Source organism: Hippocampus guttulatus, chromosome 10 (genome assembly GCF_054856545.1).
Source record: "Hippocampus guttulatus isolate MCC_2025c chromosome 10, RoL_Hgut_1.0, whole genome shotgun sequence".
Taxonomy (NCBI): domain Eukaryota; kingdom Metazoa; phylum Chordata; class Actinopteri; order Syngnathiformes; family Syngnathidae; genus Hippocampus; species Hippocampus guttulatus.
The window spans coordinates 20,419,184-20,995,899 of record NC_141270.1 but is presented as its reverse complement, the minus strand read 5'-3'; the positions used below and the strand labels follow the sequence as shown (position 1 = coordinate 20,995,899).

Genomic DNA, 576,716 nt, shown 5'->3' with positions numbered 1-576,716 from the left:
GCAAATGCTTGTCTGGAGACTTCAGACCACCAGAGGATGCTGCAACCACTAATATTCCCAATTTGACTACAATCTTATTGGCCATCAAAATAATCATTTAAAAAAATCAGCATAATTGTTATTAAATATTGAATGAAGATAACAATAATTACAGAATAGAAGCACATATTTCACAATATTACCTTATTTTGCAATTTAATTTTATTCATATTTACCTGTTATATATCAACATGTTATTTGAAATTGTTGTTTTTATTGATTTCATTTTTACATTAATTTTGAAGGCCAACTGGTTAGCACATATGCCTCACAGTGCAGAGGTCAGGAATTCGATCCCAGCCCTGGTCCCACTGTGTGGAGTTTGCAAGGCCGTAGCGACCTTGTCGAAGTGTCCTTGTGCAAGACACTGAACCCTAAGTTGCTGCTGATGTTGCCAACTTATCTATCAGAACTATTAAAGACACGGGAAACGTGTTTACACGTGAATCTCTCTTCAGAATACTAACCAACGGGGATGCGTGCCTGGTAACATGGCAACAGACCGTGGTGACATAGAGGTGGACAGTTTACATACACTGCACACAACTTGAGCAGCTACACAAAATCACAATTGGATTCATGACACGTGTGTAGCAGCACGTGCTTTGCACTAGTGCGCATATATTGATGAAACAGAGTTCAACAAAAATGTCAGCGCATGCAGAGCTTTAAAAAAATAAATGCAAGAGATGGACCAAATATTTTCACAACATTCTCAAATGTTTATCCTTTTTCTAAAAAGATTCATATCATTGTCAATCTTTTTGAAATACAGAACCTAATACTGTATGTCAATGATTTTTAATTAATTCCAAGTTTAAATTAGAGAATGCTGTACACAAAACATCGCTAATGGTGTCGTGGTACCCTCACCTGATTTGTGTGCGTGCAGCGTGGGGTCGGTTCCCACTCGGTGATGGTGTGGATGTGGGTGTTCATAGTTGTTCGTCTCTATATGTGCCTTGCGACTGGCTAGTGACCAGTTCAGGGTGTAGTCCCCCTTTCGTCCAAAGGCAGCTGAGATAGGCTCTCTCACCCTGTTCAGGATAAACGGTGTTGAAAATGGATGGATGGATGGACACAAAACACACATAAGCCAACCAGTAGTACAAAATGGAAATATATGGGAATGAATATAGCACAGCAAATAGGCATTTGTAGTTGGGGGCGGCATGGCTCAATGGGAGAGTGGTCGTCTCCCTAACCAGAGGTTGAGGGTTCAATCCCTTGTCAAAGTGTACTTGAGTGAGACACTGAACCCCGAGTTGCTCCTGATTCTGTATCGTCAGTCGGTAAATGAGGAAACAGTGTCAAGCGCTTTGAGTACTAAAGGTTGACAAGCGCTATGTAAGTGACAGCCTATTTACCATGTTCATGTGGGTTTTCTCCTGGTACTCCGGTTTTCTCCCACATTCTAAAAGCATGCATGCTCGGTTGATTGACCACTCTAAATTCTTCATGGTTGATTATGTGTGCCCCACAATTGGTTGGCAACCAGTTAAGGGTGTACCCTACCTGTTACCCTGAGACTGGGATAGGCTCCAGCGCGTGACATTCATGAGGATAAGCGGTCCAGATAATGGATGAATGAATTTAATGGCCCATCGTGGTCTCAATGTGTAGCTACAGAGCCCCACACAAATCTCAGACAAGCATTTGCAACTCGCCGGATGCCTTCATGAGTCATGTACGGCAAGAGTGTGGCAAAGGTCACATGTCGAATACAGCCATTCAAGAGGCCCAGTGTTTAATGATCACACACAGATCTACGTATGCATTGAGGCATGTGTTTACGCATACAAGTCAATGTACACATTTGGAAATTTGTGTCACACATGATACTCTAGTGGGCAGCACAGTGGTCGACTGGTTAGCCCATTACGTCGATCACGATTGACCAGTAGATCAGCGACTGGTCCCAAGTGGATCCGAGGGGTGTAGAGCGGAAAAAAAACGTTTGTGTCTCTGTGCATGCTAGTCATATATTTTTGTGTTAATGCACACTGCGCCCTAATCATTCAATCAGTCTCACTTTCCCAAAAAGTATTTAAAAAATAAAATAAAATCAAGGAGGACATGTGATCGCGTCACCGGAAGCTGTTAGCGCTCAGCAGTCTGCAGTTGCAGCTTGTGATCAGAGTTGTTGCGCTATATCTTTTATCGTTATCATTATTGTCATTCAGAGTTTGTTTTGTACAATTCACCAAGGGGACGGGCAAGAATGGCAATCTGGAGGGCCGAGAGAAGCATTTTAAAATGGTACGTGTGAGCTACTATCGTTAACAGGCTGCCTAACTGCGTCGCATGCCTCAGCGTCAGACTGTTGCTCATCACGTCATGCGTGTGGACGTGTGTGTGTGCGTATGCGCGCGTGCGCGGTAATGGGCCGATCGCGGGAGGTAGAAGTAGATCTTCGATCAAAAAACTTTGGGCACCCCTGGGTTAGCACATCAGCCTCACAGTGCAGAGGTGCAGGGGCTGACCTTCCTGTCTGAAGTTTGCATGTTCTCCCCATGCCTGCGTGAGTTTTCTCCGGGTACTCCGGTTTCCTCCCACTTTCCAGAACCATGCATGGCAGGTCTAATGGAACACTCTAAATTGTCCCTAGGTGTGAGTGTGAGCACAGATGGTTGTTTGTCTATGTGTGCCCTGTGATTGGTTGGTAACCAGTTCAGGGTGTACCCCACCTGTTGCCCAAAGACAGGCTCTGGGATAGGCTCAAGCACGCCTGTGACCTTCATGAAGATAAGCTGTTCAGATAAAGGATGGGTGTTACTCTCGTTAGGTATTTGTAGATTCTCGTTACACATTTGAGACTTCAGTCACGCATGTGTCGATTCATGTTGTTACTATGGTAACAAATACAGATTCGTTTTACATATTTATGGATTGAAATACGCAATTGGAATTGGATTTGCGACAATAATGGCCCCAAATTCATTCAGTTTTCCGATGATACAAACCTCTTGAAAAAGGATAAATATTGAGAAAGTTATGAATGTTTTTGGGTCCTCTCTCGTTTTTTTGCCATCTCTCACAACCTTAAACCTCCACATAGTCATTTATAAGATAAGATAAGAATAGATAAGATAAGATAAGATATCCTTTATTTGTCCCGCAATGGGGAAATTACAGTCAGAATTCAGAAAGGAAAAAACGCTGGGTAGGGAGAGGGAAAAAAAAAAAAAACACGCTCGAACTATCCTCTTCCGAGGATAATTTAAGTCCAGGACCCTAGCACAGAAATAAGCATATGACAGTTACAACAAGTCACAAGACATAACATGTAATAAGGGGGAGGATGAATGGGAAGGGGGGGGGGGGGGGTTGAGAGGGGTAACCGTGATGCGGCCGAAAAATGACCAGCTGCACGGATTCACACGAGCGCTCTGCATGTCGAACCACGTCACGGGGGGAAAAGAATCGGAGCGATGAAGACGGTGATAACAGGGATGTGTATGCGCGTGTGGTTGTCCAGTTATGTATGTGTATGCGTGTGCAGGTCATAGCTGCATCGTCGAGGTCTGCTTATCGTGAAGACAGTCCTGGCTTATCAGTCCATGGCCGAGAAGGAGGGGGCGGTGGGTGCGGTGGGGGGCCCTAGACTCCGTGCGTATTTCCATCCAGGGGAAAGGCCAGATAGCGTTGTTTGTTTTGGAGAGACGGCCGCCAACAATTCCAGACAGCCTTGAGTCCTTGGTCTGTATCTCCTCAGTGGCGCCGATCAGTCTGATCCAGAAATTCTTTCCGCAGCGTGGATTCCAACGTCTCAAAAGAGTCCGAAAACTTGTTCGAAAAAGCTTTCCCTCTCTCGGACTCGTAAGAGTCCGAAACCCTTAAATGCATCTGAAAACATTATGTAAAGGTGATGTTTCAACAGCAAATACATTGGTGAGATAAATTCAAAACGATATGAAATGTGATAATAATAACGTAAACGTCAAAAATACTAATGTGTAATTCCAGCATGCAAAAATGGCGGTGATCATGAAAACATTGTGCATGCGTCAAATCCAAAAGTCATTTGGGTGTTTCCTATCATATGCAAGCAGATGCCCTCTCTGGTGGAGGCTGAGGAGGAGAGTATTCCTCCGTATGCCAAGGTGGTGTGAGTGGTAGCTTTGGGAGTGGGGCAGCGTTCGTTCGACGAGAGGGGAGTTTCTCGCCTGGTGGATGCGAGTTGCACAAGCAACAAACCGATCAAATACTTGGCGATCATCGTCAATTTTAGGGCAGACTACTTGAATTCAGGGTGAGTCGCTGGGATTGCTGTCTGTTTTTTTTTTTTGCAAGATGTGACCTCAGCTGCTGTTGGATTGCAGTTTTCCTGGGTGGAAGTTGCTCCTGCGTTGTCTGTTGCTGGGTTCAATCTGGAATCGTCTGGCTCTGTTCGGGATTCGTCGAGCGTTGTTTCGAAGTCGTCAGGCGTTGTAGTCGTCCCAGGCTGGTCTCCCTGGCTGTTGATGTGATGGAAGCTGATCCCTGTGGGGCCTCGAGCTGGTCTGGTAGACGTCAAGTGGAACCACGTGTCTCCCTTTCCTTGCAGGCGAACCGCAGATGAAGTCCTCTCCGTCACCTTGTATGGAGCCGTCCACCTGGGTTCCGACCACTTCCTTTTCAGAACCTTTAACCACACAAGTTCACAAACATTCATTAGCGGTGGAGCATCGGCCTGTTTTTCGGTCAGGCTGGAGAACGTAACGGTCAGCTGTCGCAGCCCAGGTGGTCCCTCCACCCGCGATTCCTCCAGTGGAGCTGTTGGTGCCGGAAACGGTCTGTTGGTATGACATTCAAATGGTGTCCACCCTTTGGCTGAATTTAGTGACATCCTTACATTCATTAAGGCAATTGGGAGAACCTGTACCCAATTTAGCTTAGACGATGCTAATGCTTTTGCTAATTTTTCTTTGATGTTCCTGTTCATTCTTTCAACTTGACCTTGGGACTGTGGGTGGTACACTGAACCAAAAGAGTGTTTTAAACCCAGGGCCTTCTCTACTTCTTGTAGATGTTTGTTTTTGAAATTAGTTCCGTTATCGGACCTGATTTTCTTTGGGAACCCATGAGTTGGAATGTAATGATTGATCAAGTGTTTAGCCACAACGTTCGCTGTTTCCGTTTTGCATGGATAGGCTTCTGGCCATCCTGAAAAAGAATCCACAATTACCAACAAATACCTGTATCCCAACACTGGTTTGATCATGTCAGTGAAATCCATCGAAACCACTTGACCAGGAGCATTCACGTCCGGATCGTGAGTGCCCTGTGGTGGCTTCGTCGTAGGCATGCTGTTGTACCTGCTACAAACACTACAGTCCTGTAGTTCACTTTTTACAATCGTTCTCATGAAAGGGTGCCACCAGGTGTGGAGTCGTCTCAGTGTTTCATCCACGCCTACATGGCACACTCCATGGGCTTCACTTATCAACTGTTTCAACTGTTTTTGTGGTGGGATGCATCTCCCATCCTTTTTCCATATTCCATTATCACTCTTTGCACCCCCTTTCGACTTCCACACACTCTTTTCTTCTGGACTGGCTTGCTCTTGCCACAACTTGACCGTATCCTCATTCACCTCTTCCCTATCGGTTAATTCATTCTCACTGATCATTAGTTGCAATGTGGGAAGATGATAGCCTGCTGCCTCTTTCGCCGCCTTATCAGCCGAATCATTTCCTTTTGCTACAAAGTCTGAGCGTTTGGAATGTCCTTTGCATTTAATGATGGCCACTGCTTTGGGCAGCATTAAGGCATCTCGCAATGCTAGAATGTCTTGATGATGCTTAATCTCGACTTCCGGGGTGAGAGGACGCTGGCGTGTATGTCGCCGCTTCTCACTCCAAACTTTTCCAAAACTTTTCAGATATTTCTTCTGATTTTTCTTTTGCCCTTCTGTTTTTGGACTGTTTGGACTGTGATTGATGTAACAAATCATAGCTTCACCCGATCAATCAAACCCCAAATCGTAACTTAGTCCACGGGCTAACGCCGGTAGCTTAAACTTACCGGCTGTCACCGCACCGGCCTTTCTCCCTCGTCATGGGGCGGCACAACTTCGCCGCCTTTGGGCTATTTCTGATACTTCTGACGTTCTGCCATCATCCAGTGACAGGACTACTCCACTATTCTGTCGCGGATCTTCTCCGGATCCGGAGGATTGCACCGGAGCCTCCACCGCCGGAACTGCACCATCATCCTGACATCGCTCGCCTGCCTCGACGTCGCTACATTCACCGCGGGTCGCGTAGACATGTTGACTACAAAAATCCTGGCTCAATCAACTCGACCTGGTCCACTTCTCGACGTCCTCCCAGAAACCGCGGCCGCAACACCAACTACTATGCAGTAGCCCGCCTGGCTAGGTCGGCTAACAGCACTGCCGCCATCAAACATGACACCTCCGCTGTCAACTTTGGACTGCTGAACATCCGCTCACTTACGAACAAGGGTCACCTCATTCAAGACGTCCTCGCCGAACGCAAACTTGACTTCCTCGTTTTAACAGAAACCTGGCAACAAACAAACGACTTCGCTGCTCTGAATGACTCCACTCCTCCCGGCTTTGTTTACATCTGCCGTCCCCGTGGCAACGGCCGTGGAGGAGGCCTCGCGGTAATCCACCGCGAGAAGTGGAAAGTCTTACCAGTCTCCGTTCCTGCATCAAGCTCTTTTGAATGCATGGTGTTTAAACTCCCTGGACCCACGCCAACCATCATTGCCACAGTTTATCGCCCCCCGAAGCCACATAGCGATTTCATCAATGAATTTTCCAGTTTAATCACACACTTATCCACTCTCTCGCCAAATTTAATTTTGCTGGGAGATTTTAATATTCACATGGACAACCCCGACCTGCCACTCACAAGAGACTTCACATCCTACCTGGAGAGCCTCGCGATACACTGTCTTACTGACTTCCCCACCCACATCAAAGGCCACACATTGGACTTGGTTTGCTGCTCTGGCTTCTCCCCCTCCAAGCCCACTGCTGATGTTTTTCCTGAAACCGATCATTTCCTCCTCACTTTTAACATCGTACTCCGTCTCTCTACAATCAAAACCTCCCGCCTCATTTCTTTTCGTAATACCAAAAATATCAACATTGACACCTTCTGCTCCATTATCGACCGTTCCCCGCCCCCAGACGCCCTTTCAAACCCGGATGACCTCACCGCTCACTACAATGCCTGCCTCACAAATATTCTAAATTCTCTCGCCCCCCTGAAGACCAGGACTGCTTCATTCTCTACATCTGCCCCCTGGTTTACACCCGCTCTTAGATCATTGAAATCAAAAAACCGCCAACTTGAGCGACTCTATAAGAAAACCGGTCTCACCATCCATAAGGACATGTACACTACCCATATCACTAAATACAAGGACCAAATTGCACAAACCAAATCCAGCTACTACTCCGGCCTCATCCTCTCCAACGAAGGAAATTCAAGAACTCTCTTCTCCGTCATGAACAAAATCCTCCGGCCACCAAACTCTCCCCCTCCACCTGTACTCCACAGCAACCTGCAACTCCATAATGGAACACTTCAATCACAAAATCCTTAAGATCCATCACCAACTCCATCAAAACCTGCCTGCTCCCCCCCCATCTGAACCTTCTTCTCCTTGTCATCTCTTCTCCAGTTTTGTTCCACCAACGACTGCTGAATTATCCAACCTCATACTCAAATCCAAGCCCACCACTTGCCAGCTTGATCCCCTCCCTTCATCCCTTGTTAAATCCTGCCTTCCTTCTGTGCTTCCTCTCATATCTGCTATTATCCACTCCTCACTCTCTTCTGGTATTGTCCCATCACTCCTCAAAACTGCTGCTATCACCCCCACACTGAAAAAACATGGCTCTGACCCCAACGACTTTGATAACCTCCGCCCCATCTCCAACCTTCCATTTATCTCGAAAATCCTTGAAAAAACTGTTGCTGCTCAACTCCACTCCCACCTGTCCCTTCACTCTCTCTATGAACCCTTTCAGTCCGGTTTCCGCCCCCGCCACAGCACAGAGACTGCCCTAATCCGTATTGTGAATGATCTCCTCATAGCATCTGATTCCGGTTTAGTCTCCATCCTCATCCTCTTAGACTTGAGCGCTGCCTTTGACACAATCTCTCACCCTATCCTCCTCAATAGACTCTCCTCCATTGGTCTCTCCCACACTCCCCTCAGTTGGTTCCACTCCTACCTCACTGGCCGCACTCAGTTTGTCCAGCTCAAATCCTTCACCTCAAAGCCCTCCCCAGTCACCACAGGTGTACCACAGGGATCTGTCCTAGGTCCCCTTCTCTTCATCATCTACCTCCTGCCTCTTGGCCATATCCTCCGCAAATTTAATATCCACTTTCACTGCTTTGCTGATGACACCCAGCTCTACCTCTCCTGCAAGCCAAACTCCATACTCCCACCCCCCTCCCTCACCTCTTGCCTCTCCGAACTCAAAACATGGTTCACAACAAACTTTCTTAAATTAAATACTAATAAAACTGAAGTCCTCCTTCTTGGCACCAAATCCACTTTATCCAAAGTAAACAGTTTTTCCTTCAACATTGACAGCTCCCTAGTGTCCCCCTCCCCCCAGGTTAAGAGTCTGGGTGTCATCCTGGATAGCATGCTCACCTTCCACTCGCATATCAACACCATCACCCGCACTGCTTATTTCCACCTCCGCAATATTACCAGACTTCGCCCTTCCCTCACCCCCCGCACCACTGCTATTCTTGTCCACAGTCTTGTCACATCCCGCCTTGATTACTGCAACGCTCTCCTCTTCGGCCTACCTCAAAAGTCCCTTCATAAAATCCAGCTGGTCCAAAACGCCTCTGCTCGCATCATCACAAAAACATCTTCCCAGCAGCACATCACCCCCGTTCTCCAACAGCTTCACTGGCTCCCTGTTCAACATCGCATCAATTACAAACTGCTTCTATATACATATATGGCCATCCACAACCTGGCCCCTCCTTACCTATCCGACCTTCTCCAGGTGCATATCCCCTCTCGCTCCCTCAGATCCTCGTCCTCCCTCCGCCTGTCAGTGCCCCCTGCCCGACTGAGCACCATGGGAGCCAGAGCCTTCAGTCACGCTGCTCCAAAGCTCTGGAACAACCTACCTCCGGACCTCCAAAACTGCACACCTCTTTCCACTTTCAAGTCCCGTCTAAAAACACACCTGTTCAGGATTGCCTACAACACATAGCTCTTCCATTTCTTAGCTCTTTCCATGTTTTTATGATTTTATGATTTTATGTCCTGTTTTTATATAATATCTCGTTTACAAATTTTTACATTGTATTTTCTTATTGTCTGTACAGTGTCCTTGGGTGGCATGAAAGGCGCTTTTAAATAAAATGCATTATTATTATTATTATTATTATTAATTGGCGTTCCTACAGCAGTCACAAAATCATTTCTTTGCCACTCAGCCAGAGCCGTGTGTATTACCACGTGCACATATGCTGAGTCAGTGTAAATGTTGGCAGTTTTTCCCTGGGCTAGCATTAAAGCTGTTTGAACCGCAATCAGTTCAGCTCTCTGTGCTGATTGGGGACCTGTTAGTCTTTTTGCTACTACCGTCGTGAAGTCGTCATCCGTCATTCGTGTCACAGCGAATCCCGACTGGAGTCCTTTTTCTCCTTTGAAGCAACAGCCATCTGTAAACAGTATCATGTCTGGATTATTCAATGGTGTCTCATACAGTTCTTCTCTGAGCGTGTTTTCGTCCACTATCCGCTGTGTGCAGCAGTGTGGTTTTCCTTCCATCATTCCTTCCGCCATGTTGACGCCTTCGTGCGTAAACAAGATGTGGGGTTGGGTTAGTATTGTCTCGATTTTCCTTTGTCTCCCTCCTGTCATGGTGAATGCCTGGCTTGTGACGTATTGTACAGTGCTGTGTGATGTGCGGATAGTGAGTGGATGATGTAAAACTATGTGCGATGTTTTCTGAACGAGCCGAGCAAGAGCTGAGGCAAAAGCCGCACATAAAGGATGTCGTTGTTCATATACGTCAAGTGGAGTGGATGCATACAAGCAAGTGTATCGTTCACCAACTCCCCCTTTCTGAAAAAGCACAGCAGACACACTGCTTGATTTTTCAGACACATCAAGAAAGAACATTGTGGTGTAGTCTGGAATGGCCAACGAGGCCGCAGAGGAAAGAAACTGTTTCAAGCTGATAAACGATTGGTCTGCATCAGAAGTCCAGGTAAGAGAGTGAGTCAAGTTTCGCATGCCTTGGTCATTAACCATGGCGCGCAAAGGACGTGTGAGTTCAGCGAAGTCTGGAACATGGTGTCGAGAATAATTACAAAGTCCCAGGAAGGCAAGCATTTGCTTGACATTGGTGGGTTTGGGATAGTGCAAGATGTCATCCTTGTGTGAAGGTGACATGCCTGTCCCGTGTCTCGAAATGAGCCGCCCAAGGAATGAAACTTGAGGGCGTGCGATTTGAAGTTTGCTCTTCGAGCATTTCAAGCCAATCGTTGCCAAGTGAGCAAGCAGAGATCGTGTGGCTTCAACACACACAGTTTCAGAAGGAGCAGCCAGCAGAATGTCATCAACATATTGGATCAATAGTACTCCGGCTGGGAGAATTTGTGGCGCCAAAAGTTGCTTCAAATAGGCATTGAACAGGCCTGGAGAGAGAACAAAGCCTTGTGGCAGTCGGTTGTACGAATAGCACTCACTATTCCATGTGAATGCGAAATACTCCATCATGGAGTCATCAAGCGGGATGCAAAAGAAAGCATTCGCCAAGTCTATACAAGTGAAATGAGTGTGGGATGGTGCAAGTTGAGATAAGGTAGAATGCGGGTTGGGAACAGGCAAGGTAGGTGTCAAGACAGCAGCATTGATGGCGCGTAGATCGTGAACCATGCGGTATTTTCCGGTATTCTTTTTCTCTACGGGTAGGATGGGAGTGTTATATCGCGAACGCGGAATTTTGCATAGAACACCCGCTTCCAGCAACCCATTTATTGTGTCTGTTATACCGAGACGCCCTGATTCTTTAGTTGGATACTGTGGAATATAAATCGGCTCGGGTTTTATTTGAAAAATGACTGGAGTGACGTTGCATCGTCCCACGTCTGTTGAGTCGGTGGCCCACAAGTGCTGTGGAAGTTGTTCGAGCATGGATGCAGCGAGATCACTATCGGTCATTTCTCTGCCATGATGCCTGTCCAAAAGATTATGTTCAAGAACTGAAAAGGGATAAAATGCATCAGATTGGATCCAGTAGGCATCGAGAGATTTGGAATACAACAAGTTTTCGTGTATTGTTTCATACCAATCAGTCGCCGTTGTACACTCCCTCACGAATGGACCAAGATCCTTGGCTGTGTGTTGTGGAGAAACCATCAGCGAGACATGTGGATGGCAGGGTGGCATATACGGGTCGGACGGATCTGCCATCATGTACCATTTTTGTTGTTCGTCTGTTAGAGAAACCGAAAAGGCTACTCCTGGCTTTCCTACAAACAAATCGCCCATGTTCAATTGCCACGTGTTTCCCTCAACTTCCTTAAATGCTTCACTGTACACTTCATCACTTTTTCTGTCATAGTAGAGTGTGCAATGCATGCAGTCCGACACCATATCATAAGTGCGAAGGTTGCGAACCCAAGGCGACCATTTCATCCAGAAACTCTCCGCCTTCCTCCAATCAGTTGAATCTGTGTCCACTCTCGCCCAGTAGATGTCAGCTGTGGCACAGGCAATTGCAGGTGAGGTAACTTGTCCCTCGAATAGCTGTAATTGAGCGTCCGTGTAGACAGATTGAGTAGAGCAGTGGCAGGAGTTCCCATCAGGGAACTCCAAAGTGAGTCCATCAGGGCTGCATTTTATGATCGGGGCCGTCTTGATGAGGAGATCACGACCCAACAGGTTCACTGGACAATTTGGTGCAAAGACAAAAGAGTGCATCAACGTTTGTGAGTAACATTGAGTGCGGACAGGGGTAGTCATGTGCAGGGTGGTTTCCTCTCCCTTGAATCCAACTAATGAGATGCCGCCAGTAGTAAGGTAACTTTCTGGTGGTAAGGTCATGACGGTGGAATGTGGCGCTCCAGTGTCGACCATGAAAGGTAGAGAAGTTCCTCCTACCGTCAAGTTGATCATCGGTTCCTGCAGAAGGCGGCTAGTGGATCCAGGGCCCCATCATTGCGAATATTGACCGGCAGTCGGTGGCAGGTATTGTTGGTTTGGTGGTTGAGGAGGGCCAGGTTGCAGAGGTGGCATGACAGTCTGTTGTGGTGGCTCGTTATAGGATTGTTGGTTGTAGTCTCCCCTGCCACGTGACTGTGCGTAGCCTCCTCTGTCGTAGCTCCTTTGTTGTCCTCTGCCTCTGCCCCCCCATCTTTGTCCTTGTGGTCTGGCTCGGCAGTCACGTGCCCAGTGGCCCATTTTGCCACAGTTAAAACATTGTCCTTGGTCACCAGGGGGCGCTCTCCGACCCTTGAATGGTCCCGACTGATACATCATGCACTCAGAAAAGACAGAAGGTGATGAGGTGTTAGCAGCCGGTGGAGTCACGGGCTCCTCCTTTTTCTGCAAGCTTTGGAGCTGCAGAATAGTCAATTGGGATTCAACGTTCTTTCGCTTTTCATTTTTTGTTTCGTTATCTTTACTATGTCTCCGTAGATGGTGCTTCAGGTGAAACAGCCAGCGAGCGTGGTCAGCGCCAGGGAGATCAGGGTTTGACTCCATGGACTGGACTACGGATTTGGGAACCCCTTTTAGCACAGCCGCCCGAAATACTTGGGAATAAAGAGAGGAGTCAGTGGGTTGATGACCTGTTTTTAGCGCAAAATCGACTTGAGCGCGATCAATAAAACTGCTGCATCCTCATCTGACTTGAGAGCAAACATCAAGTCAGAGATAACGACCTCGGGTATGGGGAACAAAGCATCTAATGCTGTCAGTATTTTCATAAACTGTGTGCTAGTAAGTGCGATGTTGTCCATAATGTCTGTAAGTCCCGATTGTTTCAAAAGAGTCTCTAACTGAGACAGCGGGCACGATTGCGTCATCAATGCTCTTACGTCACCTGCTGTGAGAATTTGACCTGTCGTGGTGCGCTGGACGGCTTTCAGCCAGCTCTCTCCACCATTCTGCATGGGAGGAAGTTTCTGCAACATCAGACTGAGGTCAGAGGGGGTGAATGGTTTATAATACGTTGCTTGACATCCCGACACAGGGTCTACCTTGGATATCATGGGAGCTTGGAAAGCAATCCCCCCCATAGAACGAGTGTACATGCCTCGCGGGCTCTGTGAAGCATCTGCATGTAATGAGGTGTCGATTTCAGTGTGTCGCGATGTACTCAGTGGTGAGTCTGGATGTGTATCTTTAAGGCTCTGTAACTCGCTTTTCATGTCAGTCATCTCCTTCTGCAGCTGGGACATGTATAGGTGTGTATTCACAGTCGCCATATCCTTCCGTCGTTCCCCCTCCTCTATCTCCTTCTGTCTCTCTTCAAAAATAACATCTCGAGCCTCACGGCTGCGTCTCATCTCTTCCTCTTCCTGTCTGTGTGCTTTCTCCTCTGCGTCTTTTAAGAGTGCGAGTAGCTCGTCACTAACATTCCTCGGCACTTCCTGATGTCTTGTCAACAAACTTTTAAATTTTATAGCTCTGTCTAGCAATTGTCGCGGCTCACGCCTGTATTTCATTAGTTCGTCAAATTCTTTTTGTATCATGTCGATTGAAGCAGTGACTCCTGCAGCCAGCGAGTCCGCAGCTGTCTGTCTGGTCGGATCAGAAGGTGGTCGACCCACAGCGCCAACTCCATCCCAGTCCACTTGTAGGCTGCCTCCATAAACTGACAAAATAGGACAAACTGGTACAGATGTATCTTTAAGCATTTGTTTTACGTTTGCATAAGGTGAGTCAGTGAAAGGGTTAATAGGCACACTTTGTCGCCCCACGGCAGACTCACAATAGGGTGGCGGCGCAGAGGGCAGCTGCTTGACTCCCACACTTTCTGAGATTCTTTTCTTGACTGTTTTACAGCATAGCCCATTGCCAACAGTCTGGCATTTTTTGTCCATTTTTCAACTTTCTTTAGACTTCCTCTCACCTTCCTGCCTCTCGGAGACAACTTGTTTGTTCTTTTCACATCTTCCTCCAATTTTTCCTTTTTATTCAAACATGCTTTTTCTACTTCTTTCATCAGAGTCACCAAGCACGCAGCCGAAGACATCGGCGGGAACCAGCCCTTGTCACAACAATCTCTCACCCACTCTCTCAGTTCATCCCTTTTTTCTTCTCTACTTTTCTCTGGCAAAGCGCCCACACACACACTACATGCACTTCTCACTTGATCACTTAGCAGCACACTACGGCCATGGTTTGGAATAACACGGGTATCGAACCACTCCAACTCCCTATCGAATTCCCCATCCATCTTTATACTTTAACAACACAAAACAAATTACAAACAAGGACACGACACACAGATTACAAACAAAGACACGACGCACAGATTACAAACTCCTCTTCTCCGACTCCTCTTTTTATTTTCTTAGCGGCCTTATTTATTTAATTAACGTCACACAAATGGAGGTCAATTCTTTCCATATCAATCTCGCCCTTCCTTTTGCTGTAAATTGAAATGTGTGACTCCCTTTATTCTTTTTCCCGGGAACCCCTTTTATTCGCAAACTGTGCAATATTTAATATCCGTGAACTTCGTTGTCCACAAACTTCTGACTCGCGAACCTCTTTATTCGCGAACCTCTTTATTCGCAAATCTCTGTACAAGTGAATTCTCCTGTATTCTCTTTATGATCTTATTAAATTTGAGGAATTCCTGTTTCTAAGATACTTGAAAGAACGAAACAACCCCGCCTAAAATAAGATCAGTCTTAAAATCAACTCGTCTTCCTCAAGGAATTCTAGTCTCTAGGATTCTTAACAGAACGAGACAACCTCCCTGAAGACAAGTTTTTCCTTTCCCTTTTTCCTATTCTCTTGTACTTCACTTGTATTTCTCTTATTCTCTTATTCTCTTGTACTTCACTTGTATTTCTCTTATTCTCTTGTACTTCTCTTCTTTACCGGTTATTTTAGGCCTTTGGTTTAAGCCGCAAAACGAGGAATTATTACTCCTATAACTCGATAATTCGAGCGGAGTACACCCAGTAATACGTTTAAACGGGTTTAAACGGGTTTAAACCGTAAAACGAGGAATTATTATTTCTAGAACTCAGAATTAGAGCGAAATACACCTAGTAATACGTTTAAACAGGTTTTCTCAATTACCAGCCCCAAACTAATTTGGTCTCAAATCAAACGTGAATCATCACATCATATCAGTCAACAGGGCAGAAAATCAATCGAGAGGATAAATGTCCTCTTACCTTATCAATTATGGCGCGCCGAAATTCTGCCTGTTGACCAACAATCAGCTCGAATCACGTCGGGGTCACCAATTGTTGGAGGATGATCAAACAGGGGGAAGCGTGTTGTTGTCGACACGGCGGGATCCCTTGACCGTTCTCCACTTCCCAGGTCCTCCGCGTGTTCGTTTGATTCGGGCTGAGTTGATGTGCAAAAGTCAGAGGCTGGAAATGGAGAAGTTCTTGCAAGATGTTTTACTGAACGTTCAGGGCACAACACGAATCGATTCGGGCTCCTGTGAGTCTCAGATTTCATCAGGAAGCCCCGAGCAACTACAGTCACACGTACATATAGGCATAGTATGTTAATTATATTAATTAGGGCCGGGCAGTCCTTCCCCTCATGTAAAAATCTGAAACAAAGAAAGGTCAATGCAGTTCGATCTTGGCATTTTGACAAAGTACAGACCATATCTGCTGGTCCACAAATCTTGAGATTAGGGTTCCTCTTCGAAGGCACTTGACAGCCTTCAGGGACTTTTACGAGGTGGAGGAGGCAAGAAAACCCTCGGGGGGCTGTTAATTAACCAAGTGAAAATAGAATCTAAACTTCACACTACATTCTTTGTTTCAAGTACTTCAGAAGATGTTCAGGACAGAGACTAGTGTCAAAGTCGACCTGTCTATGATACAAAGTTTTAAGCTAAACATATAACATATATAGGTGATATCTTCAACTTCTAGCCTGAATTATTCGTGCCCCACAAGCAAAAAGAAGAGGAAGGAAAGTAAAGACAAATTCTTGAGAATTCTTGTTCCTGTATTTTAATATTTTGTACCTTGAAATTGGATTCAGATTTAACTAGATGTGCACTATGAACACATTACCTTTTGAATATCTTAAACATAATTGTCCACAGAAAAACATGGCGCTGTGGAAATTGTAGAAACTCGAAGAAAGTGGCAATTTCTCACGTTCGCACTCCCATACCTGTCAACTTTTCGGAGCGCCAACCTGTATAAACTACCAAAAAAATCCTTATAAAGAGCAAAAAATCCTTATAACATACCAAAGCATTTTATATGTCAAAATAACGGCAGAAAAAACCCCCCCCGAATTTTTCAATGATATTTATTGTAGATCTCCATAATACAATGTCTGGTTAATGTCTAATCATCATTCTACTTAGTGGCATTTCTGTGTTCAGAGTTGTATTCCTGCGTTACTTTTTTCACCAAACAAAGAACCCGGAAATTTTCAGAATCCGTATGATTTGTGCGATACGGCCATATACGTAAGATTCACCACAAAATCCGTATGAACTATGGCTAAACCGTATGAGTTGACAGGTATGCACTCCGAGAGAGTGTGTCGTTTTTTTTATTAGCACACCAAAAAAACTCCCCGCGCAAAACGAGACCCGCCGAAAGTCAGTTTCCATGGAAACAAGCAGACTAACATGGCGGTCCTTAAAGGGACTGCAATTATTTCTACCCCGTTACCAAATGATCGTGAACTCTCTGACAAGCATATGAAACATTGCATTCACACGTTTGCAGTTGGTGGTGAATTATGTATATAGCAGTCACTACAGCGCTCAATTTTCATTAACAGCCGTCTATTTCCAAAGCATATGAAAAAGTATGGCATTAGCATACTTAGTACTTATTTTTGCATTATTTTAACATTTAAGTGTAGAGTACAGTCTGTGAATTGACTCAGACTGATACCAATGCCATTTTGGGGGGGAAACCCATTTATTTGTCTTGAAATGCAGAACATAGAAGTTTCATTCTATCCCTAAAAATGCGTTATCATTCATTACCCATTAATCTTTTCATTTTCTGACGTTAGGACATGTCTTGTAGTACACTACAACAAAGACCAACACAGAAGAACGGGACCAGGACATCTGTATGTACCATAACGCTGTTCTGTACTGCCATCTTGGATATCAAAGTGCAATTAAAGTGCGTAATGTGCATGTTTACAAAAAATTGAAACCCAAGAGAAACTGGATGTCTTGATTTAACTGTATTCATTCCAACGTTGGTAATGTGATTGATGTAATTAGAAAAGGCCTTTTTTAATATAACACCTTAATCAGAGAAATGGCTTCATCAGAATTTCAAAAGATTTACTGTTCATGTAATTGTTGCCAGTGATTTATTAAAGGTTAAATTTTGGACTTGGCATCTTTATAACTCAGCACGCCAAGGCAATTCGCTTTCAGGCCACACTTGTGGATATATGTGTGCAGTGGTGCCTTGAGTGCCATGACTACGGTTATAACTGAAATATTCTTTCCCTTTTGAAAAGAATGGAAATGCCATTAATCCATTCCAGCCGACCCTCTAAAAAACTTGGATGAAATCATAGCTTTTTGAAAAACAAAGTGCCATGATTACGTTCTGTTCGTGTCCAGCAGGTGGCTGAGGTGTTGGCAGTTTTCCTGCTGCGCACCTGTCTGCCACCTCAATTATTGGGACTATTTAAGGATCTCATGGACCCACGTCAAGCCGTCCGATAATTTCGCCTCGCTCACCTCATTCTTCATGTGTATTTTGTCTCGATACGGTTTTTGGCTCTTGCCCTGATTTATGTTTTCTCCATTTTTTGGCTCTTGATTTGCTTTATGTTCTTCATTATTCAAGTTGGTGTGTTTAAGTGTATCCATGGTTTGTTCTCCACGTGGTTTGGTCTTTCTGGTTCATTTGTTACATGCTATTTTCGTTTGTGTTTTTTTTTCCTTGGCTTGTGCAAGTGCCTTTTATTTTCTTCGCATTATTCCTGGCTTGTTGTCCAGCGTCACATTTTTTGTACTTTCTCACCCTTGCACCTATTTTTTGTAAATAAATACTTTTGTTCGATCAACTTTCCTGAGTCTACATTTGTAGGGTCTGATTCTGTCTGGAACCTCCCAGTGTCACGTAGCAAGGTGGTGGTGGACCCCAAAAAGCAGGCAGGAGCAGGGTGTATTTGACGAATTATATTTAATAAAACAGAGAAAACTGAATCCAAAACAAACAAAGTGCTAACAACCAAAACTAATCCAAAGTAGCAAAACAAAACCATGACAAAAAACGAACAGGAACAGAACCATGACAGAAACGAAGAGCAAACAGTAGCAAAAGCAAAACACATGACAGTAGCAAGAAGCAACAATGACCCGACACTGAATGTTCGGGCTGGGAGTCCTTTTAAACAACTAATTACCAAATAACCAACAGGTGTGCAGCTGCCGGGGGAGCCCTACAGTGCCACCTGTTGGTCCCTAAACCGAATCATGACAGTACCCCTCCCTCAAGGGACGGATCCCAGACGTCCCAAAGTTGTCCAAAAGGGTTGCCTCGCCGGGGAACAGGAATTAAAAGCGACGGCAACCCTTGCCTCGCTGCAGAACAAGAACAAAAGCGACGGCGACCTTCGCCTCGCCGAAATACAAGAACAATAAGCGACGGTGACCTTCACCTCGCCAGGGAACAGGAACAAAAGCGACGGCAATCCTTTTGGCTGGGCGTGGCCTGACGTGGACGGAGCTCGACGTAACGGGGGACATGGAACAGCCGGACGTGAACAGGGGCTCGGCCTGACGTGGGCGTGGACGTGGCACGGCTCGTCGTCGACGTGAATGCGACTCAGCTCCAACAGACACGTGACGAGCCTCAGCTCAACGTAGATGCGGACGGGGCTCGGCCTGTGGTGTCATCTTGGGCAATCATGAGTAGGAAATTGAGGCTCCCTCACGCACCCCGTTACAGTGGAGAACCTGGCAATTGTGGCCAATTTTTCAATCACTGTGGTCTTGTTATTATTCACCCACCACTTATGCTTTAGATAGCACTTAAGTAGCTTTCATTAAGAGACTGTTGATGGGCAAAGCTAGTTCATGGGCTATGGCGGTGAGCCATGTGCAACCTCAGCTTCGGTCCTCTTTCTCGGCTTTCATTTCTTAGTTTCGCCAAGTGTTCCACCATCCAATTCAGGGAAAGGAGGCCCGAGGACAATTAATGGACTGTGTACAGGATAATTCATCTGTCGCCGATTAATTCATCCATGTTCGTATTCTCGCAGCTGAGATACACGATTTTGATGATTACGTACCATTTTTCGCTGGGGTTTAAGTGCATCCCTCAAGGACGAGCTACCTGTCTATGACGACACAAATTCTTTGGAGGAGCTGATTTGCCTGGCCATCCGGTTAGACAACCGCATTCATGAGTGACGTTGGGAGCGCGCAGCTGAGCATTACCGGGATGCTGTCCGCTGACTGCCCGATCCTGAGTGACGTAGAGCCCGTGTCGGAGGATTGCCCGGCACCGCCGACCACACCTGCCTAATCGCTGGACGAGCCCATGGAGCTGGGAGGGGTCATCTCGATCTGGAGGATAGACGGAGACGTTCTACTGCTTGTTTCTACTGTGACCGACCGGTCACTTTGTCTCCCGATGTCCGACACGGCCACATCACTCATCAAACGACTAGCCACCCAACTAGGCTACTGTAAATTGAGCTTCTCTGCCGGCGCCGATCTTTGAGCGAGAGTCACCAAAGTCCCTCGGACCAAGCTCAGGGTTTCAAGGAATCACGGACAAACAAGTTGGACGGGGAGGTCTCGTGTGATGATCAGAGACACCGTGTGCGTGCTCTGGTGGATTCTGGGGCTGATGAATGTTTTGTAGGATTGAAAGATGTCACTGAACCATTGACCCTCAAGCTATTGGCAAATCATATAGACAGAGTGTAGAATTTTTTTTTTAATATGCCCGCCAAAACTGCACCAATAATTTTAGGATTAACCTGGCTGCAGACTCACAATCCTGCTATTTTGTTGGTTCTTGACCCTGCATTTACTCCTTTGCAATCCGCCACGATTTTTTCCAAATCGGATTTTCGTAGCGCCTACCATTTAGTTCAGATTCGCGAGGGAGATGAGTGGAAATGGCTTTCAAAACACCCATCTGGCACTTTGAATATCTTGTCATGGTTTAACCAATGCTCCTGCAGTTTTCAAGAGCCTATTCAATGATGTTCTCATCAATGTCTGTTATTTTGTTAATTTGGATGATATTTTAAGAGTATTGAGAACCCTGCAGAGCCACAAACAGCATGTTCTTATCATTTTACAAACACTGTTGGAAAACTAATTTGTCAAGGCTGAGAAATGCGAGTTCCATGTCGATGCTATTCAGTTCCTTGGGTCCTTTTTGAATGAGGTTGGCTTAGAGCTTATCCCACTGAGACCAAGGCAGTCACTGAATGACCAATACTAGCTTCTAGAAACCACTTGCAACGATTTCTAGGTTTTGCTCATTTTTATTGCTGATTTACCCTAAACTGGTCAACAAGCAGCATCATGAACCAAATTAAGCTCGACAAAGACCAAATTTCGGTGGACATCAGAAGCTGATACCGGATTTAATAACCTTAAAAGAGCATTCGCGAATCCACTAATCTGGCATCACCCTATTCCTGATCTTTTTTGTTTTTTTAGAATTGGACGCTTCAGATTCAGAAATGTAACCCAGTGCTCCCCAGTCAACCAGAGATTTCACCCCTGTGTTGTTTTTCTTTCAACGCCTCACGCTAGCAGAATCAAGTTTTATGATGTAGAGAACAGAGAATTATTGGCGCTGGTACTTGCATTACAGGAATGGAGACACTGGTTAGTGGGTACTAAGGAAGCATTTGTTGTTTACACTGATCATAAGAATTTGGCCTACATCCATTCAGCGAAATGACTAAATTCACGCCAAGCCTGGTGGGCTCTTCTATACTCAAGGTACAATTTTACACTTGCATACCGAAAGGGATCAAAGAATACCACAGCCGATGGGCGCCCACGTTTTTATGACATGAATGATTTATGACAAGACAGACCCTGACTACATCCTGCCCGCTCATTGTATTTTGGGGGCGCTTAGGTGGGAGATTGAGCTGAAGACGCCTTCTCGTTAAGGCCACTCCTATCCTGTCTGGAAGAAATCAAAACCTGGATGGCACAAAATTTCTTGAAATTCAATGAAAAGAAGACAGAGGTGATATTGTTTGGTCCCAGTGGCCCTTGTACATTCCATGCTGTAGGCTTGGGCCCCCTGTCTCCTTATCTTAAGTCAACAGTCTCAAACTTGGGCCTTAAACTGGACAGTGATTTCAAACTCGATCGGCAAATTGGTGCCGTTGTTAAATCCAGCTTCTTTCACCTTAGACAGCTGGCCAAAATAAAACCTCTCCTCTCACATGAACACTTTGAGACAGTAATTCATGCCTTTGTCACATCCCGGCTCGATTACTGCAATGCCCTTTACTTTGGAGTCAGCCAGTCCTCCATTAAGCGCCTTCAGCTGGTCCAGAATGCCGCTGCTCGCCTCTTGACTGGTACTCGTAAGAGGGAGCACATAACTCCTACTCTGGCATCCCTTCACTGGCTCCCCATTCATTTTAGAGTTATTTTCAAGATCCTCTTATTTGTTTTCAAATCTCTGAATAATCTCGCGCCACCTTACCTCTCTGAGCTCATCCGCCCCTACACACCTGCCCGGCGCCTCAGGTCTGTGGACCAGACTTTATTAGAAGTACCAAGGACTAAACTGAGGCTCAGAGGGGATCGAGCCTTTTCTGTTGCTGGTCCCTCTCTCTGGAATGTCCTCCCACTGAACATTCGGCAAGCCTCCTCGCTGCCCATCTTCAAAACCCTCCTCAAAACTCACTTGTATTCTTTGGCATTTGACTCAGCATGACTTAGATTTGTTCTTGGTTTTACTGTTTGGTGCTTTCTACCGCCTTTATTACCGATTTGTCTTACTGTTTATTGTGCATGTTAAATTGCTCCATGTACAGCACTTTGTATGCAGCGATGGCTGTTTGAAAGTGCTCTATAAATACTGTTGACTTGACTTGACTTGACTTGACTTGAAGGTAGAGGAGGCTCAAGAGGAGACCACAATTCTTATTACTCTCTTTACATTTTTTTCTCTTGCCTTGATTTATGGTTTGTCAATTTTTTGGGCTCTTCCCTTTACTTCCACATCCTAAAATCCATATCCCGTCTAGCCGCAACTGGTTCATTATCACACCTATTCCTTGGTGGAGTCTGCTTTCGTGATGGTGTTTGATGAGAGAAGCTGACATGTGAGACTTCTTCAGAAGTTTCACTGGGTGTTTGACATCATGGTGTAAAGCTGACTGAGATAACTATCCTCCCACCCTCAGGACATTGCTCTTATCCTCGAAGGCAATCAACTGGTGGAGCTTGTGCTTTCTTCAAGTGTATTCTGTCTGGAGTTTTCTTTGTGCTTGCACCTGTTTAACAATAAAGACTTATGCTTCTCTTCATTCTTCAAGATTGGTTATTTAATTTGGTGTTGAATGAATCATTTCAGCATGGTCATGTCATGTTCTGTCTTGATTTATGTTTCTGCTCCAGCTAGAATGAAGGGTGTTTCCCTCCAATAGGCGCACCTGTGCCGCATTTCCTCATCAAGCCTGGCTATGTATTTCAGGACTGACAAGCTGCCTGGTGCTGTCGGATTACTGACTTTGAGTGCTCTTGCTCAAGTGTTGTTTTTCTCGACCTCTCGATCTCGTCACAGTTGTTCTTGTTCCCTTAGTTCCAGGTTTTGTAAGTCATTGTTTAATTTAGTGATGGGTCCATGAGGCCTCATGCAGCGTGTTGACACAATGACACACTGTGTTGATACTGTGTCGCTGACCACTGACACCTGCTGGACTTTCAAAATCCCTGCAGGCAACCCACTTGACAGACTGAACTGACTGATTTGATAATGAAATGTATACAATATCATTCACATCTATGCATTCATATTTTATTATTCAATATGTTTGAATGAGGAGAAAATTATGTGAATGAGGATGCTTGTGGGCTTTGTCTTCACAAATATTTATTGAGAAAAAGAAGTTGCTGCAGTGTTTTGAACTTCAGTCTGTTGCGTTTCTTGCATGCTATTTCCCGTGCTCACATGGCACTGGTGATGCCTGCGTACAGAGAAACTGCTTTGTGAGGTGGGAGAGGTTTGGGAAAGTAGTGTGTTGGTCCTTCGATAATAAGAGCGGGTCTTGACTGCGTGCAATTTTCCCCTCTGCCAGGTATCGCTGGACCTAAGGTATAGCATCTGCTGTTGCACTTCTTCCCAGTCTCCCTACCTCATCATCCAAATGTTGCCACAGGTCATCAAAAAAAAATAAAAAACCTAACAAATTTGGCATTTAGAACAGTTAAAAAAAACAAACTAATAATGATGAGTAACGTGCTAGATGTAGTTGCAGAGGTCCTTTGTTGGTATATGATATTTCTGTTTGGCAAATTTGACATTTCACCTGCAATAAAATATGTGAATATCAAACTAAGAGTTACCATGAAATTAATTTGAATTAAAATGGAATAAGACATGTCAAAGATCCGAGAGGAGATTTGAATAAATATCTTATTCTCCAAAAGGAGATTAAAATGGCTCTACATGGCGGCCAATTTGTTTTTCTCCGGCAGCTGCTCCATAATATGCACGTACTGTAGCAATGTCACTCGAGTGAAGCACGCTTCAGCAGTCGATAGTCCGCTGCTCTCTGCTGTGCGCGCGTGAACGCGAGCATGTACTCACGGCGCCGACGCAACCCACGTCACATATCAAAGAAGCCTTGAACTACGACAACGGCTAAGCTAGCCTAGCAGACATGACGATCGAAGTCAGACGGACACGTTTTTCTGATAATCTGTGTGTTTTCCTTTTTGCACAAATATATATTTTTGTTCGAGGGAGGGTGAGGTCTGGCTTGTTTCGCCAGGCGGCATCGCGTCGCTCGACGCACTTCCTTATAAACACAGTTTGGCGGGCTTTTGCGGCGTCGACACAGCCTGGAGTGAGTCGACGCAGCCTGGACTGTGTCGACGCAGTTCTTGTGTTGGTCACGTGATCGTCACGAAGCAGCACACGCACCGACACATGGATTGCTCTGTGAGCTCAACGCATGCGTCAACGCATCGATGTTGCTGGACCCATCACTAGTTTAATTGTTAGATCTTGCTTTAGGCTTTTCGTGTGAATTTGACTCTTGTCATTTCGTCTGCTTTCTCCGTGTCCCATTACCTTGCCTTTACCAAGCGCCTTTTGTTGATTAATAATTTATTTCCTGGGTCTATGTAACCAGCGTTTTCTGTTTTGGACGTTGTTGGTTTTGCGTTTTTGATAATAAACATTTTTGTTATCGCATTTTGTTTGTGTCTGCAATTCTGGGATCCAAAACATTATTCGGTTCATTTCGAATCTGACAGGCCAAAGCGCTCACCATTCTGGACCAGTCGGAACGCTTTTTGAAGTGGTTTACCATTGAGTTCACTTCCTCTGACTTAGCTGTATCTAGATAAGCTTGGCATAGCTCAGGGTCACCCTAAGGTGGAGAGAGTCCACCCTCTTGTCTCCAGGGATGAATCCCTGCGTACTAGAACTGAGCCTGGGGTCACTAAGTATATCCACAAATGCTCAGTGCCTATCAGCAGAGGCCACTCCTGAGTGGAAGACAGTTTTGTCTGTGTCTGCATTTCTGGGATCTTAAACATTATTCAGTTTGTTTCAAACCTGACAGAATAATCCGACCACCATGGATCCCGCAGACTCAGACGAATTTCGGAACGCTTTGGCCAACCAAGGGCAACTGTTGTGTCAACAGGGAAACACGCTAACGGAGCTCCATGATGCAGTTGCCCTGTTGACTCACTAAATTGAAAGATTAAGCCAACGTGTTGGGCAGTTGCACACCCAGATGACACCCCTCTTGGATTCCTGAACTACTAGCATAGGGGTTTCACCTACCCCAACCCTTTTACGGGAACCAAATGTGCCCCATCCACCACGATATGTTGGTGAGCCTGGGCTAGGTGGGCAATTCCTTCGCCAGTGCTCCTTAGTATTTGATCAGCAACTTTCCACCAACCAAGGTCGCTTTTATTATGAGTCTTTTGACTGGCCAGCTGCTTATTATGAGTGTTTTGACTGGCCAGGCTGCTTTTGGGCACTTGCAGTGAGCAACACAAGACCCGAGCTGCGGTCTTCCTTCCCTGAATTTGTTGCCGAGTTAGGTCGCGTGGTCCACCACCCAGTTTGTGGAAGAGAGGCCAGAGGTCGATTATTAGATAGGAAGGTTATCAATCGGTAGCCGATTACGCCATGGCCTTTCGTATTTTGGCCGCTAAAACCTGCTCTTGAGGTTTCTGAAAGACAAACTTGCAGTCCACGACGACACCACCACATTGGTCTAGCCATAAGTCTGCACAATATTTGCAGGAAAGGAATCGGAAACACAGAGTGTAGAAGTTCCACGCCCAGTCAGAGCTCCAGCATGTGTCATGTTCCTGTTCTTGTTTTCCCCAGCAGGGGTTAGACTGGAGACCTCCTGCTGTGTGCACACCTGCTGCCAATGTTGTCATTCGGGAGCCATGTATTTACGGACAAACAAACTTACAGCAGTTTGTCGGAGTATTGTTGACCTTGCTACTGCTGTTGCTCAAGTGATCATTTTTCTAGACCTCTCGCTCTCGTCATGTTTGTTCTGATTCTCTGGGTTCTATGTTTTTGAAAGTAAAGTCTTAGTTTTGTTATTCGTTCTTGCTCCACGTGAATTGGAATTTTGGCATTTGTTTGGTAGTTTCGGGTGAATTTCTTCCTTGCCTTTTGCAAGTGCTTTTGGTTTGAGTATTACTTTCCCTGGCCATTATTTGAACATGGATTTCTGTTTCTACTTTGTCGGTGCAGTTTGTGTGAATAAATATTTATGTTACGGAGTTTTGTCTGGTGTCTACCATTCAGGGATTTCTAAAACATTATTCGGTTCGTTTCCAACTGTGATAGCATGCTAATCAGACACCTGCTACCAACTAGACTCCGCAATCCCCCAAGCCTGAGCGCCACCCCGTTCCTGGTACTGCACGGTCTATTAAATAACCTATGCAGCTGGGAGGAGGACGCTTAGGACTGGAAGAGAGACAGCGCCGGTACAAGCCTGCTTCTACTGTGGCCATCAGGGTCACCGAGTCTCCAATTGCTCGACGCGGCCTCCACACCCATCACACCCATCCGCTCATGTGGGCAGCTGTGATTCAGACACCAACACCAGCACCGATCATGGACAGGTTAAAGCTGAGTCTGGGTCTTGCACACTCGAGAGGATTGAGCTGGAGGAAGAAATTTTTGGACAGGCTCAGGGTCTGCCTATTCAAGCTCTGGTGGACTCAGGCGTAGATGATTGCTCCATCGGCCCCAGTTTTACAAAATAATTAGGTTGTCCAGTCAAAGATTGAAAGGAGGTCAAGTGTGCTCGCAATTTGAATGGGCGATTCCTGGTGGAAGCAAAACAGATCACGGGTCCATTATTGTTCAAGATATCAGGTAACTATGTCAAATATGGCCGTTCTTCTGCCTTAATAGCCGTCTATACTATGCCTTCCCGAGCCGCACTATTAGTTCTCGCGTTACCTTGGTTACAAGCACATAACCCTGTCATCACGTGGGATCGCCCTGCTATTAAGAACTGAAGCCCATTTTGTTACACGCGCTGCCTACAGTCGGCATTAGGGGATAGAGGGCTTCTTCTTGATGTTCCTCCCGAATCCATCTGTTTCGACAAAGTTCTAAGTATCTACCACGACCGTCGCCAAGTATTCAGTAAAGACTGCGCTCAATCATTGCCTCTGTACCGACCTTGTGATTGTGCCCTAGATTTACTGCCGAATGCCCCACTGCCAAGTTCTCAACGCTACCTAGTATCTCAACCTCAACAGAATGCGCTAACGGAGTAAATCTCCAATTCATTCACTGCAGGTTTAATTCCTCCATCCAAGTCGCCCGTAGGAGCATGGGTCTTCTTTATAGAGAAGAAAGATAAGTCATTACTCCCTTGCATGGATTACTGTGGCCTCAATGACATCACTAATAAGAAGAAATGCCCACTTCCCTAACCACACTGCCTTTGCAACACTACAGTCAGCGATCATATTCTCCAAATTAGATCTCTGCAGCGCTGATCATTTGGTCAGGATTCCAGAAGGGTGTAGAGGAGGGGGAGCTGTCAATTTGCTTTTGGCCCTCCTTGGACACAGGTTCTTTTATCTCTCTATAAGGTGGAAGAAGACCCAACACCACATCGTCTTTTCTTCAGTTTATCACAACACAACACGAATCGATTCGGGCTCCTGTGAGTCTCAGATCTCATCAGGAAGCGTAGAAAAAATGCAGTCATGAGAATATATAGGGACAATATGGTAATGAGAGGCGGGCAGTTACGCCCCATGCAAATCCTGGAAACAAAGGAATGTACATGTCGTCTGACTCGGTGTAGCTGGAAAAAGTTGGGAGTGGTGAGGTGAAACCAGACCACCACTACCCACTATTGTCTTTGGTCTGATCTTTGATGTGATGGCAGGAACACAGATGCTCGAGATAACAGTTACTCTTTTGATGTCAAACATGTCCTCTGGAGGGGCCCTAAAGGTAGTGGGGGTCGAGGGGCACTGAAGGTGATTGTAATCACAGTGAGCAGTAAATACCTCCAACAGCATTCTTTGTTTTCGTGTTTGAACAAAACCAACAACAGAGAGGGGCTAAATAAAGTCACAGTACGGAATAAATTCCTTAACAAAGGGGATGAGTGGAAAACCACCTTTAAAACATCCTTGGGTCACTTCGAATAACTAGTCATGCCATTTGTTTTAACCAATGCTCCAGCCGTTGTTCAGAACTTGATTAATGATGTTATAAGAGATGTTTGAATAGATTTTGTTTTGTATACCTGAATGACATTTTGATTTTTTGCATGGACACTCGAAGAAAACCAACACCATGTCAGAATTATCTTTCGTCTTTTAGAGCAGTGTTTTTCAAACCCTGTGAGATATTGTCAGGTGTGCTGTGGGAAATTATACAATATGTACTGTATGCCTGGAAGAGCCATGTAGTACTCTTCCATACCGGTCGTGGGCAGCAGCATCTAGGAAAATGACTTATGCTTCGAGACAAGCGAGGTTTCCGACGCGAGGCAATACAACGAAAGGTATCTTTCATTTAGATTTACGTTTACTGGAGATGCAATGGCACCAGTGTTCCCTCTAAACTGCGCACTGGTCGCACACTCTCAGCGCACAAGAAAACCGAGCCAGCGCAGTGATCACACTGCAAAAAAAGATATACAGTATACCGTATTTTCACGACTATTCGGCACACCGTGTTGTTGGGCGCAGTCTCAGTCAGGGGTGCTATTTCTGTATTTGACACATACACAAAATGCACTATATTAAGGAGCGTTAGCGCAGAGCCCCGATGCGGATTTGCAACTGGGAGTCGCGGCTTGGAGTTTGAAGCGGATTACGTGGGACAGGAGAAGTGAACTAATCTCTTTTCGTCAATGGACGCTACAGCTTCGTGTTTGCTTTCAAAACTTAGCTTGTAGCAGACGTGTGCACATTTTCAGCATGACGTCTCTGATCCACTGGTGAAAGGACACTTTGATCCTCTCCTCTTTCATCTATAACTGCTTCAGACAACAAAGTGTATGCAGAAAAGTGGTAAAGATTGCACGACTGTCTGTGTCCTATGTGTTGTGTTGTGTTATTTTTGTTATTTTGACTTCAAAATGGCGCCGCGAGAGTGGCTGCCTTTCCAGCAGCTCCTATATTTTGTTGTTCTACTTCTTCCTTTCATTACTTTGCTGCTGTGAATTGGGAATTTCTCCATTGCGAGACTAATAAAGGTTTTCTTATCTTATCTTTCTTATTATTGGGCGCAGCCAGGCATGGAAAAACATACGCCATCTTAAACATACGGCATGCATGCACGCACGCTAAAAACAAGTTTTTAAAAAGGCAATGGAAGCAAAACTGAGTTCGGTTGTACTTTATTTCGCCATTTTACAATGTACTCATGCGACTATGTACCTGCTAGGGGCGTGCCTTTAGCATCCTCTTACACGCCCACCCTTCACTCATTGGCGGACTTCCGCATGCCTGTCGTCACTCACTCCGCCTTTTCTCTATATAAAGAGCGTGTCGGCCAGAGGTGCTCTCAGTCAGGCTTTGGAACTCGGCGCATACACTAGACGCTCCGCATTATAAGGCGTCCTGTCCAGTTTGGAGAAAATTTAAGACTTTTAATGCCGCCTTATAGTCGTGAAAATACGGTAACTTTTTTTTCTGTATCAATTTGCTGCAGGGGTGGCCAACCAGTCAGAGACAAAGAGATTTTTTTTTTTTACTGTGTTACTGCAAAGAGACAGATACACATGGGCATCCCGTCCTCGAGCACACACGCAAGCACGCACACACACACACACACACGCGCGCGCGCACTAATGCACGCAGGCCACGATGAGCAACAGCCAGAATGGCCTGAACATGAACGAAAGCTAAAGACACAAACACACAAATCTCCCCCCCCCCTATTTCTGTCGCAGGGTACACACAGACGAAGAACCATCCACGCTCACACTAACTCCTAGGGACAATTTCGAGTGTTCAATTCACCTTCCATGCATGTTTTTGGAGTGTTAGAGGAAGTCAGAGTGCCCGAGGGGGGCCCACGCGGGCACGGGGAGAGCGTGCAGGTTCCGTACGGGAGGGCCGGAGCTGGAGTCGAGCCCTGCACCTTTGCACTGAGGCCGACGCTCGAACCAGTCGTCCAACCGTGTCACCCAAAATTTGACCTCTATACAGTAAAATTCAAGGCAATTAATAATAATAAAAAAAGTAAAATTAAACTTCAGCAAGGTGGCCCAGTGGCCCAGTGGTAAGTGTGTCAAACCCACAGTGCAGAAGTCCCTGTGTGGAGTTTGCGTGTTCTTTTTTTTTTTCCAAGATGGCGTCCGAGTAGGCAGCCTTCGGCAAGTGCTCTTCAAGAGCCTTGCTTTTTTGTTCTTTTTTGTTGTTTTTGTCTTTTTGTTTTGTCACATGTTGTTTGTTGTTTCATCGTGTGGACCTGATGTGGACTGTTTTCAGCGTTTTTTGGCCACGACATTCGTCAAAGGAGAATTATCTGTGCTTGGTGGTTGTGCCTTCTCGGCAGCACGCCTGTACCAGCACAGATTTTGATTGGGAGGAATATCGGTGCCATTGACTGTCGGTGCTGGACATACCTTGTGTTTTTTGCGCTTGTGTTTTTTGCGCCTGTAATGGGCAGCGTTTTTCACGACCCCGTTTTGTTCAGTGGAGATGTCGGCGCTGTTGGACAGTCGGCATTGGTGATGAGGAGAGAGGTCGCCGCTTAGAATTGAAATGGATTTCCATGGGACAGGAGAAGTGAATCAATGTCTTTTTTCGTCAATGGATGCTACAGCTTCTTGTTGACTTTGAAACTTAGCTTGTAGCCGACGTGTGCACATTTTGAGCATGACGTCTCTGATCCACTGGTTAAAGGACACTTTGATTCTCTCCTCTTTCATCTCAAACTGCTTCAAACAACAAAGCGTGTGACGGAAAAGTGGTTAGGACTGCACGACTGTCCGTGTTTTATGTTATGTGTTGTGTTTATTATTTTACTTTATGTAAACTGTTTTGTTAAGCGCTTTGTTACAGCTGCCGCTGTTGTGAAAGCGCTGTATAAATCAGCATGTATTGTATTGTATGTATTATATTGTATTGTATGATTTGGTTTGGGACCAACAGGTGGCACTGTAGGGCTCCCCCTGCAGCTGCAAACCTGTTGGTCATTATGTAATTATTAGTTGTATAAAAGGACTCCCGCCCGAACACTCAGTGTCGGATCATTGTTGCTTTTTGCTGCTGTCATGTTTGTTTGTGGCTGTTGGTATGCTACTGTGATGTTTGTTTCAGTCATGTTTTGGTCATGTTTTTGTTATTGAGAGTTTTTAGTTTCTGCCATGGTTTTACTTTGGATTCGTTTTGTTTTTATGACTTTGTTTTGGATTTAGTTTTCTGTGTTTTATCAATACACTTCTTCAAATACACCCTACTCCTCCCTCCTGCCTGCTTTTTGGGGTCCACCATCACCACGCAACGTGACAGAATGACCCGACCACCTGGACCCCGCAGGTACTAAGGACTAGTCCCTATTCCACCATGTGCCTGGCGGAGCACGTCTGCGGCCAACACCCTTTCCCCTTCAGGCAGCACTGGTGATGCGGCTGTCCCATGTCCCCCCTTCAGGCAGTGCTGGTGATGCGGCAGTCCCATGTCCCCCCTTCAGGCAGCGCAGGTGATGCGGCGGTCCCATGTTTTTGTCCCGTCAAGCCACATCTACGGTAGGCCGAGCCGCGTCCACGTTGAGCCGAGCCTCGTCACGTGTCTGTTCGAGTTGAGTCATGTCCACGACGAGCCGTGCCACGTCCATGCCCACGTCAGGCCGAGCCCCTGTTCACGTCCGGCTGTCCCATGTCCCCCGCTACGTCGAGCCACGCCCAGCCAAAGGGTTGCCGTCGCTTCTTTTGTCCTGTTCCTTGGCGAGGCGAAGGTCGCCGTCGCTTTTGTTCCTGTTCCCCGGTGAGGCAAGCCTTTGGACAATTATGGGACGTCTGGGATCCGTCCCTTGAGGGAGGGGTACTGTCATGATTTGGTTTGGGAACAACAGGTGGCACTGTCGGGCTCCCCCTGCAGCTGCACACCTTTTGGTCGTTATGTAATTATTAGTTGTGTAAAAGGACTCCCGCCCGTACACTCAGTGTCGGGTCATTGTGTTTGCTCTTGGCTACTGTCATGTTTGTTTGTTGCTTTTTGCTTGTTGCTTGCTGCTGTCATGTTTTTGTTCCTGTGAGTTTTTTGCCACAGTCATGGTTTTGTTTGATACTTTGGACTGCGTTTGTTTTGGATTTAGTTTTCTCTGTTTAAACACAAATCGTCAAGTTCACCCTGCCCTCCCTCTTGCCTGCTTTTTGGGGTCCACCACCACCTCGCAATGTGACAATTTCCTCCTCCCACCCTTTGCGGTCGACTTGGGACCAGTCCGCTGGCTCCCGGTCGATTGCAATTTACATATTGGGCACCCTTGCCTTGACATCAGAGGTAATTCACTGACTAGCTTCGCGCCATTATTTGCGCATGAGTGGTGATTCAGTCATCTGATTGGTTGCCCTTATGTCAATCAAGTAACGGGATTGATGATAGGCTGACGTAGTATGTTCTGTATATTTAGTGCCGTTGTTTGAATGGCATTGCCACTGCTGAGGCGTTTTCGACACTTGTCGTGTGAAAGCCCGGGAGCCGCATGCGGCTCGTGAGCCGCCAGTTGGCCACCCCTAATTTGCTGTGTGATTTAGTGAGTGACAGGTGTCCAGCCAATCACACGATACGATGCAATGACGCTATGCAGCCAATCATGGCATTGACAGTACTTGCGCATGTTCTCTGCTCCATAACAATAACAGTGCGGTGGCGATAAGTGACACTAATGCCGCTAATGCTAATCCTTTATCATGGTAAAATGACCGGGCAGTGAACGTGATACGTCGACTCCCCAAACCAAAATAAGAATGAACTGCGGTTCTTTTAAGTTGGAATGGCTGCTGGAGGATGTGAACAAGCAGTGAAACTGAGTGGGATATTTTCTTTTTCGAAGGAGAAAGGTCTGCTCTGCAAAACATGCTGTAAAGCATAAGCTGTAAGCAAATTTTCCAAAGAAAAATACAGACGAAATGGAAGCTGCACTAGCTCAAGCGACACATTCAGCAGAAAAGTAATTTGAATGATGTTGGAATTCTACAAAGACTCAAGATGGGAAAAGGGATTGGTACAATATTGCGAGAGAGCGCAAACGACCGGGAGAAAAAGAACCGGCTGTCACACAGAAAAAAAATCAGACCCTGAGCAAGTTAAAGTTCTAATTGACTATATTTTACTTGCCATTAAAACAAATCCACCAAATATTGGATTAATGTTTATTTGATTCCTTTTCAATGTGTTATAATTCATTCATTTTCCGAACCGCTTTATCCTCACTAGGGTCACGGGGGGTGCTGGAGCCTATCCCAGCTGTCTTCGGGCAGTAGGCGGGGGATACCATGAATCGGTTGCCAGCCAATCGCAGGGCACACAGAGACGAACAACCATCCACGCCCACACTCACACCTAGGGACAATTTAGCTTTAGAGTGTTCAATCAGTCTGCCATGCATGTTTTTGGAATGTGGGAGGAAACCGGAGTACCTGGAGAAAACCCACCCAAGCCCACGGAAAACATGCAAACTCCACACAGGGAGGTCGGAGCTGGAATTGAACCCCGTACCTCTGCACTGTGAAGTTGACGTGCTAACCACAGGACTACCGGGCCGCCATGTGTTATAATATTACGTTAATTTTCAATGTTAGAAAACCACTTATATGAACAATATAACACTTGTTAAAATAAGCTTTTTTCACATTTTCAGGTCAAGGCACACACATCCCCGTTGGTTGGTTAGCATTCTGAAGACAGATTCACGTGCAAACACAGACGTGCTGTTGTTTACCGTGTCTTTAATAGTTCTGATAGATAACTGGTGATAAATTACTGGTGGAAAATAATTCATTACCATCAACATTTTCAAAAGCATCCGGATTATCTCTAAATATTGAAAAAAGTGAACAACTTCCGCTTCATACTGACACATCTGTTGCTTCAATGGAAGTTACCGGTACATCTGCAACAAAATACCTAGGATTAACAAAATCAAAGAATGTTTGTAGAAGAGAAGACATAAATATTGCTCACCATATACTGTACTAGGCATGAAAAAGTCATTTCATCGTTCATTCAGTAGAGACCTTACTATTTTTGGCAGAATGACATCAAAAGTGGAAGGTATTTCCAAACTGATTCACCCTCGTCATTCTCTGTAGATGTACAGTATCTCCGATAGAAATATTAAACAATGGATTCTAACAAATACATGGCAGGCTTGGTAACAAGGCACAGGTACACCTCCTGAAGAGGCACACCCTCCACTCCAGCTGGTGCTGAAAATAAAAAAGACAGAGCAAAACCATGACAATAACAATGGTGGTATTAAAGCTCCAGAATTTGAATCTATGATTCATACATTTAGAGGGAGTTGGATCAAAGCTTGTCTGTCGCAGCCCAACTCCATTTCATTCCACATTCCAAGGTTTTGTTTTAGAAGATTGGATTTTATTCTGAAATGTGGTGTTGAAGTATACAGAATCCCTATTAAATTGTCAAATTTTTAAAAATACTTTTTTTCTGGAAAATTATATTTGCCCACAACTTTTCTGCTCATAAGACAGTTTTATGAAACAATAGGAGAAATTACAATGAAAAGGATATCACTCTTTAAAAACATTTGGAGTGAGAAGGGCGTCATATTTGTAACTGACTTAATCGACCTTTTGGAATTGTACACTCTTTAAGGGAAAATATCGGTTGAATTGTTCTGAAAGAGTAAAACAAAATATGTAACGTCATGCCTTTGATTCATTTAATTCAGTTTTTTTTAATGTACAATTATGCTTCAAGAGTATTTCCAAGACTGCTGATTGAAGAGTGTATTTTCTCTGATGAAAAATGTGATAAAGAGTTCATTGCTAAGGCCAAAATATTTCATGATTATGGTAGAGGGACAGTTCGGCAAGGTTCAAATATTGCAAAGTCAGTCACTATAAAAAAAAAAGGACCGTTTTGCCTTAAGTCAAACAAACACATTTTAAAATCATCAATAAGATCTGTCCTGTGGCAAAATTTGTTAAGAAAAGGTTTAAATTTGACATAGAGACCTGTTCCTTCTGCCATAATCATGATGAAACTCTGGATCATTTGCTTGTTCTTCGCTTTTGGTCTGATATTTAAAAAATGGTTGTTGTTGAAAATTAATAATTTTTAAAATATAATAAATAATGTCATTTTTTTATAGTTATTTTCTTTATGGGTGACTGTCTTTGAGTTCGGCGGCCCGGTAGTCCAGTGGTTAGCACGTCGGCTTCACAGTGCAGATGTACCGGGTTCGATTCCAGCTCCGGCCTCCCTGTGTGGAGTTTGCATGTTCTCCCCGGGCCTGTGTGGGTTTTCTCCGGGTGCTCCGGTTTCCTCCCACATTCCAAAAAAAACATGCATGGCAGGCTGATTGGACGCTCTAAATTGTTCCTAGGTGTGAGTGTGGGCGTGGATGGTTGTTCGTCTCTGTGTGCCCTGCGATTGGCTGGCAACTGATTGAGGGTGTCCCCCGCCTACTGCCCGAAGACGGCTGGGATAGGCTCCAGCACCCCCCGCGACCCTGGTGAGGATCAAGCGGTTCGGAAAATGGATGGATGGATGGATGTCTTTGATTTTTCTGTTTTGGACTTGATTAATATAATTTTGTTGATGAGTAAATACCTTATACATTGTGCAAAATGGAGAACTAGTCAGCACTCCTTTTCAGGATTTATGACTGACTTGAAAAAATTTTTCATTTTGCCTTAAGAAAATGGAAACAAGAAATTCTGCGAGGAAAATATGTACTGTACAGACTTTTCTAAATATCTATTGTTTTGCTCTTTTAATTATGCTAGTGTTTTTGATTTTTTATGCCAATTTTTTACTTATGAATTCCATTTGTTTGTTGTTTTATTTGTTTTATATATTTATTTTAGTGTTCATATTGTTACCAAAGTTGTATTATCCATACCTGTCAACTTATACGGTTTAGCCATAGTTCATACGGATTTTGTGGTGAATCTTATGTATATGGCCGTATCGCACAAATCATACGGATTCTGAAAATTTCCGTTTTTTTGTTCCCCCCCCCCCAACGGGTAGTTCCGTTTGCTTTTGACCAGAATGGTGCTCGTCTACTCGAATGCTTTCATTTCCGGAATACAACTCTGAACACAGTAATGCCACTAAGTAGAATGATGATTAGACATTAACCAGACATTGTATTATGGAGATCTACAATAAATATCATTGAACATTTCGTGGGTTTTTTTCTGTGCCGTTATTTTGACATAAAATGCTTTGGTATGTTATAAGGACTTTTTGCTCTTTATAATGATGTTTTTGGTAGTTTATACAGGTTGGCGCTCGGAAAAGTTGACAGGTATGATTATCCCAGTGTTTATATTTTCAGTGTACCAAAAATTATTTTAAAAGTTATTTAATCCTAATTCAAATATTAATTTCTTAAATGTTCTCATTTTATAGAAATCATTTTTAAAGACAATGCCAAATATTAGACGAGAGGGCACCTCAGACGTATCTTATAGTTTTGCGAAACTGCAGCACTGTTTGCGCAGGCTTGACGAGTATTGTCCCATAGTGGTTGCCGTAGTTAGTGATCAGAGATGGCCAACCTCCTGCGCATGCTCGTTTTACAACGTGCAGGGGCCCAAGATCATGGCTGTGTCCGAATTCAGAGGTTGGGTCCTCCGAAAGCCAGCTTTTCGTTTGTGTGACGTCACGCACGTCGTGTCCAAACTTTATGCAGTCCACGGAGAAAAAAAAATAGTCCACGGAGGCTGCATGACGTCGGACCCTTTGAGGTAGTTGAAAACTCAGCCTGTGAATTTGGACACAGCCTCCGGCTTGACAACTAGAAGAAGAAGAAGAAGAAGAAGAAGAAGAAGAAAATTGAAGATAGAAACGGAAATGGCAGACCGTGGAAACGTGGAGGATGTCCGTAATCGCGTTATTTTAGGAGAATTTTGCGTGAGAAATGTAAGTTATGTTTACGTTTTGCCGTAGGAATTCCCCGTTTTCCACGTTAACTAAAAGAACTGAATTCTATGTTAGTTTGGCAAGTAAAGTATGAAAAATCATGGTACTGGTAATACTCGTTGCAACATTCGTCAAAACATTGTTTCTTATGCTCTTGTAAATCTAAATTCCTAAATAAATGTTCCCTGCACTTCTTGCTTAGCACAGTTACGACCAGCATTTTAGTCTTTTTTTTTCTTGCATCTCAACATTCACACCCGATTTCTATGGGATTGCAAATTTTAATTTTAGACAAAATCTCAATATTAGTGCTAGCTATCTAGCCACGTGTGTACTGTATATGACCTTTAAATGTTTGCTTAACATTGTCACAATGTATTGTGCATATAATAATTCACTAAGATTACGGATACACTTGTTGACTTCAGGTTCACACAACGGATTTTCCTGGAAACTACCCCGGCTATAATGACACTTGGGATATGCAGAAATTCCAAAAGGTACACGAATAGTAATTATGTTTTATGATTACTGAATGGTTCCAGTTGGTTGACATTTGATTCTAATATTAACATGTTATATTTAACCTAATTATATTTTTTATCAGCATCGACAATGTGTATTTTTAGAAAGTCATGAGAACGGTAACATTTTTAAATTATTATTTTATTGAGCGTTTGCATATTATGTAGGCCTGTATAGATGTAGCCAAGTGTTGGTCATGTCACAATGTCAAGAAGTAGTTTTGTGTATGGGTGGTTCTTAGTAAGTATGGTCCAAGAGTGTGACATGAGAGCCCAAAAATAAACTTGTTCAGGACCAGGTTGAAATAATTTTTACTCTCAATCAAACCTTCCTGCAGTGTGCACTGAATAAACTCTCACTCTCACTCAACCCCTTGTTCGTAAAAAATAATAATAATAATAAAGAATTGGCCGCTGTTAAAATCGTGACGACTTGCACGCAAGAATACATTAAAAAAATAGTGTGCGCAACTAGCATGAAACCATGTAGTAGTGTTTTTTTATTGAACGTGCATGACCAATAAAAACGATGTCACACTTGACACAAAGTTTACACATTGTAGAATTTTAAAAAAAGTTTAAAAACAGTAATGCCGTATTTTACAGCGATTCCATTTAACTTTCAGTTCAATTTATATAAGGTCGTTTCGCTGGAAGTATACAGCAAAATGCAGTCGTAGATAGGGTTGGGTATCAACTCAGATTTCCAAAACGATTTAATAATAATAATAATACATTTTATTTATAAGCGCCTTTCAAGACACCCAAGGACACTTTACAATAACAAAAAACACAAAACAATACGGGTTGAGTAGTGGCAGCCAAAACGCGCCAGCGTTCACTCAACCCGATTTGATACAATTTATCATTCACTTTTACTGATTTTTGATTCAGTTCAGGATTTCCGGCAGTACCAATTTTACTTTAATATGGAAGACATTCTCAGAAGAAGCATTGCTGATAATAGTAGAAACTTTTTGCTCGAACTTAGTGCATTTACAAAATATTAATATTTACATTAAGAATTAAATCCAATATGGTCACATTAATCATGTATGTTTTATTGAACGTGACTGGATCAAAACGATAAATAATAATGTAAATCAATTTGAGCCAACCGACAAGCTGTGTAAAAATAAATAAATAAAACGTGGCAAACACATACTGTATTCATCGCTTTAAACATTTAATTAACTGTCTCGCAAAGTTTGAGTCCATTGCTGTCTTAGTATTTTTTTTAAACCAAAAAAACTTCCAGACATTTGCCTTCAAGCCTTTCGTAGCTGATTTCAGTGCTTCTGCCATGTTGTGTTTACACGCTACTCTTGAGTAGTGATGAGGTCTTGCGTGATGTGCGAAGTCACTTGAATTTATGGGAAAAAGATGTATTAAAAGGTTAGGTTTATGGTTTTCTGAATCGATATGAGACTATGAAAAGAAAAATCGATTCAACTAATCCATCCATCTATCCATTATCTGAACCGCTTATGTTCAATTTTAAACTCAGTCCTAATACTAGATCATGAGTGCCACCTCTTGGAAACAAATGAACCTAACCTTTTTTGTTCTTCTTTTTTTGGCGACGTATTATCATATCACGACAGCATGTTCCTCGATGAAGTATTTTGTTGCTTTGACATTCTGCCAGTCCATTGGTAATAGCTGGTTTTGAATCTGATACATTTTAAGGGTCGAATGGCCTCTTCATTGCAAGGCTGTGTGATGTCACATGAAGGGGAAGTGGCCACGATGGCTATTTTTCACCACTCAAAATGCATTCACACGCAAACAACAGCACATATCTCAAGTTATTCATTTGATGTCTTCAGAATACCTTGAGTATTGTGAGCAGTGAAATCTGGTGATTGATCGTAAAGGGGAGAAAATAATGACTCTCCAGGATGGGTCAGCGTTTTACCACCCGGTTGGACCACACTTTCTGAGAAACCCATACAGAAAATAAGTGTATGGATGTATGTATGGCTAAATCCACCTTTTAGAGCATGTTACTAAACTGTTCCTAAAAACACCTTTGCAGATTCACAGATGATTGTATCGTCTCCCTTTCAAGCACTGTCACCTGCACGCATTGATGGGAAAGAGACCGGCGTATGGCATAAAATATCATTTCACGTACTGTACTTTCCGGACTATAAGTCGCTCCTGAGTACAAGTCGCACCAGCCATAAAATGCAAAATAACGAAGAAAAAAAAAACATGAGTCGCACTGGAGTATAAGTCAAAATTTATTTGATAAAATCCAACACCAAGAACAACCATGTCATCTTGAAAGGCAAATAAAAATAAAAATGGAGAACAACAGGCTGAATAAGTGTACGATATGCTAACGTAACTTGAGGCATAAACAACGAACTGAGAACGTGCCTGCTATGTTCACGTCACATATTAAAAGAGTTATTCAGATAACGGTAGCATAAAGAACATGCTAACAAGTTTACCAAACTATCAGTGTCACTCCAAATCACTAAATCCAATGAAATCCTCATCCTCTGTGTCACTTTTAAACAAACTGCATTTGATTTCGGAATAAAATCTCATCTTTTGTAATGCATTTGATTTCTATGGTGCTTTTCTGGACACTGGGCACTCATTTAGGGAACTTTTTTTTTTAAGTTAAATAAATATCTAGTCAGGGTTGTGTTTAAAGGGCCACTTTCTGCATATTTTCTTTTTCTATTCATTGAAGCGAATTGAAATTGGAAGTCCTTTTCTTTTTTGAGTGGGGTGAGCTGTGATTTGATTTTAAGACCATATTACAATTACAGTATGTGTATAGTGGTTTTTACCATCATTTTTATCCCACACTAATGAATACACCCTGCCCTCAAAGGACCCAACTCAAGATTAACATCAACATATTTCCTAATTATTCGCTGTTTGTGTTTTGGATCACATGAAATGGGCTTTTATGTTTCCATTAAGTAAGTGAGAGGAGCTGCTTGCCGCGGTTGCTTTTGTTGTGCAGAGGAGATGGGGGGGGGGGGGGGGGTGTACTGTCTTGGAATAATTACATACTCACATGTTTTGCAGCACTTCAGAATTGATGTTGGAGAGCTCACTGAAAACTTGATGGAGTTTGACATGGTGGGGGTCGATGCAGCTATCGCCAATGCTTTCAGAAGGATCTTACTAGCAGAGGTTTGTTTTCTAGATGCAGTTTCATGATGCCATATGAAATCTTTTTTGTTCTACAGTTAATTAAGTAATACAGATTTCCGATTGATTTATCTTCGCTTTAGTGATCAAAATGAGCAGCTTACAATATTGTCACAAAGTTTGAAGAAAAAAAATGCAAAGAAAGGAGAGATGGAATAGTACCTAACGTATCCTTTTAGCTTGGGACACTGTCGAATAGAGGTGTCAAACATACGGCCCGCAGGCCGGAACCGGCCCCCAAGGTTGTCCCATCCGGCCCGCGGGATAATTTAAAAGTGAAAAAATGCATAAAAGACACGGAATTAATATTTTAATAAGGTGCAATTCATGGAGTATTAGCTAGGGGACACCCTGTTTTGATCAGAGTAGAAGACAACATTGTTATGATCAGAGAAGAAGACAACAGCCACCTCATCTGTCACTGAGACAGACCCAACACAGCGGACATTATCAAGGACATGTGAATGTGAATGCTGTACTTTATTCTTTACACATCTAATAACATTCTCCTTAGTTTGTAAGATGTAGGCAGGGATTAAATACATTTTATATGCACATGTGTAAATGTTTGAAAAATTCCTTTCTTTATAAAACTCGTTTAATCTCAAAGTGCATTGCTATATTTGTCAACACCTATTACTTGTTAAAGTTTTGTGCCTTTGTACAATCAGTGGGATCAGTTGCAATGCATATATGTGAATGATAAAAGTAAATTGCACATTTGTATAAGGAAATCTAAGGTGCTTCATGAAATGTTTTGTAAAAGATATGTTCATTAAATGTCAACATTTTCCGAATGTTCTTGTGCTTCCTTAAACCAAAACAAAGGAAAGACATATTATTTTGGTTAATTATAGCAGAGTATGGTGTAATTTTAATGGTCCGGCCGACTTGACATCTACCGAGGCCGTATGTGGTCCACAATGTGAAATGAGTTTGACACCCCTGCTGTAGAAGCAAAACCAAAATCTTGGGTTCCATATTTCTGACACATGGCAGTAATCCAATGGCAGAGGTTCAAGCTTTCTCCATCATGTCACTATCTTGCTCAAAACTATTCTTTAAAAGCGTATATTTGCTGACTGAAAGATGCACTTGCACATTATTACCGTATTGGCCCGAATATAAGACGGTGTTTTTTGCATTGAAATAAGACTGAAAAAGTGGGGGTCGTCTTATATTCGGGGTCTAGACATTATACCCAATCACGACGCTAGATGGCGCCAGATATCATTGAAGCGAATACTGAACTTGACTCCCCAGGCCAAAGCGAACCCCTGTCACGAAGAATAAAAATAAAAATAGCGGTAGCACGAAGAAGAAAAATAAAAAATAGCGGTAAGAAAATAATAGAAGAGATAACAGAAAATGGAGAAACAGCGACAATCTGGAGAAAAGTGGGTCGAAGATCAGCCAGGTTAAGATAAGATAAGATATCCTTTATTTGTCCCACACTGGGGAAATTTACAGTCTACAGCAGCAAGATTGTTGGTAGAAATAAGAAAGAAGAAAAACAAAGTGTTTGCATTCACATATATAAATAAGGTGGCTGTGCTATTTACAATTGTTTTTCACATTTTATTTTTTATTCAGCAGCCTGACAGCAGTCGGTAGGAACGAGCGGCGGTATCTCTCCTTCTTGCAGCGCGGGTGTAACAGTCTCTGGCTGAAGGAGCTCCCGAGTGCTGTCAGGGCGGGCTGGAGGGGGTGGGAGGGACTGTCCATCAGAGCTTTTAGCTTAGCTAGCATCCTCCTGTTGCCCACCTCCTCCAGAGTGTCTAGGGAGCAGCCCAGGACAGAACTGGCCCTCCTGACCAGTCGCTCCAGTCTCTTTCTGTCCCGGGCCGAGATGCTGCCTGACCAGCAGACAATGCCATAATGGATGGCCGAAGCCACCACCTTAACCGGCAGCTGAGGAGAAATTATGATGTAATTTATATTTCAAAAACGAGAAGCCATTCATTTACGAATGTGATTGCACTTTAGTTTACATATTTAAATTTTCAGATATTAAGATTTGAATGAGGCAAAATAACATGCTTTTTCTCTCAAATATATTGTTATAATCATTTGTTTTAGATGTACTGTAATTATTTTCTGTATAAAAATTTATTTGGTGTTCAAAAAGTCTTTTTTCAAATTTGAGTCTTGAAAAAGAGGGGGTCGTCTTATAATCAGGGCCGTCTTATATTCAGGCCAATATGGTACAGTTGGGTATTGGCCGGCATTGGATTCTGAAGATATGATAACCTTGAGCAAATTTTACATAGAACAGTTTCACGATATTGCAGTTCTAAAATGTAGAATTTAGAATTTTTAGGGTAAATAACGTTTTTCATTGAGCCCAAACTATTTCATGTTTAAACAACAAGTTGAATATTTTCTGCATCGGTAAACCTGTGCCTTGCTCAGTTAAAATGAATAATAAACTTCAAAAAATTGCTAAAATCAAAATGTAGTTCTTGAAGTGAGCAAAAACCTACAGTTCAACAATAATATGTTAAATACTTGAATTCACGGACGGGTGGAGTAGGTGTCATGGGTGTGTTGAGAGTCTGCCAGGATGCAAGGGAAAGTTTTTGAAATTATATTTACAGTGGGGTGGCCGGCTGTAATTGATATACGGTTAGAGACAGTGACACTCAAGAAACGAAAGGAAGTAGAGCGGGCAGGTGGCGGAAATTAAGATCTTGAGGTGTTCTTTAGGAGTCACCAGGATGGATAGGATTCGAAATGACCTCATTAGAAGGACAGCCAAAGTTAGATATTTTGGGGCAAAAGCTAGAGTGAGGGTGGCAACCTCACAGTGCAGAAGTCAAGTCAAGTCAACAGTATTTATAGAGCACTTTCAAACAGCCATCGCTGCATACAAAGTGCTGTACATGGAGCAATTTAACATGCACAATAAACAGTAAGACAAATCGTAATAAAGGCGGTAGAAAGCACCAAACAGTAAAACCAGGAACAAATCTAAGTCATGCTGAGTCGAATGCCAAAGAATACAAGTGAGTTTTGAAGATGGGCAGCGAGGAGGCTTGCCGAATGTTCAGTGGGAGGTCATTCCAGAGAGAGGGACCAGCAACAGAAAAGGCTCGATCCCCACTGAGCCTCAGTTTAGTTCTTGGTACTTCTAATAATGTCTGGTCCACAGACCTGAGATTAGGGTCTGTGGATTAGGGTCTGTGGAGAGAGCAGGTGTGTAGGAGCGGATGAGCTCAGAGAGGTAAGGTGGCGCGAGATTATTCAGAGATTTGAAAACAAATAAGAGGATCTTGAAAATAACTCTAAAATGAATGGGGAGCCAGTGAAAGAATGCCAGAGTAGGAGTTATGTGCTCCCTCTTACGAGTACCAGTCAAGAGGCGAGCAGCGGGATTCTGGACCAGCTGAAGGCGCTTAATGGAGGACTGGCTGACTCCAAAGTAAAGGGCATTGCAGTAATCGAGCCGGGATGTGACAAAGGCATGAATTACTGTCTCAAAGTGTTCATGTGAGAGGAGAGGTTTTATTTTGGCCAGCTGTCTAAGGTGAAAGAAGCTGGATTTAACAACGGCACCAATTTGCCGATCGAGTTTGAAATCACTGTCCAGTTTAAGGCCCAAGTTTGAGACTGTTGACTTAAGATAAGGAGACAGGGGGCCCAAGTCTACAGGATGGAATGTACAAGGGCCACTGGGACCAAACAATATCACCTCTGTCTTCTTTTCATTGAATTTCAAGAAATTTTGTGCCATCCAGGTTTTGATTTCTTCCAGACAGGATAGGAGTGGCCTTAATGAGAAGGCGTCTTTCTTTCTCAGTGGGACATAGATCTGGCAGTCATCTGCATAGCAGTGGAAGGGAATACCATGTTTCCTTAAGATGGAACCCAATGGGAGCAGATACAGCGAGAACAGCAGAGGCCCCAGAATTGAGCCCTGTGGAACACCACATGACAGGGGAGCAGTGCGTCACTCAGAGCAGCCAAGGCTGACACAAAAGGTTCTGTCAGCTAAATAGGACCTAAACCACTCAAGAGCACTGCCGCCAATGCCCACCAAGTGCTGCAAACGAGTCAGCAGAATACTGTGATCCACTGTATCAAATGCTGCAGTTAAGTCCAATAAAACTAGACACACGTGGTCTCCAGAGTCACTTGCCAGGAGGATGTCATTAGAAACGCGTAACAGGGCTGACTCCGTGCTATGCATCGTCTTGAAACCTGACTGGAAGACCTCCAAGATGTTATGTTCATCCAAGAAAAATTTCAACTGCATGTGCACCACTTTTTCCAGAATTTTGGAAATGAAAGGCAGTTTGGAAATGGGCCTGAAACTTGACAGCACATCTGGATCAAGACCAGGTTTCTTGATCAAGGGTTGGACCACAGCATGTTTAAACTGTTGGGGAACTACACCAGAAGAGAGGCTGCTGTTGATGATATCCAAGACCGATGCGCCAACACTCGGGAGAACCTCCTGAAAGAAGTGCGGGGGAAGAGAGTCGCAAGGGGAGCCAGATGGCTTCGTCTGACGAACTACATCCTCCAAAGGTGCCAAGGACACGGTTTCAGTGGGAGGTCATTCCAGAGAGAGGGACCAGCAACAGAAAAGGCTCGATCCCCTCTGAGCCTCAGTTTAGTTCTTGGTACTTGGTGAATGTGCACCGTTTACATTTGAAATTGTTCTTAAAGATGCTCACCATTCCTCCACCACGGCCTGATGTCCTCGGGGTATCGAGGAAACCACAGTCAGGTGGCAACAATTCAAGCAAAGCGCTGTACTCACCAGTACCTGCCCAAGTCTCCGTCAGACACAGGAAATCCAAGTCATTGGAAAGGAAATACTCCCTCAGAATATGGGTCTTGTTCGTCAGCGACCGGGCGTTTAACAATGCGATCCTTGTGGGAGTAGCAACGGGAGGGATTGCCTCTTCCGATCGCCGAGTCCGGGGGAATTCCCTCAAAAGCTTTCGCTGGATTCCTCCCCGAGAAAGGTGTGTAGGGTAGAAATGCCGTGGCGCGATGGGAGAGCCAACGACTGTTAGCAAGCACGAGGCGACGGGGTCGAGGGCACACCACGCCGGAGCGATCGAAGTGTGTCTCAGATCCCGTTTTAGCTTCATGAGCTGACCGCTACGTTTGCCGCGGCGACTGCGGCGGCGCTTCTGTGAAGGGGGCGAGCGAACGCGGAAGAGATTAGCCGGCAGGTTAGCCAAGAACGGAGGTAGCGTCTTTTCACCACCGTCTTGCCAAAACGCGGCCGAATCTCCGACGTGTTGTTGAATCAAAAACAACGATCGGCGATCATAAACCAACCGAGACGCTGTTAGGGTGGTAACAAGCATTGCGAAAAGTAAAAAAACCCGAAATGGCAGGAGCGTCGCCGAACACACCGGCGCACAAGCGGCCATCTTGGGGCATTATTTACAAGTACCATGTTCGATTCCATTCGACAGAAGCTCTGCCACGGAGGTTAAGACACACCCAACTCAACTTGTCAATTGGTTATGACATGCCCGCTTGGCCATCACTGGCATTTTGTGCACATTTAAAAAACTTATACTTTATACTTATATTGTTGACTTTTTTCTGTTTTAAATAAATGTGTTTTTTTATGTCTTGAAGTTGGGAAAAAAAATATTTTTATTTTTCACTAATGAAGGGTTCGGTGAATGTGCATATGAACTGGTTGGATTCGTCCCTATAACGAGGTTAAGAACCACTGACCTAAGAGCAGGATGACGGATGTAGTGAGGGAAGACGGGAGGGCAGGTTGTGTTATCGGATAGACTTCAATGGGAAAGGAGGACACTCTGTGGCGACTCCTCATTGGATAGCTGAAAAGAAGTGTTCATTGTCATGAATTACTTTGTGTGAGAATATCTGCTTATGCTTCCAGGTGCCCACCATGGCCATCGAGAAGGTTTTTATTTATAACAACACATCGATCGTCCAAGATGAAGTGCTGGCACAGAGATTAGGCCTCATCCCCATCAAAGCTGACCCCTCTCTGTTTGAGTACAGAAGTATTGGTAAGCCCTCTTACATATCTGTTATGTTTTTACATTGACTTAGGAGAGCAATGCATCATTTACTTAGAGCATGCTTTTGAAATGTCCACGTCAACCACATAGTCAATGAAAAATATATAAGAGATTATAAGTGAAGAGTTTTGTCCTCAAATGCATAATCTGACTGAATGAACCATGATTATTCACGATGACGCCGATGATCAGAATCGACAATTAACACTTTCGTCCACCAATAATAATAACTTGTTACCTGACAATATGATCAGCTGTCCACTGTAGTAACTGCTGTCCCTGAAAGGGTTAAATGGTCAACGAGTCGTTTATTTACAGTATGGACTTCGTAAATTGCCGCTTTTTTTTTTCATGAAACTGCCTCATCTCTCACTCTTCCCGCTGGCTGTATGCCTGTCTCTGATGCACACGTCCAGTAGTGATTATCTAGGTCAACTGAGATGTAAATGCTGTGGGTAATGCGGTGTCATGGCTTGGCCCGCGATGTGGCAACAGAGTCTGAACATCATACTATGCAAACCTCTCTTTAACTCATTGAATACCACCCCTTTTCACTGGAGCAACCCCCTCAATCCCTCACATTTTACTGAATTTTGACTGATTTGCAAGGCCCACAGAATTTTCTGTTCTATGGCTATACATACATGCAACCTGTGAAAAGAAAGGCGAGACTCTCTTCTTTCAGCAGAAAAAAAAAGTTTGTTTCTAGCTTTCTCTGTTCGTTGGCAATCAGCATTAGAAAACTGCTAAGTTTTATGGCAAAGGCTGATTTTCTGCAGAAATCCAGAGAAAATGAGCTTTTTGTAAAAGCATGCATTTCAAGCATCATTTCAAGTTTGACACTATTTTTTGCTTTTGTGGCAGCTCAAATACCTCAATAATGTGTTCCTCCTACAAAAGAACATTACAAATAATGTTTTTGTCGCAAAATAATTTATTTGCACACAACAAAACTATTGAACTATGAACAAAAGTGCAGCTGTGGAGAAGATGGTTTTTGGCTTCCATCCAGTTTGTCACCACATCGATTCATCCCACCACGTCCAGATGCACGACCTATAAATTATATATATATATATTTATACGTCAAAGGGTGTAAATGAGTTAATGGCAGCATGTCGGTGATAATCGGTCGTTGAAAAAGGAAGCACGTTGTGGCTGATTCATGATTGTACTGTATTTCTGACAGAGGGACGTGTTTGGAAGCTAATATATGTGTTTTACGTCATGTAATGTCCCGTTGCACATTAACAAATTGGAGCGTCTACAAATTGGCGGCATTAGTCAGTGATGCTCGGACATCGAAAAAGGAAACATTTTGTGGCTAGTGCCTGATTTACCATGTGTTTGCCGCAATTGTAAAACCATGCCCTGATTGGTATTCTAACATCTACTATGGATCATGGAAGCATGAATCACTGAATTCAGATTGATCCACAATCAAAACTGATTCTGTATGCCCGCTGTTGCCATCAAAGCAGAAATAGCACACAGTCGTGAGTGTTGCCTTCACGAGTTGGGAAATCGGAGCATTCGGAACATGCCGTATTTGCCAGAAGCCATCAACGGCAACTCATCATAAAATACCTAGTTTCTTAAAATATACTAATTTGTAATGCTAAAAATAATGCATTCCTCATAATCTTTTTTTTAAAGGTGCATACCACATTTTGATTGTGTAGTTCAATTGCGTTACAGTGAACCCTCGCTATAATGCGGTTCACCTTCCGCGGCTTCGCTGTTTCACAGATTTTTTTTTTTGTGAAATTTTTTTAACGCTTTTTTTGAAACAGTGAATTGTGTTCTGCATCCTGATTGGCTCAGGGACTGACCAATGTGAACAGTCTCCGCACCTCGTCTCTGTACAGCTTGCCAAATTTACCTTTACAAATTTTTGCTCTTTGGTTTCATTGCATCAGTGGCGGATGCTGGTCTGTCAAGGAGGGGAAGCTCAATTTCGGCCTACATCATAAAGATAAGATAAGAGACATGCAAAAACGCTGGGTAGGGAGAGGGGGGAAAAAAAAACACGCTCGAACTATCCTCTTCCGAGGATAATTTAAGTCCAGGATAAAAAAGACCCTAGCACATGAATAAGCATTAGACAGTTACAACAAGTCACAAGACATAACATGTATAAGGGGGGGGGGGGGGGGTGAATGGGAAGGGGGGTAGGGTAGGGTAACCGCGACAATGACCAGCCGCACGGTCACCGTTGCGCTCCGCATCATCGAACCACGTCACGGGGGAAAAAGAATCGGAGCGATGAAGACGGTGATAACAAGGATGTGTATCCCCGTGTGGTTGTCCAGTTGTGTATGTGTATGCGTGTACAGGTCATAGCTGCTTCGTCGAGGTCTGCTCATCATGAAGACAGTCCCGGCTTATCAGTCCATGGCCGAGAAGGAGGGGGGTAGGTGGTGGGGGCCCTAGACTCCATGCGTATTTCCATCCAGGGGAAAGGCCAGATAGTGTTGTTTGTTTTGGGGAGACGGCCGCCAACAATTCCAGACAGCCTTGAGTCCTTGGTCTGTATCTCTCACTGGCGCCGATCAGCCAATCCTCAATTCCTTTTCGAAGCGAAAATTCCTACGTCTCCATGGTATTATCGATCGCGCGGAGTCGCTCCAAACCGCAACAATATTGCGGTTGAGCTCAGTCACCGCTTGAGTCTGAGTGTTGGACATTCGCGCCAAGCGAAATAAAGCCAAACTAAAAGGGAAAACAAAAAAGGAGGGGGGTTGCAATATATGTAGACAAAGCGCTTAAATGCCATAAAATCGAGAGATTGACAAGCACAATAGAAAACCGAATGGAATGTCTAACTATTGAAATACATTATAAAAAGGCATCAAATATCATCATAAATTGCATCTATAGGACACCAGGATCATGTATTGACACATTCAATAAAAAACTAACAGAAATGCTCAGCTACTGCAACGATAAGAAAACACGAATAATGTGTGGTGACTTTAACATTGACTTATTAAACCCAAATGGACACAAAAAACAACTGACTTCATAAATACTATGTACAGCAACAGCCTTTTCCCAGTAATCCTGAAACCTAGCAGAATAACAGTTGACACGGCCACATTAATAGATAACATATTTATAAATAAGATTGATCATAAAATGGAAAGTGGACTTCTCATTAATGACATAAGTGACCATCTACCTGTCTTTGCAGTTTTTCATAATTATTTTGATAGAAAAGCTAAGTCAACAACTCACATAACAGAAATAAGACTAAGAACCCAAAGCTCCATCGATGCTCTTAAGCAAGACCTAGAAAAACAAAACTGGACCGAGGTATACTCAAACGAAGACCTAAGTACAGCGTTTGATGTATTTCAGTCTACCATTAATTTCCCTATATGATAAACATTTTCCATTAACTAAAGTCTCCTAAAAGGAAAAAGACCCAAGTAAGATATGGATAACAAAAGGCATAGAAAACACATGTAAAAAGAAAAACAATTTATATAAATTGTTTATAAAATTGAGAACTGAAGAGGCAGAAAAAAATATAAGACCTATAAAAATAAACGAGTAAATATTACAAGAACCAGTAAGAGAGACCATTATCATGCACTATTAGAGCAGAATAAAAGTAACACACAAGAAATATGGAAAATACTTCATCAAGTAATCAGAAATAGTCCAAAAGAAGTGGATTATCCAAAGTATTTTATCAAAGGCAAAATTACTATTATTGAAAAAACTGCAGAAATAGCAACTGAGTACTTTGTCAATATCGGCAGTAACCGAGCAAAACAAATTCCTGATCCAACAAACTTGTTTGAAATGGATAGATACGTAGAAAAAAACTCCTCCACGATGTTCCTTGCTGCTGTAAAACAAGAAGTATCAAATATTGTAAGAACTTTTAAAAATAAAAAGTCAACTGATTGCTTTAATATTGATATGACAAGAATAAAACAGATTATAGAATTTGTAGTGCGACCTTTCACGCACATATGCAACCTGTCATTCAAAGCTGGTATCTTTCCATCAAAAATGAAAATTGCTCAAGTTATTCCAATTTATAAAAGTGGAGAAAGACATTTGTTTACAAATTATAGACCAATATCACTACTACCACAATTCTCAAAAATATTAGAAAAACTATTCTCTAGCAGATGTGATAAAAAGTTATTTAGATAACAGATATCAGTACGTGCAGCTCAACAATAAAAAAAATGAATCAACTGAAAATCACTCATGCAGTTCCTCACGGGTCAGTGCTTGGTCCAAAACTATTCATCTTACATATAAATTATATCTGCAAGGTCTCAAAACAATTTAAATGTCTTATTTGCTGATGATACAACTTTCTACTGTTCTAGAAAAAATCTGAAACAGCTCCGGATGACCGTAGAAAACGAATTAAATTAAAAAACTGGTTCGACAGAAATAAATTGTCACTTAACTTGAAAAAATCTACGTTAATTGTGTTTGGCACAAGACCAATCAAACACCAAGCTAAAATTATGGTAAACTCAATCGAGATAGAGCGTATGAAACCAAGTTTCTCGGATTAGTAATAGACTCAAAACTATGTTGGAAGCCACATATCGATAACATAAAAAGAAAAACAGCCAAAACCATAGGGATCCTCTACAAAACCAAGGATGTGCTAAATAAGAGATCTTTGTACACATTATAGTCTTCATTATTATTACCATATATGACCTACTGTGTGGAAATATGGGGAAATGCCTGTAAAATAAACACATCCCTATTCTAAAACTACAAAATAAGCGATCCAAATTCTTAAGAGATCAAAATATACGGAACCCACAAATCCACGATTTATCAAATTAAACACGATGAAATTTTATGACCTGGTTGACTTTAAAATCACCCAATTAATGTACAAAGCACACAATAACCTGCTCTGCCAAAACATTCTGAGGTTTTTCAAAATTCGAGAAAGCTGCTATGATTTAAGAGGTACCAACTTATTCAAAAAACTCAAAACAAGAACAAACATCAAGCAAAGAAGTGTATCTGTCAAAGGTGTTAATCTGTGGAATAATTTCGAAACGGACCTGAAAATGAGTAAATCGCTTGCTGAGTTCAAAAACAAATTTTAAAAAAATAGTACAAACAACCTACATCAATCAGCGTTAAGGTGCTAAATTCTAAACATTAAATACAATAATTAATCAGAATTAAGTTGATAACTAGAGAAAGGTACTGCAATATTCATTATGAATACAAGAGAAAATTGACACAAGAGTGCCAGGGTGTGTATGTATAAAATCCCGATACAAACCAAAAGTTGTAAAAATATCACGGTTAAGGGTAAAAGCATGAGCCTTTCTGGAGACTTCTTCCTTCTTTCTTTCTTTCTTTCTGTCTTTTCTGATTGATATAAAAATGATTTATTAGATATAAACACATAACGGGGTAGGACTAGATACGTTTTTTACTTCTTCCTACTCCCTTGAACATAATAATTGTGTTGAATGATGACTGATTTCTCTTTCCTTTTACTATTTTACATACCTTACTTTCTGTCAATTTATTACTGTATATGTTTTTATGTTCAATAAACAAACAAACAAACAAGATTTTAGATTTTAGCTTAGCTAGCATCCTCCTGTTGCCCACCTCCTCCAGAGTGTCTTGGGAGCAGCCCAGGACAGAACTGGCCCTCCTGTTCAATAAACAAACAAACAAACAAACAAGCTTCCGGGCCAGCCCATAAACGTCCACTGTCCATAGACTCCCAGAGATGCTGAGCGTCCAATGGCCGGGACAAAACCAGCATTTATCCAATGACTGGTCTCATTTCAATGCATTAGGACAACTTACCCTGAACTCTCTCGACGCCCAGCCTCCGCGCTGTAACGCTCGGCGTCCACCCAGTTTAAAGCACAGTGAAGCTGCGAGAATGAATGAGAAGAGAGTCGCGTGTAACCAGTCTTAAGAAGCTGATTCGGAACAAAAGTTGAGCGCGTTGTAGTGCATATTTAGTCAACGACATGTCACACAGTTGTACGTACGCACATATTTGATCACTTACTTTTTGTCATTTTAGGGGAAGCTGAGCTTCCCTTGCAGTCTTAGAGCAATCGCCTCTGCATTGTATACATAGTTCAGTGTTGTATAATTGTAAAAAATAAAGCTGACTACTTCACGGATTTCACGTATCATGGGTTCTTTTTGGAACGTAACCCCCGTGATAAATGAGGGTTCACTGTACTTTTAAATTATGCATGCTTATGAAGCCCCTCCGTGAGCCGTCACCTTACCGTGGTGGAGGGGTTTGTGTGTCCCAATGATCCTCTGAGCTAAGTTGTCTGGGGCTTTTTGCCTCTGGTAGGGTCACCCATGGCAACCAGGTCCGAGGTGAGGGACCAGACAAAGCACGGCTCAAAAGACCACTTATGTTGAACAAAACAAATGGACTTCAGTTTCCCTTGCCCGGACGCGGGTCACCGGGGCCTCCCTCTGGAGCCAGGCCTGGAGGTGGGGCTCGATGGCGAGCGCCTGGTGGCCAGGCCTGCACCCATGGGGCCCGGCCGGGCTCAACCCGAAGAGGCAACGTGGGTCCCCCTTCTCATGGGCTCACCACCCATGGGAGGGGCCAAAGGGGTCGGGTGCAGTGTGAGCTGGGCAGCAGCCAAAGGCGGGGACCCTGACGGTCCGATCCTCGGCTGCAGAAGCTAGCTCGAGGGACATGGAATGTCACCTCTCTTGCAGGGAAGGAGCCCGAGCTTGTGTGCGAGGTAGAGAAGTTCCGACTGGATATAGTCGGACTTGCCTCCACACATAGCCTGGGTTCTGGTACCAGTTCTCTCGAGAGGGGTTGGACTCTCTTCCACTCTGGAGTTGCTCACGGTGAGAGGCGCAGAGCAGGTGTGGGGATACTCATTTCCCCCCGGCTCAGTGCCTGTACATTGTGGTTCACACCGGTAGACGAGAGGGTTGCCTCCCTCCGCCTTCGGGTGGGGGGGCGGGTCCTGACCATTGTTTGTGCATATGCACCAAACAGCAGCTCAGCATACCCACCCTTTTTGGAGTCCTTGGAGGGTGTGCTGGAGAGTATTCCGGCTGGGGACTCCCTTGTTCTGCTGGGGGACTTCAATGCTCACGTGGGCAATGACAGTGAGACCTGGAAGGGCGTGATTGGGAGGAACGGCCTCCGATCAGAACTCGAGTGGTGTTTTGTTATTGGACTTCTGTGCTCGTCACGGATTGTTCATAACGAACACCTTGTTCAAACATAAGGGTGTCCATATGTGCACTTGGCACCAGGACACCCTAGGCCGCAGTTCGATGATTGACTTTGTGGTTGTATCATCGGATTTGCGGCCACATGTTTTGGACTCTCGGGTGAAGAGAGGGGCGGAGCTGTCAACTGATCACCACCTGGTGGTGAGTAGGCTCCGATGGTGGGGGAGGATGCCGGTCCGTCCTGGCAGACCCAAACGTATTGTGAGGATTTGTTGGGAGCGTCTGTCAGAAAGAGTGTTAACTCCCACCTCCGGCAGAGCTTTGCCCATGTCCCTCGGGAGGCGGGGAACATTGAGTCCGAATGGACCATGTTCCGCGCCTCTATTGTTGAGGCGGCCAATCTGAGTTGTGGCCGTAAGAGTTCGGTGAGGCCATGGAAGCCGACTTCCGGACGGCTTCGAGGAAATTCTGGTCCACCATCCGACGTCTCAGGAGGGGGAAGCAGTGCACCATTAACACTGTGTACAGTGGGGATGGGGCACTGCTGACTTCGACTCGGGACGTTGTGAACCGGTGGGCAGAGTACTTCGAAGAACTCCTCAAATCCACCAACACGCCTTCCTCGGAGGAAGCAGAGTCTGAGGACCCTGAGGTGGGCTCTCCTATCTCTGTGGTTGAAGTCACGAAGGTGGTTAAAAAGCTCCTCGGTGGGAGGGCCCCAGGGGTGGATGAGATCCGCCCGGAGTTCCTCAAGGCTCTGGATGCTGTGGGATTGTCCTGGTTGACACGCCTCTGCAGCTTCGCGTGGTCATCGGGGAGAGTGCCTCTGGATTGGCAGACCGGGGTGGTGGTCCCTCTTTTTAAAAAGGGGCACCAGAGGGTGTGTTCCAACTACAGAGGGATCACACTCCTCAGCCTCCCTGGTAAGGTCTATTCAGGGGTGCTGGAGAGGAAGGTCCGTCAGGAAGTCGAGCCTCAGATTGAGAAGGAGCAGTGTGGTTATCGTCCCGGCCGTGGAACTGTGGACCAGCTCTACACCCTTAGCAGGGTCCTCGAGAGTACGTGGGAATTTGCCCAACCAGTCTACATATGTTTTGTGGAGAAGGTGTTTGACCGTGTCCCTCGGGGAGTTCTGTGGGGGGTGCTTCGGGAGTATGGTGTACGAGCCCCCTGATACGGGCTGTTCGGTCCTTATACTGCCGATGTCAGAATTTGGTTCGCATTGCCAGCAATAAGTCGGAATCGTTTCCAGTGAGGGTTGGACTCCGCCAAGGCTGCCCTTTGTCGTCGATTCTGTTCATAACCTTTATGGACAGAATTCGTAGGCGCAGGCCCGTTTTGGGGGCCTCAGTATTGCATCTCTGCTTTTTGCAGATGATGTGGTACTGTTGGCTCCTTCAAGCAGGGCTCTCCAACTCTCACTGGAGCGTTTCGCACCCGAGTGTGAAGCAGTTGGGATGAAGATCAGCACCTCCAAATCTGAAACCATGGTCTTCAGTCGGAAAAAGGTGGAGTGCCCTCTCCGGGTCGGGGAAGAGATCTTGCCCCAAGTGGAGGAGTTTAAGTATCTTGGGGTCATGTTCACGAATGAGGGCAGGAGGGAACGAGAGATCGACAGGCGGATCGGTGCAGCGTCTGCTGTGATGCAGACGTTGTATCGGTCTGTCGTGGTAAAGAAGGAGCTGAGCGAAAGGGCGAAGATCTCAATTTACCGGTCGATCTACATCCCAACCCTCATCTATGGTCATGAGCTATGGGTTGTGACAGAAAGAACGAGATCCCGGATACAAGCGGCCGAAATGAGTTTTCTCCGCAGGGTGTCCGGGCTCTCCCTTAGAGATAAGGTGAGAAGCTCGGTCATCCGGGAGGGGCTCAGAGTCGAGCCGCTTCTCCTCCACATCGAGAGGAGCCAGATGAGGTGGCTCGGGCATCTGATTCGGATGCCTCCTGGACGCCTCCCTGGTGAGGTGTTCCGGGCATGTCCCGCTGGCAGGAGACCCCGCGGACGACCCAGGACACGCTGGAGAGACTGTGTCACCCAGCTGGCCTGGGAACGCCTCGGGATCCGCCAGGAAGAGCTCGAAGAAGTGGCTAAAGCTGCTGCCCCCGCGACCCGACCCCGGATAAGCGGTGGAAAATGGATGGATGGATGCTTATGAAGGAAAATGAAACCAACATTGAAAACCAAGTGGTGTTTTTTGTATTTTTTTTTTTGGTTTGGTTTCTTTTTTTGGCATGGGGCCTTCAAGTTTTTCCATTCGTTTATTTATTTAGATAGTTTCATTGTATTACTGCACCTCTGCATAGATGTTTGTAGTTCCATTTTAAACTACATTAAACATTCACATCAAAAAAATTTGTAGGCCACGGTATCATGTTCAACTTTAGTTGCTCCCTCATGTATAAAAATGCCAGGAATTGTTGATGAGACGTTTATTTTTCTGGCTCGTACCTATGTTGAAGAGGCATTTGTCTCTGAATGACAAACATTTCAGTTGTATTGACTTTTGAGAAAAATATTTTATATTTATATTCTCTGGTGAACTTTAAGGAGATGTTTGTTTTCATTGAACTTCATAAGACATGCACCTGAGCCTGGGAGTTCCCAGCACTTCTTGTGAGAATTTTTATACAGTTGTCAATTTTCAAAGATCAAAAAATGTTTCAACATGTCAATCACCAAAGCTGTTTAATAATCATGTGCTTAAAGGCACATCGTTTATATATCACTACGCTAAATGCAGATGAACAATTTTTGGATGCTATGCAGACTTTACGTCAATCTGATCAGCTGGAATCGGATCAGACGATATTTTTGCATTTTCTGCTCTTTGCAGCTGGATATTGTACATAGCGGCACTTTTTGTTTGGGATTTTTATGTCAGAAATTTACAGGACATCTGATGTTATGGTTTTATTTTAGATAAGGAGTCCGCAGAGGACGAAGTTTCGGAAATAGACACAATTCAGCTACGCTTGAAGATTAAATGCAACAAGGATGCAAGCGCAAGCAAAGATTCTTCTGATCCACTGGAACTTTATTTAAACAGCAAAGGTAAGATTAACAACAAAGCCAAGAAGTGTATTTTTTTTGTTAATGCAATAAGGAATTTCAAAATGAATTCACCTTTTTAGACCCAAGTTTTAACCAAGTTACTGGGCTTTCAAGGAAGTCAGAAGTCAAGTATTTTCAAGAAGTCAAATATTTTCAAGCACTACACGCACAAGCACTTTATTTTTTAATTCAATATTCAATCATCTCCATGTATAAGTAGGGCCCAAATAGCTACCATTTTTTCTGATGGTATTATTATTATTATTATTATTGCCCTCCGCAAAGATTTGTATTTTTGAGGCCCCACACAAAAATGAAAACACCCCAAACTTTGCACTGACATTGGGCCTGTATGAACGGTGCCCCCGACAGAGGTTGACATAATCTCAACAACAGACAGAAGAAATAATCAAAACTTTTCGACATGTATGATGGGGGCGGGCCATTAAATTTTGCCTTTAAAAATTTCTATCGGTACTTTAACAAAGCATTCTCGGTTTTACGTTTGACACAAAAGGCAGATTAATCATTGAATGTTGAGTATTTGAAGAGCCTTTTGTGTAAACTAATTAATGCGTTATCGGCCAGGTATGGCCCCAGCGCAATGTTCAAACAGCTAGACAGGCAAGGTGACATACGTGCAATCGATGTGAGTGTTAGGAACACGTTCAAGTGGTCCTGGCTTGAGGAAATCGACTTGAACTGAGATTTTTTGTCCGACTACATTAGAAAGGTCGGCAAACCTGCTAAATCAGTTAAAATCATAAAATTTTTTAACTGATTTGTGAAAGTGGTGTCCGTCCCTCATTCAGCTCGGGTCCTCTACCAGAGGCCAGGAAGCTTGAGGGTTCTGCGCAGTATCCTTGCTGTTCCCAGCACTGCACATTTCTGGACTGAGATGTCGGATGTTGTTCCCGGGATCTGTTGCAACCACTCCTCTAGTTTGGGGGTCACTGCCCCGAGTGCTCCGACCACCACAGGCACGACTGTCACCTTTACCTTCCAGGCTCTCTCCAGCTCCTCTCTGAGCCCTTGGTATTTCTCGAGTTTCTCGTGTTCCTTCTTTCTGATGTTTCCATCACTTGGGACCGCTACATCCACTACAACGGCTTTCCTCTGCCCTTTATCAATGATCACGATATCTGGTTGGTTCGCCATTACCATCTTGTCAGTCTGGATCTGGAAGTCCCACAGGATCTTCGCTCTGTCATTCTCCACCACCTTCGGAGGTGTTTCCCATTTTGACCTTGGGGTTTCCAGTCCATACTCCGCACAGATTATTCGGTAGACTATGCCAGCCACCTGCTTATGGCGTTCCATGTAGGCTTTCCCTGCCAGCATCTTACACCCTGCAGTTATGTGTTGGATCGTCTCAGGTGCCTCTTTGCACAACCTACACCTTGGGTCTTGTCTGGTGTGGTATATCTGGGCCTCAACGGCTCTGGTGCTCAGGGCCTGCTCCTGAGGAGCCAGGATGAGTGCCTCTGTGCCGTCCTTCAGGCCAGCCCTCTCTAGCCACTGATAGGACTTCTTGAGATCAGCCACTTCAGTTATGGTCCGGTGGTACATCCAGTATAGGGGCTTGTCCTCCCATGATCAGAATCAGAATCAGAATCAGAATCATCTTTATTGGCCAAGTATGTAGAACACACAAGGAATTTGTCTCCGGTATAACACGCTGCATTAGTATCATCGTAAACAACAAATCATTGAACCATTTTAGAGTAACCAGTAGCAGTATTTGTAGTACAAGAAGAGTGACTACGTCAGTGACTGTTTAAGGAGTTAATGGCTAGAGGGAAGAAGCTGTTTAAGTGTCTACTGGATTTGGTGCGCATGGATCTGTAGCGTCTGCCTGAGGGGAGTAGCTGGAAAAGGTGGTGGGCAGGGTGCGGGGGATCCAGGAGGATTTTCCGTGCCCTTGTCTTGATTCTTGCAGTGTGCAAGTCCTCAAGAGTGGGTAGGGCGGTGCCAACGATTTTTTCCGCCGTCCTAACTGTCCGTTGAAGTCGGATTTTGTCCTTTTTTGTGGCGGCCCCAAACCAAACCGTGATGGAAGAACACAGGATTGATTCGATGACTGCCGTGTAGAACTGTCGTAGCACCTCCTGTGGCAGGCCATGCTTCCTCAGCAGCCTCAGGAAGTACATCCTCTGCCGCGCCCTTTTCAGGATGGAGATGGTGTTGACTTCCCACTTCATGTCCTGGGAGACTGTGATTCCCAGGAACTTGAAGGTCTCGACGGTTGACACGGGGCAGTTGGATAGTGTGAGGGGCAACTGTGGAGAAGAATGTTTCCTTAAGTCCACGATCATCTCTACAGTCTTGAGCGTGTTCAGCCCGAGGTTGTGTCGGCTGCACCAGAGCTCCAGCTGCTCCACTTGTTGGCGGTACGCAGACTCGTCGCCGTCTTTGATGAGACCGATGACCGTGGTGTCGTCAGCGAACTTTATGAGTTTGACAGCTGGATCTGTTGAGGTGCAATCGTTTGTGTAGAGAGAGAAGAGCAGTGGAGAGAGGACACATCCCTGTGGGGCTCCAGTGCTGGTGGTGCGTATTGATGATGTTGTTGCTCCCAGTCTCACCTGTTGTGTCCGTCCCGTCAGGAAGCTGAGGATCCACTGGCAGATCGTAGGGGACACACCGAGGTGGAGAAGTTTGGGGGTGAGGAGTTCCGGGATGATGGTGTTGAACGCAGAGCTGAAATCCACAAACAGAATCCTTGCATAGGTCCCTGTGCTGTCGAGGTGCTCGAGGATGTAGTGCAGACCTATGTTGACCGCGTCTTCCACAGACCTGTTTGCCCGGTAGGCAAACTGGAGAGGGTCCAGCAGGGGTCCGGTGACGTTCTTTAGGTGGTTCAGCACAAGGCGTTCAAAGGACTTCATGACCACAGACGTCAGGGCGACAGGCCTATAGTCGTTCAGTTCCGATGTTGCCGATTTCTTGGGAACTGGGATGATGGTAGACTGTTTGAAGCAGGATGGGACCTCACACAGCTCCAGGGATCTGTTGAAGATTTGTGTGAAGACCGGAGCCAGCTGGTCAGCGCAGACTTTCAGGCAGGAGGGGGACACTTTGTCGGGCCCCGCAGCTTTCTTGATCTTCTGCTGCTTGAAGAGCCGTCTCACGTCCTGTTCGTGGATCTGTAGTGGAGAAAAAGAGGGTGGGGGGGTAGATAGAGTAGTTTCTGGCAGAGGTGGGTGTGTGTGGGAAATGGGGGTGTCCTTTTCAAATCGGCAGAAAAACATGTTTAGTTCATTAGCAAGACCCTTATTGTTCACTGTTTGGGGGGATGGCATTCTATAGTTAGTGATTGCTTTCAGGCCATTCCATACAGATGCAGAGTCGTTAGCAGAGAACTGGTTTTTCAGCCTCTCTGCATAGCTTCTCTTAGCGATGTTAATTTCCTTTGTCAATTGGTTTCGGGCGTGTTTGTACAGTGCCCGATCTCCACTTCTAAATGCGGCCTCTTTCTCTTTCCTGAGTTGCCTGAGTTTGGGAGTAAACCATGGTTTGTTATTGTTGAAGGAGCGGAAGGACTTCATTGGTACACACATGTCCTCACAGAAACTGATGTATGATGTTACAGTGTCTGTGTATTCATCCAGTGTGCCCGTTGAAGTTTCAAAGACGCCCCAATCAGTGCAGTCTAAGCATTCTTGTAGAGCTAGCTTTGCTTCATCTGTCCATTTTTTCACAGTCTTAACAACCGGTTTAGCACATTTGAGTTTCTGTCTGTATGTAGGTATTAAGTGGATTAAATTGTGGTCAGAAAGACCCAATGCTGCACGGGCGACCGATCGGTATGAATTTTTGATTGTTGTATAGCAGTGGTCTAGAATGTTGCCTTCTCTGGTGAAACAGTCGATGTGCTGCTTATATCTGGGAAGTTCACGGTTAAGATGTGCTCTATTAAAATCGCCCAAAATTATCAGGGGTGACTCTGGGTATTTTAGTTCGAGGTTGTTTACTTGTTCGGCTAGCGTTTGTATCGCCGTGTTAGCGTTAGCTTGTGGCGCAATGTAAACACCGATTAGTAAAAAGGAGGTGAACTCACGTGGCGAGTAGAATGGCTTGCAGTTTAAAGACAGCGACTCCAGGTCCGGGCTGCAGTGTGCGTCGAGCTTCGTGACATCAGTGCACCATTCTTCGTTGATATAGAAGCAAATCCCGCCACCTTTCGATTTCCCTGATAGCTCCGTGTCGCGGTCGGCTCGGAGAAGGCGGAAGCCGGGTAGATGTAGCGCGGAATCCGGGTGGCGGTCACTGAGCCAGGTTTCAGTGAAGCAGAGCGCAGCAGAACGTGCAAAGTTTTTGTTGGTCTTTGTGAGGAGAAGAAGTTCATCCATCTTGTTTGGCAGAGATCGTAGATTAGCAAGATGGATCGATGGGAGCGGGGTTCGAAATCCGCGCTGCCGGAGCTTGACGAGCACGCCGGCTCTCTTCCCCCTCCTCCGGCGGCGTTTCCATGCTCCGTACAGCGCAGCCGCTCCGCTCGCGATTAGCTCCGAAAAACCTTGTGGGTTTTCGCGTGCTGGTGAAAAAAGACCGAGCGTAGACTCCCCAATGCGCAGCAACTTTTCCCTCGTGTAAGTAAGCCGCTCAGGGTCGCCAAAAACTAACGAAAATGACAAAAACAGGGATAATACTAGGGAGCGTGTGACCGAGGCTGCCATTCCTGTCGGCGCCCAGATGATGGTCCCTCTTCCAGCGCCTCATCCTCTGTTCCCCATTGTCTGAGACATTCTCTGAGTACGTCATCCGTTGGAGCCTTCTCCTTGATGTATTCATGGAGCTTGGATGTTTCATCCTGGACAGTGGCTCTCACACTCACTAGTCCCCGGCCTCCTTCCTTTCGGCTTGCGTACAGTCTCAGGGTGCTGGATTTGGGATGGAACCCTCCATGCATAGTTAGCAGGGATGGCGCTATATATATATATATATATATATATATATATACACACATACATACACATGCTCGCATTTGTATTTTCAGGAATTTTCAAAAAAGTCCACTTTCATCTCTGGTATCAAATGTTTCTACCCAGACCGTCGATCCGGAGCACTTGTACCCTGTGACAGCTCTGAATTAATTAATTTTTTCCGGAATTTTCAGGAAAGTCCACTTCCATCTCTATTCAACGTGCCTTATACACTTTGTGACCCGACCCAGAAAACGGGTGAGCTGTGACGTTCACAGGTTGAACCCGTGAGCACGACCTCAATTTCAGTCGACAGCAGGTGGCAGTCAAGGACAAAATGGCAGTCCCCTGAGAAGGATAAAAATTGGTGGATTATTCTGCTTAATCCTGGAGAACCCAAGGCCCCTTTTCTTCTTTGGAAAATTATGAATTTTACATTAAATGACTGCTATATGTTCACTGAACACCAAAATATATGTTTTTTCAAATAGTCACTACTTTAATCCTCATTTAGTATTAGGGCCAAATTTAACCCTTTGGGATTTAACGGTAGCATTTGAGTAGCAGAAATTATCGGGGTCAAATTTGACCCCGTGGGTTCTCCAGGGTTAATTTGTATTCCACAAAAGTAATATTAATCATGGTACCATGTTTAGATTAGTTGGGGCACCAAGGACCTTGTTCTTGAAATGAACATTTTTACTTAACTTCCACTCTAACAACAAATCTAAGATAATTTGCAACATGTACTACAAGAGCATGTCTGCAATCAAGGTAACAAGTCGATTTTAGCCAATTTAGTATTGTCTGACAATTATCACCTATTGTAATACCACTATAGCTGATTAAGGACTGCCACTGCCGCTAATACACATTCAATCATTTTTTTGAACCAACGGTGAGTAAACAAACACATAAGCACATTCATCCACATGCTGCCAATGGCCACAATTCCTACCGAATCACTAAACATGCAGACCAGTAAACAGGCTAGCCATTCAACTCTCCCCTCTCATTCAATGACACAGACGTAAATTCACCCGGCCAGGCACTAACTTTTTTAACCATGCACAATCAATGTCACTCACACAACAGCAGAATGTGGGAGTGTTTTTGGACAGAAAATAATACCTGCACCTCACACGCATATCATTCTTTTTTTTTTAAATCCAGTTAGTTTGGTGAATTAATTGGAAACTACCATAATCAGTGGTATAAAGTAGAATATTTGATCCTAAAAATGTTTGATAGCCACAGCCCGATCAGTGTTCAGTGTCATGGAATGAAAGTTTACCATTCAATTATAAAGCTGAAGTTTAACAAGCCTTTTTGCCATCTTGTCCTCATTGTTAATTGTCACATGTCATTATTTTGTAGTCTATTCCAGAGATATAAAATGGGTCCCAATTGGTAACCAGGCAGATGTGTTTGCTGACTCCAGTATTGAACCCGTACATGATGACATCCTTATCGCGCTACTCCGTCCCGGACAGGAACTCGACATTGTCATGCACTGTGTCAAAGGAATTGGTAAGAACTCTGAACTTTGCCAATTGTGCTTCACACATTAATCGTTTGTAAAGTTTGAATCTGCAAAGTGCACTTAGCTCATGTGGGAATGCACTAATTACTGGCCTTTTTGAAAGATAATCTTGTAGAAATGGGCAATTTAAGAAATGTCTTTTTATATTCATGATTATTCGTTTCAGGACCCTGCCATTAAACAAGAAATAAGATAATTCACTGATTTGGTATCAATAGCCAAATCAATAGACCAGTAAAAAAAAAAAAGCAACAGTAAATTGAGGGGATCCTAGTACAGTTTGATTTCGCTGTTTTTTAAATTACATTATAAAATGAGATAGTCAAAACGGTGTAGCGAAACAAGTTTTAGCTTAAGTGCTATAAAACTATGTTTTAAAGTACTTCCATTGACTTCCAGACCTGCATTATGTTGTACTTTTGGAGAGGAAGTAACTTGAGCTTTGGAAATGCAAGGTCATGCTTTTCAGGTCACACAGTCTTGCTGTGAACAAAATAAATTACAAATGTTTGTTGAGTTGATGTTAGTTTACATCCTGTATAATAATGAGGCATTTTCGTTTGTGCAGCGAATTTAAAAACATGTAGACCACTGGTCCCCAATTGCTTTTTTTTTTTTTTTTTTTTTTTTTTCTTGTTTAGTATTTTTTGTAGCATAATATGTATGTTAGCTACTGGGCGTCAATGTGAGAAAGAACTCCCACTGCCACACTGTACTCAACAGATGGTTACCGGCCTGGGAAATTTCAGTCGTTCCATGAACGACTGAAATTTTCATGGCAGATAAGATGTGGGGGACCACTGATGTCGACTGCGACTTCAGAACTGCCCATTTGAGAATTAGTGTTTAATAGAACTCAATTGTGTTTCTTACAGTGATTCCTTGCTATTTCGCGGTTCGTTTATCGTGGCTTCAGTGCATCGCGGATTTTTTCAAACATTCATTAAAAAAAAAAAAATCTCATATACATGGAGTACAGTACTGTATATGTTGCTCGAAGTGACTCGCTATTGTTTTGCAGCTTCTCGCGGACCGTTTGCGGACTTAAAAAAAATATATTTTTTTTATATATATGTTTTTTGGTCGCTACTTCGCGGATTTTTGTTTATCGCAGGTGGTTTTGGTCCCCATTAACTAATGGGAATGAATGGGTTTATTTGAGCTTGTACAGGCACTGTGGAATCAATATTAAATACTGAAGTATTTCTGTTCTCCGACTAGGGAAGGATCACGCCAAGTTCTCTCCTGTGGCCACAGCAAGTTACCGCCTCCTACCAGAGATCACCCTCCTTGAAACAGTGCAGGGAGAGAAGGCAGAACGCCTCAAACGTTGCTTTTCACAAGGAGTTATAGAACTGGAAGATGATAACGGTAAGATTACCTGCACTTGAAAGTTAGGAAATAAGTGAACACTCGAATAAATACGGTCCTGTGTAATTTTGTGCCGATGGGCAGATTTCCAACCTTTTTTGGACCAAAATGACGATTGTCAAGATGAGCCAAAATCTGGTTGTTTGTTTGTTTGTTTTTGGGGGGGGGGGGTGCTCGTGGCATTGAGGTCAAGCAAGAGGGGCAGCGTTAGCTGATGCGAAATTGGCCGAGTGCATATTGTCATTCGTTCCTGTTGACCTCAATTATAATGTGCCTTATATCTTTTTGGTGTATTAAATAAGCTCATTAGCAAGTTGGAAGGACCCCCCTCGTCTCGACTAGTACATTTTAGCTCATGGCGGTCGCCGTCTGCACGTGTGGTGTGTTTTTATTTTATTTTTTATTTTTTGTAATTAATTTGGTTGGATGCCCACTCGAGCTATGCTTGCGTGTGACGTAGTTAAGTACGTTCTCTACGCCACTTGGCTGCTGCTACAATGGACGGGCTGTTGATTATTTTATTTGTTACTTCGCTCTTTCTGTATTTATGTTGTCTATATTAAGGGTGTTCCTCTGTTTCTGACTTGAATTGAGTTTTTGGACTTCAATCACTTTTAGTATGCAGCGTCAAATTTCTAATGTGATAAATGAAAAATATATGACAAATACTGTCACATTAGTGAACGCATAATTTCACAGTGGACAATGTTATAGTAAGAATTGCATGATTATTGCTGTCGCAGTTTTGGCGTTATACGAATGTAAACATTGGATGGACAGGGACAGAAGGGCATGATGATATACATTTGAAGATGTCTTTCTGACAAAATCCTGTGGGGAAAACGCACATGCAGCGTACCATGAACTTTCCTGCAAAACCGTGTGCTTACTGCAGTGGTTCTCAATTATTTTCTGTCATGCCCCCCCAAGGAAGAGGAATACATCTCGCCCCCCCCCCCCCGCACGACTATAAATAGTATCATTTGTCTATAAAATTGTGATAAGTACACCTTTGCATCACACAGTATCCTTATTAACGTATAAGAGAATAAAAAAAAGAAATATGCACCAACTTACAACAAAGCATAGCTTTCGTAACTGGAACAGAAAAGATTTAAAGTGCATCTGAAATTCAAAATTACATTAAATCCTTAATTTAACAATAAATATTTTTTGACTGACCAACTCAAACCATACGATACTGAAAAATAAAATTACATAAAATCAATAACTAATAATGCATTCAAACTAATCACCAACATTATCTCAGGAGCACAGTATTACAACAAGAAACTTTAAGATTTAAGATATCCTTTATTTGTCCCACACTGGGGAAATTTACAGCCTCCAGCAGCAAGAATGTGGGTAGAAAGAAGAAAACAAACAGACACCGTTCAATTAAGTGCAATATAAATACAAAAGGGATAAATCGCAGTGCTATTTACAATTGTTTTTCACATCATGTAATTATTATTATTATTATTGTTGTTATTTTTATTCAGCAGCCTGACAGCAGTCGGTAGGAACGAGCGTCGGTATCTCTCCTTCTTGCAGCGCGGGTGTAACAGTCTCTGGCTGAAGGAGCTACCTAGTGCTGTCAGGGCGGGCTGGAGAGGGTGGGAGGGACTGCCCATCATAGCCTTTAGTTTAGTTAGCATCCTTCTGTTGCCCACCTCCTCCAGAGTGTCAAGGGAGCATCCCAGGACAGAACTGGCCTTCCTGACCAGTCGCTCCAGTCTCTTTCTGTCCCGGGCTGAGATGCTGCCTGACCAGCAGACAATGCCATAATGGATGGCTGAGGCCACCACCGAGTTATAGAAAGTCTTAAGGAGCGACCCCTGAACTGCAAAAGACCTCAGTTTCCTGAGTAGGAAAAGTCGGCTCTGTCCCTTCCTAATCAGGGTGTCCGTGTTTGTGGACCAGTCCAGTTTGTTGTTCAGAAGAACACCTAGGTACTTGTAGGAGGTCACCCTCTCTATGTCCATACCCTGGATGTTCATCGGTGGGGGTGAGGACTGTTTCCTGCAGAAATCCACAACCAACTCCTTAGTTTTCCTAGGGTTGATCTGGAGGAGATTCTGCTGGCACCAGTCCACAAAGTCCTTCGTCATTCCCCTGTACTCCCGATCGTCCCCCTCTGTAATGAGGCCAACAATCGCAGAGTCATCGGAGAACTTCTGAAGGTGGCAGTTTGGAGTGGCGTGTCTGAAGTCCGAGGTGTAGAGGATGAACAGGAATGGAGCCAGAACAGTCCCCTGCGGCGCTCCAGTGCTGCAGAGAAGCCTGTCCGACTCACAGCTCTGCAACCTCACGTACTGCGGCCGATTTGTGAGGTAGTCTATGATCCATGCTGTGAGATGGTGGTCCACCCCGGCGTTCTGCAGTTTGCCACCCAGTAAATTGGGCTGGATGGTGTTGAAGGCACTGGAGAAATCAAAGAACATGATTCTCACAGTGCTCCCAGCCTTCTCCAAGTGTGACAGCACTGAGTGGAGGAGGTAGATAATGGCGTCTTCCACGCCGATTCCAGGCTGATAGGCAAACTGCAGCGGGTCCAGTGCCGGGCTCACCAGCGGTCGAAGGTGGGCGAGGACAAGTCTCTCCAGCATCTTCATCAGGTGAAACGTCAGCGGCACCGGTCTGTAGCTGTTCAGCTCCTTAGGGTGGGGGGTCTTGGGCACTGGGACCAGGCACGAAGTTTTCCACAGCTGCGGAGCTCTGCCCAGCTTCAGGCTCAGGTTGAACATGTGCTGGACAATGTCACACAGCTGGTCAGAGCAGGTCCTGAGGAGCCGGGAACTGATCTTGTCTGGACCTGCTGCCTTCCTCACATTCATCTTCCTCAGTTGGTTCCTCACCTGCTCTGTTGTGACGGACAGGCAGGAACCAGGTGACAGACTGGGTTGATGAGAGCTGGTCGAAAGAGGAGGGGGAGGAGAAGAAGTCCTCAGTGAGAGTGGTTGCAGTTGGTGGTTGGGGGAAGGGACAGACGACTGGTCGAAACGGTTGAAAAAACGGTTCAGTCCATCTGCCCAGTCCTTGTCCTTCTCAGTCAATGTCTTTGGGCTGTCATGGCCTGAGATGGTTTTCAGGCCCCTCCAGACACCAGTGATATTGCTGGCCTGTAACTGGTCCTCCAATTTCAACCTGTATATCTTCTTCCCCTCCCTGATCTTTCTTCTCAGCCGAATCTGCACGGCCTTCAGCTCCTCTCTGTTTCTCGACATAAAAGCTCTCTTCTTCTCCTTCAGGAGGGCCTTTATGTCGGGATTAATCCATGGTTTGTTGTTGGAAAAACACCGCACAGTTCTGGTGGGTACGGTGTTCTCCTCACAGAAGTTTATGTAGTCCGTGATGATGTCAGTGAGTGCATCAATGTCCTCCCCATGAACCTCGCTGAAGAGCTCCCACCTGGTTGTGTCGAAGCAGTCCCGCAGAGCATCTTCAGCATCCGTGGACCATTTCCTGACCATTCTGGGCACAGTTGGCTGCCTGTGCACCAGGGGTTTGTACACAGGCTCGAGAAATACCAAGTTGTGGTCTGCTCTTCCAAGAGGGGGGAGGGGTTTATATGCCTCCTTGGTATTGGCATAAAACAAGTCCAAAATTTTATTGTCTCTAGTGGCACAGGTTACATATTGCGTGAAGGTTGAAAGGGAGGACGACAGGGAGACATGATTGAAGTCCCCAGAGACGATCAGCAGGGCGTTGGGGGACTGTGTTTGCAGCCTGCTCACGACAGTCATCAGACGCGCTGCATCACCATTAGCCGACAGGGGGACGTACACTGTCACAGCTATGACGTGTGAGAATTCCCTCGGGAGATAATGGGGCCTGCCTTTAACCAGCAAAACAAAAATATAGAAAATAATTTGTGCTTCTTTTTTTTTTTTTTTTTTTTAAATCAAAGATGATGTCTGGATTAATGGCTACAATGAGCACGTTTTGCAATGCACAGCTTTTCGAGGCGAGGTTTGAAGCAGGACACAGCAACTCTCGGCTCCTGCTCAATGTGTAGCCAGGACCTGTATTTTAGTTTACTGAAGTAGCAGTCACAAAGCGGCATAATTGTTGGCAATATTCGGCACATTTTCGCTGAAAAAAACTCAAGCATCTTATCAGCCTCATTGGGGTGTAATGTCTTTTAAGTGACGCCTTAATTTATTTGGCTTCATGCTGTCCGGTACCAAATTTTTTAGACACAGTATGCACATCGATCTTGGACCGTCTGCCACCGCAGTCACATTGAAGCCAAGCGCTACATACGCCTCGTCATATTTCCTCCCTGAGAATGCTCCCTGCGCAAATTCTGCCAATGAGAGCACCACTGCCCCCTAGCGTAGTGGAGGTGCAACTGCACATTATTTTAGGACTAAAAAAAATTTAAAAGCATGTTCCCCAAGGTCAAACGCGCCCCCCTTGACGGAGCCTCGCGCCCCACTATTTGAGAAACACTGGCTTACTGTAATCCGGTTCCGCTTTTTATTGTTTGTATCGTGAGATTCATACTGTGATATTGTTACTTCCCTACTGATACGAAGAATCTCAGTCAATGCTAAAACAACAAGCGGATTTTCAAAAAGATCACCAAAAATCTCTGCTGCCTTAACGAGAGCTGCTCTTTGTTTTTTATGAAATGGTAATGTTGTCCATGTATATGATGGTGTTGCTGTTTTAGGGCAGGGTTTAAAAAAAATATATATATATATATATATATATAAGGCAGCTGGACAGCTCAGTTGGTAAGGCATCGGTTTGGCATACGGGAGACGGTGGTTCGAATCCCGCTTGGGGCAAAAAATGAGCACATAACACCATCCAGTGCGGGTCCTTGGGCAAGATCCTTCACGCTAATGCCTACCTCATACAATGATGAGAGACAATAAAATGAATGACATGCCGGCTCAGACGTCGCCCGGCCAAACAAGGTCTGCGTCAGGTGCTGGGGAACCAGAGCACCTTGATGAAAAATGGGCTACTGGAACAAAGCGGAGATGGGCGAGATGCGATGACATGGCTCTGTTGGAATGCTACTACTCAAGCAACCCTAGTCAGAGGGGTTACATGCAGAGAATGTGGGCTAAATGGTTACTTCGAAACCCACAGTCACGGTTGACCACGAAACAACTAGTAACTCAGTGTTCCAACATCCACAAACGGCAACTGCTGTCACAACTTGAGATTGATGAGGTACAACGCAGGTTCCATGGTGAAAGGGCCCCAAGCTGCCAGATCAGAGGAGGAGGTCATACCAGAGATTGGGAGGCCAGCCCCAATGAATGAAATGCTGAGCGAGGCAGCAACTGACCTGAAACCTAAGATCATGGCGAGAATAAAAGCTGGGCAACCTAGAAACCGATTACAACGGCTATGTGAAGTACCAACTGAAAGTCTCATGGAAAGTCTAATGGAAAGTGTCAATGCAGCACTGAGTACCGTAACAATCAGGGAAACCAATGAGCTGATATACGCTTCAGCATCAGTGATCCTAGAGATGCTTGGCTATATGGGCAACCATGGAAGCCATGAGATACGTTACCGTGGAAAAGACGGCTGGAGGCTAAGATCATTAATCATAATCATAAGGCGGCTCGGAAAGATGTGAGTCAATTGACGGAGGCCCAGAGAGGTGTGATGAAAAGGCCGATACCCGAGAGGTACATCCAGATGACCATACCTGAAGCACTCGAAACTGCCAAACAAAGGCTCCAAGCCTTGTCCAGCCGCCTAAAGCGGTACACGAAAGAGAATGAGGCCAGACGAATAAACAGGCTGTTCGCAACACAACCTGCGAAAGTGTACGCTCAGTGGCAGGGTCCTAACAACAGAGCTGACCCACCAAGACTAGAAACTGAAAGGTACTGGAAAGGCATATGGGAGAAGGAGGTTGCACATAACAGCAGTGCACAATGGCTGGTGACCCTGAGAGAGGAGCACAGCAACCTCCCTGAACAGAACCCAGTCACCATAACAGTGGCAGACATACAGGAAAGAGTTTCAGATATGAAGAACTGGACAGCACCAGGCCCGGACATGGTCCACACCTACTGGCTAAAGAAACTCGCAGCACTCCATGAGCGCCGAGCAGCACAAATGAACCAGCTGCTGAGGGATGGGACTCACCCAGGATGGCTAACCGAAGGGTGAACAATCCTGATCATGAAGGATCCCTCAAAGGGTGCAGTCCCATCCAACTATCGGCCAATAACCTGTCTCTCCACAACATGGAAGCTCATGTCAGGCATCATTGCGACTAAGATAAGTGGATCAATATATGAGCGAAGCACAGAAGGGCATTGGTAGAGATACCAGAGGAGCCAAACATCAGCTCCTGGTTGACAGAACAGTCGCATAAGACTGCAGGTCCCGACGTACCAACCTGTGCACAGCCTGGATTGATTACAAGAAAGCCTATGACTCAATGCCACATACATGGATCACTGAATGCCTGGAGTTGTATAAGGTGAACAGGACCCTAAGAGCCTTCGTTGCGAACTTGATGAGGATGTGGAAAACCACACTTGAAGCCAATGGCAAGCCACTTACCCAAGTGTCCATCAAATGTGGCATATACCAAGGTGATGCACTCTCCTCACTGCTGTTCTGCATAGGACTGAACCCCCTAAGCCAAGTAATCACCAAGACAGGCTATGGATACCGCCTCAGAAATGGAGCTACGATCAGTCACCTCCTCTACATGGATGACATAAAGCTGTATGCTAAGAGCAAAAGGGACATAGACTCCCTGATCCACACAACCAGGATCTACAGCAGCGACATCGGGATGTCATTCGGGCTTGATAGATGTAGTCGGATGGTGACTAAGAGAGGAAAGGTAGTCCGCACTGAAGGGGTCTCACTCCCTGAAGGAACAATAGCAGACATTGAGGACAGCTACAAGTACCTCAGTATACCACAAGCCAATGGCAACCTCGAACTAGCAACAAGGAAAGCGGCTACGGCCAAATACCTCCAGCGGTTCAGGCAAGTCCTAAGAAGCCAGCTCAATGGCAAGAATAAGACCCGGGCAATAAACAGCTATGCCATGCCAGTGATCAGATACCCTGCAGGAATAATAAGGTGGCCAAAGGAAGAGATTCAGACCACGGACGTTAAGACCCGAAAGCTCCTAACCATGCATGGAGGGTTCCATCCCAAATCCAGTACCCTGAGACACGTGTGAGTGTGTGTGTGTGTGTGTGAGTGTGCGTGCGTGTGTGTGCGTGCGTGTGTGTGTACGCGCGTGTGTGTGTGCGCGCTTGTGTGTGTGTGTGTGTAACTTTTTTAGTCTCCCTTTTTATTTTAATTTTTATTTAACAGGATCAATATATAAGACATTGCCTTTTAAAATTTGGATAATTATATGCATGTAAAACATCTAGCTTCAGTGTATTTGCAATTTTTGTCCCCGGCAGGCTGGTACCATATCATCCCCTGCCTTGAATATTCTCAACAGACGTATTGTTACGCTTGCAGACATTTTAGCCCTCCTAATACTGTTTTTTTCTCATCACTGTAATGTTATGACTACAATTTCAAAGTCTGAAGAAATAAAAAGTCAAATAAGATTTCGAATCTGTCTTTTTAGCCCTGGGTTGAATGTGCCCCCCCATCAAAACCCCTGGCCCCAGCCCGGCCCCCTCAGTGAAATTGATCCAGAACCGCCCCTGCCTACACGGGATGTACCACCGGACCATAACTGAAGTGGCCGATCTCAAGAAGTCCTATCAGTGGCTCGAGAGGGCTGGCCTGAAGGACGGCACAGAGGCACTCATCCTGGCTGCTTAGGAACAGGCCCTGAGCACCAGAGCCATTGAGGCCCAGATATACCACACCAGACAAGACCCAAGGTGTAGGTTGTGCAAAGAGGCACCTGAGACGATCCAACACATAACTGCAGGGTGTAAGATGCTGGCAGGGAAAGCCTACATGGAACGCCATAACCAGGTGGCTGGCATAGTCTACCGAAACATGTGTGCGGAGTATGGACTGGAAACCCCAAGGTCAAAATGGGAAACACCTCTGAAGGTGGTGGAGAATGACAGAGCGAAGATCCTGTGGGACTTCCAGATCCAGACTGACAAGATGGTAATGGCGAACCAACCAGATATCGTGATCATTGATAAAGGCCAGAGGAAAGCCGTTGTAGTGGATGTAGCGGTCCCAAGTCATGGAAACATCAGAAAGAAGGAACACGAGAAACTCGAGAAATACCAAGGGCTCAGAGAGGAGCTGGAGAGAGCCTGGAAGGTAAAGGTGACAGTCGTGCCTGTGGTGGTCGGAGCACTCGGGGCAGTGACCCCCAAACTAGAGGAGTGGTTGCAACAGATCCCAGGAACAACATCGGACATCTCAGTCCAGAAATGTGCAGTGCTGGGAACAGCAAGGATACTGCGCGGAACCCTCAAGCTTCCTGGCCTCTGGTAGAGGAGCCGAGCTGAATGAGGGACAGACACCACCCGAGGGGGGGGTGAGACGAGGAATTTTTATTTTATTTTTTATATTCAGTATATCATGGCAGAAGCGCTGAAATTAGTGGCCAAAGGCTTGAAGGCAGGTGTTTGAAAGATTTTAGGGTCTACTGATCTACCAACCTACCTACACCGCCCCCCCTCCCTCTCTCTCTCTCTCTCTCTCTTCCTCTCTTCCCTCTCTCTCTCTCTCATTGATGTAATCAAGTCAAGTCAAGTACAACTTTATTGTCAAATGTGCTTTATGTGCATACAGCACAGATGAAATTTCTTCCCTCAACAAGAGGAGCCGCTGCGGGTGCCTGCGCCGCCATCAAAAGAAAATCTTTCTATTAGTAAATGAGTTTGTCTGATATAAATGTAATTTCGGTTGTTTATTGAATTGTTAGGAGCGAATATTGGCCGAGGCCAAACTTATTTGCTAATCCCTGCCATAATTTTCCGTACTATAGGGCGCAACAAAAAGTCTTCCATTTTCTGAAAAGCTCATTGCACGCCTTAAAATCCGGTGTGCCTTGTGTATGGTCATTACGGTAATATGTCAGCCCCAAAATGGCTCGTTGCTGGAGACATGCTTACAATGTTATAACTTGCTGTTGGTTCAGTGAACTGTGTCGCTGCTTTATTAAATACGTTTTTGTTGCAGCTCCGAAAAAAGGAGAGCTGTCGTGTTTTTTTAAAAATGCACACTTTATGGTTTTCAGTCTCAACAAATACAGGTACGTCTTTGTCCATCTCCGTGCCTTCTCTTCTTCCGTTTGAGTCGAGAGCCATTCATGACCGCCTCGGAAAAACATAAATTATTCTTTCAATGAAACTACGAAAATTAAAAATAATGCATCAAAAGAGAAAATCAAGCGAGGAAATCACAAAATAAATTCTCTGGCCTCTCACAAAATTTATTTTGTGATTTCCTCGTTTGTGAATACACAACAAAGGAATAAATAACAAAAACCTCTGAGACAGTCCAGTCTCCAACATTTAACTCGCATCCGACCGTTCTGTTGGAGCTACGCTCAAGGAAATGCCAAGGGGGGGCTATAGAATTAATTTGTGATTTCCTTGCTTGATTTTCTGTTTTTATGCATTATTTTCAATTTTTGTAGTTTCATTGAAGTACTTTAATCGTTAATTTACGTTTTTCGGAGGCGGTCATGAATGCCTCTCGAGTCGAAAGGAAGGAGTGTAGCTCCGTCTAGTCGATGCATTGTATATTGCGTTTTATAATCCAGTGCGTCCAATATATGAAGAAGAAAAAAATAGACCATTCATTGAAGGTGCACTTCATAATCCAGTGCGCCTTTTAGTGCAGAAAATATGGTATTTGACAATAAATGTAAAGGTTATATTTATTATTGGTTTTTCCTCAGGGAGCAAGGTCGCTAAAGTTGTCAACAGTCGCTTGGATACGTGCAGCAGAGAAGTTCTCCGTCATGATGACTTAAAAAATGTGGTGAAACTTGGACGTGTGCGAGACCACTTTATCTGTAAGTTAATTTAGTTCTTGCATTTCATGTCCACTCTGTATTAGAACTTGTAAACTGAAGCAGCCATCGATTAGTCGCCGTGGGGCGATCTCTCATAAGCAACGGGGAAAATCATTTTAAAGTTGTAACTTCAGTGCTGCCCAAAAACATGCAGTTATGGCTTGAATATGAATGATAAGAAAACATAAGTGATGGTATTTGTTCCCAATGGCCCATATAAATCACACTCTGTTGACCTGACCTAACAAACGAGTGCGTGTGTGTGTGTGTGTGCGTGTGTGTGTGTGTGTGTGTACAGACACACACACACAGTGCTGTGATAAATTTGCTCTGCAATTTTGTTGAAATTCATCTTTCCAATTAATTTTTATTGTTCTTTATTTAATCTTTTAATTTTCAGTTTCTGTGGAGTCTACAGGAATTCTGCCCCCGAATGTCCTCTTCACAGAAGCTATCAAAGTTCTCATGGCGAAGTGTCAGAGATTCCTGAATGCACTGGACTCTGCTGACCCAGAGTGACATCATGTGAATGAAATGTATGATAGTGATGCAGGGGTCTCACTGGTATGACTTTATACCTTTTTCAATAAAACTTTTTGGGGAAAAACATTTTACATGGATTTCATTTATTGTCGATGTACAAATGTTACAATACATCTTTATTCCTGATCGCAATCCATTTAATGAGAGCTATGTGCAATATGATCAGGTGTACTTACTGAAATAGCCAGGGGTGGGAGTAGGTTGCATGTGCAAGTAAGAAATAAATCTCAATCGTTTCAAGCAAATCCCAATTAGACATGGGCCTAATTTCGGATGTTAAATTCTGACTTTATGGTAATTGTGAGCAAAAATACTGTGGTCTGACAGTATTAAAATGCAGCTCTAAAATTACCTTTTTTAAAATGGAAAAATATGTGCAGAGTTTATACAGTATTTACCTGTGTATATATATATATATATATATATATATATATATAAAATCCTCGTCTCACCCCTCAGGTGGTGTCCGTCCCTCATTCAGCTCGGGTCCTCTACCAGAGGCCAGGAAGCTTGAGGGTTCTGCGCAGTATCCTTGCTGTTCCCAGCACTGCACATTTCTGGACTGAGATGTGCGATGTTATTCCCGGGATCTGTTGCAACCACTCATCTAGTTTGGGGGTCACTGCGCGAGTGCGCCGACCACCACAGGCACGACTGTCACCTTTACCTTCCAGGCTCTCTCCAGCTCCTCTCTGAGCCCTTGGTATTTCTCGAGTTTCTCGTGTTCCTTCTTTCTGATGTTTCCATCACTTGGGACCGCTACATCCACTACAACGGCTTTCCTCTGCCCTTTATCAATGATCACGATATCTGGTTGGTTCGCCATTACCATCTTGTCAGTCTGGATCTGGAAGTCCCACAGGATCTTCGCTCTGTCATTCTCCACCACCTTCGGAGGTGTTACCCATTTTGACCTTGAGGTTTCCAGTCCATACTCCGCACAGATTTTTCGGTAGACTATGCCAGCCACCTGGTTATGGCGTTCCATGTAGGCTTTCCCTGCCAGCATCTTACACCCTGCAGTTACTGTATATGTTGGATCGTCTCAGGTGCCTCTTTGCACAACCTACACCTTGGGTCTTGTCTGGTGTGGTATATCTGGGCCTCAATGGCTCTGGTGCTCAGGGCCTGCTCCTGAGCAGCCAGGATGAGTGCCTCTGTGCTGTCCTTCAGGCCAGCTCTCTCGAGCCACTGATAGGACTTCTTGAGATCAGCCACTTCAGTTATGGTCTAGTGGGAACATCCTGTGTAGGGGCTTGTCCTCCCATGATGGTCCCTCTTCCAGCGCCTCATTCTCTGTTCCCCATTGTCTGAGACATTCTCTGAGTACGTCATCCGTTGGAGCCTTCTCCTTGATGTATTATGGAGCTTGGATGTTTCATCCTGGACAGTGGCTCTCACACTCACCAGTCCCCGGCCTCCTTCCTTTCAGCTTGCGTACAGTCTCAGGGTGCTGGATTTGGGATGGAACCCTCCATGCATGGTTAGGAGCTTTCGGGTCTTAACGTCCGTGGTCTGAATCTCTTCCTTTGGCTACTTTATTATTCCTGCAGGGTATCTGATCACTGGCAGGGCATAGCTGTTTATTGCCCGGGTCTTATTCTTGCCATTGAGCTGGCTTCTTAGGACTTGCCTGAACCGCTGGAGGTATTTGGCCGTAGCCGCTTTCCTTGTTGCTAGTTCGAGGTTGCCATTGGCTTGTGGTATACTGAGGTACTTGTAGCTGTCCTCAATGTCTGCTATTGTTCCTTCAGGGAGTGAGACCCCTTCAGTGCGGACTACCTTTCCTCTCTTAGTCACCATCCGACTACATCTATCAAGCCCGAATGACATCCCGATGTCGCTGCTGTAGATCCTGGTTGTGTGGATCAGGGAGTCTATGTCCCTTTTGCTCTTAGCATACAGCTTTATGTCATCCATGTAGAGGAGGTGACTGATCGTAGCTCCATTTCTGAGGCGGTATCCATAGCCTGTCTTGGTGATTACTTGGCTTAGGGGGTTCAGTCCTATGCAGAACAGCAGTGAGGAGAGTGCATCACCTTGGTATATGCCACATTTGGACACTTGGGTAAGTGGCTTGCCATTGGCTTCAAGTGTGGTTTTCCACATCCTCATCGAGTTCGCAACAAAGGCTCTTAGGGTCCTGTTCACCTCATACAACTCCAGGCATTCAGTGATCCATGTATGTGGCATCGAGTCATAAACTTTCTTGTAATCAATCCAAGCTGTGCACAGGTTGGTATGCCGGGACCTGCAGTCTTGTGCGACTGTTCTGTCAACCAGGAGCTGATGTTTGGCTCCTCTGGTATCTCGACCAATGCCCTTCTGTGCTTCGCTCGTGTATTGATCCATGTGTCCACTTATCTTAGCCGCAATGATGCCTGACATGAGCTTCCATGTTGTGGAGAGACAGGTTATTGGCCGATAGTTGGATGGGAATGCACCCTTTGAGGGATCCTTCATGATCAGGATCGTTCGCCCTTCGGTTAGCCATCCTGGGTGAGCCCCATCCCTATATATATATATATATATACACACACACACACACTGTATAAACTCTGCACATAAAGGAGGTTGAAGTTGGATGTGGAAGCCATTAATCTGTGGTTGCGTTCTGTTTGGCTCTGGGCGAAGGCAGGTATTTCTTGCTCTCCTTCCCCGAAGTCCCTACTTGCTGACTTGGTCTATGCGCTGTCCTCTGTCTCAACTTCTTCTAGGCTCCTGCTGTATTTTCTTCTGATAAATCTTCTTCTTCTCCTTTCGGCTTGTCCCTTTTCAGGGTTTGCCACAGCGAATCATTAATTTCCATCTTTCCCTGTTCTCTGCAACCTCTACTCTGACTCCAACTACCTGCATGTCTTCCCTCACGGCATCCATGAATCTCCTCTTTGGCCTTCCTCTCTGTCTCCTACCTGGTAGCTCCATCTCTAACATTCTCCTACCAATGTATCCACTGTCCCTCCTCTGTACATGTCCAAACCATCTCAGTCTGGCCTCTCTAACTTTTTCTCCAAACTTTCCTGTCTGAGTTGTCCCTCTGATGACCTCATTTCTGATCCTTTCCATCCTTGTCTCCTAAGGAGAATCTCAGCATCTATAACTCAGTCACCTCTAACTCTGCCTCTTCTGATAAATCAAACCATGAAATTAGCTGGACTCTAAACACGATGGACAATATATATATATATATATCAGTCTTGTGCGACAAGACTGCAGGTCCCGACATACCAACCTGTGCACAGCCTGGATTGATTACAAGAAAGCCTACGACTTGATGCCACATACATGGATCACTGAATGCTTGGAGTTGTATAAGGTGAACAGGACCCTAAGAGCCTTCATTGCGAACTCGATGGAAAACCACACTTGAAGCCAATGGCAAGCCACTTACCCAAGTGTCCATCAAATGTGGCATATACCAAGGCGATGCACTCTCCCCACTGCTGTTCTGTATTGGACTGAACCCCCTAAGCCAGGGGTGTCAAACTCAAATACACAGTAGGCCAAACTTTAAAACTTGGACAAACACGCGGGCCAACATTGATATTTATTTAAATTTTTCCTTCAGATCTAACAATGAACCTGTTAGATCTGAGAGAGATCAAACCTCTTCAAATATGTCATTTCCTGTGGTGGTGCCATGCATTGATTTTAATTCCAAAAGTTGCTCCGTAACACACACATTTGAGTCCACTCCACGGATGAAGACTGACAGCTAGGCAGTATCACGTGTCGCTGCTCTCATCCAGAGCAAGAGAGAATGCAGCAAAATCTTTTCCCTTCTCTATCAGCTGCTCAAATAGGTTGGTGGCAAGATCACATGTGCGAGCAGCGATCGTGTTTCTGCTCATGCGCACATTTGAAAATGCTTTCTTTTTCTCTGGGCACACGAGATCATAAACTCTCATCATGCACTTTTTCACGAACTCTCCCTCATTGAAGGGCATCGCTGATATCGCCATTTCTGCCGCCACAATAAAACTAGCCGCTACAGCAGCCTCACTATGCGATCTGGCTTTTTTTTAACATAGTCTGTTGTGTCGCCAAACGTCTTTTCATCTCCTTAGCTTTCTGGCGTCTGAGTCGTGTCCACGTCCTTGTACTTGTTGTGGTGTTTTGTTTCATAGTGTCGTCGTATATTGTACCCCTTGTTTATAGCCACGTTTGCTCCACATACAAGACACAGTCTTTTAGATTTATAAACAGATATTCTGTCTCCCACTTGTCCAGAAAGCTCCTGTTTCCTGCCTTTTTTTTGCCATTTTTGGGAGAGGTAGCGCGGTGCCAGTGGTTGCATGAGGTAGCGAAGTGTACTGTCAACAAAGGAGAGAGTGTTTTTTGGTCCCGATGGACGCGCCAGAACACCAGCCAAGCATTCTGGGATTTGTAGTGTTAGCGGTACAAGCGCTGTATAATACCGCCGGGCCAGCTCTAATAGTCATTTAGTATTGCCTTGAAGGCCAAATATAATTACGCCCCCACAATCAGGTGTCAAACAAATTTGGCCCGCGGGCCAGAGTTTGACACCTATGCCCTAAGCCAGGGGTAGGGAACTCCGGTTCCTCGAGAGCCATATCCTGCCGGTTTTAGAGCCTTCTCGAATTCAACACACCTGATTCGAATGATCAGCTCATCAGCAAGTTCTGTAGAGGCCTAAAAAGATCATCCTCAATTGAATCAGGTGTGTTGGTGGAGGGAAGGATCGAAAACAGGCAGGATATGGCTTTCGAGGAACCGGAGTTCCCTACCCCTGCCCTAAGCCAAATAATTGCCATGGCAGGCTATGGATACCGCCTCAGAAATGGAGCTACGATCAGTCACCTCCTCTACATGGATGACATAAAGCTGTATGCTAAGAGCGAAAGGGACATAGACTCCCTGATCCACACAACCAGGATCTACAGTAGCGACATCGGGATGTCATTTGGGCTTGAGAAATGTAGTCGGATGGTGACTAAGAGAGGAAAGGTAGTCCGCACTGAAGGGGTCTCACTCCCTGAAGGAACAATAGCAGACATTGAGGACAGCTCCAAGTACCTCGGTATACCACAAGCCAATGGCAACCTCGAACTGGCAACAAGGAAAGCGGCTACGGCCAAATACCTCCAGCGGTTCAGGCAAGTCCTAAGAAGCCAGCTCAATGGCAAGAATAAGACCCGGGCAATAAACAGCTATGCCCTGCCAGTAATCAAATACCCTAGAGCACAGAAGCACTCATCCTGGCTGCTCAGGAGCAGGCCCTGAGCACCAGAGCCATAGAGGCCCAGATATGCCACAGCAGACAAGACCCAAGGTGTAGGTTGTGCAAAGAGGCGCCTGAGACGATCCAACACATAACTGCAGGGTGTAAGATGCTGGCAGGGAAAGCCTACATGGAATGCCATAACCAGGTGGCTGGCATAGTCTACTGAAACATCTGTGCGGAGTATGGACTGGAAACCCCAAGGTCAAAATAGGAGACACCTCCGAAGGTGGTGGAGGATGACAGAGCGAAGATCCTGAGGGACTTCCAGTTACAGACTGAAAAGATGGTATTGGCGAACCAACCAGGTTTTGTGATCATAGATAAAGGGCAGAGGAAAGACCTTGTAGTGAATGTCGCGATCCAAAGTGATGGAAACATCAGAATGAAGGAACACGAGAAACTGGATAAAAAAAACAAGGGCTCAGAGAGGAGTTGGAGAGAGCCTGGAAAGTAAAGGTGACAGTAATGGCTGTGGTGGTCGGAGCACTCGGGGCAGTGATCCCCCAAATTGGATGAGGTTGCAACAGATCCCAGAACAACATCGGACATCCCAGTCCAGAAAAGCGCAGTGCTGAGAACAGCAAGGGTACTGCACAGAACCCTCAAGCTTCCTGGCCTCTGGCAGAGGACCAGAGTTGAATATGGGACAGACACCACCTGAGGTGTGAGACGAAGATTTTTTTCATATATTTACAGTATCAGTGGTGGACAGTGGGTTTTGATCTGGTGATCCAATCCAGTGGTCACCAACCACCAGTTTGTGGACCAGTACCAGTGCCGCACAGATGCAGTCATGGAGCTGTAAGGAAATTTACTCCATCAGATGTGGTGAAAATGCTCACGACTCTGCCAATCGGAGTCCCTCGTCAAACATTGGTTTGCAAGTTGAAATTAACAGAATGCACCAATAAATGACTGTAGCAGTAAAAAGAAAGTAATCGTAACAAATTGACGAAACGTACATCTAAACGCTCAGCTCAATGGCAGCCATGACTTCTGTAGAAAAAGCTATTTTGACAGAAGTTCCTACCCTTGCGGGATCTGCAGAGTGACATGGAGGAGGAAGCTGGTGTGCGTGGTATGTTGTCAAAAACAAGGCAAAACAATAAACCTATTGAATCATTTGAACAAGTAGCAGCCAAGTGATAAATCCGATCAGTCACAATTGCAAGTAGCAATGATCAGGGATGGCAATTTTCCGCGTATCCGCCGTTTTATTTCTTAAATTGATCATTTTTGTGAATCGTCTAAATCCATTGAGAAAATTTTAGGGGGGGTCAGGTACCTTATCGTTGAGTTTTCACGAGCTCTCCCGATCAGTCTTTCCATCTTCCGATTGTAAACAGCCCTGCGATTGGACGTGTATGATGTCTTACTTGTTGTGATTGGTCGCCCCGTTCAGGCCACTCCCCTTTCCGCTTTTTTTTTCATCACTAGCCATTGCCATCCCTGAATGATACTCCATGTTCGCTTTATAAGCCGTATTTATTTTTCCTGATTGGCCCGTTTATTAATCGTTCACTGTTATTTAATTCTACATTTGTTGTACAGTAGACTAACAAATTATTCTAGAATTATCTTTGTCGTCAGTACCAGTGCTTCAGAACTGGCAATTTAAAAGCAATGAAAAAAAATGGTTGCCGGTCTGCAAATGTGTCTCAACTGGTCCGTGACACAAATAAAGTTGAGGACCATTGATCTAATACACCTCTTAATACCCTCATAATGTCACAATATGTAAACGAATAATAACAATAAAAAAAAACCCATCACTACAAAACAAAGGCTTTGTTCACACTGAAGAGCATGTACTTTGTTCAGCGGGAATGTCGGTTCTGTTAGACAGTCTGCGGCTGGATGGATGCATGGTTTGAGGAGCCGATGATGAGAAGAAAGGAGCGTCAGCGCAGAGTGCCGATGCGTATGTGGAACTGGGAGTCACAGCTTGGAATTGAAGCAGATTTACATTGGCTCACGTTTCCTGTCCTCTCTCTTTTTCGTCAATGGACGCTACAGCTTCTTGTTGCTTTCAAACTTAGCTTGTAGCAGACATGTGCACATTTTCAGCATGACGTCTTTGACCCACTGGTGAAAGGACAGTTTGAGTCGCTCCTCTTTCATCTACAACTGCTTCAAACAACAAAGTGAATGCAGAAAAAAAGGGGTTAAGATTGGACGACTGTCTGTATCTTATGTGTTGTGCTGTATTATGTTGTCATTTTCAAGTCAAGTACAACTTTATTGTAAAAGGTGATGAAATTTCTTCCCTCTCAAGAACATACTAGAGGAGCTGCTGCAGGTGCCCGCGCCGCCATCAAAAGAAAAGTTAACATAAGCCATGCATCCATCCAGCCGCAGACTGTCCATCAGCCCCGACCTTTTCGTTGAGCAATGCTGCCTATCAAGTGCCCCGGAGCTGTCCAGCAACGACACTCAAATGGCGCCGACATTCTTCCCAATCAAAATCAGTGCTAGTACACATGTGCCACCGAGAAGGCGTGACCACCAAAAGCACAGATTCTTCTTTGATGAATGTCATGGCCGAAAATGCTGAAAACAGTCCACATCAGGTCCACACGACATAACACCACCACGTGACAAAACAAATACAAAAAAACCCCGCAAGACTCTTGAAGAGCACTTGCCGACGGCTGACTACTCGGGCGCCATCTTGGAAAAAAAAAGGTTTTATGTTCACTGTTCTTTTGATGGCGGCGTGGGCAGCCGCAGCGGCTCCTCTCTCGTGAGGAATGTAATTTCATCTGTCCTGTATGTTGCACATGTCGCACATTTGACAAATAGTTGTCTTGACTTGATGTTCCCAAAATCACTTGTGAAGATTCAGATTGTCTGTGTTGTCTCCCTTCCGAGCACTGCCACCGGCACGTAGAGATTGGCATTCCGTACATTCTAATTCAGTGATTATTTGCTAAACCCCCCCCACTGTTTTTCAGTTTGAACATTAACTCATTTAATCCCGACCATTTTTACTGGAACAAATCCCTCAATCCAAGCCATTCTACTGGCGTTTGACTGATTTGCAATGATCAGATTATTGTGTTTTATTGCGAAATAAACATGCAGCCTACCAAAAGGCGAGAATTTCTTCTTTCAGCTGAAAACAAGTTTGTTTCTCTCTAAGACTTTCCTTCTACAAAACAAGAGACACCACCACAACAGGGCTTTTGACAGCAAAAATATTGATCTGCACTTTATTGAACTAATGAAATGAACTATAAACAGAAGTGAAACAATGACTTATCTATAGTGTGCGTGCGTGTATGTTTGCATGTGTAAATAGATTTTTGCTTCGCTACTGGTTCCAATCACTCTCCACTAACTACACACTACTCACCTGACTGTATGCCACTCCAAAACTTCGTCCGTGCATCCCTCCCCCTCATCTTTAGTTTCAGCATGATCCTGGCCAACACCACATGTGTCAAACTGATCTGAAACTGGGGGCCAGATCTGAGATCTGGCCCGCCACATAATTTTATGTGGCCCGCGAAAGCAAATTGAAGATGGCAACTTTCATGATGCTTGCTAAAATCTCTCCCAAAATTTCTAATTCGCATTTGTAGTAAGAGTAAGCGTTTTCTTGTTACCAAACCCCTTAATCCAGTAATTTAAACAATTTAATGATCAACCGTTATTCTTGACTTATTTATATGGTTTCAGTCATAACGGCCCACCAAGTGAAACTAACTAAAATCTGGCCCACGACAAAAATGAGTTTGACACCCCTGGTAGTCAAACACAACTAGTTGGTGTATCTTACACCAACTGCCACCTGCTGGACAGGTTTTAAATTAATTCCATCCAGACAGGCCTAATCCTTAGTCAGAGCCTGCATCAGACCCTTCTGTACTCTCCGACGCAAAAAAAAAGTAAATGACGTATACAGACATCATGGGTAGGCGGTTGTAGTGGCTTGGCATACGGGGAGTAAAATATATTGTCTTTGTAATGTATTTCATTAAATAAAGGTTTAGCATGATGTGCAAATCTTGTATTCTGCTTTTCTTTAACACAATGTCCTAACTTCACTGGAATTGGGTTTTTGTTAAATAAAGGTTTAGCATGATGTGCAAATCTTGTATTCTGCTTTTCTTTAACACAATGTCCTAACTTCACTGGAATTGGGTTTTTGGATCTGTCTTTCTCCATCCATCCATCCATCTGTATATAAAACATGAGCAAAGCAAATTTTTAAATTAAGTTTTACTCAAAACATCTGAATGAAGCAGACAATTGTCATTAAACAAGGATGCACTTAATTAATTTCAATGTGTTAATTTACTGTCGTTAGTACATTTGATGCAGAAGAAAAATGTTAAAATGTTGAGGCAGATGAAATAGCGAAAGTGAAGACTTAAAAAGGAGACACACATGGTCGAAATTGTTGCAGAGCCCATTAAAATATTGAAAATACACACCGACAATGATTCCTTTTTTTTCTTCTCTTAAATGTGAAAAAAAGGTTTACTGCAACAAAATCTTTGTTAGGTGTCTAATTTCAGAAAAATATTTGACCAACACACAAACCAGGCATAACCAACGATGTCCATCAACAGTAACAAATATCTCATGGCAGTCTCTTCAATTGATATCCCAACAACTGTGCATGGATTATAGTATACAAGTTGGCTTTCAGACCTTGATAATTAAATATTTCCTGTGAATTGAGGTTGGGGGAGGGAGGGGGGAATCAACCTTTTGAATGTTAATACCTTTCTATTAAAAGGTGAACAAAACGTCTTTGTTGTTTTGTTCCAGAGAAGCTCTCATTGAAATTACTCCAGTTTGACATCTCCTTTCAGCTTCCTCTTGACACGCGAGTATGGGCTTAATGTGTCATCCATGATGAAGTCATACAGCACTTTCACCCACGATGTGTATTGAGGAAGGTCATCATAATACTCTGCAGCTATTTTCTTCACCTGCAAAATTGGAATAGAATAAATGAGAATTAGGAGAACGGGCCAACGTGCACAGCCCAAAACTGACCATTGTAAAAAAACGCAAGGCTCTTGGGACATGTGTGGACATGACGTTTTTGGTTTTCAAGACTACAATGTTAAATTTTGGACTACAAGGGCCTGGCGTCCACTTACGAGGACGTTACATCATGTAAAAAGATCATTCTGTTTTTACACTCATCAGGTCCCAATATGGCCTAAATATCAAAGAGAAAATAAAAATAAAATAAAAATGCATGCCTTGCAAGAGTTCGGGTTCGGTAAAAGGGGGTTGGGGCATGGATCAACTACCCACATTTGCAGTATTTTGAAGTATGCCATAGAAATGATATACTGTACAAAAACTCCCTGATATGAAATAATTTTTTTATACAATTAATTATGTTGCATAAATTTTGATGCCAATTGGTCATGTTTTTTGGACATTGAGTTAATTTTCTGCCTCTGTGAGGCGACAAGAGGCAACCTTACAATCTGAATATAGTGGTACCTCAACTTACAAACGTCTCTTCATACGACATTTTCAAGTTACGAAACGCCTCAACAGGAAAATATTGCCTCTTGTTACGAAATAAATATAGAGATACAAAAGGTAAAAATACAGTATGGGCTGCTTGTCGCAGCTCCGAGTTTCCTGAATCTTATAGCTGCTCTGTCATTGGCTATTACCTGGCATCTTCCTGGCATCCCGTTGGTTAAGATGAAACTACATTACGACTACATGTCTCCGTGTGTAGATACTGTAGATATGTGACAAAAGGAAACGTCCTTGGATCGGTTCTTTACAAAACGGCAGGCAAAAATCACTTGTGAGCGAGACCATGAACTAAAGAGGGCACAAAATGATGAGTTAAATAACCCTCATTCTTATTCTTAATCTCTTCTTTGTTTTTTTACATTATGCACCACTCTCAATTATTGTGCAATAATCTGATTGTAACATGTATTTGTTACATATTTTGATGCATCTTTATGCTTTAGAAAACATTTATGTCAGAATTTTGGGGGGGTTTGGAACAAATTAGGGCATTTGCACGGAAAACGCATCTCTACTTACAAAATTTTCTAGTTAAGAAATTTCTTCCAGAACATTCATTTCGTACGTAGACATACCACTGTAGAACAAATAATATTGTCTTGTTCTAACAATGATTATTACACGCCTCCATATGTTCACATTAATGTTGGTGAGGAACTATCCTCTTGTTAGTTGGACTAGTCACAAATAGCCAATGGACTAGTTACACAACATTGCATAGTACGCAGGTTCACTACGTGAGCCTATCACTAAAATTGTGGCAATATTCAAATGACGCTATTGGACACTTTTATGGCAGAACAGACCAAGAAACAAATGCAAAATGAACAGCATCGTGTCACAGCACTAACAGGATAATCAAAAATTGAGTCTTGACTGGCATAATACGAATACCACTTAATAACTTTTTATCTTGGATGTGCTTCCACTACATTTGGAGATAGCTTGACAGGCTAAGGAGCAGCAGAGATGACTATAGATGTCATGCTAACAATCAAATTAAAAGAGGGTTGGGGCATGGATTTTCACAATTATACCCAAAAATAAAGTTAGTGATCTTAATATATGATAACATTATGGGCTCAATTACTACATGTTTGTTTGTTTACCAGGACTAAAATCTAATAGCCACCCCCAAAAAAATATTGCTCAAAAGTTATTGGGTTAGACTCAGGACTTTTATGACATTGTGGACCAGTTATAATATCATGGGTGTGTTGATCGATGGTTTTGATTTACTTTGTTTTGATTCGATTTTTGTTTCATATTATGTCTCCTTTTCTCTCGTATCCCTTTTTTTCATGTCATGTTTACTCATTAGGGTTTCATTTCAAACCGTTTTCTTCGACGCTGTTCCTTGAATCTATCAATCAGCTGCCTCCAGCCACTCGTCTTATTCATGAGTGGGGATCATTGTCGTCATCGTGTTTACATGGTCATGTCTCACTCCATATTTTCCTTTTCTTATTTCTTGCTTTGAGTGTCACATGCTTCATTGCTCCTCGTCCACCTTTAGTGATTATTATTTTCGCTTATTTGTCGACATAATGAGGATTATTGACGTTTTGGAGAAGATGACCGGCGATGATGGGAGAGTCTCTCTATCCCTCTCTCGACCTCTACAGTGACTTGAAAAGGTTTACCCCCCCTGAACATTTTCACCTCTTACCACACTGTTTCAAAGATAAAAATAGATTTGGGGGGGGGGGGGGGGGAATCAACAATGAAACATTTCTACACGTAACTCCACGTGCCAATATCAGTGATTTTTTTTTTTTTTTTTTTGTGCTGTCAAAGAGCTCAGGGGTGTTTTTATGGGAGCTTGGCTGCCTTTGGCCACCACTCCACTTCCAATAAAAGTGATTACTAGCGACATTTTGAAGTACAGTGTACGTACCATAGGGAGCCTTCGTCCCGGGATGCTGGGGAAGTCATGGTGTTCATTGTGATAGCCAACATTGAAGGTGAGCAGATTGAGGCAGCCGTAGTAGGAGTAGGTTTCATGGCCCTTGAGGAACATGTAGTGTTCGGCGATAAAGTGACCGGAGATCGGGTGTATACCCATACCTAGCAAGGAGCCAGCCAGCATGTACACCACAGGCTTGACCCCCCACACCCAGAAGAGCAGAACGTCAAAGGCGAGTTGAACAAAAACATTGGTCAGTTCCAACTGTGTTATAGGTTTCGGGTTTATACAAAGAGGTCGAATGGCATAGAAAAGAGGCTGCAGAATAATCCAGATGAATTTGCGGAAACGTGTACAGAAAAACCAGCCTTCAAAATCAGTCGGGATGTCGACATCTACACCATCTCCTCCAAGGTAGCGGTGATGGTCTAAGTGATAGCGTTTGAACGAGGCAGAGTAGGGCAAGCCGATTGGGAGGTTGGCAAACATGGCAAAGTATCGGTTCCACATGGCTTTGTTGTTTCCAAAAGCAGTATTGTGGGAGATTTCGTGGATAGCAAGAGTCATCGAATGGTTGATACAGCTCCCGAAAGCGTAAGTCCAAAACAAAACCCATTTCCAGTCCATATCTTTGATGAAATAAAAAGCTAAAAATTGGATGGCCACCATCAAGCACACAATCCATTTCAGGCTGAGGTCAGGACCCATCAGAGACTTGATTTGTGGATATTTCGCTGTGGGACACAAAAGAAAAACAAGTTTTATTGAAAAAATATGCAGTTGCATTTATTTTACACACGCGCGCGCGCGCGCACGCACACACACCCACTCACTTTTCTGATCTAATCGTTACACTCTCCAAATAACCGTAAAGTTCATACTATTAACCAAAGGTTTGTAAACTTACGGCCTCCCTCTGATCCACTGGTGAAAGGACACTTTGATTCTCTTCTCTTTCATCTAGAACCGCTTCATCAAGGCCTATGCAGGAAAAGTGGTGAAGATTGCGCGCCTGTCCATGTTTTTATGTTATGTGTTGTGTTTATTATTTTACTTTTGTTTTTGTAAAGTGCTTTGTTACAGCTGCAGCTGTTGTGAACGCGCTATCGAAATCAGGATGTATTGTTTGGTATAAGGCCGTGTAAAAAGCGTCGTCTCATTTCCCCATAATAATTCTTCTACCTCTCACTTCACTCTTGTCAATATAACATGATAAAAATGAGCCCCAACACCAGGAGTTTACAAATTCGTTCCCCAAGGGCCACTGTCCTGACTGTTTTCCCTCTCTCTCTGCTGCAACACAACTGATTCAAATGATGAGGATTGTTGTCATACTTCTTCAGAGCTTGCTGATGAGATGATCCGTGAATCAGGCGTGTTGCAGCAAGCAGGGATGCAAAACGGGCAGGAGCTGGACATGCCACACGTTGGATCATATTTACGTCCATAAGCACGACCGTGTGTCGCCGTTGTCTTTTGATCATCACTCAACGTCATGCTTCGTGCGCATCCATGTCACATCATAGAGGCATTCAGTTTACATTAGAGGATGCATTTCTTTGAACATAAAAAGTGCTTCATCATGCCTGTAGTGTAAAACATAGCCTATCTGAGGGTGACATCTCGCTCAGAGGATGGAAACGACATGAAAATGTAATATTGTACAATTCACCCTTATTTTCACTGACTAGTTTCTATCCCGCAGAGACCTTTGAAATCTGCAAATGCCCGAATTACGGAATCACAGATTCCTCTGGGGACAAGTTAATGTCCGTCCATGCATTTGTATTAGCGTTTGCCTTTTTTAACTTGATACGTTACAGCTTTTCAAGATGATCAGATAGGAACTTTTGTCGTTTAACTCAAATCAACAGGAAGTGACCCAAAACCAAAAGGAAGTGCCCCAAGATACACGCACACACACACACACATACGTACGCCTGAGAATTTCACGGTAACGATCGTTTCCGGTAGCGTGTCGTTTCAGTGGGATCATTTGTACGGTACCGAAAAATCGTTGACCATAAATATCACCACACACTAGTTGACTCTGTGCGATAGAATCTCTCCTGTGTGATCTTTTTCTTCGACTAATCGAATCTACTTTGGTTTTGTTTTTTTTAAGTGATGGGTGGGGGTCAGAACAGGAAACATTATGTGCGCATGCAGATTGCTATTCTAGTCTGCACGCTGAGAAAGCGTGTGGATGATGGATAGAGATGGCGGCAAAAATAAATAAATACACCAAAAGGTAGTGATGGGTCCATGAGGCCTCATGAGGCGTGTCGACACAATGACACACTGTGTTGATACTGTGTCGCTGACCACTGCCACCTGCTGGACCTTCAAAATCCCTGCAGCCAACCCACTTGACAGACTGAACAGACTGATTTGATGATGAAGTGTATACAATGCACTACCTCACTCTACCCACAATAGCCACAAGCGCCATTGTTTATGCTGTTGTTTATGCTGTTTATATTGTTTATATCGTCTATACTGTTCAGATTACATGTCTTTTTTATACAGTGTAGCTGCTATCCTTTCTTAGCTGTGTGTGTTTAATGCATAGCATGTTTGCATGCATATATGCACTGAGGATTGAGAGGAAGAAATTTCATCTATGCTGCATGTCATACATAAAGCATATTTGACAATAAAGATGACATTGACCCTTGACAATATCATTCACATCCATGCATTCATATTGTATCATTCAATGTGTTTCAATAATGTGAAAGTCATGTGAATGAGGATGCTTGTGGGCTTTGTCTTCACAAATTTTGATTTAGAAAAATAAGATGCTCCAGTGTTTTAAATTTCAGTCTGTTGCATTTAATGCATGCTCTTTCCCCTGTTGGGGAGAACACACACACACAATGGAATAAGACATGTCAAAAATCCGAGAGGCACTTGGTGAGACAAGGAGATTTTAATAAATACCTTATTCTCCAAAAGGAGATCAAAATGGCTCTACACGGCGGACAATTTGTATTTGTCCGGAAGCTGCTCCATAATATGCACGTACTGTAGCAACGTCACTCGAGTGAAGCGCGTCTCAGCAGTCGATAGTCTGCTGCTCTCTGCTGTGAGCGCGAGCACGTACTCGCAGCGCCGACCCAACCGGCGCCACATATTAAGCTTTGAACTACGACAACAGCTAAGCTAGCCTAGCCGATGTAATGATGGTCAGCAGACAAGGTTTACGTTTTATGTGACTTTTAAAAACAACGTGGCAGAGTCATCAAACATGCGGTGTGCTCACTCGCAGTCACTTTCTGGAACTCCCCCTTATAGGCGGGACCTCTCAATCAACTGGAGTATGACGTACAGTACAAACGTTCATAAAGCACTTCTCATATAATAATAGCCTATTATATGACAGCCGACATGACGCTCGAAGTCAAACGGACACATTTTTTCTGATAATCAGTGTGTTTTCCGTATTGCCCAAACATATATTTTTATTCGAGCGAGGTCTGGCTTGTTTCGGCAGTCGGCATCGTGTCGCCAGACGCACTTCCTTAGATACACTGTGCGGGCTTTTGCTGCGTCAACGCCCCCTGCACTGAGTCGACGCAGCCTGGACTGTGCCAAGCAGCCGATGCAGTCTAAACTGCGCCGGTGCAGTTCACGTGTCAATCACGTGACGTAATGAAGCAGCACATGCACCGACACGTGGTTTGCTCTGTGAGCCCGGCGCAAGCGTCAACGCATCGGTGTTGCTGGACCCATCACTACCGAAAGGGTATTAGTTACTACATTTAAATTGGATTTTTTTTCAAATCATCCGAAGAAGGGCGTATTACCAAGCTGATGTGTGATGTATGCACAAAACACAAACGTGAAATACGACGGGAGGCACGATTCTGAAGCAAGTACTTGAAGTTGGTTATTAAATCTCAAGGCTAATTGCTATGAAAAATATTATGAAACAGTCTAAGTTATTCTATGTGTAGACATGGTAACTTTCTGAATAAAATAAAAATTCGTCACAAGCTGTAGTAATACAAGGGTGAACCAAAAAAAATGGGCCCCAACTCTAATTAGGCCCCGTTTCTTAGTGTTTTGTCCGAATGAAATGAAACTTTGGCCATAACTAGTTTATTATGTTCAAAACATCACATCAAAACACTAGGGTCTTTGGCCTTTTTTTCTCCGTTCTACAGCATATGTTCTAGATGGCCTCCATTTAGCTCCGTGCATTTGTTGAGGCGCAGCACGAAGTTGTCCATGACGTTCTTACAGACTGAATTGGTAATGGTTCTCATCTCCTCCCTGATGGCTTTCTTGAGTTCCGTGATGGTTCTGGGTTTCCCTGCGTAGACTCTGTCCTTGAGATAGCCCCAAAGAAAAAAATCTGGGGGCCTTAGGTCCGGGCTATGGGGTGCCCACTCAAAATCAGTCTTGAGAATGATCACTCGGCCTCCGAAGTTCTCTTTCAGCCAATCTCGGGACAGGTTTGAGGTGTGAGAACCTGCTCCGTCTTGCTGGAACCAGAAATCTCGGCAAGAGGCATCATTGGACCAATCTTCATCGAAGAATCTGGCGCAGCAGTGACAGTCACCAAGGAGTGGTATGTGGAGGTCCTCAAAACCTTCAAGAATGAGCTCCAGACCATCTACCCGTCGCTCATGAGCAAGTTCTGGTTTGCTGTAGAACGGAGAAAAAAAGGCCAAAGACCCTAGTGTTTTGATGTGATGTTTTGAATATAATAAACTAGTTATGGCCAAGGTTTCATTTCATTCGGACAAAACACTAAGAAACGGGGCCTAATTAGAGTTGGGGCCCGTTTTTTTGGGTCACCCTGTACCACTGCAGTCGGTAGCCCCCCCCCCCCCCCCAACGCACACACACACAGTTTAAGCCATAACGACCAGAAAATGTTGCGGCCAGATAGGACATTCCTCGTGTCATGATTCGTGTTTATTATTGTGTTTCGAAAATACCACACTTTTCGTGCAGGTCAATAGAATATTATATTGTTGTATCTATCCGGCCTTTAAAGGCCGGTCCCTGAATATATTGTCAGACATGAAACCGGTCCGTGGGGCAAAAAAGGTTGGGGACCTCTGGTCAAGTGTACACTAAAACTGGTCTGGTTGTGGGATTTTCAAATGTATGTGCAGTTATGGATGCAGATTTAAAAGGGAAGTCAACTCAAACATTTTCGTGACAGTAATATGTTCTAGTCTAAACATGCCATTCTAATTAACAGAACATTTGTGGAATACAAGGTAAGCAGCAAAATCCACACATTTTTAGCCATCTCAGGGTGTGACCATTTTTGCCACAAAATGACAAGTGTATTTTAAAACTTAACTCATCTTCCACAAACGCAATGTTGATCATAATGCCGTGTTGAGACTCGTGGGGCGGCATAAAACATTATTGTAAAGAACGTTTTTGGGTTGCCTTCCCCTTAAGTTACAACGGAGAAGTTAAATGTTAACTCCAGAACATTTCTGAGTGCAATCCTGAGACAGTTTGCATTCTCCCGCGGATAGCTGGTTACCTGACCGCAGAGAGGTTATTTATAACATTACATTAAATCCAAAGCACTGATGTCATGCATTAGTTGTTCAGCTTTTGAAGCAGGGTGGCAGATTACCGTAATGCACAGTATTAACAATCGCTGTGGCGGTTGGCATGACGTCGTCTTTGCGTGTGGGGGGTGGCTTGACCCAAGTGAAAGACTGCACGATTCCACAATAAGACTCGGAGAGATCTGGTCTGACCGAAATCTTATACAGTACAGTACATCACATCCATTCACAAAGAAGCAGACATCGCACGGACTTATGTAACTATCACGTTTGCGTCCACTGATCCAGAACCGTTAGCAAACGTTTTCTACTAAAATAGGCTTCTATGTGGGTAACTTTGTTAAAATGCGCCATTTGATGGCAATCGGAGAACAATCTTTATTAGAACTGGAGTGACACAGCAACGACTGCGCTCAAACGACAAGATTTATCCAACTTGCAAAGAAAAGCTAACTCACCAAGGATCTCTTTCCTCCTGTCAGCGTGTGGTTGGTCGGTATAGACCCATTCATAGTCCTCGCGGGTTACCCGATTACCCATGTCAGAAGAAATAGCTTCAATGTATTCCCCGAGACACACAAGTTAAAAATCTACGGCGTTGTAAAATGGTGGTCCTTCTGCTTTCCACTTTGCCACCCCGCCCATATGACGTGCTGAAGGAGCGTTCCTGTAAGTCGGAAGTCATACACGGAATCAAAAGAACGCTGTTTTTTCCTCTTATTTATTAAACTGTATTTACTGTACATAGCATAAAACATCATCGCTATTTACAACATAAAGATGTAACTCTCGGAAGCCGGTCGTTTATGACAGCCGACTAGAACTTTGGGGCGTGTTCGAGAATACGCTCCGAGAGCACACTGGATCACTCCGACCGCTGGGAAACTCTTGAGGGTTGCTGAAATATACTGCTCGGTAACTCAGAGTGCACCAAAAAACGTGCCCGTTCGCTCCGGTTGGGCACACGGTGTCCCAGCTGAATGGTTGCGTTCAGAAATAAATAGGAGCGGAGCGCTCTCTCACTCTCCGTCCAAACACTCGCAATGTCAGAGTTTATTTCCGAACGCGCCGTTTCGTGGCAAATAAAACTTTATTGACAAAGTGTTCAGTTAGACTTCTGCATGAAAGCAGAGTTTAAAATAAAGGTTCCGCTAGTGTGATCTTATTCAACAATTTAAACAGTCAATAAAGCAATTAAATAAAAGTTCCAGAAATTAAATAAATACGTCTATAAAATGCAAAAAAGAAAAAAAGTAGTGTAAAATAAAATTGGTGATAAAGTATCTTGGCCATTAAATAAATAATGATCCAATGGGTACAATCTAAGTATGTATTATGTCAGTTCCTTTTTTTTTTTACTGATTGATATGTTAATTTATGATTTTATAGTTTAAATCATTGACAATTTTTATCATCGATCTTCAAAATCCATGCCCCCTGAAGACCACTGCACCTGCAACCCTAGAGAGTAAAGAGGATTTTATAATGGATGGAAGTTGATGCCAAGAGCAGGGTATAAATAAATACATAAACACATACATTCATTCATGCATAAATACATATATACACACACGTGTGTATATATATATATATATATATATATATACTGTATATATATATTAGAGCTGTCAGTTTAGCGCATTTTTATTGGCATTAATTGAAATGAATTTTAACGGGATTCATTTTTTTCTCGCGAGATGAATGCGGCACACGTCACAGCAGATGTTACGTTGCTCTATAAATAAACCAGAAACAAAACAACAAGCACGCTGCACAGGTCCACACACGTTTGTTTTGCCAGCCACGGCAGCGCGAGACACCGAAAACGGATATTACAGAGTTTATGAATGGAAAGTTTACTTTTAAAAAGTTGCCACATTGTTCCACTGACAAGACCAAAATTACCTGGATGTTTTGCAGTCGTAAACTGAGCTATCATCATAGCACGTCAAGTCTGAAATACCACTTAATGGCCAAGCACACAGCTGATGTGAGTACCCCGCCCCCTCGTCTCAGACAGACACCTATGGATCATTTCAAAGCGAAGAAAATGGATGACACGACGAAGAACAAATTTGCTGAAGCCATAGCTAAATGTATGGCTACTGCATGCAAGCCTGTCAACATTGTCCACAGCTTGACTCAAGCTGAAATCATTCGCATTGCATCTAACGACTCCACTACGGATTGCCAGCGAGAGCCTCCATTACAAGCTGTGTACAGAGATTGTACGTAGCGGAGAAGGCTAAGGTAGACCAAGCGGGAGAAGACACTGTTTCGGGAGAGAAATAATAGACTAGGTTGATGAGCGTCTGGTGAATAAAGAGCAGGCAGCCTGTCGAATACGATGTATGCCACTGACGTAATTGTTACTTGTTTGGAACTATTTTGTATGGAAGGTTACCGTGTTCCGTGTCCATATAAATAGAGCGGGTGGAGCTTCTCTGTGTTCGTCTGACAGTGATGGTGCGCTGCAGTGGTAGCGACCTAGCGAAAATAAAACATCTCCAGTGTTGTCATCGAACCAAGTGTCGTCATCCGAAATGATGTCTACACAAAACCGTAAGAGACTTCCGCGCAAGAAGGACCAACAAAATCAATATAGCCTGACTGCTGTGTTCAAAGCAAACTTGATAAAAATGAAGTATGCAACCATGGCTTAAATCCACTATAGGCTGAGTACTAGTTTACCCTAGATGTGAACTTTATAATGTTATATTCCTCTGTTTTGATTCCATAGAAAGAGCTGTTAAAGCAGCTGTTGTGTGACAAAATATTTTTTTCACTGTTGTTGATGGACGGTAATATTGTGTGAGAGATTATGTGTGAATAACTGCTCCAAGTGAAAAATGTTCATGTAAAATTGAAAATCAAAATTGTTATTTCAGTAAATATTTGCATTTTGCACATAGAAAACTGATTCATGATTCCATGTTGATGAGAGCATTAAAATGGGGAAAATAGGACAAAAAATATAAAAGGAAATTCAGAAACGATAAAAAATGCATGAGTAATCACGATTAATTTTTAGTGAATTTGAGTTAATTATGACAGTTGCATTTTTAATTAGATTAAATATTTTAATCGTTTGACAGCTCTTGTGTGTATATATATATATATATATACACACACACACACACACACACACACGCACACACACACACACACACACACACACACACACACACACACACACACACACACACACACACACACACACACACACACACACATATACAGTGCGGCTGGATAGCTCAGTTGGTAAACCACCGGTTTGGCGTACGGGGGTTCGAATCCTGCTTGGGGCAAAAATGAGCACATAACACCATCCAGTGTGGGTCCTTGGGCAAGACCCTTCACGCTAATGCCTACCTCATACAATGATGAGACAATAAAACGAATGACATGCCGGCTCAGACGTCGCCCGGCCAAACTAGGTCTGCGTCGGGTGCTGGGGAACCAGAGCACCTTGATGAAAACGGGCGACTGGAACAAAGCGTAGATGGGCGAGATGCGATAACATGGCTCTGTTGGAATGCTACTACTCAAGCAACCCTAGTCAGAGGGGTTACATGCAGAAAATGTGGGCTGAATGGTGACTACGATACCCACAGTCACGGCTGACCATGAAACAACGAGTAGCTCAGTGTTCCAACATCCACAAACGGCAATTGCTGTCACAACTTGAGATTGATGAGGTACAACGCAGATTCCATGGTGAAGGGCCCCAGGCTGCCAGATCAGAGGAGGAGGTCATACCAGAGATTGGGAGGCAAGCCCCAATGAATACAGATGATGAGATTGGGAGGCCAGCCCCAATGAATGAAATGCTGAGTAAGGCAACAACTGACCTGAAAGATAAGATCATGGCGAGAATGAAGGCTGGGCAACCTAGAAACCTCTCTAACATTCTCCTACCAATGTATCCACTGTCCCTCCTCTGTACATGTCCAAACCATCTCAGTCTGGCCTCTCTAACTTTTTCTCCAAACTTTCCTGTCTGAGTTGTCCCTCTGATGACCTCATTGATGACCTCATTTCTGATCCTGTCCATCCTTGTCACTCCTAAGGAGAATCTCATTATCTTTAACTCAGCCACCTCTAACTCTGCCTCCTGTCTTTTGCCAATTGCTAGTGTCTCTAGACCGTACATCATGGCTGGTCTCACCACTGTTCTGTAAACTTTTCCCTTCACCTTAGCTGACACCCTTCTATCACAAATCACTCCTGACACTTTTCTCCAGCGGTTCCATCCTGCCTGCACTCTATTCTTCACTACTCTTCCACAGTCTCCACTGCTCTGCCCTGTTGATCCTAGGTACTTAAATTACTGTACCTTCTCACCTCTGATCCCTGTAACTTCACCGTTCCACTGGTCTCCCTTTCATTTATGCACATGTATTCTGTCTTACTACGACTTACCTCTCGTGCAAACCTCCACCTTTCTAGGTTTTCTTGTAGCTGCTGCCTACTCTGACTACAGATCACAATGTCATCTGCAAACATCATAGTCCAGGGCGACTCCTGTCTGACCTCATCTGTCAATCTATCCATCACCATAGCAAACAAGAAGGGGCTCAGGGCCGATCCTTGATGCAGTCCTCCCTCCACCTTGAAGTCTTCTGTCCGTCCAACTGCACACCTCAACACTGTTGTACTATTCTCATACATGTCCTGAACCAACCTAACGTACTTCTCTGCAACCCCTGACTTCCTCATACAGAACCACAATTCCTCTCTTGGCACCCTGTCACAAGCCTTCTCTAAATCTACAAATACACAGTGCAGCTCCTTCCTACCTTCCCTGTACTTCTCCATCAGCATCCTCAGGGCAAATATTGCATCTGTGGTGCTCTTCCTTGGCATGAAACCATGCTGCTGTTCACAAATCTCCACTTCCTGTCTCAACCTGGCTTCAACTACTCTTTTTCAAACCTTCAACGTATGGCTCATCAACTTTATCCCCCTGTAGTTGCTACAACTCTGTACATCTCCCTTCTTATAAATTGGTACAAGGACACTCTTCCTCCACTCATCAGGAATCTTGTTTGTGTCTAATATTCTATTAAACAACCTAGTCAGAAAATCAACCGACACCTCCCCTAAGCACTTCCGTACCTCCACTGGTATGTCATCTGGACCAACCACCTTACCACTCTTCATCTTAATGCTTTCCTGACTTAATCCTTTCTAACCTGATCGACCTTCTTCTTAATCCTCTCTGGCTCTTCATTCATACGTTCCCTATTGTTTTCCTCATTTAACAACTCCTCGAAGTATTCTTTCCATCTCCTCAACACACTTTCCTCACTCGTAATGACATTTCCCTCTCTGTCTTTAAACCTCACCTGCTGCCCAATCAGTGCTGTGGGAAATGTAGTTCGCTGAGTAGTCAACGTGCGCCTCTTGATAGTATGTTGTACAATTTAAAATATATATATATATATATATATATATATATATATATATATATATATATATATATATATACTTATCTCGTGAAATGTTTTACTTTTTTCTGTTTTTAATAAATGCGTTTTTTTATATATATGTTCAATTTGTAAAATACACACACACATTATATGTATATATATATATATATATATATATATATATATATATATATATATATATTGGCGCTGTCAAACGATTAAAATATTTAATCTAATTAAAAATGCAACTGTCATAATTAACTCAAATGAACTAAAAAATTAATCGTGATTACTCACACATTTTTTATCATTTCTGAATTTCCTTGTCCTATTTTTCCCCATTTTAATGCTCTCATCAACATGGAATCATGAATCAGTTTTCTATGTGCCAAATGCAAATATTTACTGAAATAACAATTTCGATTTTCAATTTTACATGAACATTTTTCACTTGGAGCAGTTATTCACACATAATCTCTCACACATTACTGTCCATCAACAACAGTGAAAAAAATATTTTGTCACACAACAGCTGCTTTAACAGCTTTTTTTATGAAATCAAAACAGAGCAATATAACATTATAAAGTGCACATCTAAGGTAAACTAGTACTCAGCCTATAGTGGATTTAAACCATGGTTGCATACTTCGTTTTTCTCAAGTTTGCTTTGAACACAACCGTCTGTTTCTGTATGTTTGTTGAAGAATAACGAGACACTGGACACCAGTGTTCGTTATGTGCCGCTGTATTCAAAACTGCCGGCCGTACAAACAAGCGCACGCACTTCCCCGTGCTGCTGGGGCAAACCATTCTGAAAGAGGGGGGTTTCACTCCCCCTAACACAGTCAGGCTATGTTGATTGTGTTGGTCCTTCTTGCGCGGAAGTCTCTCTACGGTTTTGTGTAGACTTCATTTCGGATGACTACACTTGGTTCGATGACAACACTGGAGACATTTTATTTTCGCTAGGTCGCTACCACTGCAGCGCACTGTCACTGTCAGACGAACACAGAGAAGCTCCACCCGCTCTATAGGGGTGTTCACACGGCAAGATTTGGTCCGGTGCTACGCCGGGGCTGCCCCAGTAGAGCGTTCACACGTGCAAATTAGCTCCGGCGTAGCCCCGGAAAACAGCTTACACCGGACCAAATTTGATCCACCTCAGGGAGGTGGTTTAAAAATTTGCTCCAGAGCAAATGCTTGTTAGTGAAGCAGCACCGATGTAAATTTGCACGTGTGAACGCAACTGGGTTAAATTTGCTCCAGAGCAAATGCTTGTGAAGAGTTTACGTACGGCGAGAATACGTTGCTTTCGCGCTCTGTCGGACTTCCGTCATATGTTTGTTTAATAATGACACAAGACTTGGCTGGTAACATCTTTCCTTTTGTAGGAGACTGGACTGTCTCGGAGTTGTTTGTGTAGTTTGTTCCTTTGTTGTGTGTCCACAACCCCCCGCCCCCCATATAATTTATTTTGTGATTTCCTCTCTTCATTTTCTGTTTGGCGCATTACGTATTTGCTTTTCTGAGTGTCATTGAAGTCATCGTTGATTTCCGTTTTCGGGGGCGGTCACTCTCGAGCAGAAGGCACGGAGACCGAGAAGGAGAAGGACGTGCCTGTCCAGTAGTCGCTTGAGTTGTCTATACGTTTTAAAAAGAACCAACACGACAGCTCATTTGTTTTCTGTCATTTTGCTCCGCTGCAGAAACTGCCGTGTGAACGCAAGTGGGGCTGCACCGACGCTGTGCCGGTGCAGACACGCTCAGCGGCTTTGTACGTGTGAACGCTCCACACAATTTGCTGCGGTGCAAAATATATCGCAACAAAATACATCGGTGCAGCGCCGGAGCAAATGTGTGCCGTGTGAACACCCCTTATTTATATGGACACAGAACACTGTAACCTTCCACACAAAATAGTTCCAAACAAGTTACAATCACGTCAGTGGCATACATCGTATACCTGTATGATACAGAGAGAGAGAAGAACAGTTAACTTTGGTCTAGTCAGTGGAGCAATCTGGCAACTTTTTAAAAGTAAACTTTCCATTCATAAACTCTTTAAATATCCGTTTTCGGTGTCTCGCGCTGCCGTGGCTGGCAAAACAGACAACTGCAGCGCGCTTGTTGATTTGTTTCTGGTGTATTTATAGAGCAACGTAACATGTTTGCAAATAAATTCTTTAAAAATCAAACAATGTAATTTTCTGAGTTTTTTTCCCCACATTCTGTCTCTCATGGTTGAGCTTTACCCATGTTGACAATTACAGGCCTCTCCAATCTTTTCAAGTAGGAGAACAATTGGTGGTTGACTAAATACTTATTTGCCCCACTGTATATATATACTGTATATAGATATATAGATATATTTTTTTTCCCCACGCAATAAGGGTTCGGTGAATGTGCTTTTTAACTGGTTGGGTTCGGTACCTCGAAGAGGGTTCAGAAGCACTGGTGTACTTATATAGGGTCAGGCAAAATGATCTGAACATTTGTAGGTTAAATAAAAGGCAAATTACCGGTAATTAAAGAAACAAAAAAGTGTTTTTATTTTTGAAAAGTAGTACTGTAGTAGTAGTAATAATGCCATTTTTTTCATATATGCGATTTTGCTTTGTTTCTTTATAATGCCCTTGTTTTTTCTATTTCTTTTTCAGTTGCTGACATGAATTGGACTGGTGAGCATCGCGCTTTCAAGTCAAGTCAACTTTATTGTCAACTATGCTCTATGTGCAACATACAGCACAGATGAAATCTCTTTCCTCTCAACCACATAATTGTGGAAACGTTTATCACAACGAGCGTTCCGTTTGCACTTCAATCTTGGTATACATGATCCCGTACGAGCTCAAAACACGATCTTCACCTCGCACCGCCAGAACTCCATTTAATTTTTGAAACAGAATGGCATTATATGTACTTTTCGAAAAATAAAAACACATTTTTGTTTCTTTACTTTATTTGCCTTTTATTTAACCTACAAATGTGTCAAATCACTTTGCCTGACCCTGTATAATCAATTATCTGCTAAAATGATCATATCTTAATGTGCGGTCGGGTGTACTAACAGACAAGGGTGTCTTTTTATCACATACCTGCTGATGAAGACAGAAGGCGATGGATAGCAGCTATTAACCGAAAAAACTTAAAAATATTCGAGGATTTGCAGCGATCATTTTTTTCGAGGGTTTGTAGTTCATTGTTCATGTATTTTACTGATAATCATTAAATTACTGCTTGTTGCTGGGCGCAAACACAACAAATTAGCAAAGGCGCCGTGGCCACGACAATAGTCATTTCTTCTATGTTGTCAACATAGTCCGGTAAAGTTCGCAACGGATTAGCACATTCGGAGTTGTTGGTCCAATAACGTAACAACTAATTATTATGAAAACATAAACATATTTCCGTAAAATCACAGTGATGTCGCCAATGAGCTACAATCGTCTTTGTGATGAAATTTTTACACGCCTACTCGTAGTCGGAGCGAAGAATTTGACGTTGTTTCTTATGAAGAGCTGACGCGATGACATTGCCCAGGGACCGTCATAAAATAGAGCAACTCGCGACAAGAAAACGAACTACTGTATTAAAAATCAACAGCTTCATCATTATTATGTTATTTCTTAAATAACACACATAGAAGAGCACGAGCTGGTTGCAGTACAACTTTTATTTTGGATTTTTTTTCTTTTACCTTTGCAATTTTAAAGAAGAGTTTGTATCAATACTGAATAGCTTAATGAATGTCCTGTCACGTAGCAAGGTGTTGGTGGACCCCAGAAAGCAGGCAGGAGGGAGGAGCAGGGTGTATTGATAAAACACAGAAAACTAAATCCTAAACAAACAGTCCAAAGTATCAAACAAAACATTGACTGAAGCAAAAAACTATCAACAACAGAAACATGACCAGAACAAACATGACAGCAGCAAAGAGCACCAATGACCCGACAATGAGTGTTCGGGCGGGAGTCCTTTTATAGAACAAATTACCTAACAGCCAACAGGTGTGCCGCTGCAGGGAAAAGCCCCACAGTGCCACCTGTTGGTCACAAACCAAAACATGACAGTACCCCTCACTCAAGGGACCCAGACATCCCAAAGTTGTCCAAAAGGCTTGCCTCGCCGGGGAACGGGAACTAAAAGTGACAGTGACCTTTGCCTCTACGGAGAACAGGAACGAAAGCGACGGTGAAGCTTCGCCTCGCCGGAGAACAGGAGCAAAAGTGACGGCGACCTTCGCCTCGCCAGGGAACAGGAACAAAAGCGATGGCAACCCTTTGGCTGGGCGTGGCCTGATGTGGACGGAGCTCGACGTAACAGGGGAGATGGGACAGCCGGACGTGAACAGGGGCTCGACCTGACGTGGGCATGGACGTGGCACGGCTCATCGTGGACGTGAATGTGACTCAGTTCGAACAGACACGTGACGAGCCTCGGCTCAACGTGGACGCGGACGGGGCCCGGCCCACCGTAGACACGGCTTGACAAGACGAAAACATGGGACAGCCGCATCACCCGCGCTGCTTGAAGGGGAAAAGGGTGTCGGCCGCAGACGTGTTCTGCCAGGCACATGGTGGACCAGTCCTTTGTACCTGCGGGTAGCGATGTTACAAATGGAACTGGAGTCGCGAAGGGGGCGTGGTTAAATGGAGCCCGTATCGAGGCCCGTCTCGTTTTTCCTCATATCACGTGACCGAAGGCAAACGAGGCCCCGTTTTCAGCGATCACATGACTGACTCACATCGTGATTCGCGCTCCATAAATAGGCGCGGAAAACCCAGAAAGAGTCCCCCGCATGACCGTCTGACGTGAGTCTTGGATCATTGCTGCGCTACTTCAACTGCTTGAGAATGGAGGCGGAGCCACCCAAAAAGCGAAGGACTTCACCAGTTTGGGAGCATTTCGAACAGATATCTCCCAACACTGCGAGAGGGTTTTCTCAAAGGCAGGGGAAATCATATCCAAAAAAAGGAATTGACTGAGCCCCAACACAGTCAAAAGGATTTTACTCCTTAACCAAAATCAATAAAATACACCATTCCCTCTATCCAATGTGTGTCCCAGTTACACAGGCACATCAAGTAACTGAACATACAACTGACAAATATACAGACAATATTTAATGGACAAAACTTCCATTATTTTGTGCACAGATTTACTGGTTTGTTGCCTGTTAACCACATAACATATGCGTTACATCAAATGACCAGCAGATGTCAGCACTACTAAATGAGCTATTAAATGAGGCCTCGACTGATCAGCTGTTTGGCGAAGCAATTGGCCCAAAAGACTTGATACATTCACGGGGCTTCATCCCGCCATCACTACCTGCGGGGTACAGGTGGTCGGGTCATTCTGTCACGTAGCAAGGTGGTGGTGGACCCTAGTGATGGGTCCAGCGACACCGATGCGTTGACGCATGCGCCGGGCTCACAGAGCAAACCACGTGTCGGTGCATGTGCTGCTTCATTATGTCACGTGATTGACACGTGAACTGCACCGGCGCAGTTTAGACTGCATCGGCTGCGTTGACACAGTCCAGGCTGCTAATTGACACATGAACTGCACCGGCAGAGTTTAGACTGCATCGGCTGCTTGGCACAGTCCAGGCCTGCGCCACTTAGTCCAGGGGGCGTCGACTCAGTGCAGGGGGCGTTGACGCAGCAAAAGCCCGCACAGTGTATCTAAGGAAGTGCGTCTGGCGACACGATGCCGACTGCCGAAACAAGCCAGACCTCACCCTCGCTCGAATAAAAATACATGTTTGGGCAATACGGAAAACACACTGATTATCAGAAAAAATGTGTCCGTCTGACTTCGAGCGTCATGTCGGCTGTCATATAATAGGCTATTATTATATGAGAAGTGCTTTATGAACGTTTGTACTGTACGTCATACTCCAGTTGATTGAGAGGTCCCGCCTATAAGGGGGAGTTCCAGAAAGTGACTGCGAGTGAGCACACCGCATGTTTGATGACTCTGCCACGTTGTTTTTAAAAGTCACATAAAACGTAAACCTTGTCTGCTGACCATCATTACATCGGCTAGGCTAGCTTAGCTGTTGTCGTAGTTCAAAGCTTAATATGTGGCGCCGGTTGGGTCGGCGCCGCGAGTACGTGCTTGCGCTCACGCGCGCACAGCAGAGAACAGCAAACTATCGACTGCTGAGACGTGCTTCACTCGAGTGACGTTGCTACAGTACGTGCATATTATGGAGCAGCTTCCGGACAAACACAAATTGTCCGCCGTGTAGAGCCATTTTGATCTCCTTTTGGAGAATAAGGTATTTATTAAAATCTCCTTGTCTCACCAAGTGCCTCTCGGATTTTTGACATGTCTTATTCCATTGTGTGTGTGTGTTCTCCCCAACAGGGGAAAGAGCATGCATTAAACGCAACAGACTGAAATTTAAAAACATGGAGCATCTTATTTTTCTAAATCAAAATTTTTGAAGACAAAGCCCACAAGCATCCTCATTCACATGACTTTCACATTATTGAAACCCATTAAATGATACAATATGAATGCATGGATGTGAATGATATTGTCAAGGGTCAATGTCATCTTTATTGTCAAATATGCTTTATGTATGACAGCATAGATGAAATTTCTTCCTCTCAATCCTCAGTGAATATATGCATGCAAACATGCTGTGCATTAAACACACACAGCTAAGAAAGGATAGCAGCTACACTGTATAAAAAAGACATGTACCGGTAATCTGAACAGTATAGACAATATAAACAGCATAAACAACAACATAAACAATGGTGCTTGTGGCTATTGTGGGTAGAGTGAGGTAGTGCATTGTATACACTTCATCATCAAATCAGTCTGTTCAGTCTGTCAAGTGGGTTGGCTGCAGGGATTTTGAAGGTCCAGCAGGTGGCAGTGGTCAGAGACACAGTATCAGTACAGTATCAACACTGTGTGTCATTGTGTCGACACGCCTCATGAGGCCTCATGGACCCATCACTAGTGGACCCCAAAAAGCAGGCAGGAGGGAGGAGCAGGGTGTATTTGAAGAAGTATATTGATAAAACACAGAAAACTAAATCCTAAACAAACAGTCCAAAGTATCAAACAAAGCCACGACTGAAGCAAAAAACTATCGATAACAGAAACATGACCAGAACAAACATGATAGCAGCAAACAGCAACAATGACCCGACAATAAGTGGTCGGGCGGGAGTCCTTTTATGCCACTAATTACCAAACGACCAACAGGTGTGCAGCTGCAGGGAAAAGCCCCACAGTGCCACTTATTGGTCACAAACCGAAACATGACATGTCTATAGATAGGCCTCCAAAACCACATCATATACACCAGGGGTGCCATAACTTTTTGGATCGAAGATCTACTTTTCGATCAACTAACCTCCCGGGATCTACCCTTACCGGCACGCGCGCGCGCACACACACACCCACACACACACACACACACGCACACACACACACACACACACACACACACGCACGCCATGATGAGAAACAGCCTGAAACTGAGGCATGCGACGCACTTTTGCAGCCGGTTATCTATCGTAGCTCACACGTACTGTTTTAAAGTGCTTCCCTGGGCCCTCCTAGATTCCTATTCTTTGCCCGTGCCCTCGGTGAATTGTACACGAAGCAAACTCTGAATGAGAATAATAATGATAAAAGATAGAGCGCAACAGTCCTAATAACAAGCTGCAATTGCAGACTGCTGAGAGCTAACAACTTTCGGTGACGTAATCACGCGCCACCATAAATTCAAGATTTACATGCTTTATTTTATTTTTTCAATATTTTTTTGGTGAAAATGAGACTGATAAGATGATTAGGGCGCAGTGTACATTAACACAAAAAAATATATTACTCACATGTACAAAGACACGCAAATGGTTGTTTGTTTTTTTCTCCTCGACACTCCTCGGATCTACTTGGGACCTGTCTTAGATCTACCGGTAGATCAGGATGGACCTAATGGGCACCCCTGATATACACTGTAGATGGGGAGTGAGTATACTACAACTCTTATTTTATGAAAATAACATCTTCTGTATTTTTCACAATTATATGTTGTTAAATACTGCCCAACAACTTCATGATTACACAACATCATGTTTCCAAAATCAAATCGAATATAGATGGGGACTACTGTATCTGCTTATATCACAACTCTTACGAAGAGAAAATACCGTAATTTTTATATTCTCTCAATCAGAGTTCAATAACTTCATGGTAGTTCATAACTAGGCCTACAAAGCCACATCACATATAGATGGGGACTACCTGCTTAGATTACATCTCTAATAATATGAAACTGTCCGTTCCTGTATTTTGTAGGATTTTATTTGTTGTTGTTATTCATATTATGATTGCTCAATAACTTCATGGTAATACATAATTAGGCCTCCAAAACCACATAACCTATAGATGGAAACTACCTGCTTGTACTACAACTCTTATAGCAGACCTTGACGAAGCAGCTGTGGCCTGTTCACGCATACACATACACAACCAGACAATCCCACGCGCATACACATCCTTATCATCACCGCCTTCATCGCTCCATTCTTTTTCCCCCGTGACGTAGAATTATCTGCAGAGCGCTCGGTGACCGTGCAGCTGGTCAGATGAGCTGCGTCGCGGTCGCCCCCCCCACATCCCCCTTCCCATTCATCCGCCCTCTCATTCCATGTTATGTCTTGTGACTTGTTGTAACTGTCATATGCTTATTTATGTGCTAGGGTCTTTTTTTTTATTATCCTGGACTTAAATTATCCTCAGAAGAGGATAGTTCGAGCGTGGTTTTTTTCCCTCTCCCTACCCAGTGTTTTCCTTTCTGAACTCTGACTGTAAATTTCCCCATTGCGGGACAAATAAAGGATATCTTAATCTTAATATTATGAAAAGGTCCTTTCTTGCATTTTTTTAGACTTTTTTTTGCTATTCTTGCTCAATAATTACAATCAGGACAATCATTAAGTTATTGAGCGGGAACAAAAGTACCCCCCCCCCCAAAAAAAGCCTCAATATAACAGGAAATGATATTTTCATGAAATAAGAGTAGTAGTATAAGTAGATCGTCCCCAATCGATATGTGATGTGGTTTTGGAGGCCGAATTATGTACTACGATGGAAGTTATTTGAACAATAATAACACCCAAAAAAAGTCTCAAAAATACAAGAAATGACATTTTTATAATATAAAGAGTTGTGACGTGTGCATGTATTAAGTCGAGCTGCACACGCATCATGGAGGCAGAAGCCAGTGGGTTGAGTGGCATGGCTGCCTCTAAATCCTCTCGCTGGGAGAACAAAGATCATATATTAGACATAGATCTCTTTATATATATATATATATATATATATATATATATATAATTTTTTTTTATGGAATCAAAACAGAGCAATATAAAATTATAAAGTGCACATCTAAGGTAAACTAGTACTCATCCGATAGTGGATTTAAGCCATGGTTGCATACTTCGTTTTTCTCAAGTTTGCTTTGAACACAGCAGTCAATCTATGTTGATTCTGTTGGTCCTTCTTGCGCGGAAGTCTCTCTATGGTTTTGTGTAGACATCATTTCAGATGACTACACTTGGTTCGATGACAACACTGGAGACGTTTTATTTTCAGTGTGGTCGCTAGGTCGCTACCACTGAACCGCTGAACTCTCGACGTGCCTCAGCGCACCGTTGCTGTCAGACAAACACAGAGAAGCTCCACCCCCATTATTTATATGGACACGGAACACAGGAACAAAACAGTTCCAAACAAGTAACAATCGTATCAGTGGCATACATCGTACTCAACAGAATGCCTGCTTTTTATTCACCAGAGGCTCATCAACCTAGTCTCTTATTTCTCTCCCGAAACAGTGTCTCTCCCGCTTGGTGTACCTTAGCCTTCTCCGCTACGTACAATTTCTGTTCATAGCTTGTAATGGAAGCTCTCGCTGGCAATCCGTAGTGGAATCATGAGATGCAATGCGAATGATTTCAGCTTGAGTCTGGCTGTGGACAATGTTGACAGGCTTGCATACAGTAGCCATACATTTAGCTATGGCTTCAGCAAATTTGTTCTTCGTTGTGTTATCCATTTTCTTCGCTTTGAAATTATCCATAGCTGTCTGTCTTAGACGAGGGGGCGGACTACTCACATCAGCTGTGTGCTTGACCATTAAGTGGTATTTCAGACTCGACGTGCTATGATGATAGCTCAGTTTACGAGTGCAAAACATCCAGGTAACTTTGGTCTTGTCAGTGGAACTGTCTGGCAACTTTTTAAAAGTAAACTTTCCATTCATAAACTCTTGAAGTATCCGTTTTCGGTGTCTCGCGCCGCCGTGGCTGGCTAAACAGACATGGGCATGGACCTGTGCAGCGCGCTTGTTGTTTTATTTCTGGTTTATCTAAAGAGAAACGTAACATCCGCTGTGACGTGTGTCGCGTTAATCTCGCGAGAAAAAATGTTATCACGTTAAAATTCATTTAAATTAATGTCGAGATACCAGAGGAGCCAAACATCTGCTCCTGGTTGTACAGAACAGTCGCGCAAGACTGCAGGTCCCGACAAACCAATCTGTGCACAGCCTGGATTGATGTGATGTGGTTTTGGAGGCCTGTGACTCAACGACACATACATGGATCACTGAATGCTTGGAGTTGTATAAGGCAAACAGGACCCTAAGAGCCTTCGTTGCGAACTCGATGAGGATGTGGAAAACCACACTTGAAGCCAATGGCAAGCAACTTACCGTATTTTCACGACCATTCGGCGCACCGTGTTGTTGGGCGCAGTCTCAGTAACGGGTGCTATTTCTGTGTTTGACACATACACAAAACGCACTGTATTATTGGGTGCAGCCAGGCATGGTAAAACATACGCCAGCTTAAACATACGGCATGCATGCATGCACGCTAAAAACACGTTTTTAAAAAGGCAACGGAAGCAAAACTGAGTTCGGTTGTACTTTATTTAGCCATTTTACAAAGTACTCACGTTTTTCTCTTCACCTCTTACACGCTCACCCTTCACTCATTGGTGACTGGTACCTGCTAGGGGTGTGCCTTTAGCGTCCTCTTACACGCCTACCCTTCACTCATTGGCAACTGCTACCTGCTAGGCGCGTGCCTTTAGCGTCCTCTTACACGCCCACCCTTCACTCATTGGCGACTGGTACCTGCTAGGGGCGTGCCTTTAGCGTCCTCTCACACGCCCACCCTTCACTCATTGGCGACTGGTACCTGCTAGGGACGTGCCTTTAGCGTCCTCTTACACGCCCACCCTTCACTCATTGGCGGACTTCCGCATGCCTGTCGACACTCACTCCGCCTTTTCTCTATATAAACAGCATGTCGGCCAGAGGTGCTCTCAGTCAGGCTTTGGAACTCGGCGCATACACTAGACGCTCCGCATTAAAAGGCGTCCTGTCCATTTTGGAGAAAATTTAAGACTTTTAATGGCGCCTTATAGTCATGAAAATACGGTACCCAAGTGTCCATCAAATGTGGGATATACCAAGGTGATGCACTCTCCCCACTGCTGTTTTGCATAGGATTTAACCCCCTAAGCCAAGTAATCGCCAATACAGGCTATGGATACCGCCTCAGAAATGGAGCTACGATCAGTCACCTCCTCTACATGTGGATGACATAAAGCTGTATGCTCAGAGCGAAACGGACATAGACTCCCTAATCCACACAACCAGGATCTACAGCAGTGACATCGGGATGTCATTCGGGCTTGAGAAATGTAGTCGGATGGTGACTAAGAGAGGCAAGCAGAGATGTGCGGTCAGGGGAAGCAGGTGAGGCAGAGCCTCACCTCTGAATGCCCATTGCATTGCGCAATCATCACAAACTGGGTTGATACATGCAACTGGCTCATACTGCTTGCCGTATATCTGCATGTCGCAAATATAATCTTTAGCCAATTGAATAAGATCCCCTTTTTTGCTTTATATATTTGTAAATCTGACACTAAAGGAGTCAGTGCCTCACCAACCATGCACCTCACCGCACGCCACTGGAGGCAAGGTAGTCCACACTGAAGGGGTCTCACTCCCCAAAGGAACAATAACAGACAGTGAGGACAGCTACAAGTATCTCTGTATACCACAAGCCAATGGCAACATCGAACTGGCAACAAGGAAAGCGGCTAGGGCCAAATACCTCCAGCGGGTGAGGGAAGTACTAAGAAGCCAGCTCAAAGGAAGAGATTCAAGTCAAGTCAAGTCAAGTCAACAGTATTTATAGAGCACTTCAGACCACGGATGTTAAGACCCGAAAGTTCCTAACCATGCATGGAGGGTTCCATCCCAAATCCAGTACCCTGAAACTGTACACAAGCCGATAGGAAGGAGGCCGGGGACTAGTTCGTGTGAGAGCCACTGTCCAGGATGAAGCACCCAAGCTCCTTGAATACATCAAAGAGACAATGGGGAACAGAGGATGAGGTGCTGGAAGAGGGACCATCATGGGAGGACAAGCCCCTACACGGGATGTACCACTGGACCATAACTGAAGTGGCTAATCTCAAGAAGTCCTATCAGTGGCTAGAGAGGGCTGGCCTGAAGGACAGCACAGAGGCACTCATCCTGGCTGCTCAGAGCAGGCCCTGAGCACCAGAGCCATCAAGACCCAAATATACCACACCAGACAAGACCCAAGGTGTAGGTTGTGCAAAGAGGCACCTGAGACGATCCAACACATTACTGCAGGGTGTAAAATGCTGGCAGGGACATTTTACATGGAACGCCATAACCAGGTCGCTGGCACAGTCTACCGAAACATTTGTGCGCCGTATGGACTAGAAACCCCAAGGTCAAAATGGGAAACACCTCCGAAGGTGGTGAAGAATGACCGAGCAAAGATCCTATGGGACCTCCAGATCCAGACTGACAAGATGGTAATGGCGAACGAACCAGATATCGTGATCATTGATAAAGGCCAGAGGAAAGCCGTTGTAGTGAATGTAGCGGTCCCAAGTGATGGATACATCAGAAAGAAGGAACATGAGACACTCAAGAAAGACCAAGGGCTCAGAGAGTAGCTGGAGAGAACCTGGAAGGTAAAGGTGACAGTCGTGCCTGTGGTGGTCGGAGCACTCGGGGCAGTGACCCCCAAACTAGAGGAGTGGTTGCAACAGATCCCGGGAACAACATCGGACATCTCAGTCCAGAAAAGCGCAGTGCTGGGAACAGCAAGGATACTGCGCAGAACCCTCAAGCTTCCTGGCCTCTGGTAGAGGACCCGAGCTGAATGAGGGGTGAAACGAAGATATTAGAGCTGTCAGTTTAGCGCGTTATTGGCATTAATTTAAATGAATTTGAACGGGATTAAATTTTTTCTCGCGAGATTAACGCGGCACACGTCACAGCGGATGTTACGTTGCTCTGTCAATAAACCAGAAACAAAACAAAAAGCACGCTGCACAGGTCCACGCACGTCTGTTTTGCCAGCCACAGCAGTGCGAGACACCGAAAACGGATACTTAAAGAATTACCTGGGTGTTTTGCAGGAGTAAACTGAGCTATCATCATAGCACGTCGAGTCTGAAATACCACTTAATGGCCAAGCACACAGCTGATGTGAGTACCCCACCCCCTCGTCTAAGTGGCGGATGCTGGTCTGTCAAAGAGGGGAAGCTCAATTTTGGCCGACATCATAAAATGTGTCCGTTTATTTATATGTGAATTCTACTCTCCGTTCCTTTTCCAGGGACTTAATTAGTGTCCTACAACTACAGGAACTACAATAAAACCCACCAGAAATAAAAGATTACTTTGTCGCTAGTTGTTTACAACAAAGAGTGTCGCTAAGGTGATTAGGAGAAGTCTCCAGCTCAACTCAGAACAGAATGCGAATTGAAAAATTGCTCACACGGATGCCTACATTAAAAGGTCGGTGATTGGCTCATTTCGATGTCAATCAAACTGGCACACAGGCTCAGACAGATCATCCAATCTGATGCAGAAAAGCCTGGCGTCCGTTACCCTCCCACTGCCATCCAGTCCCAGACACGCTGAGCGTCCGTGGGCGGGACAAAAACCAGCTTGTATCCAATGACACGTCTCCGTTCAACGCATTGGGACAACCTACCCTGAACTCTCGAGATGCTCGGTGTCCGGGCAGTAGAAGCTCTGTGGACGCTCAGCGTCCATTGTTTAAAGCACAGCAAAGCTGCGGGAATGAATGAGAAGGGAGTCGCGTCGTAACCAGTAAGAAGAAGCTGATTTGGAACAAAAGTTGAGCACGTTGTAGCGTATATTTAGTCAATGACATGTACACACAATGAAATTTACATTCATATATTTGATCACTTATTCTTTGACATTTTAGGGGAAGCCGAGCTTCCCTTGCGGTCCGAGAGCAATCGCCACTGTCTAAGACAGACAGCTATGGATCATTTCAAAGCGAAGAAAATGGATGACACGACGAAGAACAAATTTGCTGAAGCCATAGCTAAATGTATGGCTACTGCATGCAAGCCTGTCAACATTGTCCACAGCCAGACTCAAGCTGAAATCATTCGCATTGCATCGAACGTCTCCACTACAGATTGCCAGCGAGAGCCTCCATTACAAGCTATGAACGGAAATTGTACGTCGCGGAGAAGGCTAAGGTACACCAAGCGGGAGAAGACACTGTTTCAGGAGAGAAATAAGAGACTAGGTTGATGAGCCTCTGGTGAATAAAGAGCAGACATTCTGTCCAGTTTGATGTATGCCACTGACACGATTGTTACTTGTTTGGAACTATTTTGTGTGGAAGGTTACCGTGTTCCGTGTCCATATAAATAATGGGGGTGGAGCTTCTCTGTGTTCGTCTGACAGTGACGATGCGCTGAGGCACGTTGAGAGTTCAGCAGTGCAGTAGTAAGATAAGATAAGATAAGATAAGATAAGATAAGATAAGATAAGAAAACCTTTATTAGTCTCGCAATGGAGAAATTCCCAATTCACAGCAGCAAAGTTATGAAAGGAACAAGTAGAACAACAAAATATAGGAGCTGCTGGAAAGGCAGCCACTCTCGCGGCGCCATTTTGAAGTCAAAATAACAAAAATAACACAACACAACACATAGGACACAGTCGTGCAATCTTCACCACTATTCTGCATACACTTTGTTGTCTGAAGCAGTTATAAATGAAAGAGGAGAGGATCAAAGTGTCCTTTCACCAGTGGATCAGAGACGTCATGCTGAAAAATGTGCACACGTCTGCTACAAGCTAAGTTTTGAAAGCAAACACGAAGCTGTAGCGTCCATTGACGAAAAGAGATTCGTTCACTTCTCCTGTCCCACGTAATCCGCTTCAAACTCCAAGCCGCGACTCCCATTTCCAAATCCGCATCGGCGCTCCGCGCTAACGCTCCTTTCTTCTCATCGTCGGCTCCTCAAGACTTACATCCATCCAGTCGCAGACCGTTCAACAACACCGATCTCTCCGCTGAACAAAGCGAGGCTGTGAAAAATGCTGCCCATTACAGGCGCAAGACACAAGCGCCGCGGGACTGTCCAGCAACGACAGTCAAATGGCGCCGACATTCCTCCCAGTCAAAAACAGTGCTGGTATACCCACGCTGCCGAGAAGGTGCAACCACCAAGCACTGATAGCGACCTACCTAGCGACCACACTGAAAATAAAACGTCTCCAGTGTTGTCATCGAACCAAGTGTAGTCATCTGAAATGATATCTACACAAAACCATAGAGAGACTTCCATGCAAGAAGGACCAACAGAATCAACATAGCCTGGCTGCTGTGTTCAAAGCAAACTTGAGAAAAACGAAGTATGCAACCATGGCTTAAATCCACTATCGGATGAGTACTAGTTTCCCTTCGATGTGCACTTTATAATGTTACATTGCTCTGTTTTGATTCCATAAAAAGAGCTGTTAAAGCAGCTGTTGTGTGACAAAATATTTTTTTCACTGATGGACAGTAATATTGTGTGAGAGATTATGTGTGAATAACTGCTCCAAGTGAAAAATGTTCATGTAAAATTGAAAATTGCAATTATTTCAGTAATTATTTGCATTGTGCACATAGAAAACTGATTCATGATTCCATGTTGATGAGAGCATTAAAATGGGGAAAAATAGGACAAAAAATATATAAAAGGAAATTCAGAAACGATAAAAAATGCGTGAGTAATCACGATTAATTTTCAGCTAATTTGAGTTAATTATGACAGTTGCATTTTTAATTAGATTAAATATTTTAATTGTTTGACAGCTCATATATTTACTGTATATATATATATATATATATATATATATATATATATACAGTAAATATATGTATATATATATATATACTGTATATATGATTTAAACTGATTTACCAGGTTTGTCGACCTTTCTAATGTAGTCGGACAAAAAAATTTTGTTCAAGTCCTTTTCCTCAAGCCATGACCACTTGAACGTGTTCCTAACACCCTGTTGCACGTATGTCAGCTTGCCTTTCTACCTGTTTGAACATTGCGCTGGGGCTGTACCTGGCCAATCACGCATTAATTAGTTTACACAAAATGATCTCAAAATACTCGACATTCAATGATTAATCTTCATTTTATGTGCACACGTGCACCCTTTGTGGCTTCCGTTCTCGCCGAAATGTGGAAATCTTCGAGACAAGGCCATGAGAATGCGAGGCGAGGGTGTTACTGTTGTAGCGATGCCACACGAGTGAGCCTCAGCAGTTGATAGTCCACTGCTCTCTGCTCTGCATGCGTCAGCGCGAACATGTATGCACGCGCGCGTCTTTTGGCTTCAACCAATCAGCGCCGACACAACCGACATCACAGATCAAATAAGCTTTGATCTAAGACAACAGCTAAGATACGCTAGCAGAGACGACACGACGCTCGAAGTCGGACGGACACGTTTTTCTGCTAATCTGTGTTTCCCTTTTTGTTCAAATTTATATTTTTACTACAACTGTCTTGTCCCTGGTGTCTTTTATTCATTCCACTGGGGTTTAGCAAGTGTGTTTATAAAAAGATGAAAATCTCTTTACTGTTGTTCGTGTGAGTGCCTCAACATAGCTACGCTCGTGAAAGCAAAACAACGAACTCAAACGCGTGTTTGTTCAATGTTGTCAACTAATATCCAGATTAATTTTAGGCTATTTTTCCTCAATTTTCCAGAGGAATTTTCATTAAAATTTGAAAATCCGGAATTCTGGGAAAATACCGAGGACTTTAATCACTGTTAGTAGCAGTGGCGGTTCTAGATCAATTTCACTGAGGGGGCCTGGATGGGGCCAGGGGTTTTGATCGAGGGGCACATTCAACCAAGGGCAAAAAAGACAAATATTCGAAATCTTTGACTTTTTATTTTCATCAAACTTTTAAACCTTTGCAGACATTACATCACAGTGACGATGAAAAACAGTGCAATAATCACAGTCGTACAGAATTAAGTACCGATAAAAGATTCATATAAGTGCAGATCTTGTGGAACAGTCTTAAACCGCCCCTACTATTACAGCCTAACCCTTAATCTATCATCATTCATAGTGGACATGGGGTATGTGTTTCCAGGATTTAATTTGGAAAAACTCTGTTCTGCATTGGCAGGTCTTCTTTACATTTGCTGATGTCTGTGGAGAAAGACAAACCGAATAGATGTAAACATAATTTTTGCATGGACACACAGAGACAGTCTCAGTCTCAGGATTTTCTTCTGTCTCTCTTTGCTGCTCTGTGTCCTCTCTCTGAAAATAAATATCCCGTGTCCTCTGACGCTTCCTCTGTGGGGCTCTCAACTTGCTCCTCTTTAGCTCTATCACCACCATCATCTGGCTCTGTCTCAGTGTCTGAATCATTTAGTTTCTTTTTCATGGAATGCCCTTTTTTCTCTTCATTTTTAACTTTTAATTTTTAACAATGAAGAGGAAATACACTTCAGCAACCCTACTGTTGCGGGCTTGCTTGGTTTTGTTTTGTGGTCTTACCATGACAATATAACTCATTGTCGTGGTAATCTTGGGACTGCTTCTCTGGGGGCTGCTTCTCATCTTCGTGCTCATCCTTTTTCAGTGGTGCAGCGCACTAAAAGGTTCGACTAGAATGTTAAGCCAGGCACTTCAGTTCCACCTTTGGCGTCGGTGACTCGGAGCTACTGTATAGTCTACGTTCGGAGCGGGGGGCTCAGGGGGGTCTAGAATCAGTGCTACAGGGGCACTGGCCCCTGTTAGCGCTTCTCCAGAACCGCTACTAAGTTAGTAGCGGTCGCTGATGGTGTAGTTGTTCACTCGCCTGTCTTGAGTGCGGTCAGCATGGGGTCTGTTTGTCCTCAGTGATGGTGTGGATGTGGGTGGGAAAGGTTGTTTGTCTCTATATGTGCTACTGACTGCCAACCAGTTCAGGGTGTAATCTGCCTTTCATCTGAAGTCAGCCGGGATAGTCTCCAACCAGGGTGCCCACTCTTCCACTTGCTTTTTATTTATGGACCTTTAAGGACTTTTGAGGGCTAATTTAGCCATTTTTAAAGACTTGCTCCATTCAGCAGGGGATTCACAGTGGATTTAAGGCCCACTCAGCAATATGTGTGAACAGAAAGCCACATATCACTAAGCTCGTGTTCAAATCATTGCTGCCAAAGGAAGGGCACATCTTTATTTTTAGGGGCAATCAGCTAACCCTTTATTTGACATACATGTCAAATTTTCATTTCCTTACCTGTATTACAGGTAGAAAGACTTGAATTCATTCTCAAAGCTTCTTGTTGCTTTCAAGCTTAGCTTGTAGCAGACGTGTGCGCATTGCAGCATGATGTCTTTGATCCTTTGCGAAAAGGACACTTTGATTCGCTCCTCTTTCATCTATAACTGCTTCAGACAACAAAGTGTATGCAGGAAAGTGGTTAAGAGTGCACGATTGTCTGTGTCTCATATGTTGTTTTGTATTATTTTGTCATTTTTTTGTTAACATTTCTTTTGATAGCGGCGCGGACAACCGCAGCGGCTCCTCTTGTTTTATGTTGAGAGGGAAGAAATTTCATCTGTGCTGTATGTTACACATACAGTACATTTGACAATAAAGTTTATCCAATCCAATCCAAAACTCAACTCCAGCCGTTCCGCCTACTACTCCAACCTTATCCACACCGACTCAGAGAACCAAAAGGCTCTCTTCATCCCTGTTCAGGATAAGCGGTGTTGACATTGAAAGAATGGAAATGGCTTAGTAGCACTCCCGCACCCCAGAAAGTTTTAACTTAGCAACCTCAGTTGTATGTTTTACCAAGAACTACGAACAGTTGAAGGGATACAGTCTGTAACAGCCCAAAATTTACATAAAAATGTATCTTGGAGCCATATGCTAGCCCTAAAAGGAAGTCTACCATTGTGAATTTTCTTTTCTTTGGCCTCATTTTTGGCTTAATACAGGTCACATTTTATAGAACTCCTTTGAGATATTTAATATGATTGTCTTGAAACTGTTGTTCGTCTATGTGTACCTTGCAATTGGCTGGCAACCAGTTCAGGGTGTCTCCTCCTGCCCGAAGAGAGCTGGGATAGGCTTCACCACTCCCCGCGACTCTTGTGAGGATAAGCTGATCAGAAACAGGATGGATGTCTTGAAAGTGTGGGTGTTTCATGTTAAATTTTTTGAAATGAAAAATAAAAAGCCACGGTATTTCTTTTGTTGAATACTATTGCGGTGGTGACATGCTATTTACCATGAAAAATTATGCTGATTTTGAGGGTCGAAAAATGCTTGAAAACTCATTTGATTTTGCACACACATCAGGCCAGGGGGAAAAAAGAAAAGGAAAAAAAACCCATATGTTCACGGTTTATTGTGCCATTATTACTCCAATTTTCCTCTACCCGAAACTGGTCTGGACTGCCATGGCTTTTCATCAATCAACTCAACTGTTTTTATAGAGCAATTTAAAACAACCACCACTGTATAAAAAGTGCTGTACATGGAGCAAAAATAAGTGGCATAACAACAAACGACAAAAACAATAAATAGCAAAGACAATAAAAACCATAAGGTCATTCCAAAGTGAGGGCCCGCAATGGAAAAGCTTCGATACCCTCTGAGCCTTCACTTAGTTATCACTACCTCTAATAGTGTCTGGTCTGCAGATCTGAGGTACCGGTGCAAGTGCATAGGGGCTGAGAAGAGATGTGACGATGGCATGAATAGCTGTTTCAAAGTGCTATAGAGAAAGGAGGGGCTTTCCAGCTGCCCAAGATGAAAGAAACTGGATTTAGCAACAGCACGAACTTGGTGGTCCAATTTAAAATCAATGTCCAGTTTCAGACCCAAGTTTGAGACTGTTGGCTTTAGATAAGGAGCCAGGGAGCCCAAGTCAGCAGGCCGATGTACAAGAGCCACTAGGACCAAATAACATAATGTAAGTGTCATTCATATAGTTTAGTGGGAAATAAATAATATTTTGTTTCTACCTCAAAGCAAAAAGGACATTTTGTATTTGTTTTATGTACATTATGTATTCACATTGTGAAATATTTTGTAAAATTACGTTTCGTTATTTCGATGTTATCGCTATTATCGCGAGAGTTGCGCTGTGGTAATGTGGTTTATGCCCAGACATGTACAGACAAGACTTATGAAGAGCAGCAGCTACAAGGACTGTTCGCAATCCGTTAAAGGTATTTTGTGATTTTTTTTGGTTGTGTATATGAAACCTAATGCAAGATCTGACTGTAATCGTTATATTTGTGATGTAGATATCGAAAGTGTATTTTTGTTGAAGACCTCCGAAGTGGCAGGTGGCAATGAGGTTAGCTTTAGCCCACATTTTGGATTAGCTTCATATATTGTTTCTGTATTGTAAATTGCTGAATGTATTTTATTTTACCAACAGTTTTCACGGTGTTGGTGTACAAAGACAACCCCAAAGACACTATTAAACACCCGTCATTTGGAAACCGTGCCCTGGTTTTGTTACTTTGGAGCTACACATAATTTCTGCTTGCTTTTCATTGAAATGCAAGAGATTCAATGCCATCCAGGTCTTTATTTCCTCCAGACAGGACAAAAGTGGACTCCGTGAAAAAGTGTCTTTTTTGATCCACGGGACAGAGATCTGACAGTAATCTGCATAACAATGGAAGGAAAAAAAAACATGTTTCCTTAAGATGGAACCCAAAGGAAGCAGATACAAAGAAAAGAGTTGAGGCCCCAGAATTGAACCCTGTGGAACATCCTTCGATAGTGGTGCAATGGAAGACTCGGAGCAACCAAGTCTAAGATAAAGTTCTGTCAGCCATATAGGACTTTATCTCAAGGGCGCTACCACTAATGCTCACCTGGTGCTGCAAATGAGCCAACAGAATACTGTGAACCACTTTGCTCGCAGCTCTAGTTTATTATTACTTTTGTTAAAGTTATTTATATGACCACTGTGGGTTTTTCTTTGATTAACAGAGGGGTACCAATAATTTGTCCACGAAAGTAACTTTCACCCAGTCTGCGAACATGATATTTTCCTGACTAAGAAGTTCCAAAAATGTGTTTTCCCAATATTGAGTAATTTATGAATGCATTTTAATTTAATTCATTTTTTTTCCAATTGTAAACATATTTGAGACACAAGATTCTTTCTTTCGCTTTTCTGTGAAGCTGAGATGAGTCATGAATTAGGGAACCCAAGGAATAAAAACATTTTCTCACTACCATGAAAACATAACACAGGGAGAAAATCAGAGATAAAGAATAAACAGTCTGATTTTAGAACCAAAGGAGAATATTTAAATAATACCATTTCATTTCTTGCTACACAAACGTTTTGACTTTCGTAAAAGGTCTGAGCTTTTTCTGTTGCGCTTCAGTGATGGCTCTCCCTCACAAGCCAGTTCTCTGGCTGTAGAGGAGGCTTCTGCCCTGCCATTTTCTAACCCCATGGCAGGAAGACTGGAAGCAGTGGAGGGCACAGCAGCATTGGATGTGGAGGGGACAGATGTTCTGGCCGTGGATCCTCCCATAGCACTACTGTCCATTAGTTCACGGAGTTTGTGTTCCAGTTCGGCAAGGCGGGCATTCTGTTCACCAATGACTTGTGTCTGTTCAAGCAGCTTCTGTTCTTGGTCCTGCAGCTGCTTCTGTTGTTCTAACTGCTTGACACGAATTTCTTGCATCTCCCGCCGCAAAACTGTCACAGATGCTCCATTGACCTTCACTTGCTGCTGCACTTTGGTCATCTCGGAGCGTGATGGCGCATTCTTGGCCAGCAAGGACATGGTGGTTAGAGAACTTGATGGGCCAGCCACTGAAAGAAACAAAATGCATTATGACTCTGTTCTTCAATGTAGTTCACACAGATTATTGTAGCATTCAATCAAAGAAAGAAGTCAAGTTTGACATTTTCGATGCAATAATATATTAAATATACCCCCACTCGTCTCAACATGGTACTCTAATTGACATTATGCTTGTGAAATAAGAATTAAGACGATTAATCCACCTGTTTCCAGCCATCTGGGGAGGTTGACATTTTATGTAGCACCGACCACTGCTGGCTACTAAAACTGACATCAAAGGACCCTTGAACTCACATTGGGAACATCACAAGACCAAACCCAGAAAACAGGTGAGCGATATCATTGGATTGTAAAAGTATTTCTACCCCTTTAACTTCTCCACATTGTCAAGTCATACAAACTAACCCTTTTTTTAAATTGTGAATTTATGAGATACGTAAACAGAAAGAGGTGGCAAATTGTCAGGTGTAAACATTGGTTTAAGTAAAATTCAAACAAAAATCGAAAGAAAATGTATTCAAAAGTAAATATCTGATATCACAAAATAAAATCCACTGCAACCACCCAACTCCATTTACCTAATTAGTAAATAGAGTCCACCTGTTTGAATAAAATCATCCATCTATTATACGATCCGCTTATCCTCACGACGGTCGCAGGCGTGCTGGAGCCTTTGGGCAGCAAGCGGGTTACAACCTGAACTAGTTGTCAGCCAATTGCAGGGCACACGTAGACAAACAACTATTCAGACTCACACCTAGGGACAATTTAGGGCACATATGTCAAAGTGCTGGCCCGCGAGAAGGTTTTCAGTGGCCCCTCGGATGATATTGATTTATTATTAGAACCGGCCCGCAGACCGCAGCAAGCCGGCAGCCCGCATATCTTTTACACGCACCAATACTACATTTCCCACAATGCAACGGTGCCGCGCCAAGCAGTCGGCCGCTTTATTTCAATATTAGTGCAGCAGTTGCTCGCATAACAGTGACGTTAGCTTTCAGATACCCATCAAAAATGGAAGGTGGACACCGAGAACCGGGGGTTTCAAACAAAGTGGGAGTCGGAGTATATGTTCACGGACGTAGCTGGAAAACCTGTGTGTCTTCTGTGCGGAGTAACTGTGGCGGTATTGAAAGAGTGTAATCTGAGATGACATCATGAAACGAAACACGTGAACAAAAACAATAATATGATTCAGATTCAGAAAACTTTATTTATCCCCATGTGGTAATGTGGACTTAACAGGCACGCTCTGCACAAGAAACATGAAAAACAATGACGAACATGGGATACAGTGCGAAGGGCCTGTCGGTACTTGCCGTCTGTACAGTGCCCCGAGATATTAGTTGAGAAAGTAAACATTAGGGAAGGAGAGGGGGAAAAAAACATGCTCGAACTATCCTCTTCTGAGGATAATTTAAGTCTAGGAGAAAAAATACCCTGCACGTCAAAAGCATATGACAGTTACAACAAGTCACAAGACATAACATGTAATGAGGGGACGGATGGATGGGGGGGGAGCGTGACGCGGCCCGACCGGCGTGCTGCCAGTCCATTCAGCGCACAGCAGATCAGGTCACGTCACAGGGAAAAAACAGGAACAATGAAGGCGGCGATGATAAGGATGTGTATGCGCATGTGATTGTCTGGTTGTGTGTGCGTAACAGGCCGCAGCTGCTTCGTCTGCTCATGGAGACAGTCCCGGCTTATCAGTCCATGGCTGAGAAGGAGGGGGTGATGGTGGGGGCACTAGTTTCCATGCATACTTCTATCCAGGGGAAAGGATCCAAATAGCGTTATTTGTTTTGGAGGGACAGCCGCCAACAATTTCAGGTGGCCTTGAGTCCGTGGCTGTATCCCTTCACTGGCGTTGATCAGCCAAATCCGCAATGGACATGGAACAAAGGCTACAGAAGGTTGAGGAATTAAAACAAAGCCTGAAATCTCAACTAGCTCTGTTCAAAAAAGCCAATCACAAAGCCAGGCTGCTGTCACGGCCAATTTTATTGCGGCAGAAGAGATCGCTAAATCAGCCCGGCCACTTACAGAGGGGGATTCCATTAAAAACTGTATGCTAAAGTTTGTGACGAAATTTACCCTGAAAAAAAGCAACTCTTTTTAAACGTGAGCATGAGCAGAAACACAATTGCTGAGCGAGTAGAGCAGTTGTCCATTTATCTAAAAGAGCAGCTTGTGAAAAACGGAAAAGATGTCATGCATATTCCTTGGCTGTGGATGAGAACACTGAAGTTTCTGACGTTGCCCAGTTATCAATTTTCATCCGCGGAGTGGACTCCAGCCTAAGCGTGACAGAGGAGTTTTTGGCTTTACATCCTATGCATGACACAACTATAGTGCATGAAAAAGATACGGCACTGGGTGCTGCGCAGTTTGCCCGTTTCCTCCCCGACACAGTGGCCCAGCTGCGCATCCAGGCTGATCAAACGTTGTCGATGTTTGGCAGCACATACCTGTGTGAACAACTATTTTTTTTGATGAAGCTGAACAAAACATCACACAGAAGTCGACTTACTGCTGAACACCTTCACTCAATTTTGAGGATTTGCTCAGCTCAGAGCCTGACCCCAAATATTGATGAACTTGTAGAAAAGATGAGACACCACCAAGTATTAGCCTCAGCCTCAAAGAAGTGAATACAGGATTACTGTGCAATCACATAGTAAGAATTTTTACTCAGTTCAAGTTTAAAAATTAAAGTATAATATTTGCTTTAACTGCATGTTACTTCTCCTTGAAGAAAGTGTTTTTGGTTAATAATTTTTTGTACTTTATTTTAGTGTACAGTGATCCCTCGCTATTTCGTGGTTCGTTTATCGTAGATTCGGTGCATCGCGGATTTTTTCAAACGTATTCATTAAAAAAAATCCATATACATGGAGTACAGTACTGTATATGTTGCTCTATGTGACTTGCTGTTGTTTTGCAGCTTCCCCCCCGGACTGTTTGCGGACTTTAAAAAAAAATTTTTTTTTTTTTACCTGTATATGTTAATTCGTCGCTACTTCGCGGATGGTTTTGGTCCCCATTAACCGCGATAAACGAGGGACTACTGTATTTCAATCCAATTATGTTTTAAAAATATTTTATTTGAGTGAATGATCAAAAATTGCTATTATTTGTTTGTCTTTAAATTTAGCCTACTTTTGCTAAAAGAGAAAATATGGACTTTTGAATAATACTGGCTTCTTTCATTCATGTAATGGGTATTTTTATACAAGGGAAATTTGTTTTTTGTGCCTGTTGAAAATTAAAGTTTACCGACAGAGCCATAAGAAAATGTTGCTTTATTTATCTGATCATATTGGAGTGTATTTGTTTGGTTTTCAGTCGATTAAATTTGGTTCAATAAACTATATGTGGTAACTGTTAAATTTTTCAATGAAAATTCTATCAGTCCGGCCCTCGGCTTGCAGCAAAAATTTTTATTTGGCCCTCTGTCCATTTGACTTTGACACCCCTGATTTAGAGTGATCAATCAAACTACCCTGCATGTTTTTGGAATGTGGGAAGAAACCAGAGTACCCGTAAAAATCCCACGCAGGCATGTGAAGAACATGCAAATTTCATACAGGAAGGCTGAAGTCGGAATAAAATCCTGGACCTCTGCACTGTGAGGCCGCTGTGCAAACCAGATGACCACTGTACCCCCGTAGAAATAAAATGTGACATAAAATCAATCAATCAACAGTTCCCAAAGCCACAGGAAAACACTGAACAGGTCAGGGATTACGCTGTGGAGAATCTTGGAGTAGAGCGCTGTAATTAAAACATACAGTAGATATAAATAAAGCTGCAAATGGAAAGATGACGCAATTGCAAACCTACCAAGAAATGGCTGTTGACTATGGATGCATGGAATAAACATTATTTTCAAAAGAAGGTATGAATTTACGCAAAGATAGAGACTTGGACCCTTCCAGCCAGTCACAGTAATGTATGTTGATTATGTTTCTGTGCCTCCCTCCGTGCTCACTGCTCACCGCAAGAAAAGCCCAAAGTGTATGGCCAGTCCCGAGAGAGAATAATCTTCATGAACTACAGCGGTCAGTGGTCCCTTGTTTATCGCAGGGGTTACGATCCACGAAGATGATTGAATGTGAGCAGAGCGTGTTTTGCACACAAGGACAACGAAAAGGTCGACTTCCCATTGCTTCTTCGTCGTCTTGAAAAGAAGAAGCAACTTCCGCTGAAAGTACTGAAGTACGGTTTTCACAATTAGTCCATTAGTCACAATGGCGTCAGCAAGCAAAATTATCGACAATTAAGTGCCTAGTTGAAAACTCAAATTATATATGAATTTATTGGTGATACTGGTCCAGAAATATACAACAGTCATTTGGAAAAATTCACATATTTTCTCAAAAATCACAATGGCCATCATTCCCCTGGTGGTAGCCCTATACAGAAGTAGAAGACTATTGTAGTCATGTCAACTAACTTTTGGTTTCCATGATAACATTACAAATCGCATTAATCCACTGGGATTAAACCTTTGGCTACAATGTGACGCGAGATACTGGTTAAAATTTGTGTTCAAAATAATAGTGTGTTTTAAAAGCTCAAGATCCTATAGTGCAAGTTTGTATTTGTATGTATTGGGAACACTACGCATCATATTCTAAATCAAAACATCACGAAATATTTATCAATTTTAAAAAGATTTTCACAGAAAAATGAGTATAAATGAAAATTGTGCTCTTCAAAAAAATAGCAGTGCCTGCATTTTCTTTACAAATTTGAATGTTTACTTCATAAATTCAAATTGTCTAGTACACATTCCTGTAATTCATTAAACTAACATTTAATGGTACAGTGGCACCTTCTACTTACGAACGTACTGTATCTACATACGAAGTTACGAAACGCCTCAACAGGCAAATATTGCCTCTTTTTATGAAAGAAATTTCAAGATATGAAAGGGAAAAATGCAGTATGGACTGCTACTCGCAGCTCCGAGTTTCCTGAATGCATCATACTTATAGCTGCTCTGCCATTGGCTACTACTGAGCATCCTCCTGGCATTCCATTAGGTATGAGGGACCTCAACCGTATGTATCTATGTGTGTAGATACATAGATATGTGTTTATGCAGTGTCCTCATCATTTGCCCTTCGGGCCATGAGGTGTTCTGATAGTTTTATGTAAATGTGAATCACCCAGAAAAAGTGTTCACCAGTCGAGCGATCGCTCACTATGCTGATGTTTGCCTTGGACATTTTCGAATAATTTTTAAAAGCCAACAAAAGCAAATGTCCTTGAATCAGTTCTTTACAAAACGCCAAGCAAAAACCACTTCTGAGAGAGAACATGAACTAAAGGGCAAAAAAAGATGAGGATGCAGTTTAAAGTTAAATTACCATATTTTTACTCTTCACTCTTCTTAGTTTTTTTACATTATGCACAACTCATTTATTGTGAAATAATCTCATTGTAACATGTACGTATTCGTTATTTTGATGCATTGTTATGCTTGATAAAACATTTCTGTCTGAATTTTGGGGGGCTTGGAACGGATTAGGGAGGTCATTTACATGGAAAACATGTCTACCAACAAAATTTTCTAGCTAAGAAATTTCTTCCAGAACATATTAATTTCATAAGTAGAGGTACCACTGTATAACCATTTCTGAGAACTGCTTGACATTTGTTACATGGAGTTGAATTGTAATGGGAATTTGACATTTCACAGTGCTAAAATATATCTTGTACTGTTTGTATCATTGTGAGTGCTGACCATGTTATCTGCAGGTAGAAAAAGTTGCTTGTTCATGCGCCAGACTTCATCCTGTGATCTGTAAATGAAGCTGCCCAAAGTAGTGATTGTCCTGTGTGGTCTGACTTTGACCCCTTCCAAGAAGAGAAAAATGGTATAAAAAGGGAACACAATGGTGTTCCTCCATGTTTTTGGTAGCTGTAATAAATCTCATCATTTTACAAAGACTTCCATTGTTTTGGTTTCCCTGTACAAGACATACTTGTTGATCCTGTGAACATCAATAACATAAAATCAATAATGTGTGGCCCATCAGCACTGTTGACCAGAGTAGAAAATATACTCTGACAAAAAAGCTATTTTGTATTTCACGTGGGTTGTAGTCAGCCTGCTCGTCCGGTTAGCATTAGCCCTAAGCGGCCTGCTAATCGCAGTAAGCCTGCTAAGATGCAAAGCAGTTCCACTCCACCTCGGTCAACTGGCTCCCACACTTTAGTTATCGGTGACTCCATCATCCATAACAAAGTTTAAAAACCCAGCCACATTAATGTGTATTTCTGGAGCCAGAGCACCCAACACTGAAGCCAATCTTCGGGAGATGGCACACAACAGGCCTAGACACCAGCAAAAGGCAAACAACACTAGCCACTTGGACATAGTGATACACGTTGGCTCCAATGACACAAGGATGAAACAATTAGAGATCACAAAGAGGAACATAGTTAGGACTTGTGATCTTGCCAGAAAGATGAGTCGAGCATTTGTCAATGGCCCCCTGCCTGCGAGAGGTTATGATGAGAGGTTCAGCAGATTATTCTCGCTTCACCAGTGGCTGGCAAGCTTTTTGAGGTGAACAGGGACTTAAGAGATAACTCCCTCTTTCTGGGGTCGACCCAACGTGCTGAGGTTGGACGGCCTTCACCCTAACCGTGAAGGCGCCATCATTCTTTCTATAAACATAGATTACTGTTTGAGCTTCCCATGACATTCCACATTAGAGCAGACCGGGTTACAGGTTATTAGTGAATCTGTAAGGATGGATATGGAATCTGTAAGATTTGAGCTAACTAGCGTTGTGCTAGATATTAATAACACAGATAGTTTTCTCCATGGATTAGAACAAACCTGGGCATTGTACGGCCCCCGGGCCGCATACGGCCCTTTGATTGACTCTGACCGGCCCGTGTAACGTTAATTGGAAATTACAAAATAAACGTACTTTCTTATTTTACCTGATGCATGGACTGATGCTGCATTGCTTTTATTTTGAAGTTGTTTTTTATTTACGTACATGATGACGCAAAACGTATATTGAGGCATGGGCGTGATTTGATCGTTGTCACTAGCAAGTCACAGCACCACTTTAGCCCTCAGAAATGTCTACTCATGCTAAAAAAAGAAAGGTAGATGCCAAATGCAGGGTTTTCAACAAAAATTGGACTGCTCAGTATTTATTTACTGAAGTGAGAGGTAAAGCCGTGTGTTTAGTTTGCGGGGAGAGAATCGCCGTGTTTAAGGACTACAATTTGAGTCGAACGTTTATGAGACGAAACACGGGGAGAAATACAAGAACGTGACTGATGCTGAAAGGGCGCGGACATCGGAAGCTTTGCTCGCTAAACTGCAAAAGCAGCAAGGCTTTTTTACCAAGCTTCACACATCCAGGGATGCAGCAACCGAGACCTGCTTTGTGATAGCTTACAAAATCGCTAAAACCAGTAAGCCATTCTCGGAGGGGGAGTTTATCAAAGAGTGCTTGGTGGACTCTGCAGCTTTAATATGTCCTGAAAAAAAAGAAGAATTTGAGAAAGTCCCGCTCTCCAGGCGAACCGTAACGAGAAGGGTCGAAAACATATCGTGCAATCTGGAGCTTCAGCTGCAACGTGAAGTGGCAAATTTTGACTTTTTCTCCTTGGCTTTGGATGAAAGCTGTGATGTCCGTGACACAGCCCAGTTACTTGTATTTGTCCGCGGGATAACGCCGGACTTCAAGATTACGGAGGAGCTGGCAGCAATGCGATCATCAGTCAGCTGTGCTTTGCATCTCCACCTCAGACATGCAACCTGATTTTGATGCACTCGTTAAAGCCCAGCAGAGACTAGATTTCTCTCACTGAACAAGAAAAAATAACTTAAAAATGTAAAATGTTTTAAATGGTTGAGTTGTGCATGATTTTAGTTGTATTGTGGTTATTTTTATTTGCATGTTTAGCGTGTTTTTATGATGCCGTTTTAGTGATTAATTGCCTTTCCCATTGTTTTGTGAAATTCGCTTGAATAAATTAAATTTTTTGGAAGGCAACCTCATGTTTTCATTGCTTAATTATAACATATACTCTTACCAGCTTGTCAAAACAATGCTATTTACTGCTTTTTACCAAGAAGTACAGTTAATATTATGCAGAATTGAGATCAGCCTTTTGGCCGGCCCTCCACAATATTTTCTGTTTCTCATGTGGCCCCCTGCAAAAAATAATTGCCCACTCCTGGATTAGAACATCACACTCAACAAACTGATAAACAACCTTTTGCATTACATATTGACATGCTTTCTACTGAGCCAGTGATACGAGTTTAGGCATTATATGTCATATTGAAGATACAGTGTCAGCTTCCAATCGAAGTATTCAAGAGCCGACAAATAACGTTTATAACCTCTGGTCGCGCCTTTATTTCCTCAAAGAACAATACGGGACTCCGACAACACAATCTTGTTTATATTGCGACTAGGATCCCTATAATATTGAAGAGCTCAGACTCTCTGTGAGACCCGTTTAAAACCCAATGACTTTTTACCGCTAAATCTGTTCACATGCCGCACATCCTTGTACGAAGGGCGGGGGTGGAGTCATGGTTGCAGAATTTGCTCTCAAACTTAGTCTTCGCTCAAACAACGCCTTTAAAACTGAGATAATATAGTAATCATGGGTGACTTTAATATTCATATAGATCTCCCGACGGAACCACTTGTCGCGGCATTTCAGACAATAATTGATACTTTTGCTTTCACGCAGATAATAGACGACGCAACCCATAATAATGGTAACACGATAGATTTGGCTAGCAAACGCAAATGTAATGGTACTACCATTTAGCACTGCCATATGTGAACATTATTTTAAAAGATTTGAAGCCTTAGCTCAAGGCCATCATCGTGACCACAATCAAAGCTATAGCAGCCGCATTATTATCTCTAACTCATTCAGTACCAGCCAATTCTGGACAAAGTCTGAAAAGACGTTTAAAAACGTCTTTGGGAGTGAATGAGTGAACCACGATTGCGCTCTCTGAGCTACTGCCTGTGTCAACTACTTCCGTTTCTTCTTCATTTGACAATAAAGTTTATCCAATCCAATCCAAAACTCAACTCCAGCCGTTCCACCTACTACTCCAACCTGATCCACACCGACTCCAAGAACCAAAAGGCTCTCTTCTCTACAGTCAACAAACTCCTCATAAGCAACTTTCGACCCATCTCCAACCTCCCCTTTCTGTCCAAAGTCATAGAACGTGTCGTCGAATCTCAAATTAAAACCTACCTAGACAATAACCAACTCTTTGAACAATTTCGCAGCAGCGCGACTGTGTGTGTATATAATGTTTGACGAACTGGAGACCCTGGCTGAGCAGGGCATGTCGGCGATAACGATGCGCTGATTGGCTCCTCTGAACTTAAGGTGTGCCCATACATAAGCGTCAGCATATACGATGCGCTGATTGGCTCCTCGGAACTTAAGGTGTGCCCATACATAAGCGTCACACATTCAAAATGGATGATTGTGTCAGGAAACAGACGCATGCGCGACGCCACAGTGTGCTCACAGCTTCAGCACAGGAGAGCCGCACACAGACAATTAGACAAGACGAATCGCGGGAGGTTTCGATTGTGTGCAGTTTTGCTCCCGTCTACCCGGGGATCTTTGCAGCTGTTTAACAGCAGAACACCGCAACATGGTAAATGAAGATCCCAATGGCGTCCTCAAATAATATCTGCATGCCCCAGACATTGCATTCACCTTTAGTGGAAGAACAGCAGTGCACATTCCTGTGCTCCCTTGTGTCAGTATTTAAAATGGTTCTTAACTCCTCTGATATATTTTTCAGTGATTTCAGAGGGGATGTGAAAAGGGGAATTGTACAAATGAAAATAATATTTTTGTTTTCATGTTTAGTATTTATTTTGGTAAAATGAGTATTTTGTTTTGCTTTTGTTAAATTAAGGGAAAAAAAGACAACTACTGTTTAACAAAGTTAAAGTAAAAATGTCTTATTTCCCTAAAAGGGCTATTTCTATTCTTAAACAGGCACAACTTAACAAAATAAAAGAGTTCCTCTGCCTCAACACAATACCTCTCATTATTTGCTGTGTACTGGCAAAGTGAATACCGTATTTTCACGACTATAAGGCGCCATTAAAAGTCTAAAATTTTCTCCAAAATGGACAGGACGCCTTATGATGCGGAGCGTCTTGTCTATGCGCTGAGTTCCAAAACCTGACTGACAGCCGACACGCTGTTTATATAGAGAAAAGGCGGAAGTGACTGTGGACAGGCATGCGGCAAAGAAGTCGGCCAATCAGTGAAGGGTGGGCGTGTATATATACATATATGGAGAGAAAGAGAGAGAAAAGGCAGACGTGAGTGACCGGCATGCGGGGAAGCAGGCCGCCAATGAGTGAAGGGTGGGCGTGTAAGTGGACGCTAAAGCGACGCTACAAGCAGGTACCAACACCTGTATAGAGTGTGGCTATGTGCATTGTTGCAAAACAACTTTGGTTTTGGTTTCTAAGAACCCCCGAAAATAAATTCTACAAAGAGACACGCCTACGAAGCTCAGTTCTAACTTCAAGCCATCGGTTATGCTTTTGGCATGCGTGCCCATCTCACAGCAGCGGTGAAAAACCAAGTCAAGCAAATGAACTCTGAGCTTGCCGTTATTCCCGGAGGCTTGACTAAAGAACTCCAACCGCTGGACATCGGCATCAACCGGGCGTTCAAAGTAAAGTTGCGAACGGCATGGGAACAATGAATGATCGATGGCAAACACAACTTTACAAAGAGTGAGAGGCAGCGCCGGGCGAGTTACGCCACAATTTGCGAATGGATTGTGGCTGCTTGGACGAACGTGTCTGCTTGCACTGTTGTTCGGGTTTTTGGCAAAGCCGGCATCATTTCTGTGGAGCCACATGGCAATGAGAGTGACTGACAACGAGAGGGAACACGGCGTTTTTGATGGATTACCGGTACTTGCACAATTGTTCAATTCTGATACAGAGGATGAGGACTTTGATGGATTTCTGGGTGATGATTGATCGAAAAACGTGAGTACAATGTACGATGGCTAAATAAAATACAACGGAACTCCGTTTTGCTTCGTTGCCTTTTTAAAAACGTGTTTTAGCTTGTATCTGTATGTCTTGGCATGCTACCGTATGCTACAAGCTAACGTGTTTTTAGCGTGCGCGCATGCATGCCGTATGTTTAAGCTGGCGTATGTTTTACCACTTTAAAATCGCGCCCAATAATACAGTGCGTTTTGTCTATGTGTAAAATACAGAAATAGCACCCATTAATGAGAAATAAAATAGAAATAAAAAATCTCCCATCTGCGGCCCCTTCTCAAGGTGAAGCCCTTTGAGACTGTTTGTGATTCAGCGCTATATAAATAAATGTGACTTGAAATGACAACTGTGTCTGCATAATTTGCTGTGGAGACTGTGGCTGTTTTCCCAGGGATGGCAATGGCTAGTGATGAAAAAAGCGGAAAGGGGCGTGGCCTGGACGGGGCGACCAATCACAACAAGTAAGACATCATACACGTCCAATCGCAGGGCTGTTTACAATCGGAAGATGGAAAGACTGATCGGGAGAGCTCGTGAAAACACGACGATAAGGTACCTGACCCCCCCCTAAAATTTTCTCAACGGATTTAGACGATTCACAAAAATGATCAATTTAAGAAATAAAACGGCGGATTTCCGCGTATACGCGGAAAATTGCCATCCCTGTTTTCCAGGAATTGAACAAGAGGCAAGTACCAGAAGAAACATCCAAACTATGACAAGGTGACTGGGAAGTGGGATCGAACGCCATGACAAATTAAAGCAAATGAAAGCTGAATGGTCAGCTCCCCACAACAAATCTGTCCCTATTTGCAAAAAGTTTGGATACCCTTGGTCTGCAGTATGTCCGTCGGTCCCCCCCTCCCTCAAGTTCGATCTCAGCCACGTTTTCATTTGCCGTCTGAAATCAAGAGAGAAGGAAGGTATAAATAAATAGAGACTACCAGGAGCAGAACCAATGAGGCGCCCAGACAAGTCGGCTCCAGGCAGCTTCTTCTTCAGAATGGGAACAATCTTCTCATCAAAATACTCCATTGCCATGGAGGAGATGTCCCTCAATTCTTGCAGAACTTCATGAGCTCGCTGTGGAGCTCGAGTCGAGTTCACATATCGAAGGACACGGTAGATTTCATCTATGACCTGACAAGGGGAAAAAAGACAAAATCCAATGATGAGAAAAAGACGTGAATCTAGCAATAAACATTAATAACAATTAAATATTGTAAATATTAGGCTTCCATAAACCAGTCACAGATCCGTTCACAAGATGAAGCAAAATGGCGATTTAAATTCTATTTGTTTTCTGTTTATATGGTACTGTATGCAGTGTTTACAGAGTATCAACAAAAGTATTCAAGTATTTTTCACAATTGGTGAATAACATGGACCAAGGAAAAAGAGGAAGAAAAGAAGTGTGATTTGAACACAAAACCTTTATTTGCAGAACTTTTTAGTAATAATTGTGGCTGCTTTTAAAACATGCGATACATAAAATTCCAACTAATTACTTTAGTTGATCATTGAAATGAAGTACTCGAGGATTTATGCATCCCATCTGAGAGGTAGAACGAAAAGGCACTGTCGAAGTATCCATAGCCTCAGATGTGCGATGAATACTCATTTGATATTCAACATTGAATGAATCATTCATTAATTAATTTTCCGAACTGCCTTTCCTCACAAGGGTTGCGGGGGGTGCTGGAGCCTATCACAGCTGTCTACGGGCAGTAGGTGAGGGACAGCCAATCGCAGGGCACACAGAAACGAACCACCATTCGCGCTCAACCTCACACCGAGGGACAATTTGGAGTGTTCAATCAGCCTGCCATGCATGTTTTTGGAATATGGGAGGAAACCGGAGGACCCGGAGAAAACCCACGCAAGCACGGGGAGAACATGCAAACTCCACACAGGAAGGCCAGAGCTGGATTTGAACCCGGTACCTCTGCACTGTGAAGTCGACGTGCTAACCACTCGAGTACAGGGTCGTCTCATTGAATGAATACTGAATGGATATTCAATTTTCAATGAATAGAAGACAAATATTGTACTTTGAATTCAACTTTCTCTGATTATTCAATGAACACTGAATATTAATTATATTTTAATATTGAAGCTAACTGTGTGAAATGTGAAGCTAAAATCACTAGATTAGCTTGATATTTTAAAGGTGAAGTGAAGTCTAAAATTGTGTTTATAATAATATGTTCTTTGCAGCCTCAGTCTAAAATAGCTAACAACCATTGCGACACGCCTATTTTCTGGGTCTGGTCATGTGACGTTCCCAAGATAAGCCCTGAAGCCAGGGGTGTCAAACTAATTTTTGTCATGGGCTAGATTTTAGTGACAGTTTCACTCGGAGGGTCGTTATGACTGAAAACATACAAAGAAGTCAAGAATAAGGGTTGATTCATCTATTGTTTAAGTTACTGTATTGAGGGGTTTGGTAACAAGAAAATGCTTACTCTTATAAAATGAGAGTTAGAAATTTTGGTAGAGATTTTAGCAAGCATCTTGAAAGTTGCCATCTTTGATTTGCTTTCGCGGGCCACATAAAATGACATGACGGGACAGATCTGGCCCACGGGCCTAGAGTTTGACACCTGTGCCTTAAGCACTGCGATGTCCTTTTCAGTCCACATAACGTAAAAAATTGGTCCCGCCAAAATGGAAAAAAAACCCAAAATTTAAAAAATGGGTGGATTTTGGTGCTTAATTTATATTCCACAAATGCAACGGTCATAATGCCGTATTTAGACTAGCCGGAGCGCATAGAACATATTACTGTCTAAACAATTGTGGACTTCACTTCCGCTTTAACTTACCAACAGCTGATAAAATTTAAACTTAACTTCATGTTACAGTGATAATTTTACAGTTTACCACCAGCGAGTCCCAGGGACTCGCTGATCAGAAAAGTATGAGTCCCATTTTGCATTTAGAGAGTCCCAAATTTCGAATTCTGAAATGGTCTGTTTATTCAATTGCATAAGATAATAACACAAACAACAACATATACATACAATTATAAACAAATGCTGCAAATTTTTAATAATTCAGTAGCAGGCCTGAGGATTTCGGAAATTCATGGTAGCTGTTTTTCGGTTCCGTCGGATTACCCAATGGGAAACCCGTAAACGTTCATCATGGGAAGCCATTTTTCTATTTTGACTGATATTCATAATCCAGAATTCTGAAACTCAAAATGTAATGTTTCAAAGGTAAATGTTTGAAAACTATGCATTAACAATGAACATTACATCAGCAGCTGTGTACTCCAGGTTTATTCAAAAAACTAAATGGATCAAAATATGGTGTACTCATATGGCATCATGAATACAGCATACCACAAAATCAGAGTATTTTTTTCCAATCTCACACTGTAAAGATTAATTTACTGATAATCATTAATCAGTGATGTGTTCCTCGAGTCGGTCCTTGGCCTCAAGGACCGGCTCGAGGACCGAAGGTCGGTCCTTGGTCCTTGGCCTTGGCCTTGGAGTCAAGTCCTTGGTCCTTGGCCTTGGCGTCAAGTCCTTGGCCTTGGCCTCGGGTTGCCAGTCCTCGGACACAACGCGGTATTAGAGCCTCTAATCCTTCGTCCACAGGTATAAAGTGGACCAGAGGACCGCAAAAATCATGAAGAAATCAAACAAAATCCATTAAGGGAAACCCATGTTGATGAAATTATCTGGCGCTTTAAGGAGGGCGGGGCTGCCACTGACAGGTGACAGTGCAACGTGTAAAGAGCGGCATCACAGTTAGTTTCAATTACGGTTTGTTCCGTTCGCGATCGGCAGTTTAAATAGCGCGTAAAGCCTTTCTGTAACAGTGGTGTCTTTATTTAGTTATTTTTGCACAGTTGTCACGTTTGTGCGGTCGCACTAGAATGTTTGTTTGAACCAAGTAATTTGCGTTACAGCTGGAGTCAATATTGCCGGCACTTCACTTCCGGGTTTGGCCGTTGGGATTTGGAGTCCTTTTGCTCGATTCCAGTTATGTTTGCTGAATGCTTTCTCATGTTTGGAATAATGAATATTGATAATACATAGTTTAAAATCATGGTTGATTTAATTATTTATTATGATTGTGAAGTTGAAGGTATTAAATTAATGTAGTATTAGTGGTAGTGGTCATAATAGTAGTACTCAGAGAATGTTTAGAGATTCAGCCATCTTGTTACCTCTGCATCCTGCGTCCTAGACGCACGATTTTCCCACGGGACACACAGTTCCAAATAATGTGCGTTTTTAGGATGCAAGGAAATTTGTCAGTCAAAACAAACAAACAAACAAACAAAAAAAACTACGGTAAGCCTGAGGATTTCACGGTGACAATCGTTACCGGTAGCGTGTCGTTTCCGTGGCATCATTTTAACGGTACCGAAAAATAGTTTAACCATAAAAGTCACCACACACGAGTTGACTGTGTGATCAACGCAATTTCACTGTGCCTATATGTGTGTTTGTGGTGTGGTGTGGGAGTGTGTTTCTTCTAATTTACTTTCGTTTTTTTTTTTTTTTCAGTGTTGGGGGGGACGCAACAGATAACGTTACATGCGCATGCGGGTTGCTATTTTAGTCCGTAAACTGAGGAATCGCGCGGATGAAAGTTTGAGATGGCGGCGAAAAAAACTCACAAAGGTCTACTAATTACGACATTTAAGAAATGGGAATGCCAGTCTGATTTTTCGTATAAATCGTCCAAAGGGCGTATCACTAAACTCACCTAGGATGTATGCACAGAACACGAGAGCAAGATACGACGAGAGGCACGATTACGAGGCAAGTTGGTCATTAGATTTGAAGGCTAATCGTTATGAAAAATATTATGAAACAGTACTGGTTATTCTATAATTTACTGGTTGTAGCATGGTAACTTTATGAATAAAACATTCGTCACAAGGTGTAGTAATGCTAATGTTAACTGTTGGTAGAACTCATGATGACGTGTGTTAAATTCTTTCGTCAAATTGATAGTAGATTACACATGCATCGTTTTGGGAAGAGAATGTCAAGCCACATGAATACTTACCTGTATTAATGATTACCAGTAAATTAATCTTTGCAGTGTGAGATTGGAAAAAATACTCTGATGATGCCACATGAGTACACCAGTTTTTGATCCATTTATTTTTTGGAATAAACCTGGAGTACACAGCTGCTGATGTAATGTTCATTGTTAATGCATAGTTTCAAACATTTACCGTATTTTCACGACTATAAGGCGCCATTAAAAGTCTAAAATTTTTTCCAAAATGGACAGGACGCCTTATAATGCGGAGCGGAGCGTCTTGTGTATGCGCCGAGTTCCAAAACCTGGCTGAGAGCCGACCCGCTGTTTATATAGAGAAAAGGCGGAAGTGACTGTGGACAGGCATGCGGCAAAGAAGTCGGCCAATCAGTGAAGGGTGGGCGTGTATATATATATACACATGGAGAGCGAGAGAGAGAAAAGGCAGATGTGAGTGAGGACAGGCATGCGGGGAAGATGTCCGCCAATGAGTGAAGGGTGGGCGTGTAAGTGGACGCTAAAGGTACGCCCCAAGCACGTACCAACACCTGTATAGAGTGTGGCTATGTGCATTGTTGCAAAACAACTTCGGTTTTGGTTTCTAAGAACCCCCGGAAATAAATTCTACAAAGAGACAAGCCTACGAAGCTCAGTTCAAACTTCAAGCCATCGGTTATGCTTTTGGCATGCGTGCCCATCTCACAGCAGCGGTGAAAAACCAAGTCAAGCAAATGAACTCTGAGCTTGCCGTTATTCCCGGAGGCTTGACGAAAGAACTCCAACCGCTGGACATCGGCATCAACCGGGCGTTCAAAGTAAAGTTGCGAACGGCATGGGAACAATGAATGATCGATGGCAAACACAACTTTACAAAGAGTGAGAGGCAGCGCCGGGCGAGTTACGCCACAATTTGCGAATGGATTGTGGCTGCTTGGACGAACGTGTCTGCTTGCACTGTTGTTCGAGTTTTTGGCAAAGCCGGCATCATTTCTGTGGAGCCACATGGCAATGAGAGTGACTGACAACGAGAGGGAACACGGCGTTTTTGATGGATTACCGGTACTTGCACAATTGTTCAATTCTGATACAGAGGATGAGGACTTTGATGGATTTCTGGGTGATGATTGATCGAAAAACGTGAGTACATTGTACGATGGCTAAATAAAATACAACGGAACTCAGTTTTGCTTCCGTTGCCTTTTTAAAAACGTGTTTTTAGCTTTTATCTGTATGTCTTGGCATGCTACCGTATGCTTCAAGCTAACGTGTTTTTAGCGTGCGCGCATGCATGCCGTATGTTTAAGCTGGCGTATGTTTTACCACTTTAAAATTGCGCCCAATAATACAGTGCGTTTTGTCTATGTGTAAAATACAGAAATAGCACCCATTAATGAGACTGCGCCCAACCATACGGTGCGCCGAATGGTCGTGAAAATACGGTACACAAATATACACACATTCGGCTGTCAAACGATTAAAATATTTAATCTAATTAAAAATGCAACTGTCATAATTAACTCAAATTTACTAAAAATTGTGATTACTCATGCATTTTTGATCGTTTCTGAATTTCCTTTCATATTTTTTTGTCCTATTTTTCCCCCATTTTAATGCTCTCATCAACATGGAATCATGAATCAGTTTTCTATGTGCAAAATGCAAATATTTACTGAAATAACAATTTCGATTTTCAATTTTACATGAACATTTTCTCTTACGGTTTTGTGTAGACATCATTTCGGATGACTACACCTGGTTCGATGACAACACTGGAGACATTTTATTTGTGCTAGGTCGCTACCACTGCAGCGCACCGTCACTGTCAGACGAACACAGAGAAACTCCACCCGCTCTATTTATATGGACTCGGAACACTGTAACCTTCCACACAAAATAGTTCCAAACAAGTAACAATCGCGTCAGTGGCATACATCATACATACACCTGTATGATCCAGGTAACTTTGGTCTTGTCAGTGGAGCAATCTGGCAACTTTTTAAAAGTAAACTTTCCATTCATAAACTCTTTAAATATCCGTTTTCGGTGTCTCGCGCTGCCATGGCTGGCAAAACAAAGTGTGTGGACCTATGCAGTGCACTTGTTGTTTTGTTTCTGGTTTATTTATAGAGCAATGTAACATCCGCTGTGACGTGTTCCGCGTTAATCTCGCGAGAAAAAAATTTAATCCCGTTAAATCCCGCTAAAACTGACAGCTCTAATATATATATATATATATATATATATATGAGAGACCCCCAAAAACATTTCTTTTAAAGTTGCACATTCCCATTAATTCAAAACAACTTTATTGATAAAAGTAAAGTTCAAATAGCCAACCTTTCCAGGGATGAAGCAGCAGAGGTTGGAGTCAACATATTTCATGAACGTCATGTTAAGGAGAGAAAGGCGCGTCTCCACAGCAGCGAGTATGTCAGCATGACGAGCCAGTGAATGATTTCTCCGTTCAGACTCTCGTCTGGGGGAGAAAAGAAAAAGTAAAAAAATTACGTTAACGCCTACAATAAATAGCACAAGATTTGGCTGAGACATAAGACGGCCTTAAAAAATTGCATGCCGTCAGTGGAGAGATGCAACAGGGACAAAATCTAATTAAATGATTGAAAACAAATAGCTCGTACCGCAAAATCATTGTTTTACCAACCCAACTTCTTTAGCTGTAACCTTATCGTGGTGAAGAACTTTGTGTTTCCCAATGACCTTAGGAATAAAGTTGCCAGGGGCAATTCCGCATGCACACACACACACACACACAGTGTACCAAAAAGAACCCATGATTAGCGAAATCCGTGAAGTAGGATTAATTTTCGAAAAAAAAAAGCAAAAAAATGTGAGAGGGACGAAATTTCAAATAACATACAGCATATTTGACAAAGTTGTCCTTGGTACTTGACAGCCAGCTTTATTTTTTACAGTTATTATACAATACTGAACTATGTATACAATGCAGAGGCGATTGCTCTCAGACTGCAAGGGAAGCTCAGTTTCCCCTACAATGTCAAAAAGTAAGTGATCAAATATACAGTATGTATGTACGTACAATTGTGTGGACATGTCATTGACTAAATATGCGCTACAACGCGCTCAACTTTTGTTCCGAATCAGCTTCCTATTACTGGTTACGACGAGACTCTCTTCTCATTCATTCCCACAGCTTCACTGTGCTTTAAACTGTGTGGACGCTGAGCGTCGACCGCGCGGACGCTGGGCGTCGAGAGAGTTCAGTGTAGGTTGTCCCAATGCATTGAAACGAGACGAGTCATTGGATAAATGCTGGTTTTGTCCCGCCCATCCGATGCTCAGCGTATCGGCTGGCCCGGCCGCTCAGCTTTCCTGCATGATGATTGGATGATCTGTCTGAGGCCGAATCTCGTTTTGATTGACAGCGAAGTGAGCCAATCACCAATCTTATGGTGAAGGCATCATTTTCACTTTTTTGAAAAGGAACGAAGAGTAGAATTCACGTATAAATAAACGGGACACATTTTATGATGTAGGCTGAAATTGAGCTTCCCCTCCTTGACACACCAGCATCCGCCACTGATACAATGAAACCAAAGACCAAAAATTTGCTAAGGTAAATTTGGCAAGCTGTACAGAGACGAGGAGCGGAGACTGTTCACGTTGGTCAGTCCCTTAGCCAATTAGGATGCAGAACACAATTCACTGTTTAAAAAAAAAAGCATTAAAAAAACTGCAATTAAAAAAATCCATGAAACAGCGGAGCCGCGGAAGGTGAAGCGCGTTTTAGCAAGGGATTACTGTGTCACCATTGTATTGGTTTTCAACTTTTTCAAACTGCCAGTTTGGAAGCATCTGCTCTGAAAACTGAAGAGAAGCTCAGCAGAGAGTTCAATATTATATTAACATCAATACGAAATACATTCAAGAAAACAGAGAAAGATAAACTTACATTATACAATTCCGTTTTTTTACATTAACAGTGCAACAAATGCAGGCAAATAAAAATGTGTATACAGTCTTGACTGAGTGTTTTAGCAAGTACGCAAGACCCAAAGTAAACAAATAGCCTCGGAGACCTACAGTCACAAGCTCTGGATCGTGATCGAAAGAACAAGATCCCGGATACCAGCGAGTTTCCTTTACATCAGTGGTCCCCAACCCCCGGTTGGTGCCGGGCCACACAGAAAGACTAAATAAATTACATTACTTCCTTTTTAATCATTTCGGAATCTGAAAGATGTTTTATTTCGAAAAATTACCGGTTTCTCTGTTATATCCAAATACAGTATGTCACTCTTGACGCAGGTGAAGGCGGCGCTTCTTGGTGAAGTGATAGGTTACTGCTAAAATGAAACACAAGAGCTTGCAAAATTATTTAAAAAAAAAGACAAACATCTTTGGAAAGATTCTTTGGGAAGGGGAAAAGGCCCAGCCAGAAGACACAAGAGGAGCCTACGACTTCCAAGAAAAAGGCGGCTACATTTAATAAGACAGTGTCAGGAGTCCTACTTCAGATCCGGATTTATCTCAACAGGATAATCACACGCACCATGCCCACCATGCATAATGTGCGGCGATGGTGAGTCGTATTTTTCATGCACTTTTTATTTGCGACATGTCTCATATTAAAGGCACGTTTAAACATTACCATGGCGACCAGATCGGACGTTCCTCATGCCATGATTCGTGTGTACAGTAAATATTCCCATCTCCGGAATTCTATGGAAAGGAATATCCTTCACCCGGAATAAAAACCTATGCATTAACATTTTGACTACGATATTACGTGTTACCGGAACTTGCGTAAGCGGAAATTCCACTCTCCGGAACCCGGATGGAGACAGAAGGCCACGGGAGCTTCAATACACGCAACGCCCACCCGATGCGACGGAAAAGACACAACGCTGAAACAAGTCTTCACTTCGCGTTTTTCGATCATCAGATTCTAAACGACGACGTGCAAGTGAGTTTTTATTGCCGTGCGTTTTACTGTAATTGTGAATGATTTTAACTTTATTCACTTACGTCCTGGAGAACGCGGCACTAGCTTAAAAGCAGCACCCACTCGACATGACCGAAGAAACGTGTTCGCTTCGCCGTTTTCATTCATCAGATTCGAAACGAAGACGTGTAAGCGACTTTTTATTGGCGTGCGTTTTACTGTAATTGCGAAAGATTTTAACTTTATTCACTTACGTCGTGTAGATCATCGCATCGAAGAACTGTAACGACTGGAGCGGAGCGAGTGAAATGCATCCGTTTGAGCGAGGCTGGACACAAAGTTAAAAAGATCCAGCAGACAGTCGGAAAGACGCAAATCCACAAAACTTTAAAAAACAAGGCATCGATTCAACTCCTGATGACAAGCCACCATCCAGCAAGGAAGCAATGCAAATGGCAACAAAAATCCTTCAGTATGCACAAGAATTACCAGACATCGGTGATCAACGGGACAGTTACTTGCAACTAGCAAGAAAACTGTATGACATGCAGGCAAACATTGTCATAAACCAAAGAACGCATCCAACAAAACAATCCAAAATACACATTTTTTTCCCAAGACAAAAAAATAAACATTAAAATACTGTATGTATTTTACTGTTGTGATTTTTTTGGGATATACCTGTATTGCAGTTTTTGTTATATCAACAGTTTTTGGACAGTATATTTTTGTATTTTATTGATTGTGTTGTTACACGTGCATTTTGTCAACATACTTGCAGGTTCAGAAAGGACCTTCAACAATAACAATCCATGGTTTACTCCCAAACTCAGGCAACTCAGGAAAGAGAAAGAGGCTGCATTTAGAAGTGGAGATCAGGCACTGTGCAAACACGCCCAAAACCAATTGACAAAGGAAATTAACATCGCAAAGAGAAGCTGTGCAGAGAGGCTGAAAAACCAGTTCTCTGCTAACGACTCTGCATCTGTATGGAATGGCCTGAAAGCAATCACTAACTATAGAATGCCACCCCCAAACAGTGAACAATAAGGGTCTTGCTAATGAACTAAACATGTTTTTCTGCCGATTTGAAAAGGTCACCCCCATTTCCCACACACACACACACACCTCTACCAGAAACCACTCTACCTACCCCCCCACCCTCTTTTTCTCCACTACAGATCCACGAACAGGATGTGAGACGGCTCTTCAAGCAGCAGAAGATCAAGAAAGCTGCGGGGCCCGACAAAGTGTCCCCCTCTGGCCTGAAAGTCTGCGCTGACCAGCTGGCTCCGGTCTTCACACAAATCTTCAACAGATCTCTGGAGCCGTGTGAGGTCCCATCCTGCTTCAAACAGTCTACTCCCAGTTCCCAAGAAACCGGCAACATCGAAACTGAACGACTATAGGCCTGTCGCTCTGACGTCTGTGGTCATGAAGTCCTTTGAACGCCTTGTGCTGAACCACCTAAAGAACGTCACCGGACCCCTGCTGGACCCTCTCCAGTTTGCCTACCGGGCAAACAGGTCTGTGGAAGACGCAGTCAACATAGGTCTGCACTACATCCTCGAGCACCTCGACAGCACAGGGACCTACGCAAGGATTCTGTTTGTGGATTTCAGCTCTGCATTCAACACCATCATCCCGGAACTCCTCACCCCCAAACTTCTCCACCTCGGTGTGTCCCCTACGATCTGCCAGTGGATCCTCAGCTTCCTGACGGGACGGACACAACAGGTGAGACTGGGAGCAACAACATCATCAATACGCACCACCAGCACTGGAGCCCCACAGGGATGTGTCCTCTCTCCACTGCTCTTCTCTCTCTACACAAACGATTGCACCTCAACAGATCCAGCTGTCAAACTCATAAAGTTGGCAGACGACACCACGGTCATCGGTCTCATCAAAGACGGCGACGAGTCTGCGTACCGCCAACAAGTGGAGCAGCTGGAGCTCTGGTGCAGCCGACACAACCTCGGGCTGAACACGCTCAAGACTGTAGAGATGATCGTGGACTTCAGGAAACATTCTTCTCCACAGTTGCCCCTCACACTATCCAACTGCCCTGTGTCAACCGTCGAGACCTTCAAGTTCCTGGGAATCACAGTCTCCCAGGACATGAAGTGGGAAGTCAACACCATATCCATCCTGAAAAGGGCCCGGCAGAGGATGTACTTCCTGAGGCTGCTGAGGAAGCATGGCCTGCCACAGGAGGTGCTACGACAGTTCTACACGGCAGTCATCGAATCAATCCTGTGTTCTTCCATCACGGTTTGGTTTGGGGCCGCCACAAAAAAGGACAAAATCCGACTTCAACGGACAGTTAGGACGGCGGAAAAAATCGTTGGCACCGCCCTACCCACTCTTGAGGACTTGCACACTGCAAGAATCAAGACAAGGGCACGGAAAATCCTCCTGGATCCCCCGCACCCTGCCCACCACCTTTTCCAGCTACTCCCCTCAGGCAGACGCTACAGATCCATGCGCACCAAATCCAGTAGACACTTAAACAGCTTCTTCCCTCTAGCCATTAACTCCTTAAACAGTCACTGACGTAGTCACTCTTCCTGTACTACAAATACTGCTACTAGTTACTCTAAAATGGTTCAATGATTTGTTGTTTACGATGATACTAATGCAGCGTGTTATACCGGAGACAAATTCCTTGTGTGTTCTACATACTTGGCCAATAAAGATGATTCTGATTCTGATGTACCATGCTCATTTCCCAAATGAGGAATTTCTGTTATCAGGACAAATTGGACAGCGCAAACACGAGTCCGTACTAGAGAATATTTACTGTATTATTATGTTTAGAAAATACCACAGTTTTCATGCAGGTCATATCATATTATTTTGTTGTATTTAACTTAGCCTTAAAGGCCGGTCCTTGAAAATATTGTCTGACATTAAACTGGTCCGTGGGACAAAAAAGGTTGGGGACCGCTGCTTTACATGGTGTCTGAGATGGGGTGAGAAGCTCGATCATCTAGAAGAGACTACTCTGAGTCGAGCCGTTGCTCTTCTGCATCAAGAAGAGCCAGAGATAAGGTGGATCCCGCATCTGGTTCGGATGCCTCTTGGACACCTCCCTGGTGGGGTATCCACTGGGAGGAGGTCTCGAGGAAAACCGTCTCCTGGCTGGAATGCCTTGGGATTGCCCCGGAAGAGCTGAACGAAGTAGCTGGGGAGAGCAAATTCTGAGCTTCCCTGAAACCAAAAAACTGCTGCCCCTGTTAACCCCAGATAAGCAGAATGGAAGGATGTATCAATTATCATAAAAGACGTGGGTCCTGGGGAAAAAAAATCTATCAAAATACTCTAAAGTGGCTGGCACTCAGCTGTAGTGATTATCTAAAATGGCTGGCATTGAATGAGTTAAACCAGTGCTTCTCAATTATTTCTTGTTACGCCCCCCCAACAAGAAGAAAACAATTCGCGCCCCTCTCCCGCCCTCTGCTGCCACGATAAATTTCATTTGTCTATAAAATTGTTCTAATTACACCTCTGCATTACATTGTATCCTTGTTAACATTAATGAAAAGAAAAAAGAAATATAGTTCAATTTACAGCTAATAATAACTTTATTAACATTGTTTTTTAGTCTGTACAGAAAAGATTTTCAGTGCATCGATTTGCCTGAAATTAAACAAAATAAAAATCCTTGTTTAAACTGGAAACATGTTTGACCAATTTATTGCTCCATTTCATTCTGAAGGTTAAATGAAATAATACCAATAAATAATAACTCATTCAAATTCAGCTCAGCAACATTAACTCAGGAGCACAATATATAAATCACTTAGGTCTACAAAAAAATTTTTTTTTTTTTAATCAAAATGAGGAAGTCAAGCTTGATGGCTACGATGAGCATGTTTTGCAGTGTGCAAGTTTTCCAGGGGCTTATCAGTGTGATTGAGGTGTAATGTCTTTAAATGGTGCCTTGATTTATATGGCTTTGTGCTGTCCGCAGCCAGCATTTTTTGACTCGTTTGTCTCCCACTATCGTCACAGTGAATCCAAGCGCTACATAAACTTCGTCATATTTCCTTGTCTTAATTTTCGGGTGATTTTATTTTGTCTCATTATCTTCGTCTCTTTCCGCCTTTCTTTTCATCCCTATTTAACCCCCCCACCAAAAAAACAAAACAAAACCCCCCCCCTCATTTCTCGTGAGGCTTTGTTTACTGCACTTCATATCACCTGCTAGGTGCAACAAACAAACAAACAAACAAAACCCTACACCATTTACATTTTACTCTATTTTCTTCGGCGAAAAAAAAGCATGTTCCCCAGAGACGCCCCCCCCCCGGCATTACAGCGCACTACCCTGGGGGGGTGGGAGCACCCCACTATTTGAGAAGCAATAGTGAAAATAGGCAAATTTTATAACGTCAAAACACAAATGTACTAGGCCTTAGACTTTAAACATGGGGTTGGGCATAAAATAAAGAGTTGGCATCATGCATCACCAGATGCCTGCATGGTGCCACTGAATAAGCATCAATGTAAGCACTTCTTCTGACATATGACACTTACCTCGGAAGTTGAGCTTTGACTTGCCTCTGACACATGCTGTGATAACGCTCCACCTTGAGGAAGCCCTGATTAAGAACACGCTGGCAGATCATATCCATTCGCTTACAAACCTGGAGGGTATAAACAAGAGTCAATATTATTCAAACAGGGGCATATTCACTGGTGTGCTCAAATCAGAAAAGGTGATCCGTTGTGCACTTTCCGGGCTGTGCAGATTTTCCCATCAACTGACAAATCTTGCAGTATGCATATTGTTCGAGCTACTGAAGCAGCTTTTGTCTTCCGCGTTCTAGAGACTGTGCTCGAGTCTAGCACCTCTCAAAGGTGAAACATCGTATTGCACGTTTTCAGTCATTTCACACCCAATGATAGCAGGTGATGACTGCCACCAGCTGACTTTTTCTTTACCTCCATCCACACACCCATTATCTACCGCTTAGCCAAGGTCAGGTCAAATGGGCAGCAGCTTCAGCAGAGAAACCCAGACTTCCCTCTCTTCAGACATTTTATGTTGTCTTGAGAGGCAAGAAATTTCATCTGTGCTGTATGTTACAGCACATTTGACAATAAAGTTGTATCAAATCCAATCCAATTCAGCCACTTCTTCCAACACTCCGGAAAGATCTCAAGGCATTCCCAGGCCAGCCGGGAGTCATAGTCTCTCCATCGTGTCCTGGGTCATACCCAGAGCCTGCTGCGAGTTGGACATGCCCAGAACACCTCACCAGGGAGGCGTCCAAGTAGCATCCTAACCAGATGCCCGAGCTACCTCAGGGTTCCCACTCTTCCACTTGCTTTTTATTTATGGACCTATTAATGACCTTTGAGGACCAATTTGGCCATTTTTAAGGACTTTTTCTCCATTCGATGGGGGATTCACGGTGGATTTAATGCCCGCTCAGCAATACACGGGCTGAACAAAAAGCCACATATCACTGAGCTGGTGTTCAAATCATTGCTGCCTATTTTTAGGGGCAACCACTTAACCCTTTATTTGACATACTGTATGTCAACTTTTCACTTTTGCTACTTGTATCACAGGTAGGAAAATGAAAAAAACTTTTTAATTCTCAAATAAAACACTTTTTGAAAATTTTAATTCAGAAAATATAAAACTTCAATTTGTTTTTCGAATAAACACAACACTAAGAACAGAGCTAATGGTCATATGGGTCACCTGGACAGGGTTTAGAAAAATCTGGTTTCACGAACAGTAGTACTGATTGCCCATCTTGGCAGTATCCAGTATACCTGAAACGCATGTCAGAAGTCTAAATCCCAAATGGTCTAACCCTATTATTTTCCCTCCTATCACCTTAAATGACCAGACATGTTTTATAATGACAAATATGAAACTGCTATGACAATTAGGGAATAGCAGACAGTGACTTAGTTTTCTCCTCAATCTCTTTTGCAAGTTCTTGGCGATCAATTTTCTTCTCTTTTGCTGTGTGCCTCAATGCATTTGACTTGACCAGGAGGCTATGACAAGCTTTACCTCTCATGGAGATGCCCTTCTTGCACACTCGGCAGTAGGCCGACGTATAATCGCCAGCAATTTTTCCGAGCCAAACACGGAACTCCGGCTTCTCCAGCCACGCCACTTGAAAATAGCATTGTCCCGGAATATTTGTAGCGACGCCACTTGAGCGAAGTGCGCCTCAGCAGTCGAAAGTCCGCTGCTCTCTGCTGTGTGTGCGTCCGCGCGAACATGTACGCACGCGCACATCTTTTGGTTTCAACCAAGCAACCGACGTCACAGATCAAATACGCTTTGATCTACGCCAACAAAAAGCTAGCCTTGCCGAGACAACAGCTAAGCTTAGCTGACGCACACACAGCAGAGAGCAGCGGACTATCGACTGCGGAGGCGCGCTTCGCTCGAGTGGCGGGCGCTACATATTTGTCTGTCACTTGTTGAGATCGATAAATTTGATGAATAGATTTTTCCAGAAAATACGGTAATTGTTTGCCGAGCCGGCAACCAAACCATCCATTCACTACCCCAGGATGCCGTCAATCTATTGTTGTTTCCCGGAATGACCCGAAGTGACCACGTGATCATCGTCGGAACTAATCGGAGACGGCAGGAAAAGCAGAGCGGGTACCAGGTCCTGCATGTTCCGACAAAACTATGAATTGGAAGGATGAGGAAAATGACATACACAAATTAAATGAATACCGCACGTTAATTTTTATGGATTTTAGAAGATTTCCCTGAAAATTATGGGCAATGAAGAACATAATTTTACAACTTCTTTTTTTTATTGATTTTTATGTACTTTAAGGACCCGTACAAACCCTGTACCTCATCGGTCTACTCTCAACATGGCTTGACTCTGTGTCCCTCCTGGATGACCGAGCTTCTCACCCTATCTCTATGGGAAAGCTCAAACACCCCGCGGAGGAAACTCATTTCAATCTCTTTTTGATTGACAGCGAAATGAGCCAATCACTGATCTTTTGGTGGAGGCATCCGCGGGAGCATTTTTAAATTCTCATTCTGTTCCGAGTTGAACTGGAGACTTCTTCTAACCATTTTCGTGACACTCTCTTTGTTGAAAACGACTAGCGACAAATTAATCTTTTATTTCTGGTGGGTTTTATTGTTGTTGCTGTAGTTATAGGACACTAGTTAAGTCCCTGGAAAAGAAGCCTTGTTGGTATGACAGGGTCACAGATCATTTTCTTGAAAAGGAATGGAGAGTAGAATTCACGTATAAATAAACTGACACATTTTATGATGTTGGCCGAAATTGAGCTTCCCCTCCTTGACAGACCAGCATCCACCACTGATTTTATATATACTGTGTATATATATATATATATATATATATATATATATATATATACATATATATATATGTGTGTGTGTGTGTGTGTGTGTGTGAGGAGATTGCTCTACGACTGCAAGGGAAGCTCAGCTTCCCCAAAAATGAAAATAAGTGATCAAATCAATGTGTGCACATACAATTGTGTGTACATGTCAAATATGCGCTACAATGGGCTCAACTTTTGTTCCGAATCAGCTTTTTATTACACGTTACGGCGCGACTCTCTTCTCATTCATTCCCGCAGCTTCCCTGTGCTTTAAATTGTGTGGACGCCGAGTGTCTACAGCGCGGACGCTGGGCGTCTTGAGAGTTCAGTGTAGGTTGTCCCAATGCATTGAAACGAGACGAGTCATTGGATAAATGCTGGTTTTGTCCCGCCCATTGAACGCTCAGCATCTCTGGGAGTCTATAGACCAGGGGTGGCCATTACGTCGATCCTGATCGACCGGTAGATCGAGGACTGGTCCCAAGTAGATCCGAAAGGTGTAGAGGAGAGAGGAAAAAAACCCCATTTGTGTGTCTTTGTACATGTTTGTAATATATTTTTTGTGTTAATGTACACTGCATCCTAATCATCCTATCAGTCTCATTTTCACAATTTTAAAAAAAAAAAATACAATAAAATAAAGCAGGTAAATCTTTTACCTGCGGTGGCGCGTGACCTACGTCAGCGGAAGTTGTTAGCGCCCAGCAGTCTGCAATTGCAGCTTGTGATCAGAGCTGTTGCGCTATATCTATTATAGTCATTATTCGCATTCAGAGTTTGCTTCGTGTACAATTCACTGAGGGCACGGGCAAAGAATAGGAATGTAGAGGGCCCAGCGAAACACTTTAAAACGGTACGTGTGAGCTCCGATAGTCAACAGGCTGCAAAAGTGCATCGCTTGCTTCCGTGTCAGGCTTCTCATCATGGCGTGCGTGCGTGCGTGTGTGTGTGCGCGGTAAGGGGCGATCCCGTGAGGTTGCTTGATCGAAAACTCGATCTTCGGTCCAAAAGGTTTGGGCACCCCTGCTATAGACAGTGGGCGTTTATGGGCTGGCTCTGACGCTCAGCTTCTCTGCATGATGATTTGTGTGAGGCGGAATCTCTTTTTGATTGACAGCGAAATGAGCCAATTACTGATCTTTTGGTGAAGGCATCCGCGGGAGCATTTTTCAATTCTCATTCTGTTCGGAGTTGAACTGGAGACTTCTTCTCATCATTTTAGCGACACTCTCTTTGTTGAAAACGACTAGCGACAAATTAATCTTTTATTTCTGGTGGGTTTTATTGGAGTTGCTGAAGTAACAGGACACTAGTTAAGTCCCTGGAAAAGAAGCCTTGTTGGTATGCCAGGGTCACAGATCACAGATCAGATCATTTTCATGAAAAGGAACGGAGAGTAGAATTCACGTATAAATAAACGGACACATTTTATTCTGTAGGCCGAAATTGAGCTTCCCCTCCTTGACAGACCAGCATCCGCCACTGATGCACACGTTTAAGTTAGTCGTCTTTTACATAATTGTTATTTGTCTACTCTAGTGTATCAATAACGCTGCTAGTGTTGCTGTCTTAGCTAGATCAGAATTGCAATGGCCGGGTGCACAGCCGCAAGTGACAAGGCATAAAACAGCAGATAGTTATTAACCGATATCTACAATAACAATACTACAACTAATAATACAATTTTAAGAATAATAGTTATCCCGTCACGTTGTTCTTACCGAGCGCAGCAAACTGATTTCATCGTAAGACAAAAAATTGAGGATTGCCTCGATGGCCACAATAGGTAGCCCTAGAAGTGGGTTGTTCTGATGAGTCTGGTCCACTGATGGTTGTTTGAGTACCACAACATCTGAGGGTAAAGAACCAACACGGACATCAATTCGTTCCACGTTGGTAGCCATCTTTGTCTCTGCTTGAGTGGGCGGAAATGACGTAAGGCAGCTGCTTCGACTTCGTCTTCTTCGTTGTCGTATTCGCCTTCTTCTTATTATTATTATTAATACTGTTACAGGTATTACTTTTAATCTGCCGGATAAAGCAAATGGGTTTAATCCAGCCCTCAGGATGGTTTGGTAGAGTATAATTTTTAAAAATATTTTAATTAAAAAAAATAATAATAATTGTAAATTTTCCCAGTGTGGGACAAATAAAGGGTATCTTATAATAAAAATAAGTACCGTCCAGGTGAATAAACAGCTGTTACTTGTATGCAAGGAGGATGCATATTTATTTCAGTGCACTTTTACCATTATTAAGGCCTGAGCAGCGATATAATAAAACATAAACAAAAATAGAATAGAATCATTTGCAAATCATATTGAAACTACCTTTAATTGAATACACTACAAAAACAATATATTTACTTTTCAAAGAGACAAACTCAACTCAACTGAATTTTTGAGCACTTTCAAACAGCAATCACTGCATACAAAGTGCTGTACATGGAGCAACTAACATATATACAACAATAAAGCAATAAATTACCGGTACTAACAAAATGGTAGAAGGCACCAAACAGTAAAACTAAGATCAAATCTGAGTCATGCTGAGTCAAATGCCAAAGAATACAAGTGAGTTTTGAGGCGGGTTTTAAAGATGGGCAGGGAGGGGGCTTCCCGAATGTTCAGTGAGAGGTCATTCCAGAGAGATGGACCAGCAACGGAAAAGGCTCAATCCCCTCTGAGTCTCCGTTTAGTTCTTGGTACTTCTAATAATGTCTGGTCCGCCGACCTGAGGCGTGCCAGGTGTGTAGGGGCGGATGAGCTCAGAGAGGTACAGTGGCGCGAGGTCATTTAAAGATTTGAAAACAAATAATAGTCATTAACACATTGCAATGTAACACATTCCTAAGAAGCCGGGACAGCGTCATGTTGACCACTGTGTTACATCAGGTTTATTTTTAATAACATTTAATTTGGGAACTATTTATTGAAGCCTTGTAGGTGGAATTCTTTCTCATTCTTGCTTGATTTACAGCCTTAGCTCTTCAACAGTCCATGCGCCACAGGGGAGCACGGTGGACGACTTGTTAGCACATCCGCCACACAGTGCAGAGGTCGTTGGACCGATTCCAGCCCCAGCCTTCCTGTGTGGAGTTTGAATGTTCTCCCCGCCCTTCTGTGAGTTTTCTCAAGGTAATCTGGTTTCTTCCCATATCCCGAAGACATGCACCATAGCTTAATTGTTTTCTCTAAATTTCCTAGGGCGTGATTGTGAGTGTGGATATTGCCTATGTGTGCCCTGGAATTGCCTGGCACCCAGTTCAGGGTGTACACTGGCTACTACCCGAAGACAACTGGAAAAGGCTCCAGCACACACGCGACCCTCCTGTGGATAAATCAGTTCAGATAAAGGATGCCATCCATCCATCCATTTTCTCCCGCTTATCCGGGGTAGGGTCGCGGGGGGGAGGAGCTTTAAGATAAGATAAGATAAGATATCCTTTATTAGTCCCACACTGGGGAAATTTACAGCCTCCAGCAGCAAGAATGTAGGCAGAAAGAAGAAGAAAAAACAAACAAACACCGTCCAATTAAGTGCAATATAAATACAAAATGGATAAATCGCACTGCTATTTACAGTTGTTTTCCACATCATTCAATTATTAAATATTATTGTTGCTATTTTTTATTCAGCAGCCTGACAGCAGTTGGTAGGAATGAGCGTCTGTATCTCTCCTTCTTGCAGCGCGGGTGTAACAGTCTCTGGCTGAAGGAGCTACCTAGTGCTGTCAGGGCGGGCTGGAGAGGGTGGGAGGGACTGTCCATCATAGCTTTTAGCTTAGTTAGCATCCTTCTGTTGCCCACCTCCTCCAGAGTGTCAAGGGAGCAACCCAGGACAGAACTGGCCTTCCTGACCAGTCGCTCCAGTCTCTTTCTGTCCCGGGCTGAGATGCTGCCTGACCAGCAGAAAATGCCATAATGGATGGCCGAGGCCACCACCGAGTTATAGAAAGTCTTAAGGAGCGACCCCTGAACCCCAAAAGACCTTTAGCGGGGAAGCCCAGACTTCCCTCTCCCTAGCCACTTCTTCCAGCTCTTCCTGGGGGATCCTGAGGTGTTCCCAGGCCAGCTGGGTGACATAGTCTCTCCAGCCTGTCCTGGGTCATCCCGACATGCCCAGAACACCTCACCCGGGAGGTGTTCAGGAGGCATCCTAATCAGATGCCCGAGCCACCTCATCTGGCTCCTCTCGATGTGGAGAAGAAGCGGGTCGACTCTGAGCCCTTCCCGGATGACCGAGCTTCTCACCCTATCTCTAAGGGAGAGCCCGGACACCCTTCGGAGAAAACTCATTTCGGCCGCTTGTATCCGGGATCTCGTTCTTTTGGTCACGACCCATAGCTCATGACTATAGATGAGATAAACGATGCATGGATGGATAATGTGCCATAGATTTCCAATGACCAGTCTGGACTCCAAGCCGGCCAGTCTAGAACTTGCATTCTTTTATTATAAAGCCACACTGTTGTAACACCTACAGAATGTGGTTTGGCACTATCTTGCTGAAATAAGCAGGGGCGTCCATGAAAAAGACATTGCATAAATGGTAGCATATCTTTCTCCAAAACCTGTATATACCTTTCAGTATGATTGGTGCCTTCACAGATATGTAAGCCATTGGCACTAACACAGTCCTACAACATTACAGATGCTGATTTTTGAACTTTGAGTCCATAACAGTCTGGATGGTTCTTTTCTTCTTTAGCCCGGAGGCAACATGCACAATTTACAAAAGACGACAGAACACTTTTCCACTTTACGTCAGACCATCCCAGATGAGCTCAGGCTCAGAGAAGCCGGCAGCGTTTATGGATGTTGATAAATAGCTTTTGCTTTTCACAGTAAAATTTTAAGTTGTACTTTCGAATGTAGCATTAAACTGTATTTACTGACATAAGTTTTCTGAAATGTTCCAGAGCCCATGTGGTGATATCGTTTACACAACGATGTTTTTTGATGCAGTTCCATCTGGGGATCGAAGTTCGTGGGCATTCATGTTTGTTTTCGAACTTGCAGCTTGCATGCAGTGATTTCTCCAAATTGTCTGAACCTTTTGACGATATTATGGACCGTAGATGATGAAATCCCTAAATTCGTTGCAACTGTACGTTGAAGAACATTGTCCTTAAACTGTTCAACGATTTTCTCATGCATTTGTTCACAATCAGGTGATCCTCGCCCCAACTTTGCTTGGGAATGAGCAATTCAGGGAAGATACTATTATGTCACGTGCAGAGCGGAATTTGGACCCAGAAGCAGAGACGACACAAAGTTGAAAAGTTGAAAACCCGCATGCGCACATAACGTCATCTGTTGTGTCCCCCCCCCCACCCCCCAACACTGAAAACAAAACAAAACAAAACGAAAGTAAATTAGAAGAAAGACACTCACACACCACACCACAAACACACATACAGGCACAGTGAAATCGCGTTGATCACACAGTCAACTCGTGTGCGGTGACTTTTATGGTTAAACTATTTTTCGGTACCGTTAAAATGACGCCACGGAAACGACACGCTACCGGTAACGATTGTAACCGTGAAATCCTCAGGCTTGTCGTAGTTTTTTTGTTTGTTTGTTTGACTGACAAATTTCCTTGCGTCTCCCAAAAACACACATTATTTGGAACTGTGCGTCCCGTGGGAAGATTATGCGTCTAGGACGCGGGATGCAGAGGTAACGAGATGCCTGAATCTCTAAACATTTTCTGAGTACTACTATTATTACCACGACCACTAATACTACATTAATTAATTTAATACCTTCAACTTCACAATCATAATAAATAATTAAATCAACCATGATTTTAAACAATGTATTATCAATATTCACTATTCCAAACATGAGAAAGCATTCAGCAAACATAACTGGAATCGAGCAAAAGGACTCCAAATCCCAACGGCCAAACCCGGAAGTGACGTGCCGGCATTATTGACTCCAGCTGTAACGCAAATTACTTGGTTCAAATAAACATTCTAGTGCGACCGCACAAACGTGACGACTGTGCAAAAATAACTAAATAAAAGACACCACTGTTACAGAAAGGCTTTACACGCTATTTAAACTGCCGATCGCGAACGGAACGAACCGTAATTGAAACTAACTGTGATGCCGCTCTTTACACGTTGCACTGACTGTCACCTGTCAATGGCAGCCCCGCCCCTCTTTAAAACGAAATTATAAATAAATTCATCAACATGGGTTTCCCTGGATGGATTTTGTTTACTTTCTTCATGATTTTTGCAGTTCTAGGGCCCACTTTATACCTTTGGACGAAGGATTAGAGGCTCAAATCTCTCATTGTGTCCGAGGACCGGCAACCCAAGGCCAAGGACCAAGGACTTGACTCCGAGGCCAAGGCCAAGGCCAAGGACAAAGGACCGACTGGTCGGTCCTCGAGCCAGTCCTCGAGGCCAAGGACCGGCTCGAGGAACACATCACTGGTGTGACCTGCAATTGGCTGGCAACCGGTTCAGGGTGTCCCCCGCCTATTGCCCGAAGACAGCTGGGATAGGCTCCAGCATGCCCCGCAACCTTTGTGAGGATGAAGCGGATCAGAAAATGGATGGATGGATCGATGGATATTGATCTTGCCTTTTGCAAGATCGTTTCGTTAGTCGTGATATTTTATCCTGGTTTGCTTCCAGTGATTTCTGTTGTACTTTGCCTCGCGGCAAGTTTTTGTCATAATAAATTATTTTTGGTATTCGATCCACTCCCGGTCTGCATTTTTGGGATCCTCTCCTGTTCCGACTTGTGTGCGTCAGTGCGTGTGCGTGCGTGCGTGTGTGTGCGTGCCTCGTTGGGATCACCACCTTATCGTGGTGAGGCAGTTTGCGCGTCTCCATGACCCCTAGAGCTATGTCGGCAGGAGTCCCGTACTCCTGGCAGGGTCACCCAAGCCGAACAGGTCGAAGGGTAGAGGCCAGACAAAGAGTGATCACAAACCGGCACCTGGGGGCAGGCACAGGCGGAATCCAACAGACCGGACTACCGGCAGCCCCCTGCAACTCTTGCCAGAAGAAGGTCGTCATGGGTACCCTCATGCCACCGGAAACCACCTGGTAGGAGTGAAGATGGTGGGAGTGAGGACTGTGCACCCACACCCTCACCTTAATCCGAACCTCTGCGCAAGCTTCTTGCCCCAACCCCACACCCAATCCCCCACTCTGCATCCCCCTAATCCCCCAAAGTCCTGTGGCGATGTGGAATGGCGGTGGGCACAGGCCAAGGATGTGGCTGGGAGTGCCTAACCAAACCATGCACACAGGCGGCAATGGAGTGATGGTCATTGACACTGCGGGATGGAGCAGCGCATCTCTTCGGCAGCTTCCATTGTGACTGAGCAGCTCCACACTGCTCACCCCTGTGATGGGGAGGGACCTAGAAAAAATGGTCTAAAAATTGTCTGCTCTCCACACTCCGGACGGTAAACCGCAATCGTCGGAGCATCCCCCTTGCGGTCGAAAGGACAATAAACGAAATAGAAAAAATCTATGCATAGCTTCGTGGAACGTCCGCACACTGTTGGACCTGGCTGAAACTCCTGACAGGCCCCACCGGAGGACAGCACTTGTGGCCACAGAGCTTGCGAGGTATAACATCAATATCGCAGCTCTCAGCGAGACCAGAATACATGGAGAGGACTCCCTGACAGAAGTTGGTGTAGGGTATACCTTCTTCTGGAAAGGGGTCCCTGAAGGCACTCGTCGAAACCATGGAGTTGCCTTTGCTGTGAAGTCCCAACTGCTGAAGCGCATCCCAGAATCCCCTACCGGCATCAATGAAAGGCTGATGACATGGCGCATTCCCCTGGCAGAGGGACGCTTCGCCACACTCATCAGTGCTTACGCACCAACTGAATGCCGAGCACAATATATAGGAGGATTTCTACAGAGCTCTGGACACTATCCTGCAGAAAACACCGGCTACGGACAAGCTCATAGTCATGGGAGACTTCAATGCTAGGGTGGGCACGGAACACCTGGTATGGAGTAAAGTTATTGGCCAGCATGGAGTGGGAAAAATGAACAACAACGGCCTTCGGCTCCTCTCCCTCTGTGCAGAACATCAGTTGGTCATCACTAACACCATTTTCCAAATGAAGAACAGGTTTAAGACCACCTGGCAACACCCCCGCTCCAAACACTGGCATCTCCTGGACTATGTGATTGTCCGTCAAAAGGACATACGGGATGTCCTCATCACCCGTGTCATGCGCGAAGCTGAGTGTTGGACTGACCATCTCATGGTCAGATCCAAACTCCTCATGAGCATTCAACCCCGTCATCCAAGGACAGCTCCCAACAAAAGGCTCAACTGTGCAGCATTGAACAACCCCACCACCAAAGCCAACCTCCAGCGACTCCTTGCTGAAAACCTTGACAAGATCCCGGAGGAATCAGGTGACTGGCCAGCTCTGCAAAAGGCTATCCAGAGCACAGCCTCGGAGGTGCTTGGCCAGTCAAGGAGACGCCACCAGGATTGGTTTGACTGCAACTCAACCGAGATACATACACTTCTGAAAGCAAAGCGTGAGGCCCATAAAGCTCTTCTGTCCTGCCCTACATCTCTCACCCGTAAAGCCACCTTTTCTGCAGTTAGAACAGTGACCCAGTGAGCACTCCGTATCATGGAGGACACCTGGTGGGTGCAGAAGGCAAATGAGATCCAAAATCTGGCAGACTGTAACAACACCCAGGGCTTCTACAATGCCATCAAAGCACTGTATGGCCCCAAGAAGCGGGCAATTGCTCCAGTCCGATCAGCTGATGGCTCTGCACTCCTCAAGGACCACCATGAGATCCTTGCCCGTTGGGCAAAGCACTTTGAAAATCTTCTCAACCACACCAACCCTGTCAACCCACACATTCTGGACAATCTTCCAGACCTGCCAACAATCATGAGCCTCGACACCCCACCATCCTATTCTGAAACCCAGCAAGCCATTGCGGGCCTAAAAAATAACAAAAGCGCTGGACCTGATGGCATCCCCGTAGAGGTTTTCAAACACGGAGGTTATCTCCTCACGCGCCGACTGCACCTCCTGATTCAAAACATCTGGGAACATGGGACCGTCCCGCAGGATTGGAAGGATGCTAACATAGTTGTTATTTATAAGCAGAAAGGCGACAGAGCAGCCTGTGGGAATAGCAGAGGAATCTCTCTCCTCTCCACCGCAGGAAAGATCTTGGCTAAAATCATGCTCAGCAGGCTGGTCAAGCACATCTCAGAAGGTGTGCTTCCAGAAACTCAGTGTGGCTACCGGAAGACTAGATCCACCATTGACATGATCTTTGTTTGAAGACAGCTAATGGAGGAAAGCAGAGAACATCACAAGGACCTGTACATAGCCTTCATCGATCTCAGCAAAGCCTTTGACACCATTAACCGTGAGTTGCTCTGGAAACACCTCTCCAAACTTGGGGTGTCACCCAAGTTTCTCTGCATCCTCCAGCAGCTGCATGATGGGATGCAAGTCAAAGTGCTCATCGGAGGACTCCAGTCAGAGCTCTTCAAGGTGAAAGTTGGGGTGAAGCAGGGCTGTGTCTTGGCTCCAATGCTTTTTAACATCCTCCTCTCTGCCACCACGTGCCTCTTCCACCATGGCATGGGACATAAAGACGGTGTCCATATGGAGTACCGCCTAGACGGAAGCCTCTTCAACATCAGACGGCTCCAGGCTCACACAAAGACAAAAATCTGTCAGATCTGTGAGCTTCAGTATGCTGATGACTGCACTATACTAGCTAGGTAGATTAAAAAAATATATATATATACTAGCTCACAGTTCAAACTCTATGCAGCACGCCCTGGACACAATTTCCGATCTGTACCAATCCTTTGGTCTTCAGATCAACATTAAAAAAACTGAGGTCATGTTCCAACTCGCTACCCCAACTTCCACATCCCCCAGCTTTCACATTAATGGCACTCCACTAAACGTAGTGGACCATTTCACCTACCTTGGCTCCACTTTATCTTCAAACTGCTCCCTTGACACTGAAGTCCACACCCGTATCAATAAAGCATCATTATCCTTTGGTCGCCTACGCAGCAGGGTCTTCGAAAACCGAAACCTGAAGACCTGTACCAAGATTGCAGTGTACAATGCAGTATGTCTCTCCACTCTGCTCTACGGGTCAGAGTCATGGACTCCATACCGCCGGCACATTACTACCTTGGAAGCCTTCCACATCCGCTGCCTGCAAAAGATCCTTGGCCTGTCCTGGGAAGATCGAGTTCCCCATACAGACATCCTTAAAAGCACCAATTCCATCTGCATGGAAGCGGCCGTGGCGAAGAAACATCTTCGGTGGATCGGACACACCATTCGCATGCCCGACAATCGCCTGCCGCGCCAGGTCCTCTATGGCAAACTGAGAGGTGCAAAGCGTTCTGCTGGGGGGCAAAAGCGGCGCCTCAAGGACTACAGCAGGGACCTCCTAAAGCGAGCCAACATCAACCCCACGTAGCTTGAAACACTTGCACTCAACAGACCAACCTGGCAGATCACTTGTGCCACTGCAATCTCTCAAATACACCAAATTAACCAAGCCAGACGGACCGAGAGACAAATTCAACGGCATCAGCGGGCAGCTGGTACCCCCCTGGTATCCGGTTTCCCTTGCTCCATCTGTGGTTGAGTCTGCGGCTCAAGGATCGGTCTCTATGCCCACGAGAAGTGGCACCAGCGACAGAGTCGCTGACCCCCACCCTACCCATCCTCCCCTCCCTTGGAGCAAGTGTCATCATCAGACATGATGGACAGCTAATCCGTGTGCGTGCGCGAGGAAGGTGTTATGATTCGGTTTGGGACCAACAGGTGGCACTGTAGGGGTCCCCCCCTGCAGCTGCACACCTGTTGGTCGTTAGGTAATTACTGTAGTTGTATAAAAGGACTCCCGCCGGAACACTCATTGTCAGGTCATTGTTGCTGTTGGCTACTGTCGTGTTTGTTTCAGTCAGGTTTTGGTCATTGTTTCTGTTATTGAGTTTTAGCTTCTGAGTTTTTGTTTGTTACTTTGGATTCGTTTTGTTTTCAGGACTTTGTTTAGGATTTCGTTTTCTCTGTTTTAATACAATACATCAAGTACAACCTGCTCCTCTCTCTTGCCTGCTTTTTGGGGTCCACCACCACTTCGCAAACATGACAGAAGGAATGCAGTGATGATTCTGTGTGCCCATGTGTATACAGTAAATATTCTCTAGCACGGACTCGTGTTTGCGCTGTCCAATTTGTCCTGATAACAGAAATTCCTCATTTGGGAAATGAGCATGGTACACGTCCTTTATGAACCTGCAAGTATGTTGACAAAATGCACGTATCAATAAAATAAAAAAATATACTGTCCAAAAACTGTTTATATAACAAAAACTGCAATACAGGTGTATCCAAAAAAAAAATCACAACAGTAAAATACGTACAGTATTTTAATGTTTATTTTTTTTCTGTCTTGGGAAAAAAATATGTATTTTGGATTGTTTTGTTAGATGCATTCTTTGGTTTATGACAATGTTTGCCTGCGTGTCATACAGTTTTCTTGCTAGTTGCAAGTAACTGTCCCGTTGATCACCGATGTCTGGTAATTCTTGTGCATAATGAAGAATTTTTGTTGCCATTTGCATTGCTTCCTTGCTGGATGGTGGCTTGTCATCAGGAGTTGAATCGATGCCTTGTTTAAAGTTTCGTAGATTTGCGTCTTTCCGACTCCAAGTGTCTGCTGGATCTTTTTAACTTTGTGTCCAGCCTCGCTCAGACGGATGCATTTCACTCGCTCCGCTCCAGTTGTTACAGTTCTACGTTTCGATGCGATGATCTACACGACATAAGTGAATAAAGTTCAAATCTTTCGTAATTACAGTAAAACGCACGCCAATAAAAAGTCGCTTACACGTCTTCGTTTCGAATCTGATGAATGAAAACGGCGAAGCGAACACGTTTCTTCGGTCGTGTCGAGTGGGTGCTGCTTTTAAGCTAGAGCCGCGTTCTACAGGACGTAAGTGAATAAAGTTAAAATCATTCACAATTACAGTAAAACGCACGGCAATAAAAACTCACTTGCACGTCGTCGTTTAGAATCTGATGATCGAAAAACGCTAAGTGAAAACTTGTTTCAGCGTTGTCTTTTCCGTCGCATCGGGTGGGCGTTGCGTGTATTTAAGCTCCCGCGGCATTACAACTCCATCCGGGTTACGGGTAGTGGAATTTCCGCTTACGCAACTTCCGGTAACATGTAATATCGTAGTCAAAATGTTAATGCATAGGTTTTTATTCCGGGTGAAGGATATTCCTTTCCGTAGAATTCCGGGGATGGGAATATTTACTGTAATGTGGCTCTTTGCAGTCACACACTGAAAAATTGGCTGGTCTGACTGGTTGGCCACCCCAGGTGTACTGTATCTGAAAGGGAAAAATCCACACAGCTTTAAAATCGATTTTTTTCCACAAATTACAGGTTTACCAATAGATGTCGCTCTTGGCCTAGGAACTTCTCGGAAATGTCGGCATAGTATTTACATATAGTATTGTAATGCCCTTCAATGTGGACAGAATGATGCACGCAGTCGCTGATGCAATTAGTTCATTTTGAATAAACAAAATTGGCAATTAACACACATTCATAGAAATTGCCGTTAGCCACAAGTCACGCACATGCGCTCCACACTCAGACTAACTGCTGGAGCCAATTCTGTATTTCCCCAACCTGGCTCGTCCCCCTTCTATGACGTCACCCACGACTCAACTAACCCAGCCCTCGAACACACCAATACAAGAAACAGATATTACAGTATACTGTATATAAAAACAACATCGTCTCGTAACATCCCGTATTTCCACCTATGTTTATAAACATATTTTACAACCCTTTATTATAAATATTATGTACTGTTGTTATTATAATTCCAATTATTCCGATTTTTTTATGAGTTTGATTTTTTTAATTTTTTTTTTAGCTGTTAGTGCCCTACACTCAGTGTGTGATCAGCGTATGCCGAGCGCCGTTCATGAGGGTTCCACATTAGGGGACGATGCGATGACATTTGACCGTCTGTTTGTGGACCGTGGGGGCAGTGTGGAACTTGGGACCTCTAGGTCAGAAGCTCGTGGTAGCGTACCAAAATTTGTTTACCAACCTTCAGTAGTAATAGACGAAGAAGAAGAGGAGGAGGAGGAAGAGGAGGAGGAGGAGGAGAAGAAGAAGAAGAAGAAGAAGAAGAAGAAGAAGAAGAAGAAGAAGAAGAAGAAGAAGAAGAAGAAGAAGACGACGAAGAAGAGGTAGTAGAAGAAGAAAAATAACAACGAAGCAAAGCGAGCCTGTACGTGAGGTTTTCATCACATTTTTATTTAGTTTTAACAAATTGAGCATAATTCAAAGAGGTAAGAACTTACATGAATAAATTCTACGTATTACCTTGTAACCTATTACGATCATGGTTTTCGATAAAGGGTCTTTGTTTTGATTCCATGCGGTTTTTGTTTTATTCCTAATTGTAGCGTCTTCTCAGCCACAAGAACATGTGTTTTTATAAATCTTCATCTAATGTTTGAGTAGCGCGTTTGTGTTGTTTCACGAAACGCTTATTGTGCTCTGTGTCAGGAAAATTAAACTTTACTCGTAAAAGGAAGCAAAATCACGATGTTGACTTAAAATTTAACCCATTACGTAGGCTGCGTACAAAATGTACACATTCCTGGCAAGTGTATTCAGAAAAATAAATGCACGCCCGCTGAATGCTCATATGTAACTTAATCGATCCATCCATCCGCCGACCCACCCAAATATTGACAACTCTCCTCGAGCGTTATTTTGCCTTGAATATTTCTGATTGATCAATTGCCAGTGCGAGGAGTTCTGGTTCAGCCGTGAATCGGCTATTTTACTGTGATAGTAGGTTGGCTATTTTAGCGTGATGTGTACAACCGTGGCCAAGAGGTTTGAAAGTGACATATGTATCTATTTTCACAAAGTCTACTGCCCGTTTCATAAATACATCAAACATGCCAGGTTTCTTCGCGTCATCGTCAATCAGTCATGTTGAAATGATGCTGGCTTTTGCGGAAGCTTGAACAACAATACAAGCAGACAGGTTAGCTCAAGCATCGACAGTCCATTCAGAAATTGTGACGTAACTCACCTGGCACTGCCTCCCAGCCTTAGTAAAGCTGTTTTTGCCATCACTCCCATGTGGCTCTCAACTTCACTTCACTTTTTTCACTTTACACCAATGTCCGACAGTTGGAGTGCCTTGATCAAGCCTCCCGGAATGATGGCAGGCTCCGAGTTTATTTGCTGCACGTGGTTTTTCACAGCGGCTCTGAGATGGCTCTGCATGGAGTCAAAGATCAATAGGGACAGTGACGTGTGGGGAAAAAAAACATCCGGTCTCTTTACATTCACGTCACTCAGCCACTCTCTCATTTTCTCCTCATCCATCCAGCCCTTTTGGTTGGCCTGAAACATGACTCCGGCTGGAAACTTTTCTTTAGGGAGCATCGTAGGCAGTTTCTGTCCATTACCATGGCAACCAAGTACAACCGCAAAGCCGACCTCTTGCACCCCATTGTGTGTATTGCGACTGTGCTGGTCCTCTTCTTCTCTATAGTGTGATTCACCGGCATGTTGAAAGTGAGAAGCACCTTGTCCATGTTGGCGATGTGGTTGGTCTGGGTATGTTTGTCTGTAGTCTTTTTGTTGTATTTGAAAGTGCAAAGTATGCTTGTCCCTCATCACTTGCCGAAGCCCAAGTGGGGATGCTAAGAATGTCGGGATTGGTTGAGAGAACAGTCGTTAATGGAAGCCAAGTGAGGCCGGCGGATTAAGATCTCCAAGAATGCGTCTCTATTTAATGAAACGCAGAACATGACACTTTTAACTGCAATAGGTGTGGAATCTGGTCAGCTTTTCTTTGTAATATGCCGGATTTAGCTGCACCATGGTCGTCTTTACTGGTCGCTTCATAAAACGAAAACACCAAGCAACATGGATTAGGTGATCTTGAAATGTCTTGCGGCTGCTCGATTCCTCTGCGAAACTGATAGCTTACACTTTAAACTGTGCTTTGCAAGAATTCGTAGGTGCCTTTTTCAGGTGTCCTTTGTCAAACTGGAAGAAAAAAAAATACATGTTTACATCCATAAGGCATTATTAGGTGCACCGTCCAAAATGTAAGACTTTTAAGTGCGCCTTTGGGTCGTGAAAATACAATACCTGAACAGTGAAGCAAAGACTTTTGGAAGATGGCCTGGTGTCAAGAAGTCAACAAAGAAGCCACTTATCTACAGGAACAACATTAAAGACAAAATGATATTCTGCAAAAGGAATTGGAGTGCTGAGGACTATGGTAAAGTCATTTTGTCAGAAAAACTGCATTTTGTGGGAAGAAAATGTGAGCACTTCCATTGTTCCTGTGTCATGCCAACAGTAAAGCATCCTGAGACCATTCATGTGTCGGGTTGCATCTCAGCCCAGGGACTGGGTTCCCTCACAATTTTGCCAAAGAACATAGCCATGAATAGAAAATGGTACCTGTTCCAACATGATGAAGCACCTTGCCACTCGGCAAAAGTACCGTATTTTCACGACCATTCGACGCACCGTATGGTTGGGCGCAGTCTCATTAATGGGTGCTATTTCTGTATTTTACACATAGACAAAGCGCACTGTATTATTGGGCGCAATTTTAAAGTGGTAAAACATACGCCAGCTTAAACATACGGCATGCATGCGCGCACGCTAAAAACACATTAGCTTGTAGCATACGGTAGCATGCCAAGACATACAGATACAAGCTAAAAAGATGTTTTTAAAAAGGCAACGGAAATCTGAGTTCCGTTGTATTTTATTTAGCCATCGTACAATGTACTCACGTTTTTCGATCAATCATCACCCAGAAATCCATCAAAGTCCTCATCCTCTGTATCAGAATTGAACAATTGTGCAAGTACCGGTAATCCATCAAAAACGCCGTGTTCCCTCTCATTGTCAGAGTCACTCTCATTGCCATGTGGCTCCACAGAAATGATGCCGGCTTTGCCAAAAACTCGAACAACAGTGCAAGCAGACACGTTCGTCCAAGCAGCCACAATCCATTCGCAAATTGTGGCGTAACTCGCCCGGCGCTGCCTCTCACTCTTTGTAAAGTTGTGTTTGCCATCGATCATTCATTGTTCCCATGCCGTTCGCAACTTTACTTTGAACGCCCGGTTGATGCCGATGTCCAGCGGTTGGAGTTCTTTCGTCAAGCCTCCGGGAATAACGGCAAGCTCAGAGTTCATTTGCTTGACTTGGTTTTTCACCGCTGCTGTGAGATGGGCACGCATGCCAAAAGCATAACCGATGGCTTGAAGTTTGAACTGAGCTTCGTAGGCTTGTCTCTTTGTAGAATTTATTTCCGGGGGTTCTTAGAAACCAAAACCGAAGTTGTTTTGCAACAATGCACATAGCCACACTCTATACAGGTGTTGGTACGTGCTTGGGGCGTACCTTTAGCGTCCACTTACACGCCCACCCTTCACTCATTGGCGGACATCTTCCCCGCATGCCTGTCCTCACTCACATCTGCCTTTTCTCTCTCTCGCTCTCCATGTGTATATATATATACACGCCCACCCTTCACTGATTGGCCGACTTCTTTGCCGCATGCCTGTCCACAGTCACTTCCGCCTTTTCTCTATATAAACAGCGTGTCGGCTGTCAGGTTTTGGAACTCAGCGCATAGACAAGACGCTCCGCATCATAAGGCGTCCTGTCCATTTTGGAGAAAATTTTAGACTTTTAATGGCGCCTAATAGTCGTGAAAATACGGTAATAATTCTGTGGCTCAGAGACCAACACATTGACATTTTGAATCCGAGGCCAGGAAACTCTCCAGACTTTTACTCCATTGAGAACTTGTCTTCAATCCTCAAGAGGGTTAGCACTGCAAATATTGACTCTTTGCATGAACTAAATGTAATCGTATATAATATCATTTGAGACTCATCCTAACATCTTACAAAAAGATCCAAAAACATTGAGGCAACAAACTGTGAAAATCATGACTGTACTTGTGTAATTCTCAAAACTTTGGGCCATGACTTTGGGCCTGTGTTGCGTTTCAACTGAATTCCACAGTAACTGGCTCCCGATTTCAGCTGTGGCCGTTCGAGCGATGTCAATCCAGTGATGTTGTGTTTCCAAATCATTGCATTGCCTTAACTTTGTTTAAAAACATTTTTTTTTAATAAAATAAAAAGGGACATAGAGGTATTTGAACCTGTGACGCAGAGAAAAAAAAAACAAAAGCTTTCGGCCAACCACTATAACCACTACATCACGAACTGGTCCACTTCCAGTGATGCAGAATTTGTACTTGTGGTTCTCATGTGATTGCCGTAAAAATGCTCAGTGGGTAGTTGCCGTTCACAGCAAAATAACCACTGTTTTTACCATTGAACAGCTTCGCGATATAAGATATTCAGGTGAAAAACTGGTACAAACGACCAATTATACAAAGAAAATTATGCTTACCGTATTTTCACGACCATTCGGCGCACCGTATTGTTGGGCACAGTCTCAGTAACGGGTGCTATTTCTGTATTTGACACATACACAAAACGCCTTTTAAGGACGTTTTGTGGAAGTGGACGCCTTTAGCGTCCTCTTGCACGCCTACCCTTCACTCATTGGTGACTGGTACCTGCTCAGGACGTGCCTTTAGCGTCCTCTTACACGCCCACCCTTCACTCATTGGCAGCTGGTACCTGCTAGGGATGTGCCTTTAGCGTCCTCTTACACGCTCACCCTTCACTCATTGGCGGACTTCCGCATGCCTGTCGTCACTCACGTCCGCCTTTTCTCTGTATAAACAGCGTGTCGGCCAGACGTGCTCTCAGTCAGGCTTTGGAACTCTGCGCATACACTAGACGCTGTGCATTATAAGGCGTCCTGTCTATTTTGGAGAAAATTTAAGACTTTTAATGGCGCCTTATAGTCGTGAAAATACGGTAGTTGTTCGATTCGAGGATCACATGAACACCACAACTTTGTAGCTGACGAAATGCATGTAGGTGAATTGTACGCCTTTGAAATCCTGCTGACTCAAACAAAAGAACACAGTAAGGAAATATTTATTGCATGCAACCAGCGTGAGAAAAAGTATTTTATTTGTCAGTCGTTACCAATAAAAATGGACACCACATCCGACACGTAGCTTACTGAGTTTTTTTCAACATGTTACCATCGTATTTTAAAGTGAAACAATTTAACTTCCAGTTCAACCGAACGCAGTAATTCCGGCGGAAGTAAACGGCACAGCAAAGTTGGAAATCATCGCGGGCACGTCATGGCCTCAGGGACTCAAATTCTATCTGTGTGTGTATATGTGTTTGGAGGAGGCTGTGCCCTGACTACATTACACACAATTCCGCAGTCAGGGTTTGCCTACAGATTTTTTTTTCTGTCACACATGTTATAAAGTGTATTTTCTCTTGATATCGATCACTGTACATATTGATGATGACCTGCCAGGCCTATAAAGCACCGAAGTAAATCATGCTTTTCTTTCTTATTTTAGTGTCCCGAAAAACCCCTTCCAGACATGAAGAACCGAGGTAATGGCTACCTGGATGTTCGACTCAAACAGCGATTGGAAGAAGTATGTCTTTTATTACCATTGCCTGCTTGTACTGTATTTATTGAAGTACAAAAGCAGAGCCATGTGTTGGTGGCCCTGCCAGGTACTTTCCCTGTATAGTCATTATTTAATGCATTATATTTCACTGATCATTTCATACCCTGCCAACATGATGGATCTTTGGAAACACACCGTCAAAAGCATCTTGTGGAAACACACCGTTAAAAGCACATTGTGGTTGATGAAATTGTTTGTCACATTAATTATACTGCAAAGAGTGTTGCAAAAGAGAGAAATATAGCTCTGCACACAGCTCTGCCATCTTTATAGCTCTGCACACACGCACACACGCACACACACACACACACACACACACACACACACACACACACACACACACACACACACACACACACACACACACACACACACACACACACACACACACACACACACACACACACACACACACAAACATGACATGTACACAGTAACATCTGCCCGGTGGTAGAAGTTCAAATAGGTGATGTCTGGGGTGAATGGAGTCTCTGATCATTTTTTGCACCTTTCTGAGGCAACAAAATCTATCCAGTTTTTTGAAGGAATGCAGAGGGCAACGGCTGATTTTCTCGGCCATATTAATAGACCTCTGGAGAGCCTTCCTGTCTGATATTGTGCAACTGGCAAACACGCATGCAAGAAAGTGAGGATGCTCTCTATGGAGCAGCGATAGAAAGACACTAACAGTTTTGTGGCACATTGTTACTCCTGAGGACCCTCAAGAAATTCAGTCTCTGCTGTGCCTTCTTCACAATTGTTGTATTTGTGCTCCAAGTCAGGTTGTATGTAATGTGCACACCCAAGAAATGAATGTCAGGTACCGTCTCTACAGGGTCCCCACAGATGAGCAGTGGCTAAATGTCTCTTCATCCTCCTGTAGTCCATGATAATATTTGTTTTGGTTGTATTTAGGATAAAGTTGTTTTGTTGACATCACACTCCACCTTATCCCGGTATGCTAGTTCACCCCCCACCCCCCACTCAAAGATGAGGCCCACCACAGTAGTGTCTCCTACAGGTGCGACAGAGCAGAATGGAGAGCTTTTGCCAGAGCATTCTCCATGGACCTGTTGGTTCGAAAAGCAAACTGGTGAGAGTCAGACACAGGGTGAGGCAGGAACTGATGTGAATCTGATCAGTTTTCCATCGCATTTAATGACTATGGGTGTCTGTGCCAATGGGGGGAGGGTAGTCATTCAATCGACTGATGTTCCTCTTAGGGAGCGGGACAATGATGGAGGTCTTCAGGCAGGCAAGGACCGACAGTTGGCCAGTTAGGGACCGATTTAAAATGAAGGTGAACATTCCAGCCAGCTGATCAGCACAGTACCTCAACACCTGCCCTGATATGCCACCGGGAACCAGAGTTTTCCTCGGCTTCACTGCCCTCAGCACACTCCTCATCTAGTGTCCTTATGTGGGTTCTGTGAGCTGGTGGCTGTACCGCAAAGCTATCGAAGAACATGTAAAGCTGCTTTGCTCATGATGTTTCACCATGGTCCACTGTCAATCTTCTGTGTCTGTAGTTCGCAATATGCTGGACACCCTTCTACACTTGCCCGGAATTGTTGCTCTGGAATTAGTTCTCTCTCCTCCTCCTATAAGCAGCCTTGTCCCCCTGAATGCCTTAATGCTCTGGCAGCGCTCTGCAGCGTCTCATCACCAGACCTGAAGGTGGTATTCCTTGCCCGGAGCAGGTTCTACTACTATTTAATCCAGGATTTAGCATTAGGGTAAACCCAGATCTGCTTGTCCATGGTGATGATGTCTATGCAGAATTTGATATAACCCAGGACAGATGTCGTGTTCTTCTCCATGTCAAGGTGTCCAGAAACACTCCAGTTTGTTAACTCAAAACAGGCCTATAATTTGAGTGGATATATTTCCACTCAAATCAGCTAAAGCTCCTATTCCATTGAGCTGTAGCAGTGAACAATTGTGTTTTCGAAGGCGGCGAATGTGTCATTCTCATCAGGGTTCGTTCAATGTCTGAAATGTCGCCAGAAGTTTGCCCGTCATTTTCTTGCTGCATGTTCAAACTTTCTTTGCAAAAAGAAACGTCACTAAAACTGTTGCTGAAGATCTGCCAAACATTAGGCTGACGTTTTGCGAACTTCAGTGAAACCTGATGAGAACGAAACATTTTTCTATCTTTACCAACAGTCGCAATTGTTCGCCCCTCAGTTAGATGGGGACTTAAGTGGTGTCACAATTCTCGCAGTTCATATATATGACTCCAAGTTTTTAAAGATGAGGGCTGGCTAATTCTATGCTAGTATTGCATATTCTCAGGTTAAACCAGTGCTTCTCAAATAGTGCCCCCCCCCCCCCCCGGGGGGGGGGGGCGCGAGTCTCCGTCAGGGGGGAGGCGTTTGACCTTGGGGAACATGCTTTTTTATTTTTTTACTGTCCTAAAATAACTTGCAGTTGCACATCCACTACGTTAGGGGGCAGTGACACTCATTGGTAGAGTTTGCGCAGGGAGCATTCTCAGGGAGGAAATAGGACGAGGTGTATGTAGAGCTTGGCTTCAATGTGCCAGCAGTGGCAGACGAAGGAAGATTGATGTGCTTACTTTGTCTAAACGTTTTGGTAGCGGACAGCATGAAGCCAAATAAATTAAGGCGTCACTTAAAGACATTACACCCCAATCACGCTGATAAGCTGCTTGAGTTTTTTTCAGCGAAAACGTGCCGAATATTGCCAACAATCATGCCATTTTGTGACTGCTACTTCAGTAAACTAATAATACATGTCCCGGCTACACATTGAGCAGGAGCTGAGAGTTGCTGTATCCTGCTTCAAACCTCGCTTCAAAAAGCTGTGCATTGCAAAATGTGCTCATTGTAGCCATTAATCCAGACATCATCTTTGATTAAAAAAAAAAAGCACAAATTATTTTATATATTTTTATTTTGCTGGTTAAAGTTTTTAAAAAAATATTGTGCTCCTGAGATAATGTTGGTGATTAGTTTGAATGCATTATTAGTTATTGAGTTTGTCATTTTATTTTTCAGTATCGTATGGTTTGACATGGTCAGTCAAAAAATATTTATTGTTAAATTAAGGATTCAATGTTATTTTTGAATTTCAGATGCACTTTAAATCTTTTCTGTTCCAGTTACTAAAGCTATTCTTTGTTGTAAGTTGGTCCATAAAGTTGGTCCATATTTCTTTCTGTTTTTATTCTCTTATACGTTAATAAGGATACAGTGTTATGCAAAGGCGTACTTATAACAATTTTATAGACACATGATACGACTGTATTTGTAGTCGTGCGGGGGGGGGGGGGGAGTGAGATGTTTTCCTCTTCCTTGGGGGGCATGACAGAAAATAATTGAGAACCACTGGGTTAAACCAAGTTTCTGTGATAATCAAAAAACCTTAGTCATGAACAAAGCAATTTCCAACCGATTTGAATTCCAATTCATCTTTTTTGTGGAGCAACAATCTTGACTTGGACATATAAAGATGCTGTAGCGTTGGCTGACCGCACCATTACAATGGTGCTAGCGTCATTTATGAATCCAACTGGTGAAACCTCTGAGGCAGGACGAGCTCCGCTGCAATATGATTCCCTGCTGTGTCTCTGGCAGGCTATAACGCACGTCATGGCCTGCCTTGAGTGAGAATCACGGCGCACCACTGTAATTATGCACACCACGATTTGGCTTGAGCACTCAGGAGGTGGGGTGGGGGGGGGGGGAACATTGCGCACCACATGTAACACATATGAACCAAAACTGTCGGACCAAATGGATTGGACAATTTTCAAAAATTGGTTCACCCATAGTGTTTGTGTCTGTTGTTTTAGGTATTTACATATAGCTACACAAACACACATGAATACTGGGTGGCACCAATGTAATGCTTTTGTTTTGACATCATGCTATGCATGAAATAAATGTTGCAAAAGATTCAGCCTGTATGCAGGCTGAATCTTATCTATCTTCTTATCTTTATTTTGTTAACTTTTCTTTTGATAGTGGCGCGGTCACCCGCAGCGGCTCCTCTTGCTTTATGTTGAGCGGGAAGAAATTTCATCTGTGCTATATGGTACACATACAGTACATTTGACAATAAAGTTGATCCAATCCATCCATCCATTTTCCGAACCGCTTGATCCTCACTAGGGTCGCGGGGGGTGCTGGAGCCTATCCCAGCCGTCTTCAGGCAGTAGGCGGGGACACCCTGAATCAGTTGCCAGCCAATCGCAATCTATATTAATTTTTTTATTTGTTTTTCAGTATTTGGCTTCCAGCAGTAATTATGTGGATCTGTGCTCTATTGCATTAGACCTTCAAAAACAATACAGGTAAGGTTATAGCTTGGTTCAAATTTTATTTGGGTGGGGTATGGGTTTAATTGCTGGATGTTGTTGTGGCTAAATTGGAAGATCAATCTCAATGAGTGTGCAGCAAATTTCAAGTTCACTCACAAGTAGAGCTGAACAATTTTGGAAATTAATTTAATTGCACCACCACCCTCAAAACCGCGATTCCGATCTGATTTGAGATTTTTTTCCCAAGCTCCTTTTGTAATGTAATTTTCAACAATTAATCTTCATTTCAGCAAATATCAGATCTATTATGCGTTATAAGGGGTGTTCACACGGCACACATTTGCTCCGGCGCTGCACCGATGTATTTTGTTGCGATATATTTTACACCGGAGCAAATTTTGTGGAGCGTTCACACGTACAAAGCCGCTGAGCGTGTCAGCACCGGCACAGCGTCGGTGCAGCCCCACTTGCGTTCACACGGCACTTTCTGCAGCGGAGCAAAACGACAGAAAACAAATGAGCTGTCGTGTTGGTTCTTTTTAAAACGTATACACAACTCAAGCGACTACTGTACAGGCACGTCCTTCTCCTTCTCGGTCTCCGTGCCTTCTGCTCGAGAGTGACCGCCCCCGAAAACGTAAATCAATGATGACTTCAATGACACTCAGAAAAGCAAACATGTAATGCGCCAAACAGAAAATGAAGAGAGGAAATCACAAAATAAATTATATGGGGGGCGGGGGATTGTGAACACACAACAAAGGAACAAACTACACAAACAACTCCGAGACAGTCCAGTCTCCTACAAAAGGAAAGATGTTACCAGCCAAGTCTTGTGTCGTTATTAAACATGACGGAAGTCCGACAGAGCACGAATGCAACGCATTCTCGCCGTACGTAATCAACTCTTGACAAGCATTTGCTCTGGAGCAAATTTAACCCAGTTGCGTTCACACGTGCAGATTTACACCGGTGCTGCTTCGCAAACGAGCATTTGCTCTGGAGCAAATTTTTAAACCACCTCCCTGAGGTGGATCAAATTTGGTCCGGTGTAAGCTGTTTTCCGGGGCTACGCCGGAGCTAATTTGCACGTGTGACTGCTCTACTGGGGCAGCCCCGGCGTAGCACCGGACCAAATCTTGCCGTGTGAACACCCCTATAGAATAGTAAAGTAAAGGCAAATGAAGCAATAATGAATGTCAAAGACAATTTATCAATGACAATTACAGATACAAGCTTACAAAATACTTTGACGTTTGGGAAGCATACACCAGAACAACATAATCTGAAACAGAATCATCTTTATTGGCCAAGTATGTAGAACACACAAGGATTTTGTCCCCAATAGTTCAGGCTACTCTAGTATTGCAATAACTTGCAACTCTGATAAACTAAGGACATGACATATCAGTTTCGAAAGACTTTCTGTAATGTAAGATTACCATTGTGCCTGAGTACCACCCAATGACAGCTGTGCGAAAATGTGCAGAGTATCAAAGAATATGAGTACATATTATACAGTAAAGGCACATACTAAACTGCAGATTACAAAAATAATGCGAACAAATCAATCGCGTTACCACTGCCTATACAGTAAATATTCTCTATTACGGACTCGTGTTTGCGCTGTCCAATTTGTCCTGATAACAGAAATTCCTCATTTGGGAAATGAGCATGGTACATGTCCTTTATGAACCTGCAAGTATGTTGACAAAATGCACGTGTAACAACACAATCAATAAAATAAAAAAATATACTGTCCAAAAACTGTTTATATAACAAAAACTGCAATACAGGTGTATCCAAAAAAAAAAATCACAACAGTAAAATACGTATAGTATTTTAATGTTTATTTTTTTACTGTCTTGGGAAAAAAATATGTATTTTGGATTGTTTTGTTGGATGCATTATTTGGTTTATGACAATTTTTGCCTGCGTGTCATACAGTTTTCTTGCTAGTTGCAAGTAACTGTCCCGTTGATCACCGATGTCTGGTCATTCTTGTGCATAATGAAGGATTTTTGTTGCCATTTGCATTGCTTCCTTGCTGGGTGGTGGCTTGTCATCAGGAGTTGAATCGATGCCTTGTTGTTTAAAGTTTCGTAGATTTGCATCTTTCCGACTCCAAGTGTCTGCTGGATCTTTTTAACTTTGTGTCCAGCCTCGCTCAAACGGATGCATTTCACTCGCTCCGCTCCAGTTGTTACAGTTATTCTACGTTTCGATGCGATGATCTACACGACGTAAGTGAATAAAGTTAAAATCTTTCGCAATTACAGTAAAACGCACGCCAATAAAAAGTCGCTTACACGTCTTCGTTTCGAATCTGATGAATGAAAACGGCGAAGCGAACACGTTTCTTCGGTCGTGTCGAGTGGGTGCTGCTTTTAAGCTAGTGCCGCGTTCTACAGGACGTAAGTGAATAAAGTTAAAATCATTCACAATTACAGTAAAACGCACGGCAATAAAAACTCACTTGCACGTCGTCGTTTAGAATCTGATGATCGAAAAACGCTAAGTGAAAACTTGTTTCAGCATTGTCTTTTCCGTCGCATCGGGTGGGCGTTGCGTGTAGTTGAGCTCCCGCGGCATTACACCTCCAAATCCAAAAAGTCAAAATGTTAATACATAGGTTTTTATTCCGGGTGAAGGATATTCCTTTCCATAGAATTCCGGGGATGGGAATATTTACTGTATATCACTTAGTTTCAGAAAACATGATACGTATGTTCTGTATTTTCCGCACTGTAAGGCGCACCTAAAAGCATTCAATTTTCCCAAAAGCCGACAATGCGCCCTATAATCCGATGCAAATTATATATGGTATTAGTTACAGTCTCTTGATCGTCCCCATTGAGTTGTTTCCCTGTTAGCGTTCCTATGCCATCTATTGGTGATTATTAGCAGAAACCAATTGGAACGTAAAAGGGTTCTGTCCGACACGAATTGACAATGTGCATTCACCAACACACACTCAAACAGACTATTACTTTGTGAGCTCTGTGCACCCATTAAGAAATGAAGATAATGCCAAAAGCATAGTTAACTACTGACTAAATGAAGGAAGGAGGAGACAAGCAAGACTTCTAAGGATATTAAGCCCCTTGTGGATGTGAGCCCATGAGGTTTGTGGCCCGCCACATCATTTTATGTGGCCCGCGGGAACTGTGTTTGGTGTGGTCCCTCACCTAGGTAGTGTTTGCCATGGGTGATCCGACAGGGGGCAGAAAGCCCCAGAAAACTTAGCTCCTAGGATCTTTGGAGGTTGTGGCTCTATAGCTATAGTCAGCTATAGGCTACAATGCCTTACTCTTGACTAAGTTGTTAAGCAGCGACACGTTTTAGAAAATAAAAGTTGAAATGTTTATTTATTTATTTGTTTATTTGTCAAATTTATCTTTCAAGGTCAGCAAAAATAAAAGGATTGCCTTACTGTTGCATTTTCTTTGATACAGGGTGCTGCTCATGTTAATTACATTGAAAGTGGACAAAGTTCGAAACATTGTAAAATTGTAAATGTGCATATTCCAAAAACTTTAAATTCAACAGTGATATTTAGACAATAAGTTTTGTATTAAATTGTAATGATCGTTAAATCCAAATGCTTTTTGAAATACATTTAAGTCTGGCATTTCATTATTTTATCATGCTCATTTTGAAGATCTTGTTTGATGATTGATATGTCTGCAGAATGGAGTATGGTAGAAGAAACAAGACTGCGTTCAGAATTCAAGTTGAGAAAGGTAGGTAGGATCAGGATAGTCCCAACTTTTCTTGTATTTTGTTTGATTGTAATTTTCATGTAAATCACTTGTGTTTATACATGAAGCAAAAACTCCCCGATGCAATCAGTTTTTTTGTGACCACACTTCCCTGCAAGCTGCGTGTTTGAGGAAGTTCAGACTCTCACTCTCTCAGGGCACAGCAATTGTATGCAGCGCACATACGAAGTTCAAACCCTAGCTGTGTTTGCCTTTCGTATTTTCACATTTTCCTCATAATTTTATCAAAAATAGTTCATTTGGCATATGTAGTTGGCGGAGCGGGAAAGAAAAATATGGTAAAAGACTGAAATGCAAGGCGAGCACACATGGTCATTGCCACACACGAACATTGCGGAAGCCACCCCTGCGAGCAGATGCTTGGGCTTTCAAGCGTTTGCGCTATCTACTCGTAACCTAACCAGTATGCTCATAACCGACCTGGGGAGGGAGCCTCGATGCTAACTTACTATATTTTCACGATCATACGACACACATAAAAGTCTTACATTTTCTCCAAAATGCAGGCGATGCCGAATAATGCCTTGTATATTGCACAGAGTTCCAAAATCTGTGAATGCTGTTGTGTGACTTCGATGAGGAGTGCGCTTCACTAACTGACTGTTTTGATGACATGTTGCTGATAAAGAGGAAAGGCCGACGTCACTGAGGATAACACGTAGATGTTAAGAGTGGGAAGTGAAGGCGTTAAAGAGGACGCTATAGGCACGCCCCCTGTAGGTGTAAACAGTGCCGGTAGGTGCATTGTGCAAAACAACATCCCAAAAATGGCACCCATGAAGAGACACGCTTACGAAACACAGTTTAAACTGCAAGCTTTCAGTTACACGGAGGACCATGGGACCATGCAGTTTAAACGAAACACAGTTTAAACTGCAAGCTTTCAGTTACACAGAGGACCATGGGAATCGAGCAGCGGCGAGAGAATTCTAGATGAACTAGTCCATGGTGCTTGGTGCTTTTGTTTTATGAAAGCTGGCCAACTTCCGATCCTACAGCAGTAAAAAGTGTAATTTTCTACTTTAGATTAAATAAAGACACTTTCTTGGAGGTTTAAATCCTTTACTCTGCCACTCTGACGGCTTCACTTGGCTTCCATTCCCGACTGTTCTCTTAGCCAATCCCCCACATCCTTAGTTTACCTGTTTGGGCTACAGTAAGTGATGAGGGACAAGCATACTTTGCATTTTGAATCACAGAACAGCAAAACGATTGCAGACAAACACATCCAGCCCAACGAGGTGCTGCTTTCGACATCCTGGGGAACCATACTGTAGAGAAGAAGGAGACCAGCAGCATGGTAGCGATTCGCAGAGAAGTGCGCGAGATGTCGCCTTATACTGTTGTGGTTGGTTGCCATGGTAATGGACAGAAAAGGCTACCTATGATGATTTTTAAGTTGGAAGAAAAGTTTCCAGCCAGAGTCAAAGTGAAGTTACGAGCAGCGTGGATGCGATGGCAAACACAGCGTTAGTAAGACTGGGAGGCAGCGCCGGATGAGTTCTGCCACAATTTGTGAATGGATTGTTGTTTTTCATAAAAGCTGAGATCATTTCTGAGGAGCCACTCAGCAAAGAGACTGACTCTGACAATGACGCGAGGGAACCTGGCAAGTTTGATAGAGAACTTGCTCAGCTGTTCATTATTTTTAATACAGCGAGTTGTATGGTTGTGAAAATACAGTATGTCTCTGTACAATAAAGCATATTAATGCCGCATTCGTGTCAAATGTTGATGGTCGTGTGTCGTGCAATTCACGAGTTCTAATCGCCCGATTTGCCTCGGTCACCAATGCACGACACACAACTGATCACACTTTGGCTGTCTCAGTGAAAAGATAGTCAGACCCCCCCAATTGTGTTTCAGTGTGCGGGTCAAGGATCACACTTTTGATGAGTAAAGCATGAGTTTATCCATCCATCTATCCATCCATTTTCTCCCGCTCAAGTTGCGGGGGCAGCCGCTGTAGCAGGGAAGCCCAGACTTCCCTCTCCCCATTCTACTTCTTCCAGCTCTTCCTGGGGCATCCTGAGTCGTTCCCACGCGAGCTGGGAGATATAGTTTGGGTCATCCGGGCATGTCCCACCGGCCTCCTGCCGGTGGGACATGCCCGGAACACCTCACCAGGGAGGCGTCTAGAGGCATATTAATCAGATGCCTGAGCCACCTCATCTGGCTCCTCTCTATGTGGAGGAGAAACGGCCTGACTCTGAGCCCAACCCGAGTGACCAAGCTTCTCACCTTATCTCTAAGGGAGAGCCTGGACACCCTGCGGAGGAAACTTATTTCGGCCACTTGTATCCGGTGTGGAAATATTAAAATTAACTGTGTTAACTTGGATGGTATATTCTGCTATCTGTAAGGGTTGCTATGCAAGCTCATTGTTATGCATGTTTGTGGTTTTCCCGTGCTTCAGACATGTACCGTATTTTCACGACCATTCGGCGCACCGTATTGTTGGGCGCAGTCTCAGTAACGGGTGCTATTTCTGTGTTTGACATACACAAAACGCACTGTTTTATTGGCCGCAGCCAGGCATGGTAAAACATACGCCAGCTTAAACATACTGGCGTATGCATGCACGCACGCTAAAAACACGTTTTTAAAAAGGCAACGGAAGCAAAACAGTTCGGTTGTACTTTATTTAGCCATTTTACAATGTACTCACGTTTTTCTCTTCACCTCCTACATGCTCACCCTTCACTCATTGGCGACTGGTACCTGCTAGAGACGTGCCTTTAGCGTCCTCTTACACGGCCACCCTTCACTCATTGGCGGACTTCCGCATGCCTGTTGTCACTCACTCGCCTTTTCTCTATATAAACAGCGTGTCGGCCAGAGGTGCTCTCAGTCATGCTTTGGAACTCGGCTCATACACTAGATAGACTCCGCATTATAAGGCGTCCTGTCCATTTTGGAGAAAATTCAAGACTTTTAATGGCGCCTTATAGTCGTGAAAATTCGGTCGTTGCAAAACAGGATGAGCTGCGTACAGATGTCAAGACAGGGACACTCTCCCCTTTCACTTTCTCATGTTTCTTTATGGTCAAATCTGTATGACCAATGACAATGTAGTGTTAATATAACTTAACCATATTGGCAACATGTATCAAGTTTGTTTTACACTTTCACCCCTCCCAAGAAGAAAAAAATGGTGTCAGAGGGGCCGCATGCCACTGCTTGGGGCCGGGGTGGGCAACCAGTCAGAGCCTAAGAGCCAAAATTTTTACTGTGTTACTGCAAAGAGACACACACACACACACACTTTTTTGCCCAAAGATCGACTTCTGGAGCGACCAACCTCCCACGATCGACCCGATCGCGCACGTGCAAGCATATGAACACACACATGAACACATACGCACGCACACACACACACATGAACACATACGCACGCACACACACACACATGAACACACACGCACGCACACACACACACACATACACACACACACGCGACCATGCACTCGCGCACATATGTATGCACGCCACAACGAGCAACAGCCGAACATAAATGAAACCTTAAGACACAAGCACCCCCCCCCCCCCCCCCCCCCCCACATTTCCTCCTCCTACTTGGGACCAGTCCGCTGGCTCTAGGTCGATTGAGATCGACGTATTGGGCACCTTTGCCTTAAAAACAGAGGTAATTCGCTGACTAGTTTAGCACTTAGCACTTCACGCCATTTTCTGCGCATGAGCGGTGATTCAGTCAATCATCTGATTGGTTGCCCTCTATGTCAAACAAGTAACAGAATTTATGATAGGCTGACGTACGTTTTTTAAGCGCCGCTGTTTGAATGGCAGGGCTCTCGCCGAGGCGTTTTCGACAATTGTCGTGTGAAAGCGCATTGAGAGCCGCATTGAAGCAGCCAAAGAGCCGCATGTGGCTTGCTAGCCGCGGGTTGGCCACCCCTGGCTTGGGGAGTCACTCCATCACAGATCTGGACATAAATTCCATCGTTGTATACTGGACTTTTGTTGTCTTGGTTTCCCGGGATCTCGTAATCTCGGTCGCGACCCATAGCTCGTGACCATAGGTGAGGGTAGAAACGTAGATCGACCGGTAAATTGAGAGCTTTGTCTTTTTGCTCAGCTTCTTCTTCACTACGACAGAGCGATACAAAGTCTGCATCAGAGCAGATTCTGCACCGATCCACCCATTGATCTCCCACTACCTCTTGCCCTCACTCGTGAACAAGTAAATTCCTTGTCAGAGTACTCAATTAAACATATATAATAATAGCTTCAATCAGGAGAGAAGACACTTATTCTGGTACCAATGTCGCAAGGAGGACGAAGAGAACTTGACAGTTTCAATTCTCTGCTGCGCGCGCGTGCGTGCGTGTAATGAAAGCTGGATTTATTTCAATGCATATAATTAAGCTTTCTCAAATGGATTGCCTGATGACTTTGTTCCTAGTATACCAAGCAATAAAAACGGAGTCTGAAATCAATGATCTGGAGACTGCCCACCTGACCAAGCGAGCCAAGCATAGCCACAATGAATCGAGGTAGTTACACATGTTGGGGCGTCTGCGTGGGAATTTACGTGCGTGCTTTCATCATTGCGTTTGGTCTTCACAGTGACGACAGCGGCAGCAGTTCTGAAGACGTACTGGAGAACACTGTAAGTTACTTTTTCAATTCACAATGAGAAAAGGCATGACAAGAACAGAATACAATTATCAATGAAGTCTGCTCAAAAGTATTCTTTGTCGTTGCTTAAGATTAATATTATTCTCTATCCACATCACTATCAATAGACTTGGCCAAAATATTCTTCCATAAGAAGCCTCTTTTTCTTTTTTTATTTCAGTCTTTTTGCTTTAATGTGGCAAATGAAAACATGCCAGTGGGAAAAAAAATTGTCAATGGAAAGTAAGTGTATTAATTTATTTGTATTCTTTGTAGTAGTCTTGTTGTTTTGGCCCTTTGTCAATCAGTATCTAAAAATGAAACACTTCATAGAACATACTGGTAACTCGTATCATTTAATACAGGGGTCTCCAACCGCCGGTCCGCAGGGCATTTGGTACCGGGCCGTACAGAAAGAACTTGCCTTAATTCCGTTTTATTTATTTCGCAATACGAAAGATGTTTTATTTTGAAAAATGACCGGATTCTCCGTTACACACGTGACCGATTACGCTAAAAACAAAACGCAGCAGCTCGCAAAATGAGGAAAAAACTGCTGGAGATCGCACATGACGGCGGCCTTAAAAGTACGTTCGAGACAACTGGATTAAAGTTATGGCTGAATACTCTGAGATCGCTACAATAGTACTGTTGCTATTTCCGACATCCTACCTGTGTGAGGTGGGGGTTTTCTGCAGCAAGGGCGCCTAAAACAAAATTACAAAGTAGACTGGACATAAACCACACTCTTGAGGTGTCATTGTCTCCTATTACCCCGAGATGGGACCGTCTGGTTGCAGAAAATCAAGCTCGGGGCTGTGGTGAGTCGTCATTTTCATGCCCTTTGAATTTGCGTTGTATCGTATTTTGAAGGCATTAAACATTACCATAGCGAGCAGAGTGTTGCGGCCAGATTAGACGCTCCTTGTGTTTATTATTATATTTTGAAAACACCACAGTTTTCATGCAACTCATACCATATTATTTTGTTGTATTAATCCGCCATACCTTAAATGCCGGTCCCTTAAAATATTGTCTGACATAAACCGATCCATGGGACAAAAAAGGTTGGGGACCCCAGATTTAATATATTTACCTTATTGGCCCGAATATAAGACGGCCCTGATTATAAGACAACCCCCTCTTTTTCAAGACTCCAGTTTGAAAAAAGACTTTTTGAACACCAAATTAATTTTTGTCCAGAAAATAATTACAGCACATCTGAAACAAATGATTATAACAATATATTGGAGAGAAATAGCATATTGTTTTGCCTCATTCAAATCTTAATATCTGAACATTTAAATATGTAAACTAAAGTGCAACCAAATTCATAAATGAATGGCTTCTGGTTTTTGAAATGTAAATTACATCATAACTTCTCCTCAGCTGCCAGTTAACCTGGCCAACCTTCGACCCACTTTTCTCCAGATTGTCGCTACGTTTCTCCATTTTCTGTTCAGAATCAGAATCAGAATCATCTTTATTGGCCAAGTATGTAGAACACACAAGGAATTTGTCTCCGGTATAACACGCTGCATTAGTATCATCGTAAACAACAAATCATTGAACCATTTTAGAGTAACCAGCAGCAGTATTTGTAGTACTAGAAGAGTGACTACGTCAGTGACTGTTTAAGGAGTTAATGGCTAGAGGGAAGAAGCTGTTTAAGTGTCTACTGGATTTGGTGCGCATGGATCTGTAGCGTCTGCCTGAGGGGATTAGCTGGAAAAGGTGGTGGGCAGGGTGCGGGGGATCCAGGAGGATTTTCCGTGCCCTTGTCTTGATTCTTGCAGTGTGCAAGTCCTCAAGAGTGGGTAGGGCGGTGCCAACGATTTTTTCCGCCGTCCTAACTGTCTGTTGAAGTCGGATTTTGTCCTTTTTTGTGGCGGCCCCAAACCAAACCGTGATGGAAGAACACAGGATTGATTCGATGACTGCCGTGTAGAACTGTCGTAGCACCTCCTGTGGCAGGCCATACGTCCTCAGCAGCCTCAGGAAGTACATCCTCTGCTGGGCCCTTTTCAGGATGGAGATGGTGTTGACTTCCCACTTCATGTCCTGGGAGACTGTGATTCCCAGGAACTTGAAGGTCTCGACGGTTGACACAGGGCAGGTGGATAGTGTGAGGGGCAACTGTGGAGAAGAATGTTTCCTGAAGTCCACGATCATCTCTACAGTCTTGAGCGTGTTCAGCCCGAGGTTGTCTCGGCTGCACCAGAGCTCCAGCTGCTCCACTTGTTGGCGGTACGCAGACTCGTCGCCGTCTTTGATGAGACCAATGACCGTGGTGTCGTCTGCGAACTTTATGAGTTTGACAGCTGGATCTGTTGAGGTGCAATCGTTTGTGTAGAGAGAGAAGAGCAGTGAGAGGACACATCCCTGTGGGGCTCCAGTGCTGGTGGTGCGTATTGATGATGTTGTTGCTCCCAGTCTCACCTGTTGTGTCCGTCCCGTCAGGAAGCTGAGGATCCACTGGCAGATCGTAGGGGACACACCGAGGTGGAGAAGTTTGGGGGTGAGGAGTGCCCGATCTCCACTTCTAAATGCGGCCTCTTTCTCTTTCCTGAGTTGCCTGAGTTTGGGAGTAAACCATGGCTTGTTATTGTTGAAGGAGCGGAAGGACTTCGTTGGTACACACATGTCCTCACAGAAACTGATGTATGATGTTACAGTGTCTGTGTATTCATCCAGTGTGCCCGTTGAAGTTTCAAAGACGCCCCAATCAGTGCAGTCTAAGCATTCTTGTAGAGCTAGCTTTGCTTCATCTGTCCATTTTTTCACAGTCTTAACAACCGGTTTAGCACATTTGAGTGTCTGTCTGTATGTAGGTATTAAGTGGATTAAATTGTGGTCAGAAAGACCCAATGCTGCACGGGCGACCGATCGGTATGAATTTTTGATTGTTGTATAGCAGTGGTCTAGAATGTTGCCTTCTCTGGTGAAACAGTCGATGTGCTGCTTATATCTGGGAAGTTCACGGTTAAGATGTGCTCTATTAAAATCGCCCAAAATTATCAGGGGTGACTGTGGGTATTTTAGTTCGAGTTTGTTTACTTGTTCGGCTAGCGTTTGTATCGCCGTGTTAGCGTTAGCTTGTGGCGCAATGTAAACACCGACTAGTAAAAAGGAGGTGAACTCACGTGGCGAGTAGAATGGCTTGCAGTTTAAAGACAGCGACTCCAGGTCCGGGCTGCAGTGTGCGTCGAGCTTCGTGACATCAGTGCACCATTCTTTGTTGATATAGAAGCAAATCCCGCCACCTTTCGATTTCCCTGATAGCTCCGTGTCGCGGTCGGCTCGGAGAAGGCGGAAGCCGGGTAGATGTAGCGCGGAATCCGGGTGGCGGTCACTGAGCCAGGTTTCAGTGAAGCAGAGCGCAGCAGAACGTGCAAAGGTTTTGTTGGTCTTTGTGAGGAGAAGAAGTTCATCCATCTTGTTTGGATGTAGAGATCGTAGATTAGCAAGATGGATCGATGGGAGCGGGGTTCGAAATCCGCGCTGCCGGAGCTTGACGAGCACGCCGAATATAAGACGACCTCCACTTTTTCAGTCTTATTTCAATACAAAAAACATTTGTCTTATATTTGGGCCAATACGGTACATTTGTTAGTAAACCCGACTAACACATTCAATGATGGAGATAAAGTGCCACCCCCCAAAAATCCTTAAAATTAATAACTGACTGTTTTTATCTTCTGCAGAACACCAGTCACATGAACAGCTCCCTTACGTCGCTATACCGGAAAGGAACATCTGATCCTAGCCCCTACTCGACTGTTGGAGAATTGCCCGATGCAAGTAAAGTATCCACGGGAGGGTGGTTCATTGATCGAGGCAAAGGTTCTGCAAAAACCAACATCTTAATCGACCTAAGTGAAGATCAGCCTAGTGATGCAGTAAGTGTAAGTGTGAATCTACCCTTTGTGAAACGGACCTTTCTTACAGTGGCCTTGTCATTAGCACGCCTGCCTAACAGATCTGAGTTTCGGGATTCAAATCTCAACTCCGGCCTTTCTACCTTGAGTGTTACCTTCTCCTTTTGCTTGTGTAGATTTTCTACAGGTACAATACTCAGGTTTCCTTTCATGTGCTAACTCAAACATGCATAACACTCCAAGTGCAGTATGATGACCAACATTATTGAACATGCGATGGCGTAGTACAAAAGCAGACGTTTTATTCTTAAAACTTTGTATATTGTTGCCAGAAATGCATGACAGTTTAACACGATGTAATTTCAACAGTAAAATTCCACTTTCACGGAGGGTCTTAAACTTTTTCTCAGACTGAAACAATGGTCATTAATGCGTGCATAATAATGATGTAAAATGTTTTGTTTATAACATGTTTTCAGTAAAAATTCTCACTGTATCCAAAATTTAAATGCCTGCAAGTGAAGACAAGCCTTTCCCACATAGTTAATCTGAAAGTAAGTGCTGTAAATCAATTGCACGTATTAAACTGACATGTATCATTTGGTAATGTTCAAGGGGGAAAAAAATTGAAACATTGAAACATGAAACATTTTACTAAATTCTAATCACGTGCAACCTAAAAATAAGGATTTATAATAAAAATATATAAATCCCGCAGTGGCCGCCGCACGGGCTCGAATAACTGATATTTATTATATTTTTATACTATGAGAAATTGTGATATACAATGTATTGTCTGAATATAGATAGTTACTATTTGATTTGCCACATGCAATTTAATACAATACATATAATAAAAATTATGTTCTGTCTGTCATGATTCCTGCATTTTTACATTTAACTACGACCCCCCCCCCCCCCCCCCCCCACACACACACACAGAAAAGAAAATGTGCATTTTGGGACCACGCTCCACAAATCAGGGTTGAGTTTGTGTCCAGGCGACATGAAATACTTTTAAAAAATTATTTTTTTAAGTGTTCGAAAACAGATGTCCCAGTGGTCATCAGTACTTGGGTGCAGTTCCTCCGTGTCCCTGGCTGACATCCTGATCATGAAAATGTTTGATTATCCTCTTTTTCTCATACTTGGAGGAAAAACGTAGTGTACTCCTTTGCTTCAGTGATGGCAAAGTTCCCCAAACATCAAGATTTGATTTGAAGGTTTGTGTGCTTGATTCAATAATTATATACAAACAAGTATGTAATCCGCTTTTGTCTCATCCTTCTTCTTCATCCTTTTTTATTCTGAGGCAATTCAAAACAATTGACACTTCCTTATTGATAATAACTTGGCTGATTTCGACCAAAGAATTTGCAATTACCCATCAAGGTATGCACATAAGCCAAAAAAATCTTCCTGAAAGTGTTGTGTTTTCTGTTATTCGGGTAACAATGTCTTTGCAATGGGGCAGCACATGTAGCAAGACAGCGGCGAAACAGGCGGCACTGCCGCTGCATAATAAATGTGATGACGAGGCTAACTGTACTTGAATGTGGCTTCAAGATTTTTATACTGTTTAGCCACATTTGCAAAAAGATTTCATGATCCAGCACCAACCCCCACATATAAAAAGGGTCTGTTGCTACTGAGTGGACTGTCACTCCCATCACCATAAGAAATCCTAACAAATATATTACACACAAAAAAAAAATATATATAATAAATGCATTATCCGAAATGTCAACACTAACAAGACCTGCTCGTGCTGACCAGCTGGCATCTTGCCGTGTGAATGTTTTCAAGTTTTTGAGTATATTTGTCTTATTTTTGGTCCGTTGTATTTTCAGTGTACATTTTAGGTTAATCGTACTTTATAGTAAATGTATTGTTTTGGGCAGAGTGATTGACTAGTTAGCATGTCCTCCTCACAGTGCAGAGATGCAGGGTTGGATTCGGGCTCCGCCCTTCCTGTGTGGAGCTTGCATGTTCTCCCTGTGCCTGTGTGGGTTTTCCCCGGGTACTCTGGTTTCTTCTCATATTCCAAAATGCATGCATGGCAGGTTAATGGAATACAGTACTCTAAATCAGTGCTTCTTAATCTTGTTCGAGGTACCGAACCCAACCAGTTCATAGGTACATTCACCAAACCCTTCATTAGTGAAAAACAAAAATATGACTTTTTACAAATTCCAATCATAAAAAACACATTCAATAAAAACAGAAAAAAGTACATAACATTTCAAGACATAAGTATAAATTGTTTTAATTTTACAACATACAATCATGACAGTCACACTTGACCTACTGAGCGAACTAAATTTCCCGCAACACTGATTGGACAAGCAAAGTAATGTGATCATCTGCACCCAGTGATGGTCAAGCGGGCGTGTCATAACTAATTCACATGTTAAGTCGCATGTGTTGTACCCTCCACGGCAGAGGCGCCGTCGAACCCCTTAGACCGATTCACCGAACCGCTAGGATTCGATCGAACCCAGGTTAAGAACCACTGCTCTAATTCAGTGGTTCTTAACCTTATTAGAGGTTCCGAACCCAACTGGTTCATATGCACATTCACCGAACCCTTCATTCGGGGGAAAAAAAAGTATGATTTTTTTTTTTTTTTACAAATTCAAGACATAAAAAAAACGCATTTATTAAAAAGAGAAAAAATGTAAACACAATTAGTATAAAGTATAAGTTTTTTAATTGTGCACAAAATGAACCAGCCAGTGATGGCCAAGCGGGCATGTCTTAATCTCCTTAGCAGAGGCTCTGTTAAGCCCCTGAGACCGATTCACCGAACCCCTCTGGTTCGATCGAACCCAATCGTGGACAGTCTATGTGTGCCCTGTGATTGGCAGGCAACCAATTCAGGAAGTCCCTCGCCTACTGCCCAAAGACAGCTGGGATAGGCTCCAGCACGCTTGCAAACCTTGTGAGGATAAGATGATTAGAAAATAGCTGGATGAATGGATTGCTTTGCCATGTCAACATGTAATTTCAATTGAATAGTACTTTTATTATATTATTGTTATTGTTATAATATATTTATTTTTATCTTAAGGGTGGGACCATCTGTCCTGGGACTGCAAATAAAAAACAGCCTTCTGGATAATTCTGGCATATATGTGCTGTCCCTGACAGAAAGAAAGAAATTGGATCACTGATATCTGCAAACTATTTTTCATGAAATATTTTCTTGAGTGAGATTGTTACATACATATTGTTTTTATCAACAGAAACAAGTTTCCATGTTGGAGCCTTGTAAGAAATCAGGAAAAAGAAAAAAGACGGATGAAAATGCAGAGACCCTGTCTACGAGCAAGAAAGGTATGTTTCATGCTCCAGGAAATCCTACTTTGAAAGCATTTTGACTGGATTATAGTATAATCCAACCTGTATTACTTCTGATATAGAGTCTGGAGTACCGATACAGTATTAACCATTCAGCCATCTTGCATATTTATAGATTTTTACTGTCTAGAAAGTACAAATTACATGCTTGTCATTTAGGGAACTGTTTGAAGCGTGTTCGTAGTGTAACAATGTGGATCTATGTCAGAGTTTTTCTCGGACAAAGTTAAAGAAATGACTCGGCACACACGGAAAATTGTCTTCATTAACGGCGGGAGGGATCGCTGAGGGCGAACGACGGTTGTTGCCCCGTTAATCACGCTCAGAGTTCCCTGCCCGCCAGTTTGAACTTTTATTCTTACATATGCAAAATACAAAAAAAACTCTGCCCCCGATATTTGCATACCACGGCCCCTTGGTAGTGATTGGTTACCTTGGTTTAAGATTTAAACCACTGGTACGTTGACGCCTTTCTGTCTGGTCTACAATGAATCAACAAGTTGCAGACTTTGCAGATGACAAATGTCGCCTGGGCGTGACTGGCGTTCTCAAACCGTCTTTTGTTGTTCAAGAACGCTTTGTTCCCGAATTGTTTATCCCCACTTTGTGACAGAGTCTAGCCTTCTTCCCTCTGTTCGCCCCCCTTGCTTTGACGTGATAATTGTGGATTTCAAAAGCCCTCCGCCCAGATGGCCGATGCCTTTGCGCACAGGCATTTGGGGGCGCTGGATACGCCCCCAAATGTCTAGACGTGCCCAAATTAAATGAAACTTTAAACATGATACAATTTTGCTCATAGATTTCTCTATCAATCTACAAAAAAAACCCCCCAAAACATTTATTTTTGTCTTATTTTATTTTTGACCTGATCTCTGTGATGGCTTTTCTTCGCAAATGGGTTTGTTACTATCAAACATTTTAAGAATTGATTGTTCAATTAATTAATTGATTAATAGGACAAAATTGTCTTTTGCGTCAGTGTATAGCTTAAAGATAAAAAAAAAGTTTTTCCATTTGTGTTTTTTTTTCATTTCAGTTGTAATTCTTTTGTTTGGTCTAGTTATTTTTAAATTTGTTTTTTTGATATTGTTGCGTTTATATTTTCTTTTATTCATAAGTTTTGCCTTCTTTAATTTGCTGTTATGTCTAGTTTGTTGTGTTTTGCACTTCCGTGGTACTGTGTCAAGTGAGAATTACAAATTAATAATCTTCACTGATTCAAAGTGAATTTCAGTATACAGCAGTTCTTTTTTTGTAACATGCTGCAAGTGTTTTCTCAGCCTTAGCTACCGCTTGTTGAAAACAAACTGATGTTTGTGGAGGATGTTGCAGTAATTCAACATTGTTGCTTTAAGCAAAGCTTTGATAGTGTTCACCATCAGAGGAGACCACTGAGAATAGAGTACAAGAAAACAACAGGCAAATTATTCTGGTAGCAGCAAACCAATGTCTTCCCTAGTTATGCTGGAAGCGTTATAGAAATTAAACATGAAAGAAAATTAAATGGTTCTCACAGCATTGCTGCTGTCCAATGAAAAGCATACACAATGTCTAGAAGTGACATTGCTGTGTTATGGCCAGAAATTACATTCGTAGCTGTCAACAGAATTGTGAAAAGCCTGCAGGTGCACAGAGAATTTGAAAACAATTTGATGACAAGATCTTGCTTGTTGTGCTCTTGAAATTAAGGATCTGCCTTGGCAAAATCAAGATCAACAAAGCTGCAGTATCCCACTCTGAAGTTTGAAGATGTGGGTGGTAATGAAGCGACATTGACGGTAAGGCAATTCATCAAACCAATTTTAATCTCACACAGACACAGCCCAAGGAAATATAAAATGCCGTTTTGAAACAATGATTTAATTTCCCGGGGGGGGGGGGGGGGGAACGAAAAAGTATATGAAAAAGTAAAAAAAAACCTTTGCCTTAAATGGGCAGTTCATGCTGGAAAACCCTTCAGTATGGCGGATTTGAAGTTTATTCCTACAAATATCTTGGCTCTGTAATTGACCATGAACTCACATTTCCATCGAACACGGACTACATTTTCTCGAAATGCCAACAGCGCCTCTTCTTCTTAACTAAAACATTCACACCTTAGCTGAACTGCAAGTAAGCTATTTTATCCTCAAAATGAGGATAGTTCGTGCGTGTTTTTTTTCTCCCCCTCTCACTCCCTTGTGGTTTCTTTCTGACTTCCGAGTTGAGTGAAGGCTGGCGCGTTTGGCTGCCGCTGCTCAACCCGTGTTGTGTTTTATTGCTTTTGTTATTGTAAAGTGTCCTTGGGTGTCTTGAAAGGCGCTTATAAATAAAATGTATTATTATTACTATTAATGTGTAGTTTTATTTTTGCAACTCTTTAAATGTAACCTATTTTATATTATTCATTTTTATAAATACTGTGCAGGAAATATGTAAACTACTCATTCACATGCGGCACCCAGAGATATACCAGCAGCTGGGAATGGTTCCTCCCAGGGGCTTTCTCCTCCATGGACCTCCTGGCTGTGGAAAGACCCTGCTAGCACAAGCTGTGGCAGGGGTGAGTAGACCCAGAAAAGATTGTTCAACAGTGAAGATATCCACCAATGTCAAAAATGATTTCCCGACGCACATTGTTGGTACACCTCTGTGAGTGAAAGAACAATCTATAGTAGTCACAGATATAACTTGCATCCATCCATCCATTTTCTGATCCGCTTATCCTCACAAAGGTCGCAGAGCCTATTCCAGCTGTCTTCGGGCAGTAGATGGTGTACACCCTGAACTGGTTGCCAGCCAATCGCAGGGCACATATAGACTAACTACCATCCGCGCTCACAATAACACGGCTATGGCTCTTTGGATGAGTGCATCTGGCTCACAGATAAAATAAAATATTCTCGCTTGTTTATTCCATCCATCGACTTTTCACTGCTCGTGTCCTGTTCAGGGCTGCAGTTGGCTGCAATTGGATGATACTGGCCTACGTCGGCCATGCTGGGTAACAGGTAAACGCCCCCTTTTGAATCAGCCCGCTCAGTCATGAGCCCAAAGCTAATCCTTGGACGAATAAGATGGCGAAAAGAAAAAAAGATGACGAGTATGGTACACTTCAGGACAAATGGACTGAAGGATTCGCCTTTGTGGAGAGAACAGGTTCTGCGGTGTGTCTAATTTGCAATGACAAAACACCACCGATGAAACAGTCGATCATGTAAAGCGGCACTTTGACACTCGCCATGCTACGTTCACATCATAATACCCTCCGGGAGACTCCAGAAAGAAAGCGTGCAAGCTACTGAACAGGGTGCAAGCTAGCCAGCAGCACCTCCGCATACGGACCCGGCAAGTTTACTATAATTCCGCTAGCTTTGCTTAACCATCGTGTGGAACGGAAAGCCTTCACGTTAATAGTGAGTATTCACTTTTAAAATACACACATCGATCGATCTATCTATCGATCTATCTATTAGAGCTGTCAGTTTAGCGCGTTTTTATTGGCATTAATTTCAATGAATTTTAATGGGATTAATTTTTTTCTCGCGAGATTAACACGGCACACGTCACAGCAGATGTTACGTTGCTCTATAAGTAAACCAGAAACAAAACAACAAGCGCGCTGCACAGGTCCACGCACGTTTGTTTTGTCAGCCACGACAGCGCGAGACACCGAAAACGGATACTAAAAGAGTTTATGAATGGAAAGTTTACTTTTAAAAAGTTGCCAGATTATTCCACTGACAAGACCAAAGTTACCTGGAAGGTTAGCAGTCATAAACTGAGCTATCATCATAGCACGTCGAGTCTGAAATACCACTTAATGGCCAAGCACACAGCTGATGTGAGTACTCCACCCCCTTGTCTCAGACAGACAGCTATGGATCATTTCAAAGCGAAGAAAATGGATGACACGACGAAGAACAAATTTGCTGAAGCCATAGCTAAATGTATGGCTACTGCATGCAAGCCTGTCTACATTGTCCACAGCTCGACTCAAGCTGAAATCATTTGCATTGCATTCAAACGACTCCACTACGGATTGCCAGCGAGAGCCTCCATTACAAGCTTGATACAGAGATTGTACGTAGCGGAGAAGGCTAAGGTAAACCAGGCAGGAGAAGACACTGTTTCGGGAGTGAAATAAGAGACTAGGTTGATGAGCCTCTGGTGAATAAAGAGCAGGGAGCCTGTCTAATACGATGTATGCCACTGACGTGATTGTTACTTGTTTGGAACTATTTTGTGTGGAAGGTTACAGTGTTCCGTGTCCATGCAAATAAAGCGGGTGGAGCTTCTCTGTGTTCGATTGACAGTGAGGCGTTGAGGCACGTCGAGAGTTCAGCGGTGCAATGGGAGCGACCTAGCGAACAAAAATAAAACGTCTCCAGTGTTGACATCGAACCAAGTGTAGTCATCCGAAATGATGTCTACAAAAAAACGTAGAGACTTCCGCGCAAGAAGGACCAACACAATCAACATAGCCTGACTGCTGTGTTCAAAGCAAACTTGAGGAAAAACCATGGCTTAAATCCACTCTAGGCTGAGTACTAGTTTACCTTAGATGTGCACTTTATAATGTTATATTGCTCTGTTTTGATTCCATAAAAAGAGCTGTTAACGCAGCTGTTGTGTGACAAAATATTTTTTTCACTGTTGTTGATGGACAGTAATATTGTGTGAGAGATTATGTGTGAATAACTGCTCCAAGTGAAAAATGTTCATGTAAAATTGAAAATCGAAATTGTTATTTCAGTAAATATTTGCATTTTGCACTTTGAAGTCAAGATGGCGCCCGAGGAGGCAGCCGTCGGCAAGTGCTCTCATGAGCCTTGCTTTTTTTTTTTTTTTGTGTGTTTGTTTGTCACTTTGTGTTTGTTGTTACGTCGTGTGGACCTGATGTGGATGTTTTTCAGCATTTTTTGGCCATGAAATTCATCAAGGAGGAGACTGTGCTTGGTGGTTGCGCCTTCTCGGCAGCATGGGTATACCAGCACTGTTTTTTTTACTGGGAGGAATGTCGGCGCCATTTGACTGTCGTTGCTGGACAGTCCCGGGGCGCTTGTGTCTTGCGCCTGTAATGGGCAGCATTTTTCACAGCCCCGCTTTGTTCAGCGGAGAGATCGGTGCTGTTGAACGGTCTGCGGCTGGATGGATGTACGTCTTGAGGAGCCGACGATGAGAAGAAAGGAGCGTTCGCGCGGAGCGCTGATGCGGATTTGGAACTGGGAGTCGCGGCTTGGAGTTTGAAGCGGATTACGTGGGACAGGAGAAGTGAACTAATCTCTTCGTCAATGGACGCTACAGCTTCGTGTTTGCTTTCAAAACTTAGCTTGTAGCAGACGTGTGCACATTTTAAGCATGACATCTCTGATCCACTGGTGAAAGGACACTTTGATCCTCTCCTCTTTCATCTATAACTGCTTCAGACAACAAAGTGTATGCAGAAAAGTGGTGAAGATTGCATGACTGTCTGTGTCCTATGTGTTGTGTTTTGTTATTTTTGACTTCAAAATGAGTGGCTGCCTTTCCAGCAGCTCCTATATTTTGTTGTTCTACTTCTTCCTTTCATAACATTTTAGTTAATTTGAGTGAAGTATGACAGTTGCATTTTTAATTAGATTAAATATTTTAATCGTTTGACAGCTCTAATTAAAAAAAAAAATCCTCGTCTCACCCCCCGTCCCTCATTCAGCTCAGGTCCTCTACCAGAGGCCAGGAAGCTTGAGGGTTCTGCGCAGTATCCTTGCTGTTCCCAGCACTGCGCATTTCTGGACTGAGATGTCCGATGTTGTTCCCGGGATCTGTTGCAACCACTCATCTAGTTTGGGGGTCACTGCCCCGAGTGCTCCGACCACCACAGGCACGACTTTCACCTTTACCTTCCGGGCTCTCTCCAGCTCCTCTCTGAGCCCTTGGTATTTCTCGAGTTTCTCGTGTTTCTTCTTTCTGATGTTTCCATCACTTGGGACCGCTACATCCACTGCAGCGGCTTTCCTCTGCCCTTTATCTATGATCACGATATCTGGTTGGTCCGCCATTACCATCTTGTCAGTCTGGATCTGGAAGTCCCTCAGGATCTTCGCTCTGTCATTCTCCAACACCTTCGGAGGTATTTCCCATTTTGACCTTGGGGTTTCCAGTTCATCCTCCGCACAGATGTTTCGGTAGACTATGCCAGCCACCTGGTTATGGCGTTCCATGTAGGCTTTCCCTGCCAGCATCTTACACCCTGCAGTTATGTGTTGGTGCGTCTCGGGTGCCTCTTTGCACAACCTACACCTTGGGTCTTGTCTGGTGTGGTATATCTGTGCCTCAATGGCTCTGGTGCTCAGGGCCTGCTCCTGAGCAGCCAGGATGAGTGCCTCTGTGCTGTCCTTCAGGCCAGCCCTCTCCAGCCACTGATAGGACTTCTTGAGATCGGCCACTTCAGTTATGGTCCGGTGGTACATCCCGTGTAGGGGCTTGTCTTCCCATGATGTTCCCTCTTCCAGCGCCTCATCCTCTGTTCCCCATTGTCTGAGGCATTCTCTGAGTACATCATCCGTTGGAGCCTTCTCCTTGATGTATTCATGGAGCTTGGATGTTTCATCCTGGACAGTGGCTCTCACACTCCTCCTTCCTTTCAGCTTGCGTAGTCTCAGGGTGCTGGATCGGGATGGAACCCTCCATGCATGGTTAGGAGCTTTCGGGTCTTAACGTCCGTGGTCTGAATCTCTTCCTTTGGCTACCTTATTATTCCTGCAGGGTATCTGATCACTGGCAAGGCATAGCTGTTTATTGCCCGGGTCTTATTCTTGCCATTGAGCTGGCTTCTTAGGACTTGCCTCACTCGCTGGAGGTATTTGGCCGTAGCCGCTTTCCTTGTTGCCAGTTCGAGGTTGCCATTGGCTTGTGGTATACCGAGGTACTTGTAGCTGTCCTCAATGTCTGCTATTGTTCCTTCAGGGAGTGAGACCCCTTCAGTGCGGACTACCTTTCCTCTCTTAGTCACCATCCGACTACATTTCTCAAGCCCGCATGACATCCCGATGTCGCTGCTGTAGATCCCGGTTGTGTGGATCAGGGAGTCTATGTCCCTTTCGCTCTTAGCATACAGCTTTATGTCATCCATGTCGAGGAGGTGGCTGATCGTAGCTCCATTTCTGAGGCGGCTCAAGGCGGCTCGGAAAGATGTGAGTCAATTGACACACATGGTGATTACTTGGCTTAGGGGGTTCAGTCCTATGCAGAACAGCAGTGGGGAGAGTGCATCACCTTGGTATATGCCACATTTGATGGACACTTCGGTAAGTGGCTTGCCATTGGCTTCAAGTGGGGTTTTCCACATCCTCATCGAGTTCGCAACGAAGGCTCTTAGGGTCCTGTTCACCTTATACAACTCCAAGCATTCAGTGATATGTGGCATAGAGTCATATGCTTTCTTGTAATCAATCCAGGCTGTGCACAGGTTGGTATGCCGGGACCTGCAGTCTTGTGTGACTGTTCTGTCAACCAGGAGCTGATGTTTGGCTCCTCTGGTATCTCTACCAATGCCCTTCTGTGCTTCCCTCATGTATTGATCCATGTGTCCACTTATCTTAGCCGCAATGATGCCTGACATGAGCTTCCATGTTGTGGAGAGACAGGTTATTGGCTGCCACTGTTATGGTAACTGGGTTCTGTTCAGGGAGGTTGCTGTGCTCCTCTCTTAGGGTCACCAGCCATTGTGCACTGCTGTTATGTGCAACCTCCTTCTCCCATATGCCTTTCCAGTACCTTTCAGTTTCCAGTCTTGGTGGGTCAGCTCTGTTGTTAGGACCCTGCCACTGAGCGTACACTTTCGCAGGTTGTGTTGCGAACAGCCTGTTTATTCGTCTGGCCTCATTCTCTTTCGTGTACCGCTTTAGGCTGCTGGACAGACTGAACTGGGCTGCTGCAGACTTTGTTTGGCAGTTTCGAGTGCTTCAGGCATGGTCATCTGGATGTACCTCTCGGGTATCGGCCTTTTCATCACACCTCTCTGGGCCTCCGTCAATTGACTCACATCTTTCCGAGCCATGAGGCTAAGATCAAGGCGGCTGCTCTTATTGCCAAGCATCTTTAGGATCACTGATGCTGAAGCGTATATCAGCTCATTGGTTTCTGTGATCGTTACGGTAGGGATCGCCCTCAGTGCTGCATTCACACTTTCCATGAGACTTTCAGGTGGTACTTCACATAGCCGTTGTAATCGGTTTCTAGGTTGCCCAGCTTTCATTCTCGCCATGATCTTAGCTTTCAGGTCAGTTGCTGCCTCGCTCAGCATTTCATTCATTGGGGCTGGCCTCCCAATCTCATCATCTGCATTCATTGGGGCTGGCCTCCCAATCTCGGGTATGACCTCCTCTCTTCTGGCAGCCTGGGGCTCTTCACCATGGAACCTGCATTGTACCTCATCAATCTCAAGTTGTGACAGCAGTTGCCATTTGTGGATGTTGGAACACTGAGCTACTAGTTGTTTCGTGGTCAACCGTGACTGTGGGTTTCAAAGTAACCATTTAGCCCACATTCTCTGCATGTAACCACTCTGACTAGGGTTGCTTGAGTCGTAGCATTCCAACAGAGCCATGTTATCGCATCTCGCCCATCTCCGCTTTGTTCCAGTAGCCCATTTTTCATCAAGGTGCTCTGGTTCCCCAGCACCTGACGCAGACCTTGTTTGGCCGGGCGACGTCATTCGTTTTATTGTCTCTCATCATTGTTTGAGGTAGGCATTCGCGTGAAGGATCTTGCCCAAGGACCCAACTGGATGGTGTTATGTGCTTTTTTTTTTTTTTGCCTCAAGCGGGATACGAACCACCGTCTCCCGTACGCCAAACCGATGCCTTACCAACTGAGCTGTCCAGCCGTGATGTATATATATATACAGCGCTAATATATATACTGTATATACAATATATATGCTGTATATACAGTATATATATTAGAGCTGTCAAACGATTAAAATATTTAATCTAATTAAAAATGCAACTGTCATAATTAACTCAAATGAACTAAACAATTATTTGTGATCACTCATGCATTTTTTATCGTTTCTGAATTTCCTTCTATATTTTTTTTGTCCTATTTTTCCCCCATTTTAATGCTCTCATCAATATGGAATCATGAATCAGTTTTCTATGTGCAAAATGCAAATATTTACTGAAATAACAATTTCGATTTTCAATTTTACATGAACATTTTTCACTTGGAGCAGTTATTCACACAATCACACAATATTACTGTCCATCAACAACAGTGAATAAAATATTTTGTCACACAACAGTTGCTTGAACAGCTCTTTTTATGGAATCAAAACAGAGGAATATAACATTATAAAGTGCACATCTAAGGTAAACTAGTACTCAGCCTATAGTGGATTTAAACCATGGTTGCATACTTCGTTTTTCTCAAGTTTGCTTTGTACACAGCAGTCAGGCTATGTTGATTGTGTTGGTCCTTCTTGCGCGGAAGTCTCTACGTTTTTTTGTAGACATCATTTCGGATGACTACACTTGGTTCGATGTCAACACTGGAGACGTTTTATTTTCAGTGTGGTCGCTACCACTGCACCGCTAAACTCTCGACGTGCATCAGCGCACAGTCACTGTCAGACGAACACAGAGAAGCTCCACCCGCTTTATTTATATGGACACAGAACACCGTCACCTTCCACACAAAATAGTTCCAAACAAGTAACAATCGCGTCAGTGGCATACATCGAACTCAACGTAATGCCTGCTCTTTATTCACCAGAGGCTCATCAACCTAGTCTCTTATTTCTCTCCCAAAATAGTGTCTTCTCCCGCTTGGTGTACCTTAGCCTTCTCCGCTACGTACAATCTCTGTTACAAAGCTTGTAATGGAGGCTCTCGCTGGCAATCCGTAGTGGAGTCGTTAGAATGCAATGCGAATGATTTCAGCTCGAGTCGAGCTGTGGACAATGTTGACAGGCTTGCATGCAGTAGCCATACATTTAGCTATGGCTTCAGCAAATTTGTTCTTCGTCATGTCATCCATTTTCTTCGCTTTGAAATGATCCATAGCTGTCTGTCTGAGACGAGGGGACGGAGTACTCGCGTCAGCTGTGTGTTTGTCCATTAAGTGGTATTTCAGACTCGACGTGCTATGATGATAGCTCAGTTTATGACTGCAAAACATCCAGGTAACTTTGATCTTGTCAGTGGAACAATCTGGCAACTTTTTAAAAGTAAACTTTCCATCCATAAACTCTTAAAGTATCCGTTTTCGGTGTCTCGCGCTGCCGTGGCTGGCAAAACAAACGTGCGTGGACCTGTGCAGCGCGCTTGTTGTTTTGTTTCTGATTCATTTATAGAGAAACGTAACATCCGCTGTGACGTGTGCCGCATTAATCTCGCGAGAAAAAAATTAATTCCGTTAAAATTTATTTAAATTAATGCCAATAAAAACACGCTAAACTGACAGCTCTAATATATACAGTATGTATATATACTGTATATATATAGATATCCAGTAAATATTCCCATCTACGGAGTTCTGTCAAAAGGAAATTCCTTCACCCGGACTAAAAACCTATGCATTAAAATTTCGACTACGATGTTACATTTATGATCAATTCATAACAACGGAATTTCCACTACCCGGAAGCCATACAGAAGCGTGCAATGGCGCAAACACAAGCAAGTCCCGCTCGACACTTCGGAATAACTCTGTCCGCGCCACTATTTACTCTCATTGGATACAAAACGGCAACACGTAAGTGACTCTATTAGCATGAGTTTTACTACAATAGTGAACGATTATTATTTCGTTCACAGCTCCGAGTTTCCTGAATGCAACATACTCGTAGCTGCTCTGCCATTGGCTTATCGAGCTTCATCCTGGTCTCCGATTGGCCCAGAGGGACCTCACTATCTGTGTGTGTAGATACTCTAGCAAGATCTGTGGAAGATGGAGTGCAATGCATTCGATTAGCTGCTCAGAGTAAATTGCTTGTGGCTCGACGGACAGTCAAATAAACGAACGTTTCCTGGAATGCTTTACTTGTTATCATGCTAAAAACCTTGCGCGAATTAGAGAAAAGGCGAGTTCCATCGCGCTAAATATGGCCATCGAGGACGACGAAGCGTCCCGTAGCTGGCTTTAAAAGTTCATTGCATGACATCAGCTGAGCAACATTGTCTTGGGTGGCAATCGAGGGGAGGTCGAGTTAGAGACAGTGAGATAGTGGAAAGAAAAGCCCCCGGGTCTGTTACTCGTCTCATTTTAGAGCAAATAGTCCTAAGTTTGTTGTACTGTATTTTGTTCATATACAGTACCTGTACAGTAAATTGTACTGCAGCTTTTGTGTTATAAACAGTGTTAGGAGCATATAGTTTTGCATTTCATTGCTTGTGTTGTTACACATGTATTTTGGTCACATACTTGCATGTTCATAAAGGACATGCACCATGCTCATTTCCCACATAGGGAATTTTTTTAAAGGAAGGATTGGACAGCGCAAACATGAGTCCTTACTCGAGTGTATATATATATATATATATATATATATATATATATATATATATATACACAGTGATCCCTCGCTACGTCGCGGTTCATTTATCGCGGGTTCAGTGTATCGCAGATTTTTTCAAACATTAATAAATGAATTTATTTATTTATTTTTTAACATATACATGGAGTACAGTACTGTATATGTTGCTCTCTGTGACTCGCTGTTGTTTTGCAGCTTCTCGCGGACCGTTTGCGGACTTTAAAAAAAAAAGTTTTTTTTTACCGGTTTATGTTAATTGGACGCTACTTCGAGAATTTTCATTTCTCGTGGGCGGTTTTGGTCCCCATTAACCATGATAAACGAGGGATTACTGTATATATATATATATATATGGCTCTCACTGAAATACATTTCCAAATGTTTTGCTTTCATGGCTCTCTTCGTCAAAAAGATTCTCGAACCCTGATTTAGAGTGTTGCATCAACCATGTATGTTTTTCGAATGTGGGAAGAGACCGGAGTACCCGGAAAAAACCCACACAGGCACGGGGAGAACATGAAAACTCCACACAGTAAAGCCAGAGTTGGAATTGAACCCTGCACCTCTGCACTGTGAGGCTGACGCACTCACCAGTCGAGCACCTGAATCTGACAAAAGCAATAATAAATGAAAAAAAATAAAAATTAATCGGTGCAAGTCAGACAGTGCTTTTTCAGTGAGGTGCTATATGTCATCAATTTTTATCAGGTAGCAACATGCATCTTAAATTTTTGAATAATGTGTGCAATTGCAGTCACAGGAACATCAAACTGCCTGGAGATTGTATTCTAGCCTTTACAATTAATATGCTTGACACCTGTGATGCTTATTCGAGGACATTCCTTGGTTAGTCATGTCCCTTTGGTCAAATAATTTAATAACTTTTCTTGGGGTACCATCTTTTTTGTACAGGCTATTTTCTTGAGTTGATCAAAATAATTGTTGAATAACAATTCAAAATAAATCTCAAATTTTCATTGGTTGATTTGAATTTCCGTGGAACACTGACTTATCACATCCGCCTCACTGTGCAGAACATATGGGTTCAGATCTGGGCTCCGAGCTTCCAGTGTAGGCTTTGCATGTTCTCCTTGTGCCTGCGGAGGTTTTCACTGGGTACTTTGATTTCCCCCCACATTCCAAAAAACATGCCTTGGACACACTAAACTGTTCATTGGTGTGAGTGTGAATGGCTGCCTATTTGTTCCCTGCGATTGGATGGCATCCAATTCAGTGTTTCCCCACCTCTCGTTCCAATGACAGCTGGACCAGACTCCACATCACCCTCGCAAACCTAGAGTGGGCCACCTTTCCGGCGGTGTTGCTTGGGGTGTCTCGATACAACTTTTTCACTTTGAATATGATCTCGATATTGCAGCCTGGAGTACTGTCCGATACCGGTATTTATCCAATATGATATCAACAGGAATGATACATGCACTTATTTTTTTACTGTAAAATGTTTGAAGAGACTTCATCAAGTGATACTATTCAAACAAAAAATAGTCAGCAACAGTCGGTATGAGAAAATATGACCCATTTATTCCAAATATTAGGGTTACATCAGTTCAACCTTGAAAGAGAAATTGTTCTGCACTTGAATAAAATAATTATAAATTATAAATAATTATAAAAAAATTAGTAAAATTACCGATGACAATGTATATGTTGATTTCAGGAGCTGGACCTCCCCTTGCTGAAGGTGTCTGCTCCAGAATTAGTGTCTGGAGTATCTGGAGAGTCTGAACAGAAGCTCAGGGAGCTCTTTGACCTTGCTGTGGTTGGGCTGCTTTATTTGAAGTTTATTTGACAAATCACATTGAACTAAATGTCTAAGTTATTGTGTTAATCTGTTTGGCACCTTTCTCCTGCAGAGTTCAGCTCCATGTATCCTGTTTATTGATGAGATAGATGCTATAACACCAAAGCGAGAAATAGCCTCCAAAGACATGGAAAGGAGAATTGTCGCCCAGATCCTCACCTGCATGGATGGTACAAGCATACATACATACATACATACATACAGTGATCCCTCGCTCCTTCGCGGTTCACTTTTTGCGGTTTCAGTGCATCGTGGATTTTTCAAAAGCATACTTAAAAAAAAAAATTAAAAAGCGAAAATGCCGTAAAAGAACCGCGAGAGGCAGCGAAAGTCAGCAAAACAACAGCAAGTCACACAGTGCAACATAACAGTGCATGTGTTTTATGTTCATGTTTACTGTATTTTGTTATTTGTTTGTACACTAACTGAACCTAACTTGTGTGTGTGTGTGTGTGTATATATACAGTATATACTGTGTATATATATATATATATATATATATATATATATACAGTATATATACTGAGTTTTTTATGCCTCGGATTACGACCGAAATTCGGTTCTCGACCAAATTGAGCGCACTTGAATGCGCCACTCGACTTCTCTCGACTTCCTTACACGAGGAAGTGACGCCTCCATTGTGAGCAGACGTGTTCAATAAAGATTTTTTTTTTCAAAAGAAAGAGCGTCCATTGTGAGCAGACGTGTTCAAAGATTTTTAAAAAAAAGAGCGTCCATTGTGCGTCCATTGTGAGCAGACGTGTACAAAGATTTTTTAAAAAAAGCGCGTCCATTGTGAGCAGACGTGTTCAATAAAGATTTTTTTTAAAAAAGCAGACGTGTTTGTTGAGATCGACGCAAATTGGACTGTTATTTCTGCATGGCACCAAAGAAAGCAAGTGGAAGTGGTAAAGCTGCTGAAAAAAGAGGAAAATACAGTGATGCCTTGCTATTTCGCGGTTCAAACATATTCCTAAAAAAATATATGTATATACTGTATATATTTTTTCTAAGTCCGCTATTCGCTACTTCGCGGATTTTTGTTTACCGTGGGTGGTTTTGGTCCCCATTAACCGCAATAAAGGAGGGATGACTGTAGTGCGCAAAACTATTGAATTTAAGAAAGATTTGATCGTGAAATATTAATCAGGTGGGCACGTGTCTGTGTTGGCTAAAGAGTTCGGCATGTCGAAATCAGCAGCATCCTAAAAAAGAAAGACCATCATAAAGTCAGTGATGTGGCTAAAGGATCTCGTGTGTTTAGTGAACAAAGGCCACAAATATTCGAGGAAGTGGTGAAACATATTATTTACTTGCTTATTTACTTATTTTCATAAATGAGAAACAGCTAGCAGGGGACAGTCTTAGCCAAGATACGATTTGTGGCAAAACAAGACAATTGTATGGAGATTTGATAAAAAAAGGATCCCAGCATTGCTCCTGAAGAGTTTGATTTTAAAGCAAGCAGAGGATGGTTCGAAAAGTTGAGGAAAAGAAGTGATTCGTCATGGAGAGGCAGCCAGTTCAGACTAGGAAGCTGCCGAAAAGTTTAAAGTTGAGTTTGAAAATCTCATCAAGGCCGAGGCCCAGCAAACTTTTAATATGGACGAGACTTGTGTGGATAAAGCGGTTCAGAAAATGGATGGAGGGATGTTAGCTCGTACCGTAGTGTAGGATTGCAGACAAATTCAAGGTGTAAAAGAGTGCAATCAACAATTGTCATGATGAGAGAGAGAGAGATGTTCAATTTTTATGTGACAATGTCAATGTTTATGTTAAAATTGGTAAAAATAAAACATACAAAATGTTTGTAGTTTGTTGTTACCTGCTCTCTTATTACACGTGTATACAGTTTATGCTGCGAGTGAGCCGTCACCTTACCGTGGTGGAGGGGTTTGTGTGTCCCAATGATCCTAGGAGCTAAGTTGTCTGGGGCTTTATGCCCCTGGCAGGCTCACCCATGGCAAACAGGTTCTAGGTGAGGGACCAGACAAAGCACGGCTCAAAGACCCCTTATGAGGAATAAAATTAATGGATCTAAGTTTCCCTTGCCCGGACGCGGGTCACCGGGGCCCCCCTCTGGAGCCAGGCTTGGAGGTGAGGCTCGTTGGCGAGTGCCTGGTGGCCGGGCCTGCACCCATGGCTCCCGGCCGGGCTTAGCCCGAAGAGGCAACGTGGGTCCCCCTTCTCATGGGCTCACCACCCATGGGAGGGGCCAAAGGGGTCGGGTGCAGTGTGAGCTGGGCAGCAGCCAAAGGCGGGGACCCTGGCGGGTCCGATCCTCGGCTGCAGAAGCTAGCTCGAGGGACATGGAATGTCACCTCTCTTGCAGGGAAGGAGCCCGAGCTGGTGTGCGAGGTAGAAAAGTTCCGACTGGATATAGTCGGACTTAACTCCACACACAGCCTGGGTTCTGGTACCAGTTCTCTCAAGAGGGGTTGGATTCTCTTCCACTCTGGAGTTGCCCACGGTGAGAGGCGCAGAGCAGGTGAGGGCATACTCATTGCCCCTGTACATTGGGGTTTACACCGGTAGACGAGAGGGTTGCCTCCCTCCGCCTTCGGGTGGGGGGAGGGGTCCTGACTGTTGTTTGTGCCTACGCACCCAACAGCAGTTCAGCGTACCCACCCTTTTTGGAGTCCTTGGAGGGTGTGCTGGAGAGTACTCCTGCTGTGGACTCCCTTGTCCTGCTGGGGGACTTCAATGCTCACGTGGGCAACGACAGTGAGACCTGGAGGGGCGTGATTGGGAGGAAGAGCCCCGCCGATCAGAACTCGAATGATGCTTCGTTATTGGACTTCTGTGCTCGTCACGGATTGTCCATCACGAACACCTTGTTCAAACATAAGGGTGTCCATATGTGCAGTTGGCACCAGGACACCCTTGGCCGCAAATGATTGACTTTGTGGTGTTATCTTTGGATTTGCGTCCGCATGTTTAGGACACTCGGGTGAAGAGAGGGGCGGAGCTGTCAACTGATCACCACCTGGTGGTGAGTAGGCTCTGATGGTGGGGGAAGATGCTGGTCCGACCTAGCAGACCCAAACGTATCGTGAGGGTTTGTTGGGAGCATCTGTCAGAATCCCCTGTCAGAAGGAGTTTTAAGTCCCACCTCCGACAGAGCTTTTCCCATGTTCCGGGGGAGGCGGGGAACATTGAGTCAGAATGGACCATGTTCCGCGCCTCCATTGTTGAGGCGGCCAATCTGAGTTGTGGCCGTAAGGTGGTTGGTGCCTGTCGTGGTGGCAACCCCCGTACTCGCTGGTGGACACCAGCAGTAAGGGATGCCGTCAAGCTGAAGAAGGAGTCCTATCGGGCCTTTACATACCTGTCAACTCATACGGTTTGCCATAGTTCATACGGATTTTGTGGTGAATCTTACGTATATGGCCGTATCGCACAAATCATACGGATTCTGAAAATTTGGTGAAAAAAGTAACGCAGGAATACAACTCTGAACACAGTAATGCCACTAATTAGAATGATGATTAGACATTAACCAGACATTGTATTTTGGAGATTTACAATAAATATCATTGAAAATTTTGTGGGTTTTTTTCTGCCGTTATTTTGACATATAAAATCCTTTGGTATGTTATACGGATTTTTTGCTCTTTATAAGGATTTTTTTGGTAGTTTATACAGGTTGGCGCTCCGAAAAGTTGTCAGGTATGCCTTTATGGCCTGTGGGACCCCAGGCAGCTGACAGGTATCGACTGGCTAAGCGGAACGCAGCTTCGGTGGTCGCCGAGGCAAAAACTCGGGCGTGGGAAGAGTTCGGTGAGGCCATGGAAGCCGACTTCCGGACGGCTTTGAGGAAATTCTGGTCCACCATCCGACGTCTCAGGAGGGGGAAACAGTGCACCACTAACACTGTGTACAGTGGGGATGGGGCGCTGTTGACCTCAACTCGGGACGTTGTGAGCCGGTGGGCGCAGTACTTCGAAGACCTCCTCAACTCCACCAGCACGCCTTCCTTGGAGGAAGCAGATTCTGGGGACTCTGAGGTGGGCTCTCCTATCTCTGTGGTCGAAGTCACCGATGTGGTTAAAAAGCTCCTCGGTGGCAAGGCCCCAGGGGTGGATGAGATCCTGGTTGACACGCCTTGGCAACATCGCATGGTCAGCGGGGAGAGTGCCTCTGGATTGGCAGGTGGTGGTCCCTCTTTTTAAAAAGGGGGACCGGAGGGTGTGTTCCAACTACAGAGGGATCACACTCCTCAGTCTCCCTGGTGAGGTCTATTCAGGGGTGCTGGAGAGGAGGGTCCGTCAGGAAGTCCAGCCTCAGATTGAGGAGGAGCAGTGTGGTTTTCGTTCTGGCCGTGGAACCGTGGACCAGCTCTACACCCTTAGCAGGATCCTCTAGGGTATGTGGGAATTCGCCCAATCAGTCTACATGTGTTTTGTGGACTTGGAGAAGGCGTTTGATCGTGTCCCTCGGGGAGTTCTGTGGGGGGTACTTCGTGGGTATGGGGTACCAAACCCCCTGATACGGGCTGTTTGGTCACTATACCACCGATGTGGTTGTTTCCAGTGAGGGTAGGACTCCGCCAAGGCTGCCCTTTGTCGCCGATTCTGTTCATAATCTTTATGGAAAGAATTTCTAGGCGCAGCCGACGCGTTGAGGGGGTCCGTTTTGGTGGCCTCAGTATTGCATCTCTGCTTTTTGCAGATGATGTGGTACTGTTGGCTCCTTCAAGCAGGGCTCTCCAACTCTCACTGGAGCGTTTCGCAGCCGAGTGTGAAGCGGTTGGGATGAAAATCAGCACCTCCAAATCTGAAACCATGGTCCTCAGTTGGAAAAGGGTGGCGTGCCCCCTCCGGGTCGGGGAGGAGATCTTTCCCCAAGTGGAGGAGTTAAAGTATCTTCGGGTCTTGTTCACGAGTGAGGGCAGGAGGGAGCGAGTGATCGACAGGCGGATCGGTGCAGCGTCTGCTGTGATGCGGAGGTTGTATCGGTCTGTCGTGGTAAAGAAGGAGCTGAGCCAAAGGGTGAAGCTCTCAATTTACCGGTCGATCTACGTTCCAACCCTCATCTATGGTCACAAGCTGTGGGTCGTGACCGAAAGAACGAGATCCTGGATACAAGCGGCCGAAATGAGTTTTCTCCGCAGGGTGTCCAGGCTCTCAGTTCATGGTCTAAAATAGTTGAAAAAAAATGCTTTTAAAAAAGTTGTTTTCTCTACTTTTTTTTTACAATTTTTTACATTGATTCCAATGGGAAACGTGGTTTCGGTTTTCGAACAATTCGGTTTTCAAACAGCCTTCTGGAATGGCTTATGGTCGAAAACCGAGGTTTGACTGTGTGTATATATATATATATATATATATATATATATATATATATATACATGTATATATCTCACAGTATATGCGCACCGAGAAGGTCACCCCTCACACTGAACCAAAGAATGCTGCAAAGTGTGAGGCTTCATCTTTGCTACAAAATACTTCATAAACTGCATTTGTTTGGCTTGGCAGTGGGCAAGTCACGCTTGCTTCCAAACCCAGAAATATATTTTTTGCACCTGTGAAATCCTATGTGAATGTGTCTTGCCATTATGCTGGTGTCCGTGCACTACTGCATTCAAGTGTGCCATGGAAAATGACGAACTTTTTTCTCTCGCAGTCTTAATATGGAAAGCTACCCGTAGGAACTGAAACATGGCACTGTTTGATTTGACGTGAATTGGTCTCGGTGGTACTGATCCAAATCGGTCCAAACCAATAAAGTGTACCATCTTTGGTACCCATCTTGAGCCGTGATGTTAAATGTCAGCTACACCTCTGTGTGAAAACAGTTACGAGTAGAAAAATACATTCGCAACTTTAATTTCAAATTGAAACTGAGATTTTTTTTTCCCCTTTCTTACCCCTTGACAGACTTGAACAGTCAGGCATCTGGAACGCAACTCATGGTCATTGGTGCAACTAATAGGCCAGACTCCCTTGACCCTGCCCTGCGGAGAGCTGGACGCTTTGACAGAGAGATATGTCTTGGTATCCCAGATGAACAGTCTCGTCTAAGGTCTGTGAAATATGATTTTAAGTTCTTGAAGTCATTTTCAAACGGAGACAGATACGATGGCATAGTCAACAAGCGTAACCATCATTGGTTAGTCGTCTCCTAATCTGTACCGGAGGCCAAATTTATATCGTCTGTCATATAGACTGTGGACCCCGAGTGTGCTAGCACTTTTCTAAGCACAAATGCTTCAGAATCAGAATCATCTTTATTGGCCAAGTATGTAGAACACACAAGGAATTTGTCTCCGGTATAACACGCTGCATTAGTATCATCGTAAACAACAAAATCATTGAACCATTTTAGAGTGACCAGTAGCAGTATTTGTAGTACAAGAAGAGTGACTACGTCAGTGACTGTTTAAGGAGTTAATGGCTAGAGGGAAGAAGCTGTTTAAGTGTCTACTGGATTTGGTGCGCATGGATCTGTAGCGTCTGCCTGAGGGACATTTTTTGGACATTGATCATACTGTCATGGACATGCCTCCAAGCACTTAAACATCCAATCAGACTGCTCTGTAAACCCTTCTCAACTGATCATGAGAGGCATGTATTTTTGCTTTTTTGTGGGGAGTTTTATTTCAGTGGTCCCCCCGGGCCGCGGACCAGTACTGGTCCATGGGTCATTTGGTGCTGGGCCGCGCAGAAAGAATAAAAACTTAGATTACTTCACTTTCATTTATTTCGGAATCTGAAAGATGTTTTATTATGAAAAATTACCGGATTCTCTGTTACATCCGTCTACAACAGGGGTGCCCATTACGTCGATCGTGATCGACCAGTAGATCAGGGACTGGTCCCAAATCGATCTGAGGCGTGTAGAGGAAAAAAAAAATTTTTTTGTGTTAATGCACACTGTACTCTAATAACTTTATGAGTCTCACTTTCACAAAAAGTATTTAAAAAATAAATTAAAACAAAGCGGGTCATCTTTAACCTACGGTGGTCATAAATTGTTAGCGCTCAGCAGTCTGCAGTTCCAGCTTGTGCTCAGAGTTGTTGCGCTCAACTTTTACCGTTATCACTATTCTCATTCAGAGTTTGTTTTGTCCAATTCACCGAGTGGATGGGCAAAGAATGGGAATCTGGAGGGCCGAGAGAAACATTTTAAAATGGTACGCGTGAGCTACGATCGTTAACAGGCTGCAAAAGTGCCTCGCATGCGTCAGTGTCAGTCTGTTGCTCATCATGGCATGCGTGTGTACGTGCGTGCATATGCGCGCGTGCGCGGTAACGGGTCGATCCAGGGAGGTTGCTTGATCGAAAAGTAGATCTTGGGTCAAAAAGGTTTGGGCACCTCTGGTCTACAATATGGCACTTCTCGTCATGTGATAGGTTACCGCTAAAATGAAACCAAGGGGCGGCGCAAAAAAAACAAATGTCTTTGGGAGGTTTCTTTTGGAAGGGGAAAAGACAGAAGAAAAAGATGATGAGTCGTGTTTTTCATGCACTTTGTATTTGCGGTACATCTTATTTTGAAGGAACGTTTAAACGTTACCATCATGGCAAGCTTATTTTCTTAAATTCATTATTTGCTATAGTAGAGTAGCATTTTTGCATATTTCAGGATTCAGAGTTTTTGAGGGAAAACCTTTTTTCTCATTTTTATAGGATTGAGTTCTTTGAGCAGTGACTTGTTTACCGTATTTTCACGACTATAAGGCGCCATTAAAATGCGGAGCGTCTAGTGTATGAGCCGAGTTCCAAAGCACGACTGAGAGCATCTCTGGCCAACACGCTGTTTATACAGAGAAAAGGCGGAGTGAGTGACGACAGGCATGCGGAAGTCGGCCAATGAGTGAAGGGTGGACATGTAAGAGGACGCTAAAGGCACGTCCCTAGCAGGTACCAGTCGCCAATGAGTGAAGGGTGGGTGTGTAAGAGGACGCTCAAGGCACACCCCTCGCAGGTACCAGTCGCCAATGAGTGAAGGGTGAGCGTGTAAGAGGTGAAGAGAAAAACGTGAGTACATTGTAAAATGGCTAAATAAAGTACAACCGAACTCAGTTTTGCTTCCGTTGCCTTTTTAAAAACGTGTTTTTAGCGTGCGTGCATGCATGCCGTATGTTTAAGTGGTGTATGTTTTACTATGCCTGGCTGCACCCAATAATACAGTGCGTTTTGTGTATGTGTCAAACACAGAAATAGCACCCGTTACTGAGACTGCGCCCAACAATACGGTGCGCCGAATGGTTGTGAAAATATGGTAATTAAAGATAACCATGTTAGGAACATATGGCCACCATTGATGCGTATGTTTAATCAATGTGTGAAAGGAACAATTAAAGTAAAACAAATGTGTTTTGTCAGGATTTTAAAGACTTTGTGTCGTAAGCTGAAGATGCCAGAAGATTTTGACTATGGCAAACTGGCTCGCCTCACCCCAGGATACGTGGGTGCGGATCTCATGGCACTTTGCCGTGAAGCTGCCATGAATGCTGTCAACAGGGTTCTGTTGGTGGGAAAAGTACCAGAGAAGAGCAAAATCAGCATCTTCAGCAGTGACTTGCCACTTGGGACTGAAGCTGTGACAAACGACAGTAGCGAGAACACCGGTACAGCATCATCACCAAGGAACACAACCTCAGAAATAGTGGATGTTAATCAGTTATCTCAGGATAACTTGGGACATGAGCATCTGCCGGTAAGGACTTCCCGAGCATCTCGCTTAAACACTGGCCATTATCAACTTCCAGAGGAATGTTGCTAATGATTACAGTCAGTATGTCAGTCCGTTATAATAATGCTTGTAAGAAATAAGATAAGAAATACTTTGCAGGGTAGTCAAACTCTATCGCACAAGGTGCCAAAACTCTATAGAACACAGAATTAAACATTTATTGGACGGACTAAAACTAAATGCTTTTGAACATAAATATGAATCAAAGCAGACAGCATACAATATTTCTTCCAAACTTGAAAGCATTATCAGCATAAATATACAGGTATCTAAAATAAATGTCAAGTTCAAAATATGATCAATGCTACAAAAAAGAAAATAATTAAAAGTTGTGGTTCCTTTCAATAAAATCTCAAGTAAAATCATCGGATTTGTACTTTGACATGTCATTGTTTCATGCTATTAAAAAAATATATTGCAAGCGAGGGTTAAGAATCAGAGGAAGAGGTCTTCCAAGCATGCTTTGCTGAAGTTACAATGATCACATTTTTTTTGTCCTTCCTTTTATTTTGTGCGCACATTGTTATTATGCACAGACATGGTGTAATAGTAATGGTGCTGTCATTTTGAGTTGTGAACAGTTAAATTATTGCTACTTTGAGTGGCTGTCAATCCGGCATCCTGAGTTGCAGTGTTTGTGCCATTCATTACACTCTGGTCACTTTTCTCAGCAGTGATGAAGATTCTGTATTGGTCTTTTTGGTGATGAAAAAGCTGAGCTGAAAGGCAAAGCTCTCACTTTACCGATTGGTCTACATTCCAACCCTCATGTATGGTCATGACTGAAAGAACAAAATCACGGATACAAGTAGCCGAAATTAGTTTTTCCGCCACAGGGAGTTCGGGCTCTCTCCGAGTGAAAGGCTGACAAGCTCAGTTATCCAGGATGGAACTCAAGAGTCGAGCCGCTGCTCCTCCACATCGAGAGATGCCCAAGCCAGATGATGTGGCTTGGGCATCCAGTTAGGATGCTCCTGGCTGTCCCCCCCTCGTGAGGTATTCTGGGCATGTTCCATCAGGAGGAGCACCACCGGGACTACCCAGGACTAGCTAGATAGACGATCTCCCAGTAGGCCTGGGAACGCCTTGGGATTCTCCCGGAAGAGCTGAATTCTGGTCTTCCCTGCTACCACCCTGACCCCTGATATATGGAAGAGAATGGATGGAGGGATGATGGATGAAAGGATGAAATGAAGGAAGGAAGGAAGAATATCTTGGCATTGCTTGTTATATAACATATTTACAATACAATACATCTTTATTTACGCACAGTATGCTTGTGTATTTTCAGACAGTTCAAGAGTTTCATTCTGCATACAGTGGCACTTGACTTTTTTTCCCCATTTAGCTCTAAGTTTGGGCAGTGTATAATCTCAATACCCTCTCAATTTATGGACTCTCTCTTACTATTAATGTTGTTTTATATTAGTATTAATAATATTAATATTAGCATTAATATTGATATTAATGTATAAAATTCTGTATTGCATTTATATTAATATTAGAGAGAAATGTAAATTGATTAGTAATAACTTGTTCAATGCTTTAACTTGGACAAGTGATGTTTTTAACAAGATCATTGGATTTTAGCAGCTTTGACTACATAAACAGATTGTGAATGTGTGGGAACTTCAGCCTTGTGAATGATCCGAACTGCTTGTTACTGTAATGTCAATGATTTACTGTGCACTGGCTTCACCACAATACAAAAGGGTAAAATTGTCAGGGTGAAGTCAACAGCATGGAATGCATTTTCATTAAGGTATTGTTTCATTTTGTTTGTAATTTAAGAGATTTTTAGAGATCCCTGATATAAGCTTTCCATAAAGAGTTACATTTCCTCACATTGGGGTGGTTTGTGTTTTGTTTCTACCAGGGGGATCTATGGCACCTGCTGCAATTGCTGAAGAACACTAATACTCTACCAGAGCATGAGCTGACCAGCCTCTATCTCATCATGTCAGACTTTGAGACATCTCTTTCCAACGTGCAGCCTTCAGCCAAGAGGGAGGGCTTTGCCACTGTGCCTGATGTCACATGGGATGATGTGGGAGCGCTTCATGAAATAAGGGAAGAACTTACAATGGCCATTTTGGTAAAGTAGTTTTAAATTTTCTTGAAAGTATTTCCCTGATTTAATGCTTTTTTTAAACTTAGGGATACCATTAGTAATCTGTGCTTACTCATCCAAATATCCATTGATTTTTATATTCCACCTTGCTTCACAGTTGCTTTATCCCTTTTTTTTTTTTTACAAACTCTTAGTGTATGATATTATGGCCTGTCAGTTCTCTGTAAATGTCACAGTGCAAGGTCAATGTTCTAAGACACGGGGGCCCACATTTTTTTCAACGTGCCAAATTATCTACCTTATGTATGCATTTATTGATGCATGCATGTGTTTATTTATATCAGTATGGATGTATCTAAAAATATATACTACTCCAAAAAAATTAAGGGAACACTAAAATACTACATCCTACATATCAAATGTTCCATCTGAGAATCTTTATGAAGCACACTGTGCAATGTCTTCAACGAAATAACATGAAAATGATCAACATAAAATTAAATGACCAACCCAAAGGGGTTTGTTTTTTTAATCATACTCACAATAGAAGTGGAAACTCAGAATACAGGCTGATCCAGTTTGAGTGGAAATTCCTCAGGACAAGTCAAAATGGGGCTCAGTCTTGTGTTTGGCCTCCTGGTGCTTATACCTGGGCATGCTCCTGATGAGACTGCAACGTACCCGCTCAGGGAGCTGATGCTTTATTCCAGGTTTGGACCTGAAATAAAGCATCAGTTAACTCCTGCGCAGTCTTTGGTGCAACGTGGCGTGGCGTTGATGTACAGTATGGAACGAGACATGATTCAGGTCCGAAAACAGTAATGCCAGTTTATAGCATCAATCCGTTTATCATGGAGGAACTTTCGATACACTTCAGCCACATGAAGCTTTGTCATGCATTAGAAGGAACCCAAGTTCCACTTCACATGGTCTCACAACAGACCCGAGGATCTCATACCAGTACTTAGCGGTAGTGAAGGTACCTCTGGCTTACACAAGGATAGCTGTGTGGTGTTCTAAAAAATGCCTCCCTAAATCATTACCACCATGATGTTGCAGGCAGGATAATGTTCGCCTCAGCGTCTCCAGACTCTGACACGTCAGTCACCTGTCCACAGTGTGAACCTGCTCTCATCCGTGAAGAGCACAGGGCAGCAGTGGCGAAATTACCAATTTTTATATTCTCTTGCAAATGCTGGTCTTTGTTTCCTGTCAAATGGCAGTCTTGCTGCACAGTGTTGGCTGTACAGGCTATAAGCGCAGTCCCCACTTGAGGCCATCGGCTCTTCATAGACCAGTTTCATGTGACGTGTGTTTCCTGCCTCCAAGATGCGTGTGCAGCCAGACTTGATGTATGCATACGTATGCATACATCAAGTCTGGCTGCACATGAGTCGTAATACAGTGCGAAAATACCCCCTAGTGTGAATAAATCTTCATGCATTAAGCCATTCCTTCTTTTCTGCTTCCCCCGACAATGAATATTCCCCCCTGTTGCGTAATACTAAAACTTTTTCTCCACCCTTGCCTCGCAGTGACGTTCACGACATCGAAAATAAGCCTTCCGCAAAAGTGTAATGCAACCTCAGCATGCCACAGCGACCTCTGCTGCTTCGTTCGGAAATGGCAACAGCAACCACCAGTGGTTTACACATGCGCCGAGCACTGAGGAGGCAATTAAGAATGCTCGTCTTTGTAAACAACAGTGACGTCATTAAGATGCGCGCGCATCTTGGAGTCAATGTTTGCCAACATTGAAACTGGTCTATACCCCCCTCATGGCGTCTGTTGACAGCTGAGTTGAGTATTTGTAGAGCACTTTCAAACAGCCATCGCTGCACACAAAGTGCTGTACATGGAGCAACTAACATATACTGTACAACAGTAAAGCAAAACAACAAATCAGTATCAAAGATGGTAGAGAGCACTAACTGGGCATGCTGATTTCACAGAACAGTGATGAATTTGGAGTTTCATTGTGTTGCTTTGGTATTCCCTTTATTTTTTTGAACAATGTACATATAATTTTTGTGTACAATATATACTGTTCTACCTCTCATAATTCCATGAACCCATATTGAACAATACAACTAGTGTACAATTTTTGCTCTTACTTCACGTTGACGATGTAGGCTGAATTGAATCAGCCAGATATTGACTCCGGACAGGAGCTGCTGATAGTGAGCCGTATGCATGCTTCCTAATGAAAATCATTCATGTTGGAACGGTACTCGGGCCCAACCGCAATACCCACACTACACACTACGGTCCTTATTCAAATGTACACATAATAGAAGTGTACGTAGTGTTTGAGAGCGCAGGTTACAAGCGTGTGAAAATTGTGTTAGGTCATCGACTTCCGCCATCAAACATGGCAGCACCGGTTGTTGTTTTGGCAATTTTACTGCTGAAAAGTATTTTAAAAATGCAGTATAGTAGTAGTAAAGTAAAAACTTGGGCTGAGACTTCCAGTCAATGGAAACCATTGCATCACTATTTACGCTGTCTGAGGTGCATGCACAGAAGGTCACTCAGTATGGCAACTACCGTATTTTCACGACCATACAGTGCACCGTATTAAAAGGCATAGCGTCAGGTACGGGTGCTGTTTGTGTGTTTAACACATGCACAAGACGCATTGTATTATTGGACACAGGCATGGTAACTCATACAGTCACTTAAATAATATGGTAGCATACATGCACGCCAACGTATGTTTTTAAACAGTCAGCGGCAGCAAAATTGAATTAGTTTGTAATTTATTGAAGTATTTAATAATGTACTCACGTTTTTTTTTTTGATCACTCCTCATGATCAAATCCATCAAAGTCCTAATCTTCTTTGTTCGAAATGAACAGCTGGGCAAGTTCAAAATCAAACACGCCAGGTTCCCTCACGTCATTGTCAGAAATGCGTTTGTGTAAGCTCGAACAACAGTGCAGACAGACATGTAAACCCAAGCATCCACAATCCATTCACAAATTGTGGTGTAACTTGCCCGGCGCTCCCTTCCAATCTTAGGAAAGCTGTGTTTGCCATCGCTCCCACACTGCTCGCAATTTAACTTTGACTATTTCTGTCCATTATCACGGCAACCAAGCACTAAAATAAAAGTCAACTTCACACGCCCCGTTGTGCGTATCGCTACTGTGCTGGTCCCCTTCTTCTCTATAGTGTGGTTCGCCGGGATGTCGAAAGTGAGCGGTCCCTCATCCATGTGGGTGATGTGGTTGGGCTGGATGTGTTTGTCAGCAATCTTTTTGTTGTATTTCAAAATGATTGTAAGACAGTGTCATTGTCCCTCATCACTTGCCATAGTCCAAGCTGTTATGTGGGTGGGAATGCGGGGACTGGTTGAGAGAACAGTCAGTAATGGAAGCCAAGTGAGGCCGGCAGAGCGGCAGAGTAAAGGATGAAAATCTCCAAGAAACCGTCTTCATTTAATGTGACGCAGAACTCGTGCTGTGAAGAGATTTTAAAAAATGTGAGATTAATTAAGATCTGTAATTAATTGATCAAATTAATCTATATTTTAATCTCATCTAAAAACTGTTGAGAAAACCCCTATTTTTATTTTAAATTCATTACATTATTGAGGCAGATCAAAAGATTGACATCACAAAAAAAGTGGAATTATAAAGTACTTTGTTTTTAAACAGACTTGAACAGATGCAGCCCTATCCATTTCCTTTCTGCTGTATTTGAGACGAGTCCCAAGTTCGACCTGCAACCTTTAGTTTCGACCACCAGGGGGAATATCCAGCCATCCATGCATCCATCCATTTTCCGATCCGCTTATCTTCACATGGGTCGCGGGGTGTGCTAGAGCCTATCGCAGCTGTCTTCGGGCAGTAGGCGGGGGACACCCTGAACCGGTTGCCAGACAATCGCAGGGCACACAGAGACGAACAACCATCCATGCTCACACTCACACCTTGGGACAATTTTTTTGATTGTTCAATCAGCCTGCAATGCATGTTTTTAGAATGTTGGAGGAAACCCGAGTACTCAGACAAAACCCACGCAGGCATGGGGAGAACATGCAAACTCCACACAGGGAAGCCGGAGCTGGAATTGAACTTCTATACTGTGAGGTCGACGCGTTAGCCACTGGATCACCGGGCCGCCCCAGGCGGAATATCACTGTTTTTTTTTAAATTTAGGAAATCTCCAAATAATTACAAAATAAAAATAAAATAGAACATCAAGCCCATAAAAAGTGCTTAGGTTAACATTTCAAAAACAGTAAGAACACTTTTCTGAGCAATACAAGTACTGAACACTGAACTACTGAACTTGCTTCAGATAATAAAAAATAAAACAGACCCTTAAATCACAGTGCTGTAAGTTAGCACTTCAGAAATAACACCGTTCATCATTCCAAAATAAAGTGCTGAAATAAACATCAATCACTTCTAGTAGGCTACAGAGGACACAGCAGCTATGCTGACTTCATGCCTCATACTTCTCAAGTTTAGTTTGGAGAAGAGTTTTGCTATGGCTCGCTATATTGCTAACGTTAGCTGTGGTAGCACTCCTGACTGAGTGCTTTGCATTGATGTGAGCTGCTTCGGTGAGAAGCAAACTCCTTTTAACAAATTAGGCACGACACTCTACCTTTAGTGCCGTTAGGGCATTTTTGGAATGTGAATTTTCCATTCATTGGACTGAGAACTCTCACATGCTCCTCCATTTTCACATCTCCTCTCCTCACCGTTGCTTACCTGGTCCGCCCAACTTCAATGGGAGCCTGTCAGCAACAAGACATAATGACAGCCAATCAATGTCCGCTTAATAATAATAATACATTTTATTTATAAGCGCCTTTCAAGACACCCAAGGACACTTTACAATAACAAAAGCAATAAAACACAACACGGGTTGAGCAGCAGCAGCCAAACGCGCCAGCCTTCACTCAACTCGGAAGTCAGAAAGAAACCACAAGGGAGTGAGAGGGGGAGAAAAAAACACACGCTCGAACTATCCTCATTTTGAGGATAAAATAGCTTACTTGCAGTTTAGCTAAGGTGTGAATGTTTTAGTTAAGAAGAAGAGGCGCTGTTGGCATTGCCGTGACTGACATTTGTTTCCCCACCCTCGAACACAGGAAGCCAACGCATGAAAAGGGATATTATAAAAAGGCAACCCACCTAGAGAAACAATAAAGTTAGAGATTAAAATTTATATTAACGCGATTAAAAAAACATAACCCGCTAAATATGACTGTAATTAATTACTGGCAATTTACACGATAATTTGACACCTCTACGCAGAACATTACACGTTTTACTGCAGTAGGAGCAGAAGTTGGCCAGCTTTTCCTTGTAATCCGACAGATGTTGCTGTGCCACGGTCGTCCATCTCCGGATGGTGCCGTTCCATAAAACAAAAGCACCAAGCACCATGAATTAGTTGATCTTAAATTCTCTCACGGCTGCGTGATTCCCCTGGTCCTCTGTGTAACGGACAGCTTTCGGTTTAAACTGTGTTTTGTTTGCGTGTCTCTTTGTAGGTGCCATTTTCACTGTGTTGTTTTGCACGATGCACCAACACCTACTGAGGGTGTGTCTTTAGCATCTTCTTTCACACCCACCCGTCCCACTTTAACATCCGCATGCTGTCCTCACTTAGGTCCAGGCCTAGGTACAGTATGTAGAATTTAGTGCCATTTAGTGGTGAATTTATGCAACAACCTAAACTCGAAGCGCATGTGTTTTGAAGTGTCCGTAATACTGTGCCTCAAAGAGACCGCACTTCATGAGCATACCAAAAATTTCTTTATCAGAGGTGCAAGCAAAATGTTGTCCCAAATGATTCCTAGTATTGCCTCAAGTGCTTGGCATTTTTTACAAATGCTGTCGTCACCATGTTGACAAACTACATTCGCTAAGTTTGTCTCCTTTGGATATCCGTAGCAGAACGATGACGACGAAACACGGCAGCCTCCTCCTGTCAGGGAGTCATAGCCTTTGAAATATAATTACTTTATCTATTACTTTAAAAAAATACACTGATGTGACAGGACATCTTATTTTTATTTTTATATTTATAATTATTGTTGAAATCATGAGTGGGTTTTTTAAATAATCCACATTGAAAAATCAACAAATTGTTACACAGTGTCCTTTTCATGTTTTATCAATGTCCCGAAAATGCGCTTCCATATTTCTCATCTTTGGCCAGCCACAAAGAGCCCCAAGGGCTCGACCAGCATGACACACCGCTCAGCCAGTCATTTCAGTCACCACCACCACCCTAAACCAGTAGCCATGACACACCACTGGAGGATTCCGGCCTCACACCGGTGTTTCGGTGTATGGCTGCCCCGTCCAGTGGTTCCCTCTCCAGCGCCAGTGAAACCGAATGCGCGTGCCCAAGTGCATTGCCCGCTTCCCCCCGCCACTGAGCCCACTGCAAAAAAAAAAATCCTCTTCTCACACTGCATGGAAATATTTTGCTTTCTTGATCCCCTAATCATTTTCATACTTTGTTATTAAGTTTAGAGTAGACAAAAAATAGAAACTGCTAGTTAGCTTGTTTTGTCACATCGTGCCTTTGTAAGTGCCTTGGCGGTGAAGCATGCGAAAGCTGTGTGACTGGCGTCCCTGTACATCAATCAAGTGAAAGATTTCACAACGGATAATAGGGCGGAGTCTACCTAAAAATTTTTAACTCATTCTCTGCCGTCGACAGGAAGCTACAGTATATTATATCAATACCATATATCTGAGAGGGCTGGCAGTGACTGAGTTATTGCCATGCGAGCTACCGACACTTACTTTGCAGTTGCTCACGATCGACATAATGGGCACCCCTGTTCTAAACGTTAACATTTATTTTCATCACAATTGTAAATGAAATATAACATATCCATGTGTCATGCAGGCTCCAGTACGTTCTCCTGAGCAGTTCAGGGCTCTTGGATTGAGTGCTCCATCAGGAGTGCTGCTGGCCGGTCCTCCAGGCTGTGGAAAAACCCTTCTTGCAAAGGTTCTCCAAGACACTAACATTTCAAAAAATGTTTACTTCCCAGGCATGCTGTCACCCACACTCAGCATGGCCCTCAATTCATTTTTGAAAGTAAAAATGTTTTCTGGTGATGAGCAATTGAAATGTGTAATACCAGTGTTTACCACACGGTGGCAGACACCGCTCACCAGCGCTTCCAACCCTGCATCAGAAAAGCAGAACATGTCAGGGCCTCTCTGTAGAGTATTATGCCAAGCAACCAGCAAATACAGTGCTCTTATATCAACCACAGACAGAGCCCAATGATGCACCTAGGTTTCGGGCATAAGTCTCCCCATCCTCACTATATAAAAAAACTTTAACACCTTTTCAGCATCAGCCACAATTGCCCTGGGCATTTAGCTACCTACACAATGAAAATACATTTTCCTTTCATCATTTTGAACAGTGTATAGTGCAGAGCTGCCTAAAAGTGCCTCGTTGTCAGCTGTGAGCGCACACGTCATGCAGAGAAAGCAGGAAGCGCAAGGAGGGAGGAAAAAAATGAATAAAAGTCGAGACTTGACAGGAAGCGTATAATAGGGGGTTCGCGCTGGCATGGCCGCTTTAGATAGCCACGTTGCGGCGTGTAAAGGCCCCACGGCTTTGTACAAGTGACTTTTACATTGCCTGTTGTTTGAAAGTCTTACTGTAATCTGTTGTTACAGGCGGTGGCCAATGAGTCGGGTCTCAACTTCATATCTGTCAAAGGTCCAGAGCTTCTCAACATGGTGAGTTACACAGCATCGGAATATGCTGGTGTTGCAGAACAGGGTTCCAAACTGCCTTTTTAACTTGAAGCACACTGGCCCCTGACGTGAAGTATTAGGGGGGTGCGTACTGTAAATTGACTTGGAAATTGAATATTTACTCCATGCATTTTCACTCTTCCTGATAACATCATAACAATTGAATTGACATTGCAGTTTCAATATTTTTGGATGAGAGTGGACTTATTAGTTTGGGTGATTGTTATGTTGTTAATTTTATTATTTATATTTGATAATTAATGTGATTAATGAAAAATGTTAACTGTTTTGAAAAGCGCTTTGTTCCAGTTGCAGCTGTTGTGAAAGCGCTATAAAAAGCAGGATGTATTGTATTGTATTAAAAAGTGCAGTCTGTGTTTACGTACCATGTTTCATGAAACATGAAGTTGGGTATGTACAAGTGGAAAAGCCACAGATTTGTTTGCATTATTGTTTTAATCTGCTCTTTTTGTGGAATTTCTTACTAATTTATTTGATGTACAGCACTTTGTATGCAGCGATGGCTGTTTGAAAGTGCTCTATAAATACAGTTGAGTTGAGTGCAATTCAATATACCGGTACTGTATAAGGGAACTTTTCCCATCAATGTATTTCCAATTGAGATCAAGTCTTACTTTTTTTTCGTCCTTTAGGTATTAGCTATTATCCTGTATAGTTTTGTTTCATACCTTCTTGTTTTGCATTGAGTTTTATACAAAATGGCTGACGTAAAAAATTTCAGTGACAAAGCTTTTGACTAACTGTATGCCTGTATGCCTCAAAGTTTGCAGGCATTGTTTAAAAGGCTTTTAAACGAAACAACAAGTGCACTTTGTGCCATGTTTAACTCCTCTGATGGAATTTAGAGCTCATCAAACCAATTTTAATATCACACAAAAAGAACACAAAGGCTCTTCTCACATTGACCAAAAGACATTTTGGCTGCCGCTGCTCAACCCGTATTGTTTTGTGTTTTTTGTTATTGTAAAGTGTCCTTGGGTGTCTTGAAAGGCGCTTATAAATAAAATCTATTATTATTATTATTATTATTATCTTGAAGATCCTCAAAAGACTTTTAGAAAAACATTCTGTTGACTGTTGAATCAAAAATGTGAACTTTTTGGAAGATATATGGCCCATTACATCTGGTAAAAAAATATATATAATTATTTTAATGTACCAGTATTTCATTTCATTGGGTCAGTGCACATTAATCAACACAAGAATAATCAGTGTAACTGCGCCGGACTTATAATAAATACTAGTTGTCAGCCATAGTTTCAAGGCAGGTTTCTAAAATAGCACAGTGAGACTTAAAACCACGATGACAGAAATAAGAACCAAATAATAATAATAAAAATACATTTCATTTAAAAGCGACTTTCATGCCACCCAAGGACACTGTACAGACAATACAATGTAAAAATAAATAAAGAAATATTGTATAAAAACAAGACATAAGATCACAAAACAGAGCAAATGGAAGAGTTGTGTATTGTAGGCAGTCCTGAACAAGTGTGTTTTTAGACAGGACTTGAAAGTGGAGAGAGGTGTACAGTTTTGGAGGTCCGGGGGTAGATTGTTCCAGAGCTTTGGAGCAGCGCGACGAAAGGCTCTGGCTCCCATGGTGCTGAGGCGGGCAGGGGGCACTGACAGGCGGAGGAAGGACAAGGATCTGAGGGAGCAAGTAGGGGTATGCACCTAAAGTAGGTCGGACAGGTAGGGAGGGGCCAGATTGTGGATGGCCATATCCCCTCAACTACCACTTTATTAGGTACACCATGCTCGTAACAGGTTGGACCCCCTTTTGCCTTCAGAACTGCCTCAATTCTTCGTGGCATTGATTCAACAAGGTGCTGGAAGCATTCCTCAGAGAGTTTGATGGCATCACACAGTTGGCGCAGATTTGTCGGCTGCACATCCAAGATGCGAATCTCCTGTTCCACCACATCCCAAAGATGCTCTATTGGATTGAGATCTGGTGACTGTGGAGGCCATTTGAGTACAGTGAACTCATTGTCATCTTCAAGAAACCAGTCTGAGATGATTCCAGCTTTATGACATGGCACATTATCCTGCTGAAAGTAGCTATCAGAAGTTGGGTACATTGTGGTCATAAAGGGATGGACATGGTCAGCAACAATACTCAGATAGGCTGTGGCGTTGCAACGATGCTCAATTGGTACCAAGGGGCCCAAAGAGTGCCAAGAAAATATTCCCCACACCATTGCACCACCACCAACAGCCTGAACCGTTGATACAAGGCAGGATGGATCCATGCTTTCATGTTGTTGATGCCAAATTCTGACCCTACCATCCGAATGTCGCAGCAGAAATCCAGACTCATCAGACCAGGCAAGGTTTTCCAATCTTCTGTTGTCGAATTTCAATGAGCTTGTGCAAATTGTAGCCTCAGTTTCCTGTTCTTAGCTGAAAGGAGTGGCACCGAGCGTGGTCTTCTGCTGCTGTAGCCCATCTGCCTCAAAGTTCAACGTACTGTGCGTTCAGAGATGCTCTTCTGCCTATCTTGGTTGTAACGGGTGGTTATTTGAGTCACTGTTGCCTTTCTATCAGCTCGAACCAATCTGACCTTTCTCCTCTGACCTCTGGCATCAACAAGGCATTTCCGCCCACAGAAGTGCCGCTCATGGATATTTTTTCTTTTTCGGACCATTCTCTGTAAACCCTAGAGATGGTTGTGCGTGCAAATCCCAGTAGATCAGCAGTTTCTGAAATATTCAGACCAGCCCTTCTGGCACCAACAACCATGCCACGTTCAAAGCCACTCAAATCACCTTTCTTCCCCATACTGATGCTTGGTTTGAACTGCAGGAGATTGTCTTGACCATGTCTACATGCCTAAATGCACTGAGTTGCTGCCATGTGATTAGCTGATTAGAAAAAAGTGATAACGAGCAGGCGGACAGGTATACCTAATAAAGTGGCCGGTGAGTGTATGTATATAGGAGCAGTTTGTAATTGATGCGGTAATGGACAGGGAGCCAGTGGAGTTGCTGAAGGACGGGGGTCATGTGCTGCTGGGAGGGTGTTTTTGTAATGATGCGAGCAGAGGCGTTTTGAACCAGCTGGATTTTATGGAGAGACTTTTGAGGTAGGCCGAAGTGGAGAGCGTTGCAGTAATCTAAGCGGAATGTGACAAGACTGTGGACAAGAATAGCAGTGGTGCGGGGGGTGAGGGAAGGGCGAAGTCTGTTAATATTGCGGAGGTGGAAATAAGCATTGCGGGTGATGGCATTGATATGTGACTGGAAGGTTAGCATGCTGTCAAGGATGACACCCAGACTCTTAACCTGAGGGGAGGGGGACACTGAGGAACTGTCAATGTTGAGGGAGAAACTGTTAACTTTAGATAAAGTGGATTTGGTGCCAAGAAGGAGGATTTCAGTTTTATTAGAATTTAATTTAAGAACGTTTGTTGTGAACCATGTTTTGAGTTTGGAGAGGCAAGAGGCAAGGAAGGGGGTGGGAGTATGGAGTTTGGTTTGCAGGAAAGGAAGAGCTGGGTGTCATCAGCAAAGCAGTGAAAGTGGATATTAAATTTGCGGAGGATATGGCCAAGAGGCAGGAAGTAGATGATGAAGAGAAGGGGACCTAGGACAGATCCCTGGGGTACACCTGTGGTGACTGGGGAGGGCGTTGAAGTGAAGGATTCGAGCTGGACAAACTGAGTGCGGCCGGTGAGGTAGGAGTGGAACCAACTGAGGGGAGTGTGGGAGAGACCAATGGAGGAGAGTCTATTGAGGAGGATAGGGTGAGAGATAGTGTCATAGGCACTCAGGTCTAAGAGGATGAGAATGGAGACTAAACCAGAATCAGCTGCTATAAGGAGATCATTTACAATTCGGATTAGGGTGGTCTCTGTGCTGTGGCGGGGGCGGAAACCAGATTGAAAAGGTTCATAGAGGGAGTGGAGGGATAGGTGGGAGTGGAGTTGAGCAGCAACAGTTTTTTCAAGGATTTTAGAGATAAATGGAAGGTTGGAGATGGGGCGGAGGTTATCGAAGTTATTGGGGTCTGAACCGTGTTTTTTTAGTATGAGGGCAACAGCAGCGGTTTTGAAAAGTGATGGGACAATTCCAGAAGAAAGTGAGGGGTGAATAATGGCAGATATGAGGGGAAGCAGGGAAGGGAGACAGGATTTGACGAGGGATGAAGGGAGGGGATCAAGCTGGCATGTGGTGGGCTTGGATTTGTGAATGAGGTTGGATATTTCAGCAGTCGTGGGTGCAACAAAATTGGAAAAGGGATGACAAGGAGAAGGAGGTTCAGGTGGGGAGGGAGCTCGCAGGTTTTGATGGAGGTGATGATGAATCTTGACGATTTTGTCATTGAAGTACTGCATTATGGAGTTGCAGGTTGCTGTGGAGTACAGATGGGGGGGGGGGGATTTGGTGGCTGGAGGATTTTGTTCATGACAGAGAAGAGAGTTCTTGAGTTTCCTTCATTGGAGAAGATGAGGCCGAAGTAATAGTTAGATTTGGTTTGTGCAATTAAGTCCTTATATTGAGGTTAAGACATCATAAAACAGGCAGTACAAACAGTTGCAGTACTCAGTGACAAGACAATAGACCAGGACAGACAAATTAAAATGACACAGGATTTGATAAGAAGAACATTATTAATATTAAGATATCCTTTATTTGTCCCGCAATGGGGAAATTTACAGTCAGAGTTCAGAAAGGAAACCACAAGGTAGGGAGAGGAAAAAAAACCCACGCTCGAACTATCCTCTTCTGAGGATAATTTAAGTCCAGGATAAAAAAAGACCCTAGCACATAAATAAGCATATGACAGTTATAACAAGTCACAAGACATAACGTAATGAGGGGGCTGATGAATGGAAAGGGGGAGGGGGGACCGCAACGCGGCCCGTCCTACCAGCTGCACGGTCCACCGAGCACTCCGCAGATCATTCCACGTCGCGGGGGAAAAGAATAGGAGCGATGAAGACGGTGATGATAAGGATGTGTATGCGCGTGTGATTGTCTGGTTGTGTATGCGTGAACAGGCCGCAGCTGCTTCGTCAAGGTCTGCTCATGGAGACAGTCCTGGCTTATCAGTCCATGGCCGAGAAGGAGGGGTTGGTGGTGGGGGCACTAGCTTCCGTGCATACCTTCCATCCAGGAGAAAGGGGTCCAAATAGCATTGTTTGTTATGGAGGGACGGCCACCAACAATTTCAGGTGGCCTTGAGTCCGTGGCTGTATCCCTTCACTGGCGCCGATCAGCCAAATCCGCAATTACTTTCCAAAGCGCAGATTCAACTTCTCCAGTTGAAAACCATCATGCGGAGACGCTCCAAAACCACATCCACTTTGCGGTTGAGCTCAGTCATCGCTTGAGTCTGAGTGTTGTACATCTGCGCCGTGCCGTCCCCAACAAAAAAAAGACCGGCAGCTTCTTGACTTCCAATAAAGCTGCTCCCGTCATTTGAATTTTACGATAGATCAGGAAAAAACTGCTAGCACCAAACAGCAGCATACCTGCTATCAGAAAGTCCGATAATGTCTTCCTCCTCCTCAACGGACAGTATTGACAGGCACACCATTCTCCGCTCCTCCAAGGATCTAGGGCATAGGTGTCAAACTCAGGTCCTGGAGGGCCGCTGTCCTGCATGTTTTCCAAGTCTCCCTGTTGGAACACACCTGATTCAAATGATCAGGTTCAATGTCAGGCTTCTGCAGAGCTTGCTGATGATCTGATCATTTGAATCAGGTGTGTTGCAACAGGGAGACTTGGAAAACATGCAGGACAGCGGCCCTCCAGGACCTGAGTTTGACACCCCTGATCTAGGGTGTACCCAGCAGCAAAAGTCCCCGAGGGGCAAGTAGGCTCCCCACTGCCTGCTCTTCTCGTCGAGAAAATTTTGTCGATGGCATAGAGAGACCAGCCAACCAATTCCATGTTTGTTTTTAGGATGAAAAATACGACAGGAAGCTAGGAATATTTCGATACCTGGCCCAAAATGAATATACAATGATTGGCTAGATGGAAAAAACAGAGCAATTTGGCAACCCAGTTCAGATTAGCAGCAGGTTAACATTGTGTCTGTTCTGGACATGTTGCGCCGATTACTGTAGATGAGAGCACATGCATGCTTGGTATAAGTTGGTCTCTCCTTCTTCGGATCGATAACGAGTAAGCATCATCAACAGGGAACTGGAAATTCAAAATCCGAATGACCCAGGAGATTAGTCTCTGTTCGAATTGATTCTTCACCACCACTACTTGGTGAAGAGTCAGGAGTCCGATATCAGTTGAACAGAATATAAATTGCCTATACAGTATTTGCTTGAAATTTGGATACACTTCCTAATTGTGCTTTCTATTTGTACAGTATGTTGGTGAAAGTGAGCGGGCTGTTAGACAAGTCTTTCAAAGGGGCCGCAATTCTTCTCCTTGCGTCATCTTCTTTGATGAGATTGATGCTTTATGTCCTCGACGTTCAGGCCATGAGGTGAGAAAATATGTACTAAATATACAGTAGGTACAATATCAGCACACCAGTGACTTGCCCTTCAAGGGCAAGTCAAGTAAAAAAAAAATTCTATGCTCCCCCACTAATCCAAACATGATATTCTGATTAATATCTTACAAATTCTCAGTTTGTGAATGTCATATGACCAAACACAGAAAACAGGCGAGGCGGGATTGGTCGTTACCTGAGCCCTTATACAATGTGATGTCATTTTCAGTCGACAGCAAGTGGCAAAATGTAAGATGGATAAAAACTGATGGATTTTGCCGCTTAATTCATGTTCCACAAATCCAATATTAATCAGAAAGCTGTTTGGACTCATGGGGTCACATAGAATATATTATTGACTTGACTTTCCATTTAACATTTACAAGTTTTATAATAGAGTACAGTAAATTTCAAAATTTACGCAACCTTTTCATCCATCCATTTACTTCTGCTTACTTGAGGTCAAATTGCGGGCGCAGCAGCTTTAACAGAGAAGCCCAAACTTCCCTGTCCCCGGCGACTTCATCCGAAGCATTCCCAGACAAGCCGGGAGACATTCTTTCCAGTGTGCCTTGGGTCTTCCCTGGGGCCTCCTCCTGATGGGAGGTGTCCAGAACACCTCAACAGGGTGACGTCCAAGCATCCTAATCGGATGCCAAGCCACCTCATCTGGATCCTCTCAATGTTGAGGAGCAGTGGCTTGACACTGAGCCCCTCCCAGATAAGTGAGCTTCTTACTGTATCTCTCAGAGAGGGCCTGGACACCCTGTGGACACTCATTTCGGACACTTATATCCGGAATTATGTTCTTTTGGTCACGACCCACAGCTCGTAACCATAAGTGAGTGTCGGAACCTAGATCGACCTAATTGAGAACTTTGCCTTTTGGCTCAGTTACTTCTTCACCATGACAAACTGATACAGAGTCCGCATCACTGCCCCGATCAGCCAGTCGATCCCCTGTTTCATTCTTTTCTCACTCGTGAACAAGACCCCAAGATTCTTGAACTTCTCCATTTTGGGCATAATCTCTTCCCTGGAGATGCAACTCCACCCTTTCTCGGCTGAGGACCAAAGTCTGAGATTCGTAGGGCTATGTTTCAGCCCAACTGCTTCACACTCCTCTGCAAACCCTTACTGCAGGTTTCCAAACGGGTTCGGGGATTGCCGCCACGACAGGCAACTTGGGGCTACAGTTCCGGTCAGCCACCTCAGCAGTGGAGGCGCGGAAGATGGTCCGCTCGGACTCATTGTCCTCCGCCTCACCCGGAATGTGAATGAAGTTCGACCGCAGGTGGGAATGGAAAGTGAGAGTGGGGACTCTGCTCGTTGTTCCTTGCAGGCCCTCAAATTACGTTTGGGTCTGCCTGGTTGGGCCGTTTTTTTTCCCTCCGCTATCAGAGCCAGCACACCATTGTGTGAACAGTTGACTGCTCTTTTCAAGCAGGTTTCCAAGACATACGGCCCTAAATCCAATTATGTGTACCCCACCTCCTGCCCAAAAAGAGCTGGGATAGGCTCCAGCACGCCCCACGACCCTTGTGAGGATAAGCGGATTAGAAAATGGATGGATGTTTTTATAGTGATGCATGTACTGTATGTCTGCATTGAATTATCTTGTCTATCTTCAGTCAGGAGCCAGCACACGTGTGGTGAACCAGTTGCTAACAGAAATGGATGGCTTGGAAACTCGCCGACAAGTCTTTATCATGGCTGCAACCAACAGACCAGGTAATGGTCCAGATTTTGTCCAGCCTGTTGGGGGAAAAAAAAAAAAACTTTTTACTTGCTGACTGTATGGCCAGCCCATAAAATACCCTCAACATCAGGGGTGGGCAATTATTTTCCAGGGGGGGGGGGGCAAATGAGAAGCAGAAAATATTGTGGAGGGCCGGGCCAAAAGTTAGAAATAGAAAATAAAGAAGATAGCACTATGTCTTTGTATGCCAGTAATAATGTAACATTCTCCTCCACCATCACACTCAGCACCGGTTCTCCTCAAGGATGTGTACTGAGCCCCCTATTGTTCACGCTCTACACATTTGACTGCTCTCCGACTCTTATTAGCGGTCCAGTTTGCGGAAAGTTTTTAACATGATAACAATCAAACCATTCTAGGAAATGTTCATTTACTCGAGCCACAAGCAATTCACTCTGAGCATGGAAATTGCCAGAATCGGTCTGAGTAAGAATCGCTTCCTTGTTTTTCAAAGTCTCGTAGATTTGAGTCTTTCCGACTCCAGGCGTCTCCTGAATGTTTCGTACTTTGTTACCCGCTTCGTTTAATCAGATACATATCACTTTCCCTTCCATGGTCATTACTCTCTCCCTCTTTCTTCGTCTTCCCCTCCCTCCCTGTGCTCTGCAACTTTTTTTAATGTCGTCTACCTCTTTTTTGGGTAAAGTTGATGCTGGTTTTTATTTCTTGGACTTCCCTGGTAAAAGTGTCAAGTCGTGAGTTTGTTGAGTCTATTATCATCTTGACAAATCCTTTGAAATGTTCCTGTTGTTGTTGCAAGAGCGCCGTAAAAAGCTATTTTTGTTGCTGGAGTAATTCGTTTACTTGAGTGAGGGTCAGGAAATCCTCATCCTGCTTTGTGTCTTGCTTCTGTTTGGGTGGCATTTTGTCGGGTCTCGTTGCTAGCCAGTTGTATGCTAGTTTGTGACGTGTCCAGTGGGCTTGCTGCTGGGTGTTTCTAACGTGGCAAGTGGGGTTGCCGGCTCCCTCACGCTCGCTGGCGTTCGGCTGGTTGGTCTCTGGTGGTGGGTTCCAGCTGCGTAGCGACTTTTCGCAATTAGCTTCCGTGCTAACGTCCGCGGTTAGCTTCCGTGCTAACGAGCTAGCGTTTCGTCCAACCCCCTCTTCACGTCGCCAATTTCTACACACGCGCTGCCACCATGTTTCGCTCTGTTCTTTACTTTCAAATGTGGGAAAGCTTCACACGAGAGAAATGTTGACTTTGCTGTTGCTGCTCCTTCTTTCCGCTCTGCAATGCGTAGCAACTCACACTTCCTCGTAGCTCTGTGGCCTCCTCGTAGCTCTGGCCTCGTGAACCCTTGAAGTAACTGCGCCACCAGGTGTTGAAATACCCGTCATTACAAGTCCAAACGAAATGAATGCAATCAAACCTTAATTGTGCACTAATCTTCGGCGGGCCAGATTAAAAAGACCAACGGGCCGGATCCGGCCCGCGGGCCGTAGTTTGCCCACCCCAGTTGAGTCAACATATACCAGAAATTGGCCTGAGCCAGTTGTGTCTGTCCAAACACTGAACCGAAGATGGTACTTTTTTGTGGTACGCGGCAATTAGGGTTGGTACCGCTGAGCACCGATTCACGTGAAATCAAAATGGTACCAAATTTCAGTTCCAAAGCACGTCTTTATTAGTTGTCACTGTGCCTCAGTGGAAGAGTTGCTGATTTTCCTTGGGTCACTTGAACGTAGTGCATACTCCAGCGTAATGACATCACCCACTCACACAGGCTTTCACGCACTAATTATACCTTTATACCTACCTAATCGAACCCGACATGTTAAAAATGTCTTTTAAAAAAAAAGTAGTGAAGTGAAACATTCAGTACACCTGTACTTAGGTAAACATTGATATGAGGGAGTGAAATTTGAGCTGGGACAGAGTTGGTGATCACAAAGGGGCAGATGATCTTAAATGGTGGCCTATGATGCCCAAATGGCAAATCGTGAAAAAACACAGAGAACTTGATTGGCCCACTGCCCCTGTTTATTTTTCTCCAAATCATCCCTCCCCCACCCCAGTTTGTCTGTTCATGGCTCAACCGTTTTCAGAAGCTGAGCCATGATGCGTCGTTACCCGAGCACTGAGAAACTGTGATGTCATTTTCAGTCAACAGAAAGTAAGAAAATGGCCGATGGACATCATCAGGTCGATGATACTGCTTAACTCATTTTCTACAATGTCTGCCAGCTGGCAATCTGTCCAGGATGTGCTCCGCTTGTCATAGTCAGTAGTGCTGGTCAAGTTGTTGAATCACCAGAAAATAATGCTTTTTTTGAATTTATGACACTAAATAGTTCCTTGTTTCCCCATCATGCCAGATATCATTGATCCTGCTATACTGAGACCAGGTCGTCTAGATAAAACATTGTATGTTGGTATGCCACCTCCAGCTGACCGCCTTGCAATTCTGCTGACCATTACAAAGGTACGTTAAGGATCTCACTTTTAAGCAGATGGTGCACAACCACTTTTTACCCAGTATTACCAAGTTTTATTTCCACATAGACTGCATGAACAGCACTATACATTACGTGCAGTTTTAAATTGTGTTGATAAACTTGACCTTCCCAAAAGCCTTTTTATTGTACCTTTGTCCACATGTCTATATGCTTCAAAGTCTGGTTCAGTTCTGCAAAACAGTCAAATATTTATCCAGAATTATGCCACAAGCTTATTGATGCATATGAAATGCATCTGTTCAAGATTAAACTTAAAGGACCATTTAACCAAACAGTATCGGTGGATGTAAATATTTTAGCCTGTTTACAGCGCCTTGAGAAAGTATCTAAGCACCTTGAACGTTTTGACCTTTTGCAAAATGTCAGCTTTTAAACATAAAGATATCAAATAAGATTGGTTCCACTGGGAAGTGGAAACAACGTATATGGTCTTTGAAACTAACCTTTAAAAATGCGAAAAATATGTCCAAATTTGAAAGAACTTTCAAAATGGTGAACTTCCTGTTAGATTTAGCATATGGCAACAAGAGCCTTTTTTGTAGGTCTTACATATTGGTCCAAATTTTCATAGATCTTGGTGAAACATACAACTGGGGCTTCTTCGCCATGGCAACAGCATCTCATGAAAATTACAAACGTATTTCAACATCACGAAATACTAAACACGCATCCCAGCAATAATGAGGTCGATCTGGTTCACCCGCTCAGAGAAAAACATCAAAGATCAAGACATATTTCCTTTAGCTAATCAATCGGTGGCACTACCACTATGATAAAAAAACGTTTGTGGATGAATTTTTCGATGAAATGTGTTTTTTTATATCACAGAGATAACCCAAGGAAACACAAAATGTAATTTCTAAATGCCAATTTATTTGGACCAAAAAAAAAAAAAAAAATTCCAAACCTACCTGTCCCTGTGTGAAAAAGTAACATTAGAACCTAATAGTTTGTGCCACCCTTGGCAGCAATAACTGAAATCAAATGTTTGCGATAATCGGTGATGAGTCTTTCACATCACTGTGGAGGAATTTTGGCCCACTCTTCTTTGCAAAATTGCTTGAACTCCACGATATTGGAGGGTTTTCTAGTATGAGCTACTTCTTTCAGGTCACACCAGAGCATCTCAATTGGATTCAAATCCAGACTTTGATTTTGGCCACTCCAAAATGTTATTTTATTTATTTTTGTAGCCATTCAAAGGTGGAATTGCTGGGGTGTTTCGGATTGTTGTCCTGCTGCATGATCCAAGAATACTTGAGTTTGAGAGCACAAACTGATTGTCACATGTTCTCCTTCAGGATTTCTGGGAGACAACAAAATTAATTGTCCCCTCAATCACAGCTTGTCGTCTCGATCCAGAGGGAGCAAAGCAGCATAGACTTTCACAATGCTACCACCATGCTTAACTCTTGGCTTAATGTTATTTTTGTCAAATGCTGTGCCATGTTTTTTGTCAAATCTAATGGGCCGCACATATTCCAAAAAGTTCAATTTTTGACTCATCAGGCCACCGACGTTTTTTTCAAGTCTTGAGGATCATCAAGATGTCTTTTGGAAAACGTGAGACGAGCCTTTTTGTTCTTTGTGGACAGCAGTGGTTTTCCTTTGGGAACTCTCCCATGGATGCAATTTTTGGCCAATGTCTTTCTTATGGTCGGGCTGTGAACACTGACCTGAACTGAGGCCAGCGACGTCTGGAGTTCTTTGGATGTTGTTCGAGGTTCTTTTGCAACCTCCTGGATGAGTCATTGTCCCACTCTTGGAGTAATTTTAGCTGGTCGACCACTCCTGGGAATGGTTGCCACTGTTCTCGGTTTTATCCATACAGTGACCCTTGCTATATCGCGCTTCATTTATTGCGGTTCTTAACCTAGATTCGATCGAACCCCAGAGGTTCGGCGAATCGGTCTCAGGGGTTCGACGGAGCCTCTGCCATGGAGGTTAAGATACACCTGACTCAACATGTCAATTAATAATAACACGCCCGCTTGGCCATCAGGCTTCAGATGATCACATTACATTGCTTGTTCAATCAGTGCTGCGGAAAATTCCGTTTGAGGAGAAGAGCAGGCAGTGGGGAGCCTACTCGCCCCTCTGGGACTTTTGCTGCTGGGTACACCCTAGATCCCTGGAGGAAGTGGAGAATGGTGTGCCTGTCAACAGGTATGCTGCTGTTTGGTGTTAGCAGTTTCCTGATCTATCGCAAAAATTTGGAGCGTCACTGCAAGATGGACAACAACTTGGAGAAACTGGAATCCGTGCTCAAATATTGAAAGAAATCGTAGATTTGGCTGATCTACGCCACTTAAGAGACATAAGGCTGTCTTAAATTGTTGGGCAGCCTGCTACCAAAACAATATCTGCTATCTCGACCTTCGATGAAAGTACGCACGGAAGCTAGTCCCCCACCATCACCCCCTCCTTCTCGGCCATAGACTGATATGCCAGGACTGTCTCCACGAGAAGACCTTGACGTACCAGCTGCGGCCTGACACGCACACACAACCAGACAATCACTCGCGCTTACACTCCCTTGTATCACCGCCTTCATTATTTATGTCTTGTGACCTGTTGTAACTGTCATATGTTTGTGCAGGAGTTTTTTTGCCGAACTCAAATTATGCTCAAAATGAGGATAGTTCGAGTGTGTTTTCTTTTCTCCCCCTCTCCCTCCCTTGTGGTTTCTTTCTGACTTCCGGGTTGAGTGAACGCTGGCGCATTTGGCTGCCGCTGCTCAACCCGTATTGTGTTTTATTGTTTTTGTTATTGTAAAGTGTCCTTGGGTGTCTTGAAAGGCGCTTATAAATAAAATGTATTATTATTATACACTTACACAAACATTCCTAGAGGGGAGCCAACCCTCCTTTGCAGTTTTACACTTTTGATGTTTTTATTGAACTTTTTAAAAAATATATTGTGTGGTCTGTATAAAACATTTATTTAAAATATAAATGATTAATAGATCGCTGAAAATGTCCAATAATTTTATATGATAATCAAATTTTAAGGAAAAATACAGAATGGGATCTGTATCATTGTCAGGATGTAAAATGACCTTTATTGAGATATACATGCACCTCTAAATGAAATTATGTGATGATCTTTTTGTCAAATTTTTAAAATAAACATCTTTTTATCTATCCTGTAGAATGGAACCAAACCTCAGCTGGAGCAAGATGTTAGTCTGGAAGAGATTGCATATGATGAACGCTGCGACTGCTTCACGTAAGTTTCAAATGGAAATGTCAGCATCTCACATTTCATGAAAGGCCCAGTGCTCCAAAGCCTGATCTGTACTGCTAAATTTGCATAACTTACCACAGGGCTTCTGTAAAATGTTTTTTTGCTCACTGCTGCTCTTAAACATTTGGCTTCAGTCACACAATGTGTCTCCCCCCAAGGCCACATTCCTCCAGGTCCACTTGAGTTTGCCACAGTAATAATTTGAACTTTTCCTGCCTCGTCAGTCTCAGGAGGGCAAGCGTTTTGTGAATATGCACATTAAGTTCCTTTACAAAAACAAACTTCAGTTATTTCAATCAACATCTTAACAGGTCCATTAACATTTCAACATAGAACATCTTATCTTAGAACATCTATATCATTTTTGCATCCATTGAATTTATGTTCTTTGGAATTTTAATTTTCTTTGAACAATGTCATAATAGCCACCTAGTAGCAATGTGAGACGGGCCCACCATCTTGGTTATATTTTCTGAAAAAAAATAATAAAACATCCAATTTGCACTACAAAACCTCTAAAATCTCACTTTTTCAGTGGGCATTTTCACACCTTAAAGGACCCGAAAGGGGCCGACCAACTTTCTCCCCATGATTCTGGCGAAAGCATGGCTCTTGTCAAGTCCATCAATTTGACATTCAGACATTAAACACAAGGAGGAGACAGGAGACTCAATTCTGGTACCAGGGGGGAACGAGGAGAAGCGTGGGTTTCAGTTCTCTGCACGTCACCCAAGGATCTCCCCGCTCGCCCTCTCATTTATTGGGAATCTAATCATGGGTGTGATTGGTTACCTGTTTTTCAAACTTGAACCACCAGTACATTGGCGCCTTTTCTGGCTGGTCTACATCGAATTAGCATGTTGTAGACTTTGCGGATGGTCAATGTCGTCTGGGCACGACGGGTGTTCTCAACTCATCTTTTGTTGCTCAACCGCTGTTCCCGAATTATTCATTCCCCTTTTGTGACCGAGTGTCGCCTTCTCCCCTATGGTTGTCCACCTGTATTGACGTGCTAATTGTGGACTTCAACAGTCCCCCGGCCAGATGGCCGGTGCCTTTGTGTGCAGGCATTTGGGGGTGCTGGATACGCACCCAAACACTTCGATGTGCCCAAATAAATGAAACTTTAAACACGATACAATTTTGCTCATAGATTACTCTAACAGTCTTGGAATTCTCTTGTGCATAATTGGATCCTTTTTTTTAACCTATTATCAGGAGGTTGGGTCAAAAACATTTGAATTACAGATATTAACCTATTCAATGACAGCCATTTTCAGTGGTCACCCCTCTTGAGTGCAAGCCTATTACAGCATTTTGACTGTTTTTTTCAGAACCCACAGAATATTGTGTTCTACAATTATTTACAGATCAAATCTATCGAATGAAAGAATACATTTTCACTGGTAAAAACAACTTAATTCCACCTTTTCCATTCTCTGGTCCTCAACCAGTTCTGCTGTTTCCCCTTTGGGTGCCATAAACTGAAACATCAGATGGTGCCCTCACCCAAAAATTTGCTGTTAACAGAAAGTGAGGATGTGCGAAGCTGACTCAACGGTCGTTTTTCTTGCTGCCAGTCCTGGAGTGGCACGAGAGACTGGTCCTCACAAGCAAAACATGTTGACGGAGGCATGCGTGGATACAAGCAAACTCATGTTGATGTCACATGCAAGCGCACACGGCTTTGCTTGTTAATCTCTCTGTAACTGGGCATAGTTGTCATGGTTTGTTAAAACAAAATTCATTCATTAAATTCTAAAAAGCAGAATGACACAAAAGTTCTTACATCTTGACATTTCTAAACACTGCTTTTTACTTGAAGGTTGTTCCCGCCTGCACCATGAATGTGTTGATCAAGATTCTGGACACATGTGCATTGCACTTCATGAAACCATGACTGTGGACTGCCTAACAAACAATGACCTTCAAGTCATGTTGCATAATTGTCATAGTGTGGAAGTGCCGCTTTGGAAGATGGCCATCAAATATAAGAAACAATTCCCTAGTAACTCTTTAAAAAAACAAAAAACAAAGATGGCAGAGCGTTGATGCATGACAAGCGCACTTGAGATTGCAATGCATTCCCTGGTGCAAATTGGTTCCTAATGGACGCTGGTGTCATACACTGTGCTTATTCTCTATTCAAATATAAATCTGGTTCATTCGCTGGGGGAAAACCATCAGGGGAAAATATTTCTTCCCTTCAGTCAGTATGTGGCTCTGCTACTATGATATTAGGTTTGAAGACGTCTTGACTCATCAATTGTGTGACGAGATATGATCATGTGAGTCAAGTTAGAGCAGATTTTGTAGTCAAGACGACGCCAAATTTTAAAGTACTGTACATTCCAAATGGTGGATGATATGTTAGGTTTAGCATATGCTCCAAGAAACTTTTTTTGTAGCTCTTGGGCGGTAAAATAAACGCTAAAATTTTTGTTGCTCTAGGTCAGGGGTCGGCAACCCAAAATGTTGAAAGAGGACAAAAAAAACCAAATATGTCTGGAGCCGCAAAAAAATAAAAGCCTTCTTTAAAACTTAGAATGAAGAAAACACATGCTGTATGTATGTACTGTTATTCATTCCTTTGTTGTGTGTTCACAAACGCCCCCATATAATTTATTTTGTAATTTCCTCGCTTGATTTTTTGTTTTGGTGCATTATTTACGCTTTTCTTAGTGTCAGTGAAGTGATCATTAATTTCCGTTTTTCTGAGGCTGTCTTTGAACGCCTCTCGAGTCAAACGAGAAGAGAGAAGGCACAGAGTCGGACGCGGACACGTCTGTGTTTGTTGAGACTGTTAAAAGCATCAAGTGTACGTTTTAAAAACCAACACCACAGCTCTCCTTTTTCGGAGCTGCAACATGTATCTATATCTATTTGAGCTATATTAGACTATTATCAAAACATTTTTCCATTTTCAAACATTTTTTCTAAAGCTCCAGGGAGCCACTAGATGTCGCTAAAGAGCCGCATGCGGCTCTGGAGCCGCGTGTTGCCAACCCCCGCTCTAGGTGACACATGCAACTGGGGCTGCAGTGTTAAAAACCTCTAGGGGGTGCTAGTGAGCCATTTTATAAAACTTGCACAATAAACTCATAAAATATTGCTGGTTTGGGGAGGTCTGATGTGTGCGCAAAGTTTCATGAGGTTTTGTGAATGTGAAGACCCTGGAAATCAGGGTTGTTTTATTGACAAACACATCATTGCCTTGGCAACAGTGTTTTGTGAAAATTGCCAACCTTTGGGGTGCAACATCAGGAAGGCTTAAAGACTGCCAAGCAAATATGAAGTAAATCTTGTTAATCTACTGGGAGAAAAACATCAAAGCATCAAACATTTCCTCTAAACAGTAGTCTCGGGGTGCGACATATACCTGCCATAGGCCTTGGTCAAACGTACCGGGATTGCTTTTACTTTTCCACTGTAGGTGGTGCTACAAAGCCATTTTGTTTGCATTTTTTATGACAGCTTTAAAGTGTCACATTACTATGTACTACACCTGTGGGGGCATGTCTTTGTTCTCTTTCACGCCACCCTTCCCACTTTAGCATCTGCATGCTATTCTCAGTTACGTCAGCTTTCCTCTATTTTAGCAGCGTGTCTTCACAAAATCAGTCAGTCCGCATTTTTGGATGCCCTGTCCATTTGGGAGAAAATTAAAGACTTAATTGTGCCTTGTGGTTGTGAAAATACGGTGATGGAAAAGCGCCTTTTGACTTTCTGTCCCTTACCCAGTGTTCCTTGAGGCAACAAATGTTCTGCTTTTTTGACCTCGGTTCAACACAATCTGAGTAAGGATACATGTACCGAAACAACAGCCTGATTACACCCTTAATATATGTGCCGAATTTAAGACAGCCCTGATAATAAGACGACCCCCTCTTTTTCAAGACTCAAGTTTGAAAAAAGACTTTTTGAACACCAATTTAATTTTTATACAGAAAAGAATTACAGTACATCTGAAACAAATGATTATAACAATATATTTGAGAGGAAAAGCATGTTGTTTTGCCTCATTCAAATCTTAATATCTGAACGTTTAAATATGTAAACGAAAGTGCAATCACATTCGTAAATGAATGGCTTCTGGTTTTTGAAATGTAAATTACATCATAACTTCTGAGGCAGCTGTCAGTTAACCTGGCCGATCTTCGACCCACTTTTCTCCAGATTGTCGCTACGTTTCTCCATTTTCTGTTATCTCTTCTATTATTTTCTTCTCTTTTCTTTCTTACTGCTATTTTTTATTTTTCTTCTTCGTGCTACCACTATTTTTATTTTTATTCTTCGTGACAGGGGTTCACTTTGGCTTGGGGAGTCAAGTTCAGCATTCACTTCAAGGATATCTGGCGCCGTCTAGCGTTGTGAATGGGTATAACGTCTAGACCCCGAATATAAGACGACCCCCACTTTTTCAGTCTTATTTCAATGCAAAAAACACCGTCTTATATTCGGGCCAAAACGGTATCTACCTGCCTGTCTGTTTCTTGATCCTAAATGAATCTATCTGTTTGGTACAGTGGTGCTGACCTGACTGCGTTGGTGAGGGAAGCATCAGTAAATGCTCTGAAGGCCCACCTGAAGTCCAGCTGTTTCCAACCTTCTTGCTCAGGTAAGTTAAATCTTGTTTATTCTCTTTTATAATGGCATTTGTCAAACCACCAACATGCTGAGAAGACCAACTTAAAAATAAAATCTTCCCAAATTTAGTCATATACGTACATCAGTGACGTGATTTATTTTGGAGTTTGTGGCAGCACTTGGGGGCTGACTGGACTCATGTTCCTGACTGAAGGTTTGAGCCCAGTTTAAGTTTAAAGTGCCATCACATACTATTGCCACCAACATCAACATGTCATCCTGACATCGTGTTCAATTGCTAATCATTCATTCATTCATTTTCCGATCCGCTTTGTCCTCACAAGGGTCGCGGGGGGTGCTGGAGCCTATCCCAGCCGCCTTCAGGGAGTAGGCAGGGGACACCCTGAACCGGTTGCCAGCCACTCGCAGGGCACACAAAAACGAACAACCATCTGCACTCACACTCACACTAAGGGACAATTAAGAGCAGAGGTGTCCAAAGTCGGTCCTCAAGGGCCGCCGTCCTGCCTGTTTTCCAGCTCTCCCGGGAGCAACGCACCTGATTCAAATCATCAGGATGCTTCTAATAATGCTTCAGAGCTGGCTGATGATCTGATCATCTGAATAAGGTGTATTGCGGCTGGGAGAGTTGGAAAACAGGCAGGACGGCGGCCCTCCAGGCCCGGAGCTGGACATGCCTGATTTCGAGTATTCAATCAGCCTGCCATGCATGTTTTTGGAATGTGGGAGGAAACCGGAGTACCCGGAGAAAACCCACGCAGGCCCGGGGAGAACATGTAAAGTCCACACAGGAAGGCTGTAGCCGGGATCTAACCCACGGCCTCTGCACTGTGAGGTCAACGCGCTAACCACTCGCCCACTGGGCCGCCCCAATTGCTAATCAAGGAACCAAAACCCCCCCCCAAAAACAAACAAACAAACTCCACTGACATTGCAGAATGCGGTGTCTGTTTCCAGTGTCAGCAAGTAATGGCTAGCTGCTAGCCGTCTGACTAATTTTGACAAGCAATTTAATAAGCAAAAATGGCGATGCACACTTCTGATGCTGACAGCCTGACACAGTTGCATTAAAAAGTACTTTATCCAAATACGTGATTATTTGATAGAATTTTCAGTAGGGTGTCCAAATACCGAAACATTCGATTTTGTCAGTGCTTACAATGGAGAAAATAAAGAACAAGAAATGAATACTTGTGGGTGATTTTGTTTCATACAGGTCACACATTCTCCCCTGGACCTGTCGCTGATATCAGAGTGAGCAAAAAGAATATGGAAGAGGCCTTTGGAAAGATTAGACCATCTGTGTCAAAAAAGGTAAGCTTAAAAGTAGAATTGGCTCACTTGGCTGTATGTCTTGCAGTTGAAAGAGTTCTTATTCATCCCTTTGTGGCAATTTCACTCCCAGCAAGGAGGTTGTGTCCCCCACTATGAATCATTCCTTAGATTTTTTTTTCTTAATCATTCTAATCTGGGCATCATCATACATGGACGCGAAACATCACCGTTTGACACCCCCAACAACACATAAATTAATTATAGCAGGGATCAGTCAATTCTGGCAAGGAAAACCATGGAATGCCTATTTAAAGTGTCAAAAGCACAAAAGGGAATGGTTTGGGAAACTACCATACGTTCTCCAGAATTGTGATGGAAGTATGGAGATGCTCCAATGTTTCCAACTCTCACTGGAGCAGGTCGCAGCTGAGTGTGAAGCAGCTGGGATGGAAATCAGCACTTCCAAATCTGAGACAATGGTCCTCAATCGGAAAAAGGTGGTGTGCCCTCTCCAGGTCGCAGATGAGATTTTGCCCCAAGTGGAGGAATTTAAGTATCTTGGGGTCTTGTTCATGAGTGAGGGTGGAATGGAGCCTGAGATCAACAGGCAGGTCGGTGTAGCGTCTGCTGTGATGCGGACTCTGCATCGGTCTGTCGCGTTTTTTTTTACCGGTCAATCTACATTCCTATTCTCACCTATGGTCATGAAATATGGGTTGTGACCCCCTACACCCCTAAAAAATCCCAGATATGGAAGCGCCCAAAATGAGTTTCTTCCACAGGGTGTTTGAGCTCTCCCTTAGAGATAGGGTGAGAGGCTCGGTCCTTCAGGAGGGACTCTGAGTCGAGCCGCTACTCCTCCACATTGAGAAGAGCTCCATGAGGTGGCTCAGGCATCTGATTAGGATGGCTCTTTGACGCCTCCCTGGTGAGGTGTTTCGCGGACGACCCAGGACACACTGGAAAGATTATGTCTCCCGCAAATACCTTCCGATCTCTCTGGAAGAGTTAGAAGATGTGGCTGGGGAGAAGGAAGTGGCTTCCCTGCTAAAGCTACTATCTCTGTGACCTGACCCCGCCCGGATAAGCGGTAGAAAATAGTATGGTATGGTTTAAAATGCCTAACCATAATCCCACTTCGCATTGTGGCCAATGGATTGTACCGCATGGTAAAATCCAATTCAAGTGTCTTGCACACCTACACCTGTGCTCATGTGCTCTTATTCTTCTTCTTTCTTCTCCTTCTTTTTCCTCTTTTGCATCTTTTTGGTTCATTTGTGGATTGCAGCTCTTTGGTGCATACCGTCACCTATTGTACAAGAACCACAAAGTGTGTTCATATGTAGTCAACGGAAGCAACCCTCCTTAGATTCAGCCCAATGAACAAACACAGGAGACAGGTGGGTTTGTGTAAACAGGATGGAGATCCATCAGTGACAGACCGAGAGATCCGTCGGTACTTGACGCAGTTCGTGCCACCTCTGTCAGTGCTTGGTCTGTCCCCCCCCCCCGTCATTCATCAATAGTCAGCTAAACGGGTGTCCGTCAGAGATGGGCTGACACACTTTTCATCAGTTCTGACAGACTGCCCACCTCTGTACATCAGTCAGTACCTCGTACACCAACTCTTTCCATCTGTACTGCCAGATGCTCTGTTGAGAGAGAGAGCTCCTTTTTTTGGGTGCACTCTGAATAACCAAATGGCACATTTGAACGATGTGAGTTTCTAAACTTTTCAAGTGAAGTGTTCTGTACGTTGATCTTATTTCCGAACAATAAATTAATGACATTTATAATTAAAAAAATAAGAAGTTGTTTTATGAGCAGGTTAGTGTTTTCACTGCTTTATTTTCGGCTTTATTTTTTTTTTTTTTTGTTATTAAACTTTTTATTGAATTTTTTCAAACAGTTAGAAAAAAGAAAAACATGGTCACGTGTTTAAGTACATAGAACCACACCAGTTCCGGGCATCGAAATAATAAATACATACATTGACATCCCTGTGAAACGGGTTACAATTACTGCCCTCCCACATATACAATGTCCTGAACACTGTGCCATATGAATAGAAAAGTAATGAAATAAAATAAAATAATAATAATAAACAAAAATAAACCAACTTGAGTGGAATGGGGCCAATAGGGTAACTCAACTATCTGTTCAAGCACTTCCTTAGGTTTCCGTAAATTTTATCCAGGTATCCCATAATGTCTCAAATTTCTCTTGTTCGCCTCGAAGAGTAAATGTCAGTTTCCCCAACTACCTTAGTCCAGTCTTTGACTGTTGGGGGATCTTTTGTCAGCCATCTTCTTGTGATTGCTTTTTTGCTCGCTAACAGTAAGATGTTGTAGGTGTATTTCTGGGCAGAGTTGGTAAAGTCAGGTTCCAGTCCCAAGTACAGGGCTTCAAAGGTCGGAGGGACCACTCTTCCCATAATCCTACCCATAGTCATCCTTGTCTCTTCCCAGTATTTGGAGATGACCGGGCATTCCCAAAACACATGAAAATGTGAGGCTTTGCTATTACCGCAGGATCTCCAACAGGCTGTATTCATTCCTTGTGAAGTCCCTTGGGCCGGAACTCAAAAAAACCTGACGACATTCTTCCACCCAAATTCCCTCCAAGAGAGAGCCGATGTACATTTCCATTGCTGTGCTATTGTTCTCTCCCATGCTTCCAGTTGAATTGAAATGCCACCCTCCTTAGCCCACTTATTCTTTATATATGTTGTATCTCCACCTTCTAGTACCTGCAACTCTTTGTAAATTTTCGATATAGTACCCCTTCCAGGATCTGACCCATAAGATAGTAGGAATATCTTGATTAAGCCGAAACCACTTTGTTGGACCCATCCTGTGCGTAGAGATCTCTCTAAGTAATGTCTAAGCTGCAAGAATCGATAGAAATCTTGATTACTCAATCCAAAATTGTTTCTAAGATTTTGGAATTGTCGCATCCCGCCCACCTCAAGGAGGTCCCTATATATCTTTAACCCGTTTCCAATCCATTTTTTAAATCCTGTATCCATTCTGTTTGGTAAGAAATCTGAGTCATACCCAATCCATCTTGGAGGCAAATGTGGGCTATTTTCTTTGTCTTGCTTTAATATTCCGTGCCACACCTTAATTGAGGTTCTTATCCAAGGGTTAACACTCTTAAGACAATCGATCAAACCAGGGTCCCCGATAATTGCTTGTAGTGGAATATTACTAGATACCTGACATTCAATGTCTTTCCACTTCGCACTATAGGATGGATTACAGATATTGGCCAAAATCTTTACTTGGGTTGCCCTATAATAGTTTAACATATTCGGTAGGCTTTTTGCCAATTGTAGAGTCTTGAATCTAATTCTTGGCCTCTTCCCTTGCCAAATAAATCGCGGTATTTCTTTGTCCAACTCTTGGAACATATTCTTGGGTAAGTCAATTGCTAGAGTTTGGAATAGATATAGTAGTCTGGGCAGCACGTTCATTTTAATCGCTTCCACTCTTTGCAGTAATCCAAGGAATGGAACCAGGTTCCATCTGTTCAAGTCAGCCTTAATTTGGGCAAGAAGAGGGGAATAATTTTCAAGCATAATTGTATCTAAATCTTTTGGAATATTCACGCCTAAGTACCTGATCGACTCTGAGTCCCAGTTCAAATTGAATTCATCTCTCATCACATTGCTCGGAGAGTACTTAAATGACAATATCTGAGTTTTATGTATATTAAGTTTGTATCCCGAAAATCCTCCGTACACCCTGATCGTAGAAAGCAATTCCGGGAAAGAGGTAGATGGTTTTCCCAGAAATATTAATATATCGTCCGCAAATAGGGCTAATTTATGAGTATCCTGTCCAACGGTTATCCCCTCGATCTCGTCTTTCTGCCTTATCCACTGACTTAGGGGCTTCTATAAAAATGGCAAATAAGAGTGGGGAAATAGGGCAGCCCTCTCGGCATCCCCTTTCTAGATCAAAAAAATCCGTAGATCCTCCATTTATCCTTACTTTTGCTATTGGCATATCGTATATAGCCTGTATAGTTCTTATAAAATCGTCCTTGAATTTAAATCTCCATAGTACCTTAAATATGACCAGTTGACAGAGTCAAAAGGCCTTTTCCGCATCCAATCCCAGCAAAACGGCTTCTAAGTCATGTGCCTTTATATAAGCAATTATGTATAAGGTTCTTCTGACGTTATCCATAGTCTGTCTTTGCCTAATAAAGCCGGTCTGATCTAAGTGTACAATATCTGGAAGTATCGATTCCAAACGTCTTGCTAAAATCGATGTAAAAAGTTTATAGTCTTGGTTCAAGATGCTAATTGGACGGAAATTTGCACAGTCTGTTTTGTCCTTCCCCTCTTTTGGTATCAAAGCAATCATCGGCTCTCTCCAAGAGCCCCCCTCTTGGCGAAGGAACCATCCCCCCGATGGTTCCTTTTGCTAGGACCCAATTGAATGTTCTCAGTAGTAGTGGCGATAAAATGTCACTGTAAGCCTTGTACCACTCGGAGGGGAATCCTTCTGTGCCCGGACATTTATTCGGCTTTAGTCGGGAAATAGCCTTCTGTAATTCACCCATAGTCACTTCAGCCATGAGAACTTCATTTTGATCTCCTGAGACCGTTGGGAGGTTGAGTGACTCCAACATAGCGTCGGGAGCTCCCCCATCATCAGGGACCCTTAGAGAATAGAGATCTTTTTAGTATCTTTCGAAGCAACTTTGGATATCCTTGAAGTCATGTTTCATTTGTCTGGTACAAGGATCCTTAATTTTATGTACCACCCTCTCGGCTTGTTGTTTCCTTAATTTATATGCCAGGTTTCTCGTCGCTTTACTACCCGCCTCATAGTAATTTTGTTTTAAGAAAGTACGTTTTTTTCTGTACGTCTAGATCATAGATATCTTTTATCAGATTTTTAACTGCCTTAATTTTTTGGTCCACGTCCGATTGAACGTTTTTTGTGTGTTGTCTCTCCAATTGCTGCAATGAGTTTTCGAGTTTCTCCAATTTCTCCAGTCTGGATTTCTTTTGCGAAGCCAATTTTGCAATAATTTTCCCTCTCAAAACTGCCTTGCCTGCATCCCACACCATAATTGGGGACACCGCTCCGTTGTCATTTTCTGACAGAAATAGTGAGATTTCCTCTTTTATTTCCTCCCTCATCTTTCCCTTAAGTGCATTTAAGTTAAGCCTCCATGCCCATGGACCTTTATTATATTTTACTTGCAGATCTAAATAAACTGGGCTATGGTCTGATAGGTCCATTATTCCAATTTTACATGTCCTTATAAGGCCGAGATCTTTACTGTACATGAAAAAGTAATCAATCCTTGAGTAAGTATTATGTGGCGCTGAGTAAAAAGTGTAATCTCTGGTAGTTGGGTTAAGCTCTCTCCATACATCACAGATGCCCATCTCCTTTATCATCTTTCCCACTTTCTCAGCCACTGGGTTATTGTGCTGCTGTGATGTTCGTGACACGTCCATTTTGAAATCCAATCTTATATTAAAGTCACCACCACATATGACCAATCCTTGGGCCTTAGTTATCATTAAGTCAAAAATATGTCGGTAGAACCCCCACGATGCCCCAGGTGGAGCATAAACATTTATAAGGGTCACAACAGATGCCTCCATTTTACCCACAATCATATTGTACCTCCCTTCCTTGTCTTTAACTCATTGAATACCACCCCTTTTCACTGGAGCAACCCCCTCAATCCCTCACATTTTACTGAATTTCGACTGATTTGCAAGGCCCACAGAATTTTTATCCTATGGCTATATATACATGCAACCTGTCAAAAGAAAGGTGAGACTCTCTTCTTTCAGCAGAAAAAAAAGTTTGTTTCTAGCTTTCTCCGTTCGTTGGCAATCAGCATTAGAAAACTGCTAAGTTTGATGGAAAATGCCGATTTTCTGCAGAAATCCAGAGAAAATGAGCTTTTTGTAAAAGCATGCATTTCAAGCATCATTTCAGGTTTTACACTATTTTTTGCTTTTGTGGCAGCTCAAATACCTCAATAATGTGTTCCTCCTACAAAAGAACATTACAAATAATGTTTTTGTCGCAAAATAATTTATTTGCACACAACAAAACTATTGAACTATGAACAAAAGTGCAGCTGTGGAGAAGATGGTTTTTGGCTTCCATCCAGTTTGTCACCACATCGATTCATCCCACCACGTCCAGATGCACGACCTATAAATTATAGAAACATAAAAAATTGCAAATATATCTTGCTGCAGAGTGAGGTACAATCATTTTATTTATCTTTCTTTCCACCACCAAAGCGAGGAGTCGTCATCTTTTGGCTTCTGGTTGGACAATCTGTAATGTATAGAAGTATGTACAATTACCACACTTTTATTTTTCTATTTTTTTTATTGTTGCTTTCCACTTACATTTCAGCATCTCTCACACACACATGCTCGCACACTGCTATTTACACCATTCATTCCACGTTGCTCAGCATCCAATTTGAAATGAAATGGAATATGAATTTAACACTAGTGGTTTTAGCCGAGCTGAGCGGACCAAATGTGTCCTGTTTTTTTGTTTGTTTGTTTTTTGAAAACCTATGGCGACATGCAAGTCAGCGCATTTACGGCGCATATTTTCATCCACATCTACGAGACGCATCAACCGTACATAAATGATGAGTGTTACTGGCAACTTCATAGTATAGCGGGGAATGTAGCGGTACATAAAAGTGACTGAGGAGGCATAAGAAGTGATGAAGTTTTGAATGGGAACTTGCAAGCTAGTCAGCAGTTACCTCCTCGTTCCAGCGGCTCTGGCGAGGACTCTCAGCTGCTTTCTGTTATGTCCGAAGGCACATATTCGTCCGACATCGGGATCCAAATCGCTCTCCAATTCATCGTTTTCGCCGTCGTCTTTACGAGACGATTCCAACGAATCGCTGACGTGTGCCCGGCGTCGGCCATCCGAAGCAATGCAGCCTCTTTGCCGTCATCGCTGGAAGTCGCCGGGGAGACGACTTGTGGGCGATGTGGGGCATCGGGAGGCACAAAATGCTCTGCCAAGCGATGATCGCTGACGTGGAGCAAGTTCATCTTCATCAGATGAACTCGAAACTCGGCGTGAGCTATGCGGGCTGCGTGTAGCACGCCATGTTTGTGCAGGCCGACGTTCGTTTGACGGGTGCCGCTTTCGATTAGTGACCGAAGCGTCATTTTCTCTTCCACACAAACACCATCTCCTTTGTTGTTTTGTTTCGAGGACGCTTTTATACCGAAAAAAAAAATCATTTTTAGTTAGTTATTTCCTTTTCTCCATCGTTGCTAGTTGCTAATGTTCCAATCCACTATCCACATATGCCCCTCCTTCACTGTACGCCCTTTCTACTACTTCTGCTGCGTGATCCTGGTTGATGTTTGCACCACTGCCACCCGATGGCCATTTTTTTGGTATTTAACATTGCCGTCAAGCCTAATCCTGTGGTGAGAAGTTGCATCGGACTCTCTTGCACCCTCCCCCATGAAAACACGTGATTGACGTATTAATACGTCATGGGGAGGGAACGGCTATGCGCAAATTGACGTATTTATATGTCAAAGGGTGTAAATGACTTAATTTCTGACTGCAACTCGAATATTACTTTTGCAGAAATAACAGTAGACACCCCCCTCCTATGTCCTTTCTCGTAGGAGGCTGAAAACACCTGCTTAAATCCCTGTCTTCTGAGTTTCAAATGTTCCAAGTCATTTAGGTGGGTTTCTTGCAGAAACATTGTCTACCTTGTCTTTTGGCATTTTGCCCAGAATTTTGCTTCTCTTGATAGGATTTAGGATACCTTTCACATTGTACGAAGCGAACCTAAGTGGCATTTTGTGACTTTCCATCGAAAAGTAAAGAACGCCTATTGCTTAAACGACCCATTTTCCACTCGAACTCTGACATGTTAATGAAGAAAAAGAAAAAAACAAAAATAGAACAAGATCTGAGAAGAACAAACTCAGTAACTTGCGAAAGTTCCGCCGAGTAAACACTCCGCTGTGAGGTCTCAAATTTGACCCCAAAAAAGCCAGGATCTTCTGCTGGCTCGGAGGGGAAGCCTCCACTACAGTTCCCTTGTAGAGGGCCCTCCTCCGTTAGTCGTCGCTCCCCCAAACACATTTATGCATAGGAGTCCAAGCGTCCCCGATCATATCTATGTATACATACATGCACACATAAGTACACACACGAACAGGCATACACACTCATTGACTCACATATACTGTAAAGCATAAACACCTAGTTGCATTTCACATACAGTATACATATACGTACATACACCCACACACATACTCGCGCATACCTATTCCCCTACATACCTTTCCACATGTTCCTACTCCTTTCTGATCACATGGCAGTTTTATTTGACGTAGTCTTATCGGTGGTTCAACTCATCATGCCGTGCCATCCTGGATTTGGTGGCTCCTTCAAAAACTGTGCTCCCAAAACCTAAACCCGAGCCATGGTTTAACGACATTACCCGCGCAGCTAGGCAGGGGTGTCGCAAAGCCGAACGCAAGTGGAAAAAAGACAAATTGCATGTCTCTTATCAAATTTGGAAAGACTGCTGGCGTAACTACCAGCTTACAGTAAAAGAGGCCAAAAGAGAATATCTGTCGGACCTTATTCAAGCTAACCGTCACAACCCATGCGCACTATTTAAAACGATAGATTCTGTACTCAAACCCCCTCTGCCTACTTGCTTGGATTCTTCACCCGAGATGTGCAACAGATTCCTTCAGTTTTTCATTGATAAGGTCTCTACAGCTAGGACTCCGCTCTCAAATACCGCATCTGACTCCTCTGTCCATGTTCCATGTTCAGCTGTGCTAAATTCTTTTGAAACAGTGTCCTTGGCGCTTTTGGAGGACGTAGTTCGCCAGACGAAGCCATCTGGCTCCCCTTGCGACTCTCTTCCCCCGCACTTCTTTCAGGAGGTTCTCCCGAGTGTTGGCGCATCGGTCTTGGATATCATCAACAGCAGCCTCTCTTCTGGTGTAGTTCCCCAACAGTTTAAACATGCTGTGGTCCAACCCTTGATCAAGAAACCTGGTCTTGATCCAGATGTGCTGTCAAGTTTCAGGCCCATTTCCAAACTGCCTTTCATTTCCAAAATTCTGGAAAAAGTGGTGCACATGCAGTTTAAATTTTTCTTGGATGAACATAACATCTTGGAGGTCTTCCAGTCAGGTTTCAAGACGATGCATAGCACGGAGTCAGCCCTGTTACGCGTTTCTAATGACATCCTCCTGGCAAATGACTCTGGAGACCACGTGTGTCTAGTTTTATTGGACTTAACTGCAGCATTTGATACAGTGGATCACAGTATTCTGCTGACTCGTTTGCAGCACTTGGTGGGCATTGGCAGTCGCGCTCTTGAGTGGTTTAGGTCCTATTTAGCTGACAGAACCTTTTGTGTCAGCCTTGGCTGCTCTGAGTCACGCACTGCTCCCCTGTCATGTGGTGTTCCACAGGGCTCAATTTTGGGGCCTCTGCTGTTCTCGCTGTATCTGCTCCCATTGGGTTCCATCTTAAGGAAACATGGTATTCCCTTCCACTGCTATGCAGATGACTGCCAGATCTATGTCCCACTGAGCAAGAAAGACGCCTTCTCATTAAGGCCACTCCTATCCTGTCTGGAAGAAATCAAAACCTGGATGGCACAGAATTTCTTGAAATTCAATGAAAAGAAGACAGAGGTGATATTGTTTGGTCCCAGTGGCCCTTGTACATTCCATCCTGTAGACTTGGGCCCCCTGTCTCCTTATCTTAAGTCAACAGTCTCAAACTTGGGCCTTAAACTGGACAGTGATTTCAAACTCGATCGGCAAATTGGTGCCGTTGTTAAATCCAGCTTCTTTCACCTTAGACAGCTGGCCAAAATAAAACCTCTCCTCTCACATGAACACTTTGAGACAGTAATTCATGCCTTTGTCACATCCCGGCTCGATTACTGCAATGCCCTTTACTTTGGAGTCAGCCAGTCCTCCATTAAGCGCCTTCAGCTGGTCCAGAATGCCGCTGCTCGCCTCTTGACTGGTACTCGTAAGAGGGAGCACATAACTCCTATTCTGGCATCCCTTCACTGGCTCCCCATTCATTTTAGAGTTATTTTCAAGATCATCTTATTTGTTTTCAAATCTCTGAATAATCTCGCGCCATCTTACCTCTCTGAGCTCATCCGCCCCTACACACCTGCCCGGCGTCTCAGGTCTGTGGACCAGACATTATTAGAAGTACCAAGAACTAAACTGAGGCTGAGAGGGGATCGAGCCTTTTCTGTAGCTGGTCCCTCTCTCTGGAATGACCTCCCACTGAACATTCGGCAAGCCTCCTCGCTGCCCATCTTCAAAACCCTCCTCAAAACTCACTTGTATTCTTTGGCATTCGACTCAGCAAGACTTAGATTTGTTCTTGGTTTTACTGTTTGGTGCTTTCTACCGCCTTTATTACCGATTTGTCTTACTGTTTATTGTGCATGTTAAATTGCTCCATGTACAGCACTTTGTATGCAGCAATGGCTGTTTGAAAGTGCTCTATAAATACTGTTGACTTGACTTTCCTGCTTGGCTCTCGACGAAGGCGGACGCTTTTTGCTCAGCTCCTGCCCTCACCCCCACCCTCTCCTTGCTCGCCCCTTAGTCTTTGTGCTGTCTTTGTCTAACTTTTCCTAGCCTCCTACCGTATTTTCATCCGAAGAACTAACCATGGAATTAGTTGGCTGGTCTCTCGATGCAATCGACAAAATATTTTCGACGAAAAGAGCAGGCAGTGGGGAGCCTGCTTGCCCCCTCGGGAACATTTGCTGCCGGATACGCCCTTGATCCATGGAGAAAGTGGAGAACAGTGTGCCTGGCAATACTGTCCGTTGAGGATGTGGAGGACATCTACATTATCGGCCTTTTGATAACAGGTATGCTGCTGTTTGGTGTTGGCAGCTTTCTGTTCTATCGCAAAATTCAACCGACGGGAGCGGCTTTATTGGAAGTGAAGAAGCTGCCGGTCATTCTGGATGGTTTGGCGCGAATGTCCAACACTCAGACTCAAGCGGTGACTGAGCTCAACCGCAATATTGATGCGGTTTTGGAGCGACTCCGTACGATCGACAACATGGAGAAGTTGGAATCCACGCTGCGGAAAGAGATTGAGGATTTGGCTGATCGGCACCAGTGAAGAGATACAGGCCACGGACTCAAGGCTGTCTGAAATTGTTGGCGGCCGTCCCTCCAAAACAAACAACGCTATCTGGCCCTTTCCCCTGGATGGAAGTATGCATGGAATCTACGGCCCCCACCATCACCCCCTTCCTTCTCGGCCATGGACTGATAAGCCGTCTTGGTTTTACTGTTTGTAAAGGTCTTCATGAGCAGACCTCAACGAAGCAGCTATGACCTGTACATGCATACACATACACATCCTTGTTATCACTGTCTTCCTCGCTCCGATTCTTTTCCCCCGTGACGTGGTTGGACCTGCAGAGCGCACGTGTCCGCGCAGCTGGTCAGGAATGCCGCGTCGCGGTCACCCCCCCCTTCCCATTCATCCTCCCCCTTATTACATGTTATGTCTTGTGACTTGTTGTAACTGTCATATGCTTATTTATGTGCTAGGGTCTTTTTTTATCCTGGACTTAAATTAGGATAGTTCGAGCGTGTTTTTTTTTTTCCCTCTCCCTACCCAGCGTTTTCCTTTCTGAATTCTGACTGTAATTTCCCCATTGCGGGACAAATAAAGGGATATCTTATCTTATCTTACCAGTTCTTACTATTACACTTACTCACATACACCCCTGTGCAATCATACATAACTGTCCACACACCCATTCATACCCCGACAAACTCAATCATACACCTGTTCGCGTATACACGCATGCTTACACCCATGCCCAAGCATATTCACACAAAAACCCAAATACTGTTCAATTCAACTAACCCTTGGTTGTCCCACAGTGGAAAATCTCGTCACCTTGTCAGGCTTCAACAATTTTCATTGTCCACTCTCCTGTATGCGGCCAGTTTCTTTTTGAAACCCTCACATGGAGCTTCCAGCTGTTGTTCCTCACCGCTCGCAGACCGATGCCACAGTCTGTTCTTAATTCTGTCAATCCAAGTGGTAGGAGGTTTGTATACAGCCACGGGAAAACCCCTCTTCAGCATGTCGGAAGTGGCCTCCTGCGCTGAGTTGTGAAGGCACGTTTCTCCCTCGTAGAATACTCTCATCCTCGCTGGAAACTGAGTCTGAAATCGTATCCCTTTCTCCCGCAGCACCTTCTTCGCCTCTGCGTATTCCCGGCGTTTCTTCAGGGTCTCTGGAGCATAGGTCGACAAAAACTCTCTTCTCTTTGTACAGAAATCCCTTCTTGTGCCAAACATTACGCAGGACCTCCTCCTTCATCTTATTGCTGGCGAATTTTACTAATATAGACCTCGGGGGGAAATCGGCGGGAGGTTTACGGCCTAGCGCTCGATGCACCCGCTCAATCTTCAGATCGGTGGAGGGAGAAAGCTCGAGCTTTTCTTTAAAGAGATGTTCTACAAACACTATCATCGTTGCCGAGTTGGTCTCAGCCCCCTCCTCAACACCATAAATTCTTATATTGTCCCGTCTTGCTCGTCCCTCTTGATCAGTTATCTTATCTTGCATTTTAGCTTGTAGCTGTAGCAGCTCCTTCGTAGCTTCTTCCAGCCCCAGCACTCTTTCTTCCGTCTCTGAGATCCTCGTTTCGACGTCATCTATTCTGTTGTTAGTCGTCTTAATTTCGTCCTTGATTTCGGTGAGTGTATTGGTGCTTTCACGCCGGAATTCCCTTAATTCTTGCAGGATCGTTGATAGGTTAGCTGTAGCCTCATTAGCCCGTAGCTCCCCGGGTTCGTGCCGGCCGTCAATGTCGCTTGCGGTGCGATCCTCTCCGTCCGAGTGGGTTATTTCAAACCGTGAAACCGACTTTTTGTTTGCTTTAGGCATTTCGTCAACGCCTTTAAATACAAATAAAACTCGTCAAAATACTAATAAAGTACGGCGTTGCTCGAAGTGATCGAGGAGCTCTGCAGCCATGCGTCCTACTCCATGACTGCCATCCGCCCAACCCCGGGTTTATTATTTTTAGTGTTTGTTTTTTTTAAAGTACGGTGTATTTCCTGCATGCAAGATGAAATAAAGTCACATGAAGGATTGTGGAGTTAAAAACAAAAAAAAAATTTAATCATCCACACATCAAATACATATCGTAAAAATGATCCAGCGACTACAAATTACAATATTATCAGTGTTGTGAATGTAAAATGGAGTTTCAAATTTCAGTTCAATTTTCAATTCAAACAGTCATTGTCATTTTATTTTGTCAAAAAACAACACAAAAGGGGGGGGGGTTCAGATTTAGTTTCATTATTTCATTTGTTTTCGCTAACTGCCTCCATTCTTTTGGAACACCTGCCATAGAATTGTTTGAGGAACACATTCAAAGGCCTTCTCCACAAAACGTACGCATACAGGTTGGCCAAACTCCACTGCACCTTTGAGGACCTTGCTGAGAGTGGAGAGCTGGTTCCATGGCCACAACAAACACCACTTTGCAATGGACCCTCCTCCTCCCGAGCACTCAGGAATATACTTTACCAAGGAGGCTGAGGTGTGTGATCCCCTGTATTTGGAATACACACTCTGGGCTTCCAATCCAGAGGCACTTTCTCTGATATCCACACGATGGTACAGAAGCCCATCATCATTGACAGACTTTAGCAACTCCGGGCAGCTGTCAACTGGAATATCCATAAAGCCATTCGGAAGTTGTTCTCCATGGTCTTACGAACTCCAACGCAGGAGTTTTTGCCTCAGTGATGTGCATAGATGTTTCATTCTCTTTGGCCTGCCAGTCCCCATCAACTGCCTCCAGAGTTCCACAGGGCCCGGACAACAACTTCTTCAACTTCACGGCATCCCTCACTGCTGCTGTCCACTAACGGGGTTCCTCCCAATCACCCTTCCAGGTCTCACTGTCATTGACCATGAGTGGTGAAGTCCCCTTGGATCAGGAGTATCCAAACTTGGTCCTCAAGGGCCGATGTCCTGAATCAGTTGTTTTCCAGCAGGAAGAGATGAAAAACAGGCAGGACTGGAGCCTATCCCAGCTTACTTTAGGCGAAAGGCAGCCTACACTCTGGACTTGTTGCCAGTTAGTTGCAGGGCACACAAATAGGAATGACAATGATTCACTACACCACACCACCACTAAAGTTTCAGTGCCTTCTGTTTGTTCGTATTTATTCAAATGATCTATGAAAATGACTAAGGTTTGTTTGAGAGCAACATTGGGCTGAAGTCCTAAAGAAATGTGATGCGACATGCATTGACTACATGTGTATTTCTTTGCAGGACCAGATGATGTATGAGCAGCTGAAAGTGTCCCTGAGAGGATAAGCGCAAGACCAAAATGAAAAAGGATTACCAGTAGCAGTTAACTATCCGGCTGACTCAACAACCATCATTAATTATGAAATGCTGGATCCACCTTTGTAAAGGCTTGTTGTATGACAATAAAGTCATTTGTAACTTAGATTTGGTTTCTACAGTAAAAACAAGTGAAACAAATGCACCTCACAGGTAGTTAAACCCAAAGTGATGTATATCAGGACAGGACAATGCAACAATATGAAGCAGTGATGATCAGTTTCTGTCACAAGGTTAAAGTACTCTCTTATACAATCGAACCTCTGCCATTATTGAACCATTTATTCCCCCAACCATAACCTACCTGGGGAGATCACCAGTGCATCCCAGGTTGCCTCTGGAATCGTCTCCCACTCCTGTTTCATTATGCCCCATAGATGTTCAAGAGGGTTTAGGTATGGAGACCAGCTTGGCCACATCGGTCTGGCATGGCCCATTTTTTACTCAAAAACTGTATGTCTTTTCAGGCGCCGACAGGTATGGCAGCCTCGGTTACACGCTCGCTAGTATTATCCCTGTTTTTGTCGTTTTCGTTAGTTTTTGGCGACCCTGAGCGGCTTACTTACACGAGGGAAAAGTTGCTTAGCATTGGGGAGTCTCCGCTCGGTCTTTTTTCACCAGCACACGAAAATCCACAAGGTTTTTCGGAGCTAATCGCGAGCGGAGCGGCTGCGCTGTACGGAGCATGGAAACGCCGCCGGAGGACGGGGAAGCGAGCCGGCGTGCTCGTCAAGCTCCGGCAGCGTGGATTTCGAACCCCGCTCCCATCGAACCATCTTGCTAATCTACTACGATCTCTGCCAAACAAGATGGATGAACTTCTTCTCCTCACAAAGACCAACAAAACCTTTGCACGTTCTGCTGCGCTCTGCTTCACTGAAACCTGGCTCAGTGACCGCCACCCGGATTCCGCGCTACATCTACCCGGCTTCCGCCTTCTCCGAGCCGACCGCGACACGGAGCTATCAGGGAAATCGAAAGGTGGTGGGATTTGCTTCTATATCAACGAAGAATGGTGCACTGATGTCACAAAGCTCGACGCACACTGCAGCCCGGACATGGAGTCGCTGTCTTTAAACTGCAAGCCATTCTACTCGCCACGTGAGTTCACCTCCTTTTTACTCGTCGGTGTTTACATTGCGGCACAAGCTAACGCTAACACGGCGATACAAACGCTAGCTGAACAAGTAAACAAACTCGAACTAAAATACCCAGTGTCACCCCTGATCATTTTGGGCGATTTTAATAGAGCACATCTTAACCGTGAACTTCCCAGATATAAGCAGCACATCGACGGTTTCATCAGAGAAGGCAACATTCTAAGACCACTGCTATACAACAATCAAAAATTCATACCGATCGATCGCCCGTGCAGCATTGGGTCTTTCTGACCACAATTTAATAATAATAATAATAATAATAATAATACATTTTATTTATAAGCGCCTTTCAAGACACCCAAGGACACTTTACAATAACAAAAACAATAAAACACAATACGGGTTGAGCAGCGGCAGCCAAATGCGCCAGCGTTCACTCAACCCGGAAGTCAGAAAGAAACCACAAGGGAGGGAGAGGGGGAGAAAAGAAAACACACTCGAACTATCCTCATTTTGAGCATAATTTGAGTTCGGCAAAAAACTCCTGCACAAACATATGACAGTTACAACAGGTCACTTAATACCTGCATACAGACAGAAACTCAAATGTGTTAAACCGGTTGTTATGACTGTGGAAAAAAATGGACAGATGAAGCAAAGCTAGCTCTACAAGAATGCTTAGACTGCACTGATTGGGGCGTCTTTGAAACTTCAACGGGCACACTCGATGAATACACAAACACTGTAACATCATACATCAGTTTCTGTGAGGACGCGTGTACCAACGAAGTCCTTCCGCTCCTTCAACAATAACAATCCATGGTTTACTCCCAAACTCAGGCAACTCAGGAAAGAGAAAGAGGCTGCATTTAGAAGTGGAGATCAGGCACTGTGCAAACACGCCCAAAACCAATTGACAAAGGAAATTAACATCGCAAAGAGAAGCTGTGCAGAGAGGCTGAAAAACCAGTTCTCTGCTAACGACTCTGCATCTGTATGGAATGGACTGAAAGCAATGACAAACTATAGAATGCCACCCCCCCCCCCTCTCAAACAGTGAACAATAAGGGTCTTGCTGATGAACTAAACATGTTTTTCTGCCGATTTGAAAAGGACACCTCCATTTCCCACACCCCCCCACCTCTACCAGAAACGACTATCTACCCCCCCCCCTCTTTTTCTCCACTACAGATCCACGAACAGGACGTGAGACGGCTCTTCAAGCAGCAGAAGATCAAGAAAGCTGCGGGGCCCGACAAAGTATCCCCCTCCTGCCTGAAAATCTGCGCTGACCAGCTGGCTCCGGTCTTCACACAAATCTTCAACAGATCCCCGGAGCTGTGTGAGGTCCCATCCTGCTTCAAACAGTCTACCATCATCCCAGTTCCCAAGAAATCGGCAACATCGGAACTGAACGACTATAGGCCTGTCACTCTGACGTCTGTGGTCATGAAGTCCTTTGAACACCTTGTGCTGAACCACCTGAAGAACGTCACCAGACCCCTGCTGGACCCTCTTCAGTTTGCATACCTGGCAAACAGGTCTGTGGAGGACGCAGTCAACATAGGTCTGCACTACATCCTCGAGCACCTCGACAGCACAGGGACCTACGCAAGGATCCTGTTTGTGGATTTCAGCTCTGTTCAACACCATCATGCCGGAACTCCTCACCCCCAAACTTCTCCACCTCGGTGTGTCCCCTATGATCTGCCAGTGGATCCTCAGCTTCCTGACGGGACGGACACAACAGGTGAGACTGGGCGCAACAACATCATCAACACGCACCACTAGCACTGGAGCCCCACAGGGATGTGTCCTCTCTCCACTGCTCTTCCCCCTCTACACAAACGATTGCACCTCACCAAGTCCAGCTGTCAAACTCATAAAGTTCGCAGACGACACCACGGTCATCGGTCTCATCAAAGACGGCGACGAGTCTGCGTAGCGACAACAAGTGGAGCAGCTGGAGCTCTGGTACAGCCGACACAACCTCGGGCTGAACACGCTCAAGACTGTAGAGATGATCATGGACTTCAGGAAACATCCTTCTCCACAGTTGCCCCTCACATGATCCAACTGCCCTGTGTCAACCATCAAGTTCCTGGGAATCAGTCTCCCAGAACATGAAGTGGGAAGTCAACACCATCTCCAGCAGAGGATGTACTTCCTGAGGCTGCTGAGGAAGCACGGCCTGCCACAGGAGGTGCTACGTCAGTTCTACACGGCAGTCATCGAATCAATCCTGTGTTTTTCCATCACGGTTTGGTTTGGGGCCGCCACAAAAAAGGACAAAATCCGACTTCAACGGACAGTTAGAACGGCAGAAAAAATCATTGGCACCGCCCTACCCACTCTTGAGGACTTGCACACTGCAAGAATCAAGACAAGGGCACAGAAAATCCTCCTGGATCCCCCGCACCCTGCCCACCACCTTTTCCAGTTACTCCCCTCAGGCAGGAGCTACAGATCCATGCGCACGAAATCCAGCAGACACTTATACAGCTTCTTCCCTCTAGCCATTAACTCCCTAAACAGTCACTGACGTAGTCACTTTTCTTGTACAACAAATACTGCTACTGATCACTCTAAAATGGTTCAATGATTTTCTGCACCAACTGTACAAACTGTCATAGTATTGTATTCTACCACTGATCACTTTAGCTCTGCTTGATACTTTGCACATTGTGTCACAGTTGTCACTGGGTGGTCCCACCGCACTATGGTTCACTTACATTACGAAATGTCCTTCCATACCTATTTGTCACGTCCTTGTTTATGATGATACTCATGCAGCGTGTTATACCGGAGACAAATTCCTTGTGTGTTCTACATACTTGGCCAATAAAGATGATTCTGATTCTGTATTTTTTGATCAGGAGAGTAATATTAGCTTGTATTTTCAATTTTAGCTATTTGTTATGGAGAAATCAGTAAAAAAGTAACTACTCTCAAAATTCCCCTTTCTAGTCAGCAATATAGTCATGCCCACCACCTTCTTCTCATGTCTTGGTGTGAGTCAGCAGAGGAACTAGACACAATTTGTCCCATTCAAGATCATTGTACATACAAAAACAGTGATCAATTGGCACCCAAATTTATGGTATGAGTTACGGTATGAGTATATGACATTTCAATCTCTCAAGGTTACTTTTTTTTTCCCAAGCCCACCTCCAGGGCACACGCCCTCCGCCGAAAATGAGGTGCCCTAAACAGCCACACTTGATTGGAGGGTCGCACCCCCCCCCCCCCCCCGCTCTGCTGGAGCTCTGGTCCTCCAAATTTTTGAAAATCCGTACATTCATCCACCCATTTTCTTCACCGCATATGGTCACAAGGGTCACGCTCAGGGCGTGCTAGATTTTTTTCAAAGTCAATTTTAAAATTTCGTCAAGCCAACCCAAGGTGGTTGTTGCGCAGCTGCATATCCCAAATTGATGCTCTCGAAGCTGATACTTGCAATGCGGAGCTGGATCTCTGGTCAGACAGAATTGGCGTTCGACCCGCTGTTGCTGCATGAATGGTGGCAGAGCACGACGCGGGGGCAGAGTTCGCGTCATGGAGCTCTGGTAAAGAGGACGATAGCAGGCAGAGTTCCTCTGATCCGTGGAGAGGCCGGCGTCCGCAATATAGAGCTCTGGTAAGAGAGCGACCGTGATGTTTTTGTTTCTAGAGGGAACACCGGCCCATGATCAGATCATCAGCCAGCTCTGAACCAGCATCAGAATGATCCTGATTATTTGAATTTCTCACCAGCACCTAGAAACCACCTGACCTGAAAAAGTCTCTTGGAGCCTATGCTAAAGCTAACAGGAAGTCTCCCATTTTGCCTGATTTTGATGATCGGAACATTCAGGAAAATATATGCAACTTTGCACACACATCAGGCCTGGACAAATATTTTATTAGTTTATCTTGCTTTTTTTTTTTACAAAGCAAGTTTATTTCGAGAACACGTTTCATGTACAACACAATTCAAAGTGCTTTACATAAAACAAAATCATTTGCAGAAATAGGAAAAAAAATATTAAGACATGACAAACATCACCAATTAGAACAATTTGAATGAAATGATTCAAACCAAGTATTAGGTTGGATAAATTAAAAGCGCAAATGAGGATTTAAACAAGAGAATAACAGATGGATTCATCATGTTTTCAGCCCTGATTTGAAATAACTGACAGTTTGAGTAGACTTCAGGTATTTCGGGTGTTTGTTCCACAGACGAAGAGCATAGTAACTAAATCCTACATCCCTTTGCTCGGTTCTGGGAACACACAAGAGACCCTTCCCAGACAACCTGAGGGGCCTGGATGCTTCGTTGAGTACTAGTACATCTTGCATATATTTTGGACCAAGACCATTTCAAGATTCATAGACAAGCAGCAAGCTTTTAAAATCTATTCTGTGCATCTATTCAGTGCAGTGATTTGTTGTGATGTGGTCCAATTTCCTGGTCTTTGTTAGGACTGTGACAGCAGGATTTCGATCAACTGCAGCTACCTAATTGATTTTTTTTTTTAATCAAGACCTGTAAAGACACCATTACAGTAATCTAGCCGACTGAACATAAAAGCATGAACACGTTTTTCTGTCTGCTTGAACCAGAAGGCCCTTTATTCCAGCTATTTTTGTCAGCGGGTAGATTTAGTTTTCGCTTTTAAGTGGTTGTTAAAACTTAAGGCTGAGTCAATAACTACACCAAGATTAATTTGCTCACTGACAGAGTTAAGGTGAGCGCTGGTCTGTCATTTTCTTGGCGGAAAACTAACTTCTGTCTATTCTGGATTGAGCTGGGGAAAATTCTGGTTCATTTACTAAATAATGAAAGGATGTGATGACGCTGGAATGTAAAGTTGTGCTTCAAAAAAACAGTTAAGCTCGTGAAAGTCATGTCAGCCCACATATAAAACATCACATGACAATCATCAACAGAGGAATGAAAATCGTACTTGATGAGATTTTAAAATCCTATTCCAATGAAATTGGGTAAAAGTAAATAACACAACACATCCACCCATGTATCCATTTCCTAATCCACTTATCCACAGTAGGGGCGCGGGCGTGCCAGAGCCTATCCCAGCTGTCTCGGAGCAGTACGCGGGGGACACTCTGAACTGATTGCCAGTCAATCGCAGGGCACAGTAATTTTGTCTAACACTGCAATTGGAAAAAAATATTTTAAATACCGTATTTTCACGACTATAAGGCACCATGAAAAGTCTTAAATTTTCTCCAAAATGGACAGGGCGCCTTATGATGCGGAGCGTCTTGTGTATGTGCTGAGTTCCAAAACCTGACTGACAGCCGACACGCTGTTTATATAGAGAAAAGGCGGAAGTGACTGTGGACAGGCATGCGGCGAAGAAGTCCGCCAATGAGTGAAGGGTGGGCGTGTAAGTGGACGCTAAAGGGACGCCCGAAGCAGGTACCAACACCTGTATAGAGTGTGGCTATGTGCATTGTTGCAAAACAACTTCGGTTTTGGTTTCTAAGAACCCCCGAAAATAAATTCTACAAAGACACACGCCTACGAAGCTCAGTTCAAACTTCAAGCCATCGGTTATGCTTTTGGCATGCGTGCCCATCTCACAGCAGCGGTGAAAAACCAAGTCAAGCAAATGAACTCTGAGCTTGCCGTTATTCCCAGAGGCTTGACGAAAGAACTCCAACCGCTGGACATCGGCATCAACCGGGCGTTCAAAGTAAAGTTGCGAGCGGCATGGGAACAATGGATGATCGATGGCAAACACAACTTTACAAAGAGTGAGAGGCAGCGCCGGGCGAGTTACGCCACAATTTGCGAATGGATTGTGGCTGCTTGGACGAACGTGTCTGCTTGCACTGTTGTTCGAGTTTTTGGCAAAGCCGGCATCATTTCTGTGGAGCCACATGGCAATGAGAGTGACTCTGACAACGAGAGGGAACACGGCGTTTTTGATGGATTACCGGTACTTGCACAATTGTTCAATTCTGATACAGAGGATGAGGACTTTGATGGATTTCTGGGTGATGATTGATCGAAAAACGTGAGTACATTGTACGATGGCTAAATAAAATACAACGGAACTCAGTTTTGCTTCCGTTGCCTTTTTAAAAACATGTTTTTAGCTTGTATCTGTATGTCTTGGCATGCTACCGTATGCTACAAGCTAACGTGTTTTTAGCGTGCGCGCATGCATGCCGTATGTTTAAGCTGGCGTATGTTTTACCACTGTAAAACTGCGCCCAATAATACAGTGCATTTTGTCTATGTGTCAAATACAGAAATAGCACCCATTAATGAGGCTGCGCCCAACCATACGGTGCGCCGAATGGTCGTGAAAATACGGTCAATGGACTTTTCCGATTCAAATTCTCTGACACCTACCTATATGTCAACAAAAAAACCCAGAAACATCCCCAGCTTCTCTGGACCTGTGCCCATCTGTGATGGACTGAGGCATAGTGAAAAACTGTGCTGTGAAGATGCCATTAATGCTGAAATGTACTCAACAGCTTTTGGAGCAACAAATTGCAGCCATCCAAGCAACATCTTTTCCAGGGATGTCCCTGGTTATTTTAGCAAGACATTGCCAAGCCATATTCTGGATGGGTTAAACAGCATGGCTTTATGACAACTGAGAACATAGACTGTTGAGCAACTGAAGTTGGACATCAAGCAAGAATGGAAAAGAATCTCACCCGCAAAACTTAAATATAGTGTTCCCTCACTTATCGCATTTAATGGGGATCGAGACCCGGTCGCGATAAGTGAAAACCCGTGAAGGAGGGTTTGCTCCCCCCGCCCCTCCCCTAGGAATTTTTGTGTCAGTTTATGTGGTTACCAGTATGTTTAAGATATGTAAAGAGTGATTATATTTTACATATTTGAGACAAAGACTACAGCAGTACACGTATTTACTTAAATCTAAAATGATAAAACCTTATGTGGTAATTAACATTCATCAGCATTGCCTTCTGAGAGAGGCCAAGAGACTTGTGTTTGTGGCTCTCCCTTTATGCTCTGGCGGTGTAGCCACCGTTATTCTCCAGATAGCTATCCCCGCGCACAGGACGCGTTTATGATAAGACAATTAATCGGTATTGATGAGGAGGAGGCTTAGAGAGACGTGCTGCTTTTTTCGAACAAGCGCAATAACCCCCTCTATTTATCTCTCTCGCACTCGCACCTCTCTCTCACTTGCTTGCTCTCGCACTCACTCTCTCGCGCTCTCTCTCTCTCTCCCTCCCTCCGCCACACTTGTAGCAAACACAACAGAGAGTATACCAGAGAGAGGCAGGTGAACGTTTAGAGTCAACAGCGTGACGAGACACAAGGGAAGTTGCTGGGCGAGGCTGCGAAGATGCACAGCCAATCAGCTCACGGGATAAATCCACCCCATGCTGTCGACGTCGCGCCGGGAACCAATCACGCGTACAGGAATGTACAAAATCTGATTCATTCGGCATATTTTTTTTTCATTACAATACTTTGGGGGAGGGGGGGGGGCAACAAAAAAACGGCATGTACTGAAGCCGTGACAAATGAAGCACGATATAGTGAGGGACCATTGTAGTTACTGTCCTCAGTTTCCAAACACACATTGAGTATTGTTAAAAGGAAAGGTTACGACACGTCTATTTTTTTAGAAAGTAATGCAGGTATAAAATTTGCAATAAGTGAATATCTGAAAAAAAAAATCAGTTTCAACATTACATATATTTGTAGTGTATTCATTTGAAGATACGTTGATGGATTTGCAAATCATTGTATTGTTTTGGATTCTGTTTCGCATAGCATCCCAATTTCATTGGAAATTGAGTTTGTGTACAGTAGATGATAGTACAGGTTGGACAGGGTACATTTTTCTTTGATGCTGTAAAATCTAACCGTATGATATAATAAGAATGCAATTATTCTCAATACTGAACCAGAGAGAATACATTGTGTGGTTTCAGTCGGTCACTACCTTTCAGTTCAGTCAGTTCAATGACAACCATGCAACCTTGAATTTCTGCATGTTGTTTCTTCATTAGTTCACAAGCTGCGAACAGAGTACCTAGAAAATAAGAAAAGAAAATTCAACATAAGGTACAAAATAAGATCTGTCAATGGATTCATATAACATACAGACGGTATTGGAAAGTTGATGTCACGACTGTTGTGGGGTAATATTTTAGCATGCTTGGCTTAGCATGAACCTTTTGCTCGCCACTGAGGCTAGTGGTTTCCAGGTTTTTTTTTTGTTATTAAACTTTTTATTGAATTTTTTCAAACAGTTAGAAAAAAGAAAAACATGGTCACGTGTTTAAGTACATAGAACCACACCAGTTCCGGGCATCGAATAGTACATACATACATTGACATCCCTGTGAAACGGGTTACAATTACTGCCCTCCCACATATACAATGTCCTGAACACTGTGCCATATGAATAGAAAAGTAATGAAATAAAATAAAATAATAATAATAAACAAAAATAAACCAACTTGAGTGGAATGGGGCCAATAGGGTAACTCAACTATCTGTTCAAGCACTTCCTTAGGTTTCCGTAAATTTTATCCAGGTATCCCATAATGCCTCAAATTTCTCTTGTTCGCCTCGAAGAGTAAATGTCAGTTTCCCCAACCACCTTAGTCCAGTCTTTGACTGTTGGGGGATCTTTTGCCAGCCATCTTCTTGTGATTGCTTTTTTGCTCGCTAACAGTAAGATGTTGTAGGTGTATTTCTGGGCAGAGTTGGTAAAGTCAGGTTCCAGTCCCAAGTACAGGGCTTCAAAGGTCGGAGGGACCACTCTTCCCATAATCCTACCCATAGTCATCCTTGTCTCTTCCCAGTATTTGGAGATGACCGGGCATTCCCAAAACACATGAAAATGTGAGGCTTTGCTATTACCGCAGGATCTCCAACAGGCTGTATTCATTCCTTGTGAAGTCCCTTGGGCCGGAACTCAAAAAAACCTGACGACATTCTTCCACCCAAATTCCCTCCAAGAGAGAGCCGATGTACATTTCCATTGCTGTGCTATTGTTCTCTCCCATGCTTCCAGTTGAATTGAAATGCCACCCTCCTTAGCCCACTTATTCTTTATATATGTTGTATCTTGTTGTATCTCCGCCTTCTAGTACCTGCAACTCTTTGTAAATTTTCGATATAGTACCCCTTCCAGGATCTGACCCATAAGACAGTAGGAATATCTTGATTAATTTTGCGCACCTTTCATGTCACTTAAGGGTTATACCAACAAGATGAAATGAATTATTAAAAGATGAGCAAGAAAAAAAACCAGTCCAAAACACATGACTCACACAGGATACAACTACCATCTTTTCCGCACTATCAAAATCCATGAGTGCGCCTTAAAATCCCATGCACCTTCGATATGGATCAATACTCTGATTTCTTGGACACAGTGTTTGAAATGTTCTGTCAAGTGCTTTGTTACAGCTGCAGCAGTTGTGAAAGCGCTACATAAAGCTGCATTGTATTGTATTCTCTTTAGCGTTGCTCCATCTATTGGATGCATAATAATAATAATAATAATACATTTTATTTATAAACGCCTTTCAAGACACCCAAGGACACTTTACAATAACAAAAAACACGAAACAATACGGGTTTGACTACAACCACAGCCACTATTGTAGCATGTATGTTGCAGTGCGCCCTCTATAGGAAAACAGTTTTAAAATAGGCTATTCATCGGACATGCGCCTTATACTCCAAAGTGCCTTCTAGTGCGGAAAATATGGTAGTTAAAACCAAACTAGTTATAAATAAGATGCCTGTTTAAAATAGTTTCTTTTGAGTCATGATTAAACGTGATGACAGAGCCCAAGTTCCTAATTTCACTCTCCTACAGCATTCCAAGGTTTGGGGCTGAGCAGCTGAATGAAGCCGTGCTGATCAGACAGGCGGGAGGTGAAATAGATTGTCGAGCGTGGGATGACCTAAAACAGGGGTCGGCAACCCAAAATGTTGAAAGAGCTATATAGGACCCCAAAAAGAAAACCCCAAATCTGTCTGGAGCCGCAAAATAAATAAATAAATATAGGCCTTATAGCGAAGGAAACACAAGCTGTATGTATCTATGTGAGCTACAGTATATTAGCCTACTATCAAAATGACTAAATTGGCTACAAATACACAATGAGCCTTCATGATTAAATGATTTTTTTCTCCCTGCATTGCATCCTGTAGAGCAGGGGTGCCCAACCTTTTTTGACCGAAGAGCTACATTTCGATCAACCAACCTACCGCGATCGACCCGTTACCGCACGCACTTACCAACGCATGCTTACCAACCTTTGTCGAGACCTGACGCGGAGGCATGGGATGCACTTTTGCAGCGTGTTCACTCTCGTAGCTCACGTGTACTCTTTTAAAATGCTTCTCTCAGCCCTCCACATTCTCGTTCTTTGCCAGTACCCTCGGTGAATTCGACATGAAACACAGTTTTTTTTTTGCAACAGCCACCTGCCTAGCATCCCGCTCTGCTAATAGAAACATGTGTCGCAGGCTATGACACAAATCTTCGTTGACAGAAGCGTTGAAATGTAATATTTATTCGACACATTTTTACAGCATTGTAAAACATTCAGAACGTTTGTGTCATGTTTTTCCTCCCATAGAAACCATATTAAAACAAAAAATATATTTCCCTCCCCTATCTTTTTCCATTTTCAAGCATTTTTGAAAAAGCTCCAGGGAGCCACTCGGGCGGCGCAAAAGAGCCGCGGGTTGCCGACCCCCGGCCTAAGAGAACAGGTGGGTCTGGTGATCTGGAGGAGGTTGGTGAAATACTGAGGGGGTCACAGGATAAAAAGGGATACTTATAGCACATTTTTCAAAATGCTGTAGAGGTGCAACGATTAATCCCAAAATGCTCATCTTGATCGATCATAGTTTTAAGAATCAATGAATCATTTCAAAACCCAGTCTAATTTAAAGTGGACAAATACTTGGAATTTCAGCCTCTCAACAGCAGCGTTGTAGTCCTTCGTGAAAGCATACGGATTATCTTTGTGTTGAATCAAAATAAAACATTTGGGTAGTTTTCAGAAAGTATGATCCAGGAATGTGACATTATAGCCCAGAAGTAAATGTTGTTTAAAACCTGGACAAAATTATATATACAGTGGTGTGAAAAAAATGGGAAAACTGGACCTGAATGCATTTTGAAAAATGTTGCCCCGCAATAAGTAATTGGTGAAATAGCTTCCACACCAAATAGAACATTTCACCTCCAGTTGCTAGAAGGTCATCAAGAAGCACGACTTTCTGCCCGGTGGTCACCGCATCCACTTGGATCTCTGCTTCTGCCTGGAATGGTAAGATAAATGGTACACCTGTAAATCGGGAGTGCCAAACCAGTCCACTTGGGATGAGTCTGCAGTCGCCCACGGGGGTGTACGGAAGAAAAAATAAATAAAGATGAGTGTTTGTGCATGTGTGTGTGTGTGTGTGTTTATACATTTTGTGCTAGCAGGATTACCTTGAAAATTTATTCCAATACAGTTACTAGTTACTTGTTAAAAAATATAATCCAAGCACCATATCATTGAAATGCTATCACTTGATTACTTTTAATTAATTTTGGATCACTTCCAATAACAAATTTGCTAATGATGACAAAAATATATACATAAAATCACCATTTTTTTCAAAAAACGTTTTTGGTCCTATGAATTTGTAATAGTATGCATGGTTTTGAAATGTAGGAGGAAAACAAAGCACCCAAAATTCACATTTTAAATATCCAAATTTTTCGGCAGTTATGCTAACCACTTATTTATGGTGCTGTAGAAAATTGGTCGGATGACAGCTGGACAAAACAGACAGATAAAGGCCATATGAAACAATTGTCAAAAGTAGATTTGTGCTTGCTCCATTAAGTTTTACCTTACTGCCCTCTTATACATCGCAAATACACACAAGAGGTAGGATACATCAAGAATGACTATTTTTACATTCTCTACTTGTGTGTTTTTATTTTCCAAAAACTGACATGAATGAGTCCCAAATAGCCACAAACCTTTCCAGTTGCCCCTTACAATATAGTCCAAGACACATCAACATTTCCATTTGTCCCAGTCTCAGATCTTTTGAAGACCCCAAGAAGATTTCTGCCAAAATGGCCCTGTATTTGGCTCCATCATGCTTCCCATCAAGTACATTTTGCCAGTCCCTGCTGACTAAAAGCAGCGCAAGACTTTGACGCTGCCACCAAAATGTTTGACATGTTTTCAGGGTGATGTGCACCGGTACCTTCACGCCAAACATAACCTTTTACATTTTGCCCAATTCTTGTCTCGTCTGACCAGAGCACCTTTTTGCACATTTGTTGTCTCCCTGTTGGCTTGCTCCGCGAGATGTTTAAAAATCTTGGAAAATATTTCTATCTCCTAATCTTTAAACATCTCCACAACTTTATCCCGCACCTGCCTGGTCTCTTCCTCCGTCTTCATGATACCGTTTGCTTCCCAATTTTCTTTTAAGAGATCTTTGAGACCATTACATTACACTGAAAAGGCTATATTGTCTTTCATATGAATGATTCATGTGCCTTAATATCCTATCATCTATACAGGGTGACCCAAAAAAAAAAACGGGCCCCAACTCTAATTAGGCGTTTCTTAGTGTTTTGTCCGAATGAAATGAAACTTTGGCCATAACTAGTTTATTATATTCAAAACATCACATCAAAACACTAGGGTCTTTGGCCTTTTTTTTCTCCGTTCTACAGCATATGTTCTAGATGGCCTCCATTTAGCTCCGTGCATTTCTTGAGGCGCAGCACGAAGTTATCCATGACGTTCTTACAGACTGAATTGGTAATGGTTCTCATCTCCTCCCTGATGGCTTTCTTGAGTTCCGTGATGGTTCTGGGTTTCCCTGCGTAGACTCTGTCCTTGAGATAGCCCCAAAGAAAAAAATCTGGGGGCCTTAGGTCCGGGCTATGGGGTTCCCACTCAAAATCAGTCTTGAGACTGATCACTCGGCCTCCGAAGTTCTCTTTCAGACAATCTCGGGACAGGTTTGAGGTGTGAGAACTTGCTCCGTCTTGCTGGAACCAGAAATCTCGGCCAGAGGCACCATTGGACCAATCTTCATCAAATAATCTGGCGCAGCAGTGACAGTCACCAAGGAGCGGTATGTGGAGGTTCTCAAAACCTTCAAGAATGACCTCCAGACCATCTACCCGTCGCTCATGAGCAAGTTCTGGTTCCAGCAAGACGGAGCAAGTTCTCACACCTCAAACCTGTCCCGAGATTGGCTGAAAGAGAACTTCGGAGGCCGAGTGATCAGTCTCAAGACTGATTTTGAGTGGGAACCCCATAGCCCGGACCTAAGGCCCCCAGATTTTTTTCTTTGGGGCTATCTCAAGGACAGAGTCTACGCAGGGAAACCCAGAACCATCACGGAACTCAAGAAAGCCATCAGGGAGGAGATGAGAACCATTACCAATTCAGTCTGTAAGAACGTCATGGACAACTTCGTGCTGCGCCTCAAGAAATGCACGGAGCTAAATGGAGGCCATCTAGAACATATGCTGTAGAACGGAGAAAAAAAGGCCAAAGACCCTAGTGTTTTGATGTGATGTTTTGAATACAATAAACTAGTTATGGCCAAAGTTTCATTTCATTCGGACAAAACACGCAGAAACGGGACCTAATTAGAGTTGGGGCCCGTTGTTTTTTTGGGTCACCCTGTATTAGATCCGATACTGTTTATTGTGAATAAGATGAATTAATTGCTTGTAGGTTAAACAAATAATTGACAAGAACCGTAGAAAACATCCCAATTCGATTATTTTCCGTAATCGTTCAACCCTAATTCATAGTACCCAAAAAGGTGCATGAGGAAAATGTGATACACTGTTTAAGACATAGCGGCACCTCTGACATGCCCAATTAAAATTCATCAAAGGGGTTCTTTATGGAGTAGCCAGGAAGAGTGGTTAAGAATTTGGCAGGTGTCCAAAGGGCCTTTGATCAAGGTGGAAAATCTAAGTTCACAGTGTGTTTCATGTCGGCTCATGACCTTCATTCAACAGCGTTAAACAGCATATAAAAGTGTAACTTCTGCTGTGTATCAGCGCGTGCATGCTTGTCAGTACCTTCCCATATTCCAAATTGTATGCCACAGACACGGTGGCCCCTGGAAGTTTTCCTTTCTTCCTGACCATGACAAAACCAACTCCCAGCCGCTGGGCAAGAAGAGGTCCAAACAGGAAACCACGAGCATCTAAACCTGCCAGTCAAACAGAAATGGACACGGGTAAGTCACACATTCATGAAGATGTAAAAAGATCATTCTGATGTCAGCTCAGGCATACTTTGCAAATTTCCCAATTGTGACGAATATAGTTCCTCACATAATTGAAGCTTAATCAGTGGAATTCTTTCATTCCTGCTTGAGGTATAACTTGTAGATCAACAGTCATTCGGCATCACTCCATTGTTGTAGCTTGCATTCATCATGGGTCGCACATTTTCCGTCAGGGCACAGGCATTGGCTTTGTGTTCAGAGACGTTCATGAAAAAAATGCTGCTTAGAAAGGAGCATTTGTTCCGATATAACCTGCATATTTTAGCATTAACTCATTCCCTGCCAGCTATTTTAGAGCATTTGATTGTATACAGTACAGTACAGCAAAAAACTACCAAATGTAAGAATAGACTTCTTTCACCAGGAAAAAAAAAGTTTGATCTCAGCCTTCCATCGTTTTACAATCACCAGTAGAAAAAGGACATGTTGCAAAATCCGCAGCAGTTTTTTCCTGCGGGCTCACAAACTGCTGATAGCTAAAATGGGGCATCAACGACATCTACTGGTGGTTGTACCGTATTTTCACGACCATTCGGCGCACCGTATTGTTGGGCGAAGTCTCAGTAAGGGGTGCTATTTCTGTATTTGACACATACACAAAATGCACTGTATTATTGCGCGCAGCCAGGCATGGTAAAACATATGCCAGCTTAAACATACGGCATGCATGCACACACGCTAAAAACGCGTTTTTAAAAAGGCAACGGAAGCAAAATTGAGTTTGGTTGTACTTTATTTAGCCATTTTACAATGTACTCACGTTTTCTCTTCACCTCTTACACGCTCACCCTTCACTCATTGGCGACTGGTACCTGCAAGGGGCGTGCCTTTAGCGTCCTCTTACACACCCACCCTTCACTCATTGGCGACTGGTGGGGGCGTGCCTTTAGCATCCTCTTACACGTCCACCCTTCACTCATTGGCGACTGGTACCTGCTAGGGACGTGCCTTTAGCGTCCTCTTACACGCCCACCCTTCACTCATTGGCGGACTTCCGCATGCCTGTCGTCACTCACTCCGCCTTTTCTCGATATAAACAGCGTGTCGGCCGGAGGTGCTCTCAGTCAGGCTTTGGAACTCAGCGCATACACTAGACGCTCCGCATTATAAGGCGTCCTGTCCATTTTGGAGAAAATTTAAGACTTTTAATGGCGCCTTATAGTCGTGAAAATACGGTACATCAGTAAAGTTGTTTCCAAATTAGAAATTTACAGAACCAGCTGCTGAGGGATGGGACTCACCCAGGATGGCTAACCAAAGGGCGAACGATCCTGATCATGAATGATCCCTCAAAGAGTGCAGTCCCATCCAACTATCGGCCAATAACCTGTCTCTCCACAACATGGAAGCTCATGTCAGGCATCATTGCGGCTAAGATAAGTGGACACATGGATCAATACATGAGCGAAGCACAGAAGGGCATTGGTAGAGATACCAGAGGAGCCAAACATCAGCTCCTGGTTGACAGAACAGTCGCACAAGACTGCCGGTCCCGACATACCAACCTGTGCACAGCCTGGATGGATTACAAGAAAGCCTACGACTCGATGCCACATACATGGATCACTGAATGCGTGGAGTTGTATAAGGTGAACAGGACCCTAAGAGCCTTCGTTGCGAACTCGATGAGGATGTGGAAAACCACACTTGAAGCCAATGGCAAGCCACTTACCCAAGTGTCCATCAAATGTGGCATATATCAAGGTGATGCACTCTCCCCACTGCTGTTCTGCATAGGACTGAACCCCCTAAGCAAAGGTGTCAAACTCAGGTCCTGGAGGGCCGCTGCCCTGCATGTTTTCCAAGTTTCCCTGTTGCAACACACCTGATTCAAATGATCAGATCATCAGCAAGCTCTGCACAAGCCTGACATTGAACCTGTTCATTTGAATCAGGTGTGTTGCAACAGGGAGACTTGGAAAACATGCAGGGCAGCGGCCCTCCAGGACCTGAGTTTGACACCTATGCTAAGCCAAGTAATCACCAAGACAGGCTATGGATACCGCCTCAGAAATGGAGCTATGATCAGTCACCTCCTCTACATGGATGACATAAAGCTGTATGCTAAGAGCGAAAGGGACATAGATTCCCTGATCCACACAACCAGGATCTACAGCAGCGACATCGGGATGTCATTCGGGCTTGAGAAATGTAGTCGGATGGTGATTAAGAGAGGAAAGATAGTCCGCACTGAAGGGGTCTCACTCCCTGAAGGAACAATCTCAGACATTGAGGACAGCTATAAGTACCTCGGTATACCACAAGCCAATGGCAACCTCGAACTGGCAACAAGGAAAGCGGCTACGGCCAAATACCTCCAGCGAGTGAGGCAAGTCCTAAGAAGCCAGCTCAATGGCAAGAATAAGACCCGGGCAATAAACAGCTATGCCATGCCAGTGATCAGATACCCTGCAGGAATAATAAGGTGGCCAAAGGAAGAGATTCAGACCATGGACGTTAAGACCCGAAAGCTCCTAACCATGCATGGAGGGTTCCATCCCAAATCCAGTACCCTGATACTGTATGCAAGCCAAAAGGAAGGAGGCCGGGGACTAGTGAGTGTGAGAGCCACTGTCCAGGATGAAACATCCAAGCTCCATGAATACATCAAGGAGAAGGCTCCAACGGATAACGTACTCAGAGAATGTCTCAGACAGTGGGGAACAGAGGATGAGGCGCTGGAAGAGGGACCATCGTGGGAGGACAAGCCTCTACACGGGATGTACCACCAGACCATAACTGAAGTGGCTGATCTCAAGAAGTCCTATCAGTGGCTAGAGAGGGCTGGCCTGAAGGATAGCACAGAGGCACTCATCCTGGCTGCTCAGGAGCAGGCCCTGAGCACCAGAGCCATTGCGGCCCAGATATACCACACCAGACAAGACCCAAGGTGTAGGTTGTGCAAAGAGGCACCTGAGACGATCCAACACATAACTGCAGGGTTTAACATGCTGGCAGGGAAAGCCTACATGGAACGCCATAACCAGGTGGCTGGCATAGTCTACCGAAACATCTGTGCGGAGTATGGACTGGAAACCCCAAGGTCAAAATGGGAAACACCTCCGAAGGTAGTGGAGAATGACAGAGCGAAGATCCTGTGGGACTTCCAGATCCAGACTGACAAGATGGTAATGGCGAACCAACCAGATATCGTGATCATAGATAAAGGGCAGAGGAAAGCCGTTGTCCCCGCGACCCTAGTGAGGATTAAGCGGTTCGGAAAATGGATGGATGGATGGAAAGCCGTTGTAGTGGATGTAGCGGTCCCAAGTGATGGAAACATCAGAAAGAAGGAACACGAGAAACTCGAGAAATACCAAGGGCTCAGAGAGGAGCTGGAGAGAGCCTGGAAGGTAAAGGTGACAGTCGTGCCTGTGGTGGTCGGAGCACTCGGGGCAGTGACCCCCAAACTAGATGAGTGGTTGCAACAGATCCCGGGACAACATCGTACATCTCAGTCCAGAAATTTGCAGTGCTGGGAACAGCAAGGAGACTGCGCAGAACCCTCAAGCTTCCTGGCCTCTGGTAGAGGACCCGAGCTGAATGAGGGACGGACACCACCCAAGGGGTGAGAAGAGGATTTTTTTTTTTTATACACACACACACACACACAGAGTATATATATACACAGACACATACACACACACACACACACACACCGTATTTTCCGCACTAAAAGGCGCACCTAAAAGTCTTCCATTTTCTTAAAAGCTCACAGCGCCTTGTGTATGGTCATTACGGTAATATGTCAACCCCAAAATGGCTCCTTCCTGGAGACATGCAATAGAACACGGAAATAGAATAGCGGCAAGAGAGTTCAACGTTATTGAGTCAATGTTATTACTTGGTGTGCCTCGATGGGATCACCACCTTATCGTGGTGAGGCACTTTGCACGTCTCCATGACCCCTAGACCTATGTCGGCAGGAGTCCCGTACTCCTGGCAGGGTCCCCCAAGCCGAACAGGTCGAAGGGTAGAGGCCAGAAAAAGAGTGATCCCAAACCGGCACCTGGGGGCAGGCACAGGCGGAGTCCAACAGACCGGACTACCGGCAGCCCCCTGCAACTCTTGCCAGAAGAAGGTCGTAATGGGTCCCCTCATGCCACGGGAAACCACCTGGTAGGAGTGAAGATGGTGGGAGTGAGGACAGTGCACCCACACCCTCACCTTAATCCTGCGCAAGCTTCTTGCCCCAACCCCACACCCAATCCCCCACCCTGCATCCCCCTAATCCTGTGGCGATGTGGAACGGCGGTGGGCACAGGCCAAGTATGTGGCTGGGAGTGCCTAGCCAAACCATGCACACAGGCGGCAATGGAGTGATGGTCGTTGACACTGCAGGATGGAGCAATGCATCTCTTCGGCAGCTTCCATTGTGACTGAGCAGCTCCACACTGCTCAACCCTGTGATGGGGAGGGACCTAGAAAAAGTGGTCTAAAAATTGTCTGCTCTCCACACTCCGGACGGTAAACCGCAATCGTCGGAGCATCCCCCTTGCGCATAGCTTCGTGGAACGTCCGCACACTGTTGGACCTGGCTGAAACTCCTGACAGGCCCCACCGGAGGACAGCACTTGTGGCCACAGAGCTCGCGAGGTATAACATCGATATCACAGCTCTCAGCGATACCAGACTACATGGAGAGGACTCCCTGACAGAAGTTGGTGCAGGGTATACCTTCTTCGGGAAAGGGGTCCCTGAAGGCACTCGTCGAAACCATGGAGTTGGCTTTGCTGTGAAGTCCCAACTGCTGAAGCGCATCCCAGAATCCCCTACCGGCATCAATGAAAGGCTGATGACATGGCGCATTCCCCTGGCAGAGGGACGCTTCGCCACATTCATCAGTGCTTACGCACCAACTGAATGCCGAGCACAATATATAGGAGGATTTCTACAGAGCTCTGGACACTATCCTGCAGAAAACACCGGCTACGGACAAGCTCATAGTCATGGGAGACTTCAATGCTAGGGTGGGCACGGAACACCTGGTATGGAGTAAAGTTATTGGCCAGCATGGAGTGGGAAAAATGAACAACAACGGCCTTCGGCTCCTCTCCCTCTGTGCAGAACATCAGTTGGTCATCACTAACACCATTTTCCAAATGAAGAACAGGTTTAAGACCACCTGGCAACACCCCCGCTCCAAACACTGGCATCTCCTGGACTATGTGATTGTCCGTCAAAAGGACATACGGGATGTCCTCATCACCCGTGTCATGCGCGAAGCTGAGTGTTGGACTGACCATCTCATGGTCAGATCCAAACTCCTCATGAGCATTCAACCCCGTCATCCAAGGACAGCTCCCAACAAAAGGCTCAACTGTGCAGCATTGAACAACCCCACCACCAAAGCCAACCTCCAGCGACTCCTTGCTGAAAACCTTGACAAGATCCCGGAGGAATCAGGTGACTGGCCAGCTCTGCAAAAGGCTATCCAGAGCACAGCCTCGGAGGTGCTTGGCCAGTCAAGGAGACGCCACCAGGATTGGTTTGACTGCAACTCAACCGAGATACATACACTTCTGAAAGCAAAGCGTGAGGCCCATAAAGCTCTTCTGTCCTGCCCTACATCTCTCACCCGTAAAGCCACCTTTTCTGCAGTTAGAACAGTGACCCAGTGAGCACTCCGTATCATGGAGGACACCTGGTGGGTGCAGAAGGCAAATGAGATCCAAAATCTGGCAGACTGTAACAACACCCAGGGCTTCTACAATGCCATCAAAGCACTGTATGGCCCCAAGAAGCGGGCAATTGCTCCAGTCCGATCAGCTGATGGCTCTGCACTCCTCAAGGACCACCATGAGATCCTTGCCCGTTGGGCAAAGCACTTTGAAAATCTTCTCAACCACACCAACCCTGTCAACCCACACATTCTGGACAATCTTCCAGACCTGCCAACAATCATGAGCCTCGACACCCCACCATCCTATTCTGAAACCCAGCAAGCCATTGCGGGCCTAAAAAATAACAAAAGCGCTGGACCTGATGGCATCCCCGTAGAGGTTTTCAAACACGGAGGTTATCTCCTCACGCGCCGACTGCACCTCCTGATTCAAAACATCTGGGAACATGGGACCGTCCCGCAGGATTGGAAGGATGCTAACATAGTTGTTATTTATAAGCAGAAAGGCGACAGAGCAGCCTGTGGGAATAGCAGAGGAATCTCTCTCCTCTCCACCGCAGGAAAGATCTTGGCTAAAATCATGCTCAGCAGGCTGGTCAAGCACATCTCAGAAGGTGTGCTTCCAGAAACTCAGTGTGGCTACCGGAAGACTAGATCCACCATTGACATGATCTTTGTTTGAAGACAGCTAATGGAGGAAAGCAGAGAACATCACAAGGACCTGTACATAGCCTTCATCGATCTCAGCAAAGCCTTTGACACCATTAACCGTGAGTTGCTCTGGAAACACCTCTCCAAACTTGGGGTGTCACCCAAGTTTCTCTGCATCCTCCAGCAGCTGCATGATGGGATGCAAGTCAAAGTGCTCATCGGAGGACTCCAGTCAGAGCTCTTCAAGGTGAAAGTTGGGGTGAAGCAGGGCTGTGTCTTGGCTCCAATGCTTTTTAACATCCTCCTCTCTGCCACCACGTGCCTCTTCCACCATGGCATGGGACATAAAGACGGTGTCCATATGGAGTACCGCCTAGACGGAAGCCTCTTCAACATCAGACGGCTCCAGGCTCACACAAAGACAAAAATCTGTCAGATCTGTGAGCTTCAGTATGCTGATGACTGCACTATACTAGCTAGGTAGATTAAAAAAATATATATATATACTAGCTCACAGTTCAAACTCTATGCAGCACGCCCTGGACACAATTTCCGATCTGTACCAATCCTTTGGTCTTCAGATCAACATTAAAAAAACTGAGGTCATGTTCCAACTCGCTACCCCAACTTCCACATCCCCCAGCTTTCACATTAATGGCACTCCACTAAACGTAGTGGACCATTTCACCTACCTTGGCTCCACTTTATCTTCAAACTGCTCCCTTGACACTGAAGTCCACACCCGTATCAATAAAGCATCATTATCCTTTGGTCGCCTACGCAGCAGGGTCTTCGAAAACCGAAACCTGAAGACTTGTACCAAGATTGCAGTGTACAATGCAGTATGTCTCTCCACTCTGCTCTACGGGTCAGAGTCATGGACTCCATACCGCCGGCACATTACTACCTTGGAAGCCTTCCACATCCGCTGCCTGCAAAAGATCCTTGGCCTGTCCTGGGAAGATCGAGTTCCCCATACAGACATCCTTAAAAGCACCAATTCCATCTGCATGGAAGCGGCCGTGGCGAAGAAACATCTTCGGTGGATCGGACACACCATTCGCATGCCCGACAATCGCCTGCCGCGCCAGGTCCTCTATGGCAAACTGAGAGGTGCAAAGCGTTCTGCTGGGGGGCAAAAGTGGCGCCTCAAGGACTACAGCAGGGACCTCCTAAAGCGAGCCAACATCAACCCCACGCAGCTTGAAACACTTGTACTCAACAGACTAACCTGGCAGATCACTTGTGCCACTGCAGTCTCTCAAATACACCAAACTAACCAAGCCAGATGAACCGAGAGACGCATTCAATGACACCAGCGGGCAGCTGGTACCCCCCTGGTATCCGGTTTCCCTTGCTCCATCTGTGGTCGAGTCTGCGGCTCAAGGATCGGTCTTTATGCCCACGAGAAGTGGCACCAGCGACAGAGCTGCTTTATTAAATATGTTTTTGTTGCTCCGAAAAAATGGGAGCTGAGGTGGTGTTTTTTAAAACGCATACTTTATTCATGGTTTTCAGTCTCAACAAATACAGGTACGTCTTTGGTACGTCTCCGTGCCTTCTCTTCTTTTGTCCGACTCGAGAGGCGTTCATGACCGGCTCCGAAAAACGTAAATTAACGATTACTTCAATGAAACTACGAAATTGAAAATAATGCATCAGAACAGAAAATCAAGCGAGGAAATCATAAAATAAATTCTATAGCCCCCCTACAGAATTTATTTTGTTATTTCCTCGTTTGTGAATACACATCAAAGAAATAAATAACAAACACTTCTCGGGGTGTTCACACGGCAACTTTTACTCTGGTGCAGCACCGAGGCTGCCCCCATAGAGCGTTCACACTTACAAAGTTATACCGGTGTAGCCCCTGAAAACAGCTTAAACCGGAGCAAATTCAACCCTGCTCAGGAGGTGGTTTAAAAATTTACTCCGGAGTAAATGCTAGTTTGCGAGGCAGCACCGATATATAATGGGACGTGTGAACGCTACAGGGGTAGACTCGCTACGCGTGAGAAGAGTTGATTACATAAGGGTAGAATGCATTGCGGGCGGCCCGGTAGTCCAGTGGTTAGCACGTCGGCTTCACAGTGCAGAGGTACCGGGTTCGATTCCAGCTCCGGCCTCCCTGTGTGGAGTTTGCATGTTCTCCCCGGGCCTGCGTGGGTTTTCTCCGGGTACTCCGGTTTCCTCCCACATTCCAAAAACATGCATGTCAGGCTGATTGGACGCTCTAAATTGTCCCTAGGTCTGAGTGTGGGCGTGGATGGTTGTTCGTCTCTGTGTGCCCTGCGATTGGCTGGCAACTGATTCAGGGTGTCCCCCGCCTACTGCCCGGAGATGGCTGGGATAGGCTCCAGCACCCCCCGCGACCCTAGTGAGGATCAAGCGGTTCGGAAAATGGATGGATGGATGGATGCATTGCTTTCATGCTCTGTTGTACTTCCGTCATCTTTCCTTTTGTAGGAGACTGGACTGTCTCGGAGTTGTTTGTGTTGTTTGTTTCTTTGTTGTGTGTTCACCCCCCCAACCCCCCGCAAAATTACCCATAGAATTTATTTTGTGATTTCCTCTCTTGGTTTTCTGTTTGGCGCATTATGTTTGCTTTTCTGAGTGTCATTGAAGTCATCGTTGATTTACGTGTTCGGGTTCGGTCATTGAACGTCTCTCGAGCAGAAGGCACGGAGACGGAGAAAGAGAAGGACGTGCCTGTAGTTGCTTGAGTTAAACAAATTAATAAAGTGCATGTTTTAAAAAGAACCACCAGGACAGCTCTCTTTGTTTCGGAACTGCAACACTTTCTCTCTCTCATCCTTTTACAGGGTCTGATAGACCACAGAGTTGATTTGTCTGGATAAGTACAAACCATGGTTTTTCGACATATCACAAACAAGGCGGGGAAAAGTAATTACACTTTACATACAGTATGCGCATGTTTTACTTCCGCATTATTACTAGTGTATTGTACAGCACTTTGTATGCAGTGTTGGCTGTTTGAAAGTGCTCTATAAATACAGTTGAGTTGAGTATTGCACGGCCGCAGAAACTGCCGTGTGAACGCAAGTGGGGCTGCACCGGGGTTAACGCGCTTCTCTTTCGTAGGCAGCTTTTACATGAGAACGCTCCACAAAATGTACACCTGTGTAAGATATATCGCAACAGAATGCGTCGGTGCAGCACCGATGCAAATGTGTGCCGTGTGAACACCCCTTCGGAGACAGTCCAGTCTCCTACATTTTACTGACATCTGATCCTTTGTTTGCATTTCTTCGATTGTAGCTCCATCTCGTGGATGCACTGTAGATTGTGTGTTATAATCGGGTGCATCCAATATGTGAAAAAAAATTACAAAGTAGGTCATTCATTGAAGGTGCGCCTCATAATCCAGTGTGCCTTTTAGTGTAGAAAATACAATATATATGTAAAATAAAAAAATCTTTGGGATGAGAAGCAAAAGGTCTTCAAAGACAACAAGAACAGAGCCCTTCTAAAGCACATCTTTTACATTTGACGGTAATTTTCTTTGAGAGGTGAGGTTTCTTACCTACAATCAGGTCGACGTCCCAGTTTTTGTTTTTCACATGTTCTTCAAACAGGTCAATAACAGCTGCTAAGGCAGTTGGATCCTTCAGGATGGGACATATATCTCTGCAGGAGACAAAAAACTTTACATTATGCGCATAGATATTTGTGATAATCAGAATCAGTCGCCTCTGTTGCACAAGTATGTAAAACATGCAAGGAATTTGTCTCGGGTAGTTTGAGCCACACAAGTACTACAGTAACAAGCAACTATAACAAAAGCAAAGTTTAGGACATAAGATATTTAAAAAACACAGACGCAAACAACCGTTCAGACCCACATCCACACTGTCACTGAGCGAGAACCGATCCCACGCTGCCCGCTCACAAGTCAGGGGAGTCAACCACTACACCATCAGCGAAATGTAATGGCTTCTTGGCTAACAGTACGATGCCATGGCAACAGCTTTATGCGAAAATACACAAAATTTCATGTTGCAACATCATGAAGGCCTAATCACTCTTCCGAGCAAACATGAGGTCGACCTGGTTCACCTGGAAGGAGAAAAATATCAAAGAATAAAACATTTCCTTCAGCTATCGTGGTGGTGCAACCACTACGATAACAATAAGTTTGTCGATGTCTTCAGGCCTAGACTCATCAAATCTGTCAAATATTGATCAGATATGATCATGTGGGTCATGCTTCCGGAGCTTTTGTAGTCAAGGCCATGCCAAATTGTAAATTAAATTCAAACTGGCAGACTTCCTGTTCAGCGTATGACTCCAAGATTGTTTTGTGTACCATCAGAGAGTGAAACCACAAAAATGTCTCATCGCATTATTACTTATACACAACAAATTAATGGATTACTAGTTTTGGAATCAGTCAACTGTCATAGTCCTGTTCAAATGAGTGGAAAGTGGTGAACAAAATTATTGCAAAATCTCAACATTATTACACATGACAATTTGACATTTTGGTTCAGATTTTGGCAAGGATCATGCAAGTTGATACACGTGATTTGCTTTCGCGGTCCACGGAAAAATACGTGGCAGGCCGGATCTGGCCCCCGGGCCTTGAGTTTGACACAGGTGCTCAAATGGCCCCTATGCACACTGCCTCCTCCCATTGCTCCTTAGAATCAGAATCAGAATCAGAATCATCTTTATTGGCCAAGTATGTAGAACACACAAGGAATTTGTCTCCGGTATAACACGCTGCATTAGTATCATCGTAAACAACAAAATCATTGAACCATTTCAGAGTAACCAGTAGCAGTATTTGTAGTACAAGAAGAGTGACTACGTCAGTGACTGTTTAAGGAGTTAATGGCTAGAGGGAAGAAGCTGTTTAAGTGTCTACTGGATTTGGTGCGCATGGATCTGTAGCGTCTGCCTGAGGGGAGTAGCTGGAAAAGGTGGTGGGCAGGATGCGGGGGATCCAGGAGGATTTTCCGTGCCCTTGTCTTGATTCTTGCAGTGTGCAAGTCCTCAAGAGTGGGTAGGTCGGTGCCAATGATTTTTTCCGCCGTCCTAACTGTCCGTTGAAGTCGGATTTTAGAACATCAAGCCTGTTATTTCAATCATACCATTGCTCCCTCTAAAATACATCCCCTCTGTTAATGCACACAATCTCATCTACATTAAACATCAGATTCCTGATAAAAATAATCCCTCAGCCTAAGAGGTTAAATTATCTCCACATATGCTCCTTGCATCACACAACATCATGCGCCGCAGCAAATTCTCAAACAGTTTATTCAGAATGATTTCATCATGGATAATATAACCTGGACCTCTTCTGTATCACTGAAACCTGGCATCGCCAAATTGATTCCCTTAAATCAGGGGTGCCCATTATGTCGATCCTGATCTACCGGTAGATCGAAGACAGGTCCCAAGTAGATCCGAGAAGTGTCGAGGAGAAAAAAAACCAAAAACCATTTGTGTGTCTTCGTACATGTTAGTAATATATATATTTTTGTGTTAATGTAGGCTGCACCCTAATCATCCTATCAGTCTCATTTTCACAAAAAAAAAATATTTAAAAAATAAAATAAAGCAGGTAAATCTTGAATTTATGGTGGCGCGTGATTATGTCAACGGAAGTTGTTAGCGCTCAGCAGTCTGCAATTGCAGCCTGTGATCTGAGGGTAGATCCCGGGAGGTAAGTTGATCGAAAAGTAGATCTTTGGTCCAAAAGGTTTGGGCACCCCTGCCTTAAATCAAGCCAATCCACTGGATACAAATACCTCGATCAATACTGCCCCATTGGTAGAGGTGGTGATGTTGCCTCCGTTTTCAAGAGGCACCTCAAATACCTCCATCTCTCATATATATACTGTATGTATATATATATACTGTATGTATATATATATATATATATAATGTATATTGAGCATTATTGTGATTAATTATGTTAATATGGGCATGAAGGCTAACAATTGTCTGTCAACCCTCTCTCATTTCAAAAAAGTATCTCTTTGAAGCCTTACAAACCACACAAACATATATATATATATATATATATATATATAAAATAAATAAAAAATCCTCGTCTCACCCCTCGGGTGGTGTCCGTCCCTCATTCAGCTCGGGTCCTCTACCAGAGGCCAGGAAGCTTGATCTTAGCCTCCAACCGTCTTTTCCATGGTGGGTAACGTATCTCATGGCTTCCATGGTTGCTCTTATAGCCAAGCATCTCTAGGATCACTGATGCTGAAGCGTATATCAGCACATTGGTTTCCGTGATCGTTACGGTCGGGATCTCCCTCAGTGCTGCATTCACACTTTCCATGAGACTTTCAGGTGGTACTTCACATAGCCGTTGTAATCCGTTTCTAGGTTGCCCAGCTTTCATTCTCGCCATGATCTTAGCTTTCAGGTCAGTTGCTGCCTCGCTCAGCATTTCATTCATTGGGGCTGGCCTCCCAATCTCATCATCTGCATTCATTGGGTCTTGCCTCCCAATCTCTGGTATGACCTCCTCCTCTGATCTGGCAGCCTGGGGCCCTTCACCATGGAACCTGCGTTGTACCTCATCAATCTCAAGTTGTGACAGCAGTTGCCGTTTGTGGATGTTGGAACACTGAGCTACTCGTTGTTTTGTGGTCAACCGTGACTGTGGGTTTCGAAGAAACCATTTGGCCCACATTCTCTGCATGTATCCCCTCTGACTAGGGTTGCTTGAGCAGTAGCATTCCAACAGAGCCATGTTATCGCATCTCGCCGATCTCCGCTTTGTTCCAGTAGCCCATTTTTCATCAAGGTGCTCTTCCCCAGCACCTGACGCAGACGTTTGGCCGGGCGACGTCTGAGCCGGGATGTCATTCGTTTTATTGTCTCTCATCATTGTATGAGGTAGGCATTAGCGTGAAGGATCTTGCCCAAGGACCCACACTGGATGGTGTTATGTGCTCATTTTTTTGCCCCAAGCGGGATTCGAATCACGTGTATATATACAGTATATATATATACACACAGTAAATATTCTCTAGTACGGACTCGTGTTTGCGCTGTCCAATTTGTCCTGATAAAAGAAATTCCTCATTTGGGAAATGACCATGGTACATGTCCTTTATGAACCTGCAAGTATGTTGACAAAATGCACGTGTAACAACACAATCAATAAAAGACAAAAATATACTGTCCAAAAACTGTTTATATAACAAAAACTGCAATACAGGTGTATCCCAAAAAAATCACAACAGTAAAATACGTACAGTATTTAATGTTTATTTTTTTCTGTCTTGGGAAAAAAATGTGTATTTTGGATTGTTTTGTTGGATGCATTATTTGGTTTATGACAATGTTTGCCTGCGTGTCATACAGTTTTCTTGCTAGTTGCAAGTAACTGTCCCGTTGATCACCGATGTCTGGTAATTCTTGTGCATACTGAAGGATTTTTGTTGCCATTTGCATTGCTTCCTTGCTGGATGGTGGCTTGTCATCAGGAGTTGAATGTCTCAGACAATGCGGAACAGAGGATGAGGCGCTGGAAGAGGGACCATCATAGGAGGACAAGCCCCTAACAAGGGATGTTCCACCGGACCATAACTGAAGTGGCTGATCTCAAGAAGTCCTATTCGTGGCTAGAGAGGGCTGGCCTGAAGGACAGCACAAAGGCACTCGTCCTGGCTGCTCAGGAGCAGGCCCTGAACTAAATACATGTTGAAGTGTGTGTGTGCATAAGTCCTTTGGTTCAGGAGCAGGCCCTGAGCACCAGAGCCATTGAGGCCCAGATATACCACACCAGACAAGACCCAAGGTGTAGGTTGTGCAAAGAGGCACCTGAGACGATCCAACACATAACTGCAGGGTGTGAGATGCTGGCAGGGAAAGGGAAAAGCCTACATGGAACGCCATAACCAGGATTGGAAACCCCAAGCTCAAAATGGGAAACACCTCCGAAGGTGGTGGAGAATGACAGAGCGAAGATCCTGTGGGACTTCCAGATCCAGACTGACAAGATGGTAATGGCGAACCAACCAGATATCGTGATCATAGATAAAGGGCAGAGGAAAGCCGTTGTAGTGGATGTAGCGGTCCCAAGTGATGGAAACATCAGAAAGAAGAAACTCGAGAAATACCAAGGGCTCAGAGAGGAGCTGGAGAGAGCCTGGAAGGTAAAGGTGACAGTCGTGCCTGTGGTGGTCGGAGCACTCGGGGCAGTGACCCCCAAACTAGATGAGTGGTTGCAACAGATCCCGGGAACAACATCGGACATCTCAGTCCAGAAATGTGCAGTGCTGGGAACAGCAAGGATACTGCGCAGAACCCTCAAGCTTCCTGGCCTCTGGTAGAGGACCCGAGCTGAATGAGATATTAGAGACGAAGATATTAGAGCTGTCAGTTTAGCGAGTTTTTATTGGCATTAATTTCAATGAATTTTAATGGGATTAATTAAATGTTTTCTCGCGAGATTAACGCGGCACATGTCAAAGCGGATGTTACGTTGCTCTATAAATAAACAAGAAACAAAACAACAAGCGTGCTGCACAGGTGCACGCAGGTTTGTTTTGCCAGCCACGGCGGCGCGAGACACCGAAAACGGATACTTAAAGAGTTTATGAATTGAAAGTTTACTTTTAAAAAGTTGCCAGATTGTTCCACTGACAAGACCAAAGTTACCTGTATGTTTTGCAGTCGTAAACTGAGCAATCATCATAGCACGTCGAGTCTGAAATACAACTTAATGGCCAAGCACACAGCTGGTGTGAGTATTCCGCGACGGATTGCCAGCGAGAGCCTCCATTACAAGCTGTGTACAGAGATTGTACGAAGCGGAGAAGGCTAAGGTACACCAAGCGGGAGAAGACACTGTTTCGGGAGAGAAATAAGAGACTAGGTTGATGAGCCTCTGGTGAATAAAGAGCAGGTAGCCTGTCGAATACGATGTATGCCACTGACGCGATTGTTACTTGTTTGGAACTATTTTGTGTGGAAGGTTACAGTGTTCCGTGCCCATATAAATAAAGCGGGTGGAGCTTCTCTGTGTTCGTCTGACAGTGACGGTGCGCTGAGGCACGTCGAGAGTTCAGCGGTGCAGTGGTAGCGACCTAGTGAACACACTGAAAATAAAACATCTCCAGTGTAGTGTAGTCATCCGAAATTATGTCTACACAAAACCGAAGAGAGACTTGCGCACAAGAAGGACCAACAGAATCAACATAGCCTGACTGCTGTGTTCAAAGCAAACTTGAGAAAAATGAAGTTTGCAACCATGGCTAAAATCCACTATCGGCTGAGTACTAGTTTACCTTAGATGTGCACTTTATAATGTTATATTCCTCTGTTTTGATTCCATAAAAAGAGCTGTTAAAGCAGCTGTTGTGTGACAAAATATTTTTTTCACTGTTGTTGATAGACTAATATTGTGTGAGAGATTATGTGTGAATAACTGCTCCAATTGAATAATGTTCATGTGAAATTGACAATCGAAATTGTTATTTCAGTAAATATTTGCATTTTTAACATAACATAGAAAACTGATTCATGATTCCATGTTGATGCGAGCATGAAAATGGGGAAAAATAGGACAAAAAAAATACAAAAAGGAAATTCAGAAACGATAAAAAATGTGTGAGTAATCACGATTCATTTTTAGTTGATTTGAGTGAATTATGACAGTTGCATTTTTAATTACATTAAACATTTTAATCGTTTGACAGCTCTAATATATATATATATATAAAACATATATATACTGTATATTTGCACACACACACATATATATACATATATATATATATATACATATCCATATAAGTACATATATATATATATACTGTACATATGTACATATACTGTATATACATACATATACTGTATATATATATATATATACACACATACATATATATGCATATATATACATATATGTACATATATTACACATATATACATACACATACAGTACACACACACATATACAGTATATGTATTTCTACATACCTGTACATACAGCTGCCGCTGTTGTGAAAGCGCTATATAAATCAGCATGTATTGTATTGTATATATATACTGTATATACACACACACACATATATATACACATACTCACACTATATATATATATATATATATATACAGTACATATACATGTATGTGTGTGTATATACACACACACACGTAACAGAGTGATGCATTAAGTTTGTTAAATTATGACGGAAGTGACGCAACAGCGCACCCAAGTGTCAATGGTCTTGAGGGGACCGCGAACTGCGCCTCCACTCGCAAAATCGAAGTCAAGTGAGCCGCCAATCCCATTGTCAATACTGTCCATTATGGTAATCTGTCGCCAGCGAGCGGCGTTAGCCACCTTCAAAAAGAGTCATCACTCATGCATAAACGTCATTTGTTTGGGTTAAAAGAAATTAATAAAGGTATAAAATAAGTAATTTCTTGGCTGTCGGGTAAAGATTCACCGAGGAAGAACAAGAACTCTCAGAACAGCAACAATAAGCGTTCTCAAGTGGCGATAGAAAATAAAGTCAATGGTAATTCTACATCAATTTCACCTGATATTAAAAAAAATAATTAATTAAAAAAACACCAGGTTGTCGACACACTCGGGCACCCCAGGTATCCAACCTCAGTACAGGTATTCAGATTGAATATTCCATTACCAATTAAAATGCCTCTCAAATATGACATTTTGAGCTCCTCTCCTAATTTCAAAAGATTCTTGAAAATGAATTTCAGTTATCCCTCAATCAAACTAGACCTGCAGGACACTAGAGCACTGCAAGTATCCAACAAGACTATTCGGATCTGACGTCGGCCTCTGAAAAGTGACAAGATGGCCTGCGTTCTGACATGACTTGCATTCTAACATGTTGATCTTTTCGCCCATTTATAGAACATCCTAAAAGAAGGAATCCAGCACCCCGGCTCTCCACCCAGACCACCCTCGTCCGGATCCGATTTTGCATTTTGAAATAAAAGACTTCTGAAAATTGTCATGTTGACCTGATTTCTAACAAGTTGGCCTGAACGCCTAACATGTTGACATTTTCGACCGTTTTGAAAAAATTCCTAAAAATTGAAAGTTTGTTATCACGTGAGGGCTGTAGGTCTGGGGATAACTACAGCACTCCGGCTATCCAACGCGACCTCTCCCGTCTGAATCTCATGTTGCATTTGGGAATAAGAGGCTTCTGAAATGTGGCAAGATGACCTGGGTCCCAACAAGTTGATCTGAACATGTTGACATTTTTGACCGTTTTGAAAAAATTCCTAAAAATTGGGTTTTCGTTATCCCGTGAGGGCTGTAGATCTGGGGATAACGACAGCACTCCGGTTTTTCAACGCGACCACTCCCGTTCGAATTTGGTTATGCATTTGGGAATAAGAGGCCTCTGAAATGTGGCAAGATGACCTGTTTTCCGACAAGTTGATCTGAACATGTTGACATTTTCACTGCGGTCAAGCCAGCCTCCACTCGCAAAATTGAAGTCGAGTGAGCCACCACTGCGATTGCCAGTGCTCTGCATTACGGTAGTGTGCCGCCAGCGAGCGGCGTTGGCCACCTTCAAAATAAAAGAGCCACCACTCATGCATAAACGTCATTTGTTTGGGTTAAAAGAAATTAATATACGTATAAAATAAGTAATTTCTTGGCCGTCAGCACAAAAAAGCGTTCTCAAGTGGAGATAGAAAATAAAGTCAATGGTAATTCCACATAAATTTCATCTGATAAAACATTTTCATCCGTTTTGAAAAAAAATCCTAAAAATTGAAAGTTTGTTATCCCGTGAGGGCTGTAGGTCTGGGGATAACTACAGCTCTCCGGCTTTCCAACGTGACACCTCCCATCCAAATCTGAGTATGCATTTGGGAATAAGAGGCCTCTGAAACGTGGCAAGATGACCTTATTTCCAACAAGTTGTTGCCAACATGTTGACATTTTTGACCGTTTCGAAAAAAATCCTAAAAATTGAAAGTTTGTTATCCCGTGAGGGCTGTAGGTCTGAGTATAACTACAGCTCTCCGGCTTTCCAACGTGACACCTCCCGTCCAAATCTGATTATGCATTTGGACTCCACTTGAGAACGCTTTTTTGTGCTGACAGCCAAGAAATTACTTATTTTATACGTTTATTAATTTCTTTTAACCCGAACAAATGACGTTTATGCATGCTCTTTTATTTTGAAGGTGGCCAACGCCGCTCGCTGGCGGCACACTACCGTAATGCAGAGCACTGGCAATCGCAGTGGCGGCTCACTTGACTTCAATTTTGCGAGTGGAGGCTGGCTTGACCGCAGTACATTTTCGCCCGTTTTGAAAAAAAATCCTAAAAATTTAAAGTTTGTTATCCCGTGAGGGCTGGAGATAACTACAGCACTTCGGCTATCCAACGCGACCTCTCCCGTCCGAATCTGATTATGCATTGGGAATAAGAGGACTCTGAAATGTGGCAAGTTACATATGAAATATACAGCATCGTAGATGTTTCAGTGGGTGGGCGTATCTTTTTTTGACGACATAAGGAGAGCTTCCGGGTAACTTGTGCACATACGTGGTTCATCCTAAAATTAAACTGAAGATCAGTAAGTAATGCACGTTTTGTAGCGTTATTTCGTAATTCTTTGGTCACTACCACAAGGCACCAAAATTTATCGGAGTAATATATTCATGTTAAAACGATTATATTCCAGTTACCTGAACAAGATGCCCTTCTTCGGAAAGTCAGGAAAAGAATGGATATGTCGACGAACCAGTTGAATTTTGGATTCTGAGCGTCCTTCCATTAAACTGAATAGCACTGATCCCGCTGCAGTGTGAAGTTTGTTGTGAGTTGATAACTGACTGACCTTGGCCAACCAGGCTGCATTCGGAAAAATAACTACAGCAGAGGTGTACGGCAAGCCTACTTGGACAAACGACAAGCCTCCCTCACGGGACTTCAAACAGATCACTAAATCGCCGCGCAGTCTGAGGTGAGGTTCTTCCCCAGAAACCCCACTGTTTTACGACGCCCATGAGTCTTTTGCCTGACTTCGGTTAGCGACTTCCGGTATAGCGAAGCCGTTGTACTGTAATGATGAGGTAATGCCACTTGTTGCAACTCATAAAACCAAACATCTCGATCCTGCTTCGTGCTAATATGCGGGATAGATGGATGACATAAAAAGAGGCCAACAACAAGGTACGGTCACATGTTGACGAACTCTCTCGCTTCAGGCGTGTAACAAAGAGGCTGAGCAATGTGACAAGCTCTGAGCCGTATTTATTTAAAAAGTATGCTTCATACAGCAATTCATTGTGCTTCACATAAGCAAAGGCACAACACCGACAAGCCTTACACACAACACTTGGCGACATTCAAAAGCAATGCAAAGAAACCAAAAGTCACTTGCAAACGATATAATGTACTTTGACAACATTTAAACACTTAACAGTAAACTAAAAGTAAAGAAATAAAAGTAGGTTTCCAATATATATACAGTATATATATTTCACATTGAGCCCTGGGGCACGTGGGACAGTAGGTTTCCAAAACATCTAAAAGAAATTGTTGAGACAACGCAAATTAAATGTTTTTCATGTGGATTTAAAAGCATTTACACGCTGGGCAAGCTTCACTTCTGTTGGCAACTTATTCCATTTGTGTGCAGCATAACACCAAAATGCAGTTTCACCATGTTTACTTTTAACTCTGGCTCCCACAATTTTAACCCAAATCTGCTGATCTCAGGTTTTATATTCAATCAGCATTTATTTATAAAATATAAATAAATTTATTTATAAAATATATAAATATATTTATAAAATATAAATAAATGCTGTAAATTAAATATTCAGGACCCAACCTATTCAGTGATTTATCGACCAGTAGAAGAATTTTCAGGAGCACTCCAAGATTTTGGACTTGGTCTTTGGCTTCTAAAGACAGTGACTTCAAGTGTTTTCTAATAGCAATCCTCCTTTCTTTATTGCCCAAAACAATTACCTCTGATTTGTTCTGGTTTAGCTGAAAGAAATGTCGGTCCATCCAGCTGTTGTTGAGTTTTTCTTCTGTTTCATGACAAAACAAACAAACAAACAAATTGGCCTAACTTTAAGGGCAAACACTGGCATTCAGAAGCTGTTGACTCAAAAGTAACATATACAAACTAAACAGAGTTCCAAGGACTAACACTTGAGAGACCCACATTTCATGGTCATTCAATCTGATTCAAAACTTCCAGTGGTCACAAACTAATTTCCTCTAAATTGGACCTAAACCATTTTAGCATTGTTAGCTTTAATCCCACCCATATGTCCAATCTGTTTAGACTATATCATGGTCAAATGTGTCAAATACTGCACTGAGATCCAATCAGACCAGCACCGACATATTCCCTATGTCAGTGTTCAATGTTGTATCATCTAGTGCTTTAATAAAAGCTGTTTCTGGACTGTGGTGAGGTCGGAATTCTGATTGGAATCTATCAAAAAGTCCGTTGAGTTCAAGAACTTGCTGAGTTGATTAAAAATCATTTTCATGATAATCTAGGTCAAAAAGGAAAGGTTTGAGATGATCTGATTTGCTCACAAAAGACATCCATCGTTCTCTTTTTTTGGAAGAGGCTTGACAGCAGCTATTTTGAGGGGTTCAGGAAACTTGCCTAACTAAAGTGTGCCATTGATTATTTGCTGTAACTCACTTCTAACAGATTTCACAATCGTTTTGAAAAAGTCAGATGATATTGAGTAAAGACAGCTAGTTGATTGTCTCAACTGCTGAACCAAATCTGTTACAGTTTTTGATCCACTCTATCAGATTCTGCCATGGTAATTGATTTTTTTTTTAGTTAGTTTTAAGTGCCGCATCATTTTGTAATTTTGCTAGTTTATGACAATGTTTGACCTAATGGATTGTACTTTTTGATGAAAGTAGCAAGCAAATTAAAAATTAATTGCATTCATCTGTTGAGAGGAATTGTCACCTCCACCCCCAAAAATAAAAAATAGAGTGTTGTTTTCAGAAAAGTGCTATTGTCTAGCTTTAGCTGTTACCAACTCCGTACAGGACAAAATGAACTTTGAGTTCAGTTTTTCTGCACTTTTACTCCACTTTCCTGCACTTTGATTTTAAAGTAATTACGCTCTGAGTTTTAGGTTGACATGAAGTGGTCTTAGTTTTAATAGGAGCAACAGCATTCAAGAGATACAATACATCTTTATTTATATAGCACTTTCACAAGAGCTGCAGCTGCCCAACTCGGGAACGACCTACAAGCGGTGTTGGGCGTCCCTTCGGGCTACGAACAGTTCCCAGTCGACAGCCGACAACTGGGTCTGCAGGTACCTGGGTCGTTGCGGCTTTCGGAGCCGCTTTGGGACCCAGTTGGAGGTTGCTCAACAGCAACAGCAACAGCTGCAGCTGCAGCTGTAACCAAGCGCTTTAGAGAACAGCTAACATATAATAACAAAATAATATAACAATACATAAGATCGTTATCACTTTGTAAGCTTTTGTTAAATTGTTAATTATCCCATTCTAATCCTAGAGCAATCCATCCAAAACCTACAAAGCCCTCAATTTACAACTTTATGAACATCACAAAATCATTGAGGTGATTATGTATCTTAAAATCCAAATGATTGGATGATAAAACCAAACGAAGTGAAAATATAAAAGAGAATATGATAGAAAGGTTATAAGATGAATAAATGCGATTAAATAATAGTCTATCTTGATAAGCCTGGAGATTGATTGCGCCTAACACGCCCCTTTTCTGTACATTGAAAATCTGAAAATAATGTCTAATTATTAAAGACCAGAATATTAAATAGAATTTAAATCATTCCATTAGTTTCTCTCTCATGGCACGAGAGGGCAAAAATAGATTCTTATTTTCTCACCAAAATAGCAGCGTTGTAGTATCGTAATCTCGTAAGGCATTTTTCACAGCATGGAGAAAAGAAATCCTCTTTTCAAAGAAAAGAAAAATAAAAAGAATAAAAAGCAAGTGTCTGTGCTTGTTCTTGAGTTGTTCTCTTAGCTGAGATAAAAATGTTGAGAAAAAGGAAAAATGTAATAATCCATGCTGGGTCCAATTGCTCTGGGCTGAGGCAGAGAGTTGGGAAAAATGGAAAAAGTCCCTCTGTGCCTGCTCTGCTGCTGGAGTTGGAGATGGGCCCGCAGGCCCTCTCTGCAGGGCGGGGCCGGGAAAGGCCCTACTCCCCCCTCGCACATCTATTTTATACTGTGGGCAGGCTGGTTGTTTCGGGCATTCTGCCAACAACCTTTACCCTGCTCAGAGCTCAGCACTCTTCCGTTTTCATCATGTGACATTATCTCGAAAAATAATATTCATAGGCACTTGAAGAATCCATAAAGCCGTTTCCAACATATCTACGGTAATACAAAAGCTATTCTAATATATCTAAATAATGCCATGTTATTTTCTTGCAACATTTTAAGAAAGAAAAAGAAAAGAAAAACAATAATCATTCTTTGGATAAAAACCTCAGTTGCAATATCAACATACTATTGTATGATTCAACAGTAAATTTATATCCCAATCATTCTAGCGTTATTTGACATCAACTATTTTTTGTAAGGCAACTGTAAGGCCTTTCAATTGAATAAAAAGGATATCGATTGAATAAAAAGGATAAAGCATCTCTGCCGAACGATTTGAAGGGGTGAATTGTCATGACTCATTTGATGGTCTATGTCGCCCTCTAGTGGGATAGATTCAATATTGACTCCTAACCTTTGAATCCACTCTCATTTCTGTATGGCTGAAATTACTCTTGAGTCAACTATCCATCCATCCATTATCTGAACCGCTTTCTCCTCACAAGGGTCGAGGGGGGTGCTGGAGCCTATCCCAGCCGTCTACGGGCAGTAGGCGGGGGACACCCTGAACCAGGAGCCAACTATTATTAGACTATTTATTCTTAAGATAATTATTGATGTATTAACGTGACACAGGGCACACACGCACCCGCAGCGGCTCCTCTTGTTGTCTGTTTCAGAGGGCTGTATGTTCCACATACAGCACATTTGGCAATAAACTTGTACTTATATGTGTCCACATTTTTAACATTGTTAACATTACGGAATAACTGGTGTTTCATGGCTTACACCAGCCCACTGTAGTTCACAAAATTGCCATGAAGTTGTTGCATTTTTTTATCCTTTCAGTACATAGCTTACCATTACATAGTTTACCATAGTTTACCATTCCTCCAACAAGGATTTCGATATTGTGTTCATATTGCATTTGTTCCGAAATTCAAAATGACAACCGAATGTTCTGACAATATCATGCAATCCTTATTTGAACATGTATGAGAACATACATAGTTAAAATTGACAAAAAGGAAGCATTTCACAAAATGTTGAAAATGTGGGATGAGAAACTTCCCACAAAGCAGTTCTCAAACACTCTTAAGCCAACAACATTTAGACAGCTAACACCGTACTGCTCGTATCTTGACTTGAAACCAAGTCACACTACTTAGCATACTGTCACTAACTTAATGATCACGGCGCATGAAAGAACATTGCACAAAACCAAATATTGTGCTTAAAACAGACTATCGACAATCCAAACAATGTGTTTGCATACACATGAATTACAATGACACGATTTCCTGGGCAGTGACGCACACTGCCAACACTTTTCCCTGAGATGTCTGAATGTCCCACGTGCCCCAGGGCTCAATGTGAATGTGACAAACTGTTCATGAAGAAGATGCAAATGCATACAAATTAGACAATGGTAGAGACACTTAATAATCAAGATTAGCATGTTTGTCTAAAAGAATTATTCATTTTGTGGCATTTTCTACATGATTAGTAGGTGTTTTGGTGTTATGAGGATTTCACAACCGACACTAAGAAGCAACTTTCCCACAAGGGTCTACTGCAGTTACACTTAACACTTGGGACTGTTTACTGATGTATTATTTTGTAGAAGTAGGCCGCAATACAGTTATCAGGGTGTTATTTCTCGTCGTGTATTAAATTAATTTGACTTTTGTTGACAGGCTCAGTAACTCAGTGCTACATATATTTCCATGGCCACCTTCATTTGTTTTAAATTTAATTGACGCTACGTTGACACTTGTTATTTGTCCAATTGTCCGAAAATAGATTGGGAGTAGGGGTCGTTTATGTCCTAATTCCGAGTGGCCATGGCGCTTCTTTGGCCCACATTGTTTTTTTGTCATGTGGGCCCCACCTCCTCCATAGGCCAGCCCGCCCCTGGATCTCAGTGTTTTAATTGGCAAATGCAGTTGTTCACTTACAATAACATATTAAAGCAAGCTGACCAAATATAGCATACTCTTTTCTTCAAGGTACTATGATTGTTTTGGACAACATCAGCAGCAAATCCCTTCAAATCAAATGAGGACTTTATTAAATTTGTACTCATCCAAAGCGCCATCCAAACTAGTACAATAATCCCTCGGCACTTAGCACTTCATGTTTTGCAGCTTCAATGCTTCATGGGTTTTTCCAAAAGACTGTAGTTGTTTAAAAGAAATAAATAGATAAATAATTAAAAAATTAAAATAGAGCCAAATCGGCAGCCATATTGTGGAAAGATGCATTGTTTCATTTTGATGAGCAAGAGACAAGGTTTGCATGCCGAACAAATCAGAGGCTTTGTACATGCCTGTGCTGTAGTGTAGGTGCCACGGGCACTCATTCAAGGTGCATTATTGGCCTTGAATGAGTGCCCCTTCCCCTGTGTCTCATCATGCTGTTGACTTTCTCACATACTCTATATTAGTGTTGTGTTTGCGCTAACTTTTTTTGTTCTTGTGATAACTTTTTTTGATTAGTTAAGCTGCGCCCCAACTCCTTACCACCGCTGAAGTAATGCACTCGTCCCTCCGCGGAGATGGCACCATCAACAGTGACACATTGCTACGATGACGGTGGCCTTGACCAGGTCGAGATGCTTTATTTTGAAGGTCTCCCAAGCCAGTCATCTGTTTTTTAAACATGTCACAAGGAAGCAGTGACAGTTCAGACGGAGGTTAGAGTTTTCTTCTTCACTAAAAAGGACCATTGTCTGCTACAAAAGAGACTGTAGAACTTTTTCAACGAATAAGAAGACAAAATGAACGTCATAGCACTGCCCATCACCATGTTTTTCTCCAATTTAAAAACCTCAGTTGTACCGTCTGCGCCTCCAGCAGTCTCAAGTGACTCAAAAGCCTATGAGTCAAGTGAGAGCCACCTTCTTCAGCACCAACACAAGCCTCTTTGACTCTCAGAAAACAATGTACAGTATAAGGTTTGATAATTCAAGATTTAAGTAAATATGTGTCATCTTTTTCTCAAATATGTAAAGTATAACATATTTTAAATATGCTGGTACCCACCTACACATACACGAAAATGCTCAGGGGGGGGAATCCTATGTCGCGGTTTTCACTTTAAGTGGGGGGGGGCAGGGGGGGGGGGGGGTTCTGGTCCCCATTCACCATGAAAAACAAGGGATTACTGTACCATGCAGGGTTCAATTCTGGCCTTTTTGTGTGGAGTTTGCATGTTCTGCCTGTTTCTGCGTTGGTTTCTCCTGCTACAATAATCCCTGGGTTTATTGCAGGGGTTATATTACAAAACGAAACTGGAATAAGTGAAATCCGTGAAGCAGTCATATGAATTTTTTTAACAAATACAGTACGGTATTACGTATACAATACAATGCTGTATTGAATGAAACCTATGATTAAACATTTTTCAGGTCCAAGCATTAAAAACCTACAAAAATATAAAACCGTTTTCTTACAATTGACACTTTGGAACGTTTTGTCGACATTGTGGGTTTTGTCATGGAGAAAATTTTGCTGTAGAGCGATGAGGCACGGACTGGAGACTGTTGTCTACAGTCCCTAACGGTTAGGGCCTAACCCAATCAGCAATCACTCCAAAAAAAAAAAAAACTCCACAAAAAAATCTGTGAAACAGTGAAGCCGTGAAAGTGATTTTTTTAAACTATAGCGGGGAATGTATGCCATGCATGTTTTGGCAAAACATGCATGGCAGGGTAATGGAACCATCGAAATTGTCCTGAGATGTGATTGTGAGCGCAAATGGTTGTTCGTCTATGTGTGCCCTGTTTTCGTCTGTCAACCAGTTCAGGGTGTACCCCACCTGTTGGCCAAAGGCAGCTGGGATAGGCCTCAGCATATGCCTGTGACCCTCGTGAGGATAAATGGATTATTAGAACATGGGTGCATGGATGAATGAAAGGACGAATTTGATTATGTACCTTTTTAGTGAACCGATAAATACTTTGGTATTCATTTTTTTAAATTCCCATGGCATTTAGGAAGTTCATATGGTAATGTTTAATTGTCATTGGGATTATAAAGGGGTCTTTTAGATTCTCCCCTGTCAAGGGGCCAAAGGGTTTGAGCAGCTAGAGGGTGCTATTAACTTGCAAACTGAAACTGCTTTTGCAACAGGTGGGGCATATGTTCAATAGTTTCCGTCTGTTAAGACAGAGGTGTAGACTTGTTCGTGTTGAATTTTGTTTTCTATTCAATTCGTCTTTAAAACGAGCCATACGAGACAGAAGTTACAATAACCTTCGGGATAATGATCTACAAACGTTTGCGCTCACCGCAGACTTAGCGGATAATAATTTTCAGAGGGGAGGTGACCAGCAACTATGAATTATTCCTCTATGAACGTCCTTCAGACACTCACTTGCTTGTGAATCACTTTTTCCATCCACATTACTTAGACCGGGCTCCCTTCCAACGGAAGACAAGCAACTCAACCTTTTCCTTGCCGTCAGAACCAGTGGAATGAGTCGCTTTCCTCTGCATAGACTCAGCACTGAGGTGCGATTGACAACGAAACATTTTTAACGACTGGACTATGACTGTGTTCGCCAAAGGATTACCAGTAACTTTACTCGGACTATTTCGCTCTTGGATAATAGCAAATTTACAGTAGGTGGTCTTGAGATATGTTGAAAAATTAAAACATCGCTGCCGTCAGGGTTGATTCTGACGTGCTTGGACATGGACCTTCAATTGATTATTTGGCTCATCTACTGCTTCTTTCTACCAGTCGTCTTATTAACAGGTAAGCCGTCGGCTTTTGACTTTTTAATTCATGAAAACAGTCAAGACATGTGTGGCATTGTTCTACGTATAGTAGTTTCCAAGATCCGTGACCGAAACTGACGTAATCTCGTGTGACGAACGAATCTAACAAAAACACCCTTTTCATTCATTTTCTACACGGACATGTTACTGAAAGTGATATCAATGTTATGTTTTAGCGCATAACGTTTGCTTAACAGTTCGTTTTATTTTCAATTTACAAACCCATCGGGCTCATCCCGGTCCCCCCACCCCCGTGTCGGAAAACATGGAGTAAGTTCAGGAAAAAAAACATATCGATCAAGATGTTTAGGGGCAGGTATCTGGAAGTCCTGGACAAGGAGACGAGTTTTCAGATTCTGATATTTAATACCTGTAGGATACTCCACACAATTTGACGTGGAATGTGGATCTGCTGTGGAATGAAATGTCAGGTATTTACATAGCAACGGACAGAAACAATATGAGATATGTGTGTGCCCTGCATGAGCGCAGCTTTTTTTCCATGTTCGGAAAGTCCCTGTGCACTTCTACATTTATGAACACAAGTTTCAATATTATTTAATGTAGGCTAAAGAGACTCTTGGTCTCTATACACTGGCTAATCCCCAGTGGGACGAAAAAAGACATGTACAGGACAGCTGTTGTTGGTAGAAAAATATATACCGGTATATATTTGGACAGAAAGAGAAACATACAGATTGAAAGAGAGCGTGTCCGTCCGACCTCGAGCGTGGTGTTGTCTCAACTCCACTCGCTTAGCTGTTGTCGTGGCTAGCAGTGTTGTGTCCAAGGACCGGCAACCCGAGGCCAAGGCCAAGGACTTGACTCCGAGGCCAAGACCAAGCCAAGGACTTGGAAAATTTTCCGAGGCAAGGCCAAGGCAAAGCACTTGAAAAATTTTCCGAGGCCAAGGCCAAGGACCAAGGACTTGCCTCCGAGGCCAAGGCCAAGGACCACGGACTGATTTTGAAGCTGAGGCCTAGCCGAGGACATGTATAAAACAATGCTATCATACCACTTGGCAGGTCTTCATGATTTGCAACACCCCTCCATCATAACCCCTTGCACTCCCTAACGCTTGAATTAAGTGTTTTTATTGAAAGAGTAGAACAGTCAGGGTACGTGTTATTTATACTGAGAAAAACAAAAATAAAAGCATATGATATACTATACATTTATGAATTAATGTTTTAGTGCAGTAGTTTCTTAATATGAAGCAAATCAACACTCAACAGGGATGACATGGCATGGAAGACAAGTTGAGAAATGACTTTGCATAGAAGTCAATCACTGAGTGCAGAAAAAGCGCTAATCTCTCAGTGATAATTTTACAGTTTACCGGCAGCGAGTCCCAGGGACTCGCTGATCAGAAAAGTATGAGTCCCATTATGCATTGAGAGAGTCCCAAATTTCGAATTCTGAAACGGTCTACTTATTCAATTGCATATGATAATAACACAAACAACAACATATACATACAATGATAAACAAATGCTGCAAAAATTTAAATAATTCAGTAGCAGGCCTGAGGATTTCGGAAATTCATGGTAACCGTTTTTCGGTTCCGTCGGATTACCCAATGGGCAACCATGGTAACTAATGGGTTCCGTAAATGTTCATCATGGGAACCCATTTTTGTATTTTGACTGATATTCATAATCAAGAATTCTGACACTCAAAAGTATAATGTTTCAAGGGTAAATGTTTGAAACTATGCATTAACAATGAACATTACATCAGCAGCTATGTACTCCAGGTTTATTCCAAAAAATAAATGGATCAAAAACTGGTGTACTCATGTGGCATCATCATAGTATCTCACACTGCAAAGATTAATTTACTGGTAATCATTAATACAGGTAAATATTGATGTGGCTTGACATCCTCTTCCCAAGACGATGCATGTGTAATCTACTTTCAATTTGACGAAAAAATTTAACACACGTCATCATGAGTTCTACCAACAGTTAACATTAGCATTACTACACCTTGTGACGAATGTTTTATTCATAAAGTTGCCTTGCTACAACCAGTAAATTATAGAATAACCAATACTGTTTCATATTTTTCATAACGATTAGCCTACTAATCTAATGACCAACTTGCCTCGTACTATTTGCGGACTAAAATAGCAACCCGCATGCGCACATAACATTATCTTTTGCAACCCCCCCCCCCCCCCCCCCCCCCAAACACTGAAAACAAAACAAAACGAAAGTAAATTAGAAGAAAGACACTCACACACCACACCACAAACACACATACAGGCACAGTGAAATCGCGTTGATCACACAGTCAACTCGTGTGTGGTGACTTTTATGGTTAAACTATTTTTCGGTACCATTAAAATGACGCCACGGAAACGACACACTACCGGTAACGATTGTGACCGTGAAATGCTCAGGCTTGGCGTAGTTTTTTTGTTTGTTTGTTTGTTTTGATTGAGAAATTTCCTTGCGTCCCAAAAACGCATATTATTTGGAACTGTGCGTCCCGTGGGAAAATTATGCGTCTAGGACGCGGGACGCAGAGGTAACGAGATGCCTGAATCTCTAAACATTCTCTGAGTACTACTATTATTACCATGACCACTAATACTACATTAATTAATTTAATACCTTCAACTTCACAATAATAATAAATAATTAAATCAACCATGATTTTAAACTATGTATTATCAGTACAATATTCATTATTCCAAACATGAGAAAGCATTCAGCAAACATAACTGGAATCAAGCAAAAGGACTCCAAATTCCAACGGCCAAACCTGGAAGTGAAGTGCCGGCATTATTGACTCCAGCTGTAACGCAAATTACTTGGTTCAAACAAACATTGTTACAGAAAGGCTTTACACGCTATTTAAACTGCCAATCGCGAACGGAACGAACCGTGATTGAAACTAACTGTGATGCCGCTCTTTACACGTTGCACTGACTGTCACCTGTCAGTGGCAGCCCCGCCCCTCTTAAAACGCCAGATAAATTCATCAACATGGGTTTCCCTGGATGGATTTTGTTTGCTTTCTTCATGATTTTAGCTGTTCTCGGGCCCACTTTATACCTTTGGACGAAGGATTAGAGCAGGGGTGGGCAATTATTTTCCCGGGGGGGCCAAATGAGAAGCAGAAAATATTGTGGAGGGCCGGGCCAAAAGTTAGAAATAGAAATAGAAAATAAAGAAGATAGACAATGTCTTTGTATGCCAGTAATCATGTAACATTCTCCTCCACCATCACACTCAGCACCGGTTCTCCTCAAGGATGTGTACTGAGCCCCCTGTTGTTCACGCTCTACACATTTGACTGCTCTCCGACTCTTATTAGTGGTCCAGTTTGCGGAAAGTTTTTAACATGATAACAATCAAACCATTCTAGGAACTGTTCATTTACTCGAGCCACAAGCAATTCACTCTGAGCATGGAAATTGCCAGAATCGGACTGAGTAAGAATCACTTCCTTGTTTTTCAAAGTCTCGTAGTTTTGAGTCTTTCCGACTCCAGGCGTCTCTTGAATGTTTCGTACTTTGTTACCCACTTCGTTTAATCAGATACATATCACTTTCCCTTCCATGGTCATTACTCTCTCCCTCTTTCTTCGTCTTCCCCTCCCTCCCTGTGCTCTGCAACCTGAAGTAATTGCGCCACCTGGTGTTGAAATACCTGTCATTACAAGTCCAAACGAAATGAATGCAATCAAACCTTAATTGTGCACCAATCTAAGGCGGGCCGGATTAAAAAGACCAATGGGCCGGATCCGGCCCGCGGGCCGTAGTTTGCCCACCCCTGGATTAGAGGCTCAAATCTCTCATTGTGTCCGAGGACCGGCAACCCGAGACCAAGGCCAAGGACTTGACTTCGAGGCCAAGGGCCAGGACCAAGGCTCGAGGAACACATCACTGGTGGCTCATCTATCTTAACTGTTGAAAGAGATCAAAGCTCTTTGATGTGTAACGTCCGTTGCGTCAGCACTGATTGGTTGAAGCCAAAAGAAGTGTGTGTGTACATGTCTGCGCTGATGCACGCACAGCGGAGAGCAGCGGACTATCGACTCCTGATTCGCACTTCACTCGAGTGGCGTCGCTACAGGGCCCCCCTCCTGGATCCGGAGTCAGCACAGCCGACAAAGGAAGGAAGCCGTAGGAATGACGGAACGGTCAGAATAGCCGACAAGAGGTGAAGCAGACTCGTCGGCCGCTGCGCGTGGTTTGGCTTGATGTGATGAAGGCGCCAGACACGTAGTCAGTGGCGGAGTGCTGGGCGAACGGGACATCGAAGAGTGAACAGTTGCAGATGATGTCGTGGTCGAAGTGGGCAGGGGAAGGGCAGTAGTTGAGGTTGAACGAAGGTAGCTGATGTCGATGAGGGAATTGTGGTGACGATGGACTCGTGTTGTTGGCGAACGTCACTGTTTGTGAGCAAAGAAACTGCTGCTCTGCGACTGCCAGTTTGAGTTGGTCGATGGTCGATCGATGGAGGTGTCCTCATGGCCCATTAGCTGCTCAAAGGATGGATGATACAGAGCTGAAGCATGTGGTCTAAACACAGGTTCAGCGATGTGTAGCTTTGCGGGGGCCAGTCGTCGGGAACGCTGGAACTTGGCGGGACTGGTCATCTCGATGACATGAACGACATCGTGAGGCGCTGGTTCGGTCGTCCGCGCAGAGTTAGTCAGGTCCGGGGAATGCCGCAACAGGGTCGGCTAGGGAGATGAAGAGGGTGCAGGTTGGTTGATTGGAAGGAGGAGCCGCTGGTCGGGTGATGGCACTCTGCTGGTGTTCGAGGGACGGCGCTGACATCGGCGGCGGAGTCGACCATGAAGCGTCGCCCAGAAGTCCGATCCAGGACGTGAAGAATGCAGCTCGCAGCAGAGTTGCCAGGGGAGTTGAGTGCCGCGCTCACATCCTGGCGGGTCCGTTTCCCGCCTGTGAGCACGGGTCGCGACAGTACTTCGCTGAGTCGGCCCACGTGCGATGATACCAGCAGATGCCAGACGAGTCACCCTGGAAGGGGGAGCGCTGTCCGGCAACTTGCTCCGTCATGTTGCAGCTGAAGAGGAGCGAATTGGGCGAAAAAAATCCAACGGGGTAGCCACATGAGGGGAAAAAATTCGAAGCAGTTCGTGGTGCGGAAAAAAAAGGGCTGGCTCGCCACTAAAGAGATTCTTGGTCTCTTTATAAATACACTGGCTAAACCCCGGTGGGACGAAAGAAGACATGGACAGGACAGCTGTTGTTGGTAGAAAAATATATATACTTGGACAGAAAGAGAAAAGAGAAACATACAGATTGAAAGAGAGCGTGTCCGTCCGACCTCGAGCGTGGTGTTGTCTCAACTCCACTCGCTTAGCTGTTGTCGTGGCTAGTCTATTTTAGGTGTTGAAAGAGATCAACGCTCTTTGATGTGTAACGTCCGTTGCGTCAGCACTGATTGGTTGAAGCCAAAAGACGTGCGTGCGTACACGTCTGTGCTGATGCACGCACAGCGGAGAGCAGCGGACTATCAACTGCTGATTCACACTTCACTCGAGTGGCGTTGCTACAAGGCTACCTCCTGAATTCTATATTTGAAGATTTCTGTTCATAACAGAAGAATGCTGCACCCTTAGCTATCTCTCACCCTTGTGAAAATGTAGTTCCTCAACGTGGAATAAATTACACCAGTGATTGTCAAACTTTAATTCCAAGAACCAGCTGAAAAAAACCCAAACTTAGGTCTCCAAGTGCCTCCGTCATGACCAACATTCAAGAACCGAGACATTCGAAAACCAACGTTTGACTGTATTTAGAAAATATCTTTGATGCACAGCAATGTTTTACTCATTGTGAATAAATCAGGGCAGTTTCCCCAGGGCCTTTAAAACTGCAATCATAAAAATCACTGGCAATGTTAAAATTAGTTCAAATCAGGGGTGTCCCGATAAAAAATGTTTCACTCCCGATAAAATTCTGATATTGCATCATAGAAACAATATCAGCAGGAAGAATACATTTTTATTTTTTAAATATATATTATAAAAAGTAGCGGCGCGGTGGTCATCTAGTTAGCACGCTGGCTTCGCAGCGCAGAGGTGCAGGGTTCGATTCCGGCTCCGGCCTTCCTGTGTGGAATTTGCATGTTCTCCATGTGCCTTTGTGGATTTTCTCTGGGTACTCCGGTTTCCTCTCACATTCCAAAAACATGCATGTCAGGTCAATGGAATACTCAAAATCTTCCCTAGACGTGAGTGTGAACACGGATGGTTGTGATTCGTACATGTGTGCCCTGCGATTGGCTGGCAACCAATTCAGTCTGTACCTCGCCTGCTGCCCAAAAACAGGTAGGATAGGCTCCAGCATGCCCACGACCCTCATGAGGATCAGCGGATTGGAAAAGGGATGGATGGATTGTTTTTATATTGATATGACATTAGTAAAAAATATTCAAAAACATGTAGTGCAACCTTCCTCAAGGGTCTATGATGGGCCCAAAACTATTCATATTGTATATCAATGATATCTGCTGCATTTCAAAACTACTTAAATGTGTCACTAGTTTCTACTGCTCTGGAGAAAATCTGAAACAGCTTCTGACAACTGTGGAAAACAAATTGAATACATTTTTAAAAATTATTTGACATAAATAAATAAACACTAAACTTAAAAAAAACTTCAATTGAAATAGAAAGAGTGTGTCACGAAGTGTGGTAGTGGAGGCCCCGAAAAAGGAGGGAGGAGCAGGTTGAACTTGACAAAGTGTATTAATCAAACACGAAAAAAACTCAATCCAAAACAGTCAAAGTCCTGAAAACAACAAGAAACCAAAGTAACAAACAAAAACCCATGGCATAAGCAAAAAATATGATATGACACAATTACAAAAAAAATCCACGGCAGTAACGCACAAACACTAACCAACAGAAGCAGGACAGCAACAGAAACAATGACCCAACACTGAGTGGGCTGGCCAGGAGTCCTTTTAACAGAGAACCTCCTAATGACATGCTAACCAACAGGTGTGCCGCTGGAGGAGCCCTACTGTGCCACCCGTTGGTCCCAAACAGATCAAGCATGACACGCTAACCACTGGACCACTGGGCCGCCCCCGTTTAATATTAAATACATAAAAAAATTAAAGTCTGAAAAGTTCAGCTAATGGCTAGCATGGAGCTAACGCTATTATGGACACATACAAATAAAACTTAGTTTGTGTAGATGTAGTAGTGCTAGCTCCGTGTTAGCATCTTAGCACTCATTTCCCCCGTTCTTGTGCATGTGTAACGTCATATCTGGTGCTTCGGAGCACCCAGCTCCGATGACAGCCACACTGGCGTGTTGTTTATCTGTTTATATGTGTATTCAGCAGCAGGGGCAGGTTGTTTACATCTGTGGTTTACACGTGTATTCAAACTGGTGTGGGGCACCGTGGGCACGGTCACATTGTCGCTACAGTCTAGGTGCTCCGAAGCTGTTGGCCTTCGAATGAGACAGACTTAACTATTTAGCACAGAGGTAGTGCTAACACACACAGCCTCCATATCAAACTTGCGTGGGCCGCACGAACATTAAACTGTCATAACAAGGCAGGGTCCGCAAACTAGTGTCCTGCATTTGGCCCGCGGGCCGCGAGTTTGAAACCACTGTGCTCGAGGATGTGCTTACGTAGCACCTGTATCAACCGGATGTTGTAGCCATATGTACACTCTGCATTAAGTCAGTGGTTCTCAATTATTTTTTGTCATGCCCCCCCATGGAAGAGGAAAACATCTCGCGTCCCACCCTCCCCCGCACGACTATAAATAGTATCATTTGTCTATAAAATTGTTATAAGTACACCTTTGCATAACACTGTATCCTTATTAACGTATAAGAGAATAAAAAAAGAAAAGAAATATCGACCAACTTTATGGACCAACATACAACAAAGAATAGCTTTAGTAACTGGAACAGAAAAGATTTAAAGTGCATCTGAAATTCAAAAATAACATTAAATCCTTAATTTAACAATAAATATTTTTTGACTGACCATGTCAAACCATACGATCCTGAAAAATAAAATTACATAAAATCAATACCTAATAATGCATTCAAACTAATCACCAACATTATCTCAGAGCACAATATTCAAAAAAACTTTAACCAGCAAAACAAAAACATATAAAATAATTTGTGCTTTTTTTTAAAAATCAAAGACGATGTCTGGATTAATGGCTACAATGAGCACGTTTTGCAATGCACAGCTTTTCGAGGCGAGGTTTGAAGCAGCACACAACAACTCTCGGCTCCTGCTCAATGTGTAGCCGGGACCTGTATTTTAGTTTACTGAAGTAGCAATCACAAAGCGGCATGATTATTGGCAATATTCGGCACGTTTTCGCTGAAAAAACTCAAGCAGATAATCAGCGTGATTGGGGTGTAATGTCTTTAATCGACGCCTTAATTTATTTGGCTTCATGCTGTCCGCTACCAACATTTTTAGACACAGTAAGCACATCGATCTTTCCTCGTCTGCCACCGCAGTCACATTGAAGCCAAGCGCTACATTCGCCTCGTCATATTTCCTCCCTGAGAATGCTCCCTGCGCAAACTCTGCCAATGAGAGCGTCACTGCCCCCTAACGTAGTGGAGGTGCAACTGCACGTTATTTTAGGACAGTATAAAAAATAAAAAAGCATGTTCCCCGAGGTGACACGCGCCCCCCCCTTGACGGAGCCTCCCCACTATTTGAGAAACACTGCATTAAGTGTACCTAAATGCATACTTGACTTTTTCCTTTTCTTTTTGGGATACACTCTACATACATGATTGATCTGTTGTTATTTTAACAAGTTAAAATAGACCAAGAACAAGGGGTAGGACTTGATACATTTTTTTTACTACTTCCTTTGAACACAAACTGTGCGAAATGTCAGTTTTCTTTTTTTAAGGTTTTTGTACTTCCCTTTCACTTAATACCAAATTTCTGTTATCTGTCTATATGTTCCATAAACAAACAAACAAAATAATATCATAAAAAATATTGAACCCATTTTTTTATTAACAGTGATAGTTACAGAGTAATGATTGCTGTGCAAGTGAACAATATGCATAATTTTTTTAAATCATTACATAATATGTTGTGATAGCCATGTCGTGGTAATTTTCATGACCAAAAAAAAAAAAAAAAATCGTTAAGGAAGGGAATTTCCGTGGTTTGTCAGCTTTGATTACCCTTATAAATAAGTAACTGTGTACAGTGGACCACCACATACTTGTGGTTCAGAACCCACATATTAATCTGTTGGAACATTTTTTTCCAATGTTTTTAGAAAATATATGTTTATATGTTTTGTTTATTCCAGGGGATCCCCCATTTATCATGGAAAATGCTTATTCCCAACTTTTCAAGAATTCTTTTGTTTTAAGAAAAATATGTTAATAATTTTTTCCAGTGCATTTATAATGATGAATCAATTACCCATTTTATGGCTTTTCGCAGGCCTGCTCAGCCCGTATGCCTTGTAAATAGCGTGGATCCACTCTTCATGCAAATAGCTTTTATCCTTGTGATGTATTGATTGCAATGATGCTGGTGAGTAACCCAACTAATTTGTTCTTTTTGCAGCTTGTCTTCTTCGCTACAATGTACTGTCCCTGGTATATTTTGTGTACCTCTTGTTGCTGCCGTGGTTTCTGTGTCCCAACAAACACACCATCAAAGGTGAGACCACCTGTGAATGAGTAAGCCTGCATGTCCAAATGAGAAAAGACATGTTTTAACACCATAATTTTTCTATTCAAGTTAAATAAAATTTAACTGTTTTTTTAGCCCATGAAATTGTATATATTAAAAAAAAAAAAGATTACTCCTCAACTGTATTCATAGAGTACTTTAAAACAACTACTACTGCTTACATAGTGCTGTAATTGGAGCAAAAATAAGATATACAGGGTCAGGCAAAATGATCTGTGACATTTGTAGGTTAAATAAAAGGCAAATAAAGTAAATAAACAAAAAAAATATTTAATTTTCGAAAAGTACATATAATGCCATTCTGTTTCATTATGTTTGAAAAATTAAGTGGAATTCTGGCGGTGCGAGGTCGGCCGGTTGAATTTCGTTTCAATGCAGATCCAGTAGCTCTGACGTTGGTAACACAAAACAAGATCGTGTTTCGAGCTGGTATGGGATCATGGCTATCAAGATTGAAGTGCAAACGCTTGTTGTGTTGCAGTTACAGATTCATTTGTTTTTGATAAAAGTTTCCACAATGAAGGCGCAATGCTCAATTCATGGCCGCAATTGAAAAAGAAACAAAAAACAATGGCATTATAAAGAAACAAAGCAAAATGGCACTATATGAAAAAAAATACATTATATGTACTTTTCGAAAATAAAATCTTTTTTTGTTTATTTACTTTATTTGCCTTTTATTTAACCTACAAATGTGTCAGCTCATTTTGCCTTACCCTGTACAACAACAAACATGGTTAAAACAATAAATTAACAATGAAGACAGTAAAAAGCATAAAAGAGTAAAACCAAAACAAAGTCTAATGCTGTGTCAAAAGCAGAAGAATAAATATGCGTTTTAAAACCAGTTTTAAAGATTGGCCCTATGGGGGCGTGCCTAATATTTAGCGGGAGTATATTTCAAAGAGAGGGACCGGCAGCGTAAAAGGCTCAATCTCTCCTGAGCCTTCGTCTAGTTCTCGGTACCTCCAATAGCCTCTGGTCTGCTGACCTAAGGCACCAGGCAGGTCCTACGCACCTGAAGGAGCAAGTCCCATTTAAAAATGTGAAAACAAATAAAAGAATTAAAAAAAAAAAAAAACTAAAATGTACACGGAGCCAATCAAGGGACGTCAAAGAAGGAGTTATGTGTTTGCGCTTAGGAGTACCAGTCAAGAGGTGAACAGCAGCAATTTGGACGAACTGCAGACAAATATATTAAAACTACTTGTTCAGTTATTTCTGTTTTTTCACAGCCCTCTGAATAGGGATCGTCACTCAGCATGGAAGAATTACTCGCTATGTTGTCTTTGATCATTTATTGAAGCACACAGCATGTAATAACCTAAAAGTAAGAATGAATACAACAAAACTGTTTAACTGTTTAAAATAATGTTTATAATAGACCTGAATTCAACAACTTAATACCTTCATCTTAAAAATAATTTTATCAATCACAGTATCTATCATGACTTTATCCCATTAATTTTAGCATGATGTATTCTCATTGTCATGATTATTACCTTTAATGTTTTATATGTAATAAAATTTATTTCTAATGCCATCAAGATTCATAGTCTAAATATAATGAGAAACCATACAAGTGGAACCTAACAAAAGTACTACAAATCCCAGCAGTCAAACCTGGAAGCAAAGCGCTGGTACTATTACCTCTAGCCGTAACTCAAACTCATCATTCAAACTTTCCGAAGCAGCTGGACAAACATTAAATGGCAGCACTCCAAGAAAACAGAACTAAGCAGAGACACCACTGCAATTGCTAAGTTTAACTTTATAACTTTTGCACACGTTGTTTAAACTGCCGATTGTGAACAGCAAGTAATAGCGATTGCGATTCAGCAAACATAAAGGACACACGGACACAAAACAAAGCAGACAAACAAAGCAAGGAAGCTAAAAAGTTCATGGAACATCTCCACGGGTGTCAGAAGGAGGAGGTTGGGAGGCTGCCAGGATCAGATGCAATCCGGAAACGTTGTTACTGAGACACGTGACATGTCTGAAATGATGCTTGTTAAACTTGTTAAAAAAATCATACATCATAAAATCATAAAAACAAAATAGAAAAATGAATATAGGAAGGGGGGAGAATAAAGAGAAGCGGATGTGGTAGGGCAAGACTGAGGTTAGTTGGAGTAGGCTCGGTTGAAGAAGTTGGTTTTAAGGTCAAATTTGATGGAGGAGAGGGTAAGGGCGTCTCGGATGTTGATGGTTAGACTACTAGAGTACCGTATTTTCACGACTATAAGGCGCCATTAAAAGTCTAAAATTTTCTCCAAAATGGACAGGACGCCTTATGATGCGGAGCGTCTTGTCTATGCGCTGAGTTCCAAAACCTGACTGACAGCCGACACGCTGTTAATATAGAGAAAAGGCGGAAGTGACTGTGGACTGGCATGCAGCAAAGAAGTCGGCCAATCAGTGAAGGGTGGGCGTGTATATTTACATATATGGAGAGAAAGAGCGAGAAAAGGCAGACGTGAGTGACAGGCATGTGGGGAAGAAGTCCGCCAATCAGTGAAGGGTGGACGCTAAAGGGACGCGACAAGCAGGTACCAACACCTGTATAGAGTGTGGCTATGTGCATTGTTGCAAAACAACTTCGGTTTTGGTTTCTAAGAACCCCCGGAAATAAATTCTACAAAGGGACACGCCTACGAAGCTCAGTTCAAACTTCAAGCCATCGGTTATGCTTTTGGCATGCGTGCCCATCTCACAGCAGCGGTGAAAAACCAAGTCAAGCAAATGAACTCTGAGCTTGCCGTTATTCCCAGAGGCTTGACTAAAGAACTCCAACCGCTGGACATCGGCATCAACCGGGCGTTCAAAGTAAAGTTGCGAGCGGCATGGGAACAATGAATGATCGATGGCAAACACAACTTTACAAAGAGTGAGAGGCAGAATTTGCGAATGGATTGTGGCTGCTTGGACGAACGTGTCTGCTTGCACTGTTGTTCGGGTTTTTGGCAAAGCCGGCATCATTTCTGTGGAGCCACATGGCAATGAGAGTGACTGACAACGAGAGGGAACACGGCGTTTTTGATGGATTACCGGTACTTGCACAATTGTTCAATTCTGATACAGAGGATGAGGACTTTGATGGATTTCTGGGTGATGATTGATCAAAAAACGTGAGTACATTGTACGATGGCTAAATAAAATACAACGGAACTCAGTTTTCCGTTGCCTTTTTAAAAACGTGTTTTTAGCTTGTATCTGTATGTCTTGGCATGCTACCGTATGCTACAAGCTAACGTGTTTTTAGCGTGCGCGCATGCATGCCGTATGTTTAAGCTGGCGTATGTTTTACCACTTTAAAATTGCGCCCAATAATACAGTGCGTTTTGTCTATGTGTAAAATACAGAAATAGCACCCATTAATGAGACTGCGCCCAACCATACGGTGCGTCGAATGGTCGTGAAAATACAGTACTTGGGGTGTGAATCTTGCGCCACCCTCTAAATTCAATTCAATTGTGGTATAGAGGGCTCCAATTCTTTTTGATTACCGATCAGTTTTACATCTTGAGCCTGCACATTTTTCCTTTGAGAGTATTTATTTTAATTGATTGACTTTATTCTCTCTCTTCTGAAACATTTATTTTGTGCATGCAAATACTTTTTTTTCCCTTCTTCTTTCTACCCCCCAATTTTGCTGCTGTAGACTGTAAATTTCCCCGGTGTGGGACAATAAAAGATATCTTATTTGAGCATCATGTTTAAAACGGAATAGAAAATTTACAAAATAAGATTACAAATGAAAGTCAAAAGGAGTAGGTTGAAGTTCAAGGGAACTCACAAATATCCTACCCCTCAGTCGCCAAGTTAACCCTTTCATGCACCGTCTGTGCAATCTGATAATACAGTAAACTGTCCACTGTGGTAACCACTGTTTGTGAAACGGTTAAGGACGATGTTGTATTGCATATACACCAACAGTCATTTACGAGAATAATAAAATAGGGGTTTCCATCACTCATGTTGATTTTGTATCCCCTTCATACATTTCTTGAATGAAACTGAAAAGCAGGTTGCTACATGGATCTTTCGTTTATGGCTGTACAATTGTTAATTATTAGCCTAGTGTTAGTGTTTGCAATTCGATGCTGTGCCGTGCTGTAAATTGCCCACGATGGGATAACCTAGTTGGTTCATGTGTTCTCGCTAGCACTGAGAGCACACGTTGGAGTGGGTTGGTGTCCTCCATTGTCACTGCTAAGGTTGCTTTGTCGGCCATTCCACACATTGTATCAGCAGCATTGTTCGTTGCAAACCATAAGACTTTGAAAGTTTTTGTACAGGATTACATCCATGTACACGTATTGAACTTTTAATCAAATTTTTTCAGAAACAGCTAGAGTTTTTCTTTGATTATAACACCTTCCTTCTTTTGCAAATCTGGTTGAAAAAAACTGATGTCTTCTAATTGGAAACAAAGAAAGCTCGTCGACACTGGGATAAAATTCATTCGCTTTATGAGAATGAAACTGTATCGTTCCAATTTTCTGGTCCACTTAGGTGCCCTATTTTTTTCTTTTGGCCACTCAAACAACCGTTTGACTGAATGTGAACAGTGCCACACAGCGCTGAGGCATTTCACCAAATAACTTGATCACAATGGCAAAGAGCAGCGGGACAATCAACAATGCAGGACAATTGCTGACCAATTTTAATGATGACATGGTGGACTTTAATAAAGAGGTACCTGTTTGGGGTTTGGGTTTCCAACGCCAGATAGTGATCAGCAAACAGTCAGCTTAAACGTCATTTTAAAGGCTGTTGAAAGCAAAGCTCGTAGCACAACCAGAATGCTTCTTCAGAATTTAAAACTGACAGACTTGCAGGAGCAAATGTTCCTCTATGCGCGACACGGGACTAAAAACTCCCATTAAGAAACAGATGACATGAATGGAAATTATTGTTTTACCGATGAGAAATACCCAAGTAATCAAGGAGTTGATTGTTCTGTACATTGTTAAAGTCAAGTTGCCCACCGATACACTGCAAGTTCCCAAACGGTTGCGGTTGCCCACCGATACACTGCAAAACCAAACTGCAAGTTCCCAAACGGTTGCGGAGACATTTGTTAGATATTCGCCAAAGGTTTTAACGGTAGCAGCTATTCTTTTTTTTTTTTACATTTTAAAAATTTTGTTTCAATGAGAAAAACTGTGACCCGTTAATAATACAGTATAAAGACACTAAATATGAAAACCTATTGTATTGCAGGTCAAAAGCTGGTTCTGGCAGAACCACCACAACATGGTGGAAGGACTTGATGGTGTCCTTATTCTTCTATTAAATATTGACACACTCTTTCTGCTTTGTTTTTATCTTTTAGGACATACAGGACATTTCATCAGAGCAATATTTTGGACCAGTCTACTTTTTATACTTGGTCATGTTTGCTTCCAGACAGTACTATACACCTATCTTCCTCTCAACATTGCTATTGCTGATAACTGTTCGCACGTGGATATCATCACCACCCATATCGGGCTGTCCAGGTATGTCAGCATTTAAAAAAAAATCTCTCTCTCTCTTTATATATATATATATATATATATATAGAGAGAGAGAGGGTGTCCCAAAAAATGTATACACATTTTAGCAGCTGATCACTCAATTATTTATTCTTTCTTTGTAGACTGAGCCCATTGAACCGAGTGATGGCAGCCAGACTTGACTTTGAAGAAAGGAAATTTATTCTAAAATGCTACTGGAAGTATGAAAACGCAGTAAAAGTGCAAAGACAATTTAGGAGGGAGTTTAACAAAGAACCACCAACACGAGTTACCATCACTCGAATTAGAGATAAGTTTGAAGCTGATGGAACTGTTCAGGATGTCCAAAAGAAGCGTTCAGGAAGACCACCTACATCGACAAGCCCCACAAAAGAAAAAAGATTACTGGAAACGTTTCAACGAAGTCCAAGAAACTCTTTGCGGCAAGCTAGTCGTGAGGTAGCCATGATGTGTGCCATTCTATCGCTTCGCGTTGTCAGCAGTGTCTGGAGCAGAACAGATCAGTTTGAGAACATGCGATAAAAGACAATAGAATGATATTTGTAAATTCTTTTACATGTTGAAAATTATTCAAACTATAATAAACCCCAAATTTACAATTATTTAAGGTGTGTATACATTTTTGGGACACCCTGTATGTATAAAAAAATTAATAATCCTCGTCTCACCCCTCGGGTGGTGTCCGTGCCTCATTCAGCTCGGGTCCTCTACCAGAGGCCAGGAAGCTTGAGGGTTCTACGCAGTATCCTTGCTGTTCCCAGCACTGCACATTTCTGGACTGAGATGTCCGATGTTGTTCCCGGGATCTGTTGCAACCACTCATCTAGTTTGGGGGTCACTGCCCCAAGTGCTCCGACCACAACAGGCACCACTGTCACCTTTACCTTCCAGGTTCTCTCCAGCTCCTCTCTGAGCACTTGGTATTTCTCGAGTTTCTCGTGTTCCTTCTTTCTGATGTTTCCATCACTTGGGACCACTACATCCACTACAACGGCTTTCCTCTGCCCTTTATCTATGATCACAATATCTGGCTGGTTCGCCATTACCATCTTGTCAGTCTGGATCTGGAAGTCCCACAGGATCTTCGCTCTGTCATTCTCCACAACCTTCGGAGGTGTTTCCCATTTTGACCTTGGGGTTTCCAGTCCATACTCCGCACAGACGTTTCGGTAGACTATGCCAGCCACCTGGTTATGGCGTTCCATGTAGGCTTTCCCTGCCAGCATCTTACACCCTGCAGTTATGTGTTGGATCGTCTCAGGTGCCTCTTTGCACAACCTACACCTTGGGTCTTGTCTGGTGTGGTATATCTGGGCCTCAATGGCTCTGGTGCTCAGGGCCTGCTCCTGAGCAGCCAGGATGAGTGCCTCTGTGCTGCCCTTCAGGCCAGCCCTCTCTAGCCACTGATAGGACTTCCTGAGATCAGCCACTTCAGTTATGGTCCGGTGGTACATCCCGTGTAGGGGCTTGTCCTCCCATGATGGTCCCTCTTCCAGCGCCTCATCCTCTGTTCCCCATTGTCTGAGACATTCTCTGAGTACGTCATCCGTTGGAGCCTTCTCCTTGATGTATACATGGAGCTTGGATGTTTCATCCTGGACAGTGGCTCTCACACTCACTAGTCCCCGGCCTCATTCCTTTCGGCTTGCGTACAGTCTCAGGGTGCTGGATTTGGGATGGAACCCTCCATGCATGGTTAGGAGCTTTCGGGTCTTAACGTCCGTGGTCTGAATCTCTTCCTTTGGCCACCTTATTATTCCTGCAGAGTATCTGATCACTGGCAGGGCATAGCTGTTTATTGCCTGGGTCTTATTCTTGCCATTGAGCTGGCTTCTTAGGACTTGCCTCACTCGCTGGAGGTATTTGGCCGTAGCCGCTTTCCTTGTTGCCAGTTTGAGGTTGCCATTGGCTTGTGGTATACCGAGGTACTTGTAGCTGTCCTCAATGTCTGCTATTGTTCTTTCAGGGAGTGAGGCCCCTTCAGTGCGGACTACCTTTCCTCTCTTAGTCACCATCCGACTACATTTCTCAAGCCCGAATGACATCCCAATGTCGCTGCTGTAGATCCTGGTTGTGTGGATCAGGGAGTCTATGTCCCTTTCGCTCTTAGCATACAGCTTTATGTCATCCATGTAGAGGAGGTGACTGATCGTAGCTCCATTTCTGAGGCGGTATCCATAGCCTGTCTTGGTGATTACTTGGCTTAGGGGGTTCAGTCCTATGCAGAACAGCAGTGGGGAGAGTGCATCACCTTGGTATATGCCACATTTGATGGACACTTGGGTAAGTGGCTTGCCATTGGCTTCAAGTGTGGTTTTCCACATCCTCATCGAGTTCGCAACGAAGGCTCTTAGGGTCCTGTTCACCTTATACAACTCCAAGCATTCAGTGATCCATGTATGTGGCATCGAGTCGTAGACTTTCTTGTAATCAATCCAGGCTGTGCACAGGTTGGTATGTTGGGACCTGCAGTCTTGTGCGACTGTTCTGTCAACCAGGAGCTGATGTTTTGCTCCTCTGGTATCTCTACCAATGCCCTTCTGTGCTTCGCTCATGTATTGATCCATGTGTCCACTTATCTTAGCCGCAATGATGCCTGACATGAGCTTCCATGTTGTGGAGAGACACAACATGGATGGATGGGACTTTGAGGGATCCTTCATGATCAGGATTGTTTGCCCTTCGGTTAGCCATCCTGGGTGAGTCCCATCCCTCAGCAGCTGGTTCATTTGTGCTGCTCGGCCCTTATGGAGTGCTGTGAGTTTCTTTAGCCAGTAGGTGTGGACCATGTCCGGGCCTGGTGCATTCCAGTTCTTCATATCTGAGACTCTTTCCTGTATGTCTGCCACTGTTATGGTAACTGGGTTCTGTTCAGGGAGGTTGCTGTGCTCCTCTCTCAGGGTCGCCAGCCATTGTGCACTGCTGTTATGTGCAACCTCCTTCTCCCATATGCCTTTCCAGTACCTTTCAGTTTCCAGTCTTGGTGGGTCAGCTCTGTTGTTTGGACCCTGCCACTGAGCGTACACTTTCGCAGGTTGTGTTGCGAACAGCCTGTTTATTCGTCTGGCCTCATTCTCTTTCGTGTACCGCTTTAGGCGGCTGGACAAGGCTTGGAGCCTTTGTTTGGCAGTTTCGAGTGCTTCAGGTATGGTCATCTGGATGTACCTCTCGGGTATCGGCCTTTTCATCACACCTCTCTGGGCCTCTGTCAGTTGGCTCACATCCTTCCGAGCCGCCTTGATCTTAGCCTCCAACCGTCTTTTCCATGGTGGGTAACGTATCTCAGCTTCCATGGTTGCTCTTCTTGCCAAGCATCTCAAGGATCACTGATGCTGAAGCGTATATCAGCTCATTGGTTTCCGTGATCGTTACGGTAGGGATCGCCCTCAGTGCTGCATTCACACTTTCCATGAGACTCTCAGGTGGTACTTCACATAGCCGTTGTAATCGGTTTCTAGGTTGCCCAGCTTTCATTCTCGCCATGATCTTAGCTTTCAGGTCAGTTGCTTCCTCGCTCAGCATTTCATTCATTGGGGCTGGCCTCCCAATCTCATCATCTGCATTCATTGGGGCTGGCCTCCCAATCTCGGGTATGACCTCCTCTCTTCTGGCAGCCTGGGGCTGTTCACCATGGAACCTGCATTGTACCTCATCAATCTCAAGTTGTGACAGCAGTTGCCGTTTGTGGATGTTGGAACACTGAGCTACTAGTTGTTTCGTGGTGACCCGTGAATGTGGGTTTCGAAGTAACCATTTTGCCCTCATTCTCTGCATGTAACCCCTCTGACTAGGGTTGCTTGAGTCGTAGCATTCCAACAGAGCCACGTTATCGCATCTCGCCCATCTCCGCTTTGTTCCAGTAGCCCATTTTTCATCACGGTGCTCTGGTTCCCCAGCACCTGACGCAGACCTTGTTTGGCCGGGCAACGTCTGAACCGTGTCATTCGTTTTATTGCTGTTTACACATAGAATAGCATTGCATGCTTTGTTACATGGGCAGTTCAGTTTACTGCCGTTATATTTTAGCTGTGTGTTTCAATGCACTGCATGTTTGCACTGTGGTTGAGAGAGGAAGGTAATTTCAGCTGTGCTGTATGTTGCACATAGAGCTTATTTGACAATAAAGCTTGACTTGACTTGAAAACACACAAATGTAAGCCCATTGAAAGGACGTTAGATCATTCTTCGAAATTAATTTTGGGTGTGTATGTGTGTGTGTGTCAAATGAATGAGAATATTAGTGATTTTGTATGTAACATATAGTGTAGTTTAAAATCAAATATTTGACTACGCAATGTGAAGAAATTAATGTCTTTTCTTCAGGCTTCCACTGAAGAATCCTTGGACTGTATTGCGCCTTCTGAGTCCCGACCTGATGCTCTGTGGGATTTCTTTGTTAACCATCATCCTTTGTAGAAGATTGGTCACAAACAGAGAAATACTGGCTGCAACCAATATTACAACAGTAAGTTGTTATCATGGGATTTTATCACGGAAACTGTTCTCAAAATAACATTTGGGATTTTGGAACAATAATAAAAACTATGGATGTGACAGGACATGGTAAAACTTAATTTCCAATGGTTTTTCAGTTTTGCAATTCACTTTGCATTGACGCAGAATGAGTGTGTTTGTCTGTTAAATGTTGAAACTCCAGCTTACAGCCACACTAAAGCGTAAAATCAGTGGCATTAGAGAGTGCTTTGATTGATGAAAATTCAAAGAAGCACAGGCTTTCTTAAAATCTGCAGTGGGGTTTCATTTCTGTTTCACCATTGGATACAATGATGATTGAGTGGAAACTGTTGACAATGTCTGCAAGTGTACTTTTGATGGAAACCCAAATATTGTGATCAAGTTTCTCCTGTGTTTGTGTCCTTTTATAACCTTCCTGGGCATGCAACAGTCAAGCTACAGTGAAACTCCTCTGGAACAAAACCTACATGGGTGAAAATACCCCCTTATGTGAAAAAATCATGCATGAACACAATTCCCATTCTCCTGCCCCCCATATGACGAAAACCCCCCTGTTGCGTTATACGAAATCATTTTCTCTGCTCCAGCCTCGCGAAGACATTCACTACAACCAGAAATGATAGTCCTCCGGATTTTCCCGGAATTCCGGGTTTTTCAAATTTTTATGAAAATCTCTCCGGAGAATTGAGGAAAATTTGCCTAAAATTAATCCAGATATGAGTTGACAACATTGAACAAAGACGTGTTTGAGTTCGTTGTTTTGCTTTCATGAGCGTAGCCATGTTGAGACACTCACACTAGTAACAGGAAAGAGATTTTCGTCTCTTTATAAACACACTCGCTAAACCCCAGTGGAACGAATAAAAGACACCGTGGACAAAACAGTTGTCGTAAAAAATATATTTGGTCAAAAAGGGAAACATACAGATTGGCAGAAAAACGTGTCCGTCCAACTTCGAGTGTCGTCTCGGCTAGTTTAGCTTTGCTGTTGTCGTGTGTGACGTTGGGTGTGTGTCGTCGTTGCGTCGGCGCTGATTGGTTGAAATCAAAAGACGCGCTTGCGTACATGTTTGCGCTGAAGCACGCACAGCAGAGAGCAGCGGACTATCTACTGCTGAGGCTCGCTTAGCTTGAATGGCGTCACCACAACAGTAATATCCTCGCCTCGCATTCTCATGGCCTCGCCATTTCTCTGAGATTTCGAAATTTCGTTGAGAACAGAAGCCACAAAGGGTCCACGTGTGCACACAAAAGGAAGATTAATCATTGAATGTCGAGTATTTGAACAGCGTTTTGTGTAAACTGATTCATGCGTGATCGGCCAGGTGTGTGTGTGTGTGTGTGTGTGTATATTTATTTATTTTTCCGGGATTTTCAGAAAAGTCCACTTTCATCTGTGCTACAACGAAGTCTTATCCAACAGCGACCTCGACTGCTTTGTTCGAAAAAAGGCAACAGCAACCACCACACTGGTTTACAGAGTGAACAATGTTTATTTCGGTCACAGCTGCGAGTTTCCTGGACTCAACATACTCATAGCTGCTCTGCCATTGGCTTACCAAGCATCATCCTGGCCTCCGATTGGCCAAGAGGGACCTCACTGTCTTTGTGTGTAGATACTGAAGCTAGATCCGTAGCATCGATTAGCTGCTCAGAGTAAATTGCTTAGTAAGTCAATGGCGCCGACATTCCTCCCAATCAAAATCTGTGCTGGTACTGGCGTGCTGCCGAGAAGGCGCAACCACCAAGCACAGATACTTCTCTTTTGACGAATGTCGTGGCCAAAAAAACGCTGAAAACAGTCCATATCAGGTCCACATGATGAAACAACAAACAACATGTGACAAAACAAAAGACAAAAACACCAAAAAAGAACAAAAAAGCAAGGCTCTTGAAGAGCACTTGCCGAAGGCTGCCAACTCGGGTGCCATCTTGAAAAAAAAAAAAGATCATCACAGAACCTTTGTACAGACCCTCGGTTGAGTAATACTGGCCTTTAAGAATGAGGTGGCTCTGCTGATGTCTTGGTGCTATGAAAATAATCTCTCATTAAATGCTGTTAAGACTAAAGAGATGACAATCTCAAGGTGAAAGAAATAGCAGCTCGCACCCCTGTCATCGGTGGGACTCAGGTGGAGACTTCTCAGTACTCACATCAGAGATTACCTCACATGTACCCACAAAACACAGCACATCATCATAAGATAAGAAAACCTTTATTTGTCCCACACTGGGGAAATTTGCAATCTACAGCAGCAGAATTGAAGGGGATTGAGGGGGGGGGGGGGGGGGTTGAAAAGAAAAACAAAGTGTTGCATGCACAAAATAAATGTTTCAGAAAAAAATAATCATATATATTATATACAGTATTAAAAAAATCCTCGTCTCACCCCTCGGGTGGTGTCCGTCCCTTATTCAACTCGGGTCCTCTACCAGAGGCCAGGAAGCTTGAGGGTTCTGTGCAGTATCCTTGCTGTTCCCAGCACTGCACATTTCTGGACTGAGATGTCCGATGTTGTTCCCGGGATCTGTTGCAACCACTCATCTAGTTTGGGGGTCACTGCCCCGTTTTATTGTCTCTCATCATTGTATGAGGTAGGCATTCGCGTGAAGGATCTTGCCCAAGGACCCACACTGGATGGTGTTATGTGCTAATTTTTGCCCCAAGCTGGATTCGAACCACCATCTCCCTCACACCAAACCGAGCTATCCAGCCCGGTGTGTGTGTGTGTGTGTGTATATATATATATATATATATATATATATATATATATATATATATACTCGTAAAGGCTCAACAGAGATTGCACTTCTTGAGGAAGCTAAGAACATTTGGAATTCCCCCCAAAATGCTTAGCAACTTCTACTGATGTACAGTGGATACCTTCCTGACCAACTCCTTCACAGTCTGGTCCGGAAACTGTGTCATATTGGATGAGTGTGTCATTTCATTGCACAACACATCTGTGAAGTAGCCTTCACACCACTACGCCACAAATAGGTAGATGACAGCTGTGCCATAAAGAGGGCACAGCACAATATCAGAGACAGCAATCAAAAAAAACATAGCTTTTATGCAGTTACTGGCCTCTCCAGAATTATACATATGTGATCGACTGCAATCTTGTACAATTTGTTCCCCTCTCTGACAAGGGGTGTCTATACATGATTTGAATCTGCAAAAGATAAATTTAAGCATTTTGGAAAACTGTCCAGGATTGTATTACATAGATGGATGGATGGATGGGCTGGAAGCAAAAAGGCAGGTTGTTTTCTTCAATTAGTATTTTAGTGTGGCTCCAGTTGAAGGAACTTTCAGGTACTTTTTCCAGATTCTCAACAATGACCAAGACAGAACTTATTTTTGTGTTTTATTTTGGCGTCCTGATAAGCTTCAGAGGACTTGTCAGAGAACTGTGAACTGGTCAGATATAGCCTGAGGGCTATATCATGCCCAGGTGTGAAATAGTGTCCTGTTAGACCGGGGTCGGCAACACACAGCTCCAGAGCCGCATGCGGCTCTTTAGCGACATCTAGTGGCTCCCTGGAGCTTTATAAAAAATGTTTGAAAATGGAAAAAGATTTTGATAGTAGGCTAATTTCGCTCTAATAGATATAGATACATGTTGCAGCTCCGAAAAAGGAGAGCTGTGGTGTTGTTTTTTTAAAACGTGCACTTTATTTATGCTTTTAACAGTCTCGACAAACACAGACACATCTGCGTCCGACTCCGTGCGTTCTCCGACGTCCGTTCTCTCTTCTTGTTCGACTCGAGAGGCATTCAAGACAGCCTCAGAAAAACGGAAATTAATGATCACTTCACTGACACTAAGAAAAGCGAAAATAATGCACCAAAACAAAACAAAAAAAAGCGAGGAAATTACAAAATAAATTCTATGGGGGCGTTTGTGAACACACAACAAAGTAATGAATAATATAAACAATTCTGAAACAGTCCAGTTTCCTACATACATACAGCATGTGTTTCCTTCATTGTAAGTTTTATAGAAGGCTTTTATTATTTTTTTTGCGGCTCCAGACATATTTGTTTTTTGTTGTTTTTTTTGTCCTATATGGCTCTTTCAACATTTTGGATTGCCGACCCCTGTGTTACACTTAACGCCCCCCACGCCCTTTCTTCTATTTTTTAAAAAAGTACAATTAATAAATACCCTCATTCTTTCCCCTACTTTAAACATAGATCCAAGAAGAAGAAGAAGAAACAGATAATGAGGGCGAAATTGATCAAGAATCAGACGATGAGGATGATGAAGCATCATTTTCTGGTGACACCACTCAGGAGTTTTCTACTGCAACCTTAGCCAAGCAACTGGCTGAGCGTCTAAAGGCCGTCGTCTATAAAGTACTGCTGGACCTTTGGAGAATCTTTGCAGTGAGCCTACTCGCTTTGGCTGGTAGGTGCTGCATTCGCCGTCACACTCGCACATACAACAACAAGATGCTAAGAGAAGGAACAATGTTAGAATTAGTTTATGCTAACTCACTCATGGCCAGAGGCATACTCATTCATGGCCAGAGGCATATTTCTACTCTTTTGCAAATACCTGAGTATTAAGTATCCGAAAAGAGCGTGTGCTAGAGGAAGTTCATAAGGGAGGAGTCGGCCATTGAAGCTACTCCATGTTAAATTACAACACACAACAAGTCCCTACATTCAGGGTCTGCGCTTTTCCTCTTCTCTTTTAATAATAATAATACATTTCATTCGTAAGCGCCTTTCACAACACTCAAGCAGGGTTCGTACAGGCCCTTAAAGTACAGAAAAATCAATAAAAAAAGAAGTTGTAAAATTATGTTCTTAATTGTCCATAATTTTCAGGGAAATCTTCTACAATCCATAAAAATTAACCTGTGGTGTTCATTTCATTTGTGTATGTCATTTTCCCCACCCTTCCAATTCATAGTTTTATCAGAAAATGTAGAACCTGGTACCCGCTCTGCTTTTCCCGCTATCTCCGATTAGTTCTGACGATGATCACGTGATCACTTCGGGTCATTTTGGGAAACAACAATAGATTGACGCCATCCTGGGGCAGTGAATGGATGGTTTGGTTGCCGGCTCGGCAAATAATTACCATATTTTCAGGAAAAATCTGTTTATCGAATTTATCGATCTCAACAAGTGACAGACAAGTATGTAGCGACGCCACTCGAGCGAAGCGCGCCTCAGCAGTCGATAGTCCGCTGCTCTCTGCTTTGTGTGCGTCAGCTAAGCTTAGCTGTTGTCTCGGCTAGACTAGCTTTTTGTTGTCGTAGATCAAAGCGTATTTGATTTGCGACATCGGTTGCTTGGTTGAAACCAAAAGACACACACAGCAGAGAGCAGCGGACCTTCGACTGCTGAGGCGCGCATCTCTTGAGTGGCGTCGCTACAAATGTTCCGGGACAATGCTATTTTCAAGTGGCGTGGCTGGAGAAGCCGGAGTTCCGTGTTTGGGTCGGAAAAATTGCTGGCGATTATACGTCGGCCTACTGCCGAGTGTGCAAGAAGGGCATCTCCGTGAGAGGTAAAACTTGTCATAGCCTCTTGGTCAAGTCAAATGCATTGAGGCACACAGCAAAACAGAAGAAAATTGATCGCCAAGAACTTGCAAAAGAGATTGAGGAGAAAACTAAGTCACTGTCTGCTATTTCCTAATTGTCATAGCAGTTTCATATTTGTCATTATAAAACATGTCTGATCATTGAAGGTGATAGGAGGGAAAATAATAGGGTTGGACCATTTGGGATTTAGACTTCTGACATGCATTTCAGCTGTTCAGGTATACTGGATACTGCTAAGATGGGCAATCAGTACTACTGTTCGTGAAACCAGATTTTTCTAAACCCTGTCCAGGTGACCCATATGACCATTAGCTCTGTTCTTCGTGTTGTGTTTCTTCGAAAATAAATTGAAGTTTTATATTTTCTCAATTTAAATTTTTCTTTGTGTGTTTTATTTCAGAATTAAAGTTTTTTTCATTTTCCTACCTGTGATACAGGTAGCAAAGTGAAACTTTGACATACAGTATGTCAAATAAAGGGTTAAGTGATTGCACCTAAAAATAAAGATGTGCCCTTCTTTTGGCAGCAATGATTTGAACACCACGTGTCGGTGCATGCAGCACATGCACCGACACGTGGTTTGCTCTGTGAGCCCGGCGCATGCGTCAACGCATCGGTGTCGCTGGACCCATCACTAATAACTACTATGAAACTGCCCCCCCGAAACAACAAAAAAAATCTCAATTGAAAACAAGCCACTCTGCAAAGGAGTCTTGGTTGAAATAGCTTCATAATGTCCAGTTTTTCTTAAAGTATGCCGTGAAAGGGAATTTTCAATCCTGGTCCAATATCATCTTCCATCATAATTCAAGATTTGGCCTCACACACAGAGCTGAACCAATTAGAACTGATAGTAGCTGAACCAATCAGAGGATGGATAAACTCCCTCGTCACAGGGCCTGCGGAATGGCTTTCCGGACATGAATCTACAATCTGCTTGGATAAAAGACACACACATACAGTGAACTACAAATAACACGGGGGGCGAAGACGCTGATATATTATGCGATTAAAAATAACCAAGGGCTTTGCGTATTTGTACGTAAAAAAATACCACAACACAAATGAAAATATGAGGAGAGGTAGTGACAAATGGTCCACACATCCATGAGGGTTTTATGAAGTAATATGGTGAAAATGAATATTTTACTTTTGTTCTTGTTTCAGTTACTTCCGGTGGCCATCCCAAATTCACAATTTATTAAATGTACTTGATGAATATCATAATTTGTTTGGGAAGGCAAGAAGACTAGAATAATGTATTACACCCTTCAGCTGATTAAAGAAAAAGGAGGACAGGCCCGTCTTAACCTAAGGGTATATTCTGAAAAAGCGCGGATACGCCCACTCGTATTGTGTTGTACACTCACCGCCCACTTTATTAGGTACACCATGCTAGTAACGGGTTGGACTCCCTTTTGCCTTCAGAACTGCCTCAATTCTTCGTGGCATAGATTCAACAAGGTGCTGGAAGCATTCCTCAGAAAGTTTGGTCCACATTGACATGATGGCATCACACAGTTGGCGCATATTTGTCGGCTGCACATCCATGATGCGAATCTCCCGTCCCACCACATCCCAAAGATGCTCTATTGCAGGGGTGCCCAAACTTTTTGGATCGAAGATCTTCTTTTCAATCAACTAACCTCCTGGGATCTACCCTTACCGGCACGCGCGCGCACACACACACACACACACACACGCACGCCATGATGAGAAACAGCCTGAAACTGAGGCATGCGACGCACTTTTGCAGCCTGTTAACTATCGTAGCTCAAACGTACCGTTTTAAAGTGCTTCCCTGGGCCGTCCTAGATTCCTATTCTTTGCCCATGCCCTCGGTGAATTGTACACGAAGCAAACTCTGAATGAGAATAATGACAATAAAAGATAGAGCGCAACAGTTCTGATCACAAGCTGCAATTGCAAGCTGCTGAGAGCTAACAACTTCGGGTGACGTAATCACGCGCCACCGTAAATTCAAGATTTACCTGCTTTATTTTATTTTTTAAATATTTTATGGTGAAAATGAGACTGATAAGATGATTAGGGTGCAGTGTACATTAACACAAAAAATATAGTACTAACATGTACAAAGACACACAAATGGTTGTTTGTTTGTTTTCTCCTCGACACTCCTCGGATCTACTTGGGACCTGTCTTAGATCTACCAGTAGATCAGGATCGACCTAATGGGCACCCCTGCTCTATTGGATTGAGATCTGGTGACTGTGGAGGCCATTTGAGCACAGTGAACTCATTGTCATGTTTAAGAAACCAGTCTGAGATGATTCCAGCTTTATGACATGGCGCATTATCCTGCTGAAAGTAGCCATCAGAAGTTGGGTACATTGTGGTCATAAAGGGATGGACATGGTCATCAACAGTACTCAGGTAGGCTGTGGCGTTGCAACGATGCTCAATTGGTACCAAGGGGCCCAAAGAGTGCCAAGAAAATGTTCCCCACACCATTACACCACCACCACCAGCCTGAACTGTTGATACAAGGCAGGAAGGATCCATGTTGTTGATGCCAAATTCTGACCCTACCATCTGAATGTCGCAGCAGAAATCGAGACTCATCAGACCAGGCAACGTTTTTCCAATCTTCTATTGTCCAATTTCGATGAGCTTGTGCAAATTGTAGCCTCAGTTACCTGTTCTTAGCTGAAAGGAGTGGCACCCGGCGTGGTCTTCTGCTGCTGTAGCCCATCTGCCTCAAAGTTTGACGTACTGTGCATTCAGAGATGCTCTTCTGCCTACCTTGGTTGTAACGGGTGGTTATTTGAGTCACTGATGCCTTTCTATCACCTCGAACCAGTCTGGCCATTCTCCTCTGACCTCTGGCATCAACAAGGCATTTCCGCCCACAGAAGTGCCGCTCACTGGATAGTTTTTCTTTTTTGGACCATTCTCTGTAAACCCTAAATGGTTGTGCGTGAAAATCCCAGTAGATCAGCAGTTTCTGAAATACTCAGATCAGCCCTTCTGGCACCAACAACCATGCCACCACCAAGTCAATCAAATCACCTTTCTTCCCCATACTCATGCTCGGTTTGAACTGCAGGAGATTGTCTTGACCATGTCTGCACTGAGTTGCCGCCATGTGATTGGCTGATTAGAAATTAAGTGTCAACGTGCAATTGGACCAGTGTACCTAATAAAGTGGTCGGTGAGGGTAGGCCTGACTATGTAGCAAAGTGGAAGAACATTGAATTGATTTCGGGCACTGGTAATTATCACATTCAAACATTGTTGAGAAGGAATCTAATACTCCCTCTTGGAAAAAAAATATTTGAATTGAGCCCAATTATAGAAATTTTCCTACCGATATGGTATGGAATATGTAAAATTCTTGAGGTATGACGAGAATTAAATGTATTTAGATCGGGTGGGATGATACAAGATGCCACATTCAAACAATGGAAGAGAAGAGGATTGATCAGAGAGTATAAACCAAGTGACTAGACACAAGGGAAGATGCTGGGGGGGGGGGGGGGGGGGCTGCGAACATGCACAGCCAATCAGCTCAGAAGATGCACAGCCAATTAGCTCACGGGATGAATCCACTCATGCTGTCATTGGTCGACGTCGCATCGGGAACCAATCATGCACACAGCCATACACAAAATCTCTGAGTCATTCGGCTTTTTTTTTCGGAATACAGTACATTGGGGGGAAAACACGCGATGCACTGAATCCACAATAAGTAAATCGCGAAGTAGCGAGGGATCACTGTAGTTGGATGTAGGACTCCAGAAATTGATTAACTATGCATGTGAAGAACACATGGGAAAAGGAGATGGGTGAGGACATCCCAGAAAGTCGATAGAATGACATGTGCAGTGCCAGAGAAAACCAGGACACGTGTATTTTTTCCTCTCTGACTTTCGGACGGTTTATAATTTACCTCACTTGAAAACTTGACATAATGCTGAGTAGCGCACAGAGTTGTACTGAGCTCAAGTATTTCAAACACTTTCGTCAATGCAATCCATCAGAACTGACTATTCCATGAGGACCTTCTCAGTAAAATCGGGAAAAGTATTGTGTTGGAATACTTGATTATGCTGTTTCAAATGTCCTTTGTGCAATAATTAAAACTAGATGCACAAGGCCTTAAAAGTATCCCTTTCCTATTGTAAAACTACCAGAAAGCAACTTGTAATTACAATACCAAAAATGACCACATCATCACCTACTAGCATTGCAGAGGCAAACAAATGGTCAGAGAAGCATGGGACAAAAATGTCACTAACAAAATTAGTAAACGTATCTGTATACAAACATGAATAATAAGGAATAATAAAGTGAAATGTGAGGGCGTAGGGTCTCGGCTCATATTCAGCTCCCCCGAAAAAGTATTTGTTGGCAACACTGTAGGGATCAAAATGTTCATGTCCATCCATCCATCCATCATCTACCGCTTATCCGGGGCCGGGTCGCGGGGGCAACAGCTTTAGCAGGGAAGCCCAGACTTCCCTCTCCCTAGCTACTTCTTCCAGCTCTCCCCGGGGGATCCCGAGACGTTCCCAGGCCAGCTGGGTGACATAGTCTCTCCAGCGTGTCCTGGGTCTTCCTCGGGGTCTCCTCCCGGTGGGACATGCCCGGAACACCTCACCAGGGAGGCGCTCAGGAGGCATCCGAATCAGATGCCCAAGCCACCTCATCTGGCTCCTCTCGATGTGGAGGAGAAGCGGCTCGACTCTGAGCCCCTCCCGGATGACCGAGCTTCTCACCTTATCTCTAAGGGAGAGCCCGGACACCCTGCGGAGAAAACTCATTTCGGCCGCTTGTAGCCGGGATCTCGTTCTTTCGGTCACGACCCATAGCTCGTGACCATAGATGAGGGTTGGAACATAGATCGACCGGTAAATTGAGAGCTTCGCCCTTCGGCTCAGCTCCTTCTTCACCATGACAGACCGATACAACGTCCGCATCACAGCAGACGCTGCACCGATCCGCCTGTCGATCTCTCGCTCCCTCCTGCCCCCACTCGTGAACAAGACCCCAAGATACTTGAACTCCTCCACTTGGGGCAAGATCTCCTCCCCGACCCAGAGGGGGCACTCCACCCTTTTCCGACTGAGGACCATGGTTTCAGATTTGGAGGTGCTGATCTTCATCCCAGCCGCTACACACTCGGCTGCGAAACGCTCCAGTGAGAGTTGGAGAGCCCTGTTTGAAGGAGCCAACAGCACCACATCATCTGCAAAAAGCCGGGATGCAATACTGAGGCCCCCAAAACGGACCCCCTCAACGGTTCGGCTGCGCCTAGAAATTCTGTCCATAAAGGTTATGAACAGAATCGGCGACAAAGGGCAACCTTGGCGGAGTCCTACCCCCACTGGAAACGATTCCGACTTACTGCCGGCAATGCGAACCAAACTCTGACATCGGTGGTATAGTGACCGAACCGCCCGTATCAGGGGGTTCGGTACCCCATACCCACGAAGCACCGCCCACCGAACTCCCCGAGGGACACGGTCAAACGCCTTCTCCAAGTCCACAAAACACATGTAGACTGGTTGGGCGAATTCCCACATACCCTCGAGGACCCTGCTACGGGTGTAGAGCTGGTCCACTGTTCCACGGCCGTGACGAAAACCACACTGCTCCTCCGCAATCTGAGGCTCGACTTCCTGACGGACCCTCCTCTCCAGCACCCCTGAATAGACCTTACCAGGGAGGCTGAGGAGTGTGATCCCTCTGTAGTTGGAACACACCCTCCGGTCCCCCTTTTTAAAAAGAGGGACTACCACCCCGGTCTGCCAATCCAGAGGCACTCTCCCTGTTGACCACGCGATGTTGCAGAGGCGTGTCAACCAGGACAGCCCCACAACATCCAGAGCCTTGAGGAACTCCGCGCGGATCTCATCCACCCCTGGGGCCTTGCCACCGAGGAGCTTTTTAACCACATCGGTGACTTCAACCACAGAGATAGGAGAGCCCACCTCAGAGTCCCCAGGCTCTGCTTCCTCCAAGGAAGGCGTGTTGGTGGAGTTGAGGAGGTCTTCGAAGTACTCTGCCCACCGGTTCACAACGTCCCGAGTCGAAGTTAGCAGCGCCCCATCCCCACTGTACACAGTGTTAGTGGTGCACTGCTTCCCCCTCCTGAGACGTCGGATGGTGGACCAGAATTTCCTCGAAGCCGTCCGGAAGTTGGCTTCCATGGCCTCACCGAACTCTTCCCACGCTCTGGTTTTTGCCTCAGCGACCACCGAAGCTGCGTTCCGCTTGGCCAGTCGATACCCGTCAGCTGCCTCTGGGGTCCCACAGGCCATAAAGGCTCGATAGGACTCCTTCTTCAGCTTGACGGCATCCCTTACTGCTGGTGTCCACCAGCGAGTACGGGGGTTGCCGCCACGACACGCACCAACCACCTTACGGCCACAACTCAGATTGGCCGCCTCAACAATAGAGGCACGGAACATGGTCCACTGGGGCTCAATGCCCCCCGCCTACCCCGGAACATGGGAAAAGCTCTGTCGGAGGTGGGAGTTGAAACTCCTTCCGACAGGGGATTCCGCCAGACGCTCCCAACAAACCCTCACAATACGTTTGGGTCTGCCAGGACATCTTCCCCCACCATCGGAGCCTACTCACCACCAGGTGGTGATCAGTTGACAGCTCCGCCCCTCTCTTCACCCGAGTGTCCAGAACATGCGGCCGCAAATCCGATGATACAACTACAAAGTCGATCATCGAACTGCGGCCTAGGGTGTCCTGGTGCCAAGTGCACATATGGACACCCTTATGTTTGAACAAGGTGTTCGTTATGGACAATCCGTGGCGAGCACAGAAGTCCAATAACAAAACACCACTCGAGTTCTGATCGGGGGGGCCGTTCCTCCCAATCACGCCCCTCCAGGTCTCACTGTCATTGCCCACGTGAGCATTGAAGTCCCCCAGCAGAACAAGGGAGTCCCCAGCAGGAGTACTCTCCAGCACACCCTCCAAGGACTCCAAAAAGGGTGGGTATGCTGAGCTGCTGTTTGGTGCATATGCACAAACAACAGTCAGGACCCGTCCACCCACCCGAAGGCGGAGGGAGGCAACCCTCTCGTCTACCGGTGTGAACCCCAATGTACAGGCACTGAGCCGGGGGGCAATGAGTATGCCCACACCTGCTCTGCGCCTCTCACCGTGAGCAACTCCAGAGTGGAAGAGAGTCCAACCCCTCTCGAGAGAACTGGTACCAGAACCCAGGCTGTGTGTGGAGGCAAGTCCGACTATATCGAGTCGGAAATTATCTGCCTCACACACCAGCTCGGGCTCCTTCCCTGCCAGAGAGGTGACATTCCATGTCCCAAGAGCTAGTTTCTGCAGCCGAGGATCGGACCGCCAGGGTCCCCGCCTTTGGCTGCCGCCCAGCTCACATTGCTCCCGACCCCTTTGGCCCCTCTCATGGGTGGTGAGCCCATGCGAAAAAAATGTTCATGTCTAGAATGATATCTTGAAGCTTTTTTTAAAAAAAAGTATTATTTTTAATTAATTTATTTTTTAATGATGTTCCTTCTGTTCTCTCCAGGAATCACATTGCCATCTGCTTTCTCAGCCATCTACTTCCTACTTTTCATTGGTGTCTGCACGTGGTGGGCATGTCACCTTCCAATTACTCACCTGGGTTTCAACACTCTGTATGTGATGGTGGGCTTCTTCACTGCTGGCCACATTGTTTGTCTGTACCTCTACCAGTGTCTCCTGGCCCAAGTTCTTTTTCCACCCCACAGTCTGTGGGCAAGGTAAGATTACACACAGGGCATGTTGGACAGTCCTAATTTTCAACAAGGTAATCCACTGAGCCCACTCAGTCCCTCAATGACGACAGCCAATTGGTGTTGAGAAGGTAATTTCCACATCACACACAGGCACTGCACAAGCTGACACGCAACCAAATAAATGAAATAATAACAACAGACACGCGCACAATGTAGCGATTGGTGAAATAAAAATATGGGACACATCACTGAGATCTGTGGGACTGAAAGGTGTCCAACACTGTTTGAGTATTTTTTTTTCCCTTTGGTATTTGGCTGCGTGTCACGTGTGCGTCGCCTGCGTGTGACATAGTACAAGTACGTCTGTTCTTGACACTGTTTGGCTGTTGCAGACGACTCGAACAGACTGGGCCGGCCTGAAATAATGATGGCAGCTCATTTACAGACTAACGGGAATGACAATGATCCTCTTCTTTGATATCAGTACATGAAATTAAGGTTTCACAATGGATGACTGCTTTACAAGCCCGCCTCACAGTCAGTCCGTTTAGGTTCAATTTCTAGTGGGAGATGCTACCATGTAAACAGAGGCGTGAGGAACAAAGATCTAGGAATGTGCAATTAATCGATGAGCCCGAAGCACCACCCTCAGAACACCGAGAGAGTCACAATCGAATTTCTTCTCTGAAGTCACAAAACACATGAAAAGGGTTTGGGCCATCTACCATGACTCGAGGACCTGACAAGAAAGTGTAGCTGTTCCACCATCCCTGTCCGCCAATCAAGAAGCACTATCCTCAATCTCCATGCGACATTACAGAGAGATATGTTAATCAAGCCAGTCGCATAATATCCAGAGCTTTTAGGAATGCTGGGCGGATCTCATCCATCCTTGGACCCCCTCCATAAAGGAGGTTTTTAACCACCTTGACGACCTCAACCCCAGAGACAGGAGAGCCTGCCTTGAAGTCCCGAGACCATGCTTCCTCACAGGAATGCTTGTCGGTGGAATTGAAGTCTTCCAAGTATTCTTCCTTCCAACTCACAACGTGCCGAGTCAAGGTCAAGTGGCACCCCATCCTCATTATACACAGTGTTGATGGTGCACTGCTTCCCCCTCCTGAGATGCTCAACAGCGGACGACAATTCCCTCAAAGTTGTCAGGAAGTCTTTCTCCATGGCATCACAGAACTCCTCCCATGGCCGAGTTTTTGCCACAGCATCCATCAAAGCCGATACCCATCAGATGCCTCAATATTAGGATTAGGCCAAAAAGGCCTCATAGGACTGACGGTATCACTTATTGCTGGTGTCCACCAATACAGGCACGACCAACTTGCAGCCACAGCTCTAGTTGGCTGCCTCAGGAATGGAATGTGGAATATGGTACACTCAGACTCAACGTGCCCTGCTTTGCTCAGAACATGGTCAAAGTTCTGCCGTAGATGGGAGTTCAAACTCCCCCCGGAAGAGCTGGATGAAGTTGCTGGGAAGAGAGAAGTCTGGGCTTCCCTGCCAAAGTGACTGCGACCTGACCACGGCTAAGTGGTCGCATGGATGCATTCCAATCTATACTCAGTACTCCAGTATTAGTCATAAAAGGCAATTTACTCATGTCACCAATCAGTCTGATCATTGCATATTTTCTTTTTTCTTTGTTCCTACCAAGGCTCTTTGGTCTGAAGGACATTATCAAACCTGGAAATTGCTCAACACCGCATGACTTCAGCCTTAACACTGAATATGACTGGCCAGTGTATGTTAATCCAGGAATACTCTTCCTTCTCTACATTAACTCAGCAATGGTTCTGAAGACAGTATGTCATGGAACACTTAAACAGGTATATTTTGCTTGCTTTCTCTTGATAGGTCCTGGCTGTTATTCAAATTTAAAACATACAAGTGATTAATCAGTATTACTTGGATTATGAGTTTGCAATTCCATATTTGTCTCAAAACTTTGACTCCTTGTTATCTTATCAGTGGCGATTCTAGGATAAGAGGTTCAGGGGTGCTGATCTTGCCAGGCAAGAAAAATTAAACACTTACACATTATCATGCTGATTTCATTTCCACACTTATGAAAGAAAAGAGTCACATGTCATGGGAAGGCGGTAACTCCAATTGAATCGGATAAAGGTTATTTCATTGTTGAACTTTTGCAAAAGAAGAATTGACTTGAATGTTAACAAAGATATCCATCCATCTTCTACCGCTTATCCAGGGCTGGGTCGCGGATAAACAAAGATATCTTAATCCTAATATCTGTGATAAAACAAGTAATTTTGATACAGCAGGACCTCCACATTCACATTAATAGTAAGCATTTTTTCTGGCGTAAACCAGTAGCCATATAATGCGTCCCAAAAATAGGCCTTATTTTCTGAAACTTTATTTTAAATGCAATGCATATATAAAAATACCTTAACCTGAAATTTACTTGTGAATACTTTCAAAACGAACATGTATTTAAGGACTAATTTGTAAAATCCTCTCTCTCTCTCTCTCTCTCTCTCTCTCTCTCTCTCTCTCTCTCTCTGAAATAAATTCCTGGATGGTGCACATTACTCTGTGTTACTACGACTGACCTTCATTCCTCTTCTCTCTAGTGCAAACCTCCACCTTTCTAGGTTTACTTGTCGCTGCTGCCTACTCTCACTACAGATCACAATGTCATCTGCAAACATCATAGTTCAGGGCGACTCCTGTCTGACCTCATCTGTCAATCTATCCATCACCAAAGCAAACAAGAAGGGGCTCATGGACAATCCTTGATGCAGTCCTACCTCCACCTTGAAGTCTTCTGTCCGTCCAACTGCACACCTCACCACTGTTGTACTATTCTCATACATGTCCTGCACCAACCTAACGTACTTCTCTGCAACCCCTGACTTCCTCATACAGAACCACAATTCCTCTCTTGGCACCCTGTCATAAGCCTTCTCTAAATTCAATTCAATTCAATTGTATTTATAGAGCACTTTCGAACAGCCATCGCTGCATACAAAGTGCTGTTAATGGAGCAATTTAACATATACAATAAACAGTAAAACAAATCAGTAACAAAGACGGTAGAAAGCACCGAACAGTAAAACCAAGAACAAATCTAAGTCATGCTGAGTCGAATGCCAAAGAATACAAGTGAGTTTTGATGAGGGATTTGAAGATGGGCAACGAGGAGGCTTGCCGAATGTTCAGTGGGAGGTCATTCCAGAGAGAGGGACCAGCAACAGAAAAGGCTCGATCCCCTCTGAGCCTCAGTTTAGTTCTTGGTACTTCTAATAATGTCTGGTCCGCAGACCTGAGGCGGCGGGCAGGTGTGTAGGGGCGGATGAGCTCAGATAGGTAAGGTGGCGCGAAGTCATTTAGAGATTTGAAAACAAATAAGAGGATCTTGAAAATAACTCTAAAATGTATGGGGAGCCAGTGAAGGGATGCCAGAGTAGGCGTTATGTGCTCCCTCTTATGAGTACCAGTCAAGAGGCGGCAGCGGCATTCTGGACCAGCTGAAGGCGCTTAATGGAGGACTGGCTGACTCCAAAGGAAAGGGAATTGCAGTAATCGAGCTGGGATGTGACAAAGGCATGAATTACTGTCTCAGTGTTCATGGGAGAGGAGAGGTTTTACTTTGGCCAGCTGTCTGAGGTGAAAGAAGCTGGATTTAACAACGGTACCAATTTGCCGGTGAAGTTTTAAATCACTGTCCAGTTTAAGGTCCAAGTTTGAGACTGTTGACTTAAGATAAGGAGACAGGGGGCCCAAGTCTACAGGATGGGATGTACAAGGGCCACTGGGACCAAACAGTATCACCTCTGTCTTCTTTTCATTGAAATTCAAGAAATGTTGTGCCATCCAGGTTTTGATTTCTTCCAGGCAGAACAGAAGTGGCCTTAACGAGAAGGCGTCTTTTTTGCTTACTGGGACATAGATCTGGCAGTCATCTGCATAGCAGTGGAAGGGAATACCATGTTTCCTTAAGATGGAGCCCAGTGGGAGCAGATACAGTGAGAACAGCAGAGGCCCCAGAATAGAGCCCTGTGGAACACCACATGACAGGGGAGCAGTGCGTGACTCAGAGCAGCCAAGGCTGACACAAAAGGTTCTGTCAGCTAAATAGGACCTAAACCACTCAAGAGCACTACCGCCAATGCCCACCAAGTGCTGCAAATGAGTCAGCAGAATACTGTGATCCACTGTATCAAATGCTGCAGTTAAGTCCAATAAAACTAGACACACGTGGTCTCCAGTGTCATTTGCCAGGAGGATGTCATTAGAAACGCATAACAGGGCTGACTCCGTGCTATGCATCGTCTTGAAACCTGACTGGAAGACCTCCAATATGTTATGTTCATTCAAGAAAAGTTTCAACTGCATGTGCACCACTTTTTCCAGAATTTTTGAAATGAAAGGCAGTTTGGAAATGGGCCTGAAACTTGACAGCACATCTGGATCAAGACCAGGTTTCTTGATCAAGGGTTGGACCACGGTATGTTTAAACTGTTGGGGAACTATACCAGAAGAGAGGCAGCTGTTGATGATGTCCAAGACCGATGCACCAACACTCGGGAGAACCTCCTGAAGGAAATGCGGGGGAAGGGAGTCGCAGGGGCGCCAGATGGCTTCGTCTGGCGAACTACAACCTCCAAAAGCGTCAAGGACACAGTCTCAAGAGAATTTAGCACAGCTGAACACGGATCTACAAATACACAGTGCAGCTCCTTCCTACCTTCCCTGTACTTCTCCATCAGCATCCTCAGGGCAAAGATTGCATCTGTGGTGCTCTTCCTTGGCATGAAACCATACTGCTGTTCATAAATTTCCACTTCCTGTCTCAACCTGGCTTCAACTACTCTTTCCCAAACCTTCATCGTATGGCTCATCAACTTTATTCCCCCTGTAGTTGCTACAACTCTGTACATCGCCCTTCTTATAAATTGGTACCAGGACACTCTTCCTCCACTCATCAGGAATCTTGTTTGTGTCTAATATTCTATAAAACAACCTAGTTAGAAAATCAACCAACACCTCCCCGAAGCACTTCCATACCTCCACTGGCATGTCATCTGGACCAACTGCCTTACCACTCTTCATCCTTTTTAATGCTTTCCTGACTTCATTCTTTCTAACCTGATCGACATTCTTCCTAATCCTCTCTGGCTCCTCATTCCTACGTTCCCTATGGCTTTCCTCATTTAACAACTCCTCAAAGTATTCTTTCCATCTCCTCAACACACTTTCCTCATTCGTAATGACATTTCCCTCTCTGTCTTTAATCAACCTCGCCTGCTGTACATCCTTCCCAGCCTGATTTCTCTGTCTCGCCAACCTGTACAATTCTTTTTCACCTTCCTTTGTGTCTAACCTCTCGTTTAACTCCTCATATGCCTTCTGTTTGACCTTGGCCACTTTCCTCTTCACTTCCCTTGTCATCTTTTTGTACTCTATCCTGTTCTCTTCTGTTCTCTCACTATCCCATCTCTTCTCCGCTAATTTCTTCCTCTGTACACTTTCCTGAACCTCAACATTCCACCACCAGGTCTCTTTGTCCACCTTTCTCTGTCCTGAGGCCACACCTAGCACCTTCTTGCCTGTCTCCCTAATCACTGCTGCAGTAGTCTCCCAATCATCTGGGAATTCCTCAACGCTGCCCAGAACTGCCCTTACCTCCTTACTAAATTCTTCACAACAGTCCTCTTTCCTCAATTAACACCATTTTATTTTCTTCTCTGTCTTCACCCTCTTCTTTTTCCTCACCTCCATTGTCAGCTTGCACACTACTACCCTATGCTGTTTGGCTACACTCTCTCCTGGCACCACCTTACAGTTGTTAACCTCCCTCAGGTTACCTCTTCTACATAGGATATAATCTATCTGTGTGGACCTGCCTCCACTCTTGTAAGTTATCAGGTGTTGTTCTCTCTTTTGAAAATAGGTGTTTACCAACGGCCATTTCCATTCTTTTGGAATGTTCCTATTCCTATATTTTGGAAAGTTCCTATTCCTAAGGCCAAACTTGCCCATCACTTCCTCATCACCTCTGTTCCCTTCCCCTACATGACCATTAAAGTCTGCTCCAATCACTACTCTCCCTCCCATGGGAATACTCTCTATCACTCTATCCATCTCATTCCAGAACGTTTCCTTTTCTTCTAACTCACAGCCTGTGGGGCATACCCACTGACTACTTTCATCATCACACCTTCTATCTCTAACATCACGCACATCAACCTGTCTGACTCTCGTGTACCTCTACTATATGCCGAGCATATTTTTCCTTTATAATCACCCCTACTCCATTCCTCTTCCCATCTAAACCATGGTAGAACAGCTTGTAGCCTCCTCCAATGTTTCTAGCCTTGCTGCCCTTCCACCTTGTCTCCTGAACACACAGAATTTCTACTCTTCTCCTCTCCATCATGTCAGCTAATTCTCTGCCTTTCCCTGTCATTGTACCTACATTCAGAGTTCCTAACCTCAGACCAATACTTACACCTTCCTCTTTTCCCTCTTTCCCTTCACCAATCATCCTCCTCTTCTTTGTCCTCTTCTTCTTTGACCAACAGGAGTCCAATTTCCAACAGTACCCTGTAGGTGAACAGCACTGTTGGCGGTCGTTTTTATCCTGGGCCCCGACTGATCCATTATGGAAATCGTTTTATCAACTCACATGTTCGTTTTGGCAAACGTTTTACGCCGGATGCCATTCCTGACGCAACCCTCCCCATTTATCCGGGTTTGGGACCGGCATTAGGAAACAGTGTACCCCCGGGGGAGGGCACTGCTCCCTCGTGGCTGGGTTAATCAAATAAAATATAGTTATGGTGATTAAATAGAAATATTTTCCTGATATACTTGAATAGCTTTTTAATAAACCAAACTTTAAGAGCAATTTATTCCTACGTACATTATTTTAGCTGTTTTAGAAAAAAACCCAATATATATCAATAGCGACCAATAATTCATCTTGCCCAGTGATTAGATGCTCAATGAATGCCACAAGATTTTCTGACATATTGCTTGGTTTAAGCTCCACAATGTCTTTGACCAAATTGTTGGTTGAAGTCCAAATTGTAATTGAGACATTTGGAGATGTATCGCAGTTTGTCATCGTTTTTTATTTTTTATTTTTTTGTACTTTCCTGAGGATGAAGATAAGCAACAGCAACTCAAAAATGCAAATGAGCCAAAAGAGGAGATGGTAGAGTTGAGCTCATGGATTCAAAAGAGGGACGACTGTGAAGATGACACACAGGTGAACTCATGACTGTATTTGCAGATATGATTAAAAATATATATTATTTGGTTTTAATTACTATTCTAATTTGTGAAGCTTTCAAGGCTAGTTTTCTGTTACCGTCTATGTATGTGACAGTAAATGTTCCTTCTCATTTTCCATGCGTCTGAGCATTCACATAAACACCCTGAGCATTGCTTGAACCACGATGAGCAACGTCAGATATTCACACGGAAGCCAAAACAGTATTACACTTGTCCTCAATCCAAGAACACAATGAGTTACACTATGTAGGTATGTCCAACAAAAAATATACAATCATCTACACATAAAAATGTAGTATGTCAGTGGTAAAAGACTTGTACCGTGCATAAAATGAACATGACTTTCAAGGAATTTATGCCACTTTTATTTTGTGAATTGGTCCAAATTGACTGCATTATCCAGAAATCAATGTACTGGTACATACAGTACTTTTTTTTTTTTTTTTTTTTGGTAACAATCAGTATTTTTTCAAAATACATGGCTTCAGTGTTTGCTATTTTATAACACTTTGTATATGAAATGAACAGTGTTGTGTCCAAGGACCGGCAATCCGAGGCCAAGGCCAAGGCCAAGGACTTGACTCCGAGGCCAAGGCCAAAGCCAAGGACTTGGAAAATTTTCCGGGGCAAGGCCAAGGACTTGAGAAATTTTCCGAGGCCAAGGCCAAGGACCAAGGACTTGCCTCCGAGGCCAAGGCCAAGGACCAAGGACTGATTTTGAAACTGAGGCCTAGCCGAGGACATGTATAAAACAATGCTATCATACCACTTGGCAGGTCTTCATGATTTGCAACACCCCTCCATCATAACCCTTTGCGCTCCCTAACGCTTGAATGAAGTGTTTTTTTTCAAAGAGTAGAACAGTCAGGGGGCAGGCCGGGTAGTCCAGTGGTTAGCACGTCGACTTCACAGTGCAGAGGTACCGGGTTCGATTCCAGCTCCGGCCTCCCTGTGTGGAGTTTGCATGTTCTCTCCGGGCCTGCGTGGGTTTTCTCCGGGTGCTCCGGTTTCCTCCCACATTCCAAAAACATGTATGGCAGGCTGATTGGGCGCTCTAAATTGTCCCTCGGTGTGAGTGTGGGCGTGGATGGTTGTTCGTCTCTGTGTGCCCTGCGATTGGCTGGCAACTGATTCAGGGTGTCCCCCGCCTACTGCCCGAAGACGGCTGGGATAGGCTCCAGCCCCCCCCCGCGACCCTAGTGAGGATCAAGCGGTTGGGAAAATGGATGGATGGATGGAGAACAGTCAGGGTACGTGTTATTTATACTGAGAAAAAAAAAATCATATGGTATAAATTAATGAATTATTGTTTTAGTGCAGTAGTTTCTTAATATGAAGTAAATCAACACTCAACGGGCATGACATGGCACTGAAGACAAGTTGAGAAATGACTTTGCATAGAAGTCAATCACTGACTGCAGAAAAAGCGCTAATCTCTCAGTGATAATTTTACAGTTTACCGGCAGCAAGTCCCAGGGACTCGCTGATCAGAAAAGTATGAGTGCCATTATGGATTGAGAGAGTACTAATTTCGAATTCTGAAAGGGTCTACTTATTCAATTGCATATGATAATAACACAAACAACAACATATACAGTACATACAATGATAAACAAATGCTGCAAAAATTTAAATAATTCAGGAGCAGGCCTGAGGATTTCGGAAATTCATGGTAACCGTTTTTCGGTTCCGTCGGATTACCCAATGGGAAACCACGGTAACTAATGTTGGGTTCCGTAAACGTTCATCATCGGAGCCCATTTTTCTATTTTGACTGATATTGATAATCAAGAATTCCGGAACTCAAAAATATAATTTTTTAAGGGTCAATGTTTGAAAACTATGCATTAACAATGAACATTACATCAGCAGCTGTGTACTCCAGGTTTATTCCAAAAAATAAATGGATCAAAAACTGGTGTACTCATGTGGCATCATCAGAGTATTTTTTCCAATCTCACACTGCAAAGATTAATTTACTGGTAATCATTAATACAGGTAAGTATTGATGTGGCTTGACATCCTCTTCCCAAGACGATGCATATGTAATCTACGATCAATTTGACGAAAGAATTTAACACACGTCATCATGAGTTCTACCAACAGTTAACATTAGCATTACTACACCTTGTGACGAATGTTTTATTCATAAAGTTACCATGCTACAACCAGTAAATTATAGAATAACCAATACTGTTTGATAATATTTTTCACAGCGATTAGCCTACAAATCTAATGACCAATTTGCCTCGTAATCGTGCCTCGCGTCGTATTTCGCTCTCGCGTTCTGTGCATACGTCACAGGTGAGTTTAGTGATACGCCCTTTGGACGATTCATACGAAAAATCAGACTGGCATTCCCATTTCTTAAATATCGTAATTAGTAGACCTTGGTGAGTTTTTTTCGCCGCCATCTCAAACTTTCATCCGCGCGATTCCTCAGTTTGCGGACTAAAATAACAACCTGCATGCGCACATACCGTCATCTGTTGTGTCCCCCCTCAACACTGAAAACAAAACAAAACGAAAGTAAATTAGAAGAAACACACTCACACACCACATCACATCACAAACACACATACAGACGCAGTGAAATCGCGTGGATCACACAGTCAATTCAAGTGCGGTGACTTTTATAATTAAACTATTTTTCGGTACCGTGAAAATGACGCCACGGAAACGACACGCTACCGGTAACGATTGTTACTGTGAAATCCTCAGGCTTGCCGTAGTTTTTTTGTTTGATTTGACTGAGAAATTTCCATGCGTCCTAAAAACGCACATTGTTTGGAACTGTGCGTCCCGTGGGAAAATTATGCGTCTAGGACGAGGGACGCAGAGGCAACGAGATGGCTGAATCTCTAACCATTCTCTGAGTACTACTATTATTACCACTACCACTAATACTACATTAATTAATTTAATACCTTCAACTTCACAATAATAATAAATAATTAAATCAACCATGTTTTTAAACTATGTATTATCAATATTCATTATTCCAAACATGAGAAGGCATTCAGCAAACATAACTGGAATCGAGCAAAAGGACTCAAAATCCCAACAGCCAAACCCGGAAGTGAAGTGCCGACATTATTGACTCCAGCTGGAACGCAAATTACTTGGTTCAAACAAACATTCTAGTGCGACCGCACAAACGTAACGACTGTGCAAAAATAACTAAATAAAAGACACCACTGTTACAGAAAGGCTTTACACGCTATTTAAACTGCCGATCGCGAACGCAACAAACCGTGATTGAAATTAACTGTGATGCCGCTCTTTACACGTAGCGCTAACTGTTACCTGTTAGTGGCAGACCCGCCCCTCTTAACGCGACAGAGTTAATCCATCAATATGGGTTTCCTTCGATGGAATTTATTAGATTCCTTCGTGATTTTTGCGGTCCTTATGCAAGGGATTCGAGGCTCTAATCCCTCATTGTGTCCGAGGACCGGCAATCCGAGGCCAAGGCCAAGGACTTGACTCCCGAGGCCAAGGCCAAGGACCAAGGACTTGACTCCGAGGCCAAGGCCAAGGACCAAGGACCGCCCCTCGGTCCTCGAGCCGGTCCTCGATGCCAAGGACCGGCTCGAGGAACACATCTCTGGAAATGAAGAGTGACATAAGTGACATCATCAACACGTGAGGATAAATATGGTTGAAAATGGTATTAAATGTGATCATTAATTTACTGTAACATAACTCATCCATTCATCCATCCATTTTCTGACCCGCTTGATCCTCCAAGGGTCGCAGGGCGTGCTGGAGCCTATCCCAGCCGTCTTCGGGCAGTAGGCGGGGACACCCTGAACTGGTCGCCAGACAATCACAGGGCACACATAGACTCACAACCATCTGCACTCACGCTCACACAATTTCAACTGTTCAGCGTTCACAACACTTTCTTTTGGTAGGTCCTATGCTTATAGTCAGCTACAGAACTCAATTTTCTGTAGGCCTTCAACAATTTGTCAAAATGGTCAAAAATGGCACAAATTTGAGAAAAATGGCTGAGAAAAAATGAAGAGAAAGTATATCCAAACACATAAACAAAAAATAAATAAATTTACAAGTACAAGACAGGATATCTGGGGCTGGAATCAAACACTGTACCTCTGCTCTGTGATGCGGACGTGCTCACTTGTCGATCACTGTCTCACTCTGCATTCTGCTTCATCTTTTGTTCCAAAAAATAAAACCAACAACAACAACAATAAAAAAATGTGGTCCCCCACTCAGCCCTACGCAGCATTGCACATGCACCTGATAAAACCCACCATTGCACTCTGGAGGAAAATGTACCATCGTGGAGGAAAATGTACTCGTTCTACATTAGAATTAAGACCCATGCAGTGCATTTTATTACTAAAGCACTTATGGGTAAACTACAAACTTGATTTCTTATGATAATTGTGTTTACAGGACGTGGGCATCAGAAAAAAATGCTATTAGCCACAGGAACAGAACTTTGTAAAACAGCTTTTTCATCATCTGCTCCTTTTGTTTCGAATAATCTTCAAGCCACATTAAATAACCAATTCATCCAACTAAGTATTTTAAAAATATTTCATGACATAACAATGCAACTGCTTTTAACTTGGTCCCTTTTTATTTGACTTATTTTATTTTAACAATTTTCTTTTTTTTTCTGTTATGTATTTCAAGCCTGTATAATGTCTACCGCACTACTGTGTGCAGTGTGTTTATTGTAGTATAGTTGTTTAGTTTCTATTGGGCAATTATCTGCCGCCTGTCTTGACCAGGACCCTTGATGAGAAGAATTTTTTTTCACTCTCCATTGTGGGACGTTGATTGTTCCAGTTCATTGCGATTTTGTAAAAGTAAATTCTAATGGTACAGTGATCCCTCGCTATTTCGCAGTTTGTTTATCGCGGCTTCAGTGCATCGCGGATTTTTTCAAACATATTCATAAAAAATAAAAAAAATCCATATACATTGTACTGTACAGTACTGTACAGTATATGTTGCTCTATGTGACTCGCTGTTGTTTTGCTGACTTTCACAGCTTCTCGCAGACCGTTTGCGGACTTTTTGTAGACTTAAAAAAATAATGTATTTACTGTACTTTGTTATTCATAAACTAACCTAACTTATACATGTGTAAATCTATGAGTATACAGCATTGAGTCATGTTAATTACTTCAAAATTTACTTGTACATGCATGTATATCATTAAATTTGGCCTTATAAATATTATGTGCATGTACCTATATGGAGGGGGCGGGGTTCGCTACTTCGTGGATTTTCGTTTATCGCGGGTGCTTTTGGTCCCCATTAACCGCGATAAACGAGGGATTAATGTATTTGCATAAGTTCTGCATGTTTTATTTGAATGCTGGACATGGACAGGTACCGCCTTTTTTTGTGGCACTTCTACAGTGGCCACCAGTGCAAAAATAAAGGAATTGGCTTCACTGATTTGATACTTTTGAAGGGGAGTGAGGAAGGTAATATGTTTTTTTTTCCCTCCATGTATCAGCTCATGCTCATGTGTGTGGGAAGAGAGCGCAGTCATGAAGAAACTGGGTCAGAAGAAAGTCCAACACAACTTGGTATGTTTTTTTGCATTATAGAGTATGTTATGTTATATTTCTTGAAGGGCATTGTAAAAGAAGGAAGAAAAAAATGGGAATCACACAAGGAGAAACTGCGGCAATGCAACTTGAAGTCTGAACGGGCCATCGTCTATCACTTACCTCTGCTTACACAGTAATAAAGTCATAATTACGGCCAATACTTACATAAATAAACACTCCAACCGCATTTCCTTTTCTGATCGTGTTTTCTTTCTCTATCTCTGTCCGTCCCTTCCTTCCAACTTCATACAACCTTATTGTGACCTTTATTGTACAAATTCCACTCCCCCGCGGGTTCCTGTGCCCTTGCACATCTTTTGTGAGGCTAGTTAGCTTGGCTATAATGCCTTTTAACATGGAAGGCATTATAGATTCATGATCGTCCTCTCATGTTTTATAACAGTCAAAACTGACAGGTGTTTTTCTTTGACAGGTTTTGGTGACGCAACTGGTGGCCGACAGACTGAAAACCCATTTTTAATGCTGGGAAAGAAGATCATGCAGCAGAGTTATGTCTGTGCTCTGATAGCAATGATGGTAATTATCAACATCAACTAATCTGGTAAATCTACCAAATGGCATACTCCATGACAAAAAGCCATAATGGAAATAGAAAGTCTAGACACACTTGTTCAAATGACAGGTTATCGTGGTGTTAAAAATGAGATCAAGAAGGCTTTTGCCTTTAATGTGACCTATGAGCTGTACGATTCAATGGAAGAAAATAATGAAATATTTTAAGTGGAAAAATGTCCGCACCTGCATTACTGTGCACACCCTCAAACTAATACTAATAATTGCTGCGCTTTTGGCTGTCATCAACAGTATTCAGGTTGAAGTCGATATCAGTGCAGCATATCTTGATGTGGAAATATTTCCGCACTCGTTTTTTGCCAAACTGCTCAAAATCTGTCAGATTGCAGTGACATCTCCTCTGCACTGCCCTCTTCAATCACCCCAAAAATGTTAGATGGGATTCAGGTCTGCGCTCTGGCTATTACAAAACCTTCATCTTCTGCTGTAGATTCGGGTTCTTTTGTTCATTTGGATGAGTGCTTTGGATCGGCTTCAGGACATGACCTTGTTGATCGTAGTTGCTTGTTTTTGACAATATTAGTGTAGCCTGTACTTCCTTGTGTGCGTTTCTACATACTTGTCCATTAAAGATGATTCTGAGAGAAAGAGAGGTGTGTGTGTGTGTGTGTGTGTGTGTGTGTGTGTGTGTGTGTGTGTGTGTGTGTGTATTAGAGCTGTCAAACAATCAAAATATTTAATCGAATTAAAAACGCAAATGTCATAATAAACTCTAACTCAAAATTAGTCGTCAATCCTCACACATTTTTTATCGTTTCTGATTTTCCTTTTATATTTTTTTGTCCTATTTTATCCCGTTTTAATGCTCTCGTCAACATGGAATCATGGATCAGTTTTCTATGTGCAAAATGCAAATATTTACTGAAACAACGATTTTCAATTTTACATGAACATTTTTCACTTGGAGCAGTTATTCACACATAATCGTTCACACAATATTACTGTCTATCAACAACATTGAAAAAAAATATTTTGCCACACAACAGCTCCTTGAACAGCTCTTTTTAGGGAATCAAAACAGAGCAATATAAAATTATAAAGTGCACATCTAAGGTAAACTAGTACTCAGCTTATAGTGGATTTAAGCTATGGTTGCATACTTCGTTTTTCTCAAGTTTGCTTTGAACACAGCAGTCAGGCTATGTTGATTCTGTTGGTCCTTCTTGCGCAGAAGTCTCGCTACGGTTTTGTGTAGACATCATTTCGGATGACCACACTTGGTTCGATGACAACACTGGAGACGTTTTCTTATTTTCAGTGTGTTTGCTACGACTGCCCCGCTGAACTCGCGATGTGCTTCAGCGCACAGTCACTGTCAGACGAACACGGAGAAGCTCCACCCGCTTTATTTGTATGGACACGGAACACTGTAACCTTCCACACAAAATAGTTCCAAACAAGTAACAATTGCGTCAGTGGCATACGTCGTACTCATAAGGCTATCTGCTCTTTATTCACCAGAGGCTCATCAACCTAGTCTCTTATTTCTCTCCCGAAACAGTGTCTTCTCCCGCTTGGTGTACCTTAGCCTTCTCCGCGACGTACAATTTCTGTAAAGAGCTTGTAATGGAGGCTCTCGCTGGCAATCCGTAGTGGAGTCGTTAGACGCAATGCGAATGATTTCAGCTTGAGTCGAGCTGTGGACAATGTTGACAGGATTGCATGCAGTCGCCATACATTTAGCTATGGCTTCAGCAAATATGTTCTTCTTCGTATCATCCATTGTCTTCGCTTTGAAATGATCCATAGCTGTCTGTCTGAGACGAGGGGTCGGGGTACTCACATCAGCTGTGTGCTTGGCCATTAAGTGGTATTTCAGACTCAACGTGCTATGATGATAAATCAGTTTATGACTGCAAAACATCCAGGTAACTTTGGTCTTGTCAGTAGAACTATCTGGCAACTTTTTAAAAGTAAACTTTCCATTCATAAACTCTTTAAGTATCCGTTTTCGGTGTTTCACGCGACCGTGGCTGGCAAAACAGACATGAGCGTGGACTTCTGCAGCACGCTTGTTGTTTTGTTTCCGGTTTATTTACAGTATACAACAACGTAAAATCCGCTGTGACGTGTGCCGCGTTAATCTCGCGGGAAAAAAATGTAATCATGTTAAAATTCATTGAAATTAATGCTGATAAAAACGCGCTAAATTGACAGCTGTAGTATATATATACACACACACACACACACACACTACATATAGCGGCTGGATAGCTCAGTTGGTAAGGCATCGGTTTGGCGTACGGGAGACGGTGGTTCGAATCCCACTGGGGGCAAAAAATGAACACATAACACCATCCAGTGTGGGTCCTTGGGCAAGATCCTTCACTCTCATACAATGATGAGAGACAATAAAACGAATGACATGCCGGCTCAAACGTCGCCCGGCCAAACAAGGCCTGCGTCAGGTGCTGGTTTGAGGTACAAGGTGAGATTGATGAGGTACAACGCAGGGTCCATGGTGAAGGGCCCCAGGCTGCCAGATCAGAGGAGGAGGTCATACCAGAGATTGGGAGGCAAGCCCCAATGAATGAAATGCTGAGCGAGGCAGCAACTGACCTGAAAGCTAAGATCATGGCGAGAATGAAAGCTGGGCAATCTAGAAACCGATTACAACGGCTATCTGACCATCTGTACCACCTGAAAGTCTCATGGAAAGTGTGAATGCAGCACTGAGGGCGATCCCGACCATAACGATCACGGAAACCAATGAGCTGATATACGCTTCAGCATCAGTGATCCGAGAGATGCTTGGCAAGAAGAGCAACCATGGAAGCCATGAGATACGTTACCCACCATGGAAAAGACGGTTGGAGGAAGATCAAGGCGGCTCGGAAAGATGTTAGTCAATTGACGGAGGCCCAGAGAGGTGTGATGAAAAGGACGATACCCGAGAAGTACATCCAGATGACCATACCTGAAGCACTCGAAACTGCCAAACAAAGGCTCCAAGCCTTGTCCAGCCGCCTAAAGCGGTACACGAAAGAGAATGAGGCCAGACGAATAAACAGGCTGCTCGCAACACAACCTGCGAAAGTGTACGCTCAGTGGCAGGGTCCTAACAACAGAGCTGACCCACCAAGACTGGAAACTGAAAGGTACTGGAAAGGCATATGAGAAGGAGGTTGCACATAACAGCAGTGCACAATGGCTGGTGACCCTGAGAGAGGAGCACAGCAACCTCCCTGAACAGAACCCAGTTACCATAACAGTGGCAGACATACAGGAAAGAGTCTCAGATATGAAGAACTGGAATGCACCAGGCCCGGACATGGTCCACACCTACTGGCTAAAGAAACTCACAGCACTCCATGAGCGCCTAGCAGCACAAATGAACCAGCTGCTGAGGGATGGGACTCACCCAGGATGGCTAACCGAAGGGCGAACGATCCTGATCATGAAGGATCCCTCAAAGGGTGCAGTCCCATCCAACTATCGGCCAATAACCTGTCTCTCCACAACATGGAAGCTCATGTCAGGCGTCATTGCGGCTAAGATAAGTGGACACATGGATCAATACATGAGCGAAGCACAGAAGGGCATTGGTAGAGATACCAGAGGAGCCAAACATCAGCTCCTGGTTGACAGAACAGTCGCACAAGACTGCAGGTCCCGACGTACCAACCTGTGCACAGCCTGGATTGATTACAAGAAAGCCTATGACTCGATGCCACATACATGGATCACTGAATGCTTGGAGTTGTATAAGGTGAACAGGACCCTAAGAGCCTTCGTTGCGAACTCGATGAGGATGTGGAAAACCACACTTGAAGCCAATGGCAAGCCACTTACCCAAGTGTCCATCAAATGTGGCATATATCAAGGTGATGCACTCTCCCCGCTGCTGTTCTGCATAGGACTGAACCCCCTAAGCCAAGTAATCACCAAGACAGGCTATGGATACCGCCTCAGAAATGGTGCTACGATCAGTCACCTCCTCTACATGGATGACATAAAGCTGTATGCTAAGATTGAAAGGGACATAGACTCCCTGATCCACACAACTAGGATCTACAGCAGCGACATCGGGATGTCATTCTGGCTTGAGAAATGTAATTGGACGGTGACTAAGAGAGGAAAGGTAGTCCGCACTGAAGGGGTCTCACTCCCTGAAGGAACAATAGCAGACATTGAGGACAGCTACAAGTACCTCGGTATGCCACTAGCCAATGGCAACCTCGAACTGGCAACAAGGAAAGCGGCTATGGCCAAATACCTCCAGCGAGTGAGTGTGTGTGTGTGTGTGTGTGTGTGTGTGTGTGTGTGTGTGTGTGTGTGTGTGTGTGTGTGTGTGTGTGTGTGTGTGTGTGTGTGTGTGTGTGTATATAGAGAGAGAGAAACGTTTTCTTAAATAGAAGGGGCATACGGATGCGGTGGCTGATTGTTATTTCATTGGATCTCAACATATTACCTGCATTTGATAGTTGCATTATTGTTTTTGCAAGTTGTAGTGTAGTGTAGTGTTTTTTCCCCCCATAAGATAAGGCTTCTTTTTTAACACATTACCATTTCTGATAGACATACAGTATGACAGGAGATTACTGTCGCTTGTACTAAACAGACAGACCTGGCCAAAAATTGAAGCTTCTTGTCAGCCTTTTTTTTTCATCAATTTGAGAGGGACCTCCAATTATTGGTAGTATCACTGCTATGCCATATTTTCTCCACTGGATGAGATCTTTCTTCAGCATATCATATGCTATATTTAATACCGTGAAAATTGTGTACCCTCCTGACAGATATCTTTGATCGATGAGATCTCTCTGTTGCTGTGGAAAACTCACTGCGGTCCACAGTTTGGGCTATAAGATGTGGGTGCAAAAAAGTCAGGAAAAGACTACTAGAAATAATCTAATCTTTATTTGGAGTTAAGCAGAGGCACTAAATGGCGGTGTTGTGTGTTCTCACTCATTTTACATGAGTTCAATGTGATGTGGTTGTGCACACTTGTGAAATCACGTTATCTTTTTATTTCCCTCTTTGATAGATATCTTGTTTTTTAATTGAGTTGGATGGGTTTTAGGTCAATAATGGTGGGAAGTTTAAAAATTATTTATCTTGGTCTCATGTTTCTCATCATAAAAAGCTGGTATTTCAACGGAGGTGTGTGGACTTCTTATATACAAAGTATGTACTTTATTTTGAAAGCACAATGTTTCAATTTTATGTTCACAGAATACATTTAAAATACAGTATTTCTAAATGGGAATGGACAGTTTGTTTTTGTCCCATGGGTTTTCACCCCAACTCATCGAAAGAAAAGCACTATAACGGGGGTCGGCAACCCATGGCTCGAGAGCCGCATGCAGCTCTTTCGCACCGTTTTACTGGCTCCCTGAAGCCTTTTCAAAAATGTTTTAAAAAGAAAAAAAGATGGTGGAAGGAAATATATTTTTTGTTTTAATATGGTTTCTGATGGAGGACAAACATGACACAAACAATCTTAATGTTTTCCAATGTTGTAAAAATGTGTATCATAAATTATATTTCAACTTTTCTGTCAACGAAGATTTGCGTCATAGCCTGCGACACACGTTACGATAAGCAGGGCGGGATGTCATTCAGGTGGCTGTTGTAAGTAAGTAAATAAATAAATAAATAACTGTGTTTCATCTACAATTCACCGAGGGTAATGGCAAAGAATGGGAATCTGGAGGGCTGAGAGAGGCATTTTTAAACAGTTCACACGCTGTACAAGTGCGTCCCATGCCTCATTCATCTTAGCGGCCGTTGCTCATTATGGCATGCGTGTTTAAGTGCTTGCATCTACATGCGTGTGCGGTAACGGGTCAATCGTGGGAGGTTGTTTGATCAAAAAGTAGATCTTCGGTCAAAAAAGGGTGGGCACCCCTGCACTGCAGGGGAAAAAAAACATTTAATCATGAGGGCTCAATGTGTATTTGGAACCAACTTAGTCGTTTGATCGTAGGCTAATACAGATACATACAGCATCTGTTGCCTTCATTATAAGGCTTGTAATTTTTTGCGACTCCAGACATATTTGTTTTTGTTTTTTGTGGGGGGGTTTTTTGGTCCAATATGGCTCTTTCAACATGTTGGGTTGCCAACCCCTGCACGAGACCAATTCATCCATCTACATGAACTGGAACCTATCCCAGTCTCAGGGCACATACAAAGACAGATAACCATTCACGCTCACACGCATATCATCAGGGAGTGGGAATTGAAAGAATCCAGCTTTCACACAAGTCAGGGGAATGTGCCACTACACCATCAGTGACTGCACCAAACATATGTAACATGAAATTTTGCAGCTATTTAAATATTGAACGTCCGTTTTTTCTTGTTGTTCAGGTTTGGAGCATCACATACCACAGCTGGCTGACATTTGTGCTACTGCTATGGGCTTGTCTCATCTGGATTCTGCGAGCGAGGTTAAAAACTATCCCACTAATTGCAATGCATGGAATAGAAAAGTAAATGTGTGTGTGTGTGTGTGTGTGCATATATATATATATATATATATAAATATATATATATATATGTATATATGTATATATATATATACATATATATACGGCCGCCCGAGATATATATATATATATATATATCTCGGGCGGCCCGGTACCAGTGGTTAGCACGTCGACTTCACAGTGCAGAGGTACCGGGTTCAATTCCAGCTCCGGCATCCCTGTGTGGAGTTTGCATGTTCTCCTCGGGCCTGCGTGGGTTTTCTCCGGGTACTCCGGTTTCCTCCCACATTCCAAAAACATGCATGGCAGGCTGATTGAACTCTCTAAAAATTGTCCCTAGGTGTGAATGTGAGCATGGATGGTTGTTTGTCTCTGTGTGCCCTGCGATTGGCTGGCAACCGATTCAGGGTGTCCCCCGCCTACTGCCCGAAGACAGCTGGGATAGGCTCCAGCACCCCCCGCGACCCTAGTGAGGATTAAGCGGTTCGAAAAATGGATGGATGGATATATATATCTCAGTGGCGGATGCTGGTCTGTCAAGGAGGGGAAGCTCAATTTTGGCCTACAGCATAAAATGTGTCTGTTTATTTATACGTGGATTCTCCTCTTCGTTCCTTTTCAAGAAATTGATCTGTGACCCTGTCATACCAACAAGGCGTCTTTTCCAGGGACTAGTGTCCTACAACTACAGCAACTACAATAAAACCCACCAGAAATAAAAGATTAATTTGTCGCTAGTTGTTTACAACAAAGAGTGTAGCTAAGTTGATTAGGAGAAGTCTCCAGCTCAACTCAGAACAGAATGTGAATTGAAATATTGCTCACACGGATGCCTACACTAAAAGGTCGGTGATTGGCTCATTTCGATGTCAATCAAACTGGCACACAGGCTCAGACAGATCATCCAATCTGATGCAGAAAAGCCTGGCGTCCAGCCACTGCCATCCAGTCCCAGAGACGCCGAGCGTCCGTGGGTGGAACAAAAAACAGCTTGTATCCAAGTATCCAATGACTCGTCTCCGTTCAATGCATTGGGACAACCTACCCTGAACTCTCGAGACGCTCAGCGTCCGGGCAGTAGACGCTCAGCGTCCACCGTTTAAAGCACAGCGAAGCTGCGGGAATGAATGTGAAGGGAGTCGCGTCGTAACCAGTAAGAAGAGGTTGATTCAGAACAAAAGTTGAGGACGTTGTAGCGCATATTTAGTCAATGACATGTACACACAATGAAATTTACATTCACTTTACTTACTTGATCACTTATTCTTTGGCATTTTAGGGGAAGCTGAGCTTCCCTTGCAGTCTGAGAGCAATCGCCACTGATACATAGAAAAAATTTTAAAAATCCTTGTCTCACCCCTCGGGTGGTGTCCGTCCCTCATTTAGCTCGGGTCCTCTACCAGAGGCCAGGAAGCTTTAGGGTTCTGCGCAGTATCCTTGCTGTTCCCAGCACTGCACATTTCTGGACTGAGATGTCCGATGTTGTTCCCGGGATCTGTTGCAACCACTCATCTAGTTTGGGGGTCACTGCCCCGAGTGCTCCGACCACCACAGGCACGACTGTCACCTTTACCTTCCAGGCTCTCTCCAGCTCCTCTCTGAGCCCTTGGTATTTCTCGTGTTCCTTCTTTCTGATGTTTCCATCACTTGGGATCGCTACATCCACTACAACGGCTTTCCTCTGCCCTTTATCTATGATCACGATATCTGGTTGGTTCGCCATTACCATCTTGTCAGTCTGGATCTGGAAGTCCCACAGCTCTGTCATTCTCCACCACCTTCGGAGGTGTTTCCCATTTTGACCTTGGGGTTTCCAGTCCATACTCCGCACAGATGTTTCAGTAGACTATGCCAGCCACCTGGTTATGGTGTTCCATGTAGGCTTTCCCTGCCACCATCTTACACCCTGCAGTTATGTGTTGGATCGTCTCAGGTGCCTCTTTGCACAACCTACACCTTGGGTCTTGTCTGGTGTGGTATATCTGGGCCTCAATGGCTCTGGTGCTCAGGGCCTGCTCCTGAGCAGCCAGGATGAGTGCCTCTGTGCTGTCCTTCAGGCCAGCCCTCTCTAGCCACTGATAGGACTTCTTGAGATCAGCCACTTCAGTTATGGTCCGGTGGTACATCCCATGTAGGGCTTGTTCTCCCATGATGGTCCCTCTTCCAGCGCCTCATCCTCTGTTCCCCATTGCCTGAGACATTCTCTGAGTACGTCATCCGTTGGAGCCTTCTCCTTGATGTATTCACGGAGCTTGGATGTTTCATCCTGGACAGTGGCTCTTACACTCACTCGTCCCCGGCCTCCTTCCTTTCGGCCTGCATACAGTCTCAGGGTGCTGGATTTGGGATGAAACCCTCCATGCATGGTTAGAGCTTTCGGGTCTTAATGTCCGTGGTCTGAATCTCTTCCTTTTGCGACCTTATTATTCCTGCAGGGTATCTGATCACTGGCAGGGCACAGCTGTTTATTGCCCGGGTCTTATTCTTGCCATTGAGCTGGCTTCTTAGGACTTGCCTCACTCGCTGGAGGTATTTGGCCGTAGCCGCTTTCCTTGTTGCCAGTTCGAGGTTGCCATTGGCTTGTGGTATACCGAGGTACTTGTAGCTGTCCTCAATGTCTGCTATTGTTCCTTCAGGGAGTGAGACCCCTTCAGTGCGGACTACCTTTCCTCTCTTAGTCACCATGCGACTACATTTCTCAAGCCCGAATGGCATCCCGATGTCGTTGCTGTAGATCCTGGTTGTGTGGATCAGGGAGTCTATGTCCCTTTCGCTCTTAACATACAGCTTTATGTCATCCATGTATATATAAACATACCCAATTCCAATGAAGTTAGAATGTTGTGTTCAACATGAAAACAAAAGACTATATTTTGCAAATCATTATCAACCTACTGTATGTTCATACTGATCAACTTTATTATTTTTAGCTTTTAAATTTAGCTAATTGTAAATGATCATTGACTTTGAATTTAATGGCTGAAAAAAAAAGAACTGAGACAGCTGGCAAAACAGAAATTTGAAGAATGCTCATCAAATATCATTCCACCAATGTGGAAAGTATCAACGCAGGCCTAGAGCAACTTCTTGCAGTTTAATGTGAAAATAACATGTGAAATGGTTTAATTGTTAATAATTTCACACATAAGTTGCACACCCAGCCAAACTATGAAAAATAACTGTGACTTATAGTGCGGAAAATATGGTATTTTTAACACTATATGGCGCTTCGGAGTATAAGGCGCACCTTCAATGAAAGGCCTATTTTAAAACTGTTTTCATATCCGGGGTGCACCGTATTATCAGGTGCATAGAATAGAAGCTACAATAGTGGCTGAGGTTGCGTTATGCATCAACTAGATGGACCTACGCTACAGGGAATACAATACAATACAATACAATAAAGCTTTATTTATATCGCGCTTTCACAACCGTACGATGCAACAAAAGTGCTTCACAGAACATTTAAAATACTGCATCTAAAAAAACTCAATATTGAACCATATTTCAGGCGCACCCTCATCTTTTGAGAAAATTGAAGTTGCGCCTTATCGTGCAGAAAAGACTGTAGTGTCTCAGCTAATGTTGAGTGTTTTTACATGACAAACATCTTGATTCTAATGTCTGTTTGAATTTATTGCTAAGAACTGGTCTTGTTCTCTTTTTGTAGACGACATGCAGCCATGCTGTGTTCCCCATTTATCATGGTCTATGGTCTGGCACTGTGTTGTCTGCAATATGTATGGGCCATGGACCTTGAACTGCCTACCACCATGGGAACCATGAGTCTCAGACAGCTGGGGCTAGATAAAGCCCAGTACCCATGTCTGAGACTGGGAGCTATGGTACAGTAAAAAAGAAAACCTTTTTACAGAAAAATTGAACAACTACAGACTCTTAAATTCTATGCTCAAGAAGACAAGTATAGCTACGTCTGAAGTTGGCCAGTTCACATCTAAATGATTAAAGGTGAAACCAGCGTTGAATTATTTTGCAATGCATTGATGTTTGGGGCTGTTTTTCTGCAAAAGGTAAGGTAATAGGAGACTCCACAATCACAGATGAACAGTAAAATCTTGAGCGAAAACTTTCTCCGAATTAAAAAATGGGCTGTGGATGTCTTTACATATGGTTCCATATTTTCTTTGGCCATGGTGATAAAGTGCAACTGTTTTCATGGCCGTTTCCCCCTCTTTTAACTATAGCTGTACTATGGAATCTGGAAAAAGTAGAGCTCTCTGCATATATCCATTCTGGTACTATAAAGTGCATGTATTTCCAGAGTTAGATTTGGCTCCACCTTTTGGTGTAATTCTGTTTTAAACAAGATTCGCATTTTCTTCAATTCTCAGTTTGTCATTTTTTTCCCCATCTTTTTTTTTCTCTTCAGCTCCTGTTCACCTCAACTTTCTGGCTATTAGTACGTCAGTCGGTGAAGGAAAACTTCAGCAAGAGAAGGACAAGGGCTACACCACTTGAAGAAGTCACTTCAACAGGTATTTTATTTTATTTTTTAACTTAAATCTTAAACCAAAATGTGCCTTCATTGTTGCATGCATGCACTCACGCATGCCCGCACACACACAAACACAGTTTACAGATGAATAAATATAATCATGGATCCAAAAAAAAACTCTGAGAACAATCTTCAAATCTCAATAAACTCCAAACAGTGAAGCCAGTGCCCGGATTTAAACCCAAGACCTCTGCACAGTGAGGTAGCCAGTCGATCAAAGTGCCCCTCAAGAACAATTAAATAGACAAACTTTAAGTTGATGAGTTGCGATCCACCTGAAATTCGAGCTAAGGGGTGGATACCTCACAGATCTTCCTGTCTTTTGGAGATAAAAGTGCTCCTCTTTTGTTGTCTCGCTGGCTTGCCCCAAAAATCTCTTGATGTACTGACTGCTTTCCATGTTTCTCTGACCACGCCTTATACTGAAAGACCGCTCGCTTCCTGGCAATCTTTATTTTTGCTAATTCTCCTTTTTCTTTTTAATGGTTGTGCTCCCACGAGTGCTAAGTCCCTCCCGATATCACTGGCAATGAAGTTCAGTTGATTTCTCATCCCTCCGCAACCCCGCGAGCCACAAGAAACCCAACCAAGCTTTTTTTTTCCTGTTTCTTGCCTGCGTTTTTCTTTTTCTTTTCTTCCTCTGCAAACAAGTTGAAATTACTCGCACCTGTTCATTCTGTGCGACTGTGCTGATCAAACGTAAATGCCAACTGTGCAGCTCAATAGGGCTTCAATTTGGTGTGTGTAAAAAAATTGTGAACACTAGTAAAGTGAGCATTTCATAAAGTCTGCCACTGTCACAAGTTATTACCACCTTCTCACGTTTATCATTTAGATGCCCCATTTCTCCCTTATATCACATTTCTGATATTATTGTTTTATATGCTTCATTCATTTAGACTTTCCGTAGAATAGAATGTTGTTGTATGATTTGTATGTTTCAATAGCAATGGTTATTCAACATTTTCCAAATACTGTACAGAAATCCAGCCTTAATTGTTTGTGTGTTTGGGTCAAAGTACGGTATTCACCTCTATTTGGTAAAAGAACTCTTCATTTAGTTTATTGTAGCCCCCCTCAGATTTAAAAGCTGATTGAATTAGGATTTTATTCTCATTTACCTTCTAAAATATTTTAACAATTGACGTGGTACCCCTTGAGGCGAGCAGGAGTAATAGAAGAATTTCGCTATTTTTTACCGATACTCTGACTATTCTCGCTACATCATACAATAATTAAGATAACGGATCACTTTATTACTTGAAAAGGTGCACATGTATAAATGTACCATTTTTCAGTTTTTTCATGTAAACGGAACGTTTAATGCTAAGAAATCAAGTTAATAACAGACTCCTGGAAAGTCCCTAGCGCGTAACAAAAATTGTAGCATATGGGGCAAAATGAATGGCAGACCAGTGTAATTTAAGGTAAATAATATGACAGGACGAAAGACATTTGAGGCCAGCATAACGACGAGTCTGGAACGCAAACAACAAGAAAAGGACTTATTTGTCTATTTATTAAAGAAGTAAATTATACAAAAAAAAGTGTAGTCTTTGTTTGTTTGTCTTAATTTGTTTGATTGAAATACTATATCGCTTTCGGCTGGATGTCTCTCATGTCCAGCTCCTTCTTCTCCGCCCTGTTGCCAGTCGCGTGACGTCATGACAATTCGTTCCATCAATGAAATATTCGAACATACTACAATATATTTTAAACAAATGGAATCTAACATTTCCATGAAATAATAATGACAATTATTTCAACTTGGTTATGAAATATGCGAATTCAACATATCAATACTAAATGGCATATGGAACACACCACAAAAATCGACCAATATTAAATTGGCACCTACAGATGTTTATGTCTTCTCAAATTTACCTCCCTATTCTCTTCTAACTGTCTTTCCGACAAGAGATCCATTCGACAAATGAATCTCTGCTCAAGGTCCTGGGAGGCATGGTCCTGAGTTTTTATGCCAAATATTGGATCTACGTGTGTGGTGGGATGTTCCTCATGGTGTCTTTTGTGGGAAAACTTGTTGGATACAAGATCATCTACATGCTGCTTTTCCTGCTCTGCCTCTGTATATATCAGGTAGGAATATGAAAACAGTCTATTTGTGTACACTGCTTTTATTTTATTTTTTTTAATGATCCACAATGAAATGACATTATAGTGTTGCAAATTATGAGATATGCCTTTTTCACTCCGAAATGGGGGGATGGGCGCGTCAGTAAATTTTGCAGGTCCGTCATTTGTCATACGGCAGCAGCTCGGCCACCTGTCCATCATCGACAGCCGATCATTATTTCAATATCACTGTCATCATGAGTCCATCACTTCATTATTGTAACCACACTTCCTTTACTGCTAAAATACCATTCATTGCGGCTATTTTAGGACTATCAGTCAAAAGGTTTTTACAAGGGTAACAGCAGTGGTGGGCGCGTCAGGAAATTATAACGGTCCATCATTTGTCATTCGCCAGCGGCCAGCCCGCCATCTATCCATTTTTTAATTTGCTTATCCTCATAAGCATCGCGGGGTGCGCTAGAGCCTATCCCAGCTGTCTTTGGGCAGTAGGTGCAGTACACCCTGGAGTGCTTGCCAGCCAATCACAGGGCACAACCACACCGAGGGACAATTATGAGTGTTCCATTAATCTGCCATGCATGTTTTTGGAATGTGGGAGGAAATCGGAGTACCTGGAGAAAACCCACACAGGCGTGGGGAGAACATGCAAACTCCACACAGGAAGGCCGGAGCTGGAATTGAACCCTGCACCCCCGCACTGTGAGGCCGACATGCTAACCAGTCGATCACCGGGCCGCCCTTGCCAAAACCTAAAAATCGTTAATAAAACAAATACTACATGTGGCGAACGTCAGAAAGAACAGAAGTGACTCATCTTAGGGCCACAACCATTCTCCAGTCAGGAAAAACTGAATAGCATGACCGATTAAATCGTCAGAGGATCGGCAATAAGAATTACCGTGGATGGCACAGAAAAATGACAAGTTGTTGTTGTTTTTAAATTGACAGATCTGGTTTAATGTGTGGTGTTACATTTGCATTGAGCTCTGACGCATTACCGTCCATAAATTTAAAAAGAAACTAGGAAAATAACATATGAAAAGATATTATTCCGTGGTGACCCACAAGCGAGAGACATTCACCCTGACCTTTAAGGGAGGGGGCTCAGTTCAAAGGGAAGATAGACTTAAAAGGGATTTTCAACTTGAAAGGTTTGAAGGAAAGTAGTTTACCGCTTCCTCTGTAAAAATTTGTTTTGTTTGGAGAGTAAAAAGAGACTGGCCTTACCTTCATCTCCTCGTCTCATTATTTACAGCAGTCTTCATTTTACTGTTATTTTACAACTCTGTGGTTCACATTGAAACATCCCCCCACCCCCAAAATCATATTTTTGCTTGTCTTGACATTTTTAAGGTATACTATTCTATCTGGAGGCGTCTACTGAAGCTCTTCTGGTGGCTTGTAGTGGCCTATACGATGTTGGTGTTGATCTCCATCTACACATACCAGTTTGAAGAATTCCCTGATTATTGGAGGAATTTTACTGGGCTCACAGAACAACAGTAAGATCTTGCTTGACACTCTTGTCTCTTTGTTCCACCAATTTGTTTTAACATTACCTCAGTGTGAAAGTCAAATAAATGTGGGCTAATCAAGTCCTTTGTCTCCTAAGGCTTGCAGCGATTGGTCTGGAGACATTTGCCCTCTCAGAGCTCTTCAGAAGTATTCTCATCCCTGGATTTTTCCTGTTGGCCTGTATTCTGCAGTTACACTATTTCCACAAACCCTTCATGAGAATCACTGACCCTGAACATGTTACACCAATTCACCGGTAAGCCCACTCGTAAATTATTTAATTTGCTATTTAATAGTAATACCTATGTGGCATGTAATGCTTTACCTTTCGATATGGCAAAGGTATTACTTGTTCACACTTGTGCAAATAGCAAAATAATAATTGCACGTAAAACTGAACATGATATATTAGACAGTATGTACAAGAATCCACAGTTACTCTTGAGAATGTTGCATCAGTATGTGGGCTACCATTTTCCGATCAGGACTGACCATGATTTAATTAACTGTATGAGCTCGCAATGGCACACGTTCATTATTAAAGCATTGATTAAGATTAAGTTTTAAAAGTGCTTAAAAGTAATCACATTTTGAAGACGTCCTGTAAGTGTAAAGCACTTTACGACAGCTGTAGCTGTTGTGAAAGCACCATCTAAATAAAGATGCATCGCATTGTATTATGACATAATGGAGAATGAACAGGAAGGTGTATGGAAAGTAAGACTTAAACCTTTAGGCCTTTTATGTACCGTATTTTCCACACTATAAGGCCCACTTAAAAGCATTTAATTTTCTCAAAAGCCAACAGCGCGCCCTATAATCTGATATGCTTTATGTATGTTGTTAGTTACAGTCTCTTTATAGTCCCCATTGAGTTGTTTCCCTGTTAGCCATTGAGTTGTTTCCCTGTTAGTGTTTCTATGCCATCTAATGGTGAATATTTGCAGGAATCAATTGTAACCTAAAAGGCTTCTGCCCGACACTCATTGACATGTGCATTTTCCAGCACATATTCAAACAGACAAGTACTTTGTGAGCTCTGCGCAGCCATTATGAAACAAAGATAATACCAGAAACATAGTTAACTACTGACTAAAGGAAGGAAGGAGGAGACAAGCAAGACTTCTAAGGATATTTAGCCCCTTGTGGATGTGAACCCGTGAGGTTGTGTGCCTTTTTGTTGAATTAATTGTCTTTGTAACATTTGTATTTGCATGTTTCATGTCCGTGTTCATGACCAGTTCTCACGGCTTGCCAATGAATAAACCCTGTATTGTTATGGACTTTGTGTCGTGCTTCATGCTGCATCCTGAGGGAGTGACATATGGATCAATATTCTGATTTCTTGAATGTAGTATTTTTAAATGTCTGTAAAGAACGTTGATATAGCTGCAGCGGTTGTTCCAATTTTAGGATGTGTGTAACCGAAGTAACACTGCAGCGGTTGTGAAGGAGCTATATAAATAAAGCTGTATTGTATTAATTATCTTGTATTCCCTTTAGCGTAGCTCCATTTAGTGGATGCATAGCACAACCGCAGCCAGGGCTTGATAGACAGAAAGCTGTATTGTATTACCTTTAGCGTAGCAACATCTAGCGGATGAATAAACCAACCGCAGCCACTATTGTAGCTTCGATTGTATGCGCCTTATAATGCCAGTGTGCCCTATACAGTCAGTCCTCGGTTTTCGAACGTCTCTGTTCTCGACCAAATCGTTTTTCGACCAAAAATTTTGAGTTTTCTTATGCCTCGGATTATGACCGAAAATTGGTTCTTGACCAAACTGAGCGCACTTGAATGCACCACTTGACTCTTCTCGCCTTCCTTACACGAGGAAGTGACGCTTCCTCGTATAGCGTTCCATTGTGAGCAGATGTGTTCAATAAAGATTTTTTTTTTTTAAAGAGCGTGGCTTCGGTTTTCGAACAGCCTTCTGGAACGGATTATGGTCGAAAACCGACGTATGACTGTATATGAAAGCAGTTTTAAAATAGGCCATTCACTGAACATGCGCCTTATAATCCGAAGCGCTTTATAGTGCAGAAAATACGGTACATTAATTGTTGGATGGTTAACTTGGATACTTTATATGTGGAAAAGCCGCTAAAAATCATGTCTTGAGTTTTTGAGCATGTCTAGATGTTGCCAGGTATGGCTGGTGAATGACCATTTTGTAGGTAGACCAGTGGTTTACTGTCCCGGTGGCAAACAGCTTGTTAGTGGCAATGTTACCCTGTGTATGAGACAGTATTGAGGGTGCAAACCTCCTGTTGTGTTTAGAGAGAGGCTTTCTTGGTTGACTTGGAATGACCTCCACTGCTTTCTCAAACCATCAGATCTCTCTGTCCAGTGTTTTGACATTGTATAATCCTTTGAGATGCACATTATTTCAGAATCTGGACCTGAAGGGTTTGGGGTGGTGTATTTTTCACCCCCTCCTATACTGGGATGTTTTTTGTTGCTTCCAGGAAAAGCAGCTGTGACCAGACTGGTTCAACTAATATCGGAACGGCCTCTGACTTGGAAGAAGTGTTAACCAATATTGTCGACGAATCAGATGATAAAGGTACAAGTTTTTCCTTCATTTATCCTACCACTAAACTTATCCGAGCACTTTGCTAGCTAGCAAACACACATCCCATTCTTCCCATTCTCTGGGAAGATTGCTGTTCTGTATGAACGTCACAAAAATCAAAAATGTATTTTCGATACTGATAGCACACTCTTAGGCCAGTGACACGAATGTAAGCTTTATGAAAAGCGGTTGAGAAATGAGCAAGTTATGAATTGATTTTGATGCACGTGTATTGTTGCCACCACCACCACCAATGTTGCAGACCTGAGCTGGGCTGACATTTGGGTTTGGTCAGTCTCCGCAATCAGTCATGTATTTTTTTCGGGGGGAATTCTTTGTACGTGACTGTATTTCTTGAACAGAATTTGTCAGTATTGGTGACTCCTCAACTGGTCTGAAAAAAAGTTGTATTGAACATCCGTGGATGCATTTAGCATAATTCTTTCCTAGTTATTCATGACATGTTTCCTTCTCTTTTCAGTGGAGTTTATGCCCAGTAAATGGGGTCTGGTGATTGACAGGTTACTGGTCCTATTTAAAAAGTCCTCAGACATTCTCAACAAAGGTCAGGTCTTTCTCTGGACTCTTCTGGAGCTTCACATCATTAAGATGGTGGCATTCTACTGCGTGTGGGTTGCACTTGAAGAGGTAAGTACAGAAAACAATGTTGTGGAACCAAATCACATGATTTAAATATATCCTGCACGCCTGATTTAAAATTAGTTTGATCTTTGAACAACAATAAGCTAGAGCCACTTCAAATAATTTACGCAACATAAAATAGATTAAAATTTTTTTAAATAGTAATCTAAATTTCTCTCTTATACCATTGGTTATTTGCCACCCTTAATGAATGACACTCCAAAGTGCCTCCAAGGTTTAACAAAATCTGAATGCCGAATGCTTATTGACCTCTTGATTTAATTTGACTTTGGAAACAATTTCTTCGATAAGAATATGAGGGCCAAATTGTAGCCATCATAAATCATTTATTAACTGTGGAAGCAATATTATAAGTAACATTTTAAAATAAGTAGTGGTAATCTCGTAATCGATTTAAATAATTTAGCCACTGTTTGGATTAAAATGTTAAAACAAAGGCTTTCAAGGCTTTCAAGTTAATAGTACCACTCCATCCCTGCTCAACTTTGGCAAGCAATATAGTGAATTGAAGCTTCAGATGAAACATTGTTTACAAAAAACAAATATGTATTTAAAAATGCATTCAACCTAATGTTTTATTTTATGTTTGTTGTAGCCATCTGTGCTTAACCTGGTTCTGGTGGTGCTGTGGTCTTTGGCAATGCCATTCAGTCGCTTCAGACCGATGGCTTCCAGTCTGTCAACAATCTGGGTGTGCGTAATCATCATGTGTAAAATGCTGTACCAGCTGAGTGTCGTCAACCCTACCGAGTACTCCAACAACTGCAGCCTGGTGAGACTTGTATGAACTCACCTCACCAATACATCTCGCATAAACCTGTTAGTTAATTTCACGGTTTCTGATTTGGAATGACCAATGGGGAATGTCTCGAAATTCCCGATGGCCACCAAGCCCTTGTGTGCGTGTGTGCGCGTGTGTGCGTGCGTGCATGTGTGTGTATGTGCGTGGGTGTGTATAAGTGTCTGTAGATGAAAAGATTGCGATCTTTTTCACCCAATACCAAATCACATGATTGATCCTGATTTCCGACCACGTGATTGGATCGGGACATGCCGAACTAAGATGCTCTCAATACTGCCTGGTCAACCTACCTGATTCTGTTTGGCTCCAATAACCTCAAGGCTCTTCTCTCCACAATAAACTACTCAAACCCAGTGACCGCACGGCCTGCTCCTTCATCATTGAAATCTGACGCCTTCCTCTCGCACACAAGATTTTTTTTACACTTAATTTACATTAGGTATGGGCAAGTGATGACCCGCGGGCTGCAAGACGCCCATGTCCACACTCTGAGTGGCCCCTTGAAAAATTGTGGCTCTTCATCATTTAAGTTGTCCATCAGTGATCTACACCAACATTTGCAGCTCCTTGTGTTCCGATCATATCTTATTATAACTTTAATTATAACTTATAATTTATATAATTTCCGGTCTGTCGTCTGTACCCAATGATGAGTGGTTGGCAGGCCCAATTAGAGGGCAAAGGAAGAAACTTGCACTGCCCCACATTAGTCTGTGTCAAAATAAAAAGTTGCAAACCATCACACTTTGGGTTGATGGCCTACTGACATGATGCCCGATTTGCCAGATGACCACTCCACAACTGACTTGTCCAAAACTGGGCTCACCCTTTACTCACTCTCACCTGATCCTGTGACCACTTCTCCCCGTCCTTCAGAAACTCCACTGGCTCCCCATTCCCCAACTCATCCAGTTCAAAGTCGCTTTATTAACTTGTAATCTTGTTCTCAGTCACATAGCCCTCCAGATTAGGCCCGCTGCTACCTCTTTGATCTCCAACATCACACTCCCACCTGTAGCCTTCATTCCTCCGATGACATCCTCATTATTATTATTATTATTATTATTGTGAAAAATGTGACACAGTTCATCACAGATTTTGTATGATAGCTGGGATTAAAAATTGTCATTTGTCTTGCTTAACAGTTTCTTTCTCTTTTCCTAACAGCCACTTCTGAATGAAACAAACCTTTCACAAAGGGAAATAATGAATTCGTCTCTGTATAAGGCAACAGTGGATCCAGCCAAATGGTTTGGCATCAGAAAGGAAGCAACTGTACTGGACTATAGCAAGGTATAAGTATAAATAAAAGAAAAAAAACAAACAAACTTAATTGAACGGTGTTTGTTTGTTTTTTTTCTTCTTCTTTCTGCCTACATTCTTGCTGCTGGAGGCTGTAAATTTCCCCAGTGTGGGACAAATAAAGGATATCTTATCTTATCTTATCTTAAATCTTTTGTAATGTTGGCTCGCTCTAGCCCAGGGGTGCCCAACTTTTTTTGATATACTTTGCAAGCAACCAACTTTCCGTGATCGACCTGTTACTGCATGTGCATGCACATACACACACGCACACACACACACACAAATGCACACGCACGCACCCATGCACTCGCGCACATATGCATGCACGCACCCACACACGCATGCCATGATGAGCAACAGCCATAACGACCCCTAACATGAGCGAAAGAGAAAAATAAAGTAGATGCAGGAGTCTGTGAGTTTGTGACAAGGAAATCACTGCCTACCTTAGTAGAGACCCGACACAGATGCACTTTTGCAACTTGTTAAGATACGAAAACCTTTATTCGTCTCACAATGGAGAAATTCCCAATTTACAGCAGCAAAATTATGAAAGGGAGAAGTAGAAGACCAAAAAGTATATAAATACATATAAATGATAAAATATAAATATAAACATATTAAAAATGGGTGAATGGGGTGAGACCAGGTTTTCAGGTCTGTATATTGAATAAGTGCACGAACATACCTATTGTAGCTCCAGTTATACCGTTTTAAAATGCTTCTCCTGGCACTCCAGATTCCAATTCTTTGCCAGTGCCATAGGTGAATTCAGATTGCATTTTTTTCAATTCTTTGTTGTTACAATACTTTTTTTGTGGAAGTGAAACTGATAGGATGCTTAGGGTGCAACTAACTCAAAAATATATAATATTAATAACACACACAAAAACACAGACAAATGTTTTTTTTTGTTTTTTTTCCATTTCCTGCTTCACCCCTCTCGATTGATTTGAGACTAGGAAAATAGACAAAACAGATAAAGAGTGATTTCCACATTTCATTCAATTCTAATATTTTTCATTTGCCGTAAGTTGCATAAATCAGAAGAAAACTTGAAGTGGAAGAGATCTTTCGCTTTGCGGGAAGGAACTTTGTTTATTTCTATTGAGACTGAGACATGAGCGCCCTTAAAAAAATCTGAATTCACAAGCCCCTAACCCTAATCCTGAACCACATATTTTGAGAAATTATTACACAAGGGCATCTTTGTTCTGTCTCCCATAGGTAAGACATTTTACAAAAAAAAAAATAATACAGACCACATTACTACATATGAATATCAACTACAAAGTTATCTAAACTACCCTATATTGAAAGTTTTTTTTTTCCATTAGAAAAATATTGATAATAGAAACAATCATTCGTATTTTTCCTATTAAAAAGTGTGCCTTTTTACTAGGACTTTTACAGGACATTTTGACATGGTCGGGTGAGAGGCATTTGATGATCAAGTCATTTTGGGAACAAACATAACCACCTCTTTGCCATTGGTGCTTGTTGAATGTAGTTAAAATGATTAGCATTTTGAAACGCATGACACAACTACTAGCAATGGGTCATTTTCGATCATTAAAGTTAAAGATGGGCGACCCGGCGGTCGACTGGTTAGCACGATGGCCTCACGGTGCAGGGTTCCTCTGGCCTCCCCGTGTCTGCGTGGGTTTTCTCAGATTTCCTCCCACATTCCAAACACATGCATGGCAGGTTAATGGAATACTCTCAATTGTCCCAAGGTGTGAGTGTGAGCGCAAATGGTTGTATGTCTATGTGTGCATGTGATGTGATGTGATGTGTGCATGTCTGCATGCGATTGACTGGCAACCAGTTCAAGGGGTGTCCCCTGCCTACTGCCCGCCGACAGCTGGGATAGGCTCCTACACACACCCGCGACCTTTGTGAGGATAAGTGCCTGAGAAAATGAATGGATGGATGAAGTTAAAGACATGACCCATTGAATTTCCTTTTGAAAATCCCAACAGCGCTGATGGTGTGTTACACTCACCTGACATGTGTGCAGGCAGCTTGGGACCGATTGTTTGTCTGTATGTATGCCTTGTTACTGGCTGGCAACCAGTTCAGGGTGTAGTCCGCCTTTCGACCGAAGTCAGATGGATTAGGCTCCAGAGTTTCAGCTACTGTCTTTGAGGCGATTCAAATTTTTGCAGTTTTACAATGAGGCAACATTGCAAATTAGAGCGAATCAAAATGCACGGAAGCTTTCACACAGGCAAAGCATCCTTTTCTGTTATAAGTGACCGAAACACAGCCACTCACCACTTGGTTTGGTTTGGTTTGGTTTGTTTATTGAACATAAAACATATATACAGTAATAATTTGACAGAAAATAAGGTAGATAAAAAAAGAAAGAAATCAATCTTCATACAACACAGTTATTATGTTCAAGGGAGTAGGAAGAAGTAAAAAACTTATCTAGTCCTACCCCGTTATGTGATTGTATCTAATAAATCATTTTTATATCAATCAGAAAAGAAAAAAGTAAGAAGAAAGAAGTCTCCATTAAGGCTCATACTTTACCCTTAACCGTGATATTTTTACAACTTTTGGTTTGTATCGGGATTATATACTTCCACACCCTGACACTCTTGTGTCAATTTTCTCTTGTATTCATAATGGATATTTATATACCTTTCTCTATTTATCAACTTAGTTCTGATTTATCATTATATTTAATGTTTTGAATTTATCATTTTAACTCTGATTGATGTAGGTTGTTTGTACTATTTTTTTGAATTTGTTTTTGAACTCAGCAAGCGATTTACTCATTTTCAGGTCCGTTTCGAGATTATTCCACAGATTAACGCCTTTGATAGATACACTTCTTTGCTTGATGTTTGTTCTTGTTTTGAGTTTTTTGAATAAGTTGGTACCTCTTAAATCATAGCTGCTTTCTCGAATTTCGAAAAACTTCTGAATGTTTTGGCAGAGCAGGTTATTATGTGCTTTGTACATTAATTGGGCGATTTTAAAGTCAACCAGGTCATAAAATTTCATCGTATTTAATTTGATAAATAGTGGATTTGTGGGTTCCGTATATTTTGATCTATTAATAATTCGAATTGCTTTTTTTTGTAGGTTGAGAATAGGGAGTGTGTTTGTTTTGCAGGCATTTCCCCATATTTCCACACAGTAGGTCATATATGGTAATAATAATGAAGTGTATAATGTGTACAAAGATCTCTTATTTAGCACTTCCTTGGTTTTGTAGAGGATCCCTACGGTTTTGGCTATTTTTCTTTTTACGTTATCGATATGTGGCTTCCAACATAGTTTTGAGTCTATTACTAATCCGAGAAACTTGGTTTCATACGCTCTTTCTATCTCAATTGAGTTTACCATAATTTTAGCTTGGTGTTTGATTGGTCTTGTGCCAAAAACAATTAACTTCGATTTTTTCAGGTTAAGTGACAATTTATTTCTGTCGAACCAGTTTTTTAATTTGTTTAATTCGTTTTCTACGGTTGTCAGGAGCTGTTTCAGATTTATTCCAGAACAGTAGAAAGTTGTATCATCAGCAAATAGGACACATTTAAATTGTTTTGAGACCTTGCAGATATCATTTATATATAAGATGAATAGTTTTGGACCAAGCACTGACCCCTGAGGAACTCCGTGAGTGATTTTTAGTTGATTAGTTTTTTTATTGTTGAGTTGCACGTACTGATATCTGTTTTCTAAATAACTTTTTATCCATTTATAAGCTACACCTCTAATGCCATATCTTTCTAGTTTTTTCAATAATATACTGTGATCTATTGTGTCAAAAGCTTTTTTTAGATCTAGGAAAACCCCAACAGTAAATTCTTTGTTGTCTATATTAGTGGCTAATGCTTCCACAAACTCCATAACTGCCATTGAGGTGGTCCGTTTTTCCCTGAAGCCATATTGATTCTCACTTAACAGCGCATGCTTTTGTATAAAGCTATCAAGTCTGCGAGAAAATAGTTTTTCTAATATTTTTGAAAATTGTGGTAGTAGTGATATTGGTCTATAATTTGTAAACCGATGTCTTTCTCCACTTTTATAGATTGGAATAACTTTAGCAATTTTCATTTTTGATGGAAAGATACCAGCTTTGAATGACAGGTTGCATATGTGCATGAAAGGTCGCACTACATATTCTATAATCTGCTTTATTATTGTCATGTCAATATTAAAGCAATCAGTTGACTTTTTATTTTTAAAAGTTTTTATAATATTTGATACTTCTTCTTGTTTTACAGCAGTAAGGAACATCGTGGAGGAGTTTTTTTCTACATATCTATCTATTTCAAACAAGTTTGTTGGATCAGGAATTTGTTTTGCTAGGTTACTGCCGATGTTGACAAAATACTCATTAAATTCAGTTGCTATTTCTGCATTTTTTTCCAAAATAGTATTTTTGCCTTTGATAAAATACTCTGGATAATACATTTTTTTAGGACTATTTCTGATTACTTGGTTAAGTATCTTCCATATTTCTTGTGTGTTACTTTTATTCTGCTCTAATAGTGCATGATAATGATCTCTTTTACTGGTTCTTATAATATTTACTAGTTTATTTTTATAGGTCTTATATTTTTTTTCTGCTTCTTCAGTTCTCAATTTTAAAAACAATTTATATAAATAGTTTTTCTTTTTACATGCGTTTTCTATGCCTTTCGTTATCCATGGCTTACTTGGGTCTTTATACTTTTTGGAGACTTTAGTTAATGGAAAATGTTTATCATATAAAGAGATTATGGTAGACTGAAATACTTCAAACGCTGTATTTGGGTCTTCGTTTGAGTAGACCTCGGTCCAGTTTTGTTTTTCTAGGTCTTGCTTAAAGGCGTCGGTGGAGCGTTGGGTTCTTAGTCTTATTTCTGTTATGTGAGTTGTTGACTTAGCTTTTCTATCAAAATAATGATGAAAAACTGCAAAAACAGGTAGGTGGTCACTTATGTCATTAATGAGAAGTCCACTTTCCATTTTATGGTCAATCTTATTTATAAATATGTTATCTATTAATGTGGCCGTGTCAACTGTTATTCTGCTAGGTTTCAGGATTACTGGGAAAAAGCTGTTGCTGTACATAGTATTTATGAAGTCGGTTGTTTTTTTGTGTCCATTTGGGTTTAATAAGTCAATGTTAAAGTCACCACATATTATTCGTGTTTTCTTATCGTTGTTGTAACTGAGCATATCTGTTAGTTTTTTATTGAATGTGTCAATACATGATCCTGGTGTCCTATAGATGCAACTTATGATGATATTTGATGCCTTTTTATTATGTATTTCAATGGTTAGACATTCCATTAGGTTTTCTATTGTGTTTGTCAATCTCTCGATTTTACTGCATTTAAGTGCTTTGTCTACATATATTGCAACCCCCCCTCCTTTTTTGTTTTCCCTATTAGTTGCAAACATTTCATAACCTTCTATTTCCATTTCAGTTGTTTTATCTTCATCAAGCCAAGTTTCTGATATGGCAATTATTTTAAATTTATTGAATTTAGTCAGGTATTCTTTGATTTTTGTGAATTTTTTATAGAGACTTCTACTGTTTAAGTGTATTACTGAAAGTGCATTTTCCAATTTTATATTAGTGTTGAATTGTTCATCCAGGTAATAGTCAGAGTTTGTTACCCTTTGTTTGTTCTGGAAGAAGTTGTTGTCTGGGTCCAAATTGTTCTCGGGATCGAATGGCTTATAGTCAATATCTTCAAAGGGTTGGAAGTCCATGTTTTTGGGATGTGAATTTCCCGCTCCTACGCGGTCGTCGCTGGCTCCCTCGCGGTCGTCGTTGGTTCCCTCGCTGTCGTCGCTCGCTCTCTCGCCGTCATCACTGGCTCCCTCGCGGTTGCTGGCTGGACGTCTTCTGGGTCCCTCGTGGTCGCTGGCTCCCTTGCGGTCGTCGCCGACTCCCTCACGCTCGCTGGCTGGCTGCCTCCCGGCTCTCTCACGCGCGCTGGCTGGTTGTCTCCCGGCTCCCTCAGGCTCGCTGTCTCCCGGCTCCCTCGCGCTCACTGGCTCCCCTGCAGTCGTCGCTGGTTTCCTCTCGGTCGTCTCTGGCTCCCTTGCGGTCGTCGCTGGCTCCCTCGCGGTGGTCGCTGGCTGGTTGTCTCCCGGCTTCCTCGCGGTCGCTTGCTTCCCTGCAGTCGTCGCTGGCTTCCTCGCGGTCATCTCTGGCTCCCTCACGGTCGGTCGTCGCTGGCTCCCTCGCGGTCGGTCGGTCTTGAAAAAGTTATTGTCCGGGTCCAAGTTGTTCTCAGGGTCAAATATCTTGTGGTCAGTAGGGTTGGAAGTCATCAAAGGGTTGGAAGGGTCATCAAAGGGTTCGAAGTCCATGTTTTTGGTATGTGAATTTCCTGCTTCAGTAGGGTCAGAGTTTATATCTTCGGGTGGTGAATAATTCTCAGTATGCTGCTTGATGGTGTTGAACTCGAGCCTGTTGTGTTGGAGTACTGGTGCGGGGGTGGACGATAAGTTTGTCATGTCTTAAGTAGGCAGTTTCCCCTCTGTCACGTGCAGCTTTTAATTTTGGGAGGAGCTCTTTTCTTTTTTGTCGTACGGCATCTGTAAAGTCTTCGTTGATGTAGATGTTGGAGCCTTTTAAGTATTTTGCTTTTTGTAGGATCCTTGATCTGTCCTTGTATTTGAGAAATTTCACCACAACTGGCCTCGGACGAGGTCTTCCAGGTTCTTGTCTTCCTGTGCGGTGAGCTCTCTCCACCTCAATTTGCCCCTGTATCAGCAGCTTCTCCTTGAGGATTTTTTGAACTTTTTCCTCTGTTTCAGTCCACGTTTCTCCCGGTTTTTCCTCAATTCCATCAATTACCAAGTTGTTTCTTCTTGACTGTCCTTCCAAGTAGTCCATCTTGTCTGTTAATACAAGCATGCCGTCACATATTTTGTAGAATTCTGTTTGCATGTCTTTGGAATGGCCAGTTTGACAGATTAGATTTTTTTTAATGTCGTCTACCTCTTTTTGGGTAAAGTTGATGCTGGTTTTTATTTCTTGGACTTCCCTGGTAAAAGTGTCAAGTCGTGAGTTTGTTGAGTCTATTATCATCTTGACAGATCCTTTGAAATTTTCCTGTTGTTGTTGCAAGAGCGCCGTAAAAAGCTCTTTTTGTTGCTGGAGTAATTCGTTTACTTGAGTGAGGGTCAGGAAATCCTGACAGCAAGCAATAGAAATATAATATATACAGTACACATACTGTTTTACAAAAGTACTTAACCATATTTATAACTTTATATGTGCCTGTGGGTGAAATAGCACAGCTTGTGGAAAAAAATATCCAAACAATGTACACAGGCTGCACTGGTTACAGCTGCAATACACCAGAGGGATCTGTGAGCTGAAGCGCCAGGATGAGTCAGCCATTTTGCATTCCCACAGTAGCAGACAACAAAATTAATGGTGTTATTTCTGAGACATGTATGAATTTGTCAGAAGTATGGAATGTCTTTACCATTAATATTATTGTTTTAGGATCATTTATGCACTTGTATCCGCAGAGTTTGAAGCGCTACACATGTACCAGTGGCGGATACTGGTCTGTCAAGGAGGGGAAGCTCAATTTCGGCCTACAGCATAAAATGTGTCAGTTTATTTACACGTGAATTCTACTCTCCGTTCCTTTTCAAGAAAATGTTCTGTGCTGTGCTCTGCTAAGATAATTAGAAGTCTCCAGTTCAACTCAGAATAGAATGAGAATTGAAAAATGCTCCCACGGATGCCTTACACCAAAAGATCAGTGATTGGCTCATTTTGCTGTCAATCAAAAAGAGATTCAGCCTCAGACAGATCTCATCCAATCATCATGCAGAAAAGCTGAGCGTCCGGGCCAGCCGATACACGCCCACAGACACCCAGAGACGCTGAGCGTCCGATGGGTGGGACAAAACCAGCATTTATCCAATGACTCATCTCGTTTCAATGCATTGGGACAACGGGCTCTGAATTCTCTAGACGCCCTGCGTCCGCGCTGTAGGCGCTCAGCGTCCACACCGTTTAAAGCACAGAGAAGCTGTGGGAATGAATGAGAAGAGAGTCGCGTCGTAACCAGTAATAAGAAGCTGATTCGGAACAAAAGTTGAGCGCGTTGTAGCGCATATTTAGTCAATGACATGTACACACAAATGCATGTACACACATACAGTATATTTGATCACTTATTTGTTAACATTTTAGGGGAAGTTGAGCTTCCCTTGCAGTCTGAGAGCAATCACCTCTGACATGTACATTGTGCAACTTCTATCGTTTTGATTAATCTGTTTGTTATGTTGTTATGCGCTTCTGTCATTACCATTATGCAGGAATTGCGATTAAGTGTACCACCACCATTTGCCCTGCCACTAGGTTCTATCAACAAAGCTATGGCAGAATTCAAGTCGAGATAAGAAGTTTATGTATTCTAAAGGATGCATGTTTTTTGAACAATGTATTTCAAGTTTACATCGCTGAACTACACAATTTAGTTGTCAATTGTTCAAAGTATAATGCTTTCAAGTATCAGTTTGAATCCATAAAGTTTACCGTTTAGGTTCACCACCGATTTTATTTTATGATTGAATAAAATTATTTTAGATAAATAAAAGATGTGATTGTTCATGACTTTTCCCATTTATCTGTGTATTTATCTATTGGCTGTCTTTATTGAGTAAAAATGGTTGCAATAGCTCGTGACAGTTAAGGATAATTTCACCCAAATTCTTTTCCTGCGGCATAATAACTGGAAAAAAATTCCCGCAGCAAAATTATGATGTGATCACCAACACTTTTTCAAGCTACTATACAATCATCCAGTGAGTTTGGGTGCATAGTTACAAGTAATCAGGAAGAGCCAGCCATCTCACTTAGCCGATAAACCAACAGGGGAACAAGTGGAGGCAGTGAGCAGAGGCAAAAGCACGGCACGTCAATTTGTAACAGTTAGAAAGTTGTAAAAAAGGAAAAGTTTGCCTATGGTGCCAAAAATAGTAAAGATGATAACTACAGCAAATTTGCATATGATCGCCTAGCACTTCATTTACAACATGGAATTTACTATTGATTGCCCGGGAAGGTTTTGCTAGCCTTCGAGATCTAACAATCTAAAGGAGCACCTGATTCGCGTAATAGCACGACCTGATCTGAGGAGAAAACGAAGGTGTTGTGAAAGGCCAAATAAAATTGAGGTGGCGTATAAAGTAGAAATGAAAATTTTTATTTTTGCAGGTGTCATATGCTAATGATGTGATACGATACCAGCTAACCTAAATTATGTATTTTTTGGCTACAAATAGTTTCTTTCAGTATTGACTCATTTACTTCTTTCTACAGAACCACTTAGTAGTGCTGCTGTTGGTGGTATTTGAGGCCACGGTGTATCGTCACCAAGCCCACCACTATCGTCAGCTGCAGCAATCTCCCTCGAACATACCTACTCTGTTCCCAGACGTCACTAGGAATACTTTAGATGAAGGACTCCTACCCTGCTTCAAGTACCTGCTCAACTACACTTTCTACAAGTTTGGATTGGAGGTGAAACGAATGTGTTGCTTATTCACTTGTTCACAATTGACTTTGACAAAAATGTTTCTTTTCAAAGACTTGTGTTATTTTGCAAGATGGCTTCCTGATTTATGAGAGTCTCCCTCTGAAACACATTTCAGAGCATTTATTTTTTATCTATATCCCAAATCGAACCCTCCCCCAAAATTATTTCTATTTTAAGATCTGCTTCCTGATGACTGTGAACGTGATTGGTCAACGGATGAACTTCTTGGTGATAATCCATGGTTGTTGGTTGGTGGCCATCTTGGTACAGCGACGCCGGGCAGCTATTGCAAGAATGTGGCCAAAATATTGTCTCTTTCTGGCCATCTTCATGATTTATCAATACATATTGTGTGTGGGTATACCCCCTGCTCTGTGTAAAGGTAAGCCTTGATGAATTTGATACACAAGAAAAATATAAAGTACATCTGCATGATTTGCATGGTCGTTTTGAATGTATTTTCCCTCATAACAAGTAGAAGTGATGTAAAAGCTACCCATGCTGATGAGTTAAAGTTACCAAGAAATGGTAGTTGATCAGAAAAACTGGTTGAAAATATTACACATTATATTACCAGCAATTTCAAAAAGTAGTAGGAGAGACTTTCCCCTGTCATAGGTTGCCACAGTGAGTTACTCGCATGATATATTTGGCACAGTTTTTACACAGGATACACTTCCTGTCGCAACACACATTTATATCCAGGCTTGCGACCCGTCGCAGCTGGGAATCAACATGGAGTATCTTCCAACGAAATGTTATTGTTTGACCTGATTTGAACCCAAGTGCCGGTGTCCCAAGTCAGTGGTGTTGTCCGCTGTTCCATCGAGCCGCCGTTTTCGGTTTTGTTTTTATAATCAGTGTCGTCATTGTCTTCTACGACCACTACTAATTTATGCCTTGATGGACTTTTTTTTTTTTGCTATAGATTACCCATGGCGTTGGAACACCCCACTTTTAATGAACTCTGCTCTCATAAAATGGCTTTATCTGCCAGACTTCTACACTGCGCCTAACGCCAAAAATCTGATAGGTTTGTTCATGTTCATTTTGTTTTGTGTCTGTGTGTGCAATTGCCTTTTTCCCCCCCAGATGATTTCTCCATCAGTTCTCTGATGTTAATTGAGAACCACTCATGTGCTCTGTTCTGATTCAATTCAGATTAGTTCGTATAGTACCGTACATTCCCCTCCGTGAGCCGTCACCTTACCATGGTGGAGGGGTTTGTGTGTCCCAATGATCCTAGGAGCTAAATTGCCTGGGGCTTTATGCCCCGGGCAGGGTCACCCATGGCAAACAGGTCCTAGTTGAGGGACCAGACAAAGCACGGCTCACAAAAACCCCTTATGACGAACAAAATAAATGGAACCCAGTTTGCCTTGCGTGGGTCACCGGGGTGCCCCTCTGGAGCCAGGCCTGGGGGTGGGGCTCATTGGCGAGCGCCTGGTGGCCGGGCCTGCACCCATGGGGCCCGGCCGGGCTCAGCCCGAAGAGGCAACGTGGGTCCCCCTTCTCATGGGCTCACCACCCATGGGAGGGGCCGAAGGGGTCGGGTGCAGTGTGAGCTGGGCGGCAGCCAAAGGCAGGGACCCTGGCGGTCCTCAGCTGCAGAAGCTAGCTCTAGGGACATGGAATGTCCCTAGAGCTAGCACCTCTCTTGCAGGGAAGGAGCCCGAGCTGGTGTGCGAGGTAGAAAAGTTCAGACTGGATATAGTCTGACTTATCTCCACACACAGACTGGGTTCTGGTACCAGTTCTCTCGAGAGGGGTTGGACTCTCTTCCACTCTGGAGTTGCCCATGGTGAGAAGCGCAGAGCAGGTGTGGGCATACTCATTGCCCCCCGGCTCAGTGCCTGCACATTGGGGTTCACACCGGTAGACGAGAGGGTTGCCTCCCTCCGCCTTCGGGTGGGGGGACGGATCCTGACTGTTGTTTGTGCATACGCACCCAACAGCAGTTCAGCATACCCACCCTTTTTGGAGTCCTTGGAGGGTGTGCTGGAGAGTACTCCTGCTGGGGACTCCCTTGTTCTGCTGGGGGACTTCAATGCTCACATGGGCAATGACAGTGAGACCTGGAGGGGCGTGATTGGGAGGAACGGCCCCCCCCAATCAGAACTCGAGTGGTGTTTCGTTCTTGGACTTCTGTGCTCATCACGGATTGTACATAACGAACACCTTGTTCAAACATAAGGGTGTCCATACAGTATGTGCACTTGGCACCAGGACACCCTTGGCCGCAGTTCGATGATTGACTTTGTGGTTGCATCATTGGATTTGCAGCCGCATGTTTTGGACACTCGGGTGAAGAGACGGGCGGAGCTGTCAACTGATCACCACCTGGTGGTAAGTAGGCTCCGATGGTGGGGGAAGATGCCGGTCCGACCTGGCAGACCCAAACGTATTGTGAGGGTTTATTGGGTGCGTCTGGCGGAATCCCCTGTCAGAAGGCGTTTCAACTCCCACCTCCGACAGAGCTTTTCCCATGTTCCGGGGGAGGCTGGGGACATTGAGTCCGAGTGGACCGTGTTCCGTGCCTCGATTGTTGAGGCGGCCAATCTGAGTTGTGGCCGTAAGGTGGTTGGTGCCTGTCGTGGCGGCAACCCCCGTACTCGCTGGTGGACACCAGCATTAAGGGATGCCGTCAAGCTGAAGAAGGAGTCCTATCGGGCCTTTGTGGCCTGTGGGACCCCAGAGGCAGCTGACGGATATCGACTGGCCAAGCAGAATGCAGCTTCGGTGGTCGCCGAGGCAAAAACTCAGGGATGACGTCTCAGGGATGGGGCGCTGTTGACCTCGACTCGGGACGTTGTGAGCTGGTGGGCAGAGTCCTTCGAAGACCTCCTCAACTCCACCAGCACGCCTTCCTTGGAGGAAGCAGAGTCTGGGGACTCTGAGGTGGGCTCTCCTATCTCTGTGGTTGAAGTCACCGATCTGGTTAAGAAGCTCCTCGGTGGCAAGGCCCCAGGGGTGGATGAGATCCGCCTGGAGTTCCTCAAGGCTCTGGATGTTGTGGGGCTGTTCTGGTTGACACACCTCTGCAACATCGCGTGGTCAGCGGGGAGAGTGCCGCTGGATTGGCAGACCGGGGTGGTGGTCCCTCTTTTTAAAAAGGGGGACCGGACGGTGTGTTCCAACTACAGAGGGATCACACTCCTCAGCCTCCCTGGTAAGGTCTCTTCAGGGATGCTGGAGAGGAGGGTCCATCAGGAAGTCGAGCCTCAGATTGAGGAGGAGCAGTGTGGTTTTTGTCCCGGCCGTGGAACAGTGGACCAGATCTACACCCTGAGCAGGGTCCTCAAAGGTATGTGGGAATTCGCCCAACCAGTCTACATGTGTTTTGTGGACTTGGAGAAGGTGTTTTACCGTGTCCCTCGGGGAGTTCTGTTGGGGGTGCTTTGTGGGTATGGGATACCGAACCCCCTGATACGGGCTGTTCGGTCCCTATACTGCCGATGTCAGAGTTTGGTTCGCATTGCCGGCAGTAAGTCGGAATCGTTTCCAGTGAGGGTAGGACTCCGCCAAGGCTGCCCTTTGTCGCGATTCTGTTCATAACCTTTCTGGACAGAATTTCTAGGTGCTTACTGCTGCAAAAAGCAGATGATGTGGTACTGTTGGCTCCTTCAAGCAGGGCTCTCCAACTCTCACTGGAGCGCTTCGCAGCCGAGTGTGAAGCGGTTGGGATGAAAATCAGCACCTCCAAATCTGAAACAATGGTCCTCAGTCGGAAAAAGGTGGAGTGCCCTCTCAGGGTCGGGGAGGAGATCTTGCCCCAAGAGGAGTTTGAGTATCTTGAGGTCTTGTTCACGAGTGAGGGCAGGAGGGAGCGAGAGATCGACAGGCGGATCGGTGCAGCGTCTGCTGTGATGCGGACTTTGTATCGGTCTGTCATGGTAAAGAAGGAGCTGAGCCAAAGGGCGAAGCTCTCAATTTACCGGTCGATCTACGTTCCAACCCTCATCGATGGTCACGAGCTATGGGTCGTGACCGAAAGCACGAGATCCCGGATACAAGCGGCCGAAATTAGTTTTCTCCGCAGGGTGTCCGGGCTCTCCCTTAGAGATAAGGTGAGAAGCTCGGTCATCCGAGTCGAGCCGCTTCTCCTCCACATCGAGAGGAGCCAGATGAGGTGGCTTGGGCATCTGATTCGGATGCCTCCTGAACGCCTCCCTGAGGTGTTCCAGGCATGTCCCACTGGGAGGAGACCTCGGACCCAGGACATGCTGACTATGTCACCCAGCTGGCCTGGGAACGCCTCGGGATCCCCCGGGGAGACTTGGGAGTAGCTAGGGAGAGGGAAGTCTGGACTCCCCTGCTAAAGCTGCTCCCCCCGCGACCCGACCTCGGATAAGCGGTAGAAGATCGATGGATGGATGGATGGATGTACCGTACATTGCAATTACAACAAATACCACAATATTACATGTTGCTGTGTGATTCCCATCCCTAATATACAATATTTTAAGAACCAAATGAACATGTTTATGATTATACAACACAGAGAATGAAGTCGTTTTTTTTTTTCTTTTCAACTATGAAACCTCACTAATTTTTTCCAATCAACAGGACAGACACAGTATTGGTCAAGTTGTTGATGAGGTCTTTATTTCGATGTGTATTTTGGCACTTAAAGTGCCATTTTCTAATCTGTTTTGTAAAGCTCCATTCTAATTGCCGATGTCTCTTCCACAGTGGATTTTGTACTTCTGATTTGTGCATCCCAGCAGTGGAAAGTATTTAAGTGTGAGCAGTGTGAGGAGTGGGTGGTTCTGGCTGGAGACAATACAGACAATCCTGATCCAATGGAAGGTCGACTGTTTAATCCTGCACCTAATTTCATCAACTGCAGGTACCTTCAGTATTCTATAAAGCTTCCTTTTTATTTGGTGCTCATTTTGTGTTCTGAAGATTGATTATGCACCATTGCACCGTGACTTGGGAAAGATACTGTGCACTACTCATTTTGATGTTCGCAAAATTTGAATCGAGGCAACCGGATTGTTCTGTTTGCTCAAGATACAAACAGAACAAATACATTTGTACATGAGCAATCTGTGTATCTGTGTTCCTTACCTCTTTCAGGAGTTACCTGGACATGGCTAAGGTTTTGGTTTTTCGCCACTTATTCTGGTTTGTACTGTCAGTGGTCTTCATCACTGGGGCTACACGAGTCTCTGTCTTTGGATTGGGATACCTTCTTGCTTGTTTTTTTTTTTTGCTTTTTGGGACCCAACTATTGGTCAAACCGTCCAGGACACGCCTTGCCATGTGGGACTGTCTCATCATCTATAATGTGGCAGTCATCATATCAAAAAGTATTTTATCAGTAAGTATGAAATCAGTCATGTGTTCCTACATTTCTACTTTTGTGGTGTTTTGTCAGAGTGAGGGGACACCCAAATTCTGCCTTTTTGGTAGCATGTAACAACATTCAGTGACACGATGTTTTCGCACATTTTCAATCACAGGCCGCACACAAAATTGCTTGCTCCACACAGCTACACAGTTTACAGTACAGTAGTGTGAATTTAGGGAAATTATTTTTTTTCTTTTTCCATACATTAAATTTTATTCAATTAGAGAAAAGTATTTAAAAAATTTGGGTATTTGAGTTGGATTCATGATTATGTGAATTGTCTGTTTCAGATTCTGGCATGTGTGTTTGTTATTGAAATGCAGAAGGGCTTTTGTTGGATGATCCAGCTCTTCAGTTTGGTTTGCACAGTCAAGGGATACTATGATCGTAAGTATCATTGTCATTTACAGCTAGGTATTTATGGAAGAGTGAAAAGTCTTATTGTCCAATGTGTAATTTCAGGAGAAATTGCATGTGAATGCCAAAATGCTGAATGCACAAATATCGAATGCATGTATGTGGAACATGAGGAAATTCTTTGAAATCACACTGAACAACATAAATAAGGTTGAATCCTGAGCCTGTTGATCACCAGGCAATAGTCTTCCAAGTGAGCTAAAGCTGCCTTTGTGAAAACGGTTTGAATCTGTCAAAAAATATATAGAAATTAGAGGGTTAGGACGTCCGCCTCACAATGCACAGAGATTCAGGGTTCGATTCCGGCTCCGGCCTTCATGTGTGGAGTTTGCATGTTCTCCCCATCCGTGCCTGCGTGGGTTTTCTCTGGATAGTCCGTTTTTCTCCCACATTCCAAAAACATGCATGGCAGGCTGATTGAACACTCTACATTGTCCCTAGGCATCAGTGTGAGCTTGAAACCTGCCGCGTGATTGAAACCATTTAAGCGTTATATGAATGCATACAACAGTAATAAATGGTTGAGGCACACAAATTATAATGATTGACATATTTCCTGAAACAATAAATGACTTGGTGGCCTTTTTACAGTCTCACTGCAAACAGTAGATCATAGACAGCTGGGCACACAGCATGTATCTCGCCTCTGCTTCAGAGGAAGCAGACTTGAGGAGAGATGGGCGATACGAGACATTTTTTTATTCAAAAGATGACTTTTTTTTTCTGCGATAGTTTAGTGATTATTGTTACCCCAATAAAATACATAACTGAATCAATTACTTTTCAACAGTTATAATTTTTTTTTTACCTTACTTTTAATAATTAACATAAATGTTAATGTGGTTTTATTTCTACAACGCAACATCGATGTTCAGGAACAGCAGCATGCTTACAGTTGTCAAACAGCATGTAGGTAGTAACTTCTCTGAACCTTTTCATAATAGACGGTTGCATTTTACTTGGACTGAATCTACTTTGTAGTCAAAAATCAACATAACTATGTAAAAACAACTCAAATTTAATACAGTAATAGATTTAAATTTTATGTAAATGTACTCACAATAGGACATTTCCAGGTCGTAAGAATTTTTTTTTTTCTGACAGCATGCAGAGCTTGCACTCTCTTTTTTCTTTTGTGTTTTCCTGCTTGACTTTGGTGGCAAATTAAAATAAGTTCAGACATCTTTTAAAAGTACACATTTTACCACATTTGAAGTGATTTGAGTTTGTTGCAATGGGAGAATTGTGAAGTTATTCAAAATGGTATTTGAGTCTTCTGGATCTGTGAACACCATACATATTTTAATTGTGTATGTGTGCGCCTGTTGTTCTTTGTCTCGACAGCAAACGTAGTTAGTGATAAGAACTGCAGCCTCCCGATAGAGGAAGCTGGGATCATCTGGGACAGTATTTGTTTTCTCTTCCTATTGCTGCAAAGACGGGTTTTCCTCAGTTTCTATTTCATCCACGTTGTAGCAGAGTTGCAGGCATTTCGTAAACAGGCCTCAAGGTAAGTCACAATCAACCAAGGTCCAGTTTACACAACAATTATGAACAGAAAACAGATAAAATGGTGAAAAGTGTCAGAAGATCATATGAAAGTGGCACAGTTTGGGAACGAACTGGAGGAAGATGGGATCCCATAAACGTAGACACAAACAAAAATCCGTTTAAAAAAACAAAACAAAAAATTCTATTCAAAAGCGCACTGACAATGTATAAACAGAAATCTCTGGTCAAAAGAACCAGAAAAACAAAACATTAACAAAAAGCGCTTGCAAAGCCAAGGAAAAGAAACGGCGAGCTATAAACGAAATACCTAAATTCCAATTTCACGAAAACAAAAACATGAGCAGACAAAAAAAAAAAACACCCATACTTACTTACGAGTGATGGGTCCAGCAACACCGATGCGTTGACGCACGCGTGGAGCTCACAGAGCAATCCCTGCATCGGCGCGTGTACTGCTTCAAGACGATCACGTGACCAATACCTGAACTGCGTCGACGCCGCAGAAGCCCGCCAGACTGTCTTGATAAGGAAGTGCGTCGAGACACGCGATGCCGCCTGCCGAAACAAGCCAGTCCTCACCCTCGCTCGAATAAAAATATATATTTTTAAAAAGGAATACACACAGATTATCAGAAAAACATGCCCGTCTGACTCGTTGTGTTGGCTAGGCTAGCTTAGCTGTTGTCGTAGTTCAAAGCTACTTTGATATGTGACGTGGGTTGCGTCGGCGCCGTGAGTACGTGCTCACGCACGCACAGCAGAGAGTTGCGGACTATCGACTGCTGAGGCTTCACTCGAGTGGCGTTGCTACAGTATGTGCATATTATGGAGCAGCTTCCGGAGAAACGCAAAGTGTCCGCCCTGTTGAGCCATTTTGATCTCCTTTTGGAGAATAAGGTATTATTCGTATCTCCTTGTCTCACCAAGTGCCTCTCGGATTTTTGACGTCTTATTCCATTCTAATTCAAATGAATCACCCACTCCTTCTCAGCCATTGACTGATAAGCCAGGACTGTCTCCATGAGAAGACTTTGACGAAGCAGCTGCGGCCTGACACGCGCGCGCACACAACGAGACAATCACACGCGCATACACACCCTTGTATCACCGCCTTCATTGTTCCTGTTTTTTTTCACCGCGATGTGAACTGATCTGCGGAGCGCTCGAATAGACTGAGCAGCTGGTCGGACAGGCCGCGTCGTGTTCCCCCCCCCCCCCCCCCCCCCCACCCCCTTCCATCCAGCCGCCCCCTCATTACATGTTATGTCTTGTGACTTGTTGTAACTGTCATATGCTTGTTTACGTGCTGGGGTCTTTTTTCTCCTGGACTTTAATTATCCTCAGAAGAGGATAGTTCGAGCAATTTATTTTCCCCTCTCCCTCCCTCGTGGTTTCCTTTCTGAACTAAGATCTCGGGGCGCTTCACACAGCGAGTACCGACAGGCCCTTTGCACTGTATCCCATGTTCGGCAATGTTTTTCATGTTTCTGGTGCAAAGCATGCATGTTCAGTGAAATTTTCATTGCACGAACGTGTAATGACAATAAAGGCAATTCAATTCAATTCATATTGAATAATACAATATGAATGCGTAGATGTGAATGATATTGTATACACCTCATCATCAAATCAGTCAGTTCAGTCTGTCAAGTGGGTTGCCTGCAGGGATTTTGAAAGTCCAGCAGGTGTCAGTGGTCAGTGACACAGTATCAACACAATGTGTCATTGTGTCAACACGCTTCATCTCGCTTTGTAAGTAATACTTACAAACCGAGAGGCTAAAACGACAAATGACGATATGGAGATAACACTAAAGCGAGAGCAGCAACAAGATCACTAATTCAACGCAGTTGTGGCCCTTAGGAAGTCCAAACATGGCTGAACATGATGATCAAATTGGCAGCAGGTGTGCCCGCTGGAGGAAAAGCCCTCCACTGCCACTTGCTGGTGACACACAAGAACAGGATCATGACAGAAAGGATTTTTGGGGGGCTTTTTATTTCATGCTACAAAGTTATCCACAATTTTTTTTTTTTGCTTATGTTATGTTCTAATCACACACATTTGCCAAAGATGGAATCAGACAAGACAAAAAGCGGGTCACTCAACTACTTTTATTGTGAAATTTTTCAGGTCCTTGTGAACATTTACATAATTTGGTATCCGTACGTGAAGTTGTGAAATGTTTTCAATTTTCCATTCTTGTAGGTGTAATGACTTGTTCCTCTTGTTTTGCAGGGGGTTTGACCTCTTCAAAGCCACTATAATGAAAAACATTAAATCACACCAACGGGCTGAGATAAAGTCCTTATCACAACTCAAGAGATCGTAAGTGTTCAAAAACCAGTATTTTAGACAGCACACTTAATTTTTTATGTACCGTATTTTCACGACCATTCGGCGCACCATATGGTTGGGCGCAGTCTCATTAATGGGTGCTATTTCTGTATTTGACACATAGACAAAACGCACTGTATTATTGGGCGCAGTTTTACAGTGGTAAAACATACGCCAGCTTAAACATACGGCATGCATGCGCGCACGCTAAAAACACGTTAGCTTGTAGCATAAAGTAGCATGCCAAGACATACAGATACAAGCTAAAAACACGTTTTTAAAAAGGCAATGGAAGCAAAACTGAGTTCCGTTGTATTTTATTTAGCCATCGTACAATGTACTCACGTTTTTCGATCAATCATCACCCAGAAATCCATCAAAGTCCTCATCCTCTGTATCAGAATTGAACAATTGTGCAAGTACCGGTAATCCATCAAAAACGCCGTGTTCCCTCTCGTTGTCAGAGTCACTCTCATTGCCATGTGGCTCCACAGAAATGATGCCGGCTTTGCCAAAAACTCGAACAACAGTGCAAGCAGACACGTTCGTCCAAGCAGCCACAATCCATTCGCAAATTGTGGCATAACTCGCCCAGCGCTGCCTCTCACTCTTTGTAAAGTTGTGTTTGCCATCGATCATCCATTGTTCCCATGCTGCTCGCAACTTTACTTTGAACGCCCGGTCGCAACTTTGCTTTGAACGCCCGATTGATGCCGATGTCCAGCGGTTGGAGTTCTTTAGTCAAGCCTCCGGGAATAACGGCAAGCTCAGAGTTAAGTTGCTTGACTTGGTTTTTCACCGCTGCTGTGAGATGGGCACGCATGACAAAAGCATAACCGATGGCTTGAAGTTTGAACTGAGCTTCGTAGGCGTGTCTCTTTGTAGAATTTATTTTCGGGGGTTCTTAGAAACCAAAACCGAAGTTGTTTTGCAACAATGCACATAGCCACACTCTATACAGGTGTTTATACCTGCTTGGGGCGTCCCTTTAGCGTCCATTTACACGCCCACCCTTCACTCATTGGCGGACTTCTTCGCCGCATGCCTGTCCTCACTCACGTCTGCCTTTTCTCTATATAAACAGCGTGTCGGCTGTCAGTCAGCTTTTGGAACTCAGCGCATACACAAGACGCTCCGCATCATAAGGCGTCCTGTCCATTTTGGAGAAAATTTGAGACTTTTAATGGCGCCTTATAGTCGTGAAAATACGGTACTAGAAAATATTGACGGCTTAATCTCCCTTAAGCTTGTTGTATTTTCTTTTTGGGATGCAAAAATGACTAAGGGAAAATACAAACAAGAACAGTTGTGGACACACTTTACAGGTTGATATAGATTTCGATTGGTATTGGTGTAGCATGCCTAAACAACATAATACTGCACATTTCCATTATAAAGGAGCATTTACATTTACTAAATAAATAAATCATATCATACATATCACACAGTGAGGGGCCTGTTTGGTGGGTGGGGCGTTAAGGTTGCACAATCAGAGTGTGCCTATGAGTGTACAAGATATGATTGACACCTTGTCAGTCATGCTTTCTGTCTCTGATTAGTTATTTTTCTGCGGGCAAACTGGCTTAAACAAAAAGTGACAGTTTTAACAAATACAGTGGAATCCCAATTTAATGGACTAATTGGTTGGTGGGATCATTCGTTAAAGCCAATCGTCCAATAAAGGCAAGTACTATTTTGTGGCCTAAAAATACCCATTACAGTACAGAAGTATTGTGAAAAAGCTCGAAACTGTTGAAGTCGTTTTAAAGTTTACCCTAATTTACCTCGCTGGTGCTTGTGGGGGGTAGGGGTGGGCGTGCATGTGTGCATTCAACCAGCTGGTCACTCTCGCCGCATTTGTTCGCTTCTGTTTTTCACTTCTGTTATGACTGGATTCCATTGATAAGGGCTTGACAAAAATAAATGACTAAATAAATAAATATTACAATTGTATACTGTACCAAAAGTAGCATGTTTGAGAGACGTGGACACATACAACAGGACAAGAACTCGCTCCAGTATAAAAACGGCAATAGATCGATAGTTCCTTTTGACGTGCGTGCCTACAACATTGCTAAGCTAATATATTTCCTTTTCATTACGTTTAATTAGAAAATCATCCCTTTAATGAGAAAGTTGCCCCACAGAGGCACGTCTGTGAGCCTGCTTTAATCTACTGTATATATTCGATCGCAGCGACTCGGGTGACTAACCGTCCAGTGTAGCACATGCACATACAGCGTTTGAAGCTCACTTCATGAGTCTGGCATATTGAAGCCGTGTCTCGGGAAATCACTGCTTGCTCTGCTAAAAATTTGGTCACGGTATCGCCCGGAGGCAAAAAATTATTTTTTGAGAGGTCGGCACAGCTCGATCGCAGCACCCACCCCTCACTTGAACAGCAGCGAGTGGTTGCCGCCAATAGCTTTTTGTTGTTATCACACGAGAATGCATGCTATGTTATTTACACTTCTAATAATAGTTTATCCACCTTTTAATATTTGTCAGAATGCACAGAATTCGCTCCAAACAGCAGAAGTACAGAGATGGACATAAAGTCATTGAAGAAGACAATCAGAGTCAAAGTGCAGGTATGAATCACGAGTGCAACCTGACGGACAATGGTGGAAATGTGTATGCCTTCTTAAAGCTTGGGGTCCCATTATCTGTGCGTGCCTTACATGAGTCAACAGGCTCAGAACTCCATCCCCAATTACAACACGGACACATATACTGCACTATATTCCAAGTTGACATTCTTAGTTCTGTTATGCAGTACAACATGTGTCTCTAAAAGCTTTCATTAACTATTGTTGGTGGAATGATTTTTGTCGACATCAAAAGTCCCTGTCCAGATGATTTGATAGAACTAAGAAGACTGTATTTATAGGATAGGAGGTAGAGCACCCCAACTCCCATTTGGGATCCAAGCTTCAAGAACAGCATATGTGTTTAAATATACGATAGTCCCTCGCTATATTGTGGCTCAACTTTTGCGGACTCGCTGTTTTTTTTTTTAATATAAAAATTTTTTTCAAGTGCAATTTTGCTTGCTGTTTTTTTACAGCCTCAACCCCCTATTTGTCCCTATCGACTTCCTGTAATTTTCAGTGTAATTCTGTATACTGTTTTTTAGAGCGTACAAACACGCATTGTATTCTGAGTCCTGATTGGCTAAGGTACCGTAGACCAATTTGAATCAACCTCCTCCATGCAATGTCTCCTGTACAACAATAAAAAATAGTCACAATACCGTAAGGTTATTTTTCTCAAAAAGGTTTGAAGTTTGGCATGTTCAAAAAAAGAAAGAAATGTGAGAAAATGTTAATGTGAGTTTTACAGCCTTAAAATAGTTTGTCCATCCATCCATCCATCCATCATCTACCGCTTATCCGGGGCCGGGTCGCGGGGGCAACAGCTTTAGCAGGGAAGCCCAGACTTCCCTCTCCCTAGCTACTTCTTCCAGCTCTCCCCGGGGGATCCCGAGACGTTCCCAGGCCAGCTGGGTGACATAGTCTCTCCAGCGTGTCCTGGGTCTTCCTCGGGGTCTCCTCCCGGTGGGACATGCCCGGAACACCTCACCAGGGAGGCGCTCAGGGGGCATCCGAATCAGATGCCCAAGCCACCTCATCTGGCTCCTCTCGATGTGGAGGAGAAGCGGCTCGACTCTGAGCCCCTCCCGGATGACCGAGCTTCTCACCTTATCTCTAAGGGAGAGCCCGGACACCCTGCGGAGAAAACTCATTTCGGCCGCTTGTAGCCGGGATCTCGTTCTTTCGGTCACGACCCATAGCTCGTGACCATAAATGAGGGTTGGAACGTAGATCGACCGGTAAATTGAGAGCTTCGCCCTTTGGCTCAGCTCCTTCTTCACCACGACAGACCGATACAACGTCCGCATCACAGCAGACGCTGCACCGATCCGCCTGTCGATCTCCCGCTCCCTCCTGCCCCCACTCGTGAACAAGACCCCAAGATACTTGAACTCCTCCACTTGGGGCAAGATCTCCTCCCCGACCCGGAGGGGACACTCCATCCTTTTCCGACTGAGGACCATGGTTTCAGATTTGGAGGTGCTGATCATCATCCCAACCGCTTCACACTCGGCTGCGAAATGCTCCAGTGAGAGTTGGAGAGCCCCGTTTGAAGGAGCCAACAGCACCACATCATCTGCAAAAAGCAGGGATGCAATACTGAGGCCCCCAAAACGGATCCCCTCAACGCTTCGGCTGCGCCTAGAAATTCTGTCCATAAAGGTTATGAACAGAATCGGCGACAAAGGGCAGCCTTGGCGGAGTCCTACCCCCACTGGAAACGATTCCGACTTACTGCCGGCAATGCGAACCAAACTCTGACATCGGTGGTATAGTGACCGAACAGCCCGTATCAGGGGGTTCGGTACCCCATACCCACGAAGCACCCCCCACAGAACTCCCCGAGGGACACGGTCAAACGCCTTCTCCAAGTCCACAAAACACATGTAGACTGGTTGGGCGAATTCCCACATACCCTCGAGGACCCTGCTAAGGGTGTAGAGCTGGTCCACTGTTCCACGGCCGGGACGAAAACCACACTGCTCCTCCTCAATCTGAGGCTCGACTTCCTGACGGACCCTCCTCTCCAGCACCCCTGAATAGACCTTACCAGGGAGGCTGAGGAGTGTGATCCCTCTGTAGTTGGAACACACCCTCCGGTCCCCTTTTTTAAAAAGAGGGACTACCACCCCGGTCTGCCAATCCAGAGGCACTCTCCCTGTTGACCACGCGATGTTGCAGAGGCGTGTCAACCAGGACAGCCCCACAGCATCCAGGGCCTTGAGGAACTCCGGGCGGATCTCATCCACCCCCGGGGCCTTGCCACCGAGGAGCTTTTTAACCACATCGGTGACTTCAACCACAGAGATAGGAGAGCCCACCTCAGAGTCCCCAGGCTCTGCTTCCTCCAAGGAAGGCGTGTTGGTGGAGTTGAGGAGGTCTTCGAAGTACTCTGCCCACCGATTCACAACGTCCCGAGTCGAAGTCAGCAGCGCCCCATCCCCACTGTACACAGTGTTAGTGGTGCACTGCTTCCCCCTCCTGAGACGTCGGATGGTGGACCAGAATTTCCTCGAAGCCGTCCGGAAGTCGGCTTCCATGGCCTCACCGAACTCTTCCCACGCTCTGGTTTTTGCCTCGGCGACCACCGAAGCTGCGTTCCGCTTGGCCAGTCGATACCCGTCAGCTGCCTCTGGGGTCCCACAGGCCATAAAGGCTCGATAGGACTCCTTCTTCAGCTTGACGGCATCCCTTACTGCTGGTGTCCACCAGCGAGTACGGGGGTTGCCGCCACGACAGGCACCAACTACCTTACGGCCACAACTCAGATTGGCCGCCTCAACAATAGAGGCACGGAACATGGTCCACTCGGGCTCAATGTCCCCCGCCTCCCCCGGAACATGGGAAAAGCTCTGTCGGAGGTGGGAGTTGAAACTCCTTCTGACAGGGGATTCCGCCAGACGCTCCCAACAAACCCTCACAATACGTTTGGGTCTGCCAGGACGGACCGGCATCTTCCCCCACCAGCGGAGCCTACTCACCACCAGGTGGTGATCAGTTGACAGCTCCGCCCCTCTCTTCACCCGAGTGTCCAGAACATGCGGCCGCAAATCCGATGATACAACTACAAAGTCGATCATCGAACTGCGGCCTAGGGTGTCCTGGTGCCAAGTGCACATATGGACACCCTTATGTTTGAACAAGGTGTTCGTTATGGACAATCCGTGGCTAGCACAGAAGTCCAATAACAAAACACCACTCGAGTTCTGATCGGGGGGGCCGTTCCTCCCAATCACGCCCCTCCAGGTCTCACTGTCATTGCCCACGTGAGCATTGAAGTCCCCCAGCAGAACAAGGGAGTCCCCAGCAGGAGTACTCTCCAGCACACCCTCCAAGGACTCCAAAAAGGGTGGGTATGCTGAGCTGCTGTTTGGTGCATATGCACAAACAACAGTCAGGACCCGTCCACCCACCCGAAGGCGGAGGGAGGCAACCCTCTCGTCTACCGGTGTGAACCCCAATGTACAGGCACTGAGCCGGGGGGCAATGAGTATGCCCACACCTGCTCTGCGCCTCTCACCTTGAGCAACTCCAGAGTGGAAGAGAGTCCAACCCCTCTCAAGAGAACTGGTACCAGAACCCAGGCTGTGTGTGGAGGCAAGTCCGACTATATCGAGTCGGAAATTCTCTGCCTCACACACCAGCTCGGGCTCCTTCCCTGCCAGAGAGGTGACATTCCATGTCCCAAGAGCTAGCTTCTGCAGCCGAGGATCGGACCGCCAGGGTCCCCGCCTTTGGCTGCCGCCCAGCTCACATTGCACCCGACCCCTTTGGCCCCTCTCATGGGTGGTGAGCCCATGGGAAGGGGGACCCACGTTGCCTCTTCGGGCTGTGCCCGGCCGGGCCCCATGGGTGTAGGCCCGGCCACCAGGCGCTTGCCAACGAGCCCCACCTCCAGGCCTGGCTCCAGAGGGGGGCCCCGGTGACCCGCGTCCGGGCAAGGGAAACCTTGGTCCATATATATTTCTCTTCATAAGGGGTCTTTGAGCCGTGCTTTGTCTGGCCCCTCACCTAGAACCTGTTTGCCATGGGTGACCCTGCCAGGGGCATAAAGCCCCAGACAACTTAGCTCCTAGGATCATTGGGACACACAAACCCCTCCACCACGGTAAGGTGACGACTCACGGAGGGGTAAAACGAAGGTGTCCCCCGCCTACTGTCCGGAGACGGCTGGGATAGGCTCCAGCACCCCCCGCGACCCTAGTGAGGATCAAGCGGTTCGGAAATAAAATAGTTTGTATAATAATTAATTACCGGTAAGTTTACCCCACTGTACATTACAGTGATCCCGAACTTTTCTCAGGTAATATGTTCCATAATATTAACTGTGAATATACCGGTGAATTTCCACTTATTGTTTTTCTTCTTGCTTTTAATTTATGCATCGAGAATCCCGACACTCAATTCCCACCCTTTTAAACACTGCCTAAATGTAAATTTTAAAATGCAAAATTAAGAATAAATAAACTTCATCAAAGTTCCTCTACTTCATCTTCCATGTAGAAGAAGAATGGTAGTTATGGCAACTAGCTTACGTTTCCACAAGAATTTGCATTGTTAATAGGCACATTAATCCACCACGATTGTAACTTTGGCTACACTGAAAGTCATTTCAAACCAAAAAGAAAAAGGTATGCGGACATTTCGTCATCCTCGTGTGTTGCCGGAGGCAGAGCAAGCACCGCTCACATAGATTTCTGAACGCAGCGGGAATGTCTTTCAGAGTGCAGCCATGATGAAGGAATGGGGATTTGGGGGGTGACGAGCTCTAATGTTCATGGTATTGGTTTTTGTAAAATAAATTTGTCCCCAAAAAAGTCAATATTTTTACTGGTCCGACATACTGTAGAAGGAAGAAAATAAGCATAATAGCAAGTTAAACCCTTAATAGATGAAGTTATGGTCACAAATGGAAACCTACTCGAAAGACTAATGCTGCAGTAACTGAACCACGAAGTAGTGAGGGAAAACTGCATACGGTATATATACACTCTACTGTGCTGTACGTATGTGCAGTATGTACATGTTTGTGTGTGCTTGTGTGTCTTTCTAAGAAACAAAGACAGAGCGAAACAAAGAAGGCTGGTCTCAACCGTGGCTTGACCATGCGACAGGTATAACAAATACATGGAATGCCTCTGAGAAACTCGACATCGACTGTATTTGTGATTGTAACATTTACCCTAAAATGTCATCAAGAGAAAACAGTAACCTAAATCTTTGACCACAGTGCTGCATTCAGGATGGTACTACCTTTTTGAATCAGACAGTGAAGGTGAAGATGAGCTGTTACCAGAGGAACAGAAGCCTCAGAAAAAGACTGCCTATCAGGTCAGACACTCTTTTGTAATTATTACTCTTTTCTGTCCACACTGACCAGCCTCAACATTGTGATCACTTACACGATATAATATCTACAAAAAAGAGGTTTAACTGCCATTGATGGCGAGAGAAGTCAGAAGCTCAATTCTTTTACCATGAGCTGGCAGTTAAAAATACTGTGGCAATTATAAAAATAATAATGTTCAGTTTTGATTGACGCACAGTTGTCATTATGATGCAATACCATTCTATTCCCCTGCTTAATACAACCACAGCAATAAACATATTCTTAAATTTAACAACTCAGACAATGTCAGTCGAGATGAGATCAAAAGTAAAGCTGTCAAGTTATTATCTGGCTCTCTGTTGTAGTCTGTGAAACAGGAGATTGAGCTAAATTTTACCATGATTAGATTATAATGAGCAAATTATAAATAAGTAAAATAAATAATAATAGTAATAATAATAACAATAATAATAATGATGGTGACATGGTGGTCAACTTGCAGTTCCACCTCACAGTGCAGAGGTCATACGGCTCCGGTGTTCCTGTGTGGAGTTGGCTTGTTTTCTCCGTGCCTGCATGGGTTTTCTCTAGGGACTCCAGTTTCCTCCCACATAACAAAAAGATGCATGGCGGATTAATGGAACCGTCTAAATTGTCCCTAGGTGTGATTGTAAGTGTGAATGGTTGTTCATCTATGTGTGCCCTGTGATTGGCTGTCAACCAGCTGTACCCCAGCTACTGCTCGAAGATTACCGGGATAGATTCCAGCATGCCCAACAGCCTCTTAAAGATAAGGAGCTCAAATAAATGATGGATGAATGAATGGACAGATGGATAATAATAATAATATCATAATATTACAATTTTAAAAAAAATTACACTGGTCGGCTCGGCGGTACAATGGTTACCACGTCAATCTTACAGTGCAGAGGTCGTGGCTTCGATCCCAGCTCCGGCCTTCCTGTGTGGAGTTTGCATTTTCTCCAGGGGCCTGCGTGGGTTATCTCCGGGTTTCCTCCCACATTCCAAAAACATATATGACAGATTGATTGAACACTCGAAATTGTCCCTAGGTGTGAGTGTGAGCGCTGATGGTTGTTTGTCTCTGTGTGCCCTGCGATTGGCTGGCAACCGGTTCAGGGTGTCCCCCGCCTACTGCCCGGAGACAGCTGGAATAGGCTCCAACCCTTGTGAGGATTAGAAAATGGATGGATGGATAGGCATACTATGATGTTTGGTCACAAACCCTTTTATTCATCTGATTGTACCAAGCTTGTTCCTTTGTTTTGGTGATTCCCCGCAACCCTTGTGAGAATAAAGCAGATCGGAAAACGGATGAATATTTGAATATTTGATCCTGCTTTTGTATTGGATATCATTATAATGTACAGTGATCCCTCGCTACTTCGCGGTTCGTTTATCGCGGGTTCAGTGCATCACGGATTTTTTCAAACATATAAAAAAATATATATATTTATTTTATTTTTTACATATACATGGAGTACAGTACTGTAGCCTTTACTACAGTACTGTGGCCTTTAAGTTAACAAAAAAAAGTTTGTTTTTTTTTTACCTGTTTATGTTAATTGGACGCTACTTCGTGGATTTTCGTTTATCGCGGGTGGTTTTGGTCCCCATTAACCGCGATAAACGAGGGATTACGGTACCGGATTTTCAGCGCACCGTATTGTTGGGCGCAGTCTCAGTAACGGGTGCTATTTCTGTATTTGACACATACACAAAACGCACTGTATTATTGGGCGCAGCCAGGCATGGTAAAACATACGCCAGCTTCAACATACGGCATGCTAGGGGCGTGCCTTTAGCGGGAGAAGCACACAGGGAAATGTCTGTACACAGTAACACAGTGTTTTCATTGATGTAGTCACTTTTCTCTCCCAGTTGGCTTATCAGGCGTGGGTGAACAATGTGAAAAGAGCTCTAAAAGATCATCAAAGAAACCGAAGATCACAGAGAAGACTTGAAATAGTTGAGGACGAGTGTGCCACACAACAGACTTCACAAGAGTTCTGCTCAGTGACAGGTAAATATTTGCACATGTTGTTCTTAGACATTCCTGCTGGATAGTATGAGTCCAGTACACAGAAGGGATGGACAGTTAATTTTGCAATTTTGCACATGAGAAACTGGAACACTAGTTATGGGCCAAGCCTACATCCAAATCTCATCTTTGTTTACATTATTTTTATGTATTTAGAAAGAGCATTATGGGCCCTGTTTTCATGCTCAGCACAAGTCGAGTGCAAGGCCAAGTCTAATGGCGCCTGAGTGTAGGTTTTTTTTTTTCATTTAGCATTTTTTTTGGATTTTGCACTAGTACAGGGTTGGCCAACCAGTCAGAGACGAAGAGCCAATTTTTTTACTGAGTTCCTGCAAAGAGCCACATCATACCCTTCCTCGCGCACGCGCATACACACACGCACACACACACTTTTTTGGCCAAAGATCGACTTTTGAAGCGACCAACTTCTCACGAACGACCCGATAGCGCACGTGCAAGCATACACATGCACACTCACACACGCGCACTCGCACGCACGCACTCACGCAGGTGCCCACCAGTGCACTCGTGCACATATGCACAGACAACACGATGAGCAACAGTCAGAACGGGCCGAAAATGAATGAAAGCTCAAGATACAAACCTTTTTTCCCCATGCATTTCCTCCTCCCACCCCTTGCGGTCAACTTGTGACCAGTTCGCTGGCTCCCGGTCGATTCTAATCGACGTATTGGGCACCCCTGCCTTAAAATCTGAGGTAATTTGCTGACTAGCTTAGCACTTAGCACCGTTGTTTGCGCATGAGCGGTGATGCAGTCATCTGATTGGTTGCCCTCTATGTCAATCAAGTAACGGGATTGATGATAGGCTGACTAGCTTAGCGCCGTTGTTTGCGCATGAGCGGTGGTGCAGTCATCTGATTGGTTGCTCTCTATGTCAATCAAGTAACAAGATTGATGATAGGCTTGTTTGAATGGCATCGCCGCTGCCGAGGCGTTTTCGACGCTTGCCGTGTGAGAGCCCGGGAGCTGCATTGAACCAGCCAAAGAGCCGCATGCGGCTCGCGAACCGCGGGTTGGCCACCCCTGCACTAGTAGAATGGGCATAATCTTCATGTCTGTTACCAATCACAAATTTGGATTGTTATGAACGATGATGAGTCAAATAATCAAGGGACAGTACATGACTGTATTCCCATATGAAAGGCAGTATGGCAAAAGGGAAAAGTAACTAAATGTTATGAGTAATACAAACACAATGGTGTTTCTGTAGGTTCAGAGGACAATGAGGTGTTTGAAGATCCTCACTTGAAGGAGCCAGAGGAGTCTGGTAAGTTCATATTTACTTTTGCACCTCTTCGCTCCATCTTGTGAATGATCTTGCCTCATCAAGTAAAACATTCCTGTCTCTACAAAACAATATGCGCCCTCTTGATTGATACAGTTTGGGATACATTCCACAATATTCAATATTATTATGCATATCCGATTTAAGTTTAATAAATATTAAATTCTTTGTCATCCTGGAGAAGTTTTTGCAGATGTGATTTCACCGGTTTCAATCAGTGACATTAATCTGATAATTAGTTTGCCAGGCGAGTGTAACCAAAGGAAAATTGCTTTAGAAAGCTGTTGCAGATTCAACAAAGGCTGAAATAAAGCAACTCGCAACTTTTCACATATGACTTTTTTTTTCAAATCTGGCATGGGCTTCTTTTGTATTTGTGGATATAAATCGGATATGCGTCTGCAGTATGAACGCTCATCTATACACTTCCGATCTAGATGCCATCAAAAGCCAAATATGCAGAGGAGGGTGCATAGGAGATTTGTAACAATGGTCCGTAAATCTGCAAAGTTTTGCTAACAGTGTTAATGTTATATTTCACATTCATTTAAACCCACTTGAAAAATGAAGGATGAAGTGGACATTTGGTAATAGTGATTCAGCCATGCATACAGTCTAGTAGTTTCACGCGGCAATGACATGACATGACATGACATCACCTTTAGTAGCCATCTCCATCAAATGAGAAGATCAAGGAGCGTCGCCTTATACCTCCAAAATATTTCTACCTCCTACCCCCTCTCTCCTCTGCCAATAGCAGATGATAAAATGAGCCCCAACAAGCTGGACCATTTTCATTTTGGTAAACACTCTGCCATGTAATGTTTTTTTTTTGGTGCTTGTCACTCGATGTCATGCTTTGTGTGCTTGCATGTCACATCGGACACATTTCGTTCACATTATAAGTCGCATTTATTTTTGTAACGTGAACAAGTACATAAAAATATCGGATTCAACAAACAAACAAAAATCTGAATTGGTCACAGAAGACACCTAAAGACAAGCAGTTGACATGTTCATGCATCCCCTATGACCCCACAACTGGGAGTCTTCAGATCTATACACACAAATTGTGGCAAGAAAAAACTCATAAATTGTGGGCCCGACCAACACTGAAGATTGGGTTGTATTGTTTGCTGATATATTTGGCTAAGATCATGCAGATAACCTTATTTCACTGCAGGGGTTTAGTCCGTCCGACCCCAGGACAAAGAACCCAATTAAATTTGCACTACTTTGGCCTAGAAAAGGGATAGGCAACTTAAATGCTGGAGGCAACCACAATCTTTTAACAGTGCGTCTGGGGGGCCACGTAGGACCACACTTCCGGACTACCGGATGTCTGAGTTAGGGCTAATAAAAGTAATGGTAGCAGAAAACCCAAAAGTTGGTAGAGGTTTAAGGAATTGTTTAATGAGAGTGCGACTCTGCTGGTCAAGGTCGGGACACAAGCATGGCTGGCAATGAGAAGGTAAGGTTCTGGCTAATTGTTGGAGAGCTGACAATGTGGTAATGGAATGGCTGAATGGAGAATCAAGTGGTCCGTGGAGGAAATGCGGAGCAAGGCTGGGCAGGGAGGCATGGGTAGGATAACACACAAAAGGTTAGTCACTGAAAAAGTTCAAAATTAAGCACACTTAATGGCTGAAATACCACTTACAATGTGTGAGTCATCTGGCATCCGCTTGCAAATCAACAGAGGTCTTCCACACAGGAGGTAATTGCTGATCAGCTGCAGGTGTGTGAACACCCTCTGGGACTCATCCCACCCAGCCTGATAATTAAAAGGAACAGACAAAAACAAGGCCACTGGAAGTGGAATCACCAAAACAATGGAACACGCTTGGCACAATCAGATGAAGAAAAGGGTTTGTGACCAAACATCACAGTAAGCCCATCCATCCATTCATTTTCTAATCCCCTTAACCTCACAAGGGTCAGAGCCTATTCCAGCTGTCTTCAAGCAGTAGGCAGGGTACACCCTGGACTGGTTGCCAGCCAATCACAGGGCATACATAGACAAACAACCATCCACACTCACACTCACACCTATGGACAATTTAGAGTGTTGCATTAACCTGCCACGCATGTTTTTGGAACGTGGGAGGAAATTTACTGTCTGACAAATGTATTCAGTCACTCAACCCGGAAGTGATTACAACAAGTAACCAGTGTTCCAACCGGATGAAAAAAAAATGACATGACTACTTGATACAATGTTCAGAATCAGAATCAGAATCATCTTTATTGGCCAAGTATGTAAAACACACAAGGAATTTGTCTCCGGTAGTTACAGGCTACCCTAGTATCATCAATAGCAAGCAACTACGATAAACAAGGACATGACAAAAAAGTATGGAAAGACATTGTGCAATGTAAGGGTACCGTGGTGCGGTTGTACTACCCAATGACAGCTGTGAGACAATGTGCAAAGTATCAAGCAGAGCTAAAGTGATCAGTGGTAATTTGCAATACTGTAACAGTTGTGCAGTTGGTGCAGATAATCATTGCACCATTTTAAAGTGAACACTAGCAGTATTTGTGGAGCAAGTTTAAGTGTGCAATTGTACAGAAGTCCTTGAGTGCTTTAAAGTGTCTGGTGCTGTGGAATAGAGATCATTGACAATGTTTTAAGTAAGTACAAAGCTGGAGCTACAATGATTATTGCGGTAATGCTGTTGCACAGGGGTGTGCAAAATTGCAAAGAGCTGCTATACAGGTAGATTTGGGTTCGTGTTTAGGGAATTAATGGCTAGAGAGAAGAAGCTGTTTGAATGTCTGCTGGATTTGGTGCGCATGGATCGGTCGCACTTGCCTGAGTGGAGTAACTGGAAAAGGTGGTGGCCAGGGTCCAGTAGGATTTTCCGTGCTCTTGTTTTGGTTCTTGCGGTGTGCAAGTCCTCAAGAGTGGGTAGGGCGGTGCCAATGATTTTTTCCGCAGTCCTAACTGTCCATTGCAGTCGGATTTTGTCATTTTTTTGTGGCGGCCCCAAACCAAACCGTGATGGAAGAACACAGGATTGATGCGATGACTGCTGTGTAGAACTGTCTTAGCACCTCCTGTGGCAAGCCATGCTTCCTCAGCAGCCTCGGGAAGTACATCCTCTGCTGGGCCTTTTTCAGGATGGAGTTGGTGTTGACCTCCCACTTCATGTTCCGGAAGACTGTAACGTGAACCTGAACGTGAAGGTTTCGATGTTTGAAACAGGGCAGTTGTACAGTGTTGGGCAGCTGTGGTGAAGGTTGTTTCCTGAAGTCCACAATCATCTCTTCCATCTTGAGCGTGTTCAGTTCCAGGTTGTGTTGGCTGCACCAAAGCACAGTACCTTTGTCTCCTTCCATGACAAAATGCAAGATATGGTGAGCTACAACAGCGCCTCATCTGAGCCCTTCAAGTGCGGGTGAAACCAGGGTTGTGTCCTTGCACCAACCCCGTTCAGCATCTTCTTTTCAATGCTGTTGAATTCTGCATTTTAGCACTCTGAAGCGGGAGTCTAACTGCATACCGTGATGTGAAACTTCAGTTTTTCCTGATAGAAGACAAAACCAAGGTTTGGATTATTCTCCTCAGAGAAATGTTGTTCACTGATGACACAGCCCTGAGCTCATACTGTTGAAGGCCTTCAGCAGCTGATCAACGGGTTTACCCATGCTTATGAAGAAGTCGGGCTTACAATGACCATCAGAAGGACCAACGTCATGGGCCAGAATGTCCCATGAACAACAGAAGTACTCAAGATGACTGACTTGGCTCTCCGGTGATGAGCAGTTTGACTCTTGATTCAGATAAATAAGTGCACCAGAAATCTGCTGCTGTCTTGCACAAGTTGAGCAAGAGAACGTGAGATAATAACCAGATGACCCTGAATTCCAAACTCAATGTATACAATGTATGCATGCTAAGCACCCTGCTCTGTAGAAGTGTTATGGATGACCTATGCCACAGGGGAACCACCTGGCTGCTTGCGATGAGTTGTGGGCATCACATGGCAGGAGTAAGTTATCAACACTGCAGTTTTGAAGAAAAACAAGAAAACAACAGGTTTTCTGAGCCTATGCACTCTATGCTGCGTAAACACTGTCTGCTTGGCCTGTACATGTGCCTTGCAAGGAGGGCAATCATAATACCAAATGGCCTCCTATACAGTGTAATGGTAATAGCACATTGCCTATTGGTCATTCGGCATTGTGCTTCACAGATGTCTGTTGGCGCAACATAGGCACAGACACCTGGGATGTGCTTGCAGTTTATCTAAAAGGCTGGCACTATGATGCTGCAGTGGTGTAAAGAGGGACGAGGAGAGGGGAATTTTCCACCTGGAGGAAAGGAGAGTATGGAGATAGAATAAGAAGCTCGCAGTGCCCATCCTGCAGTTAGTCTTTGTGTGCACCCATTGCGGTAAAATCTATTATGCCATGATTGGACTGCTGAGCCACTCAAGATGCCGTATCTCGTAAAAAAGAATCATTCGTGAACTACCCGGACGAAAAATATGGATGCCTATTTGTATTATTATTTTTTTTATTATTGTTATTATTATTATTATTTTAGCGCTCTTCCATATTCCGAACACTTGCGTACATAGTTCGTTTTAAATAGCAATTAAATCACCAATTTTAAACCTGAAAAAAGACACTTGATGATAAACAAACAAAATTGATACTTTTGTCTGTACTCCAATGTTTGCCAATGTGTTTGCTGTATTATACAAGTCATATTTAAAACATTTTAGCTACATGAGAATTCACTGTTTTGCCTAACCTTGTTTTGAAAGCATTTTCTTCTCTCAAAAACAGGGGTGCCCAAACGTTTTGGACCTAAGATCTACTTTTCGTTCAACCAACCTCCCGGGATCGCCCCTTACCGCGCGTACACGCGCGCGCGCACACACGCGCACACACACACGCACACACAGATACGCGTGCGCGCACCATGATGAGAAACCAAACAGAAGCAAGCGATGCACTTTTGCAGCCTGTTGACTATCGCACTGATTGGATGATTGGCGCTGATTGGATGATTAGGATGATTAGGGTGCAGTGTACATTAACACAAAAAATATATTACTAACGTGTACAAAGACACACAAATGTTTTTTTGTTTTTTTCTCCTCTACACCTTTCGGATCTAATTGGGACGAGTCCTAAATCTACCAGTCGATCAGGATCGACGTAATGGGCACCCCTGATCTAAAACAATGCAGTTTCTCTTCCACTTCTCTCCCACACTTTGTCTATCTGTCTATGTTCCACAGGTCATGGAGAGATTGTTCAGAGGATGTTGGATATCATACGTTTCTTGTGGGCCATATTACTAGCGATAATGGATGGATTGACCCAGTGGCTCAACCTGCTGACTAAACAGTATAGAGAAACATCAGCTGTTCTGTGCAACGAACGCTACTTCTTCATACACAAGATACAGCAAGTAACCACAATTTATGGACAATTTATCTCAAAGAAAACATATTGTAATAAGATCTCGCTGAAATACTCTCTAATTCCTGGAAAACTCCATGTTGGCAGCCTTCTCACACTCCAGCAGGCTCAATGGCTGATCAGTCTCAAGGCAGTGATGGCCTCACAATGGATACCGATGCGAGACAAACTGAGACTGAGTGCTCAAATCAATACAGGTTAGTGTGGGGGTGGGGGGGAATTAATATATATTTCCCCCCTTCCTGAATTTTGTGTTCTTTGCCCTTTTTATTGATCACACACAAAGGTTTCAGTTCATCAAACCAATGTTAACATCAGATAGAGACAACCCAACGAAATACAAATTTTTCATTCATTTTTTAAGGCATAAAAAACCCAAACCTACCTGTCCCTATCTGAAAAGGCAATAGCCCCCTGAACCTACGAATAGGTTGTGCCACCCTTGACAGCAATAACTGAAATCAAGCATTTGCGATAACTGGTGATGAGTTGTTCACATTGCTGTGTAGGAATTTTGGCCCACTCTTCTTCGCAGAATTGCTTCTACTCCGCCATATCGAAGGGTTTTTTAGCCTGAACTGCCCATTTAAGGTCACACCACATCATCTCATTGTCGGTTGCATTTACACGACATGGTTCCAGTGACCAAATTCCGATTATATTTTTGTTGTGTCAAAATTTAAATATTGTTTGTGTCAGGCTGAATATCCCATGGCAATACGTTTTTCACAAATCTATGGTATTGGTTGCTCCCCAAATGTGAGTGTTGTTGGATACATATTAGCTGAATTACAAACTCAAAATTGTCTCTCTAAAGTACCACCTTAATATTCACGAAACCAGACACTATAAATGCTGAGAAAAATGAAATAGATATTTAGAAACGAATCACCGAGCTGGACAAGAAAAAGCAAGCACTTGTTTTGGCTTTGGCCCTGCGAAATTGCCAAGGAGATTCCATCTGACAACTTTGACATGGATGGAGACATTATTAGCGAAACTGGACAGTGTGTTTTGATGGAAGATTACATTATTGACCTTGAGCAATAATAATAATAATAATACACTTGAAATATATTTCATTTATTTATAAGCGCCTTTCAAGACACTCAAGGACACTTTACAACCAAAACAAGAACAATAAAACCACAGATAAAATTATAAATAATAAAAGGAGAGATGAATTTAAACTGAATATGTGATTTTAAATAGCGATTTTAAATGGTTGACCCCGGCAACATCGCCGTCGCGAGGAGCACTAGCCGACCCAGCCAGGCCGGCCAACACGCCGTGTTCCACGGATCGGCCGCCGTTTCTGCCATTGTCTCTGCGTGGCCGGTGGGAGGACGACCAAAAGGAGGTGATGCCCCGGGGCCATCGAGGTGGAAGCCCCGAGGAGATCCGTGGCGGATGCACCTGCGGGAAGGACGAGGACCGACGCCCGGGAAGTGGTGCAGCGCAGGCGGGGAGCCCGACCACCGGAAGCAGAGCCCAAGAAGCCCCGCCACCGAGCACCGCAGCAGCCCCCCCATGGGCAGACGGAGAGCGACAGGAGAGTCCACAGCAGCATAGCCCAGACACAGGCCCCGTCGACCCCCACCACGGAGGCAGAGGGGTGGAGAAGGCACGGGGCCCCGTCTGGCAGCGGCAGCCAGACGCGCCAGCGTTCACTCAACCCGGAAGTGATTACAACAAGTAACCAGTGTTCCAACCGGATGAAAAAAAATGACATGACTACTTGATACAATGTTCAGAATCAGAATCAGAATCATCTTTATTGGCCAAGTATGTAGAACACACAAGGAATTTGTCTCCGGTATAAAACGCTGCATTAGTATCATCGTAAACGTTTGCCTTTAAACAGCTACAGACAGCCTATCTTGACGAGAAAAATAGACGGATTGCACTTATGGAATGCCCGCAGTAGAATTACTTGTCAGTGAAATCCATGCTAAAACTGATTTTTGAAATGAAAATGACACGTTCATCAAATACTATACAGCTGAATCAGGATGTAGCTGCCCTCATGAATAAATGAGAAATTAAAGGCAAATGGAACATGGTGTACAAAAGTGGTTAACTGAGGACACCGTGACTCATCATCACTCCATTGGATGAGTTTGGCAAGTTTTCAAAATGTACTTTGTCAAAGCACATTTCAACTGCCCCCCCCCCCTCCACAAGAAGAAATAGCAAGAATAATCAAAGCTGAAAATAACCAATGAGAGTTGTGTATGAGCCTGTCTTTGTACCCATGCCGAAGCAGATTATTGTGTCACAAGCCGCTAAACACACTGAGGCTATGTAAGACAGCCTGCATGGCTGCATCCGGTGTGTGCATGCACTGTCTTGACATAAATGCATCGTGATGTCATCGTTTACGACAGGCATGTCCAAGTTCAGCCCTAAAGCATCTGATTCCGGTTTAGTCTCCATCCTCATCCTCTTAGACTTGAGCGCTGCCTTTGACACAATCTCTCACCCTATCCTCCTCAATAGACTCTCCTCCATTGGTCTCTCCCACACTCCCCTCAGTTGGTTCCACTCCTACCTCACTGGCCGCACTCAGTTTGTCCAGCTCAAATCCTTCACCTCAAAGCCCTCCCCAGTCACCACAGGTGTACCACAGGGATCTGTCCTAGGTCCCCTTCTCTTCATCATCTACCTCCTGCCTCTTGGCCATATCCTCCGCAAATTTAATATCCACTTTCACTGCTTTGCTGATGACACCCAGCTCTACCTCTCCTGCAAGCCAAACTCCATACTCCCACCCCCCTCCCTCACCTCTTGCCTCTCCGAACTCAAAACATGGTTCACAACAAACTTTCTTAAATTAAATACTAATAAAACTGAAGTCCTCCTTCTTGGCACCAAATCCACTTTATCCAAAGTAAACAGTTTTTCCTTCAACATTGACAGCTCCCTAGTGTCCCCCTCCCCCCAGGTTAAGAGTCTGGGTGTCATCCTGGATAGCATGCTCACCTTCCACTCACATATCAACACCATCACCCGCACTGCTTATTTCCACCTCCGCAATATTACCAGACTTCGCCCTTCCCTCACCCCCCGCACCACTGCTATTCTTGTCCACAGTCTTGTCACATCCCGCCTTGATTACTGCAACGCTCTCCTCTTCGGCCTACCTCAAAAGTCCCTTCATAAAATCCAGCTGGTTCAAAACGCCTCTGCTCGCATCATCACAAAAACATCTTCCCAGCAGCACATCACCCCACCGTGACTCATCATCACTCCATTGGATGAGTTTGGCAAGTTTTCAAAATGTACTTTGTCAAAGCACATTTCAACTGCCCCCCCCCTCCACAAGAAGAAATAGCAAGAATAATCAAAGCTGAAAATAACCAATGAGAGTTGTGTATGAGCCTGTCTTTGTACCCATGCCGAAGCAGATTATTGTGTCACAAGCCGCTAAACACACTGAGGCTATGTAAGACAGCCTGCATGGCTGCATCCGGTGTGTGCATGCACTGTCTTGACATAAATGCATCGTGATGTCATCGTTTACGACAGGCATGTCCAAGTTCAGCCCTAAAGCATCTGATTCCGGTTTAGTCTCCATCCTCATCCTCTTAGACTTGAGCGCTGCCTTTGACACAATCTCTCACCCTATCCTCCTCAATAGACTCTCCTCCATTGGTCTCTCCCACACTCCCCTCAGTTGGTTCCACTCCTACCTCACTGGCCGCACTCAGTTTGTCCAGCTCAAATCCTTCACCTCAAAGCCCTCCCCAGTCACCACAGGTGTACCACAGGGATCTGTCCTAGGTCCCCTTCTCTTCATCATCTACCTCCTGCCTCTTGGCCATATCCTCCGCAAATTTAATATCCACTTTCACTGCTTTGCTGATGACACCCAGCTCTACCTCTCCTGCAAGCCAAACTCCATACTCCCACCCCCCTCCCTCACCTCTTGCCTCTCCGAACTCAAAACATGGTTCACAACAAACTTTCTTAAATTAAATACTAATAAAACTGAAGTCCTCCTTCTTGGCACCAAATCCACTTTATCCAAAGTAAGCAGTTTTTCCTTCAACATTGACAGCTCCCTAGTGTCCCCCTCCCCCCAGGTTAAGAGTCTGGGTGTCATCCTGGATAGCATGCTCACCTTCCACTCACATATCAACACCATCACCCGCACTGCTTATTTCCACCTCCGCAATATTACCAGACTTCGCCCTTCCCTCACCCCCCGCACCACTGCTATTCTTGTCCACAGTCTTGTCACATCCCGCCTTGATTACTGCAACGCTCTCCTCTTCGGCCTACCTCAAAAGTCCCTTCATAAAATCCAGCTGGTTCAAAACGCCTCTGCTCGCATCATCACAAAAACATCTTCCCAGCAGCACATCACCCCACCGTGACTCATCATCACTCCATTGGATGAGTTTGGCAAGTTTTCAAAATGTACTTTGTCAAAGCACATTTCAACTGCCCCCCCCCTCCACAAGAAGAAATAGCAAGAATAATCAAAGCTGAAAATAACCAATGAGAGTTGTGTATGAGCCTGTCTTTGTACCCATGCCGAAGCAGATTATTGTGTCACAAGCCGCTAAACACACTGAGGCTATGTAAGACAGCCTGCATGGCTGCATCCGGTGTGTGCATGCACTGTCTTGACATAAATGCATCGTGATGTCATCGTTTACGACAGGCATGTCCAAGTTCAGCCCTAAAGCATCTGATTCCGGTTTAGTCTCCATCCTCATCCTCTTAGACTTGAGCGCTGCCTTTGACACAATCTCTCACCCTATCCTCCTCAATAGACTCTCCTCCATTGGTCTCTCCCACACTCCCCTCAGTTGGTTCCACTCCTACCTCACTGGCCGCACTCAGTTTGTCCAGCTCAAATCCTTCACCTCAAAGCCCTCCCCAGTCACCACAGGTGTACCACAGGGATCTGTCCTAGGTCCCCTTCTCTTCATCATCTACCTCCTGCCTCTTGGCCATATCCTCCGCAAATTTAATATCCACTTTCACTGCTTTGCTGATGACACCCAGCTCTACCTCTCCTGCAAGCCAAACTCCATACTCCCACCCCCCTCCCTCACCTCTTGCCTCTCCGAACTCAAAACATGGTTCACAACAAACTTTCTTAAATTAAATACTAATAAAACTGAAGTCCTCCTTCTTGGCACCAAATCCACTTTATCCAAAGTAAACAGTTTTTCCTTCAACATTGACAGCTCCCTAGTGTCCCCCTCCCCCCAGGTTAAGAGTCTGGGTGTCATCCTGGATAGCATGCTCACCTTCCACTCACATATCAACACCATCACCCGCACTGCTTATTTCCACCTCCGCAATATTACCAGACTTCGCCCTTCCCTCACCCCCCGCACCACTGCTATTCTTGTCCACAGTCTTGTCACATCCCGCCTTGATTACTGCAACGCTCTCCTCTTCGGCCTACCTCAAAAGTCCCTTCATAAAATCCAGCTGGTTCAAAACGCCTCTGCTCGCATCATCACAAAAACATCTTCCCAGCAGCACATCACCCCCGTTCTCCAACAGCTTCACTGTTGGAGACAGTTCAACATCGCATCAATTACAAACTGCTTCTATATACATATATGGCCATCCACAACCTGGCCCCTCCTTACCTATCCGACCTTCTCCAGGTGCATATCCCCTCTCGCTCCCTCAGATCCTCGTCCTCCCTCCGCCTGTCAGTGCCCCCTGCCCGACTGAGCACCATGGGAGCCAGAGCCTTCAGTCACGCTGCTCCAAAGCTCTGGAACAACCTACCTCCGGACCTCCAAAACTGCACACCTCTTTCCACTTTCAAGTCCCGTCTAAAAACACACCTGTTCAGGATTGCCTACAACACATAGCTCTTCCATTTCCTATGTTTTTATGATTTTATGATTTTATGTCCTGTTTTTATATAATATCTCGTTTACTAATTTTTACATTGTATTTTCTTATTGTCTGTACAGTGTCCTTGGGTGGCATGAAAGGCGCTTTTAAATAAAATGCATTATTATTATTATTATTAAAGAGTCGATGTCCTAGCTGTTTTCCATCTCTTTCTGCTGAAACACACCTGATTGAAAGGATCAGCTCATCACTAGGCTCTGAAGAAGCAAGATAACATGATCATTTGAATCAGGTGTGTTGCAGCAGAGAGAGACGAAAAACAGGAAGGACATCGGCCCTTGAGGACTGAGTTTGGACACCCCAGTTTACATGCTTGAAAATGGCAGCATTCTACCAAAGCCTGTCCATGACTGCAGAACTTGTTTTTATAAAACCGTTGCTTTGATAAAAGTCTTAAAACAATCACGACGACTGTGCTAAATAAGATGAATGACTTCTACCTTGAAAAATCACATCATTTTTACATACATCTGAGCGTCAAACCGCTGTAAAATGGCTCTTCCGATGAATGGAGTGGACCAGACCTCTCAAGTCGGTTTCATTTCAGTTGGAATGAGAACAAAAAAATCAATGTACAGCTGGTGAGTCGTGAAATATAAACCACTTTATCCTGCTTTTCACATCAGCTTAAGATGGCTAACATATTGGGTTTTTAATATCAATGATAATGACAAATTATCATATTTCCTGAGTTACATAAAGTCATTCAACTCCTTGAGTATTAACTCCTTGAGGATTATTATGTAACAAATGAATCATCGAAACATCCATCCATCCATTAACCCAACCGCTTTACCTTCATGAGGGTATGCTGGAGCCTATCCCAGCTGTCTTCGGGCAATAGGAGGGGGACACCCTGAACTGGTTGCCAACCATTTGCATGCTTTATTGTTTATTTGTTTATTTTGTTAATTTGAATGTACTCTCTGTGTGCTTGATTCCATTAGCCTCTTGGAGGAGACCCGGATTATGGAAGACTTGTCTCCTCCTAGACCACGACTTAACAGCACAGCAAACCTCTTGAGTCCTGAAGTCCCGCTTGACAGCAACGACTTGATACCTGATTCCCAATTTATACAACACAGACACTCCAGAACAGCTAGTGAAGTACTTGGAGACAGGTATAGATACACACAGACACACACACAGCTCAAATCAGGGGGGCCCACATGTGAAACAGAAGTGGCTGCATGGTGTGCGCTGCTTGAGCAGGTTCAAAAGTAGACACATGTTCCGCGGCCGGAGCGAGGTCAGGTTGCTGCAGCAGGATGTGTGCTGCTGAAACGAATGTCAGGTGTCCAGTGATAATTTTACAGTTTGAGCCCTGCGAGTCCCAGGGACTCGCTGATCAGAAAAGTATGAGTCCCATTATGCATTTAGAGAGTCCCAAATTTCGAATTATGAAATGGTCTACTTATTCAATTGCATATAATAATAACACAAACAACACCAATATACATTGATAATAGGTTTATTTCTTATAAACAAGTGCTGCAAAAATTTCAGGCATACAAGATTTGCTGAGAAATAGGTTCTTATTTCATCCCATGGTTCAGTCTTTGAGTTCATAAATTCTCCTCTCTTTACTCTGCTTCCAATGATGCAAGGCTTTGTCGAAGTCAACTTATCATCGCAAAAAACTATCCAACTTTAGCTGCTTCCTCTGTGATATCTCCGCAATAAACCTTCGCAACACTTGTTCGCAACACTTGTTTTAACGTTACACAACTTGGCAATTGTCTGCCGATCTCGCCAATCTCGTCTCACGAGAACGGAAATCTCATCACACGAGATTACTTATCGCGAGATCAAAACAGCAATGGTGGCGACTGTCAAACTGAGATAGTTGCTGGAAAAAAGATGTACCGTAGTTTTTTTTTTGTTTTGACTGAGAAATTTCCTTGCGTCCCAAAAACGCACATTATTTGGAACTGTGCGTCCCGCGGGAAAATTATGCGTCTAGGACGCGAGACGCAGAGGTAACGAGATGGCTGGTGTCTGCTGCAAAATGTGCACTGCTGGAGCAATGGATGGGTGGCAGCTGCAGGATGTATGCAGCTGGAGCAATGTCGGTGGCGGCCGCAGATGAGAATACGTCTCCCTTGTTTCTCCTGCCTACATGTCCCCACATGTTTGAGCTGGGAACATTTAACTGGTTAAAATTGTCAGTCAATGGCATAAATCCCAGTGGGTCATTGCTAGCGAATGGGGGCTGATGGTACATCTGAAGTGTCTGAAGTCTCGCTCAGTGTTTGGGTCCACATAACAAAAACTTCACGGAAAGTCTAAAGAGATTCTTGTTCTCTTTATAACCACACTGCTAAACCCTGGTGGGACGAAAAAAGATGTGGACAGGACAGTTATTGTTTGTAGAAAAATATATATTTGGACAGAAAAAGGAAAGAAAGGAAGAGACACATACAGATTGATGGAGAGCGTGTCCGTCCGACCTCGAGCGTCGTGTCTACTCAACTCACTAGCTTAGCTGTTGTCATGGCTAGGCTAGCTTAGCTGTTGTCGTAGATCAAAGCTCTTTGATGTGTCACGTCCGTTGCGTCAGCACTGATTGGTTGAAGCCAAAAGACGTGCGTGCGTACACGTCCGCACTGATGCACGCACAGCGGAGAGCAGCGGACTATCGACTGCTGAGTCGCACTTCACTCGAGTGGCGTCGTTACAAGTCGACCGTTAATCAAAAACCTACACATAGTGGGTGCAAACCTGGACAGGAACTCCATGATTTTTTTTTTACTCTGCAATTGCAAACAGAGGTTGCTGCACCAAGAGAAACACACAACTGAGAAAATCTTGATGTTCTTGATCCAGAGCACAGCATTTCCTCCAATGAAAATGAGACGTGAGGCCTGTTCACTGACACATCTGAATGTGCTACATGTAAAAGGCAAAGACAAGCCTGCAACCGAAGAAGAAAATCATAGTAACAAAGAAAGACAGTTCTGAAGCACTCACCCCCAATCACCTACTACTGCTAAAGATGAAGCCATTTCTACCGTGCGGCTTTTCGAGAGTGATGACCTCTTATCTCGAAGGAGATGGAGATGGAGGCAGGTCCAATACATGGCAGACCTATTATGGAAGCAATGGGCGAGAGAATATCTGCCTTAACTCCAACAATGACAAAAGTGGTGACATCTGTGTGATTGTGGATGATACTCCACCAAAACAAATCTTGGGTTATGGGCAAAGTCATCGATTACTCTGGCAGACTATGGATTTGTTCATCGTGTTTGCATAGAAACCAAGTCAAGTGAACTGGGGCAGTCCATTACCAAGGTCTGTCTCCTTCCGGAGGCTGTAGAGTGACCTGCTAGGATGGACCAAACTGTTGGCTGTACATGCTGTGATGTTGTTGTTGTAATTGTTGCGCGGCATAGAAAACAATTAGGGGCCGGGTTATATATGAGTCCAGAGCTAAGAGCAATGTCATTGTTTATGCCAGCTATGTTATTGTTTGACCTACTTGATGTAATCTCATGTTGTGTACGGCAAGGGGCTTTCATCTTGGGCATTGTGGGGAAAAAAAGTTCAGTCCGGCAGTGTTCATCTGAGAGTTTTGCCTATCTTAGGGATGCTTGAGTCCATGGCGGGTCATCGAACAAATCCACATGGCCCACAGACTTTAAAAACAAAACATAAATAAATAAATAAATGCATCTAACAAACATTTTACACGCAAAAACAGATCATCTCAATGTTAGGAGATAGCCTCACTCTGTCCAAACTCAATAAAAGACCAAAAGGGCAATTACAACTTGCCACACCACATTTCAGTTTGATAGCTCGCATTATAACCAATAGTGTATGACAAAGTGATACAACAGTAGTGACTGAATTATACACAACTTTCTGCATTAAGCACGACTGTATTTTTGGCATTTGTGTTCTGTGATACTACTTTAATTACATTCAGTGAAATGGAGCGCATCATCAAGTCATAGCATATTAATTACAGTGAAATCCCTCTCTAATGTGGCACAAATATGTAAACCCCTGCTTCCATGCTTGTCGAGGTAAAGCATCATAGGAAGGAATAAAGGACGGAAGAATTAAGATTTCTATAGTATCGAAGATCAAGTGTGACAGAACAAGTGTTCCACCAAACACATGTAATATTTTAGGGATATTGTTTTATGTTAAAATAAGACCTTATTTGGAATTCATGATGTCTGGATGAGACAGAGGCAAAGGTCATATTTTGTGTTCCTTTTTATACGAGTCTGTTTTCTTCACCAGGAACCATTCGCCTTCGTGAGCAGAATTGTTCCGATTATTCTCAATGGCCTCCAGCCTATGTTGATATTGGAGGATAAAGATAAAATCAGTTAGTTCTTTATCCTTTTAGAGCAACACCCCCTCAACTCTCTCACCCTTGCTGCCATAATTTTCAAGTCAATCTTGTACTCTTGTGATTTTTTTTCTCTCAGTGAAAGCTTTGCTGGGAACTAAATGTTTCAGTTTTATAGTTGACTAAAGGATGACGATGTCTACCACCTGTTTGTGACATTGTGTTTTTTCCCCCTAGGCACTTCTTCATTGAAGAGCTGGAAGAGAGCATAACGTTCTACAACAACCAAAACCGCATGCTGAAGCTCTTGTTTGCCACGCACAATCTGCTGGCAGCCAACTCAGACCTAGTTTGTTATTTCATCATTATTTTGAATAATGTGGTCAGTGCCTCTGTGATATCACTTGTACTGCCCATTATGGTCTTTCTATGGGCTATGTTGACTGTTCCAAGACCGACGAAAGTTTTTTGGATGACTGCCATTGTCTACACAGAGGTATGTAATGTCTAAAAAAATCAGTCTATGCATAACGTAAAATGCAGTTTTTAAATTGGAGATTTTTTTATTTATTTATTAAGGACCAATTACAATTTAAAGCTACCTGGCCCTGTCTTAAAATGTATTTCCCACCCTTGCTAAATCACCAATTTGTTGTGGCTCATCACATTTATGGGGGAAGCTGTTTTCATTTGAACTGACCACAACAAGCCTTATTACCTCAGACACATTCAATCAAGGGCGACCTAGTGGTTGACTGGTGAGCACGTCGGCCTCACAGTACAGAGGTTCAGGGTTCGATTATGGCTCCAGACTTCCTATGTGGAGTTTGCATGTTCTCCCCCGTGTCTGCACATTCCAAAAATATGTGTGGCAGGTTAATGGAGCTATTCTTCAAAACTGCTGTTTTCCCTATTGCAAATTAACAGCAAAAGTTAGTTCAACATACAAACGTGGAATCAAACATCTTTGCAAATTATAAACCAATAAATGAGAAACTGCTTTTTTGATGTGCACAAATGACACAATGGTGTGAAGATTTAAGATGCTTTGAGAATTTCAATTCTGATCTGAAAAATTGACCAAAGTGACTGAAAAAAACTGTGATTGAACATGATGGGGGAACAATGTCAAACAAAAGTGATTACACGTTATAAGTCATGTTGCAGTTGAAACAAATGCATAAATTCATGCTGACATGGTGTGGTGGCCTCTAAAGGAAGTAGATTAACAAAGAAATATGTCTGGATATCTATGCCTCTCTCCAGGTGATGGTCGTGGTAAAATACCTTTTTCAGTTCGGATTTTTTCCCTGGAACAGTGTTTATGAGATAACTTTAAATGAAGACAAGCCTTTTTTTCCACCTCGCATCCTGGGTGTGGAGAAGACTGACACCTATATAAGATATGACCTCCTTCAACTCCTGGCTCTGTTCTTCCATAGATCTTTGCTCATGGTGAGTCATTTATTGGAATTCTAAATTTTTCCTCACAAAGTCAAGGTATCTTTTTTACGATGCATTTAGGATTCTATTTGTCCAACCCTTGTAATACTAAAACTTATCAACCTCACAGCGACACGACATGGAAGATAAACTGGAAAATCAATTGGTCATTGTTCTAATTTGAGTTTCAGATCCAGTTGTAAATTGACTGGAAATTAAAGCTTGAATGTTGATTGCTTATCTCATTCTCATCCTTTGATTTTAAACCCAGCTCAACTCAAGGCAAAGCAAGACAAGCGCCTGAAAAAGAGAAGCCTTTTTTAAACTTGAATGCATACTGTACAGTTTATACCACAGACACATTTAAATGGTGCACATATGTGGTCAAAATAATGCAGATCTGAGAGTGGCTTGTTTCATATTTAGAGAGCAATCGGAACATCATGTTAATATGATGTAACATATGACTGAAAAAAAAGCTTTTGCTCGTAAACAATCCTGGGTTCTCCTTGGCGATTCAGACCATGTCTCTTTACTATACTGTACTCATGAACTACTTGTCACATAACGATCTTAACCCTTCCATGCCCTCTGGAACCTGATAAGATGATCAGTTCTCCACTGTAGTAACCACTGTCCCTGAAAGGGTTAAGTTACTGTAAGTAAACTTGAGTGATATGTTACAATGTTAGTCAATCCCCTTTGGAACTTTTGAAAGCAACAGCTGTCGATTGGCTTCTTGTCTCATGAAACATTTTTCATGATGACAGATCAAGAACCAAGGATTTGTGTTTTGTATTTTGTACACTTTTTGATATATTTCCCCCATGCCCCCCAAATTATAGAATTTAGGAAGCTTTTGACTTTGGGGGTTGCCCGATATGTCAAGCGTTGCTCTCACAGGATCTTTATGTATTGTGTGTGAAAATAGCGTTATGGCTTGTGGGACCACAAAGACCCCTTGGTGGAACAAAGTAACTCAACAGGTGATGACAAGGAGGAAAAAGGCAAAAACAAGGACGACCGATTGAACTCGGTGTCTACCACAGAAAATCTAAATATCACTGACCTGGAAAAACATGAAAAGGTATGTGGGAATAAGAGCAACTAAAAACTATTCCGGACTTGGACCACTTGACTTGATTTTTTACGAAGACGTTTAACGAGGTTTCTGTCCAGCTCTTTCCAGCTGACTCAGCAGCATCCCTGGACAGACAGAGTGTTTCAGGGCTGATTCATTCCAAAAGGCTGAAAAAGGATGATGTTAGTGGAAGCAGTGAAGAGGTCTTTGAGGAAATCACACAGAAAAGCAGTGGCCTCCACTTACGCAAGAAACCCAAAGAACTTAAAAAACAGACCTCTCAAGGTTTGTGCAGTATGGAATTGTACTTAACAGACAGCATATACATGTAGTTTTCTTTCCAGATAAACACGTTAAATGTATAATAGTATTACTCTCAGCAATAACTCCTATGATATGTGTGACATATTTCGGAATTTACTTTTGTGACACATCAGGATTGTAATAATTTTGACTCAGTTCATGGACTTTAGTTCATCTTAAGCTGCTTGGACAGAGCAAAGTCAATTTTGTTGCTACATAACCGGCATCTTGGTCTGACAGTATTCTAGAATGTAATTTGTCTGTCTGCTATTTGTTTCTATTTTTTTTTTTGTTTCATCCATATGTGGCTGTTATTACCATTCCAGTGAAGCCCACCACTGAGAACACGGAACCCAGCAAAGACCTTACGACCAGGAAGAGGAAAGTCAGAAGGAAAGAGCGAGCCAGCAATAGCATACAGGCTGTCATACGCAAGCTAAAACAAGCACTTATCTGCGGGTTAGTGAACACAATCAACCTATTCCGTGACTCGACTCTTCTATAACTATCTATGTGGAAGGCCTTTGAGTGGCCAGCTCAATATCCATATATATATATATATATATATATATATATATATATACATGTGTATATATAATATATATCGGAGTAGCCCCCACCCCAAAACATACAACTAAAAGAGGGCAAGGAACTATGCTGTACTTTTAATTCACTTTCATCATGTGGCATTGTGGCATCATGTGGTATTACAAATAATGCTCCTTTGCTTGGTATCATATTCAAATATAAAGACCTAGACATAATGAATATAAATATTATGTCATAATAAACATTTGATGTCAAATGGTTTTCTCCGGGTGCTCCGGTTTCCTCCCACGTTCCAAAAAAACATGCATGGCAGGCTGATTGAACACGCTAAATTGTCCCTAGGTGTGAGTGTGAGTGCGCATGGTTGTTCGTCTCTGTGTGCCCTGCGATTGGCTGGCAACCGGTTCAGGGTGTCCCCCGCCTACTGCCCGGAGACAGCTGGGATTGGCTCCAGCACCCCCCGTGACCCTAGTGAGGATCAAGCGGTTCGGAAAATGAATGAATGAAAGTATTTGCAAATATAAAGAAATTGACCTCACTGTTCCAATACATTTAGAAGGAAGTGTAACACGTCTGCCTCTTTTGGCCAGAATCCGGGGACTTTTAAAGCCCATTCAGAGTTTCTTCTTTGATACTCTCCAAGCTGATGATCGTGTTGCCACTGATGTCTACGCACTCATGTTCCTGACTGATGTTATTGACTTCATCATCATTGTCTTTGGATTTTGGGCTTTCGGGGTGAGTAAGTTTTCCATCCATCTTTTTCACCCTACTTCTGGTCACTGTGGCAGAATGCACTTCAGAGGCTACCCTTCCCCACTGGTGTGTGTGTGTGTGTGTGTGTGTGTGTGTGTGTGTGCGTGTGTGCGTACGTGCGTGTGTGTGTGTGTGTGTGTGTGTGTATATATATATTAGAGCTGTCAGTTGAGCACGTTATTATCGGCATTCATTTAAATCAATTTTAACGTGATTAAATTTTTTATCGCGAGATTAACGCGCCAACACGTCACAGCGGATGTTGCGTTGGTCTATAAATAAACCGGAAACAAAACAACAAGCCCGCTGCACAGGTCCACGCCCATGTCTGTTTTGCCAGCCACGGCAGCGCGAGACACCGAAAACGGATACTTCAAGAGTTTATGAATTGAAAGTTTACTTTTAAAAAGTTGCCAGATGGTTCCACTGAAAAGACCAAGGTTACCTGTATGTTTTGCAGTCGTAAACTGAGCTATCATCGTAGCACGTCGAGTCTGAAATACCACTTAATGGCCAAGCACACAGCTGATATGAGTTCTCCGCCCCCTCGTCTAAGACAGACAGCTATGGATAATTTCAAAGGAAAGAACATGGATAACACGACGAAGAACACATTTTCTGAAGCCTTCGCTAAATGTATTGAACTGTGGAAAACGAATTAAACAAATGAAAAAACTGGTTCGACAGGAATAAATTATCTCTAAATTTGAAAAAATCTAAGTTAGTTGATTTTGGAACGAGACCAATCAAACACTAAGTTTAAATAAAGGTAAACTCAATTGAAATAGAACGAGTTTATGAAAATAAGTTTCTTGGATTAGTAATAGATACGAAACTATCCTGGAAGCCACACATAAACAGCGTTAAAAGAAAAATATCCAAAACTATAGGGATCCTCCACAAAACTAAGGATGTGCTGAATAAGAGATCTTTGTACACATTATACTTGTCACTATGACTTCCATACTGTATATGACCGACTGTGTGGAAATATGGGGAAACACCTGTAAAACCAGCACACTCCCTGTTTTAAAACGACAAAAAAAAGCAATCAGAATAATCACTAGATCCAAATATACGGAACCCACAAATCCACTATTTATCAAATTAAACACAATGAAATGTTATCACCTGGTTGACTTCAAAATCACCCAATTAATGTATAAAGCACACAAGTACCTCCTTTGCCAAAACATCCAGAAACATTTTGAAATTTGAGAAAGTTGTTATAATTTAAGGGGTACAAACCTATACAAAAAATCCAAAACACGAACAAACATCAAGCAAAGGCGTATATCTGTAACAGGTGTAAATCTGTGGAATAATTTGGAAACGGACCTGAAAATGAGTAACTCGCTTGCTGAGTTCAAAAACAAATTCAAGTACAAGAAAACTACACAAATCAGAATTAAGCTGATAAAATTTGATACATTTATAAAATATAGAAATACATGAGAAATACATTGATAAACGAAATGAAATGCAGTATCCATTATGAATATGAGAAAATCGACATATAAATGTGCTAGAATGAGTATGTACAACAAACCGAAAGTTGCATAAATCGATAAGTATAGTACACATATAGGTAAAAGCATTTGTTGATGTGTAGACTTTTTCTGTATTGAAAAATAATAAATTCATATATTATATAACAAGGGGTAGGACTAGTTGAGTTTTTTTACTTCTTCCTAGTCCTTTGAACATTGTGATGATGATCATTTTCTTTTTCCTTTTTTATATCTTGCTTGCCTTGACTTCTTGCCAATTTGTTGCTGTATTGTATATTTAATATGTTCAATAAACAAGAAACAAACAAACAATGTATGGCTACTGCATGCAAGCCTGTCAACATTGTCCACATCTAGACTCAAGCTGAAATCATTCGCATTGCATCTAACGACTCCACTACGGATTGCCAGCGAGAGCCTCCATTACAAGCTATGTACAGAAATTGTACGTAGCGGAGAAGGCTAAGGTACACCAAGCGGGAGAAGACACTGTTTCGGGAGAGAAATAAGAGACGAGGTTGATGAGCCTCTGATGAATAATGAGCAGGTAGCCTGTTGAGTACGATGTATGCCACTGACACAATTGTTACTTGTTTGGAACTATTTTGTGTGGAAGGTTACCGTGTTCCGTGTCCATATAAATAAAGGGGGTGGAGCTTCCCTTTGTTCGTCTGACAGTGATGGTGCACTGAGGCACGTCGAGAGTTCAGCGGTGCAGTGGTAGCGACCACACTGAAAATAAGAAAACGTCTCCAGTGTTGTGCCTCGAACCAAGTGTAGTCATCCGAAATGATGTCGACACAAAACCACAGAGAGACTTCCGCGCAAGAAGGACCAACAGAATCAACATAGCCTGACTGCTGTGTTCAAAGCAAACTTGAGAAAAACGAAGTATGCAACCATGGCTTAAATCCATCTGTATTGATTACTTAAAGAGAGCTGTTCAAGGAGCTGTTGTGTGACAAAATATTTTTTCACTGTTGTTGATGGACAGTAATATTGTGTGAGAGATTATGTGTGAATAACTGCTCCAAGTGAAAAATGTTCATGTACAATTGAAACTCGAAATTGTTGTTTCAGTAAATATTTGCATTTTCCACATAGAAAACTGATCCATGATTCCATGTTGATGAGATCATTAAAACAGGAAAAAAGGACAAAAAATATCAAAGGAAATTCAGAAACGATATAAAATGTGCGTAATCGCGATTAATTATGTGTTAATTTGTGTTAATTATGACAGTCGTGTTTTTAATCACGATTAAATATTTTAATCGCTTGACAGCTCTAATATATATATATATATATATATATATATATATATATATATATATATATATATAAATGATAAGTCATATTAGAAATTCAGCCATAAAAGCTAAATATTTGGAAATGTATTTCAGTGAGAGCCATATTCTATCCATCCGTCCGTCCGTCCATCCATCCATCCATCCATCCATCCATCCATTAAAATCCTCGTCCCATATTCAACTCTGGTCCTCTACCAGAGGCCAGGAAGCTTGAGGGTTCTGCGCAGTATCCTTGCTGTTCCCAGCATTGCACTTTTCTGGATTGAGATGTCTGATGTTGTTCCCGGGATCTGTTGCAACCACTCATCTAGTTTGGGGGTCACTGGCCGAGTTCTCCGATCACCACAGGCACGACTGTCACCTTTACCTTCCAGGCTCTCTCCAGCTCCTCTCTGAGCCCTTGGTATTTCTCGAGTTTCTCGTGTTACTTCTTTCTGATGTTTCCATTACTTGGGACTGCTACATCCACTACAACGGCTTTCTTCTGCCCTTTATCCATGATCACGATATCCGGTTAGTTCGCCATTACCATCTTGTCAGTCTGTATCTGTAAATCCCACAGGATGTTCGCTCTGTCATTCTCCACCACCTTCGGAGGTGTTTCCCATTTTGCCCTTGGGGTTTCCAGTCCATACTCCGCACAGACGTTTCGGTAGACTATGCCAGCCACCTGGTTATGGCGTTCCATGTAGGCTTTCCCTGCCAGCATCTTCCACCCTGCAGTGATGTGTTGGATCGTCTCAGGTGCCTCTTTGCACAACCTACACCTTGAGTCTTGTCTGGTGTGGTACATCTGGGCCTCAATGGCTCTGGTGCTCAGGGCCTGCTCCTGAGCAGCCAGGATGAGTGCCTCTGTGCTGTCCTTCAGGCCAGCCCTCTCTAGCCACTGATAGGACTTCTTGAGATCAGCCATTTCAGTTATGGTCCGGTGGTACATCCCGTGTAGGGGCTTGTCCTCCCATGATGGTCCTTTCTTCCAGCACCTCATCCTCTGTTCCCCAGTCATTCTCTGAGTATGTCATCCGTTGGAGCCTTCTCCTTCATGTATTCATGGAGCTTGGATATTTCATCCTGGACAGTAGCTCTCACACTCACTAGTCCCCGGCCTCCTTTCGGCTTGCGTACAGTCTCAGGGTGATGGATTTGGGATGGAACCCTCCATGCCTGGTTGGGAGCTTTCGGGTCTTAACATCCATGGTCTCAATCTCTTCCTTTGGCCACCTTTTTATTCCTGCAGGGTATCTGATCACTGGCAGGGCATCGCTGTTTATTGCCCGGGTCTTGCCATTGAGCTGGATTTTTAGGACTTGCCTCACCCGCTGGAGGTATTTGGCCGTAGCCGCTTTCCTTGTTGCGAGTTCGATGTTGCCATTGGCTTGTAGTATACAGAGATACTTGTAGCTGTCCTCAATGTCTGCTATTGTTCCTTCAGGGAGTGAGACCCCTTCAGTGTGGACTCCCTTGCCTCTCTTAGTCCCCATCCGACTACATTTCTCAAGCCCGAATGACATCCTGATGTCACTGCTGTAGATCCTGGTTGTATGGATCATGGAGTCAATGTCCCTTTCGCTCTTAGCATACAGCTTTATGTCATCCATGTAGAGGAGGTGACTGATTGTAGCTCCAATTCTGAGGCGGTATACAAAGCCTGTCTTGGCGATTACTTGGCTTAGGGGGTTCATTCCTTTGCAGAACAGTAGTGGGGAGAGTGCATCACCTTGGTATATGCCACATTTGATGGTCACCTGGGTAAGTGGCTTGCTATTGGCTTCAAAAGTGTGGTTTTCCACATCCTCATCAAGTTCGCAACGAAGGCTTTTACGGTCCTGTTCACCTTATACAATTCCAAGCATTCAGTGATCCATGTATGTGGCATCGAGTCGTAGGCTTTCTTGTCATCAATCCAGGCTGTGCACAGGTTGGTATGCTGGGACCTGCAGTCTTGTGCGACTGTTTTGTCAACCAGGAGCTGATGTTTGGCTCCTCTGGTATCTCTACCACTGCCCTTCTGTGCTTTGCTAATGTACTGATCCATGTGTCCATGATGCCTGACATGAACTTCCATGTTGTGGAGAGACAGGTTATTGGCCGATAGTTGGATGGGATTGCATTATACTGAAATTTTGTTGAATTCACTTTTAAAATACTGTTTATATAAACAGTATATGAAAATAAGCCTCTGAATATATTCTTTTAAATATCCATCCATCCATCCATCCATCCATCTTCTACCGCTTATCCCGGATTGGGTCACAGGGGCAGCAGCTTTAGCAGGGAAGCCCAGACTTCCCTGTCCCTAGCCACTTCTTCCAGCTCTCCCCGGGGCATCCCTAGGCATTCACAGGCCAGCTGAGTGACATAGTCTCTCCAGCGTGTCCTGGGTCATCCCCGGGGTCTCCTCCCAGTGCGACATGCCCGGAACACCTCACCAGGGAGGCGTTCAAGGAGGCATCCTAATCAGAAGCCCAAGCCACCTCATCTGGCTCCTCTCAATGTGGAGGAGAAACGGCTCGACTCTGAACCCCTCCCAGATGACCGAGCTTCTCACCTTATCTCTAAGGGAGAGCCCGGACACCCTGCGGAGAAAACTCATTTCGGCCGCTTGTATCCGGGATCTCGTTCTTTCGGTCACGACCCATAGCTCGTGACCATAGACGAGGGTTGGAACGTAGATCGACCGGTAAATTGAGAGCTTCGCCCTTTGGCTCGGCTCCTTCTTTACCACGACAGACAGATACCCGCATCACAGCAGACGCTGCACTGATACGCCTGTTGATCTCTCGCTCCCTCCTGCCCTCACTCGTGAACAAAACCTCAAGATGCTTAAACTCCTCTTGGGGCAAGATCTCCTCCCCGACCCGGAGAGGGTACTGCACCTTTTTCCGACTGAGGACCATTGTTTCAGATTTGGAGGTGCTGATTTTCATCCCAACCGCTTCACACTCGGCTGCGAAACGCTCCAGTGAGAGTTGGAGAGCCCTGCTTGAAGGAGCCAACAGTACCACATCAGAATCAGAATCATTTTTATTGGCCAAGTAGAACACACAAGGAATTTGTCTCCGGTATAACTCGCTGAATTTGAATTTGTGGATTTGGTGTGCATGGATCGGTAGCGCCTGCCTTGAAAAGGAAAAGGTGGTGGGCAGGGTGCGGGGGATCCAGTAGGATTTTCCTTGCGCTTGTTTTGATTCTTGCAGTGTGCAAGTCCTCAAGAGTGGGTCGGACGGTGCCAATGATTTTTTCCGCCATCCTAACTGTTCGTTGAAGTCGGATTTTGTCCTTTTTTGTGGCGGCCCCAAACCAAACCGTGATGGAAGAACACAGGATTGATTTGATGACTGCCGTGTAGAACTGTCGTAGCACCTCCTGTGGCAGGCCATGCTTCCTCAGCAGCCTCAGGAAGTACATCCTCTGCTGGGCCCTTTTCAGGATGGAGTTGGTGTTAACCTCCCACTTCATGTCCTGGGAGACTGTGATTCCCAAGAACTTGAAGGTCTCGACGGTTGACACAGGGCAGTTGGATAGCCAGCTGTGGTAAAGGATGTTTCCTGAAGTCCACGATCATCTCTACACTCTTGAGCGTGTTCAGCCCTAGATTGTGTCGACTGCACCAGAGCTCCAGCTGCTCCACTTGTTATCGGTGCGCAGACTCGTCGCCGTCTTTGATGAGACCGATGACCGTGGTGTCGTCTGCGAACTTTGAGTTTGACCGCTGGGCTTGTTGAGGTGCAATCGTTCGTGTAGAGGGAGAAGAGCAGTGGAGAGAGGACGCATCCCTGTGGGGCTCCAGTGCTTGTGGTGCGTGTTGATGATGTTGTTCTTCCCAGTCTCACCTGTTGTGTCTGTCCCGTCAGGAAGCTGAGGATCCACTGGCAGATCGTAGGGGACACACCGAGTTGGAGAAGTTTGAGGGTGAGGAGTTCCAGGATGATGGTGTTGAATGCAGAGCTGAAATCCACAAACAGGATCCTTGAGTAGGTCCCTGTGCTGTCGAGGTGCTCGAGGATGTAGTGCAGGCCTATGTTGACTGCGTCCTCCACAGACCTGTTTGCCCGGTAGGCAAACTGAAGAGGGTCCAGCAGGGGTCCGGTGACGTTCTTTAGGTGGTTCACAAGGCGTTCAAAGGACTTCATGACCACAGACGTCAGAGCGACAGGCCTATAGTCGTTCAGTTTCGATGTTGCCGGTTTCTTGGGAACTGGGATCTGTTGAAGATTTGTGTGAAGACCGGAGCCAGCTGGTCAGCGCAGACTTTCAAGCAGGAGGGGGACACTTTGTCTTTCTGTATCTTCTGCTGCTTGGAGAGCCATCTCACGTCCTGTTCGTGGATCTGCAGGGGAGAGAATGAGGGTGGGGGCGTAGATAGAGTAGTTTCTGGTAAAGGTGGGTGTATGTGGGAAATGGGGGTGTCCTTTTCAAATCGGCAGAAAAACATGTTTAGTTCGTCAGCCAGACCCTTACTGTTCACTGTTTGGGGGGATGGCATTCTATAGTTTGTGATTGCTTTCAAGCCATTCCACACAGATGCAGAGTGGTTAGCTGAGAATTGTTTTTTCAGCCTCTCTGCATAGCTTCTCTTTGCGATGTTAATTTCCTTTGTCAATTGGAAATTGTTTGTAAAGTGCCCGATCTCCACTTCTAAATGCGGCCTCTTTCTCTTTTCTAAGTTGCCTGAGTTTGGGAGTGAACCATGGCTTGTTATTGTTGAAGGAGCAGAAGGACTTCGTTAGTACACACATGTCCTCACAGAAATATATGTATGATGTTACAGTGTCTGTGTATTCATCCAGTGTGCCCGTTGAAGTTTCAAAGACGCCCCAATCAGTGCAGTCTAAGCATTCTTGTTGAGCTAGGCGTGTCAACCAGGACAGCCCCACAACATCCAGAGCCTTGACGAACTCCGGGTGGATCTCATCCACCCCTGGGACCTTGCCACCGAGGAGTTTTCGAACCACATTGGTGACTTCAACCACAGAGATAGGAGAGCCCACCTCAGAGTCCCCAGAATCTGCTTCCTCCAAGGCAGGCGTGTTGGTGGAGTTGAGGAGGTCTTCCGTACTCCGCCCACCGGCTCACAACGTCCCGAGTCGAGGTCAGCAGTGCCCCATCCCCACTGTACACAGTGTTCGTGGTGCACTGCTTCCCCCTCCTGAGACGTCGGATGGTGTACCAGAATTTCCTCGAAGCCGTTCGGAAGTCGGCTTCCATGGCCTCACCGAACTCTTTCCACGCCCGAGTTTTGCCTCAGCGACCACCGAAGCTGCATCCCGCTTGGCCAGTCGATACCCGTCAGCTGCCTCTGGGGTCCCACAGGCCATAAAGGCCTGATAGGACTCCTTCTTCAGCTTGACGGCATCCCTTACTGCTGGTGTCCACCAGCAAGTACGGGGGTTGCCGCCATGACAGGCACCAACCACCTTAGGGCCACAACTCAGATTGGCCGCCTCAACAATTGAGGCACGGAACATGGTCCACTCTGACTCAATGTCCCCCGCCTCCCCCGGGACATAGGAAAAGCACTGCCGGAGGTGGGAGTTGAAACTCCTTCCGACAGGGGATCCCGCCAGGCACTCCCAACAAACCCTCGCAATACGTTTGGGTCTACCAGGTCGGACAGGCATCTTCCCCCACCATTGAAGCCTACTCATCACCAGGTGGTTATCAGTTGACAGCTCCGCCCCTCTCTTCACCCGAGTGTCCAAAACATGCGACCACAAATCCGATAATACAACCACAAAGTCAATCATCGAACTGTGGCCAAGGGTGTCCTGGTGCCAAGTGCACATATGGACACCCTTATTGAACAAGGTGTTCGTTATGGACAATCCGTGAGAGGGAAGAAATTTCATCTGTGCTGTATGTTACACATACAGTACATTTGACAATAAAGTTTATCCCATCCAATCCAATCCTCCCAATCACGTCCTTCCAGGTCTCACTGTCATTGCCCACATGAGCATTGAAGTCCCCCAGCAGAACAAGGGAGTCCCCAGCAGGAGTACTCTCCAGCACACGCTCCAAGGACTCCAAAAAGGGTGGGTACGCTGAGCTGCTGTTGGGTGCGTACGCACAAACAACAGTCAGGACTCGTCCCCCCACCCGGAGGCGGAGGGAGGCAACCCTCTCATCTACTGGTGTGAACCCCAATGTACAGGCACTGAGCCCGGGGGCAATGAGTATGTCCACGCCTTCTCTTCGCCTTTCACCGTGGGCAACTCCAGAGTGGAAGAGAGTCCAACCACTCTCGAGAGAACTGGTACCAGAACTCGGGCTGTGTGTGGAGGTAAGTCAGACGATATCCAGTCGGAACTTCTCTACCTCGCACACCAGCTCGGCCTCCTTCCCTGCAAGAGAGGTGGCATTCCATGTCCCTAGAGCTAGCTTCTGTAGCCGAGGATCGGACCGCCAGGGTACCCGCCTTTGGCTGCCGCCCAGCTCACACTTCACCCGAACCCTTTGGCCCCTCCCATGGGTGGTGAGCCCATGAGAAGGGGGACCCACATTGTCTCTTCGGGCTAAGCCTGGCCGGGCCCCATGGATGTAGGTTCGGCCACCAGGCGCTCGCCAACGAGCCCCACCTCCAGGCCTGGCTCCAGAGGGAGGCCCCAGTGATCCGCATCCGGGCAAGGGAAACTGAATTCCATTTGTTTTATTCATCATAAGGGGTCTTTTGAGCCGTGCTTTGTCTGGTCCCTCACCTAGGACCTGTTTGCCATGGGTGACCCTGCCAGGGGCATAGAGCCCCAGACAACTTAGCTCCTAGGATCATTGGGACACACAAACCCCTCCACCACGGTAAGGTGACGGCTCACGAAGGGGTCTTTTAAAAAATGTTGTTATAATACTCACCATCAATATGAATGGTTTTCCACTCCTCTCTGTTGCTGAAGATCCAGCAAAGTTAGCGGAATTATAGTCACCTTGCTGGGTCCATACGCGGACTTGCTGCTGGCTAGCTTGCACCCTGCTCAGTAGCTTGCATGCCTACACCCACAGGGTGTTTTGATGCTAATGTAGCATGGCATGTGTCAAAGGGCCGCTTTACATTCGACCATTTCATGGATGGTATTTTGTCATTGCAAATTCGACACACCGCAGAACCTGTTCTCTCCACAAAGGCGAATCCTTCGGTCCATTCATCCTGAAGTGTACCATACTCTTCATCTTTTTTTCTTTTTGTGAACCCCCCCCCCCCATTTTTTTCTTTTGAATAAGCAGGCATAAACTGCCAATAACCATTCTCCATGAAAAACTGAGATTTGCTGCTCCACCCACCCACCTTAGGGGAAAAAAAGGAGCTTTATTGCATCTTTGAAGATCTAGAGCAGGATTGGGCATCTTAAGTGCTGGAGAAGGCCACGATTTTTCATCAGTGCTATATGGGGGAGGGGGGGGGCAAAGACAACCATGCATTTTCTAATAAGATGTATGACAAAAATTCTACTTTAAATATGGAAATAATCAGAGCATACAGTATATGATAAAGACATGCTCTTAAAATATTTCATTTTTGATAAATGTTTCAATGCTTGTATAAAAGAGCCAATATCCTAACCGAACAATCGTGTTAAAATCAACAAAATAACTATGTGCTGTATTTTTTCCCCAGTGCTAAGGGCTCTCTTGTATAAAAAATACCATTCAAGGATGGCACAAAACAGCTTCACAAAAAAAAAAACAAGTAAAAAAGGATAATGTATGTCTGTAAGAGTGAGAGGGGTATAAGGGGAAGTTTTAGGTTGCAGGGAGAATATTTAGAAACATTTGGAATCATCAATCCAGAGCAAAAGTGAGTGTGAAAAGTAGAAGAAGAAACAGATCCAAGCAAGTTAGAACAGTTGGAGGAAGCTGTGCTACATGATTGAAGAGTCTCAGCTTGAATGAAGGGAAAGGTTTTTCACATAAAGCTGGAGGAAGAACTAAGACAAGTTTTATAGAAATAGTGAAAGACATGGCAGTTGTTGTTAGAGTGGATGATGCAGAAGATATGACGCACTGTGCCAATCCTTAATGGGATAATAATTAAATGACCTGATTTAGGCTACATTATCTATCTGTGGGAGGTGACCAGCCTACATTATTTTAACCAAGCAATTGTTTCTCGTTGCCTTCAGTTAATCAATGAATCAGTGAACCAGTCCACCCATCCATGTATCCAGTTCTGAAATTAAAGCCCAGAGTATGTGTTGTTGTGGTTCAAAACCACTGTGGTGACAAAATAAAAAGCACTAAAATAGTCCAGGGCAGCCTGGTGGGCAAATGGTTAGCATGTCTGCCTCACGATGCAGAGATGCAGGGTTCGATTCCGACTCCAGCCTTCCTGTGTGGGTTTTCTCCAGGTACTCTGGTTTTGCTCCCACATTCCAAAAACATGCGTGGCAGGTTCATGGGACAAATTGTCCCTGGGTGTGAGTGCGAGCGCAGATGGTTGTTTGTCTCTGTGTGTCCTGCAATTGGCTGGCAACCAGTTCAGGGTGTACCCTGCCTACTGCCTGAAGACAGCTGGGTTTGGCTCTAGCACGCCCTGTGACCCTTGTGAGGATAAGCAGTTCAGAAAATAGATGGATGGATGGATGGATGAATGGATAAAATAGTCCAGATAAACCATAAGGCTGTAATTCTGTACAAAACAAGAAGAGATTATTTTCATTGCAGAAGCAATAGTGGCAGTTCAAATTCAGTCCAGTATAGTATAAGATAAGATAAGATAAGATAAGATATCCTTTATTAGTCCCACACTGGGGAAATTTACAGCCTCCAGCAGCAAGAATGTAGGCAGAAAGAAGAAGAAAAAACAAACAAACACCGTCCAATTAAGTGCAATATAAATACAAAATGGATAAATCGCAGTGCTATTTACAGTTGTTTTCCACATCATTCAATTATTAAATATTATTGTTGCTATTTTTTATTCAGCAGCCTGACAGCAGTTGGTAGGAACGAGCGTCTGTATCTCTCCTTCTTGCAGCGCGGGTGTAACAGTCTCTGGCTGAAGGAGCTACCTAGTGCTGTCAGGGCGGGCTGGAGAGGGTGGGAGGGACTGTCCATCATAGCTTTTAGCTTAGTTAGCATCCTTCTGTTGCCCACCTCCTCCAGAGTGTCAAGGGAGCAACCCAGGACAGAACTGGCCTTCCTGACCAGTCGCTCCAGTCTCTTTCTGTCCCGGGCTGAGATGCTGCCTGACCAGCAGACAATGCCATAATGGATGGCCGAGGCCACCACCGAGTTATAGAAAGTCTTAAGGAGCGACCCCTGAACCCCAAAAGACCTCAGTTTCCTGAGTAGGAAGAGTCGGCTCTGTCCTTTCCTAATCAGGTTGTCCGTGTTTGTAGTCCAGTTTGTTGTTCAGAAGAACACCTAGGTACTTGTAGGAGGTCACCCTCTCTATGTCCATACCCTGGATGTTCATCGGTGCCGGTGAGGACTGTTTCCTGCAGAAATCCACAACCAACTACTTAGTTTTCCTAGGGTTGATCTGGAGGAGATTCTGCTGGCACCAGTCCACAAAGTCCTTCGTCATTCCCCTGTACTCCCGATCGTCCCCCTCTGTAATGAGGCCAACAATCGCAGAGTCATCGGAGAACTTCTGAAGGTGGCAGGTTGGAGTGGCGTGTCTGAAGTCCGAGGTGTAGAGGATGAACAGGAATGGAGCCAGAACAGTCCCCTGCGGCGCTCCAGTGCTGCAGAGAAGCCTGTCCGACTCACAGCTCTGCAACCTCACGTACTGCGGCCGATTTGTGAGGTAGTCAGTGATCCATGCTGTGAGATGGTGGTCCACTCCGGCGTCCTGCAGTTTGCCTCCCAGCAAGTTGGGCTGGATGGTGTTGAAGGCACTGGAGAAATCAAAGAACATGATTCTCACAGTGCTCCCAGCCTTCTCCAAGTGTGACAGCACTTAGTGGAGGAGGTAGATAATGGCGTCTTCCACGCCGATGCCAGGCTGATAGGCAAACTGCAGCGGGTCCAGTGCCGGGCTCACCAGCGGTCGAAGGTGGGCGAGGACGAGTCTCTCCAGCGTCTTCATCAGGTGAGACGTCAGCGCCACCGGTCTGTAGCTGTTCAGCTCCTTAGGGTGGGGGGTCTTGGGCACTGGGACCAGGCACGAAGTTTTCCACAGCTGTGGAGTTCTGCCCAGCTTCAGGCTCAGGTTGAACATGTGCTGGACAATGTCACACAGCTGGTCAGAGCAGGTCCTGAGGAGCCGGGAACTGATCTTGTCTGGACCTGCTGCCTTCCTCACATTCATCTTCCTCAGTTGGTTCCTCACCTGCTCTGTTGTGACGGACAGGCAGGAACCAGGTAACAGACTGGGTTGATGAGAGCTGGTCGAAAGAGGAGGGGGAGGAGAAGAAGTCCTCAGTGAGAGTGGTTGCAGTTGGTGGTTGGGGGAAGGGACAGACGACTGGTCGAAACGGTTGAAAAAACGGTTCAGTCCATCTGCCCAGTTCTTGTCCTTCTCAGTCAATGTCTTTGGGCTGTCATGGCCTGAGATGGTTTTCAGGCCCCTCCAGACACCAGCGACATTGTTGGCCTGCAACTGGTCCTCCAATTTCATCCTGTATATCTTCTTCCCCTCCCTGATCTTTCTTCTCAGCCGAATCTGCACGGCCTTCAGCTCCTCTCTGTCTCTCGACATAAAAGCTTTCTTCTCCTCCTTCAGGAGGGCCTTTATGTCGGGATTAATCCATGGTTTGCTGTTGGAAAAACACCACACAGTTCTGGTGGGTACGGTGTTCTCCTCACAGAAGTTTATGTAGTCTGTGATGGTGTCAGTGAGTGCATCAATGTTCTCCCCGTGAACCTCACTGAAGAGTTCCCACCTGGTCGTGTCGAAGCAGTCCCGCAGAGCATCTTCAGCTTCCGTGGACCATTTCCTGACCATTCTGGTCACAGTTGGCTGCCTGTGCACCAGTGGTTTGTACACAGGCTCGAGAAATACCAAGTTGTGGTCTGCTCTTCCAAGAGGGGGGAGGGGGAGGGGTTTATATGCCTCCTTGGTATTGGCATAAAACAAGTCCAAAATTTTATTGTCTCTAGTGGCACAGGTTACATATTGTGTGAAGGTTGAAAGGGAGGACGACAGAGAGACATGGTTGAAGTCCCCAGAGATGATCAGCAGGGCATTGGGGGACTGTGTTTGCAGCCTGCTCATGACAGTCATCAGGGCATCACGCGCTGCATCACCATTAGCCGACGGGGGGACGTACACTGTCACAGCTATGACGTGTGAGAATTCCCTCGGGAGATAATGGGGCCTGAGGCTAATGGCTAGCAGTTCAATGTCCCGGCTGCAGAGTTTGTCTTTGATCGTGATATGCCCCGGATTGCACCATTTGTCATTCACAAAAACAGCCAGTCCCCCACCTTTTCTCTTTCCACTCCCTTCATTCCTGTCCGCACGTATGAGTTGGAAGCCGTCCAACTCGGCATGTGTGTCCGGAGTGATCGCTGTCAGCCATGACTCCGTGAGTAGCATCAGGCTAGCCTCGCGGTACTCCCTTTGATGTCGCGTTAGCGCCGCCAGCTCATCCATCTTGTTAGGGAGCGATCTTACATTCCCCATGATGACGGACGGGAGGACATGTCTGTACTTTCTCCTCCTTGTGCGGCGGTCCTTCCCGGCTCGACACCCACGTCTCCTCCTCTTCAACTCGCGTGGGATATCCGGTCTGTCACCGGCCAGTAGCCCGCTGTTAGCCCGCCATGCTAACAGCTGGTCCTTACTGTAAACAATGGAGTTGCGTGTGCCATCGGGATCTCCGTTCACAGGATACGTAAAAAGATTAAAGCAAATAAAGGAGATGAGCAGAAATGAAGCTGCCCCTCTCCCCCCGTAGGTTTGGGGTACAAAAAAATGCAAAACAAAATGGGAAGAAGAAATAAATAAAGTAAAAAGACGAAAAGAAACTCAAACAGGGATATGCGCTGCTGGAGAGGCAGCCACTCAGGGGGCGGCATCATAAAAAAACAAAAACAAAAAAAAAATACAGGAAAATATTTCTTCTTAATCACTTTCTTGTGTTTTTTTGCCTTAGAAACACAGTGCAGCAGCTGATATTGCCTCCACCTTGTCAGAGGACCAAGTTCCCGAAGCATTTCTAGTGATGCTTCTCATACAGTTCACCACCATGATCATCGACAGAGCTTTGTACCTGCGTAAGGCTGTCTTGGGGAAACTCATTTTCCAGGTTCAGTTCACCTGTTCATATTATTCATGTCATTATTAAATTCCATGGTTTGATTCTGAAGAAGTCAAGAAACTTGTACAGTACAAAAAAACGTGTCTTGAACATTTTCCTGATATTTACCGTATGTGAGATTGTAAATCAATTTTTCACCCCTTTTCACCATTATTGTGAATGTGATTGTCAGATGAAAGCACTGTGAAATTGGAGTATGGACATCGCAAAAACTTGTATTTTTGTGAACAGTCACAACAGGGGTGGGGAATTCAGGTTCCTCAAGAGCCATATCTTGCCGGTTTTAGATCTCTCTCTACTCCAAGACACCTGATTCAAACGATCAGTTCATCACCAAGCTCTGTAGAAGCCTGAAAAGATCATGATAAATTGAATCAGTTGTGTTTGGAGTAGGGAGAGATCTAAAACAGGCAGGATGTGGCTCTTGTGGAATGAGACTTTCCTACCCCTGTTCCACAAAATTCTAAGTAGAGCTGCCTGGTGAACCATTCCTGTTAGAGTTCGAGATCTCGGCTTGAAAAAGCAAACAATAATCATCTGCAAGAATCAGAGATGCAAGACTGAGGCCAACAAGCTGGATCCCCTTGACACCACTGCTGCGCCTAGAAATTCTGTCCATAAAGCTTTTCATCACAAAGAGTGATTGAGTTCAACCCTCACTTGAATCTGACTTACTGCCAACAATGCGAACCAACATCAATAGTCCAAGGACAGAATGACCCATATCATGGAGTTTGGTATCCAGTTCCCCAGAAGCACCCGCCAAAGTGCTCTTCAAGGGACAGAGTCAAATGCTTTCTCCAAGTCCTCAGAACACATGTAGACAGATTTGGCGAACTCTAATGTAACTTCAAGGACCCTGCTGAGGGTGTGGAGCTGGTACACTGTTCCACAGCTGGGACGAGAAACACAATGCTCCTTCTGAGTCTGCGATCCAACCCCCTATGCACCCTCCCCTCCAGAACCCATGAATAGACCTTACAGGAAAGGAGGGTGATTCCTCTATTTGGAACAGACCTTCCAGTACCCCTTCTAAAAAGAGACACCACCATCCCTGTCTGCCAATCCAGAATCACTATCCCGATGTCTACAAAATGTGAGATGTGAGATGTGTCAACAAGGACAGCCCCACAACATACAGAGCATAAAGGAACTCCCAGAGGATCTCATCCACCCTCACAGAGTGCCACTTAGGAACTTCTTAACCACCATGACTCAACCCGAGGGATAGGAGAGCCCACCTCAGAGTCCCCAGACTCAGCTTCATCAAAATAAGTGATGTCGGTGGAATTGAGGATGTATTCAAACTATTCTCCCCATTGACTCACAATGTTCTGAATTGAGGTCAACAGTGTATCATCTCCACGATACACAGTGTTAATGGTCCACTGCTTCCCCCTCATGAGATGTCAGATGATGAACCCAAATTTTGTTGAAGCATCCAGAAGTCGTTTTCCATGTCTTTGCCAAACTCCTCCCATGGGTGAGTTTTGCATGGTTCTGTTTTGTCTCCAGCAGGTGGCAATGGAGGGCCTTCCCTCCCATTCCTTATCTTGTCTTTATCTCTCACCTGTTATAAGGGACTGTCAAGCCCTAACCAGTAGTCATATAATTCGTCTTGTTCACAACTCACGTCCAAGTGCTTGTTTTCCAGACCTTCTCATCCTCATCCCTCTCTTTATGGTGGAGAACCCGACATCTGTAGTCAATTTATTTACCTGTGCTGTCTCTTTTTTGACCAGCAACCCTACACCTACTCCCAAGATTGTACTAAAGTTGCATTCGTTATGAGGTTGTTAACTGGCTAGTTCTTGGATTATGGCTGTGAGCAATGCGTGCCTGGAACTTCAGTCCCCCTTCCCTGATTTTCTTGCTGAGTTTCGTCAAGTGTTTCACCACCAGGTTCGAGAAAAGAAGGCCGGAGGACCATTGCTACATTGTAACTAACTCCATTAAGTTTCGTACATTAGTGGCAGAAAGTGGTGTTGACGACTGCGCACTACACAGTATTTTCCGCCGTGGACTAAGTTTCACCCTCAAGGATGAGTTGGCAGTTCACAACACTAACCTGGAGAAACTAATTAGTTTGGCTCTCCGTCTGGACAAGAGCATGAGGGAGAGATGCCAGGAACGTGGGCAGGAGCACACTCAAGCGACTTTTAAGATCCTCTGCGACAGCAGGAGATGATCACTATGAGACCCAAATAGCCTCCATTCAAGACAGCCAACCGACCACAGTGCTAGCTGAGCCCAAAGAAGAAGCTATGCAGCTTAGTGGAGGTAGGTTGCACCCAGAGGAAAGGTGGTGGCATTTCCAAACTGGGGCATGCCTCTCCTGTGGCCAGTTGGGTCACAGAGTGCTCAAATGCCCTGCAAGACCTTCATGCCAACTCCGTGTGTTCGGGTTACCATGGCCAAAACTCCATAATCCGGACATCGATTGGAACATACCCATGTGTGAGAACTGGAGTCCATTGTACCATGCAGTCGCTGGTATCGCTGTTCCCGTCACAGGAGGAGCTAGTTAAGATACCATCGGTTCAGCTCCACTTGTGAAGGATCCATAGAGTCTGGAGGGAGACCAGGGCCGCACTGTCACCCACTGCCTCTTGCAAATTGGGCCATTGTGGATCGTTGCCATAGTAGGGCAGAAGGTGTAGCTTTTACCCGGGAGTGACATCTGGCCGGTACATCATGCAAGTTTCACAGGACCTTTCGAGGTGGAAGCATAGTCAACCCCATTTCCGTCAAGGCACCCACCATGAAGGTCCACCTGTCTTCCATGTTATCCTACTAAAACCCATGGCATCCAGCCCCCCTAGTTATTCCTCCCACCCTGCCTCCTCCTCTGCGGGTGATTGACGGCGAACCTATGTACACGGTGAGAGAAATTTTGGATTCTAGGCGCAGGGGCAGAGGTAACCCGGATCTCGTCAATTGGGAAGGGTATGGTCTGGAGGGGTGACAGTGGATTCCCTCGCTTCTGGATTCTGGATCCATCTCTTCTTAACTTCCACTCTTCTCATCCATCCAAGCCAGATAATGTGCCAAAAGGCATCCATTAATGGGGCGGCACTGTCATGATTCCGTTCTGTTTAGTCCCCAGCAAGTGGCAGTGGTGTTCTGCTCCTTCCTGCTGCGCACTTATTCCTCATTGGAACACGGACTATTTAAGGGCATCCCGGATGACAACTGAGTGCCTGATAATTCACTTTGCTCGTACAAGTTGTTCGATTGCTGTTTTCTAGAAGTTCTCAATATTGCTCTGTATTCTCATTCTCCATTCTTGGTTCTCTGTTTTCTGTAAGTACCGTATTTTCCGCACTATAAGGCGCACCGAAAAGTCATTCATTTTCTTAAAAGCTCCCAGCGCACCTTAAAATCCGGTGCGTCTTGTTTATGGTCATTACGGTAATATGTCGACACCCCCCCCCCCCCCCCCCCCCAAAATGGCTCCTGGCTGGAGACATGCTTATAATGTTATACCTTGCTGTTGGTTCAGTGAACTGTGTCACTGCTTTATTAAATAACTTTTTGTTGCAGCTCCGAAAAAAGGAGAGCTGTGGTGTTGTTTTTTAAAACGCACACTTTATTAATGGTTTTCACAGTCTCAACAAATACAGGTACATCTTTGTTCGTCTCCATACCTTCTCTTCTTTCGTTTGACTCGAGAGGCGTTCATGACCGCCTCCGAAAAACGTAAATTTACGATTCCTTCAATGAAACTACAAAAATTGAAAACAATGCATCAAAACAGAAAATCAAGTGAGGAAATCACAAAATAAATTCTATAGCCCCCCTACAGAATTTATTTTGTGATTTACTCGTTTGTGAATACAGTCCACAACAAAGAATAAATAACAAACAATTCTGAGACAGTCCAGTCCCCTACATTTTACTGACATCTGATCGTTCTGTTGGAGGTACGCTCAAGGAAATGGCAAAATAAATTCTGTCGTGGGGGCTATAGAATTTATTTTGTGATTTCCTTGCTTGATTTTCTGTTTTGATGCATTATTTTCAATTTTCGTAGTTTCATTGAAGTAATCGTTAATTTACGTTTTTCGGAGGCGGACATGTTTACAAAACAATTGTAAATAGCACTGCAATTTATCAATTTTGTATTTATATTGCACTTAATTGAACGGTAATTGTTTGTTTTTTCTTCTTTCTTCTTTCTACCCACATTCTTGCTGCTGTAGGCTGTAAATTTCCCCAGTGTGGGACAAATAAAGGATATCTTAATCTTAATGAATGTCTCTTGAGTCGAACAGAAGGAGCATAACTTCATCTAGTGGATGCATTGTAGATTACGCTTTATAATCCAGTGCTTCCAATATATGAAAACAATTACAAAATAGGCCATTCATAGAAGGTGTGCCTCATAACCCAGTGCGCCTTTTAGTGCGGAAAATACGGTAGTTTGCCTGTGTTTATTATGACTCTTGGTTTTGGTATTTTCACGATTGGGTCAGCTTGTCATTTGTGACAAGCTATTTTTGTTTGTATTTTTTCCTTACCTTCTGCAAGTGCTTTTGGTTTCTCTCATTTTCTCCTGATTTGTCTACCAGCGTCATTGTTTGTACTTTGTGTCTGCTTTTCGCCACTTTTAGCTGTAAATAAATATTTTTTGTATACTTTTATCTGAGTTTACATTTGTATAATCTGGTTCTCTTCCAGAACCGTAACAGTTATTATTTTTTGGATTTACATTATTTCATATAGGAGATACTGTATTGATTCAGTTTTCATACAATTTGGATTTTAGTCCATGTTTTTGGAATGATTCATGACCAAAACCATTGTTCCACTGTCCGCGCAAATAAGAATTTTATGAAAATTGATTCCGAAATGACTTTAACCATTGTTTTGCTCTTATCCAAGGTTGTTCTTGTCTTTGGGATACATCTGTGGATGTTCTTTATCCTACCTGCTGTCACTGAAAGGTGAATTTCAGTGTAACATTTTATGATTAGATTTTTGTACTGACATGGTAACAAACCAAATGTTATTGTTCCATTATTTTCTTAATATCGTAGTTGCTGCTACCACTTTTTCCATTTGTAGGAGATTCAATCAGAACTTTGTGGCCCAACTGTGGTACTTTGTCAAGTGTATCTACTTTGGCCTGTCAGCGTACCAGATCCGTTGCGGGTACCCTACTCGTATTCTTGGCAACTTCCTCACCAAAAACTACACCCACCTCAACTTATTTCTCTTCCAAGGGTATGACCACAATGCAATCCTGAATCTTTAAATGATTTTATGTTGTTTGTATGTCACAACATTTTTAAGTAGTGTTTTGAGTTAAACAATAAGTGTGTATGTCTGTGTGTGTTTGTTTGTGCACCTGTGTGTTCGTGTGTATCTGTTTGTGTAGTTTTCGACTCGTTCCTTTCCTTGTAGAGCTACGAGCAGTAATGGACTGGGTTTGGACGGATACCACTCTGTCTCTGTCCAATTGGATGTGTGTTGAGGACATTTATGCAAACATTTTCATCATCAAATGCAGCCGTGAGACAGAGAAGGTAAGACTTACCTAGTCAGCTTTCGGACAGTGGCAGGAGTGCCCAATTTGTTGCCCATTCTTGTTTTGTAAAAATGACATTCAATGGATTGACAAAGTGGAGATGTTGAATTATGAACTATTTGCCTTGTTACCTGCAACACAAAGATGAGATGATTACAGAAGCTTTCGGCACACGAAATGTCACCAATTGTCACCCAAAAGTTCCTGAAGGCTCCTAATCAGGGGTCATCAATGCAGACGTACCCCAAAAATGGCTCACTTAGTGATCGGACATGATATCAGGGGAATGTTGTGGAAATAATCATTTGAAAATGTGAACACTGGCAGATATTTATAGTAATCAAGTTTTGCGTATTGATATTTATCTGTTTCCTAATTAATGATAGAATTCATCATACCATGAGCAATGTCTTCACATAAATTGTAAATGATATGAACATTTAACAGGTGACTGTGATCAAAGGTTATTTGAGCAAATGTCTTATTTAAAAGGAGTCAAACTGGTAGCCCTTCCCACTAATCAGTAGCCAAGTAGTGGCTCTCAGTTTCAAAAAAGTTGGTGACCCATGCTGTAGATGTTGTGGGGCTGTTTTGGTTGCCATGCCTCTGCAACATATGAAACATGTCTGTCCACTCGGAATTAATTAATTTAAGAACACATCCTTACGAACATTTCTCCCCCTCAGAAATATCCCCAGCCTAAAGGACAAAAGAAAAAGAAGATGGTGAAATATGGAATGGGTGGACTCATCATCATCTTCTTAGTGTGCATAATATGGTTTCCCCTGCTCTTCATTTCATTGGTCAGATCTGTAGTGGGTGTTGTCAACCACCCCATTGATGTCACTGTTACCGTCAAGCTAGGAGGATATGAGGTAATCAGGATGGCCACCTGTCTATGCTTCCATTTATTGGTTTCTATTTATTACCGGTACTTATTTCAAGTATAAAATGTATGCGGAATACTAGTATTGGTTCATACTTGACTATTGAAATCTGTGTAAGAGTGGGGAAATATCTATAGACACAAAGCTTGATTTTTTTCCCCTTGCAGTTATGGGTTCTAGATGTCCATTTCTTTTTTTTTCTTTTTTTTTGAATAATAAAGTTTTATTTTTACAAGAATCAGTTTGTACAAAACAAAGTAAATTAGCTAATGCAATCCCTCCCACAGATAAACTGAAATCTTGATATTTTGGATTGGGAAAATACAAATATGATCTGTTAATGTTTTTAACACTAATGACATGTCTAGTTATATTTAGGTCTCTATTTTTGTGTGTCCGCAGCCCCTCTTTACCATGAGTGTCCAGCAGCAGTCAATCCAACCTTTTACAGAGGCAGAATATGAAAAACTCAGCAAAAAGTTTGGGAACAATGCGGTGCGTTATGAGTTTTGTCCAGCATGACTCAGACTTGATCTTAGTTTTACTGTTTTGTGCTTTCTACTGTCTTTGTGATCAATTTATTGTTTTATTGTTTTGAGATTTGCTTTACCTCGGACTGACTGTCTAAACAAGGTCCATTCACGGAAAGGGCTAATATAATAGAGGCTACATTAATCTTTAGCCGATTAGGCGGCTGCACAATTTTACAAAAACATGCAATATGGGTTTTCAATATTGAGATATTAACATTTTAGCATGCACTTAAATACATTTTATTACCTAATGAAATAAATACACCCGCGACCCTAGTGAGGATCAAGCGGTTCGGAAAATGGATGGATGGATGGAAATAAATACATTTTTTCATGCGGCAAAATAAACAGTCTTAGTGTATTCTTAGTTGATTAATTGTAATAATTTACAATTTTTCAAAAGTAAGTGCATCAGTGAATTTTGACGGTTCATCATTCGTCTGCCAGCCATCCGGCATTGTTAGTCCGTCATTATTTCGAGCTGAACAAAAACTCTAATGCCAGTCCGTCACTCCGTAGTCTCTATAGGGGTGTTCACACGGCACACATTTGCTCCGGCGCTACACCGATGTATTTTGTTGCGATATATTTAACACCGGAGCAAATTTTGTGGAGCGGTCACACATACAAAGCCGCTGAGCGTGTCAGCACCGGTGCAGCGTCGGTGCAGCTCCACTTGCGGTCACACAGCAGTTTCTGCAACGGAGCAAAATGACAGAAAACAAATGAGTTGTCGTGTTGGTTCTTTTTAAAACTTTTACACAACTCAAGCTACTACTGTACAGGCACATCCTTCTCCTTCTCGGCGGTCTCCGTGCCTTCAGCTCGAGAGTGACCGCCCCCGAAAACGTAAATCAACGATGACTTCAATGACACTCAGAAAAGCAAACATGTAATGCACCAAACAGAAAATGTACCCCGCCTACTGTCAACTGGGATTGGCTCCAGCAAGCCTGTGACCCTTGATGCTGCTCTGCTGTTGCATGCATGTTTTTAGTACTCTGTGTCAGGGTTCCTGGGGACGAGAGGAGGTCCTAAATCCAGCGATTGAGCGGGTTAGCGTTCAAAATGTTAATTTGAATGCCCAGTGCAACTGGGCGTGAAGTGAAGTTTGGGTGAGGTGGCAAGCGGTCCACATTTGCGGGACTCAAGTTTGCAGGCTGGCAGGCAGTAAAAGCTCACAAAGACAATGATGGGAACGAGTGATCTGTAGTCAAAGAGTAAGATCATTAAATAAGGTTGGTTCAAGGTTGATTTCAGCGTTAAAGGGCGAGGTAGCTACCAAATTATTTTAGAGTTTAGATAACCTGGTGATGTGTTGAAGTCCTTGAGTGTCCTAGAACCCATAGCATAGCTTTATTTCTGTTTTGGTGAAGACAACACCTTCATTCAAACCAGTTTTCCTTATATGAACACGTCCCCTAATATCTCTACAGGGTCTTGGTTTGTTATTCGTACAAATTTGTCAATAACACCTTAGGGATATATTCTGTCAAAGTCAAAATTATTAGAAGAATAATTAAAACCAGTTACCTGACAAACAAACATTTTTGAGTTGTTCCCTGGAATGTAAATTATGATGTTTTAACCTAATGAAGTGGTTAACACTGGGCCATTAAAAAAGCAGCTCACCATATTGCACTGTAGTGGAAGTGTCTTACCCTTGATGATGAAATGGTCATCTCCCAAACCAATGGTTGCAGGTTCAATCCTCAACCCTCCATGACCATGTTCAGTTGTCCTTGATCAAGATACTGAGAATTGGCTCAACTCAACTCAACTGTATTTGTAGAGCACTTTCAGACAGCCATCGCTGCATACAAAGTGCTGTACATGGAGCAATTAACATATACAACAGTAAAGCAACAAATCAACTGATGCTGAGTCATTATAGGTAAATGAGTTGACCCTGTGAGCACTTTTATTCACTGTATACAACCAATTACAAACCTTCGTTTTGCTGATGACATCGACTTGCTTGCTGGAGAAGAAAATTAACTTGCTAGCCTAGTTCAAAGGCTTGACAACACCTCCAGAGCATATGGTATGGAGATCCATGCTAACAAAACAAAAATCATGACCAACAACAACAATGGCATTCTCTCTGACATTGAAGTCAATGGTCAGGCACTAGACTGCGTGTCGAGCTTCAAGTACCTCGGAGCAATTGTGTCCGATGAAGGATCAAAGCAAGAAGTCCTTGCCAGAATTGCTCAAACGACTGCAGCCCTGGCAAAACTCAGGCCCATATGGAAAGATAATAACATCAGTCTGGCATCAAAAGTGAGACTGCTGCGCTCACTTGTCACCTCAATCTTTCTCTACGCTTGCGAAACATGGACCCTTACAGCAGAACTGCAGAGGAGAATACAGAGTATGGAGATGAGATGCTACAGAAGACTTTTGGGTGGATGAAACTGTTCCACATTAGAAAAATTACACACATATGTTCTTAAAAGATTGTTTTTAAGTACTGTGTTGGGTTTTATTTTGTCATTATTTTGATTTGTTGTAGGTGGCCATGCAGTTCATTTCACTTTATGGTTATGAGGATGTTGTTACAGCCATGATTGAAGGCAGTTCAGGCTCAGTATGGAGAATCAGTCCACCCAGCAGACAGGAAGTCATAAAAGAACTGCTAGGAAGTCCTTCTGATCTAACATTGCGTCTGTCCTGGAATTTCCAAAGGTAAAGTATTTTCTCTTGTTACAAAACATTACGCAGTAGATTTAATGTACTTTATTGAGTCAATCTGTTTGTTTCTGTCTCTGTCCAAGCTTCCCTCTAATAGTGACATTAAACGCTTTATTTTTTGCTGTAGCCCAGGGCTCAAAGACCTCATTCGGCACCACGGAATTCTGTCATTTGGAAAAATTAAGACAAAAACCAAAAAACGAGTGGTGCCATAGGCATCAATTTCATGGGTGCCTCAGAGAAGATGGGCCATCTTTATCTAATTACAACACTTGAGTGGTGTTCTGTCACTAGACTTCTGTGTACTGTAGGCCGCAGTTCACCAATCGACTTTGTCGTCGTGTCGTCACATTTGTGGCTGCATGTTTTGGAGACCCGAGTGAAGAGAGGAGCGGAGTTGTCCACGGATTACCAGCTGGTGGTGTGTTGGCTCCCATGGTGGGGGAAAATGCCGGTCTGACCTGGCAGACCGAATCGTATTGTAAGGTTTTGCTGGGAATGTCTGGCAGAATGCCTTGTCAGAAAGAGTTTCAAATCCAATCTCCGGCAAGGGACATCTAGTTCAAGTGGACCATGTTACGTGCCTCCATTGTTGATGTGGCTGATCAGAGCACGTTGGTGCCTGTTGTGGCAGCAATTCCCAAACCCGCTGGTGGACACCGGCAGTAAGGGATGTTGTCAAGCGAAAGAAAGAGTCCCATCAGGCCTTTTTGGCCTCTGGGCCTCCAGAGATAGCTGACAGGTGCCGGCTGGCCAAGCGGAATGCAAGTTCAGCGGTCGCTCAGGCAAAATCTCAGGCATGGAAGGAGTTCAGTCATCTCGGAAGGACTCAGAATCATGCTGCTACTGTTCCACATTAAGAGGAGCCAGATAAGGTGTCTCAGGCATCTGATTAGGATCCCTCCTGGACGCCTCCTTGGTGAAGTATTCCGGACATGTCCCAATGGCAGGAGGCCCCGAGGATGACCCAAGACACACTGGAGAGACTATGTTTTCCGGCAACCCTGGGGGAATGCCTCGGGATCCCTTGGAAGATGTGGCTGAGGAAAGAGAAGTCTAGGCTTCCCTGCTGAAGATGCTGCCTCCGTGACCCAAGCGGTAGAAAATGAATAGATGGATGATGTGGTTAAATTTTCTTTTTTGTCCACGTCAGGAATATTTATTGATCATCATTGGGATTAAGAATGGTCCTTGGAAACATAGGTCCCCCGGACCAAAAAAATGTTTCAGAACCACTGTTCAAGAGTTTATGCACACTTGGTTTTTTTTTTTTTTGGGTGGGGGTGGGTTTTGTGGGTGTTTCCTTGATTGTTGGAGATACCACAGTGTGTGCAGTGCATCAATTAGCATTAGTCTGTCTGTCACTGCCTTTTTTTTTCAAAAGGAAAAGCAAATCATATCTTTAACGTAACTGGATAAAGAGTACAAGATATGTTGAACATGTCAAAGCTTTAGTTTGCCTTAATCATATTACCCTGACATAGCCTTTTCCTTTTTGGCTGATTAATCTTTGAATTTCCCCCCGAACAGGGACCTGGGAAAAGGAGGGACTGTGGAGCACACGTTTGACAAACATTCAGTTGACCTGGAACCTGGGAACCCTGTGAGAGCCGACCTAGCGTCTCTTCTGCTGGGCAATCGCACTAAGCCAGTGTAGGTTTTGCATTGAAAACTCAAATATGTTTCTGAGGTAATTAGCATTCATTATAATACAGCTGTGATTTACTGTTAAATTGTTTTTGTTTTTTTTCCAGGCATGTTCCAAATATGTTTCCAAATTATATCCGTGCCCCAAATGGAGCAGAGGCCAAACCAGCCACTCAACTATATGAAGGTCACAAAAAAATTTGAATATATTTCAATTCTATACATAAGTAAGACAGTCCAGAAGAACAAATCAATATGTCACACATATTGGTACAGCTGGCTGGACACAGTCCGAAGAAGCAATAGGGCTCCCTCTTCCCATGGGCTCACAAAAAAAGTAAAATAATTTGAAATGTGTCCATTTGTGTCAAGTCATAATAACAGGGCAAAAAATGTCCCGCCCTTGGGTCCGTACATCTTTTTTAAACTGTAGCCCTTTTCATTAGTTGAATAGCCTTGGTGGACCAGGTCATCTGCGAGGGAACATCTGACAGAGTGCCCTGTCAAAAGTAATGGAAAAAAATGAAATATTTTATCGTCCCGGTTTGGATACACGCACACAGACTAAAATATTTACAAGACAACTACGAGCGAAGCTGATATAGCTCCACTCACACTTTTTCCAACTCTTCTTTATTTATAATGAATCATGCAGCAGTCCGATCTACTTTACACATGTTTTAAATAAATGGTTGGAAGAGTTCTTCACCTTATGTTTTGCCCTGGTATACCACTTTTATTTGTAGGCGCTGTATTCACGGGACATTAACTGCATCTCATAAATTCTCATCAGGAAATTTCAACTCACTTCTCAATGTATCTGTCTATACACACACACACACACACACACACACGGCACTTGCCGGTTATTGTGATTGGGTAAAATTGTGCCTTACAACTTCAATGTTCTAATTGCGCTAACATTATTAGAGCAGAAAGAAAAGAAAGTATATTTTAACATTGTTGTTGATTTATTTTAGGGAATGAAGAAAGGTACCAGAATATAACCCTGTCCCTGATGAGCGACAATCCACTGAACTCCAGTGGGAAACAGGAATGGTGGGACATTGCCATTGAGGGCTGTGCCCCTTCCTCCTGTGGGGTCCTGTCCATGATTGTATTCAATGACAAAGTCAGTCCACCCAGTCTTGGCTTCCTGGCGGGATATGGGTGAGGAAAGCTTACTCACACACAGTGTGTACATGGGAATAATTATAGAACGGATATGATCATGATTACAAAATAATAAGTCAATACAGTGGAGGAAATGACTGATTTTAATTGTTTAATCCCGTGTTGAATTTGTCATTTTGCTCTCTTGCAGTGAAGTCTCAAATTTTGGAGGATGTTCATTTATTATGGCAACAGAATAATCATTCAAAAATGCTAAATAAATACACACAGAGAAAATAAAAGTTCATCAATTAATAAATACGTGCTGAACTAACGTAAAAGCTTTGAGTCACCCCTTTTTTGCCTGAGCAGGATGTTTGAGTCATTGTCATGCTTTTATCCTGAACATGTTTTGACAGCTGCTTTGTCTTGCCCACGGTGCTGCACAGATTGCAAGGTTGTTTCAATCCAAATCGAAACTATGGTTGTACCAATGTATAATTATTGTATGTAACAAAGGAAATTATAGGTAACATGAAATACATTTTATTATATAATATGGAAATATATAATTTGACAAAGGTAAAGATGCTGATTATAAAATAAATTCAAATTCTCCTTTGTTTCGTGTGTGTAAATGCCTCACACAGCCGCACAAATCCACTGTTATGTAAAGGCAATCCTTATTGACAGATAAAATGGGAGTGGTGGCCCAATGAAAGACACAAACATTAATGACGAAGGAGTGCAAAGGTAAAAACATACAGCTTCATAAAAATATTGTGAGTTGCACAATTTATGTGTTGCCCTTCAAACTCTGGATCCATAAATGATCCGAACTACTCAACGTGACTCAATGTTACTCTTTTATCTTTCTACAATTGTACCGGTAATACTGGTCAAGACTTGCAAAAGAGTTACAATGTAGTTTTGTCACTTTGACAAATTCATACATACCTCAGAGATAAGTATGTATTTTTCTGTCTGTTATTACATGAATCCAAAATGGCTGCCCCATCTAGGTATTTAAGCTTACTTCTTGCAATAACAATAATGAGGCTCTCTCCATTGGAGTCAAGAGTAAAGACAGATTGGGTGAAAAAGACAGTCCATTTTTTAAAAGACCCAAAATCAAGGAACTCTGAGGAGACTAAGATGCATTTGCGTTACTGTTCATGGAAAAGACAGATGAATAAATTGGAAAAAACATCTTAGATAGCCCAAAATGAAATTAGAATCTTCTGAAAACAGATTGCATTTCATGAAACTTAATTTGCGACACATCACTGTGAAGACATTTTGGCATTAAAAGTTTGAAAAATATATATATTTATTATTTTATTTTATTCCATTGCGCGATTTCCATTGCGCGATTTTTACTAATCCGCCAATAATTAAAATAAGTACTGAGAAATGCAATTATTAGATTTGTGGATACAACACTGTGATTTTCTTTGGGATTGAGGGAAATGATTAGACTTGAGATGTTGACAGACATTTGATATGATGTTCATTTGCGTTGTTGAAATGATTCTCCTTTCTTTGCCATCTTTCTAGGATCATGGGTTTGTATGTGTCTGTAGTCCTGGTCATTGGCAAGTTTGTACGAGGCTTCTTCAGTGAGATCTCTCACTCCATCATGTTTGAAGAGCTTCCTTGTGTGGACCGTATACTGAAGCTTTGTATGGACATATTCCTGGTCAGTAGTCTTGTATTACAGTGGCCTGCAAAAAAATGTTTAGACCCCTGTTGCACATTTTGTCATGATACAATAACCATTGCAAATGTACCGTATTTTCCGCACTGTAGGGCGATTCGGAGTATAACACGCACTTTCAATGAATGGCTTATTTTAAAACGAATTTCATAGATAGGGCGCACCGCATTATCAGGTGCATAGAGTAGAAGCCACAGTAGTGGCTGCGGTTGAGTTATGCATCCACTAGATGGCGCTACGCCAAAGGGAATACAACATAATACAGCTTTATTTATATTGAGCTTTCACAACTGCTGCAGCTGTGATCAAGCGCTTTACAGAATATTTAAAATACTATGTCCAAGAAATCTGAATATTGATCCATATAGCAGGCACATCCGATTATAAGGCGCACTGTTGGCTTTTGTGAAATGCGAATGCTTTTAGGTGAACCTTATAGTGCGGAAAATACGGTATTTTGTTCAGATTTTGAATGATGGACTAAGTGGCACTTTATTGAAAAGTGGGGGAAAAAATGATATAAGGCTTTCCAGTTCTTTTACAAAGTAGAACAAAGTATTCATCTTCCTCTACATTAATACCCCAAAATAGAATCTATAGTAACCAACCTTCTTCCGAAATCACCTCATCAATAAATAGAGCTTACCTTTGTGTAATGCATGTTGTTGTAAAAAGAGATGTTTTGTACATACCTCAGAGATTTGAACTTTAGGGACATTAGTGGATGAATAGTACCGTGAAGCCAACTTACACAGCCTGCCCTGTGGTTGAAATTGATTTTAATTATTTATTGTTTTGATCAGGTCATATTCAATAAAACATGCATGATTTATGTAACTGTATTGGGCTCGATTCTTAATGTAAATATTCATATTTTTACTAATGCACTAAAGTTCGAGAAAGGAGTTTCTACTATTTGCAGCATTTCTTCATCTGAGAATGTCTTCTCAAAATCCGGAACTGAATCAAAAATCAAGTTTATATGAATTGATACCCTGCCCTACATCAACCCTCTGTATATTAAGTTTTAAACACAGAATATGCCCAGCACATAACAATGTGTCTACAGTAAAAAATATATACCTGTATTTTTTTTAAAAAACATACGTTTGAAGTTATCCTCCTCAAACTGACACATATGAATTCCATTTCAGGTGCGTGAGACTGGAGAGCTGGAGCTAGAAGAAGAGCTTTATTCAAAACTCATCTTCCTTTATCGATCGCCAGAAACAATGATTAAATGGACCAGGGACATCCGCAGCCGAGACGCACATTGACAAATGGAATGGTTGTTTTCGACTGAGATGCAAAGCTGTTTTATTATTAGGTTTAAGTTCTTTTGAGAACTTCACTGGCAAAGATTGAACAACGGAGACCCATTTAAAAAGTTCAATGAATGTTCAGAACAGTATGCATACTGTAAACATGTTGGAAAGATAAAGATAACTACGGCAGTGGTTGTTATAAATTGTGTTAAGTTAAAAATCATACGTCCTATTGGCTCACGAACCAAAGTTTTTCTACAGAGTGATTACAATAGGTGGCTTTTTGGGTCATCTGTAAACATTTAGGAAATGTGACCTTAACAGCTTTCATGTTGTATACTGTTCAGTGTAAACAATCCCTCTTTGATGTGAAATCACTATTAAATAACACTTAAATAACACTTGCGGGGATGAGCTCCAGGCCCATATATATTGATATATATACAGTATATATATATATTATTATTATTATTTTTTTTTTCGCCACAAAGAGCATGGAGCAGTTGTCAAGGAAGATTGCTCTTGCATCGGTGGAGAATACAAAGACAGAAACAGGCGGGAAGAATGGAGAGACTGTGCAAAGCCCCGCATATGTTTTGATGGCAATGAACAAACCTTTGTCAGCGTATACAGGTTTCAAGATGGCGATCCCTTTTCAAATATGCATCCAAAGGGTTTGAACATTTCCGAGCAAACGCTATGTGCATACTAATGATTTCCCTTGATGGTTTTTTTTCAACATACAGTATTTGTTGGTTTTTGTGAAAAAAAAAATACGATGGGTCTTTTAACAATAGTTGAGATTTCAAGTTCAATCTAAGTTAAATAGCGTTCCCAAATCCTCTGAAAAACCACCACCTTGTGATTCAATCGATGGGTCATGCAGTCCACTGAGATGTGGTTAAAATTAATCTTATGCCATTGTGTCTTCAACGGCATGCGCTTCGAAATCCATTGAACAAGCAAACATTTTCTTGCACAAAAAGTAAGAATTTGGTATCAATTCTTAAGATATTTATTGCTACAAGCACGGTTATTAAGCCCAAGCAAAAGAAATAAAGAATTGAAAGTCAACTCAACAAATATTTCATCCATTTCTTGTCCAATGGTAGACCAAAATTGTCATATTTTTAGGCAAAACCAAAAATGGTGTGTGAGGGTGCCAATTTTAAATTTACACTTTCAACACATTGGGAAGGCGTGAGGCTCAATCATATGGCGCAACCGAGGAGAGAATTGAACTGTTACAAACACAATATTTTCACATTATACGAAACACTTCTCCACTCATTTTCGACAATATCACAATTGAGTTGATGTAAAAATTGGTCTCTCCATGTCTGATATGTCCCGAAGCACCAATTTTGGTGTAATCTTCCGAATAAAGAAATCCCTTCTTGGAACATTATATTTTGAGCTGAACAAAAGACATCATAATAGACCCCTTGGAAAAAATCATTTAGATAACCTCTGCCGCACACAGTTTTGGAAATGAATATCTTTCAATCAAGGTATAAACTGTGCATTGTTCCATTTGCACACCAGCATCATCTGGCCCCTGTGAGAAGATTTTTTTCTAAAACAGAAATGCTCAACAAAAAATGGAATCGCTTCAGTTCAGCCACTTTGGTAAAACTTAAAAAAACAAAAAAAACATATCACTGTTTAAATTCTTGAAACCACATACAATAAAGGCGGGTGGGCTGACATTGTTTCGACAACAATTGTCTACAACACAATTGAATTGAATTGAATTGCCTTTATTGTCATTACACGTTCATGCAACGAAAATTTCACTTAACAGGCACGCTCTGCACAAGAAACATGAAAAACAATGACGAACATGGGATACGGGGCCTGTCGGTACTAGGTATGAAGAGCCCCGAGATCTTAGTTCAGAAAGGAAACCACGAGGGAGGGAGAGGGGGAAAAAAACATGCTCGAACTATCCTCTTCTGAGGATAATTAAAGTCGAGGAGAAAAAAAAAGACCCTCGCACGTAAACAAGCATATGACGGTTACAACAAGTCATAAGACATAACATGTAATGAGGGGGCGGCTGGATGGAAGTCTGTGGCCTGTTTCTTCAATGGCGTCGATCAGCCAAATCTGCGATTACTTTTCTGAGCGCGGATCCCAATTTCTCCAAGTGGTTCTCCATCTTGCAATGACGCTCCAAAACCGCATCCATTCTGCGGTTGAGCTCTGAGTGTTGGACATCCGCGCCATGCCATCCATGAAGACCGGCAGCTTCTTCACTTCCAATGAAGCCGCTCCTGTCGGTTAAATTTTACGATAGATCAGGAAACTGCTAACACCAAACTTGTTGTTGTTGTTTCTTGAAGATAATGTGTATCATTTTAAAAGAGATTTCCCTGACGTTATTAGTCAGAAGGTATTTGTATGGAAGAGACCATATTTTTTCCAGCGTAGATTATCACCAAAACCAGACCAGTAAGAAATAATGTTCGGGGTTGTCAAGATATCTTTTGAAACAGGGAGCGTATGTTAGATGGGATTTGCCAATAGCAGTCATTTTGGGGTTGGTAAGCGGGTTGGGGACACCATACATACTCGTACCCTCAACGGAAGGTGCAGTTAAGGGGTACAATTGAATTGAATTGAATACAACTTTATTGTCAAATGTGCTGTACGTATGTGTACCATACAGCACAGATGAAATTTCTTCCCTCTCAACATAAAATGAGGAGCCGCTGCGGGTGTCCGCGCCGCCATCAAAAGAAAAGTTAACAAAAAATGACAAAATAATACAAGGCAACACATGAGACACAGACAATCGTGCAATCTTAACCACTTCCCTGCATACACTTTGTTATCTAAAGCAGTTATAGATGAAAGAGGAGCGAATCAAAGTGTCCTTTTCACCAGTGGATCAAAGACGTCATACTGCAATGTGCACACGTCTGCTACAAGCTAAGATTAAAAGCAACAAGAAGCTGTAGCATCCATTAACGAAAAAGAGAGAGTGGCTCTCTTCTCCTGTCCCATGTAAGTCCGCTTCAATTCCTAGCCGGGACTCCCAGTTCTACAGACGCATCGGCGCTCTCCGCTGACGCTCCTTTCTTCTCATCGTCGGCTCCTCAATCCATGCATCCATCCATCCGCAGACTGTCTATCAGCACCGACCTTTTCGCTGAACAAAGCGGGGCTGTGAAAATGCTGCCTACTTCAGGCGCAAGACACAAGTGCCCCAGGGATGTCCAGCAACGACAGTCAAATGGCGCCAACATTCCTCCCCAAAAACAGTGCTGGTATACCCAATGCTGCCGAGAAGGCGCAAACACCAATCACAGAGTCTCCTCCTTGATGAATGTCGTGGCCAAAAAATGCTGAAAAAAGTCCACATCAGGTCCACACTACGTAACAACAACACCATGTGACAAAACAAAGACAAAAACAGCAAAAAACAACAAAAAACGCAAGGGTCTTGAAGAGCACTTGCCGACGGCTGCCTATTCGGGTGCCATACAAGGGTGGAAGTGCAAATATTTGGACAGGGCCAGACAGTTTTCCAAACATTTGTAGAATTAGAACGATCCTATCCTTCAAGTGCTTCTCGGTCATTTTGTCGGTGAGGATAGTAAAGGAAATTTCCTAGGTAAAAACAAGAATTCAAGCAGGCTCTAGAGTGCACTTTTCTCAGTCATAAATTGGAAAAGCCCCACTTGCTACCTTTTTAGAATGCAGCAAAAGTCCGTGATGTATGCAAATAAAATAGTAAAAAGAAAGAAATCAGTCTTCATTCAACACAGTTATTATGTTCAAGGGAGTAGGAAGAAGTAAAAAACTTATCTAGTCCTACCCCGTTATGTGTTTATATCTAATAAATCATTTTTATATCAATCAGAAAAGAAAGAGTAAGAAGAAAGAAGTCTCCGTTAAGGCTCATACTTTACCCTTAACCGTGATATTTTTACGGGTTAATTCTCCTTGACTATTCAAGGTTTTCTTATCTTATTTTACCTGTCTTTCCGCTGCGAAACACTCCAGTCCAGTAGGTCGCGGTAGTGCACCAAAAGTTGGTTTTTCTCACCGCCATATAAAATTCACTAAGGAGCATGAGGAGGAAGAAAAAAGAAGCGAAGGAGGAAGTAGTAGTTGAGCAGTTTAACAACACAGAATTACATATTTTGACAGAATGTCTTTGTTTCAAGTAAACAGGTAGGAATGAGTGGCCGTTTACTAAAGGTGTTTTACGTCTTACCCTCGTTTGAGCAAACTTAAGGAGCTCTTCGTGACACGTATATCCAATTCATGTAAATGTGCCATGTGAAACGTGGCCGAGTTTAATTTAGAACTGATCCCGGTTCCATTTCGAGTGGAAATGGGTATTTAAAATGTATTCGCACCCCATAGACACGTCCTAATTATTCAGGTTGGCTCGGTTCTTGCAGTTCTACTTCCGAGAAGACTTTCATGTACTTAGAACGTTTTGTTCATAGACTCATTTATGCAGACTATTGCGGCAACTGCGCGACCCTCGTGGACACAAGTGGTTCAGATAATGGTTACAATACAAAAAAAAGTGTTATATAGCGCTGTCACAACAGCTGAAGCTTTCACAAAGCGCTTACAGAACGTCTTCAAAATGTGATCACCTTAACTTACTTTTTACACCTTATAATATGAATCAATACCTTTATGGATGTACGTCATTTTGACCTCAGAGCTGATCAAATAATAGAATTGATTATCCTGATCGAAAAAATAATAGCTCACACGCTGATGCACCATTCCCGGGGTGAACTGCGGATTGATTGTCTTGCCCATACTCTACATTTAACATTTCATGTTTAATGGATAGAACCTGACCGGTGTTAGTGCTACTGCCTAATAAGTACAGTACCACGAAGTGTTTGTATTTTAGTCACTTTTAATTGTGTTTTCACATATTCTATTCATAAAATGCCTATTCATTGTTGAGTGTTTTTTCAAGCAAAAATGAAAAATCAACTCTAATCAAATAATCAAAATGTTGTTGTGAATAACAGCATCGCTGGGAAAAGAGAGGCACTAATTTGATGATCCGTCATGCATGAGCCTTGCAGTGCCAATTTATTTGTTGCACGTCTTGGAAATATGATATTGTAAACACGAAGTAAGACTTAATCTTTGGTGGCTCTGTGGTTATGTCTTGTTTTCAACAAAAGAAATTGGAAATGTTATAAGTCCCATCCCCTGCTATTGGGTTCTACCATTTTCCTGTGCTTAAGGAAATGCTTTCACCTGTTTTTTATATACGGCAAGATTTTTTATTTTTTAGGGGACAAAATCTTATTTTAAAGCCATATTGTCCAGCTGTAGGATCATTTTAAAGTTGGTTAGCTTTCACGCATCTCGTTAAAACTCAAGATGTCTTATTTATTTGAGATTTTTTTTCAAACACACTAAATATTTCTGGTGTTTTGATATGTTTCACGCAGGTATTTTGGAGATGAGTTAGATGGAAGTACTTCAAAAGAGTCCCGGTCTCTGGCGTTACTTGCCCAACTGCATCAGAAGGCCAAAGAGAAGCAGAAGCAAGGTTCCACAGAGGACAGAATACAGTGTTCTGAACCACATGCAGATCATCTTGATGTTAGAAAGAAAAGAAAAGCTGACAATGTCAGCAGCCAAGAAAATCCAAGTCGTAAGAAAAAAAAATCAAAGGATGCACTCATGAATGTTTCCGCCGATATTCATTCAGAGCCTGTTGTGGATGAAGAGAAGAGAAGAGAGAAAGTTGGGAATAAAACGGAAAACAATATCCAGTCAGGTGTGTGCTGGCTTTTTATCCACCTTGCATTTTCAGCAGCAGAAATCTACAATGCTTGTTAATCCTAACATGATTACATGTGTTGGTTTGTTCATTTTCAGACTGCGTAGTTAATAAACTTTCAGAGCCTAGTGCCATTGGTAGAGATGGAGAGGTTGAAGAGACAGAAGATAATATTCCGAAAGAAACCTCAGGGAACTCTTCTTTTCCATCTGGTTTCACAGTTCTGGGAGGGTTTGAAAACAAACCAGTTCAAAAGGTACAGTGAGTTGTTGATGCTCACTAAAGCATCTCTGGTGTTAATGTTCCAAATTGTAACTCGTATGAAAAGTAAAAAGTGTCCTCACTTTCTTTCTTGCCCATGATTGGCACGTATAAGTATGTAGAATGTTACTGTAAATTACTGTAACACTCTCCAAAGCGTGCCGTTTGAAGAATCTAATGTCAAACACACCAATGCTTGTTGTGGAGTGGTTTCCATCCTGTGTGCATGCACACCTTTTTTCACTTTGTTATAATGGTGCTTTACCGCTTCACAGGTTCATAGAGTCCTGCCTCAGTGGCTGGCTGAGCCTGACGTTATCCCCCGAGACATGAAAAGTAAACTGGTGACTTGCTCTGACATCAGAGGACTTAGTGTGTCGCTGCTAAAACAGCTGCACAATCATGGAATTCAGCACTTCTTTCCAGGTGACTGTAAATTCGAGGTTTGTTTGGAACACGTTTAGTACTTAACATGTAGATGTTGCTCATGTGACCTTTCTTCACAGTACAAGCAGAGGTCATCCCAGCCATCTTGGAGGGTGCACAGAATGGACTACTGGTCGGACAAGCTGGCTATGAGCTCAGAGATTTTTGTGTTTCTGCTCCAACAGGCAGTGGCAAGACTCTGGCTTATGTCATCCCTGTAATACAAGTGAGCTGCCCACAAGCAAAACTACTTCCACCATGCAGCACATTTCAAGTACTGCTGTCTAATTATTCCTCTTTTTTTTCCTTTCCGCATTACACACTGGTTCTCTTAACTACTCTCGTCATTTAGTCATTAAATCGGGAACGATATCCCAATGCACCGTAGGACACCATATACAGTCACCGTGATCTATAAGGGATCTTTCTAATTATGTTTCAGAAGAATCAGAATTTTTGTCACGGTATTGAGGATTCATTGATGCCTGTGGGTTTGAGATCTAGAAGCACTATTGTTCCTAAGTCCTCCTCTTCGAACGATGCTGTCGCTAAGGAATTGTGTTGTGTTGAACAACATTCAGATTTTGCCACCAACCTTTTAGAAACTGAAAGGTACTTTTTGGGTACTGAGTTACATGTGAAGGGCGACCAGTTTCATACACACTTCCAACATAACATACGTGCTCAAATTACCCAACATAATTGTATGTTATAAATAATTAACGATATTTGCTTTTGTTAATGATTTCTCACAGTACCGGTAATTAGGAAATGGATAAATATCAATATGCAACATTTTTTCCCCCATATAAATCTCTGCTAATGGTCACATTTTCAAATGACCACTTCAACAACATTCCTAGGAAATCACAATGTCCCATCATTGAACATTTTTTAAAAATGTCAATGCTTCACGATCTTGTTAAAAGGTTTGTCAAAAACAGGAGACAAATAGTCAGGCAAATTAATTTCAAACACTCTTCTGCGAATAGCCCAGTAAATTATTCTTGTTGTATTGTGTATAATTTTTCAAACTAAATTATATTGCTTGAATTTGCAGGCATCCATATTTTCATTTGAATGTAAAACGTATAGGGAAAGGATACTTGCTATTCCCATGGAATATAAAGTGCGACGGGCCATCAATAACAATTTTCTGCAAACAATTGATGCTGCCTGCCTGATGCTGATTGCCAATACCACTAGTTCAAACAACAAATGTACCACAAGCGATGGTCCCAAAAGCCTTTCATAATAATTAAAATGCTAACAAAAATCTTCAGACATTGTTGTACCCTTTATTAAATACATTAAAAAGCCTAGAGCTAAGCATGCACAAAACCATTGTACAGTAGCTGTGTGTACGGTATATCAAGACCCAGGCTCATCCTCGGGCACAGGATTTAGTAGGATTTCTAACAGTCACTTGTATTCATGCTATTCACAGCATTTATAGTGATTACAGACGTTTTTAAAACAAAGCACACATACACCACCAGGACACAGAACATCTGTGTGAATTTGCACTTGTGTTGGGTGTGTCTGGGTGAAATTAGTTATTAGTTTGCCCTTGAGTGGTGAAGGTCCTATTTAGCTGACTGAACCTTGTGTGTTATCCTTGGTTGTTGTGAGTCACGAACTGCTCCACTGTTGTGCAGCCCATCGGCCCCTGCATCCTTTTTGATCTTCTGCTGTATGAAGCGCCGTCTCACATCCCGTTCGTGAATCACCAGGGCAGGGACAGCGGGTCAGGGGTGTGAATGAGGTAGTTTCTGGTGGGGGGGTGGGCAGGTGTGTGAAGAGAAGGTGTCCTCCTCAAATCTGCAGAAAAACATGTTTCATCGCCGGCCGGTCCCTTTATTGTTCATTGCGCGGTGGGATGCTCTCCTGTAGTTTGTAACTGCTTTCTGGCCATTCCACACGGATGCAATTGTTAGCAGAAAACTGTTTTTTCAGGCTTTCTGCATTGCTTCTCTTCCATCCTTCCATTTTCTAATCCTTTTATCCTCGCACGGGTCGCAGGCGTGCTGGACCCAATCCCAGCTGTCTTCAGGCAGTCGACGGGGTGAAGCCTGAACCGTTTGCAAGCCAGTCTCAGGGCACACATCGACGAACAAACATTTGCGCAGGTTTTGGTGAAGCACGACACGGCAGAATGTGCATATGTTTTGTTGGTCCTTGTGAGAAGTTCATCCATCCTGTTTGGCAGAGAATATTGATTAGCAAAATGGATCGATGGGAGCGGGGTTCCAGCTCAATTAGCTTGACGAGCACGCTGGCTCATTTCCACCTTCTCCTCCGGCGCTGTCTCCATACTCCGTACAGTCCAACCGCCCAGCTAGCTATTATCTCAGAAAAACCTTGTGGATTTGTGTGTGTGTGTGTGTGTGTTTTGACCAAAAAAAAGTCTGAAAGTAGAATCCCTAAGGCTTAGCAAGCCTTCTCTTGAATAAGTAAATGGTGTAGGGTCCCCAAAAAAGAATGGAAAAAGACAAAGACAAAACTGAGGAGCATATCACCGAGGCGGTCTCTCGTGTCTGCGCCATCTTGGTATGTGGTTCTCATGGTGGAATTTGCAACCTTGAGCCACCCCACCTTGCTCTGCATGACCATGGTCAAAATTATCCATCTGTCCATTTTCGAAAGCACGTGTCCTGTTCGTGTATGATTGTGTGTGCAAATATGTGACTATGACCCTCTCTAAAGCGAAACGGGCACCATGATGGTGTAGATCTTCAATTACAATCACTTCAATTACAATTTACTGATTAATCTTCCACCACTGTTTTGGAATCCCCGATAAAGATTGTGTTCTTCATCAACTCCGATTATGGGATTAAAACTTTTGGGATGCTTCGCCCCTTATCAGAATGTCAAGCACCCATTTGACTCTAGCTTCGAGGAAACTAACGGTGTTCTTTTTCCATCAGGTGCTGATGAAGAGGGTTGTATGCGAAGTCCGCGCCTTGGCTGTGTTACCGACCAAAGAGCTCGCCCAGCAGGTCTTCTTCAGATGTTTTTCTGTACCAATAACAACATTAATGAGGCTAAATCTTTCCATGCTTTAGGAGTATGGCTGTTTTTTGTTTGTTTGTTTGTTTGTTTTTTTCAAATTGCACATAATTCAAAGGAGAATAATTCTCAAAATGAAAGTTTTTTGGGGGGGAGGGCGGACTTAAGTGATATATTTGTAGTGACTGGAAGCGGTTGTTACTTTTCGACTGTCTAGGTTTGCAAGGTTTTCGCAACATACGCTGAGGGAACCGCTCTGAGAGTGGTCATGCTGACAGGCCAGAAGTCATTTGAGGCAGAGGTGGCCTCGCTTTCTGAACAGAGGTGATGGTAAAAGTCCAACTCACTTAAGAGCTGTAAAGATGCCCCATACTTTATAAATCCATTTTATTTCTTCATTATTTTCTAGAGGCGGGATAAGACGATGCTTAGCTGACATTGTTGTGGCCACTCCCGGTCGACTTGTTGATCATATCAACAAGAATACGGGGATGTGTCTGGATCACCTCAGATTCCTTGTAGGTTCCCACAATTCAAGTGTTTGTTATTTTCAAACTGCTGTTCTGATTTATTGTATTATTTGGGACAGATTATTGATGAGGCAGACAAGATGATTGACAGTATGCGTCAGTCTTGGCTCAGTCAAGTAGAAAAGGCAGTGTATGGAACGGCGGACCAGAGACCCCAGAACATCTTCAGGCAAAAAGCAGCCTTGTATGTCACAGCAGCTAGGTGAGTCCTTCAAGGCATTACTGTAGTTATTACACACACAGTAGGTTTTGGGCATTTCAAAATAAATAAATTGAATCCGCCCTTAATGTGGCCTGTAACCAAAGCATTTCAATTGAAAAAAATATACTATATATATTTTTGGTAACTAGCATCTTTATTATTTCAACCACACATAGGACCATACAAATCTGAACATATGAATACAGAGGACGTCGTACATTTCCACCCGTGTTTAGTTTCCACAACAACGTCCATGTATGGCTGTGACGGCCCTTTAACATAGGAAACAACAAATGAAGTACAAACATATTTGGGGAAAAGAAAAAGAAAGAAAAAAAACAACACACATACAAATAAAAATAGCAGAATATTGTGATCAACGGTGACAAGTGTCCCTTTTGTTGGATTTATATCCGTAATCTATAGTGACCTCTCCCGATTCGTGGTGCCATTCCCTCATTCATTTGTTTTTGTACTCCTCCCATTTTTCCCATCTCGTTTTAAACTTCCCTACTTGGACCCTTAATATGTATGTGAATCTTTCCAACTCAAATATTTCTCCCACTATTTCCAGCCATAGGTTCTTTGTTGGCAGGTCAGTTTTAAACCATGTTCTTGTTATGGCTTTTTTGCTGGCAGCCAGCAACACTTTTACCAAGTACTCGTCTCTCGTTAGTACATTTCCTTGATTTATGTCGCCCAGATACATCACTAAGCCGGTCTTTGGTATTTCATTACCGATTATCTTCTTCAGTTCTCTCCAAACCTCTTCCCAATAACCTTTCAGCCTTTGACATTTCCAAAATATGTGTGCATGATCTACAGATCTGTCCTGTCCACATAACCGCCAGCACTCACTCTGCCCTTGTTTGTATTTCCCGGTCATCTCTGGGGTCATAAAAAATCTCATGATATTTTTCCAACCAAACTCCCGCCAACGCCTCAAAGCGGTTCAAATTAACAATTTTAATCCATGTAACCATGTATTCGAATGAAACCGAATGACCAAACGGAATGAAAATGCTCCATATAACCACCAACGTTGAAATAAAAAGGCCGAATCCAATTGGAATTTCATTCGGATTCGCAGGGGGTTTTGCATTTGTCAATTTGAACAGACACCACATAGGCTTCAGCCAGTCTGTGTCCGGTATGCGCAGTCTCTGTCTTAAAGTAAATGAATAGTGACTACCGTAAATTCCGGGCTACAGACCGCACCTGATTAAGAGCCCCATGCTCAGATTTATAAAGAAAAATCCATTTTGTAATTATATGCGCCGCACCATATTCTAAACCGCTGGCCAATGAGTAGGCTGGGGTTTGCTTCTGCGTCCCTGCCGCCTGCTCCAGGCGGCAGGGACGCAGGCGCTCCGCCTCTGGGTGAGGCCGCAGACGCGGTCCCCCGTTGAACCCCCGCAGAAAAAAAATGCAACAATTTCTTCAGGTTAAAATAATCTCCATATTTTTATGAGCATGATCAATGCATTTGCACAACGAAATTACGCTGAAACACATAATAAGAGGCCAGACAAAGAGAGATCTTGATGCGCATTTGCGTACTTACGAGGAGAAATACTGCAGCCCACTAGGCTTTAAATAGAATAATGCAAATCATATAAATGGGAAAAGATATATGAAATTATTTCTCTAGTCAGCCGCTTAAAAATGATCATCGTTGGCAGCTTTAGGCCCGATGCTGCGCGGCTCAAAGCACAGGTAAAATGTGTTCTCTTCTTGTTTTCATTATGACGGAGGAGTCATACAGTATGTCATATACAATACCGGACCGAAGAGCCTAGGTTTGAGAACATTAAGTGTTTCTGTGTTTAGTTACGTGGCAGAAGCTGAGCTATCAAAAACGTATCACTTGTAATTGTAGGGATGTAATAACAATAACGATGACGGTGTGATATTAAAATACCATCATTGTCATGTTACGATATACAAAACCAGCACAGCTACGTCCTCCGCCCCAAAGAAACATTACTTTTCACTTGATTCAGCATTGTGATCGACATGGACTATGTTACTTTCTGCCCATAAGCCGACAGAAACACATGACTGATAAAACGACTGGCCAAGCCCATTTCACTGCTGTTAAATACAAAACCACAATATGATGCAATTTTTTTGGGGGGGGGTATCTTAAGTGTTTTATTTATTTATTTGTTTGTTTACATCATGAATTTTCATACAGCATTGTGAGGTCTTTGCTCACTGCCCCACAATATCTTGATAATGATCATATCATGAAGTTCATATGCTGACGTTTGGTTTTGACAGTTGACTCACTTTCTCCATTATAGCTTGTCTCCTCCTCAAATGCCACTTCAGAAGCTGCTTTTCTCTGCCACACTCACCCAAAATCCAGAGAAATTGCAGCAGCTGGGCCTCCATCAGCCAAGACTTTTCAGATCTGCCAAGACTGAAAGTTGTTGTCACGTTCCTGAGCCAACTATGGACTTGCATGAACCTGAGCAGTTTGACTTCCCCCAAAGTCTGACGGTTAGTTTTCTGTGCATGGAGGCAAATGGATTGTCAAAATGTGTGTCTCTGAATCAATTGCTTGGATGTTTTTTTTGTTTTTGTTTTGATTTATATATATATATATATATAGGAGTATTACCTGCCCTGTACGCTGAGCAAAAAACCTCTGATCATCCTTCATTTGATCCTGCGCATGAAGCTCAGACCCATTCTTTGTTTTGTTAACTCCAGAATGACAGCTCACAGGTTAGCGAGAAACACTATTTTATGTGTTCGTGTCACTGTTAAGTATCAATGCTATTTAGTGTCTGAATATCTTTCCATCTGTTGGAATCAGACTTCACCTGCTGATACAGCTCTTTGGTGCCGTTGAAGTCGCAGAGTTCTCCTCCAAGCTGTCTCCCACAGAAAGAAAGAAGACGCTGAAAGAATTTGAACAAGGAAAGATACACCTGTAAGAATGCACAATCCTTGTCACACTCAGTGCGAGTTTAAAAACATTGTGACCACATTCAATCTAGACCCCTTGATACATCTTCAAAATTTCTTGATTTCTACTTTGCCTATCCACAAAATGAAATAGATGTAAATCATTGTTGTCTGAAATTATGTGTTAGTAATCCCGATTGCCTGAAAGAGCAATTTATTCGGACATCTATTAGCGTAATTAGGCACAAAATCAAATGGTAAACATAAGCATGGCACCATAACATGGTGGGGGCATGTAGTGGTGATGTGACCAGAGGTAATGGGTAGTTTTTCTTCGTTTTGATACAATGTCAATTACCTGTGCACTAAACTCCATTTTCAATTAATTTAAAGACCAGAACAAAGCTTGTCTGAAGAAAATAGTCAGCAGAACATAATGTAAGAAATTGTAATCAATAGATAAAATGCGTGTGTTTTCATAATAAGGGCACCCACCATAACAAAATACTAAAAAGTGGAGGTGAGGGGGAAATTATCCACATCTTAAATGGGTCTATGCACATATTCTCCCTTGGGTGTCTTGAAAGGCGCTTATAAATAAAATGTATTATTATTATTATTATTTGTGGAACATATGCTTCATTAATTTCAACCCTTGTTGAACTAACCTTCACAGACAATTCAATTCAATGGCATAGGAACACTAACCGGGAAACAACCCAATGGGGAATATAAAGAAACTGTAACACCATATACAGTAAAAGGCACATCAGATTGTAGGGCGCACTGTCAGCTTTTGAGAAAATTGATTGCTTTTAGGTGTGCCTTGTAGTGTGGAAAATACGGTAATATTAAAAAAAAAAGTTTTTACTTTGAGAAATCCGTGCCTCAAATGGCATCTTGGTGAGCGGGCACGGCCCCCTATGGCCCGCCCAAGAAGACGGGTCCGACATATGGTGTGGGACAGGAACGAGGAGCATGCAACACAGCCAGCTTTCTTAACCGGCTGGATTGAATTACAGACAGCTGTTCAAATGTCAACCAAGATAAGATTTAGCTGCCAACACAACCAGCGTTGGCCACTAGACTGACTGGCAATGTGGAAACTTTTTTGGACAGTGGACGAATGCTCCTCCTCTTGTCCGCTTTGAAGCAAAGTGAAGTCACTCCCTCCCGCATACAAACACGGTGAACACGCACGTGACATGCGGCCCGTCGTGATATTTCACATTCGGTCGAGCGATATCAATTGGTCTGGCTAGGGGCGGCCGCCACACAATTTTGAACGCAGATAACGTCCCAACTTCATTGGAATTTGGTTTATATTAGCACAGGGGTACCAACAATTTTTTTCACTTTGTGTATTATTTAATGCCATGGGCCAGATTATTTAAAAAAAATCCTGTGGGATCAGGAAAGCATCCACCTACGATATGCACTCAATGTCCAACATGATGCACATATGCACAGTCTCATTTGTAACGATCCATCTTCCATTGGGTTTTGAAGGTTGATTAGTACGGATGCAGCGGCCAGAGGCATTGACATCGCTGGGGTCAAATGTGTTGTGAACTATGATGCACCACAGTACATCAGGACATACATTCACAGGTGAGCCCTCGTATGCTGAGAGGCTGTGAAAGTAATCCTGCATTCAATTGCTTGACTTGTTTTTTTTTTTTTTCATCCTTAAATGGTGGTTTCATCATTTCCCCGCTTCTTGTCTCAGAATTGGAAGAACTGCAAGAGCTGGAAAACCCGGCCTGGCCTTCACCTTTCTGCTTGAAATACAGGTTGAACACATCCACGTTAATGCATGCCTCCCTCACAAAATGTTAGGGATATTTGTCTTTAGTATGACATTTCACAATGTACCTGAAATACACTTATCATGAGGTGAACTTGATTTGACAGTTTCTAAATGTTGAGTCGGATGTGTCTTAACCTCCATGGCAGAGGCTTCGTCGAACCCCTGAGACCGATTCACCAAACCCAGTTTAAGAAACCATTGATCTAGCCATTAAGTGTGATTACCTCTGGGGAGACTGGAAGAGTCACAGAAATGCATGGATTCGACCAAATGTATTGGTCGATTCATGGATCTCTCACCTCTTGTGAATTTTGCCCTCAAGTTCCAGATATAACAAAAAGATATGCAAAAAGTACTGTATCGCGATCACCGCATTGGGCACCCCTGGTCTAGAAAATTTGGCATTTGGCGACAAATTTGTGATCAAGGCTAATACTCCAACAGTCAGTTTTGGGCCTGACCTGGCTTATAAAGCAGGCAGGTAACAAGGCCAGATTTGAGACGAGTGAGACTCGTGAGGAAACGCCCACTCACCGCTGGAGACTGAAACAAAAAGCAAACAAGACAGGATCATGATGGGGGGGGGGGGGGGGGGGGTTCTTATTCGTACTTAAGTCTGGACAGTCACCTCGGACACTTTTGCTCTAGGTGGCCCGGCCAGGTCTCCAGAAAACTCAACTCCTTAGCATCTCCGGGTCCTCCAAACCCCTCCACTGCAATAAGCTGTCTCCTCAGGTTGTCCAAATAACTGGCTGAATCAAAGTTTCTGTCGTTCCCTCAGGAGCAGAACTTCCTTCAGATGGTGACTGAAGCGGGGAGTTTGGGTATTCGAAAGCACATTATTAAACCTGAAAACCTGAAGAGTTTGGAAGATCGATATGAACAAACGCTACGGGAGCTTGCTACTGTCATTAAGGTAGTATTACTGAATGTTAATGGCCTTCATTCAAATGAATGAGTGTAACAGTTCATTGGGTGTAAAAGGTCCACACAGAAAAAAAAATTAAACCAACATAAACAATTTAAGAAGTAATACAATATTAATTTCCGAGTGCAAATATACATTCACTCTCACGGGACCAAAAAGTTAAAACTTGGAAGATTGTCCCACAAGAAAGCAGCTTCACATTCTGCTCGTGCAGATTCTAGGAGAGCCAACAAGCATATCTCACCTTGAGAAATTAGTGCTCTGGCAGTTTAGTAAGGCTGCACAGATTCTCCAAGGTACGATGGTTTCCGACCATTTAAAGTGAGGAGGATTTGCAATTAAAATCTGAATTTTACACAAAACCCATGCAGGTGGCTAATACTCGATCAATATGATCAGTGCTCAAGCTAGTTTTTTGGACCAGCTCAACAGCTGTTAATACCTAAAAAAAAAAAGATCCAGCTTAAAGGTCATGGAGGAACAAAAACCAGAGAATACATGTACAACAATTTTATTCTCTTGCTCGCCAATAAGTTGCCTCTTCATTTTTTGCAGGAAGAAAACGCTAACTGGAGATGATGCCCTCTTTTGTGAGCTGACAGAAGATCGCTTTATGAATGGAAAGCGGTCTTTTATTGTTTAATGTTAATGCAAAATACAACACATTATTGTGCTTTAACAGAACAGATTTATTTAATTTGCTGTCGGCCAAATTACGGCTTTGCCCATTCTCATATTGAGACTACAATACAAGGTAGTGTAGAAAGGTTTGTGAAACTGCCCCAATTTTAAATGAAAAACTGCTAAATTACCAGACTGAATAAGAATCAATGTACAGTACGTTGTGTGATTGGTTAATAAATCCTGTTTAAAGTGTGGTGAAATCAATTTTAGCGTGGTGTGGGTTCAGCTACACATCACCATAAATGGCGCTTTTCACAGGTTACCCTCTTAACTCATTGTTTTTCATACATTATTTTGGTGACCACTGAGTTTTTCTTTCATGAACAGAGGAGTATATAATTCGACATCTATAAGCATGGAATGCCTCTCCCTCTCCCTACCAGTACTTTGGCAACCAGTACTGTACTTTGAATGAGCCTGACTCGCCAAGCAAAAAAAAATCCTCCTTGACACACATTAATATCAATGACAAGCCTTCACGAGTATCTGACAACATAAAATAGGGCCGGATGCCAGCCCTATACAATAAGTGGTTTCGGTAAAAAGATAAATATCAATATGCAAGATTTTATTTCTATAAATCTCTGCCATTATATTTTAAATTGCTCATTCACAACCTTCTGACAAAATGACTTGCCCGACTTCAGTGTAGGCAACGCAGCCATCTCGTTACTCTGCGTCCCGCGTCCTAGACGCACAATTTCCCCGCAGGACGCACAGTTCCAAATAATGGGCGTTTTTGGGACGAAAGGAAATTTCTCGGTCAAAACAAAAAAAACTACGACACACACGCCAGCGATCCCGCGGCCGTGTAGCAAACGTGTTTATGATTTGTCAATTAAGGATGGTTAGACTATTAAGGATGGAAGAGACCTGCTTTTGTTCTTATAAGCCTCCTCTCTTCTCTCTCTCTCAGCCGCACACACACACTAGCACGCACCGTTAACAACACTTAGACACCGATTTAAGATCAAAGAGTAACCCTTGTGATAAGACAGAAAGATGCACAGCCAATCAACATGGCTTTGCTGCATCTTCTCAGCCCCCCCTCACCCCACATGTACTGTATATGTTGCTCTATGTGACTCACTGTTGTTTTGCTGACTTTCGCTGCTCCTCGCAGACCGTTTGCGGACTTTTTTTGTTTGAAAAAATCCGCGATGCACTGAAGCCGCGAAAAACGAACTGCGAAATAGCGATGGATCACAGTATAGGCTAATCGCTTTGAAAAATATTATGAAACAGTATTGGTTATTCTATAAATTTACTGGTTGTAGCATGGTAACTTTTGGAATAAAACATACGTCACAACGTGTAGTCATGCTAATGTTAACTGTTGGTAGAACTAATGATGACGTGTGATAGATTTTTTCGTCAAATCGAAAGTAGATTATACACGCATCGTTTTAGGAAGAGGATGTCAAGCCACATCAATACTTACCTGTATTAATGATTACCAGTAAATTAATCTTTGCAGTGCGATTGGAAAAAAATACTCTGATTTTGTGGTATGTTGTATTCATGTTGCCATATGAGTACAACATATTTTGATCCATTTATTTTATTGAATAAACCTGGAGTACACAGCTACTGATGGAATGTTCAGTGTTAATGCATAATTTTCAAACATTTACCCTTGAAACATTATACTTTTGAGTTTCGGAATTCTTGATTATGAATATCAGTCAAAATAGAAAAATGGGTTCCTATGATGAACATTTACGGAACCCAAAATTAGTTACCGTGGTTTCCCATTGGGCAATCCGACGGAACCGAAAAACGGTTACCGTGAATTTCCGAAATCCTCAGTCCTGCTACTGAATTATTTAAATTTTTGCAACGTTTATTTATAATTGTATGTATATGTTGTTGTTTGCGTCATTATCATATGATATGAATTGAATAAGTAGACCATTTCAGAATTCGAAATTTGGGACTCTCGAAATGCAAAATGGGACTCGTACTTTTCTGATCAGCGAGTCCTTGGGACTCGCTGGTGGTAAACTGTAAAATTACCACTGGCAACGGTTGCACTCCCACCGAGTGACTGTATGAACTAAGAACGATGTGTCCTGCGATTGACCGGCAAATCATCCCTGGTGTTGTCCGCCTTTGAACCAAAGATGGGATATTCTTTAGCTCAACAGAATGAGCAGTAGAGAAAGTGGTTGGATTGTTTCAGAATATCATTCTCTGGAAGCAATTTCATATTGTGGTGCGCAAGGAAGAAAAGTGACAGATAGATAAAATATTGCCAAGCAATACAAAATATTGAAATAACATTTTCATGTTATTAATGGACAATGCCCTAACATTATGTAAGTTTATACGGGACTCAGTAGAGTAGCTTCTTTCAAACTTTCACATTACACATTTCCGGTCCACAAGATAAATATCACTGACACTTTAAAATGATGAAACACTATTACAAGGCTCAACAGTGTGTCTTATTTTCAACATCAATCATGTTCCTAGATCTCAAATCGTAGAGTGGGATATCTCTTCAACAGGGTGTTGGTTTGTTTTGGTGTCAGACGTCCTTGAAGAGTAGTTTCTCCTGATGTTTTCTTCATTGAAGCCTGCAAGGGGGAAAAAAAGGATTTGTTGCCAATGTCTTTTAAATCATATTTACATGTGTGTGTGATTTATGACTTCCTCATATGTTTATGCCACATTTGTTTTGAATAATTTTGTGAAATTGTCAGTGATCTCAGAAGTTCACAACCCTAACAAGTAGAATGAACTGTCTGCATCAAACTTTGGGCGATAGTTTCATAAAATCGTTCAGCTCTGAATTTAATTACATGTGGGACAATTCACATCGAATTTCTTTGCTGTACCGTATTCCCGTGAAACAGTCATTTTTATCGCAACCTAACCAAAATGATAGTTTGATGATAATCTAGTCGAACCTTGGTTCACAACCATCCGGTTCAAATTAAAAACAGAATTCATCCGTTCCCATCGTGGGACAAAGTCACCACTCGGGCACGGATGCACCAATCACCCTGAAAAAACGGACAGCCAGATTGTGGCCGGGACGCTGGTGAACGGGTCAAGATGCCCAGTCATTCTGTTTCAGGACACCTACCTACCAGTACCTATAATTGCACGTGTCTCTGGATGAAAAGCATACAGTCTCCGTCACCAAAATGCGCAGAGCGTGTTGCACCGCATATCAGTGAACGGTGATGATAGAGGAAGCTATCTTAAAAAAATGGTTTTGTGACATTTTTGTACTCTAAAATTCACGATACAGTACTAGTACTTGGTGGAGGGTTCCACTGTTCAGCGTAGCAACTGCCTTATACATGTAAATGTACCTGAGCTTTTCCAACACAGGAGTAGAAATCACCCATCTCTTTGGAGCACAGGCTCTCCACAAAGTTGTTCTGTTTCCAACAGGCCATCATGACAGACAACTCTGTGATGCAGGTGGCCTCTGTAAAAAAATATATATATACATTTTTTTTCAGCGCGGCGATCGACACAACATTCCTATCAAGTCTTATGGGAAACATTTCAACGTATAGTAACATCCAATACCAAGTAAAGTGTACAACTGTGACAGAAATGTTGAAAGTTGTTTATAATTGACCAAAGACACCTTTGTGACCTGCAAACTTGTATTCTTCTGTTGCAATCAACATTGGTGTGAGAACATTATGCATTTGGGAAGGAAAAAGTACATTGTTGCATACAGCACTGTTCACAGTACGAGCTGTGTTCCGATGGAAGGTGAATCAGTCTGTCTCTGACGGACACCCATTTTACTGACAGACAGACGCCTGTCGGAAACTTTGAAACACTGATGGCATAAGCGCCGACTTAAGTGATTTTCAGCCATTACTAACCCGACAAGCACAGACAACCTTTGGCAATCTGTAAGAAAACAGTTTAAGAACGTGTTCTAAAGGCAGCAATTTCACGGGCTCTACTAGAAAAAGGTACCTGCCAATATCCATTTCGGACAGGTATGTCCAAAGTCTGCCCGGGGGCCAAATGTGTCTGGATTTCAAAAACCACCGGCCTACAGCCTCTGACATAGAACTCAAATATGCGGCCTGTCAGCACTGTTGACCACAGTCAAAAATACACATGTACAAAAAAGCTGTTGTATATTTGTATCGATCAGATCACAAAAATTTCTAATATGGACTTGGTTTAAATGTTATGGCACAAAAATCTGACATTTGAACAAGGGTGTGTAGACCTAAATAAATAATCATTATACACAAACTAGTCTTTATATTCAATTATTTTATTTAAAATTTCTATCCAGTACAATATAATAGATTTCCATACCTGTCAACTTTTCGGAGCGCCAACCTGTATAAACTACCCCAAAAATCCTTATAAAGAGCAAAAAAATCCATATAACATACCAAAGCATTTTATATGTCAAAATAACGGCAGAAAAAAACCCACGAAATGTTCAATGATATTTATTGTAGATCTCCATAATACAATGTCTGGTTAATGTCTAATCATCATTCTACTTAGTGGCATTACTGTGTTCAGAGTTGTATTCCGGAAATGAAAGCATTCGAGTAGACGAGCACCGTTCTGGGCAAAAGCAAACGGAACTACCTGTTAGGGGGGGACACAAAACAAAAAACGGAAATTTTCAGAATCCGTATGATTTGTGCGATACGGCCATATACGTAAGATTCACCACAAAATCCGTATGAACTATGGCTAAACCGTATGAGTTGACAGGTATGGATTTCTATTTTCCAGACTAAATTCGCACATGACGTATATTGTGTTGCTTCTCAGAGAGGCTGGAACGGATTAATGACATTACTTTGATTAAGGTGACACGGGACTAAATTTTCACCCCCATCCCATCCAACTCCCACAGAAAACGAGTTCCACCCCGTCTGAGACCATATTTAAAAAAAATAAATCACATCCCCTTCCGCCCCGGTGAAATGAAAACGACCCCCATCCGTCCTGCGACGCTCCCACTCCCATACAGCTCAAGTTACAGGTATAAGCTTCATGGTCAGCTCCGTTACAAAAAGATAACCTTTATTTGTCCCACACTTTGGAAATTTGCAGTCTACAGCAGCAAAATTAGGGGGGGGTTAAAGTGTTTCATTGCACAAAATAAATGTTTCGGAAAAGAACTATGTAGTACAATATAAGTGCAATATAAATAAAGCATTACCAATATATTTGTAGAATAAATATAATAAATTAGCAATAGCATCGAAATTAGGATTTATCTGCGATAATAATATAATATACAGTGTATATAATAATAATAGCTAGAAATTAGGATGCATATAAAAGACTAAAGTTGCATTCACCCGTTGATTGAAAAGTTTCTCGCCGCCTTTCTTTCATGGACTATATTTCATGCAACATTTTATTTCCCTAATTGGATTATCCTGCTCCCGAAGCCGGACGGGTTCCCGAAAAAAAATCATCTTTTAATTAATCAACATTCAAATGTAGTTATGATCGTGGCTGTATGTTCGTAATATATAAAATCGGTGTTACCGTATTACAAGCAAAGGTTTACCTCCTTTTTTGGGTTTGCGGCTGGTCACTGAATCTTTCAGGACAAGAGGTTTGTTAGGTTTGAGTACAGGTTTTCCATTCTGTTTGCAGAGCATCCGGCTGACCTTTTCCTGAAACACAATTCCACCCTGTGCCGCCATTGAATTGCTAAACAGCGCAACTTCTGAGCGATCTTGAAGCAAATACTTTTTTAAACGTCAACCACGTAATAAATACTTTTGACTCGCTTTTTACTCGGCAAGTAGAGTTTCATTTGGTATTGCTTGTCGTCTTCTTCTTCTTCGTTGTTGTCTTCTTCGTTGTCATATTCTCTCTTCTTTGTAAGTGCACTACCGCCACTCATTGGTTTGCGATTCTTACTGCTCCATTTCGGAAATTGGATGGGCGGACGGCCAAATAAATAATAATAATACATTTTATTTATAAGCGCCTTTCAAGACACCCAAGGACACTTTACAATAACAAAATAAATAAATAAATATTAGATTTAATTGAACCACGCTTATCGTGGGCTTGCTGGGGCCTAGCCCAGTCTTAGGGCAGTGTGTGCGTCGTACACCCTGAACTGGTTGCCAGCCAATCGCAGGGCACACATACGCAAACATATAGGCAATGTTCCCTCTTGTTGAGATGTGCGCTTTGTTCGGGATGCATTTGGGAGAATAATGACGTGAGATGAATTTTCTTGTTTGACTCAAACAGGTGGCATGTTTATTTGCCGACTGCACAGAGAGCAGCCGCTTCTCATCACCACTGAACCGGAAGTAACTACATTTCGCGCCGGATGCAGACCGGATATGGCGTTGTTTCTTGGGTTGCCAGATCCGTTCTAAACAAACAAATATTATGTCCCAATGACACACTTCTATCATAAAGAACACATCACAGCATCACAGAAATGAGGATATAAAATACTGTTTCTTAACACCTCTAAACTGCGTCTGGTTGCACACTCTCAGCGCAATCACGACACTCAAAGTCCTGTACTTGCGCATGTGCCCTGCTCATACCCGCTCCATAACAATAACAATGCGGCGGAGATAAGTGACGTTAATGCTACCCCTTTATCACGGCGAAATGAGCGAGCAGTGAATGTGATACGTTGACTCCCCAAATCAAAATAAAAATGAACTGCGTTTCTTTTAAGTTGGAACGGCTGTCGAAGTATGTGCAAATAAAAGAACAAGCTGTGAAACTGGGTGAAATCTTTCCTTTTTCGAGTGAAAAGGGTCTGCTCTCCAAAACATGCAGCGAAGCAAAAGTTGTAAGCAAATTTTCCGATGGAAAAATATGGACTGAATGCAAGCTGGACTACCTCAAGTGACACATTCAGCGGAAAAGTAATGTAATGCCCTTCGGTAGCGGAGAGAAGGATGCTCGCAGTCGCTGATACTATTCATCATTTTTAATAAACAAAATAAGTAATAAACACACGCATTCAAAGGAGTTGCTGTTAGCCACAACTCACGCCCATGCGCTCCTCACTCAGACTAACTGTATTCCCAATATTCCCCCAACCGGGCTCCTCCCCTCTCTATGACGTCACACAAATACAAGAAACAGATATTACACTGCCCTCCCCTTTATGAAACCCTCGCCCCGAGGGTTCAACAAAAAAAGTCCTCCAGCCATCGTGGTCTTCGTCTCCGTCTCTGTGGTCGGCCTGGCTCTGAGTCGATACCACCTTCAGCTGGCTGACTCGGGACAACATTGGTGGGATCAGGGGAACATGGATCCATCACATGTTCTGAACTGGCGGATGAAGCGGACCCCGCCTCAAATACAGGAACATCGCTGCCCCGGGAGAGGGCCAACCTGCCCCGATGTAGGGCAACCTTTCTGCCCCTGGGGGGGACTGCCACCGGATAAACTACCTCCCCTACCCGCTCAAGTACCCTACATGGCCCGTCCCAATGGCTGTCTACCTTGGGGCAGCGCCCTTTTTTCCTTTTTGGTGTATACACCCAAACCAGTTCCCCAATCTGGAAGTTCCGCCACTTGCTCCGCACGTAATAGTTTCGCTTTTGACGTGCACCGGCTTTCTCCAGCTGGTCCCGTGCAAACGCGTGCGCTGCCTCCAGCCGATCCTGCAGTCTCCGGGCATACTCCAGCCCCGACTGGTCCTCTGAGCTGCCGGGAGGTCTTCCAAACGCCATCTCTGCCGGTGTCCGAATTTCCCGACCCAGCATCAGCAGAGCAGGAGTACAGCTTGTGGAACTTTGGACCGCTGAACGATAAGCCATCAGTACCAGCGGGATGTGCTGGTCCCAATCACGTTGGTGTTTGGAGGTGAGGATGGCGAGCTGCTGCTGCATGGTGCGGTTAAATCGTTCCACAAGACCATCGCTCTGCGGATGCAAAGGGGTGGTGCGTGTTTTCTGCATGTCCAGGCGTTTACAAAGAGCAGCAAAAACTTTGGACTCAAAATTTCTGCCTTGGTCACTGTGGAGGATATCTGCAGTCCCAAACTGGCAGAACATGCCCTGCAGGAGCGCATCCGCCACTGTCTCCGCCTCTTGGTCTGGCAGTGCGTATGCCTCGGGCCACTTAGTAAAATAGTCCATCGCACATAGCACGTAACGGTTCCCTCTGTCCGTCACGGGGAAAGGGCCCATAATGTCCACAGCAACCCTCTCCATGGGCGCCTCAACCCTCTGTTGCTGAAGCGGTGCGTGCGATTGGTCTTAAGGTCCCTTGTAGGCCGCACACTCGTCACAGCGGCGGCAGAAGTCCTCTACGTCCCGTCGATGCTGACCCCAATAGAACCCTTGGCGCAGCCGTCGGAGGGTCTTGGTGCTGCCAAAGTGTCCTGAGCCGGTGCTCCCGTGGCATGCTCTCAGCACCATCTCGTTAAGAGCTCCGGGCACTACCACCTGCCATCTCTCTTCCCCGGTGGCTGGTTCCTTCCAGGCACGCTGCAACACGCCGTCCTGGAGTCCCATCACTCCTTCCCAGGGTGGCCTCCTGCCACTCTGGACCCACTGTCGCACAGGATTGAGATCACGGTCCTCTTCCTGCTTGGCAGCCCACCCTGCAGTGTCCACAGCCTCCAAGGTGCAGCATGACGGTCCAGCAGCAGTCGCTTCCCCACGCAGCTCCAACTCCCTGGCATCCCGCCGGTCGCAGGAGCTGCAGCCACTAACAGAACATGGCCGCCGGGAAAGGGCGTCCGCATTGGCGTGCTGAGCCCCAGCCCGATGTACCACAGTGAAGTGGAACGCCTGCAGCTCCTCCAGCCACCGTGCTACTTGGCCTTCTGGTTCCTTGAACGACATCAGCCACTGTAGTGCGGCGTGATCTGTCCTGATGGTGAAAGGCACGCCACACAGGTAATACTTGAAATGGCGTGAAGCCAAAACAACTGCTAGCAGTTCACGTCTGGTAACACAGTTGCGTCATTCACTCTTATTGAAAGTGAGGCTGAAATAGGCCACCACTCGCTCACCTTCCGGCCCCACCTATGACAACACCGCCCCCATGCCGACATTACTTATGTCCGTGTCCAGCACAAAGGGCAAGGCTGCATCTGGCGGGGTGAGAACAGGAGCGTTCATGAGGGCTCTTTTTAGGCTGGAGAACGCTTCCTGACAATCCGGCATCCAGAGGAAGGGTTGGTTGTCTTTAAGGAGGTGGAACAAGGGCGCCCCAATGCAAGAGAATCCCTTCACGAACCGTCTGTAGTACGATGCCAGCCCCAATAAGCTTTTCAACTGCTTCTGGTCCCTTGGTATTGGCCAATCTTTAATGGTGCGGACCTTCTCCTCCAGCGTGCTGATGCCCTCATCGTTCACTCGGTGGCCCAGGAACTCCACCTCCCGCCGCATAAAGTGGCCCTTTTCTGGGTGCAGTTTCAGCCCAGCCGCTGCAATTCTTCCCAGCACCAGTCTCAGAGACTCAATTGCAGTCTGAAAAGACCCACCATGGATGAGGACATCATCCAAATACACCAGGCACCTTTGCCTCGGAATGTTTGAGAGCACTGTGTCCATCAAATGCTCAAATGTTCCTGGTGCATTGCATAGTCCAAAACTCATTGCCCTTAAACTCACCGGGATGTCGATCACGCTGCTTGAACTCACAGCGCGAAGAGTCTCTCAAATTAAACTCCCCAAAGCGCCTCTGCAAAGCACCTACCAGGGCGCTGTAATCGAGTCTCTCTCCGGGGCTCAGCAGCAGCAGACAGGATGTAGCCTCCTCCGTCAGCGAAAGCGCTAACTGCATCGCTTTCACCTTGTCCGACCAATCCGCTGCGTCGGCCACCAACTCGAACTGTGCTCTATAAGCCTCCCAACTCCCTTTTCCTGAGAATTTAAGAGCTTTCATGGAGGGCCACGCGAGCCCAAGGGCGCCGCCATGTATGTTTACATCCGTTGCGATGGCGGCAGCACCTGCCGCTACGTCATGGCGTAACCCCATTTTGGCGGGCCCGCGCTCATTTTGGCGTGAATCACCAGCTTCGTGACGACCGCGGCCGTTGCAACTCGACTCGGGCATATCAATCACGCACGGTACGGCTTCATCCTTTACCGTCCGCCGGGTAACGGGATCGCCGCACGGAACGGCCTCTTCCTTCACCTTCCGCCGAGTACCGGAGTCGCCGAACATCCTTTCGCAAAAACGGATGTGCGACGGGTGAATCCAAAACTTCTGACACCAATGTAATGCCCTTCAGTAGCGGAGAGAAGGATGCTCGCAGTCGCTGATACTATTCATTATTTTTAATAAACAAAATAAGTAATAAACACACGCATTCAAAGGAGTTGCTGTTAGCCACAACTCCCACCCATGCGCTCCTCACTCGGACTAACTACCGGAGCCAATATTCCCCCAACCGGGCTCCTCCCATCTCTATGACGTCACACAAATACAAGAAACAGATATTACACAAATTTGAATTCTGTTTGAATTATACGAAGACTCAAGATGGGAAAAGGGATTGGTACATGATTTCGGGGAGAAAAAGAATCGGCTGTCCCACAGAAAAAAAAAATGACCCTGAGCAAGTTAAAATCCGCATTTTTTTTACTTGCCATCAAAATGAATGCATTAATTGCTGTTGTAATTAGTTTATTTTAATAAGCCATGAAACTTTCGATGATCCCAGGTGTGATACTGTGGCAGTCAAAAGAAGCACACACGATTGACTGTAAACACGTCTTTATTCCACGACTGCCAACAAGTGGATCTCAACAATTACAAATTTGCGCCAAAGACATTCACATAATCACGCCCCCAACTGTATGCCTGCTGGGTGAGAAGCATGGTCCTAGTGTCCGCCATACAGCCCACCCCCTGAACACCCTGAAGGACAATCAAAATGACAACCTCACAGGGGTTTTATTTGCCTGCCACAACGACTACGCAGTCCGTCTCTTGGTAGCGCAGGCGAAACTAGTCGGGCAGGAGGCACAGGTGAGTCACGAGCGGGTGAACGACACTCAACACCGACACGCTGAAGTGAGGCTGGGGGCTTCGGAGGACGACCACTGCGAGGGACCGGGCCGGCAACAGCACATTGCCCGCAACCAAATGAGCTGGTTTGAGCCTATCTAATGAAACACACTCCCTTCGCCCACCCATATGAATCACAAAACTCTTATCACCGTGCTTGAGCACCCTAAATGGGCCGTCATACGGTGGTTGGAGGGGCAAGCGGTGGGCATCATGGCGCACAAAGACAAAACGGGCCGACATAAGCGAGACGGTACGAACACTTTGGGAACAAAATGGTGAACCAGTGTCGGAGTTAGGGGTCCCTCCGACAAAAAGGGGAAGGAAGGTGCGCCGGAACCTTCTGGCAGAAATTCACTGGGAACACGCAGTGGCTGACCGAGCACCAACTCAGCAGGGGCGGCATTAAGATCTTCCTTCGGAGCCGAACATACCCCGAGCAAAACCCACGGAAGGCGGTCGACCCAGTTACCGTCCGAAAGCGCAGCCCGCAGCGCAGCTTTCAGCGACCGGTGAAAACGTTTGCACAACCCGTTAGCCTGTGGGTGGTAGGCCATAGTGCGGTGTACCTGCACACCAAAGGACCCTGCCATGGCCGACCAGAGCTCAGACACAAACTGGGGGCCCCTGTCCGAGGTGACATCGGATGGTGTGCCAAAATGCGCGCCCAGGACAACAGAAAAGCACGAGCTATATCTACCGAGGTCGTGGAGGACAGGGGAACTGCTTCCGGCCACCTAGTGGTCCGATCTACCATCGTGAGTAGATGTGTGAAACCCTGCGACGGAGGGAGGGGGCCTACCAGGTCTACGTGGACGTGGTCAAATCGCCTGGCCGGAATTGGAAAAGGTTCAAGGTTTGCCCTGGTGTGCCGGTGGACTTTGGCGCGCTGACACGCCACGCATGCGTTACACGCCTCCTGACGTCCTTGTGTAATCCAGGCCAGACAAACTTGGCCCCAACCAGCTTGACTGACGCACGAACGCCAGGGTGCGAGAGGGAATGGATTGAATCAAAGATTCGGCGACGCCAATCCAACGGAACCACAGGGAGAGTACGAGTCGTAGACACATCGCAGAGGAGAGCGGGACCACCTACACGCATTATTACTCCCTCAAGTTTAAGAGCCGTACTGGCTGCCTTGAGGTTGTGGATGCCTCGGGTTGGTCGGCGGCCATTTCCGAAAAATCAACCCCGAGCTGTTATGTCTCGGACAAACCGAGTTTAGGGGGGATCCAAAAGCGTAGACGAAAACAAAGTCTCCGTAGGAAAAAATAAAGTTTAATGTACAAATCGCACCGAATAAGGAGAGAACATAAAGCGCTGGTCCACAATAAGGACCAGAAGGCAAATCAAACGAGTAACAAAAAGCGCTTGCACAAAAGGGCAAGGGAGAAAAATAAAGACCGCGACTACAAACGAAAAACAATGTATCACAAATACACGCAAGAAAGCCAAATCACAAAACAAAACCAGTACTTACTCTACCATGGGTACCGAGAAATACAAAGCGAAATCACGACAAGGTCTAAAGCCAACTAGTCAATGAACAGCGAAACAGCAATGCAATAGACAATACTCCGACAACAGGTGTACGGCGGAGGAGTCCTTAAATACTGAATCTATTAATTACAGATTGGCAGCAGGTGTGCCAGAAAGTCCGCTCATGCCACCTGCTGGCCAGACCGCAAACAGAAACGTGACACGAGCTGGACCGGACATACGACTGCGCGCGACAAACAATTAGCCACAGGGTTGCACTTACCGGCCACATGCTGAATGTCAGTTGTGAACTCAGAAATGGCCGACAAGTGCTGTTGCTGCCTAGCCGACCACGGTTCCGTAACATTTGACATTGCAAATGTAAGTGGCCTGTGATCCACAAAAGCGGTGAAAGGGCGTCCTTCAAGAAGGAAACGAAAATGGCGCGTCGCAAGATAGAGTGCCTGCAACTCTCTGTCAAAAACGCTATACTTGCGTTCGTTATCCTGCAGCTTACGACTGAAAAACGCAAGGGGCTGCCATACGTTCTCCACCAGCTGCTCAACCACCGCCCAGACAGCAATATCAGACGCATCTGTAGTTAAAGCCACTTGCGCGGTTGCAATCGGGTGGACCAGGAGGGCTGCACTTGCGAGAGCGTCCTTCGCTTGTTGAAACGCCTGTGCCCGTTGTGGAGACCACTCGATAGGATCATTAGCCTTCTTCTTTCTCAAAGTGCCGTAAAGTGGCTGCAGGAGGTGGGCTGCGCGAGGAAGGAACCGGTGATAAAAATTAATCATGCCCAAAAACTCATGCAGCGCCTTAACTGAAGCGGGGCGGGGGAAATCCCCCACCGCCTGCACTTTGGCGGGCAAGGGGATAGCGCCCCCTGCTGAAATGCGATGGCCCAAGAAATCGATCTCAGACAGACCAAATTGACATTTCATGGGTTAACGATCAGGCCGTGTGAATCAAGACGCTTGAAAACCATTGTTAAGTGTGACAGGTGTTCCTCAGGTGAAGGACTGGCCACCAGAATGTCGTCAAGATAGACGAACACAAAATCGAGGTCACGCAACACGGAGTCCATCAATCTTTGAAAGGTTTGTGCAGCCCCCTTCAGCCCAAAAGGCATGCGCAGGAATTCGAAAAGCCCGAATGGGGTTATCACTGCAGTTTTAGGCACATCATCCGCCTACACGGGCACCTGGTGATAACCACGGACCAAATCCACTTTGGAAAAAATTGTGGTGCCAGCCAAACGCGCGGAAAAATCCTGAATGTGTGGAATGGGGTAGCGGTCATGTGTGGTAACATTGTTAAGCCGACGAAAATCACCACAAGGCCACCAGGAACCGTCGCTTTTAGGCCCACGGACTGTTTGAATGCCTAACGATTCCCAAACGCTCCATTGTAGCAAACTCCCCTTTCGCAATTGCAAGTTTTGCCGCATCGAGGCGACGCGCGTGGGCAAACACCGGCGGGCCAACTGTGGGGATGAAATGCTCTACCCCGTGCTTAGTATTGGCGTCGGAAAAGGCGGGAGTCATTAGCGACGGGAAGTCTGTCAGTAAACCTTGATAAACGTCACCTGATGCCAAAAATTTGCGCGCGTTAATGGTCCGAGTCCTCCAGCCTCACACGGAAAAGTGGCGAATGACACAGCGTCAATCAACCGGCGCTTAGCGACATCAACGAGCAGTCCTGATGGAAAAAGCAAAGAGCCTTTTCGCGCCGCTTCCATGTAACACAGGGGTGTCCAAAGTCGGTCCTCAAGGGCCGCTGTCCTGCCTGTTTTAGAGCTCTCCCAGGAGCAACACACCTGATTCAAATAATCAGGATCATTCTAATGCTATTTCAGAGCTGGCTGATGAGCTGATCACCTGAATCAGGTGTATTGCAGCAGAGAGAGATGGAAAACAGGCAGGACAGTGGCCCTCCCGGCCCGGAGCTGGACATGCCTGGTGTAACCACTCCGTCCACCACTGTCGGGTCAACGCCTGGTGTCGCCTCGAGGAGGGGATCAGCCATCGCACTTTGCACGGCGAACTGTCTTGTAGCCAGCAAAACTCAATCCGCTTCTTCAGCTGGTCATACATGCCGAGTTAGCCAACACCGCGCGCACTGGGCCTGGTAGTTGGCGTAGGAAAATGCGCAGGAAAAGAAATCCACCTTCATCCGAGCCTAACAGCGACAGCATTTTGTCCATCAGATCCACTGCCGTGCCATCGCCTAGCCCGGGAAGGGAAAGGAGTCTGTCTGCTCTTTCAGAGTCCGATAAACTGAACCTTCTGAGCAGAAGCTGTTTGAGCGCGTCGTATTTCCCGCCTTGTGGAGGCGCCCGCAAGAGCTGCATCGCACGACGTGCAGTCTGCTGGTCAAGGGACACCATGACCATGTAATATTTCGGCTCATCAGTAGTGATTCCCCGTAGGTGGAAAAGCGCTTCCACATGCTGAAACCACGAAGCCGGGTCGCTCTGCCAGAACTCCGGTAGCCTTGCGGCAGAGGCGGCGGCTGCAAGTTGCGGGAGTTGGGGCGACGTGGCCGAGGAAGACACCTCTTCATCCGTTAACCGAAACATCTTCACGTCAGGGTCACCAATATTGCAGTCAAAAGGAGCACACACGATTGACTGTAAACGTCTTTATTCCACGACTGCCAACAAGTGGATCTCAACAATTACAAATTTGCGCCAAAGACATTCACATAAACATGCCCCCTACTGTATGCCTGCTGGGTGAGACGCACGGTCCTAGTGTCCACCTAATACTGGCGTGTGGCCACAGCGAGCACTTACGATGTTGTTACTCCCAGTGGTCCTCGATGTGCGTAGTCAGGGATGTTGTCTGTGTGCCCAGACATATGAAAAATTAGAAGGAACATTGCTTAGAGGGACAATTTAGAGCAGGGGTGGGCAATTATTTTCCCGGGGGGGCCAAATGAGAAGTAGAAAATATTGTGGAGGGCCAAAAGTTAGAAAAGGAAATAGAAAATAAAGATCGCACAATGTCTTTGTATGCCAGTAATAATGTAACATTCTCCTCCACCATCACACTCAGCACCGGTTCTCCTCAAGGATGTGTACTGAGCCCCCTGTTGTTCACGCTCTACACATTTGACTGCTCTCCGACTCTTATTAGCGGTCCAGTTTGCGGAAAGTTTTTAACATGATAACAATCAAACCATTCTAGGAAATGTTCATTTACTCGAGCCACAAGCATTTCACTCTGAGCATGGAAATTACCAGAATCGGACTGAGTAAGAATCGCTTCCTTGTTTTTCAAAGTCTCGTAGATTTGAGTCTTTCCGACTCCAGGCGTCTCCTGAATGTTTCATACTTTGTTACCCGCTTCGTTTAATCAGATACATATCACTTTCCCTTCCATGGTCATTACTCTCTCCCTCTTTCTTCGTCTTCCCCTCCCTCCCTGTGCTCTGTAACTTGAAGTAACTGCGCCACCTGGTGTTGAAATACCTGTCATTACAAGTCCAAACGAAATGAATGCAATCAAACCTAAATTGTGCACCAATCTACGGCGGGCCGGATTAAAAAGACCAACGGGCCGGATCCGGCCCGCGGGCCATAGTTTGCCCACCGATGATTTAGAGCGTTCCATTCACCAACCGTGCATGTTTTTGATTGTGAGATTGTCAAATTAATTTCTCTAACCCGCTAAACCCCATCAAAAAAAAAGGGTTATTTTGATTGCCCTCTCAAAATTCTTCCTATAGGCTTTAAAATGCCTCTGTTGAATTCATTACACTCGCTTGAATTTTTTTTGTAGCATTATTTTAAAAGACATTCATTTTGATACAGCAGAAAGATAAAAATAACATTTCCAAGGCTTTTTACAAAAATATCAGTGCAGAAAAAGAAACACAAAAATAATAAAACTAAAACAAATTGAAGGCAATATAATCATCGGGACTCTTCACATGGAAACAGATTATATTGTGTTGCCGTTTCCACCAAACCATGTATCCTTTCACTTCTTTTTCCAGTAGAATTAAAAATTGTAAATATTTGTTTAGCTCTTTTTTTTTTAACCATGTTAGTGACGAGCACTTATTTCTCAATTTTCTGGAGTGTATATGATATTTACCCAGTATAATTACTATATTTATCAAATTTGACAACAAAGGGGACTCGACTTTGAATAAAATAATTTGTGATTTGTTAAAGTGAGTGAGATTATCGATATATATATATATAGCCAATCAGACTTCCAAATTAGTGCGACTACTGGACATAAAATAAGATGCTCAATAGTTTCACTGTGTGTATAACACACACGGGGGGACCCATGGGGGTCCACCTCAAACCCAAATCTCATTCATAATGTCTCAGCAGCTGGATAATATAATGGCTGATCTTGAATTGCATGTCTTTACCTTTTGAAGGGATTGGCCATTTCAAATATTTTACATTAATTAATAATAACATTTCAACAAAAAGTCCGTAAGTACCACTTTCTTGAAAATACTTTTCGGGATATGGAACTATATGTATTCAGTTTGCGACAGAAAGTCTTTTATCCAATTTATTCTAAACATTCCTATTATGGATTCAAAGTCCTGTCAAGGTTCGAAACGAACCGAATTATGTTTAGGATCCCAGAAATGTACACACCAAAAACCTCCCATAAAAATCCAGCTTCTTTCATCTTAGACAGCTGGCTAAAGTAAAATCTCTCCTTTCTCATGAGCACCTTGAGACTTTGGAGTCAGCCAACCCTCCATTAAGTGTCTCCAGCTGGTCCAGAATGTTGCTCCTCGCCTCTTGGCTGGTACTCGTAAGAGGGAGCACATAACTCCTACTCTGGCATTGTCACGTTTGCGAGGCGGTGGACCCCAAAAAGCAGGCAACAGGGAGGAGCAGGGTATACCTGTACTTGACAAATTGTATTAAAACACAGAGAAAACTAAATCCTCAACAACCAAAGTCCTGAAAACAAAAAGAATCCAAAGTAACAAACAAAACCATGGCAGAATTTCAAAACTAATAGTAACAGAAACATGACCTAAACATGATCTAAACCTGACAGTAGTGATGGCCAAATGAAGCCCCATGAAGCAATGAAGCTTTGCAGCCAATTGGTTTGCACATGTAGCAAAGCTTCAAGGTGCATTATACTCTATGGCGTCATCAAGTGGTCCAGAAGGCCAATAGGTCAACAGTGTTAAGAATTCAATGGCTATTTGCCTGAGACAAAGATATGAATGTGCTTATGTTAGTAATTTAGTATGTGAACAAAATACAACAAGTGCTAAGGATAATTTGTTGTGCCACAGTGGCTGGCTTTAAACGGTTTCTTTTTTGGACAATATTTCACGAGCTTTAGAAAATATTCTTTCACAAGGCACAGATGAAGCTGGGGTGCAGAGAAATGCGAGTGCCAGTTTATATAAATTTGGGTAGGTATGGCCCAGTTTCATGGCTCTCCTTGCTCTCGTGCAAGGCTCTATAATGCCTCAACATAGGTGAGGTGTTATTGTTGTATACAAGTTCCCTTGCACACAACAGACACTTCACCTGTGAAATAACAATCGTTAGACAAAAGAACAAGCGAAAAGCTGCATTGTCACATTTATATTAATGTAGTTTTCTCCCTTACCTTATTGGAAGCAATTAAATCAAAATGTTCCCATACATGGGACGTTCGCCCTTTTCACGCAGGTTCCATCGCAAGCAACGGACAAGGCTTGAAAAAAGATTGCACTAGTTGCACTGTTGCGTACAGGTGTAACAAGTACAGCAGCCCGAAATCCACAAAATGTGAGATAACAGGCGATTGCCATTGCGTTTTGCAACCTATTTATACCATACTGTGTTTGCAATGCACGCCAAACGTCGGACCACTCACGAAACGCTGAAGCGATACAGCCGGCCGGCGAGGCATCACACGACATCATTTCTGGGTTTTGCCGAAATGAAGCGCGCTTCGATACAAGCTCCGTGGAAACGCCCCACCCATTATTCAACACAAGCTTCGGAACCTCGACCCATTTGTCCCATCACTACCTGACAGAACAAACAAACATGACAGCAGCAAAGAAACAAACACAATGACCCGACAATGAGAGGTTGTGCCGCGAGTCCTTTTAAACAATTACATAACGACATAACGACCAACAGGTGTGCAGCTGCAGGGAGAGCCCTACAGTGCTACCTGTTGGTCACAAACCGAAACATGACAGGCATCCCTTCACTGGCTCCATTTACATTTTAGAGTTCTTTTCAACATCCTATTATTTGTTTTCAAATCTTTAAATGACCTCGCGCCACCTTACCTCTCTGAGCTCATCCGCCCCTACACACCTGCCCGGGCCTCAGGTCTGCAAATCAGACATTATTAAAGGTACCAAGAACTAAACGCCTCAAAACTCACTTGTATTCTTTGGCATTTGACTCAGCATGACTCAGATTTGACCTTAGTTTTACTGTTTGGTGCCTTCGACCAACTTTGTTCCTGATTTATTGCTTTATTGTTGTACATATGTTAGTTGCTCCATGTACATCACTTTGTATGCAGCGATGGCTGTTTGAAAGTGCTCAATAAATACAGTTGAGTTGAGTTGAGTTAAAAAAAAAAATATTGACAAAAACAAAAGCGCACCGACAAAGTATGAACAGAAATCACTGGTCAATAATAACTAGGAGGAAACAACACATTAACAAAAAAGCGCTTGCAAAAGCCAAGGAAACAGTTCAACCGCCAATACCAAACGAAATGACAAGAGTCCAATTCACACGACAAAACAAAAGAAAGCTCAAATGACTAAACAAAGACTATACTTTGTTGATTTGTCTTTTAAAAATAAAACCGTATCATCCACAAATTGATTTATTCAAAAGTCATACTCTCCAAACGTAATCCCATTAATTTCTGAGTGATTAATGATCAAATATGACAATATTTAGGACATAGACTGAACATTTTGGTGATCACTCACTTGATTTTGCTCCTCTCATATTTTTACACTTCAGTCACCAATTGAATCAATTGAATCAATTTTCCCACAATTTATTGGATCCATGTTTCTTTAGTTTCGTAAATATTTCCATTGTTGCATATTGTATTTCGTTGCACTTGTTGCCACAATAGCTATATTATATGCTTGTTCATTTCAAAAGCCCTAAATTTGAGGTGAAAAAATATTTGAAGTGGCTTTTGCAATATATATATATTTTTAATTTCTAATATTTCTTTCCAATTTCCTGATCTGACTTATTACTTTGACTACCGGTAATATGACTGCCATTGTGAATTATATTTTTCATCAAACTGTGACCAGTTGTATTTCTACGGCATTTTTGCAAAAGCTACCTTTTCCACAGTTCGAGCCTTTTAGGATGACTACATTTCCGATAACTGTAATCATGTTCGGCATCGACATTAAAGAAAAAAAAAAGAAGGCACAATCCTCATACCCACACTCCACGTTTTTTCCACTAAACAATCTTGATTGAACATGTCAGATTACAAAAGCATAGAGAACAAACCAAGGAAGTTATTAACACATATGCAGTATCAGAGAGAGACAAAAGAAGAGCCAGGGGAATTTTGAAGAACAATTCTAAATAAAGAACAAAGTTACATACAAACATAAAGAACAAAAAGCTCTTAACTGGTTTATTTTTTTAAGAATCTAAAATAGTATACATTGACCCTTTCGTCTCCTCCCAAAAAATTAAGAAGAGAGGCTTTGAGTGACTACACTTGGATTTGTGGTATGGAATTTTGCTACAATAACTAATAAATTATATAAATTAATAATAAAGAATTGTTTAATGTTTTAACCATCTTTGTTGAAGAAACCAAACAGTACATGTAGTAAAGAGTAAAGTCAGAGTTAACATAACTAATAATGAATCGGATACATCTTTCCACAACTTGTTAGTACAGTGTAAAGTTGATGACGCTGGTTGATGGCGTCACATACAGTGTCCTACAGTTTTCGTACCCTCCGAATTAAACATGTGTACTCTTCTACTATGGGTATAAATGTCATAACATGAAATGTGGGAAAATTGGACGGGGCCATCGATTGAAATGACACATATAAAAATTGTATTTTTGTTGTATGTTTTCGGCACTGGAATTCCACCGAAAATCACTAGTTTCCTGTTATTTTGGTCAAATCTGCAATGAATTGTGGGTCATGTGCTTTGTCTGAGGGATTGTTGTTGCGTGCTCAATCGAACTGTAGAACAAGGTCTCAAAATGTGCCAGGGGGCGGAGCACTTTTTGAGACCCTATACAGTATACACTCGTAGCCTCGGCGGAAATGCGCAACTGAGAGGCGCGTGGGTTTGGGGATTCGGCAGAAGAAGAAGAAGAAGAAGAAGAAGAAGAAGAAGAAAAAGAAAAAGAAAAAGAAAAAGAAAAAGAAAAAGAAGAAGAAGAAGAAGAAGAAGAAGAAGAATATAATATACAAAACATAAAAAAAGCTTACAAGATATTTTTATATGTGGAGTCAATATGGCGACACGTAGTATCTTGCCACCACCAACCAGATTGCTGTTTGTTTTAAAGGTGAGAAGAGTCGTGCATGAATGGAAGGTTTGAGTTGACAAGTCATCACCTTGTAGCTAACCGGAAAACATTAAAACAGAGCGAACGTCCTTCGTGGTCGTAGACCTCGAACAGATATTCTCTTCTTTTGTCGACTTCTATGTTCGTGGTGATGAAGCGTGTCACCAAATGTACCCGAGCAGATAACGTATCATTGAACGTGCTCCCGATTATAATGCTCGATTTTAATTGACACTTTTAATTGCACACTTTTTTCTTATTACAGAAAGAACAATCATCACAACAATTATCATAATGTAGTTGCATGATGCAGTGGAGCTCTACTGCAAAATATACTAAATAATGGCTGTTTTGAAAGTCACACATGAATAAAAGGCAGAGTGTTTGATAAATGTCAATAATTCCTGAATTGACCAAAAGGTGTGGTGTTTTGCAGCATGCCCCCTTCCAGTCCGGATGGTGTGCTATTAACAGCAAGGCTCAGTATTCCACCGCCCCTAATCTGAATGAAAAGGTAAAATATATATATATATATATATATTTTTTTTTTAAATCTTCAACTCTTGTCTGCTTTTGACTACGTAGTGATTCTAAGGATCCTATTGTTAAATAGAATTGTACCCTAGTTCATTTGTGGTGTAATCCTTGCCACTGAAGGATATTTGTCAAAATTACTGCTTTGTATATTTGAAAATATCTCATAAATCTTAGGAAGCTTATATATTTTTTGCTCGAAAAATGGCCTGCCACCTATCTTGGATTTTTATTGTGGCTTGTGGGTATAGAGGTGAATGTATTGTTTTGTTTGTTTGGTATCAGGATGAATAAAGACAAATTCTAGAAGAGGCAGGGAGGCAAGACGTCATTGTCATTTGCTTTCTATATTTTTTGTGAATAAAATCTTTGATATCAGTTTAAGGCCATGTTGCCAGGCTGTATGTAATACATTGAGCCTTTATTTTCGCCTCCCGCCCCTGCTCATCATTGAATACCTGTTTTTTTTTGTTTTTGTTTTTTGTGAAGTGTGGTACGTTGTATTAGTTATCTCACTAATCACTGAAAAAAAGACAGATTTTTTTTACAACTTAATTGTTTTCATTTCCTTCCACAGACATTTGACAAGATTCTAATAGCAAACAGAGGGGAGATTGCTTGTAGGGTAAGACTGCATGGACTACTTCCAAAAATCTAATTCACCTTTAACTCATTGAATACCACCCCTTTTCACTGGAGCAACCCCCCCAATCCCTCACATTTTACTGAATTTTGACTGATTTGCAAGGCCCACAGAATTTTCTGTTCTATGGCTATATATACATGCAACCTGTCAAAAGAAAGGCGAGACTCTCGTCTTTCGGCAGAAAAAAAAGTTTGTTTCTATCTTTCTCCGTTCGTTGGCAATCAGCATTAGAAAACTGCTAAATTTTATGGAAAAGGCCGATTTTCTGCAGAAATCCAGAGAAAATGAGCTTATTGTAAAAGCATGCATTTTACACTATTTTTTGCTTTTGTGACAGCTCAAATACCTCAATAATGTGTTCCTCCTACAAAAGAACATTACAAATAATGTTTTTGTAGCAAAATAATTTATTTGCACACAACAAAACTATTGAACTATGAACAAAAGTGCAAATGGAACAATGAACGAAAGTGCAGCTGTGGAGAGGATGGTTTTTGGCTTCCCTCCAGTTTGTCACCACATCGATTCATCCCACCACGTCCAGATGCACGACCTATAAATTATAGAAACATAAAAAGTTGCAAATATATCTTGCTGCAGAGTGAGGTACAATAATTTTATTTACCTTTCTTTCCACCACCAAAGCGAGGAGTCGTCATCTTTTGGCTTCTGGTTGGACAATCCGTAATTTATAGAAGTATGTACAATTACCACACTTTTATTTTTCTATTTTTTTATTGTTGCTTACCACTTACATTTCAACATCTCTCACACACACATACATGCTCGCACACTGCTATTTACACCATTCATTCCACGTTGCTCAGCATCCAATTTGAAATGAAATGGAATATGAATTTAACACTAGTAGTTTTAGCAGAGCTGAGCGGACCAAATGGGTCCTGTTTTTTTTGTTTGTTTGTTTTTTGAAAACCTATGGCGACATGCAAGTCAGCGCATTTACGCGCATATTTTCATCCACATCTACGAGACGCATCAACCGTACATAAATGATGAGTGTTACTGGCAACTTCATAGTATAGCGGGGAATGTCGCGGTACATAAAAGTGACTGAGGAGGCATAAGAAGTGATGAAGTTTTGAACGGGAACTTGCAAGCTAGTTAGCAGTTACCTCCTCGTTCCAGCGGCTCTGGCGAGGACTCTCAGCTGCTTTCCGTTATGTCCGAAGGCACATATTCGTCCGACATCGGGATCCAAAGGGCTCTCCAATTCATAGTTTTCGCCGTCGTCTTTACGAGACGATTCCAACGAATCGCTGACGTGTGCCCGGCGTCGGCCATGCGAAGCAATGCAGCCTCTTTGCCGGCATCGCTGGAAGTCGCCGGGGAGACGATTTGTGGGCGACGTGGGGAATCGGGAGGCACAAAATGCTCTGCCAAGCGATGATCGCTGACGTGGAGCAAGTTCATCTTCATCAGATGAACTCGAAACTCGGCCTGAGCTCTGCGGGCCACGTGCAGCACGCCATGTTTGCGTAGGCTGACGTTCGTTTGACGGGTGCTGCTTTCGATTACGTGACCGAAGCGTCATCTTCTCTTCCACACAAATAACCATCTCCTTTGTTGTTTTGTTTCGAGGATGCTTTTCTACCGAAAAAAACAATCCTTTTTAGTTAGTTGTTTCCTTTTCTGCATCGTTGCTAGTTGCTAATGTTCCAATCCACTATCCACATACGCCCCTCGTCCACTATACGCCCTTTCTACTACTTCTGCGGCGTAATCCTGGTGGATTTTTGCACCACTGCCACCCGATGGCCATTTTTTTTGCTATTTAACATTGCCGTCAAGCCTAATCCTTTGGTGAGAAGTTGCATCAGACTCTCTTGCACCCTCCCCCATGAAAAAACGTGATTGACGTATTAATACGTCATGGGGAGGGAGCGGCTATGCGCTAATTGACGTATTTATACGTCAAAGGGTGTAAATGAGTTAAGGGGCTTTATAAAAATGGCAAATAAGAGTGGGGAAATAAGGCATCCCTCTCGACACCCCCTTTCTAAACTGAAAGAATTGCTAAAGCTCCATTTGGCCTTACTTTGGCTCTACTTACTTTGGTCACCCTTTTGCAATGGGAGGCGTGGACCCAGGTCACGCTCTCATTCTCATATACATCAACACAATGGGCAGGCATTTGGGCCAGACCTGTGTCTTCACATTTGAGGAGCTTGGCTTTGATTATGCCGTTTTCGCGTTCAACAGCACCTCCAGATTGAGAATGGTAGCTTCAATGTGTTCTGAGGTCAAATTTCCATTTTTCTACCAATTGTTGGAGGAAGGTTTTCCTGGGATTCCCCATCGGGGAATGATTTCCGTGAGGAGGGCCTTGGTCACCCTGCTGGTGGATGCATGTTTAGCTAAATGCTTCAACCCATTTGGAAAACATGTCTACCTTGACGAGGCAGTACTTTTTACCCTCATTTGGAGTCAGCTCAATAAAATCCATCATGACGTGTTGGAATGGTCTGATGAGTGGCAGATGTGCAGCTTAGTGTGTGAGTGGTGTGGGTCTTCCAGAGTTGTTTTGGGCACAGATTAAGCATTTTTTTGTAAAAACCCGTGGCAAAGACGGAGAACCCTTTGGTGAACCACTGAGCGTTGACTGCCGCACACATCCTTCCTTTTGACACATGGTCCAATTTTTGTGACAACTTGCCGTAGAAGAGATGGAGGGCACGTGGAAGGCAGGGATTACCCTCTGGGCTGTACCAAACACCCGAGTGGATTTGGGCACCAGAGGCGGCACTCATCCGGTGTGGAGAGACTCATGAGATCGGAGAGGGAGACAGGGAACCAGAAAGATTCGGGACCGCTGCGCCTCGCCATACAAGTGTAAGGGTCGTTGGAAGGCATTCAGAGACGATGAAAAAAAGAGCACCACATGAAGCCTGAGTGGGGACCCAATCGGTGGCGTCACACACCTTTTGACAAAAGGTCCCACATTCTGCCACTGTCTGTTCCAGGGTTTAGCCAAAGGAACTCGGGGAACAGTGTCGGATGGTATTTGGAAATAGGGGCTCTGTTGTGGGTCAACACGACATGTCCTGCGGCAAAGTTGTCATTGTAATAAAGAGTCGTCACTGCAATGTGGTTGTTGCGGTGAGAGAAAAAATTGTCTTGCTAAGATCCATCAGGTCCCATCTTGATGTGTGCAGTCACATGAATTCTTTCAGTATCCATGCAGTCAGTGTTGGGTGATATTAACGCTGCGCGAGATATTGCAAGTGACTTGCAAATGAGAGACAAGCCACCAGTTGTAAACATAAAGTGGCAGTTCATATCGTCCTTGGACTATTGTATCACCTGATCGAAAAATTTCGAGACCTGTGGATTTTGAATGAATGACAATGCCTAATTGAATCATTAAATCTCGGCCCAGCAGATTGACTGGACAGTGAAACGATCTAAGAAAAGAATGTTTCAAACACTGATGGAGCTCAACATGACAATGGTACCAAAAAACTTTACAAAACGGACTCACCAGCTGCACTGATGGAATGTATGGACTGACCGCTCATTTTAGAGGGAGCGGATAAATCTTTGGATTGAATGACTGAACATGTAACATAGGAGTCTACTAAAAAAGACAAAGGAGTTCCTGCCACCAAGCATGTCACAGTCGGAAGTCGTTGGTAAGCTGTTGTTTCACACTGGGTATATCCAGGGGCGGTTCTGGATCAATTTCACTGAGGGGGCCGGGCTGGGGCTAGGGGTTTTGATGGGGGGGCACATTCAACTCAGGGCTAAAAAGACAGATTCGAAATCTTATTTGACTTTTTATTTCTTCAGACTTTGAAATTGTAGTCATAACATTACAGTGATGAGAAAAAAACAGTATTAGGAGGGCTAAAATGTCTGCAAGCGTAACAATACGCCGTGTCCATCTGTTGAGAATATTCAAGCCAGGGGATGATATGGTACCAGCCTGCCGGGGACAAAAATTGCAAATACACTGAAGCTAGATGTTTTACATGCATATAATTATCCAAATTTTAAAAGGCAATGTCTTATATATTCCATCCATCCATCCATCATCTACCGCTTATCCGGGGCCGGGTCGCGGGGGCAACAGCTTTAGCAGGGAAGCCCAGACTTCCCTCTCTCTAGCTACTTCTTCCAGCTCTCCCCGGGGGATCCCGAGACGTTCCCAGGCCAGCTGGGTGACATAGTCTCTCCAGCGTGTCCTGGGTCTTCCTCGGGGTCTCCTCCCGGTGGGACATGCCCGGAACACCTCACCAGGGAGGCGCTCAGGGGGCATCCGAATCAGATGCCCAAGCCACCTCATCTGGCTCCTCTCGATGTGGAGGAGAAGCGGCTCGACTCTGAGCCCCTCCCGGATGACCGAGCTTCTCACCTTATCTCTAAGGGAGAGCCCGGACACCCTGCGGGGAAAACTCATTTCGGCCGCTTGTATCCGGGATCTCGTTCTTTCGGTCACGACCCATAGCTCGTGACCATAGATGAGGGTTGGAACGTAGATCGACCGGTAAATTGAGAGCTTCGCCCTTTGGCTCAGCTCCTTCTTCACCACGACAGACCGATACAACGTCCGCATCACAGCAGACGCTGCACCGATCCGCCTGTCGATCTCCCGCTCCCTCCTGCCCCCACTCGTGAACAAGACCCCAAGATACTTGAACTCCTCCACTTGGGGCAAGATCTCCTCCCCGACCCGGAGGGGACACTCCACCCTTTTCCGACTGAGGACCATGGTTTCAGATTTGGAGGTGCTGATCTTCATCCCAACCGCTTCACACTCGGCCGCGAAATGCTCCAGTGAGAGTTGGAGAGCCCCGTTTGAAGGAGCCAACAGCACCACATCATCTGCAAAAAGCAGGGATGCAATACTGAGGCCCCCAAAACGGATCCCCTCAACGCTTCGGCTGCGCCTAGAAATTCTGTCCATAAAGGTTATGAACAGAATCGGCGACAAAGGGCAGCCTTGGCGGAGTCCTACCCCCACTGGAAACGATTCCGACTTACTGCCGGCAATGCGAACCAAACTCTGACATCGGTGGTATAGTGACCGAACAGCCCGTATCAGGGGGTTCGGTACCCCATACCCACGAAGCACCCCCCACAGAACTCCCCGAGGGACACGGTCAAACGCCTTCTCCAAGTCCACAAAACACATGTAGACTGGTTGGGTGAATTCCCACATACCCTCGAGGACCCTGCTAAGGGTGTAGAGCTGGTCCACTGTTCCACGGCCGGGACGAAAACCACACTGCTCCTCCTCAATCTGAGGCTCGACTTCCTGACGGACCCTCCTCTCCAGCACCCCTGAATAGACCTTACCAGGGAGGCTGAGGAGTGTGATCCCTCTGTAGTTGGAACACACCCTCCGGTCCCCCTTTTTAAAAAGAGGGACTACCACCCCGGTCTGCCAATCCAGAGGCACTATCCCTGTTGACCACGCGATGTTGCAGAGGCGTGTCAACCAGGACAGCCCCACAGCATCCAGAGCCTTGAGGAACTCCGGGCGGATCTCATCCACCCCCGGGGCCTTGCCACCGAGGAGCTTTTTAACCACATCGGTGACTTCAACCACAGAGATAGGAGAGCCCACCTCAGAGTCCCCAGGCTCTGCTTCCTCCAAGGAAGGCGTGTTGGTGGAGTTGAGGAGGTCTTCGAAGTACTCTGCCCACCGATTCACAACGTCCCGAGTCGAAGTCAGCAGCGCCCCATCCCCACTGTACACAGTGTTAGTGGTGCACTGCTTCCCCCTCCTGAGACGTCGGATGGTGGACCAGAATTTCCTCGAAGCCGCCCGGAAGTCGGCTTCCATGGCCTCACCGAACTCTTCCCACGCTCGGGTTTTTGCCTCGGCGACCACCGAAGCTGCGTTCCGCTTGGCCAGTCGATACCCGTCAGCTGCCTCTGGGGTCCCACAGGCCATAAAGGCTCGATAGGACTCCTTCTTCAGCTTGACGGCATCCCTTACTGCTGGTGTCCACCAGCGAGTACGGGGGTTGCCGCCACGACAGGCACCAACCACCTTACGGCCACAACTCAGATTGGCCGCCTCAACAATAGAGGCACGGAACATGGTCCACTCGGGCTCAATGTCCCCCGCCTCCCCCGGAACATGGGAAAAGCTCTGTCGGAGGTGGGAGTTGAAACTCCTTCTGACAGGGGATTCCGCCAGACGCTCCCAACAAACCCTCACAATACGTTTGGGTCTGCCAGGACGGACTGGCATCTTCCCCCACCAGCGGAGCCTACTCACCACCAGGTGGTGATCAGTTGACAGCTCCGCCCCTCTCTTCACCCGAGTGTCCAGAACATGCGGCCGCAAATCCGATGATACAACTACAAAGTCGATCATCGAACTGCGGCCTAGGGTGTCCTGGTGCCAAGTGCACATATGGACACCCTTATGTTTGAACAAGGTGTTCGTTATGGACAATCCGTGGCGAGCACAGAAGTCCAATAACAAAACACCACTCGAGTTCTGATCGGGGGGGCCGTTCCTCCCAATCACGCCCCTCCAGGTCTCACTGTCATTGCCCACGTGAGCATTGAAGTCCCCCAGCAGAACAAGGGAGTCCCCAGCAGGAGTACTCTCCAGCACACCCTCCAAGGACTCCAAAAAGGGTGGGTATGCTGAGCTGCTGTTTGGTGCATATGCACAAACAACAGTCAGGACCCGTCCACCCACCCGAAGGCGGAGGGAGGCAACCCTCTCGTCTACCGGTGTGAACCCCAATGTACAGGCACTGAGCCGGGGGGCAATGAGTATGCCCACACCTGCTCTGCGCCTCTCACCTTGAGCAACTCCAGAGTGGAAGAGAGTCCAACCCCTCTCGAGAGAACTGGTACCAGAACCCAGGCTGTGTGTGGAGGCAAGTCCGACTATATCCAGTCGGAAATTCTCTGCCTCACACACCAGCTCGGGCTCCTTCCCTGCCAGAGAGGTGACATTCCATGTCCCAAGAGCTAGCTTCTGCAGCCGAGGATCGGACCGCCAGGGTCCCCGCCTTTGGCTGCCGCCCAGCTCACATTGCACCCGACCCCTTTGGCCCCTCTCATGGGTGGTGAGCCCATGGGAAGGGGGACCCACGATGCCTCTTCGGGCTGTGCCCGGCCGGGCCCCATGGGTGTAGGCCCGGCCACCAGGCGCTTGCCAACGAGCCCCACCTCCAGGCCTGGCTCCAGAGGGGGGCCCCGGTGACCCGCGTCCGGGCAAGGGAAACCTTGGTCCATATATTTTGTTCTTCATAAGGGGTCTTTGAGCCGTGCTTTGTCTGGCCCCTCACCTAGAACCTGTTTGCCATGGGTGACCCTGCCAGGGGCATAAAGCCCCAGACAACTTAGCTCCTAGGATCATTGGGACACACAAACCCCTCCACCACGGTAAGGTGACGACTCACGGAGGGTCTTATATATTGATCCTGTTAAATAAAAATTAAAATAAAAAGGGAGACTAAAAAAGTTACACACACACACGCACACACACACACGCACACACACTCACGCACACGCACACGCACATGCACACACACGCAAACGCGCGCGCGCACACACACACACACACACACGCGCACACACGCAAAAGCACTCGTGTCGTGGTAATTTCCTTCTCTGCGGACTGCTTCTCATTTTCCCGCTCATTTTTAAATGGCGCAGCGCACTATAAAGGGTCCGACTAGAATGTTAAATCACACACTTTGGTTCCACCTTTCGCGTCGGCGACTCGGCACGACTGCGTAATCTGCGCTCGGAGCAGGGGCTACAGGGGGGGCCAGAATCGGTGCTACAGGGGCACTGGCCCCCGCTGGCCCCCCCCCAGAACCGCCACTGGGTATATCTACCTGTTGGGGTGGATGTTGAAACCTCCAACTCGCGTATCTTATCCTGTACTAAAGGAAGCAGTGAATCAGTAGCAAGTGGCTCTTCTTTGCAATGAGCTTGTGATGTTGTGTGCGTGAGTTGTTGTCTGCATTGGACCCCGCGGTGGGCTTTGGTGTCCCAGAGTTGGATCGTCAGTCGGGCAAAGGTTGTCAGGACTAAACCCTCCTTGTGGGCGTTGATCGACGGGATTGTGATAACACCCATGATTTTATGCTCCAATATTGGCGACGTGGGTGGGAACACTGGTTAGATCAATGACTTGGCTGCCCATTGTTGTAGCGGACATCATTTTTACTGTCTCTGGGGTATGGAGGATTACGACCCCGGAACGGTTGATGTGGTCGGTTATGCGGCCCACCAGAGGGCGCTGAAGGAGGAGGGACCACTGCTGCATGTCCTCCTTGATGACGATGGGGCGATGCAGGTGCGGGATAGATCAACTTTCATCTGGAAGTTGTCAGTGAGGACATTGAAGATTGACACCAGATATTTCTGGTAATACTTTTTCTGGTTTTTCCAATTTTTCCCATTTTAACTTCTTTTATGAAGCTATTTTTGCAATAGTTTTCCCTCTCAAAACTGCCTTGCTGGTGGGTCCCATGAGCAAGTCATTGAGGAGGAAGCATTTTTCAGAGCTCCTGCACATCTGAAATGATTTTCAAACAAAAACAACCAAATATAAATAACTGATCCGGTACTTGCCTCAGCGAACATAATGAGACGAGTGACCTAACCATAAGCTAAATGGCCAAAAACCTTCAGAAACAATACTGCGGTCATGGTAACAACTCGTGGCCTTCTAGAAACATCCACCGTACGCCGAGTGAGGCTCAACGCAGCACTCCTTCACGATAATAATTTTATTTCTTTAATTTTAAAAGATTTGAGGATGTATCTTACACTCGAGACAAACCCTCTGATGTTATGGGATTGTGCCAAACCTTATTTGAGAGGCGAAATTATTTCATTTACTGTATGTCTGCGAGGAAAAAAACTGAGGGAAACTACACAGAGAGAATTAGAAGATAAAATCGAATGGTTCGAGCAGGAACATAAGCAATCAGCATAAATCAGGATTAATGATTTAAGGCCAGTCGATCTCGGTCGGCAGGTAGTCCATGGACTGGCCCCAAGTCGACTGCAAGGGGTGTAGGGCGAAATGGTGGGCGGTGTGTGTGTGTGCGTGTGCGTGCGTGCGTGCGCACGCATGTTATTAATATTACCGTATTTTCACGACTATAAGGCGCCATTAAAAGTCTTAAATTTTCTCCAAAATGGACAGGACGCCTTATAATGCGGAGCGTCTAGTCTAGTGTAAGCGCCGAGTTCCAAAGCCTGACTGAGAGCACTCCTGGCCGACATGCTGTTTATACAGAGAAAAGGCGGACGTGAGTGACGACAGGCATGCGGAAGTCCGCCTTTGAGTGAAGGGTGGGCGTGTAAGAGGACGCTAAAGGCACGTCCCTAGCAGGTACCAGTCGCCAATGAGTGAAGGGTGGGCGTATAAGAGGACGTGAAAGGCACGTCCCTAGCAGGTACCAGTCGCCAATGAGTGAAGGGTGGGCATGTAAGAGGACGCGAAAGGCACGCCCTTAGCAGGTAGCAGTCGCGTGAGTACATTGTAAAATGGCTAAATAAAGTACAACCGAACTCAGTTTTGCTTCCGTTGCCTTTTTAAAAACGTGTTTTTAGCGTGTGTCCGTATGTCTTAGCTGCTATCGTATGCTTTAAGCTAACATACCTGGTATGTTTTAGCGTGCATGCATGCTTCCGTATGCTTCAAGCTAACGTGTTTTTAGCGTGCGTGCATGCATGCCGTATGTTTAAGCTGGCGTATGTTTTACCATGCCTGGCTGTGCCCAATAATACAGTGCGTTTTGTGTATGTGTCAAATACACAAATAGCAACCGTTACTGAGACTGCGCCCAACAATACGGTGTGCCGAATGATCGTGAAAATACGGTATATATTTTTGTGTTAGTGTACACTGCATTCAAAGCATCCTATGAGTTTCACTTTCACAAAAAAGGATAAAATATAAAATAAAATAAAAAAGCAGGTGGTGGATGACCTGGCTCACCAGAAGTTGTTAGCGGTCAGCAGTCTGCAATTGCAGCTAGCGATCAAAGCTGTTGAGATGTATCTATTTTTTGTTTATTCTCAGTCAAAGTTTGTTTGATCTGCAATTCACCGATGGCACTGGCAAAGAATGGGAATCTGGAGCGCCAGGAGAAGCATTTTAAAACGGTACATGTGAGCTACGATAGTGATGTTTCTGCATTTAACATGCTGCAAAAGCGCATCCCTGCCTCCGTGTCAGGTCTCCCACTAAGGTAGGCAGTCATTTCCTTTTCTCAAACTCACAAACTCTTGTATCTACTTTATTTTTCTGTATCTTTCATGATCAGGGCCCGTTATAGCTGTTGCTCATCATGGCCTGTGTGTGTGTGCGTGTGTGTGTGTGTGTTTGTTGGGGAGTATGCGTGTATGTGCGTCGGATCGTGGGAGATTGGCTGCTTGAAAATACATCTTGGGTCAAAAAAATGTAGGGCAACCTTGATTTAAGGGCACCCCACAAGCACATGAACAGCCTCTTGTCTGACAAGACTGGGGGAACCTTAAGATTTACAAATCAGAAATACTATGAGGATGGAAATACGGCAAGTAAATTATTAACATTCAGGCTGAGAAAGCACTGATCTATGAATATTGTGCAGAAGATAAACTCACAAACGAATATGGCCACAAAACCAAACAAAAATAGTTGGGGCCTTTGCAGAACTCTATGAATCCTTGTACAAGAACACTGACACATGCTGCAATGATATAGAACTCTCACATTACTTAAAGCATATAAAACTAACCGAGCAAACGAAAATCAACAGGCTAGGAATTACATAAGCCAATTGGAGAATCTGAAATCAAGCAGGCGATATCCATGCTCTGAACTGGTAAGAGCCCAGACACACACGGTTTTAAGAAGCAAAAGATGGTCTCAAATATCTCAGCATCGCTATCTCTCTCTCTCTATTTAGCTAGCTAGCTAACTGGCTATCAACAAAAAACAATTTAATATAAAAGTGAGCATACTCGATAAAAACATACATTTTTATAAGTAACCCAAATGTTTTTCAATGCAACTGTTTAATATCCGGTTGTCCAACAATGTCAATTCTAGTGTCACCTTACCAGACTTGAAACGATTTCAGTTGTTCGCTCGCCTTTATGTATCCAGCTTTTTTTGAAACTTTCCCATGGTGCCTCCAGCTGCTCTCTCCTCCTTTTGGAGACCGGGACTTGTGCGACATCAGGTTCTTAATTCTGTCTGCCCAGCTCGTCGGAGGTTTGTAGAGAGCCACGGAAAGGCCTCTCCTCACCATGTTAGTAGTCGCTTCCTGTGCTGAGTTGTAAAGGCACGTCTCTCTCTCTCTCTCTCTCTCTCTCTCTCTCTCTCTCTCTCTCTCTCAGAATCTTCTCATTCTCTTTAAATACATGTTCCACAAATATCATTGATGCAGAGTTGCTCTCAGCCCCCATGTATTCTTTTTCTTTTTTTGTCCAGTCTGACTTGTCTCCTCTTGATCTGGAATCTTGTCTTCCAATTTAGCTCTCGCTTTAATAGCTCCAATGTAGCTTTTTTTTAGCGCACCACTGTAATCTTGATGATGATGTTTTTTGAGGCTTGTATTGGTCTTCAGACTGGCGACGGCTATATTTATTACACTTATAAAGGGAAAGCAGTATTGTCAGTTTACATGTTAATCACAGCATTTATCGTGTTGCAAAAGTTTTTAAAAAATGCAAAAGCACACGCATACACCACCTGACACACACATACCTGTCAACTCATACGGTTTAGCCATAGTTCATACGGATTTTGTGGTGAATCTTACGTATATGGCCGTATCGCACAAATCATACAGATTCTGAAAATTTCCGTCTCCCCCCCCTAACGGGTAGTTCCGTTTGCTTTTGCCCAGAATGGTACTAGTCTACTCGAATGCTTTCATTTCCGGTAACTTTCCAGTAAATCACGTGGTTCCTAGTTGAAAACGTGGTTCCTAGTTGGTTCCTAGTTGAAACCTGAGTGCTGAATGGCTATTTTCTTCTGTGTTTTCAATATTTGGAGTTGGTGAAAAAAGTAACGCAGGAATACAACTCTGAACACAGTAATGCCACTAAGTAGAATGATGATTAGACATTAACCAGACATTGTATTATGGAGATCTACAATAAATATCATTGAAAATTTCGTGGGGTTTTTTCTGCTGTTATTTTGACATATAAAATGCTTTGGTATGTTATAAGGATTTTTTGCTCTTTATAAGGATTTTTTTGGTAGTTTATACAGGTTGGCGCTCTGAAAAGTTGACAGGTATGCACACACTCATGCACATGCACACAATTTCCCCTGAATTTACAATTACGAAACAATAGGTACGTTAGAGCACACTGACGTCTTACAGCATCAGTTACACAATTTTAAATGACTATTATGCCCATTTTCCTAACATTTGCCAACATCTGCAGAACACACTACAAAAAGCTATGACATGTCAGTGTCATGAGAACGTATTAGCCTCGTTCCTGTTTTCTGTATTCTTTGCATATTCATCAGGTTTCAGTTCAGCAAACCGATTTGATTACAGAGAGAACCCAAGGAAATAAAAACTGCAGTTTCTAAATGACAATTTAATTATTAAGGTGTAGCAAACAGAGGCAGTATATATGTATTGGTGTGTGTTTTATATGTACATAATATACCGTATATTCCACACGAAAAGACGCACTGGATTATGAGGCGCACCTTCAATGAATGGCTATTTTGTTGAATGAATGAATTGAATTGCCTTTTTATTGTCATTACACGTTCGTGCAACAAAATATCACTTAACAGGCACGCTCTGCACAAGAAACAAACAATGGCGAACATGGGATACAGTGCAAAGGGCCTGTCGGTACTCGCTGTGTGCACAGCGCCCCGAGATCTTAGTTCAGAAAGTAAACCACTAGGGAGGGAGAGGGAAAAAAAACACGCTCGAACTATCTTCTTCTGAGGATAATTTGAGTCCAGGAGAAAAAAAGACCCCAGCACGTAAACAAGCATATGACAGTTACAACAAGTCACAAGACATAACATGTAATAAGGGGGCGGATGGATGGGAAGGGGTGGGAGCGCGATGCGGTCCGTCCGACCAGCTGCTCAGTCCATTCGAGCGCTCCGCAGATCAGTTCACGTCGCGGGGAAAAAACAGGAACAATAAAGGCGTTGATACAAGGGTGTGTATGCGCGTGTGATTGTCTGATTGTGTGTGCGTGTCAGGCCGCAGCTGCTTCGTCAAGGTCTCCTCATGGAGACAGTCCTGGCTTATCAGTCTATGGCCGAGAAGGAGGGGGTGATGGGAGGGCACTAGCTTCCATGCGTACTATCTTCCAGGGGAAAGGTCCAGATAGCAGATGTTTTGGGAACAGGCTGCCAACAATTCCAGACAGCCTTGAGTCCGTGGCCTGTGTTTCTTCAATGGCGTCGATCAGCCAAATCCGTAGTTCTTTTCTGAGCACGGATTCCAACTTCTCCAAGTTGTTGTCCATCTTGCAATGACGCTCCAAAACCACATCCATTTCTCGGTTGAGCTCAGTCACCGCTTGGGTCTGAGTGTTGGACATCCGACCCATGCCATCCATAAAGACCGGCAGCTTCTTCACTTCCAATAAAGCCGCTCCCGTCGATTGAATTTTGCGATAGATCAGGAAACCGCTAACACCAAACAGCAGCATACCTGCTATCAGAAGGCCGACAATGTAGATGTCTTCCACATCCTCAACGGACAGTATTGACAGGCACACCATCCTCCAGGGATCTAGGATGTACCCAGCAGCACATGTCCCCGAGGGGCAAGTAGGCTCCCCACTGCCTGCTCTTCTCGTCGAGAAAATTTTGTCGATGGCATTGAGAGACCAGCCAACCAATTCCATGGTTTGTTTTTAGGATGAAAATACAGAAGGAGGCTAGGATAGTCAGACAAGGACAGCACATAGACTGAGTGGCGAGCAAGGAAGGGTGAGGGGAGGACAGGAGCAGAGCAAAAAAGCGTCCGCCTTCGTCGAGAGCCAAGCAGAGAAAAAAAAAATGTAATCTAATCTAATGCGGCGCCTCCAAGTGAGCTATAATCTTGATGCACCAAAGATCTTGCATCGGAGCCATACAGACTGTGTGTTCAGTTAATTCAGTTTTTTTTCACGGCCCTCTGAATAGGGATCGTCGGCCAGCATGGAAGGATCACTCTTTCTGTACTTTTTAGATACATTTATTGGGACACTTTGCAGCAGAAGTAGATGTAGTAGTAGATGAAATGGAAGTAGTTGCAGTAGCAGTAGCAGAAGCAGTAGCAGAAGCAGGTAATAACCATTGGGCCATGCCGACGACGAAGCGAGTGTATTCACAAACGTAACATAATGCGATCCTGTTTTTTATACGTCACGCGAACGGTCACCTGTCAGTGGCAGCCCCGCCCCTCTTAAAGTGCCAGGTTAATCCAACACCTCCCACTTAAGTTCCCGATGTCCCATCCAGGGAATTTACACCAATACGTAATCAAAGACCCCATTCAGTTACAATAGTGAAAAGCTCAGAAACATTACAATAGTTCGTCAGGTTGGCTGCCTGAAACAGTAGAGTTTGAAACTCACCCCAGGTGAGATAGTCTGTTGCTCCTTTCAAACTCGTGAGGGCTCTTTTTATCAATTTCACGGCAGCTTCTGCTGCTCCATTTCGGTGGGGCGCATCAGCAGGGTGGAAGCTCCACACCCAGTCCGTCCCGTTCTTGGAAGCGATGTCCTCAACTGATGACGCCTGAACACAGCGTATGTGGTTTTGGAGCTCATTCAGGGCGGGTTTCGCCCCGATTAAATTTGTCCCTTTGTCAGACCATAGCTTGCGTGGATGGCCCCTCAGAGCAACAAAGCGTGAGTAGGCTAGCAGAAAACTTTCTGAAGATTGGTCATCGCATACATCAGCATGGACTGCCCTTGAAGCCATGCAGCAGAAGACGATGCCCCAGACTTTCTTCCTTACTCTCCCTTTGACTGCGTCTTTGACTTCATAGGGGCCAAATAGATCCAAGGTTGTATACTCAAAAGGGCCTGCCCTTTGTGTGCGCTCCAACGGGAGGTCACTCATCACTTGCTGGCATACTCTTGCTCTTTGCTTTCGGCAGTGGATGCAGTCATTTAACACTCTTCTGACGACTCGACGGCCTTGTATTATCCAGGCTCTTTTCCGAGTGCGTAGGAGAGTTGCTGCGACCCCCTCATGGTTCTTCTCATGAGCCTCTAGGGCCAGCAGTGTGGCCAGTCTTGTATGCATAGGGACCAGAGGAATAGCAATTTTGCCTTCGTTCCAGGAGTCCTGTCCCCCCATCTGTCCGGACCACGAGTCGGTCAAGTGTTGAGTCCCGTATTTCAGCTCCATCCTGGGCTTCAAGGACAAGGCATCGGAAGGCTTCTGCTCTCTCCATAGCTGTAAGACTGGGTTTGGGATTCCTATTGACTGTGGTCTGGTGGTTACCTCCCAACCAAGCCTCCACCGCCCGACGTGTCCAGGCAACCGTCCCACACAGCTTCGTGAGGGAGCTGAATCTCCCAGGCCCAATGAGGCGCACAAGGGCCAGGACTTGCATCCGTGGGATAGGGATAAAAGGAGGTGGAGTGGTTCCCGGTCTACCAAGCTCCGGAGGCTTCATCATGTCATTTTTCCTATCCTGATGCCTTGTGACCACTGCAGAGAATGCGCGTCTTTGAAGCCTCTTGATGCTCTCGTCAGAGACCGTGGCAGAGACTTCACTTGCAGTCTTCACCGGCCATTCACTCTCAGGCCATTTGAGGAATTGAGGCCCGGTCTGCCACTCAGAGTCTTTGTCCAACTCCTCAGGGGTCGCGCCCCTTGTGAGAATATCTGCGATGTTAAGGCATCCTTCAACCCACTTCCAGGTGTCCACCGGACCGGCTTTCTGGATTTCTCCGATCCGGTTTGCGAAGAAGGTTTGGTATCCATAGCTGTCCTTTTGGATTGCACCGAGGATCGTCTGGCTGTCTACGAGTGTACCCAGTGATCGACTGGGATGCGGCAGTGCCTCTCAAAGTATTTCTTCAAGCGAGTAGCGATCACCGCACCGCACAGTTCAGCCTTAATTCCATCCCCGTTCTGGTCGAGAGGAGTAAGCTTGGCCTTAGACTCCACCAGCTTCACGATGACCTGACCAGGCTTGGTTTCCCAGCGAAGATAAAGTACAGCTCCGTAAGAGGCTTCACTCCCATCAGAAAATGTAATTCCAACTGGGGGGCCTAAGACTTCAGTGGGTGTGAGGCTTCGGTCGAATCTTACTTGGCCGAGCCTTACATACTCCTCGAAGAGTGTAACAGCTGCCTCCCGGAGTCTTGGTGACAGCGGATCATCCCATGTATCTTTCACAGGACGATCTTTTCTTGCTTCTTGAAAGGATTCTCTTACAAGGATTACTCCCTTCTGTTTTGCAGGGGTAACTAGACCAATTGGGTCATAGAGGCTGGCGATTTGGCCAAGAAGCAAACGTCGGCTTAGTGGCTCAGGAGTACTCCTCCTGACCTCCTCCTCCCTTAAGTCGAGCCCAGTCCTCATCTTCCCCCTTTTCTTTGAGAAGTTGATCGAAGCAAGGATGCGGAGCTTGTCTGACTCAGGCTCACACCCAACGCCAAGGGCTTTACTGTCCTCCTCTTGCAGCTGATTTGGGAGCATGAGGATTGTCGGAGTGCTTGGACAGCCAGGCTGGGGACTGCCTTGGGCTTCCCCCCCTCCCACTTTGGCCAGAGAAGACCCAGGGTTTTAGAGAGAACCCCCCAGCCTTCAATATCTTCTCAACACCAACAGTTATCTTTCGCAGCACATCGATTTCATTGTCTGATGTCAGGATGTCATCAACGTAACAGTCCTCTTCAATGACTCTGCGTTCTTTGAGCATTGATGAGAACTGTGGAAGTTTAGCTGTCAGTCGCATTGCGACTTGGGCTATACAGCCTGCAGGCTTATCGCCAATATTCACTCGGACGACTGCAAACGTTTCTATTTCGTTCTGGGGGTCATCCCCCCACAGAAATCGATGTAAGTGAACTTCTTTGTCCTGAAGCCAAACTGAGTTGTACATCTTTCTTACATCACCCAGGGCAGCATGTTGTGCGCTTCGGAACCGTAAGAGAACGCCTCTTATTGGATTAAGTACATCCGGACCTTTGTCGAGAAGGTCATTCAGGCTCCAACCCTGAAACTCCTGGCTGCTGTTCCACACTATCCTGACAGGGGTTGAGGCAGAGTGGGGGTTTGGGGCGACTAAGTGGCTAATGTACCACTTGGGGCCCTTCCAGGACATCAGTTCTTCTTCTGAGAGCTTGACGGCTGCACCTCTTCTGACCATGTCGTGGATTTGCTCACTATACGCTGCTTTCCAGGCGGGCTCTCGTTCCAGCCTAGTTTCGGTTCTCCTGAAAGTAGCCTCCACAGCTCTGCGATTGTCAGGGAGAGAGGCCGGGCCTCCTCGCCAGGGATACGCAGCGTCCCAGTGGGGTGACTGACTGTGTTTGTCTACTAGGACGTGGGTGAGGCAATTCTTGATTTTCTCCAACTCCCTTTCTTCTCCGAGAGTCATCTCCTTTCCTCCTGGGGAACACGTGCCACATTTGCAGCCCCCACATTGAGGATCGCACGCTGCCCCGATACTGTCCCACCTGAACCACTCTAACACTTCCTTGTTAGCTATAGTGGTGTTGCTAATGACTTTTTCGTCCTTTGTCAACAGAGGGTTTGGATCACTTGAGTCCACAAGAACCTCCTCATACACTTTTGAGGCAGTTCTCATGGACCTTGCGAAATGAGTGTCGGATTGGCGGAAGGTTAGTTCCACCCTCTCAACGAGGTCAGGGTGGGTCCCACCTACTGTCTTTCCAAGTGGGCCATCCCAGAGAATCAGGTCCCCGTTTCTCTGAACTGGTTGTGGGACCAGGCGACCTTCCCTGTGACTAATGAGGAGATCGATTTTGGTGGGCCGGACCAAGTCCTCAGCAGCAACCCCAGGGAAGAAGCCTTGAAGCTGGTGTGGTGTTGCTTTCTGGCTGACCTCTGCGATGCATTCCAGGCCATAGCAGACGATCTTGTGCACCCCCACTGTTCCCTCAGGAGTCTCTACCCTCAACCAAAGGGTATATCTCCTGGTCATGACTGTTTTCCTCATCCTGCCAACTCCATGCACAATCAGTTTGATGTCCTCTCCACATAGTCCTAAACGCTTGGCTCCAGTGTTTGTGATGTAATTGGTATCTGAAGCAAGGTCAATCAATGTACCAATCAGATGGCCAGAATTGGTCGTAACCTTGAGGAGCATCATTAGCACTGGATATTCTTTTGGTACACTTCCAGTACTGGTGCAAATTGCTGCGGTGGTTTTGTTTGAGAAGACTTTCCTGTACTCTGTCCTCTGCTCTGGGGTTAGTGTAGCAAGAAACTCTTCCTGCTGGCTTGTTAGGCCAAGAGGCCCTTTTGCCACCTTCACTGGGACTTTACTGCCATCGTCCTTTTGGGTGGCGAACCTGGGGCACAGCAGGTAGTGGTGAGCCTCATCTTGCCGGCAGTCTGCTTTACTGCAAAGGAACCCCGCGTTGCAAAAGCCATTCTTCGGATGAATGCTTAAGCATCGATTGCATATCCCATGGGTTCTTAGGTGAGACTTTCTTCTTGCCAGGTCCATATCCCTGAATGTTTTGCATGCAAAAAGCCTTCCAGTGTGCGTTTCATCACCACAGGCAGAGCATGTGGTTCGCAGCCTTCCTGCAGAACCTCGTTGACCTGCAGTGACTCTGGAGAAAGCCTTCTTAGCCCTTTTCTCGATTGTTTCTATCGGGCGTTTCTCAGATGGAGCCTTTTCTGCAAGACTTGTTTCCAGCTGGTCCAGCTCCTCAAGAATGACCTCCTGTCTCTTTAGGAATTGGGGAAGGCACTCAAAGTGGTTCTGCAGGGCAAAGCCATTCATTGGCTCATTCTTGTAAGCTACCCATTTCTCCTTTAGAAAGTTTGGTAACTTACTCTCAAGTGACTGTGCCACGAGTCGGTTCTTCATCACATCCTCTTCACCCAGGATAAGAAGGTTGCTTAAGGCCCTTTCCACTGTTTGGATTAGCTCTATCACTTTTCTAGGGTGATTTCCCTTTACGGGGGCTAGGCCTTGCACCTCATTTGCTATTGTTTGGACGATCCTGGCTTTGTTCCCGTATCTGTTGTCCAAACGCCGGAACATTTCCTCAGCGGACCCGCAAGTGGACAGGACCAGGTCCTTCTTCACCTTATCACTAAGGCTTCCTAGGAGATGGAATCTTGTTATACTTGCCGTCCCAAAAGGGTTCCCCAATTGCTCCAGTTCTCCCCACTCAGCCTTCCACCGGAAGTAATCTGTCATGTCACCGGAAAATGTGGGGAGCCGTGCTCTCTCGAGAGGGAACCGATTTCTGGACCCGTACCCTCCAGGATACATGTCAGGGTTACCTCAGGGAGCACTCTGGTCCATTGGCGGTGTCTGGATTTTGGTATCTGGATTTGAGATGGTTGTTTGTGCGGGAATAAATGGAACACGTGGGGTGGTGTTGCCTGAAGGAAGTTCATGCTTGAGACTGAGACCGGTGAATGGAGGCTCTGTGGGGCTGACAGGATCAGGCATGTTTTTTGCTTTGTCCGACTCTTTTTCCAGTGGGGCCTTGCCATCCACATCGTCGGACGACTTTTCTGCGTATCTTTTCTGCCAGCTATCCTCAAAGTCTCTAACCTGGCGCCACAGAGCTCGAACCTTCTCCTTCAACACCTTTGTGTTGGCATATGAGATTAATGCGTCCCAGTCACTGCATTTTTTCTCGAGCTCGTCAACCCTCTTCTTCAGGCAATTTCTGGTGAGCTCAAAGTCAGTTTTATGTAATTTATTTATGTTGCAGCTCTCCAGTTGAACCATTTTAGCTTCTGCACTGGAAATACATTCCTTGATGTCATCTGCAGCGAACTTCGTCCAGATTGTTTCCTGGATGAGCTCAACAGTTCCGGTGTATTTGCGCAGGCATTCAGCTGTTTTCTCTGCGATGCAGGCCGCTTCTTCTTCTGCCTTGCCCTCTTCATCCTCGGTTCCCTTTACCGCACTGAGGGCTTCAGCATAGTCGTATCCTGTATCACTGACCCTCTCGTAGTCTACCTCAAGGGCCTTCAGCTCATCAATTAGGGCTTTCTCTCCCAACAGGTTGACTCTGGAGGCAATCTTATTGGTCCTCTTTGTGAGGGACGATTGCGCAGCAGAGCGCTTCACTCTAAGGGTTTCGAGTTCACGGGAGTCCATTTTCCTAGTCTGACCAGAGCTTATTTTACCAGGGTCTTTCCCACTAGATGGCGGTGCTCCTTTGGCCAATCTCAGGACTGAATAGATAAGGTGTTTGCTTGGAGAGTGATTCCTCTTCAAGGCTTGACACTCATCGGGGGATCCTATCCAACCTCGATGGTTATTACTGTTCAGTTAATTCAGTTTTTTTTCACGGCCCTCTGAATAGGGATCGTCGGCCAGCATGGAAGGATCACTCTTTCTGTACTTTTTAGATACATTTATTGGGACACTTTGCAGCAGAAGTAGATGTAGTAGTAGATGAAATGGAAGTAGTTGCAGTAGCAGTAGCAGAAGCAGTAGCAGGTAATAACCATTGGGCCATGCCGACGACGAAGCGAGTGTATTCACAAACGTAACATAATGCGATCCTGTTTTTTATACGTCGCGCGAACGGTCACCTGTCAGTGGCAGCCCCGCCCCTCTTAAAGTGCCAGGTTAATCCAACACTGTGTTCTAGACTGGGTAGTCTCATGTAAATTCTACCATTCGTATCTGGTGCGGGTCGTCAGTCTTTTTAATTTCCTGGCTGGCATAGCAAATGTTTTCAGAACCCATAGTGCATAAATGTGCCAAGTGCGTGTGTGCCAACTCCCACCTCCCAAACTCGGCAAAGAAGTTCAAAGAAAGGAGAGAGATGCAGCGCGACTGCATAATGATGACTTATGTAAACAAACCAGCATGCAAATTACCATGTAACGAGTCAAATCTTTAAAAAAAAACAACCAAACAAACAATCATTTCATTTTTCCTCATTGAACAATAATTAAATATCGTAAAGTAATAAGATTAAAGTTTGGGTCCCCTTTGAGACATCTGTAGTGCACAATATAAACGAGTGCACTACTTTGCAAAAACAGTTTCTCATTGTACTCAAGAATATTTTCAGAATGTTGAAAAGACTAAGCTGCGATTAAATTGTGGTGTTTTATTTTTTTAATGCACAATTTAGCTTTTGCTTGACTTAAATTGGTGTGTTGTCTTTTTGTAATACATTAGAAAAATACATTTTTCTGTGTATACATTGACAAATTTAATTTATAATCAAAGGCCTACATTTGATGGAGTAAATTGCTGTAAAATGACATTTAAAAAAACGAAAAACATTTGTAATCTGTGATGAAAAATATTTCTTGTCTGTGGAGCACTGTGGATAACTGTGCTTATGTCCCCCTATTCCCATCAGGTGATCAAGACGTGCAAGAAGATGGGTATTCGGACCGTTGCTGTCCATAGTGACGTCGACTCAAATGCTGTGAGTTCAATTTTACTTGACTTTTGAGTTGGCTGTTTAGCTCTGTATTTTTGCGGTTGAGAGAGAGGGGAGAGAGAGTGACCCACACAACGAGCAGGTTATTCAACAATAAAAGAGTGGGGCGCTGTTAAAAGATTTATGACACGTTGAAGGTGTTGATGTTTGAAGACAGTTTTTTTGGGGGGTGGCGGGGGCTTTCCCAGTGTGTATCCATGAGAGTTGAGTCACATTGCCATTTAATGTGGAGTCCATTTAAAGTTTAAGTGCTGCTGCTGCTGCTACCGATGGACATGCACTAATGTTTGCATTAGCTGGCGCTAAACTGGCCTAGCTAATATTGTTATTCGTGCCAGCTTACCTCAGTTAATGTACCGTATGTCTGTTTGGTGAATTTGACAATAACATTTGAAAAGACGCCCATCCATGTCGATGTGTGCTTTTTGGCACCAGTGAAATTGCCGAACACGTCACAGTGGACCAATGACCAATACGAATCTGCCCTCAAAATGAATATTCACTCATCGGCTATTTGTGGTTGGAACAACACAATGTACATCTGCACGAGGAACTGGTTTGGCTGGGAGGGAGGAGGGAGGGAGAGAGGGAGAGAGGGAGCGAGAGAGGGAGCGAGAGAGGGAGCGAGAGAGAGAGAGAGAGAGAGAGAGAGAGAGACCCTGGATGCGCGCGGGGTAGAGTGAAGGAGGAGTTGAGAGTCAAAATAAGCAGATTCAAGTTTAAAAACAATTAGGGAACAAGTGGATTTCTGCAGTGCGTTTAAAATAATCTGCAGATTTTTCTCATGTGACAACAAAAATCTGAGAGGTTTTGGGGCACTGTGTAACTAACAGTTGCAGCTGCAAAACAACAGCGAGTCACATAGAGCAACATATACAGGACTGAACTCCATGTACAGTATATGAAAAAAATATATATTTTTAATTTTATTTTTATTTTTATGAATATGTTTGAAAAAATCCGCGATGCACCGAATCCGCAATAAACGAACCGCGAAATAGCGAGGGATCACTGTATTTCTCTTGCCTATCCTACTGGAGTATGAAATTACAGTCCTAATTTAATTGTTAATAGCATGAAGTATACAGTATATGAGAAGTATAATAATAAAAAGTTGTAGAAGGAAAATAAGAAGAGTGCTTCAAGTAACATTTTGGAATAGTTACATTTGACCTTTCTTCAATTGTGGTTTCTTTATCTGAACACTGGGTGGCACACACATAAACTTGAAGACGACAAAGAAGAAATTTGACGTGGCATCATGTCATGGTGCTCTGCCACACTGTAAAAATGTGAATAATTAAAGAAATTATGACTATGGGTGGCACGGAGGGCAAATGGTGAGCATGTCCACCTCACAGTGCAGAGGTCGTGAGTTTAAATCCAGCCCCGGCCTTCCTGTGTGGAGTTTGCATTTTCTCCCAGTGCCAGCGTGGGTTTCCTCCAGGTACTCCGGTTTCTTCCCACATTCCAAAAACATACATGGTCGGTTAATTGTACATTCTAAACCACAGGTGTTAAACTCAAGGCCTGGGGGCCAAATCTGGCCCGCCACATACTTTCATGAGGCCCGCGAAAGCCAATCAAGCATGTCAACTTTCATGATGCTTCCGAAAATCTGTACCAAAATTTAAAATTATCATGTTACAAATGAGAGCTGTTGTCAGCATTTTCATGTGACCAAACCCCTCATTGCAATCACTTAAATAGTTGAAGAAATGATTGTCCTTGACTTCTTTATCTGGTTTCACAGTTATCATGGCCCTCCAAGGGAAATGAGAACTGTAATGTGGCCCATGACAAAAATGAGTTTGACACAGTTGCTTGGAATTCTCCACAGGTGTGATTGTGAGAGCGGATGGTTGTTTGTCTATGTGTGCCTTGCCATTAGTTGGCAACCAGTTGAGGGTGTACCCCGCCTCCAGCCCGATGGCAGCTGGGATAGGCTCCCTCCAGCACGCCTGTGACCCTCTTGAGGATAAGTCAAGTCAAGTCAAGTCAACAGTATTTATAGAGCACTTTCAAACAGCCATCGCTGCATACAAAGTGCTGTACATGGAGCAATTTAACATGCACAATAAACAGTAAGACAAATCAGTAATAAAGGCGGTAGAAAGCACCAAACAGTAAAACCAAGAACAAATCTAAGTCATGCTGAGTCGAATGCCAAAGAATACAAGTGAGTTTTGAGGAGGGTTTTGAAGATGGGCAGCGAGGAGGCTTGCCGAATGTTCAGTGGGAGGTCATTCCAGAGAGAGGGACCAGCAACAGAAAAGGCTCGATCCCCTCTGAGCCTCAGTTTAGTTCTTGGTACTTCTAATAAAGTCTGGTCCACAGACCTGAGGCGCCGGGCAGGTGTGTAGGGGCGGATGAGCTCAGAGAGGTAAGATGGCGCGAGATTATTCAGAGATTTGAAAACAAATAGGATCTTGAAAATAACTCTAAAATGAATGGGGAGCCAGTGAAGGGATGCCAGAGTAGGAGTTATGTGCTCCCTCTTACGAGTACCAGTCAAGAGGCGAGCAGCGGCATTCTGGACCAGCTGAAGGCGCTTAATGGAGGACTGGCTGACTCCAAAGTAAAGGGCATTGCAGTAATCGAGCCGGGATGTGACAAAGGCATGAATTACTGTCTCAAAGTGTTCATGTGAGAGGAGAGGTTTTATTTTGGCCAGCTGTCTAAGGTGAAAGAAGCTGGATTTAACAACAGCACCAATTTGCCGATCGAGTTTGAAATCACTGTCCAGTTTAAGGCCCAAGTTTGAGACTGTTGACTTAAGATAAGGAGACCAGGGGCCCAAGTCTACAGGATGGAATGTACAAGGGCCACTGGGACCAAACAATATCACCTCTGTCTTCTTTTCATTGAATCTCAAGAAATTTTGTGCCATCCAGGTTTTGATTTCTTCCAGACAGGATAGAAGTGGCCTTAATGAGAAGGCGTCTTTCTTGCTCAGTGGGACATAGATCTGGCAGTCATCTGCATAGCAGTGGAAGGGAATACCATGTTTCCTTAAGATGGAACCCAATGGGAGCAGATACAGCGAGAACAGCAGAGGCCCCAGAATTGAGCCCTGTGGAACACCACATGACAGAGGAGCAGTGCGTGACTCAGAGCAGCCAAGGCTGACACAGAAGGTTCTGTCAGCTAAATAGGACCTAAACCACTCAAGAGCACTGCCGCCAATGCTCACCAAGTGCTGCAAATGAGTCAGCAGAATACTGTGATCCACTGTATCAAATGCTGCAGTTAAGTCCAATAAAACTAGACACACGTGGTCTCCAGAGTCATTTGCCAGGAGGATGTCATTAGAAACGCGTAACAGGGCTGACTCCGTGCTATGCATCGTCTTGAAACCTGACTGGAAGACCTCCAAGATGTTATGTTCATCCAAGAAAAATATCAACTGCATGTGCACCACTTTTTCCAGAATTTTGGAAATGATAGGCAGTTTGGAAATGGGCCTGAAACTTGACAGCACATCTGGATCAAGACCAGGTTTCTTGATCAAGGGTTGGACCACAGCATGTTTAAACTGTTGGGGAACTACAACAGAAGAGAGGCTGCTGTTGATGATATCCAAGACCGATGCGCCAACACTCGGGAGAACCTCCTGAAAGAAGCACGGGGGAAGAGAGTCGCAAGGGGAGCCAGATGGCTTCGTCTGGCGAACTACATCATCCAAAAGCGCCAAGGACACAGTTTCAAATGAATTTAGCACAGCTGAACATGGAACATGGACAGAGGGGTCAGATGCGTTATTTGAGACCGGAGTCCTAGCTGTAGAGACCTTATCAATGAAAAACTGAAGGAATCTGTTGCACATCTCGGGTGAAGAATCCAAGCAAGTAGGCAGGGGGGTTTGAGTACAGAATCTATCGTTTTAAATAGTGCGCGTGGGTTGTGACGGTTAGCTTGAATAAGGTCCGACAGATATTCTCTTTTGGCCTCTTTTACTGTGAGCTGGTAGTTACGCCAGCAGTCTTTCCAAATTTGATAAGAGACATGCAATTTGTCATTTTTCCACTTGCGTTCGGCTTTGCGACACCCCTGCCTAGCTGCGCGGGTAATGTCGTTAAACCATGGCTCGGGTTTAGGTTTTGGGAGCACAGTTTTTGAAGGAGCCACCAAATCCAGGATGGCACGGCATGATGAGTTGAACCAAGAGGCGAGTTCCTCTGTGTTAGACGAGGGTACGCAAAGGTTATTAAAGGCATCAGAGAAACGACTAGCAGTGGGTTAAAAATTCGGCGTTTAAAACTAGGAGCGGCAGATTTCTCAGCAGCATGCGATAAGACTATGTCAAATAAAACTGCCATGTGATCAGAAATCCCATTGTCAAGGACTTCCAGATTTGACACCGGTAGACCATAAGCAAGGACAAGGTCTAAAATATGACCTTGTTCATGTGTCGGGCTGGTCACATACTGCACGAAATTAAAAGAGTCGATAAGTCTTAAGAAGTCATTTGCTAGCGTTTTTTCCGGACAGCACACATGGATATTAAAATCCCCCATTAGGAGGATATGATCATATCTCAGCCTGATTTCCGCAAGAAAGGTTGAAAAGTCGCTTAAAAAGTCTTTGTTGTATTTAGGAGGACGGTAAATGACAGCACCGAGCACCGGGAAAACACGACCGACTTCAAAGAAGGTTGCTTCAAAGCTGGTGGCCGATGTGGTGAATGTGCAGCGTTTACATTTGAAATTGTTCTTAAAGATGCTCACCGTTCCTCCACCACGGCCTGATGTCCTCGGGGTATCGAGGAAACCACAGTCAGGTGGCAACAATTCAAGCAAAGCGTTGTACTCACCAGTACCTGCCCAAGTCTCCGTCAGACACAGGAAATCCAAGGGGATCAGATCATGGATGGATAGACTGACTATTGAGATTACCACAGCCATCAAACTTGAATGTGTGGTATTTGTCTTAACAGCGTTCACCACCCATTCTGAAAGTATCTGTGGTCATCAAAGGTTCCATATGATGAGCACAGCGCAATGAACCTAGATGCTAATGGCAGTCCTCTATCGGTGGCACCGTTCACTGTCATAGAAGGCAAAGCACATGTATGTCCATGAATAATAAGCCACATTTTGCTCAGTTCTGAAATGATTTTCCTGAGCCTGACTTTTTTGTCAACGCCAAAATCTGTGCTATCAATACAGAGCACGCATCCTTATTTTTGTGACAGTGATGAACATAACGCAGCAATACTGCACAGGGGTGTCATATCATCGAGCCACGCGGTCCCAGTTTGCATTACAAAGCGCAATATATTTGATTAATGAAGTTATAAGGATGTTAATCCTTGTCATAAATGTGTGGTTATGTTCCACCGTGTTGTTTTTTTTCTCTATAGCGCTAACTTGCTCTCTCTCGTCTCGCCGTCTCTTTGAAGTCAAGATGGCGCCCGAATAGGCAGCCGTCGGCAAGTGCTCTCATGAGCCTTGCTTTTTTTGTTGTTTTTGTGTTTGTTGTTACGTCGTGTGGACCTGATGTGGACTTTTTTCAGCATTTTATGGCCACGACATTCATCAAGGAGGAGACTCTGTGATTGGTGGTTGCGCCTTCTCGGCAGCATGGGTATACCAGCACTGTTTTTGACTGGGAGGAATGTCGGCGCCATTTGACTGTCGTTGCTGGACAGTCCCGGGGCACTTGTGTCTTGTGCCTGAAGTAGGCAGCATTTTCACAGCCCCGCTTTGTTCATCGGAGAGATCGGTGCTGTTGAAGGGTCTGCGGCTGGATGGATGTAAGTCTTGAGGAGCCGACGATGAGAAGAAAGGAGCGTGAGCGCGGAGCGCCCATGCGGATTTGGAACTGGGAGTCGCGGCTTGGAGTTTGAAGCGGATTACGTGGGACAGGAGAAGTGAACTAATCTCTTTTCGTCAATGGACGCTACAGCTTCGTGTTTGCTCTCAAAACTTAGCTTGTAGCAGACGTGTGCACATTTTCAGCATGACGTCTCTGACCCACTGGTGAAAGGACACTTTGATCCTCTCCTCTTTCATCTATAACTGCTTCAGACAACAAAGTGTATGCAGAAAAGTGGTAAAGATTGCAAGACTGTCTGTGTCCTATGTGTTGTTTTGTGTCATTTTTGTTATTTTGACTTCAAAATGGCGCCGCAAGAGTGGCGGCCTTTCCAGCAGCTCCTATATTTTGTTGTTCTACTTCTTCCTTTCATAACATTGCTGCTGGGAATTGGTAATTTCTCCATTGCGAGACTAATAAAGGTTTTCTTTTCTTTTCTTTTCTCTCTTGTTCGCGTGCTGCTCACGGTGTGCTGCTGTGTGTGTCTCTTCTCTAACCCCTCCCCCTTCTCTAAACTGCAGTGTGTGTGTGTGTGTGTGTGTGTGTGTGTGTGTGTGTGTGTGTGTGTGTGTGTAACCCTCCCCTCCCTCTTCTACCACGGATCTTGACCAATCACGTGCGGCTTTAACCGAAGGGGGGGGGGGGGACAGGTGGAAAAAAGTCTGCTCCTATTCGGACCGGCTCCCGTCGTTCACTTCAAAGAGCCGGCGGTGCAGCTCTTAGAGCCGGCTCGTTCGCGAACGACACATCACTGAATCAGACCCGTAAGGCAAACTTTAAAACACAAGAGAGACAAGGAGTCAAGCAGAGTTGTCTTTTACTTGTGCGCAAACAGAGTGAACGAGTATAATCCATTACAATCTCCGAACAGCTTTGGAAACACTTCGCTCGTGATGTGATTAATACACAAAGACAAACACTTGGAAGAAGTTGATGGTATTGTAAAGTGCTTGGTGGTTGCGCCTTCTCGGCAGCGCACATGACGCAGCACTGATTTTGATTGGGAGGAATGTCGGCGCTATTTGACTGTCGCCTCTGGACAGCCCCCGGGGCACTTGTGTTTTTTGCGTCTGTCATGGGCAGCATTTTTCACAGCGCTGATTTGTTCAACGGAGATGGTGGCGCTGTTGGACAGTCTGGGTTGGTGCAGCTGGATGAAGCAGAGGATGAGGAGAGAGGAGGCTCGGCGCGGAGCGCGGATGCATATTTGGAACTGAGAGTCGCCACTTGGAATTGAAATGGATTTATATGGGACAGGAGAAGTGAACTAATCTCTTTTTTTCGTCAAAGGACGCTACAGCTTCTTGTTTAATTTCAACCTTAGCGTGTAACCAACGAGTGCACGTTTTGAGCACGAAGTCTCTGATCCACGAGTGAAAGGACACTTTGATTCTCTCCTCGTTCATCTAGAACTGCTTCAAACATCAAAGTGTATGAGGGAAAAGTCGTTAAAATTGCACGACTGTCCGGGTTTTTATGTTATGTGTTGTTTGTTATTTTACTCTATGTTAACTGTTTTGTGAAGCGCTTTAACAGCTGCAGGTGTTGTGAAAGACTACATTAGTCAGGATATATTGTATTGTATTGTAAATTACTGTGTACTGTCCTGTGTATCCAGGTTCATGTCAAGATGGCTGATGAGGCAGTATGTGTTGGCCCTGCTCCCACTAGTCAGAGCTACCTCAACATGGATGCAATTTTGGATGCTGTCAGAGATACTAAATCCCAAGCTGTAAGTCTTTCCTGTTGAATAATGTGTGCCCAATATTTATTAACATTTCGGGCTCTTTACTTACACCCTTAGCTAGGGATGTTCGATAGCACTTTTATTTCCACACCGATACCAGTACGAGTATTCAACTTTTGAGTAAGCACGGATACCAAGCACCAATACCACAAGTAATTTAGATACCTAAAATCTTAATCAAACGAGTGACAGATAATTTTAAAGAATATTATTAGGCACATATGTTAATTGCCTCAGTTATTCTTTGGCTCAAATTCATATATCTGCATAATTTAACGCTTCTCCCACTGCTGCACCATCCTGCCTTTCTTCCCATGTTCTTGGCCAATCACAAGACAAGACAAGACAAACACTATCTGCCGAAGTCTTTCAGTTACTTGTACGTTAGGTTAAAGTTAGTACAAATTTGAATGTGTTAGAAAACAAGTTCAAATGTATTTTTATTTGTAAGGGGCGCAACTAAGTATAATGTTAAAATTGCACACTAAACTAATACAATATTGATAATTTTGTCAGGCTTGAAAAACACACAAACTGTGTTTTTACATCATGAAGGTCAAAACATTCTTTGGAGCAAATATGAGGTAGATCTGGTTATACAGCAAGGAGCAAAACATCATAGAATAAAAAATGGATTTCCTTTAGCCAGCAGGTGGCACCACCACTAAAATGAAAAATAAGTTAATAGATGTCTTCAGGCCTGGATTATCATCAAATCTGTGGAATTTGGAAAAGATAAGATAATTTGGGTGATGTTACAATAGCTATTATCGGTTGGTGTTTTCAGACATTTAGCGATGCTCAAGTTTGATTTGACACAAAAGCAGGCAGCTATTACCGCCCCTCAGCTAACAGGCTAACACCACTGTTTTGAAATGTTAATATTGTTACCCCAGCTATGCATATCTCCAATGTGTTCATTTTATTTCCTTCTTTGTCAAGGTTCACCCAGGATATGGCTTTCTTTCCGAAAACAAAGAGTTTGCCAAGAGACTAGTGAGTACAGTCCTCATTTCTCACTGGCCAGGGGTCTCACTTATCAAAGAGTACCAAGCATTCTAACTTAAAGTGTATGTTCAGTCGTACCTCGTTTCAACGTACCTTGTTTATGTTTTCACCGCTATAATGTTCATATTTCAAAATCCCGATTTCACGTCATTCAATTGCCGATTTTCCTTCCAATGAACACCTTTATAATGTAAACTTTATTATAATGACCAGATATTTCTCACAAAATAGTGAAAAGGCCTTCTTTACAACAAACCGTGGGAAGCTAGCTGCCGCTGCGACCTTGCTTCTGAACAAAAAAGTACAGCGCTGGATTCCCCTCCGTTGCTTAGCCACACTACTGATCAACTTGGTTCCTGTTGTACTTCCTGCCGTAATTCATGGAGGTCTGGGCGTGGTCTGAAAACATGTATGGTAATCGAAAACAAATCTCACTGACTGTGAAGGCTGAAACTGTTTCTCACTTTCGAAAGGGAATCTCCCAGGCGAAGCTCAGCCCCAGAATGGGTGAATTGATGATCGTTGGCTTTGTCGGCAGCACTGGCAGTTGCCTATGGCGAGTAGCATTTGCTTTGCTAACATTTGGTGGCCATTTTATTGGAAATGGCTACAACGAACTACCATTATAACATATAGATTTGTTATGTCCCTTGACGTATGTTGGAACGAGGTTCGACTGTATGCACAAAAGCTGAAATCGGCGTACGAAAAAATCTGACCTATCAAACTAGAGGATGTTTTCCCTTGATAAGTGACTGAACCTGGGAACCCACATGCACTGCACATGCCCAACGGTCAATGTAGTAGCAATAAATGAAAATGAATTCACCCCGTGGAAAAAAGGAAGGGAATATTGTTTGGTGGCTAAATTGGCAGCGACCACAAAAGACGACAAAACACGACGGGCACGACGGAAGGAGTAAAACAAAGTGGTCGGACTTGGAAGGAGGTGCCACCCCCAAAAATAAATGAGTGGGTATTGCGATGGTGGACGTGCATGCATGCATGCACGCACGCGCACACACACACACAAAACATCATGCAGACATGCCCTGATGAACTATATTAAAAAAGACAGTTTGTGGAATATGAGTTAAGCAGCACAATCCACCTGTTTTTAGCCATCTCAGGGAGCGGCCATTTTGCCACTTTCTGTCAACTGAAAATGACATCACAGTTGCTGATGTCAGGTAAGGACCAATCACTTTTCGCTTTAACTGTAATGTGTTATTGTTATGCATTGTCTAGGCAAAAGAGTGTGTGACATTTATTGGCCCAGACACTCATGCGATCCAAGCCATGGGGGATAAAATTGAGAGCAAACTGATTGCTAAGGCTGCAAAGGTCAACACTATCCCAGGATTTGATGGGGTGGTCAAGGTATGTGAAAAGCACTGACTCCATGAATCATTTTCTGAGTTTATGTGTGATCTGATCATTCCAGTTGTTTAGGATGATTATTTTAAGGAAATTTGTATTCTTAACATCTTAATGGCTCATTGTTTTTAAAATGCAACTATCAGTTTCCATTTGTTTTCTGAAACCAAAACCCTCTGTTTTAGACTCCAGAGGAAGCTGTAAAAATCGCCCAAGACATTGGTAAGTCATCATTTATGACCAGTTAGATTTTTGTATCGAAACAAACAAAAACCTCTTAACCAATTTGACCTTTTCTGCTGTTGTCAAGACAAAAGCTGCTTTTGTTTTGTAGTTACACAGATTCCTTGATATGGTACAATACTGTAATTCTCTGTGTCATATACTGTATACATTTTCAGTTTTTTCACTGTGTGAGCATTCATTGGTGATGTTCGAAAGATTCATCATTTTGGCAAAATGAAATTGTATTTATTTGTTTGTGTACTTATTTTTGACTGTTATTTTTTGCTTGATTGTTTTTGTTACTGCTAGGCTACCCAGTAATGATAAAAGCATCTGCAGGAGGAGGAGGGAAAGGAATGAGAGTTGCATGGAATGATGAGGACACAAGGTACGTCTCTTTCAGTACAGTGAAACTCCTCTACAACGAAACCTACAGGGGCGAAAATACCCCCTAGTGTGAAAAAATCTTAATGCATTAAAACCATTTCCACTTTTGTGCTCCCTCTACAACCAAAAGTCCCCCTGTTGCGTTTTACGAAACCTTTTTCTCTGCCCTTGCCTCGCAACGAGATTCACGACAGCGAAAACAAGCCTCCCGCAAAAGTCTAATCCAACCTCAGCCTACAGCGGCTCCTACTGCTTAGCTTGGAAACGACAACAGCAACCACCACACTGGTTTGCACGTGCGCAGTAGTACAGGAAGTATTTGTTATTGTTAGTTTCAAACGCAGTACGAACGTTGCATTGCTAAAATGGCTACAAAAACGGACCTTTGCAGACCAAGGAGTGAAGAAAAGAAAAGCTTTAACGCTTGAAGACAAGATAAAAGTAATAAAAATGAAAGCTGTAGGAAGCAAAGTAAAAGACAGGCAAGAAAGTGATGAAAGTGAATGCTGATATTAAATTTCGCAATTTCTTTCCCTTTTCTTTCTTTCTAAGTTGTCTATATGAAGTGTCAAATAAGTGTATGCTCATACAGTATGTATGCACTATTGGAATAAAAATAAAGAGTACACATACGTTTGTGTGTGCATGTGTGTGTGCGTGCGTGGGTGCGTGCGTATATGTGTGTGTGTGTGTTTACACCTCACATAAATTTGCGATAGTGAAAAGTCCCCTGTTGTGAAATTTTTTTTGCTGCAAAAAGTTCCACTGTAGCACCGAATTTAGTCATGAAATTGGTCTTTTTTTTAAGTTAAAAAAATTAAAAGACACCGTTTTCCATTGAACTTTACGTTTCGTACTGTTGGGCCTTTCACACCAAAATTGTGATTTAGTTTCTGGTACATTAGCTCTTGGGACAAAAAGTTCATCTGGCCCATGATTGTTTTGCTTTCCTTCAGTGGCTGAAATCTGTAGAAATGAAAAAAGGCGGCATTATACAGCATGTCTTACCTCTGTCTCTGCAACACACAATAGCTCAGTGCTATGCCGTGCAGGCGTTACTGCCTCTCTGCCTTTTTACCTCTTTATTGTTAAATAAGAAACACACTATAATGAATACAATAGTGTGGTGTGAGGTTACATCTTATACTGTGGGGTGTGCCAAGGGTGTGGTGGCCATTGGGAATTTCTGGAGATTCCTGAACAGCCGGTTTATTTCCAGCCAAAATTCATGCCCATCAGGACCCCCCCCCCCCCCATCATATAATAAACTACATAATTAATCTGTATATAATTATATATATATATATTTTTTTAAAGGACTACCTAATGGATGGTTGTGAAGGTGAAATCCAAACCAAAAAATATTCCTTTTTGGGTAGGTGTCTGATATGGTCTTTATTACATTAAAAAGGTACCAACTACTGGATTTCACATCTTGAAGAGAAGTATTTAAGATTTCAGTTGTTGAGTTCTAAATTTTGTGCAAAATCTAGCCAAGAATGTAACGTTGCGATACTGAACCGTCGAGCGTAGAGGCAGGTTAGGATGCGGCGACGGAAAATCCAGCACCAACATTGCTCTCACCCACAATTGAGGTGTCTTTGAGCGAGACACTCTGACCTCGAACTGTTCCCCAGAGGCTTAAGTAACTCACTGCTCCAGTGTGTGTTTACTGTGTCTGCAACTGTAATGGGTGAAATGTGTGCTGCGTGCATATGTCAATAAAATATCATTATTCTATTCTTCTTCAATTATTATGATACAATTTGTCAACATTTGGCCGTCGGTGTAATGTGGTGGGAAACACGTACGATCTTTGGGTAGTCGGTGGCTGTAGGTGAGCATTATGGGCCAAGTATGTCCTGCACTGTCACTTGTTGTGGAGCCGTCTGTCAGTTGGCAGTTTAACAGAAACAAAATGTGCAATATATGTTTCATCTTCATGCTGCACTGGACATCTTACGCGCACTGGAGAATGCACGCAGAATGCATCTTATAAATTTGACGCACCACACAAAAGAGAATGGTTTTAATGTCTGCCTAAATTTGATGAATAAAAACTGAAAAAAATGCTGTTACAATAGAGGACAAATGTTAACAGTTTTTCTAAATTGCTCAGTCTCAAACAACAGCTTTGCCTTCAATGCCAGAACTACGGTGATCATGCCAGCTCTGATTTTCTTCGACTTGGGTTCAAGTTGCTGTTTCTGTATTGTATTTTTAACGGAAGGCAAGTAGCTGTTTGGGCATCAGACAACAGGCTAGTATCCTCCACAACAGTGTTTCGTGGAGAAATTTGCCACTTGCTTCATAATGTGGTATACATGGGGCCAAGTGGTTTTTAATTGATGAAATACACCAACACCAACATGGTGTACACAATATATCAAGCTCTGCTGCTGCAAAAAAAATGGATGGTTTGCAAGCTACTTGTTTGAGAGGGTGATGGTCAATACCTCCAGCACGTTATGATTGCAAATATTTTACTAAAACCATGAAATGTGTTTGTTTGTGTGTTTTCTTGTTTGTTATTACAGGGAAGGGTTCCGGTTTTCATCCCAGGAAGCAGCATCAAGCTTTGGAGATGATAGACTTCTTATTGAGAAATACATCGATAACCCGAGACACATAGAGATTCAGGTATGCCGCAGTAAGTGTACAGAAAATGTTTTGATGTGTTCCATCAATTTTTGTATCGAAATCCTGTATACTGTGAGCTAGTGTCATTGAATGTTTAATAAAATTAATTACGGAATAAATATTCTCTCTCGGCTTATGTGGAAATGTGATTGCCGCCTGAACCTAAAACCTGCTTGTACCGCCCTTGCAGCAATATTTGAACCCAAGTTTTTGCCTTGTGTATGTGATGATCAAAATCAGCTCTTATGCTGCATTCCTATCCTGCTTTCAAAATCGATCTTTTGCTCCTGGTAGTCAAGGAGCCCCTGCGCCTTGTCCCACAAAATATGTCGGCTACTGATTCATCCATGTGCGCTCTTTTGAGGGCTCCAACATACAAGCCTTCAGGATTTTGGCCAGCTTTTGTAGGACCCGAATAAGTTGCCATACAGACATTCTGCATATGTCACAACAGTGCTGCTTCATAGTAAAAAAGTACATGTATTAGACTGCCACGCCAGCAGTCCACACCTGTTTCCAATTAAAAGTGAGTGGCGCATTATGAAGTGCAAAATACGTCAATGAGAGCCCGGACTGTTGAGCAATTGAAGTTGTAAGTCAGGCAAGAATGTGAAAGAATTCCATCTACATAGCTAAAATAATTTGTGTTGTCAGTTTCCACACGACTATTAAATGTTGTTCAAAGGGTGTACCCTGCCTACTCCCCAAAGACAGCTGGTATAGGCTTAAGCATACCCGTGACCCTTGTGAGGATAAGCGGCTCGGATAATGGATGGATGGATAAAAGAAAAGATGATGTAACACAGTGGAAAACATGCCCCTGCCCCAGCTTTTTTGGAAGGTTTTGCAGGCATCAAATTCAAAACAAATGAAACCACTAATGTCTTTGGAGTATATTAAATTGATTATAGGTTGAAAAGGATTTTCCAATCATCTTACTGTATTTTTATTTACGGTTTACACAACGTCTTAACTTTTTTTGAGTCTGGAAATGGGGTTTACATTTAATTTTGTCTGACAGGTACGATGTAATTGATGTTATCTTTAAACAAATCTGTTGGTCATAAGGTTGTCTGTGAGATACTAAGATCGGATTAATGATCTGAAACAAAGTGTGATTAATGTGCAAAAAAGCAAATCTGAAAGAAAGGAGCGGGCACGTACCGTAAATTCCGGGCTACAGACCGCACCTGATTAAGAGCCGCATGCTCAGATTTATGAAGAAAAATCAAATTTGTAATTATATGCGCCGCACCGTACTATAAACCGCTGGCCAATGAGTAGGTGGGGGTTTGCTTCTGCGTCCCTGCCGCCGTGGAGCGCCTCCGGGTGAGGCCGCTGACGCGGTCCCCCGCTGAACCCCTGCAGAAAAAAAACGCAACATTTCTTCAGGTTAAAATAATCTCCATGTTTTTATGAGCATGATCAATGCATTTGCACAATGAAATTACGCTGAAACACATAATAAGAGGCCAGACAAAGAGAGATCTTGATGTGCATTTGCGTAATTACGAGGAGAAATACTGCAGCCCGCTAGGCTTTAAATAGAATAATGCAAATCATATAAATGGGAAAAGATATATGAAATTATTTCTCTAGTCAGCCGCTTAAAAATGATCATCGTTGGCAGCTTTAGGCCCGATGCTGCGCGGCTCAAAACACAGGTAAAATGTGTTCTCTCGTGGCCGCTTGTTTTCAGTATGATGGGGGAGTCACCTTTTTTATTTACAGTCCGAGTGTGAGGCAAATGAATTGTCAGAGGGTCTTTGTCCATATTTATTATTTCATCTGGGCTGATGGAATTCTCCGCTACCTTTGTTTGTGTGAATGTGCGGAACGAAGCAAGTTTGTCCTCGTAATTGGGAGGGAGCTGCTGACACAACGTCATGCGTGCCCTAATAGGCTTTTCGTTTCATGAATCTATCACACCACGACGGCCCACCTTTAAAAACTTTAAAAGCTTTGGTTGTCTTTTTACACTAGCTCAGTTCTTCTTACGGAGCCTCCACCTTCGCACCATCGACTAGTCTATGCCATGATTACGGGCAGCAGCTTGATGTCCTTCTTTAACTGCCAGAGTGATCGCTTTTAGTTTAAATGCTGCATCATATGCTTTTGTCTGGTATTCTCCATGTTGATCAGGTTTAGAAGAAAGACTGAAATAAGGAAGTTGTGATTACCGGTAATCATACAATTTCATTGGACACCTGTGTACTACTCATTCATTTTATTGGTCGACTGTTGCCAGGTAACACATTTTTCCCCCGCTATGGCAAAAAGAGCGGAAGTTGTGATTAGTCATACAATCTCATTGGACCTTAGTGAAACACTCATTCATTTTATTGGTCCATGTTTTTCCCGCGATGGAAAAAAAAATTTAAAAGCCGCTTTATATTACACGCCTCAGTATTGAAAGTGTGGAAAAAAAGTAGCAACTTGTAATCCGGAATTTACGGTCCTTTTTTTCCCGGTCCTGTATGCCAGCTTGGAGGGACTCATTTTTGCAAATGATTCCAAGCATTCAACATTTTTGTCCTAGCCCATTATAATCCTCATTTGATATTTATTTTTCAGTGTTTTAAGAATCATTTGCTTTGAAAGTGTTCTCTGGGACTCTGCTAAATATATTGAGTGCAAATATGTGATATTTCAATACTAGGTCCAAATAAAACAAATGTTTTGTAATTTACAAATTGATGTTTTGCAAAGTACAGTAATTACATTCTTGTTTAAGTCATATTTATTGTTACACAAATAACTCTTAAATGAGCTATGTTTCTTCTCATAGGTACTGGCTGATAAACACGGTAATGCTCTTTGGTTGAATGAAAGAGAGTGTTCTATCCAAAGGAGGAACCAGAAGGTCGTGGAAGAAGCTCCCAGGTTAGCAAGAAAGGAATGAGGTTTGCTTTAAAAAATAATCTTTCCTTGTAAGAGGTATAAATTAATATATTCAAGGCTTGAAACTTTTTTTTTTTGGGTGGGGGGAGCAGTTTTGCTCAGCACTGACTTCATTTGAGGAGCATTTTTTTAAATTTTGAGGATCGTTATTTTTTTCCCGGGAACCTGAAGCAAGGATTTCATCAAACAATTAAAGAAAAACAATATGACAAATTAACAGGGCAATTGATTGTAGAATTGCAGGCATGGTGTATTTCTATTCAGCCTCATGTACTCTGAGAACCCCAAATACAATATCCAGTGCAATCGATTGTCTTCAAGTGTAACCTAATGGAGTCCCCTTGTGTGTAATTTGTTCTCAGTATTAGTTCCGTAATTTTCCAGACGAAAATGTCAGTTTTTTTATCCATAGTTTGGCCAGGGATGCGATTTATACTCTGGAGCGACCTATGTTTGAATCGATTAACACATTACAGTACCGGTATATAAGAGGGTGCTCTAGGCCTGTGTTGATACTTTCCACATTGGCGGAACTGATAAAAACAACTGACGATGACTCAGACGAAAGCCACATAGAAGAGTAACCACCGCATCTTCTGCCTCCGGAATTCGTGGAGTTAGTTAAAAGTGACATCGAGGATGAAGATGTCCTTAAAGTTCATAAAAATCCATAAAAAATAAGTTGTAAAATTACGTTCTAAATTGTCCTTAATTTTCATTTTGAATTCAATTTTTTTTCATACAGTATGTCAAATAAAGGGTTAGCTGATTGCCCCGAAAAATAAAGATGTGCCCTTCCTTTGGCAGCAATGATTTGAACACCAGCTTAGTGATATGTGGCTTTCTGCTCAGCCCGCACATTGCTGAGCGGGCATTAAATCCACTGTGAATCCGCTGCTGAATGGAGAAAAGGTTCTTAAAAATGGCTAAATTAGCCCTCAAAAGTCCTTAAAAGGTCCATAAATCAAAAGCAAGTGGAAGAGTGGTAACTCTTATGTGAACATGCCAGGCACGTTCTCAGTTTGTTGTTTTTGCGTCATGTAATGTTAGCACATTGTACACTTATTCAGCCTGTTATTCTCTATTTATTTGCCTTTTAAGATGACATGTCTTTTCTTGGTGTTGGATTTTATCAAAGAAATTTCCCCCCAAAATGTGACTTATACTCCAGTGCGACTTAGGGATTTTTTTTTCTTCTTTATTATGCATTTTATGGCCGGTGCAACTTATACTCAGGAGCGACTTATAGTTCGGAAAATACGGTACACATATTTTGTGAAAGCCTCAGCAGTTTATTTGAGAATGAGACCAGAGACCAACAACAGACAGGTCGGGGCTAAAGTTGTGGACAAGTTCAAAGGATGTTTAGATTCTTAAAATACTTCAAGTTTTGAACATGTCAAGGAAGATGTGAATCCTTTTTCAAGGCATTGTATAAACCAGTTTCAATGACACCGGATTCAAGATGCCTCAGCTATCAAGTGTCAGATAAGCATTTTATTTTATTTTTTGCAACAAATCACGTCCAGCAGATTTTTAGGGAATGTTTTGCTTTGTGAGCGCAAACAGTACCCTGTCTCCAAACAGTGAATAAGATAAGAAAACCTTTATTAGTCTCGCAATGGAGAAATTCCCAATTCACAGCAGCAAAGTTATGAAAGGAAGAAGTAGAACAACAAAATATAGGAGCTGCTGGAAAGGCAGCCACTCTCGCGGCGCCATTTTGAAGTCAAAATAACACAACACAACACATAGGACACAGACAGTCGTGCAATCTTCACCAATTTTCTGCATACAGTTGGGGTTAAAGTCTCATTTTCTGCTGATTGGACACTTCACAGGGGCTTTCACAGTGTTCTCGATGAGTACTTTAATGTTCGACAGAAATACGTGTTCTTATTCTGCAACTTTGACTCTTGTAGTACCTTCCTGGAATCTGAGACAAGACGAGCCATGGGTGAGCAAGCAGTTCAGCTTGCAAAGGCAGTGCAGTACTCTTCTGCTGGTACCGTCGAGTTCTTAGTCGATTCTTCGAAGAACTTCTACTTCTTGGAAATGAACACACGGTTGCAGGTCCGTGCAGGCATGTGTGTGTCGAAATTCATTCATGTGCATTCCGTTTGTTTTTATTCGATATGTTGTATTTTGCAATTGAATTGAATCCGCACATTATAGACACAAGAGAAGAAGCAAACAATTGTTTGAAAAACAGTCTGGAAGCAGACTAGTATCTCTCCAACAATGAGCTGCCTTTTTTCCCCCCTAATTTCTTTGTCCTCAGAGGGACTTGAACAGGAACCGTCTGGTTCGAAAGCTCAGAAGTTTTTACACAAGCTGCTACCGCCACCAAATCTCTAAATGGTCTCGGCCACATTTCTGCAGTTCAGAGAATTGGTAATCTGATAGCGGAGGCCATCTTTACACAGATTTTCAATTCACATAATGTTGTCCTCATATTTTTTGCCAGCGGTTTTGAGATTTATTACTGTGCTGAGTTATCTTGAAGGGACAGTACTGTAAATTCCCGGTGTCATAAGCCATACACGGAGACTGCTGTACATTGTAGCAAAGTGTCATTTTTTTCAGTGTTGTCCAATGAGGAACAGAATGAAATGTTTACAAAAAATGTGAGGCGTATGCCGCACTCACTTTTATGAGAGGGATGATGTTTGGCTCGGCAGCATTTTTCATGAAACATGGCAAAAGTTATGAAATTGACCTCAGTTACAATACTTTGGGAGCAGCGATTCCTTTATTTTATTATTCCCGAACATATTTGGGCTTGTTATCAACAGTTTAATATAAGAAAGGAGATCAGCAGTTCGATCTCTTTTTGCAGGTATTTACGATACATCTGGATCCGGGACACATGACCATAATGACATGAGTTAGATGTTACAGTATGGGTATGCTCACAAAAACACCAACACTCTCGGCACCTCAACAACAACTCCTCGGCACCTTTGTATTGTTGTTCTTATTGTTATTGTTAAAAACCTGTCCTGAAACCTTTCTTAGTTTTTAGCAGTCTGTAATGGCCTGAGTTTCCATTTCATGCTCTACGATCCTAGTTACCGTACTTTCCGCACCATAAAACACACCTAAAAGCAATGATGCGCCTAATACATAGATCAATATTTTGATTTCTTGGATGAAGTATTGTAAAGCGCTTTGTTACAGCTGCAGTAGTTGTGAAGGCTCTATATAAAAAAAGCTGTATTATGTTATATTCTCTTTTGTGGAACTCCATCTAGTGGATGCATAACGCAAACGCAGCCACTGTTGTAGCTTCAATTAATTCTATGCGCCTTATAATGCGGTACGCCCAATACAATAATCTCTCGTTTATCACGGGGGTTACGTTCCAAAAAGAACCAGTGATAGGTGAAATCCGTGAAGTAGTGAGCTTTATTTTTTATAGTTATTATACAATGCTGAACTATGTATACAATGAAGCCAAAGAGCAAAACCTGTTTTCAGGCCCAAGCACAAAAAACGTTTTCAACAAATATCTATAATAGTTTTTGGAAATACTGTACTGTAAAATAATATTTTTAATAGTCAGTACAAGGTTGGACTGTTCACGTCGGTCAGTGCCTTAGCCAATCAGGATGCACAATGCAATTCACTGTTTAAAAGCATTTAAAAAACTGCACAAAAAATCTGTAAAACAGCGAAGCCGAGGAAAGTGAACCGCGTTAGAGCAAGGGATCACTGTATATGAAAACCATTTTGAAATAGGCCATTCATTGAGGGTCCGCCTTATTCTACAACGTGCCTTATCGTGCAGAAAATACTGGCGTTTAACCATTGTTGTCTTAACTTTGGTCTCTAGGTTGAACATCCCATAACAGAGTGTATTACCGGTCTTGACCTGGTTGAGCAGATGATCCGAGTTGCCAAGGGTTACCAACTGCAGCACAAACAGGAAGATATCCCAATAAATGGTTGGGCCTTTGAGAGCCGCGTCTATGCTGAGGTTTGAATTGCTCATCTCTCTCCACATGCTTGCATTTATTGCAAACTTCTCCGAATCATCCTTCATGAAAACACTTCAAACTGTATTTAAAAAAAAATAAGGATCAACAATCATCAGTTAAAACAACAACCTGTCACTTTGATCCTTTAATTACAGTTCACAGCACCCTCAAAACTGAAAGAGGAAAAAAATTATTTAGTTTATTTGAAAACAAGTTGCAGTTTGCAAAGAAAGTAAAAAAAAAAAAAGCTTACTTCAAATTGAAATGAATCAATGTTTCGTCTGATCCAGCGTGCCTATGTGTAAAATTGACCAGTCATATTCAAACATTATGTTAAATAGTATAGAGCGGTCCATTGTGGATTCTTTTTTTTTTCTGCTTACATTTCCGCTTGCTTCAAAAGCTAAATAAAGTCTTCTACAGAGATCTAATTGTTGAAAGCAGCTAGCAAAATATAAACGGAGGTATCCGAGTATAAATACATAGCATTCAGAGTTCAGACAGTTTAATCCTTGAAGATACGGGTGCCAAACTCAAGGCTTTATGGCACAGATGTCAAAGACAAGGCCCAGGGGCCAGATCCAGCCCTGGATCTACAGGGCGCGGACCACATACATTCATTGTATGTGGAACGCGAGAGCAAGTCATCTGTGTCAGCTTCCATGATCCTTGCTTAAATCTGTCGCGAAATCTCAAATTGTCATACGTAATAAATAACGGTGGCATTTTGCAATAATTTTGTGACCCTGTTTACACTCAATTGAGCAATAAATGAACAAATACTTGACTGACTTCAAAACTAATGAGCCATCATTTTTTGTGTACAAGTAATAATAAAGAACAAAAAGTATATAAATAAATATAAATTATAATTTAAAATATAAGAAGGACGTGCATCAACTTCCCACTTTGAAACATATTGGGTAAGGGGCATGTAAATGCCTGGGGTGAGCGCCACACATCCAAGCTTCTGGCTTGTGCTCATCCTGACTAGCGGCGCTCATCCTGACGAGCGGTAGACTTTGTTACAATCAAGAATCACTTTGTTACAAAAAAGTTGATAACCCATTTGAATGTGAATATCACTGATGCAAGAGCAAGCCACTGGTGTTTTTATAACATTTGAATGTAATGCACACAATCAGGTCCATGACTCTGGGTGAGTTTGTCATTTTAAAGGGTCTATTTCTCATATTCCTGTTCTTCACATGTTTGTGAACCTGAAGTTGCACTTCATCTTTGCATTTGTTCTTTTAGGACCCTTACAAGTCATTTGGTCTCCCTTCCATTGGAAGGTTGTCCCAATACCAAGAGCCTACGGATCTCAACAATGTAGGTAGTGTGCTTCTGAAAATGCTTTCAATGTCTCTATACGACCGCAACGAGACATTACATCTTTACTCGGATAAACGTTTTCACATTTTGGGCTAAATCAATTTGTTACTGACAGGTCCGGGTGGACAGTGGCATTGAGGAAGGAAGTGACATCAGCATCTATTATGATCCTATGATTTCTAAGGTTAGTCAATCATTATACTGTATATTAGAACTATTTTTTTTCTTTTAACACAAATGTTTATGAAAAGGTATTGGGGCTGGACGATGATGGGAAAACTATCATGATTATTTGAATTGAGATTGAAATCACGATTGTTAAAATGATCATAGTATTGATTTCAAAACATATTTATTCAACTACTAAATCTCATCTTCTCAAATATCATGGATCACCGGAGCCTCCTGTTGATTCATCTCTGCACGTTACTTTTGAACACAAAATACACCAAAAAAAGCCTGCACGGATGGCAAAAATGACTGACCTTGTGGAGATAGGCTTATCAATGTTCTCAGTGTACATTTGCAAGGAATTTTGAGATTTCTTCATTTATGGTCTTTAATATCATCAAAAGGTTGAGAGAATCTGGTTAAATCACTGCATGTAAGCAGCAAGGCCAAAATCCAACATTGAATGCCCGTGACCTTCGAGCCCTCAGGCGGCAGTGCATCAAAAACTTATATCAATCTGGAAAGGACATCACCACATGAGCTCAGGAAGACTTCAGAAAACCAATGTCAATAAATACAGTTTGGCACTACAACACTCAGAAACGTGGCTGGCTTCTCTGAGCCTAAGTTCATCTAAGATGGTCTGATGCAAAGTGGAAAAGTGTTTTCTGTGGTCTGACGAGTCCGCATTTCAAATTGTTTTTGAAAATTGTGGAGGTCACGTCCTCTAGGCCAGGGGTCCCCAACCGCCGGTGGTCCGCGGGGCATTTGGTACCGGGCCGCACAGAAAGAACTTGCCTTAATTCCGTTTTATTTGTTTCGGAATACGAAAGATGTTTTATTTTGAAAAATTACCGGATTCTACGTTACATCCGTCTGTGTCACGCTTGACACGCGTCAAACCACGCTTCTGCGTCACGTGACCGATTACGCAAAAAAAAAGACAAAAAAATTAGTAAAAAAACTGCTGGAGATCGCAAATCACGGCGGCCTTAAAACGACGTTCGAGACAACTGGATTAAAGTTATGGCTGAATATTCTGAGATCGCCACAATAGCACTGTTGCTATTTCCGACAAGCTACCTGTATGAGGCGGGGGGGGGGGGGGGGTTCTGCAGCAACGGCGACTAAAACAAAATTACAAAGTAGACTGGACATAAAACACACACTTGAAGTGTCATTGTCTCCTATTACCACGAGATGGGACCGTCTGGTTGCAGAAAATCAAGCTCGGGGCTGTGGTGAGTCGTCATTTTCATGCACTTTGAATTTGCGTTGTATCGTATTTTGAAGGCATTAAACATTACCATCACGATCAGAGTGTTGCGGCCAGATTATACGCTCCTTGTGTTTATTGTTATTATATTTTGATAACGTCACAGTTTTCATGCAGCTCATACCATATTATTTTGTTGTATTATTTCCGCCACACCTTAAATGCCGGTCCCTGAAAATATTGTCTGACATAAACCGGTCCGTGGGGCAAAAAAGGTTGGGGACCCCTGCTCTAGGCCAAAGAAGAAAAGAACCAACCAGACTGTTATGGATGCAAAGTTTAAATATTTTTATCTGTGATGGTATGGGGCTGTGTTAGTGCCAATGGCATGGGCAACTTATTCATCTGTGTGAAGGCACCATTAATGCTGAAAGGTACATTCAGGTTTTGGAAAAACATGATGCCATCCAAACAACGTGTTTTTCATAGACTCCCCTTATTTCATCAAGACAATGGCAAACCACATTCTGCTCGTGTTACAACAGTGTAGCTTTGTCTTAAAAGAGTGCGGGTATTTGAGTGGCCTGCATGCAGTCCAGACCTGTCTCAGATTGAAAATGTGTGGCACATTATCAAGCGCCAACGGAGACCCCGGACTGTTGCACAGCTGAAGCTGTACATCAAGCAAGAATGGGAAAGAGTTCCACCAACAAAACTTCAGCAATTCGTGTCCTCAGTTCCCAAATGTTTATTGAATCTTGTTGAAAAAAAAGGAGATGTAACACAGTGGTAAACCTGTCCCAGATTTTTTACAATGCCTTGCAGCCATAAAGTGTTAAGTTAATGATTATTTGCTAAAAACAATAATAATATTAACAACACATATTGGTTGAACGTGATTTGCAAATCATTGTATTCAGTTTTTTATGTTTAACCCAATGTCCCCACTTCATTGGAATTGGGTTTGTATGTTCTTTTTACGAGTCACATTGGGAGTTACCAGGCTAACCTGGGATCTCGGGGATTGTATTTTGTGTCATGTTGTGTGGAAAAGTGTGTTGGCTCTCCAAAAAAAAAAAGTCCTTGGATCTTTGTATCCTTGAATTTTGAGGAAAGAAAAATGCCTTGAATCCAATCCTACAGTAATTCACGGACTATGAAATGCACCTGATTAAAAACCTGATTAAAAACTGTGACAGCCAAATTTAGCCATAAAATTAACTCCAAATTAAATCCATTTGCCACTTTGGGCCAATCGCCTCAGATCTCCATGTTATTAAATAGGTTATTATTATATATTCTAAATACCATGAGCCTTTTTTTTTTTAAACCGAACAATGCCCCCCGAAGCATTGTTGTCACACCAGGCAAATTCACGGATGAGCTTAGATCGGGGTCGCACTGAAGGGATGGCTGTATTGCACTTGATCCCTTTGCTCAAATTAAACACTTCAACTTAACGTACGCAGCCGTGCGCACCGCTTCTGTCTTTTTTTTCCCCTTTGAGTCTCTCTCTCCCTCTTTCTCTCTCTCTCTTTTTCGATGTATTCCGCTTTTGATACATCACAGCCTTCATAGGAACGCTCTCTCTGTCTTGATGGACGGCAAAATAACTATTTGCACCTGTTCAAAAATCTTGCGACGTTTGGCCAACACACTTTCAAAGCCACTGTCACCAAAAGGAAACACACAGTGAGTGTTCTTTGCAGCTTGTGGGCTATGCATGCAGGTGTTCAAATGGAAGTAGTCCCCACGGCTGCATTCATGTTCAAATCCTATCAATGCAAAGTGCCGTTAGCTTCTCCGTTGCCTATTTATTTGCAGCATCCACAAAATGGTCAGCGCATGTTTCACACAAATGACTGCAGAGTCCATTCTTTGTCAATAAAATGCGGTGTCACCCCCAAGTAGTTATCATTGTTCAACGAAGTCCACTGATTACCTCTGACGGCGATATTTGAATAGGTTTTTATTATTATTATTTATATATATATTTTTCCGCCGAGCCCTCTTGTCTTCATACAAAGCGTGTGTTCTTGATACTACAGTTCAGGGCAGTCTCACAACTTCCGGAACCGTGTCGTCCTGCTTATTAATAGTTTTTGTTTGATTGTCATGTTTAAACGATTGAGGGAAGCCTAAATCCAAATCACAATTTCAATTTCTATCCAGCCCTAGATGATATGGTCACAATGACAAGTAAATTAAGAAAAGCAAGCACGGCTCTGATTCAATCTGGTATCTCTTTGCAGTTGATAACCTATGGTGCTACGAGAGCAGAAGCCCTTGCCAAGATGGAAGATGCTCTGGATAACTATGTTATCAGAGGTATTATGATTTTGAGGATACAAACATCTTTTTATTTTGAATATTGTTTTGGGGTCATAACGATGTGTGGTTTTGACTCCAGGTGTAACCCACAACATTCCACTCCTGAGAGAAATAATCACCCATCCACGCTTTATTTCCGGCGACATTAGTACGAACTTCCTTCCAGAGGTTTACCCTGATGGCTTTAAAGGTCACCAGCTGCAGGTGGAACAACAGCGAGAACTGGTAGCCTCTGCAGCAGCACTTTACATCACATCCCAGCTCACTTTCCAGAACGTACGAGGTAATTTAAGGTGAGAATCCCCGTACATTACAGCAGGCGATATTTTCTTTCATCCTCTCAAATTTATACCTCGGCAGGAAAAACCAAAGAGGTTCGATCGATTCACAGTCGTCTAGAAATATTGCCTGTGTGTTTTAGAGCTCGTTTTGGACAATGTTGTCCATGATCGAAAGCCTTCTGGAAAGTCTTCGTGTTCACATTTCTCAACTAAGATTGCAAATGCATTGAAAAGTTTCTTGAGACTTTCGTTTGGGGATGAGTGAGAATGCAATTTTAAGGAGGCCGTTTGGTTGATGCAGTTGTAAGAAATAGGGGTTCTGCAGAAATTGGTCATAAAAAGATTGATGACATGATTGCTTATATATTATGGCTGGTGTCTTTGGACAAATATGAAATGCACATACTTCATATCAGTTACTAATACAAGTATACTATGCATGGAAACATGAACAAAGCTTAAATAGACTATTGTCATCTTTGGTGTCTCTGTGATGAAATCATGTTTTGGGGGAAAAAAGCATTATATGTCAAGTTCCCGTTCATTAGAAATGCTTCAAAGTGAGTGAGCAAATCACCTGCCATCAAAACCTTTGGTGAAAAGTTATTTAATTGAGTGGTTGCACATCGATAGAAGTTCCAGTGTTTGCAAAAAGTCTTTGTTGTGAGATGAGTTTTCCGAATACGCCTCTGTGAAATGAAACGTTAGCAAGGCTTGGTTTTCAATAAAATTAATTCAAGACTGACAAGACACACACATGTGTTGACTGTAGTGAATCGTTATGAACTAGCAAATGCCATTCAAGACAGTTTTAGTCAGTACGAGAAAGAAGCAGCTTGCGTTCCACAAATGATCATTTTTGTTGTGTGTTTTCTTTGCAGGGTACCCTCAATACCCGTGGAGAGTAGTTGCTGGCGGCTAAGTGCACAGCTGGGAGAGCAATGGCACGACGTGGAAGTGAATAAATCCGGACCCATTTATACGGTGAGTAAAGTTTGTTTCTGCTGAATTCATCAACATTTCAGCCACACAACATACCACATTTTCTGCACTATTGGGCGCACCAAAAAGTCTTCCATTTTCTTAAAAGCTCACAGAGCGCCTTAAAAATCCGGTGCGCCTTGTGTATGGTCATTACAGGAATATGTTGACTCCAAAATGGCTCCTTGCTGGAGACATGCTTCCAATGTTATAACTTGCTGTTGGTTCGGTGAACTGTGTCGCTGCTTTATTAAATAAGTATGTGTTGCATCTCCGAAAAAAGGAGAGCTGTGGTGTTATTTTTTAAAACAGTCTCAACAAATTCAGGTACGTCTTTGTCGATCTCCATGCTTTCTTCCATTCAACTCGAGAGGCGTTCAAGACCGCCACCGAAAAACTTATACTAACGATTACTTCAATGAAACTACAAAAGTTGAAAATAACTGAAAAGCAAGCGAGGATATAAAAAATAAATTCTATTCCCCCTACAGAATTTATATTGTGATTTCATCATTTGTGAATACACAACAAAGGAATAAATAACTATGACTGACATCTTGTTGTGTTATTTTCACTTCAAGATGGCGCCGCGAGAGTGGCTGCCTTTCCAGCAGCTCCTGTTTATTTTGTTCTTCTACTTCCTCCTCTCATAACTTTGCTGCTGTGAAGTGGGAATTTCTCCATTGTGAGACTATTAAAGCTGTGGTTGTGGTTTTATTATTGTTTTTAAACGCAGACTTTATTAATGGTTTTCACAGTCTCAGCAAGTCCAGGTACTGTACGTCTCTCTGTGCTTTCTTCTGTTCCACTCAAGACTACGAAAAACGTAAATTAATTCTTACTTCAATGAAACCACGAAGAAAATCAAGCGAGAAAATGACAAAATAAATTCCGTAGGGGGGATATAGAATTTATTTTGTGATTTCCTCACTTGATTTTCTGTTTTGATGCATTATTTTTAATTTTCGTAGTTTCATTTTAGTACAGTAATAGTTAATTTACATTTTTCAGAGGCGGTCATGAACGCTTCTCAAGTTAAACGGACGCCTCTCGAGTTGAATGGAAGGAGCGTAGCACCATCTAGTGGACGCATTGTAGGTTGCGCCTTTTAGTGCGAGGCGTCTAATCTATGAAAAGAATTTACAAAATAGCCATTCATTGAAGGTGAGCCTCATAATCCAGTGCGTCTTTTCGTGCGGAAAATACTGTATTTCATAAAAAGGCTGTTGATTCAAAAATTACAGTATGTTAGGGAAACTATTCCATGCCAATTCACTCCCCCAAAAAAGTGATGTGATGGCACCAGACGACATCTCAAATTTTAGGTCAGTCAGGGCAGGTGTTTGCCGGGATGAGATTTTTCTGCTTTTTGGCGGAATTCCGCTTTTTTTCCAAATGCACCTATTTTATATTGTTCCAAATCCGTAAAAAAATTCTTGGGGGGGGGGGGCGGTTCTGGACTTGTCTTCGGCAGATTCGGGGCTCGTAATGTTTTCAAGTAACGTTTGCAAACATCCATTTTGAATCCTGTTTTTTATCGCGAAGCGTTAGTTTGCCGTTACTTCCTATATGGGCTAAAACCAATGTTTTACTTGTTGTGATTGGTCGCAATATCGGCAAATGCAAATCATCACCAATCCGTGTTCGCCCTCCTAAACCCCTTTTTCGCGAATGCCAAATGTTATCGAGACTCGCGATGAAGTTAAAGTGCGTCAGACCACTGGTTGGATAGAAAGCTGACGGTGTCCCCAGTAGTAAAGAGGAACCATTGTGCTTGTGTCGGATTTCGTGAAAAAGCTTGATGCCGCCGGTAAAGCTCTGTTTACAGTGTGTGACGATGTCATTCTATACGGATCGAGAGGATGGAAAGCTTTACAGAGTCACGCAACCTTGCTGAAACACAGAAAACAGACATTTCTACTGAAAAGTAGCTGCTCGATCTCAAGCGCTTTTCGACAGCCTAGAGCATGTGTAAAAACAAGAGGAGTTGGCTAAAAAGAGAGTGGAAAAAGATGGAGAGGACCAATAAGCTTTTAGCGCTTGCTAAAAAGCTTAAAATGAAGAGAAAATAAAGTATTCTACCTCATGAAACTGTATATTGTATACACTGTAAATAGACATCCACTTTACAGTATATAATAAAATACATTCATAACCCATATATAGTAAACAGTGTGGGACTTCACTATCACTGTATGAGGTAAGAAGCTTTTTATCACATTTACACAACACTTTATGAATAAAAGTAATGAACAAATCTTAAATATGGCAGGGAATGTGTTTCCTTTTTTAGTTTTGATTTTGAGCAGCAAATTTGAAGTTACATGTTGGTGCTCACCAGGAATGCATAAGCAAAATTGCACAAATTTTCACTTGAAAGAATAGTGAACAATCTTTTTTTTCTGTCAAATTTTCAAATACTGTAGTGTGTAAATTGAATACACTTCATCTTCAGCATGTTTCGTGCCACTTTTGTAAGTGGCCCCGCCCCCCCGTCCCGGTCACGCCACCTTCCGCTTTTTTCATCACTAGCCACTCTCATCCCTGTGTTTGGGAGCTGTGGCCCACTGACCTATTAGTTCGGCAAAAAGGCCGCCTTCCTTTGAACGCTTACATCTCAGGAACTACTGGGTCAATCTTCACATATTTGAACAAACAGTGGAGCAACACGATGAAAACGGGCAATACCACAATAATCATACGCAGGGCTTGGAGCACCACGTCTCTTTTGGATTACTTTAATACAGGGGTAAGCAAACCTTTTGGCTCGGGGACCACATTGATTCTAAAATTTGACAGGTGGGCCGGGTCAGCGCAAGATACACTATCGCTAAAAAACTGCATATGTTGACAGTCCATACCAAACATCAACAGAACAAAAGCATTAAAGTATTAACATACTTTTTTAATGAGAACAGTGAAGCAACTCTGGTATGTATCCTGTATGAACGTCCAAGTATGTTAACAACATACGTGTGACAACACAAGCAACAAAGTGTAACAATACCGTATATTGGCCAAAAACTGCAGCATACAGTACAGGTATATAAAAAATATAAAATATAACAAAGTTAGGACTATTTGCTACAAAATGAGACGAGTAACAGACCCAGGTGGCTTTTCTTTCCACTCGCTCACTGTCTGTAACTTTACTTCGCCTCGATCACCACACATGACAGCGTTGCTCAGCTGATGTCGTGCAATGAACTTTTGAAGCCAGCCATGGGACGCTTTGAAGTCTTCAATGCCCATAGCGCTATGGAACTCGCTTCCTCTCTTATTAGCGGTCCAGTTTGCGTCAAGTTTTTAGCGCAATAACAGTCAAACCATTCTAGGAAACGTTGATTTACTTGACTGTCCGTCGAGCCTCAAGCAAGTCACTCTGGGCATAGAAATTGCCAGAATCGGACCGAGCAAGAATCGCTTTGTTTTTCAAAGTCTCGTTGATTTGAGTCTTTCCGACTCCAAGCGTCTCCTGAATGTTTCGTACCTTGTAGCCCGCTTCGTTTAATCAGATACACTTCACTTTCTCTTCCGTGGTCATTACTGTTCCTCTTCGTTTGGATGCCATGATCCACGGGACGTAAATGTAAATGAATGAAATTAAAAACTTTCGCAATTCCAGTAAAACTCACTGCAATCAAGAGTCACTTGCATGTCGCCATTTTGGATACTGTGATAGAAAATAGCGGCGGCGCGGACACACTTATTCCGTCGTATCGAGCAGGAGTTGCTGGAGTTGGCGCTACTGCGGGCTTCTGTATGGCTTCCGGAACCTCCGTTGTTATGAATTGATCGTTAATGTAATATAGTAGTAGAAAGTTTAATGCATAAGTTTGTCTTTTTACCAGGTTCGGGAAATTACATTTGACAGAGGTCTGCAGGTGGTAGATAAGATTTCTCCCTCTATCTCTCTCCCTTCGTCTCCCCCTCCCTCCCTGTGCTCTGCAACTTCAAGTAACTGCGCCACCTGGCGTTGAAATGCCTTTCATTACAAGTCCAAATGAAATAAATGCAATCATTCACATCGAACCTTAATTGTGTACCAACCTTCGGTGGGCCGGATTAAAAAGACAAACGGCCAGATCCGGCCTGCGGGCCGTACTTTGCCCACCTTTGCTTTAATAGGTCAAAATGGACGGAAAAACCTCTATCAGTTTGAGATGGAAATGGAGGAGCCCCACTGATAATAACAATTTGGAGTTCCAATTCAAGTACACGCAAACACACAGACAATTCAAAATGGACTTCTGTTTCGGAAACAAGCTCAACCAAAAGAAAGGTGAATGAGGGAAAAATGGAAACTGCGAAGAGTAACAGAGATGATTGAGAAATGGGTGTGTGAAGAGTGAATAAAGAGGGTCAACGTGTGAAGCATCCAAAGGCCAGATTATGCTTTCAAAGGTCAATATGCACCATCGTTAAGGAGAGTATATAGACCTTGGTCACGATGATGAATGAGTTGAAGATGAAGTAAAAGGGCGAAGTAGGGGGGGAAAGCAACCCGCAAAGTTGCAACCCGGTGCTCAGTTACGGTAGCGGGAGATCACATCAAGTTGACCTTATTTTAAAAGCATACCACAGCATGTCTGGGGAAACTAGCCACAGAGTGCTTATGAGCCATTTCTCTTTTATCAGACAATGGTCTTTTTTTATTGAAGGAAAAAAAGAATCTTACTGAGCTGACAGTTTTGTCTGTCTTTGCCTGTCAGTGTGATGTCTTCCTTGTGACGTGTCTAAAAAAACAGCTGGCCGGATCGGTCAAAGCACTCAATTTTTGAATAAGGCTGAAACAAAACATCCATCCATCCATGCATTTTCCGAACCGCTCAATCCTCACTAGGATCGCGGGGGGTGCTGGAGCCCATCCCAGCCGTCTTCGGGCAGTAGGCGGGGGACACCCTGAACCGGTTGCCAGCCAATCGCAGGGCACACAGAGACGAACAACCATGCGCACTCACTCACACTCACACCTAGGGACAATTTAGCGTGTTCAATCGGCCTGCCATGCATGTTTTTGGAATGTGGGAGGAAACCGGAGCTCACTATGCGATTTCAAAACATGAACGTCGACTAATCGTCAAAGATGATGCAGCTTGAGGTATTGCGTGTTGACACAATGCCTTTCTAAGCTCTATTTGGAGCTATTGTATCACGTCACGAGTCTCAAAGGTAGTTTTCTCTCCAAAGGTGCACATCGACGGAGAACGGGTGGAGGTCCACGGACAGTGGAACTTGGCTTCCCCGCTGCTACCGCTCACTATCAATAGTAAGCACAGAATGTTACAGGTAATGAACAAAAAAATTGCGATCTTGTGCTACTTTTTAAAAATATACTGTATATTTTCATTATTACATCTGTGCTCACAATGGTTTCATATTTTGGTGTAGTGCCTATGTCGAGATGCTTCAGGAAACATAGTTCTACAGTATCTGGGCACATCGGTAAGGTTATATGGCTTTCTCATTACTTTGTTCATAATTACTTAATTACTTGCATCTTTTTTTTTCCCAGTTTAAAGTTCGCATTATGTCCAAGTTGGCGGCAAAATTAAACACTTATATGCCAGATAAAGTTCCTGAAGACACCAGCAGCATCCTGCGGTCCCCAATGCCCGGCACAGTGGTGGCAGTTACTGTGAAGCCCGGTGATAAGGTAAGTGATGCGTGCACTGCGTGTCCGTCACATAGGATAGATAACATACTGCGTCTATGGCCAAGGCAAACTGTTCTTCTATTACATTCACCCTTGGTGTTATTGGGGTAATTTGTAGGCACTTTTTCAGAAGGCACTTTTGCTCTCCTGTTTTTTTTTTTTTTTTTTACTGCCTAGAGATGAAGTAACTAGGACCAGGTGGAAAATGTCCAATAACTCAAAAGGGGCTTGTGTTTTCCAAATAAATAAGTAAATCATTGTCATCAAATAAATTGTAATCACTCAGTACAGTGGGTTCTTATCTCCCCAATAATATCTAATACTTATTCGGGCAGTTTGAAAACTCATCGTGAATGCAGTTGTAATGTTTTTTTTTTTCCATTTGTTCTGTTGCTGTGGACACGAAGGTTGCAGAAGGCCAGGAGATTTGTGTCATAGAAGCTATGAAAATGCAGAACAGTATGACTGCCGTCAAACAAGCAAAGGTCAGTGAAATTATTTAGTTATAATAAATAGCGTGTCACCAGTGGGTGAAAGAAATGTTCATCTTGAGTATTAATACGATTAATGTCTATTTTGTGTCTCGTCAGGTCAAGCATGTCCACTGTAAGCCAGGAGAGACAGTGGGCGAAGGAGATTTGCTGGTGGAGCTTGAATAAATCAAGCCACGGCATGATATTTATTAGCCCTCTTGAGTCCATCATGGATGAGCAACATTGGGGGGGAAAACCCCACAAAAAGATTTTTTAAAAACTCTCGACTTTTGATTAACCTCTCCTGTCATCATAGAATACCTAGAGAGATCGGTGACCTCAACAGTGCCTGAGCGTTGAGCTTTATCAACAAATCTTATTCCAGCCAATCATCTATTTGAACTTTGGTTTTGAAGAGTTTCTGTAACTTTCGTTTAAACATAAAAATAAAATCATCTCACCAGTTTTCTAAGACTGCTTTGCCTTTTTTGGCTTCATGAAAGTGTACACGGGATGTACCACCGGACCATAACTGAAGTGGCTGATCTCAAGAAGTCCTATTCGTGGCTAGAGAGGGCTGGCCTGAAGGACAGCACAAAGGCACTCGTCCTGGCTGCTCAGGAGCAGGCCCTGAACTAAATACATGTTGAAGTGTGTGTGTGCATAAGTCCTTTGGTTCAGGAGCAGGCCCTGAGCACCAGAGCCATTGAGGCCCAGATATACCACACCAGACAAGACCCAAGGTGTAGGTTGTGCAAAGAGGCACCTGAGACGATCCAACACATAACTGCAGGGTGTAAGATGCTGGCAGGGAAAGCCTACATGGAACGCCATAACCAGGTGGCTGGCATAGTCTACCGACACATCTGTGCGGAGTATGGACTGGAAACCCCAAGGTCAAAATGGGAAACGCCTCCGAAGGTGGTGGAGAATGACAGAGCGAAGATCCTGTGGGACTTCCAGATCCAGACTGACAAGATGGTAATGGCGAACCAACCAGATATCGTGATCATAGATAAAGGGCAGAGGAAAGCCGTTGTAGTGGATGTAGCGGTCCCAAGTGATGGAAACATCAGAAAGAAGGAACACGAGAAACTCGAGAAATACCAAGGGCTCAGAGAGGAGCTGGAGAGAGCCTGGAAGGTAAAGGTGACAGTCGTGCCTGTGGTGGTCGGAGCACTCGGGCCAGTGACCCCCAAACTAGATGAGTGGTTGCAACAGATCCCGGGAACAACATCGGACATCTCAGTCCAGAAATGTGCAGTGCTGGGAACCCTCAAGCTTCCTGGCCTCTGGTAGAGGACCCGAGTTGAATGAGGGACGGACACCACCCGAGGGGTGAGACGAGGATTTTTTTTTTTATATATATAGAGTGCAGTGTCATTATTTTTATTATTTTGTCATGCTTCTCTTGTGGTTCGAATAACTCATCACTGTTAACAATGTAACACACGTGCTTATAAGCCAGGGCCTGCAAACGATGCCAACAACCTTTTCAATGACGGAAATGTATTCGAATAAATTTGGTTCTGCCCTCTTTTCCATGTCAAACTGAAATCGGCTGTCATTTTTCGAAATTCAACCAAATGTTGAATCAATGAGAAACGAAAGATTAAATTTGGCAGAAAATTCGAGGAAGATTCAATTGAATTTGTAATATATAATAATGATAATAATAATAATAATAACACATTTTATTTATAAGCGCCTTTCAAAATACCCAAGGACACTTTACAATCAAAAAAACCACAAATAAAATTGTAAACCATGAAAAGCAATGAGTTTAAACTGTATATGCAATTTTAAATAGGTGGGTTTTGAGATGAGTTTTGAATATGGGAAGAGAGTCAATATTTCGGATGTCGGGTGGGAGTGAGTTCCAGAGTTTGGGGGCAGAGCGGCTGAAAGCTCTGCACCCCATCGTGCTGAGACAGGCAGAGGGTACACAGAGGTGGAGGGAGGCTGAGGACCTGAGGGAACGAAAATTTGAAGAATGTCCGACAGATGGGGGGGGGCAAGGTTATGGATGGCTTTGAATGTGAAGAGGGGTATTTTGAAGTTGATCCTCAGTTTGACAGGGAGCCAGTGGAGCTGTTGGAATATGGGGGTTATGTGATGGAAGGAGGGGGTTCCAGTGATGATACGGGCTGAAGAATTCTGGACCTGTTGAAGTTTATGGAGGAATTTGTTGTGAACACCGATATTTATTCCCTTTTGCCGAGCAATTGATGTATGACATTTACCGGGTTTGAAAATATGTTTGGAGGGGGGTTGGGGTGCAGCCATTCGGGTGGATATGTTGAGGTAAACCTTGACCAACACGATAAAGTAACGGGAACCTCCAAGGTCAGAGGCTGTTGTTTCAAGAACATTGGTCAAAGTTGTCATGATGTTTTCCACTGAGGGGAAAACCCACCAAAACTGACAGTTAACTTTGGTTACCTCATTTACAGAGAGTATGAAAAGTTTACACTCTGTCAAGCGATTTAAAAAATTGTGAGATTAATTATGATATGTAATTAATTGATCTAATTAATCTATATTTTAATATCATCTAAAAATTGCTGAGAAACCCCCTATTTTCCTTTTTCATTTCATTACATTATTGAGGCAGATCAAAAGATGGATATCACAAAAAAGTGGCATTATAACATATTTTATTGTTTTTCAGCAGATTTGGACAGATGCAGTCCGAGCCATTTACTTTCTGCTGTATTTGTGACTCGTCCCAAGTCCTACCTGCAACCTTCAGTTTCGACCACGAGGGGGAATGTCACTGTTTTGTTTGTTTTTGTAAATCTCCAACAAATTACAAAATAAAAATAAAATAGAACATCAGGTCCATTAAAAGTGCTGAGGTTAACATGTCAAAAACAGAAGACTTTTCTGAGCAATACAAGTACTGAACACTGAACTTTGGAAAAAAAAAAAGAGACCCTTAAATCACAGTGCCGTAAGTCAGCACTTCAAAAATAACATTGCATGTTATTACAAAATAAAGTGCTGAAATAAACATCAACCACTTCTAGTAGGCTACAGAGGGCACAGCAGCTATGCTAACTTCATGCCTCGGACGCGGGCAGTTCTCGAGTTTAGTTTGCTACGACTCGCTACATTGCGAACGCTTTCGGTGCTAATGTTACCTGTGGCTGCACTTGCGACGGGTGCTTTGCATTGATGTGGTAGGCTAAACTTGAGCTGCTTCGGTGGGAAGCAAACTCCTTCTTACAAATTAGGCACAACATGCAAATTTTTTCAATAGTACAGTCAGGGCGTTTATTGAAAGTAAATTCCTTGGGCCGAGAACTCCTCACCGCTGTTTAGCTGGCCCTCCCAACTCCAAAGGGAGCCTATCAGCTTCTGCTAAACACGCCCAAACATAAGGACAGCCAATCAATGTCCCCCTCAGGCTGTGACTGACCATTGTTTCCCCACCCTCAACAACTCGAACCAACACATAAAAACGAATATTACAAAAAGGCAATCCACCTACAGAAACAATAACGTTAGAGATTAAAATGTAGATTAACGCGATTAAAAACCATAACGCGCAAAAATCTGATTGTAATAAATTATTCGCAATTACCGCGATAATTTGACACCTCCAGTTTACACACCCCTGGAGGGGGGGGGGGTGAGACAGAGAGAGAGAGATTAATGTGTCCTACAACCTGTATAACTCAAATGAAAAAAAATCTTAGTTTTTCAAAACAAACATCTGAAATAACATGGTTACCCCAGTCTGCCCCACTAAAATGTGTTCAAAATTAAACAACCAGATTCAAACTCTTGTTAAATTGGAGTCAGCACACACCCGCCCCCATTTAAAGTTGTTCTCGGAGGCTTTTCCTGACTTTTGTTTTACTTCCTAGCAGAAGCCTGAAGGTCTTGTGCCAATACCGCCTCCAATCCCTCGACCTTGTTTTAGGTCCCTGGTGCAGTTAAGAGGTAAAATCGGGCCTAAATAATCCAGCCCAACCCGACAGGGGCGGTTCTGGATCAATTTCACTGAGGGGGACGGGCTGGGGCCAGGGGTTTTGATGGGGGGGGCACATTCAACTCGGGGCTAAAAAGACAGATTCGAAATCTTATTTGACTTTTTATTTCTTCAGACTTTGAAATTGTAGTCATAACATTACACTGATGAGAAAAAAACAGTATTAGGAGGGCTAAAATGTCTGCAAGCGTAACAATACGTCTGTTGAGAATATTCAAACCAGGGGATGATATGGTACTAGCCTGCCGGGGACAAAAATTGCAAATACACTGAAGCTAGATGTTTTACATGCATATAATTATCCAAATTTTAAAAGGCAATGTCTTATATATTGATCCTGTTAAATAAAAATTAAAATAAAAAGGGAGACTAAAAAACTTACACACACACCCACGCACGCACACACACGCAAATAGCACTCGTGTTGTGGTAATTTCCTTCTCTGCGGACTGCTTCTCATTTTCCCGCTCATTTTTAAGTGGCGCAGCGCACTAAAGGGTCAGACTAGAATGTTAAATCACGCACTTTGGTTCCACCTTTCGCGTCGGTGACTCGGCACGATTGCGTAATCTGCGCTCGGAGGGGGGGGCCACAGGGGGGCCAGAATCGGTGCTACAGGGGCACTGGCCCCCGTTGGCCCCCCCCCAGAACCGCCACTGCAACCCGACCTGGCCCACGGGTATTAAAGCCCGACCCGGCCTGAGCCCAACCAATTAACTTGATTTGCAGGCCCGAGCCCGAAGCAAACCCGAAATTTCATATTTTATTTGGGAGGACTCGGGAGGAGGAGGGGTGATTTATGAAAACAAATTAAAGCCTGTCTTTTGTAACAAAATCTAAGTTAAACAAGACTGTATAAACATTTACATCTTTTATATTTCTGTTTTTGCAGAGGGTACGTGACAATTTTCCATCATTGACGAATTTTTTTAAGAGTTGACGGGAAAAATTTCAGGCCGTCCGTCATTTTGACAGGTTGAAAATTGGGCCACAAACCACTGCAGCAGTACATCCTTAAGAATCTAGCACGGCACTTTAAGAGAGAGAAGCAGAGAGACAAAGAACAATGATGGGTGGACAATAGACAGAGACAGGAAGGAGTTATTTGAGTTGTCATTGCAAGAGTTTAGTACAGTACGTGTTGTGATAAGGCGACGGTTGTTTATTTGCGAACCACGGTCTCTCGTGGCCAAAACTATTCATGGCCTCAAAACGCCTCAGCGCACTAAAGATATATTTATAAGTTTATTAGATATATTTATAATTTAAAAGTCAGCGAGAGAGAGGCCCGGCCCGACCTAAAGCAATGATTGACATTTTAGGCCCGACCCGAAGATCTTACCTCTGGTGCAGCTGGATGGAAAATAGCCACAAAGCGGGACGATTCCACGGCCATGTTCTTTTTGTGTCGACTCGTGTTATATTTGGACAAAAAGTGCAGCCTTGGCTTTTTGTGCTCTCAGTTCATTGAAATGAGTAGTCTTCACGCAAATGATGTAAAACGTTTTATTTCAAAGCAGAATGAGAACATTTTCTTTTTTTTTAATAACTAGAGTATCAGAAACTACATAAGCCCTGAAATAACTTCTATTTCTACATGGAATGTAAAACCATCCGTGACACACCAACATAACAGTAAACTTCAGGGACTTAAATGATCTAATCTCTAAAGGAGAGCAACATACAATTTCAGCCAACAGCTTCCCTCGAACATTTCTTGATTTAACTGGCACCTACTTCTGTTATCCACTACAGTGGCATGAATAAGGATGTCCTCTTCTCAAATTCACACTTTTTTTTGTGCATAGTTTCCCTTAAAGATACACACAAATATTTTTTTTAGGGAGAAGAGGATAAGTTCTTTTTCACAGCACTGTACTGGCACCATCAGCATGACCAACAAGTCAAATTCCTCACTTGGAGTCCAACTTGGCCATTTCCTGAATGTATATTCCGATGCTCTCACTGTCAAACACAACAAAGTATATGTTTTTCAGAGAGGAGTTGGTGGATGACACAAAGTGGTTGGAGATGGCCTTGAGGATGAGTTGGGCAGCTGTCGGCTTTGGGAATCCATGCCTGCGGAGGAGGTTTATGGAAGAACAGTTGTTACAACAATGAAGCCTCTCAAATTGGGTTGGTCCCATGCTGGGAAACTGGGCCGGGTTTCTATTTCATTTGTGACTGGATTTGAAGTTGGCAGAACGCTTGATCTGAAACGCAGGTCAGTTATTTGCATAAAAGTGGGTGTGTCCTCACCGTCCAGCAGGGAGCGAAGGGAAAGCCAAAGACTTGAATTTCTTCTCCTCTGCAGCCGAGAGGCAGTTCTCCACAGTCTTTTCTAGATGCTCTTCACACTTGTCCGACCCCCACTGTGGAACGTTGCAGTGGATGATGACGCGGGCTGTCATTCCAATGGCCTGGCTCACTGCCACTGCGCGGGGGGGAGAGAAACGTACTGTTCAACTTCAAAGATGTGCATTTTGCTCAACTGTCGACATGACTCGCAAGCACAACACACAAAAGAACAATCGTTTATTCCGTACTTCTGTTTTAACAGCCAATCGTCCAACATCAGTGTAGGATCAGTGCAATCGGTACCTGATGCCACCCCCAAAGGTCCCTGTGCTTTCCGTAGCTCCTTGACATCCTCCAGGAATTCTTGGCCTCCTGCCTTCTCCAAAGCATTCCCTGCAAACAACACCAGCAGCAGAAGATCAGGTGAATGCAAAAAGGCCGAACCATTTCTCCAAAGCGCTGCTTTCTCACCTACACCATCTCTGAGGTCCATCTCTGCATTTGTTGGGTTAATTATGGCATCTACCTTGATTGTTCCAATTTTGCCAATTTCAGTCACTGTGAGAGAAAGCTGTGGTTCCCAACCGTTAACGGCATCGTGTGAGTACAAGTTAGCATGAAAGCAGCTGACGTGACATTGGACCAAAGCAAAAAATAATAATAATAAAGAAATCCGGCCCTTATTATGCGGTTATTACCTTTTGACCAAGGAACAGGCTCTTGGCTGAGAGGATGGTAAATCCATCTCCTGGGCCATCTTCCACCGTGGAGTTTGGTACAGATTCTTTGTCCTTTGCTGTGTTCTTTTTACCATGCAGAGGTACAAGAACGGCACCATGAAACCGAACACACACATTAACACTAAAGCTGAATGATTTTCGAAAAATGATTCAAGTGTGAGTCCATCTGCGATTTTATATGCAAATGTTTTTACGTCCTCTTGCCATGTGTGATATTTCTTTATTTTTTTTAACAAAACACAGGCAAGAAATGTATCTGTTTGTATTGTAATAAAACAATACCAGATTTCTTGGACATACAGTAAATGTTTTCATCTTTATAGGTTATATTATGTTCCTGGTCTGCTTTTACTTGTTTTTTCTTCTCCAGTTACCTGCAGCGATGGGCTGGTGGGCTGAGCTTTCTGCTTCACACCCGTTATGATGATTAGCAGGGTACTTGAGAGCTGCTCCCAATGAGGGATGACATCAGATTATTGTTTGCTTTGCTCACCGGTGGGGTTTTTGTTGTTGTTTTTTTGGTCCTGCATGTCTCATTTTTTGAGTTCAGAGTTCCTGTAAGTGGAACCTTCTGTTTTTGTGAAGCTTACTTCAATCTCATCTTATTTTATGTTAGTTTTGCGTCAGCATTTTGTCTTAGCCTATTTCAGTATGTACTTTCTAACTTGAGCTTTTGTACTTTGGTGTTGACTTTTTCCTCATGTGCTACTGCTCCCTTTGTACTTTTTAATCCTATCACCACTCTGATTTGTGAATAAAACAGCTCTCAACTGATATTGGGTTTTGCCCTCAACTCATTTTTGACACCTCGTAACAGGTTACGCATCGGCTACAATTACCATGAATAATATGAGACTTTATCTTCTTTAGTTCGAGCTGTTACAGTAACTTGGTAAACACTTGAACTTGCAGTCTTAAGCATTCGCGCCAACAAAATTGCTACCAAACGAGCAAAAACTGGAATCGGTAAATCATACGTCAAATTACAACGATAATAACAACAAATCTATGGCTTTATCACTACAACGTTCAGGAAAAAAATATGTGGACTGAACTTAAGTACTGCACTTATCTAGACACAATATACACTCACCGGCCACTTTATTAGGTACACCATGCTAGTAACGGGTTGGACCCCCTTTTGCAACACGGTGCTGGAAGCATTACTCAGAGAGTTTGGTCCATATTGACATGATGGCATCACACAGTTGGCGCAGATTTGTCGGCTGCACATCCATGATGCGAATCTCCCGTCCCACCACATCCCAAAGATGCTCTATTGCAGGGGTGCCCATTACATCGATCCTGATCTACTGGTAGATCTAAGATAGGTCCCAAGTAGATCCGAGGAGTGTCAAGGAGAAAAAAAACCAAACAACCATTTGTGTGTCTTTGTAAATGTTAGAAATATATTTTTGGTTTTAATGTAGGCTGCACCCTAATCATCTTATCAGTCTCATTTTCACAAAAAAACATTTAAAAAATAAAATATAGCAGATAAATCTTGAATTTACGGTGGCACGTGATTACGTCACCGGAGGTTGTTAACGCTCAGCAGTCTGCAATTGCAGCTTGTGATCAGAGCTGTTGCGCTCTATCTATTATCGTCATTATTCTCATTAAAGAGTTTGCTTCGTGTACAATTCATTGAGGGCACGGGCAAAGAATAGGAATCTAGGAGGGCCCAGGGAAGCTCTTTAAAACGGCACGTGTGAGCTACGACAGTTAACAGGGCTGCAAAAGTGCATCGCATGCCTCAGTTTCAGGCTGTTTCTCATCATGGCTTGCATGTGTGTGTGTGTGTGTGTGTGTGTGTGCGCGTGCGTGCCGGTAAGGGTAGATCCCGGGAGGTTAGTTGATCGAAAAGTAGATCTTCGGTCCAAAAAGTTTGGGCACCCCTGCTCTATTGGATTGAGATCTGGTGACTGTGGAGGCCATTTGAGCACAGTGAACTCATTGTCATGTTTAAGAAACCAGTCTGAGATGATTCCAGCTTTATGAGATGGCACATTATCCTGCTGAAAGTAGCCATCAGAAGTTGGGTACATTGTGGTCATAAAGGGATGGACATGGTCATCAACAGTACTCAGGTAGGCTGTGGCGTTGCAACGATGCTCAATTGGTACCAAGGGGCCCAAAGAGTGCCAAGAAAATGTTCCCCACACCATTACACCACCACCACCAGCCTGAACTGTTGATACAAGGCAGGAAGGATCCATGTTGTTGATGCCAAATTCTGACCCTACCATCTGAATGTCGCAGCAGAAATCGAGACTCATCAGACCAGGCAACGTTTTTCCAATCTTCTATTGTCCAATTTCGATGAGCTTGTGCAAATTGTAGCCTCAGTTACCTGTTCTTAGCTGAAAGGAGTGGCACCCGGCGTGGTCTTCTGCTGCTGTAGCCCATCTGCCTCAAAGTTTGACGTACTGTGCATTCAGAGATGCTCTTCTGCCTACCTTGGTTGTAACGGGTGGTTATTTGAGTCACTGATGCCTTTCTATCACCTCGAACCAGTCTGGCCATTCTCCTCTGACCTCTGGCATCAACAAGGCATTTCCGCCCACAGAAGTGCCGCTCACTGGATAGTTTTTCTTTTTTGGACCATTCTCTGTAAACCCTAAATGGTTGTGCGTGAAAATCCCAGTAGATCAGCAGTTTCTGAAATACTCAGATCAGCCCTTCTGGCACCAACAACCATGCCACCACCAAGTCAATCAAATCACCTTTCTTCCCCATACTCATGCTCGGTTTGAACTGCAGGAGATTGTCTTGACCATGTCTGCACTGAGTTGCCGCCATGTGATTGGCTGATTAGAAATTAAGTGTCAACGTGCAGTTGGACAGGTGTACCTAATAAAGTGGTCGGCGAGGGTAAATGTATCATATAAACAATAATAAAGCCAACCAGCTGACCAAAAATAATGCTTTTTTTAAACTTCAGCCTTTGCGATTTGAAACTTGCATTCTATGACATTGCAATGTCAATTTGACTTTGATTCATTGTTCAGTTCTAATTGACACCTGAAGCAAAAGCATTACAGAGAGCTACAAGTGAAGTCAAACTTGGCCTGGGTCGCGACTGTTTCTCGTGCATACATGAAAGGAAGGGACACACTCAACTGACCGACCTTTGGCTTTCGCCCTCGTTTGCCTTTAACCTTTTTCAAGGGTTTGACGGCTTTGGTGCTTTTGGCGCGTAATGCCTTCTTCTCGGGGACGGATGCCTGGCTGTCCGCTTTGACTCGGCTTCCTCTCTTCTTGGAAAGAAGCTCCGGGTGAATGCGAGGCAGGACTCCTCCGTTTGAGATGGTCACGCCACGAAGAAGCTGGAAAACATCCAACTTTGAACCAACTCATCGGGAAATGACACTGTATGTTCTCAATTTTTCGTACATATGACGATGTAGCTCACGTCAGAAACACCCCCTTCTATAATGCTGAACAGGGAAGTGGGGCAATACAGTACATATGCGAACGTCTTCCATGTAACATGCAAAGTATTTTTAAGTTGAAAATCATACCTTCATTTTAATTTAAAATCATCTTTATCGTAAAATGGTAACTACCAACAGAAAGTGGTTGCTCATAGAATGTTGCACCTACCTGATTAAGCTCCTCATCGTTTGCCACAGCCAGCTTAATATGTCTCGGAGTGATTCTGCCTTTCTTGTTGTCCCGTGCGGCGTTTCCGGCCAACTCCAAAATCTCAGCTACAAAGAAGGCAAGTGGAAATCCATGACATATACAACATGTTAATTTTCATTTTAATTCATGTAGTTCGTGATGCCCATTGTCTTGGGAACAGTTGGAACGAAGACGAGCCGATTCGTTTTCTGTCTCTCTGACAGCGCAATGTGGACTACTGAATGAGAAATGGGGGCCTCCCAGAATGAAATAGTCAAACGTGTGATCTCAATCACCAAAATGCATGCAAGTACGGGCGATCAAGACAGCCACTCCCCAGTATATAGATGAGGGATAGGCAACACTTTTTTTTCAGTGCAAAGGGCTCTCGCGCATAAAAACATGACCATTAAAGGACGGCACTACACCTCTGACCAAGAAATCATAATTGAGTTCAAGGACTCACTTTGTACTTTTTTTTAAATCACAAAAAAAAAACCCAACTCAACTAAAATTGTATAACTGCGATACTATGTTTGTCCTGCATGTTATTCCAAATCCACATAAAAATATTAAGCCTCCTCACATTGAGGCGTAAGGCACTATAAAACCCAATGTCAGCACCACAAAGACATGTCTGCCATCTATTGGTGATTGGTAATAAAACAATTTTGAAACGACAGTCGACCCTTGCGTATTTGCAGTTTGTGCCTCGATGGGATCACCACCTTATCGTGGTGAGGCACTTTGCGCGTCTCCACGACCCCTAGAGCTATGTCGGCAGGAGTCCCGCACTCCTGGCAGGGTCACCCAAGCCGAACAGGTCGAAGGGTAGAGGCCAGACAAAGAGTGATCCCAAACCGGCACCTGGGGGCAGGCACAGGCGGAGTCCAACAGACCGGACTACCGGCAGCCCCCTGCAACTCTTGCCAGAAGAAGGTCGTCATGGGTACCCTCATGCCACCGGAAACCACCTGGCAGGAGTGAAGATGGTGGGAGTGAGGACTGTGCACCCACACCCTCACCTTAATCCAAACCTCTGCGCAAGCTTCTTGCCCCATTTGCAGTTTGGTAGTTCACATATTTGCAGAAGTGTCATTTTTCTTAAATATATTTATTTAATGCATGTTACATTCAAATTTAGATTGTAAATTTAAATGTTTAATGTTTTTTACATATTAGATATTTTTCCCCAGGATATTTTCCTGCCAATTCCTCCCATGTTTTTATTTTTATTTTTTTAAGAGAAATAAATATTGAATGTGTATCAGCGTAATTTTTTGGGGCCACTCAGTGTGGTGCTTGCAGGCCGCCACTTGGCCATCGCTGATATAGATCTTGATCGCCCGTACTTGCATGCATTTTGGTCACGTTATTTAAAACAATTCTTAAAGAAATGCGACACAATGCACACGAGTACGTAGCACACAAAGTGTCAGTGACAATTCAATGTGCACAACAGGGAGAAAAGATTATTGATAGAGCTGTCAGTTTAGCGCGTTTTTATTGGCATTAATTTAAATGAATTTTAACGGGATTAAATTTTTTCTCGCAAGATTAACGAGGCACACGTCACAAGCGGATGTTACGTTGCTCTATAAATACACCAGAAACAAAACAACAAGCGCGCTGCAGAAGTCCACGCCCATGTCTGTTTTGCCAGCCACGGCAATGCGAGACACCGAAAACGGATACTTAGAGAGTTTCTGAATGGAAAGTTTACTTTTAAAAAATTGCCAGATTGCTCCACTGACAAGACCAAAGTTACCTGTTCTTCTCTCTCTGTGTATCATACAGGTATACGATGTATGCCACTGACGCGATTGTTACTTGTTTGGAACTATTTTGTGTGGAAGGTTACAGCGTTCCGTGTCCATCTAAATAGAGCGCGGGTGGAGCTTCTCTGTGTTCGTCTGACAGTGACAGTGCGCTACTGTGGTGGCGATTTAGCGAAAATAAAACGTCTCCAGTGTTGTCATCGAACCAAGTGTAGTCATCCGAAACGAGGTCTACACAAAAACCGTGGAGAGACTTCCGCGCAAGAAGGACCAACACAATCAACATAGCCTGACTGTGTTAGGGGGAGTGAAACCCCCCTCTTTCAGAATGGTTTGCCCCAGCAGCACGGGTGAAGTGCGTGCGCTTGTTTGTACGGCCGGCAGTTTTGAATACAGCGGCACATAACGAACACTGGTGTCCGGTGTCTCGTTATTCTCCAACAAACATACAGAAACGGACTGCTGTGTTCAAAGCAAACTTGAGAAAAACGAAGTATGCAACCATGGTTTAAATCCACTATAGGCTGAGTACTAGTTTACCTTAGATGTGCACTTTATAATGTTATATTGCTCTGTTTTGATTTCATAAAAAAAAGCTGTTAAAGCAGCTGTTGAGTGACAAAATATTTTTTTCACTGTTGTTGATGGACAGTAATATTGTGTGAGAGATTATGTGTGAACAACTGCTCCAAGTGAAAAATGTTCATGTAAAATTGAAAATCGAAATTGTTATTTCAGTAAATATTTGCATTTGGCACATAGAAAACTGATTCATGATTCCAAGTTGATGAGAGCATTAAAATGGGGAAAAATAGGACAAAAAATGTAAAAGGAATTTCAGAAACGAAAAAAATGTGTGAGTAATCACGATTAATTTTTTAGTTCATTTGAGTTAATTATGACAGTTGCATTTTTAATTAGATTAAATATTTTAATCGTTTGACAGCTCTAATTATTAATCAATTTATGGAGATAAAACTATAAATATTTCATATTCAATATTGTGAGAACTTGTTGATTTCATCTCATTTATTTATGACATTTGTTCTTGTGGCCCGGTTGGTCTGACACAGACATATGGTGGCTCCGGGCCATCGTTTTAAGGTCGGACCCCTTTTCAGATGAAAACATAAACAGTGATATTGGATGTTGGTAACTTGAAATGCAAATACAGTAATCCCTCGTTTATCGGGGTTAATGGGGACCAAAACCACCCGTGATAAACAAAAATCCGCAAAGTAGCGACCAATTAACATATACAGGTAAGTCCGCGAACAGTCCGTGAGAAGCTGCAAAACAACAGCGAGTCACATAGAGCAACATATACAGTACTGTTATATGTTTGAAAAAATCCGCGATGCACCGAATCTGCGATAAACGAACCGCAAAATAGCGAGGGATCACTGAAGTGCTAAAATAACTCATTTTGGTACGTATACGGAATTGGGAAGTTAGTTCTTCAGTGTATGTATATTCATTCAAGGAGGAAAACAGGGAGAAGGTACTTCTTGAAGAAAAAAAATGAAATCTGCTTTGTTGTGAATGTGGGAAAAGTAAAAATACATTATTAGTAGAGAAAAATGAAAGGGGTCTTAATAATTTCAGAATGCACAAGATACACCCCGGACTGGTCACAGTTCATCCAACAATTCATACTTGTGTGTGCAATTGTGCACCATTGGACAAATTTGTCTTTAATCGATGTGGCATGTGTGTTTTTCGGCACATGAGGGCCTAAAGTTAACCAAGATTTCACTGTTCCCCTTCAGCTACAAATTCATTACATTAAAAAAAGTTTTTTTTTAAAGATTATAAAATCAAACTTGGGTAACATAATACAGTACAGTAAATATTCCCATCCCGGAATTCTATGGAAAGGAATATCCTTCACCCGGAATAAAAACCTATGCATTAACATTTTGACTACGATATTACATGTTACCGGAAGTTGCGTAAGCGGAAATTCCACTACCCGTAACCCGGATGGAGGCGTAATGCCGCGGGAGCTTAAATACACGCAACGCCCACCCGATGCGACGGAAAAGACTGACGCTGAAACAAGTTTTCACTTTGCGTTTTTCGATCATCAGATTCTAAACGACGACGTGCAAGTGAGTTTTTATTGCCGTGCGTTTTACTGTAATTGTGAATGATTTTAACTTTATTCACTTACGTCCTGGAGAACGCGGCACTAGCTTAAAAGCAGCACCCACTCGACATGACCGAAGAAACGTGTTCGCTTCGCCGTTTTCATTCATCAGATTCGAAACGAAGACGTGTAAGCGACTTTTTATTGGCGTGTGTTTTACTGTAATTGCGAAAGATTTTAACTTTATTCACTTACGTCGTGTAGATCATCGCATCGAAACGTAGAAGAGCTGTTAACGACTGGAGCGGAGCGAGTGAAATGCATCCGTTTGAGCGAGGCTGGACACAAAGTTAAAAAGATCCAGCAGACAGTCGGAAAGACGCAAATCTACGAAACTTTAAAAAACAAGGCATCGATTCAACTCCTGATGACAAGCCACCATTCAGCAAGGAAGCAATGCAAATGGCAACAAAAATCCTTCAGTATGCACAAGAATGACCAGACATCGGTGATCAACGGGACAGTTACTTGCAACTAGCAAGAAAACTGTATGACACGCAGGCAAACATTGTCATAAACCAAAGAATGCATCCAACAAAACAATCCAAAATACATATTTTTTTCCCAAGACAGAAAAAAATAAACATTAAAATACTGTATATATTTTACTGTTGTGATTTTTTTGGGATACACCTGTATTGCAGTTTTTGTTATATCAACAGTTTTTGGACAGTATATTTTTGTATTTTATTGATTGTGTTGTTACACGTGCATTTTGTCAACATACTTGCAGGTTCATAAAGGACATGTACCATGCTCATTTCCCAAATGAGGAATTTCTGTTATCAGGACAAATTGGACAGCGCAAACACGAGTCCGTACTAGAGAATATTTACTGTATAGGCCAACAGGAAGAAATTACAATCGAGTGGCAGTCCGGAGTGATAAAGATGAGCGGGCACCGTTCGAGGTTTGCCACATTAAATGTAAACAGAGGGCAGCCTTTTTGGATAAACACATTGTGCTGTCACCCTACCTGCCAAGTATTCGATGACTGCTGCCATGTAGACAGGTGCTCCCATGCCGATGCGATATTTATGTGTGCCGGTGCGCAGATACCTCATCATTCGGCCAACAGGGAAGATGACCCCTGCCCGAGATGAGCGGGACAGCTTGGTGACCTTCTTTTTCCCCCCTCTGGCAGACATCTCCTTCTGCGGCACCAAACGGGGTAAGAGACAAGAGTCCAAGAATATCAAAAGGACACACACTGTACCTTTCCAAAGATATCAAAGGACGGTTTCAAGTGAGACAGTCATGCAGGGCTTTGCTTAACAGTTTATTATTGTGGGCGTAGAACTGCACTCCATACTCAAGAGTGGTGTTTGTAATATTTTACTTATTTGATTATATGAGTAGGCAAAATACCAACAATATGTAATATTACTCAGTTATTTAATAACAAGTAAAAGGTTGATTTTGGACACATGACTCACATGCTTGTTAAAACTGAAAGGCATTTCAACTCTAAAACCATAAACCAGAAGTGTCTTTTTTTTTACCCTCCCCCCGCAGGCTACATTGGAATTACGGCTACCTTCAAATGACCATTCTGACTGAAAAATATAGTAAATGTTTAATTATCTTATCATATTAATACATGGGCGGTGGTCCAGTGGTAAGCGCGTCGACCTCACAGTGCAGAGTCACCGGGTTCAATTCCAGCTCCGGCCTCCTTGTGTGGAGTTTGCATGTTCTCCCTGGGGCTGCATAGGTTTTCTCTGGGTACTCCGGTTTCCTCCCACATTCCAAAAACATGCATGGCAGGCTGATTGACCACTCCAATTTTGTCCCTCGGTGAGCGTGGATGGTTGTTCGTCTCTGTGTGCCCTGCGATTGGCTGGCAACCGGTTCAAGGTGTCCCCCGCCTATTGCCCGAAGACAGCTGGGATAAGCTCCAGCTCCCGCCCCCCGCGACCCATGTAAGGATAAGCGGATAGGTAAATGGATGGATGGATATTATTACATATTCACAGCAAATGGATGGATGACTACTTTTGAAATCAGATGTCAAGGATCATGTTTTTTTCATGTGAATAAAAATAACCAAATCCTTGCAAAATCTCAATGTTTTGATTAAACAGAAATGGCCATTCCGTTCCTGGGAATACCCATTTCCCTAAAACGACTGACAGAAACACGCCCAGCCTGTCTTGCGTGTGTAATCCGCCAATACACTACTTCTGACCGAAAGTGATGCGCCGCTTTGTCTTCATGCGTGTTGACCGTTTTTGTATGCGGGAGGGAGTGACTTCACTTCGCTTTAAGTAGACAAAGAAGAGAAGCACTCGTTCTTCATCCAAAGAAAGTTTACACATTGCCAATCAGTCTGGTGACCGATGGTGGTTGTGTTGACAGCTGAACGGTCAGCGGCTGGATGGATGTAAGGCTTGAGGAGCCGACGATGCGGATTTGGAACTGGGAGTCGCGGCTTGGAGTTTGAAGCGGATTACGTGGGACAGGAGAAGTGAACGAATCTCTTTTCATCAATGGACGCTCCAGCTTCGTGTCTGCTTTCAAAACTTAGCTTGTAGCAGACGTGTGCACATTTTCAGCATGACGTCTCTGACCCACTGGTGAAAGGACACTTTGATCCTCTCCTCTTTCATTTATAACTGCTTCAGACAACAAAGTGTATGCAGAAAAGTGGTGAAGATTGCACGACTGTCTGTGTCCTATGTGTTGTGTTGTGTTATTTTTGTTATTTTGACTTCAAAATGGCGCCGCGAGAGTGGCTGCCTTTCCAGCAGCTCCTATATTTTGTTGTTGTACTTCTTCCTTTCATAACTTTGCTGCTGTAAATTGGGAATTTCTCCATTGCGAGACTAATAAAGGTTTTCGTATCTTGGTTGACACTTCAACAGTTGTAAACGATTCAATCCAGCTGGCTGTTTTTTTTTTCCTTTTTAATTTTATTTGGTTGCGTCCGCTTTTTTATGTGCATGCATGTGACGTACTGTGCACCGACGCAAGGCGGCCAAAAGTTCATTTCAACCTACTTGGGCAAAATGGGTTAAGGACAAAAATTGCCTTGGAACACTGATCACCCAACTGCGTGTACTGCTTTGGGAACGTGCTGGCAGAGCTTCAGGAAGGCGTGTGTGGACTTATTTATTAAATACAACACCCCACACTCAAAAACGTAACGCAAGGAAACGTGAAACGTAAGGACGGAAGTGCTTTAAAAGGACAAAGACTAATATGGACACAAGACGACTATTTTATTAATAAGGAGAGAGGGACGATGATGGAAGGGTGCCTGGGTCGCAGACACACGATGGACCTGCAAAATAGGGTAAAGTGCCCATCTCTGTTATTAGACATGACAATTTAAAATTTTGGTAAAATTTTTTGAAAGAATTATGGACGTTTCTCCACATGATTTGATTTTGCGGTCCACGTAAATTGGTGCGGACCTCCAGTTTGACACCGGTGCCATAGAAAAACTCTTGTATCATATATCTTGATCAATTAATTAACCAATCATTCAAGTTTTAATCTATTCTGTGCTCCCTACTTTACAGAGACAGTTTGGGTCAGACTTACAGCAGGAAAACTTGAGGGATTCACACAGTATCCTTTTGTGGCCCGTCAGGCACAGAACAAAAATGTAAAAATCTAAGTTAAAAACAAACAAACTGGTAAGCATTGTACACTGTCTATCTGCCAACTGAGAAGGAAGTGGAGGCTTCAACATGTTTTGCTTTTTTCATAACCTGATAATGGAATGGCCAGGTGTCCCAATTCGTTTGTCCATTTACGTCACGTCCACCGTGAGTAGGAAGCAATAATATTGGGTCTATTTTTTTAATGTGTTTTTAGGAATAATTTGATAACGTTTGTAATGTATGAACGGTTGTTGGCCCTCGGTATTGCATTATTTTGGAACACGGCGACGTATGTCGACGCTATTTGGTTATCGTGCATCATGTTCGTGTTCGCACTAACTCGCACGGGTTCTCTGGGGCTGAAAGGCTGGCATTTCAGTGGAGGGATACAGGCACAGTTCACTCAGCCAATGGAAAAGACGGGGCGAAGCACAACTCAACGTAGCTACGCAGACGCTCGATTTAAGCATTTCAGCCATTTACTTTGTACAAAAGCAATCCCCAGCAGTAATGGCTTGAGCGACTCGTGCAACACTTACAAACACGAAGCAATCAACGTAATGCAGTGCCAATATATGTCTATACCTATACATTTATATGTACATACAAGAAATAGCGAGTTGCCTGTGTCATATTACTCCGCACATCTCGCGAGCTTCCACTGTTAGTTATTCTGATACATTTTCCTTCAATAACACACTTCAACAAGGCCATTCCCGCCCACTTATTTTCTCATGTACAGCTCCAGTGCTCACGACAACCTCATCAGGCAATGGAGACTAGGAATAGAACGTGTCCCCCCTGCCAAACATGAGGCGCCGATGCGTGAAAATTAGACAAATGGTCCAAGTTTCCTACCTGTTTTTCTGCCCTCCTGTCACTCGACACACACGCGCCCTCGTTGCTCCTGAAGAGAACACAGCAGATGAACCAACACACCCCAGCCAAAGAAAGCCAAAGTCTTAATCTGAATTCACTGCTCGTGTGTACTACCTAAGGTTAATTACCCTCAAGCCCCTCTTAAAAAATACAGCAAGAAGGGCACGCGCAAGCTGTATGGAGGCTGTCTCTGTGCTACTGATGCTGGAAAGGGGAAAAATTCAATACCGGAGAAAAGTCGATGAACCCCCCCCCCCCCCGTAGCGACAGTCCAAAAGAAACGTTTGATCAATGGCGATGTGATTTGAACGTGTTAAACCAGGCAGATTGGAAACAAAACAAAAATAATTGCACCTTTTGATCTGTGGAGCAGCTATAAAATGATAACGAAGGTACAGCAATTTCGCAAAACACGTAATTTGAGACTCATTGTAAAATTTGACAACAATGTTTGAACTAATGTAAGCAGCATCGTTTTTCTAATATCGTACCTTTATATCCAAAATAGAATGCCAAAACGGACCTAAAATTTGGGAGAAAAATGTCTCTGCAAGCCTCTTGTAATTCCATTCAGTTTGTTGTTACGCTATGTTTTTCAAGTTATTAAAATGTTTTACACGTTAAAATAAACAGGCAACGATCATTTATAGAGGTGTCAAGCAACATGGATAATTCATACAATTAAATTGGCTTGAGTCAAAGTGAGAGTCTACAGTTAGCAGCAGCAATCAGATAATTAGTATGCATACGAGATGGATTTATAAAGGTGTACATATTGATTGAATGTTATAATATTCGTTTCATTTATTGCGAAATGTAATACTTAGTAATGCACTCGAACTAGCTAATAGTATCTGTACCTGTACTAGGTTTCCTATGACTGGGTGCTTAGTGAGACATGCCATGATTTGCTGACAAGCAACAGGCTGTGATTCAACGTTGCAAGCTCGTTTGGTGGGCTGTGTGTCATACTGTATTTGAAATTTGACTTTAGCCAAATGTGAATTTATAGATATCTGTTGTTGATATTTGCTTTTTTTTCCCACAACATTTGTAAATAACACGAATTACATTTGGCCAATTTTGTCATCTTGTGATCTGTGAATGCACAATTACCTACCAATAAAGTTTAGTGATGACATGCCAATGAAGTAGGACTTTTTGCACCATGGCAATATTGAACTACCAGTTGTCACCATATCTTCCGCACCATGAAACACACGTTTAAACCTCAGTAGTACACATGGCACATGAATGTGTTTGCCTTGCTGGCCTACTAAATGTGGTCATATTTAATGGCTATATATAGTTGAAACGGTAGACCTAGATGTAACATTTTAATATAACGTAATAGTCATTATGGCCTTTGTAAAAATGTTTTTGTGATGTGGCCCAAGCTTTTGTCCCTAAAGTCAAGTCAAAATTGTCATGGGGTGGATTCATCTGATTAATAATAATTTCACAAAAGCGAGATTCATCACAAAACTGAATTTTGATGATCAGGACAAATAGAACATATTGAAAATGAAATTTATGTCCGTAACTATGAATCCCGAATGATGCAAGGGGCGGTGCTTGAAGCACTGAATGAGTTCAGTCTTTGCCAAGGTTGTTTTAATTCATGAAAAAATTACAATCGAAAAAACGTCTTCATTCACTAAAAATATGATGTTTTAAAAAATGAAAACTCACTACAACTGAGTCTTATGTTTATAAACGGCCCCAAAACTCATATTTTATCTTCATTGACAAAGATGAAAACAAAGGTCATTTTAGCTATAATTATACAGTAGTTAGTTTGGGGTAGTTTATAAACATGAGTTTCAGAGTTATTTTATAGGTGTATTTCTTTTTGCCGTATGCCTGTGCAGAGAAGGAAGGTCAAACAGTCATTTGAGAATTGTATTTACTTTTCTTACTTACACAATAATTAATACCCCCCTCCCCTTTTTTTTATCTTGCACACGACAAAGTCTCTATTAGAAAAATAAAACTAATACTCAAACTAATAAAACCGAAACTAAAACAAAGCATTTCTGAAAGAATGAAAACTAACAAACCTGTTATAAAAAATGAATACTGAAAAATAACTGAATCTAAAACAACAAAAGTTTTTTAAAAAACTACCTTATCTGGAAAAAATGCCAAACTATATAACCATGGTCTTTGCACATGTTTTCTGCAATTACCTTCAGACATGTATAATGTATTTAGAAAGAAATCTCTTAATTCTCTTGACAGGATCTTCAAGTGATGAGGATCAGATGTGAAGGTGGAAGAAGTAATGATGGAATGCTCAGCCTTTGATAACAAAACATAAGAGACAAAAATCAAGAAAAAACAATTCTACAATACAACAGGCTGCCAATCTCTTCAGTACTGCCTCTAATGCACTGGTGTCAAACTCAAGGCCGGGACCAGATTCGGCCCGCCGCATCATTTTATGTGGTACCCCGAAAGAAAATCATGTGTGCCAACTTACATGGTCCTTGCTAAAAAATGTTCAGAAATGTCAAATTGTGATGTGTTACCCATAAAAGTAATAATGCAATAACGCGATGAAACATTTTTCAAAAGCGGCCCGCAACGAAAATGAGTTTGACACCCCTGCTCAAACGAATCACTCCTGGCGGCCTACAACGCTTGTGGGATTCATCTTGTAAAATAAAAATAACTGAGGATATTTTCCAGGATAAGCTTCCTTGAAATCCAGAGTCATTTCTCTGAACTGTTTGTCACCTAGTCCATGAGGTGCTGGAATCCCCATACTAGACACCTGACACCGAAGATCTTTACTGTGAAGGCCGGGTGACCACACTGAGACAGTCAAAAGCCTGCTTGGGTTCCCCTTTGGCTCCAGTAAGGCTATTAATCCTGGCCAAAATAAACAATTCAAAAAATAAGAAAAGATAAGAAAACCTTTATTAGTCTCGCAATGGAGAAATTCCCAATTCACAGCAGCAAAGTTACGAAAGGAAGAAGTAGAACAACAAAATATAGGAGCTGCTGGAAAGGCAGCCACTCACGCAGCGCCATTTTGAAGTCAAAATAACAAAAATAACACAACACAACACATAGGACACAGACAGTCGTGCAATCTTCACCACTTTTCTGCATACACTTTGTTGTCTGAAGCAGTTATAGATGAAAGAGGAGAGGATCAAAGTGTCCTTTCACCAGTGGGTCAGAGACGTCATGCTGAAAATGTGCACACGTCTGCTACAAGCTAAGTTTTGAAAGCAAACACGAAGCTGTAGCGTCCATTGACGAAAAGAGATATGTATCAAGCCGTTTATTTTCACCTTTTCAACGAGTTTATTTGAATTTTTGCACTGGAAATAGGGGTAAGTGGGCTGTGAGATGCCTGATCCAGCAGACAGAGCTGAAGAGGAAAAAAAATGGCTTCAGTGGCCCGTGGCCCAGTTTCCTGTACGGATCTCAAACAAAACCACGATTATATTAATCTGGTTTAATTGAATTCACACTAATTAAATGATCCACCTGTAATCTGAAATTTATTAATTTGAGACTTTCAGATTCAGAGGGTGCGGTGAAAACCTTGAGTGGAATATTTCAAAAATTTTAACTGTGTGCGTGTGTGTGTCATAAAAGGGAAAAGGAAATAATCCAAAAACTGTTTTTGTGAAAATGAGAAGAAGCAGTTGAACGAAAGAATTTCAAAATGCCTCGCAAGAGACCAATATTGCGTTCTACACCATCAAAGGCTGAGTGTGCATCACTGACTCAAAATAGCGGGAGAAAGACTTGGCTGTGAAGATATATATATATATATTTTTTTTTTAGGGTGGAGTCGTTTTCAGTTTTTAATAATAATAATAATAAATTTCATTTCTAAGCGCCTTTCAAAACACTCAAGGACACCTTAAAATCAAAACAAGAACAATAAAACCACAGATAAAATTATAAATAATAAAAGGAGAGATGAATATGAACTGAGTATGCGTTTTGAGATCAGATTTGAATGTGGGAAGAGAATCAATATTTCGGATGTTGGGTGGGAGTGAGTTCCAGAGTTTGGGGGCAGAGCGGCTGAAAGCTCTGCACCCCATCGTGCTGAGACGAGCTGAGGGTACACAGAGGTGGAGGGAGGATGAAGACGGTCTTTGAGGATATCCTGGACAAGACAACCCCTCCCAGCAAGCGAATGAATTTTTCCGAGCCTTGCTTGTTGTTTTTTGTTCTTTTTTGTTGTTTTTAGGGGTGCTCCGTCCGGCGCTGCACCGATGTATTTTGCTGCGATATATTTTGCACCGCAGCAAATTGTGTGGTGCGTTCACACGTACAAAGCCGCTGAGTGTGTCAGCACGGGCACAGCGTCGGTGCAGCCCCACTTGCGTTCACACGGCAGTTTCTGCAGCGGAGCAAAACGACAGAAAACAAATGAGCTGTCGTGTTGGTTCTTTTTAAAACGTATACACAACTCAAGCGACTACTGGACAGGCACGTCCTTCTCCTTCTCGGTCTCCGTGCCTTCTGCTCGAAAGTGACTGCCCCCGAAAACGTAAATCAACGATGACTTCAATGACACTCAGAAAAGCGAATACGTAATGCGCCAAACAGAAAATGAAGAGAGGAAATCACAAAATAAATTATATGGGGGGCGGGGGGTTGTGGACACACAACAAAGGAACAAACTACACAAACAACTCCGAGACAGTCCAGTCTCCTACAAAAGGAAAGATGTTACCAGCCAAGTCTTGTGTCATTATTAAACAAACACATGACGGAAGTCCGACAGAGCACGAAAGCAACACATTTTCGCCGTACGTACGCTTCACAAGCATTTGCTCTGGAGCAAATTTAACCCAGTTGCGTTCACACGTGCAAATTTACATCAGTGCTGCTTCGCAAACGAGCATTTGCTCCGGAGCAAATTTTTAAACCACCTCCCTGAGGTGGATCAAATTTGGTCCGGTGTAAGCCTTTTTCCGGGGCTACGCCGGAGCTAATTTGCACGTGTGAACGCTCTACTGGGGCAGCCCCGGCGTAGCACCGGACCAAATCTTGCCGTGTGAACACCCCTTTTGTCTTTTTGTTTTGTCACATGTTGTTTGTTGTTTCATCGTGTGGACCTGACATGGACTGTTTTCAGCATTTTTTTGGCCACGACATTCGTCAAAGGAGAAGTATCTGTGCTTGGTGGTTGCATGCACGCCTGCACCAGCACAGATTTTGATTGGGAGGAATGTCGGCGCCATTGACTGTCGGTGCCGGACAGACCTGTGGCGCTTGTGTTTTTTGCGCCTGTAATGGGCAGCATTTTTCACAACCCCGTTTTGTTCAGTGAAGATGTCGGCGCTGTTGGACAGTCGGCGTTGGTGCGGCTGGATGGATGGCTGCTGAAGTTGAGGATGAGGAGAGAGGAGCGTCGGCGCAGAGCGCCGATGCGTATTTGGAACCAAGAGTCGCTGCTTGGAATTGAAATGGATTTCCATGCGACAGGAGAAGTGAACCAATCTCTTTTTTTCGTCAATGGATGCTACAGCTTCTTGTTGACTTTGAAACTTAGCTTGTAGCCGACGTGTGCACATTTTGAGCATGACGTCTCTGATCCACTGGTTAAATGACACTTTGATTCTCTCCTCTTTCATCTCAAACTGCTTCAAACAACAAAGCGTGTGACGGAAAAGTGGTTAGGACTGCACGACTGTCCGTGTTTTATGTTTATAAGTAGCGCTTAACAAAACAGTTACCATAAAGTAAAATAATAAACACAACACATGTTTTGTTAAGCGCTTTGTTACAGCTGCCGCTGTTGTGAAAGCGCTATATAAATCAGCATGTAATGTATTGTATTGTATTGTAATAGTCCAAAGCCGACGCCGGCTACATCGCTGCCGCGAGGAGCATTAGCCGACCTCACCAGGCTAACACGCTGCCGCTGCGCGGCCGGCGTGAGGACGACCAAAAGGAGGCGATGCCCCCGGGCCACCGAAGTGGAAGCCCCGACGAGATCCGCGGTGGATGCACCTCCGGGAAGTTGTGTAGCGCAGGTGGGGAGCCCGACCACCGGAAGCGGAGCCCAAGAAGCCCCGCCACCGAGCACTGCAGCAGCCCCTCCACGGGCAGACGGAGGAGCGACAGGACGGTCCACAGCAGCACGGCCCAGACACAGCCCCCGCCGACCCCCACCACGGAGCGCAGAGGGGTGGAGAAGACACGGGGCCCCGTCCGACAACCGAACAGGCAGGACGCCGCGAAAGCGCAACCGAGGACAACCGTGCGACGACCGACGGCCCAAAATCACAATGAATTGTGACAGGAGTGTAGGGGTTTTCTTATGACGAAAGTAAACCGTAAAAACGACAGTAAACCGTAAAAACGCAAAAAAAAAAATTGGGGGGAATATTCTGAAACAGTACAGTTGAACCTCGTTGCAATATACCTCGTGGGACATCACGAAATCTGGACGTTGTCGCGGTAGTGCATTGTAACCATTTCCAATAAAATGGCCACCAACTACGATGTATAATACAGTATGAACCTTTGTACATTAAAAAACACAAACATGTAATCCAGTATAAACATGTCAATTACGTGTATATAGTATGAAGAAAAAATGATTTTATAAGACATGAAACAAACAACTGTAGCATTCCTACTTTCATCTTTGAAAACATTCAGTCAGCAAATGAAAAGTGCCTTCTGCAGTTCAGGATATGCCTCACCCCAAAGTCGTTTACGATCATCTCAATCTGTTGGCCTTGAATTCTGCCATGATTTTGTTGCCATTACGGATGATTGTCAAAATCGTAGACTTTTCCAATTCGTAGTCTCGACTGAGCTGCATCTTGGAGACTCTATTTCCCTTTCAAAAAGTGAGAGACAATTTCAGCATTCACACACAGCGAGATTTTCTTCCGTTTACCAGACGATGTGTTCAGGGCTGCGCAGTGCCTCCAGAAGTACAACGATGTACGAGTTGATCAGTAGCATCGCAAAGCAATGGAGGGCAATCCTGCGCTGTACGTTTTGTTCAGAAGCAAAGTTGCGGCGGTAGTTAGCTTCGTTGTAATGAAGGCCTTTTCACAATTTTGTGGGAAAAATCTTGTTCTTATCATGAAGTTTACGTTATAAAGGTATTTGTTGCAGGCAAAATCGGAAAATGGAAAACTAATTGAAATCATGACTTTGAAATGTGAACAGTTTAAGTGTGAAAACATTTCAACGGGGTACCTTGAAAAGAGGTTTGACGGTATCAACATGCCTAGCTGGTGTGTGTACGGGTTTACGATCGGAGTAGAAGGGATTCCAAATGTTTCTCAACCACAAGAGGAAACAGGCCATTTCAAGACACCTGAAAAGCATGTGGCTGTAAACTAGTTAACACAGACTGAACTGAGGACACCATCAAGGATTGCCCGCGTTAGCGGTGCTCATTTCGTATCTGGTTATCGTGGCCATTTAGTTGAATTTAACCTCTTGAAATGTCGAGTAAGTGAACAGGAGTGAAATGGAATGATAGCAAGAGTGCTAGTTCTAGTGCTTGCTAGTAACTAGTCGCTAACTCATTCAGCTATGAGCTTTAAAGTACACTTGCTACATAAAACTCAAGCTCCCAATAGAGCAGGGGTGTCAAAGTCAAATGGACGGAGGGCCAGATAAAAAATTTTGCTGCAAGCCGAGGGACGGACTGATCGAATGTTCACTGAAAATTTGAAAAATGACCACATATAGTTTATTGAACCAAAGTTAATTGACTGAAAACCGACCAAATACATTCCAATATGATCAGATAAATAAAGCAACATTTTCTTATGGCTCTGTCAGTAAACTTTAATTTTCAACAGGCACAAAAAACAAATTTCCCCCATAACATGAATGAAAGAAGCCGGTATTATTCAAGGCACCATCAATAGCCCATGTTTTCTCTTTTCGCAAAAGTAGGCTAAATTTACTTGCAAGAAAAACAAATGAGAAATTTTCAATCATTTACTCGAATAAAATATTTTTAAAACATAATTGGATTTAAATACCATAAAGTAAAGTGCAAAAATGTATTCACCAAAAACAACACTTCAAGGAAAAGTAACATACAGTGAAAGCCAATATTATACTTTAATTTTTAAACTTGAAGTGAGTAAAAACTCTTCATATGTGATTGCACAGCAATATTCACTTCTTTGAGGCTGAGGCTGATACTCGGTGGTGTCTCATCTTTTCTACAAGTTCATCAATATTTGGGGTCAGGCTCTGAGCTGAGCAAATCCTCAAAATTGAGTGAAGGTGTTCAGCAGTAAGTCGACTTCTGTGTGATGTTTTGTTCAGCTTTATCAAAGAAAGTAGTTGTTCACACAGGTATGTGCTGCCAAACATCGACAACGTTTGATCAGCCTGGATGCGCAGCTGGGCCACTGTGTCGGGGAGGAAACGGGCAAACTGCGCAGCACCCAGTGCCGTATCTTTTTCATGCACTATAGTTGTGTCATGCATAGGATGTAAAGCCAAAAACTCCTCTGTCACGCTTAGGCTGGAGTCCACTCCGCGGATGAAAATTGACAACTGGGCAACGTCAGAAACTTCAGTGTTCTCATCCACAGCCAAGGAATATGCGATGACATCTTTTCAGTTTTTCACAAGCTGCTCTTTTAGATAAATGGACAACTGCTCTACTCGCTCAGCAATTGTGTTTCTGCTCATGCTCATGTTTAAAAAGAGTTGCTTTTTTTCGGGGCAAACTTCATCACAACCTTTAAGTATACCGTTTTTAATTAAATCCCCCTCCCTCCTCCATGTCCATATTCTTGTTTTTGTTTGTGTGTTTCGTTTCATGATGTCATCTCAGATTACACTCTTTCAGTCCCGCCACACTTTCTCCGCACAGAAGACACACAGGTTTTCCAGCTACGTCCATGAACATGCACTCCGACTCCCACCTTGTTTGAAACCCCTGGTTCTCAGTGTCCACCTTTCGTTTTGCCATTTTTGATGGGTATCTGCAAACTAACGTCACTGCTATGCGAACGACTGCTGCACTAATATTGAAATAAAGCGGCCACTGCTTGGCGAGTCACCATTGCATTGTGGGAAATGTAGTATTGGTGTGTGTAAAAGATCTGCGGGCTCCCGGCTTGCTGCGGTCCGCGGGCCGGTTCTAATAATAAATCAATATCATCCCAGGGGCCACTGAAAACATTCTCGTGGGCCGAATCTGGCCCGCGGGCCGGCACTTTCACATTTGTGCATTAGAGTTTGTAATGTTTACCTTTGCCGTTTTTCCCTGGGCATTCTAAAAATGTCAGCAACTTTAAAAAAAGTGCTTAAAAGTGGATAAATTGAGCTAGTTAGTGAAAAATGGACCCTCCCAGCCGAATGATACCGCTTGAGTCGTTTTTGTGATCTTTTACAGTTAGTCGGCTTGTGTACATATTAACCCTTTCAGGGACAACGGTTACTACAGTGGACAGTTTATCATGTTATAAGGTTTACAGGGTGCATGAAAGGGTTAATGAACCCTGCTGTTCTTTCTGCTTCAACAATGCGCATGCATCCTGATTACATCATCTTTTTTTACATACTGAACATGGGTCAGTACTGGAGATGACATCATGATTCAGTATCAGAAAAAAAGAAAAGAAATGCATTGACCAGGAACATACTGTGACCAAAAGTTGGCAAAGCAGTATTTGTTGACAGGGGCTTGGACGGGGGCTGTTGACATGCACCAAATCCTAGTCGTCGAAGTGGGGTGGGGAGTTTGACCAGCCCAAAAAAGTTACCGCCGTTTAGGAAATTCCCGAAGTTCCCCATGGCCACCGTGCCCCTGTCATGGGCTGAGATTATGAATTTGTATAGTTAAAATCAAACTGCTACTAACAGGACCCTCCATCATCTTCAGGTAAGATTTAATTTTTTGTCAGCCTGATATTACTTAGCATTCTCTATCAAATGTATGTTTTCTCATATGTGGCAGTTTCTCATATGTGGCAAACACACACGTCTATATATTGCTTTATAAAGGTGCTGTGGAAAAACATTCAGATACAATGAAGGAAAACCACAGCAAGACAGGTGGGGGGGGATTCCGAGTTAGACCAGATACTGGTCACCTGGGAGACTTGTTGATGTCACAGCTCTGCATCTTCTGATGAAGGATACTTAATTGGAAGATGACATCCATTTATACAACCAATTACTCCAGAGAGGTTTCCAAATTCATAGAACGTTAGCTTGTCTCCATCTGGAAACTTGATGCATTTTTTTCCCTCAAATCACATCTTACTTTGCAATACGTACATGGACCTGCTGTTTCATAGTGGAAAATTCCACATGCCAGAAACCTCAAAATGGTAAGTATTTGTACAGGAGGAAGTAAGGGAGTTGCCCTTAACAAGTCACATGCAAGTTTTGTCTGAAGGAAATAAACTGTCACAGAAATCTGGATCATCAAATTTACTCAACAGGTTACTTTCTCTGAGAAATCTTTCCGGGCTTGGTGGTGGTCTTTCAGTGTCATTGATGTTGTCAAAGTAATCCATTTTCAACATGCACAGTGAGGCATTCGGCCTTTCCTCTGAAGTTAAACAACCTGGCCAAGCTGAAATTAAATCTTGCCACTTTGGCACTTGAAGGGTTAATTTAGACCTGGATTAGTCCTTATCTTTCTTCAAGACGGAATACTATATTCCATTTTGGATTACACCATTTTTGGTCCTTGGTATTTCCTCCTGAGTCCATGGATGAAACGGGGTCAAAGGCGGGTCCTGTCGTTTTAAACTTTTAGGATGCTGTTTAACATTTTCGGGGACAGGAGTTACTACAGCGGACAGTTTATCATGTTATCAAGTTACAGGGTGCATGAAACAGTTAAGGCTAGTGTCAACAATTTGATCAACAGCAATTGATGTATTGAATTGTTGTATTGACCCATTCCTTTCATCCAAAATAGTCTTGCTATTGTGAATTAACCGTACACATCAAATAAAATGTCTTGAAGTCTTGTTTCGTGTCAAATGTAATAATCAAATCAATCATCAGAATTTTTCATGAGCAAGAACAGTTGATTTCTTTTAAACCAACAAAACATTCACGGAATGACCATATTAGAAAAGGTTCTGAGAAGCAATATTTAAAAGCGTCATTACCTGTTCAGTAATCCACTTGAAACTGCGCAATACAAATAGACTGCAGTTGTAATCAGAAGCACTTGAGATTATGCACATTGCCTCATCGTGCAACTAAATTATGGTTAGTGAAGAAAATATTAACCTAAGTCTGTATAAAGTAAAAATTTATCATCGCCTCTGCCCAATTTAGTGCGTAATGAACTAAATGTCAGAAAGTTGAAGTGCTTTAACAGAGTTCACCATTCTAACATTCTTCAGGCTGACAGAAATCCTTTGGCAGCAAGAGCATCTCGTTGGATGCTGCAGGATAACCAAGTTTGCATCAGGAGCAACTGCCAAGTGCCGCGTGGGGCCACTCCACCATGTCTACACGTTGTCCACATAAATGTAATTGAAATCACAAAGGTGCCAAACATTGTGAAAATTCTCAGTGTAGTTGTCATTTTTTTCCCCGGAGAATAAGAGAAGATCCTTCCTTGTGCAGAAAAGCAGAGAGAATCAAGTCCTCCCCATTAGTGCATGCCTTACTGTTTATTTATTTATTTATTTTTTGGTCACTTAGTAACTCACCGTGTACGACACTTCGAGCCACAGGGATGGCACCATGGATTTGGGGCAAAGTAAAAACAATCTCACTTCACCCCCACAAGTCCATCCATCCATTTTCTAATCCTTTTATCCTCACGAGCGCCGCAGGTGTGCTGGGTCCTTGCGCAGTTGTCTTCAGGCAGGAGGCGGGGTACATCCTGAACTGGTTCCAAGAACATGCAAACTCCACATAGCAGAGAGGTTGAAGCCCGAATTCAAACCCTCGACCTCTGCACTGTGAGGCAGACATGCTAATCAGTCGGACCACCATGCCACATCCTCATACAAGTCAATTTTGCAAATTGACATCATTTTTAAGGTACCTCGCTGTTATCGTTCTTTTTTGGAGACACTCGCACTGGAGTGTCTCCAAGCTATCTTATCAGTGCAAATAAATTGCCAAACACTAGAACAGGGGTCACCAACCTTTATGAAACTACTGACGAATGCGAAGCACGACCAGTTTGATACACACTTCTGAAACAACAAATTTGCCCAAATTACCTTTAGTAACGTTGTTAATGTATACTATTAATAATGATACTCATTCATGTGAAGACACTCATCATTTAACGATTTTAATTAGGAAACAGAAATAGGTCAATGTGCAAAATGTTTTTTCTTTCTAACTCTGCCGCTGTTTTCATTCCAAATGATCACTTCAACAACATTCCGAGAAAATCACCACGTCCCATCACTGGTCAGCTATATTTTTGAACAGGGCCTCTGGGTTACTGTGGTGCTTTGGGGCAACCTGTCGCCTGTGGGTTCCGTGTTGGTGAGCCCTGCACGAGAGGACAGCTTTGAACGTTTTGGTTTAATACATCGTGGGGTGGCAATATAAGGAATGCTATTTCTTACATAGTACAATGTAATGAGGCTGTTTGAAAAGCACGTTTTTGTGCGTGTGTGTTTTAAGTACGTCAACGTGGGAATCACGACTACATACAGCACTGGTGCTGTTTTTTTCTTCGCCAAAAGAGGTCAGTGCAGAGCTGCCTGACGCTATCCGTTTGTGTCCCGTTTCTCCACTCCAGCTGGAGTCGGCAATTCTTTTTTCTCGGGGACCGTGTAAGGAACTGAAAGTGCTCATCAATTGTCTACCATATGAGTTTATCTTATTAATATAAAGCAATTATATAGTATTAGTTGTTTTAATAAGATGCTACTTGTGTAGCTGTGGATTATGAAAACCTCATGAGCCATTACAATTACCATCACGTTTCAGTCACCATTCAATAAAAAAATGTTTACTGTGCGGACGACATTTTTTTTTCTATATGTCATTCGGCCTAACTCATTTGGCCTTCCTGAGTTGTGACTCACGAATGACTCCAAGTGCAAATTTCTCTCTTCCACCGTGCAAGTATCAGTAATGTTGAGATGGAGAGCTCGTTCCAAAAACAAACAAACAAACAAACAAACAACAACAAAAAAAACAGAGAGTCGCCATATCACTGATTTGGCAACAAAGTCTTGTTGCTAAATTGGTAACACTGAAGTTACAAGTCGTTGCTTGTTTGCACTGCTGACATGCCTGTGCTGTACTGAATTTCAAAATAAAAGACATTTTCAAAACAGAAGCCGGGCAAACGCTGTGGTGTGGATAAACGGATGTGGCCCGCGGACCGCAATTTGCCCAGGTCTGCTCTACATCAGTGTTTTTCAAACTTTTTCGAGCCAAGGCACACTTCTTTCATTGAAAAAAATCTCTCGACACACCACTAGCTGAAAATGTGAACCCCCCCGCCCCCGCTTATTTTAACAATGAACGTGTTATATTGTCACTATAACCGTTTTTAACATTGAAGAATGACGTTATAACAGCTTGAATTGGAATCAAATGAACACAAGGAAAACAGTATTTTATCATCTTTCATATTTATTGTTTCACCGTCATCCTGCATTCATGCGTCACAAATTCGCTTGTCTCTCGTCGAAACACAAGGCAATTGGCTAGCTGTTGCTGCTCCCTAGCGGTATGGGAGGGTACAACATGATTACTTTCTGGGCGAAAGACCGCACAGGCATTCAAATTAGATATTTTCCCGCGGCACACCTGACAATGTCTCGCGGCACACCAGTGTACCGCGGCACACGGGTTGAAAAACACTGCTCTAATTATTCGTCAGACAGAAGTCTGTTCACTTTCGTAGGAAATGAATTGTGAAAGTGTAATTTGCCGCTCAACTTCATTCCACTTTTGGGTCTGTTTCTACTTTAGAATAGAAAAGCTATTCAACACGTATTGAATTGTTATATACTGTATGTATTACAGACAATTTCATGTACCGATCAATGAACCGTTCTTTTCATTTTCAATCGGTCTTATGTGTCTCTTTATTATATATATTATGTAAGTAGAATGAGGATCGACTGTGTTATCGTGTAGAGTAAATTTCTCGGGGAGCGAATGTCAAACAGTGGCATGGAGGAGGCAGGGTATTTCTTCAATGAAAAAAATAACATTTGTGTGATGAAAGAATGGTGGATCCACTTTAATAAGTGTAACCTCAGTCTCGTGTTGTTCTTGGGTAGGACAGTTGAAGTTAGTACTCAAACAGATGCTGGATGCTTCAAAGTGGCCCAGCAGATGGCTTTTCCAGCCTGAAGCCATAGCTAACTGGGCATAGACACCCACAGTCAGCATGAGCTTTTCAATGGAGAAACCACCTGGACACCAAAAGTAGTCCAAACAACAGTTATTTGAATGTCAGGGATTCTAATGATAGAAAACACCCGTTCAAAAATAAATGTGGTCAATTTTTAAACAGATCGATAGGACCACACTCATTATACATGAAAGAAAGCTAACCGCATGAGCAATTACTGAACTTTGGCAACAGTAGCAAAGGGCAGAGGTGGCTCTAAAACACATATGGGCAAGTCATAAGGAAGTCTCAAGTATTAACCTTCAAATTTCAAGCTTTTCCCAAGTTACTGCTGCAAAAATCAAGAAAGTCAAGTCACGTCTCCACCCTCATTTCAAGCAAGTCAGAAGTCGAGCGAGACAATCTTGCCTGGTCACAACATATATTGATCCATCCATCCATTTTACGATCCGCTTAATCCTAAAAAGGGTCGCGGTGGGGTGCTGGAGTCTATCCCAGCCGTCTTCATGCAGTAGGCGGGGGACACCCTGAACCGGTTGCCAGCCAATCACAGGGCACACAGAGACGAACAACCATCCGTGCTCACACTCACACCTCGGACAATTTTGAGTGGTCAATCAGCGCGCCACACATGTTTTTGGAATGTGGGAGGAAACCGGAGTACCTGGAGAAAACCCACGCAGGCCCGGGTCTGAATAAACAAAAAAAAGTTTATAAACTAGACCCGCTCCACCTATTGACATGACCCCCCCCCCCCCTCCCCAGTTTACATACATTGTTACAGAACTGCGCAGATTGTGAAACAACCTCTGTCTTAACAGCTTGTTTACATATGTACTTGAAAAGAAATGAGCAAGTACAAATTTATAAATACTGTATCTATTCTTTGTGCATGACAGTCAAAATAAACATATTGAATAATATGCCACAAAAAGGGTTTGGGGATTTTGTTGGCATGGTTGGATGGCTCTAATATCTCTGTCTTCTCAGAATTGTGGATAAAAATAAAAAAAATCACACTATCACACCAATCACACCAGGGCTTCGAGAGGCAATAAATAAGTGGTACTCTCTTTAGTCGACTGTTGCCAAGGAAAATTGGGCGGTGGGTCACAGCAGATCATTCAGTTAATTAATGAATAATTGAATATATAATATTCAACCAAGTTGAAGAGGGTGGCACAGTGGTCAAATGGTTAGCGTGTCGGCCTCACACTGCAGAGATGCAGGGTTCGGTTCCGGCTCCGGCCTTCCTGTGTGGAGTTTGCATGTTCTCCCCGTGCCTGCGTGGGTTTTCTCCGGGTACTGCGTTTTCCTCTCACATTCCAAAAACATGCATGGCAGGTTAATGGAACACTCGAAATTGTCCCTAGGTGTGAGCGTGTGCACGGATAGTTGTTCGTCTGTGTGTGCCCTGCGATTGGCTGGCAACCGGTTCAGGGTGTACCCCGCCTACTGCCCGAAGACAGCTGGGATCTACATTTGTTGTAGAGTAGAATAACACTGTTTGAGATTAATTTAAAAAAAAAAAACTAAACAATGTCAATAAAATGTTAAATTGCTCTATAATTACCTTTGTTGTCACTACTGGTCCTTTAAAACTGGCAATTTGAAAGCAATGAAAAAAATGTGTGGCGGTCCGCGAACAGCATGTACTTGTCTCAACTGGTCCGTGACACAAAAACGGTTGGGGACCACTGCCCTCGGAGACAAAGAGCTTTGTCAAGTTAGTGTATACAAGTCTTCATTTTCATAATTCAGCCTAAATTGAACTTGCGTCTGTGTGACCCCCTCGCAAAGATTGCAAGCAGTTGTGAAAAGTACGACAACTATTTTATTGTGCCTTCCTGAGCTTTAAAATGGACCTTTGTCAGAGGGCGGCCAAAGAAGGCTACAATGGCGCTTTAAATATCCAGCATATCAACTTTAAAAAAAATATACCGGTATATATATATTTTATTTATTTTTTTAAAAGAAATTCTACTTCATCAATTCATTTTATCCACAACATTGTTTATTTCATCCTGGGAAAAGGACCTTGCTTGTCAGCCATGTTAAATTTCTGATCATCCTTTGACCCGGCCTATCTTAGTTATACAAGTAGAAGAGGGAAACCCAGCCTTTCCTCTTTGCTGTTTATGGATGGAGGTAATGACAGTTTTTGAGGTCACGCTGATTTATTTCAGGGTCTTTGGGCTTTGTTGAGTGACCTGTGATGGGGTGGACAGGGAGAAGGTGAAGGAGTTCATCCTACGTTAGGTTTTGTAGTTGGAGGATCTCGACACTTTGGACAACAATGACCACTTATCCCAGATTAGAGTGAGAAATGGTGGCGTCTAACATTCCGATGCTTGTTATTTCCTGCCCAGATAGAAGCGCACTTGGAGCTCAAACCTTTACCTCTGCACTTTGCAACTTTGAAACGAGACTTTATTCATCCTAACCACCTATTTTCTTGACATTCTGGTTTGTTAATTGATGTAACATTATTTGACACTACAATACACTGTACAACTCCACACCTATAAGCAAAGAGATGAGAAATATTACAGAGCACGGGTGTCAAAGTCAAGGTCCGGGCCCAGATCCGGCCCCCCATGTAATTTTATGTGGCCCGCAGGAGCAAATCATGTGTATCAACTATCATGATTCCTGCTGAAATCCATACCGAAATGTCAAATTGTCATGGCTAATAAATAACGTTGAGATTTTGCACCGGCCCTCCGATGGAAACCGTAACTCCGAAGTGGCCCGCGACAAAAAATGAGTTTGACACCCCTCTGTTATAGAGGGATGGGGGTGGGGGGGGGGGGGGGTAGCTCAATGATGATGCAGCCTTGAGCACTGCAGGGATATGGTGCCTTGAGGCACCTTGGAAGTGCTCAAAAAGCAGATTTAGCATCCTTACAGGGAAACGTCAAATCCTCCGAAGGTCACGACTCCCTGTAATTACTATTACAAGTTACTATGTTTAGGGGGGTGGGGGATAAATAAATAAACTAAACTACAATTATCCCCAAACCCTTGCTGTTCAGTATGATTTATCGACAGAATTCAAGTATGTCCCCAAGTCAATAAGATTCTTCTGAGTTTTGATCTTTCCAACATCCCCGGCGGTTTTGCGACAATTGCCACAATTGCACGCAGATGAAGCTCATTTCTAGTCCAGCATGGGGTTAACCGTGTGATAAGTACGGGAGCTGCAGCGTATGGGACAAGCGGAGAGTTTGTTTTCCCAGCAGTGGAAAAGTCATCTTCCAAAAAGTGGAAGCCACACTCAGGTGGCACCATTAAGTCGCAGCTGAAATATCTATCAGACTGTTTACTCGATCTTCGCTCCGCTTTCTCAATCTATGCTTAGCGGTTGCTTTCAAGTCGATGATATTAAGTTTTAGACATTTTCTATACTGATTCTCCTCATGGCTGAGGCTGGAGCTTACCCGAGCTGTCTCACCAGTTCACGTGAAAGGGAATTACTCATGAGAATGAGAACTAGCCCATTTTTAAGTGGCACACATTTGACGGAGTCATTTAGAGTTTTGTGTTGAACTCCATTTTTAAGTTCAACACTCCTTAAAAAAAAAAGTAGAGCAGACAGAAGTCAAAAGCAAATACAACACGTTGAAAGTTCAGATGCTGTTCAGATGTGTCACATCTGCTGAGCTAATTTAAGGATCGTAACAGCTGGAATGGAATGGAATGTCTTCCCTGTATCATTTTGAAATCACATCTCAAAAATGGTTTAACCAAAGTAGTAATCACTGCGAGCTGATCTTGTGGAATCTATATGCGCATGAGTAAGGTACATATCTGCCTTGCAATTTACATTTGAAACTACCGTAGTTGATATACGATCATGATGTTTTATTTGGGGAAGCCCTGGGAAAAGGAGTCATAGTCGTCAGACTTCTGCAGATTTTTGGGGGGTTTCTTTAGGCCACGGGTCAAGCTTATTAAAATTGTAAGTAGAAAAAAAATTCCATTTCAATCGGTTAAAATTTTACATTGGTTCTTTTTTGGGAATGACCATTGTGGTTACCCACGGCCATTTCTTTTCAGTAGTACACCCACATTTAGTACTCACCTGAGGAGTGGCACCTTTTGCAACCAAAACTTTCTTCAAGAGTTTTGGGAGTCAAGTCAGATTTGCACACCCAGACATGGCATTTAATTTCTATTAGTCTTGCAGATCCTTTACAGCAGTGGTGCCCAAACTTTTTCCTGTGAGGGCCGCATAATCTTTCGCTTCTGTGATGGGGGCTGGGGTCAGTTTGTAACAGAAAAAGTGTGACTGTAAGATAACCTAAATGTAAAAAAATTTTGTTTTCCAGAAACCCACACAAAATGAAATATCCTTTTCTGGATTTTTCACAAAACAAAAGTCAGGAAATACTTGAAAAAATAAGACTATTAATGAAATAAATAATAACTAAATAACCCTCCACGGGTTCTTCACAGAAAGAAAAGCCAGGAAATAAATTGCACCATTTATGAAATAAATAATAATCAACTTTGCTGTGATGAAGTTTATGCATGACACTACAACCTTCATGACAGAATCCCAAGTCAATACTTTGCAGCACAGTGCTTGCTGGTGAATTAGGCAGTGAATTTGAAAGCCCGTTCTTTCATCTCCCGGTTCATGCGTCCTATTAGACCCCCGAGACACGCCCACCATACTCGGAGCCTCGTCAGTTGTGTTGCTGACCAGCTTTGACCAGTCCAGGTCTAACTCTTCCATAGTGTGGTGCACTTTGCCGAAAATATTCTCCCCCGTCGTAGTCCTTATGAGACTTTGGAGGGCTGCACATCTCAAAGTTCGCGCTAACCTCACGAATAAAAATTAGCAGTTGCGCTGTGTCCTGCACGTCCATGATCTCATCCAGTGCTAATGAAAATAATGCTTCGTCTGCTGCAGCTGGGCAAATACATTACCTGCGATTTCTTCAATACGTCTGATGACATCTTTCTTCTCGGGACACACAGCATTCATGCATTTCTTGACAAACTCTCCTTACCGCTGCTTGCTATCAGTTGAGCAACACCAAAGCTAGCTCGAACAGATGACTGGTTCAGCTAAGCTTGGCGTACAAATGTATTGTGCTGAGCTAACATTCCACTTTTTAGTTTTGACAGTTTGCTCACATTTGTCCTCTTGTATTTGTCGTTGTGATGGGATTCAGTGTCCCCGCAGATTGTATTCTTTGAATACTGCCACCGCCTCTTGACAGATGAGACAGACAGCTGTTTCTTTGCGTTGAAAAAAAATATAATCGTTTGTCCACTTTGGGTTAAATACCCTGCATTCTGCATCTATTTTTCTCTTACCTAACCTTTGCGCCATGATCCCGTTCTCCTCGAGAGGGGCAAGTTTAGGATTTTTTCTTTCTGGGGTTGTCAGATAACGGCACAGAGCGCAAAAAAGATGCAACAAATGTCACGCTATAGTACATGGGTTTATGAAATAGTTACTAATTAATAGTTAATAATGAAAATAGTTCAGAACTAAGGAACACTTTATGGCAAAAGCCCAACTTTATTATCAGATACAAATCCACATAGATGAAAAATAAATCAAAATAGTATATTTCAGGGGGGCTGGACCTAATGCAGAGGTGGGCCGGATCCGGCCCGCGGGCTGTAGGTTGGGGACCAATGATTTACAGTATTGTCAAATTTTTTTGGGGGGGCCCTTCCCAGGTCTGTGCCTTGAATAATAAATGACGCTTACTGGAGCACAAAATGGAAGACAATTCAGAGTGTACAATTTACATTGGTACTGGTCGTGCACTTTTTGAGTTGACTATGAATTGTTGCACCGTTAACTATTTTTAGTGGACCTCACACAGTCAGTGCTCTCTAGCACATCTTGTGGGGGGTGAGGGGGAGGAAAAAGCTACAAGGAGTTTTATTGCTGTGATTGATTCAATTCATAAATAAGCTCTCCTTTCCAGGACGAGAGTCTCAAAAATTGCCATAAAGCTCACTTATTAGTTAATACATCACTAAAACTTGGAAAAGATCATTACTCACATCAAAGGGATAAAAAGGTTAAGTACCTAGCCTTGAAAAGAAATTAGCAGTGTGATTCCCCTTTTCATTCCACAAACAAAATAGATTACTGTATTTTGATTGCAAATTCTGCTACTAGAAGTTGCTGTAAAGCACCGGGTGCAAATAAATGCGCACGTCAGATACAAATTGGAACCTGAAGTCAATGTAGAAGATGCCAGTACTTCAGCAGCCACTGACCTCACTGCTCACGCCTCACTCGGAGTTATGCCATGCCAGAGCTGGTTGACGTTTTCCAATACGGATGGGAGAAGAGGAACATGTCATCTTCCGTCTTTCTGAACTGCCAGGCCATATGGG

At 43.5% G+C, this 576,716-nt stretch overlaps 11 protein-coding genes, 7 long non-coding RNA genes and 5 pseudogenes across 31 annotated transcripts; 11 read left to right on the top strand and 12 right to left on the bottom strand.

The window, feature by feature from the left end:
- Positions 1–3,129: 3,129 nt before the first annotated feature.
- Positions 3,130–7,903, bottom strand: LOC147199582 (uncharacterized). The gene is made up of 2 exons (XR_015102055.1): positions 6,046–7,903; positions 3,130–4,663 (listed from the first exon to the last, which is right to left on the bottom strand). It is a non-coding gene; the product is annotated as an uncharacterized LOC147199582 (long non-coding RNA).
- Positions 7,904–9,424: 1,521 nt separating this feature from the next.
- LOC147199581 (uncharacterized) lies at positions 9,425–12,182 on the bottom strand. Its single transcript, XM_086122492.1, has 2 exons — positions 9,470–12,182; positions 9,425–9,437 (listed from the first exon to the last, which is right to left on the bottom strand). The coding sequence occupies exons 1-2, from the start codon at positions 12,163–12,165 to the stop codon at positions 9,425–9,427; spliced, it is 2,709 nt and encodes a 902-aa protein (XP_085978618.1). The 5' UTR covers positions 12,166–12,182.
- Positions 12,183–12,186: 4 nt separating this feature from the next.
- On the bottom strand, positions 12,187–13,803 carry LOC147199580 (uncharacterized; annotated as a pseudogene).
- A 22,870-nt stretch (positions 13,804–36,673) lies between these two features.
- On the top strand, positions 36,674–75,402 carry polr1c (RNA polymerase I and III subunit C). 3 transcript variants are annotated; one of them, XM_086122860.1, is made up of 9 exons: positions 36,677–37,021; positions 37,450–37,521; positions 40,597–40,704; positions 46,601–46,733; positions 56,860–56,991; positions 63,294–63,446; positions 64,681–64,830; positions 74,672–74,788; positions 75,189–75,402. In XM_086122860.1, exons 1-9 carry the CDS (start codon positions 36,953–36,955, stop codon positions 75,305–75,307), a joined length of 1,053 nt encoding a protein of 350 aa, XP_085978986.1. In that variant the 5' UTR covers positions 36,677–36,952; the 3' UTR covers positions 75,308–75,402. The 3 variants fall into 3 exon arrangements, with proteins under 3 accessions (XP_085978988.1, XP_085978987.1, XP_085978986.1); XM_086122862.1 differs by lacking the exon at positions 56,860–56,991 and having other exon boundaries at positions 36,674–37,021; XM_086122861.1 differs by lacking the exon at positions 40,597–40,704 and having other exon boundaries at positions 36,675–37,021.
- Positions 47,662–54,598, bottom strand: LOC147199579 (uncharacterized). The gene is made up of 2 exons (XR_015102162.1): positions 52,572–54,598; positions 47,662–49,457 (listed from the first exon to the last, which is right to left on the bottom strand). It is a non-coding gene; the product is annotated as an uncharacterized LOC147199579 (long non-coding RNA).
- Positions 75,403–81,188: 5,786 nt separating the features above from the next.
- Positions 81,189–84,671, top strand: LOC147199577 (uncharacterized). Its single transcript, XR_015102040.1, has 2 exons — positions 81,189–81,377; positions 82,419–84,671. It is a non-coding gene; the product is annotated as an uncharacterized LOC147199577 (long non-coding RNA).
- Positions 84,672–84,782: 111 nt separating this feature from the next.
- On the bottom strand, positions 84,783–94,579 carry degs1 (delta(4)-desaturase, sphingolipid 1). Its single transcript, XM_086122019.1, has 3 exons — positions 94,007–94,579; positions 87,994–88,736; positions 84,783–85,519 (listed from the first exon to the last, which is right to left on the bottom strand). The coding sequence occupies exons 1-3, from the start codon at positions 94,086–94,088 to the stop codon at positions 85,373–85,375; spliced, it is 972 nt and encodes a 323-aa protein (XP_085978145.1). The 5' UTR covers positions 94,089–94,579; the 3' UTR covers positions 84,783–85,372.
- Positions 94,580–111,274: 16,695 nt separating this feature from the next.
- Positions 111,275–112,501, top strand: LOC147199575 (uncharacterized; annotated as a pseudogene).
- A 6,265-nt stretch (positions 112,502–118,766) lies between these two features.
- Positions 118,767–151,520, bottom strand: fbxo28 (F-box protein 28). 2 transcript variants are annotated; one of them, XM_086121782.1, is made up of 5 exons: positions 151,320–151,520; positions 146,779–146,888; positions 139,650–139,788; positions 133,244–133,439; positions 118,767–121,229 (listed from the first exon to the last, which is right to left on the bottom strand). In XM_086121782.1, exons 1-5 carry the CDS (start codon positions 151,500–151,502, stop codon positions 120,727–120,729), a joined length of 1,131 nt encoding a protein of 376 aa, XP_085977908.1. In that variant the 5' UTR covers positions 151,503–151,520; the 3' UTR covers positions 118,767–120,726. The 2 variants fall into 2 exon arrangements, with proteins under 2 accessions (XP_085977908.1, XP_085977909.1); XM_086121783.1 differs by lacking the exon at positions 151,320–151,520 and adding an exon at positions 148,277–148,431.
- Positions 125,478–127,943, top strand: LOC147199574 (uncharacterized; annotated as a pseudogene).
- A 9,510-nt stretch (positions 151,521–161,030) lies between the features above and the next one.
- Positions 161,031–162,683, bottom strand: LOC147199572 (uncharacterized). Its single transcript, XR_015102080.1, has 3 exons — positions 161,668–162,683; positions 161,501–161,596; positions 161,031–161,425 (listed from the first exon to the last, which is right to left on the bottom strand). It is a non-coding gene; the product is annotated as an uncharacterized LOC147199572 (long non-coding RNA).
- A 182-nt stretch (positions 162,684–162,865) lies between these two features.
- nvl (nuclear VCP like) lies at positions 162,866–254,473 on the top strand. 3 transcript variants are annotated; one of them, XM_086121653.1, is made up of 24 exons: positions 162,866–162,987; positions 168,165–168,245; positions 172,532–172,599; positions 176,257–176,309; positions 180,772–180,862; positions 180,936–180,978; positions 184,691–184,885; positions 188,110–188,200; positions 189,914–190,002; positions 190,632–190,766; positions 201,400–201,501; positions 201,596–201,713; positions 207,426–207,570; positions 209,877–210,210; positions 212,123–212,341; positions 219,203–219,307; positions 219,994–220,056; positions 226,432–226,551; positions 228,192–228,291; positions 230,636–230,742; positions 233,928–234,004; positions 238,549–238,640; positions 239,847–239,944; positions 254,293–254,473. In XM_086121653.1, the coding sequence occupies exons 2-24, from the start codon at positions 168,189–168,191 to the stop codon at positions 254,335–254,337; spliced, it is 2,547 nt and encodes an 848-aa protein (XP_085977779.1). In that variant the 5' UTR covers positions 162,866–162,987; positions 168,165–168,188; the 3' UTR covers positions 254,338–254,473. The 3 variants fall into 3 exon arrangements, with proteins under 3 accessions (XP_085977779.1, XP_085977778.1, XP_085977780.1); XM_086121652.1 differs by having other exon boundaries at positions 184,691–184,891; XM_086121654.1 differs by lacking the exon at positions 172,532–172,599 and having other exon boundaries at positions 184,691–184,891.
- aprt (adenine phosphoribosyltransferase) lies at positions 245,963–288,982 on the bottom strand. Of its 3 annotated transcripts, XM_086121655.1 has the most exons (6): positions 288,740–288,982; positions 279,597–279,700; positions 269,567–269,700; positions 266,691–266,769; positions 263,417–263,506; positions 245,963–246,102 (listed from the first exon to the last, which is right to left on the bottom strand). In XM_086121655.1, exons 1-6 carry the CDS (start codon positions 288,826–288,828, stop codon positions 246,008–246,010), a joined length of 591 nt encoding a protein of 196 aa, XP_085977781.1. In that variant the 5' UTR covers positions 288,829–288,982; the 3' UTR covers positions 245,963–246,007. The 3 variants fall into 3 exon arrangements, with proteins under 3 accessions (XP_085977781.1, XP_085977782.1, XP_085977783.1); XM_086121656.1 differs by lacking the exon at positions 245,963–246,102 and having other exon boundaries at positions 259,348–263,506; positions 288,740–288,963; XM_086121657.1 differs by lacking the exon at positions 245,963–246,102 and having other exon boundaries at positions 263,358–263,506; positions 266,674–266,769; positions 288,740–288,975.
- Positions 288,983–296,523: 7,541 nt separating this feature from the next.
- piezo1 (piezo type mechanosensitive ion channel component 1 (Er blood group)) lies at positions 296,524–445,234 on the top strand. 4 transcript variants are annotated; one of them, XM_086122242.1, is made up of 54 exons: positions 296,528–297,131; positions 306,733–306,828; positions 312,203–312,368; positions 316,710–316,851; positions 321,064–321,277; positions 329,959–330,172; positions 331,818–331,989; positions 337,293–337,400; positions 342,930–343,002; positions 343,460–343,563; positions 349,936–350,015; positions 353,725–353,899; positions 354,445–354,550; positions 356,489–356,670; positions 358,024–358,172; positions 358,283–358,441; positions 360,655–360,752; positions 361,243–361,409; positions 362,020–362,196; positions 363,394–363,519; positions 372,842–373,042; positions 373,236–373,440; positions 373,987–374,091; positions 377,751–377,907; positions 378,141–378,384; positions 378,705–378,801; positions 380,176–380,341; positions 382,582–382,671; positions 385,189–385,271; positions 390,329–390,388; positions 390,505–390,605; positions 392,506–392,647; positions 393,899–393,955; positions 399,229–399,401; positions 399,500–399,609; positions 406,252–406,425; positions 409,848–410,106; positions 410,877–411,065; positions 411,985–412,140; positions 412,233–412,419; positions 412,764–412,896; positions 413,577–413,724; positions 428,599–428,751; positions 433,648–433,709; positions 433,831–433,989; positions 434,144–434,291; positions 434,980–435,168; positions 435,583–435,675; positions 438,229–438,401; positions 439,938–440,060; positions 440,162–440,241; positions 441,035–441,224; positions 442,725–442,866; positions 444,039–445,234. In XM_086122242.1, exons 1-54 carry the CDS (start codon positions 297,068–297,070, stop codon positions 444,159–444,161), a joined length of 7,644 nt encoding a protein of 2,547 aa, XP_085978368.1. In that variant the 5' UTR covers positions 296,528–297,067; the 3' UTR covers positions 444,162–445,234. The 4 variants fall into 4 exon arrangements, with proteins under 4 accessions (XP_085978371.1, XP_085978368.1, XP_085978369.1 ...); XM_086122243.1 differs by lacking the exon at positions 296,528–297,131 and adding an exon at positions 297,460–297,585; XM_086122244.1 differs by lacking the exons at positions 296,528–297,131; positions 306,733–306,828; positions 312,203–312,368; ... (3 more) ...; positions 331,818–331,989; positions 337,293–337,400 and adding an exon at positions 341,016–341,071.
- On the top strand, positions 324,795–329,879 carry LOC147199569 (uncharacterized; annotated as a pseudogene).
- On the bottom strand, positions 334,991–335,923 carry LOC147199568 (uncharacterized; annotated as a pseudogene).
- A 2,986-nt stretch (positions 445,235–448,220) lies between the features above and the next one.
- On the top strand, positions 448,221–460,901 carry ddx51 (DEAD (Asp-Glu-Ala-Asp) box polypeptide 51). Its single transcript, XM_086122114.1, has 16 exons — positions 448,221–448,331; positions 449,594–449,925; positions 450,027–450,184; positions 450,465–450,615; positions 450,696–450,841; positions 453,546–453,617; positions 453,845–453,951; positions 454,037–454,145; positions 454,217–454,359; positions 456,666–456,864; positions 456,977–457,092; positions 457,184–457,300; positions 458,785–458,886; positions 459,005–459,068; positions 459,867–460,001; positions 460,569–460,901. The coding sequence occupies exons 1-16, from the start codon at positions 448,309–448,311 to the stop codon at positions 460,590–460,592; spliced, it is 1,998 nt and encodes a 665-aa protein (XP_085978240.1). The 5' UTR covers positions 448,221–448,308; the 3' UTR covers positions 460,593–460,901.
- chchd1 (coiled-coil-helix-coiled-coil-helix domain containing 1) lies at positions 460,509–466,525 on the bottom strand. Its single transcript, XM_086122115.1, has 3 exons — positions 466,228–466,525; positions 464,021–464,139; positions 460,509–463,276 (listed from the first exon to the last, which is right to left on the bottom strand). The coding sequence occupies exons 1-3, from the start codon at positions 466,364–466,366 to the stop codon at positions 463,169–463,171; spliced, it is 366 nt and encodes a 121-aa protein (XP_085978241.1). The 5' UTR covers positions 466,367–466,525; the 3' UTR covers positions 460,509–463,168.
- Positions 466,526–481,553: 15,028 nt separating this feature from the next.
- pcca (propionyl-CoA carboxylase subunit alpha) lies at positions 481,554–537,453 on the top strand. 3 transcript variants are annotated; one of them, XM_086121440.1, is made up of 23 exons: positions 481,554–481,699; positions 482,136–482,213; positions 482,811–482,858; positions 504,372–504,440; positions 511,891–512,004; positions 512,962–513,015; positions 514,276–514,407; positions 514,590–514,626; positions 514,939–515,017; positions 517,554–517,656; positions 520,445–520,539; positions 522,480–522,630; positions 524,393–524,536; positions 525,795–525,869; positions 525,988–526,056; positions 529,512–529,587; positions 529,670–529,883; positions 530,753–530,855; positions 536,043–536,141; positions 536,244–536,297; positions 536,368–536,508; positions 536,916–536,993; positions 537,099–537,453. In XM_086121440.1, exons 1-23 carry the CDS (start codon positions 481,646–481,648, stop codon positions 537,165–537,167), a joined length of 2,136 nt encoding a protein of 711 aa, XP_085977566.1. In that variant the 5' UTR covers positions 481,554–481,645; the 3' UTR covers positions 537,168–537,453. The 3 variants fall into 3 exon arrangements, with proteins under 3 accessions (XP_085977566.1, XP_085977567.1, XP_085977568.1); XM_086121441.1 differs by lacking the exon at positions 481,554–481,699 and adding an exon at positions 492,916–493,084; XM_086121442.1 differs by lacking the exon at positions 481,554–481,699 and adding an exon at positions 483,525–483,576.
- On the bottom strand, positions 486,661–494,163 carry LOC147199564 (uncharacterized). The gene is made up of 3 exons (XR_015101972.1): positions 493,941–494,163; positions 490,712–491,397; positions 486,661–486,822 (listed from the first exon to the last, which is right to left on the bottom strand). It is a non-coding gene; the product is annotated as an uncharacterized LOC147199564 (long non-coding RNA).
- LOC147199563 (uncharacterized) lies at positions 494,228–495,003 on the top strand. Its single transcript, XR_015102082.1, has 2 exons — positions 494,228–494,766; positions 494,902–495,003. It is a non-coding gene; the product is annotated as an uncharacterized LOC147199563 (long non-coding RNA).
- A 5,017-nt stretch (positions 537,454–542,470) lies between the features above and the next one.
- macroh2a2 (macroH2A.2 histone) lies at positions 542,471–556,309 on the bottom strand. Of its 2 annotated transcripts, none has more exons than XM_086121552.1 (10): positions 556,186–556,309; positions 556,037–556,085; positions 552,547–552,724; positions 547,623–547,729; positions 547,148–547,345; positions 543,975–544,079; positions 543,748–543,847; positions 543,580–543,669; positions 543,238–543,412; positions 542,471–543,057 (listed from the first exon to the last, which is right to left on the bottom strand). In XM_086121552.1, exons 3-10 carry the CDS (start codon positions 552,716–552,718, stop codon positions 542,892–542,894), a joined length of 1,113 nt encoding a protein of 370 aa, XP_085977678.1. In that variant the 5' UTR covers positions 552,719–552,724; positions 556,037–556,085; positions 556,186–556,309; the 3' UTR covers positions 542,471–542,891. The 2 variants fall into 2 exon arrangements, with proteins under 2 accessions (XP_085977678.1, XP_085977679.1); XM_086121553.1 differs by having other exon boundaries at positions 556,172–556,265.
- On the top strand, positions 551,445–551,855 carry LOC147199561 (uncharacterized). The gene is made up of 3 exons (XR_015101988.1): positions 551,445–551,532; positions 551,604–551,699; positions 551,775–551,855. It is a non-coding gene; the product is annotated as an uncharacterized LOC147199561 (long non-coding RNA).
- Positions 556,310–576,716: the final 20,407 nt, after the last annotated feature.

Coding starts and splice junctions, on each gene's coding strand:
- polr1c (XM_086122860.1), top strand. CDS start 36,953: ATGGCAGACCGTGGAAACGTGGAGGATGTCCGTAATCGCGTTATTTTA. Junction 37,022..37,449: donor GAGAATTTTGCGTGAGAAAT/GTAAGTTATGTT, acceptor TGTTGACTTCAG/GTTCACACAACGGATTTTCC. Junction 40,705..46,600: donor GAAGGATCTTACTAGCAGAG/GTTTGTTTTCTA, acceptor TTATGCTTCCAG/GTGCCCACCATGGCCATCGA.
- pcca (XM_086121440.1), top strand. CDS start 481,646: ATGGCGACACGTAGTATCTTGCCACCACCAACCAGATTGCTGTTTGTT. Junction 515,018..517,553: donor TGGAATGATGAGGACACAAG/GTACGTCTCTTT, acceptor TTGTTATTACAG/GGAAGGGTTCCGGTTTTCAT. Junction 536,994..537,098: donor CTGCCGTCAAACAAGCAAAG/GTCAGTGAAATT, acceptor GTGTCTCGTCAG/GTCAAGCATGTCCACTGTAA.
- fbxo28 (XM_086121782.1), bottom strand. CDS start 151,502: ATGGCTACCAACGTGGAACGAATTGATGTCCGTGTTGGTTCTTTACCC. Junction 139,789..146,778: donor GTCAAAGCTCAACTTCCGAG/GTAAGTGTCATA, acceptor TTTCTCCCCCAG/ACGAGAGTCTGAACGGAGAA. Junction 133,440..139,649: donor GCTGCTTCATCCCTGGAAAG/GTTGGCTATTTG, acceptor TCCCCTTGTCAG/GTCATAGATGAAATCTACCG.
- ddx51 (XM_086122114.1), top strand. CDS start 448,309: ATGTCTTTGTTTCAAGTAAACAG. Junction 450,616..450,695: donor AATTCAGCACTTCTTTCCAG/GTGACTGTAAAT, acceptor CTTTCTTCACAG/TACAAGCAGAGGTCATCCCA. Junction 453,618..453,844: donor CCAAAGAGCTCGCCCAGCAG/GTCTTCTTCAGA, acceptor TCGACTGTCTAG/GTTTGCAAGGTTTTCGCAAC.
- chchd1 (XM_086122115.1), bottom strand. CDS start 466,366: ATGGCGGCACAGGGTGGAATTGTGTTTCAGGAAAAGGTCAGCCGGATG. Junction 464,140..466,227: donor CCGCAAACCCAAAAAAGGAG/GTAAACCTTTGC, acceptor ATTTTTTTACAG/AGGCCACCTGCATCACAGAG. Junction 463,277..464,020: donor CCTGTGTTGGAAAAGCTCAG/GTACATTTACAT, acceptor TCCCCCTTGCAG/GCTTCAATGAAGAAAACATC.
- nvl (XM_086121652.1), top strand. CDS start 168,189: ATGAAGAACCGAGGTAATGGCTACCTGGATGTTCGACTCAAACAGCGA. Junction 228,292..230,635: donor GGCTGCAACCAACAGACCAG/GTAATGGTCCAG, acceptor CCATCATGCCAG/ATATCATTGATCCTGCTATA. Junction 239,945..254,292: donor GACCATCTGTGTCAAAAAAG/GTAAGCTTAAAA, acceptor ATTTCTTTGCAG/GACCAGATGATGTATGAGCA.
- macroh2a2 (XM_086121552.1), bottom strand. CDS start 552,718: ATGTCTGCCAGAGGGGGGAAAAAGAAGGTCACCAAGCTGTCCCGCTCA. Junction 547,730..552,546: donor AGTCATCGAATACTTGGCAG/GTAGGGTGACAG, acceptor CCTTCTTTGTAG/CTGAGATTTTGGAGTTGGCC. Junction 543,058..543,237: donor CCTTCGCTCCCTGCTGGACG/GTGAGGACACAC, acceptor CCTCCTCCGCAG/GCATGGATTCCCAAAGCCGA.
- aprt (XM_086121655.1), bottom strand. CDS start 288,828: ATGGAAGGACGCTCAGAATCCAAAATTCAACTGGTTCGTCGACATATC. Junction 266,770..269,566: donor ACAATTTGGAATATGGGAAG/GTACTGACAAGC, acceptor TTACCATTCCAG/GCAGAAGCAGAGATCCAAGT. Junction 263,507..266,690: donor TGACCTTCTAGCAACTGGAG/GTGAAATGTTCT, acceptor CTTATTTTCTAG/GTACTCTGTTCGCAGCTTGT.
- degs1 (XM_086122019.1), bottom strand. CDS start 94,088: ATGGGTAATCGGGTAACCCGCGAGGACTATGAATGGGTCTATACCGAC. Junction 88,737..94,006: donor CAGGAGGAAAGAGATCCTTG/GTGAGTTAGCTT, acceptor TGTGTCCCACAG/CGAAATATCCACAAATCAAG. Junction 85,520..87,993: donor CGGGACGAAGGCTCCCTATG/GTACGTACACTG, acceptor CCAATTTTGCAG/GTGAAGAAAATAGCTGCAGA.
- piezo1 (XM_086122242.1), top strand. CDS start 297,068: ATGGACCTTCAATTGATTATTTGGCTCATCTACTGCTTCTTTCTACCA. Junction 433,710..433,830: donor CTACCTGCTGTCACTGAAAG/GTGAATTTCAGT, acceptor TTCCATTTGTAG/GAGATTCAATCAGAACTTTG. Junction 442,867..444,038: donor TTTGTATGGACATATTCCTG/GTCAGTAGTCTT, acceptor ATTCCATTTCAG/GTGCGTGAGACTGGAGAGCT.
- LOC147199581 (XM_086122492.1), bottom strand. CDS start 12,165: ATGATCAACTTGACGGTAGGAGGAACTTCTCTACCTTTCATGGTCGAC.